General features: G+C 46.4%; 1 protein-coding gene across 1 annotated transcript; it reads left to right on the top strand.

Moving 5' to 3' along the window:
* Positions 1-234734: 234734 nt before the first annotated feature.
* Positions 234735-489995, top strand: LOC138580606 (somatomedin-B and thrombospondin type-1 domain-containing protein-like). The gene is made up of 5 exons (XM_069651274.1): positions 234735-235477; positions 441847-442038; positions 449509-449587; positions 484567-484743; positions 487593-489995. The coding sequence occupies exons 1-5, from the start codon at positions 235255-235257 to the stop codon at positions 487708-487710; spliced, it is 789 nt and encodes a 262-aa protein (XP_069507375.1). The 5' UTR covers positions 234735-235254; the 3' UTR covers positions 487711-489995.
* The last annotated feature ends 86721 nt before the right edge of the window (positions 489996-576716 follow it).

Genomic DNA, 576716 nt, shown 5'->3' with positions numbered 1-576716 from the left:
CAGTAACGTTACTCCTTCTTTCAGAACAATTTTCACTGGCTCTATCTTCAAACATCCCACATCATTGTCATTCACCGCCCATATACAAGTTGGCACTTCACTCAATTCTCCTGGTAAAGGTTTGGACAAAAATTCAGATACCGGTACATTTTGTGGTGAAATAGTCAAAAATACTCCATCTGGTGTACAGTGGATCACTGCACTCAGTTTATTCAATAAATTTAACCCCAAAAGATTTTCTCCACAATTTTCTGTTAAGAGAAATGGACAATATTCAGTGAATGGGCCTAATGTCACTGCTACTGGTTGGGACACTGGATTGATCACTGGTGTACCTGCAAACCCTACTGAAATATTTTGTTGCACTGACAGTGGTATCTCTGGAACCAAGTGATGATCTATTGAGCACTTTTGCGCCCCCGTATCTACGAGAAAGCTATGCTCTCTATTCCCGACTTTCATTTCTACGTAGGGTTCTTTTTGATTCACGGGAATAGGTACTGGTTCCGAACCCTGTCTTGGGCTGTCCTGTTGGGGAAACAACACATCATCCGATGTGTAATCGCTGCTGTTACTATAGTACGCATTCGCCTGCATGTCAAAAATGTTCCCGCCCCTCCCTCTATTCCCATTTTGTGTGTTTTGCTGGCCCTGATTCTGAGTGGAGGTTTGATTCTGAGATTGGTTCTGATTTTGGGCACCATTCCCTTGACTATTTTGGTGCTGCTGCATGTTATGTCTATTATGCCAATTTGCTCCTGGATGTCCCCTATGCTGTCTTCTCTGGCCATACCCATTTCTATTTTGCAAATGTGCACATTGCGCTCGCCAGTGACCTTCCTCTCTGCAATACGCACATTGAATCAATCCCAGGGGCCCTCCATGCATGTTCAAATTACCTTTGCCCTGTGCATTCCCTCTTCCTCTATTGTGTCCCTCCACTTGCTGGAGTAGCACCCTTGTCTTCAAATTCACCCTATCCTTCACCTCTTTCTCTTTCTCTGCGTTCACTCTGTTCTCGTAATATTGGGCCATATGTAGTACTTTGCGCAACATTTTTGCTTGCCATGCACTTTCTGATGTCATTATTAAGGTTTGAATTGGAAGTATTAACCCTCTCACATACTTATCAACAAATAATCTTTTACCTGCTTCTGTGCTTACATCCTGTCCACTAAAATCTGTGAATACGTCCTCAAATCTATTAAAATAATCGGTAGCTAACTCATCCTTGCCCTGAATGCACGCAGTCAATTTTTCCCATTGAATTCTTTTCTCTGGAACAATTTCTTTCAAATTTTGTATTATCCGTGCGGGTAACGCCACCATATTTGGCCCCGGTTTTCCTCCCACTTCTTTATTCCTATCCTCCAATATCAAATTCGCCCAAGTGGTGCCATAGGCCGTTTCATCATCCACTTTTTTTATTTGGTTCCATATGTCTGCTGGCAGGATCACTGGCAATATTAGATCTATGTCACCCATAGTAAGCACGAATGACTGCAGACAGGACTCTACTTCTTTATAGAATCCCGCAGGATTCTTTCTTATATCGGGAATCGTCTGTTTTATATTATTCACTTCCTGTCTGGAAAAGGGGACATGTACATATTGGGCTGTATAATGTGCTTCCGTTACCTGCGATGCTGTGGTGGCTGTTGCAGGAATCTCTACCTTCGGTACAAAAGTACGGGGCACTTCTCTTATGGGAAATACTGCACTCACTGTTCCTCCCCCTTCTCTCATATGCAATAATATTCCCAAATCAAGTGATAAAGCTGTCTCTCCTGTTCCGCGTTCAAATGCCCTTTTATATACTGCTATTATTTCAGGGGGGCTGGCTTTCTTCTCATTTATATCTTTGCCTATCAGATGTTCAGCCATTATCTTCAGTGCTTTTCTTTTCATGGGCAAGGGGCACTCATCAAATATCTCATGTATCTCCATTGTGGGAATACTAGAATCTGAAATCCATGTTAATGCCTCTCGTATACACACCTTCAGTCTGTCGCCTGTCTGTCTTGACGACGACAAATATTGCCGCTTTATATAGGGCTCCACCGCTTCAGTTCTATCTCTCCTAATATCTCTACTCCTATACCCTGGTGTGGCAAACATTTCCGCATATTCATCATCAAGTTCATTCTTAAATTCAAAAAGTCGGTCTACATGCTCCCTTATCTCTTCATCCCTCCCTCTACATCGTGCCAATGCATTGAAATCCAACAATCGTTGCGGTGGTAGCTTTCCAATTAACTGTTTCCATCTTGTCACTAAATATTCCCCCATGCATTCCAACACTACCTGTCTTTCATTGCTCCTCCTGAAGTCATACATCGAAGCTAGCGCTGACGTTTCATCATTCCCGTTTATATACATTTCGGCCTGTTCTTGCAACTCTCGCTTCCTCTCCTTGCTGATCGCACTACGGGTCACTCTCGTACATCCACTTTGTCCAGCCCCTTCTTCTGTTTCAACGATTTCAAGTTCAATTATGGGAGGGGCAGATGGGACAGAACCGATCTCTTGGGAGGGTTGTGCAGATGGGACAACGGGAACAGGAAATGACTGTTGCGGTGCTGACTGGCTAATGGGAGGCGCTATTTGTGCAGTGCGTGGCTGTGCTGGGATTTGGTCAGCTGGCAGGGGCTGAGCAACTGGAGGGGGCTGAGCAATAGCCACTGACGCTGTCTTTTTAGTTTCTTCCCTCGGACCTCGCTTTGTATCAGTCAATATTTTGTCTATTAATTTGTCTGATGAATGAAACTCCCATTGTGGGTATATCTTTTCTATACTCAATTGATCGCATCTATTTGACTTTCTCAAACTATCATTCCACTCCTCCTCCTCCTTTTCTTTCGCTCTCTCAGCTTTCGACGTATGCCTGCACGCATGTTTCTCTCTACTTTTCCAGCGAAGCATAGCTTCCCTCCTCCACTCCCTAAGGATATCAAATGCTGCAGGCCGTGTTTTCTTTTTCATCAACACCTTCTCCAACTGATCTATTCTCGTCATTTCAAAACTCTCATGATTCGGCCACTGAAGATCTTCCTGTTTTCTGGTTTGTCTATGCCAAGTCTCACAGAACATTATCGCTCCCACACCATATTTCACAAACATCTCATACGCCGGCGTTCCCACTGGTGGTTTGACCTGGCCACTTTCCAAAGATTGTCTACCGCAGTGGAAAAATCCTGCTAGGGTGGACAATACCCCAGGCATGTTTTAACCTGACCCTTGGCTAATCAACCTTACACTGGGTGTTTGATTTTGCAAAATCAACTCTCAACCAATATCAGGATTACTTTGAATCGGGGCACGACTCACCTGATCAGTCAAGTTGTCCTTTAAGACACAATTCATCCGTAAACAGACGCAACCAATGACGTCGTGTCTGCGTATCTTGGCTCACTCTGCCTCGTTTCGGGACCCTCGCCTCCTTGTTCTCTGGCCGGACACGTCGATCAGGGATCAGTTGTGTGCAGATCTTCAAAGGAGTCTCTCATCGCTTTCGCAGGGGCGCCCCAAACACCTCTTGATCCCGGCTCGATCGTCCCATCCTCGCCGTTCTCTCCACCTTCCTTATCTTACAACGTACACGATGGAACAAGTGGGGCAGGGTCCCTATTCGGGCACCATCTTGAAGGGGCCCCTGAGGGACCCTCGTGTATGGAAACAAGCCACAATCACCACACACGAACTGATACATCAGACACGAGATTGTATTCCCAAAATCTAGGGTTTATTGCAAAGTAAATAGTTTCAGTTGGCCAACTGGGTCCCACGCCCGCGACATGTGTTACCAGACCTCGGGGGACGCAAGAGAGAGAAAATCTTACAACAGTTACATATATACAAAATGAGCATCTTGTAATCAGTAGTGACACATTCAATACCGCCCCTAATACATTTCCTTTGAATTGGGCATGATGATTGACAATGGTGACGAGTATGACACCTTCAAACATTCATTTAGCGACAGTTTGCAATTTTGTGAGCCCACAGACATAAGTCTTTGTTTTAAAGAACACGATGCTTCTGTTCCTGCAAGCAAGCTGCGCGTAGGGGAGAGACACATTCCAGGCCTTGCTATCTCCTGGTTTCTATTTGTGTGCTGGGGGTCAACTTGCTCTCCAGGGCTCTCCAGCGTTCTGGAAAGGGGGGCCGCAAAGAAGAGCATAATTCAAGTAATTTAATGTTCGCTTCTAGCATTTCCACTGTGTTACCAAGACTCGCTGGCACCTGCTGTACTGATTAGAATGCCTTGCTACTCCCTTTCCAAGGATATGTGAGGGAGGAGACCGGGCATATTCTGTCTGGGTTTCTGCGTTATGTTTCAACATGCCTCTGGCGACCTTGCATTATGCACCAGTGAAGCAGAATAATATTTCAGCGAAGTGGTTTTGACATGAAGCAAAAGGCAAAAGTTAGAGAAAATAAAATGGCGATTTCAGTCACCTTAAAATGGCTGCACCTTAGTCAAGCTCATGGCTACATTTTTCTAATACTAAACACATAAGGCGGTTGGTCTTCGGCCAACAAAGTACATTGCCTTATGATCGAGGGGTGTCCACTTTTTCTGGACTGACACTTTCACAATAATTCTTGCAACCCTGCCCTTGATTTCTAGTGCTAGCGCCATCTCTTTAGTAATTTTGTCTTGTGAAACCCTAAGCTATTAATCCTATTTCGAGTGATTGGACTGGTTCCGCCAGGGCGGGCACTGGGGCGAGATGGTTGAACTCGCAAATCAACCCTAGAGCTTACGGTGTCCCTTTTTGGTGGCCTAGCCTGAGTACTCTAGTGTAGAGTAAAACTATTCTTGCCCCAACTGATTTTCTTTCCTTTTTCGCGCCTTCATTTACTCAAAGTACACCTTCTTAGATCTTGCATAACTCATTCAATTTACCAGCTAGAGACTTACTTTCACTTCCATAGTGTACATGTGATCTATAGCTACCCCAACACAAATATTTCACCCATTTTTCAAAGAAACCATTTTAGTAAATTTACACGGAAAACAGAAATATTTGCAGTTTCCAACGTGTCATTTTGATTGTAAACTGTTTGAAATCTTCGATTCATTTTTCGAACTGTATGCTCTTGCTAATCAATTGCTTGTGATTGTTTGTACCTTTACATTGTTCCTGTAGTGAAGAATTGTATCTGCTTTAAGGTTTTTACACACATTCATTATTTTAGTCATCCATTTCCGAGTGTCATTTTTCACATTGCAAGGGTTTCAAATCCGTTTTTCACTCTTATTTGAGGAGGGATTTGAATTCCGTTTTCAGCTTCTTATTCCTGATTAGCTGCTGTTTCTTCATATACATTCAGAATTGTGGGTTGAGGGAACATTGCAGGGGTAAATCCTAACTTGAGTGCTATCTTTCCCAAAATCAAAAAGTGCTTTTATTCCCTGGCGTTTTGTATATGTGTCAATAGAAGGTTGAACTAAGTGCATTGCTTACATTCCTATTGTTATTATCACCCCATTGGTGATTGCTGCCCCATATTAAAAATTGTATGGTTTCTTTTAAATTTTAAAATAAATAAATAAATATTGTATTTTACCAACCAACCTGGTTCATGGTCCATTGTGACCCAGGGCATTTGAAAAGGGGGTGTTATATGAATGGTGTACCATCTCAATATTGAATAAATATAAAAGATAAGCATTTCAGTTGTGCGCTGCAGACTAGGCCGAGACCAGGGTGTGTGTCGCCTGATTGAAATCCTTAACACACAGGAGGTTTGCGCTGAAAGCAGGAGGATGTCCAACAAGCAGTCAGTGTTCAAAAACGTGTTCGCAGCGTGTGGGCAGGGTAAGTACAGTTCATAAGGAAATATCAGTCCGCAGCAGGCGGGAAGTGAAGCACAAGGGGATAGGCTGGAAGAGTCCGGGTTCAACTGCAAGTGTTCAGCAATGGGACATCAACAAAGTCACAAAACGTTAGGCAGAGAGAGGTAGAGGAAAACAGTCTGGGTTATTATCGAGGAGGACTGTGCGAACAGGGAGTCCGAGGCAAGGAAACCGAGCAGGAAACAGAGCAAGGAATCAAGGGTCAGACCACTAGGATTCGTAGCTTCAATCAGAAGCACTGAAACTGGCGTTGAGCCGAATTTTACGGGACATGGAAGGGGCGGATTGCAACGTCAGGGCTGGTCGGGTGATCGACTGGTTACCCCGTGCCCATGGCAGCGGAACGCGCAGAAACAGAACGCAGTCTTTCACTGTTGTGTCCACAGCATTGCCAAGGCAACCTCCAGTGCTGCAGGAACGGGGAGATGAGAGGGCGGTATAAACAGGCCAATTTTTTCCCGACAAGATGAAACAGGAGGCATTGTATGGGAAGACGGTGAGGACGTGACAATATCCTCCCCCAAAGACTGTGACACCCCGTAGAGGCATGGACCAACAACAACAGGGCATGTATATTCGTCCTTGGTTCCCAAGTTCTATCCTCAGGGCCATAGCCTTTCCAATCAAGTAGATAATAATGGATACCTTTACACAGTTTCATGTCCAAAATAGCATTCACCTCATACTCCTCTGAACCGTGCACCATGAAGGGCGCCGGGTGAGCAGCCAAATGAGGCCCGGTAAGCAAGCCTTGATTAGAGAGACCTGAAGGACTGTATGCACCCGCCAATGAGAGGGTAAATCTAGGCGCACAGCGACTGGGTTGATGACACCAGTAACAACATAAGGACCCACATATCGCGCTGACAAGAATTACTTGCCCGGAATCTTAAGGTTCTTGGTGGGTAAGCACACTCGCATCCCAAACTGGTACAGCGGTGCAGGAGAGCGGCGAGCATCCGCAAACCGTTTTGCGTGAACACGAGCGATCTCAAGGTGCTGCTTAATGCCCTTGTGTAGCGAGATCAGATCACGAATGAAGGAGCTAGATGCCGGGTTGTCAATGGTCAAAGATGGATCCATAGGAATGGACTTAGGATGCTGAACATACAGGGCATAAAAGGCGGATGAGACGGTTGATGAATGCACTGAGTTGTTGTAGGCAAATTCTGCTGAACACAGGACAGACAACCATGTCTCCTGATGTTGGAGACACAAACAATGCAGGTATTGCTCAAGGGTCACATTCATCTTCTCGGCCTGTCCATCTGTCTGCGGATGGTACGCACTATAATATCGGTCATCAATGCTGAATGATGAGGTGAGGGCTTTGCAGAAGTGGGAGGTAAACTGTTAACCCCTTTCTGTAACAATGATAGACGGCAGACCAAGAAAATGAAACACATTCTTCAGGAAGCGATCAGCCAGGACAGGCGCACAAGGAAGCCCACGACAATGGATGAAGATGGAGGTCTTAGTGAATTAATCTATCACCACCAATATGGTGTCGTATTCTCGAACCAGTGGAAGTTCCACAATGATGTGTAATTTTCCAGCATAAGGGCAGTGTGAGTGACCACACTGGTAAGGAAACCAGTGAGCAAATGACGTTCAACCATTGGAACTCTTTTTGTTTAGAGTTTATGTTGTGGGTATAGTTCCCATGATTCTAAAAACTACCCCAACTCTCTTCTTTGTTTTGGGGATTCCGTGGTAGGCATGCAGATCTTTCCATGAATGTATGGCAAAGAATTGATGACATCCATGTTGAACTCCTTAATTCAGGTGGTTTATGGAAAACCCAATCCTGGACTGCTTTCCTGAGAGTGGGTTGTGGGGTACAGTCACACGCAACCTGATTGGGCAAAAGAAGCAGTTGTTTGGGATCAACCATGGGCAATTTCCCATCCAAGCGGGAAAGTGCATCAGCCTTAGAGTGCAAGTGCACCAATCTTTTACGATGCTCTTGATTGTTTGGACGTGTTGTAGACTTACAATAAATGTCTAACAACTGTTCAGATGAACTCACTTTATTTATTTATTTATTTTTATTTTGTTTTGTAAAGTGATAGCAATGACACTACAATTTATACTGCTGCTGTCGTGGTCCTGTCTGTTTAAATGCACGGTATTGTCCGTGGTCACTGGGGAATTCATCACAAATGACTCGTACCACACAGGCAGATATTACTTGTCAAACGCAAAATTCCAGTCTTCCATGAACTCACCATGTAAAGGCACAATATGCCACAAGTCTGTAACACCTGTGTAAGAGATACGGAAATAGTTTACTTGAATTAATCCAATAATTGCATTTTTTTGTTTGCACGACTGGCATTGTTATGCTTTAAAAAGTACCTTTTCGTGCAAAGTACTGACAGTACTTGTGATTTCAAGTAGGGATCAATTAGAAATGTGAACTCACATTCCAGCAAAAACAGTTTGGGAGATACTTCCAAGTGAAAGAAATCTAATTGTTCGGACAATACATCTAAAGATGAACACTTTGATTTCAGATTAGAATGAGTAATACATTTCATTTACAGAAAAATTATGTTGTCAGTGATCAATAAAAGTTATATTGATGTACTTGGATTATGAGGGTGAACCGTAGCTCAAAGTTCTTGCATAAGGACCATCATCATTCACAACACAGACCTTGTAAGACAGGCAGCCATGAAGTCATGCAGCTTGGTGACACATAGTGGTGGTGTGTCTTCTTCGGCAATGTAGGCCAAGCAGCCAGAGTTTTCTCTGCAACAGCAGTTCTCCACCCGACTAGGCATAAGCTCACAACAATGGCAGGTACACCAGGTGGAAAGGTGTTCCATGCGACTGTGTTCAGGCTCCGGTGATCGATCCTACTGACATTTTTCATCTGATTTCACATCGTCTTGTGTTCTTTCTCTTTCAAGGATTTCCTCTTCGGAATATTCTGGCTCGTACAGGTAGGGCTGAATTGTTGCCATAGTTCCTGAATAGTGAAGAAGAACAGAATCAACAGTGAGGTCAATAAAAACGTTTTTGTTTGTATACAGTAAAGAAAAGACGTTTCCCATTAACATTGAATGTTAAATAAAGACAAGCGAAGAAACACACATTTACAAAAACACATCTTGAAAAGACAAGATTAATAGGCTCAAAATTTAAAAGCTTGCAAGGACATTCGTCCATAATATAAGAAATGAAAAGCGACTACTGCGTTAATTCATTTTAGGCAGAATAAGAACCGGTTCTCAGTGTGTTGTACTTGGTAGATAGCTGAACAGAGCAGAAACAAGTCAGGGAAGCTCGAAATTAAATGCAGTGACACGAAGGACAAAGAAACTCCAATGTTGTGTGATCAGAAAGGGTTTGTTTACACTTGTCGAGGAACGAGGTGTCTTGCCATTTCTATGGAGACACATCAATAGATTGCACACAGAAGACGTTGACACAAGACATGCATTGGCGTTGTGAAAAGGGGCGTGATCTTATAGTGATGTCAGCTTGAAGGGCGGCTGATCTGAATTAGTGCCGCAAGGGCACTTGAACTTAGGGCGATGGATCAACGGATAAGATTAGCACAAGATGGCGGTACCCGACCCATCGTTTTCACATGTGTTAATGCGAGGAAATCTCAGGTAAATTGCATTGGACATTTTTTTTAAGCACCTTACTTTATTTTACTTTAATTCATTTATTCCTGCGCAACCAAAAAGGCCCAGAGGCATATGGGCACCTGGAACTCGAGTCCTGACAAGGATGGTAATAGACAAAAGATAATCTCTTCACCCTTCCACCAGAACCTGATGTCTGCTCCTGCAGCCCTTCAGCCTGCCGCCTCATCACCTTTGAATGCCTGCATCTCTTGGGTATGCCCATGTTTATTCGTGGTGCATAACGCGCATGCTGCGTGTTCTTTGCATTTGACCTCAGAAATTCAATGCTTGTTTGGGGCAGTTTAAGGAATGTAGGATTGCCATCCTGCTTCGCCACTACCCACTGCAGGGTCGCTTTTATGTTTTTTTTTCCAATTTCCTGGACTGGTGCCTCACTGCACCTCAGCCCGTCCAAGATGGCTGCACCGCTTGGCATTGTCTTTGGTGCTTGCCTGGCTCCCACCTCCCATTGGTTGGCCTGGCTGTTATTGGCCAATGAGAGCAACCGGAAGGCGGGAGCTGACACCGATCACACAAGGCCTACACTGAAGGCCCCTGTCAGCTCCCTGTCTGCTTCAGGTACACTTCCCAAACCCCTCCCCTGGTCACCTGTGATGCTGCGTTTGCCCCCTTTACATGCCCTTGAGGTCCCCCCTCATCCCATTCTTCCAAGCCAATTGTGCCCCCTTTTTAATTTGCACTGGCGTGCTGCTGCCACCCTGCAACATGGGGTAGGCACCATGTATTTGCCTATTGCTGGACTTTCGCATCTGTGTGCTGCTGCCGCCCTGCAACATGGGGTAGGCACCATGTATTTGCCTACTGATTTGACTCTCACATCTGTGTGCTGCTGCTGCCCTGCAACATGGGGTAGGCACCAAGTATTTGCCCACTGGTTTGACTTTTGCATCTGTGTGCGGCTGCGCCCTGCAACATGGGGTCAGGCTCAATGGATGTGATCACCATGTACTTATCTTTTGGACTTTGCGTATGATGTATTACCCTTGCACGTTCCACAGTATTGTAATGCATTTGTCTTACACTTCCTATTCTGTAACCTGGAGCACTGAAACCAATCTCTTAAGTTTAAGTGCCTAGATACCTCTGGGTTTTGCACGCTATATAAATAAACAAATACAAATACAAATCAGACCTACAAACAACTCTCTGGGCTAGATAGCGGCCTACCTGAATAAGTGAGTTTTTAGTTTTTTCTTAAAGCTTTCGAATGACTCACAACCTCTGAGGTCCCAGGTCAGAGCATTCCAGCTCTGAAGTGCAGCTACCCAGAATGCACTTCTTTGGACTAGGGTTACATTGGATCCAGGAACTTCTAATAGTTTGAGATCATTAGATCTCAGAGTCCGAGTTATTGTGTTTTTGTTCGGACTATTCACCACGTAGGCAGGGTATTGTCCTGCTAAGCACTGATAAGTAATGGTTAGAAGGCAAAACTCTATTCTTGCCTCTATCGGTAACCAATTAAGTTTCTCCTAGCATCAGAGACATGCTCACATTTTTTAAGTCCTACAGTTGCTCTTACTGTGATATTCTGGATGATTTGCTATCTGGCTAAATCTCCCCTCTCCATCCCCACCAATAGGCTGCGGTAGTAGCCGATCTTTGAGCATATAATAGCTCTTTCCACAGTCTCACAACTTTTTTGGCACAGATAGGGTTGAATGTGACGCAGTAGTCTGATGTAATAGGCAGAGGAGGATACAAGGCTGCTCCCCTGAGCCTTCATGTATAGTGATTGATGTACGCTCTAAAATACATGGCCGATCGAGTGGGCCAATAACATTTCTGACCGAACTACCATTTTAAGGCAGCCTCTCCTTCCCGATTTTGCATGGATATCACAAAATGAACCATCCCGAGGCATGGGCAGTCTGTGCCGTTGCCCTGGGCCCTGCGCTCTTGGTGCCCCCCGGCCACCAGTTGCAGCGAGTATATGAAGTTATACAAATAGCATTTTAAGGCAGCTGCGCTTCTTCCAGGAACAGGGCCTTTTGTGCCAATCTAAGTGAGACCATGATGTCAGCAGCTAAACCCATGTGACTCTTCTAGAGGAAAGTGTCTGCCTACCTCCCCAGCAGCCCATTAAACCCCATGGGGCCTCACAGTTAGTGCTTATCATGCTCTTAGTATGAGCAGAGAATTTAAAGTTGAAGCTCTTTATAAGTAATTTGTCCATTTCAGGACCATTGTTTTGGACAAGGCGTTCGTTCAAAAGGGGTATCTTAATCTGAAAACACATACAAAAAACTAGTTTTATTCTCAAATTGTCTTTTTTTAGGACAATTGGAACATGTTAACAAAAAGAGTTGCAAAGTAGCTGGCTAGTTTTCATGTGTTTGCTTTTTGGTGTCAAATACGTTTATTGATTTGTAGAATATCAAATTTCACTTGCATCATATGAAGTATGTCTTTGTCAAATGATGCAAAACACCCCACAAGTTACCTTTTTACACAAACTTTTGTTACGAAAGGGCCTCATTATAAGTTGGGCGGTGCAGTAAAAATGCAGCAGTAACACCGTTACCGCTGTATTACCACACCACCTTAGTACAAGTTTGGGGGTAAGGTGGAAGAAACATCTCCAGCAAGAAGCTGGAGGTAATTCTGCCTCCTTACCGCCCAAAATCGGCCAATTCAGCAGTATTACCACTAGCGTAATTACTGTCAACGGTAATACTGCTGAAATCCCCCATGGAGTCTTATAGACTCCCATTAATGGGGACTAACACTGCCTACTAACACTTGTAATCCTATGGTAATATCGCTGGACCAAGTGGCAGTAGCGATAATACAGTTTGGTGGTATCTCAGTGGATTTATCAGCAAGATACCACCAAACTTGTGATGAGGTCCATCTTAAAAGAAAGCCTACAAGCCATTTTTAAAAATCCTTTTATTGAATTGCATGCTGGTATTTGTCGACTTCAGGGTGGGGGAAAATAACACAACCGTTGTACTCTTTCTGTTTAGCATGTTTCTATAAGGATTCCTAAATTTCTGGAGTACTTTAGTGATGATCCGTGTGCTTTTCAAGTCCTTTTTTATAAAACAGAGTGTTTTTTAAAGCAAAACGTGGCGGTGATGGGGGGAAAGGAGAGGATATATTGGTTGCAATGATTTACCAGGCCCATGGATACGGGAAGAGCGGTTGCTGGACTGAAGGATTTGTTCTCCCTGATCCTTTGCTGATTTTCAGGGTACAGTGTGAGGGTATATGTGGATAGACAGCGTCCACCCACTTTTCACAGAGCAGGTGACATCCCCCTTAGGTATTTTTGAGGCCGGCTTGCAAAAAAAGCATATTTGGTCAAGTGTTCGGCCACTAAGATTTGAACGCAGAACCTCATGTTCTCAGGGTAGACACTTAACCACAAGACCACGTGGAAATGTCTTCAAAGCAGGGCTTAAGTCGAGGGTACACGCGGAGGGACGGAGTCCACCCACTTTATTCAGAGGGTGGACTCAGTCCCCCTGAGCTAAAATGAGTAACATTGAATATCCTCTTCGAATTTATGAATTAAAGCCGACCTCAGCGATTAAACTGCAGTCTGCAGGCCGGACATTTCACCACTGCACTATACAACCTGAGGAAAAATAGCAAACAACTAAAGGTGAAATGTCCGATTTCGGTGCTGTAAGTCCCAGGGAAAACATTTGAATTGGTTCTTGGAGTTTAACACATGCAAACCTTTCAAAGTTTTCAAAAACACTATTAGAAGAAAATATCCTTTCTTGGTTTTGTGTGTGCGTTGATTTTATGAAAGGCAATTGCCAATCGCCCTATTCAATTTGGGTGGTTATGCAAAGCCAATTTTATGAAATGTGCATATTTCGCCTTGATATGCTAATTTCTAGCGACGTCACATCCCATTGCGTTTCTTGATGAGTCCCCCCACTTTAATTTTTAGGACTTGACCCCTGCTTCAAAGCACATTGTATTGGTATTTTGCTTTCCATGGAATATTTCAATATAGATTTTTGCGTTTAAAAGATGCACACCATTTATACTTTGCAATCAGCATTATAGTATAATATCCTCTATCTGGTTCTTTTTCAGGTTCAATTTTTTGAAAGACAATGTTGGTTTGAATAGCGCAGTTTCTTCTATTAGGAAAGGCCACTTGAGCTAAATTTGCATATTTCACTTTAAGATACGTTCAGTCCCTGTGTGTATGTTAATGAGCCATCTCACACTTGTTTTCGGACTTGAACCCCATTGATAACATTAGCTTCCCGGTAAATGGGCTTTGCTTCAGTTGCACTATGAGGCAATCCTACAGCAAAGACACTTTGCCCTGTCTGGCCCAGAGCCAATCCTCACCCATACATCCTTGGAACCTGCAAGAAACAGTACGCCATAGCTAATGGGCATACCTTTTCGCTAATTCCGTTCATTTTTGGTGCGTGGGGCAGGAGGCAAATACTTTGACGAGAAAGAGCAGGACAAGGAGTATTGAAGATTACACTCAAATAATCTAAGAATTACTGCCATGTTCTTCTTCTTCATCCAAATACTTACCAATACGAAACTCTAATCAACATGGCAGGTCCCCCATGGCCCCGCCAAGAAGCTTAGGCCAGAGGATGCTTTCTTTCGGTTCCCCTGCAACCCTGGCAGGGAGAGGATAGTAGTTGCACGAGACAGCCCCAGCAGCCTTCCTGGGACACTGCCAAAGGCTGGAACAATTTGAACGACAGCATGCCCAGTCACTAGGGTGTTATACATCCAGTGGGAGGGGTCGAACATGAACAAACTAGAGAATGGAAATAAAAGAAGGGCTCCTGACAATTGAGCTGGGTGCCTCATAAGTAAGGACTGGGGAGAGGAAGAGGGAGGTGGGGTAATGTAGCTCACTGTGTGTTTTAAAAAATAATAAAAGCCTGGAGTCGCGAAAAGGGCGGAGGCAAAGTCTGTTGGGAGTCTGTGGAGCTGTGACCCCTGTGCTTTTCCTGTGCTTTTCCTGCGTGCACTCGTGGTTTCAGGAACTCGTACTGCAAGGTGAGGGATTGGAAGTGAGGCGAGCTGCATTTACGTTTTAAGGACTGGACTAGGGCTCTGTCCCTTTAAACCATCGTATCCTGAGCCTCTCAGCTGAGCTTTCGCAGCTGATCTTGTTTTGTTTTGGAAGACCAGTGGGACACGTGACTTATCACGTGATCTGATCAGCTGGATAAGAAGCTGGCCGCGGCACCCTTGCGGTGATAAGCCCGGAGTCGCGAAAAGGGCGGAGGCAAAGTCTCTTGGGAGTCTGTGGAGCTGTGACCCCTGTGCTTTTCTTGTGCTTTTCCTGCGTGCACTCATGGTTTCAGGAACTCGTACTGCAAGCTGAGGGATTGGAAGTGAGGTGAGCTGCATTTACGTTTTAAGGACTGGACTAGGGCTCTGTCCCTTTAAACCATCGTATCCTGAGCCTCTCAGCTGAGCTTTCGCAGCTGATCTTGTTTTGTTTTGGAAGACCAGCGGGACACGTGACTTATCACGTGATCTGATCAGCTGGATAAGAAGCTGGCCGCGGCACCCTTGCGGCGATAAGCCCGGAGTCGCGAAAAGGGCAGAGGCAAAGTCTGTTGGGAGTCTGTTTGGAGCTGTGGGGCCGCTTGTGGCTCGAGGCAGCCGGAGGTAAGGATGAGTCCCACTTCACCAAAGGAGATGGTGAATCTACTACATACGCCAAGATGCAAATCAGGAGCTGACCTAGAAGTGGGCGCGCACTCGGAAATGGACACGCTCAAACGTTTGGAAGGTAAGAAATTAAAGGAGAAGGAGGGTCCGGGAGGGGCCGGAGAAGGGGTCCCCGAAAAGGAAGAGGTAGGGATCCTGATTCCCTCTGAATCAATACCCTGCGAGAACATGGAGGAAGGTAGGGTCTCTTTGCTGCCTCTACACCCTCCATCCCCCATCCCCCATGATGCCGTTTCCACACATCTGCCAGCTGACATGTCTCTGCTACAGGCAACAGTACAATGTCCAAGTGGGAGGAGCAGAGACATGCTGGAGGGAAAATCGAAAAGGGTGATGAGACACTCGAAGGCCCTGACGAGGGACCCGATGCAGTCCAAAATAAAATGGACTACTGCGAAGCAAGGGGAGATCTCGTGGCCCCCGAGGAAAGTAGAATCCATACTGGGGCAGTTGGAAAAAGAAGGGGGGAGATTGGGAAATCAGGGGCCCTTACTCAGGAGCACCCTGAAGGGCAACTCTGGAATAGGACTAACGGAACTGAGCGATAAGGATGGGGCCAGCTACAGGGGAGTTGCTTCTTGTGATGCCCACATAGGGGTGAAACATGTGGAACACCTAGTCAATGAAGGGGTAAACCCATGCATGGCGAGAGATGCTGATAAGGCAAGAGCTAACCTAAATTCTGATTTAGCAACTGAGGCACAACCAATCATTTCATCAGAGGAAATAACAACGGAAGAAAGAGCAGAGATGATTGAGGAGCCTCATAAAGCACACAATGTGGAGACTCTTTACAAAGGCCTGAATGAAATAAGTCAAAAAACACAGCTTGAGGAGGAGGAGGGAGGGGGCACTGTGGCTGAAGCATACACAGAAGCCCCATTTAAATTGCAAATACCAGATGAGGAAGCATTGGAAAAATGTAACATATTGGTCTCGCCTGCAAAAGACGATAACCCTTTGGAGCAAACCCAGATAACAAATCAAAATGTGGAAATCATAGTGGAATTGCACTCAACTCCTAGGCAAACCCCAATCGGCAAGATACGAATCCCAAGTAAAACATCGGCAATCACGGATGAGTCATTAGAAGAAATAACATCGACATATGACGCTTTTAACATAGATGACATAGCTGCAACTCCAAACGCGGCCTTATATGATCGCCTGCATCAACTTCTGAACAGCAAGATGGATGAATCGATAGATACAAACTTAATAACTGACAAAATGCCTGGAGAGAAAAATTTAAGTGCGGGAGCCGAAATGATGTATGAAATACAGACAGGATCAGATAAAGAGGACAATTCCAAGAAATGTGAGTCGGCAGATCAAGTAAAAACGAAGTCCACATCAGTGGAAAGCGGAAAAGGTGGTAGATTGAAGCAGGGAAAGAAATCTCAAAAACAACAGCGTTGCAAAATCCCACTGATTCATCCACCTAAATTTAAAGGCCAAAAAAAAAAGTCTGTCTATAAAACGACTTTGTTAAATTTGACAAAGGCAGATTGTATAAAAAGCTACTTTGGCCTTAGAGAACTAAAGGAAAAGCACACAGAGGAAGAAATATCTGATGCAGATTTACTAAATAGTGTATTACAGACGGATGACTGTGATACCATGCTAGTTAAGGAGAGAGAGGATATCAGTGGGCAAGAAGCGAAGGAAGTCAATAACGCGCCGGTTAGATGGCATTTCAAGAAACCGGCCGTTATACACAGACTACCCAGTGGAAAATCGATCTTATCTACCACGCCTTTACTGTAAACGCAGGAGACCGAGACCCTTAGGCCCGAAACATCAGCCACTAGCACCCAGACCACCCTGCTTTTAACAGAACCAATGGCAACAAAAAAAGTGTCAGTTACAACGCAGACAACAGTTTTAATACGTGAAGCAAATCCTTTGAAAAAAGTGACAGCCGGGATACAAACTGACATAAACCTTAGTAAAAATGATGAAAAGGATGGACCGGCAAAAAAACTAAACAGAAACATAAGATCTCCACAAACAAAAACGCCTGCACAAAACAAAACAATAACTACAAGCAGAAGAGGTAGTGAAGAAACTCCAACTTCGATTATCGACTCAATACAAAAAATAGACTTAATGTCTATAATGTCGACTTTAACCATAGCTTTAGCACCCTTCACAAAGCTATATGAGGCTTTAAATGATACAGCAAGGAATCAGACTTCTTTGATTGCCATCTTGAACACGAAATTAACATATCTAGAAGGATATGTAGTAGCAAAAGACAGGTTATTGAAAATACAAGAAGACGGGCTGATAGAGAAAGAGAACGGAGGGATCTTACCCACAAACTCAGATCTGGAGAAGAAGATTGTGATAGAGGGTAGGAAAAGAGTGTCCTCAAAAAAAACAAATGGAAACATTAAAACTGTAGGAAAGGAGACCCAAGAGGGGTTGGAAATAAAGAACAAGCAGACAAAACAACAGAAAGAAAAAGTGGTTATTACCCAGAGGGGGAAAGAGAAAGAGACAGGAACCAAAACAAATTTCACATTTGGAATATTTACCAACCAAAAATCAATTGTGAGCAATCAACAGTCCTCAATAAGTACAGCGAACTCTAATGGACAGTCTAAACAAATAAGAATAAAAATGTGCACAGAAACAAATGTCAACAAGACAATAAATAAAATTATCACTAACTGTAGCCAACCAGCGGATGAGACAATAGACTCAGGAAGTGATATAAGTGAATGGAGTGTATATACAGTGGACGAATACGAAACAGAAAATAATGCATCTCCAAGATTTAAAAGAAAAGCAGTCATATTGGACCTCTCTAATATGGAAATGGAACCTAAGAAGAAGGTTCGTATCATAGGAGAGGAAAAAAAATCTGGAGAGGCAGAAAAGGTTGTAAGCAATCCAAAAGAAAATCAAGATGATAGGTTGTTTACAATAGGGAAAGGAAATTTAACCCTAGAGGAAGGTAAGCGGACACAGAAATGCACAGCAGGCCGGAAAGAAGTTCAAAGAAAGAAACACGAGCAGAAGAAGGAAATATGGGTTACTCCACCTACAAATAAATCCAGGAACATCATGGATAGAAATTCTTCTCCGTCAAGCCGGAAACGAAGGTTGAGTAACGAGCAAAGGCAAAATACACCAAAAAAAGAGCAAACTGAAAAATCATACCCGTCAAGAATACAAAGCTCCTGCATATTTCGTTTGGAACCGAAAAAAAGGTCTAAAGACAATTTGATTCTAAACAGAAATACAATCATTAATCTATTCAAGCAGATTCCAAGACTACGATACATCCAAAATCAAGATTTATGGATGGTAGAACCTTGTGAAACTGGGAGAAAAGACTGTTCATATTTACATATTAAGTCAGAAGTTATTAAAACGATGCTTCAGAATGAAACAGCAAACTTTGATATCCTGGGATATGATCTAAGAAAATCATAGACTAAGGCGTCAAGACAAGAGGACGAGATAAATCAAATTTCACATAAAAACTCAGGAAAAACCCAGTGTGGAAATCTAAAGGCAAGGGAAAGGATTGGTGGAGTCGACCAAAATCAAAAACACCCAGCAAATGAGGAAAAAGAAAAGGAAAACCAACATGGACCAAGGGGAAGTAAAGATTCGGCCCGTGAGAGTAACCATGGGTCGGAACAGCAAAGAATATACCAAGATCGTTCTAAGGACAAGACGGGTACAAGGTTAAAAGAAAAGCGAGGAGATGTATCTTCTTCTCCTGGGGACAACTACAGCAGGGATCTGGATGATAAACTATCACATAAAGAAAGAAAGGAGGCTAAATCAGAAAAGGGAAAAAACGGTGCTTGCAATCGCACAGCGGAAATTCTGAGGAGATCACCGCCAAACTGGTCATGGAAATCGTCAGACATACATATAAAGAAACACAACTAGCAACCAGAAAATTCGATCAGGATCCTCCAGGATGACCAACTGGTAAAAGCATGTTCCTTAGTGACACTGGGACATTTTTTTATAGATATGGCCTCTTGGAACACACGAGGGTTCAGTCACCTAACTGCAAAGAGTGACGTGAATCTGGGGCAATGGGATATACTATGTTTACAGGAGACATGGTTAACACAGAAACCAGAAATGGATGGATACTCAACATTTGCCATACCCGCGAAACAGGGCCCAAAGGGTCGTCCACAGCCGGTTTATTTACAGCAATAAGAACAGGTAGTGGTTTGGAGGTGACGGAACAAAAAGACTCTTGCGACCAATTTCAAGTCCTAATAATATCCTGGAAATATATAGACAGTAGTAGTAGAGAAAAGGAAGAGCGCATACTACTAATTAACACATACTGGAACCCAGAGACAAGTAGGGACGAGTTATATCTGGAAAACCTCATAAGCATTCTAGATGAAGATGCTGAAAACCAAGCGTGCAACCATACAATAATCACAGGGGATTTCAATGCTATATGCAAGAATATTGGAAACCAACGACCACACTTACCAAAATCTGCGCCAATCTTGAAAAGAGGTGAGCACCTCGAAAAAATCTTGAGATCAAGAGACCTGCATAACCTGCATTGGTTACGATCAGATAAAAATCTGGAGATCCCTTCTTGGCAAAGAGTGGAACAATTAGGGACATTAGACCATACATTTGTGTCCAAGGAGCTGCTGGGAATGACGGTCAGTTTTGCGATGGTAAGTACTTTAAACAGTGATCATAATTTACAGCATACAAGATGGGCGAACCTACAGAAACCCCAACAGTTCTTTAACCAAGATATAGATGTGAACATCAAGGGATCCAGGTTAAAACTGACGGAGAATGCAATTAAGCAGATTTCTGAAAAATACTCCATGATAATGGATGGGGAAGCTAATACAAAAAAAAAGTCAGAGAAGATAATGGACTATACACTCCTGTTAAAAAAATACATAAAGACGGCAAATAAAATCAAAGAGACCCCAATGAACTATCTTCATGCCTATAACCAGGAATTAGTAACAAGAAGAAGAATCCTACGAAAACTAAAACGGATGGCGATCAGATCCGGTACACAATTGGCGCATGAAATTTGGAAGAACGCCAATAGGAACTATAAATCCTGGATAATACAAAAAAGGCATTCCCTTTACCAGGCAGACTCGGAACTAATGTTAAAAACGTTATGTGGGAAAAAATCAAGAGACTTTTGGACCCTTATAAAGGGCACTATGATGTCCTGTACCACCGCATTACAAAATAGCGTGGGAGAAAGGAGGTGGATCTCCCACTTTTCCAACCTATATGCACCACTGCCCGTCATGGAGAGCGCCTGCTTGCGAAAAAGGAAAAAGGGGATTGAGTCCCCATGGGAGATCACAACAAAGGAAGAAGATATCCTAGCAAAAATCAAAAAACTTAACAACTCAAGGGCCCCGGGGCCTGATGGGATCACAAATAGTGACCTAAAACAACATCAAGAAATATGGGCCCCCTTGATTAGCAACATCTTTAAAACTTGCAACCAGGAGCAAAATATACCAGCTTCATGGAGAAAAGCTATAGTAGTCCCAATCTTTAAACGCGGAAATCGAGAAGATCCATGCCACTATCGCCCAATATCCTTGTTGGATGTTATTGGGAAAATATACGGCGGGCTCGCCTTGGAAGCATTTCAAGCCTGGCTCAAAGCTGAAAACAGGGGCGATCCATTCCAGACAGGATTTGTAAAAAACGCAGGAACATCGATCAATATTTTGATGCTAACAACAATCAAAGCCAAGGCTATGCAGACCGGTCAACCCGTATACATGGCATTTGTTGACCTGGTACAGGCGTTTGACCAGGTCAACAGGGACATAGTATGGGAAAAGCTGGACGCTATGAAGTGCCCTCCAGCTATTATGGGTCCGATTCAAACATTGTACCAGGATACATCTATTAAAGTAAGGCACGGGCAAGATGGACTACTGTCGAGGGAAATTCCAACCTTCAGAGGGGTGAAGCAAGGTTGCCCCCTGGCCCCTGCATTATATAACGCATATATCGCTGACTATGCTGAGTATGAGAAGGAAATAAGATGCTTCCCTCCAGCTATTGGTGGTGAAAAAATATCGCGCTTGTTATATGCAGACGATATTATCCTGTTGGATAACACGCCAATAGGTCTGCAAAGACAGTTGACGAACTTGATCACATATCTGAAGCAGAATAACCTAAAGCTGAATCCAGAAAAAACCAAAATAATGGCTTGGGAAGGCAAGAAAAAGAAGAACCAAAGCAATCAGAACTGGTTCGCGGAGGGGCTAAAATTGGAAAAAGTAAAAGACTTCAAGTATCTGGGAGTCACGATGTCAATCAATGAGTACGAAATAACAATGCAAAATCTGCTATGGACAAAGATAAAAACTTTAACAATACAAGCAAGGATGATTGACAAAAAATACGGGAAATTTTCACTACTGGCAGTAATCAACCTTTATAAAGCAAAGGTGGTCCCTGCAATCCTTTATGGAGCAGATGCAATGTTCCTAATACCTGAAGCAATGTGGATTAAATTAGAGAGCTATTTCTGGAAGAAAGTGCTTAATTTGGCACAATCAACACCGATGCCATTGTTAAGGGGAGAGCTATGTCTCGTGTCACTAAAAGCGATCCAGGAGAGAAACATGCTAATGTTATACCGAAAACTCCAATTGGAGAATAAACCAAAACCTTTGGAGCTGGTGAAGAACGAGATGACAATGGACAAGATCCATGCACTAAAAGACTGGAAGCTGAGAAATATGAGGTTATTGAAAGATCTAGATGTCTCGGAAGAGACACTTGAAATAAACCCAGTCAAAATATCAAAAAAACTCTTTGAAGCAGATTGGATCAGGACAGAGGACATAGCGCGATCATATAAGTTGATGAAAGACTTCCCAATGGTCCCGAAAAAACTATACGACACAAGAGGTTATCTGAAAAAGTTCCCGGATAAAAGGTTGGCCAGAACATATTTGAGATTTCGATTAAATCAACTACAAACTAACGAAATTCAATTCATAAGGAAATTGTCATCAGATAACAAATGTAGATACTGCAAATCAGAGGAGACAGTAGAAACTAGTCGACATCTTTTACTCGAATGTGAAGGTATCAGAACATCGAGAGCAGTCTATCTAGGGAAAATAATGCAATCGTTTACCACATTGACAGAGAATAACTGGTGGCAGGCCTTTAACGAAGGAGAAAATACTAAAAATGTGATTGCAGTGGCAGCCTTCTTTGAAAATATTAAGCTAACAACTAAGTAAAGGTAATAGGAGGAACTTCTTTGTGGCTTAATGTGTGAAAAAATCCCATCGAAGGAGAAGACTTCATATGTGAAAATGTCTGAGTACGTGTTATAAAAACCGTACTCAAAACAAAAAAAAGTGAACATTGTGAAGCGATCTAAGGGATTAAATAAATAAATAATGGAAGGAAGTCTGACAACATAAACTGGTTAAAGACCTTGAGAACAACTAGATTTACGTAAGGAACCCAATAGGTCAGGCAGTGGTATTAACAGAAAGGGTCAAAATGGAGGACCTGGAAGGGCCTTTCCTTTCGTGTTTTCTTTAGGAATACTTAATGTTGAAGGCGATCTTAATGGAACTTTATGGATACATTGGACATTTTTTTTATTTTACCTTTGAAAAAATTGTTTGTACAATTGAATCAAATAAAAAAAAATTAAAAAAAAAAAAAGCATTGCTTGGAGATTAATTTCTTTGACAGTAAAAGTAATCATCTAAATTAAAGGTACATTGCTAGTTTGGACAATATGGTCAAATTTATACACCATAAAAATAAAAGGAATTTTGAAACTGCTGCAAAAACCACAGTTAAAAGACCAGTCACAAACATTATTTCTACTATCTACAGCTGTGAAGATATGTGCTCAAGTGCCAGAGTTACAGATTGGTCTCAGATTCTGGTTTAGCCACTGGACAAAATGTGTGGTCCTGTTCAAATCAATTTATCTCACTCAGGCTTACCTGCCAAAATTAGATGTGTCTACAAATGATTCAGATCACTCTGTCAGCTACTCAAAAATAAGCCTCCTTCCTGATATTGCCAAATACATAATATTAACAGTTAAGATTCATATACTGAAACAGTTTATTTGATTCCACTGGATATTAAAGACTCATTTTGTGACATCATTTTCTGTGATGCAAATAAGGGGACTCCACACATCTTTTGCCACCCAGAGCCCTGCAAATCCTAGGGCCGGCCCTGATCACAAAAGTGCTGGTTGCTAGAATGCCCTTGCAGCGCAACCAGCACTTTCCCCCATTGTGAAAGGGACTCTGTTATAAGGAATGCGATTCATGCTGCAATTTTAAATAAGGTGCAGGGAATCTAGCATCTGTTGAATAAACTGTATTCCTGTTTCACTTGAATTTAGAGTCTGTTCTGCAATATTGTGCTGCCCAATACTGCCACCGTGCTCTAAATTGGAGAAATATAATGGAGGTGTGAAATGGCAAGACAAGAAGTAACCCCCCTCACCAAATATAGTTTAAAAACAAAAATAGTGTAGCTGCCTGACACAGATGCTAACTTTTTACATTGGGCTCGAGGGTCACTAGAGCATTCCAAAAATGTACATAATTTGCACAGCCCCATCCACTTCAATAAAAGGACAAACTTCTATGTGAATCCACTACATTGAGGATAATTGTATTAGAATTAGATGCAAGCACAGATCTCTTTTATTTACCTTTTTGAAAATGTGTTTAATAGTGTAGATGAGTGGGGGGCGTGGCCAGCAGCCGAGCGATGAGGACGTGAGCTCGCTTCGCTCCCGGGCCGCCAGCCAAATCCTGAAACAATCCTGTTTTCCTGCAAGACTACAAGTACCCAAAAGTGCCTACTCGATGTGGGAACTTCTACTGTACGTCCCTACCTGTTCCTGGTGAAAATCGGTGCTGGAGAACCCACTTGGCGAGACTTTCAAGAAAGCAAGCGTGCGCGCCACAGAGCACACAAAATGGCTGCTGCAGACCGCGGATGAACGGAGGCCACCGTGTGTCACCACCGAACCCTGCCCGAATACCGGCGGCTGGCGAGTGCGGTGCTGTGCTGGGCTACATGACGGGCAAAGGACCCTAAAATAGAACCAAGCGACCCCCGGTGCCTCTCCCGGACTGCGAGGAGCGGGACCCCGCTGGGTGCCTCCCCGCCTCCCGCCGGTGAAACCCGTGGAACTGTGAAAGTTTTTTTTTTTTAAATGTGTTTATTGATTTTGACACAGTTGACTCATTGATAGACAATGTGGTATGCATAACTCAAGAACAACATTGTGTAACTTCCCCAAACCTCCCTTCCCTCCCCCCTCCCCCTTCCAACCGAGACCACCGAAAAGTCCTCAGTCTTCTTTAGGATCTTGTGCCGGGCCGGGACTGTCCGTTTTATCCGAGGCACAGTCCTGCGCCTCTGGGTGGAGTAGTGGCACCGTAAGCGCCACCCAACTGAGCAAATCAGCGCTGGAGTCGAGGCGCTGCACGTGAATCGCCATTTCCCACGCTGCAGTCTCAGCAGCTATCCATCTCCTGAGGTCGCCCCACCAAACGGCCTCGGTCGGACCTCTGGTGCTCTTCCATTTCATAGCTATGCGCCTCTTCGCGGTGATGTAGATCAAGTCAGTGAGTCTATTCAGGGGCTTATTCCTGCTGCTTCGCTTGTATTGCCCCAATATGCAGGCTGCCGGCTCACGTATTTCTACCTCAATCCCCGCAGTCGCCACCCTCTCCTTCACCTGGGCCCAGAACCTCTGGATCGTCGGACAGCCCCAAAACATGTGGGTCATTCCTGCCCTTGGCTCGTGGCATTTTGGGCATGTCTGGGTTGTAGCGCCTTTGAACTTAGATATAGCTTCGGGCGTAAGGTAGGCCCTATTGGTGATGTACAGCTGGATGAGTTGAAGACGGGCATTCCTGGAAATCTTTCTATGGTAATGGGTTATTTTCTCCCATGCTTTGTCTTCAAATTCCAGGCCCATTTCTCTTTCCCACCTCCCTTTGCATTTTAGTTCATTCTTGGTCGAGCCCTGCAGAAGGGCCTCATATATTCTGGAGATTTCGTGGCCACCTTCAGCAGTGTCCAGTATTGACTCAACGATTTCATTTTCTATGATTTGGATGGTAGTCTCCGGCCATCTAATCTTCAGGGCCTGTTTCACTGCTCTGTGGAGCAAGAACTGGCCTGTGGGCAGGCCTGTGGATTCACTGAGGTCCGTGAATGTTATGAGTTCCTGGTCGTGAACAAGGTCCCCAAGTACTGCCACCCCATAGGGTTCCCACTGGGTGCGTGTTTCTGTGTGTCCCCATGAGGATTTAGCCATGACTGCCGCAATGGGGATCTGCGGGGAGTACGGGTCTGGCAGTCCCACTGTTCTGCAGGCTCTCTTCCAGAGCTGAGTTCCAAGCTTAATCAGGTAAGGATACTTTCTTAACGCCCCCTGTTCCACCCACAGCAGGTCTCGGAGTAGCAGTCGAGGCAGGGCGGGTTGAAGTAGTCGGGTGTCTGTAGTGGCTTAGTCTGCCATCCAATGCGTTACATGTCTCAGTTGGCTGGCCAGGTAGTACAGTTCGAAATTAGGGATTTTCAATCCTCCTTTTTCATAGGGCCTTTGGAGAGTGTCGAGCGTCACCCTGTGCCTGCCACCCTGCCACAGGAACCCACTACAGAGTTTGTTCAGCTCCCTGAAAAAGGCGGGGGGGGATGCTAAAGGGGATGTTGGTGAAGCAATGCAGTAGGCAGGGGAGTGCCACCATTTTGAGGAGACCTGCCCGCCCAGCGACAGAGAGAGGGAGCTTACCCCAAAAAACCATGGACTTAGCAAGTGCATCTTTTGCCCTGACTGTGTTGAGGATGTGTTCGGTACTTGGGTTACGGTGAATGGTAACGCCCAGGTATCTAAAGGATGTCACCTGCCACTGAAGGTCCAGGGGGGGGCGGAGATCTGTGCTCCTCACTATATAGCGCAGCGAGGGGGTAGAGACAAGACTTGTCTTTATTAATCTGAATGCCTGTGAGTTTGTGGAAACAATCTAAAGTCTCCAGAATGTGGGGCAGGAGGTGCTCAGGGTCATGTAGGTACAGCAGCATGTCATCTGCGTACATGGAGATAAGATGTGTCACTCCGTCCAACACAATGGCTCCGTCTCCGTATTCCTGGCGGAGATATGCAGCAATCGGTTCTGCAGCAATAATGTATAGCATGGGGGAGAGAGGGCATCCCTGCCGTGTGCCTCTGTAGAGGGGCCATTTGTCTGAGTAAGTCTTGTTAGTACGCACCCTGGCGGTGGGGTTAGTATAGATCAATTGGGTCCATCTAAGGAAGGCGGGTCCAATCCCCATCTTAGCCATAGTGGCGTATAACCATTCCCATCTCACCGAGTCGAAGGCCTTGGTGGCGTCCAGTGACGCTACAGGCGTATTTCTGGGGCCCTCGCTCGGTGCTGTATATAATGTGGTGTAATCTACGCAGGTTTTCGGTAATGGAGCGCCCTGGCACGTAACCAGTCTGGTCCTGGTGAATCAGCACAGGAATCACTCTGCGTAATCTGTTAGCGAGGAGTGCCGTCAGTATTTTACTATCTACATTTAACATAGAAAGTGGCCTATATGACCCACAGTCCATCCCATCCCTCCCGGGTTTCAGCAAGGGGATAATAACTGCCTCTCTCATGGAGTCTGGGAGCGTGCCTTGTTCATAGGCTTCGTTATATACCTGCGCTAGCAGTGGGGCAAGGGTCCCCTCGTACGTCTTATAGAATTCCCCGGGTAGGCCGTCCGTGCCCAGCGCCTTCCCAGAGGGTAGTGTTCTAATTATTGCCACAACTTCCTCAGGGGTGATCGGATCATCTAGGGCTTCGGCCATCTGTGTATCTAGTTTGGGTAGCCTTATGCAGTCCAGGGCATCCTCGATCCCGGAGTCGGGTGGAGGCAGGGTCGGAGAGTAAAGGTCACGATAGAACTCGGAAAAAACAGAGTTAATCTCTGCCTGGGTGTGCGCAGTAGTACCATCAGGTCCGCGTACGTGGCAAATGGGGGTCCTGGGGGTTTCTCGTCTGTACAGCCACGCTAAGAGTTTCCCAGGTTTATCTCCCAGGGCATGAGTCCTTTCCGTGTGCTTAGCATAACTTAATTTCCCAAGGGTCTCCCAGTGCGACAGACAGGCTTGTCGTAATTTGGTTATTTCCTGCAAATGTTCAGGAGTCGAGTCTGCCTCGCTCTCCAGTTCTCCCAGCTTCTTTTCCGCACCCGCCAGGGAATTTATGATGGATCTCTGGGCGCCCCCCACCGTGGCTATCATTTCCCCCCTCATAACCACCTTATATGCCTCCCATGCGGTGCTAATATGTTCTACACTATCTAAATTATTTTGCCAGTATTCCTCCGTACTGTCTTGTATGTGGTCGCGGAAGGCCGCATCGAGCAGGGCCTCGGCTCTAAGTCTCCATGTGGGAACCGGGGGTCTAGGCGGGTACACCTCCCAGGTGGCCAACATGGGGGAGTGGTCAGACAATACCCTTGGTAAATAATGTGCGTCATGGAACATGGCTTGCTGCCCATGACTGACTAGAATATAGTCTAGTCTAGTGTGGACATTGTGTGGAGGGGAGAAGAAGGAGTATTCTCGCCGCTCCGGGCCCAATTCCCTCCACAGGTCACAGAGTGAAAAGTGGCTTATCAATTTAGCTAATATTTTAGCTGGGGGGGACGGGCGTGAGTGTTTAGTGTCTGACCTATCTAAGAGGGGGTCTAGGGTGCAATTATGGTCTCCTCCCCAAATCATAATGCTGTTTGCGTGAGGGCCCAGTCTGGCATATAGGGAGTTGAAGAAAGCCGTGGCATCGTGATTGGGCGCATAAGTGCTAACCAGGCACAGGTCTCTACCCTCCACGGTGCCCTGTACAAGGGCCATCCTGCCCTCATCGTCCGTCTTGGAACCCATTACTCTGAAGGGGACGGACGGGTCGATCTATATCAGGACCCCTCTTGCAAATGAGGAATAGGAGGAGCCAATGAGGGTTCCTTGCCACTTTTTGGCTAGCGCCTTGAGTTTTTCCTTTGTTAGGTGTGTTTCTTGCAGCATGGCGATTCCGACCTTCTGGCGTCGCAAGTATGTGTGAATCCGGCGTTGCTTCACAAAGCTATTCATGCCTCTGACATTCCAAGTCATAACTTTAATTCCGTCAGCCATAGGTGGCATGGTGTCTGTTACTTCTCTCCAGCCCTGAGCAAGGTCCAATTAATGGTGGATCTGTTGTGAGGTTATCCAGTGATCTCGGTGTTTGTTGAACAAAATTCCCAACATGGGTGTAAACCCCCGTTGCTCCCTCCCATTTATTCCCTGTGTCCCACCCCACCCCCCATAACTGCAAACAAGTCAAACATAGAACCAGCCCAGCGAGGTCTCCCTCGTTATGACAAACCCGTTTCTGCTCCTCGGAACCGTACATTGGCTCCAGGTGCCCTACGGGAGGGTATATGTACCCAAAAAAAAAAAGAACTTTCAAGGGGTTGGAGTGAACCTTGACTCGTGCGTCTCCTAGCGAAGGATCCTTTCAGCTGTATGGAATTTCAGTGCACCCACCGGTTGTGGATGAAGAACGCGCAGTTCCCAGCAAGTTAATGGGGAGCAATCATCTAGGCTTCCGTTTCCTTTCTTCAATATCCGGTATTTGTAGACCGTCCATCCAGTCCCTGGCCTGTGCAGGGGTGTCGAACAAGTGTGCTTTGTTTTTGTGCAGTACTTTAAGTTTTGCCGGGTACAGGAGCATGTAGCGCAGCCCGGTGGCTTTCAATCTGGCCTTCGTGTGTATGAACTGGGCTCTGTCCATTTGAACCTGGAAGGTATAGTCGGGGTAAATAGCGATTTTGGCAGAGTCACGTATTATCTGGCCGCCTGTTCGGGAAAAAGCCATGATTACTTCACGGTCTCTGTAGTTGAGAACTTTAGCTATCACAGGTCTTGGTGGGGCCCCAGGTGGTGGTTTCCTAGCGAGGGAACGATGGGCCCGTTCGATCGTGAATCCCTGGGAGAGTTTCCCGGCGCCCACTTCCTGTAAGAGGAGGTTTTCTACATAGGTCGTGGGGTCTGAGCCTTTGGAGCCCTCAGGCAGCCCGAGGAGGCGAATGTTATTACGTCAGGCTCTCCCCTCTGCTTCCTCTGCTCTATTTTCCAAGTTTTTGACCCTTTGTTGGAGTTCATCTACGTCCCGGAGGAGGTGTGTTTTAGATTCAGTGTTTTCCCTGACCTGTGTCTCGAGCACCTCCGTCCTGCCAGCCAGGGTTCGGACGTCCTGTCTTAGGAGGCCCAGGTCTGTAGCAACAGCATCTATCTTATGCTCCATTGTCGCCTGAAGCAGCCTGATGGCTTCCAGGATCTGGGTGTTGCTGGGCTCGGTAGGTGTTGTAGTTGTGGGGTCCGAATGAGGGTCTGTGGTCCCCCCACTCAGGTCCGCGAGGCCTGTTGACTCGCTGGCTGTGTAAGTATCCATGGTTGTCTGCCGCTGTCGGGGCTTGCTGTTTTTACCAGCCATCTCGGGGATGCACAGAGGTCCAGCTCCGGAGGCGCCTAGGGCACAGGCGGCAGTCCGCAGATTCCCGCTGCAGTGGGGAACCTCTCACTGACACCGCAAGGCCCACCCGGCAGCGCCACCCGGGATCGAGGCGAAGATCTGTAGGTGTCTTTGTGTCCTGGGGGCACCCGGGGGTCGCCACAGAGGGGGCAGCGGCCCAGTGATATGGGAGGGAAGGCAATGTCCGTTCAAGAGGGCAGGTGGAGGCAGCTCGCAGTTCACTGATATGGGTTGCCCAGAGGTGGTGATGCTCCGAAGTTCCGCTGTGTTGTGGTGATTGGGCACCCCCTCCAGTGGTAGATGATCCAAGGGGGCCTTCCAGCGGAGTTATTGGGCAAAGGATGAGACTTCTGTGGCGGGGGTCAGGGAGGCGCGCAATGCAAGCCCTCAGATCAGTGGATGCAGGCCTATGTTATGGCAAAGCAGGTTGGCCAGTTTGTCGTGGGTGCCGCTGGGCATCCAGGTGTCTGTAGGGGCACCGCGCTCTAGGCGGGATCCCACCGGCCGCCGGGTGCAGGGTGCCAGGTAAATCTGGGCAGTGGAGGAGCGCTGATGCCTCTTGTTGAGGGGTTGTAGGGAGCGGGTGGGCAGTCCAGACTGCTAAATCATACAGTTGCGTAGGGTGGGGAGCTGCAGCTCCAGTGCCTCGAGGGAGGCCAGCCTTGCGTGGGTGCGGCGAATGGGTTCCCTTTATTTATGAAACTAGGGGGCTTTCCAGCAGGATTTCCTGGCGAAAGATGAGGCCCCACCCGAGCGCGGCGCACCAAGCAGCGGGGGCGACGCCCGCCTCCTGCCCCGCAGATGCCGGCTCGATTCTGCCAAGCTAGGCGGCCAGTTCACTGAGAGCGCCCCCGGGCGCCCGGACGCCTGCGGGGACACTGTGCACCAGGCGAGAACCCCCCGGCCGACGGGCGCAGGCAAACCCGGGCAGCGGGGGAGCTCTGAGGCCTCAGGAGCGCTGGGGCCTCTTATCGGAGGCGCTGCAGGGAACGGGCGGGTAGTCAATCCAGGGCGCAGGGTCGGGATCAAGGGCTCCGGTGGCTCTAGGGGGGCCAGCCCCGCGTTCCCACCACTCCCGGAATCCCAGTTCGGGCTGGGTCAGCCCCCTTCCGCCTACCTACGCCGCGCCGGCCGGCCACGGGTCTCGCTGGCGTTCCTCCGGCTCAGCTGGGCTCCGCTGCTCTCCCCAGGCTGGTCGCAGCGCAACGGTGGGCTCAGGGGCCCGATCGCACCTCCGCGCCGCTCCTCTCCCTCGATCCCAGCGTGGGCTGTCAGCTCCGGGTCCGCCGCTTGTCTCGGCGGGCTACGTCCTCTGCAGTGCAGGCGAGCTCCGGTCCTCCAGACGTCAGGACGCGGGAGCCGCCATCTTGGCTCACTCTGCTCGGCACAATTCGTCCGCCTAACAATGGCGTTCGTAGTCTTCGGTCGACTGGCAGATGGTTCGGATGTATGTAGATGGGGTTCCGTTACAGACGGTGCCGCTTGCCGGGTTCCAAAGTTAGTTAAAATTAAGTAGAAACAGCTTATAGTGGCACATCAACTCAGAGCTCACACGAGACACGTCCGCTCTACATGGCGGTTAGCCACACCCCCTGGAACTGTGAAAGTTACCCTCCAACGGCAAATCGTAAGGCGGAGAGGATACACCCTTGGAAGCAGCATCAACGGTTGTCGTTCACAGGCAGTCAAATCCGCACCAACGTAGCGATGTACGCACCCGTACACTGCTTCTGCCTACTGGCGCCATCGGAGCGTCTGGAGCCTTTGGGGCTCCTCGAGCGTTCCACTTAGCGCTGAGCGCCTACCAGACTCCTGAGGTGGCCCCCGCTCGCTGTCGGACAGCTGCTGCCTCTATCCTGCGGTAAGGAGAGGGGGGACAGGAAAGCAGGAACTTGCGTGCTTCCCCCTCGCCGCCGGTGGGCCCGCTACAAAGACTCTCCCAGCTGCCCCTCCATAACGAAACGGATTTGCCATATTGAGCCACACAGATACCCTTCATCCTCAACGAGAGAGAGCGACCTACATCTTCAACCCCCCCGCTGCCCGGGACAAATCCTCGCTGTGGCCCCGGCGGGAGCACACTTACTGGACCCGTCACCACCCTCCCGCCGAGCACAGCAGGACCGACCAAATTTCGACGAAATAAGCAACACTGGGCAGGGTGATCAGAACACAGTAGTACATGATGAAATTGTCTCACAACGCACCTGCCTATGTGGGAACACCGATACAGCTACGCCAAAGAGGTGCTGGAGGGTGCGGTGTTGAACGTTGTGTAATCCCAAAGCAAAAACTAGCTGCACATCAAACCCTAATACAGTATCCGGCAAATTGCACCCAGACCGGGAGGGGAAAGAAGTTCTACAACGGAACAATTGCCTCGGATAAACAGGCGAAATCTGCCCACCTATTAACGTTATAGACCATGCCAGCTGCTATGGGGAAAGAGAAAGCAAAAAAATTGACAAGTCAAAGCAAAAAGGACCAATTCACTACGGCCGCAGCGAGCGCACAATTGGACCATGAACAATCAGACACCACGTTAGAAACAGAACAAAACATATCCCTGAAGGCTGCGATAACAAACTCCAGAACCTCCATGGAACAAAAGATGGATAGCATCAGCACAGACGTTTCGCTCCTCCGCCATGATCTTCAGAAACTGTCCTCCCGCACTGGAGAAGCGGAACAGCGGATCTCTGGGACTGAAGATGGGCTACGCACTATGGAACAAAGGATGGCTGGGGTAGTGGCGCGTCTGAAAACACTGGAAGGGAAAGCAGAGGACAGTGAAGGCCGATCAAGACGAAATAACGTTTGCATCCTGGGCGTACCGGAAAAAACGGAAGGCCCTTCCATGGAACTGTTCCTTGAACAATGGATAACTGACATGTTTGAACCCCAGACATTCTCGAAGTTCTTTTCAATCGAGCGAGTGCACCGTGTGCCCACTGGAAGACCAATACTTGGCGCACCTCCACGCACCATAGTTGCAAAACTGTTGAACTATAGAGATAGAGATGCGCTACTCCAGACGGCACGAGCCAAAGGCACACTGACCTTTAACGGATCTAAGGTAACATTCTTCCCTGACTACACAAGGGAGGTCCAGAGAGCCAGGCAATCTTTTGATCAGCTCAAGAGACAACTCCAGACCCTACACGTAAAATACGGCTTGCTCTTTCCGGCCCAGCTCAAGATCTACCACGGCGGGACAACAGTGCACTTCACAGACCCAAAAGAAGCGTGGAACTGGGCAGAGAAACACATTGAAGGCGACTGGAGACTTGCAAGCAACAGAAGCAGAAACAGGAACCGACGTGAACCACTAGACAGAAGGCGCCCAGCTCCACAACCTCCGGTGCAGGAACTACCACAACAAGAGGAAATGGGCTGAAACAATAACACTAACAAGAAATACTACTCCATCGCGGCCCATTTAACGAACAATCCTGCCACACTGATGTAAATAAGGCACGCGGCCCGCGAGGCACGGGAGTACTCACCGCATCGGCCAAAGCCACGCCCTCAGCTCAAGACTTGAGACTCGGAACACCAGACTTGCCAAAGAACAGTAAGTTGAGAGAAAGGTGTAAACAGTTCACACTAAGTTAATCTGGCGGTATAGTTGTTTGACGCCAGTAGAGTTAGGGCGACAGTTACTTCAAGTTGGGGAGGAGTATAGGTAGGGGGGGCGGGAATTTGTTTTATGTTAGTTATGTTCCAAGACACCACACCATCTATAATGTCAAAATGCATACCATCCCTAGTACACCAATTGTCACTCCACTCTTGCCAGCAATCCACACAGCACAAATGGAAACGCATGACCTGACAGAAAACCAGCCTGCCCTTAGCCTTGGCAGATATTACTAAAGCATGAAACACCACAATGCCATCGAGGGCCCGACGCACACTGTTGTCATCCACACACGTGTCAAATGGCGGGAGTCACTAACATGAACAAAAACAGGACAATCCGAGTGATGACATGGAATGTAAATGGGCTCGGCAATTGTATCAAAAGACGACTAGTACTGCAAACACTGAATAGACACTCCCCGGATGTGGTATTCCTGACAGAGACACATCTAGCCGGTACCACTGCTCATTCTTTAGACGCACCAACTACAGACTAGCATTCGATGCCGGTTTTACCATGGGGTCACGAGGGGTACTGATCCTAGTGCACAAAAGACTCCCCTTTGAGCCCGCATCCATTACGCAAGACACGGGAGGGAGGTTTGTACTAACGACAGGTACAATTGGGGAACGCTCGGTGACCATGATGGCGGTGTATCCACCTCCTAACCTACTGACCCCCCTGACTAATGACATTACGCCTCTAATTATGAATAATCTTGCAGACCTTACATTGATTGGGGGAGACTTTAATGAGGTAATGGACGTGGACCTTGACAGAACACATAGAAGATCCAGATATCCGAACACACGTACAAAACTTGCCACATTCACTAGCGCATTGGGGCTGCAAGACGTATGGAGAACGCTGCACCCTGCCACAAGGGAATATTCATACCATTCTGGCGCACACGCCTCGCTGTCTAGGCTGGACTATCTCCTACTGCCACTAAATAACATGCACGAAGTACGTGAGGCACAATTTCTCCCCAGAGGTATATCAGATCATTCCCCACTTGTAATAACACTTAACACCAACAGGTCGATCCCCCCACCCAGCTGGTGTTTGAACAGCTACTACCTAGGCTTCTCAGAGCTAGTTGAACATGTCCAAAAGACCACTGAAGAATATTTTGAGAGGAACACTAACTCAGTGGATAACCCGGTAACACTATGGGAGGCATTCAAGACAGTACTCAGAGGGGAAATAATAGCCTGGACCACAGCCCATAAAAAAAAAACAAGCAGAAGCAATACGCCATGCCGAAGCGAAAGTGCAAAAAGCAGAGACCGATCACCTAACGCATGACAACTCGGAAACGCACAGCGCACTACTACTGGCACAGGCGCAACTCCAACACATAGCCTTAGACAATGCAAAACAGGCGCACACTACGATGCGCGCAAAGATATACGAAACAGGGGATAAAGCCGGGAAAATGCTAGCATGGCTGGAACGTAGAGACCTGGGCTTCAGCCAGGTCAGGCACTGACAACAGGAGAATCAGAACTATTAGTGACAGACGTAGACATAGCGGAGGGTTTTGCAAAATACTACACTGAGCTATACAAAGCACCAACCTCACCACCCGTAATGGACATCCTAGAGGAGATTACTCTCCCCACCCTAAACACAGAGCAGTCTACTCTAGTAGAACAGGTAATCACTGAGGAGGAACTAACCCAAGCCATGTCAGAACTCCAATCGGGCAAGACCCCGGGCCCGAACGGCTTCCCCATTGAAACATGGAAAAAAATAGGAGCAAATGTAATCTCCCCACACTTACTTCGTTCACTACAACACTCACACTCACAGGGCTGTCTCCCCCCTGACTTAAGGAAAGCCACAATTATAGTCCTGCCCATGGCAGATAAGCCACCCGACAAATGCAGCTCCTACAGGCCCATTTCTCTCATAAACTGCGAGGCCAAAATATTGGCAAAGGTACTAGCCAACCGCCTCCAACAAGTCATACACACACTAATACATCCCGACCAGTGTGGATTCATGCCACAGAGATCCAATAGACAAAACATATAGAGGCTACACACAGCACTGGAGAAGCTATCTGAGATACAGGACCCCCTGGCTTTACTCGCCATAGACTTCGAGAAGGCATTCGACTCAGTCTACTGGGAGGCAATATGGACTATTATGCAACGTATGGGCATAGGACCGCACTTCGTGAGTTGGGTCAAACTACTTTACAACCACCCCCAAGCAGCCACAAAGGTAAATGGACACGTCTCGAACCCCTTTCAACTAGGCAAGGGCACGAGACAGGGTTGCCCCCTGTCCTCCCTAATCTTTGCAATAGCAATTGAGCCACTAGCAATTCTAGTAAGATCTACACAAACATGGAGCGGCTTCAGATGGGCAGACGACTGGGAGGACAGGGTATCCTTATACGCAGACGACTCGTTAGTATATCTGAAAGACCCACGCAAATCCTGCCCCATAGTGATGCGATTATTGATAAAATACGGTGCGTTCAGCGGCCTTCGCGTCAACTGGACTAAATCCATACTATTCCCACTGAAACAAATAGACAACGCGGTGCCAGATGAGTGTCCATACTATGTGGAAAAGGAGAAATTCAGATACCTAGGCATCCAAATCACAAACAACCTAACAGACTATGTGCCCAATAACCTGTACCCAATAATGACGAGATTTAAAGAAGACGTCCGGCACTGGATGTCCCTACCACTAACACTACTAGGCAGAGCCGCACTCTTCAAGATGCTGGCGCTCCCCCGCTTCCTCTATATACTTCAAAACGTGCCACTATTTATAGCGCCCAACTAATTCCGTAAAATAGACCAGTCGCTCAGAAAACTGCTATGGAATGGAGGTCACCCTCGCTTAGCATTAACCACACTACAAAGATCTGTATGGGAAGGCGGAATCAGACTGCCCCGATTGCAAACCTATTACTGGGCTAGTCAGATGGCAATAGTGAACGACAGACTCCACGCGGACATGACATTAGCACACAACAGAGAACCGGATCCTAACCGAAATGAAAGATCCGTATTTAGATACCTCTACCGGAAAAAAGACCGATCTGCTACCCCATCCATGCTGTCACACATATCCCTAACATGGACAGACACCCACAAATACCTAGGCTGGGACAATGAACTGACCCCAGCTCAACCGTTGTGGGATAACAGACTACTCCCGGAAGTGAATAAACTTCCAAAATGGCACTCTTGGACCCAAGCGGGCATCACTAAAATTGGCGACGTAATAAAAGGGAACTAAATAATACCATTTGCGGACCTAATCACCACCTCCGATCTGACGATAAATGAGCAATATCGCTACACACAACTCAAACACGCACTACAGACCCATCTCCCTGAGATGATTGACATGCCTGATTACACCCCTTTAGAACGTAACCTATTCCCAGATATGATTAAAAACAAAGTCACATCCACCATGTATAGTGCCATAACATCCTTTGCCACCGGAGAACTAGCGAGCCTGAAAGCCAAATGGGAGGGGGACGTAGGTGACATACTCCCAGAGGAATGGGTAACTGCCCTGATGTTCCCCAGAGAAACAGCGATCTCCTCCAGGCTAAGATTGATCCAACTTAAAGTACTGCATAGAATATATTACCCGAGGGTGGCACTATTCAAATGGGGTAAGATCTCCTCTTCAACCTGTCTGAGATGCAAACGAGAAGAGGGCTCATACTATCACATACTATGGGACTGTACCATAATCCGACATTACTGGCAGCAGTGCTGCGATGATCTCTCAAGAGTATTGGGTAAAACGATCCATAGAAATGCAAAACTGTTACTACTGGGGATAGACAATGAGGTCGAACTGTCACGCTACGAAAAAGTGCTCTTATTCACAACCACTGCGTTAATCAAGAGAAACATAGCGCACCTCTGGGGCTCTGAAACGGCACTAAACTATGAACAATGGACCACGGACGTTAACATTTGTGTCGCAATGGAGAAGAGAGTCTACACGGCCAGGGGCTGTCCTGAGAAAGGCCAAAAATTTGGCATAAGTGGGAAGACCACACTGAGAGGTAGCCCCCGTCAGGAATTGGACTGACATCCAAGGACATGCACAGAAATTGTAAAATCACAGACTACTGGCATAACAAAGGCAATTGACAGTGCTAAGAAGCTCTATTGTAATGGGTACGTGGAATGCATTTGTTGGTGGGTGGGGTAGGGACATAACCTTTATCTCGCTGCGCGAGACGTATGTTTTCTTTATGTGTAAAAAACAATAAAAAATGTTGTATTAAAAAAAAAATAGTGTAGATGAGTGTATTTGCCCCACTAGAGGTGACATTTCCTTAGTTGACTGATTTGTGATTAGTTTGACAGACAATCACTTTGCCCTTAATTTTATCACTCAGCGTAAGTGTGTGCTGCGTTGTACTTTTGAGTTACCCTTTAATAGGCATTCAAAAGTAGCAGTAATGCACTGGAGTGCCTCTTGATCTTGAACAAAACTGTTCTGAAAGTGTTTTACTATCAGTGACCTTCTTGATAACTTGCAACATCAGTAATTAATATATGTAGATGGCACAAACACCCAGCCCACCAATAACCTTTGGGCATGAAATCGCTGGTTTCTTTTTTTTAGTTTGGGCGCATTATCGCCAACACCATTGCTACAGATAAGAAAGGGGTGCCAAGAAGCAGTCTTTGTGGTTGGCATGACAACTGGAAATGCTGTGGTATGCAATTGCCAATGCACTAAATGTTCATTCCTGTTGTACTGCGCGGATGTAATCCAATAGTGGCTTGTTTAACGTATTTTGCACAATCATGAGTACTGTCACATGCCACGTGTCTGTGTTACTTTCAACGCTGGAGCCGCAGAGTGATCTCTTTTCGAGACGTCTTCTGTGTCAAGAGTCCTGCATACCCGTTCTACACTTGGGAAAACATACTATGCACTCCCAGAGCCCTTTCGAGGGTAGGTTTGATTGTACATTGCCAGATGCTGTCCATTAGAGGGGTTTCAGAAGAAGGCTTTGATGGCATAGTATTGCTTCCATGGCTGACGTTTAATTTTATTCAGTGGTTGGAACAGAGTTCTAATAAAGAACTGTATTACATTTATAAAGTTCTTAATTAGAACTCTGTGGTGGTTGGTATATGTCTCTTTTGTGAACTGCAACTGTAGTGGCTACAGATCTGCAGTAACAACTAGTTTTGTTTTGAGATCGAGGCTTGGACCTCATCTCCAATCAAGTTTGCTGGAAGGGACTGCAAGTTACTGCTAAAGGTAAGAGATTGTGTCCCCTATAAATGATCGTTGAAGAGTCTTCTACAACCACACAGAGCATGGTAGTGTGTGAGGAGCTGCAAGGGGTGACAGTTCTCTCTGGGTGAATCGTCCCAGTCCTATTCTGTCAGTGCAGAGCAAACTATAATATATATAATCCAGAAATGGACGTAAATTATCCCCAGAGGTAATGGATAATTGGATCATCCCATTGGCTAACAAAGAAGCTAATATGGAATCTGCTGATGATATAGCTAATGCTTATCAAGAAGCTCTTACTAAAGCAGTAAATAATACAGACCAAATTACTGCCACACAGAAAAGCTAACACCGGGTACACATCTGAATTACAAAAGCATACAGGATGTCAAAATAAATCCTTTAAAATATGGAACCATACTGGACTAGAGGAAGACAAGACAGACTATAAAAGGGCTGCTTAGACATATTAATTAGCTATTCTCGATGCTAAAAAAAAGCCATGTATGATAATTGGATAATGAACGCAAAACATGACTCTCAGGAATTATTTAAGATTCTGAAAGAATTGTAGAAACCTTCTCCTAAAAATTTGAAGGGTCCCAACAAAGATGAAGCATGGTGTACAGCAATTCAGGAGGCAATGCTTAACAAATTGCAAAACAGAACATACATTCCAAGGCAAACATGCTGAATTTAGAGGAAGAAGTAGAAACCAGCACTAGTGCCTCTATGACGGAAGCACCTCACACTCCATTTAGCTTCAAAATGGTAACAGAGAGTGATGTATCTGACATTATCAAGAAACTTAAACCAATGAGCTGTAAGGGAGATACACGTCCAGCCATTACAGTTAAAGCTTGCTTACCCTCCTTGCTAGGTTCAATCAAACAATATTAACAAATGTATCTTTTAAAGAATGTCATGTGCCTGAGGTATTAAAGAATGCTTGGGTCACACCATTGTTAAATAAATCAGGCCTGGATTCATTCATTCCTCTGAACTATCTGCCAATCATTGACACACTGTTTCTCTTGAACTTTCTGGACAGAGTGGCTTATGAACAGATCTCAGAACATCTTGTTAATAGGAATATTTTGAATAAATGTCAATCAGGTTTTAGGCCGGGGTATGGAAGTGAGAGAGCTTTGCTGGATTTTAAATCCAGAATTTTACAATATGTGGACAAAGTTCAGATGGTACTTTTGATACTGCTGGATCTGTCAGCGGCTTTTAATTTGGTGGATCATTCAATATTGATCGAAATATTGCAGACTGTTGCCTCCTTTTCTAGGGAGGTAGCTGGATGGGTAAAGCCATTCCTGGAAAACCGACTCATCAGAATATGTACTAATAGTGCAGAGGCTGCCACAGTGCAAATGCATTATGGAGTCCTGCAGGGGCGTGTCTCTCCCCCTTCTTTTTTAACATCTTTACAGTATCACTGTTCCAGATGCTTGAGGAAAGGGGGGTGCACTTTACAAACTATGCTGATGACACACAATGCTTGATCCCGTTATCTGGAATCTACAAAAAAGATGTTGAGACCATTATTTCAGTATATGGACTGTTTCAGGTTTGGATGGTAAAAATGGTTTGGCCTTAAATGACGAAAAGACAGAGTTAATGATCTTTGGTACCGGCAAAAAAGTTCATAAATTGAGTGGAGATGACCAATATTTGCAGGTCGCAGATTGCCAGATTAAGGTACAACAGAAGGTTAAGACATTGGGTGTCTACAACAACCTGGTCTCGACATCAGCATATTATCTTAAGCTGTTATCTCAAATTCAACTGTTTCTCTCTAAAACGAGCTGTGAGACAATAGAGAGGGTGATTATCAACAGAAACATTGGTTATTGTAGCAGCCTCCTGGTTGGCATCAGCAAAGGGGGCTTTGCGAGACTCCAAGTAATTCAAAATAGTGCCTTAAGGACCAGCATCCTGACTAACAGTGGTTCAGGGTTACCATTCCCATGGAGTCCTGTGGGACCTCATGGGAATGGGAATTTACCGTACCAACACCACCTGTAATATGCCAGTAACATTGGGATGTCAGGCAGCGGTAACGGTAATACGAGGTTGCCGGCAACCCGCTGGTTGAACCAGCGGGTTACCAGCAACCTTGTAATAAGGGGTCTCAGAAGCCCGCAAAAACCTGCATTGGCTACAAATAGAAGCAAGAATTGAGTTTTGCTTGTTTATAACACATAAGTGTTTGGTAGGGATTAGCCAGGCATACCTGAGCGAAACTCTAGAAAGGCAACCGGTGCAGAGAATATTAAGGTCGAATTACCTCACTCTTTGAATGTCCCTAATTTCAAACTTACATTGGTCAGAAACAGCACCTTTTTTGCAGCCGCGCCAGGGCCTGGAACGCTATTCCACCAGATCTAGGTGAAATAGCTTCACATGAGCAAATTAGGAAAAATGGAAAACCCTTTTTTGTTTATATGAGCCTCTGGACCCCCTCGTCCCTAGTAGCTATGCAATATTTCTTCAATCACTGCAATCTACCTTGTACAGACTGTCTTCGTCCTTAGTATTTGACATGTTTTTTGTTTCCCCTCGCTTGTGTCTTTATACCTCTGGGCCATTCCTGTGCGCATTATACATTTATTAACATAACATAGCTTCATCCTAACGCATTATCTATCGTGCAAAGCTGGACCCTTGTCAAGTTGTTTAGTGTCATCTGACGAAAATTGCAGAATGCATTATCATATTTTACATGACATAGTGTGCGGTTTCACCATACAATATGCGAAACTGCCTGTTATATTGTATACTTCTCCTTTAGTTCATTTGTTAAACACAATCTAATTTCTTTGCTCTATGGTTTTACCCTTGCGATCTCAGCATTGCTTAATGTTGGAATCACGCACTCTATAACACGTCATGTATATGAAGATCGTACAGACTGTTTGTTGCAGGACTACAGGTGACAAAAAGCACGAAATAAAGCAAGGACTGTAGCACAGCGCATGCATGAAGCTATTATTAAATGAAGCACCACTATTTGGGATCATTCAGAATGCATTTCTGGTCTATATTCGTGGTTATATGTCCTTTCAGTCTGTGTGTCAGCCACCAATGATGAACTTTGTCCTTCAGCGCCCCTAATTTCCTTCTCACACCCGTGCTTCACGTACTCTCATCCGTCTCCCGAATAGTCCTGACCGAGACATTTAATTTTATTCTCTTTGATTAAGTCTCCCTCTCAGGGCATCTAACCCCGTGGTTCTTTTTGCTATATTTGCGAATTCTACCTGATTTTTGGGATCAGAGCCTCCCATTCATATGAGGCACGAGGCGAACAGTGAGCTACATGTTAAGCCTCCACCACCAGCCGTCATTAACCCCACCCAATGCAGAGCTCATTGTCATTGGCAGCTCTTCCAATTCGTGGTGCTCCCAATTCCGACCTTCTTCCTTTGGCACATGTCCTACATGTGTCCCCTTAAGGAAAAACCTTGGTTTCAAATTTGGATGCATCACTTACTTTTCTTTCCCTCAGCTAACTTATATCTCATCTTCCTGCTGGATTGAACCTTGCCTTTTATTACAGATGTGCACTTTAACACTATGCCCATATTTCAGCACTTCCACAATCACATCTAGGTTATTCCAATTCGCTCTATCTTGGCCTCAGTGCCAGCTGCAGTCATTTCAAATTCTCCACACACCCAGCTCTCTCTACAACCCACTCACCCACCTCACCCCCACTCTCTACCCGCTCTCGCACACTTGCTTTATTTCTTACCCTCTCACTCTCAACATTTCACTCATATTTCCTCTTGCTCATCATCAATGGCACCCTCTCTCAATCGTTTCCTCCCTTGCACTATTCTCCTTCCTTCTCATTTCCTTCCACACACGTGCCCCTTATCGCATCCTCCTTTGAAACTTTGCACTCTATGCCTTGCACCTTGGTACCTATAAATGCAAATAGCAGCAGTAAACGCCAAAACCATTGACATTGCCAATGCTTGTTTAAATGAGGCAGCACGGCTGTACACATCTGGCTTGTGAAATCTACACTCTTTAAGAGGTCAAAGCTCTGACTGTTTGGCAAAAGCAGAGCACTGTAAAGCCATTGTACCCAGATGAAAGGCACACTTTGCATCTAAAAGGGTCATCATTTTATTAAAGTGATGAGCCTGACCTGCTCACATGTTTCCTCAGAATGCATCATGTTCTTTGTCTTGCTGACAGTTTTGATCTGTCAGAGGGCTTGTTGAATACCGAGGCTGAGCCTCATTACCCCAGTTTCTCTGGTTGGAAGTGTAGTCAAGGTTTGGATTGCATCTTGGTCTGTTATCTTGCCACAGTAGAGATGGTTTCACTTGGCTGCACTTGGCTCATGAAGAAAAAAAAGCAATGGTGGTGGGGGCCATTCGTGGGACAGTGGGAGAGCCAGAAGGTGAAACCTGTGCTGTTGATGGGTGAAGGTTGAAATACCTGGTGTACGTGTGCCAATCTGCTTTCTTCAGGTTTGGCAGAGAAACCTGGGAGTATGTTATCATTAGGGAAGAGTCCACGATCTGATAGACTGCAGGGCTTTGGCTCTTGTTAGCTGCTGATGTGGGAGTGTGTGTAGGGCTAAAGTGGAGAGCTTAGTTGTGGTTCGGATTAGCGCTTATGTGTTCATTATTAGGTCTGTGGCTTCTGCCTGCGAGGGGGTTTCTGTTTGCAGTGTAAGGTGCTAGTAGAACTTCGCCATGCGTTGGTTAGTCTGAGGAAGGGGAAGTAAACCTTAAAAGGCAAAACAACATGCAACCATGCACTCCTCCCTCTGGCCATTTGCAGACCGGTCCCATTTCTTTAGCTCACAATGTCACTCTCAACTCCCTCTCGCTCTCTCTGTCTCTGTCTCAAATAGATACATTGGGCCTCATTACAAGGTTCGTGGTACAACCCAGTGGTAGCTGGCGGTTTGCCGGCAACCCTGTAACGCTGTTTCCATCGTCTGACATCCCGGGGCTACTGGGATATCATAGGCGGCGGGACGGTTATTTCCTATTCCCATGGGAAACCTGAAGCACAGGCACTGTTAGTAACAGTGCCTGTGCTTCAGTGAAAAGTATGCCGGTAGGGGCCCGAACTCTCGGCAGGTCAGGGCTGCCCGGAGTTCCGTGCCCCTACCGGCAGACTCATAGTTTGGCTGTCAGGAAAGGGTGCCGGTACGTTTACGTTGGTACCAGTCCTTTATTCCCAGACCGCCAAACCTATAATGAGGGCCAATTGTCTCCCATGAGGAAACAAAACAAGCATCTGCCACTTGGCATATGAGAGAAAGGGGCTGTTTGGAAATTCCAGTCATTACCATGAGCTACCTGCTAAGGGTCATGGGAAGCAAGTACTTTTGGTTTCAGGTGTATTGGCTGCTTCATTTCTAAATTGAGTACCAGTGGCTGGGCTTACTTAAAGGAACGTTGTGCAGGAACTGCTTTGCATATGATGGTAAACCAGGGGAAGAAGGAAGGGATTTTAAGTAGAGAGAAAAACGAACGTGGTAACATAAGAAGCTAATTTTGGGGCCACAAACAGCAATTACATATTTTGTGCACACTATTCCTGCATCCACTCTCCTTGAAATAGTTTTATTTAAAGTTAGAGCTTTTGTTACCTATTATTAAAAACTGCTTTCTTATTTATATTTTGTCATGGTGTTTATTGCTTACTTATTGGTGGGTCGCTATTTAAGAACAGCATCCTATTTAAAACTGCTTGTAAGTTATTACATATACTAATTACCACATCATGGGGGCATTATTTATATAAAAAGGTTCATCCTGACAGGGGTTTTAAATACACTTTCGTGGGCAACTGCTGTATCAGAGTCTCACTGACTGCCAACATGGTTTTCGGTATCCAGTCATTTTTTCGTATGCATTTTTTTCGAAATGCAATTATGTCAAAAAAATGTGGTCGAATTTTTTTTTCTTCTAATGTATTCTTTTTTATTTCATATTTTTTTTTGGGTTTGGTAAGTGAAAAAAGTGTTTAAAAACAAAACAGGAGTTTGGGGGGAACCCCCCCCATTTAAAAAAAAAAAAAGAAAAGACATTCACATTTTTTTTTTCCGGTGAAATGTTTTCGGCATAATGGCATTCGAAAAAATGCCATTCGAAAACATCACTATAAACCTTGGTTTTCATATGTACTTTGGTGTTTGGTCAATCTTTCTATTACAGCTGGGCAATCAGGGAGTGCGCCCACCATTCTCTCTCCCAGTGGAGGCAGGAAACATGAGCAGAAAGTACTATTTTCTCTAGGCCCAGAACCTGATCCAGGAACATAACTCATGTATACTTTCAGAGTGTTTAGCTCACCTCCTGCCTCCACATACACGTTGTTTCTCGCTATTGCATTCTAGGGAAGACCAAAGCGCTAGCTATATGCCAAGCATGTTTGTCAGAAGCGGCATTTCAGTACTGGACATATGCAAACAGTATATTGTCACATAAGGATCGCGATATTTAGAAAATTGTGTTCATTATATAGTATATCAGTTTCAACATAAACCATATTGATTTCATTAGTAAACATAAACCTCTCTGTATAGGAAATAGCATTGTCACTCACTAGCATTTTTCTTTGCGGTATGTAACATACAGGCATTTTTAGCTTATGATATCATGATTGCACCATGCATTTTTCACTGCTTACTTATGATAGATGCCTCAGCGGGTTAAACGCTTGTTGCTGTCATCTGTGTTGTTTGATCTGCAGGTTCATATCCCGGCAAGGCCAGCTCAGCTCAGCCTTTCATCCTTCTGAGGTCAATAAATGAGTACCAATTTCGATTGGGTAATAATAGTAATGTATGTAAATATGTCCCGTGTAAAGTGCTTTAGATTATAGCGCTATATAAAAAACAAATTATTATTTCATCCTATGATATATATGCAATTTACTATAAAATGTATGTGCCTCACATCATAAATACTTTTGAATATAACGTATATTGTTTTTGTAAAGTTAATATGTGTCAGAAATGCTGAATTGGGACCCTAGCCCCTCATATTTTTCAGCGTCTATCACTTGCAGTGGAACTTTCTATCACTTGCAGTGCAACTCTCGCTTGATATTAGTTAGATGTCCCACTAATCTTGCAATGTTCTGCAGGCCTTTGAAAACTAATCTTTTCTGTTTTTCTTTCCCTGCATATGGAGGCTGAGTTCCATGGTGTGCTCGTAGTGGGTTTGGCTTTTCCTATTTTTTAATAAACTTTATGCAAATGTTGTTTATTTCCGATTTTTCTCATCTCAGTGTTAGATTTTAATCCTTCCTTCTCTTTCATTCCTCTATAATTTGAATAGTGATTTTATTTTGGTTTAATTATTTACAGTGATCTGTTACCATTTCTCTGTTGAGATAAGTATGTACATTCTGAAATGGGTCCCCCATCGTGCAGCAGCTCTGAGGAGCATAGACGTATTTACGACAAGACCTACTAGACCCAGGCTTAGGGCAGCAGATAGCTAGAGGAGCATCAGCATTTTATTGCAGTTTATTTTCAGTTTAATGGTTGTCATTTAAAAAAATATATATAAAGCCAATTTTGTTTCTCCGAGTCTGGCTGATCCACAACACTTTCAGTAATTTTTAGCTGTTAGCAGTCATTCTACTCTGACAGCGAGTCTTTGATGGCCAAACGTGTATATATGCTTTATATTTGCAAAAGCTATATTGTTAGGGTGACTTTTTTTTCAAATTTAAAAAAGGATATGCGTACCATATAATTCATAGATTTCAGCGCAGAGGTAGCGTACGCGAGCAGCGCAGAGAGGGAGCGTGCGCCAGCCGTGTGCGCTAAACAGCATTCTGGCGCACCGCGTATTCATAGATTTCCCAAGCCATTTTGAGCCCTGGTGCAGCAAACATCCCGCAGCGCCAGTTACGCCCCCAAGAACGCACCTTGCGCAAGGAAAAGCCATCGAAATCCTCAAAAAGGCGCAAAGGGTCGCGCTAACCCTGGACCAGCTTACAGGGCCGCTACACTGTAATCGCGTGAAAATACTACCCGTACTGCAATCACTGCAGCCAAAACGCGTGAAAATGTACTCGCGCACCCCCTCGGAATATGGGTAGCCCGCTTGTGCAGCGTAATCGCATATAAAACTCCCCGCGCACCCTCGGAATACACGTAACCCGCTTGCGCCATGTAAATTGCGTGGAAAAAGTCCCCCCTGTGCCTGTGGGGCATGCTCAGGGTGGATGTGCTGCCTGCGTGTATTACGTGGGTACGCAGGGAGTTTCACACGTGATAAGCCTGGCGCGAGCGGGGTATGTGTATTTCTGGGGTGCGCGGGGAGTTTCACACACGATAGGCCTGGCGCGAGCGGGGTACGTGTATTTCGGGGGTACACGGGGATTTTTACACGCGATAGGCCTGGTGCAAGCGGTGTACATGTATTACGGGGGTGCACGGGGAGTATCAAATGCGATAGGCCTGGCACGAGCGGGGTACGTGTATTTCAGGGGTGCGCAGAGAGTTTCACACGCGATAGGCCTGGTGCGAGCGGGGTACGTGTATTTCGGTGGTGCGCGGGGAGTTACACACGTGATAGGCCTGGTGCGAGCGGGATATGTGTATTTCGGGGGTGCACGGGGAGTTTTACATGCAATAGGCCTGGGGCGAGCGGTGTACGTGTATTACGGGGGTGCGCGGGAGTTTCACATGCGTTGTCGCTAGCGCAAGAGGGGTACGTGTATTCTGAGGGGTGCGTGTGGAGTTTTACATGCGTTTTCGCTAGCGCGAACGGGGGACGTGTATTTTGGGGGGTGCACAGGGAGTTTTACACGCATTTTCGCTAGCGCGAACCGGGGACGTGTATTCAGGGGGGTGCGCAGGGAGTTTTACATGTGTTTTCGCTAGCGCAAGAGGGGTACGTGTATTCTGAGGGGTGCGCGTGGAGTTTTACATGCGTTTTCGCTTGCGCGAACGGGGGACGTGTATTTTGGGGGGTGCACGGGGAGTTTTACACGCATTTTCGCTAGCGCGAACCGGGGACGTGTATTCAGGGGGGTGCGCAGGGAGTTTTACATGTGTTTTCGCTAGCGCAAGAGGGGTACGTGTATTCTTATGAGTGTGCAGGGAGTTTTACACGCGATTTGGCAGTGTGGGCCCTCCCTGGTGTGTTCCTACCCCCCTCCTCATGTCCCGCAGGCAGGCCACACCACAGGGAAGCACCCTACACCCCTGGGCATGCCCTGCAGGCAGCCCATAACACCTGGGCATGCCCCGCAGGCTGCCCACATGGCCCTGGCACATGTCCCCCCACCCCACACCCAGTGACGGGCACCTGCCAGCAGGCCCCAACTCATGACCCCCACCCCACCCCCAGTGACGGGCACCTGCGAGCAAGCCTCGACTCATGTCCCTCACCCCACCCCGAGTGACGGGCATCTGCCAGCAGGCCCTGACTCATGTCCCCCCACCCCACCCCCAGTGACGGGCACCTGCCAGCAGGCCCCGACTCATGAAACATACACCGACAGAACTATTTACAAAGGTGGCGGGCAAGTCCAATGGCTCACTTGTTGATGTTCCGGGCCAGGGCATCATCGAACTCCTCTTCAACGTCTCAGAGGCCAGCCTCTTCCCTGGCCCTTAGGTCTCGCAGGGATGCAGCCATGGCCACTTCCAACTACCTGCGAGTTGCCTCGAGGCACTCAGCCCGCCTCAACGCCCTGCGCATGGAGTTCTCCACCCTGACCATAGTGAGCCGTGCCTCTTCTGCCCGCCGCAGCTCTGCATCTATTTGCCGGCCCAACCGCTGCCACATGGAAGACACTCCCAATCCAGGGTCCTCCTGCCCTCCGGCCAATGCCTGCCCCTCTGATGTTGATGGCCCGTCCATCGCGCCCACCTTGAACCTGCTGCTGCCGTGCATGTGCCCTGCCTGTTGATGCCTGCCTCCTCCTGGTGCGGTCCAGTTGTTGGGGTGCCCACCCCTGCTGGACCTCAGACTCCCAACTGTGGCTGGGATGTGTCCTCCACCAGCCTGGCCGCTGGGAGTAACGCTCACCTGATTCCCGCAGAGGCGCCGGTCTTGAATGGGTGAATGCCGTATCTTCAAAGGTGATGTGTAATACACGGTTGGCTCTTTGGGCTGGACCTCTGTGCACTGTATGTCTGACTCGAAGAGTAATATGTCTGCAGATAGAAAATATGGGATTAATGAACTGGGGTTATTGGGTGCCTCTCTCCTCTTCCCTTTCTCTTCTCCTGTAGAACCCCAAAGGTTAACACCCTCACCTTAGGTAAGTGAACGCCGAGCTCTCCACCTGCCTCGGGGCAGGGTGCCGTAACCAGTTTCTTCACTGGATAAGGGTGCAGGCCTCTTGACCTCAGAGGACTGCTGTCCGTCGTTAACTGCACGAACGGTAAGTTCTGGGCACTTCAAAAGTCTTAAAAGTCTTTTGTAATGATATCTCTTGTTTTGCAGGGTTCCGGCGATGGCGGATGGCGGGCTGATGAGAGTTGAGGATCGAACCCGCGTGAGGAATAGAAGCGCCTGGAAGCACGTAAGTAAGCGCTTGTAGCCTGCTTCACGATGCGCACTAACTGTCCCTTTTATCTTGCAGGTACAAGTTCGGAGCTTTAGAGAAGCTGAAGGGTGCTGGAATACCCACTGGATTCGGCATGGGAAGGAGTAATGGCACGTGAGTAATAAAGTTGCCCATGTCTTTAAACGCACCTTCTTTTGTCTTTCAGATGCGGGATGCAGCGCCGAAGGCCTCCGGAGCGTGCGAAGAGCTGGTAAGCTTTTGTCTTTCAGATGCCGGAATGCAGTGCGAAGACCTCCGGAGCATGCGAAGAGTAGGTAAGCCTTTGTCTTTCAGATGCCGGAATGCAGCGCGAGGCGTTGGTGACAGCCGATGGACCAGGTAAGAGATGCGCTGCCACTGAAGACCGTAGTGCTAACCTGTTCTTTCTTTGTCTTTACAGGTGCTGCTGAAGACTGGATTCCAGGATAGTAAGCCTTTGTTCCCTTAGGCCCAGGATCAGAAGCAGAAGACACGATGAGCGTTCTGCTGCAGAGAATGCAGAATAACGCAAAGCAAGATTCATCCATCGGGTGTGGTTTAAATATCCTCCTGTAGTGCTTAGGTGTCTCCTTCCACAGCCACGCCTAGGTAAGAAAAGAGTTCCTGCTTTCCAGAAGAGTTCCAGTGTTCTGAACCTAGGGAGTGGTTCCTGCCCCACCCAACAGGAAAAGAAGTCCCAAACAGAAGAGGATCAGGGGTTCAACTGGCAGGTAAGTAAGCAGCATGGTCTGCTGCAGGTAAGTCCACCCAAGCATTATGAGCCCGGCGCTTCCAGCGCTGGGACTGGGCATCTTTATGAGCCTGGTGCCACTGGCGCCAGGACAGGGTCCAAAAGGTCCCAATTGGGACTGGCTGGCACTCGGAACCGGGGTTATGGGTCTGCTTCCAAGGGAGTCAGGCAAGTCCTGATCTTTTGGAAGCAGAGATCATGACACTGGGTCTGGGGCAGCTACATAGGGTGCCCAGGTGATACTTGGGCAGGAAGATGACACGGAGGATGACTGGCGCATAGGGGGTTCAGTTGAGGAGGGGGTCGGTACAAGTCCCAGCACATGGAGGAACCCAGCACTGGTGACCTGTCCTAGTAGGTCGACGCAGTCAATGAGGCATTCGAAATGACATGCATTGTTCATACGAGAACCCTGCACGTCATCCCGAATGCCACGTTGACGCAACGCCATCCCAGCCAGGACAGGCTCAAGACAGTCCCGGATTGCCACGTCCGCAGGGAGAGGAAGGCCAGTTGTTGTGCACGCATCCCCTCCCTGAGAACGGGTCTGGACGAAGGCATCCCTGCTGGTGTGGGATGATGCAGTCACAGGATAGGGGACAGGATTACACACAGGCACCTCCGCAGCGGCCTGTGCTGCCTCCTGTCCCTGTCCCTGGACTGCACCACTAGCACCATTGGAATCCCCCCTCCAGGCTCCGTGCATGGGCCTTCCACAGCCTCCTCCTCAACTGAACCCCCCACCAACCTGGATGACTCCATGCCATCTTCCTCCATAGGCCCCTGTGGGGTCTCAGCTGCCCCTTCTGCTGCCGAGGAGTCCACCTCCGACCTCTGCCTCTTGGACCTACCCTCGGCTGCTGCGGCCACAGACACAGCAACAGACTCCTCACTCCCCGAAGTGATGACAACCTGGGAGGGGAGCTGGGCCTTGTGTCTCCGGCTGGTGCTGGGATCCCTGCCGTTGTGCTCCACAGCACCGTCTCTGCCCTCTTCATCAGTTGACGCTGCAGACAGGGAGAGACAGAACACAGGCCTCAGGGCACTGTACAATGGTCTGATACACACATGACAGATGCACATGAGTGGCAGTGTCAAACTTCACAGATGGCATCACACTCCCCAACACACATATTATTTCAACCCACACACGAATTAACAGGAATCGTGCAGCAAGCAGCAGCATCCATACACATACAACAGCATGAACATCTGAAGGTTAGCCTGACGTCACATGCAACACAGGGTGTGCTGAACACTGCACACGCGCCACCAGACATACATGCATCTGTACATCTCCACCACCTGTCACAGTGAAATCCTCTGCAACTATGAAACCTCTGCCAATCAGCCTCCTACATGTCGGTGTCACATGCATCCATGGTGTATCACAGTCGCACACATGTCAAGTACACACACAAGCACATGTACACCGTGCACCTACATGAAGGTGGAACCAGCATCCATGTGTCACACCCCAACCATGCCATAGTACATACACAGAAATGTAAACATGTGTGCATCCCCACATGCGATTGGGCATCATGCATTTGAACACATACACCATTGATGTGCCTCACACATGACTGGACTCACATGAGGCAGGCTCATGCCCCTGTACATACACATCCATACATGGGCCATTCAAGACATATGTCCAAGCTGCACACTCCTGGCGCACCTCAACATGCACTGCGTTCAATCAGTACGCATGGACACTAATGCTCGACTCCAGACGGGTCTGCCTCTCAAGGACCTGGAGGTGGAGCGCTGGGCATATACGTTCCAGGACCCTCATTTGGTTGTTGGTAAGGTGGACCTGGCACCCCTCTGCATGCGCTGCCTCCATGAGGCGCCGGGCCTTGCTGAGGGTACTGGACCTGAAGTGCTTCCAGTGTTTCTGGACGTGTGATATTTCGTGGCCTGCCACCCCCTCCACGTTGATGGCAGCCACGATGTCCTTCCAGATCCTGTTCCGTCCTTCATTGTCAGCGCGTGGTCTTCCGAAGAGGGCATCATAATGCACCAAGACTTGCTCCACCAGGATACCAACTTCTGTGGCACTGAAGCTGGTAGCCCTCTGCCTCTCTGGCTGGGGGTTGCCAGTGGTCTCTGATGGTGTTTCCCCCAACATGGCAACCCCCGAGGCAGGTGTGGGTGGGCAACTGGGTCCTGGTGCTGGGCTGTTGAGCGATGGAACTCCAGTCGGGAGTCTTCTGTTCCAGCAAGGGTGGTCACAGCAACTGGACCCCTGCAGATGGCTGACATGCAGGCACCAAATAGCAGGGCAGGTGGCCAGCAGGCAGGCAGGCAGCAGCAGATGGCAGGTGGGTGCGGGCTCAGGGCTCTGGGGGGCAGGAAAATGGCCTTCTGGGCAGGAGCGTGGTCTTCCGTGTGTTGCCGCGTGGCCAGCTTGACACAGAGTGATTTGGCAAGTGAAAAAACTGCACATCAGCGTGTAATTCGCGGAAAGGCCCTTAGCAAGTAAGCGCGTCTGTGACGTAACGCGCACGGGTGTTTCCCCCTACATGGGTGCATAGTGATTGTACACGTGCAAAAACTGCATGTCCGGGTGTCACTGCGTGTAATTGGAGGAAAGGCCCTTAGTGCGTATGCGCGTAAGTGACGTGGCACGTGTCGGCTGGGTTAAAAGGTACGCGTAGGACGCCATTTTTTTATACGTGCTTTTTGTGGAGAGCGAACAGGTGATTCTTGCATTTCTTGTCAGTTCACACGTGATTACTTCACAACGGTTCCAGTTCGTACTTCTTGTATACTCAGACATCCTTCAATTCTTCTTTTGGTGGGGGGTGTTGCCAACGCGCATACACGCGTCTTTTTCACATTCTTTTTCCAGGCAGACGGTGAGTCGCGCACGTATTTTTGAACTGTGGTTGCCCCCGTGTGTCACGTACCCATTCAGAGGTCATTGTAGCCTGCGTGTACCATACGTATGCTTATTTTTGTGTTTCTGGGTACCACAGCATAGTGCGGGTTCTTTATTCCACGCACGTGGGCTACCAGGGGTTAAATTTTGTTTTCGGGGTGCCTGAGCATTGCGTAACCCGTCATCTTCCCCCAGGGGTCACAGACAGCCTTGCTAGAGCACTAGGGTACGTATTCCATCTAGTACCCTGCCCCCTTCACCCCAATTGCCCAGGACAATTGTTTACTGCACCTCCCATTCGCACAAGAACATCAGTGCCATGGTTGGGAGGCGACCAAGTGGTAAGGGAGGCAAAGGTGGCCGACCTCTAAGAGGTGTCCGGAGTAGGGGATGTGGCCAGGATGTGCAGGGTGGCCCAAGAGGCCAGTGTGTGGAGGACCAATCAGGGACACCTATGCCCCCCCCCCAATGGGTCAGGGAGATGCAGCTGACACCATCCCAGCTCAGGCCTGGTTAAGCTGGCCCATATTGCTGACCGAAATGGCACAGGATGACTCACAGGCTGACTTCCGTGTCACCAAGTCAAAGCCACGTGTGGCGGTGAAAGTTGCTGTCACCAGGCCACGTGGATCTGGGCAGCAATGTCATCTGCTGCCCCAAGTAGCCAGGGTGAGGAGGCTGCAGGGGCAGCTGCAGCTCAATCCACCCCAGCTCTGAGTCACCCAGCCGGGACAGTGTTGGTCCAAGAACATCACACCAAGGTTGGTCCTGCCAACATCACCCAGCAGCTAATGCCTGCAGTGAGACCTTTGGTCATCGTGCCTTTGCCTACTTCCAGTGCCCAGTCCACCTGCGCTTCAGCCCCTACCGACCAGAGTGGCATCCGCACCACCTCTCAGGAGGAAGAAGGGTGCTCTGGCGGTAGAGGCTGGGACCCCAGACACGGCTCCCCCCTCCGGCACGTCAAGGAAGCAGAGTTTCAATGATGTGGAACTAGACGCACTTGTGGGCTATGTGTCGGCCCCTGGCCGCGAAATGCTGGTGACTGCAGGGTGCAAGACTACGACTGCTCAATGTAGGGCCCACTGGCAGTGCATCGCGGACCAGATTCGTTTTCTTGGATTCGTGAGGCGCACAGCTGATGATTGCTCAAAGCGGTGGAATGACCTCAAACACAGAGCAAAAAACAAGCTGGCTTCCAATCATGCCTCTACTCTGGTGACTGGCAGTGCGTCTCCACCAGAGGAGGAAATACTCACAGAACATCAGTCAATCCCTGGAGTTTTCACCACAGAGGATCAGATCCAAGGCGGGGGAGACCTACCAGATCTTGAGGCAATGTCAGGTGAGTAGGCATGCATGTGTGTGCAAACCATGTGTATGTTGCTTGGGTGATGTGTTCTGATTGAGTGTCAGGTGAGGCTGTGTAGTCATGACTGCTATGGGTCACCCATGTGGTGCCTCCAAAGCACCCCCCCGCCTTGGGTTTGGGTTCTACAGTATCCCTTCTGACCGCAGTTAACAATTTGCACCTGATTATTGCACTTGCCCTTCAACTGCCATCATGCCACAACATTGTTCATACTGTTTTCCTGTTCATTCTTCCTGATTGATGGAATCCTTTGCATGATTAACACATATTTTTGTGCCGTTCTGCCCCAATTTCAACCTACTTCAGACATAGATTTCACCCCACAATCTCCCACATTTCTTTACTTACTATGGGAATGATTTCATCAATCAGGCTGATTGACTTTTCTGCACCTACACATGCTCTACACACGATCACTTTGGGGCCCTGTTTGAATGTTCAACATGATAATTTACTTCTGTCATGTCCAAGTGACCAACCATTGATGTTGTATCCATGTGCCTGCCATCACTGCATTAGTAAACACTGGCTTTGTTGCAGCATGTGACACATGCGTGTTTTCTCTCACTCTTTTGCATGTTCTATTTCATGATGTCCATCTCACATGGATGGGGGACAGTACTCATTTGCTACCATCTGGGTGTCCTTGTCAAATCTGCCATGGCTATGCTACGTGCCATCTGTGTGCTGGCATGTGTCATGTATGTGGATTGTCCATGCCACTCACAGGCTAATGTGTGATGCAGGTGCTATGCAGCATGCAGCACATGTGTTGGTTTTCCATCTTGGACTCCTCAGTGTCTGCTTTTAGGTCCCCTTCCACTTCATTGCCAGTGCATGCATGCCAGAGTTAGTGTCATGTGTGACATGTGTCATTTATGTATTCAATGTGTAGATTGTGAGTACAAGGTCAGAACAGCAGCTGGAGCAGCTGACACGCACACTCTCAGCTGAGCTCCAGGCAACCTGTGAGGAGATCTGAGCATCATACGAGGCCTTGCAGGCAGAAGTGCTACCCGTGTGGTGCTGCATGGGGATCTCCGTACCATCATCCTGCAGAACCAAACCTTTCAGACCCGCATGCTTGCTGCCATGGAGGAGCATGCCAGGGCTTTGCGTGGTCTACCTCCCATACCACGCACACCTTCTAATGTACCACCAAAGGGCAATGACAGCGACGCCAGTTTTCCCACTATAGGGTAGCCGTGCAGTCCATGAGTCCATGGAGGATTTTTTTTCTTTTTTTTCTCAACATCCATGCATGTGGGTGTTGGGGTGCACCCTGTACCTCCTCCCTCTTGGGCACCCCCCCCCTTGTCGACACATGGCCATTTTTGATTTTTGTTTTTAATTTTTGTTTTTGACAACTTTTTATTTTTGATTTTGATTTTGATTTTTGGTTTTTCATATTTGATTCCGAATTGAAAATTAGTAATAGAATTTCATTTTTTGATTATCATTTTCTCTTTTTCTTTTTTCAGTTTATTATTTTCATTTTCATTTCATGTTTCAATTCACTTTTTAATTTTATTTTTATTTTTTATTTTTTTTATTTTAATTTGTATTTTGATTTTTTGTTTTATTTATTTCGTTTACTTTTCCTTTTCTTTTTTTTATTATTTTTCTTTTGATTTTTTTGATTTGCATTTTCTTTTTTGTTGATAACTATTTTCTTTCAGATTGTAAATCCATTTTACAGTGTGTTGCTTTGTGTGGCTCCCGTAGGCATCCACTGTGTATTCCAGCTGGGCACATGCAGGCTTGCCCTGTGTTTGTGTTAGATACTTGGGTTCCTGACACACACACCCCTCCTGCTTCCCCTTTCCATGGGCTCGCAAAGGGTGTGACAAAGTGACAGTAACTTACACTCGGGCATTGGGCTCCCATGAGTTGTGTGGGCAGTCTGTAGTCCAAACTGTTTATACATCCCTAGTGGGGATTGGTGTTCATTTCTCCACTGCATGGTTGATTTGTTTCTTGTATTACATAAAGGCCTTTTTGCATATATACATGTAGCTTCTTCATGTCTAAACGAGCATGTCTCCATTGCAGATGCAGTTCATGTTGTATGCAGTACACTGCCACATTTGCCTACTAGCAACACCCTGCAGTTGTTAGGGGTCGATGTGCTGCCTTTGTCAGGTTGTGACACTTGCAGTACTTTCATTTTTTACTGTTATACGTTGCCATTGTTGGATCCTGTACTAATGTTTTGTCTTGCTGGTAAGTATTTGTTAATGTGTGCTGTTTCTTTTTTCTTTTTTCTTTCAATTTCTTTCTTAGTGAGAGTGTTTCTTTCTTTCAATTTCTTTCTTAGTGAGAGTGTTTTCTTTTTTCTTTCAATTTCTTTCTTAGTGAGAGGAAATTGTCTCTGGCCTGTTTCCATTTGGTATAGTGCACTTTGTGTCACTTGTGTCATGTGTTGTGCGTTCATTTAGTTGTTTTCACATAGCATGCCATGCCATGGTGTGTTGGGTAGCTGAGATGGGGTTAGGGAGGAGTTGGGTGACATGCCACTATTTGGTTGTAGTATTTTGCAAGGGGGTAGTCCTTCATGCTGCATGAATGTGTGCCTTTTACTGACACAGCATTGGGTGTCTTTAAGTAGCTAGGGATGCACACAATGTAGCACTTCCAGGTAAACAATCGCAGGGTGGTATGGTTGTGACAGTTGACTGTCCCTTTTGTTATCATCATTAATCGTCAGCTGGTATGTGCCAAGCCTGTGTGCACTAATCTGCAGGTGTGGGATTTTAGGTGAAGAAATTTGCCACAAGCTGGGTACGGGCTTCCTCACCACGTGCCCTTTCACCTCCCATGCGCAGCGGGCGTGCATGTGGTTGGAGGTGTGGGGGCACCACCATGTCCACCGGCACGCCCCGCCGGGTTGCAACGTTGTGCAGGACACATGCTGCCACTATGATCCTGCATACTACGGGGGGCGCATATAGCAGCTGCCCACCAGAGCGGTCAAGGGAGTGAAAGCATGACTTGAGCACTCCGAATGTGCGCTCCACTATGCCCTGGGTTGCAATATGGGCTGTGTTGTATCTTACCTCGGGTGGTGTGGTGGGGTTCCGTATTGGCGTCATCATGTAGGTGCTCAGAGGGTAGGCACTGTCCCCTGGAGAGGTGATAATGGTTGTCATTAGTTGGGTTTTCCCATTTCTCAGTGTCTGATATGCATGCATGTGCAGAGGCATTTGTACTCACCAATTAGCCATGTGTCGCCATGCCTCCAGCTTTAAGGTCCCGGTTTAGGGGTGACATTCGGAATATGAAACTTTCATAGCTGGAACCCGTATAGTTGCCATATACTGAGGTGATGATTCCCTTGGCATCACATACAACCTGCACATCGATGGAATGGCAGTGCTTGCAGTTTCGATAGGTGTGCTCAGTGGCCCTGGGAGGACGTAGAGCCACATGGGTGCAATCAATGGCACCTAGCACTTTGGGGAAGTGTCCCACCCCGTAAAAGTCCTGGACGACAGCCTGCCTTTCTGCAGGTGTTCTGGGCATGTATATGTGCCTGCGGACTGAGGGGCGTGCAGTCATGATCCCCAACACCTGGTGTAGGCAGCGTGACTGCGTGGCCTGTGAGACACCCCCAACTATGGCACTTGTCTGCTGAAATGATCCAGTAGCCAAGAAATGCAGTACATTGAGCACCTTTTCCCAGGGGCTCAGTGCTTGGGAGCACAGGGTGGGTGATGTGAGGTCATCCTCCCACTCCCTGAGCAGTTCTAGGATTATTAGTGGTGGAAACCTGTACCTCCTGAAAAGGCTGTTCCTGGGTAAAAAAATGCAGGGCCTGGCTATCCTCCTCCTCCTGCGGTGTCCGACGACCACTGCTGCGAGGAACGGTATATTCATCGTAGCGTATGAGCTTGTTTGTTGTTTGCGTGCACTTTTATGCTGTGCGGGGCCGCTTACGCCTGCTTCCTGCTGGCGTACGTGTTTCTGGATTAGCGCGACTTTTTTGGCGCACGGGTTTCCCCTGTTCGATTCCATGAATATGTGTTGTTAGCGCGCGTGTGGGCGTTGCAACCATTTACCTGTGGTACTTCCCCCGTAACGCCCACATTTTCACGCGCTGTTCCCCATTCCGCGTGTACCGCCCCCTTTTCTTGTGTGCGCTACACGTTGTGTGGTTTTGCTGTGCACGTCACGCACAGCGTTTAGTGACGTGTGCGCCTGTGTGCGCCACCCATGGATTTGGCGCACATCCCAGGGTTTACACGCGCAGCGCATTCCATGAATCTACGAACGGCTGCGTGCGCGGCTTTAGCACGCGTGCGCTGCAATTTTCACACTTGCTCTCTACTTTTCGGCGCACATTTATTCCATGAATTACCCTGAAAGTCATTCAGTCATACAACTCTCACAGACATATGTGACAGATATAAAGCTCTTTGGGCATTCTTATCTTCCCAAAATACACTTTAATATGCCAAACAGCTAAAACCTCATTGGTTTTTTTGGTTCCAAATCACATTATCTTTGGAGTTCTTTCTAATCAATACACACATACACTGTGTTAAGCTATCACTTTTATATTCAAATACATGACATGCATTTTTTAAACCATTCCAAATATGAAGGTTTTCCCTTCAGTAAAGTAAAGGTTAAAAATGATGCATTATTTTACAATATTAAATGCATGCCTATGCTTAGGTCAAGCACAGAGTTCCCACAGGTGGCACTAAAATGATGTTCAGAAGCAAGCACTAATTTCCCTCCCTGGCCCCACATTTCAGAGGTCTGCGGCCACCATAAAAGGTGCAAGCATGAAATAGATCATAGAGAAGTTCAAATGGTGAAGAGTAAATCTGAATGTGCAAGTGGGGAGCAGGTACGAGTGGATCTAGGTCATCTGACCTAATCCCCGCCCTTTTCCCTACTTAAGAAGCCCTCCAGCCTCTTTTCCTTTGCAGATGGGGAGCAGGTGCGAGTGGACCTAGGTCACCTAGCCTAAGCCCCGCCTACCTGGTGCCTTCCAGGTTGTCGCTCTTTTTGCCCACTTAGCAAGCCCCGCCCACCTGGTGCCTTCCTGGTTGCTGCTCTTTTCCCTACTTAAGGAGCCCTCCAGCCTCTTTTCCTTTTCAGATGGGGAGCAGGTGCGAGTGTATCTAGGTCACCTGGCCTAAGCCCCACCCACCTTCTCAGCCCTGCCTCTTCCTTCCTGCTCTTAACTCTTAGATCAAGAGCGTCTCTCGCCCGGGCGTCGAAGCGAAGGGCAGACAAAGAAAAGGGCAATTCCTGTTTGGACGAGGATGACCCAGGGCCTGAACCCCTGCTCAGACAGCAGGTAAGCATGCACCAACATGTGTTTACACCTTCTTTTTCCCTGCTCCCCCCACCCCTCCAGCCTACTTCTGCAGGAGTCTGTCCTGATACATTCTGGTTTCACCATCACTAGCTTGTGGGCAATGCTGGATTTGACTTTTATGAACTTCATTGATTCACGGTGCGTCACCCTTTCTCAACTCTCATGCTGAACTTCCTTTGCATTTTGTACTCATGGTGGTCCTGAATCATGCTGTTCCCATCTTCATCCTGTATCCTGGCTTGCTACATTATGTGTTACTAAAGACTTCTGCAATTGTATTCACCCTCCCCTCTTGCTTCTCCACTCTTTTTGACTGCTTACTCTCTGTTCTCTGCTCCTCTCCCTTTCTCCCTTTTCCTATCTCCTCCTCTTACTCTTCTATGCACTTACTTTATCAGAATTGTCCCTGAACCTAGTATGATAGCAACCTTGTCTGTCTCCTCCCCACTCCTCTTACTTGTCCCCCCCCTGAAATGTCATCAGGCCTAGTACGATAGTTACTTATTTTGTTCCTCCCCTCCCTTTCTGCACCCCTCTCCCTCACCTTTTGTTTTTCTCCAGCTCTACCAGAAATGTCATCAGGCCTAGTACGGTAGTCGCCTGTCTGTTTCCATTTCCTACCCATTCTCCCCCTCCCTTCCTTATCTATGTCTTAGCTCTTGCAATATCTGAAATGTCGTCAGGCCAAGTACGATAGTTAATTTCACATCCTTGCTGTTCATGGCCTGTAAGAATGTCATTGTATTTTCCCTTGTTCCCTCCCTTGCCTTGAAGCGCTTTGAAAGACATTGGGGGTCATTACGAGGAAGGAGGTAACCATGCTGCTATTAGCGGCATGGCTACCCCCTTACCGGGTACCGAGTCCGGGTTCCATGAATGAGGAATTACCGGGCCATTCCGACCTTGGAGGGCCCGGTAATTCCTCATTCAAGGAACTCAGACCCAGTACATCCCCATTCCCATTCGAGCCCCCATAGGGCACAATGGGAATGGGGAGCATGCTAACAACGGGCCCGTTAATAACGGGCCCGTAGTTAGCATGCTGGTCTGCTCGCGGGACCCGCTAAGGCCGCCTGGTAAAACCAGGCGTCCTTAGCGGGTCCCGCGAGCAGAACTTGTAATGAGGCGGTAAGGGGTTGATGGCTCCGGCACCTTTACCGGCACCATTAACCCCTTAGTGCCTCACTCGTAATGACCCCCATTGTGTATAGGCGCTATATAAATAAACTATCATATCATCAAGAATCCTGTAAAAGGATACCCAGAGCCATACAAGGGTGAGAACAAAAAATGTGTGCCAAAGGTACAGACTGTTTCACAGCTGTAAAGGTGTCCCATAAAGATATCTGCTCAGCCATCTTTACAGAAACTGCTCAGTGCTAAGCAGGCAAATTCCCTCCCTATTGGATCTATCATGTGCCTTTGAAAACATTCTCCTGCATGCTCAGCACTACCAGGAGAACCAACTGCAAGGTATGTCACCCAATGCATAACTGTGATGCTCATAAATAATCTTTACATTAATTATATTTTAAATACAGGGTAAAAAAGTTCTTCAAATGACAGCAGGACATGTACATCTATTTCCACATATCTCAAAATGTTTCTATGTATTGTACAGTCCAACCAACTCTACGGAGTTAATACATATTTTAAATTACCTTAAACGCAAGCTGGCAAGACCCATAGTCTAAACCACACCACAAAGGTAATATTGTACTGGGGCGCTCATTCCATTGCTCATCTTTACTCTTGGAGTGTTAGGTATTTTGAACAATTGCACAAACAGCAATGATGTAAACAGAATGCACCACTTTGTTTGTTATAAAGTGTGCCTCCATTGTGCAGATATGAGGAATGCTGTTGCTTCACACACATGAATGTTCAGGTTCGCCCTTATCCATTACTCCACCGAGAGAATGCCCAGCCAAAGATTCCAAGAAACCTTCTCCAACTGTGTTTACTCTACTGAGGTGTTCATGCCCAGGCACAGATTACAAACTTCACTTGTGATTTTACCATATTTTAATGTCATTCCAGCCCAAGGGATTGGAGGTACATCGGCTGCAGCAGGTAACTTGCCTTATTTCCATTGTGCCACCTGCTAAAACCAGAGCTGTAACCATGAGAAGGGGGTAGAGTTACCACTTGCATATATATTTCATATGTAAACTTTACCATTTGAAAAGACCGGATATAGACATTTACGGGGTAATTCATAGAATTGAGCGCAGAGGCAGCGCGCGCGAGCAGCGCAGAGACGGAGCGTGCGCCAGCGTGCGCTAGCCGTGTGCGCTAAACAGCATGCTGGCGCACCGCGTATTCATGGAATTCACAAGCCATTATGAGCGCTGGCGCAGAGAACATCCCGCAGCGCCAGTTATGCCCCCAAGAACGCCCCTTGCGCAAGTAAAAGCCATTGAAATCCCCAATGTAGCGCAAAGGGCTGTGCTAACCCTGGACCAGTTTACAGGGCCACTATACTGCAATCGCACGAGCGGGGAATGTGTATCACTGGGGTGCGCGGGAAGTTTCACACTCGATAGGGCTTGTGTGAGCGGGGTATGTGTATTCCTGGGGTGCACGGTAAGTTTCACACGCGATAGGCCTTGGGCAAGCGGGGTACGTGTATTCCCGGGGTGCGCAGGAAGTTTCACACGCGACAGGCCTTGGGCGAGCGGGGTACGTGTATTCCTGGGGTGCACGGGATGTTTCACATGCGATAGGCCTTGGGCGAGCGGGGTACGTGTATTCCTGGGGTGCGCGGGAAGTATCAAACGTGATAGGGCTTGTGGGAGCGGGCTACGTGTATTCCCGGGGTGCGCAGGAAGTTTCACACGCGAAAGGCATTGGGCGAGCGGGGTACGTGTATTCCTGGGGTGCATGGGAAGTTTCACACGCGATAGGCCTTGGGCGAGTGGAGTATGTGTATTCCTGGGGTGCGCGGGAAATTTCACACGCGATAGGCCTTGGGCGAGCGGGCTACATGTATTCCTGGGGTGCGCGGGAAGATTCACATGGAATAGGGTTTGTGGGAGCGGGGTACATGTATTCCCGGGGTGCGCAGGAAGTTTCACACGCGATAGGTCTTGGGCGAGCGGGGTACGTGTATTCCTGGGGTGCGCGGGAAGTATCAAACGTGATAGGGCTTGTGGGAGCGGGCTATGTGTATTCCCGGGGTGCGCAGTAAGTTTCACACGCGATAGGCATTGGGCGAGCGGGGTACGTGTATTCCTGGGGTGCGTGGGAAGTTTCACACACGATAGGCCTTGGGCGAGTGGAGTATGTGTATTCCTGGGGTGCGCGGGAAATTTCACACGCGATAGGCCTTGGGCGAGCGGGCTACGTGTATTCCTGGGGTGCGAGGGAAGTTTCACATGGAATAGGGCTTGTGGGAGCGGGGTACATGTATTCCCGGGGTGCGCAGGAAGTATCACACGCGAAAGGCCTTGGGCGAGCGGGGTACGTGTATTCCTGGGGTGTGCGGGAAGTAGAAATCGCGATAGGGCTTGTGGGAGCGGGGTACGTGTATTTCCGGGGTGCGCGGGAAGTATCACACGCGATAGGTGTTGAGCGAGTGGGGTACGTGTATACCTGGGGTGCGCGGGAAGTTTCACATGCGATAGGCCTTGGGCGAGCGGGGTACGTGTATTATGGGGGTGTGCAGGGAGTACCACACACAAATTGGCAGTGCGGGTCCTCCCAGGTGTCCCCTCTCCCCCCTCCCCAGGCCCTGCAGGCAGCCCACACCACAGGGGACTACCCTGCACCCCCTAGCCATGCCCCGCAGGCAGCCCATCCTCCCTGGCCATGCCCTGCAGCCAGCCCACATGGCACCATGCACTAGTGAGCCCCAACACATGTCCCCCTGACCTCCCACCCACCCAGCACTGACGGGCACCTGCCAGCAGGCCCCGACTCATGTCCCTGCACTGCCACCCACCCACCATTGACAGGCACCTTCCAGCAGGCCCCGACTCATGTCCCCCCACCCACTCACCCACCCACCATTGCCGGGCACCTGCCAGCAGGCCCCGACTCATGTCCCTGCACATTGACAGGCACCTTCCAGCAGGCCCCGACTCATGTCCCCCCACCCACTCACCCACCCACCATTGATGGGCACCTGCCAGCAGGCCCCGACTCATGTCCCTGCACCCCCACCCACCCACCATTGACAGGCACCTTCCAGCAGGCCCCGACTCATGTCCCCCCACCCACTCACCCACCCACCATTGCCGGGCACCTGCCAGCAGGCCCCGACTCATGTCCCTGCACATTGACAGGCACCTTCCAGCAGGCCCCGACTCATGTCCCCCCACCCACTCAACCACCCAGCATTGACGGGCACCTGTCAGCAGGCCCCGACTCATGTCCCCCTGTCACCCCACCCACCCAGCATTGACGGGCACCTGCCAACAGGTCCTGACTCATGTCCCCTCACCCACTCACCCACCCAGCATTGACGGGCACCTGCCAGCAGGCCACGACTCATGTCCCCCAGAAGCACAGCAGGCCCCGGCTCATGTCCCCCTGAGCCCCCACCCACCCAGCATTGACGGGCACCTGCCAGCAGGCCCCGACTCATGTCCCCCCAGCACGTCATCATGATCCACAACCATGGTCCTGATGGCCACCAAAATCCCACTGCAGGCCACCCCAGTCCAAATACCCAATCAAGTATTCCATCCACCCCACATTGAAATTCCAAATACATGACACAACCCAAATGGCAAGTATGTACATCAACACATGTCCGTCACACACACACACAATGGGTGCCAGTGATTGTGAAACCAATGTGAGAATACCACACATCGAAGTAAGAAACCTAAATGTTTTGAACACAAAATGAAGGTAATCAAATGAAAACATACAAAAATGTAAATAAGAAATGAAATGCAGCATGTCCCAAACAGAAAAAAATATGTGACCTCTGAATCCAAAACAATCCAAATGAAAATGTGTCCAAATTCTCCGGCCACCAAAGCAAATCCAAAGGAAACGAAAGAAGTCAAATCCATTGCTCCATGGTGAAAAAAATAAAAATAAGAGAAATCCACCGTTCAACTATGTACAAAGAAGAAATCCTGGGTCCATGAGCCCAACTATCGAAATGAAACCTACCAAAAAACCTACCTAATAAAGAACTATATACAAAAAGGTGGGGCATAGTCTAAGCGCCCCAAATGAATGAAAAACAGAAATGAAACCTAAAACTACTAAATATATACAATGGCGGCGGGCAACTCCTACGGCTCACTTTCCGATGTCCCGGGCCAGGACATCATTGAAACTCCTGTTCTATGTCCTGGAGGCGGGCCTGTTCCATGGCCCCAAGGTTTAGCAGGGATGCTGCCATGTTCACCTGCAACTCCCTGCGAATTGCCTCGAGGCACTCGGCCCGCCTCAGCACCCTGCGCATGGAGTTCTCCGCCCTGACTATAGTGAGCCGTGCCTCTTGGGCCAGCTGCCGCTCCACATCTATGTGCTGGCCCAACCGCTGCCACACGGAAGACACTCCCAATCCAGGGTTCTCCTGCCCTCCGGCCGATGCCTGCCCCTCTGATGTTGTTGGCCCTGAGCCATCATCGCTCCCACCTTGAGCCTGCTGCTGCCGTGCATGTGCCCTGCCTGTTGTTGCCTGCACGTCCTCCTCCTGCTGGGGTCCAGCTGTTGGAGTGGCCACCCCTGCTGGACCTCTGACTCCCGACTGTGGCAGGGATGTGTCCTCCACCAGCCTGGCCGCCGGGTTAGGGGCAGCTCCACAGGGTGCCCAGGTGACACTTGCACAGGAAGATGGCACGGAGGATGACTGGCGTATAGGGGGTTCAGTTGAGGAGGGGGTCGGTAGAAGCTCCAGCACACGGAGGAACCTAGCACAGGTGACCCCTACCAGCTGGCTGACACGGTCTTCGAGGCATTCGAAATGACGTGCATTGTCCTCACGAGAACCCTGCACGTCATCACGAATGCCACGAACATGCAACGCCACCCCAGCCAGGACAGGCTCAACACGGTCCCAGATTGCCACGTCCGCAGGTAGAGGAAGGCCAGTTGTTGTGCGGCTATCCCCTCCCTGAAAACGGGTCTGGACGAAGGCATCCCTGCTGGCGTCGGATGATGCAGTCACAGGATCTGGGACAGGATTACACACAGGTGCCTCTGCGGTGGCCTGTGCGGCCTCCTGTCCCTGCCCCTGGACTGCACCACTGGCACCAGTGGAGTCCCCTGCTCCTGGCCCCGTGCGTGTGACTTCCATGGCCTCCTCCTCAACCAAACCCCCCACCAACCTGGATGACTCCATGCCATCTTCCTCCGTAGGCCCCTGTGGGGTCTCAGCTGCCCCTTCTGCTGCCGAGGAGTCCACCTCTGACCTCCGCCTATTGGACCTACCCCCGGCAGCTCACCTCTCATTCCCCGAAGAGATGTCAACCTGGGAGGGGAGCTGGGCCTTGCGTGTCCGGCTGGTGGTGGGATCCCTGCCGCTGTGCTGCACAGCACCGTCTCCGCCCTCTTTATCAGTTGACGCTGCAGACAGGGAGAGACAGAACACAGGCATCATGGCACTGTGCAATGGTCTGATACACACATGACAGTTGCAGATGAGTGGCAGTCTCAAACTTCACACATGGCATCACACTCCCCAACACACATATCATTTCAAGCCACACACGCAAATGAACAGGAATGTTGCAGCAGGCAGCACCATCCATACACATACAACACCATGACCATCCGAAGGGTAGCCTGATGTCACATGCAACACGGTGATTGCCAAACACATGCACACACGCCACCAGACATACATGCATCTGTATATCTACACCACCTGTTGCAGTCAAATCATCAGTATCCATGTCACATCTGCCAATCAGCCTCCTACATGTCAGTGTCACATGCATCCATGGTGTATCACAGTGGCACACATGTCAAATACCCTCACACGCACATGTACACCATGCACGTACATGAAGGTGGATCCTGCATCCATGTGTCACACCCCAACCATGCCATGGTACATACACATATATGTAAACATGTGTGCACCCCAACATGCATTTGGCCATCATGCTTTTGTACTCATACACCATTGATGTGCCTCACACATGACTGGACTCTCATCTGGCAGGCTCATGTCCCTGTGCATACACATCCATACATGGGCCTTCCAAGACATATCTGCAACCTGCACACTCCTGCCACACCTCAACATGCACAGCATCCAATCAGTACGCATGGACACTTACCGCTCGACTCCAGACGGGTCTGCCTCTGAAGGATCTGGAGGTGGAGCGCTGGGTGTATGCATTCCAGGACCCTCATCTGCATGTTGGTAAGGCAGACCCGGCGCCCCTTTGCATGCTTTGCCTTCAGGAGACGCCAGGCCTTGCTGAGGTTCCTGGACCTGAAGTCCTCCCAGCGTTTCCAGACGTGTTGCAAGTCGTGGGCTGCCACCCCCTCCACATTGATGGCAGCCACGATGTCCGTCCAGATCCCCTTCCATCCTTCATTGTCTCCGCATGAACTTCCAAAGAGGGCATCATAATGCCCCAGGACTTGCTCCACCAGGATACCAACTTCTGCAGCACTGAAGCTGGTAGCCCTCTGCCTCTGTGGCTGGCGGTTGCCAGTGGTGCCAGATGGTGTTGTGTCCGACATGGCAACCCCCGAGGCAGGTGTGGGTGGGCAACTGGGTCCTGGGGCTGGGATGTGGCATGAGATGGTACTCCAGTCGGGAGTTTTCTGTTCCTGCAAGGGTGGTCACAGCAACTGGACCCCTGCAGATGGCTGACGTGCAGGCACCAAATAGCAGGGCATGTGGCCAGCAGGCAGCAGCAGATGGCAGGTGGGAGCGTGCTCGGGGCTCTGGAGGGCAGGAAAATGGCCTTCTGGGCAGGAGCATGGTCTTCCGTGTGTTGTCGCATGGCCAGCTTGATACGGAGTGATTTGGCACATGCAAAAAACTAAACGTCAGCGTGTAATTTGTGGAAAGGCCCTTAGCGTGTAAGCGCGTCTGTGACGTTACGGGCATGCGTGTTTCCCACAACATGGGTGCAAAAACTGCATGTCCGGGTGTCACTGCGTGTAATTGGAGGAAAAGCCCTTAGCGCGTACATGCGTAAGTGACGTCGCACGTATGGGCTGGCTTAAAAGGTTCGCGTAGGACGCCATTTTCTTGTACGTGCTTTTTGTGGAGAGCAAGCAGGTGATTTTTGTACTTCTTGTCGGTTCACACACGATTACTTCACACCGGTTCCAGTTCGTACTCCCTGTTTACTCAGACAGCGTTCAATTTTTCTTTTGGCGGGGGTGTTGCCAACACGCACACGCATGTCTTTTTCACATTCTTTTTCCAGGCAGACGGTGAGTCGCGCACGTATTTTTCAACTGTGGTTGCCCCGTGTGTCGCATACCCATTCAGAGTTCATTGTAGGCTGCGTGTATCACGCGTACGCTTATTTTTGTGTTTCTGGGTGCCATAGCGTAATGCGGATTCATTTTTCCACGCACGTGGTCTTCCAGGGTTCGCGTGCACGTTAAATTTTGTTTTCGGGGTGCCTGAGGGTTGCGTGACCTGTCATCTTCTCCCAGGGGTCACAGCAGCCTTGCTAGAGCACTAGGGTATGTATTCCATCTAGTACCCTGCCCCTTTGACCCCAATTGCCCAGGAAAATTGTTTACTGCACCTCCCATTTGCACAACAACATCAGTGCCATGGTTGGGAGGCGACCAAGCAGTAAGGGAGGCAAAGGTGGCCGACCTTCAGGAGGTGGGCGCGGTAGGGGACGTGGCAAGGATGTGCAGGGTGGACCAGGAGGCCAGTGTGTGGAGGACCAATCAGGGACACCTATGCCCCCCTCAATGGGTCGGGGAGATGTAGCTGACACCATCCAAGCTCAGGCCTTGTTAACCCAGCCCATATTGTCAACCGAATCGGCACAGGATGACTCCGTGGCTGACTTTCGGTGTCACCAAGTCAAAGCCACGTGTGGCGGTGAAAGTTGCCATCACCAGGCAATGTCATCTGCTGCCCAAGTAGCCTGGGTGAGGAGGCTGCAGGGGCAGCTGCAGCTCAATCCACCCCAGCTCCGAGTCTCCCAGCCCAAAAAGTGGTAGTCCAAGTCCATCAGACAGAGGTTGGTCCTGACAACATCACCCAGCAGCCAATACCTTCAGTGAGACCTTTGGTCATCATGCCTTTGGCAACTTCCAGTGCCCAGTCCACCTGCGCTTCTGCCCCTACCAACCAGAGCGGTGTGAGCCACTCAGGGTCCTCACCACCTCCCAAGAGGAAGAAGGGTGCTCTTGCGGTACAGGCTGGGACCCCAGGCACGGCTACCCACTCCGGCACGTCAAGGAAGCCTCGTTTCAATGATGCAGAACTAGACTCACAGAGGAGCAGATCCAAGGCGTGGGAGACCTACCAGCTCTTGAGGCAATGTCCGGTGAGTGACCATGCATGTTTGTGCAATCCATGTGTATGTTGCTTGTGTGATGTGTCCTGATTGAGTGCCAGGTGAGGCTGTGGACTCATAACTGCTATGGGTCACCCATGTGGTAGCTCCAATCCATTCCCCGGCCTTGGGTTTGGGTTTCACGGTATCCCTTCTGACCGCAGTTGACAATTTGCACCTGATTACTGCACTTGCCCTTCAACTGCCATCTTGCCACAAATTTGTTCATACTGTTTTCCTGTTCATTCTGCCTGATTGATGAAATACTTTGCATGTTTGGCAGACATTTTTGTGCCGTTCTGCCCCAAATGTAACATACTTCAGACATGGATTACACCCCATAATGGACCACATTTGTAACCTTTTTATGGGAATCATTTGACCAATCAGGCTGATTGAGTAATGTGCACCTACACATGGCCTGCACACAATCACTTCAGGGCCCTGTTTGAATGTTGCACATGACTATTGTGTTCTGTCATGTCAAAGTGACCAACCATTGATGTATCCATGTGCCTGCCATCACTGCATCAGTAAACACTGCCATTGTTGCAGCGTGTGGCACATGGGTGTTTTGTCACGCTATTTTGCATGTTCAATCTCATGATGTCCATCTCACATGGATGGGTGACAGTACTGATTTTCTTCCATCTGGGTGTCCTTGTCAAATCTGCCATGGCTATGCTACGTGCCATCTGTGTGCTGGCAGGTGTCATGTATGTGGATTGTCCATGCCATTCACAGGCTAATGTGTGATGCCAGTGCTATCCAGCATGCAGCACGTGTTGCTTATCCATCTTGGAGTCCTCAGTGTCTGCTTTTTGCCTCTGCTTCCAATTCATTGCCACTGCATGCATGCCAGGGTTATTGTCATGTGTGACATGTTTCATTTATGTACTGGATGTATGCCTCATAATGCCTATGTGTGTGGCCTATGGTGCTCATGCCTGTTTCCATTACTTATCTTTCATGTTTTTGCAGGTGATGAGGCACTTGATGCTGTTGAGGTGGAGGAGATGGCGCAGAGCCAGGAGTACTCACTGCCACAACCGGGCACCAGTGGAGGACGTGGGATGGTGGTGGGTGAAAACCCATTACTCCTACAGGCCATACTGTCCACAGGTGTATCTAGGTACACCTCCGGAGACCTCTATGAATCAGGTGCTGAATCGGACATTGAGACATAAGTGCCGTTGCAGGTTAGTGTTCTGTCCAACCCACCTGCACCGGGGGACGACCCCGCCATGGGGATTTCAGTGTTGGAAAGTCTGCCTGTGGCGGTTACGGATGCAGGGTCACACTCCACAATATTTGCTCCTGTTCCTGGGCCAGCAGATCAAAGGAGGAATGCAGTCCTGCAGCCTCAGGCAGTGCCAGCACAGCAAGGTCCACATCACCTTGCTCCAAACAGGTGTGGTGCCCGGCAACGAGGTGGCCGTGCGCCACCAGGCAATACTGTGTGGGAGAATTCCATCTACACAATAGCAGCACAACAGGGGGCATCTTGTGAAATGATGGCTCAGGCAATGGATAGGGTGGCCACTTCCATTCTCCCCCCTGATAGGCAGGTCGAGCTCCAGCAGCAGGCAACAGAGTAGATTTGCCACTTACACAGGTAGGACATGTTGGTGTCCCACAGGGACCGACGGGCTGGACTGGAGACTCTGCGCACAGCCATATCTGCAGAGTCCCAGGCCCACAGGGAAGTCCTGAGGTTAGAACACAGGGCCCTCAGGGAAACTCTGGGTGAACTTGAGGTTTCCCGGAGTAGAAGGGCAGAACAGCAGCTGGAGCAGCTCACATGCACACTCTCAGCTGAGCTGCAGGCAACCCGTCAGGAGATCCGGGCATCACGCGAGGCCATGCATGCAGAAATGCATGCTACCCGTGAGGTGCTGAATGGGGATCTCCGTACCATCATCCTGCAGAACCAAACCTTCCAGACCCGCATGCCTCCTGATTTAGCAGAAGAGGGTGATGACAGCGATGGCAGTTCTCCCACTGTAGCGTAGCCGTGCAGGCCATGAGCACACGGAGGTATTTTTTTTTCTCAACATCTACTCATGTGGGTGTTGGGGTGCACCCTGTACCTCATCCCTCCTGGGTGGCCTCCCCCCGGTCCACACATGGCCATTTTTGATTTTTATTTATTTTTAATATTTTTTTTTACAGTGTGTTGCTTTGTGTGGCTCCCGTGGGCATCCACTGTGTATTCCAGCTGGGCACATGCAGGCTTGTCCTGTCTTTGGGTTAGATGCTTGGGTTCCTGACACACACACCCCTCCTGCTTCCTCTTCCCATGGGCTTGCAAAGGGTGTGACCAAGCGACAGTAACTTACACAGTGACATTGGGCTCCCATGAGTTGTGTGGGCAGTCTGTAGTCAACACTGTATGTATATCCCTATTGGGGATTGTTGTTGGATTCTCCACTGCATGGTGTATTGATATATGCTTGTGCATCATTGTCTTTCTCCTTATATACATGTAGCTTCTTCATGTCTTCACAAGCCCGTCTGCTTTGCAGATGCAGTTCATGTTGTATGCAGTACACTGACAAATTTGCCTGAGAGCAACACTATGAAGTTGGAAGGGGTCGATGTGCTGCCTTAGTCAGGTTGTGACACTTGCACTACTTTAATTTTATACTGTCATATATTGCTACTGTTTCATCCTGTGCTGCTGTTTTGTGTTGCTGGTAAGTATGTGTTCATGTGTGCTGTTTTTGATTGATTACTGGGAGCATATTGTCTGTGGCCTGTTTCCATTTGGGACAGTGCACTTTGTGACACTTGTGTCATGTGTTATGCATTAATTTGGTTGCTTTCACATTGCATTCCATGCCTTGGTGTGTTGGGTAGCTGAGATGGGGAGGGGTTGGGTGACATGCCACTATTTTGATGTGGTATTTTGCAAGGGGGTAGTCGTTCATGTTGCATGAATGTGTGGCATTTTGTGACACAGCATTGGGTGTCTTTAAGTAGCTAGGGATGCACACAATGTAACACTTCCAGGTGAACAATCTCAGGCTGGTATGGTTGTGACAGTTGACTGTCCCTTTTGTCATCATCACCTCCCGTGACTGCATCTCTTCCTCACTCTCTTACCTTGGCTGGCTACCTTTCTACTCACAGCTTATATTCCACTTTCTCTGGGTGTCTTCAAATCCCTCTATGGTCTTGCTCCTCCTTATCTCTCCTCCCTTCTCTCCTTCTACTCCCCATCCCGCCCCCTTCGCTCCGCTGACCATTTCCTCCTCACTGTTCCTCCTTCCCCCTGCGCTTCCACCCATTTCCGCTCATTCCAACTCCTTGCACCTCTGCACTGGAACTCACTCACTCTCACAGTCCGCTATTCTACAACCTTCGCCTCATTTCGCACTTCCCTTAACTCCCTCCTCCTCCATTCTCCCCCTTGAAAACTTCCCCTCTCACCTGATTCCTCTCTCCCCTCTCCTATTCCTCTCTCCTCCTCTTCCATTTTCCCTCGCCCTGTCCAACTCCTACTCCTCCCCCACCTCTTCCCTCTCCCCTTTCAACCCCCCCTCAGTTAATTGCTCTTTGCACTGTTTTGTTGAATGATTCAAGATGTAAATGTTGCTCCCATTGTTAAGTGTTGTTGGTTTTTTGTATTCTGTTGTTCCATTGTACAGTAGCTTGGTGTAAAGCGCTCTATAAATCAATCAATCAATCAATCAATCATTGATTGTCAGCTGGTATGTTCCAGGGCTGTGTGCACTCCGCAGGGGTGGGATTTTAGGTGAAGTAATTTGCCACTAGCTGGTTACGGGCTACCTCACCACGTGCCCTTTCACCTCCCATGCGCAGCGGCTGTGCATGTGGTTGGGTATGTGGGGGCACCACCATGTCCACCGGCACGCCCCGCCAGGTTGCAATGATGTGCAGGACACATGCTGCCACTATGATCCTGCACACTACCGGGGGCGCATATAGCAGCTGCCCACCAAAGCGGTCATGGGAGCGAAAGCGTGACTTGAGCACTCCGAATGTGCGCTCCACTATGTCCCGGGTTGCAATATGGGCTGTGTTGTATCTTACCTGGGGTGGTGTGGTGGGGTTCCGAATTGGCGTCATCATGTAGGTGCTCATAGGGTAGGCACTGTCCCCTGGGGAGGTGATAATGGTTAAATGGTTATCATTTGTGGGGTTTTCAGTCTCTGACATGCATGCATGTGCAAAGGCATTTATACTCACCAATTAGCCATGTGTCGCCATGCCGCTCACCTTCCAGGTCCCGGTTTAGGGGTGACATTCTGAATATGAAACTATCATGGCTTGACCCTGGATAGTTGGCATATATTGAGGTGATGATTCCCTTGGCATCACATATTACCTGCACGTTGATGGAATGCCAGTCCTTGCGGTTTCGATAGATGTGCTCAGTGGCCCTGGGAGGACGTAGAGCCACATGGGTGCAATCAATGGCACCTAGCACTTTGGGGAAGTGTGCCACCCCGTAAAAGTCCTGGAACATGGCCTGCCTTTCTGCAGGTGTTCTGGGCATGTATATGTGCCTGCGGACTGAGGGCCGTGCAGTCATGATGGCCAACACCTGGTGTAGGCAGCGTGACTGCATGGCATGTGAGACACCCCCAACTATGGCACTTGTCCGCTGAAATGACCCAGTAGCCAAGAAATGCAGTACATTGAGCACCTTTTCCAAGGGGCTAAGTGCTTGGGAGCACAGGGTGGGTGATGTGAGGTCATCCTCCCACTCCCTGACTAGTTCTAGGATTATTTGTGGTGGAAACCTGTACCTCCCATACACCTGGTCATCAGGCATTCCAAAAAGGCTGGTCCTGGGTAAATAAATGCAGGGCCTGGCTATCCTCCTCCTCCTCCTGCGGTGTCCCACGACCACTGCTGCGAGGAACTGTATATTCAGCATTGCGTATGTGCTTGTTTGTTGTCTGCACCACTTTTATGCTACGCAGGGCCGCTTACGGCTGCTTCCTGCTGGCGTACGTGTTTCCGGATTAGCGCATCTTTTTTGGCGCCCGGGTTTCCCCTGTTCGATTCCATGAATACGTGTTGTTAGTGCACGTGTGGGCATTGCAAGCATTTTCCTCCCGTACTTCCCCCGTAACGCCCACATTTTCACGCGTTGTTCCCCATTCCGCGTGTTACGCCCCATGTTCCACCCACTTTTCTTGTGTGCGCTACACAATGTGCGCTTTCCCTGTGCGCGTCACGCACGCCGTTTAGTGACGTGTGCACCGCCATGCGCCGGCCACGAATTTAGCGCACATCCCAGCTTTTACAAGCAAAGTGCATTCCATGAATCGAAGTGCGCGGCTTTTGCACGCGTGCGCTGCGATTTTCACGCTTGCGCTCCCCTTTCCGGCGCACATTGATTCTATGAATTACCCTGTAAGTTATGTTGCATTAATAGTACAGACCAGTCTACGTGCTTCTGATAGAGTGACAGCAGGCAATTTGAGAGATAAACCATATATTAGCACTGAAATCAAAATTCCTCATTCCAACCATCTCTCACTTGTGTCCGGTTGGAAGACAGTTTATGTTCTTATCACTTCCTCTAAAACTGAAAGTAGACAATTAGCCATAACAATTACCTCTAGTGCTCACAGCTGCAGAACACACTGCCTTCTCCAAATGTTCGGCAGCAGGGATCTGAAAATACTCTTTCAACTAACATAACATTGAAGATGGCAGCCTTGAATCACTAGAGAGAAAACAATGACTTTCTAATCCTTTCAACCTTAAAAACGTCGTTATAAAGTTGTGGAGCCAAAATGGGGGATAGAATGGAGGTGAAGGGGCATAGTTTGGACAACGTGGACAGAGTTTGTTGAAGGGGCAGAGGTGTAGCCAGGATTGTCTAACAAGTGGGGCCTGAAGCTAATGTAGTGGGGCCCACCACAGTGACATTAACATCTGTAAATGCCCCCACAGTGCTGCTAAGGTGACATTTACAGATTTTGGGAGGGCCTTTTCCGCTCAAGCCCTACCCTGTCTATGCCTCTGTGAAGGGGCGGAATCTGGTGAAAGTGCAGAGTCTGGCAGAAGTGGAGAAAAGTTGGGGTGGGGGCGCGCATGTATTTATTTGGCCTAGGGCAGCAGGAAACCTAAATACGCCACTGAGTTGAAGGTCTAAACCCCATAAACTAGGCTATTTAGCAAAACATGTTTCATGCAGGTGATGTGTTCACGTGCTTCCCTTTTACTTACGTGAAAATACATTTCGCTGACTTCACGCAGGGATTCTGAATGTATGCATCATGTATGCGCAGTCATATGCAATTTCCCACCATGCACAAGTGCACAAAGCAAACAGTAATAGGGGCATTTCTATGCATTTCAAAGTGCATACTACATGCACAAGCCGGATGCGGCCTGTCATTCTCAGACAACAAAAACATTCTACAGCACATCTGGAGCAAGTGCAGGGGAGTGTGGAATTCATGGGGGTATATTTTGGACAGAAGCACTAGAGTCATGAATGCATTTTTATTATGCAATGTTAGTAAGGGTCAGGAGGGCTCGCTCAAAACTAAAGTATTTTTTTTTTTTCATTTGAGCAGCGCACTGAACCCTCAGGTATCTAGGCACTAGTTACATTAGGGAAAGGGGGAATGGGTTGTACATGTAAAGGTACACAGGGAAGGCAGGAGGCGTTCATTCAAGAAGTTCAGCAGTGATAAAGTGTCTTGGCTCCAAGGAGCTTAGGAGAAAAGCCAAGTTTTCAAGTTTCTCCTAAAGGTCCAACAGGAGGGTTCCATTCTCAAGAACATGAGGAGATTGTTCCACGGCTTGGCAGCGACGACAGGGAAGCTTGAGCCGCCTGCAGTTTGGCGATTGAAACTGGGCACTTTTGAGCAGGTGGTCGTGTGAGGATCTTGGTGGGCGAGAGGGGTGTATTTTTCCACGCACTGAGAAAGGTAGGTCAGTGCAGTTTCGGAGAGGCACTTGTAAATTATGGAGAGGATCCTGAAGTTGATTTACTCTCAGATCGGTAGCCAATGGGTGTCTTTTCTGGCTTCTGAGACGTGGGCATGTTTGGTAAGGCGAGGGCAGCTCAGAGGGCATTGTGTTGGATGATTTGTAGCTTTTTCAGGTTGCGTTCCAAAGTGCCAGCAAAGAGGGCATTGCAGTAGTCCAATTTGGCCCCGGTGATGGCTCTGGCAATTGTGAGGCGATTGTGTATGGACAGGAAAGGCTTACTGCTGTTGATCAGTTTGGCTGTTTGGGCGGCAGCACAGGAGATGGCTTTAACTTGATGTGAGAGGTCGAGTCCAGATAGATACCCAGAGTTTTGGCGGCCGGTGAGATGGGGATTAGGTTGCAATTGATGTTGAATGTTTTGTAGGCCGGATCCAAGTCGCAGAGAGTGACGGGGGAGCCAACAATGAGAATCTTCGTTTTATCATCAGTTAAGCATAGTATGTGTGTTTCCATCCAGTTTTGGATGATGGTGTAGACTGAGTTGATGGTAGCAGTGTCTTGATGGTAAGAGCCTGAGAGGGGGAGGAGAATTTGGGTGTCATCGGCATAGTTCGTGTAGGAGATGGTGAGGACATCCAGGTGATCAAAAAGGGGTTTTGTATAAATGTTTTACAGAGTCTGGGAAAGGCAAGAACCTTGGGGGATGCCGCAGGTAACTGCTGTGGGTGAGGCAGCATGATTGTCTATGAAGACCCGAGGAATCTGTCTGTTAGGAAGGATCTGATCAAGTCAGTGGTTGCAGGAGAGAAGTTTGCTGTGATAGTGAGGTTATCGCAGAGAAACTGATGGTCGACGAGATCAAACGTGGCTGAAAGATCGAGCATGAGGAGCATGGAAGGTTTACCTGTGTCTTTGATGTCATCTAGTTGATTTTTCAGATCGAGCAGGGCAGATCCCATGCCATGCCTTGTGCGGAAGGCTGATTGACGGGTGCATAGGATGTGGTTGGCTTCAAGGTATTGTTGTACCTGGATGTAGGCTACACAGTCGAAGATCTTTAGGATGAAGGGCACTGTCGTGATGGAACGGTAGTTGGTCGGGATTTCGGGGGTCAAGGGACAGTTTTTTAGTAGCGGGAGGATCCATGATTCTTTCAGGGATGCTGGAACAGTTTTTGTGGTGAAGGAGGCATTGAATAAGGCTGTGATGAACGGTGTGAGTGACTCTGCGCAGTCTTTGGTGATGGGTATAGGGCAGGCGTTGCCTTTGCAGCGGGATGGCTTGAGGCTTTTGATTATGTTGGCAACTTCTTGTGCTGAGACAGGGTGAAAGACAAATGGCGTGGATGATGGGGAGTGTGATGTAGCAGGGTAGGTGGAGGGTGGTGGTTTGGCTTGGATGGCTTGTTGCTTGCAGCAGATTATTTTCGGGAGTGTGAGGATTTTTCCTGTAAGGGCTTCTTGTACCTTGGTGCACCAGTCGTCGCCTACTGTGAGGGCAGTGGGAGGGTTGACTGGAGACTCTAGTTCATGCAAGATTGTGAAGAGTTCCGAGAATTAGATTTGGCGCTTTCTATTCTCTTGTTATAGCTGTTGGCTTTGGCGGTGTGTATGAGTTTTGTTGTACTCTTTGGCGAGTGAAGTGAATTGGTCTTTGTTAGCTGAGGAAGGGTTTTTCGTCCAAGTCATTTCTGCAGCACGTTTCAGAGTGCGGAAGCAAGGAGCTCAGGGGTGAACCAGAAGTTTTTCTTTGGAGCAGGTTAAGCTTTGCTCTGTTTGAGCATGGCGAGTATGTCAACTGCTTGAGCAATCGTGGCGTTGTAGAGATCGCCAAGGGCCACAGGGTCGGATGGTTTTGTTGGTTGAATGGGAGTTGGCCAGCGCATCAGTTGTTCTAATGCACACACCCCCGGGAGTGCCCAAGTTCACATTTGTCAATAAGGGGAACTGCACAGCTTCCCTGTTATTTTTAAATCCTGGATTTTTGGAGAATCGGGCCCTGCCTATGCTTCACCCAGGTTGTGAAGTCTGGCCTTCATAAGCAATTGCATGTGCATGTTATTTGATAGTAATTGGCATTTGCAAAGCTTTCATCTGCGACTGACACTGCCTGGTAACGCTGTTAATCTACTTGGCGCACTGTAGGCCTAAACTTCCATCATTGGATGAAAAATGGCATTATTTGAATGTGCTCTATTAAGCTCCTGCTTTCTGTTGGCCAAAGGCGTGCTTCTGTCGCTACGTATGTCTGAGTAGTTGCAAATTATTTAGGCGCAACATAGAGATGTGCTATGCCAAACCAGCCAGATGGATCCTGTGGGGGCTGCCAAGGTGCAGGACAAGAGATAGATGTGTCCCCCATTTGACTTTAGTGGTTGTCATGTATGATGGTCAGAGATGTGCTTTGATCAAGGGTATCCGAGTATTTGGCTGCAGGCTATGCTTGCACACCCTCCAGGATGGAATGTGGCAGTGCCTCTTGGTCCGGTCTTGCTTAAATATTTAAATGGTTGTGCCAGGAGTAATTTATGTATGCAGTGTTTAATTGTTATTTCATTTGACGCTCTTGTTTTGAAAAAAATATATTTTCTATATTGCTGTGTCTATTGTGCAGACTGGATGAACGATTTCGCTTCAAATGCTGCCCTGGGGAGGTTTCTGTTTCAAATATTCCAATTATTATTTTTTTTTAAACTAGGCAGGGAAATGAGTAATGGAGAAACCTTGCAATTCTCACATGACTTTATCATTTCCTTTTCAATAGCATTGATTTAAACATTTAAATATGATTAGATCTAAGCAAAGAGAGAGTGAACATGTGAAATGAGTAGGCAGTAAAACAAGTCGAATAGACTGGTAAGGCTATGGAGCTCTGGGGACACAGCAGTTTGATAGTCTTACACATCAGACAATAATTCACAGTGAGTTGTTACTTCAACTCACGCACTATTTAATGAAATGATTTATGGGAATTCTGGATCATATCCCATCTAGATTTCTAACCTACACGACAGGTGGGAGGCAGGACAGAGGTGAAAAAGAACAGGCATGGCACCCATAACAAATCGGAAAATAGACAACTTGTATTAAATGGCAAACATGTTTGAAAAAAAGGTATTAGCATATTCCCCAAATGAAAGCTCATAAGGAGAGCCACAGGAGGAAAGGCTTAATGATAAAAAGAGGCACTCCCCATTGTCTGGTGATAGACCTGCCCACGACGTGGCATTTGTGACGGCTAATGATAAAAGGGCAATGGGGTCACCCAATCAGTGGGCAGTGGTTGGGTATGGCATTCCCTCAAAAAAGCGAATGACAAAATAAATAGGCCCAAAACGCAGAGTTTTTTAATCGAATTGTTCGACTTTTTTTGCACAGTTTTTTCCCAGAATAGATGGCGGGTTGGGTAAGGGAATAAATTAAGGTAGTGGGGGCTAGTGGGCAGCGGGGGGTCCCCCTGTGCACTTAAAATAAAAACAATTGCAAAAAAACGAAAAGGTATTTGGGAAATTCGTATTTTCAGCCTTTAACCATATTTGCCAGGTATACGCCATGGAAATACAGCACCACCCACTTACTCCACTGACTGCAAACACCTAACTGATGTTATAGAGCTGGCAGTGTAAACCAAATCATAATTCATATTGAGAATATGGATGTTTTTCCATGGGGACATCCGTGCCTCTCCCTGAGTGTGTTTCAGGACAGAAACAGTTCCTACACAAATGATTACTGAATCAAGGAATACAAAAATCCATGTGGCACTAAGAAGTAGTTGCCAAACACCTACAGGTGCAGAGTCCATTGGCTATCAACTCATCAACATGACCATGCCCACAGCACAAAACGATTACACCAATCAAGCAAAGGGAAACAGACCACGGAAACAGAACACACCGAACCAGACATGAACAGTACACATGCTTTGTCAGCAAAGAGATATATGTCTGCACCAGTGTAGCAGCAGTACAAGGTAATACATGGCAGATGCCACAGAAAAGCCTTTATCAAAACTGGAAACATCAAGGCCTGAAACAGGACCTTTGACACTGTTCAAAATATGCATAAATTGTACTTTAATTCGCTCACATCAGGAATCCCCTCACCTGACACATTTCACATGTCAACACTTCTATGATTGAGCAGTGCCACCTTTGGAGCAATCCACACCCACCCAGAAATGTTGAAATATGACCTGTATACGAACAGCCCCCAATGTCTACTACTACTAACACCACCATGTTACATCTAGGAACTCTCATATAACATCATTACCTGGAACAGATGCCCTGTTGCTGCAGCTTTTTGAAGCACTAACTAGGCACTAACTCCGGGTGCATTATTTGAACCCGGAGGAGGGTTCACGGGTGTAGCAAGTTCAGAATAGTGGCAAGCTACACTGACGGTGCATGCATACATAGATATCGGATCAATAAGGTTTGTGCACAAAGCTTTTTGCACATGGTGGAGACATAATTATCACACCCAAAAAGCAGAACCCAAATTTCACTATGCCATTAAATAACAGACTGTGATGAATTCCACTGGCTGACCTTACTGATGGATGGTGGAGTCACCAACGGACCAGTTGCCACCACAAATCAGCTGTTGCTAGACCCAAGGATGTCATGGGGAGGATCTCCTGTATACCCTCACTAGGCCATGAGCGGGGGTGGGGGATCGTCATATTGTCGCCTTAGAAATTCCTGTTCCTTTAAGGGAAATGATGAGGGGTGGTTCACTGGACCTGGTAGCACCTACATGCTCATCTGCCCTCGTGCCAGCCCAGAAATCATAACCAAAACCCCAGGGGAAAGAGCTAAGCCAAAGCTAAGACAGAAAACTCAAGCAGTGAGCCAGTCATCTCACAAGATCTTTGCACGCATACACATACGGCTTGCAAGTCTAATGTAGTCCCCCATGAGTAGGTAGTCAGCATGTAGCAAGCAGCAAGCAGAAAGTGGAGCACCTAGGGGGTTGGACTAATCAACCCCAAGTCCAACATAAAACCTGCAAGTCATTCCCAGGGGCAGGGCCCATCAGCAAATCTCTATGCCAATTGCATAGGGAAATATGCCAACATTCCCAAGGCCAGGGAGAGGCTTTGAGGTGGGCTTGAGGCCCTTTGAGTGGAAGGGACTGTAGAACAAGGCTGTGGGAGTCTGGAGAAGGAGCTCCTTTTGAGATAGCAGGTGAACAGTGCATAAACACAGCTGGAGAAGGAGAAATTAGACCTGAGGCAGGATCCAGGAGGCTAGAGACAGAAGGACACAGGGGGCTAGGGTAAGAAGGAGACCAAAGGCTGTGGGAGAAACCCATGGGTACTGTGGAAAGATCCAAGGGGATGGGGATAGTAGACCAAGGAGGCTGGTGAAAGAAGGAGCCAGGTGGCTGGGGAGAGAATCACCCAGGAGGATGGGGAGAGAGAGGCCCAGGAGACTAGACAGAGGAAATCCCAAGAGGCAGTGAGAGGAAAACCCATAAGGGTGTGGAGAGAGAGAGAGAGCAAGAGAGACAGAGAGAGAGAGAGAGAGAGAGAGAGAGAGAGAGAGAGAGAGAGAGAGCGACTTAAGAAACCTGGAGAGAGGGAATTGGGAAGGTTGGGAGCAAGACCACAGAGGTTGGGGAGGGAGAGCCCCAGGACACTGAGAAATAAAAAAAAATAGGGCCTGGGGAAAGAGAACCCAGGGAGATTGTGAGACCATATAAATACTGAAACTGAGAAACCGGGGAGCCTGGTGAGAGGAAGATCCAGGTCATTGAAGAGAGACCCAAGAGGTTGGGTAGAAAGAGTAAAGTAGGAGGTTGGTGAACAAGTTGTAAGAGAGAAATTGGGAAGCTAACACTGGTTAGAAAAACATCTAAGGAGGCGGTAGGGAGCTAAATTAAGAAGAATGTGGTGAGTAAAGTTAAGGAAGAGGTGGGAAGAGGAACCACAGAGGACGCTGTGGATAAGCCAGTTCATAGCAACGAGGTGCCTAAAAAGGAGCAGCTGCCAAATGAGAAGGTGGTTAACAGTCAGACGATGATTAAAAAGAAGGGTAATTTTGGTGGAGAGTTTAAGCAGAGAATCTCCAGAGAAATAGGAGGAAATTAATATCAGGGGGTGAACAGAAGAGCAGGAGGGGAGACTGAGAGAAGAGGCAACGGAATCCTGGGATAGGTAGAGGAACCAGCCAGGGGTGAAGCATCAAGGGGGTGAGCTTGTTGCAGGATATCAAGGAAGAGAAAGAGGCTGGGTTGGCAGGCCATATAACCACAAAAAACGTCTGGGAGTTCCTCAACCAAGAACAAACACAGACAAATATGTTGTTTTGTGGGAAGGTGCCCACTCGGGAGGGTCTACAACCAAGTTTTAGCTCACTGTACTATTCACAGAGGAGGAATATTCATTTGCATATCAGTCTGGTCCCACCCACTTAGGCAGTCCAGCACTGAAATGCTAGGCAATTCTCTTCTGCACAAGAGTACCAACAACAACCCCAGACATGTGTTTCAGCCTGTTGGGGCCTCACTAGTGAGGTGAAGCTCTGCTGCCTCTCTACTCATACAACCACAACCCCTGGAGAGGGAGGTAGTAAGAGGAGAGGCTTAGGGAGGACTGTGACAAAATGACTGCTGTTCTGCAGGACTATAGGGATGTGTAGTATATAAAACTCCTACTCAACTCCACACTACTACTGAATCAGCAGTGATCCCAATCATAAAGGTGAAACAGGCCCAGCCCGAACACTTAGACCTCCTTTGCCTCTTGTGGTAACGTGGGCCGAGGGCAGGTTATACCCTTTAGGAAGGGTGTGAGCTACCAAAGAAGCATATAAACAGCAATAGCACTGTGATACCAAAATAAAGAACATGTCCAATCAAGACTCAATAAAAACGTAGGAGACTTTAATTAAACTAAGTATACAAAAACACCAATAAAATGACTAATAATTCACCCCTGTAAAGGAAGACACAAGATATGGACCTTTGAATACAAATGGCACTATGGAGCTGAAGGCTGGGGTAGAAGGGCAATAGTCTTCGTAGCAATGTTCAAATCCAAAGTATAATTATTTTAGAAAGGTAAAGTGTGTCTGAAATATCAATGAGGCCCCATAGAACCATGCCTTGAGCACTGGACCACTTCAGATACCTTCAAGCCTTGTTATTTGGGTTCAACCGTGTTGTTCAGGAGTCTGGGAGCACTTTTAGAAAGCAATTCTGCATTGGGTTGGTGAGCGGTTCAACTGGGTCCAACAAGCGATGTGTTCATCAAGTGGCAATGACACATGGCAAGAAGAAGCGTGAGACAGGTAGACAATGTCCGGGTCAGTGTAGCTCACAAGTGGTTCAGGATGGTAACAAGAGCCCAGAGTCGAGAGCTCTTCCCATGTCCCTGAGTTCATGTGAGACCCAGTCCATGGTCTCAAGGGATAAGCTGAGTCCTTCTTCTGCGCATCCCTGCAGAAAGTTGGTCAAAGAGCATTTGCAGGGGCGGCTTCTTTGAGCAGGCCGAGTCCTGGCTACCAGTGTATCAGGGATGCAAACAGGTCTTGATCCAGCAGTGGGTCACCCAAAATGGTCCTCTGAGATAGGTGAGGGGAAGATCTTGCTCCTTACTTAGAAGTCTTCATCTTCATCTCTATGGCAGGGTGCTATGGCAGACTGTACCCTGATAAAGTTAAAGTGAAATCCTTCTTCTCTTCTGAAATCCAAAGACGACTCAATTAAAGATGTGGTCTCACCCTCTTACCTGGTCAATCTGTCACAGTGGAACAGTCTATTTCAAGCTTTCAGTAAGGGTCCAATCCTGGCTGCTGTGATCAGTGTCTTTGCCTGGTGATATCAGTCTCAGAGTGCTTAGTCGGCAGGTAGTTGGGAATGGGCACAGGAAATGTAAGTGGCCTAAGAAAAATCCAATATGGTTCTACCCTTCTATGGGCTGTTGCTACTCTCTTGGCTACTCTACTCATCTCTCTCCTTGGCTGTCCTAAATCAAAGAAGACTCCAATAATTATCCCCTGGTGTGGCTTTCCTCTTGCTGGCATCACTTGTCGTTTGAAGCCCTGGAGCCCTTCTCGCACCCTGGGGACATATCCTGTTCTCTGGAAAGGTGACAAGTCTCCCCAGGCATGAAGAAAAGAAGACTCTGGGTCTGCATTTGATATACTCTTGTGAGAGGACCACCAGGCAGACAGGCTGATACACAACCTCTGACAGGAGAATGCGTTACTAGAAACCAGGATGACAATAAAATGACATCAGTAGATTTAGGCTGGTATAAATGTAGCGTATGCTTAAATGGGGTATTGTTTTTGAGGACTAGGTGTTGAGTACACCTGTTGAGTACACCTGTATTTTGTTTGGAGGACCTTCAATGTCAGGACTAACATGGCCTTTGAGTAGTTAAACTGCTCCTAGAGAAACCCAATATTCTGTGGACCATTTTTTTAGTGTTCCTCAACTTCCTTTGAAAAAGCTGATGTAATAGGATATTCTCCCCTTCGATGTTCTCTAATGCATAGTGGGGGCCAGTCTTTGACTGCCAAAAGACCAAAATGTTTTAAGTGTAAATTTGGCCAAAACAGTACCTCAGTTTCTTTTAATTGCTCCCCTGTAGCTGAATAGTAACTACATTAATTTTAATGTGTTCTGCTTCTTTTCCTGTCATTGTAGTTATTTGTATTTGCTGTTGTGTAGTATCTTAATTGAAAGGTGTTTGTGTTTTTGTCTGAATATGGAAATGTCTAAACTAGAATCTATATGAACTTCTATTCAGTCACAAGCATCTTTGGTTACTGGAATTATCTTGTGGGGCTAGAGCTTTTACATTGTTTGTTTGCAGAGTTGCGGCATGACTTCTCTCTCCCTTCTTGTCTTGCTTTCACACAGGTTTCTGCTCTCCCTTGAATGCTGAGCCAGGATTCTTTTCTTTCTGTGGCTGAAAGTAAAATCTTCGTGGTTCTCTGTGTTGTGTTCTATCACTGAGATTGTATGGAAATGTTACTGGACCTTTAGTTTTACCCTCTGATCCGATTGCCCAAATTGCATCCTAGTTTAGGGTTAAAATAAATCTTTTAGAGGAAATTGCTCTGTCAGGATTGGTGCCATGAACCCTATACCCACACTGTTCTATAATGGATATGTTTGTTTTGTGCTGCTGTCCTTATTGCCCTTGATTTGAGAAGGTGGTTCTGGCTTTGTCAAATTCCCTAGGGATACCTTGCCTTTTTCCTCATTTCTGCCTTTGTTTCTTTTATGGATTCTTCTCCTGGGCATCTACCCAGGTGATCCCTACCTAGATACCTATATGTGGCTGACACTATGCCTACACATTGTAATTTCCTCTCTTGTTCATTAGGAAGTAAAGACAATCTCCTTGCAACATCTAATCTAGCAGGTTCACCTTTAAGGAATAGCATTACTGTCCCTACTGTCAAGGGGTATTTGCTCCCAACTATTGCTCAACCTAACTCATTGCTGCTGTTGCACCATGAGTGTTTATTGTTTTCCTCAAGATGGTTGTTAGTGCTATAATTGATGAAATGCCTATCTGCTCCAAATATAACCAACTAAAAACTGAAACTCAGTTATTAGAGTTTTCCAATGTTCGACTATATCCTGTTGGCTTGATCATGGCTAGTGATCTATATAATTGGGGGCGTGGCTTGGACGCCATGTGAAAGGACGTGCCTGAACGGGAGCTCCCGCTGATCCGAACATTATCCGGCTGAATCCGCGCAACGGCCGCTACGATGTGGCATAGACGGTGATGACTGTAAATGCGAAGCTCGGCTGCACATGTGGATGCATTCTCATACGGGATTGTGCAGCGCTTGTGTACTCAGGAGCCGCGTGAAGTGTTTGGGCCGGAGCTTCGCCGGCAGACAAAATGGCTGCCGTCGCTTGATGTTGGGACAAAGGATCGGGGACCGGATTCTGGAGGCGATTCCCTCAGTTCACGTTCAGCGCGATCCAGCGAGAGCAAGCTTGACCGGAGGTAGCCGAAACTGTGTGGCGACGGGGGGACATAGTGCCCCCAGGCCTGGGGCCTAAGCGAGATCGAAGGGACGCTCCTGATCGAAGATATGACGAGCAAGCTCCTGAGGGCGAAGAATAAACAGCCCACGCTCGACTAATTTGCTAAGACATCGCCTGGCACCGAGGGGACCAGGAGCAAAGAGAAGGCCCAGCCCAAGGAGATGGCCGCAGGAGGAACGAACCAGGAGGTCCTGGCAGCGATCGCAGATCTGAAGGCGACATGGGAGACCAAACTCCAACTTGCGGTGGCCGAACTGAAAACTGCGATGGAACTTCAGGTCGGGGCGGTACAGGAGGACGTGAACCTCCTGAGGCAAGATGTGCGAACCCTGGCCGAGCGCACAGAGACCCTGGAGAAGGAGATGGGCCCGACTGTGGCGGAATGCACCGCGCACAAACGAGAGATCCATGCCCTGGTGCAGAGGGTAGGCAACCTGGAAAGCAGGGCTGAAGAGGCAGAAGGTCGGGCCCGCAGAAACAACATCCGGATTGTGGGCCTACCGGAGGGAGCTGAGGGCCAGAATCCCACAGATTTTATTGAGACTTTGCTGCTGCAGGAGATCACCGGAGGTGCCCTAACGCAGGGATTTGCAGGGGAGAGGGCACATAGGGCCCTGATCAGAAGGCCACCGCCGGGTAATCCGCCCAGGCCCGTGATCGCCAAGATCCTCAACTACAAAGACCGGGAGAAGATTCTGGAACATTTTCGTAAAGGGGGCACCATACGGCGAGGGGAGGCAACCATCACTGCTTACCCCGACTACACTCTACAAGTGCAGCGCAGTCGGATGAACTTTGGGGCGGTCAAAAGGCGCCTGCGGACGGCCGGTTTCAAGTATATGTTACTCTACCCAGCCAAACTTAAGGTCTTCTTCAAGGCTAAGACGCTGTTTTTCGACACCCCCGAGGAGGCCATGGAATGGCTCGATGCGCAGAACTGCCCTCAGGAGCCTGATGAGCAGATGGCGGACGGAGCAGGGAGAGTTAAGTGAAACAGTGGGCCCGGCGGACTTTGAACATTTGGACTGGAATATAGTCTTTGCCACTTTGTGATGGGGATGCACTTTTTAACTGTTTCGAACATGGTCCGCGAGCGCGGATATAAATGTGTAGGGGGCATCCGAGGGCCGTTTTATTCGTACCCCAGTGTGTGGTTAGGTTAGTCACTGTGTGGGGTGTGACACCCTGTCGGGTTCTCTACGGGGGCTTCCGTAGAGAACCGAACACGGGGATGCCTGAGATCCAGGGATGGAGCTGGGCGGTTGGTTGGGTTAGGGGGGTGGGGGGTGTTAGTTGTTATGTGAGCCTGGGGAAGAAACTGAGAAGGGATGTAGTCGGGACTGGGGGGAGGCGATCAGACCAGAGGGGGAAGTGGGAGCTACGGATAAATCATGGGAGACCTTAAGGTATTGACATGGAATGTTAGAGGGTTGAATAGCTACCTGAAGCGTAATAAGGTCATGTTGTATTTGAAGAGGCAGAGGATAGACGTGGCCTTGTTACAGGAGACGCATTTGACACGGGATAAACTTGAAATGGTGCGGAGAAAATGGAGGGGGACAGTGGTTGGATCCACATTCTCTGCGTATGCCAGGGGTGTGCTGGTTTGGGTTGCACCACATGTCCCGTTCAAGCTCTTGGGGGAGGTTGTGGAGTCGGACGGGCGGCTGGCCATGGTTCGGGGGATTGTGGAAGGTAGAGTTGTCTGTATCATAAACACTTATGCGCCCAACCAGGACACAGCGACTTACTTCAAGACACTGTGCGCGAGACTCGGTGAAGGGATGGGGAGCACAGTAATCTGGGGTGGAGACTTTAATTGTGTGCTTAACCCCAGGGAGGACAGGTCGGATGACAAAATGGTTAGGCCCAGCCCAGCGGCCAAGGTGTTGCAGTCGCTGCTAGCGGATCTAGGCCTGGTAGACGTGTGGAGAGCGAGACACCCGGGTGGGAGGCAGTATTCGCACTATTCGGCTCCGCACCAACTGCATACGAGGCTCGACTACTTTTTTGCCACTCCAGACATTCTTACGGAGTGTGAACAGATTGACTACAGGGCGAGGGTCCTCTCGGACCACTCGCCCCTAATCATGCATTGGCGGCTGCGCCCCCCACGTGCACGGATTCCAACATGGCGCCTTCGGGCGGAAGCGCTACGGGATCCGGTATTCAAGGAGGACATGAGGGAGGAGATAGTCGCGTACTTTGAGTCGAACACAGGGAGTGTCAAATCGGCTGGTACTTTGTGGGAGGCTTTTAAGGTGGTGATGAGGGGAGTTGCTATCGCGAAGTCCAAGGGATTAATGGGCGGAATCCTGACCGACCTGCGAGAGGCCGAGATCGAGCTGGAAAAAGAATTGGAGAAGGGTGGGACCGATATGGAAGTAGTTACTGAGCTGCAGCAGCGGTGCTCTGGGCATTGGGACAGACTTTGTAACCTGAATTATACGAAGTACATTGAGAGGTTGCATGCGGGTGGGGACAAGACAGGCAGGCTCCTCGCTTGGCTATATAAGAGCGAAACCCCTAGGGCTCCGATCCGATCGGTCATTACCGAAGGGGGTGCGGAGATCGATACGCAAGAAGGGGTAAATGGGGCATTCGCAGAATACTACCAAACATTGTATGAAGATCGGGAAGGGGGGAGCCGAGAGGAGATAGATGAAGTACTCGGGGATATAGGCCTGCCCAGAATCAGCGATGAAGAGCGAGAGGAGATGGATGCTCCGATCACTCTGGAAGAGCTCAGAGAAATAGTGCGACAGCTGCCCACTTGCAAGGCCCCGGGGGCGGACGGGTTCCCCAGCGAGTTTTATAAGGCGTATGGGGAGGAGGTACTCCCACCCATGCTGGACATGTTTAATGAGGCGTTTGAGCTGGGACAGCTACCAGAATCACTCAGGGAAGCGGTCATAGTGCCACTCCCCAAGCACAATACACCGGGACACGGTTGCGGCTCCTATCGACCCTTGTCAATGCTGAACCAGGACAGCAAGATCCTAACAGCTGTCTTGGCGGCTAGAATGAGGAGAGTGATAGGCAAGCTGATCCACCCTGACCAGACGGGCTATGTCCCGGACAGGAACATTACCCACAACCATAGACGCCTACACAGAGTGGTCGAATGGGGATGTAGCAAAGACGGCGAAATGGCGATAGTGGCGCTGGATGCGGTCAAGGCGTTCGACTCTGTTCGTTGGCCGTGGCTGTTGGCGGCACTGGATCACTTCGGAATGGGGCCAGGGTACAGGAGGTGGGCCGAATTATTATATAGCGCGCCTCTAGCCAGAGTTCGTACGGGGGCAGTAGTGTCGGATAGGTGGCAGTTAGGTAGAGGCACCAGGCAGGGATGTCCTTGGTCCCCAATGTTGTACATCCTGGCCCTTGAGCCCTTGGCAATTTACCTCCGGCAACAGTATGACCCGGTGGGCATAGAGGTGGGGGGGGAGAGCCATCTGATATCCCTGTATGCCGACGATATGCTGTTGTACCTCCAATACCCTGAAGAGAACTTGCAATATGTCTTGGAGGTGATGGAGAGGTTTGCTTGGCTTTCTGGTATAGCGGTCAACCCTCGGAAATCCACCCTGTTCCCGCTGGGCGGCTATGTGGGGATACCGGCTGAGAGGTTGCCAGTATTGCGAATCCCATGGGCGACAAGCACCTTTCGGTACCTTGGCATAGACGTATATCACACGACCGGGGAGGAACACAGGCACAATACTGAATTGGCAGTGGGGAGGATCGAGAAGTGCATGAGGTTTTGGGAGAAACTACCCTTAGCGATGATGGGCCGGGGTGCTATGCTTAAGATGGTCGTGCTACCTAGGCTGCTGCATTATTTCAATAACATTCCATACATGATACCCAAGGGGTTTTTTGCTAGACTACATAGGGTATGTAGAGATTTCTTATGGCAGGGCACGCGTAACAGGGTCGCATTGTGGAAATTGCAGAAGGCTTATGAGAAAGGCGGCGTGAGGCTGCCGAACTTTGAGGCCTACTACGTGGCAGCGCAGCTGCAGTACGTGGCCAAGTGGCTTTCGGACGACGAAACCCCGGAACATAGACTGTTGGGGAAGGACTGCTCCCCCTTCTACCTGCGAGAGATTATTTGGGTATCCAGCACATGGATGAGGGGGCGTCCAAAGATGCTAGCGTTGGGCAGGAACATGTGGCGAAGAGCCTGCCGGATGATGGGGGATCCCCTGCCGTGCATGCCGCAGCTGCCGCTGGTGGCCTTGGCAGGGGAAGACGGACAGCTTAGGGCCATCCTGCGAACATACTGGGAGTCAGTGGGGCTGGTCACTTTGGGGGACATTTGGCAGGATGGGGCCTTGGCGGAGTTCGCAGATCTAGAGGCGGGGGCGGGGCTGCATGCGGGGCAATACATGACGTTCCACAGAGTGGTCAGGGAGGTCCGGAGCACTTGGCCCGAGACCGTATTGGCTGACGAGCCGGATGCGACGCTGGAGATTATGTATGACGCATCCGAGGGCGGGCATGAGGTCTCCAGGCTGTACGAGATGCTGATGGCAAAGGTTGGGAAGGATTTGGGGTACCTGAGGTTGGAATGGGAAACAGAGATGGGGGCCCCGATGGCGGATGGGCAGTGGGAGCGCGCCCTGGGGTACCACAAAAAAGTATCGAGGAATGCCAGGTTTAAACAGATACAACTATATATCACGCATAGGGCATACATGACCCCCCTGAGAATTTCCAGATTTCGAGACGCTGGGCGCCAGGCGTGTCCCAAGTGTAACACAGAGAACGCTGATATGATTCACATGTTCTGGGCCTGCCCTGTGATTGCAACCTACTGGAGTGAAGTGGCGCAGAAGCTGGCAGGGAGGGGCATTGTACTTAAGATAGATTCGGCCTGGGCCTGTTTGCTTGGAGGGTACCCCAGGGCGCGCAAGCTTCGGCACGTGGAGAAGCTTAAAGATTTGGCTTATACACTTGCCAAACGCAGAATAGCCATGGGATGGAAGAATTGTCAGAGGCCACGGGTGGAGGTATGGTGGCGTGACCTCCAGAAATGGGCTGCCGCCGAGACGGCAGCATGGTGGGAGGCCAGCAGGGCGGGAGGGGAGGAAGAGGTGAGCTCCCTCACGGCATGGAAGGTGCTATTGGCTGAACTGTTTAGTACGGGGTCGACCTCGGCTGGATCTGAAAGCGACGGAACCCCACCACACGGAACGGACAATGATGGTGGACACCCTACAGGCTCATAGGGGGGAGGGAAGGGGATTGTTAAGTTAATTCTGTTCTGTTTTTTCTTTCTTTTCTTTTTCATATCTGTTGTTTGGCCTTTGTTGTGGCTTGATGTGTTCTATTTATGTTCTGTTGCACTGTGTGGTCGTTATAAAATAAAATACATTTTAAAAAAAAATCTATATAATTGTTATGCTGTGACCTGAGAAAATGCTCCCTCAAGATGACTCTGTTTGGCGGAGTACCATCTGGGTATCACCTCATGTTTTGCTGGGCATGAACCTAGTGGTGTTTTGAGGGTATGGAATTAAAGTCCCTCTTCTTCACTAGCTGAAGCATGACATGCTTCTTGAGCAGCGCCTTGTACTGCTATCTCCATAGCATGTGCTCTGATTGTGTCAAAGTGTCTCATCAGGATTATGCACTGTTGTCTAATATAGGAATCATTATGCTTTCTGTTTGGGTAAAATATGACTAGGGGTTCTAGTGTTAGTCCCTCTGATGTTAAGGGCCTATGTGTAGCAGTATTTTCAGGATAACTCAAATTGCCCCCCAACCTATTTTGATGGTCTATGTTTTCTAAGGCTAATTCAGAATACCTGTATGGTCCATGTTCTGTTTGTCTATATCCTTCCTTAAGTGAAGGTTTGTAAATAAACACCCTACTTTTTCAGCAGGTGTTTTCATAAATTTGAGACATGTCTACCTAGGCAGACTTCCTGGTTCTGCCACTGCCACAGTAAAATTAGGCTTCGGATTTAGAACACATCCGTCCATCAGCCATTTATTTACTGCTTTATGGCATTTGACAGGTAATGGAATATCAATATGCTGTAGGTTAGCCATTCTAGTGTTTCTTTATACTACATTTTTTATCTTTTAATGCCAAGCTTGAAAACCCTAGTAGCCCTTCTTTAGTGACTAAATAGGGAAGGTTTACAAAACATTTATTCCCAAAGCTGTTTTTGTGGGAAGGAAAAAAAGAAAAACTAGCCTTTTATCAGAAAGATTTTAACTCCCAAGATATTTTTCTAGGTACTGGGATCCAGGTGTTATGTTTAACCAGATCCCATTGAATACATGTAGTGACCTAGATGCTGAACATAATGGGTGACAGGTGTCATGGCTACCAAGAGCTGCTATTAAAGGTAATGGAAGCCAACTGTTATGGATTTCTAAGACACAAATGGCTTTTAAACCGATGGGTGCCAATTGCAGGCTTCCCAAGACCAGGAATGCATTTTTCACTTTTCCAATATTGAAAGGTGTTGCCAAATCCTCTTATCTTTAGTGGCTACACCATTTACTAAAACAAACAACAAATCTGTAATGTCACGCTTCACTCTACAGTATTAACATTTTCTTCCAAATTCCGAGGTAAATACACAACTTTGCCTCCCACACCCTGCACTAATGGCTTTTTAGGCAGATTTGACATCTTTGTTTGCAATCTAACAATAACTTGGAAAGGATGAACAGTTTGCAATGCAATCACTTCAAACATGTTCAATGTATGAAGCACAACAGGGATATCAGACACTACCGTGTCGTGTAAGACACTGTTTGGAGGAATCTGTGTTCGATTATAAAATCCAACACAGTGTCTACAAACATAAAGTGCCTCACTTGCATCAAGTCGTTCTTCTGCAAACAAATACAGATAAAGTTATTTCCAAACATCTTCTACAGTATGTTTAATTGTATTCTCAACATACACTAGTTGCACTTGAGACTTATAAAAAGAGCATCGACAAGATACACAAACAATGTCAGGTCTTTCAGTAGAAGACAACTCAAACATTGCAATACTTCTTTTATAATGTTGAAAAATCAGATCCTTTGAAAGCATAGGATCATCATTTCCACTTCCTGTAAGTGTTTCATCTATGTACACATACTCTTTTAAATGCATCATATTTATCATTTGCATTGTAGAAACTAAACTTTACACAGTTCCAGTCAAAAGTATTTGATTTAAAACTGCAAGAGACATACTTGGTGTTTTGTACTCATACAATTTAACTAGAAGGTATCTCATTTTAGTATGATGTGCAGCCAGCATCCGCATATGATGCCACTGACTCTTACATCTAATTTTATCAAGACAAGCTAGAGAGTGATCCAAAAGTCCTATTTTTTCACAAACCTCACAATCATCTATTCTTTGTAGCATCTTCATCTGTCTTTGAACATTGTCGTTTTTGTGCAAAACTTTCAAAAATCTCTTTACAAACTTACAAGAAAACGTATTGATATTGCACAAAAAATTGCAAGTCCATCCCTCACAATCCTTCTTTCGTTTTATTTATGACTGACCTACACTTTCCATTTCTGTATTATTACACTGTATATTTTTTTTCTTTTTTTAGAAATCAGACCATTTCAGACTTCATAGCTACGCCCACTTTCATCAATAGCTAGTGGAACATTCTTTCCTTGAATGTAACTCTCCTCATCAGTATGAGGAGTGTTTCTCTACTCTCCACCAAAGTTTTAAGTCGTCACGTGTAAGCACATAAACTGTTTCTATATTTGTATAGAATGGTGTAGTCACCTTAAGTAATTTCTTAAGTTTATTCAATACAAAAATGAACAATTTTCTTTTCATATCAAAACCTTTCTTAATTAATACTTTTCCTTTTTTTTGCAAAAAGTGTTTTACCACAAATCTAGATTTTGATTTCACACTTCTCCAAAGATTTTTTAAAACCCGGGAGTGATACATTTTCCTATATATATATATATCTTTATTCCTCTGTTTCAAATTGATAAAATAATCGCTACCCTTTTTTCTAAAAAGCTTTCTTTTTTTAATAACTAGTACCACATTTGATACATTTCTTCATTTTTTACTTTCAAGAAAAACATTCTCGGTTCCAGCAATACTTTGTGTTGGCATACCTCTTATTTGAAGTTGTACATTTTTAAAACTATTATCAACACCAGGTACTATTGTATTATCTACATGATTTGAATCTACAGATTTAAAAACACTACTTTTTGAAATATGACAATGTAGAACTCTACTTCCCTGCAGAGGACCCTTTTTTATGGTTTGTTGTTGTTACATTCTTTATAGCATCTTATAAAAAAAAGCTGTATAAAAGAATTGGAATGATTACGTTCACACATTGTGTTTCTTTATATTTTCAATATATAATATAACTTTCAAGCCCAGGCTGATAGGTGGAGATGGAATTTAACGGCCCACCAACCCAGGATTTGTACGGCCAAGCGAAACAAGAGACTCAGTCAAAGCTGCGGGACGTAAAGGCCTGTGTCCATCATCCCAGGTGTAATAGTTATTCGCACCCTGGTATTTGGCTGGGGTGCATATAATTTTCATTTTTTAAATTCCTGACAAGAGATATGCTCAAATGGAGTACACCTCCCATCCAAAAAAACAGACTTGGTCCCTTTCAGGATGAGAGCAAACATAAAAAAAACTGTTCCACATTGGCCACCATGATTAAAAAAGGAACCTTTAAGCTAATATTTCTACTACTACTCAACAACACATATCAGCATGTATATCCTGCCTCCATTACCCCTCTCCACTATCACTACAATTTGAATGGGTAAGTCCCCTGGCAGCGTCATAAAGCTACCCTACCAGACCTAATCAATAATACCGTAATCACCTTACCACTACACATCTCTTAAATAATACCTCACATACTCTACATATAACTTCAGAGTACAATTACCAAACAACTTCTAAAAAGAAGAAATGTTGACTAGAAACATGACATTTCTTTATTCACATTCATAAAGATGTTCCCAAATAATATGTAACACAACTTTGCTTTCATATACCAACCAACTATTCATTCATCTAGGTTATGTTCTCAATTCAGAAGTAATGTGATAAGAGAACATAGCGCCAAGATAATGCACTGCCACTTAGTTGGTTTCGCACCTCACAAGCCTCTGCTTAACAGCTGAACACCAACTCCAGGCACACACCATTGAGTATACTAGTGGTCACATAACTAGGCCCTACCATGCCCTTCCTTTTCCCAGCACCCGTTTAATTACTCCTCCTTTGCCATCCTCAATAAAAAACATGCACAAATAACTACCTCACTGGTTTCCACCTATGTCAGCATGATAAGACAATAGCCTGATCCACTATCCTGCCTTTCACCTACAAACAAATAACTACTAGTGCTACTCAACAAAGGATATCAGCTTGTATAACCTCTCTTCACTATCCATCCCCACTCAACTAAAGTTTCAATGGCCATGTGCCCTAAGCAGACCCAGAAAACTTTCTTAGCAAACCTCATCAATAATACTGTTTCCCCAACCCACTATGCACCCCCATTCATTTTTCATCTCCCTATGTCAGTGCATTGCATAACAACATAACAACATATTGCATTACATAGAATGGAACCCAAATAGATTCTTGCCCTTCCAGAGCACACCATTTGCAAGCAAATTGGAAAAATTCCAAATATGATTGTTCATTATTATTTCTAAATTACTACCAAAAATTATATGACAGTGGGAATCCTGTAATATAAAACAAATGTCTCATATACTATAAACCCTACCCACTTAGCCACTATAAATTCAACTTCTTCACTTCATAATTTCACACTTCCACAATTGTAACACATTAGAAAATCACCAATATAGGGTCACAAAAAACAGCTTAATATCCAACTACAAAGCACACACACAGCCACAATATTTGTCAAGCGTAGAAATATACTTCTTCGTTCACACTATGGTTTCTTATGCTCCCTCATTCATATCACGTCTTCCAACGTCACTGATAAACAACATTTACTTGGAAATATATTTTCTGTCAAACATAAGCATAGCATAACATGTCATACTGCTTCATCATTATCTTAAAACACTGAAGTAAAATATGGAAAACCCTACTTTGCAAACAATACTTATAAACTTGATCAAATAAGACTCCTAAAACATACTTCATTTATCTCACAAAATGTCCATAAAATATATAAAAACACATTATCACTCACCTTCAGCTGCTCCAAATAATGAATCGATCTTCACCATAGCCAAACACAGAACATGTGCGCACTCTCAGTTTTGGGATCAGACTGTCAAAAGTTCACAAAAAGGTTACTTTCATAGCTTTCACAAATCAATTGCATAAAAAGTGGACTGTAGAAAGCAAACAAATAAAATGCTGATTACATTTTTATTACAACATATATCAATCAATAAACCAAACACAATCCCTCAAAGAATGCTTTACCCAATATTTACACACTATATTACATTTTTATTTTAATTTTTTCCAAATACCATAACCATGGCTATAACCCCGGTTGCACGATGAAATCCCGCTTATCGACACGGTTACACGTATATTTTTCAAATGCACTTAAAAACACATATTTCAAAGATTTCAAAATCAATTCACATTAGCCTTCAGTTGAGAGCATCCAAACAGAAACACATGAAAAAATCTGAGCTGAAATATTCATAATATAATATCATCACTGCATCAAAATACAATCAGCTATAACCGCGGATACAGCAAACAGATTCATACCCGCAACTATCAAAGACCGCCAAAAAGTACGATGTGCGATTGGAGCATTCATACCCGCGGATCGAGTCAACCACCAGTAGTCGCGGCTACCCATAACATTTTCACAGATTCAAAAAGACATTTTGACAAGCTGTAACAATTCAAACAACATAAAGGTACATATGATGGCATGGAATCAGAAACGCATGTGAAATTATGTGGTGTAAAATCAATGGAGCAACATGACCAATGCATAGAAATTGGAATAATTCTACCCGCGGCTAAGGCGATAGTTATAGCCGTGGCTACACCTGCCAAAAACACACAACGTGCCATTTGCCTGCTCGTACCTGCGGCTATGACCCATCTTGCGGTTGGTACCCGTGGCTATCAAAGACCACCAAAAGCATGATGTTCAATTGGTGCGTTCATAACCGCGGCTAAGGCAATAGTCATAGATGTGGCTACACCCGCCAAAACACACGGCATGCCATTTGCCTGCTCGTCCCCGCAGCTATCAACGACAGCCAAAAAGCACGACTTGCGATTGGAGCGTTCATACCTGTGGATAAGGCGTACCATTTGCCTGCTCGTATCCGCGGCTATCAAAGACCACAAAAAAAAGGACGTTGGTTGCTCATACACACAGCTATTGCCCATCTTGTGATTGATACCCACGGCTATAATACATCTGAAAGGACACAATGTTTCATTGGCTGCTATTGTAACCATGGCTATTTAAAAAAAAGGCATCAAAGGTATTTTCCTTTTAATATATACTTTAAAAGTTCTCTGGGTGGCTCTGAAAAGAGCCTTTGGGTTCTTTTATCAACATATCACTCAAAAATATATTTTCAATCTGGGAAATACTCTTCACCTCTATGATGATTCAAAAAATGTTGAATAACTTGTCCGTGTTCTTTCTTTAGATGATTAAATAATTTTCTTTTCCCAAAGAGAAAAAAACCTGTGCTCCCTGTCTAAAATATTTCACCACAATCGCAGTATATACCTCTCATTTCAAACACTCCATCTAAAATAATATTATAAAACAATAAAATGCCTTGTACGCCAAATCTTTGAGAACTCATCACCTATGTCCTCAACATCGCTCTTGACCCCATTCTCAAAAGCTGCAAATTTTCCACAGTCTTCTGGAAAAAGAGATCCCTCTCCTTCTGAAATTGGCTCCATGTTTCAAATATCCAATGAAACAATAAATATACCCCAAAACATCACTATCTCCTAAAAGTAAACCTCACCCTCAAACAATAAAAATGTACTATATAGAAAAACTCTTAATATAATAATAAAATTTAATCTACAGTTTTATTGGTATATATAAACATCACTCAAAAAATACATACTCTGATAGGTTCAGCTTTCAACAGCATCTGAGTTACTTGACATTCTATTGGCTGCCACCCAACATACAGACAATAAACAACCAATCAGAAAGTAAATACAAGAAATGCCCCCTTCTCTACTCATGTAATCTTCCTCCACTGATAATTCTAATATCTAAGCTGACAAGCAGTATTTGTGTCTATCACTGTACAATGGAAAATTACATAGAATGGCTGGAGGAAAATTATCCTACAGAGGAAGCAATTAAAAAAGAAGATACTCAAGAAAAGGAACAACATTCAGGATTTTGTGAGTACATTCGTTATATTTATGTAAAATTAGACTAGCAATAATATGTTATTGAACAAACATCAGTCACCACACAGATATAGTGTATCTAACTACTTTTGAATGTATATGCAGCCAACACAGATATGTTTAAAGTGTATTATATAATCAATTGTTTAAAACTATTTAAAATATTTTCAAACAGATGAAGAAGTAATTCAAGTCTCAAGCAGATTCAAGCAGGAAGCACCGCAACAAGTACCCACATATATAATTATGGATTCCTTAACAGAACTAAAATAGCTATTACTTAATGTTCAACAAGAAATACAATCAATGAAAAAGGACATTCAAAATTTAAGACAAATCATGGACAGTAAAAATCCAGATAATTGGGCTAAAGAAGAAGATGTATCGTGTTCCAACTAAAAGAAAAAGAAAACCCACAACCACATCCCCCCAAATAAACCTGTTTTCAACAAAATGTTTGAATATTTATTTACCTGTCTCAAGTATGTACCCTTATATGCATTATTGATGAATAAAAAGTATTTCAAATGTTACAAACACTGCACTCAATACATCTTAAAAAAATGTTCCACATTACATTTTTTTCTCAAAAATTATGTATAGACGCGGTTACCAAAAATCCAATGACGCCCCAAATCCTATAATCGCGGCTATGCTATTGTGTGTGTTTCTTTTCATAAACTTAGTGGAAAATATTGATAACAGAAGACACACTAAAAAAAGAGTATGTAAATAATGCACTTTTTACACATTAAACCTATATATAGCCTTGACTACAGTCATCAAAACCGTGGCTGGGACCCCTCCCAGTCCTTGCTGCAGCTTACTGTGCCTCCAACATCCAATTGGACTCAAACGTAGCCGCCGTTATACAGCTATATTTAAATAAATAATATCCTTCTATCTGAAAAAAAGAAAATATAATCCGTTCAATAACACACACACTTCAATAAACACAATTTAATACACACGTTTTGATGACCCTCATATTTTCTATGCAGTGCGTCACATGCACTATATAATTGATACAATATTAGTGCATAGTACACTGTTGTTCTCTTTGCATACAGTAATCACTGGGTCATTGGGAAAAAAACTCCAACTTGGATTAAAAAACCCATACAACAATATAACAAACTATAATAAAATACCATTACAATAAACAAACCAGTATATATAAACTGGGTAAAAATAAACAAAGGTCATTATACTAGTTGCATGCAGGACAAAGGATGGCAAGGTTAAGTAAACTTGGAGAACAAGGATATATAAACTGGATGAAAATAAAAAAAGAACATTATACTGGGTGGTTGCAGGACAAAGGAAGGGGAAGGCTAAGTAAACTTGGATAACAAGACAGAATAGGGTAGGATAAGTAAACTTGGAGAACAAGGGATAGAAAACACACTTTTATTTAAAAGAAATTAACACCACAAATATACTTGGCAATATTGAGCCATTCTCTTTTTGGAGTTGTCATTTTCATATTCTTCCCCAGTTGGACATTCCAACATATCCAACCACAAGAGTAGCAGTAGTGACAATGTCATCATTTGGGTTCCGAATCCATTGACATCCAGAATAAAACCCAATGCTCACAGTTGGCGCTTCTTTAAAGTCAAAGAACACTGTTCCAAAAAAGATGCAGAGGACATACTTTGCACATTCTGTAACAAATCTCTACGTCATGCTCCTTCTGATGTTCCATCTCAAAGCCTAGGAACATCAATAATGATAAACCATCCAATGGGAGTCCACTGAAATGAAGTGGATGATAACTATCGAAAAGCACACAAACATTATAATAGAAAAATGCATGGGGCCCATTCCTTGCACAGACAGAGATCAGCGCCACCTGCACACCCTCTATCCACCAGTGCAACAACATCATCAAATGCAAATGAAGCCTCAACTTCAACAATAATGTCAACTACACACACTCCTCTTTTACAGACTCCTGATCTTTCCATGATCCAAGTCATGTGTAGACGATGCCACGAATGGGTCGTCAAGAGAGTAGCCACATATGAGAAATGTCAAACCATCTGCTAAAAATCCACTACAAAGATGTAAAAGTCAGCACACCTGCCACACGCCTGCCATCTCCACAGCGAGAATTCTTGAATCAAACCAGAGACTTGAAAGACCTGCAGCACTCCATTTCAACAATCATCAGAAAAACTTGACAGGTTAAAAAAAGGCTTTTCAAAAACTGTCTACAAATGTGCTTCTCCTATCTCTGCAGTACCACTATATTTTGAATATAGGTTGACCTTTCAAAGAAGTTAACTGCCCAAAATCTGGTGCAAATCCACTGGGATGATGAGAACAATACAGCTTAAACAAAATAAAAAAATAAGAAACTACAAAAATGAATTTTCATAACACCATCAATTGTACTACCTCACAGAAAACTAAAAACAGCCAAAAGTACTGCATAGCTGTAACTGCATTACAATTACAACAAATACAATCAAATAAACCTTCCATCTCACTAACATTAATAAAGAAACGAAATGCCTACATATAAATGCAACTGATTGACAAATCTAATTGTGTAGGTCCATGTTGCTGAAAGTAAAAAATTACATTACAAAATACTTGCCAATCAGAGCCGATGAAACAAATGATAATAAACACCATCTACTAACAGTAACTATTATAACTAACACACACAAAATTGCAAATAAACCTAAAAACATATAAACATTTAATAACAGTTACTTTCACATCACCAACACTCCTGCCATGCACACAGGTAGAGTTCTGCAATAAAAAGGATAAAACTGCAGAAAACTATGACTTTTATACTTTCTAAAATGAATACAAAAAAAGTTCAATATACCAATAAAACTACTAAAATGGATGACATATTCTCCCCACAACCTATCACAGTCAGCTACACAAAAGGAAAAGTAACAACAACCAATAACAAACAATTAAAATGACAGAAATCTATTTTTTCCCCACCTAGCATCATTCATAGCCGCGGCTATTCGACGCAGCTACTGATCTTGGTTTGTATCCGCAGCTACACTCACATTTCTCTCCAAGCTCCAAATCAAACTGAAGTGGCCTTCAAACCTTCAAATCAAATAAGTGAACAACTAAGTACATAAAATATCACTCACAAATACAATTCTGTACTGTATCATCCACATTCAAATATGATTATTGCACTGAAAATGTGTATTTATAGACACAACTTTAAATATACCCACAGGTCCAGCCACAACAAATAAAATTCAGAATGATATTGATGCGCCTATGCACGTGCGTTTCATAGCCGTGGTTATAAAAAAAAAAAACTCCTGGGCGTTTGCTGATAACCGCGGCTAATCGCAAAAACGATGGATTCAAAATTGCATTTTCACTCCACCATACTCCAAAAACTGTCTCTAACATGCCTACCAGCCCCCTCCACTCCTCATAGTCCTCCTCCACTCCCCTAGTCTCTTACAATCCCCCACTCAATTCATGTAAGATGCCATCCCACTCAAAATTTTGGATAGCCGCGGCTACCACATGTCCACAAACACACGTGTCATTTGCCCAGATATAGCTGCAGCTGCAGGGAGGGGTGGGGGCGTGGGTATGTACCCACAAATAGCAATGCCACGCATGGTAGATGCTGTATAGCCGCAAACAATATCAACAGCACCATCAACCAATTAGAAACTACAACACACACACACATCATACATACCCTGCTCATACACACTACTAGAAATGCAAACTAGGAATCATTTTCATGGAAACAGAGAAATACTACAGATATCATGGCTGGTTTGAAAACTGTGTCGCTGATTGGAGACCGTTGGCTGTTTTTATTACTGGCTTTTTGTGAGAAACTAAATATAAACTTGGACCTTGGCCTGAGAGACTTTACAATTACATGGTTTGGATTGCGGGGAATACGTTGCTTCCAAGTCTTTCCAAAATTGTTAAGTCTGAGAAGTAGAGGGCACACAGACGTCATACTAATTCATTGTGGAGGCAATGATTTGGGGAATGTACGAGGGGTGTCCCTTACTTTAATTATAAAAAATACATGGGAAAACTAATGGAACTATTTCCTCACACCATCTTTATCTTTTCCAATCTCACTGAAAGGCAAAAATAGAGACGGACCACCATATTAAATGGTAAAATTGAGAAATACCGGAGAAATGTTAATAAAGCAGTTTCAGCATTCATGATAGACCACAACCAATTATGGATTTAAACAACAACATGCAGTTCAACATGGCTAATTTCTATAGGCATGATGGAGTACACCTAACCGATGAAGGAAAATGCAATGTTCCTTTATAACATCAAAACAGCACTCCTGATGTGCTAAAGTTCTACACCCAGTGTACCCCAAATCAGTACTTTTAAGGACTACTCATCATACATAAATACACAAATACAATAAATGATAACAAAACAGTTTTTTTTTAAATAGCCGCGGCTACAGTTCATTGGCTTTTACCATTACCGCGGCTACCAAAAGTCAGTTAAAAGGGGGACTGACTTCAAGTTTTATACTACAATCCAACTTAAATGATCAATACAGTACAACACTACTGATGTACTTTTGTATAGTAACTGAAAAATAAGAAAGCATCAAAAAATACATAACAATAAACTAGATAGGCAAATATTTCACATGCACACAATATAATACCATAAGTGAGAATACACAACCTAAAATACATTGTATGGCGCATCTAAAACTAGTGGTTGTAGGATGACACAATTCACTAATTCTGTTCTTATTTTTACATATGATTTTATTTCATCAATACAAAAATATATATATGCTCTATGCTGTTATTCTGCAATACATATCAATACCATTAAAACAAATTTTAAACAATTTGGACTCACTGTTAATTCTCCCGTCATTCATTGACACACACAGGGCCTCACTACGACCTTGGAGGTAGCCATGCCCTTAACAAGGGCATGGCTGCCTCCGAAATCGTGTCTGGGTCCGGGTTCCCTGAAGGGGGAAATACCGGGCCATTCCCAGTTTGGAGGGCCCAGTATTTCCTTCTTCAGGGAACCTGGGCCCGGTCCTTCCCCATTCCCATTCAAGCCCCCATAGGGCTCAATGGGAATGGGGAGGGAGCTAACAAAAGGCCAGTTAATAACGGGCCCGTTGTTAGTTCCCTGGTCCCTTCGCGGGACCCGCTATGGACATCTGGAAAAACCAGACGTCCAGAGCGGGTCCCGCGATGGAACCTCGTCATTGGGAGGAATGGGTTTACCGGCTCCAACCTCGTAATGAGGCCCACACTCTCATATACACATCAGTTCTAGACTTTCTTGTACAGGTGAGACCTCATATATCACCATCTTTAGAACACACGTTATTTAACATAGGGCCTCATCACGAGTCTGGCGGTAACACTTAAATGCGGCAGTAGTGCTATTACCGCCGCATTTAAGGGTCCGCCAGATCATGGCCATGGCGGATTTCCCCCCAGTACTGAGCTGGGGGGAAATCCGCTGCAAATTTGCCGATTTTTGGCACTATTGCCGCTGGTGGGAAATCTGCCGGCGGTAATAGCGTGAATTTTCCCCATTGGGCCCAATGGGGAATGAGGAATTCCCGAATGGGCCCAATGGGGAATGGGCACTAACAATTCCGCCAAACCCATGATCCGGTGCTAATAGCGCCGGGGGGTTGGCGGTAGGGCTAATAGCGCCGGCGGTAATAGCGCCAGCGTTACCGCCCAACTCGTGATGAGGCCCATAGTCTTGAAGCCATTTCTTTAATACAGGTGTCAATGTCTGTCCATTTCTATTATGAACAGTATTCTGGGTCAACAAGTGTTTCGGTCATAAATGCTGGGCACTAACAATCACACCCATCAGTTGCTTCGACCTTCATTAGGATGAGAAGCGAAGATCTAATTGTCTCTTGCTTCTGTATTGAGCCACACCATCTCCATATGTAATTGCCGGAGGTCATGCAGATGCTAATGGAATCAATCCCTCATAGGTTCTTACAATGCAAACAATTTTATCTTGTTTCCCAGGTATGGAGAAAAGCCAAATCCTATTGTATTTCTTCAGTCAGCTACTGGTCACACAACAAGTGGATTCCTCCGATTAATATCTCTCCATTCGGGATAGACATGTACAGATAAATCTTGATATTCTGGTTTGGATTCACCCTAATATCTTCGTTCCGCTACTTCCTCTATTTTTCTTGTTTTCTTTTGGTTCCGTTAATGTGAGCACACACAGTGCATTTGAACTTCATACATTTTTAATGTTCACAATTCACAATTTTGTGTACCTGCTCCTGACTCTTTCCGTGCTCGCCTAATGATTAGCGGAAGGATGACCACTGTTCAGGGGTCGTTCTGGTGAGACCTATGGTGGTGTCCCACTCGTACACTCAGGTCGTTGGCACCTCTTAGGCAAAGTGTTTATTGTGTGTGGGTCAAGCCCAGACCTTGTTTCGCAAGGCAATTTTTCGTGTGCTCTAGTGTTGTGGGCTTCCTCCGCCTGCTTCCTGCTTGCTGGTGCCGTGCTGTAGGTGGGAGTGAGTGGACGCTCACCTGGCGGGTTTGTCGTTGTATGCCAGCATATGCCTGAGGCGTGCAGCCATCCTTTGCGCAGGTTTCGCCCAGATCGCCCCTCTGTTGCACTTTCTACACCTGCCACAGTGATTTGTGTGTAGATGGGTCTATTTTCTCCCCCTCAGTTCCTGTCCGGTGATCAGTCTATATGCGGCGTGGCACCTGGCGGGCCCGTGATCAGTCTATATGCGGCGTGGCACCTGGGGGGCCCATTAAACTTTGGAATTAATATTAATTGCCTGTGTCGCAGCCCCTGTTGCTGTCGTGGGGCCACGTTCGCCTCTTGTAATGTGCCTAGGCGCAGCAGTGTGCCACATTTCGGTGGGTTGTGTCATCCATTTTTTCGTGCCGTGTAGAGTTCACTGGTCAGCTGTGCAGCCTTTCTGGAGTGGTGCTTGTTTCAAAAGTGTTATGGGGATCCCCTTTGCCACTGACTTTTGTCTACTGCCATCCAGGCAGTGTGTGGCAGGCAGCGTAACATGTTAGGTTGTCAGTGCATCTAACGCGAGAGCTACCGCAGGCAGCTGCTACACTTGGTATTACCTGCTCTGTGGTAGGGTGCTTTCTGGCTGTATCCTCAAGCTCTCCATCTCCACTTTTTGGCCCTTGTGCCCACACCATGCACTTGTTGCACTGCGCCCCAGTAGTAGCAGTGCAGTGGTTTGCAGTCAGCCCATTGAGTGGCCCTCGGGTGGCTACTGTTACTTTGGCCTACCTCTGTCTTCTCATTATTCTCACCATCTCTTCAGGCATCCTCCGTGTTGCGTGCCCTTCACTCAATAGGTGCCGCTCTGCTCTGCACCCACCAGGCTCACTGTGCCTCCCTGTATGGGTCTGGGGTGTTGGAGTGCCGTAGGAAGGATTCCCTTTGATGCGCTGCACTCTGACAAGCTGCGCATTCAGTCCGGATGCCCAGCGCCCGATGGTGACCTCAGTTGAGAGAGGCGTAGGTGCCGACGCCCAGACTCATCTCTTCGTGCTCCGTTGCACGGCTCCCCTCGTCTTCTAGGGTGCAGCCGCACCCAGACCGCCCTCCACAACAGCTCTCCAGTAGCTGCGCTGTTCTTTCCCTGCGCAGCCACACTTGTCGTATTCTGTCTGCCAGGAGAATTCACACCTACCCAGCGTGGTTTCTGTTCAGTGCAGCAGTAGGCAGCGCATCTGCCGTCCGCTCCTGAGACTCACCTTGGGCCTGCTCACGCTTGGGAGTCCCTGCCAGTACAACCCTCCTGTCTGGGTCCTCCTTTGCACCAGGTCACCATTGTGCCTGGTCATACACCTCCTCGCTCCTCGCTCCTCAAGGACCTCTCCAGGCCTCGAAGTCCTCTCTGCAGGGTCCGCTTCTCCCAGGCTATCCCGGTGTGGGATCTAGTGTGCTGAGCTTCTTCCGCCTCTGTTGTTGGGCACTAGATGGACCATGCAAACGAATCATGGACAATGTGTCTCGGCTCGCCAGCAGGCCTCCTCGCTCCCCAGCAATGCAGTCTTGGTGCACCCTCTCGCCAGCCTCGTCCCCTCCTCCGCCTCACAGCCGAGTCGCGGGAACGCCCACCATCTTGCCCGCAGGGGGCACCCTGTTCACAGGCACTTAACTCTATGAAAGCTTCTCCGGTTTATGCCATTTCTGCACGCCTGAGCAGGGGAATCGATTTGCACACACTCAGCTGTGTTCAGTATTGTTCAAATCGTTATGCACTGCAGTATATCAGGATCTGTTGAAGGATCACGACGGGAGCTGTAACTGAGAGCAACCTCACTCCATGGGCTCAGGCCACGCCCCAACATAGATAAGCTAAATAATCCAACTACACAATGCATCACACATAAGGGGAAGAACATAGCGATCATTTTGAGAAGGTTGAGAGCGCTCATCAGGCGCATCTGTAGATATCTGTATGTTTATCATGATAGAGGAGGGGAGGGGAAGATAGAAGTGCAAATTGTGTATAGTAGAGCTGAAACTATCAAGGTATATACAACTATCCTAAACACAGTAAGAGTAATGCAGAATAAATGTGTTGTCATAACCAGTACCGCACCACTCTTTTCTTACCACTGGGTATATACATGTGCACACCTAATACTGTTCATTCGACATTTTATTTCTTATCACAGCACTTACTCCTGTGTTTCTTGTGCAGTGGTGCAGCATTGGGTGCTTTATGGACATCCAAAAGGTATATCCAATACCACAGTTCCTTAACCTTTACTGCAAAAGGAGTGGCATAGACAATGGTGAAAAGACCATTGTATCTAGCCTCACTCCATCTGTGGACAAAGTTCTTGACGAACATGCAGTCTCCTGGAAACAGTTGTAGTGGTGGTGACGTCACTGAGGTAGATGCAGTGCTGGTTGTGTATTCAGACTGCGTTGGCGCTATCTGTTGAGAGATATATTTTATGGCTTTTTTTAAGTCAGAAAGATAATCACTGAACTCATCCCCTAGAACGGATGCAGCCCTGTGAGCATCTGACATTTTTCTGATGGGAGAAAGGAGCGTGTGCATTCGCTGTCCTGTTACCACCTCATGAGGCGATAAATTGTGATCCTTGCAGGGCTGCGTGCACATACTGAGCAATGCCACGGGCAAACAGTGCACCCAATTCTTTTTTAGCATTGTGTATAACTTCAAAGGTTTGCTCTTTAGCAGTCAATTTATCCATTCTATAACCCCATTGGCTTGGGGTGGTAAATTGTGCACATTAATGCTTTATGCCCAGTAACACGGTTATCTCCTTGAAAAGCTCATTAAAGAAATGGTTGACATTTTTAGTTTGCAAGACATCGCAAACACCCCACTGAGGAAACACCTCCCTCACTACACATTTTGTGGCCGATTTAGCACTGGCATGTGCACAAGGACCAGCCCCGACCCATCGTGAGAAAGGACACACCAGAACTATCAAATATTTTGAGCCATTACACCACTCACCAATATCCCTGTAGTTGATATGGAGCTCTTTGAATGATGGCCCAGTAGGGCGGGGCAAAGGTCCCCATATGGTTCTTAAGGTGTGACCCATGCTGTATGTCTGGCAGTTTATCACCATAGGAGAAAGAGCCTCCTGGAGATTGGGAACAAACCATGCCTCCTCTATGTCTGCAGCAATATGTTGTTTGGACAAGTAGTCTGTGCGGCATAACAACTATTTCTCTGCTGTCTTGCCTCCAAAACAAGTCTGTTGGGTCTTCAACAAATCTTTCTGTGGGGCCTGTGTTTGTAGTTCAATTATCTGAGCAATCGTGAGGAATGTGTACGGTGCTGTCAGCTCCTCCTGTTGCAGCATGACTGGAAACTCTGAGATGACAGGCACGGGAAGATACACATCTAGTTGGCCTGCCACATCCATGCCGGCACTACCGAGAGAAGCTGCGTCTGTGTCATTGGTATGGGCGGTGCATTTATCCACTGCTGTCATTGAGGGTTGGTAGAGTGCATCGATCAATATCCATAATGCAGTGTGCTGCACTGGGCACCCGTCAGCTCTTCTGAAACCTCTCCTTTTCCACCATGCTAATCCTGAATGTACCATTGTGGCAACATAGGCGGAATCAGACTAGATAGTTACTCAGCACCCGTGGGACACGAGAAGTGCATCAATGAGCGCTATACGCTCTGCTGCTTGGTCAGAATAATGCATAGGTAACCTTTTTTGCACCATCACCTCATACTATCCATCCACTAGGCAAACCACTGCCCCACTAGTATGTCTCAGGCCTTTCCCTTGATCAATAGTTGCTTACCCATCAACGAAAAGGACCCCCCCTTCGAGTGGGCTGTCTTTTGCTTTTGGTATGTCCTCCTCCTCTCCCTCAAATGTTACTCAGTCATGCTCTGCAAGGTCCTCTTCAGTACATAATTCTGTCAAAAAGGTTACAGGGTTTACTGTCTTACACCTTACAATATGGATGTTTGGGATGGACAAAATGACCTCATACGTGGATACCCGCTGAGTGGTCAGTGTTGATTTAGACTGCTTCAAGATGGCGAACACTGCATGCTCCACATACAGTGTCACATAGCACCTCATTGTCATAGTGGAGCTTTTTTCAATTGTGAATGCAGCCGCAGCAAGTGCCTACTCACAAGGGAACTGCCCCTGCATCACTGAATCCAACACACCGATATAATAGGCCAGTGGCTTGTGGCCCATTATGCTTTTCTGGTTGAGTACTGCTGTCATTATCTGGCCATTGGAATGGGAGAATGAGTATAACTCTAGTGTGTAGTTAGGGGTTGCTAGCACAAGGGCAGTAGAGATGACCTCCTTAATTCATTAAAACTAGCAGCCATGTCCTCTTTCCAAATTATCTTGTTGGAAGTTTCCTGTGCCTCTTTAAGGGCATGGTTTATGCTGCATAGTCTAAACTCCATGCCCTACAGTAATTGCACAACCCGCTGAACTTCTGCTTTTTATTGACAGACTTGGGCTGGGGAGTGCTGCACACAGATGCAGCACATTCTGGGATGATTTTCTTTCCATGGACTGAAATCAATTGACCCAAGTAAAGCACTTCCTGGAGACAATATTGTAACTTTGCTTTGTCTACCTTGTACCATTTGTATGCCAAAAGCTGCAGGAGGGCGACAGAGTCGCTTCAGCATTGCTGTTCACTGTCATAGTGCACTAATAAGTCGTCCACATATTGGATGATAGTACTGGGCACTTGGATGTTCCCTAAGTCAGCATGTTGTATCCTTTTAAAAACTAGGGGATTCGCAAAAAACCCTTGTGGTAATCTTGTGTGCTTGAACTGCATTCCAGCAGCATGTGTAAACGCAGTGAGGTCCTTAGTCTGGATGCAGGGGTATGGAAAAAAAACATTCTTCAAATCCACCACAGTGAAATGTGTTGCCTGTTTTGGGATGCTGCACAGAATGGTTGTGGGGTTGGGAACTACAGGAATGTACAATGTCATTCAGATGGCAGAGATCCTGAATCATCCTCCAACTTCCCCATCACCTTTTTTATCAGGTATATAGCCATATTGCATGGGGAATTGGAGGGCATAATAATCCCCTGATTTAGAAGTGCGGTAATGGTGTTTTGTATTCCCTCCTCTGCCTCTTTGGATAGTGGGAAGTGCTTCACTCGAGGTAACACTACACCCGGTCGAGTGTGATTTTTACAGGTGTCACTCCCTGCAGGAGACCAACATTGTGGGCGCTGGTCGTCCTTAACTTCTCAGGTACCTGCTCTGAGTCTTTGTCAGTGAATGAGGGCGGAGTTACCAGGGTCATCAAACAACATTGCATCTTGCGATATTGCACCATAACCTCACATGGGATGCAGATAGCCAACACTATTTACCCATCATTAGCTCGGTCCTCAAACAGTTCTGCATCTGTCAATTCCTTTAGGGGTACCGTCGGCTTCATGCACAATACAGTGCGCCACTCACAGCCATCTGAATCAGTTCCAACTCAAACAACTTGTTTCGCAGATATTACCAACCCCTGCAGATCCAATGAGAGTTTTTTCCCTTCCACAATCTCTGGGGTCACGATGGGCCTAAAGATGACATCGGATGGCACTCACCAACATGCTTTATCAATTTGGGGCACGACATCAAGTAAAACTGTAATCCCATACACAAATATATCAGGATCAACAGGAATGACGTGCACCACCACCTCCCCTCCTCTGGCCTGTATTATCACCATTGCCCTCATGGAACACACCCCTGGGGTGGCACATATTATTCCTCGGTCTGTAAAGGAGATGGTCATGTTCAGCTTGCTCAGGAGGTCGAGCCCTAACAAGTTTCCTGGCGAGATCTCTGAACACAAGGGTGTGCGTGCCACCTTTCCTCCTATTTTTATAGCTACCTCTTTTGTGTACAGAACCATGGTGACAGCTCCAGAGAAGCCTTGCGTGTTGAGAGTTTCACCTGATAGTGGGAAGTCTCCCTGCTTGATGCATGATTTAGTGGCACCTGTGTCAACAATAAAGATGAATTGCTTGTTTTCTATCCCAGCGCCCACCAAGAGTTCATCGTCAGGGTGGGTAGTCACAAACAGGACTAGGCACCCATGAGCTTTCTGTGTGCTGTACTAATCAGGGTATGTGTAGGTACCTAGAAATGGGAAAGGGTTACTGCCAAGAACACTCACCCCCCTACAAGGTGCTATTGTCCCATTTGGGATGGTATTACTTCCAGGCATTGGGCCACCATATGATTGGTTCTGCTTTGCTGCTTGTACTGGGGCGCTGGGCAGGGCTGGCAGTTGCGCCTGTGGAGGCCGTTGTGGTAGTTGTGTGTATGCTGGATGTATTTCGTATGGGATGGATGTGGGCATTGGGGGAGTGGGGAAGTGCTGTTGCTGTTGTATTAGGCCTGCAGGGATGAATGGATTGTTTACCACGTTCCCGTTCTCCTTCTACATTCCTGTGCAAAATAACCCCAGTTCCTGCATCCCCAACACTGAACTGGCCCTGCATCCCCTCTTGGACCCATTGCTCCAATTCCACCCTTGCCCCCTCTATCTCCTTGGAATCCCCCTCTTTTCCATGTTGCAGACCTCCTTGATATCAGTCTGGATACTGTGGTTGAGGTCCACTGCCTCACTGCCCTTGTCCTCCACCTGGCCAGAATTCTGCTATCCTTGTGCCTTTCTGGGCTGAATCCTGCTCTGTGAAATCTGTCTGTGTCACTGCTGCTACCGCACCTTCAACTGTTATTTTTGCTAGCTTTTTCTGTACCAGTTTTGCTTCCTTAGCCTGCAGACATTGTGCTGCTCCCTTTTCTCTTTCCTTTATTCTTGTCCAATGGTGTATTAAAGATTGTATCTTAGCCCACCCTTTCGCTTCCACACCTACAATTTTATCAAGAGCCTTCTGCACTTCCTTTGGTAATCCCCTTGTAATAAGTAGAAAAGCAGAACTGATCAGTCCCACTGATCTCCAGTCTCTGTCCTCTACATCTCCTCTGTCCTTAAAATGTACTGAGCAGGGTCTTCATCATCCCCCATTCTGTATTGCATTATGGACTGCATGTCCGGTGTATCAGGATATGCTTGCCACAGTGCATCCAATGGCTGTGCTCTGATATTATTGAAAGGTGCCCCATCATGCATATCATCTATTTTTACACCCGGATATCCCGCCTTGACCCAAACATCTCCTGCCTGGTCCCATACAATTGCTACAAGGAAACTTTTTATGTCCCCTACCGCTAATGGTATTCCTGCCATGTGTTTTTCAAAAGCGTATATCCACTTCCCAGCCCCCACAGTGAGGGGAGGAAGCGCCTTAATAAGGTTGTTCTTATCCATCTGTGCCCAGGGCACATATTGCACCCTCCCGGGACTTTGTGCAGCAATGGCAACAGTTTGCCTGCTCCCCTTTTTCCTCTTTTGCTGTCACTCCCTCTTTTTCTAGCCACTGCTGCTTGCCCAAAAAACCTGTGCCTCAGCTCTGGCTCCCACAAGCTCTCTACTTGCGGGCTAACCAATGGTGCCTCCTCCTCCTCTAATTCATCCATTGTGTCCCACTCCTCCTCCCACAACTCTCTATTTGCGTCTCCGTCCGACCTCACTGTCCCATAACCTTCGCTCCCCGTCTCCCGCCCGCCACTCTTCTCCTTCTCAATATATACATCCTTGATTGCCATGCTATCTAGTCGAAACAATATATCTCCAGCCCGCCACTCATCCAGCCCACACCCCGGTTTACTCCCTTCTTCCCGGAGGGCCCTCAATCACAGCAATTCTGCTTGCACGTCCTGCAAAGCTTCTTCTAAATCCTTGTGGGGTTTTCCACCTGGCGGTACTGTAGTATTGGTGTTCGGTTAATATGGGGGTCGCAGTAGTGATGGGGGCGGGCCCATGGTGGCAAGGGCACATATGTTGGGTTTGTGTATCCTGTGGCAGGAAGGGTTGGGTAGAGCCCTGCTCAGGGCGGGCGTGAATGTGGTTCCTCAAGTGCTGCTGATTTGGCTATGCTGGGTGCTGTGTCATTCTCACACTGGGACTTGCACTCATTACTATCCTCTATATCCTCCTCCATCTTCCACAGTTCTAAAATCTCCTTTCTTCTTTGCAAATTCGTACCCTTGTATTTGAGAGCCCAAAACCTATACATGTGTTCTAATATCCCCCTATTATTCGTACCCTGTTCTGGCCATGGGCAAAACATCTCCCCTTGTGTCCCTGCCACCCACTGTTTGTCATACTTCTCAATCTTATCCTATACAAAAATGCAATTTGTCATCAATGATCCTACTGGTCCTCTACTTCCTGTTCCCCTGTCCTCCCCTACCAGCACTCCCAACGTACACGCATGCATGCTTCCACTCCTCACATCCACTGTACACCCCACTTCTTCCACCAGCCCTCCCTTGGCCCACCGTTTGCTATACAATAAACATCTTAAAACACTAAAACAATAGACTAAAATAACAAACCAAAACAACAATCACTACTTCTTTTTATTCCCCCACCCCGGGATATATTGGGCACAGGAATTCGAGCTCACTAATTATATGGAGCCTCTACTTCTTTATTCTCTTATCACAATTCAATATACGGCGTCATCTTCTTCCCTCATTCAGAAAGGTTGTGACTTTTCTGTTTCTCTTCTCATATACTTACAACAATAACAATAATAACAAACGCCACACTATCCTGACTCGAATATACACCAATCTATCGCTCACTCCCTCTTCTTCACACCCAAACCCACACACTGTCGTCGCTGTTACCCCTCAGCTCACTTTGCGCCAACCCCTGTTGTTGTTGCTCGCAAGAGGAGTATCCAAAGGGCAGAGAGGAATTCTGTGAAAAGGGCTCCTGTACACCACTACGAGTAGCGAGCTTGGGACTGGTCACTGCAGGTGGGTGCGGCACCTCCAGATGTGCGGCCTGGTATCCTCCATCTTTGCAGAAAATATGGCATCACGTCTGGGTCACCAAAAGTGTAGAGAAGCCCCCCAACGCTCACACCAGGAAAAATACAACCCACTAGGGAAAAAGGCCAAGCACACCAATTGCAAGGAGAACAAGTTTTATTCTCATAAAAACATGTACGCAATAGCAAAGAACTCTGCTGCCACGCAGCGCTCTGGCGAAATCAGCACAAACATTAGGTTTTCAATGTAAAAAGCGTCATAGCTGATGTACATCACATAAATAACAAATCCACATAGCTGGTTAGTGCGACCCTATACATTGGCGGTCTGTTCTGTAGGGGATGCCAGGCCATTGGTCCGAAGTTCGCCTGTCCTTCTTCTTCCATGTGGGATCCTTCTTCGCAGGTCAGGGAGTGCAGGGCTCCTAATTGCCAATTATGAAACAATTCAGCGCGTCTTCTATCTCTGGCCTAATGTGCACCTGGCATTGTAAACATGGGCACAGGGGCAACTTTTGAGGTGACGCTATCTCTAAATCCTTGCTCGATCCCAGGCACATCAGCGCTGTTCCAGTTCTTCCCATCCCCTGCTTAAATGTGTTACTCCCTGGAACCTCACAGCACAAATCACAGGGACCCCAGGTCAGGTGAACGGTTACTGATGTGATCTTTCTGATAGAGTATCACACTAACAGTGTTATGGTCAGTGGTCTGGGATTCCCGGGTACACTGGAATGCTGGGGCCTTGGGCCGTGGCATCTAGGCACTAAAACCTAAGGCTCCTCTGAGATACAAATGCTAACAATATGAGACAATGAGAGGTTTATGGGTCTCTGCAGATTTGATATTTCTCACTGCTGCCCAAGCTGCAACCTGACCCTGCATTTACACACGCATATTTTTGTTCTGTGCCTAGTCCTATTGTCCAGGCTGCAGCACAGTGCCAGGCCTCGATTTCAAGATGGCTGCTATATGCTAAAATGACGGTTGCCTTGTGCAATCTACACCCACTTACATTCTAACATACCCATAATTCAGCTTCTAACAACACCCCCCCCCCTATAATCTTCCCATGCATCTATAACACCCCCTTAGGCCTCTGCCGCATTCAAAAGCTCTTGGGGCCTGGGATGATCGTACCCACTTCCAAACCTTAGCCACAGCAGAGTTGCCAGCAGCGACTGGCGTCAGCATAATAAAGAAATCTTTCACAAATGCTTATCAATCACAGAATTTTTACACCCTGTTTGGGGCTTATCAGTGTGATACAATTGAAATGTATGAGGATAAGGACGATTAAGATGTGTCTAATGGTGTCCAGTCAAAACTTTCGAATACAAAAGGATCGAATGCCAAAGGATCGACTCAATTTGACCTAAAACCAAAGGGTTGAATTTTTTTTTTTATATATATTTTTTTGGGTTTCTGTTTTGAAAAAAAAAGTGGTTTTTACCACAAAAACAGGGGATTGGGGGGGGATTCCACTCCAAAAAAACTAAAAAAAATAAAAATTTGACCCTTTGGTTTTAGGTCCTTTTGATTCGACCCTTTTGGCATTCGATCCTATCTATTCGAAACTTTGACCTATAACCGTGTCTAATACTGAAGTCGGAAACAACATTTGAAAAAGCATCAATTGAATGCTGCAAGGACCTAGGATCAGCCAGCATGAAAGCAGGCACCCACCCAGACTAGGTCCATCCCGCTCTATTAAAGAAAATATTAAGGAAATTGTTAAGTGGTATGTGGCTAGTATTGCTATTTCTTAAAACATTTTTTGTCTAAAAAATCTAGGAAATCCCTATTGAATTGATACAACCCAACATCTTCCTTGACAAATTAAAGCCAGCCCCCCCCCCGTTTGCATGGTGCCAGCATTTTATGCATAAGCCACTTTATGTATCATTGTACTGTAGCACATAGCACTTTTGCAATAAGTACATGATTTCAAGATTTTCCAATAAGTAGATGAATTCAAGATTTCCTTCATTAATTTTAAGTGTTACCCCATCCTGCCACCCCTTTGTGTAGTACCTGCACATTATGTACTACATACTTTATGAATCATTGTACTTGCAGCACTCAGCACTTTTCTAATAATTGAAGTTGACTCATTCCATCAGTTTTCCATTTATTTGACAGGGTTGTACAAATTCATTGTTATTTTAGAAAAAAGCCACTTTTAACAATGAATGTTGTTATTCTGAATTTGATGATTGGGACTGAATTATATTTGTATGTTGTTATAAAATTTGAAAGGTTGAAATAACACAAAACTTATTATCACAATCATCAAATTTTGGGAAGCAATTACCAACGAAATTCCCGGGTCCGAGCAGTAAAAAATGGTCCTCGTACTAAAGAAAAAGGAAGACGAATAGTACTATCAAGGGAAAAAGAAAGACAATGGAGCAATGTGTAATGTACTTTGTGTGTGTTTTTTTTCTCTACCTTTTTTGTATTTTGTTTTTTTGCCCTGTTGTTCTCGCCTTTTTAAAGTTATATATATAAGTTTAACTACATGATATGAAATGAAATGAGAGAATGAAAAGGTTTACTTGTAAACTAAAACATTTGAAATAAAAAATAAAGAATAAAAGAAAGGTTGAAATTTTCAAACCATAACGCAAATAAGACATATACTAGCACTCCAGTAGCTGCTTTTCCGCTATCCATCAAAATGTCCTCCTTTGAATCCAGGAGCCGTTGGGATGAATGCAAAATCTCTTGCCTAGAGACACTCTAGAAGAAACTCTCTGTGGACCCATAAGATCTCTATAGCTATTTTGACCGCCCCAGAGGAATCCTCACTTGCCAGTTTCCTGGAATGTGGAGTCACCATTCAACTCCTATATTTCTATCAATCAAACAATCTATACAAACAGGTTTATGTTGGCTTCTGGAAATGTAGATGCGCTGAATCAGCTTTTCTCTAATCTGGCATGACCAGAAACTACAGGTTGACTGATGAAGGGGCTGCCGCCGCCCTTGATGCCATGGACCACAACATCATATCTCACTGACAATTTCAGATGGGAGTCCAAGGCCAAGCCCTGCATTGCTACACTCGACAACACCCAAATCAAGGCTAAACTGGCCTGGAACCAGGTTTGGTGCAAGCACTAGGTAAACTATGCTGCTGTCTACAGCACCAGCCAGCAGGGGGCACCACAAAGCAGGTTTTCCGTCTGCTGACATTAAAATATTTAATCTGACCAGACCTAAAGTGTCTGCGCAATGCCCTCCCCAGCATGGGGCACACAAGAGTGCTCACATGTGCAAGGAGTCACTCTTTTCCATTCCAGAGCAGTGGAAGTGGGGTTATTTCGTATTGACAGCTGGTTTTAGAACGCAGCACAACAGGATCGGGCTGGAAAAGGGAAAACACACAGCCATGGCATGACGAAATCTTGATAAAACAAGGAAGGATCAGGTTACTCACCTCAGAACCAGCAACATCCTGAAACTAGAACTTCTGAAGTCAGAAGATGGGGCAGCCGAAGCAGTCCCCTCATGAATAGGAGCAAGGGAGAAAGAGGGGGCAGAGGAGGTCAGTGGTCACATGTATGAACAGCAGTAGGGATCCAAATGTGTTTGTACACAAACTTTTGGAATGGGATGGGAACAGCTGGACTTGCACTACAATTGTTCATATGTTTTGCATTATCATGTAAAAGCAAATTGTGATTTACCATAGCTTTTCAAGTACTGCTGGACAGGGCTACTTCTAAAGTACTGACTCCACAGTTGCTTTGTTGAAGTGGTTGCTGTCAAATTGAAGTATATATATTTGTAGAATTCTGGCACACTTGGAACTTACATGTTGCAATACTTTAAAATAAATATCGGGGTGACTTCACATGGGTAAACATTGTCCAGCATTTCTGTGACAACTGTCCAAACAATGGACTGCCCTGGCATACCTAAACAGTGTAGGTTACACAATCATGATAACCGTAGTAGGTGGGGATATGTGCATGTTGCAGGTAAATGCACAACGCTCAACCTTTCCAAGTTTTAAAGTTGGTCATCTGACATTAAAATACTTGATCAAATTAAACTTCAATTGAAATGTATCTGTCTAAATGAACAGTTGGAATGTGTTCAGAGGTATTGGTAACGTGATGATTAAAAAGTAATGGCACTTTAAAGCAAGGGCAAAACAACCAATTGGACGGTGTGGTAACATGAAATAATGAGGGCACCGATGGCGCCTTGCCTGCATTGCTCTCATGCTATAAAGGAGCATTTGTGTTCCAGCTGAGCTGCTCTGCCCTGCAGTCTGTGGGCCGACCCATAACCTAACCTCTCATTCAGAAGTGTCTGCAATTGGCTAGCAGGCATGTAGGGAAAGAGTGGGGGGGACTTTCTGCACTGGCCAAAGGCTACCACCTCACAGCGCTTTTTATCAAGTGAGCAGTCCTGGACATTGAAGTCTGTGTTAACTTCCCCATCCCAGCCTGCCTTCCTCTTCCCTCGCCAGCTCCACATAAGGAGGACGCCTGGCAAAGAGGGATTGCTGGCACCAAGCACAGGAACAATTCTGCCTGAGCTGCACAACCCTAGTACTCACACCTAATTCCAGAGGATGCAAGGTCAGGTGTAACAGCTGCTAGAGGATGGAGCAGAGCATGTGAAAGCAGGGTGCTTGGCAAGTGTGGAAACTTGCAAGCTGCATGGGAGCCAGCACCATTTCTCTTCTCTGCAAGGTGTACCTAAACTGGGCCTGTCCATGCTCTGCCTGTTGTGTCTATGAGAGAAGCTGCTATGGGTCTTGCTCATGCTGTGCATATACCCATCTGTGAGGAAACCTTGCAAGGGCCCTACCCTGGTGTAGGGGTAAATGCTTGTTTGTAAAACCCTACGTCACGCTCAGCTTCAGAGATGCAGTTCATCGTTGTGCTATGGGAAGCTTGCACTGGCCCAGCCTGTACCAGCTTGTGAAGGAAACTTGCACTTGCCCTTTTTCCTGCTGTACCAGTATCCATGTGGGATGGAAGCTTGCACCATTCTTGTCCATGCTGTACCTGTTTGTGCAGGAATCCTGCTCTGGCCCTGCACATGCTGTACCTTTGGTGGGGGAAGCTTCCACTTGCCGGCTTCACGCGGTATTGTTTCTGAAGAATTGCTTCACTCATGTGTTACACCCTCTGTCCCCACAGGCCGTCCCCACCCTCTCTGGTCCCCCCGTGTTGTTCACTTGTGCCCCCCCCCCTTCCCGCACAAAGGAGCCTGTGCTGATACATTCTGGTTTCACCATCACTGTCTTGTGGCCAATGCTGGATTGGATTTTTATGGACTTCATTGATTCACGGTGCGTCACCCTTTCTCAACTCTCATGCTAGACTTCCTTTGAATCTTGTACTCATGGTGGCCTTGAATCATGTTGTTCCCATCTTCCTCTTGTATCCTGTCTTGCAACATTATGTGTTACTACTGACTTGCTGCAATTGTATTTGCTCTCCCCTCTTGCTTCTCCACTCTTTTTCACTGCTCACTCTCTGTTCTCTCCTCCTCTCCCTTTCTCCCTTTTCCTATCTCCTCCCCTCCTCCCCTTACTTTCTTCTATGCATTTACTCTATCAGAATTGTCCCTGGACCTAGCATGATAGCAACCTCGTCTGTCGCTCCCCCATCCCCTTACTGCCCCCCCCTCCCTCCAGCACTATCTGAAACGTTTTCAGGCCTAGTACGATAGTTGCTTGTTTTGTTCCTCCCCTCCCTTTCTGCACCCCTCTCCCTCACCTTTTTTTTCCCGGCTCTACCAGAAATGTCGTCAGGCGTAGTACGGTAGTTGCCCGTCTGTTTCCATTTCCTTCCCAATCTCCCGCTCCCTTCCTTATCTACGTCTTAGCTCGTGCACTGTCGTGAAATGTCGTCAGGCTGAGTACCATAGTTAATTTCACATCCTTACTGTTCATGGCCTGTAAGAATGTCGTCGTATTTTCCCTTGTTCCGTCCCTTGCCTTGAAGCGCTTTGAAACACATTGTGTATAGGCGCGATATAAATAAACTATCTTGTCATATCATACTCACACTGATGTACATGTTTGTGATAGAAGATTGCTTTAACCCTATCTATGCTGAACCTGTGCTTACTTCGTGCTGTGTTCACTGTTTGTGAACGAAGCTTGTGTGTATGTTTTAATGTGGGGAGATTGTGGGCGTTGCAGGCAAGGCATGTATGTGAGAGCACTGGGACACACTTGGAGCTAGGGCTTGAATTTGAAGCATGTACGGTTGTTGGTGGGATGGAAAAATTAGATTCCGCTTAGGGAGGCAAAAATGCTTGTACCGACCGGCCCTACCTTGGACCAGCCTTTGCTCAACAGCCATACGCTACAAATGGTCCTTTGCTTCCTGAGTATGCCGTTTAGGAGGGTGGGCGGTGGGAGGGGGCAGACTGGCAGCTTGAAGTAGCCCCAGACAGATTTAAAGTAATTCTTGTTTATGAGTCTAAGGGCCTGATTCATGGAATTGTATTTTAGCACAGAGCAATTTCACTTTGTACTGCCAACTAAGTGTTTCCATGGAATTTTTAGCACTGGTGCAAAGTGACTTTGCACTGCCAACAAACACCCTAATTTACAGAGCGGTGCAAAGTGTATTTATGAAGTGAAAAGTGACTTTGCACCAGTGCAAAATCAGTACAAAGCGACTTTGCACTGCAAAAATACACGTTGCACCGCTTTCTGAATCAGGATGTTTGTTGGCAGCGCAGAGTCACTTTGCAGCAGTGCTAAAAATTCCATGAATCGGGTATTACCTATCAGCTGATGCACAGAACACGACATGTTATGAGCTACGACAAACATTTGCTTCAATTACATGCATACACGTAAGTACCGTGACCCAGTATTTAGCAACACAGACAATGGCACGTAGCGGTCCGCCATGCATGGCAACCCAACATGCTCCATCACAGGAAACCCTCCAGCAGACCCCTTGCAATCACTCATCGAGAACACTCTGGCTTGCATGACCTCAACTGCCCAAACAACCACATGAACGCATTAGTTGCAGTGAGTAAATACAACGTCACTCAGAGTCGCAGGGTGTAGCAAATTCAGGGCCATCGTGCACAATGCCACACCGCCCTTCAGAATACTTAACTCAGGCCTTCTTACGCTGCGCGTCTACACTAAGATCGACGGAAACTGACAACAAGGGCAGACTGATGCACACAATGCCAAGTGATGTGAATAGCCCCATCCCACCCGAGTTCTTTATCGACCAAACTCATCCCTTATCGGCACACTTTAAAAAGCACACACCTTATTTGAGATGATGCAATCCTCGTCCTTGCTCATTCAGGCTCAGCCAGCCTGCTTCCATTCCTTTTATGTTCAGGGAGATGGAGATGCGATTCACTGTTCGCTTTTGGCGGGAGGAATCAGAAGTCCCACTGTCCTCTTATAAATGTTTTCCTCATCACTTTGCAGGCCCATTCTTCACATGCGAGTGCAAGGTGGGGTCACCTCATCGCGCGCCGGCATCTGGAGACTGAAGATCAACTCAATTACAGAGCTTGGATTTCAAATGTTAACTTTAGGAAATTGCCTTTGTAATGAGATCAACATTTAGACGGAGATGGACGAAAGGTCTCCCCAGAGGAGGAATCAAAACAGCCGGTGGTTAGAGGCACAAAGAGGAGTGATTTAATCAAAAGAGGCTAATAATAAACTTGAGCAGATAAATGCTGTTATCATGTACATTGCCATAAAAGATATTTCTGAAACATAATTGTTTTTATAGGTAGAGCATTTTTGTATTCCTTCCTTGGAACATGGCTATCTGCAATACCCAGCCTGTTGCATGAGATAAATACATGAATGGGAGGTGATAATGGTGGACAACATTAATTGTATACAATACAGATAAAATGATCAGTGACACACAATATTACTTCATATCTGGTCAATATGTGGAGGGCATCAGATAGCTTGAGGCAATATCATCTAAGTATCAACTAAGATAGGACCAGCTGCCCTTAGATTGAGATCCAGACTTGCAAAGTTCAAGATAAGTTTCTGCTCGTGACAAGATGTGAGATCTCACAGTCATTCCATCACCAACAAGGCGGGGCCCTTTAGCTAGGACTTTGCTATGAGCTGTCTTGGCTATCAGAAAGGCCATTGCCCTTCATCTGCAGTTTGGCTCCTCAGCAAGACAATGAATACATCTCAGTTAGTATGACTGTAGTGGAACTGATTTTTTCTTAAGACCTTGAACCAGTAAATCTGAATGTGCAGGTCCAACTCTAGGACATGTGTCTTAAAGTGCCTCGAAACGAGCGGCACCTGGGGCACTCACTTGAAGCTTTGGTGTCAAATTCAGGCATTTTCAATTCAAAAATAGGAAAATCCATCATCCCTCGTCTCTTATATGCGGATGATGTAATCCTGATCGACCAAACCAAAGTGGGGCTTCAGCGTAAGTTAACAAATCTGGCAAAATACATCAAAGAAAATCACCTGGAGATAAACAAAAAAAACCGAAAAATTATGACATCTGAAAAAAAAACGAAAAAATCTGCAAACATGGAGTCGTGGCACTTAGACGACATCAAAATTGAAAAAGTCAAAAACATCAGATACTTGGGGTTTGAATTAGACAACTCATCAACAGACCAAGCAGTACTCTGGGAAAAAGCGAAAAGATTGACAGCGCAAATGAGAACCCTGGATAGGAAGTTCGGCAAACTTTTGCTAAACCCAGCTATTAACTTCTACAAAATTAAACTTGTGCCGACGCTGGCTTTTGGAATGGAGGCCTCACTCTGTATTCCCCAGACGATATGGGTCAAAATAGAAGGTTTGGTCTGGAAAGCCGTCCTGGGGCTCCCAAAATCGACCTCAATGGCGGCTATCCGAAGGGAACTAGGACTCGTCTCGCTAGCCTCGATTATTGACTTCAGCGCAATGAGACTATTCAGAAAAATTATTCTGGCTGATTCCCTTCCCATCTATTCATTAATCAAAGAAGAATTGGAAAACGGTAACTGCATTGCATTTAAAAAGTGGGCCAAAATCAGAAAAGAAAGGTTGTCAGATATATTGTGCACAGAAACAGATTTAAAAGAAAGCCCTGATAAAATCAAACGTAAACTCGAAGAAGTGGACTGCATTAAAACAATACAGCCAGCAGCAGATAACAAACTTTTACCCCACCTTCCTCCCACGTTTAAGAAACCAAAAGTCCCAATGAATTATGTCAGCAAATTTCCAGAGAAAAAAAAAAAGATTCTTGTTTAAGAAAGCGAGATTAAATATACTTCTGACTAAAGAAATCCTTGCAATTCGTGGTGTGGTGGAAAATCAGACCTGTCCATTATGCAAAAATACGGAGAGGGTGGAAACCCTCAGACATTTGGTTCTCAATTGTCCCATCACTGAAAAAAACAGAACTATTTACCTTTTGCCGCTGATCACGAACCCATGGATGATCCATGAAGAAGACTGGTGGAATAGACTGATTTCTGGAGAAACCACAAGGTGGATGGTGACTATGGCTAACCTAATCGAATTGGCTTTCAAACAGATCAACGAGGCCTCACGCACAGATGCCACTTCAACGCAGTGAGTTATGTAGCCCAAACAGACAGGTGTCTTCTGGGCCTCTCTGTTACACTGTGGACAACCAGTTTGATCTGTGGGAAGCCTTTTTCCGGAGAAACCTGAGATGAAACTCTTGAATTTTCTGAACAGAGAACTGAATGCACCTTTTGATAAAATTACAGGTTTTACCTGAATACAAGTCAAAAAAAAAAATAGTGACATTGATTAAGGTTTTTTCATTACCGAAACTTGAGGGATACTCTAATTACATAACCAGCTGTCACACCTGTTGGTGATCAGTTAGTTATGTTATGTTACTTGGCATTTATATAGCGCCTTATGTATCATTGGTATGATCTCATAGCCTAATCGATTTTCCAGTGACACTTCGACGCTAGACAAGTAATCATTAAGAAAAGTGCCAATAAAGGAAGCATGAAATCAGTAGACCTAGGGTCGGATTAAGCCTTTGGTGGTAGTCTACAAACGCGTTATAAATGCCATATCATATCATATCAGTGGTAAACCGTTCAGTATTATTGAATACTGGATCTTTTACTACTTTGCCAAATTACGAGTATCAAAAATAAAACCAATCTTTTACTCCTGCTTTTGTGTGGCGGTTATTACCTACAGAAAAACATTACTGCATGCAGTAATCACAGATGTGGTCAATACCACATGCGGTAATATAAATCCCCATGATAGGCCTATGCAATGAACTCTAAAATGGGGAATACATTTCGGGACTGCTTGACTTTGAATCATGCAGACCCGAAAAGTTACTGTATGCTTACTGAATGGGGTAACAGCATCACCTTTTAACGGTATTTCCAGCGGAAATACTTTGACTATGGGGAGAGACATTGTAGGATTGGGGAGAATGGTGACCGGAGGAAAGAAAGACAAGTAGGAGAAGAGGTGCACGGGGTCTCTCCTGTTAAGACAGAAAATGGGGGCGAAGGGACAGAATATAAGTGTTGTCACGTGCAAAGTGTGATATACACAGGCAGGGATGAAATAACAGTGAATAAGGCAAAGTCAATTAAGGCAATGGAGAAGCGATGCTTTACATGAAGGTGAGAAACCTATTGAAAGGTATTTCACAAGAAATGTTTTCACACAGACCCGCTGAAACGGGCTGTGATCAATCAGCTTCAATCCTTTGTTGCATCTTCAGTCCAAAAATTGTGAAATATGAGCATGGAAATTAGTGACGACTAATGAAATGCTAACCAAATTTGCTACTAACACACAATAACCTTTGATTTATAACAGGACAATTTGTTGTAACTGATGGAAGTTTATTAACACGCCTTAATAAAGCCCAGCAGCAGGGGAAACATTAGCACGTGCCACCATTCAGATAATGTTGGTTTAGGAAAACTATTTAAAGCCTAGGATTACTTAGGTTTGTACCCAAGGACACATATGTGGCCAATAAAACCAACCATCGATTTATATACTCTTGAATTGACTCTAACGTATACTGGCGCAGAACTGTTCTTAACCAATATATACTTTATCCTAATTTTCTGACTGGCCAGGTGAATATCGGTCATAGTTAGGTTTCCACAGCTAGTAAACGCTTGCATAGGAGATATTTACCTACCATACCTAACTACCTAGAGTGGAGCACAGACAGATTATTCACGCCACATTTGTAGTATCTTCAGTCCATCTCAACCTTGGGTTTTATACCGGTCCTCAGCGCTGAACTGATCACCACAAAAATGTTAAGTGAGTCCAGAGATGAGGAGGACAACAGTGATGTGGAAGACTTTTTTTATTGGAAAAAATGTGGTTTCTGCACTCCTCTATTTACTGCGCCACAGGGAGTTCAGTATCAACCAACACCAATTTCTCTTAGTTCATCATGTATTTATTTATTGATAGCCCATAAGGATGACACGTGTTTCGGCACCCTACGTGTGCCTTTTTCAAATCTGAGCATAGATTGTTTAATATACTATCGTCGGAGTACAAATAGCTCACTGATGTCGTGTTGTCAGAAAGAGTCGCATCAGACTCACAAGCGCTGCAAGCACTCAAAAATCTGGTCTATGCTTCAAGCGTCGGGTTATGCTACCTCTATTGGACCTCTTTGCTTTATTTCACACTATTGACCACCCGCCCTTATTGCCAATTCATCATCAATGGGCAATAGAGTTTATGTGCTGATTGGATTGGGGCCTTCCTTACCGATTGCACACACGATCTGGAGGCTGGCTTCTTCACATGCACACCTATCATTCCTGTGTGGTTTAGCTATAGTCTCTGCATTATCCCCATTTATATTGTACAAGACATGTATTCATCCTTCAGCAGACATCTTATGCTAGAGTGGTGAACTCTTCCTCAATTATGCTGTCGATACACAAATAATATAATGCTAACGGGGGACAGAGACCGGGCATTTTCCAAGGTGTGAAACAGTCAATCCTCAAATGAAAACAGGATGGACAATACTTTTCTTAAGATTGATCTAAACAAAATAGAGGTGCTGGCATTGAACACCAATCCAGACCCCTTGGACCCGTTGTTATGGCCATACGAGTTCAGCCCTTGTTGGTTTCATTCACTTGTGGTCAGAAACCTGTTGATTGGGATGGAAGCAGACCTTTATTTATGTCAACCGGTCTCAAAGGTGACTCAAACCTGCTTCCTTAGCTTGACAAGACTGAAACACATGTCCCCATCATATACTTCTCCTACACTCCATTGCTAGTGAGTACTTTTACATCCTCTAATTCTGTTAGTATCTATGTGAGGCTTACAGCTGTACTGATGTCTACGTTTGACCACATCTTGCCCAGTCTGAAGTCCCTGCACTAGCTTCCGGTCAGTTATAGAGTGATCATTGTGCCTGACCCATAAACCTTTTTATGGTCCTAGTCATATGGTGCTCCCACATAGTTTCCAGTGTTGTCTTCCATTATGACAGCTTTGTTTGCTGAAGAGCTGTACATTAATTGTTCAGGGATTTAGGAGATCTAAATTTGGGGTTATATCCTTTTCTGTCATGTCTGCTATGACCTGAAACACCTTCTCTGTTTATTCACATGATGAGACCAATCATTTGGCCTTCAGCGAAAACGTAGGGCCTGGCTTTCTAAAATGTAGCCTTATCTACTAATATGCCAATAATTATCGTAATATCAGGCTAAACTCAATAGTGCTAACATGCTTATTTGGTGCATGTGAAATTGCTTAAGAATCATTAAGTGTATTGAATTGAGCAACATCTTCTGCAAGCACAGTGCATCATACTAACTTCAGAAGCACATCAGACCATGGGTCCTATTCAGGGACCCATAGGCACATCCACAGGTTAGTATCATTGGGAAGTTGGCTCAAAGGGATCTCTGCAGGATCTCATATCGCAGCCCCACTTGGGAACACCGAGAACGGCAAACCAACAATCATTTCTAATGGCAGTGTCATGTGCAGTCTATTAATAGGTGGAACTCTTCACATTTCTATGTGTGATATGTCAGACAGCTCTCAGGGTGCAGAACTTGGCTAACAGAAGAATGGTTCTGCGTTTTTAGTTATTGCCCATGTTAAGTTATGGTTAAAAGTCACTGATGATGTGCATTTCAAAGTCTAGAAACTCCTGACATCTGCCAAACACATTTTACGAAAGTCAGGTGCATCATAGCAATAACCATATAAACTGAGAGAGGGACATTATTACAAAGTAATGACCAGCCCCCAACATATTACCTTAGGCTGAGCTATGGACTGTAAATTGATGAAGTGACTTTATTCCAAGCAATCATGAAGTATTCTGAGGTCTATCAAGCGATTAGCATATGGAGGTGTACAACTAATAAGAACAAATAATTCTTTTAGGCTGTTGCTCAAGATAAAATATTTGGAATGAGGTCTATACCAGAGATTATTGACTTAATTCTGCTATTTCTTTTTATCAGTTGCGAGGAGGGGGTCTATAACAAAACCCATGTGCTAATGGGGTATATTGCAATGTGTATCAGAAGGCCTGTATTATTACAACTGTCCAATCTGGACAAGCCACAGACCTGAGAAGTTGAAAGTGAATCAATTTGGGAGTTAAAAACATCCACCTACCCTCCCCCCCCTGACTGGAAAGGAGAATACCAGCAATTGTTGCCCGAATCCTTTGATATCATACTGTGGTGTCTAAGAAGTAAGATGTGTTCTACACTCTTATGAGAGATGACGGAACTTCTTAGTTTTTATGTAATTAATAAATCCTCTGACATTTAATGTGAAATATATATTAGAGTCCATCATCATTATTATTGGCAGGTGCTGCTCACTGTTCTCGTTATATTTTAATTAGTTAGCGCTATACACCACATTAATACACCACATTCCAGTCAGCTCATGCCTTTAACGAATTGAGCATGCACATTATAGATGTTCCTCTGTACCTCAACCGCCCACAATGAGCTCCCACAAATGTCAGTGACATAAACCATCCCTTGTTTCTGCACTGAGAAGAGCCCAACTTCTACCCGTCACTCCAGGTGTTAAATGGGACTGGAGGTAGGTCCTCCACAATCGTTCTCTTTGGAGTGTGAAAAGCACCTCTGTGGTGTGCTTAGGTCTTCCCAATGGTTTGCCTGTCCTTGAATTGGCAATTGTGTCACCCTGCTCCTCTCCAGGTTTGTTTGCCGTGATGGAAGAGAATTGAGGGAGATACAATCACTCTGAAATTGGCTTGAATGTAGGGTTCAGACAAGCTAGCCCTGGGAAATGTTTTCCAGCATCCCCCCTGACCTAGCTGACCTGACTGGGGCTTCTGCATACAGTACCTGCCATTGTTATAGTACTGGCCGACACAATGCACCCTGTGCCCGATATGGGACCCATTGTCTCATTGAGTGACCTTTCCTTGATTTATTTTTTGCTCCACATCGCTGGCATTTCTAAAGAAAATGTAACTGCACCTCTCTACTCTCCATGACGCAGTGCTATATGGAGCCAGCTGCCCATGTACAGGTATTTGTCCAAGTCAAGTGCATGGTGACATATGTAAATGTATTATCACTCATCTGTTCTGGAGATGCAAAATGCACTTCTGATGTGGTAGGACCAAGACTGATGTCACCTGTGTATCAATGGTGGAGATTCATAGGTTTGAAGTACAATGATATACAATGCAGCTTTTTAGTTCCCAGTTTTGTCTACCTCACCCACTATACCTCACTCCACTCACCCACTCTACTCCCACTCTACCACACCCCTCTGACCCAGTCTACCCTACTTTACCACCACACCTCCCTGCCCACCCATGTTACCTCAACCCACTCCCACATGCTACCTCATCAAACCCACAAACTCTACCTCACCACACCTCATCCACTATACCTCATCACACTCATTACTCTACAACCTCCCTCTCACCTTCTCTAACTCGGTCTACACCCCCACTGTACCTCACCCTGCTTACCCACTCTACCTTACTCTATTAATCCAATACAACTCAACCTCACCCCTTTCACCCACTGCTCCAAAACCCACTCATCCACTCTACTTCACCTAGTCACACTTTATACCTCAACACTCTAACCCACTCTACTTCACCCCACTTACCAACTATACCTCACCACACTCACACAATCTACCTCACACCACTCAATCAACCTGCTCACCCAACTTACCCACTCTGCCTCATCCCACTCATCCACTATACTTCACCCCATCATACTTCCCCCTACTCTATTTCGTCCTATTAGCGTTCAGTCCACTCCTTCAGAAGCACTTTTATATAACCTGTTCTGATGACTTGTGCTATACAATTGCCATATATGTCTCAATATCGGGATCAGTCTTTTTATGCAGAGGCAGATGCAGGAGTTTGTCAGAGCAGTTCAGCTAAAAAATATGGCTCCTGCCAACAATTCCATATCGGAATGCTGGGAGATGCGAGGCTCACGTGATCCCTGAGGGCCAGCACAGAACTGAAAAGCGATTAACTAATGCACTTAAGCTCTTTTGTTTGATATATTCCGGACCCAGGAAAAGGTTTCTTTGCCCAATTTTTAGGAAACATGACATCAGACGTTGTAGAGTTGTGACACATTTTATATTGCTGTTACAGGAGCCTTTAATTTACTATGTTGTTGAATTATTTGTATCTACTGTAATGACCACCAGGAAGGGGCTTTTTTTATAACTCCAGAGAAACCGCTATTTATCAAAAAATCGATAGACGAGTCCGATCTTAATCTGAACCAAAAATGAAAATTGTCTCGCTAAAATGCCAGTTGCTAATTAGGCGAGGCTTGCTACATTTGAAAATCCACTGTAACCCGAAATGTAAGTTGCTGGCCTTATTAGGTAACAGTAGTAATTTGGGTGGCAGCATTAGTGAGGACGGGTTTGAGATCTTAGTAGCCAAATTATACAGGAATATTGGATGGAGCCCCGACTATACAAGGGGTACAAAATACCAGACCCTAAAACGTATTTTTAAAGCTAAAGCTGAGGAGTGCGATTAGGTCAATAACTATAATCACCTGGAGACGCTAGGTAGTTACGTTTACGTCTCAGGAGTGACGCATAGTTATTTCCAACCCCAGAGATATGTTAGGCACTGCCGGAACCCTGCAGTGCGGTATTTTCGACTAAGGCTGCGCATTAATCAATTGCCGGTATTGGCAAATATCGAAGCCCAATTAAGGATTCCTTTGAAGGTAAGATGCTGTCACGTCTGTAACAATCCGGGTACATTGGAGACTACCAAACATCCAATGACGGGATGCGCAGCCTTGGGAGCAGAATACATGAAAATCCTAGGTGGACTGGTCCATTCTCATGAGTCATCAATGGACGATGGCTTTTGGGCTTGAACACAGACAATCAAAGTGCACACATTGCCCTGTATTATTTATGGGGTGCTGTTAAGATGCATTTGCCTGAAATAAGGCGGGGGCGAGTGACCCAGTTGAGTGCAGAAAAGGTCATGGTAGATACTTACAGGGTTTTTTTAGTATATTTATGTGCAATAGGTTTTAACATATGTATTTGAAATGTGCACCTATTAACTGGGAAGCAGTGGTGTCCCCAGGTGTATGGTGATTCAAGCATAGATAAGCATAATCCTACATGGCCAGGTAATGGCTTAAGGACCATTGGTATTGGACCAGCATTTGAGACCGTGGGTTTCAGTAGAGTTAAGTAGTATGTGAAAGGATATTGTGGCCTTTTTAATCTGGTAAATATACACTGTAGAGGCTGTCTATTGGTATTGGAAAACATGTAGGAACACGTATGTTGTCGACTGAAATGGAGTATCTAGACCTGGATTCTTTTATAGTGTGCTTACAATGTAGTAATTATATGTTGTGTTTTATAATATGTTCTTAAAGTATGTTTTTACTGGTGTTTTATAATGTTTTTATTTGCATTGTGCATTTTGTAAAGTTATTTTAGAACTAAACAAATAAATACAAATGAAAAGAATGAATTTCCTACAGTTTTTGTGCCAAACTGTATTTTTAATGAGATTTCTACAATTTTTATACAAGAATTGTGATGGAAATTGTATTATTTTCTTGTATAAATAAAACATAATTGATTGCAATAGGAATGAGCTGAGGGAAAGGTAGAACACTAAAATGGGCATTAGTTGAAGGACAGCTAGAAAATAAAAATAGGATTTAGCGGAGGAACAAGTAGGAATCTAAAATAGGATATGCCATTTTGTTGACATTGCTACTGACTGTACTACGCCACAGTGAGCAACTTGCAAGGCATAAATGCATGTGACATTTTCTGTCAGTGCGAGGGGAAGAGCGCAACCGATTGCATGGAAGCAGGCAGGAAACTATATCTCATTCCATGGTTGTAAGCAGCTGGGCCATCTTTCAGTGGCCAGACCAAATACTAATTGCAGAGAAACCATTTTATATTTCTTGGGAGGTAGGAAAAGAATATGTTCAGTGCTGTAATACCGTAATAATGATACTTTGCAGAGATGGGACAAAGCATTAGCGTTGAAATCCCCATGGACTTCTTCACGAGTTGGTGCTGAGTGAAATGATTAGTAAAGAGTAAGGGAATTGCTGTCTTATCTAAAAGACCATACAAACTCCTGCAGGACGGGATCACATAATGATTTGGATACAGTATGCATTTCTAGCTGAGAATTTCAATTAAAAATACTTTTCATATGTAACTGTTAAGTTAGTCATAGGCAGTGTTAAAGCAGGCCGCTGTAGTTTCCTAAAGTTAATGGTGTTATTTTAAAAGGTTTATTGAAATGAAGATTTTAAAGGCACATTATTGGAAAACAGGGTCAGTGTTGCATTGTCCTCACACAGAGTCTAAAATTGTATGTTGCAGCCTCTGTTGTGTCAGGACCTTATAGTGATTTCAATGCAGCCGCTAGGATTTCATTGCTCTACAAGTTTAAGGCTGATAATTGCATTTCAAATAAATCAATAACATGTATTTGTTTCACCGACCACTGTTAAATTAAGCACAGGCAGTCTTGAAATGTGCCCTTGTAATTTCCTAAAACGACTGATGCCATCAAATGTGTGTTTAGAAATTAAAGGTTTAAAAACATAATTGCAAAAGAAGGTCAGTGTTTCATTTTCCTCAACGAGTCTAAAAATGTGCATTGCAGATTCTACGTAATGTCAGGACAGTATGGTGATCTCTAAGCTGCTGCTTCGTTAAACTGGCTGTCCAAGGTAGCACTGAAAAATATACTTTCTAAGGTTTAACTGGTGCAGAGGCCAAGGTTGCCGCAGTATGCCTCAAGCCTTACAATGTTTCACTGACTTACATACATACCGTAAGGCAAATGCAAAATACATTACCCATTTCTGAATAGTGTGGTGTCTGCTTTATCTCAACATGTCTAAATCCAACTGGGTGGCACCCATTTAATTTTAAATGCCCGAAATGTTCATTGTTGGTGTCCTGTGCCCTTCATGCAGTAGTGGTCCTGAACAGTAGTGTTGAACAACTGTTGCTGAGTGATGCTATTGGAGGGTTTTCGTGTGATTTTGTTGGTCCGATTTCATTGCTGGACACTGGGATCAAAGTTGGCCACAGTGTGACATAAAATCATGTCTATGTTCATCCCACTGTCTTCTAGGTTAGACATCTTCAGGTACTTGAGCTTCCATCTTTACTAATCATTTCACTCTGCACCTTCTTCAGAAGGTGCAGAGGATGACTTCAAAAGCTAATTCTTTATTCCATCTCTGCATAGAATCTTCAGTTACTCCAATCAAAGGTATAACCTGTATCTTATGTGTCTTTTATATACGCATTTCAATGCATTTCAACCAGTGATCAGATCACTTCTACATGAAAATGTGCTGAAATTATTCCCATCTATGAAATGGGGATCAAAATGATATTTCAAATTATTGGCCCAATATTTTAATTGATGCTAGCATTAAGCATACAGAAAATAGCAATTTTCTAAATTAAAGGTGTACTAAATCGTACTTTTAATAAAGACAACGGAGACGTAGATTTTGCATTAAACTCTTTTACTGTACTGCCAGCACCAAAGAAATGAACAGGTCAATTGTACAGAAAAAACAAGTAAAGCACTTTGAACGTAACCAATGTGGTCCCAGGTGCATCAGAACACAACCAGCAGCTTATAAATAGTCTGTGCTGCTATAACGCCTCCTCTTCTTTGTCGTTGAGGTGTAATGTTATCCTTGAGGTGTCGGTCTGCAGCTGTCACAACCAACCATAGAACATCTAGATTCAAAAGATATTGGGCCTCATTACACGGTAGGCGGTAGGGACATACCGTTACCGGTAAGGGATTACCGGTATCGGTAAATCCCCTCCCCAATCACGACCCGGACATACCGCTATTAGCGGCACCGCAAAGTACGGTGGCACTATTAGCGGCAAGTCCGTGAGCGCGCGGCCCCTCAGACCGGAAATAGCGGCATAGCGCTAATATCACGGCATCACGAGCCATGCGTACATGGCAATACCGGCATGTAGTAGACCCAAAGAACCCTTACCGGCAAGGCGCTAATACCGGCATCGCGAACCACACGTTAAAAGAGCACAGCAGAGTTCCCACCTGCCACAGGTGGACAAAATCAGCACAGGTGGAGGCAATGGAGACTGGCAGCACATAAGAGCACACCACACCCCTCCCCACACCCATTCCCACACCAAGATGGATGCAATACTAGCAGCATTACATGGGCTAGAGGACATGATTGCTGTGCAGCAGCTACAACAACAGGCAGCACAGAGGAGACGCAGGAGGAGGAGGAGGAGGGCAAGACAGGCGCAGCAAGCACCACCAGTGCACCTAGTGATACCACAGAGGCAGCCACCAATTCCCAGGATCAGAGCCAGTCCAGTCAACCTAACCCCTGAGCAGATACACACCCTGTACCGTCTGGACTGGGATACCATCACCACCATAGTAGACATGATATACAACGACATTGTGAGTCTCATTGACATCCGTACTGCCATCCCCCCTCTACTGAAGGTAGTAACAGTGCTCCACTTCTTGGCCACAGGCACCTACCAGCATACGGTAGGTCAGATGCATGGCATATCACAACCAGTATTCTCACGCACACTGAACCAGGTGCTCGATGCCCTCCTGCAGCACACAAGTCAACACATATACATGCCACGGACTGCCCAGGAGATCTCCAACACCAAAGTTGGCTTCCATTCACTGGCAGGCATCCCAAGTTGCATCGGGGCCATCGACTGTACCCATGTAGAACTGCTGGTCCCACATGCCAATGAGGTAGTGTACCGTAACAGAAAGCAATACCACTCCATCAACGTCCAAATGGTATGTGACTCCAATAAGATCATCACACATTGCTGTGCCCGATATCCCGGTTCAACCCATGATGCAATGGTCCTGCGGAACTCGACAATACCACGATACATGGAGCGACATGCTGGACAACGTTCGTGGCTACTTGGTGAGTAGCAGGCCGACCACATGTCAGTGTGATGTGGATTGTGAGTGGGGGGGGAGATGCATACTCCAACTGGGCGTGAATGGGGGGGGAGATGCATACTCCAACTGGCCGTGAATGGGGGGGGGAGATGCATACTCCAACTGGCCGTGAATGGGGGGGGGGGAGATGCATACTCCAACTGGCCGTGAATGGGTGGGGGGGAGATGCATACTCCAACTGGGCGTGAACTTGTGTCATGAGAAGAATGGACATACATATTTGCATCACTGTACAGTGAGGCAGCCCACAATGGACCAGAGACAAAACCACATGCCGGAAGTGAGTGCCACGGCAAACATATCAATCCATTACGCCAAACAGGCCATTCCAAACAACATGCACACCGCACAACACACCATTCCCCCATTACACAAATCAGCAACATGCATATCAAAATCACAACTGAAATGTACGCTGAACAACATCAGAAATGGTCCGCGCACATGAGTGCATACAAATGGATCCCCTGTAGCCATTGTGGTGAGGCACACCCGTACCCCACCACAGAATTGCCATCAAACAGCATGGGGACATCAACTAAGGAATGGCAGTGTACTAGCAGTGTGGCACTAACGTTGCCAGGGCCAGGAAACACAAATCACTTAAACTCTGGCGGGACATGGCAATCCCTGCTGTATGCATGCATGGTGCATGTCCACTTGCAAGGACCACCTCACCTTCCCACATTGCAGTTACCCTGATTGCCATGCGTGCTTGGATCAGTGGATGTCGTTGAATATGCAATGTTTGTTTGTGTGATATGTGCACGCTCCACATTATGTAGACACTTACACATACCCATTGTTGCACCCATGCAGGTGATGCAGGTTATCCCCTGAAGAGGTGGCTCCTTACCCCTGTGCGGAACCCACAGAACAGGCACGAAGAGGACTACAATCATGCACACACCCGTACCTGCGTGGTGATCGAGCAGACATTCGGCCTATTGAAGGAACGCTTCCGGTGCCTCAGCAGGTCGGGCGGGGCACTCCTGTACGGGCATGAGAAGGTGGCCAAGATCACCATGGCATGTGTCATGCTTCACAATATGTGTATCAGACGGAATGTGCCAATGCCCCCTGACATAGAACTGCGACCACCGTCTGAGGATGATGACGGGGATGAGGATGGAGGAGAGGGGGCTGCAGGTCATGCAGGTGGCGATGCCCATGAGGGACGTGCTGTGCGGCAGCACCTGATAGACCATTGTTTCTGATGCACATGGATTAGGAGGGTGCAATTGGTGTTCAGCTCAGGGCACGGGGTGTATGGAGGACATAATCACAGTGCACCCTTCAACAATAAAGCACACATACACAATTATCAATGTCCAGTCATGTGATTATCCATGCCATTACGTGTGTATTGAGCATTATGACATTCAAACGTGCATGTACCCTCCACCCCAACAACCCTCACCCCCTTCCCCCCACAACTCCCCCAAACACCCTCACCCCCCTCCCCCCACAACTCCGCCGAACACCCTCACCCCCCTCCCCCCACAACTCCACCGAACACCCTCACCCCCCTCCCCCCACAACTCCACCGAACACCCTCACCCCCCTCCCCCCACAACTCCACCGAACATGGTGTGCACATCAGTGCTGCATTAGTTCCCAAGTGTCAACAGGGACAGGCTGGCCCTACTTCCCTCCTCCACTACCACCATTGGGGGGTTGTGAGTCTGACCGCCGCAAGGACCGGCTGGACCTGCGCAGGATGGTTGTCTGGTCGGAGCTAGTAGACGAGGGCGTGGCTGGTTGATCTGCTCCCTGTGAGTGACGCATGCTCTCCATCGCCTCAGCAATGCGCGTTAGGACCTGCCTCACAGCGGCCATCTCGTCACATAGGCGCGTCGTGTTGCTGTCCATGGCAGCTTTCATGTCCCTTGACAACACCCGGATCTCCTCCCTGGTCGAGGCAGCCTCGCTCACTTGCCGGGCAACCAGGGCATTGAGCTCCTCCTGGCGCTGGCGTATCAGGCTCATGGTGTCGTCTGCGGCCCTGCCCCTGTTACTCCTCGGCGCAGCTTGCTGCATGTGGCCGACATCAGGTGAGCTCGCCACGGGACTGAATGACCCATCCATTGCATCTCCGGCATGCACCTCATGGATGCTGCCATTGGATGTGTTGCATGGGCTGTGGAGTGGGGACAGCTGGGGGCTGGGTGTACGCTGCCCTTCCGGTGTCGGACATGGGTCGTCCACATCACTCATAGGTGCCGTGGCTGCTGCTTCCCCAACGGAGCTATTGGCTGCGGACGGCGTGCCTTCTGGCACTGGCTCCTGAGTGGTGGGGGTGGGTGGTGGGGGTGCTGCCACAGTGTCGGATGGCATTTCGACCCTTGGTGTGGTCGTTGCGTGGGTGGCTTTTGAACGCTGGGCCACTCCAGATATCCCAGTGCCCCCCGATGTACTGGGCCTGGTGCCTGCATCCTTTCCCTTGGCCTGCTTTTTGGGTGGTGGGGCCTGCGTTGCAGAGTCCAGCTCCTCACTGTCAGATTGTGACCCTGTGGGGGAGCAAGACAGGGATAACATCAGTGATGGGTCAACGTGCATCATGCATATGTTGTTGTGCTGCAGTTCTTTGGATTTGGACATCTACTTTGGGCCTGCAGGTTGTTGGCCAGATGGGTGGGTCATCCGGACATGTGTCAGGGTGACACGTGTGTGAGGTGCTGCATGCATGTGGTTGTGTGGGGATGTGCAGGGCATATATGCAGGGTTGTGTACATGTGTGTGTGATGACCCCATCCATTAGCTGATTCCCAATTCACATTTGGGGGAGGGACTCATGCTTGGCATTGCTGTGTCTTGCGTGGTCACTCACCTCCGTCTGACATTGTTGCCACACCACACTCCATTCGGCCCACTCCCTCGATGGATTCTATGCCAATGGTGCTGGCACATGTCTCCTCCCACTCCTGCATCTTCATCGGGGATCCACCTCCGCCTCCTGTGCCCATGGCCAGATTCCTGTTGGCCGATAAAATGCTGCGTACACGGAGGCGCAGATCATCCCACCGCTTGCGCACGTCCTTTACGGTGCGGGGGGTGGAGCCCACCGCACTGACTTTCTGCGCCACCTCAGCCCAGATTTCCTTTTTTCTCAGGAGTGCCGGGCGCCGCATGTCGCTAGCGAACACTACGTCTGCATTTGCAGCCAGGGTGTCTGCCAGCATTTTCAATTCCTCGTTTGAGAAGCGTTCTTTGCGCTGGCGCGCATCGGCTTTCTTTAGGGCCTTGGGCATTGTTTGTTCTTCTGGGATGTGGTTTTGCCAGTCGTGGTGTTGCTGCAGGTCCTGAGTGCAGGGGATGGCAATGGATTGTGTTTTTAAAGATGGCCGCCGGGCTCTTTCCCGTTCCGGTGCGATGACGCTATTTCCGGTTCCGGTGTTTTACGGTGACCGCTAATAGCAGTGACCGCTAATAGCAGTGACCGCTAACAGCGGTGACCGCTAATAGCGTGCAGCATGAGGGCGGAGGTGCTATCAGCACTTTGGTCGGAGCCGGTAAGGTGCTTTTCCGCCATGGCGGTGGGGTCATTTACCGTCATGGCCCTATGCGCGTGTCCGCTAACTCGTAATGGAACGCTATTAGCGGTCTCCTACGATGGCGGACACGCTAATAGCGCCATGACGGTAAATCACATTTTTTAGCGCCTACCGTGTAATGAGGCCCATTGCCTAGGAATAATGAAAAACAGGTTCAGAAGGGAGGATAATGGGCGGGAAAAGCTACGTATGAAGCATGCAAGACCGGTTTTAAATAGAATGATTTCAAGGTGGAATCGCTAGACCAGTCAGCAGATGTCAAAATATCTTGAGGAGAACCAGCTGCCAAAAAGATCTTTTTAAGCCATCGCACCTTGGGAAGAATGAGTCCCAAATATGGAGTTATCAATTCCAACTAGGGACATGACGAGAAACAGGATTTGAAAGGTATTTTGAAAGAAGTAGCTGTGATAGATTATTGGACCCTAGATTGGCTGTGGCTGTTTCATAATGATTTAAATATTCAACAACACATAATTTCTCCTGTTCTGGAAATGAAGGGTAATTAATGATCATAGAAGCACATTTTGCACGTCTGGAAATTGTAAAACACACACCAAATGGAGAAAAAGATTTGTTAGTAATGTCTAAGGCTTTAGCATCCGAAACTCTTCTGAACGATATAAGGCAAAAGAGCATGGTAAGTTTGGCAGATAACTGTTTTAAAGATAACGGTTTGTTAGAAGGCTTGCATTGAAAAGATTGAATGCTAGATTAACATCCCACAAAACAGTGTATTTAGGACCTGGGGATTTCAAAACGTTCACTCCTTTTAGAGAAATGGCATATCAAAGGTTGGTTAGCTATGGATTATCTATTAAAACATGTCCATCTGAAATGGCTGATCTGTATAGATTAATGTTGTGAAAAGCTTTGTTTTTGTCAAAAAGAGAAGCTGGACAATGTAACACCTCTATTGGAGTAGCCGTAATGGGATCCAGGTCTCGTCCCACACACCAGCGAACCCAAGCTTCCCAGGCTTTTTGATAGCCTTTTGAAACTTTCAGCAGCCCAAGATTCCTTCACGACAGAAGAAGCTGACACCCAATGTCCTTGGAGATTTCAAGAATCCCTGAAGTCTTCCATACTACTAGGTGAAGCAATCGTTGCACTACTAGTTTGTAAATATTTGCATCCGAATCCACCAGGACCCTGCAAAACATGGTAATCAGCCTAGGAAAGTCCACTGACAGTTCCAGAAGTGCTGGCTATCAAGCTAGAGATGGCCATAGAGGGGATACTTGAACTAGCACATTTTCCGGCATTCTCACTTGTCGAATTAGTCTGGGAATCATCATGAAAGGTGGAAAGGCATAACCTTGAACCCCGGACCTTGAGTCCTGTTGGAATGCACCTAGAGCCATTGCTTCCAGGTCCAGCCTCCAGCTGAAGAACTGCGATAGTTGAGTATTGAGATAGGATGCAAAAAGGTCTCCCACTCGAGGTTTCCAAAGTCGAAGAACCTTCTGAAAAACAGATTGATTTAGTTTCCAATAGCTGGAGTCCTTCAGGTGTCTTGAGTTCCAGTCTGCAACTGTGTTGTGCAACCCTAGTAGGTATTCTGTTAGGATCGTCATTTCTCTGTACAGGCAAAAGTGCCAAAAATCTTTCACTATCTCTGCTTACATCTGTGACTGGGGACCCCCCATCGCGCTGACATATTGTACTGCAGAAATGTGGTCAAATTATATGAAGTGTCCTCTCCTGAGGACTCCATCTGCCCCCCTTGGACAGAGGGCCACAACAAGCACCCCAACCGAGAAGCCTGGCATCTGAGTCTATGACGAGATCTAGGGTCATCATGAAGATCGCCTTGCCAGTCCACCTTTGCATGTCCTGCAACCACCAATGTAATAATGTCCTGGTCTCCATTGGGAGGTGGATTCCGTCTGTGTAACTGAGGCCCCTCCTCATGTGTAAGGTCTTCAGCCTCTGTAAGGTTCGATAAAGGAAGCAACACAGAGAAATTCCCTGGATCGATCAGACAGCAGACCCACAAATCGAGCTAATGTCCTTAAGGAGATTATCTGAGCTTTCAGAATTGTTTTGATCTCCTTCTTGATAGATTTGATCTTGGAAAGGGCAAGCTGAAGTCAGCTTTGAATTGTGTCTATCTGACAACCTACAAATTCTATTATCTGACAGGGCTTGACCTGAGATTTTTTCCAACTGATGATAAATCCTGATTCCTTAATGGTATTTGGGGTGATTCTCAGATGCTGAATTGCATCTGTCTTGGATTGTGGCATTAGAAGGGTGATGTCTAGGTGAATGATAAGACAAATTCCCCTCTCAAAGCTGTAATCACTGATGAAACACCACAGAGCTGAGAACAGGCCGAAGAGGAGAGCAACAAATCTCAATTTTTTGTTGTCCCAAAGAAACCCTAGGTGATTTTGCTGGGGGCGTGAATAGGTATGGTCAGAGAAGCATCTTTGAGATTCAACCAGGACATCAAGTCTCCTGGAAGTAGAGTATCTCTTAAAAGGTGAATCCTGCAATTTTAAATTGTTGTATTGCAGAATACAGTTGACATCTTTTAGGGTGATAACTGGGCAAAAACCTTCCAGCTCTTCTTCACCAAGAAAATGTTGCTGAGAAAACCTGGTGTAATCAGTTCAATGGCAGTTCAATGGCACTTTCAGTAAGAGGTTTTGAATCTCCTCAACCAGGAGATACATACTTTCTTGGAAAAAGAACAATTGGATTAGGACAATAAATCTGAGATGGCTTTTTGCAAAACAGAATGTGAAAACCTGGGATACACTGCAGAATACATGGGTCTGAGTAATATTGAGCGAAAAATTGGAAAACTGTGCCAGTCTGTCCCATAATTTCCCCGAAAAGATGGTTGTAGGAGACAAAGAGGACTTACCTCTGTTAAAATGTTGTGCTGGAAACCCCTGTTGTTTCTGACTCTGGCAAGCCACCCTCTTCCACATTGCGGGTAAAATGTGGCTGGCTGAATGTCATCTTGGAGATGTTGGGGAGCACGTAATTGCCTCTGAGGTCCTTGAAATGGATGGCCAGGCAAGCAAAACCTAACCTTTTCTGGCCTGTCCAAAAACACAACCTCCAAATACTCTTTTCAAGGAAGCTTGTGCCTTTTCTAATGAGGTATATAGACCAACATATTTGGAGCTATGTTTGATAAAACCATCTCCAAACAGCAAAGAGCCTGCCTTGACTCCTAGTTCTCTAGAGGTGAGGTCTGCTAATTTGGGAGCCAGCACTAGCGGGACTCCTTTCCTGAGCTCTGTTGCAATGGCAGAATTAGCATTGCCTAGGAAACATATAGTTCTCTAAGACCATACCTGGAGCGGTGTAGGGTCTACTGAACCTTCATTACCCATGGCTTCTTAAGCTAGGTCAAAAACGTTTGTTAATGGGCCTGAAATGTCCAACAGCTTCTCTTGGCATAACTTTAGGGCTCTATCTAGGCCTTTTTTGGGGTCATTGCCTGATTTTGCTAGGAATGTGAACAATTGTGGGTCTAGCTCAAGAGTGACAGCGACTTTTTTAGAAGTGGATGACATGGGTCTCCGACCTGAGTTTATTTGTTTCCTCTCTTTCTAGAGGTTTCATCAAATGGACATCTAAATACTTTGCCACATGGGCTATAGAAGTCCACTCTCTGGACCTGGGATGACTTGCGTTGTGAAACAGCCTCCAGTGATTGTATAGAAAGTGCCTCATCCAGGAATTCCTCAGGTCTAAAAACGTCAGCCAGCCAGAATTGCTCCTCACACTCAGCAGATGTAATTACCTTTTTATTATCATATTTGTTAGAAGTCTTTACATTAAACCCAGAGTTTTTTGTCAAGGTGGTAGTCATTGTGTTAGACAAGGATTGGACACCCCCTAACAGAGAGGAATGACCTTGGGCTAAATTATTAAATTGCTCCCTGCTCATACTAGAGGATGACACTTGAGTGTCTGAGTCGATAACCACTTCCTTAGGGAAAACGAATATGTATAAATAAATTATATAACACCCTCAACAACTACCTTGAATGGTTGATTTAATGAAATCTCTAAATTATAACCAGCAGGGATCGGAATACCCTAGAAACAAAGTATCTGTTGTGTGCTCTTAGAAGAGAAAAACAGACGGTGGCATAGAAAGGGGAATAGGAACAACACGACATATCTAACGCACCATAACCAAACCAACATCACTGGTGTCATTGTTATGCAAGTCGAGCGTTCTCTATAATGTTGAGCTACAGAAGCACTGCAGTGACACCAAGCAATGCGCAGTGAATACGTAATCACCAAGCAAAATGCTCAAAGCTCGAGTGCATGGAGAAACTCACAGAGTAGAGCCGCTGCGCATTATAATGTGAGCGCTCTGTCCTTAAAGAGTGTTCCGCTTTGCATACGAAGGGCAACTTCTGTATTTAAGAAAACATGTCGACAGCACGCGTGCTGAACCGACCAAATTACAACAACATTGAAAACTGTGTAACAACACGGCCAGGCATTTAACTCAGGCTGGCAGCAGTGAAGAGGGGTAAGCGGTATAGCAGCAGCACAGACTTTGTGTTCTGATTGTGGGGCTTCGCTCGGCCGTTAACTCAGGCTGCTGGGCCGTTATTGCCCGTTGCACCCCTTGGAAAGGGGTTCTAACACTGCAGTAAAGCAGGTTCTGTTCCTTTGCTTTCAATCGCAATCTGAGTCATCCCTGTGGGGAATCTCACAATGTTTGACGGGAGCATGGAGAGCATGGGGAGTGAGACGAAGAGTTGGACAGAGCTATGTGCCTTTTAATGTATGGTATAGGATGAAATAGCCCTGAGATTATATTCTAAGTAGGAACGGTATTCATTTTTCAAATTGTTTAGCTAATAATTGCTAATTACTTATGTACTTTCAATTGAATGTGAATGTATGTATTTATAATCCTATATGTTATGGTATATTTTTACCCCCAAAAAATCTATTTGTCTGATTGACGCCACCCAACTTCATTTGGAGTTTGCAAAATCCATTGCAATTTTTGGCAACACATTAAGTTGGGTAATCCTATTTTTCCATTATAAGCTGGTTTGGTCTAATGCATCCACTACAGAGATGCCCGGCTCAGAGGAGCCCTGCACATTACAAGTTCAAGTTCCCATTCAGGAAGAACCAATTGAATGCGTCTACTTTTTACTTAGATAACAAGCCATAGGATTTCTCTTCCTATGTCCCACTATCGCTGCTTCCTCTGCTCTAAATAAAGTAGTATTAAAGTTCTCTGAGATCATGATAGTTTTCAGACCTTTCATTTAACAAGATCAACACTTGAGTTGGGATAACTCTATTCTTCATCCATGTATTTTTTTTTAAAACTTTTATTTTTGGTGGCAGAGGTTTGCAGTAAACACATACATCATGGCAACAGTAGTATGTAGCAAACATAAAAATGAAAAGGGAAAGGCAATTACTGGAGCAGTACAATAATCATAGTACATTAAGCACAACAATGTCCATACATCCTTACAGAGGTGAAGAAGATACAAAGGATCATGGAGTGGGGGTAGGTCCTGGGGGGGCAGGGGACAAATCGGATCCGGGTGTACCCGCACTTAGGTTGTTGAGATATGTGTTGAACGCAGTCCATATATTTTGTGGACGGGACCGGGTCGGGAGCATGGTTAGGTATTCCTCCTCACAATTTCGCGACCAGGCAAGCAATCGTAGCCATTTCTGATAGGCTGGCGGAGAGGAGCTCCTCCAATTCTGGAGTATGCATTTTTTGGCTACCATGCAGCTTATGTTCAGGAATTTAGCCGAACGTCTAGTGTCCATTGTTCTCCAGATCCCAAACAGGACTGCTAAAGGATCAGGGTCAACCACAGCTTCAGTGATCGTGGTGAGCGTTTCTAAAACACTTTCCCAGAATTCAGACAATTTGTTGCAGGACCAGAACATGTGTAAGTGATCAGCTACTTCCTCCCCACATCGGGGACAGGGGTGTTGTGAGTTGTGGTTAAACCTCGAGGTTCTATACGGAGTATAGTATAGTCTATTTAGAAGCTTATATTGCATTGCGCGGTAGCGGAAATTGAGGGAAACCTTTTTAGTGTGTTGGCACATCTTCCCCCACAACTCGTCGGGTATTTCTAGGCCCAATTCAGCAACCCACCCATCTCTTGCCCCCAGGGCTCGCACCGGGGTGGAGTCCTGCGTAATCTTGTACAATGAGGAGATGACTCCCCGGGCACCGCCCGAGTTAGCAATGTATGCAATAGCAGGGTTATCAGGGGGTTCATCCGGGAAGGATGGCCATCTGGTGCGAAATGCGGCCCGGAGACAGTAAAATTGAAGGGTCTCTAGTGCGGATCTGGTATGCCCTTGTTTCCATGTTTGGGGGTCAATAAACCTGCCCTCGGGGTAGAAGTCTGAGAGCGCCCGGTATCCCAACGCCCCCCAATGTCGGGCCAGAGCAGCGTCGTGCGTGGGCTCCAGACCAGGGAAAGACCACACTGGGAGCCACTTATAGTATGGGGAGGATTCTGGCGCTGGGTACAGTAGGCGCGCCCAGGCTTGAAGAGTTGTGGCAACAGGATCAATAGGAGAGTCGGGTGTATAATGTTGATGCAGTATAAGGGACATTATATTAGTGCCATTGGTTGCCATCCTTTCCAATTTAACATGCGGATGCGCCGGGGAGCCCGGGTACCAGTGAGTGGCGTGTTGGGCTTGGGCCGCAGTCCAATAATGTGAGAAGTCCGGAGCCGTGAATCCCCCTTGTTCGTATGGTAACACCATGTCAGACCACTTCTTGCGGACCGCGCCAGAGTGCCATAGGAACTGTGCACATAGTGTATGTAGTTTGACGAAGTATTCCCTCCCAGGCCATACAGGTATGTTGTTGAAGGTATAGAGTAATTTGGGAAGTAGTATCATTTTAATGAGGGACAGTCGCCCGGCCAGGGACAATGGGAGAGTGCGCCACCGCGAGAGTTTAGTATCAACTATTTGTGCCACCGCAAGGTAGTTATCCGCAAGCAAGGCGGATTTAGTAAGGGATATCCTAACGCCTAAATATCTGACACCGTGCGGGGACCATCGAAGAGGGAATTCGGTGGCAGGTTGTTGGGTAGACTTAGTGAGAGGGAAGATCTCGGATTTTGAATAGTTGATTGTGAACCCGGAGTGAGTGCCGATGCGCGTGATGTCACGAAGTATGGGGTCAAGGTGATTCGCGGGATCCCTGATGTATAATAGTACATCGTCCGCATACAGAGATATGATCTCGGGGTCGTCCTTCAGTCTAATTCCCTTGCGGGCGTGGTGTGCGCGAACATAGTCCGCCATTGGTTCTATTGCTAAGGCAAACAGGATCGGGGAGAAGGGGCAACCTTGACGAGTGCCCCTGCAAAGTGTAAAGAGGTCAGATGTCAGTGAATTGGCTCTTACGCGCGCCACTGGTGAGGTATACAGAAGTTTAATGTAGCTAATCATTTTTGGCCCAACACCCATTGTCTCCAATACCAACCAGATGTACTTCCAAGAGACCATATCAAAGGCCTTCTGAGCGTCAAGTGTGACCGCCACAGCCTGCGCCCCCTGATCAATCCGGGACATGACATTGAGTAACCTTCTAATGTTGTGGGAGGTGGATCTTCCAGGGACAAAGCCTGCCTGGTCCTCATGAACTAAATATGTCATGATTGGCAGGAACCGATTCGCTATGATTTTAGCAAAGATTTTTGTGTCTAGATTCATGAGGGAGAGAGGTCTATAGGATCCGCACTCATCGTCAGGTTTACCAGGCTTAAGTAGGATCGTGATGAGAGCCTCGCGCATGGAGGGCGGGAGGATGGAGTCTCGGAGTGCTTCGTTCCATACCTCAAGCAATTTAGGGGCTAAAATGGCAATGTGCTCCTGGTAAAATTCAGTGGTAAGCCCATCAGGGCCCGGCGCCTTCCCCTTGGGCAGCTCCGAGATGGCCGTGACAATTTCGTCTAACGTTATTGGGGAATCTAGCTGGTCCCTCGTAGAGGGGGCAATTTCTGTGGTGGGGATCTGGTCGAGGAGATTGCGCATATGTTGTTCCGTGTGCTCAGCAGGCTGGGTGTAGAGGGATTTATAGAACTCAGTGAATGTATTTAGGATTTGTTGGTCCGACCATTGTGTGTCGCCATGTTCGTTTTTTATAGAGGCAATCTGGGTCCGGCCAGACTCTCCTCTCACTAGTGCTGCCAGTGTTTTCCCAGGTCTGTCTCCCTCACCGTATTTCCTGGCAGCCTGTGGGCGGCTAAAGTACTGGACCTCGTTGGTGGCGAGTGCATTGTACGATTTGAGTTCTTCACTGATTTGGGCGAGTATGGCGGGTTCCGCATCAGTGGAGCTCTGAAGCTCCAGTTGCTTTAGTTTGGATTCAGAGCGACCGAGGGCGGCCCTGATTGCCTTCAACACCCCAGCCTCCCGGGAGATAGACATTCCCCTGATAAACACCTTGAAGGCGTCCCATCTGACCGCAGCGGAAGTGTCCTGAAGGGAATTGTGTTCAAAGAAGGAGTCGACGTCAGCTAATATTTCAGCCTTAAACACAATATCCCTGAGGGCCTCCGATTTAAAGCGCCAGGTGCTAAATGTCGGAGTGGGTATTCCCAACCCTATAGTTAGTGTGATTGGGGAGTGGTCTGAGAGCGTGCGGGGTAGGATCCGAGAGTCCTCAACCCTGCCCACGATCTCGGCTGACACTAAAAACAAGTCTATCCTGGATGAGCTGTCATGGACAGATGAATAGAAAGTATACTCTCGCAGCTGGGGATGTAGTACTCTCCAAACATCGCAAATATTAAGTGCCTTGATGTGGCCAAGCAGTCTACGTGCAGCGCTGGACTGGGCACGGACGGCAGTGCCAGTTCGGTCAAGGGCAGTGTCGAGGATAAGATTTAGGTCCCCCCCCCATATAACCTGAACTCCAACATAGCCCAGCAGTATGGTAGCTACATTGTCAAAAAACTCGGGGGAGTCGACATTGGGGCAGTAGGTGTTAACCAGTAAGTAATCCCTATTCACCAACATACAGTGCAATATGACATATCGTCCCGCGGGGTCTACGTAGCTTTTGTGAAGGACAAACTTGATTGTTTTATGTACCATCGTGAGGACACCCCTGGATTGGGTAGAGAAAGAAGTGTAGTATCTCGCGGGGCCCCAGGATGGGGCCATCAGTTTTGACAAATAGCCTTGAGAGTGTGTTTCTTGTAGGAACAGTATCTTACAGCCATGCCTATTAGCATAGGCCATCACCTTGCGGGACTTAGTGTGGTTGCTTAATCCCCGGACGTTCCAGGACATTATGCTAGTAGACATTTCAGCAGCATATAGCTAAACCCATAGTGTATGTTTAATGAACGTCCCAGATCCAGCAGTAGTACAAGCTCCAATCAATACCATTAAGAGTGAGGACGTGGACATTCAGTACGTGTGACGTGCAACCTCGTGTGCCAATTTCCAATAACACCCCATACCCTCCCACCTCCCTCACTACTAGACCAACAGTAGCAGTGTACCCATCAACCACCCTTAACTGTACCCGGCTAAGCCGACCCCAACATGGCTCAGCCTGTAAAACAGCCCAACTGGGGCTAACCCACAACAGAGGTGTGTTGAAGAACAGTGCAATCGCAATGGGGTGCGCCATTGCCGTGCGCCAGCACGCATAGAACCAGTAGTTACGTTACAGAGCGAGCAGTGTCTGCGACAATTTAGTGCGTTTCCCCGCATTTCTAGGCGGAGATCAGGGACCAAAGTATAAGGTTAGAATATGGTAGTATGGTCACGAATAAACGAAGATATGAGCAAAGTGATCAGTCCAACTTTGTGCCAGCAAGAAAACAGTGTGTGTACCAGGTAAAGAAATCAGCATTTGCATAGGTAAAGCCATAAGGCAGGCAGTCAGGGGTGACGTAAGACAGGTGGGAGTTGGGCCCGAGCCCGGGCAGACCCCAACTGCGCACAGAGCCGGGGCACATAGAGGACATGGACCACGGAGTAGTAAAGCCCGGCCATTACCGAGCAGTAGGGATACTTAGAGGTGTGGGACAGGCCAGCGTAAGCCCAGCAGACAAGGGCACCGTAGTTTTATACGGTATGAGCAGCGGGATCAATGAGGCAAGGCGCCTGGTGCAACCTAGCCGGTCGTCGAATAATTGACAGTGCAGGGTAAACTGGCGTCATGTCATCATGCAAGCAGGAGCTTCACGATAGGATGGGAGCGGGGTGCTCACTCGGTGACCATGTGGTCCTCGGCCGGGGCGTGCAGAGGGATATGCGCCTCTATAAACTTCACAGCCTCTGCGGGTACCGTGAAAAAATAAAGTTTATTGTTGAATGTGAACTTCAACCGTGCCGGAAACAATATGGCGTAAGGAATGTTCCTTTCCCTGAGCAATTGTTTGACCCCCAGAAACTGGCGGCGCTCCTGTTGCACACCAGTGGAGAAGTCCGGGAATATCCTGATTATCTGTGAATCCAGCCTGAGTTCACCCTTCTCTCGCGCCAGCCGGAGGATCAGGTCACGGTCTCTGAAGCTCAGAATTTTCGCGATGATAGGCCGCGGGAAGTCCCCGGGTTTGGGGCGTGGAGCGAGTGCTCTATGCGCTCTCTCGATGGTGAAGAAGGGTGATAGGACGGGATTGCCCAGTAGTTCCTTCAGGAGGTCCTCGGTTGCCAGTTCGAGTCGGCCCTTGAGTGCATTCTGGGGGACGCCAATAATGCGTATATTGTTTCTGCGGGACCTAGATTCGAGATCATCGCACTTAGCTTTGACAGACTTCATGTCCCGGGCCAGTGTAGCCACTGTATCTTGCAATGCGGTAATGCTGTCTTCGGAAGCGCCTATTCTGGTCTCAGCTTCGGTGATTCTCGAGCCATGGTGGTCCAGTTTGGCTTTGAGAGATGCAACATTTGCGTTAATGTCGTCCAATTTCTCATGGAACGAGGCAAAATTTCTGGCCATGGACTCCATCATTACAGTTAGCTCCGAGGTTGATGCCTCAGCAGGGACAGCCTTGTCCGTCTGACCATCGGGTGACTGGGCTACCTCAAGACTCGGAGTCGGCTTGGCGAATTTATCCATTGCGCCGGACTTATTTACATTTCTGGATCTATTAGACATCTTGCAAAAGCAAAGAGAGTGTGCGGCGCAGGGAGGCGATGTCAGGAATGGAGCACGGATCCTTCAGGTGTGCGGGAGCCACCCACCGGTGCCACGGGTAAGTTGCAGATGGTGATGTAGGCAATCGATGCACGGAGAGTTGTTGCGGGGTCAAGCAGAACGCCACCAGCGCAGCTCCACTAGTTAGTAGTGATGACGGACAGTGGGCAGACAGTGCAATCAGGCCAGGGAGGACAGAAGTGCAGCCAGCGCCAGCCCACTGCTTCAGCCGGCTCGGCGCAGCATGAGTGGGAGCGCGCTGGACTTAATTGGTGTCAGAGGCTGTATGGGAGCAGGTATGTATTGCAGGGGGGGCGTCGAGGTCCCTCCGTGTAGTTGCCCCCTCGCCGACTCCTCACCTGATATGCACCGCACAGGAAATCGCACCAGCGCGGACAGCCCCCAGGTAACGCGGCGCCCCTCCAGGGGCGCGGCACCACTGGATCTCAAAGGGTGCCCGCCGGGGGGGCAAGGAGCGGTCCGGTGCCGAGAAGCAGGAGGACGGGCCCCGGGGAATCAGAGCGGGCGCCGCCGCAGTAGAGGTCCGGAAGCCTCCGGGAGCGCGAGTTCGGGCGGCCCCCAGCCTCCGACGTGGGCCACAGAGAGGCAGGAGAGCAGTACCGCGGATCGGCCGCAGTAAGATGTGAGCGGCCCGGGATGTGAGTCTCTGCCCAGAAAAGGAGCGGCTCCCGTCAGGCCACTGCGCGACCTCCCGGAAGCAGTCGGCCTCGGCAGAGCCGGCCGGGTTCAGGCCCAGAGCGAGTGAGATGGCCCGAGGCTCGGCTCCAGGGCGCGGATTCCAGCCGAAGTTACGGCCGCAGATAGCCCAGAGCAGCAGGTATGCAGGGAGACAGGTTTCTTCGCTGAATGTATCGAATTGCCGCAGATGCGAGTGGATGAAGTGCGGTGGCGCACGGAGCTGTTAGACTAGGCAGCCATTTTGCCGGCTGCTCAACAGCGCCCCCCCTTCATCCATGTATTTAAATTCCAAAGCCTTTGAGTCCCAAAAGCTATGTTGTCTTGCAGCAGCAGGTATTGCTGGGCTCCTTGCTAATGATTCTATACTATACTATACTATACTGGTCACTGCCGATTGATCACTATTGCTCTGCTGGGCTTGCTAAGAATACTGTTGTTGTTCCACGAAGAAACTTCCAGTCAGGCCATTCACCCTGAGCAAGTATGAACATTCACCTCCTTTCAATGGCAGGGGACACTGTCCTGCTGTAGTAACAGCATGGAGTCCTATACACTTCCTTCCTCCAGGCATTAGCTCAATTAAAACTGGGGGTGAAACACAAGCCAATGGGAAGCTCTAGCGGTGTAAACCGAGCTTGGCTCCAGGGCAGGAGTAGCTTGTCTGAGCCCGGATTGACGTGCATGCTCTGCACATGGGCATTTTCTGTGCACTTTTTAGGGACTTCTATGCCAGATAGATTCACTTCAACGGATGCAGAGGTATATGTTTTAAATGCAGCCATTTGGGGCAGAGAAATCACTTTTGTTGGCTAAGTACGCTGAGCATCTGTTCCTGTTCCATAGGCATATATGCCTGATTCGAGAGTTGACTTGCAACCCATTGGTATAGGAACTGAAATGTCCCTTTTCAGTTTCTAGTTGGGCAGTAGACACCAGTTTCCAGGGAAAGCTGCAGAGTAATTTCAGTTTGCCACTCAGGGATTGCTAAAAGGATCACCTCGTAGGGTTTGGTTCATCCTGCCCTGCAAGGCAGACTGATGCTCGTCATATGACAGGGCATTCAGAGACTACTGCTGGGATTGCCTAGGTAGGCCCATCTGTGCAGCTATCAAGTTCCTGCAACAGCTTTGATGCAGGTCTGATTTATTTATTTATTTTTAATGACATTTTAGGCAACATACAATAACTTGAACAACACCAGAGTGCCCAGAAGAACAATGACAAAAGATACATTGCACAGTTAACATTGTTAGCAAACCCCTATAGCCATATAGGCCTTATCAATGGTCAACAGCCGATACCGTACTAGGTTTAGATCGTTTTCCATATATTGGCCACATACATCTGGAGGACGAGCATGTAATGTATACGAACGAACGAGCATAGTGTGAATAAACGCGACATCTAAATCATATCAGTATGCAATATCTTCCAGCCATGCAGCTATCTTCAGCACTGCTCCATTCCCCCAGGCAAATGTCACCCTCCTACGGGCTAGTACTAAGAGGAGCCCCGCCAGCCTCCGTATGTGTCTCAGAAGAGATCCAGTCAATCCCAGCAACGCCAACATTGGGTCCGGTTCAACCTGTTCTTTAAAGATGAAGGATAATGTCTCAAAATATGCCCCCCAAAACATGGCTTTTTGGGGACAGGTCCATCCCAGGTGGACAACATCTGCAGAGTCAGCCGTACGTCTCATAGATTCTTGTGAGGTTGCCAGGTAATATCTATGTAACTTGGCCAGAGTGTGATACGTCTGATGCATAACGTTAAAATGAATAATTCTCTATCTGGCATTCAAGGAGACCCCCTTGGTCTGACCCATTATGTGATCCTAATCCTTCTCCTGAATCTCTGTTCCCCAAATTGTTCTCCTACCTTTGTCTGGAAGTATCTCCCTCCTTTGGAATCTCAGACATTAGTGTGAGACAAATCGACCCTCTCCCTGAGCTTTAATGACATCATGTAAATGGGAAAAGGTGGGCCATTGACAAGGAAAGGAGGGAAAACGTGCCCTGAACTAATTTCTAATCTGAAAATACATAAATACATCTAATGGGGTATTCCCACCTTTTCTTTAAATGCCTTTAGTGATAGAAATGTTTCATCCACATAGCAGTCCCCAAACGTATCAATGCAAAGCTTAGTTATTAGATGGATGCAAGCATTTTCATGTGTAATCACTACCCCACGAACGTGTCTTGCTGGAATTAATGGAATAGTGCAAGAGACAACGCTCGTTACCGCTGGTTTGCATTTTTTATGCTCAATTATCAGCGTCCGAAGTAAGGCAGGAGCGTCCACTGCTCTTTCAATCTGAACATGTGGTCGAGAGGGCCACGTTGCATACCAGAAGGATAATGAATGGGCCTGGATCGCCCAATAATACCTCTCCTCTCCGGAAGTGCCAGACAGCTCTACGTTTGTGACAGAATATTCCAATTTACCCTAAGTTGTGTCCCCATCCAGAGAAAGTCTAATAGGATTCCATGAAGCTGTATGAATAAAATTGCTGGGAGACATATGGAAATGTTCAGAAATAAATATAGGAATATTGGTCATATAATAATTTTAATAACTGCAACATGGCCCATTAATGACACTGGGAAAACATGCCATCTCTGCACTCTATCTTTGAGGGCCATCCACCTCTCTACCGCAATTTTCCATCAAAAGTATATACAGATCACAATTTCAATTCCCATATATCTGGTGTTATCCCACTCCCACTTAAACCCAAAGTCATTAGCAGAGGTCTTGGTGACCCCAGTTAGGGGAAAGATTATCGATTTACTGTGATTAATTTTTAAACCGGAAAATTCCCCACATTTAGTCACCTGTCTCATTACCAGGCGTATGCTCTCAAGTAGCTCTTTTAAAAACAGTGCTATATCTTCTGCATATAACAAAATAATCAATTTGTGTGAATACAATTGAATCCCTCTCTGGAAGTATTCATTTCCTAACAAAGCTACTAAAGGCTCCATATTCATAGCAAACAGTAGCAGGTAGAGAGGGCACCCCTGTGTGATCCCCTTTCGCCATCATCAATGAATCTGACCACCGTCCATTCGTAACCGTTCTTGCTGAAGACGAATTGTATAAGAGAGCCACCAGGGCAATACATTTTGAACCCAACCTCAGTTTTTGTATGTGTCAAGAACAAATATGGCCATTCGACCGAGTCGAATGCCTTCTCGGCATCCAGAGGCACTGACACTGAAAGAAACCACCTGATTGAGAACATCAAGCAGCCCAAAGAATCTACGTAAACTATATGCAGTGTTCCTCCCGGGAACAAATCCCGACTGGTCAGCAAGAACCAGGCCCTGCATAAGGGGAGGAAGTCCATTAGCCAGTAGTTTAGTATAGATTTGGTTGTCAACATTAATAAGTGATATTGGTCGGTAATATGAACAATCGACTGGTGCTCCACCCTATGCAGTAAGGTTATAGTCATCTTTCTGAGAGTTGAAGGAAGAATTCCCTGCTCAATAGATTCCATATACATCTGCAATAAGTGAGGCCTAGAATATTTGCATCGGTATGAAACTTTGTCAAGATACCATCTGTCCTGGGAACTTTTTACCCTGGAAGATTCTTAATAATCTTCTATATCTCTTCCGGATTTAAGTCCTGATTAATGGCTTCCCGCTGTCCTTGGGTCAACCAGAATAGCTCAATCTTTTCTAAATATTGTTGTATAAGTATCACAGAATGATTCTCTCTTGTGGCATATAGGGTGCTGTAAAATACACGGAACCCTTTCCGTAATATCTGAGGTATCATATTTATACTCCCCATATTGTTCTTTAATCAGGTCTATTTGTTTGGGCTTTTTCTCTGAAACAGGCATTCATGCAAGCAACGCCTTCCCCATATTGCTGTATAAAATGATCCTGATTCAAATATTTGACTTCCCTCAATGCATTAATGTGAAAACTGTCTTGTTCTCGGCGAATGACTGCCAGTATTCACTCATCCCTCATTAATTGGAAGACATACTTCAGTTCTTTAAGCCTGGATTCATTAGATTCCAGTTCTCTCCAGATTCATTTAAAAATCCTGGCCTGTTTGAGGATGCTCACCCCACGCATATAACATTTGAAGGTTTCCCACAACACCCCATGCAAGTCCACCAATCCTTCATTAACAGTACAAAAGGAGATTAGCTCATCATGAAGGTTCTGTTGGAAAACTGTGGCTTCAAGGGTTTCAGCTTTGAAGGACCAATAGGCCCGTCCATGGAAATCCCTGTGGAATAGAACACTCCAGGGAGACTAGAGAGTGATCGCGCAGGGTCCTCTGTAGAATCTCCCAATCTTCAAATTGGGGAGCTGCTGCTCTTCAGACTAGTATTACATCTATTTGCAAGGCCGTGTTTTGAACCCATGAATGAAAGGTGTAATCTCTCTGCCCAATATGTTTCAGTCTCCAAGTATCGACCAGGCCATATATATATATAGAGAGCATATCACCTCTATTTTCTGGCTAGCCTTAGACCGCTGCATCAGGCCAGTGTTGGACCTATCTGTTACAATATTGTAATTACTACTACAATTGTTTATTTGTAATGCGCTTATACACAAGGGAAGTGCTTCAAATGGTTGTATACGAATTGATCGTTTTACAACTGCTCGAATGACAATTGACCTTTTCACAATTGACTGAATTGTGAAGGTCAATTGTACCATAAATGTGGGGGGAAACCCCCCATAACCCCCCACCCAAACCCAAAACCCTCAAAACCCATATATATATATATATATATATATATATATATATATATATATATATATATATATATATATATATATATATATATATATATTCGGTCAATTGTGAAAAGGTTAATTGTGACCCTTTAAATTCGGTCAATTTTTCATTTGAACAATTGTAAACGACCAATTTGGGTGATACCCTTTAAATCACTTCAAGGGGGGAAGGGAGCAAAGGGATATCATCGTCATTCTTAGGCCTTGAAGATTCAGAATGTTCTAACAGTAATAAATAGCATACTAGGCTGCAGCATTTATACTTGTATAAGTGCATGACAAAGAGTGAGGGAAAAAAGGGGGCTGGAGAGGAACATACAAGACAAAAAAGGTTGGTCAACAGTGCGCCTATGAATGCAGGCATAACCAGCTATGGAGGGGGGATAGAGGAGGACAGGATAAGACAAACATGTTAAGCATAGTACATTGAAGGTCATGCAAGTGCACAGACAGAAGCGCAAGGAAGCGGGAGGAGACAAGTGCGCCCAGTCCAGCAGGGGCCAGGGTTAAGAGCATAGTGGGTGCCACTGTCATGGAACGTTTTCCCAGTGCAGTAATGCAAGGCAGAGTGCGGAGTCCCAGAGACAAGTGCAGGACTGGTGGGGAGCCTGGGACCTGTGAGGCTCTGGAGGAGGTGCACCAGGCAACCAGTCAGCTGACTGAGAGAATGAGGGAGGGAAGCAGGAGAGAGGAGAAAGAGGTTAGCAAGAGAGAGGGAGAGAGAATGAGGAAGAGAAGAGGAACATCTTGAGTAACTTCTGAATCTTAAGGAGGTCCAGCTAAAGACAGAGTGAGGCAGGTAGGCTCTTCCAGAGGGAGACACCTGCAGAGGATAAGGCTCTACCCCCAAATCTCTGTTTGGAAAAACAGCTCATCCGCAGAGAGTTGGAGAAGGCCGAGCCAAGGGCTGTGGAGCGAGTATTTAGGAAGAGAGTGTTGTAGGTAGCAGGGGGCCAGCCCCAGAAAGCCTTGTGAACTATGCAGAGGGACTTGAACTTGATCTTTGCAGCCACAGGGAGCCAGTGGAAGGTTTTCAGTGCCAGAGAGATGCAGTCCCTGGGTTTGAGGCAAAGGATAAGTCTTGCAGTTCTGTTCTGGATAAATTGAAGAGGTCGGAGAGTAGAGGTAGGAAGATTCAGAAAGAGACTGTTAAAGTAGTCAGCCTGGAGAGAACCAGGGCTCTGGAGACAGTGAGCCTCTGGGGGAAGGTGAGAAAAGGTAGAATACCTCTGAGGAGGTGCAGCTGGTAGTGGGACTTTCTGGACATGTCTGAGATGTGAGAAGAGAAGGAGAGAGTAGAGTCGAAGATGACCTCCAGATTTTTTGCCTCACTAGTTGGTGAGGGTGCAGGACCAAGAGAGGTTGGCCAGAGTGAAAGTGGGAAAACGGGAGCAGGGGTCCCACAGAGGATGATCTCTGTTTTACTGGAATTAAGGCAGAGATCATTAGCTGCACACCAGGAATGAATTATGGACAGACAGTCCGGAATGAGCGAGGAGGAGGAAGAGGCCGAGGGTAACCTGAGGGAAAGCTGACTTTCACCGCATAACAATGAAAATTGGAGGTGGAGGCAGAGATCATGTGGGCCAAAGGGGCCATGTAGACATTGAAATACCAGGGGGATAGAGTAGATCCCTGCGGGGCACCACAAGTAGAGAGAGTGATAGCAGAGAGAGAGGAACAGAGTTCTACTCTATCTACAACGAGATCTATGAGTATCAAAAACAGTTTTAAAATCTCTGCCCCACAGAGGCTGGGTTCAAGAGCACCCAGTCATAAAAACACAGATCATCCATGTGTGGGGCATATGTGCTAATCCATGTGACCAAGATACCCTCCAGATACCCAGATACCTAGTAACTATCAACGTCCTGCCCTCCTGATCCTTCAGAACCTCCTGTAAATGAAAACTAAGGGAATTGTGAATGAGTATTGTAACTCCCCTGGAGTATGAAGAGTAAAATTTGTGACATCCCCATTGCAAAGCCCATCTGTTTTCTGTGGACAGCATAAGGTGCATGAATGAAGTCGATGTTTATGCTGTGGCGTTTTCTATACAGCTTGATTTTCCCAGATTAACCAAGTGGTACCCCCACGTATGTTCCAGGTGGCCATTTTAATTTTCATCCTGTAAGAATTAGGGTCTCACCCACCACAGGGGCCATAATTTTGAGGAACACTACTTGCATGACAATATATGATGCAATAGCAGAAACTCTACATACAGTGATATAGTAATTCTGGCAAATTTTATTGGTGTAAAAATTCTAACTGGGGCACTCAAAACAACAACAATAACAAAGTAACATTATATTACAGCCCCCTCGCCTACCAACTGACCCGGACGACCCCAACTGGCCTTAATCATCTACATTGTCTACATTGTTGGGATGGGAATTGACCTATCCCACCTCCTTAGGCGCTTTAGGGTGAGGCGAATCCCATGAAGAAACCTGTGATGTGCCGGGGGCAGGGGGACATGCTGAGAGACCCTGCAAGGACATAATATTATGCAAATTGTAGATGTTTACACGTAGTGTGTTTATATGAACAGGTCCCATTTTGTAGCTATGGCAGAAACATAGGGCCTGCATGGCAGTACGGTAGACACAGGTCGTAAACCGGATGAAGAAACCTGAGTATGCTCAAGTGTTTATGAGAGAAAGGCTTGCACTGTTAAGTTCCACAGAAACCCTCCTTTGTTCTAAAACTATTGCCAATACGCTTATCTCGAGAAGGAATATATCCTCCAAGGCCATGAGATGGTGCGAGGCGACTCGCTGCATGTGTTATCATAACCAGGACAGAGCAAACCTCTGACTCCCACCCAACCAACTACAAGTTATAGCTCCTACAACTGTCCGAATCCCAAGACCCCTGAATTCCGGATTCGAGCTGCCCCATGCCACCTACCATAAACCAGATAACCATAAAAGATCTAAAAGAATGGTCCCTCTATCTGTACTTTACAATGTCATGATTCGTAATGAGTGGTGCAGCAAGGGATACATTATACTTCAAAGGCGGGGGTGGAAGCCTTGAATACCAGACGACGCGTGGGATGAGTGAATTGTGTGTGGGTCACAGTGACCTCAAGCCTCTCCCTGTACCAGCCAATGATCATGCCAGGTAACCTGTGTAGTAATAGAGTAGCATTGTTAGAATAACACCTTTAATTGTATTTTTGACCTTTGGGCCCTTGAGATGATGAGCTCAGCTGACCCCACGTGAAGGAAGACGGACAGATGGGGCTGGGGCCAATGGCCTGGCATCCCCTTTGGAGTAAGCTGACCATGCATAGGGTTGCACCAACCAGCCGCGCAGGTTTTCACTGTATACTGATGACAGTGTGTCCTTTTTTAAGCTCTTGCATGCACCTTTTTTGCTCCGAACATTCCTGACCAGCAGAGTTCTTTGCTGGCACACCTATTTTTTGTATCATTTAAACTTGTTATCTTTGTAAGAACCTCTTGGCCTTTTTTCCCTAGTGGGTTGTATTTGTTCTGGTGTGAGCGTTTAGGGGCATGCTTTCAATTGGTGACTGCAACGTGATCCCAGTGGCCCCACACATGCAGAGGTATAGAGGCAGCTTCTGTGAAGGGGCCGTGTCAACCTACAGCAACCAATCCAGAACAAACGTGTATTCCACAGTGGCCGTGCAGGAGCCGTATTTGCAGAATTCCAGCCTGCTCTTTGGAGCAGGGCGCGGCTCCGAGGAGTGTGCAGGCCAGTATTGTTGGAACTCTGTGATGGAGGAGTTTGGGTGAACATGCACACGTGAGTATGGTCTTGCATTTGATAACAAGTAGGGGACAGATGTATGGGAGAGTGTGAAGAGCGTGAATGCACGGAGAGTGAAATTGTTGGTGTGTTGTGGGTGTGTTTTTTTTTTATTTTTTGGTATTATTAATTGTTTTAAGAAAATACAAAGGGATGGTATAGAGCCTCCCCGAGAGAGAGCAGAAGGTGGGACCACAAGCATTGTATAACAGAGAAAAAAAGGAAATAGATAGGTGCAAAACATAATTAGTGGGCTCAGGAATAGTAGTAGTTGTCATTTTAGCTTGTTATTTTAGCTTATTTTGTTTGTGTTTTACCATGTAGGAAGGAGGTAAGCGGAGGGGCAGTTCTTGTGATTATTGGTGTCAGGAGAGTGTGTGGAGTGTGAGAGAAGGAGGTGGTGGGAGAAATTGTTTTTTGATTTTTTGTGGGGAGGGGGAGATTACAGACTGACTTCTTTGAAGAATATCAGCAGCGTGCGTGACACATTAACAGAGGTGTAGAGACAGTGAGGCGCACGGTATATTAAAATGGGTGGAGAGGCACAAACCTTTGGGCAGCTTATCTGTATGTCCTTTTTTGCGAAATTGTTAAGACAAAACTTTTGCCTCCATCCTAGAAAAAAGCTAATATTCTGGTAATAAACAAAAAGGGAGATGCATCCAACTATCACCCTATCTCCCTTCTTGATGCATCTAATAAGATTTTTGGGACAATCATCTTGGATGATTAACAAAGGTCGGCACATGAGAAAAAGGCAATTGACAAATTTCAATCTGGATTTCGACAAGGACTGAGTACTGCACATAATTATTTTGTGATCAATCTTTTGCAAGTTCAGGCCGAACAAGAAAAAAGGCTGCTCTATTGTGCCTTTCTGGATCTCACAGGCATTTAACCAATCCACTAACAATTTCCCCCTCTGCATACACCTCTTAAACTCCAAACCAAACACAACCACAAACATACAGCACAACAAACTGCACAAACTTCACTACATTGCAACAACAAAACAAAAAGACACATAGACTCACACAACAGTGCATGACGACTACCTGCCGCAAATACCCCAGGCCCAGCCAACGGACCCACCGGGCTAAGGCTGCCAATAGCACATCACTTCTTTCTTGCACTTTTCCAGCTTCTTCCAACTAACTCACCCTCCCTTTCACCTTGTTCAGAGCTGCCAGAGTGCCAGGGGACCACTCCGGTGGTGATAGTGCGCAGTACAAATGTCCTTTAACATTAACATTAACATTAACATTAACATTTGATAGAGTAAATAGGAAATGCATGTGGCCAAATCTTAGGAAGATGGAATGCCCGATAGCCCTGGTGGATATATTTATTGCGCTACATACTGACACTAGGGTGAGGGTGCTCCTAGACCAAGATGGAAATTATACTGGGTTGGTAAGCAGCCATTGCAGGCTGCACCACGGCTGTGTGTTAGCCCCCTTCCTGTATAGTCTATATACCACCGATCTAGGAAATTTGTTAAAAAACCACCAGAAATGTTCCCCAAGGTTAGGAAACATGCAAATAAATGATTTGGCATATGCCAACAACATTGTTCTGTTTGATTTGACACCCATAGGCCTCCAAAGGGCATTGACATCTATTAATGCATACTTTGTAGTACTGGATCTGCTATTAAATGTACAAAAATCTAAAATTCCAGTGTTAAACTATGGCAAGAAAAATGAGCCCAAATTTAAGTGGTCGAAATCTAAAGAACAACTGGAAGTTGTCCATACATTTAAATATTTGGGCGTAGATATCGACTCAAGGAGATCGAAACAGAATGATTGTGATCGGCTAACCGAGAAATCTAGGTTTAACACTGCTGAAACATTAGTATTTGCTAGGAAGTTTGGGAGATATTCAGCTATTTCCATGATCAAATACTATAACCAAAAGGTGGTCCCATGACTTTTGTATTTTGTGGAGTCAGGATTGTTAGCATATACCTGGGAAATAGTAGAGTCATCGGTATGGAAAGGGTTACTTTCACTTCCTAAGGGATGCCTATGTCAGTCATTAGAAATTAGGTCGGCCTTATATCTCTATAAGCACGGGCAGATTGGAAACAGTTACAACTATTGAGGTCTTTCTTGTTTCCACCCGTGAATTGTATATTAGCAGAGCTTCAGATTGAATTATACAGTGGTGCCTCGAGAGTTTTACTAGAATGGTTTCAAACTTGTATAAAACTACTAAAATATTATGATCTGAACCTTGATATTTTGGCAATGGTGTATGTAAATGACAAGAAAATCATCCTTGAATTTGACTGGAATAGAAATAGAGAGTTATCTCTGAGCTACCATTCATTTAATAACTTAAAATATGAAATAAGAGGATACAACGATATTCCTTTCTATCTAAAAATTACCCTTCAAGAAAGCACCACTGTGAAATGTGAAGTTTTAAATTGAATGTATTTTCCACTGGGGAAGTTAGAGGAGCAGGACAAGCCATTGAGAGATCCATGAGAGTATGTAGACATTGGGGCTCATTCCAATCATGCCGGTCCAGAAACAACGGTGCCGGTAAGCTTTTCGGCACCATTGTTTCAGGACCAGCATACTACGAGTCTTCCTGCCGGAGCCGATGTGTCTGACAGGTCGGACCCTGCTGGACACAGCAGCCACGGTAAGCAGACCGCCACAGAAGCACCAGCACCATTATTAACAGTGCTGGTGCTTCCGTGTTCCCCATTCCCAGTTCTATGCAACTCTATGGGAATGAGGAGTTACAATTCACCGGTGCCTGACTTTCCGGAACGCCGGGGTGGTAATCCCCCAGTATTTCTGGCAAGTCAGGCACCAGTAAATCATTATGGGTCCGGTGGCAACCTGCCGGTAGTACCGGCGCGGTTACCGCTGGACTCGCATCGAGCCCGATTGTTCCCAACATATCAAAACGAGCCGCTACCTCGTGTTGGAATGTTCTGTCTTGGTTGAATCTCGTTTTGACCAGTTTCAGCGTTTTGTGCAAGATGCAGATTTAAATGATACAGCGTATTAAATAGTTGCAAACCGTCATTGATGTGTCCATTTTAAGACTCTTGGAGATTGCATTTTGTGAAAGAAAATTAAAAGACTTTTTACTCTTTTTTAACTCTTTTTGTTTTGTGTCTTTCTATTATGAGTTGAAACAAAATGGAAAGAATTGTTTTGATGAATTATATGTTTTAAGTGTTTTAAATGTTTTTAAAGTCTACACACAATTAGGACTACAAGTGGCAGCACAAATTCACCTTTGGTACAAGCCCTGTTCTACACAGTGAAGTGGTTTGCAAGTAAAATAATATGCATTTATTTACTTTTCAGTTGTATTACATTTCACTGAGGTAAAGCAGTTAAAAAAGCACACTCTTAATACACCACACCACTCCCAATAGTTTCCAGACAAGTTAAGCTCACAAAATGAAGTGGGAGCAAAATGGCACTCTGTTAATTAAAAAGGGAGGTAAAGACAAAGTTAGCCAGAAATTGAGCAGCACCAACAGGTAAGTAAGCAGGGCAATCTAGAAAGAGGAACTCCAATGATAGGATCAAATGAAATAGGCTTAGGGCCAAAGTCAATAGGACAAAAGTCTTTTGCTCAAGATCACACGGTTCAGGGGAGTTTGCGGTTAAGTCTTTGCCAAGAGTTCCGGATGAAGTTGGTCGGCAGAAAAGTTAGTTCAAAGAGTACAGAAGGACAAGACCTCGGATTGGAGAAAGATTTACACCCTTTCACCACAGCTGAACGAAACGAACAACCGGATGTTGAACAGTACCTTAAATGGAGAAGAAGCTGTAGCTGAGGCAGACGTTCATGTTAGTTCCTGCAGGCTCACGGTTCCTGAAGCGACTGTCAGACTGACACAAAGTAGGAAGACTGGAGGGTCCTGCACTACCCAGGGAAGAAACCAGCAGCAGAGCAAAGCAACAAATAAAAGGTGCGCTCCTTAAAACCCAAGCAGAGTCCGACCTTCCAGGCTATCCGGCCCACTGTAGCTCTGTACAGAGATTTCGACCAAAGGTGGGAGTCCTGGCTTGCAGTTTGGGTGAACTGGTTGGTTCCACCAGTTCAGGGGAAGAAGATTCCTGGAGGATCTTCTCTGTCGATGGATTCTGAAGATTTGGACCTTCAGCAGGGCTTCATCGGGCAGTTCAGTCGTTGTAGGGGTCCTCTTCTGTCAGCTCCTCATCGGTTCTTTCGTTCCAGTGTCGACTCTGTCCTTCCAGACCCAGAGACCTGCTTTTTACGCAGTTTACCCCATTCACACAACCTGGCTGTCAATCACACAGCAGGGTGGCTGTAAAGATGCCGTAACGCAAGTAGACTAAGTAATCATAAAGGCTTGCTATACATAGTGAATAGACTGCAGGCAGTGCTGCCAATATATATACTATGGGAGCATCGTATTTTGATGATTTTTAACCCCCCTTTCTTTTTGCTATTGCCATGATTCTTGAACCAACGTCAAATAAAGGAAGAATGTTCATAAATGAAGGTGGATCCTGATGATTATTTATAACCACAGGGAGTGCTGCTCATCAGACTGATAAGTGATCAGTGTTTAGAAGATATATATATATATATATATATATATATATATATATATATATATATATATATATATATATATATATATTACACAGCCACACTAGTGGCTGTGTAGTTATGGTTAAGTTGTTGTTTCCATAGGAAGAGCACTTTTTGGGCGGCTTATAACTTTGCTCCCCCTGGACGAATCCTCACCAAACTTTGCAAAAACAGTATATGGGCCACAGTGAACTTTGGTCTAGTGGGGGAAAGGTTATAGGGGGGGGTCCCAAAATGTCATTTTTTCCCATAGACTGATTGGGGGAAAAACAGCCCAAACTGCTGGACGAAATGTTCACCATATTTGCCGTAGGAGCAGCGGCTTGGTACCAAAAGTGTGCTTTTGTAAATTTGGTGAAAATCCGTCCAGTAGTTTTCTTTAAAATGGTCAAAAAGTAGGTCTAAAAAAATTAGTGATATCTATGTCCGCTCCGTGGTCACACTTCCCTGTTTGCTCCGCGGACAAGAAATCGATTGGCTAATCCATAGCGTCATGTCTGCGGACATGTGACGCTTTCACTGATTGGTTGTGGAACAGCATGAAGTGCGTCAGATTTCTTCGCTGCCTCTGCCATCTTTTGTTCATGTTTTGGTGTACACGGACATCGCCGGTAACGCATACAAAACAAGACACCAATGTAATTGTTATACTTATGAAATACTGTTTCCGAAGGTGAACTTTAATTAGGTTGGGATGGAATGTGGCAGCGCAAACTCAAAAAGTGGAGTTTTCTTGCCACCAAATTCATACGGTAAAGTGGAAGTTGGTGCTCAATGTATGGCAACCAATGCCTGTGTCTGTGTTACAATGTTTTCAGATTAATATTGAAGTCGGACTGGCATCCTATGTTTTGACATCTGAGGCCGCCACCTGGAGTGTTTGATGGAAACAGTGGTTCTGGAGGCATATGGGAGTAGCGGTTCTCATGATTGGATTGTCATATGTTGTTGCAAAGTGAGAATGTATTTGCCTACTGAGTGAAGGCCAGTTGATTTGCTTTTTTGGTTGCGAGCTCAGTAGGCCCACGCATCCATGTCAATCCATAAGGGGCTATTGTTTTTTGACATTGAGTGAAAGGGAAACTTCAAAAGCTATGCCAGGAATGAAAGCTTGGAAAAAAAAACATTTGATAAGGTTATGTTTTAAAAATGTTTGTAAGGAACATGAAATATTAGTTCAAGAAGATTCTTTGATGCAAACACTTTGCTGTCTGACTTTGCCAAGGCTGTCAAGATCATGTAAGTTTAATTTGGACGACTTGCGTTTTAATTTTATATTACCAAACACTAATCGTGACAATGTAACTGAAGTATTATCTTTTTGCGCAGTTGTAATTTTCCCCCAATAACAGAGAGTGCACATTGTTCGCGTTTGCAGGCTATGACTAGAGTCACCCTTGTTGACCGCTACTTCTTTTTCTTTCAAATGTTATGTTTGGCCACATAGCTTTGTGTATCAGTTTGCACGTTCTTTTGGTCTTGTGTAACATCAAGACATGTAATTATTTCTTGCTTGTCCATTCATGCTGCCTTCATAACTGAATTACCATCCCACTGTGTGGTTGCCCTTTTTTTTAAACCTTACGGCGACTGCTGTTTCTCAGCGTTTGTAGGCTGTCACTATATGTACCCATGGTCAACGCTAATATTTCTTTAAAATGTCATGTTTGTCCACTTCCATTTGTGTACTACTTTTCACAATCTTTGTGTCTGTTTTGGAATTTTTTCCTAAAGGTTGGGTATTGGCACAGATTTTCTCTTACCTTTTCCACCTAGCTACATCTTGCCATACTGTGCGTGCCATGGTTTCCGGATGCTGAGTTACGGCTTCTTTCAACGACAGCTGCACCAGCTTGTGACCGGGTGCCTGTCCATTATAATGTTATGGGATGACCAGCCAGGTCACCTCTGTCCCTACGCTGAACTATCTATTAGGAGTGACATAACATCATTTATGTTGGTGTAAGGCAACGGTCATGGCGCCATCTTGGAAATACCTGTGCAAACAAAGCGGGTGATTTAACAGAAATGCATACTTTTTGTATGCAAAAATAACTGCGTGTGTCTCACCATGAACATTTTCAATGTGGCCCTTAGAACCATTGCTACCATTTAATTGGAAATGAGATTAGTCCGTTGGTCTCTGACAGTTGTTTGTTAATTAAAAGTACTTTACAAATTCTAAAATGCTAACGTTTTCTTTTAAAATCCCATGTATCATTTCGAAATGTAAGGTACCACGTTATACGTCGCTGTATGTTTATTTACAGGTTCTGCGTCACAGCACGAACTGTTGCTTTTTGGAGGCTGTCATGGAAAGCGAAGAGGGGCAATGAATGTAACAACCGCTTTCCCTTTCTATGGTGGCCATCTTGAAATAGATTTTGTTTTGTAATCGCTGTATGTTTATGTACAGGTTCTGTGTTTCGGCACATACTTTTGCTTTTTGCTTGCTGCCATGGAAAGCGAAGAGGGGCCATGTATGGAACAACCGCCTTTCCTTTTGATGGTGGCCATCGTGTAAAAGGATTTTGTTTTGTAGGCGGGCCGGATTATAACAATAAATCCTATTTTTCCATAGCACACGTTAATGCTTTGCACATCTATACTATTACTGACAATTCTTACTGTGTCTATGTCCTTTACTGAGAAATATAAAGTACATGGAGTGTATGCAATTTTTAAAAAATATATATTTACACTGTAAAAGGTGATTATTAATGCAACATTTACTTTGTTAACGGATGGCTTTCTTTTTTGGTAGGACAGCTAAGAAGGCCATTTGCGAACAGAAATGAGGAAAGACGCATCAAACAGTGATATGGGGGGTGGGTGGCCGATGCAAACATATTCTGCGTTTGTTATTTCAAAGGATGGTCTTAGCTGATGTCATTTTCAGATAACCAAAACTTTTGCTAAAAGTTTGTAATGTGTACTACATTGTTAATGGCTGACTACCAATACGCATTGGCGCTGTGCAAGGCAAATGTTGCAGGTGGACGTTCCTACATCAATATAAAATCTGTTTCCACATTGTCCACGAGGCAAACATCTTACTGTTAAGTGTTTACGGATTCTAGGGCACGTTACCGTGCTGTACACCAGCATATTGTCAAGTGGTATTCTCTGTAAGGTGTTTAAATAAATCAGAAGTTGCTTTACATTATGGTTACATGGCCTACTATAAACCGATCATCTTTAGCACAAAAACTTTGCAAAAGGGACGGTACGGTTAAGTTGCTCTACTGAAAACCTGTGAAATTGAGTAAAAAAAACGTTGTTATAGGGACGTTATGGTTAAGTTGGCCTACTAAAAACCCGTAAAATTCACTTAATAAAACTTTGTTAGAGGGACATTATGGTTAAGTTGCACTGCTAAAAACCTGTGAAATTTACTAAAAAAACTTTATAAACGTGACATTATGGTTCAAAGTAAAACCAAAAAACCCCTGAAATTCGCCAGTTATGGTAGGCTAAGCAACCATAACTGCCCGCACCACTGTCCACTGCTAACACTAACACCCAGAACATCAAAGATGACATCACAAATGTCATTGATGACATCACTGAATATGGCTCACCCGAGATGTCTCGGCCCAACGAAAACAAATCCCTGTGTCAGAGAATTTTTGTAGATTCTGCAATGATTTAGCATGAAAAGAAACCTAAGAACATTTGATTGTGGGAATGTACAGCGCTGATTTCTCTGAGAAACAAATTGTTCGTGAAACATATGGTCTCAATTGCAAATGTGCAGCCTGAATTTAGATGGGCTTTTCTTCTTAACTCTGCCAACATGAGTTTGAACATAGCCTTGGTAAATTTTTATAGTACGCTTCTTCATGATGATGAAATTGGTTGATATGCGAATGTCAAGATCCTTTATTAGATTTTATGTCATTCATCTTCTGTTCTCTATATAATAGTTATGAAAATAGCCAAGGCTTATCATTACAATTGTAAATAAAATAATGTAGCATGTTTTTTTTGTAACATAGCATGAATGTAAACAGCTAAGGTTATGACATGTATGTAATCTGTCACTTTTATGAATATATGAAAACTTGTTTTTTATAAATTGAAAAAAGTAGATTACTTTCTGCTAAATTTCAATTAAAAAAAAGATTAATTTTTCCATTAAATTGGTCATTCGGTTCTGTTGTTTCTGTTTCTTCGTTGAGTAGGCCATAAAGGTTGCATCTTGGGTTGATGTTTTCTTCCTGGTCATCTGTCTGCTCACATTGATCGTTCTTTGTGTAGTACCAATTTCATCTGACGAATGGGGTGTTGAGGTTGTTTCTTTTAGATGTGATTCTGTGGGTGTCACGTCTGCCTGCTGGTTTTGCAGCTATCCTCCATATGTGCTTATGGTTCTTAAGGTTGGCTCGTTGTCCGCGTGGGTGGTAAGTTTATTGTAGCGTGATAAGTAGAGTGATTTTGGTCTTGTTCTGGCAAAGGGGCTCTTTTGCAGTTGACAGGTAGGTGTGTTATTTCTTGGTGTAGGTTGGTTCGCTGGGGTGGCATTTTGAGATGGTTACGATTGTTCCTATTGGTTTATTCTGTTTCAGCTATTTCTTGTGGGTCAGTCTTTTCTCATACAGTGCATTTCGTGGTGTGGGCTTGTTGCTTCAGGTTTGTTTTCTTGTTTGTTTTTGTGTTTTCCTGGTGGGTTGTTTGTTTGTACTCTCGATTTTTCTCTTTGCTTGATGTGCTTGTGCTATTCCAGCATGGGCTGGGGTGTTGCGGGGTGTGGTTAGTATTGGGTTAACAGTGACAAAAGCCTCTCTGTTGTGGTTGTATTTCAATCTCATAGTCTCATGGTGCTTGGGAAGCCCACTTTGAATTTGTGCAAATATATTACCCATTTTCACTAGAACATTATTTTGTTTTAATTCACGTTTTTGCACACAGTTTAAAGGCTGCTAAATCAAAATATTTGACTGAGTTGCAGGATTTTACAATGGAATCAATTGTTCTAAACATGCAAAGAAATCTGGGGTAGAGGTGTCCATTTTGTAATAGGTTGTAGGTTGCCCTCTCATTCAAGCCATGCTAGCGCAAAGTAATCGTCTTTTACCCAAACTTTCTTTTTTTTCTTATGGACCTGTCTGTGTCCTTGTGTGATGTATTGTCTCAGGCTAGTGTACTGCTTAGCACATAGGGACTTTGGCTGTGGAACTCCTCTTGGCCCCAATGGCAACCTTACCTAACTTCTGCTGCCCAGTGACATTTATAGTGTAATGAGTAGAAGATGTTAGGGGGCAGATGAAATGTGTGATCGGATATATGCATGCTAATACTCTTATGGTAGAGACTGCACAATTAATCAACCTTTAACTGTGCTATCCTGGAATGTGCAAATGGAAATATCCCTCAGAAGCGATGACAGGTCTAACCCATATATCAAAGAAGGAAGCTAAAGCTATGTTCATGTAGGAGACTCACCTGCTAGATGGAAGGAAGAGCTGTATACTAAGGAATTACATTTTGCACGACTAGCAGCAATTTCTGCAAGAAAAAGGGAGTGATGATCATATTTCATAAGGACAGAGGTAATCAGTGGGTAGAGTGTTTACAAATGATGGCCATTGGGTGCTATTAGAGGTGATCATAGATGGTATACTATGAACACTATGGGGTATCTATGCCTAGAATATAGGTACAGACATTTTTGATAGGGTGGTACTCAGAAATATGTTATTAGTTAGGAAAAGGATCTTTGGTGGGGAATTGACTGTGATGAGGATTGATGACATTGATTGATCTGTAAACCCAAACCATGTTGGGGAGACTTTTGGCAAAGGGAGGAAAGCCCTACATGCTGATTTAAATTTGGTAGATGTTTGGAGGGAGTGTCTCCCTGAAATGTGTGGTTACACCTTCTACTTTTTGGTTCACCAGAATCCCTATAGGATAGATTTCGACCTTCTTTGAGCAACACCCTTAACAAAGTGCTTGATATGGAAATTGGGCAAATTACTGTTTCAGGCAATAGTGAGATCTGCGTGATACTCAATCAGGGTGATCATGGTGGGAGAGAAGGAGGCTGGAAATTAAATATGTCCATGATGAGGGATGATAGGTTTGTGGTCTGGCTTGGAAGAGAGAAAACTTGTTTCTAGGCAAGAACAGGGGCACTGTCTTAGACCCATTTCTTCTATTGTTACACACTAGAGGCTACTTTGTGGATGAAAGTTATAAGCTATGCCATACATAGAAAGAGGGAACAAGAAAGGAAAAGCAATGAATTGGAGGGAACCCTTAAATGAGATGAAGTTACATTTGGGAGTGCTCGTTCAGATTTCAGGACATTAAGGATGGTGAGGTTTGAGCTTGCTCAGGAGCTTGACATGCAAGCTTCAAGGGAAATCTACTACAACATGCAAAGGCTATGTGAGAAGTGTAAAATAGGACTATTTCTTCAATAAAATCCATTGGGGTATTTTGATTAGTGATAACATTAAACGGGTGTTTCTTAAATTCTATAGTGATCACGATAGAGCTGATCCTGCCCCACATATGACAGACCTCGATTCCTTCTTTTCCATGATTAACTCACAGCGGGTCGTGTCAGGCTTACAGAGAGAGATCAACGGCAGAGGTACTTGAGGTGGAAATAGGTGAACCTGTTAAGAAAATGAAGATTTCTAAAGGACTTGGAATGAACATCTTCCCAATCAAGTTGTATAAATGTTTTCATAGCGTGCAGTGTCCCCTACCGTGGATTGCTGAATTGATCTATCCTTAGGAACAGATTCCTGGACGTGATGTATATAATCCCCAAGCTAGACAAAGATGATACTGAGCATACTACTAAAGTATGCCTAGTGTCTTTTCTACCACATTTGTATGTTGTGATAGCCTGATACACCAGTCAAAATGTGGTTATTTCAAAGGCAGGAATGGGGGCAATAATAACAGTAACTAAGAAAGTGATGGGTGGCAGGTTTTGAATAAATCTGAACCACTGGCACGGCTCTGGGCAGCCTTCCACTCCACCGTTCATTAGCCCGTCTGGGACATTGCAAAAGGGGTCCATCCATATGCAAATCAGTCAGATACTGCCACCAATAGGAGCAGCCCAGCCCAAACTGCTAAGCCAGGTCCCCTCTGCATGGAAACACAAGCATCCCTAGACATGTTTTGGCCTTGTTGGATCGCATCTGTGAGGTGCAGTTTGGTTCCCTATGTCACAGCGAGCAAGGGACCCATGCCTCAAACCCTCTCTCACATAGGGAGACAAACTATAACAAAAAAAGTTATGGGTGGAAGATTTTGAATACATCTGAACCACTGGTACTGCTCTGGGCAACCTTCCACATCACCATTCTTTAGCCCGTCTGTGCCATTTCAAAAGGGGGTCCAGCGACATGCAAATCAGTTAGTTACTGCCACCAATAGGAAAAGCCCAGCCCAAACTGCTAGGCCAGGTCCCCTCTGCATGGAAACACAAGCAACCCCTGACACGTGTCAGCCTTGTTGGGCCTCATCAGTGAGGTGCAGTGAGCAAGGGATCCACACCTGGGCATACCCAGATCACATAGGGAGACAAACTATAACCAAAAAAATGATGGGTGGAAGGTTTTGAATAAATCTGAACTACTGGCACTGCTCCGGGCAATCGTCCACACCACCATTCTTTAGGCCGTCTGCGCCATTGCAAAAGGGGTCGAGCCATATGCAAATCAGTCAGGAACTTCCACCAATAGGAGCAGCCCAGCCCGGACTGCTAGGCCAGGTCCCCTCTGCAAGCAAACATAAACAATCCCAGACATGTTTTGGCCTTGTTGGACTTCATCAGTGAGGTGCAGTGAGCAAGGGACCCACACCTGGGCACACCCCAGTTCGCATAGGGAGACAAATTATAACCAAAAAAGTGATGGGTGGAAGATTTTGAATACATCTGAACCACTGGCACTGCTCTGGGAAAACTTCAACATCACCATTCTTTAGCCCGTCTATGCCATTTTAAAAGGGGGTCCAGTCATATGCGAATCAGTTATTTACTGCCACCAATAGGAGCAGCCTAGCCCAAACTGCTAGGCCAGGTCCCCTCTGCACGGAAACACAAGCAACCCCAGACATGTGCCAGCCTTGTTGGGCCTCATCAGTGAGGTGCAATGAGCAAGGGACCCACGCCTGGGCATACCCTCTCTCACATAGGGAGACAAACTATAACCAAAAAAGTGATGGGTGGAAGGTTTTGAATGAATCTGAACCACTGGCACTGCTCTGGGCAACCGTCCACACCACCATTCTTTTGACCATCTGCGCCATTGCAAAAGGGGTCCAGCCATATCCAAATCGGTCAGCAACTTCCTCCAATAGGAGCAGCCCAGCCCAGACTGCTCGGCCAGGTCCACTCTGCAAGGAAACGTAAGCAACCCCTGACATGTTTTGGCCTTGTTGAACTTCATCAGTGAGGTGCAGTGAGCAAGAGACCCATGCCTGGGCATACCCTCTCTCACATAGGGAGAAAAACGATAATCAAAAAGAAATGGGTGGAAGGTTTCGAATAAATCTGAACCACTGGCACTGCTCCAGCCAACCATCCACACCATCATTCTTTAGGATGCCTGTGCCAATGCAAAAGGGGTCCATCTATATGCAAATCCGTCAGGAACTTCCACCAATAGGCACAGCCCAGCTCAGACTGCCAGGCCAGGTCCACACTGCAAAGAAACATAAGCAACCCCAGACATGATTCGGCCTTGTTGGGCTTCATCAGTGAGGTGCAGCTTGGTTTCCTGTGGTGCAGGAAGCAAGGGACCGATGTCTGGGCATACCCTCTGGCCTTATCAGTGAGGTGTAGCTTAGTTCCCTATGGCGCAGTGAGCAAGAACCCTCCTCTGGGCAATAATATCAGAACATTGCTGGGTGTCATGTATATGTACATAAACAAGGACATGGCTGTCATTGCATAGTTTATCGAAGTTGAGAAGGTACAGGGTTATCAGAGCTGGTCCTTCCTTGAATACTCTTTCAATACACTTAGCGCTTGCCATTGTTTCCTCTCCCACTTCAGAGCCTTTTACTTGGGAGCTGGCGAGTATATTCTCACTAATGGGTTTCAGTCTCAAAGTTCTGACTTGGGAGCACTGGCCAGGGTTGGTTAGTGTCCCCATTGCTGTGTTATCTATCTCTCGAACTGCTGCTGACATCTACTCGCCTGACACCAGAGATCAGGTTCATGTTCAGTAGAATGATAGAGACCCAGATGTTAGTCTATGTGATTGATATGGTGTCTTCTTGGAGGAGAGCAAAGGTCATTTGAAATATTTTCTGGATCTGTTCAGCAGCTTTGAAGGGGGACATAAGATGAAATGGTGCAACAGTGAAGTTCTCCACCTTTTCAGAGACTTTCCTGCTTGACCTGAAAATAGGATAAAATACCTGGGTGTGAAGACTGGGAGAGGTTTAACTTGCTTTATATTGGGGAATGTGTCTATGGTGCTGGAAAGCGTAATAAGGGACATTATTAGATTAACCCACCTAAGTCTGAGTAAAGCTGGCATAATAATCCTTTTACCCAATATGTGCTACATTTTCAGTGCCCAGCTACTTCCGCTGAACAAGGGGCTGAAATGGATCCATATACATCGTTGGATTCCTGCTTGTTGGGGGTGGTGGAAGAGCAACATTTTGGCTGGCAAATCCTGCAGCGAAGGTCTGTTAAGGGGGCGATGCCCCGCTGGTTTTAACTAATTATCATAAGATGTATTTGTTCCATGCAACAATATATTGCATCGAGCTCGCAGAACAGGGCAATTTGAATTGGATTGCAAAGGAGACGGGGTGCACATGTGGTGTCAATGGCTTGTCATATGTGTTGAGGCAGTGTCTGACTGACAGTGCACTCCACAATTGAGAACTGGAGAAACTGCACATGGATGATGAGTTGTCATACCCTGTTGGGAGCACTGAAGGATAACCCAACGACAAGGCTTTAGAACAGAAAGCCATATTGGAAGCCATGGGTTTAGGCAGTTATTCTGAAAGGTGCTTCCATTCACACTTTTGAGTATTTGAACTTTAAGTAAAAGCTCCCAGATTGGGTGAAACACATCTATTTGGGGTTTAAAGTCTTCCTTTGCCATGTGCTTGTTAGGCAAATCGGAGGTTCCCCAATCATATATGCTGCTTTCGTCACGTGAGTCTTAGGCTGAGTATCTCCAGTCCATGTTTACTGCGCGAGAAACCAGCGATTGGGTGTGTAAGCTTAAGAGAATTGGAGGGTGGATCTGCATGTAGATATCACAGATAACATGTGGCAGAGTGTCTGTGGTGCCTTCACACAGAGTAAATACAACCTATATTTCCAGTATACAATTCAGTGAGTACTCTTGCGCCATTATTGGTTGACAGTGAAGTTGCATAAACTCTCCCTCAGTCACTGTCTGTTGCTGAACATACTCAATGGGTGATGCAATGCTGGGGCATATGATTGTGGGTTGCCGAATGTCACATAAAGTTGGGAAGATATCTTCAGTCGAATCTTGTTGGATACATGTACCTCTTTCCCTTGTACGTCAGTGGTGGCCATCTTCACCTATCAACCACACTTTCTGCAGTTGCTTTTTCTTTACAAATGGGGACATTCTATCTAGTGTCTAGACATGTGATAATGAGGACATTTTAAAGACATGCAAAACAACCCCTAGACCGGGCAATGAAGAATGGGTTTTGGGCATGCCTCCACTAGCAACATATGAAAAGACCATGCATGGTGATCAGGGCACAGTCTTTATCTATGAGGAGATCACGGGGCAGTTTCTGGAGTTATAGGCTTAATTCCTCATTGGTCCTCTTTTAGTGTGGGGTTTCTATCCACCTACTCTCTGTGTGGGTGTTTGAAGGTCCTCCTTCGTGTCTGCTCTCTTGTGCTGTCACATATTTGGTGTGAGCCTGTGTGAAATGTAATACTGATCTTATGGGTTGCCGTGACTGGATATGGCCTTCTTGCTAATTGAAAGGTGAATTTGTTGTCATTATCTAATTGTGCTTCATTAAAAGAGCAACATGCTTATTGGAGACTTCTAATAAAGAGGACATATAGAGAAAATGTCAGCACTTCAAAGCAGTTCCAAGGCAGTACCAGTTTGATGCTTTGTAAAACAGCCAGTGAGGGAAAGAGAGGTGGCGGGGTTGGAAGGGGGAGGACAAGTCTAGATATCACAGATGTTAACTGTCTGCAGATGTATGGACAGGAAGACAGATGGTGGTGCATTGAACAATGAGGGATGAAAGGCACGACTAAAATGTTCTAAGTCGTTGTTCAGAAAATGTACAAAATAGTATGTGAGCAATTGGATCCAGTACAAATCATTTCAAAATACTCAAAGGAAACTTGTACACAAGCAACCAAAAACACGAGGCAGCAGAGGATAGTAACCACAAGGGTGGGTGAGATATATGAAGTCGCTCCATGCCAACTTCTACTACATACAATTAGAGCCCTTGGAGTTTGAGATATTGGACCATATGTATATACACACCTTATAACCTATGAAAAATCAGCTCGAAGAATAAAACTCCACTGGTACTTTCTTCTAAAGCAATTAATGAGACGCTCTTAAACGCATATGTCATCAACTGGATCCAGTATTATTCCGTCACATGCCCTGCATGTTAGCCCTATTAAATGAAGACACTATTTAAATGGGTTTTGGATTGAGATCCTTTCTTCAGTGAGTCAGTTTGACTACATTACTTCTATCCTGATATCTAGATGAAGATGCTTTAAAATGAGCATAGCACTTGACATCATTTAAACAAACACCATTGTCAAATAAACCAATCACAATTATTTATAAATATAATTCCCCTTTGTGCATTAGTTAGTCCATCAAAAACTTTCTGAACTAAATATGATGTTCGCAATGACTTACCCAACATAATTCACATTGATTAGTGACAGAGCTCAAATGTCAATGTCTCCATGTTTCACTACCCTGTATCTGATCCAAACCCAGTAGTAATATTTTGAAAGCAAGAGATCAGCCATTTCAAAGTCACTAATATGATGTCTCCCTATGTTTAATTAGCACCCGGGGTGGGGCAGCCAACCAATCGGGTTGCTCAGAGTACAAGCTGAATCCCACGGTCTCAGCCTGTGTTCTGAGCTTCCAATCAGCCTAATGGCTGCTTCCCCCATGCCGCTATTTTCCTGCCACCCTCTCCTCTTCTCCCCCCGCTGCCCAGCTCCACTTACCGCTGCTGCCGCTTTGAATGCCTTTTTTTGTGGGATTTTTGCTTGTATATGTTTTGTAGTTTAGATAATTTTCTTGATGGGACCATCTTGGTAGCCCACCACCACACCTCTATATGCTTGTAGTTGGGTGGTAGAACTATATCATACTTTCTGCAGGGGCTGCATTGGCCACCACGCATGTTTTTAAAGCATAGCACCAGTTTGGAGATATTCCCCAACATCCCCTCCACACAAAATTAACAGATACACATAAATATAGGTAACTCCAACTCTCACAACTGCCCACAGGCTGGACTCTGCTAAAGCCGCTATCACCCACTCGACAAAGGGGGACGCGAGGAAATCAATACCAGAGTCCTGGCGCACAAAGTATCATTCACCACATGTGCAACTCTTTTCGCATCCACACTCAGTGAAATCTAGCTGTAGCAAAAAGCTTGCAGCACCTGTCCACAGCACCATGTCAAATTCACTTTATTTATTTATTTATCTATCTATTCGTATTTGTTGAGCACACAGCAGCCCTTAGCTTACATCTGCTATGGAATATGTATAGCCACTGCACATAGGAGGCACCATTCATCCAGGCACCAGTCTTGGTGCGTCATGCACCTGAGCCGTGCAGCCAATGCAATTTCAGACAAGGAAACAGTGCAGCAACGTCATACCAAAGACAGCTGTGCGATATACAAAATACCCTTCACATTGACATAAAATGAATCAATCAATATGTAAAGCTATCGGCTCCATTGAAACCATAAACAGAAAGACATTGATTTACAATGTAGGTAGGGTAAGACCCCCAGCAAAAATCGGATGCATAAAATACTACTCTGACATCCCAATGTTGATTTGAGAGTGCAAGCTTACCTTCAATGCCGTGGTGCACCAGTTAATCTGTGCTGGGGTGGGCCGTACCAGCTGGTAGCTGCCCTGTAGCTGATGCTAGCAGAACCAAGCTTAACAGGGTCTCAGGGTCATTAAGACCAGGTATGCCAGTGCCAGTCCCAGCATAGATTCTGTCCATTTGTACCGATGCATAATGTCTGCGGTACCAAGGGCATTTTCTAGAAAAAGAAACTGCTCACATAGAGAATGCAAGGTTTTTCTTCAGTCATAAAAAGTCCTTAAAGTCAACATGGCCACCATGCAAATTGTAATGGATGCTCTGGGTCTAGTCCCTTTTCCACTTCCATGGTGGGCCATAAGGGTATGTGTCGAGGAGCAAGGAAAGTGTGGTCTTATTGCAGAGGTCTTTTGAGAGGTGGTGAGAGGGAGTGTGATGTAAGTACTGAGGACAGGGCGAGTGGGTAGGAAGAGGAATGCCGGATCAGGCAACAGCTTGCTCAGAATGTGTGCCGTTACCAGAAATGTAAACCTGCATTCTGAACAACCTGTTTGGCTGCTCGGACAATCCCAGAGTTCTTTTGACATCTATGAACAATCTCTGCAGTGCCTATTGTCAGGCTTCTGGTGAAACGTGGTCTTGCGATGCTGTATGTGTCACGTGATGCAGATGCGAGTACACAGAGGAATTCTTTCAGAAAATTATTTGATCTTGAGATAAAATAATTGAATTAATTTCTTCTTTGATGCAATTTGTAAGCATGATCATACTAATGGAGTGACAAAGGAAAATTCTTAACATTCCTCTTACTTGGCTTTCCACTTCAGGAATCCATCAATTTTCGAATAATTATAATGCAGCACTATTTAATTGAAGCCTAAATATGGTTATTAACAAGAAAGACGGAGAATAGCACCTACCTCAGTTCTACGTAATTAGAAAGTAAGTTGGGGTAAGCGAAGAGCGATACAGAACATTCAATCAATCCTTAACGTATCCAACTGTATCAATCAAATGATCTTCCCCTGATTACAAGCGTGTCTAAGAGTTCAGTGACAGGTGAGCATTACAAACGGCATACGATAGAGTATGATCAATGAAATAATGGCCGTAGAACCAGCACATGAAGTTTGTCAGTAAATGAATGGACTTTTTGTGTCCAGAATTGTACGCAATGAATGTGACTTTTTTTGATGATCATATAGCATTCTGTATCCCTCTATTTTCTTCTCCTTTTTTCCCTAGTTTTCGCTGAAATAATATAATGGGCCTGATTGACAGAATTTTTTTGCATGCTGAAAAGTGACTGTGCACACTTTTCAATGGGCAAAACTCCATTCACTGATTCATGGATCGGACTATGCGTGACTTTTTGTGACTTTGTGCAGGTCCGTCATGACTCTGCGTGCAGTAGAGCGCTTTGTGCGACACAAAACGCAAAGTGGAGAACGGGCCTGTGCATAGAAACAAATAGGGGGCAGAACATGCATATTCTCCATTCTCTCCACAAAATGAGGAAGAACAAGGAATAACATGGGCATGTTGAGGGACGTGCCATGCAAAGAAATCGCATGTTCAATCAAGTACAAAGCCAACCGAGTTCATGGATTTCAATGCGCAACTTCACGTTGGGAAAGGTCACAGGCAAACCTTGTGATGTTACCACCACAGGATAGTAGACACAAAGTACAACGGGCAAAGGAACCAACGTGTATAAAGCATGCAATGCACACCATTCAAACATCGCTCTTCCAGGATGAATGCAGGTATACTCGGAGCCATCGTACATGGGATGATGACCTTTCATCACCCACCATCTTCTCCCATGCCCTGACCCCCCCTGGAGAAGGTGCTGACAACACTACATTTCATAGCCACAGGCTCCTTTTGGCGCATCACTGCCATTGTTGGGGCCATATCGCAGGCCACTCAAAACCAGGTTTTGGCCTGCATCACATCACGTGCATGTGTGCATAGGCAATAATACGTGCCACACACACTGCAGGCAAGGCAGAGAGTATTTACCTTTTTGGATCTTAACATAGAAATAATTGTCGATTCAATATGTAGAAGAACTTATAGGAAAACAACTGAGGTCAATGCAACATTGGCATCAATACAAGGACACAGGCACACTATGTTTTAGGAAAAGTGAATACACATTCACAGATTTAACAAACAATCGAAATACAATAATTATCTTTGATGTGCCCACTGATGAATTACATTGAACTGAGCGCACTGTATTGTGGGGGAGGAGTGCTTCTTTTGTTGTTTCCTCAGGGCTGGTTTAGGTGTTACAGCCTTTTCCTTCCCATGAGTTACTGACAGTTCGTCACCATTTACATTAAGTTTGAAGAAACAGAGTATCTACATACTAATCATCAACACTTAAGTTGCTAGGGTGGTGCTATTGCTTAGCTCTTCGCTTGTATTTTTGGGATGGCATAGAAGCCTACTACTAATCAGAAAACATGACAACATATTTACAGAACTGGGATGAGGACACAAGATCATTATTCACACTGAGCTGCAACACGAGTAACCCATTTACCACAAGGACAACTCAGGAGGAAACAATTAGAGACAAATGTGTCAAAGTAGAACATCCCTCAATCAAAGAGGTCACAAATACTATGAGAAAGCTACCATGTTGAACTATCTCGTAAAAGAACACATCCTCAGAGGATTGAGAATACTTACCTTTCCCAACTTCAGATCTTGCTGAGCAATGGGAATTCAATCTAAACTCTAGTTCTAAAAAAAAAAGGTTGCACTTTTAATCGAACATGCAGAAAGAGAGCATAAACGAGTGGAAAAAGAAATTGAAACAGTAGATAAGGACATACAGGAAATGGAAACTCCCAAAACAACTAAACAAAATAGTGTGAAAACCCTAGACAAAATAGTTAAAAGTCCTCAGGATGAGGTGAAACCGAGGAAAGCGAGAAAGCTATAAAGAGTATAAACCTTTGAACCTAAGTATGAAGAAAAGAGTGGTAGCACATCTAGGGACAGTACACCAGGTACTTCACCATCAATCTCAGATGCGGATAGAGATACAGAAAGACCTAGCAATACTGTGACTATGAGTGGGACCACAACGTAACCCTTCAAAGGGAGTTTTTTACAGCAGATAAAGTGATATTGCAAAGTCATTCGCCCAACACCAAAACAAGTAATGTTCCAGGAACCACAACAAACAGGTATGGAAACTCAAAGAAGCACTATGAAGGAAAGAGAGGAAAGGGAAGACCACACTGGAGCAGATGATGCAAGAATAGGGATGAGAATGAGATGAGAATCAAGGAGAGAGAGGCAATTCACCAGGCAAGACAGGAGGTGAATTTAGTCATGAATCTGTATACACGTGATTTAGATGAACATGAGTTACAAGTCCTCAACAAAAGTCTTTCCTTTGCGCCGACTACTGAGCGTGACAAGACCAACATTCAAGTTGACACTCATAAATTCATTAGAAAATTCAATTAAAAACATTCTTCCATAATGCTAATTGGAGGCAAACCAATGCTAGATTCCATCCTGAAATCAGCACACTCACAATAAAAGACATTAATAATACATTTTGCTAATATCCTTGAAAGGGAATACACATGTAATAATTGAGCAAGTGGTACAAGAAATGGGTATTGAAAGTGCTATCAGAACCGATACAAAACTCAAACCAGCATCTCATTTCGTTCTGCCAACCCAAAAACAGTCTGATAGATACGTTCCACACTGCAGTAAATAAGGGCGTACACAAATGATAGTACAACAAACACATTAAGACAACCAGATCACCATACAACTTAAACTATGATGAATACAAGGCACATTTAAGACTTCACACATATGATGACATTATCATTAAGGAAGCGGACAAGGGGGGTAATATCATAATTCTTGAGAAAGTGTATTACATTATGAAGGGAGAAAGACATCTTTCCCTTCCCAATTTCTATAAAAATTACAACAACCATGAGTTTGTGAAAGGTTCAATCACAGAATATAATGATTTCATAATAAAATGGCACCAGATACAACTCCTAAATGATGAAGAAAGAGCTTTCCTCATCTTGGAACATTCCAAAATTCCAACAATATATTTTCTTCCCGAGATATATGCGATTTTTGAAACCCTACTGGAGGTCCACCCAATTGCCATTGGGAAGAGATGGCTCATGGGGAGTATGTTGATCTTCATAGACGTATTCCTGAGATCTGAGGTTTACAAACTACCATCATATGTGGGGGTACTTTGCAGGTCCTAGATATTTTGAATCAAGTCAAATGGAACACAGGCTTTATCCTAGAAACCATGGATGTTAAGGCATTATATACTTCAATAACTTGTTAGATAGCCTTGAGCACTATTAATCACTTCTTCAACGACATATCTGCCTCCTTTCTGCTTCAAATACAAATGATCAAAGAATTCCTTGCATTCACCTTGGAACACAACAGCTTCCTTTTCAATGAACATCTATACAAACAGACACAGAGAGTCACCTTGGGGGCTAGCTATGAACCCTTCCTGGCTAACCTTTTCATGGCGGTTTATGAACAAATAAATGTTTTCACCTTCCTAGATGCCGCCTGTAAATGCCACATTTGGCTAAAATTTATAGACAACATTTTACTCATATGGAATGGCGGTGAGGGAGAATTGATCACATTTATCTTAACAACAATAACTCTGGGATCGAATTAACCTTAGAGATGAGTAGAAATCATATTACCTTTCTGGATCTTAACATAGATATAAATGACAATTCAATATGTACAAGAACTTATAGGAAACCAACTGAGGTCAATGCAACATTGGCTGCAATTTAAGGGCACAGGCACACTACTTTTTATGAAAAGTGAATACACATTCACAGATGTAATAAACAGTCTAAACATAATACTTATGTTTGAAGTGTCCAGCGATGAATTACATTGAACTGAGCGTGTTATATTGGGGGAAGTGCTTTTTTCTAAGGCAGATAGTGTGCCAGGAGTCTTATGCTGTAGCACACTTTTACACTTTATAGAGGGGCATGCATGTTGTGCTATGCCCCTCTCCCCTGATTGACAGAGCACATTTACCACAATTGGAAGCATTGGCATTCCATTAATGTGCAGGTCATCTGTGATTCAAATGGAGTCATCATGCATATCAATGCCAATTTCCCTGGAAGCACACAAGACAGCTTAATTTACCGCCAGTCGCCACTCTACCAGGCCCTAGTATCGGGAACCTTCGGCAACAACAGGCTCCTTGGTGAGTATCAACTGTCACGCACATACATGCAGTCATGTGACAACTGAACAACTGACCATGACAATCAATGTCAATAACAACCATTCACACATTTCAAGGGGACAGTGCCTAGCAGCTCTCAACATTCCTGCTCACGGCATTCAGGAATCCCACCACACCAGCTAAGGTAAGGTTAAACGCAGCACATATAGCCACTAGTGGAGCACACATTTGGGGTGCTCAAGTCATGCTTCCGTTACCTTGACCACTCCGGCAGGGTATTGCTATATGCCCCACCAGTAGTATGCAAAATCATTGTGGCGGCTTGTGTCCTGCACAATGTTGCCACAAGGCGTGGCATACCAGTAGAGATGCAGGAAGGACATCACCCTCAGCCACAGGTACCACCCATGCCCTTGGTCAGCCAAAGGGCACCGGGAGAGACTGCACACAATCAGCACATGCAAGCATACTTCACATGAATACCAGCCCTTGTGGAGCACACACAGTGCAGCCACATACCTGGTGCCATTCATTGATGAATTTTGGCCAATCCTCCATGACCATAACAACACCCTGAGAATGTGTGTCTGGGAGAGGCAAACTGTGTGTGTCCATAACCATAACACCAACTGCAACAACCACTGACACAGTCATATCAAGTGTAAACTACGGTGTCCATGTTGCCCACACCAAAGCACACAACACAATAAATGAAATTCACTAACACTGTCATATGCCCCCCACCAGCTATTGTGCATGCAGAGCCCCCACAAAACATAGGAGAACACAAGTAGGAAGGCACAGAACAAACTTAAAGCAGCAACTAACACTTGTTGAAGGGGCCCCTGAGGGACCCTCGAATGTGGGAACAAGGCACAATCACCACACAAGAAACTGATACGCCAGACACGAGGTTGTATTCCCAAAATCTAGGGTTTATTGCAAAACAAATAGTCTCAGTCGGCCAAATGGTCCCATGCCCCGCGACGTGTGTCTAAAGGCCTCGGGGGACACAAGAGAGCGAAAATCGTACATCAGTTACATATATACAAAATGAGCGTCTTACAATCAGCAATGACACATTTGATGCCGCCCCTAACTTCATTCTCTTTGAATTAGAAACGATGATTGACCACAGTGACAAATTTGACATCTCAGGCCGCTACATTTAGCAACAGTTTGCAATCTCAAATTTACAGACACCATTCTTTATTTAATAGAACACCGCGCTTCTGTTTTCATGGACAAGCTACGCGTAGGGGAATGGCACATTCAAGGTTTTGCTATCTCCTGGTTTCTATTCACGCTTCGGAGGTCAACTTGCTCTCCGGGCCTCACAGTGCCCAAGAAGGGGGGCCGTAAAGAAGAACATAATCCAAACCTTTTACTAATAGTTTCATACATTGCTATTCTTTCAGGGAGACTCGTTGGCATCCACGTTCTGTTTAGAATGCCTTGCTCCCTGCTTCCAAGGATATGTGAAGGAGGGAACCGGGCATTTCTGTCTGGCTTTTCGCGCAATGTTTCAACATGTCTTTAATAACCTTGGACCATTGAAGCAGAATAATATCTACAGCAAAGCAGTTTTACATGCGGCAAAGTGGCAACATTAAAGAGGACAGAGAGGGAACAAAATGGCGATTCGGGTCATTTTAAAATGGCTGCACTCTAGTTGTGCTAATGACTATATAATGTTAATAGATATATATATTTCTAACACTGAGAATGAGGCGGTTGGTCTTCGGCCAATCATTTGTCTTATACTGCCGTCGCTCGAGGGGTGTCAGATTTTTCTAGACTGACAAACCCTCCTCTTGGCTGTATGCCAAACGCCTCATCCATACATTGCATCCTCCCCCGACCCAGTGTTTTGATCGGATTCAGAATCCGATTCAAACTCTGACTCATATACACTCTCAGTCTCCTCCTTTTTGTCATTGATATCGATTGCCATGAATTCCTTTATCGTTTTGAATTCATTATAATTATGAGTGGTTGGTCTTGTAGTGGTTTTCTGTTCCATCATTTGGACACATTCCTTACTAATTTCTGTGCATACTATGGGGAGACACTGTATGCAACAACAACATGTCACGAATATTCCCAGGATTGCAACTAAGATTGCAAATAGTTTTTATCCCCAGGACCGCAACACTTTGCAGAAGCAGGAGCTTATGTTCAATTCCCAACCTCCTTCAGGAGACTGAAGGTCAGAGCTTAATAGATGCAATTTTCTTATTGCTTCAAAAATCGTTGGGGAGGAGTCACTTACAAATACGCAACACGCTGATCCCACGATTTTGCAAACACTGCCGCGATCAACTAAGATTATATCAAGAGCCATTCTATTTTGCAGTGACATCAATCTAATTCCTTTTTCCTCAAGAGTCACATTATATAATATGTCGGTGGTTCCATTTATTGTTTCTTCCAATATTCTAGACAGTCGTCTTATGTTATAAGAGTTTATCGCCTGGCCCCAAAATGGTATGAATGATTTCGCCATGTATTCTGCAGTCAACCCTCCTTCAACATTTCGGCGAGGTGTGACCTTGTTAATTTGGCTATATCTGCTGTTTCTGAAAGAAATACCCCAGGAAATAGAAACCCTAAATAACAAGTACCGCCCCAGTTTCTGGGTAACCAAGGATATGCTTTTTCCCCACATATAAAATACGCAGGATCTCCCAAGTATATTGGTTCCACTTCTTTATTAAGGACTGCTATGTTCCTGCATCTAGTAAAGATTCCTACCTGGAAAGAACCCTTTTTCTTTAAACAAAATGGAACAGAATGTGGGTTATAATTCACTGTATATGAAGGGGGCTCCGCATCCTTATTCCCCTCTGGGCTCATATGGAACATGATCACAGATGATTTATAAGGCACAGACAATCTACTTGTGACATTATTGCTGGTGTAATCAACCGTGCTTTGTGGAATATGGAACAACCCACCGGTTTCATAATCACTTCCTCAAATTCATTCATGTTTGTTTTGTCTAATTGACCGGCTTCACTTTCGTTCCATTTCCCATAATATAGGGCACTCAGAGAAGCATAGCATGCAGAAGTCAATGGCAGCGGCTGTTCATCATTACAACCAGCATTGGTGCAGGAGGAGATGTTAGCTGGCTCCGGTATCTTCCCTCGTCGTTCTGCTCTTGCCGTGTTCGTCGTGAATATCTCCTGTCGACGCGCTTGTTGGAATGTCAGAGAGTTCGATAAATGTCTACAGTTCTTCCATGACAGTTCTCGTTCAGCCTGGATTGCTTATTTGTTTGGTAAGATCTCCGTGCATTTGCACATTGCTCTAGAGTTTCAGAGCAGCTGCCTTTGTACCATGTGTGTCCCGCTTTTCCACTCAGGTTCCGGACACATGGATTTAACACTTTTAACACCAAGGAGATGCGTTTGTTGGGCTGTCTGGCTTGCACAACCCTCACGCCATCCTCCTCTAGGCCTCCGGTTCCTACTTCATCAGAGAATAGGAAACAGAGGCAATGGAATCATAAGGAAAATGCAGATGCGATCACTCCTTTTTTCTGCTCCGCAGGTTACACCGATTTGCCCCTGGTATCGTGTGATCAGTAAATAGTGCGGGTGCACTCCCGGTTTCGTGCTTGTACTCAGCCTGGGGCACGATGGCAGATGATGATGGGTGCCCAGGCAATAATGCACGTTGTGGCATAACAGAAGGTGGCGGGCACCACAGAGGTATACGCTCAGTGTTAGCCAGCAGTGATACAGAATCTGCTGAACAACGTTGGGGCACTCTTCGCCCTTCCTTTTTTATGGCAACCTCGTCAGACTTTGTCTCAGGATCGGACGGTTTCTCTGTCAATGAACTGGCAGTTGTTTCTTTCGTTTCTGGAACCGCTGCTGTCTCTTTCTGGTCTTTGTCCCGATCAGTCAAAGTGTCACATAGCGGTGGGACTTTCTTGGCATGCGTGGCATGTATCCACACCTTTCTTCCATCCACACGTATCGCGGTCTGCATGGTCAAGAGGATCTGATAGGGCCCACGCCACCTGGGTGCCAGCGATGTTTTTCGTTCATAATTCCTAATCAGCACCCAGGTACCTGGCTCCAATGCATGTCCTGGGCCAGTGTACCTCACCGGTAATGTCTCCTGCACCTGCTGATGAATCAAATGCAGTTTTTCTACTAACAGGTTACAATAAATGCTGAGTACAGGATATTCTACCTCTCTCATTCTCTTTGGCTGAGGTGCACACCACACATTGGTCGGTCTCCCCATTATGATTTCGCATGGGGGGAGCCCAGTTCTCGCTTGCACTGATGTTCGCATACACAGTAACGCTATTGGCAATGCATCCTCCCAACTTAGCTTGCTGCCTGCACAGATCTTACTTATTTTGGATTTTAGGATGCCGTTGTGATGTTCAATAAGTCTGGCACTCATGGGATGTCTGGAACAATGGAATCGCTTGTCAATCTGTAACCCTGCACAAATCTGTAGTATCACTGCACCTAAAAAATGCAAACCATTGTCCGACCATATGACACGGGGCAGACCAAAGCGAGAGAAATACTCTTTCAGCATTACCTTCTCCGTGCTCATGGCTGTGCAGTCTTTCAATGGATATGCTTCCACCCATTTGCTGAATGCACATATGATCACCAGAACATACTTCAGGTTTTGGCATCTCTCCATTTCTATGAAGTCAAAGTGGATCACTTCAAATGGCATAAAGGGAGTTCCGAAACCTCCTGTTGGAGTCACCGTTTCCTTCCCCACATTGTGCTGTAGGCACGTAATGCAGTTCTGTACCAGCCTTTCGGCATTCTTTTTTATGAGTGGATTTTCCCAGACTGTGGCTAAATGTTGGACTATTTCAGTGGCAGTTTGTTTTGCAATTCTGTCTGCAAATGCGTTTCCTTCTCCCACTTTGCATGTCACCTTTTTATGTGCTTCACATTTCATTATCGCTAAATGCGACACATAAGTGCAGGAAGTAATCGTACAATCAAAGGCCCATGTTGGATTCTAGCCCCATGTGATGTTAGAAAACCTCTCTCAGCCCACAGTCGGCCAAAGTTATGAACCACGCCAAAGGCGTACTGACTGTCAGTGTAAATGTTAACGCTCAAGTACTCCGAAATTTCACAAGCTCTTATTAAAGCAATTATCTCTGCTGCCTGGGCAGAGTTGTAAGGAATTCTTTTACTCTCTACAACACTCTTTAGCGTAGTGATTGCGTATGGGGCAGTTGATGTCCCATCAGGTAATTTAAAGCAGGAGCCGTCACAAAACAGTTCTCCATCTGGTTCTTTTAGTGGCGTATCTCTTAGATCAATTTTCCCTTTGGTTTCTTCCTCAGTAACCATTAAGCAATCATGGGGAGGTGATTCAGTCCCATCAATGTTTTCCCTGGGCATTGGCATTAATTCTGCTGGATTCAAAGCACTACACCTCACAATTTGGCTGTGGGGCGCGAACAATACAATTTCATATCTAGTCAATCTAGCAGAGGTGAGGTGCTGCGTCTGTGTTCTATTGAGTAGAACATCTATGGCATGTGGCACCATTAAAATTAAAGTGTGCCCCAATACCATCCCTTCTGTTGTTTCTCTGACGCAGCTGCCGCTGCAACAGCTCGCAAACATTGTGGTAGTGCGCGTGCTACAGGGTCCAGCGCGGAAGAAAAATAACCGCACGGCCTATTTCTTCCACCTTGTTCCTGTGTTACAACAGACAACGCGCATCCTTCGTTCTCATGCACAAACAGCCTAAAAACCTGTTCATAATTCAGCATGCCCAAAACTGGAGCAGAACTCAAAATGTTTTTTAGCGAGTCAAATGCTTTCTGACATTCTTCACTCCACTGTAAAGGCATCACAACATCCTTTTTTGTCAATTCCACCATTGGATTTACAATTAAGGCAAAGTTCACAATCCATTGACGGCAATATGAAGCCATGCCGATTATAGCTCTGACTTCCTTCTGCGTCTTTAGAATAGGCATACCAGAAATGCTTTCTATTCTCTCTGGCGTTAATCTTCTCCCTTCCTTTGAATGTAGGTAACCCAAATAAGCCACTTCCTTCTGACAGTACTGGAATTTCTTCAAGCTTTCCTTATGGCCATGCGCAGCTAGATGTGTCAATAACAAGACAGTACTTTTTTTTTACAAATCTCTTCCGTGTCAGCAGCAATTAATAAATCGTCAATATATTGTAGCAACACACAGTCTGCCGGTAGTTCTAACATGTCTAGCTGTTCTTTCAATGCCCTGCTGTATATGCTCGGACTTTCAGTATAGCCTTGTGGAATGCATGTGAATGTGAATGATCGTCCTCCTAAAGTGAAAGCGAATAAATACCTGCTTTCTTTGTGTACTGGAATGCTGAAGAAAGCATTCTTCAGATCGATAAAACTAAAGTATTCTGCCGAAGCAGGGATCATTGTCAAAATCGCAGTGATATCTGGCACTAACGGGAATTGGGGATCTACTACTTTGTTTAGTGCACGGAGATCAATTATGAAACGATACGGTACCTCATTACCCCCTTTCTTATATGCTGGAAGAATGGGGCTGTTGCATGTGCTGCCTGTAATTTCTTCAATCACTCCTAATATCACCAAATCAGAAACAATACTTTTCAATCCTTTCTCTCCTTCTGCTGAAATTTTATACTGTGGAATATGCAGTAGCGTTACTCCTTCTTTCAAAACAATTTTCACTGGCTCTATTTTCAAGCATCCCACATCATTGTCATCCACGGCCCAAATACAAGTTGGCACCTCACTCAATTCCCCTGTTAAAGATTTAGTCACAAATTCAGAAGTCGGCCCACTCTGAGGAGAAAGCTTAGCTTTTTCAATAGATTCAAACCTAGGAGATTTTCCCCACAAGTCTCTGTCAAAAGGAATGGACAATGTTCAGTAAAAGGCCCTATTGTCACTGCTACTGATTTGGACTCGGGATTTATTACTGGGGCGCCTGCGAACCCTACAGAGATATTTTGTTGCCCTGAAAGAGGTATATCTGGAACCAGATGATGGTCTATCGAGCACTTCTGTGCCCCCGTATCTACGAGGTATCTATGCTCTTCATTCCCAACTTTCATTTCTATGTAGGGTCCTTTCTGATTCACGGGAATAGATACTGGTTCCGACCCCTGTCCTGGGCTGTCCTATTGGGGTAACAACACACCATCCGAGGTGTAATCACTACTATTACTATAGTATGCACCTGTCTGAGTATCACAAATATTCCCGCCTCTTCCTCTGTTTCCACTTTGTATGGCCTGATGATTTTGACTCTGAGTAAAGGCATTCTGAATCGGCACCTGACCCTGATTCTGTGCACCACTCCCTTGACTACTCTGGTGCTGCTGCATATGGTTTCTATTATGGCCATTTGTTCCTGGATGCACTCTATGCTGTCTTCTCTGACCATACCCGCCTCTATTTTGCAAGTGCGGACATTGTGCCCGCCAGCGTCCTTCCTCTCTGCAATATGCACATTGGTTTAATCCCAGAGGCCCTCCATGCATATTCAAGTTACCCCTGCCCTGCACGCTTCCCCTTCCCATGTTATGTCCTGCTACCTGCTGGAGTAACACCCCTGCTATTGTTTGCATGGCTTCTATTCTTATTTGCAAAGGGTACTCATTACATATCTCATTTATTTCACCCACAGAAATCTTGGGCTTGACATCCATCTCATTGTTTCCAGCATACACCCTCGCAGTCTTTGCCTATCACCTATCTGTCCCGGTGGCGGCAAGGATTTCTGCATATAAAGCCCCGCCGCTTTCTTCCTACCTCTCTCAATATCTTTTCTCCTATACCCCGGTGTGGCAAGTATTTCAGAATATTCTTCATCAAGTTCATTCTTTAATTCAAACAGTCACTTCACATGCTCTTCTATTTCCTCATCTCTCCCTCTACAATGGGCCAATGCATTCAAATTCAACAATCGCTGAGGTGGTAACTTTCCAACTAACTTTTTCCATTGTGTCGACAAATATTCTCCATGCATTCCAACAATACCTGTTTTTCGTTGCTCTTCCTGAAGTCATACATTGACGCTAACTTGGCCTTCCCATCGTTCTCTTCTATATACATTTCCGCCTGCTCTTGCAGCTCACGCCTTCTCTCCTTGTTGATCGCGCTGCGAGTCACTCTCACACACTCGCTTTGTTCTAATTCGCTTATGGGGGGCAGTCGGAACAGAAACACCCCCTTGAGCGGAAGGTGTGGAGGGGGCAGTGGGCGCGGGAGAGATCTGCTGGGGCTTTGATGGTTGCGAAACACTCGGGGCTGGCTGACTAGAGGGCGGTGCAATTACTAACGCTGCCTGTGGCTGTATTGGAGATTGGAGAGGCTGAGCAATAGGAGGGGGTTGGGTGGCAGCTACTGACGTAATCTTCTTAGTCTCATTCCTCAGGCCTTGTTTTGTCTCGGTTAGTATTTTGTTTATTAATTCATCTGATGAATGTAACTCTCTTTGTGGATATATTTTTTCAATATTCAACTGGTCGCGTCTATTTGCCTTTCTCAAACTATTGCTCCACTCCTCCTCCTCCTTTTCCTCCGCTTTCTCTGCTTTTGACTTATGCCTGCGCAAATGTTTCTCTCTACTTCTAAATCAGAGCATAGCTTCCCTCCTCCAGTCCCTAAGGATATCAAGTGCCGCAGGGCGTGCCTTTCTGTTTATCAGAACCTTTTCCAGGTTATCTATCCGGTCCATCTCAAAACTCCCATTTCTCGGCCACTGTAGATCTTCCTGCTTTCTGGTTTGCTTATGCCAAATTTCGCAAAACATTATCGCTCCCACACCATACTTCACATACATATCATAAGCCGGCGTTCCCCGGGAGGTGCGACCTGGCCAGTTTCCAAAGATTGTTCACCGCAGCAGAAAACCCCCCGCTAAGGTGGACAATACCCCAGGCATGTTTTAACCTTACCCTCGGCTAATCAAACTTACTCTGGGCGTTTGATTTTGCAAAATCAACTCTCAACCAATATCAGGATTACTTACGAATCGGAGCAAGACTCACCTGATTAGTCAATTTGTCTTTTCAAGACACAATTCGTCCGTATACTGATGCAACCAATGATCTTTTGTCTGCGTGTCTCAGCTCTGCCTCGTTTCGGGACCCTCGCCCCCTTGTTCGCTGGCCAGGCACGTCGATCAGGGATCAGCTGTGTGCAGATCTGCAAAGGAGTCTCATCACTTTCGCAGGGCACCCCGGACACCTCTGGATCCCGGCTCGATCATTCCCGTCCTCGCCGTTCTTGCCGCCTTCATCAATTTGCAACGTACACGATGGAACAAGTGGGGGAGGGTCCCTATTTTGGCGCCATCTTGAAGGGGCCCCTGAGGAACCCTCGAATGTGGAAACAAGGCACAATCACCACACACAAACTGATACGCCAGACACGAGGTTGTATTTCCAAAATCTATGGTTTATTGCAAAACAAATAGTCGCAGTTGGCCAAATGGTACCATGCCCCGCGACGTGTGTCTAACAGACCTCGGGGACGCAAGAGAGCGACAATCGTACATCAATTACATATATACAAAATGAGCGTCTTACCATCAGCAATGACACATTTGATGCCGCCCCTAACTTCATTCTCTTTGAATTAGAGACGATGATTGACCATAGTGATGAATTTGACAACTCTGGCCGCTACATTTAGCAACAGTTTGCAATCTCAAATTTACAGACACCATTCTTTATTTAATAGAACACAGAGCTTCTGTTTTCATGGACAAGCTACGCGTAGTGGAATGGCACATTCCAGGTTTTGCTATCTCCTGGTTTCTATTCACGCTCCGGAGGTCAACTTGCTCTCACAGTGCCCAAGAAGGGGGGCCGTAAAGAAGAACATAATTCAAACCTTTTACTAATAGTTTCATAAATTGCTATTCTTTCAGGGAGACTCGCTGGCATCCACGTTCTGATCCCTGCTTCCAAGGATATGTGAAGGAGGGAACCGGGCATTTCTGTCTGGCTTTTTGCACAATGTTTCAATATGTCTTTAATAACCTTGGACCATTGAAGCGGAATAATATCTACAGCAAAGCAGTTTTACATGAGGCAAAGTGGCAACTTTAAAAAGAACAGAGAGGAAACAAAATGGCGATCGGGTCATTTTAAAATGGCCTCACTCTAGTTGTGCTAATGACTATATAATGTTTAATAGATATATATATTTCTAACACTGAGAATGAGGCAGTTGGTCTTCGGACAATCATTTGTCTTATACTGCTGTCTGCTCGAGGGGTGTCAGATTTTTCGAGACTGGCATTGTGAGCACTGCCCTAGCCACCCCACCCTTGTCTCACAACAATGTACAGGTGGAGTGGCTATCATCCCATTCCCTGACAACAATTATGCTCACAATACACAACTACTTCTAAATAGTCCAACAGACTAAAAAGCATTGTAAGCTCACTTCAATACAGATGCACATCCCACCTCACATCTTTCCCCTTGTGAGCCTGCTCCCAATGGCCCAGGAATTCATCCATGCTCCCCTCGCTAGGTGTACAAACCAGTCTACACCGCTGAGGTGTTGGGTGCAGGTCTCCACAACACTGTTCTCTTGAATAGCAGAAACCATCTTCCCTTGCAGAATGCCTCAGGAGAGAAAAATAACAACAGGTCACAGCAGGCAACACATCCATGCACCCAAAGACACTGCTGCCTGCACCCCCCTGAGTGCCAATGAAAAGCTGCAAGCAATGACTTGCCAACACTCAGGTCTGAACTTAATCCTCTGTGGTAGCTGCTGAACCCCACTGTTCCCCCCGTCGTCTTCATCCCTTATACTGTAAAAGTAACTTATGTGGACTGATCACCCAGAAGGGAAAGGGAAAGTGGATAAAATAAAAAAGACAAGGGATTGAGTTTGTCAAACTTGCTGCTCTCCTGCTGGGGAAAAATATAACATGAATTGGTCTACTGTACTTGAATTTCCTATTTTCTTGTGATCATCTTTTTCCCCACCCAGTTCCTCTAAATAACTGTACTTCCTCGGCAAAAACTTTGAGGAAAAATGTTCTTGACAAAAGAGGTTAAATTGATACTACTTCAGTTGCCAGCTCCTGCGCCCAATTTGAAAACATCCTTGTCCATGTTCTTTGGAGGAGAATAACTTCAAATGTACATAACACCTTAGTAAATTCCCCAATGCACCAATTCCATATGTTGCTGTTTAAAGGGTTTTTTCTTGATATGATAGCTCTACAAACCTTTTAAGTTCTTCAATGCAGCTTGTCTTTTGTTGCTGCTTTAATGTTTACTTGAATAGGACTGCTCAAAACTAAAACTACTTAGCCACTATTAATTGTACATGCTTGCGCTAGTTGACTGCCTTTTTCTAACTTTGTGTTTAAAACTTTTTGAATGAATAAGAAACCTTTTCATACTATCGAGGCACTGGCCAGGTTTCGTATTAATCATTGCTCGCAAGTTGCTCACTTTGCTTTCCTGTATCGCGCACACCGCCAAGCTACTCTGCCTCTTTCTTCTCTCATGGAATAACTGAACTGCGCATTTCTCCCTCAGCCGAGGAACACACCGCAGCCCTGTCACTGCTTGATATGGTAGTCATTCAGCTGGAACCTTATGTGCTTCTGCTAAGGGGAACGTGCGCATCGATCGCGTCCCTCAACTGATGTTGCGTGCACCGCCTAATGTGTCGCACCAGCTCCACCGCAAAGTCAGGCAAAATTTGTTCTTTCCGAAATGCGCCCAATTCAATTTACTGTTTTACTGCTTCAGTCTTTACTCGCTGGGAAACCCTGCGCACATTTCATAAATTAAACTATTTACAATACATTAGTTTTTTAATTAGTTTTCTTGCAGAACTGAGTACTATTTAGGCTTTACCTGAACTAAGTTTATTTACTAGAGCAAATTACTAATACTGCGGTCCTCTTCTACTAATCCTTATTTACATTAAACTGCAAAATTTACATTGTCTTTTGAAACACTGAAAAAATGACTGATCTCTCATAAGACAGGCACAAGCTCATAAACTGAAATAATAACCAAACTGCTGCGCTCCCACCAGTTTTATCTCATGCCTTGAAACACTTGTGTATAGGCGCGTTATAAATGCCATATCAAATCATATCATATCAGATCACGGCTTCTTCTCCTGCTCTGCTACTGCTTCCTGTTACTCCTGGTTTTCTGAAATACATCTTCCAATTATGTTTTCTTCAGAGCTGATTCAAACAGATGTGACTGCTTCAGCTTCAGTGATGAAAGGCTATTTAGAGTTCCCTGAACACTGAATCATCTCCCCCAGGTTCCAGTTCTTCCATCTTGGCTTGGGCTGGTTTCAAATGTGTGCATTGAAGCTTAAGGGTCTTAAAATTACCAAACCAACCTGAAATCCTACCACGTTTTCCTTATTAATATTCTAGGTGTGCAAAATATTTCAGGATTGTGTCACTAAACAAAGCGTCTGTGCATAATGTGTCCCAGGACCTTGACACCAGCCTCCCATCACCATGTGTACCCGCACCCATGCTGCAGGACCTGCTCACCTTACTCCACACTGTGGGATGTTTTAACCCACTAGGCAATGCCCCGCAACATCACTGTGCGCTGCTTACATCAGAAACAACAGGATGGCCGCCAAAAGATATATGCGCTAAAAATTGCTGAGAATGGCGCAGGGAAACCTGGAAAATAGGCCGGGCGGAGAAAGACAGTTTTGTTTATTCAGAGAGCACAGAAAATATCTTTTTAAAAAAGACTCATAGAAAACTGAACAAAATTGGTAAAAATCTGTAAATATAGTGTTGTTAAAATTAAAATTCTGGTCACGTTTTAAAACCACTCTGGAATGTATGCGATATTCAGAGACAGAACCATGAAAATGTTGACTTTGTAGCAGTTGTGATAATGCTAAAAATATTAAACTTCACAGGAGTATTGTCATGATCTCTGCTTCCAAAAGGTCAGGGTTTTCCCAACTCCCTTGGAAGCAGATCCATAACCCAGGTTCCGAGTGCCAACCAGTCCCAATTGGGACCTTTTGGACCCAGTCCTGGCGCCAGTGGCACCAGGCTCATAAATATGCCCAGTCCCAGCGCTGGAAGCGCCGGGCTCATAATGCTTGGGTGGACTTACCTTCAGCAGACCATGCTGCTTACTTGCCTGCCAGTTGAGCCTCTGATCCTCTTCTGTTTGGAACTACTTTTCCTGTTGGGTGGGGCTGGAGCCACTCCCTAGATTCAGAACACTGGAACTCTTCTGGAAGGCAGGAACTCTTTTCTTACCAGGAACTCTTTTCTTACTTAGGCGTGGCTGTGGAAGGAGACACCTAAGCACTACAGGAGGCTATTTAAACCACACCCGGTGGATGAATCTTGCTTTGCGTTATTCTGCAACCTCTGCAGCAGAACGCTCATCGTGTCTTCTGCATCCGGTCCTGGGCCTAAGGAAAAAGGCTTACCATCCTGAATCCAGTCTTCAGCAACACCTATAAAGACAAGAAAGAACAGGTTAGCATTCCGGCATCTGAAAGGCAAAGGCTTACCATCCTGAATCCAGTCTTCAGCAACACCTATAAAGACAAGAAAGAACAGGTTAGCATTCCGGCATCTGAAAGGCAAAGGCTTACCTACTCTTCGTGCGCTCCGGAGGTCTTCACACTGCATTCCGGCATCTGAAAGACAAAACAAGGTGCGTTTAAAGACATTGGGGAACTTTAATACTCACGTGCCATTACTCCTTTCCACATCTAATCCAGTGGGTATTCCGGCACCCTGCAGCCGCTCCGAACTCGTACCTGCAAAATAAAAAGACAGTTAGAGCGCATAGTGAAGCAGGCAACAAGCGCTTACTTACGTGCTTCCATGCGCTTCTATTCATCACACGGGCTCCATCTTCAACTCACTTCAGCCCGTCATCCGCCATCGCCGGAACCCTGCAAAACAAGAGACATCATTACTAAAGACTTTAAAGACATTTGAATGACTCGAAACTTACCGTTCGTGCAGTAAACGATGGACAGCAGTCCTCTGAAGTCAAGAGGCCTGCGCTACCTATCCAGTGAAGAAACTGGTTACAGCACCCTGCCCCGAGGCAGATGGAGAGCTCGGCATTCACTTACCTAAGGTGAGAGCGTTAACCTTTGGGGGTCTACAGGAGAGGAGAAGAGGAAAGAGATAGGGACACCCCAATAACCCCAGTTCATTAACCCCATATTTTCTATCTGCAGACATCTTACTCTACACGTCAGGCATACAGTGCACAGAGGTCCAGCCCAAAGAGCCAACCGGGTGCTACACATCACCTTTGAAGATACGGTAGTCGCCCAGTCAAGACCGGCGCCTCTGCGAGAATCAGGTGAGCGTTACAGAACGCAAAGCCTACCGCAAAACTCTCGCCCAGGCGCTATGGAAACCTCGGATACTGACCCCCTAGCCCGGTTACTTGGGGAACTAAGGGCAGAAGTGCATGCAGCTCGTCAGGAAACAAATGCTCTAAGAGGGGAACTAATTATTTCCAAGGAGAGAACAGACAATCTTGCTAGACAAGTGCTACAGTCACAAGCCGGACAGACCCCGTTACCCGCATCAGGGGCAAATCTTCCTTCAACATCCTCTATGAATCCAGTGCAGATCAACCTACCTGGGAATGTACCTCTGGCTCCGCCCGAACGATTTTCTGGTGACCCAAAGAGGTTTGCAGTATTTATCAATCAGTGCCGGTTGCACTTCTTATGCCGGCCAGCAGCCTTTCCAACTGATCAAGCAAAAGTAGCTTTTGTACTTTCGTACCTTAGTGGCAATGCGGCAGACTGGTCGATCCCTCTAGTTAATCAAGATGATCCGGTTCTCCATGATTTTCAAGCCTTTCAGCTTAGTATGGAAAAACTGTTCGCAAGACATTCACAGGGACAGGCCTTGGACAATGAGCTTCTTTCGTTGCGACAGGGTAATCAAGACCTTTTGGCTTATATTGCATCTTTCAATAGACTAATAGTGGAAACTCAATGGCCTGAGGACAAAAGGATTACGCTGTTTTATAGAGGTCTACGTGGAGAGCTCAAAGACGTTTTAGCCCAAGTAGTGAATCCCCCACAAGACTGTTCGGATTATATAGACTTGGTCGTTCAAATAGATCACAGGCTGCAGAACAGGAAGGCCGATCGTTCCAAGTTTGATGCTCGAGTATTTTTCCAAACCGCCAACTCCTTCCAAAGGAGTAGACTCCGGGGAACCCATGCAAATAGGGGGTCTGAAAGGTCCTCTAACACAAAGGGAGCGGGAAAGGAGGAAACAGTTGCAATTATGCCTATATTGCGGAAACTCAGGGCACTTTCTTCGAGACTGTCCGGTGAAACCTGCCAAGAAGGCAGTAGGAGCTGCAGTTACCAAAGTTACAAACTCTGAGCAGAGAAACGACCTCGCCCGACAAGAATAGAGGTCCTCTTGCCGAGCGTGAAAACCAGTTCCGTGACCTCGCATTTCGTGATACCTATGGTCCTCATTAGCCCTGATAATCCGGATCGATTACATGCAATTGAAGCTTACGTCGACAGCGGTGCCATCGGCAATTATGTGGATCATGAAATGGTTTTGAGGATGAATCTAACTCTTTGTCCCAAGGCTGTAAAGGACGTCATTACTACGGTGGATGGTACGGAGATAGCCTCCGGGCCAGTAACGCATACCACTCAAGAGGTGACGCTAGTAAGTCAAGATGGACACCATGAGAAGATCGTGTTCGATGTGATCAAGGCCCCTCAGTTTCAGATTATTCTAGGAATACCTTGGTTAGAGAAACACAATCCTCTGATCGATTGGCAAGCAAGAACGGTCCAGTTTCCAGAATGTGTCTCTACTTGTCACCCTCCACCTGGTGTTGCACTGGCCGCAATTTCTTCAGAGACTCCCCAGTTACCTCCCGAATACCTAGAATACCAAGATGTTTTCCGGAAGGATCAGGCTAACTCTCTACCTCCTCATAGGTCTTATGACTGCCAGATAGACCTGATACCTGGATCTACTCCTCCTTGTAGTAGAATTTATGCCCTCACCGAGCCTGAGAACCTTCACCTTCGACAATACCTGGATCAATACCTGGCAAATGGGTTTATTCTTCCTTCCAAGTCCCCTGCTTCTTCAGCTTTGTTCTTCGTTCCAAAAAAGGAAGGAGACCTTAGAACTTGTATCGATTATCGCTCCCTGAACCAGATCACCGTTAAGAATAGATATCCGTTACCTTTGATCCCTGAACTCCTGGACCAAGTCAGAAAAGCATGCATATATACAAAGCTGGATCTTAGAGGAGCTTACCACTTGGTACGAGTAAAAGAGGGCGATGAATGGAAGACGGCCTTCCGCACCAAGTATGGGCTATTTGAATATCAGGTCATGCCCTTCGGACTTTGCAATGCCCCGGCCGCCTTTCAATATTTTATGAACGATGTCCTCAGAGAGCTCATAGATGTATGTGTTGTTGTTTACATTGACGACATCCTCGTTTATTCTTCATCGGAATCTGAACATCGGAAACACGTGAAAATGGTCCTCGAAAAATTGCGTCAACACAAACTTTTCGCTAAGTTGGAAAAATGTGTTTTCAACGTGACTGAAGTTGAATTCTTGGGATTTATATTATCACCTGGCGGAGTGCGTATGGATTCAAAGAAGGTCGATGCAGTTCTCAAATGGCCATCACCATCCTCCGTAAAAGGTGTGCAAAGCATGTTAGGCTTCGCTAACTTTTACCGCAGGTTTATCCCCGAATTCTCTCGAATAGTCCAGCCCATCACTGCCTTGTTAAAGAAAAACAAACGTTTTGAATGGTCTACCGAGGCGGAACAAGCTTTCCAGGATTTGAAGACTAAATTTATCTCTGCACCAATCTTAAAACACCCTCGCCCCGAACTCCCCTACATCGTGGAAACTGATGCTTCAAGCCTTGCCATGGGGGCAGTTCTATCACAAAAGGACCCGGTAACCAATCAGTTGCATCCCGTGGCATTTTGGTCCCGCAAATTCTCGCCTCCTGAAATCAATTACACGATTACTGACAAGGAACTTCTGGCTATCAAGTCTGCCTTTAAGGCTTGGCGGCATTATCTGCTGGGGGCCCGACACACCGTTACTGTGATTACGGATCACCGAAACCTGCAATATTTGAAGACCGCAAAAGCCCAATCCTCTAGACAACTCCGTTGGGCATTATTCTTTCAGATGCCGGAATGCTAACCTGTTCTTTCTTGTCTTTATAGGTGTTGCTGAAGACTGGATTCAGGATGGTAAGCCTTTGCCTTTCAGATGCCGGAATGCTAACCTGTTCTTTCTTGTCTTTATAGGTGTTGCTGAAGACTGGATTCAGGATGGTAAGCCTTTTTCCTTAGGCCCAGGACCGGATGCAGAAGACACGATGAGCGTTCTGCTGCAGAGGTTGCAGAATAACGCAAAGCAAGATTCATCCACCGGGTGTGGTTTAAATAGCCTCCTGTAGTGCTTAGGTGTCTCCTTCCACAGCCACGCCTAAGTAAGAAAAGAGTTCCTGGTAAGAAAAGAGTTCCTGCCTTCCAGAAGAGTTCCAGTGTTCTGAATCTAGGGAGTGGCTCCAGCCCCACCCAACAGGAAAAGTAGTTCCAAACAGAAGAGGATCAGAGGCTCAACTGGCAGGCAAGTAAGCAGCATGGTCTCCTGAAGGTAAGTCCACCCAAGCATTATGAGCCCGGCGCTTCCAGCGCTGGGACTGGGCATATTTATGAGCCTGGTGCCACTGGCGCCAGGACTGGGTCCAAAAGGTCCCAATTGGGACTGGTTGGCACTCGGAACCTGGGTTATGGATCTGCTTCCAAGGGAGTTGGGAAAACCCTCACCTTTTGGAAGCAGAGATCATGACAGTACCCCCCCTCAAGGCCCCTCCCAAACCGGGCTTCTCCGGGGGTTTTGGCTTGTCAGGAAATGTTCGGTGAAATCTTTTGATTAGGCGAGGAGCGTGGACATATTCAGCAGGTTCCCAGGATCTCTCTTGGGGGCCGTAGCCTTTCCAGTCAATTAGGTGCCATTACTCCTTTCCACATCTAATCCAGTGGGTATTCAGGCACCCTGCAGCCGCTCCGAACTCGTAACTGCAAAATAAAAAGACAGTTAGAGCGCATAGTGAAGCAGGCAACAAGCGCTTACTTACGTGCTTCCATGCGCTTCTATTCATCACACGGGCTCCATCTTCAACTCACTTCAGCCCGTCATCCGCCATCGCCGGAACCCTGCAAAACAAGAGACATCATTACTAAAGACTTTAAAGACATTTGAATGACTCGAAACTTACCGTTCGTGCAGTAAACGATGGACAGCAGTCCTCTGAAGTCAAGAGGCCTGCGCTACCTATCCAGTGAAGAAACTGGTTACAGCACCCTGCCCCGAGGCAGATGGAGAGCTCGGCATTCACTTACCTAAGGTGAGAGCGTTAACCTTTGGGGGTCTACAGGAGAGGAGAAGAGGAAAGAGATAGGGACACCCCAATAACCCCAGTTCATTAACCCCATATTTTCTATCTGCAGACATCTTACTCTACACGTCAGGCATACAGTGCACAGAGGTCCAGCCCAAAGAGCCAACCGGGTGCTACACATCACCTTTGAAGATACGGTAGTCGCCCAGTCAAGACCGGCGCCTCTGCGAGAATCAGGTGAGCGTTACAAGTATGCCCAGATGTTATGTGCATGTAGGTGGAAAAATGTGTACAGATCTGACACGGAGTTACCAACCAAAAGTGCAAAAAACTGTAATTTATTTAATCTGTAATGTAAATATGTACTACTAGCAGGTTGGTGATATTGGAAATATGTTTTATATGAAAAATAGATTTTCTGTGTAGGAACAAAGGGGAGGTTTTTCCCTGGATTGTAATTGCAGCATCACTATGACACATCATGACATACTGGTTGCTTCTCAAATCAGGAGAGAGGGAAGACTTTAACCAATAGGCTTCTTAGAGGGTTGGGCTTAGTATAATCAGCCTACCCACCCCCTTGAGAAATACATAAATAGGGACTGTTGAGGACCTAGAGACAGACACACACATTCACCCATCAACAGATTTACTGGCGAAGCGCTCTGCAGGAAGAACCCAGATCCAGAATCCAGAACTCTGAAAGCAGAAGTCCCAGAATCCAAAGCTGAACTCTTCTCAGCTGGCCTTTAAAATCTTGCAACCTGATTTTAACCCCAAACTTCCAAGGGGCACAACCAATTCAACAGCCGGGCTGTGCTGTTTTTCTGCTTCTTGCCAAGAACCTTGCTAGAACCCAGAGATCCAAACCAGTAGAGCAGAGCTGTAACCCAGAACCAACACGTCAGATCCATTCCAAGAGGCCGTGCAGAGGCCAGAGTGCCTTGCTGAGTGCAGAACCAAGCGCCTGAATCCTGTCCGGTGGCTAGCAGAATTCCAGTCCAAACCTTTGACCAGATCCTGACGGGCCTATTCCAAAACCATAGTTGTGAGTATTTAGCATAGAACTGTCCATAGCAATCTCTTATCATTAAGTAATCCTATCCAACCCATTCATAGAGATGGAAGGAGAGAAAACCTGTTTTCTCTCCTTCCATCTCTATATTGCAGACTGCATTTTAGAATCTCTTTTGTCTGTCCTGAATCCTTCTCTCATCCATATAATCCTGTGATGATTGTAGTGATTATCATCTTCGTGCTAATATATTTGCTGAAGAAAGGCAAGTGTCGCAGCGGGCAAAGATCAGACAGAGGCACCTCTGGACTGGTGGCTGTACCGTTGGTATCTCGCATCTTCATAGCCTCTTAGTGTAAAGCCAATCACTGTTTGTAATTTTCAAAAGCGCATCTTTCATTTGAAATCTTGACTCTTTTTGAGAAAAATCGACCTTTGCTAAAACCTCTGTAACTTTTGAACCGTATATGCTAGAAACGAAATTTAAGTGTCAGATTGAAGCTAACATCCTCAGCTTCCAAACAAAACCAGAATCTCCTTACAGTTATTTCCCTTGCGCTGAAAAGTTTGCTGCGATTCTGCATTTGCCTCAATTTCACCACATGTAAAATAGTTATTTCTTGCCTTTAACCTCTGAATTCAGTTTCCTATCTACCAGTTATCTACCAGTTATCCCACCATCATTGCTAGTGTTTACCTGAAGCTATCCAAAGTGGTTCCCACTAGTTCTGAATCCAATTAATTAAATTCATTTTTAGCATTTTTCCCATTCATTCAAAATCACATTCAAAAGCATTTGACCTGTTTTGAAATCATTCCTGTTTCTCTCTGCTTGCTGGGGGGAATTTGGGATTGAAACTGCATTTGTAGAGTGTTTATTCCTGAACCTGTTTTCTCTCCTTCCATCTCTATATTGCATATTGGGGGGGATTGAGTAGTATCAGGGGGAAAGAGTGTTTACATTGCATTTGATTGAATTCATATCAAGTTTTATTTCTGTGCTGCATTAATTTCCTCTCATTGCAATTCATTGAACCCACACAAAGTTTTATTCTAAGCTACATTATTCTTCTCATACAGACTCCTTTTGATTAAAGAGATTGTTGATTATTGTGATATGTGATATTGTCTAAATATTAATAGTGTGATATCTAGATATTGTTCAAATTCATAAAAGTGTGATATATATATTGTTCAATCCATCAAATAAATCTTTTAACTTTGCAAAACAAATGACTTCTTGGTTCAGTGAGGGGGATTCAAAGAGAGGGGCGTGATAAAAGGGTACATCGTTCAGAAATAAAAGAACTTTAGACATAAAAATATATAATTAAGGATTCTAGCTGGGCATCTCACTCTAGGCATTGACTTAGGTGGAGTGCTGGTTTGAAACCCCTTAAAACACAGTGACACACAGTGACACCTTCCCCACCCACAACACCCCCATTGCCTGCCCCCTTTAGTGACATGCCCTGAAGTACCAGGTTCCACTTACCCCTTGTTTTGGTGATGGGCCATTGTGAATCTTTATATCTAGCTGTAGTTCTGAATAGATATCACTGAGAGGTTGGAAACCCAGTATCTCCTTGAGAGCCTTCTCAATGCCAAGATTTGGCTTCCCTTGATTAACATGGCATCAGGTTAGTGTAGGAAACACTGGCAGGGGAGCCGATGATGGAATGTCCAAGATGATGGAAGACGAAGTTCTCAGCAATTGCAGTGAAGACAGGATCTGGCAGAAGGCAGCTGGGCAATTAGGCAGCGGTCATAGAGGAAGGCAGGGCACAGAGGCAACAGGCAGAAAAGAGGCAAACAGACAAGAGCAAGGAATGAGAAACGGAGGACAAGGAGACTGACATACAAAAGGGAACAGGCAAGAGAAAGTGAACAGGGACCAATGAGCTGGGAACTAAAGGGAGCATTGAGATGCCCTGAGCAACTGCCAACAGGCGCCTAAATAGCTACCGGTGTACCATGAATGGTATGCGTCACCATGGCAAACAACACTAGGCCTATGGCATGTGCCTGGTGTCCGGGGTGTTTGACCTCCACCCTATTGCGGGTCGACTAACATGGCAGCCCCTTATGTTTTGCAATGCTGTGCTGGGTGTGGAGTTGTCTTTGGAGTGCACCCCCAGAAATAGCAGATGCCCCATGAAGCGGACTGCAAGCGTGGGTAGTCGTGGGTAGCTGTGTGTTTTTCGCACTCCCTCCATGACCTTGTGATGAACTTGGGCAATACTAGTGACTCCGGTGGGAGTGTGCGAGATCAGCGATTGTTTCCAAATAACATCAAGTTGGATATTTACACTCCCCCTCTAATTTATAACAGGCGTTGGACTTTAAAGTACCAAGGTGTTGTTGTTGGTTCCAGAGTTTTGTGCCAAGCAAGTATGCTTTTTTATGGTACAAAGCTGGAAATATACTCCTCAGTGTTTAAACATATAATAGTAGATGTTGTGCTGTGTTTTTTTCAGATTGTGTGTCTGGGAGTTTGAAAGAATGTTTTTTGATTTCCTTGTTGTAGGATATGGAGCAACGAGCTTTGATGTATCAAAATAAGCAGTCACAAAAACAAAGGGTGATGAATAAATTGTTGTGCTGGCTGTGTTACATATTCTGAATGGTACCTTTAATTTGAGATATGTAATGGAGCCGGTGTGTGTAGTCTGATTGGATGTTAGACTTGCATTTTGTTTGTGAGTGTGTTTGGTGATATGGCACACCTGTGTGGGTTTCTGTTTTGTGGAGTACCATTCTCTGACCCATTATAAGGGTGGTGGAAGAAAGAACAAGTCCTACTGAAGAGGATGTTTGGAATATCTGCTCTCCATTAGATGGAATTCTGTGATGCTCCAAGAGCAGGTACATTTCAGCAAAAATGTATGCTGATGTGCTTATCTGTGCATAACAAAATGCTTTATTAATGAATGTCATCCTGATAATTGACACATGGATTAATTCCTTTGGGTAAAGTGGTGTGATGACTTTGTGTGTTTTTATGTTTTTTTATTATTAGCTTTTTTAAGTGACCTTCCTCCCAGGACATAAGCGGTCAGACATCGAATAAAAGCTAGAATAGGATACCCCCTGATGAAGGTCTGACCAAATATTGTTGTGTTGATAGAAACATGTTGGGTTCTTTGTAAACACAACACATAGATTAATGTGGTATTAAGTGTTGTACCGTGTTTGTTTTTAGGTAAATAGGTTAATGGTGTTTATAAATGTGCATTTTTAGGATGTGATGTGTTCTGATATCTACCTGGGTATCGGGTATTTACAAGGTGTTTTAGAATTGTATTAAATTGTCTATGATACTGAATGAAATAAAAATAAGAGTATATATTTTTTACTACTACATATTTTTTTCTACACTTAATATTAGTGTTTTGAAAAAACAAGCAGGTCACCTTTGGGAAGAAAAAGGTAATGTTGTTCTACCTCCTTTTTGTAACTATTGGATGTTTAAGGGGACATACACACATAAACATGTGGACTAACTCAGTTCTGCACTGACAGTCACCATCCCAAAATTATATGACACGTTGAAACCCTACATTTCCCAAAACAAATTTCCCATTGTGTACCAACTCTCTGCCACTGACCTCCAATTCAGAGGGGTCAAGTCTAATTGATGTTTGGAGGGTGGGGGGGTGCTGGGAGAAAAATAGTATAACCAAATCAGCAATCACTGTGTGTTTTGAATTCTTCTTTTCCTGTATTTGTGGGTGATTTGAAAAGAAAGCTGCAGGAAATTGTGACTGCATATTTCAGTATTATCTCTGTATTAGTGCCATTACAGAATTCAGTTTTGTTCTTGTGTTGCCACGGCATTGGTGGCTGATGTTAGTCTGTTTGGCAAATGTGGTTTAAATAAATTAATAAATCTCTATTTGTACTACACACAGGCCTAGTCCATTGTGGCACCAGGTATTTGTTGGGGTTGGGTGCTAGATGGGTTGGAGGCCTTACCAAAGTGAGCCTTAACAAACTAATAGTGCTTTATTGTGCGCCACATTCATTGGGGGGAAAGGAGTTCCCTGAGTGTGACCGTGTAATAAACCGTGACACTACTCACACAGTCTCCGGAGGATGGCTCACTGGCAATGCGCTCGCCTTGGAAGCAAGACGATGCAGTGCAATAGAGGTTCGACCCCCGAGTCTGTGCTTAGAAACCTCTGGGTATTAAACGCCTTATAACGTACTCTGTACATTACTCTTGCTTTCTAGAAGCACTAATACATACAAAGATAGTAAAGTATTCCTATTGCACAGATCAGGCACTATGCAGACATGGCTTTGTTTCAACTTGTGCCCTTCTGGACATTGGTGCAATGACAACTGCACTCCTGGTACTCCTGCCAGCGCGCCACTAAGCAGATGAATAACTGGTTGTTAGGCAGACCGATCCCTTTGTAGCAACTTTTTTATTTTCGGAATGTTGTGTCCTCCTGCTATGACATCGTGCCAGGGGATTATGGAATTTGTAATCAACTGTTATGCCATCACAGCTGGGGAATGGGTCAGTTTCTCTATGAAGTTGATATATCGTTTTTTCATGTTTGGGTTTATGTGGTTGATGTGAGAGGGAACCTCGTATATTGTTATGTTTTAAATAGTTCCCTCATGCCTCCCCTCGACATTCCCTGCAATGCAGGTCCAAATGGACAGCGCGTGTGTGAAAAGGTGAACTGGGGGTGGGGGTTGGGGGGTCATATAGAGCATACAATGATAGATGGGTAGCTTTCAACTACTGTGTGTATTTCACCCGGTAGCTCCATAGACCACTCTTGTTGTCTATCTGGTAGAATATATTCCTGTGGTTCATAGCTGCCCATCTATAATTCTATATCGAGTTAATAAAAGCAGCTGGAAAGGAACTGGGAGCTGATGTAAGCAGTGCAATGTGGGAGGTGCATTCGCATGCTCCTTGGATCCCACCATGAGGCATGCAGCCGCTTCTCAACAAGCTTCAGCAGGTAAAAGAGTCAGAAGGGAGTCGCATACGGAGAGCTTGACTTGTGCCAAGAGGGGCTGCTCCGAAGAGCTTGCCTAAGGAAACATGCAAGTACATACAATGACATACAGTATTACGACAATGTCAAGGCTAAATCAAAGGTTTATTTTATTTGCTGAGTTCTTGTCTCATCCAGAGGGTGGAATGAACCATGTGGAGATTTTCGAACAAGCCCGTGGGTCTGAAATGTTTCTAAGGCTGGGAAAGTGCAATCCCTAGATATGGGTGTTCTGAGACTAGTCTCAGCACATGTCTGTCAGAAAAACACCTTTTTCTCCCCTCAAGGGTCTTCAACTCGCCTCTCTCAAGACGTCTTGGACTAGCACTCACCATTGACCCTGCTGGCTAGGTCTGATGGGAGTTGTAGTCAAAAAACATCTGGAGAGCCAAAGTTTCCAGACAGTAAAAGCCTATGTGGCCTAATCTGATCACGTGCACGGGGATACAAATAGATGTTTCTTTTCGATTCCCTCTCACTGCCACTCGCCTAGTCTTCCTCTGTCCGTATTATTCATTCACTCATCATTCACTCACTAGATTTCTCCTTTTCCCCCTCCTTCTACCCTTCTCCTTCACTTTCTCCTTCATCCGGCCAACCCTCACTGGCCAGCCTCCTTCCTTCCTAATGTCTGTCCCTCCCTCTCACTGCTTTGCTTGTTTTATTTTCCTCCGTCGTTTCCTTGTCTCTCTCCATCCATACCTTTCGCTAGCCTTTCCTCAATCCAGCTCCCTGCTTTCCTTTTCGGACTCCATCCTTGGCTCCCTGTTTTCACTGTATTCCTTCCTCCCATTACACTCGTTCTGCCTCCATCATGACTCCCTCCTTGCCTCCCCACCTCCCTCTTTTTCTCCTTGACTCAATCCATTCTCCCTTGCTTTCTTCTCTCCATGAATGCCTCTTCCTGTATTGACTCCTTGCTCCTTCTTCCTAGCTTCTTCTCTCTCACTCCCACTCCCTAGCTACCGCTCTCTTGCGCCCTCTGTGGTTCTTCGAAGTGAGCAAACCAGAGAAAATAAAATCGTAGCCTGGAGCAACCCAAAAAACATTTGTTTTGGATGGTGGCAGTAGAGAACAGGATGCCAGGTATGTTTCTTTGGGGGTGGAGATGAGTTGGCGGGGAGGCAGGGAGCCTTTCATGAAACTTATGCTGTAGAGGTGGGAAGGCAGATCCTCAGGGTTCTGCCTTCCCAACTCAGGGTGTGGGTTCTGCACTTCGGAGGGTGGCGATGCAAGATGTTAAGTATGCGTTTGTGTTGTGGGGGAGGTTGGTGGCAGGACGCCAGGTATGGGTGTCACATGACCATTCCATTGACAGATTGGCTCATGTTCGGCTCGTGGAGCCTTGTCAGATCCTCTGGCTTGGCTTGGCCTCTGCAATAACCACCATTTCTCTGGTAGTTTGGCCGCTCCTTCGCTTCTCTCTCCCTCGTTCACTTCCCCGCTATGCTATAGAGGTGGGAAGGCAGAACCCCAGGTGTGGGTTCTGCACTGCGGAGAGTGGCGATGCAAGATGTTAAGTATGCCTTTGTGTTGTGGGGGAGGATGGTGTTAGGACGCCAGGTATGGGTGTCAAATGACCATTCCATTGACAGATTGGCTCATGTTCGGCTCGTGGAGCCTTGTCAGATCCTTTGGCTTGGCCTCTGCAATACCCACCATTTCTCTGGTAGTTTGGCCGCTCCTTCGCTTCTCTCTCCCTTGTTCGCTTCCCCGCTATGCTCCGCCCTCCATTTTTGTAATATCATGAAAACGTTATAAAGCAATTTTCTTAGTGACCATCTAAAGTCAACCATGGACTACAATCACTGTTGCACTCGTCCAAAGCTGCCATCTACAATATGTGTAATTCTTGACTGTCTTTCCCAAAGTTATGGGAACTGAGAATTTTGAAAAGTAATGGAACCTTTTCAAACTGGAAAATAACTTCTGGTTTCATGTATGTATGTATGTGTAGTGATGTATGTAGTGCAAACATAGCTAGCAACCCCCGGAGCGCAGACCTCGCTGGAGAGCAGCGGAGCGTTGCACAGAGTGTGGGTAGCCAGCATATGGGCTGGCGTCTTTTAACAGTAGCGCAGAGCTGTGAGGTCTGTGCATATGTATGGTCCTGGGTCATGAGAGAGTTAGAAGAGGATTCGGCGGCTGATAAGCGATCAGACACAGGGATGGGGGTAAGGAGGAGGGTAGGTGGTCGCTATTCAGTGTGGTGTTTAAAGAGTATAGTTTTCAACTCCTTCCTGAAGTGGAGGAGGTAGGGCTGCCTTTCTGACATGCACAGGAAGGTTAGTCCATATGCCAAATAGCAGGTGCCTAGCAGCAGGAGGACTATTTTCTGTTTGTATCTTCGAACAGTTCTCTGTTTGGAGCCTACCTTCTCTTCACAATGCGACTCATGCGTGCCAACTCAATTTGCGCTGGCATCACTTACAAGTGTTAACATACATTAGAGGCCCGGCATAATCTCCCGTATCAAATGGGCGTTCAGGTTTCACAGATCTGTGTTCACCTTACCGCGGGGAACAACATCTGTTCTAATCAATATTTAAAAGTGACTCCCTTTGATGACACCAGCTACAAGAAGTCCCGTAACCCGCCACAGCAGACTGAATAATTCACGGAGGTTGGACTAGTCGGGTTTCACCCTCCCTTACATTTATAGAAGAGTAATGGCAACCTGGAAACGGCGTCTTGTGGTGGATGGCAACCTCTAAGGCAGCACAGGCCGTTTGGCTTTGCCTAGCCTTGCGGAAGGCAGCAGGGAAGAGGGCACGCACAGTGCCTGCCTCCAGGAACTTTTATCGTGTACCTAGTTGCCAACTTAGTGTAATGTCCATCTCTGCAGTTATTAAGGTGGAGAGGAATTTCAGTTTTCAGTTTAAGCGTAGACTGGGTTGGCGCTCCTTCAACGGATTCCATCTCTCTGCTTATTGTGCCTGGAAAGGTCTTCAGCAGCAGCACTGGGGTAAAACACGGGCAGATAGAAATCCACAGTTTGCATAGATACATCCCCCAGTCAAAAAGCTGAGGCAGGGGTTAATCAAGGAAACCCAGCTAGGCAATATATCACTTTCCTCCTTGTCAGCCAGTTCATGCATGCCTTCCATCAGGGAGTATAGGAATAAACCAATCCTCAGGCAGTATACGAACGATTCCAAGAAGCATTATATGAATGAACCAATCATCAGGCAGTATAGGAATGATTCCAAGACGCAGTATAGCAATGAACCAATCATCAGGCAGTATAGGAATGATTCCAAGACGCAGAATAGGAATGAACCAATCATCAGGTAGTATAGGAACGATTCCAAGAAACAGCATAGCAATGAACCAATCCTCAGGCATTAAAGGAACGATTACAAGGAGCAGTATCAGTATAGGAACAATTCCAAGGAGCAGTATAAGAATGAACCAACCCTCAGGCATTAAAGGAACGATTTCAAGATCATCAGGCAGTATAGAAATGATTCCAAGAAGCAGTATAGGAATGAACCAATCATCAGGCAGTATAGGAACGATTCCAAGAAGCAGTATAGGGATGAACCAATCATAAGGCAGTATAGGAATAATTCCAAGGAGCAGTATAGGAATGAAACAATCCTCAGGCTGTATAGGAACGATTCCAAGAAACAGTGAAGGGATTGGCCAATCATCAGGCAGTTTAGTTTGTATGTCCATCTGACAGTATGAGGATATAAAACCTCCACTCCTGGGGCAGTATATGTATGACAAATCCACCCCTGCTAGGCAGTCATGGTGGGTGCAACACCCCCATACCTCACGAGGTATAGGAATGACCCCAGAAGATAGTGGTGGGATAGTGTCAGCGGGCAGTTTAGTTCTGGTCTTCATCACAGTGTGACAGAGCCCCCATTACACAGCATATATGTGATGCCTCCCCTTTTGTATTCGCATCAATATGACCCCTCACCTTTCTCGAGGCAGAACAGGCATTAGACCTTCCCCCGCCAGGCAGTCATGGCATGAAACCTCCGTGCATTGGGCAGTTTAGATATGGTCACTATCAGGCTATATAGCTATGATACTCCCCCACCCCGGCATAAGACTGCATGGGTATGAGACCCCCCCACATCCGGCAGTGACGGTAAAACCTCTTTTCCTATGTCACCATCTAGGAACCGCAAAATGAAGTTTAGGAATGCCGCCCCTTCACATAGTACGTCCCACATCAGGCAAGCATGTACATGTCCACAGCAGGAAGGGTCGGAAACAACCCAGACCACACCATCAGTCATTGCTGCTAATGAAGGGTGCAGTGAGCTAAACAGTGGCTTTTAGTAGACCCCCCTGAGTGGGAGAAATTCCACAGAACAGGGTATTTGAACCATGTTCGTCCTCAGTGGAGGGGCTCCCACCCTTTTGTTTAAATCATTGCTAATGATGCCTCCCACCAGGAAGTAAAGTATGGCCACATCAGGCAATATAGGTCTTAATATGTTCTAGTAGGAAGTTTAGCGATGGCCTCATTAGACAGCAAAGACAGTAATCACCCACATTAGGTAGTACATCTATATCCCCCCTTAGGCAGTATAGCTTTGACTATATTACTTAGTACGGGCTATAATGACTTCAATAGGCAATATGGCCGGCAATAACTCCTATTATGCAGTGGGACCATATGGCCCTGTTAGGCCATATAGGTCTAAAGGGCTTTTGTTGTGAAGTATAGCTATGGCTACCTTAGGCCCTTAATTCAATACATTCTCCAAATAGGCCACACCGGCAATGCACCTTCAGCAAGGACAGGGAACGAGGCCTTCCATTGGGCGGCCATAGGCAGTCCTACAAAGAATGGCTCTAATCAGGCAGTAAGGTTATGGCGCCTGTAGGGAGTATTAGCACCTATCAAGCTTTATCAGTACTGGCACATTACGCAGAACAGGCCGTAATGAGCCCCATTGGGCATTATTAATAATGACGTAATTTGGGAAATACACAGACTAATGACTCATAGTGGGCATTAGCCTGTGAGGTAATAGTGTCTTTTATCAGCTGGGATAGTAGCGTCCAAATTAAGCAATATAAGCTATAACCAACCTACATCTGGCAGTATAGAACTGAGTCACTAGGCTGTATGCAAAGGCGACTCCCATTCGACAACGGCAGTGTAGGCATGACTCCAATGCATAGTGTAGACAGTAATGGAATAAGGCAGGGGTGGCAGTGGATGGTGGCTTAACTTCTGTGCTACCCCTGCCTACTGCTACAGAGCAGGACCTGAGGGCTTAAGGAAACAGTGAGGATATGATTCACTGTCTGCTCCTCCTACTGTACCTCGGGGTGCCTGTTCAGTGGAACTGCAGGATAGTATGTCAGTGCAGCTTACACAAGGGAAGAAGCTGGAATCACCTATAGCTTCCTGAAATCGGTGCCCACCGTGTCATATTTGGAGGCAGTGGCATTGGTTCACCACTGCTAACTCCTGATCGCTTCCCACTGCCTGCAGCAGTACAGTTGTATAGAACAGCACAGGCAGTGGAGGGAGCGGAAGCCATTCCTATCTACCTGTTTTACAAACCTAATACTCCATCTACAGAGCTACATGTGGGGTGAGAAAGAAGTCCCGAAGCTGTTCCCAAATCTTCCCCAACAATGAAATCACTGATCAGGTGCTGGAGGGGAGGCGGAAGAGAAGCAAAATATGCGGCATGTGGAGGATGGTCTGAACAGTGGTTCTATGTTGGGGAATCCAACACTTACTGTATGTTGAGTAGTTGCTGGGTGCTGAGGTTCAACCCCATGTCTGCAGCAGGGAGCAGGGAGTGTGGGAAGGTGAGAAGAAGAATGTGGCTCTCAGATAAACATTGGCATGTGTGCAATGGTGACGTGTGTTCCACTCAACGCTGTTAGGGAGAATTCTCTTATAAGGCTAATTTCCCAAACCTAGTGAGTCCCCCAGCAGCAGCTTTGCTGGATTTCTGTTTTTTTTTTTCTCCTGCTAAGTGTGAGACTCTTTTACTCCCACTCTTGGGCATGATTTGAGGAATGTCTTTGACTTGTTATGTGCTTATGGGCCATGGGGTTTCTTTTTACTCCATAGGGTATCATCTGTTTTTCTGTATGTGTGGTACACAGCACCCTCAGTGCAGTACCACAGGGGTGTCACAGTGACCCCCAAACATAGACTCCATACCATGGGACTGACTACTGTCTTCCAGGGCATGTAAAGTCACCATTGGGTTTACTAGTCCAAAATTGTGAACAGAACCAGTACAAACCATCATATTGTGGAAGTAATGGTAAGGGGTAATTCGATTGCCCCTGGGTCTGTTTCCGAGGGGGCACTGTCCCGTCCCCCCTTGTCGAGTTTCTGGCTGGTGGCAGTGGTTACCACGCAGAATATTCCACCGGAATATTCTCTATGTGATTTTCCCATTGATTTTAAACGCACCACGTTGTCCGGTCATTTGGTCGAAAATAAATGGTCGAATGACCATTTGATCGAATCAAAATGGTCGAAAAAAAGGTCGAATTTATTTATTTATATATTTTTTTTAGTTTTGGTTGCTTAAAACATATTTTTTAATAAAGAAAAACGGGGGGTTGGGGGAGAACCCCACCATAAAATAAAATTAAAAATAAAGAAAAACGGGGGGTTGGGGGAGAACCCCACCATAAAATAAAATTAAAAAAAATAAAAATTGGACCTTTTTTTTTCGAATATTTTCCTTCGATCAAATGGTCATTCGACCATTTGGTTTTCGACCAAATGACTGGTAACCACGCACCATGTTTTGGTGCAATGTTAAAGATACCGCTGGTTTATTTATTTAATATTAAATCCCCGGTGGGGTCTTTTTGCCAGAACTCAAACCTAAAATGGCGTTTGTGTTTGTCTCTGTAACTCTGACCAAGGTCGAGCCCTTTGTTCCACTTTTTGGCGGGCTTCTCCACAGAAGCCCTCCAAATGGTGCCACTCTGTCTGGGTTCCACAGGAGGGATCGAGGGGGAAATAGGCACCCTGGACTGCGTTGCCTTGGCAACCCAAGTCGCACTCTACTCTGATTGGCCCAGTGGTGAGCCACCCGGCTCACCACTTAGCATGTGTGATTGACAGCTAGGCTGATGAATGGGGGGTTTTCTACATAAAAGCAGGGCCTTTGGGACTGGAACTTCAGAAGTCGCCACAGGACCTAAGAATCCGAAGAGGGAAGAAGCTGAGCCACCTGCAACCCGACGACACCACCGGTGAAGCCCTGCTGCAACAAACTCACCGCTTTTCCAACGACAGAGGAGATCTGGAGAGTCTGCTGGAGAGTCTTCTCCCTTTGAGCTGGTAGGATCAACCAGTTCGCCTTTTTTCGCTTCCAAAGATGTTACTTGGTTGAATCGCCCGTTCCAAGCACCCTGGTGGCCGGATAGCCAAGCTCACCACTTTTGACCGTGAATAAAAGGACCACACCTTTTAATCGGGAACTCCGCGGCTGGTTTCATCCCTGTGCAGTGGAACGACTCCAAGTTTCCTCCTCGACGAGATCTTCTCTTCCCCTGGTCGGAAACCCGAACTTCAACCACTGTCAGGAACAACTGCCCCCGCTGGAGCTTCCTTTCTCTACAAGGTACTGTGTCCTGCCTGTCCTCCCTTTCTACAGATTGCTCAAGGTGACCCTTAAATCCTTGGCTTCTAAACTGGGTTGGCTCCAGGCTTTCTAACTATATCTTTTGACTCACCCCAACCTCTTTTGAACACTCTGCAAAGACTTTCAGTGCACTTTAAACTGTGTGATCCTGGGCACATTTCGCTTTGCCCCATTTAAAGTGGGCCTGGCCTATGAACTTTGGCTCTACAGTATAACCTGCCTTTCTCCCCTTGCTCTGAACTCTTAAAAGTGTTGGGAACTGTTGTATTCTATGCCTTGCCTTTTCTCTCCCTTTGTGACCTAAACTATTGGAGTGCCATCTAGGTTAAGCGCTTACTTCTGTCTTAACAAATGTGCTTTAACCCTGACATGTCTGATAGTTATCAAGGGAGGTGTGTATATTTCCTATGACTGTGTTTTGACTTGCTTTTGATTAAGAGTGCTAGTATATGCCTTAAAGTGTGTTTTAAATAAATAATTATATACTTTTTATACAAAGCTCTGGTCAGTGTGTGTTTGCTCTACTGTGTTTTGACCCTATTTTGCATACTCTGCATACTGCCCTACTCTTCTTGAGAGAAGTCTGACTGCTCAGCCACAGCTACCAGGTAAATCTGGGTGGTGCAGACTGCTACCAATTGGGTTTACTGCTTACTCCTGTAGTCTTAATATGTTTGCAGTGTTCCCCAAGGGAACTGCACAGGATTCTGCCTAACACTGGTGTACAGCGGTGGGATTTGTATTGAGTATACATTTTAGAGTGTCTAAATACCTTAGTGCAACTAACCACAAAACTTAGCACTGTAAAAGCTATTTTTTAACAAGTCAAACTATGGAAAGTTACAGCCAGGAATCCTTGTCTGCCAAAACTGCTGATTGTTTAAGAGTTCTTTGTAGACATAAGGATCTTCCTGTAAAAGGCAAGAAAATGGAACTAATAGAACGATTGTTAGAAAACCAAAGTCTGGGTAGTGGTTCAGAGGAGCCTACCTCCCCAGCAAATGTAGACAACAGTAATGATGGTAATATGGATCAAAGTATTGATAATGTTGTTGTAGATTCAGAAGAGGAATGTGAGACTAATGTAACTGTCCCCACTGCCACTCTGCCTGCTCTAGCACCTCAAGCTATGTCTACTGGACCTTTGTCAGGTCCCACATTAAGTCCTGAATTCATTGAACTAGAAAAAATGAGACTTGAATTAGAGTTCAAAAGAATTAGTGCCCAATCTGAACAAAAACACCAAGAATTAAGGCTCAGAGAAATGGAGCTCAAGCATGAGCTAGAGATGAAGAAATTGTCTGTTGAAAATACTTCTCTCCCCGGATCCTCTAGGAGTTCCAGTCCCAAAAGACCCTGGATGCCTAAAGAGATTGTGGGTATGTATGAACCTAAGTTGGATGTGTTAGATTGGCTTGCTATGTTTGAGTATAATCATGGGCTCCAGGACATCACAAGGAATTAGTTGCTTCCTTGGTTGTTCTCTAGGCTCCCCCCTGTTGCATCTGATATGGTAATGGAGTTGGGGGCGGTGGAAAGGATGGACTATGAATGTGTGAAGCTAGTTTTAATAGCTATATTTGGGAAGACCCCTTCCCAGTACCTTAAGAGATTTAGGACCCTCAACCAGCATGATGGTACCCCTTGGGCTCCCTGGGTGAGTGAAAGTTTGAAAAACTTAGAGGGATGGATTAAGGGTTACAGAGTGAACACTTATGAGGGAATGAGAAATCTTGTTATGTTGGAGTCAATTTATGATGCCTGCTCTCCTGAGCTCAGACAGCACTTGGCTGATTCAAGGGAATTAGATTCTAAGAAGCTAGCTAAGGCTGCTGACTTGTGGATTGCCAACAGGGCTACTCACAAGGATTCTGGGGCTACTCAGATAAAGGATGAGGGGAAACAGCCTAAAAGAAACTCCAAAGAGAATTCAAATAATTCCAATTCCAAAGAGGGCCCCAAACAAAACTCTAAGGGTAAGCCACAAGGGACACCAAATCAGACTAGTGTACCTCCTGGTCCCAGACCAGAAGGAGGTTAGAGCAAGCCTCCATTCCAAAAAGCATTTGGAAAATGCTATGTTTGTGGCTCTACTGACCATGTGAAAGGAGATCCCAGATGTAAGGGTAAACCTTCAGGGGTCCAGCTTGTCTCCCTAGCCTTCGCTCCAGAGGAGGAAGTACCAATGACAAGTGGAAACCTTCTACTACTAGCTGATGATCCCATTGGAGTCTCAGCCAGTGTTTCTTTAGTGTCCCTGGGGTTGTGGGAACAACAGAATTTAGATGTCTATAATTCTATCCCAGATAATACTAAAGAGTATTATAAGGACAGTGTCCAGGTGAATGGTCAGGAGACCCCTGCCATTAGGGACACTGGGGCCAGCATAACTGTGGTGGATAAATCTTTTTTCAAGGCAGAGGATGTTGCTAGGGCACCCAAATGCCTCACCAAGTTAGCTGGAGGGCCTGTGCAGATGTGTCCCCAGTTACCAGCTCTCATCCAGTGCAATGATATGATACCTGTCAGTGTACAATGTGAGGTACCAGGAAAAGTTCTGTTGGGAAATGACCTGAAAGCTCTTGGAGTTGTGTCACATACCCCCAGACCACCTAGTAAAAGGTTACAGGAACTAACCAGACCTGTAAGGGAGAAAACCTTGAGAGGTTCTCCCAAGGAGATGATGGAAAAAGAAATCACTCCTACTCCACTGGAGCTACTTACTCCAATCTCTAAGAAATCCGAAGCAAAGGGGCAACCCAAGACTTCTAAGAAGAAACCAGCAGCAAGCACTCCAGTGCTTCCAACAAGGACTTCCCCTAGGTTGTCGAAAGTTACACCTGTAACTCCACCTCCAGCTGAGGCTGAGAGGGAGGTACAACCCTGTGTGGTTGAACTAGACTCTGAAGAAGAGCTAGTTGGAGGCCAAGAACCTATTGGAGATCTGGACCCTGCTGACCATCCTGAGCTGCAGTCCTTACTGGCAGAAGGTGGACCCAGCAGGTCAGCTTTCTGTAAGGCCCAAAGAGAATGTCCAACTCTGGAAGGTCTCTGCCACCAGGCAGCTTCTCAGGCTGATGGGCAAGAGCCTGGGAAGTATAGGTTGCACTGGGAATATGGCCTCTTCTACAGTGAACCGCCTGGGTCTGCACCTGGAGAATACAGACAACTTGTAGTCCCTCAAGAAAACAGACTCCAGTTCTTGCAACTAGCCCATGAGATTCCTTTGGCTGGTCACTTGAGTTTCAAGAAGACCAAGGAAAGGCTCTCACTCTACTTTTATTGGCCAAAAATGGGGGCTGAGGTAGATAAGTTCTGCAAGAGCTGTCACACCTGCCAAACTTCTGGCAAGAGTGGTTCCAAGAATGTGGCATCTTTAGTGCCTCTCCCAGTGGTGGGAGTCCCATTTGAGAGGGTATGGATTGACATTGTTGGTCCCCTTGATCCTCCAACCTCCTCAGGCAACAGGTTTATCCTTGTTGTAGTAGACCATGCTACTAGGTACCCTGAGGCAATTCCCATGAGGACTGTTACAGCTCAGGCTGTGGCTAAGGCCCTCCTTGGTATTTTTACCAGGGTTGGGTTTCCTAAGGAGGTAATCTCTGATAGGGGATCACATTTTATGTCCCACTACATGAAAGCCATGTGGAAAAACTGTGGAGTTACCTACAAGTTCTCTACCGCCGAACACCCACAGACAAATGGGTTGGTTGAAAGGTTTAATAGGACAATGAAGAGCATGATAGGTGCTTTAGAAGAACCCCTTAGAAAAAAGTGGGACCTTCTACTGCCATGCTTTCTCTTTGCTTATAGAAAAATACCTCAGGAGGGAGTAGGCTATAGTCCCTTTGAACTTCTCTATGCCCATCCAGTCAGAGGTCCATTGGCCCTGATTAAAGAGGGGTTGGAGAGTGCTCCTTCCCCCAAGCCAGTCAGAGTGACTGACTACGTGATAGGACTCCAGAGGAGAATGTCACAGATGATGGCTCAGGCTAGTGATAACTTGAAGGCTGGTCAAGGGTTGGACAAGCACTGGCATGATCAAAAGGCTAACATGGTTGAGTTCACTCAAGAACAGCTAGTTCTTGTTATGATCCCAACAAGGCAGAGGGCCTTGCAAGACAAATGGATGGGACCCTTCAAGATTGTGGGTAAACTTGGAGAGGTCAACTATCTGGTGGACTTGGGCAATCCCAAGGAGGCTCCCAGAGTCTTCCACACCAACAGACTAAAGGCTTATGTCTCTAGGCCTGAGGTAGGGGCCTTGCTTCTAGCTTCAGCAGCAGAGGAAGAAGAGAGTGAACCTCTCCTTGATCTCCTCAAAGGCTTACCTTTGGATGAAAAGATTGAAGGAGTTAATCTCTCTTCAAATCTGACACCTGAGCAACAAGAGGAGTGCAAGTCTATGTTAAATCAGTTTGCCTCCCTGTTCTCACTTTCACGAGGCTTGTCCCCTTGGGGACAGCATGATATACTCACTGGTGACTGTCTGCCAGTCAAAAGCAGAGGGTACAGATTGTCAGAGAATGTAAGAGACCACATCAAAGGAGAGGTCAGCAAGATGCTTGACATCGGGGTAATAGAGCCCTCTACTAGTTCATGGTCTAGCCCAGTTGTGTTAGTACCAAAGGCATGATCCAAAGAACTGAGATTCTGTGTGGATTATAGAGCTCTTAATGCAGTCACCAAGACTGATGCTCATCCTTTACCAAGGACAGTTGAGTTGGTGGACAAACTTGGTGCAGCCAAGTTCCTCAGCACATTTGATCTGACGTCAGGATATTGCCAAATAGCCCTGACAGACCATGCCAAGGAGAAAACTGCATTTTCTACCCCAGTTGGCTTATACCAATTTAAGGTTATGCCTTTTGGACTGAAGAATGCACCTGCTACCTTCCAAAGGATGGTAAATCAGGTTCTGACTGGGATGGAGGACTTTTGCATGGCATACTTGGATGACATTGCAGTGTTCAGCCACTCCTGGGAAGAGCATGTTGACCACCTAGAACAGGTTTTGCAGGCTCTTGAGAAGGCCAATCTGACCATAAAGGCAAGTAAATGCCAGATTGGACAGAGTAAGCTGGTCTACCTTGGACATGAGGTAGGAGGTGGTGAAATAAGGCCTGTGCCAGTAAAACTGAAGCTGTGCAAAATTGGACAACACCTACTACTCAGACCCAGGTGAGAGCCTTCCAGACCTCACTGGGTACTACAGGAATTTCATAGAGAACTATTGGACCATAGCTTCTCCACTGAATGTGATCTCCTCTCCTAAATTCCCTAAAAAGGTCAAATGGAATGAGAAGTGCAATCAGGCCTTTCAAAACCTGAAGAAAGCCCTTTGTCAAACTCCAGTACTCAGAGCTCCTGACTATCACCAAACTTTCATTGTACAGACTGATGTATCTAATGCAGGTATAGGTGCAGTCCTTAGCCAACTGGATGAGAAAGGTAGGGAACACCCCATTTGCTTCATCAGTAGAAAACTGAAGGATCCTGAAACAAGGTGGGCAATCATTGAAAGAGAGTGTTTTGCTATTGTGTGGGCTCTGAAGAAGTTTAGGCCATACTTGTATGGTTCTACTTTTGTTGTTCAGACTGACCACCAACCCTTGAGATGGTTAATGCAAACGAAAGGGGAAAACCCAAAACTAGTGAGATGGTCAATCTGCCTTCAAGGGTTTGATTTCACCATTGAGCACAGATCAGGGTGTCACCACCAAAATGCTGATGGTCTCTCTAGGATGTTTATCACCGACTAGAGGTATGAGATTCATCCAGGAGTGGATTCAATCCTCCTGTCCCTTAGTCTGGGAGTTGAGGCGAGTGTTAGGGAGAATTCTCTTATAAGGCTAATTTCCCAAACCTAGTGAGTCCCCCAGCAGCTTTGCTGGATTTTTGGGGTTTGTTTTTTTCTCCTGCTAAGAGTGAGACTCTTTTACTCCCACTCTTAGGCATGATTTGAGGAATGTCTTTGACTTGTTATGTGCTTACGGACTATAGGGTTTCCTTTTACTCCATAGGCTATCATCTATTGTTCTGTATGTGTGGTACACAGCACCCTCAGTGCAGTACCACAGGGGTGTCAAAGTGACCCACAAACATAGACTCCATACCCTGGGACTGACTACTGTCTCCTAGGGCATGTAAAGTCACCATTGGGTTTACTAGTCCAAAATTGTGAACAGAACCAGTACAAACCATCATATTGTGGAAGTACTGGTAAGGGGTAATTCGATTGCCCCTGGGTCTGTTTCCGAGGGGGCACTGTCCCGTCCCCCCTTGTCGAGTTTCTGGCTGGTGGCAGTGATTACCACGCGGAATATTCCACCGGAATATTCTCTATGGGATTTTCCCATTGATTTTAAACGCACCACTTTTTGGTGCAATGTTAACGATACCTTCGGTTTATTTATTTAATATTAAATCCCCGGTTGGGTCTTTTTGCCAGAACTCAAACCTAAAATGGTGTTTGTGTTCGTCTCTGTAACTCTGACCAAGGTCGAGCCCTTTGTTCCACTTTTTGGCGGGCTTCTCCACAGAAGCCCTCCAAATGGTGCCACTCTGTCTGGGTTCCACAGGAGGGGTGGAGGGGGGAATAGGCACCCTGGACTGCGTTGCCTCGGCAACCCAAGTCACACTCTACTCTGACTGGCCCAGTGGTGAGCCGCCCGGCTCACCACTTAGCATGTGTGATTGACAGCTAGGCTGATGAATGGGGCTTTTTCTGCATAAAAGCAGGACCTTTGGGACTGGAACTTCAGATGTCACCACAGGACCTAAGAATCCGAAGAGGGAAGAAGCTGAGCCACCTGCAACCCGACGACACCACCGGTGAAGCCCTGCTGCAACGAACTCACCACTTTTCCAACAACAGAGGAGATCTTCTGCTGGAGAGTCTTCTCCCTTTGGGCTGGTAGGACCAACCAGTTTGCCCTTTTTCGCTTCCAAAGACGTTACTTGGTCGAAGCGCCCGTGCCAAGCACCCCGGTGGCCGGATAGCCAAGCTCACCACTTTTGACCGCGAATAAAAGGACCGCACCTTTTATTCGGCAACTCCGCGGCTGGTTTCATCCCTGTGCAGTGCAACGACTCCAAGTTTCCTCCTCGACGAGATCTTCTCTTCCCCTGGTCGGAAACCCGAACTTCAACCACTGCCAGGAACAACTGCCCCCGCTGGAGCTTCCTTTCTCTACAAGGTACTGTGTCCTGCCTGTCCTCCCTTTCTTCAGATTGCTCAAGGTGACCCTTAAATCCTTGGCTTCTAAACTGGGTTGGCTCCAGGCCTTCTAACTATATCTTTTGGTTCACCCCAACCTCTTTTGAACACTCTGCAAAGACTTTCAGTGCACTTTAAACCGTGTGATCCTGGGCACATTTCGCTTTGCTCCATTTAAAGTGAGCCTGGCCTATGAACTTTGGCTCTACAGTATAACCTGCCTTTCTCCCCTTGCTCTGAACTCTTAAAAGTGTTGGGAACTGTTTTATTCTATGCTTTGCCTTTTCTCTCCCTTCTTAACCTAAACTATTGGAGTGCCATCTAGGTTAAGCGCTCACATCTGTCTTAACCAATAGTGTGCTTTAACTCTGACTTGTCTGATAGTTATCAAGGGAGGTGTGTATATTTCCTATGACTGTGTTTTAACTTGCTTTTGATTCAGAGGGCTAGTATATGCTTTAAAGTGTGTTTTAAATAAATAATTATATACTTTTTATACAAAGGTATGGTCAGTGTTTGTGTGCTCTACTGTGTTTTGACCCTATTGTGTATACTCTGCATACTGCCCTACTCTTCTTGAGAGAAGCCTGACTGCTCAGCCACAGCTACCAGGTAAATCTGGGTGGTGCAGACTGCTACCAATTGGGTTTACTGCTTGCTCCTGTAGTCTTAATCTTTTTGCAGTGTTCCCCAAGGGAACTGCACAGGATTCTGCCTAACAAACGGAATGCTGTTTTTGGTGAGACATGCAATAGTGCACAGACTCCTGTGCATGTTGGCGCACATTGTACTGCTTATCTTTGTGCATGACTCCACAGAGTGCAAGTGGTGCCCGCTGAACCCCTGCACCAGTGCTTGACAAGCAATCAAAGTATCTAAAGTGCATCTGGTACGCATCGGATAGACAAACACCTTCTTTTCCACAAAGGACCTTCAGTTTGAGTGCGCGGTGGCTTGTGTGACTTACGTCCAGTGGTTAATATTTCAGGAGCCAAATACAACAGTTAGAAAAAACTTTCATTTCTAGCGCAGTGATAGGCCATCTCTAGCATAAACGGCTGGCCATAAATGCAATCCATTGCACTGAGAGATAGTTGCATATACACACACTGCTTGCTTCATCTTTGAGTGTCACATTCCTATTAATTTGGATACACCCCACACCAAATGTAGTCCTCCTGCCAGCGAGCACATATTCACTGACATACCAAATCACATACCACACCCAGCACATATGACTGCTACATATAAAATTACAGTATTAGTCATCTCTGCCAAAAATGGTCATGTACCTGCAATCATAAATGTATAATATCATGTAATGCACTTCCCTTGAAATGTGCTGTTTCTCTTGTACGTTCAGTTTACTGTTTGCAAAAATCACAGAAAGCCTGAAGCACTTTGAGGCAATCACAATGTTGGTTAGGCACTTTACAGTTATCTCATAAGATAGCATATGTGGGGTTTAGTCACAGCCCAAACAAATATAACTGAAAGGCCCACTGGACAAATTACCTGTCAGCTTTCACTTCACAAGAAAAACTTCCACACTAAAAATAGGCCTAGTAAGGCAGACTGTGTGTATTTCTTCAAGTAACCCAAGGAAGAGTTGTGATGAAATGGAAATGCTATGTGAATGGCCAAGGACTGGAAATCAAAAGGCCTATCTTTCATAACAAAGGGAAAAGTCGAACTGAAAAAGCAACCTTTAAATCGCACTTGCAAGAGAAAATCAAAGGTCCCTTTATTCCATTGGTCACATCTAGATCTCATTTAGGCCTGAGACAGACTATGTTTCTTGTTGATGGTCAGATTTTCAAGGCCTGCCTTGCTCCTTAACTGGAAGGGGAATCTCTGTGGAGCTGATGTACACCAACGCATTTACGATAGGGCCAGATCCACACAGACCCAGCCCTGGATGGGGAAAATGCTTAGAAATATAAAGTTTGAGATCAAAAGTATGGTAAACTTCAGATTACTGGACAAAAAGCTAGATGTCAGCATGTCCTCATTGCATCACAGGGCAGAGGTGAACGTCTGCTGCTTGATAAGGATCTCCCCAGCTCATCAACCTTCAAAGAAAAAAAGGCTAATGGCTCTTACTCCAGCCTTAAACTAACATTCAGCCCAAGAGGCTGCAGCAGTTCAAGAGAAATGAAACCTATATGGGGAAATTAGAGTTAGGATTTGCATACATGCTGAAGATTTTCCATTAGTTTAAATGGGCTATCAAAACTAGTGACTTTCTCAGCAACAATAAATCACACTGCACCCATTTATATGCCATTTTAAAGATAATTTCAAGGCGATTTTGTTGAAATAAAATGTATGCAAATGCAACCTATGGAATTGCAGTAGCAAGCTAAAATGTTTTTCTGGCTGCCCCAAAAATGTACTGAATTTAGGAATTGGTGAGCTGATGGGTTATAAAATTAGATATCTGGAGATTAAATGTCATGTTCATAAATATTATTCTTTTTGTCAAAAGGGCAAATAATGATATCATGCCTGTGCAATGAGGTGCTGAAATGAAAGTAAGCTTCACCGATACGCCATGAAGAGAGGAATATTAATATCTATATATCATGGCATTTGTTGGTAAATTACAAAATGTTGCCATGTCGGGACTTTTGGGTGAAATTGGAAATGGGAAAAAAATGTGAATCTCAAAAAGGAGTTGCAATATTTCTGTTCTGGGCTCCTGAACCAGTCAACTGACACAAGAGGAGGTAGGAGGGTATTTATACTGCTACACCAAACACCCCTCCAAACTAGGGAAACAACCCTTTACAAAGATACAGAAGGTTCGGTGAACAGTGTTTTATTCATGTGATGCATCTGTCTAAGGCCAGATCAGGTCTCCTACACTACACATCAAGAGCATAATATTCTCCACAGTGGAGTATAGGAACACATGAGCTGGTTAGTGCTACTCATTGAGCTTTCAAAAAGGAAATCTTATCACAGTATAAAAATGTTTTATTCAATAAATTATCAATAATTAAAAGCAGAGAATTCTTCAGAGAAGCAATTCGTATTTCATAAACACAATACGATGAAAAGATGTAAACAGTGCACCAGACAACCTCAAACAAGTACTATATGAATTGCAGTGGCATAAAAGGGAACCGACAGTAATCGGGTTCCACCCTACAACATACAGAAAGGAATCTATAGTCACAGAGAAATATTTGGTTGTATAAAACGGAGCAACCTAGGGTCAACTGATTCGCCCACACTGTGCTCCACACTAAATTGCACCAAAGTACTCACACTGCATCATACCCAAACAACCCAACATGTTTCATTCCTCATACACATTCATCAACCAGAGTCAAGGGAAATTCATCAGGGGCTCATATTCAAGGACAGACACCATTCACAAGAAAACAGTAATTTGTATAACTTTAGAAGCTAAAGCGAGACGGCTCAATGGCCATTATGTTTATGAAAATAGGCTAAGCAGAACCTCCTGGCATCGTCCAGGGCTAGCCGCCGATATGCACTGTTGTTGTGCTGCCACGGTTCAGGGGCGAACTGGGATAGTAGATGCAGTTTAATTGCTCTTATCACCAACTCCTCGATTAATGAACCGGCCAAAGGAAGATGCTTGCCACCTGTAAACAATCAAATATTTGGGTGTGGGTAAGTAAGGGTCTCAACAAATGGACTCTAGTCCCACCAGAATGTTTAACAACTACAATTCTGTGGAGTAACCTTAACGTCAATAAAAGAGCTCCAATCCCTATAACACATCGTGAATCTGATGCCATTATCATAGCTGAATTTAAAATTTAAAGGTCTTCTACCCATAGTCGTGAAAAAGCACAACAAGACAGAAAGAACCCACCGTGGAGACAAATGGGGAGGGGAGAAGAAAAGAAAAAGACACTATTCCACATCGTTGGAGTTAGGTTGGTCATTTATAAAAACATCATCACTCTCTCAATCTAACTCACCCCCCACATACACATCTACCCTCTAGCTCAGGGCAGAGTAACGAAACTAAACGTCCCACATAGGAGCGGTGCTGTATCTAGGGTTCCCACAGCATCGTGCTTGTGGGGTATTGGAAAACATCATAATATTATAGGTTTGTGCACCAACCCCTATAATCAGGAGAGAATAATATAATCTCCGGGTGTCAACAGGTCCCCCTCGAACCAAAAACAAAACAGACGTCTGTACGGGTTCATACCTCCTTAGGTTGGTTTAGCTCTCAGTTGGACTTATCCCAACATATGTCTCATTGTTAAATCCAGACAGGCCAGCAACAACCGCTCCCCTCCAAATAGGAAGAACTGTTAATAAAATCAAGAGAGGAGGAAATGCATAAACATCATAGACGTCAGTGTCGTGCCCATATTAGTACAGTGTACGAAAAATAATTTTAAAATCGTACTTGTACAATATTTAGTCGGTCAGTTGAAAAAAGATGCACCCAGAATTTAACTGGGTTAGGTCAAAACACTTAAACATCCAACCGTCGTTCAATGGTGGTAAACAGCACCGAGAGCAAATCTAGGTAATGTTAGAACAGCAAAACCTGTATAGAATAGAAAGGCAAAAGGTCTAAACAGGTGTCTCATACTCAATCAACCCAGCAAGACGCTGGATGAAATAAAGTGTTAGTAAATAAATTACAATACTGCTTTAAGAAAAAGGTGAAAACTAACAACTATCCTCAAGCAACAACTCCGTCCAACAATTACCTATTGTTAGGAGTTGAAAAAGTCCTCAGGGCGAAGTAGCTGCGCTCTCCTCGTTGTATTAAGGCTCTCAGTTCATGTCGGCACTCAAGTCCTGAGAAAAGCAGGATGTCCTCAAGAATGCTTTCCGGGAAAGGTGTTTTTAAATGGGTACTAGCCAATCGTCAGCACGGCTATGTCCATGCTCGCCTGTCAAAATCAGGGGCAAGTTGATACTTTGCAGGTGTGTGGTTTGCCGCTGGTCCTGCTGGTAGATGGAGTCCCTGGCTCACCAGCTCTACTAGCGAGCTGGTGGCCGTAGACTAACACGGGAAAAAAAGAGCCGCATCAGTAAACAATTCCATAAGGTCTCAAAACCCCATTGGGTAAAGACCCATAAAAAGATGCGCAACAACGCACATCGCGTATGTTTTCAAAAAAAGAAAACAAGCGTTTTCTTTCCTCCCTTGAAAAACACGCTAATCAACCCGGCTATCAGCTCGAGGAAACACCCACCTCCCAAACGCCAAGCGGCACAAACACCATCTCGACGTGGGGGAGGGGGACAGGGGGGGGGGGTTAAAGAAAAAGGGAAAAAGAGACACAGGCAACACGAGGGAAAAACGAGGGAAAAAACAGAACCAGTCCAGAGAAAACAAGTCACAGGGTATGTAACTGTCCTCTTACACTAAAGTGTTATGAACACAAATCGAAGGGTGCCTGGGGGCACAACCATCTCGACATTTGTGGACTGTAATGAATGGAAAATTGCCTCACTCGACTAATCGAAGAGATAACCAAATACACAACTAGGATGGCAACACATGTTCACACACCCCACTCGATTTTTTCTTTAAGCCCGATCTCAGCACTGCGGGTCAGGAATATCAAATGTTGTTCTTTCTGGAGTAGCTTGATTTTATCTCGATTGCTATCACCAGTGGAGTTAATTCTCAGAATCACGTTCCATTGCAGGTCTTCCACTTTGTGAATGTATTCAATCCAATGCTCAAGTAGGGGGGCATTAAGAGTCCTATTACGAATACAACTCTTATGTTCCCCAATCCTTATCTTGATCTTACGTTCGGTTTTACCAACATACATGCGATTGCACGGGCACCAAATCGCGTAGATAAGCATGTTAGAATTACAATTACTAAACTGATGTTGGCGCCATGTTGTCGGGAGGCCCAAGTCCAATTCAGTACTCCTAAAAGTGGAGTTACAGCAAGAACAATGTCCACACGCAGAATGACCAGTCAGTTTAGGGATACCCCATTTTTCGGGCAACGTGGTCTGTCTGCTGGGTCTTAGACTCACGTCATTTCGTGAGATCAGTTCTTTCAAATTGTGGCTCCTTTTGAAGGCAACAATCGGTTTGGTAAGTGGTTTGGGGCCTTGTTGTAGGATGTTCCAATTTTTGAGCATCATGGTTTTGATTTTTTTAGACAAATGACTAAAGGTGTTGACGAATACAAGGTTGTCATCTTTTTCCTTCTTAGAGTCAGTTGAGTATTCTAGGAGAGCCTGTCTATTGTTATTCTGGGCGCGTTTCTTCGCGGAGAGAATTAATTTTTTAGGATACCCCCTTTCGAGCAGTCTGGTGCTCAGGGTCTCGGCTTCCTTCTTAAAGTCCTGTGTTGTTGTACTATTGCGTTTCAGGCGTAAAAACTGTCCCAGAGGTAGATTGTCCCGAACGTGACGAGGATGAAAACTCTCGTAATGTAATAGGGAATTCCTATCTGTGTTTTTATGAAATGGCCTCACGCTAAGCTTATTGTCAGTGGGATTAGACATGATCGTAATATCTAGAAAATTCAGTTCACGGTTACTCTGGGTAAGGGTGAATTTCAGGAACCGATCTTGTAAATTCAACCAGTCAAAAAATTGGTTTAGTTCCTGTAAGTGGCCTGACCATATAACCAATATATCATCAATATACCGTTTCCATGTACGGATGTTTGACTTAAATGGATTATTTACTGATAAGATCTTGTTAACTTCAAAATACTCCATATATAGGTTAGCTACGCTGGGTGCTAAAGTAGCACCCATTGCGGTACCCTGTATTTGTCTATAATACTCACCATTAAAATGGAAGTAACTCTCTGTGAGTGCCATTTCGGCACACCAGAGTACAAAAGACATGGGGGTCGAAGAGTTTGGATGTTCAGAAAGAAGACGCTCTTCAAGCATTTCAAGGGAGGCTCTTTGAGGTATACTAGTATATAGGGCAACAACATCTAATCCCACCAGCAGTTCGGTATTGGGATCAAAAATCAAACCTTCAACTTGATTAATCATCTGGATGGTATCTTTTACATATGATTCCATTTTATCCACCAGAGGTTGAAGAAAAAAATCTGTAAATCGAGACAGTGGTTCCAGCACCGAATTTACACCAGACACAATGGGTCTGCCTGGTGGATGTGCCATATCCTTGTGGATTTTAGGTAGAGTATAGAACTGGGGAATCTGAGGGTTTGGGGCACACAGAAAATCGGCTTCTTTAGCAGAAATCCAGCCGCGTTCTTTCGCTTTGGTTACTTTGGTAGTAATCCGTTGTTGTAAAGATAAAGTGGGATCTGCCAGAAAGGGTATATAGCAACTAAGATCTAAAAGTTGTCTATTGCATTCGAGAACGTAGGCCTCACGATCTTGAATTACAATCGCGCCACCCTTATCGGCTTTGCGAATAACAATAGACTTGTTATCAAGGAGGCCCTTAATTGCTGACTTTTCACACTTGCTTTCACACCAATCCTCAGAGAGGGGTTGGACATGGGGGTGAAGAGAACTGTAAATGGCCAGTCCTACTTTGCAGATCATAAGTTAGCACCACCTAATGTTCACTTTCTGTGGGAGGGGCTTAGAGAGTAAAACTGTCTTGTACTATGGAAGAAGGGACAGCTGCCAAAAATCACCAAATAAGATCTGCTGAAACCTTATCTGGGTGGAAATATTGGAAGAGGTCCGGAGAGTTCCATTGCTGGGGAGACTAGAAAACAGATACTTACCTGGAACCATAAAGGGAGGATTGCTGTGGGATCCCAATGACTGAAGTGCTCGCCAAAACCCTGTTTTTTACCCAAAGTGAAGTACTGCTCAGTCTTCATGAGTGCCAATCCCAGAGATTTCCAAAAGTAAGTAGATTGTTCAACAAAATGTCCGTGTTGGGATCTATTTAATTTTCATTAGTGGGTTCTGTTCCATTAGTGGGTGGGGGTAAAAGTGGGTAGAACCTAGCATATTTGACTGTTTATTAATTTAATGAACTCCCAAATAGATTGATGCAGGGGAGGAGTTTGGATGAATTCAAAGCGTTCACCCTCTCTCCTAACGAGAAGATACAAGATAGCCTTTTAAATTAACTGGGGTGCCTTGATTTTTCTCTAATGAAAAGTGGTGACCTTCCCTAAAATGAAATGCCCAACTGATACCCCTTACCATAACATGTTTTTTAACAAAAGATATACTTGCCACCAAGACAAAATTGATAATTGTCACCATCTGCAAATCTTGTCTTTAAAACAAAAAGGTGTTTGTTCCATTCCCAAACACTGCCTTTAAATTCAAAAGAAACATGTCCCTAAAACAAAACTCACCACTGAAACCCATTCCCAAAAACTTGTTTTTAAACAAAAGGTAGACTTATCCTTTCCACAAAAATTGAAATTAATAACCATCCCCATTTTACTGTCCAGCTTCCCCAACACAGGACTTTAAGTGAGGGGAAGTCTGAAAAATTACCTTTGCACAGGTTTCTGCATGTAATTAATGCTTTGGGTTTTGGGGCTGGGGTAGAAGTGTTTTGCAAAGTGAAACTAGTGTAATTTCCAGTTAACTATATACACACTCTCCTGTGAGTGAGTAAGTAACTCTGATGGCAGAAAGTTTGTGCACTGCTTTTAGGTGAAAAGGAAACAAGGTACTATTTGCCACTTGCATTCAGATCTATGTTTCCAAAAAATGTAAGTCATTTCGAGGTATTTTCAAATTTTACTGACAAATATTGCTTTGAATATTGATTTGTGATTTAAGAGTATACCCTTATCGAGAAATGTTGATGTTTTAGCCATTTTAATCATTATTCTTTAACGTTACTAAAGGAGTTTGTGGGACAAGAGGGTTGAACTGATTATTTAGCCTGTTTTACACGTTTGTGAGACAAAAGTAAATGCAGACGTGCAGATGTGCATTTAAAAGTAACATCCTAAAAACTGTGTTTTGTAATTGAAGCTTTGTTTTGTGCCACAGTGAATGTGGCCTGTGTAATTAAACAAAGGTATTATTCATTGAGCCCATAATTTAAATAAATATATGTTCTTTCTATAGCCCAACCTGGTTTTTGGCTCACTGTTGGCGTGAGGGTGGGAGGTAATGTACGTGGCTCTATATGAGTCGTCAGTAGGGCCAATGCTGAAAAAAGTTAACGGTGGTCTCTCTATATAACGCTACACATTCCATAACCCCATATTTACCTACCCAGCACAAAACAGATGGTACAAATTATGGCAGCTCGTGGCAGGCTTAACCATTTTTAAAATGGCTTTCCATCTAGAAGAACGCCGTCCAGTGCGTGAAATGAACAAAGCCAATCGATCATTCAAATTGGAAAAAATATTTGATAAAAATGAAAAAATAATCATGAACAGGAAAGCAATCCTAGCGTTGTTTCAATCTGTACCAAACTTTACACAACTACGTACAGAAGACTTGAAGATCATTGAGTTTGGCGAAGAGGGGCGACTCAAGCAAGTCTTCCTCCACATTCCATTTCCGGTAGTGAGAAAAATGTTGGTTGACTCTACAGAAAGCTTATTGTCGTTGGATATGACCTTATGGAAATGAACAATGGTTCGGAGCGAAAAAGCAGACAACTCGATTCCGACTTGGCTAGCCATTAGAAAGTAAAACATCATACAGGACACATGCTCGACACTATAGCGAAGAAAAATCCAAAGAATCCTTAGTAAAGCATGGTGAGGAACCAAATCTTAAAAGAGAAACTTATTACCCCAAAGAGATTCCTAAAGAATCAGTAGGGAGGAAAAATGACCCGGCAGTCCCTATGCAAGTAACAACGACAAGAGAAGCTCAATACAAAGAGCCTATGAGGCTGGGCAGGAAGCCAAATGGCCCGCCAACAACATTTAAAATCACTTTTGAACAGAACGGCCCTGGGGGAACAACATTAACTGACCAGAAGGTCAACAAAACCAACTTTTCAAGAACCCAGGACCATGACAACTGGACTTGGCTCTCAGAGGCTTTGGTATTGGACCAAAACAGATAGCAACTCAAAACAAAAAACCAAAAACAAATCTGGTCAAAAGAACAATTTCCATTTAACACACTATCATTTGGCTCATGGAATACTAGAGGATTCTCTCATCTGACAAAGCCTAGCGATATAAACCAGGGCAATTTTGATATCTTGTGTTTGCAGGAATCATGGCTAATGAACAAGCCGTATTTGGATAGCTACGAGATTTCAATATCCCTAGCTGCCAAAGGTGAGAAAGGAAGGCCCACTTCGGGACTAATTACAGCCGTCAAAACTGGAGTCGGCTTAGTAATTAAAAAAGGTTCTAGTGTGCTATCCCTTTATTTTGGTGACTTTAATAACTTGGCAACAACAAGCTAACACTCCAATGAAAAACCAAAAATTGACAGAAAGGGTGGTGTCTGGAAAAAAACACTATCATAGTAGTAAATATATATTGGAATTTGAAAGCACCAAATAACGAAGGTTTTCTGAAGATCGTAGAACAGACCATTGACGAAGCCCAGATAACATATCAGGCAACTCATACATTTGTGTGTGGAGACTTGAACATGGTCTGCTGAGCCACACCTCAGGATAAAATTGATATAGAAACAACATCAAAAGATAGAGGAGGGCCTTGGTCAAAATTAATGGCCTCGAGGGACCAAAACAACCTTCATTTACTAGATTCAAATCAATTGCAAATACCAACCTGGGAACGGGAAGGTCAAAGTGCAGTTCTTGACTATATTTTTACATCAAGAGAATTCCTTCCCTAGATCGTATCCTTTCAAGTCATAAGAACATTGAAGAGCGGCCACAATCTTCTAAAAGCAACCTTGAAGTCAATGATGAAGCAAAAGGAAAGAATGACAACAGACATTGACAAAAGATCAAGTGGAACACGCCTACAAATAACGAATTCCATCATAAACTCTTTGACCAAGCACTACAAAGAGCTAACAAATTCGGACCCATTTATTAATGAGAGAATGGTGGTGGATTATCAACCACTACTTACGTGTTATCAATACAAATGCAATCCTTCAAAAAAGAATTTCTCCCAACATCTTCATGCTTTTGATGTACTCGTTATGGAAAAGAGGAAAACAATGAGGCGCGAGAGACGACAAGCATTGAAGACTGGCTTGACGGATTCCTTAGAAAGAGCAATTAAAATTGCAAATACTTATAAGAACTGGCTACTGTTCCATAGGAGAAAACTTTACCAGGCTGACTCAGAAGAGATGTTACGAACAATATGTGGACACAAAACAAGGGAGTTCAGGTCCCTGATTAGGCAAACAACATCAGTAAAGACAGACGCCTTACAAAATAATGTAAGTGAAGAAACTTGGATTTCCCACTTTTCGGCCTCTTCTCCAACTTGAATAAAAATGCCCTAAAGGATGCACTGATTTCAGAAGGACCATGGAAAGTTCCCCACAACGAAGACTTGATAATAAAAAAAATATCAGCATTAAATAGATCTAGAGCTCCAGGCCCAGATGGGATTCAAAATATCAACCTGAAAGACTATCCAAAAGAGTGGGCTCCTCTCATTTCGCAGATCTTTAAAAGATGTATACAGTCAAAATCAGTACCTAAATCATGGAAAAGCGCAACGGTTGTTCCGATATTTAAAAAAGGTTCCAGAGACTGTCCAAAGAATTACTGTTCAATAGCACTTTTGGACGTAATAGGGAAGCTATTCGGATCATTTTGTTTAGACGATTTGCAGGCTTGGGCGAAAACAGCAGCCTGCTCAGATCCATTTCAAACGGGGTTTGTAAAAGACACAGGAACAACGGCAAACATATTATTACTCAGCTCCCTCAAGGGAAAGATCGAAGATGGGAGCCCAAGAATTTGTATTGCTTTCATAATGTCCAGGCAATTGACCAGGTTGATCGTGAAACACTTTGGCAAACACTCAAAGGTTGGAATTGCCCAGAAACTATTTTGGAACCAATCCAAGCACTCTATAGTGATACGAGTATGAGGATAAGACTAAATGGCGAAGGCCTACTCTCCGAGAACATCATGACGATGAGGGGAGTACAACAAGGGTGTCCTTTAGCCCCTGACCTATTTAATCCGTATTTGGGTGACTACCAATATTCAGATACAACTACTTGTTCCTTCCCACCTTCACTAGGAGGCGTTAAGATAACGCGTCTACTATATGCCAACGATATGATACTTATCGGTCAAACTCTGATTGGCCTCCAAAGGCAGCTAAATATTCTATCTGAATAAATAAGTGACAACAACCTGGAGATCTATAAGGACAAGGCCAAAGTGATGATACTCGAAAAGTCAGCAAAAAGATCTGAAAAGCTCCAATGGCACCTCGAAGGAGTAAAAATTGAGAGTGTGAAGGAATTTAAATATATGGGCATTATCTTGAATAACAGCACAGTGGAGCAACAGATGCAGAATTTCCTCTTTGAAAAAATAAGACATATGACGGCGCAAGCCAAAATGGTTGATAAGAAATATGGACGTTTTTCTATCATCCCTACCATTAAATTTACAAGACTAAAATTGTTCCTGCTCTGATCCATGGGGTCGAAGCTTTGCCATAAATACCATTTAAAATTTGGCAAAGATTGTAAGGCTACTTTTGGCGGTGCCTGTTGAATCTCCCAACATCGATTTCTATGCCAACCATTTGGCGTGAACTGGGTTTGATGTCCCTCCTAGGCACAGTGGAACGTAACAAGCTGATGCTATACAGAAAGGTCATAGCTCCTTCTCATGTAGCAGTCTTCGATATCATGCACACAGAGCTTGTGGAAGGCAAAAACAGCACATTGACAAAATGGGGAGTGAAAAACAAATCTATCCTCGAAAAGGTTAACAGCACAGAAGAAGATCTGTGGAGCAATCCAATAGAACTAAACTTTTGGGAATAGATTGGCCAGAAACGCTGGACCCAGCTCACAAATATAAACTGACTGCAGACCTTCCATTAATTCCAGAGAGTGTGAACCCACTTACTTGGGTATATGGAAAAATTCCCTGACAACATTTTTAGAAACACATTCCTAAGAATTTGATTAAATGTGCTGCCAACAAATGACATTTTGGAAAAAAGAAGCTTATCAGCTACGAAAACTTGTAGCCACTGTAAAATCCCTGAGCAGATTGAATCGATCCGACATTTACTACTGACGTGTGGAGAATTGACCAACCAAAGAGAGTTATTCCTAGGCCATCAACTCTCTAAATACCAGTCATATAGTGAGGAAGACTGGTGGATCAGATTGCTGAGCGGGATAAAATCCCAGTGGGTAGCAGCAGTGGTGGCCTTTTTCCGAAATTTGCACTTCGGAAATTCCGAAATAAGAAATTGAATGACTAAAGGACATGGTTTTTCATTTCTTTCTTTTTTCTCATTCTTTTCTTTTTTTCCTACCCTTGTGGTCTTAAAATAGAAAAATGAAAAGACGAAATGATGACAATGATGAGGATTATTGTAAAAACTGTAAACCAATTGAACACGTAAATAAAAAAAAAATGAGCTCAGAGATGTTCTCATTTTGGGAAGTAATGTCCAACATTTACAGTATTTGACTATGCATAATAAATTATTGGTGACACTGCATTTAACGTCACTCTTAACCCCAGAGAGTACAATGTACAGCCATTCTGTACTTTTCCCTTCTCTAATAACCCATTGCTGTCAGTGGCATTAATACTGTTCAAGCTTTGTGTATCCGCCACTTTATTTATTGCAACGATCCATTAACTGGCACATTAGCCGAATAATGCCAGATAACAACGTTTCGGAGCTGGTTAAGATGGCAAATAGGCCAGGGAGGTTGGGTATTCAGCCTCCTTGCTTTGTTATCCGGGTCTGACAACTGACATATGGCGTAATGTACAGTTGCAGTGTTTACCTACTGTAATGCGGCAATACATTGTGCATAGCATGCTATCTTTTAAATGCATCCCACGCGCGTTTGTATACAAAATAATCATTTGTAATAGCAGCAGTGTCCCTGCAAGAAATGGGTGTGCTGAAAGCAGCCTTGACATTTTTATCTTTTAAATGTTCGCAACCGTTCATTGATAGTGCCTTTTAACACAGAGCCCTGTTCTGTTAATAGCTGAGTAGTTAAACGAGGCGCCACACTTCCTTGGAAAGGGGCCCGTTTGTTTGCGTTGTTGCACCCTTCCCGTGTGAGCTACAGCGTGTTCCTTTAAGATGAACGCACTGTGGCAATCTCCGGGCGTGTAAAGGTCGCTTCTGGAGGGTGAGGCCAAGTTCCGAGGGCTGTTTGCACACTAGCACAACAATAGCACCACATTCCACCGGTGACGGACTGTGTGGGACCGGGTCCTGCCTCGGGTTGGAGAGTTCTTCAGTCCTGAACCCTTAGTAACCCGGTCACCTTCAGGAAGTACTTTATTTTTTTCACCTCTAAAAGGACTGTACAATTATTGAGATTTGATCGGAGCGCAGCTCGTTGAAACGCGAGGGCGGAAGCCTTTCCGCCGGCCCTGAACTTCCGCAGATGAATGGCTGCAGAGAGGACCCTGAGAGCCTGGAGGTTGACTAGGCCGGCGAGGGGCTTTGCTTGACTCTTGGCCTGCGTCTCTGCGGCAGGCATGGTTTGGTCCCAGTTGGTGCTATTTGTTTGACTCTTGGCCTGCGTCTCTGCGGCAGGCATGGTTTGGTCCCAATTGGTGCTATTTGTTAGTTCTGTGTAAGCTCATTGTCCTGTCATTGTAAGGCTAACTGCGGAAGCAGCATCAAACTGCGTGTGCCCAGGATCAAACGAGACGGAAAATGAACCCACCCGTGGCCCTGGTGATGGTTTTCTTTGGTGTTGCCCTTTTCTTCCCTGAATCGGAAGCAGGGTGTCTGGAGTTGGGGGTTTGCTGCACAGGACGAAATATGTCCTGCACCACGGCGGGCTGGAGACCAGATAGGTCATTCGGGACCTGTTACTGTGACCAAGCGTGCTGCCGGACACTGGACTGCTGCCACGACTACGCTGAGGCCTGCACGGGTGAGTGGTATTTGCATAGCTCTCAGCGCATCTACCTTTCATGCGTGGCCTTGCCTTTTTGGGTTCACGCACACGCTTACGCCAGCCTCTACTCAGGTGATGGGGTGGGTTCCGGGGTTGTGGACACTTGCTGAGATGGGGAGGTTTTCGGTCCAGTAGGATGGAACTTTGTCACCCATAATGTTGTATAACATGCAGGAAAATAAAGAGGCAGAGTGGTGGCATGTGAAGATGAGCTCTGTGGTGCACTGTTTTCTAGCCCACCTCTAGGGACATTACTACCCCTACCCCCTCTTCATCACCCATCCTTTCCACCCTCTGGTCCTCTCCTCCTCCTCCCTCTACTCTCTCCTCTACCTCCAGTCCCTCTGTGGCCACCTCTCCTCCCTCTTTCTCTTCCTGGTCCCTCTGTGGCCACCTCTCCTCCCTCTTTCTCTTCCTTTCCTCTGTTCTCCCCTGACAAGGTTTCTAGACAAGTCTGATCTATGAAAGTCTAGACAAAACAGGTTCTTCCATGGTCTTCCAAAACCATCAAAGACCACACGTCTCGGGAGGATAGCTCAGCGGCAACGTGCTGAACTTGGAAGCAAGACGACACGGAGCAACACAGGTTCGATCCCCGGGTCCACGCTTAGAACCTCTGGGTATTAAGCGCGTTATAAATAACCTATCATATCATATCATATCATTGACAACCTTGCTCCTGCCCTGGCTGACATCTGCAACCACTCCTTCTCCGCTGGAGCCTTCACTTCTGCCACTCTCTTGTGCACCCTCTTCTCAAGAAACCCGCAGCCGACCCCTCCTGCCCGCTAACTATTGCCCTATCTCCATCCCACCTTTCCTGGGCAAACTCCTGGAAAAGCTGCCCATCTCCCAGCTTAATCTTCACATTGAATCTGTTGGTTGCCTCATGACCATCAGTCTGGCTTCAGAGCAGCCAGCTGCACGGAAACTGCTCTCCTGAACATCCGTGAAGACATGCTCTCTAACCTTGATTCTAATCTCTCCGCTGTCCTCGCTCTCTAACCTTGATTCTACTCTCTCTGCTGTCCTCATCATACTTGATCTCTCTTCTGCCTTTGACTCAGTCAGCCATGCCATCCTGCTCAATCGTCTCTGTGATGACCTAGGTATCTCCGATCAGGCCCTGGCCTGGCTGACCTCATTCCTCTCTTATCGAACCTCTGATGTCCAACTTGGGTCCTTCCTTTCCTCTATCTCACTCTCTACGTGTGGTGTTCCCCAGGGGTCTAACCTCTCTCCCTGGCTGGTGAACCAATACCTGGCTCCTCGGCCACCGCATTGATGCTCTCTGCTCCAAATTTCAGTGCTATGCGGATGACACTCAGCTCGTTTTCAGGCTCCCCTCTGCCACCTCTTCTCCTTCTCTCATCTCTGACTGTCCAGGAGTGGTGTGCTGCCAATGATCTCTGCCTTAATGCCAGTAAAATGGAGATTCTCATCATTGGCACACTTGCACCCTCCTTTCCTGTCACTCTGTGGCCGGCCTTCTTTGGCCTTCTTCCTGCTCCCACCTGTGAGGCTAAGAACCTCGGGGTAATTTTCGACTCCACACTCTGCTTTTCTCCTCACATCTCAGAAGTCTCCAAGAAGTCAAACTACCAACTGCACCTCCTCAGAGGTATTCTTCCTTTCCTCTCCTTCCCCCAGATGCTGACTGTTGCTAGAGCTCTGGTGTTCCCTAGGCTGGACGACTGCAACAGCCTCTTTCTAAATCTGCCTGCTTCTACTCTCTGCCCTCTGTAACTCATCCAGAACAGGACTGCAGGACTTTTCCTTAGCCTCAAGCCCAGGGATCGTATCTCTCCAGCAATGAAACCTCTGCATTGGCTCCCAGTGGCGCAAGGATTAAGTTCAAGACCCACTGCACTCCCTGCCACTCTGAAACCTGTGGAGTACCCTCTCTGGTTCTGGAAGCACTTCAAGACCTTCCTCTTTGCTTCTGCCTTCTCTCTTCCTCTTCCCTGCCGATTTCCTGTCTGATACTGCACTGCTCACCTGGCTACTCTCTGATTTCAGGCCCAGGTCCTTACCCGCCCAGTTACACACCCGCACTGCCTCCCGGCAACCCTTGCGCTTGGGTCTGTACCTGTAACCCTACACTCCCCCTACATTCACTTTTGGACACCTGCTGTCTGCACTTACCTTTGCACCTGCCACCTGCTAGCTGCACTTCTTGTTATTGTTTTGATCCCATGTACAGCACCGCCCCCTCTCCTTTCCTCTGGCACGTTTCCCCTCTCCCCTCCCCTGCACTTGCACAAAAACATTGTCACTTGGCCTAGTAAGTTCGTTGGCTCTGTCCTCCCTCTGTTTCCCCTTCCTTGCCTCGTCGCGCCTGAAAGACTTGTGTATAGGCGCGTTAAAAATGCCATATCATATCATATCACTCTCAGGGGAGATTGGTGAGAAAAAAAAGATTCAAATTACATGCAAACCTCTAGGGCCTATTTTAAGGAAACATTGTCACTGTACATTTATGCCACATGTTGTGATGCTGAAAAGTCTAAAGCAGGATCTGAGAACAACATCCTTGCTGTGACAGAAAATCCCATTGCACAATCCTCTCTGTGGACACCTTAAGTAGGCCCTGCACACAGGTGGTGTACAGACTAAAAAGGGACACAGGCATGCAAGCATTTGAATAACCAAAAGGGAGGAGAGAGAGAGAGAGAGAGAAAGAGAGAGAGAGAGAGAGAGAGAGAGAGAGAGAGAGAACATATTCAGAATTATGGTGAAAAAGAAGGCCACAGATTGAAAGAGATAGCTTGAAATAAGAATGTAAGAGTGAGTGTATGAACACTAGAATCTATTGGGAGAGAGAGAGAGAGAGAGAGAGAGAGAGAGAGAGAGAGAGAGAGAGAGAGAGAGAGAGAGAGAGAGAGAGAGAGAGAGAGAGAGAGAGAGAGAGAGAGAGAGAGAGAGAGAGAGAGAGAGCTCACAGGAGGTAGGGTGCAGGTAGGGGAAGTAGAAGGGTCTAGATTGAAAAAGAAATATTGAATAAAAAAAAACTCAAGAGAGAGTGAGAACACCAGAATACACTGGAATAGAGATAGAAAGAGAACACAAGAAGAAGGTAGAATGTGAGAGACAGAATGCAAAAGTGTCAGCAAAGTCTTACAGAATTAAAGACACAGTCAAGAGGCATTCTGAATGACCGACAAAAGACACATTCAAAATCAGAGAAGGGGGCATTAAGATCAAACTCAGAGAGAAATTAGAACGAAAGAGACATCTGACAGGTGGTGAGAGATAGAGTAAGACAGTTCATGATCAAAAGGAGGGAGATCCCCGAGTGAGAGAGATGGGTAGAGCCATCTGGCAAACATAGGGGCAGATTCTCAAAACTTCTTGGGAGCAAATGTCGAGAGGTTCTACTGCATTTAATTATTTGCGCCAACAAAAATGTGCCATATGTAGAAAGGAATTTTGATTGTGCGCATTGTGGATGCACATAGTCAAGTGCCCTCTTTCACGACTTTGTCAGAGGATGTTTCTGTGCATTTTAAAGTGCCCCTGGAATTCACAAAGAAGATGCGCTTTAAAATGCGCCGAAAGGAAAGGCATCTCTCTGCACCTGTTTAGAATAGGCGAAGGGGGGTGCGTATTGCATGACAGGGTCAATCCTTAATCTGTGAAGCAGTATTTTGAAGTGGAATAGAACAGAAGCGCTATAGACGTGTCCAACTTGCATTTCTATCTCTCAAAAAGTAATAGAAACCCTTTTGTTTATTTGTTGCTTTTCACAGGGTCTGTCCCTGTGAATTGGACTCCCAGCACCCACATGGGTGCTGGGAGCCTTTACTATAGACTAATGTATGAAAGGGGGATGCCCAGCACATCGTTGACACTGCTGCCCAGCACCCCTAAACATTCACAGGTTGCCTTTGAGAATAAGATGACTGCACATTCTGCAATGAACATAAATGGCAAGGAGCACATTCTTTGCACTTTTTCCATTTGCGTTGCCTTTTGAGAAACTGGCCCATAGTCTTTAAAACCAAGGATGGAATTGTGGTACATTTGGAATTGCGCGCATGTGCAGTCCGATTAGGGACAGTGTAAATAGATTTAGATCATACTTGAACTTCAGTTCACATTATTACTCATGTGCAAACATTTACACACGCATAATTCTACTCCTAGTGCAGATCCAAGAGACAGCCAAATAACACCATTTTGCTCCATTTATGCAAACATCTTTTGGGGGTAAATCCCCCAACGTGCAGGATTTTGACGAGCCTGTGAATCTAGTTTCTACAATTTTTGTACGGGGGTGTTCTGCATAGGTGGTTATGTTTGTAGTCTCACTTTCTATTATGTCTAAAACACCTGTGCAATGAAAACATTAATACATACCACAATTAATATTCAGTCACTGCTGGCGCTGCACATAAAAGCTGTTAGCTGCCAGCCCATGATCAAAAGGGCTTTTAACAGTTGTTAATGTATGCATCGAAGGAGCTGTATGGCTATTAGAACAGTGCGCCCCACACGATGAAATGTTCTGTAAGGAACCCCCTTTAATCGCGGGAGGCTCAAGGGGTGTAAGCCACACAGGGGTCAAGTCCTAAACAAAAAAAGTGGGCGGACTCGTTAACATTCCAATTGGATGTTGTGCCACTAGAATTTAGCATATCAAGGTGCCTCTGCCCAACCACGTGCACCCTCGACCAGAGCCCTGAATCCTCCCAGGTGACTGCCCACTTCTCCCACTGTCTTTTAAATGACTGAGAGTAGAGATTTAATTTGCAGCCTCAGTCATTCCATTGAACACTCTAGCAGCGGGAGCTGCTGGCGCCCAGAGGGGGGCGCCACCCTGTCCCTGGCCATGTGCCCTGTCACACCAGCACTTGAGGCGTAGGACCAAGGCCTGGAGAGTTTGGCTGAGAGAATAGAGAGCCAGAGCAGGGGCGGAGGTGGTACCAAAGGAGGAATCTTGATTTTCATGTCACGTGTCTCGTGAAAGCAGAGAGCTCTACAGCACAGATTCATGACTGACGCCACCATATTTCACGCAACTGAAACCATGCACTCCACTGGCCTAATCTACATTATTTGGCGCGTTTCATCGAATGTGGCACTTGTGCACACAAGTGATAAGGTGTGAACTGAGATGCATTTGACAGGTATTCCATGGCGTCCCTTATCTCACAGACAACACCATGCCTACAATTATGTTTGTGATGTGTGCCTATTGTAACCTATTGTACACCAAGTAAAAGCGCCCAGATACCTTCGGGTTCAGTGCGCTATGCAAGCAAATAAAACAAACAAATAAACAATGTGGCTGCAGGGGGCCATGGCCAACCAGAAGTGGATAACATCCCAGTCGTCATTGGCAACCTGGACTCATCAGAAGTGAAGTCCGCCCTGTGCCGGAATCGTGCAGGCTTTGCCTTCTTTCTTACCCATGACCGGATGCACCTGTGTTTCGACGTTTATTGTCACATATTTGCTGTAGATAAGAGCCATCCTCGGCACGCCTTTTTAACAATGACTGAGTGCACGCATTATCACTGCGATCGATTGCAAAACACAGACCCGAAGATTGGCAAACACCCTGGCGAAGCGGCTCCTTTGTAAGGTGGTCCTAGTCTCTGCCCAGGACAGAGCTGTTGCCACTCCTTTCCGTGCTGTCGATCAGTGCGCAGAAGTTAAGCTGGCCGCACAAGCCAACCTGTTTCAGTCCCCTGTACAGCCCCAGAGAGATCACATATGTAGCCCGTCCATGTCCATTTAGGATGCCTAGTTGGCAATATAAAGCAAGAGACACGAGTCAGCAGCTACCCCTGTTTAAAGACAAAGGTCAGGGTTGCAGCAGAGAACTAGGTTTAGCAAATACTAGTCATCAGCCATGGTCAGAAAGCAATATATAGAATATTTATTATTTGAACACACATTTGTAAGAGGATTCAATTCAGCACTACAGCTAAGTTAACGCCTAGTCTAGAATACTGAATGAAAACCCTTATTGATATATCTTTAGGTCCAGTTCATGCGTTCTGGATGACTACCCCTATATAACACCCCTCTCTTGGAATCCCCCTGACCCCACTGAGCCAAGAAGTAGTTCTGTTTTGCAAGTTTAAAAGGTTTATTTGATAATTTAAACAGATATATATATATCACGCTTTATAATAAATTAATAATTGAATAGCACACTTAATCTGATATGATAAAGATCAACAACGGAGAATCTGGCACTAGCACACTTCTTATAATCACTAATGAGTTGACATGAAATGGATAAGATAGCACACTGGTAAATAGGAACAAAAGTATAATGTGGTAGAGGATGCTTTATGTAAGCTCAGGTGGATGCAATATTCAATGAATGCAGTACAGAAAATACTCAATATGATTTCAACCAAACAATGTAATCACTTTTCTCTGGCAATCCACTCCCCCCCTCTTTATGCAATGCAAGGAAATGGGAGGAAAGCACACAGTTCTCAGAAATGCAATCAATGTAATCAGTTCAATCCAGCAAGCTTAGACAACAGAAAACAGATAGGAGTTTTGAAATCACAGGCCCAAATTGCTTTGATATGTGCTGGCAATGAATGAGAAATATGCTGGAAACGCTTTTAATTCCCTTTCAGAGGTTCAGGGTGAGTGGTATCTAGTTAATATTAGTCCAGGCTCACACTAGCAATGATGCAGGGATAGTTAGCAGGTTAAAACGAATTTCTGGCAAATGGAAGGCAAGCAGCAGCAGTTTTTACATGTGAAGAAATTGCAAATCGCGGTAAAATTCGCAGATGCGTGTTCCGCGATTGCGGTAAAACTATAAGGGGTAGGAATGCGGTTCTTGGTGCGATTCAAAGCTACGATTCTAAGCTATCAGAGGAAAGTTACTGCAAGTCTCTAGCCCAAACGGTCGCGGAGATATGAGCGATTTAATAAAGGTCGTTTTTGGGTTTGCAAATTTCAAAAGCTCAAAATGACAAGTGCAGCTTGCGACTAGAAAATGACAAGTGACAGTTAGGAGGCAGTTCTACTTAGGTTAAATAGATTGAATTATATTATTTTAACTAAGAGATTGGTTCTGCACAGTTTTCTAGGTACTCACACTATATTCTTGAGTGAAATGGGCCTCGCCATGGATCTGGTCAGGGTTTTAAACTGGGCTCGGGTCTCTCTCTGGGCACAGCACTGCTTTCTCTCTGGGTACAGCACTGCTTTCTCCCTCTGGTCTGGTCTCTAGTTCTGGATAGATTGAAGTCTTTGAAGTCTGGATCTCTGGATGTTGTATGGAGGTAAGTATGGATTTTTCCGGCAGAGCGTCCCGCTGCAGATGGATTTGGAAGGTCCCTATCTGTCCTGACTGTCTGCTTTTATGTGTTTAGAATGTGGGTGTGTTCTAGCATCACTGACCCTACCTCTCTCTCAGCTTCTAATTGGTCAAACTTCCATTTATCATTTGATTGGGGAATGAACTGTGAGTCAGAGTGATGTCATTTTACAGCCTGCAGAAAGTCCACTCCTCCTGTCAACTTACACACAAATCTAGATTTGAAACAAATACATATTTGCAGAGGTACATATTGTTTTAAAATCATATGCACCCATCATGCATTACAGGAGGTATCCCCTGTTCAAACTCTGCTCTTCCGGGGAGCTTGCATTCAGAACTGGCACATATTTCACTTTTTAACTGATTTTGCAATTTCTGACATGGACCCAACTTTACATACATGTGTGCAGGGAGTAGGGACATTAACTGATGAAGTTTCAGATTTTTAACATGCATACATTTAGAGTAATATCCACTTTTCCGCTAAAACCCCCCTGAACATGCCACCGGGTCGAAAAACCTCTTAAAATGTGTGCAGAAAAATCACAAGAATTATGGTATCATTTATAAAATTTTCACATGTCCGCTCTATGAGTTATTCATCTTTTTAAAGTTATGTTCTGGCTCCAAAGGGGTGTGGTTTCCCAGGTCACATGGTATAGAAACCAGTCTTTCCAGTTTCTGCCAAGCCAGCTTGCTCTCACAGGCAGTGCTCCTCCCAGCTCCTGCCAAGAGGAAGCTACAATTTACGACTGCGGTAATAAAAACCTTTGCCTGAGTGAAGAGGGCTTTGTTCACTCTCTTGCAGAGCACAGATAATTCAATTATCAGATAGATGGCATATCCTTAGTGTGGGCAGCAAAAGGAAGGTTGGCCTGGGAACACAGTGGTGACTCAAGTTTCCCTTCTGATGGGGGTAGTTGCCAGGCAGAATTCAGTTCCTTAAGCCAGGTTTCAGATAAAATGTCACTTTTTGTTCCCCAGTCTAAGTCAAGACATTTTTTTACATATGCAGCTATGATGCTGATTCTAAGTTTAAACTATGACATTTAAACAATTGCAACCTATGTGACACTCAAAAGTAGGTCACTCTGTCAATTTAAACATTTTCGATTTTAGTGTCTTTAAATCCAGTGCAACTTAAACTGCTGACTCCATAGCTCAGCTAGTTTTGTTATAAGCATTGTTCTGGGCTCTTCATTTCCCAGATTTTGTAGGCACACAAAACTCCATTCTACCAAATGTCTGCTGGTGTTCAGTGAATATTTTGCACATATTGCAATGTTTGAAAATAGGCATTTTGACTTGCCTTCAGGGAAACAGAGTGGTTTTAAAACGCCGGCTTTTGGATAGTGGTGAGTACTGGTACTGCACCCATTTTTGGGATTTAAGAAAATGAATTCCCAACAGTTCTAGGTTGCATTTGGCAATCAGCATTGCCATTCCCAATGGTTTCAGACTACTGTGTGGGTAGTCCAATGGTGGTTTTAGGCAGTTTCTTTCTGTGCCCATAACATCGGCAAAAATGAATGGCAGCCTATTCTTCATGCATTTCCCTGTGCATTTTCTGGGAAGCTCTGGCCATCATGATGTTTTCATGTCAGTACTGCACAGTTTTGAGGTAGGGCTCGGATGCATGGGTAAATACATCCCACACATTTAAAAGTTAGTAGGCCACTAAATTACACTGGGCCTTAAAAAAGACATACATTAGCCCATTAGGGCAAAGGTATACAATAATATGCAAGACTCTGCATTGTAGTGAGGGTTAGTAGTAATACATTTTGTGCAAAAAATTCTGTACTATTTACAGATAATAGTACACCAGTATTGTTGACACATTATATAGTAAGTGTTTCTGGTTCCGTGAACATTGAACCTCAGCAAGTGTTGTCTTGTCAGTTTCTCTTGAGGGACCAAACTGTCATCAGGACGAGGGTGTTTACGAACCGGGTACTGAACAGTACCTACAGAAAGGATGCCATAATGCGTGTTATTGGTGAAAGGACCATGGGTAGAGTGATTAAAAAAAGGGGGGTGCTGCGAACCAAGGACCTACCTTAAATTCGTCTTGTAAACTCAAATAAATGGACGACTGCTGTGCTTGATACTGGCCACAATTTGTTCTTTGTTGTCTAAAAGAAAGGGCGGGTAGTAAGTTACCTGTGGTGTCCGCATCTATAACTCATTAGAACGAATCAGTAACAGGTGAAAAGGTTAAAGTACCTGGCAGGATGGATGGTACCAGGTAGCAAAGAAAGGGGGGGAATTTGGCCATGCCACAATGCATGCTGTACAGGTGGGCTGAATCTCCTAGGAAGTCAAATAAAAGCCTGGTCAATAATGGTGACTGTTAATTATGCAAAAAAGGCTATTATGTTGGTGCTATTTAGGAGACATAACCTGATGTGACCCCAGTGACTGGACTGCATGCCCCCAGAAGGGGTGACATGCAACACTCCTCCTTTTTCATAACAACAAACTAAAACCCTGCCCACAACCACAGCACAACTACACACTAATACTAATACCACCACTCTACTAATTTTGACACCCTTTATTAACCTGGGTGAGTGGTTCCACTGTCACAAAGGGCACCAATGAGAGTTACTGGCACCACATGAAGCATTCCATATGTACGGATTTGCACCACATTACATTGCCCACCGACAGGGCCATTTTAAGCAAGTCCGTGTCTGCAGGCTCCGAGTCTTCATGGGGATGTCGATGATGATGTCCATCTTCCGCCCTCGTGGGGTTGCAGGAAGCCAGTTTGTGTCCTCACCAATGTTCAATTTGGACAGCCACACCAGAGTCAAAAAGCTGGCAAAGCCGCACCTGGGGGCCTAGGGGCCACATGGGCTAGGTCCACTTACACTGGGGAGGGCCACCCGTGGCAGGGTGCTGAACAACAGGTCACACTTCCCCTGCCACATGGGGCAGCTGGCAGGGAGACCCCGAGGGCAGAGTGTCTAGGCAGCAGGCCCAGGAGGGCGCACAAGCACTCGTGAGAGCTGCAACCCTCCCTCCCCCTGGGGAAACAACAAACTCGCCACCACTGGGCCCGAATTGTGCCTGGGGCCACTTGCTGTTGCCTGGCCCTTCGCTTCCTGCCCAGGCCTCCACACTCTTTACTGTGTATTAATGGTAGGAGCAGCAGACACAGCACCATGCGTGGCGCAGTACCAGCCTGCCCAAACACATTCCTTCTTTACTCTTACCAAGAGCAGCGCCTCACTTTTCCTTTAGCTCCCCTCCATTTTCATTTCTATTGCTATCCTGCTCCGGGATGGAGCACAACAGCAATCACAGCCGCAGGGCCCAGGTCTTGCAGGGGCCACGGGGCAACGCAGTTCTTCTCCTTGCGGCAGGGCCGCCGCACTATATTACTTTCCTGCTCCGGGATGGAGCACAACAGCAATCACCGCCGGAGGGCCTGGGTCTTGCGAGGGCCAGGGGGGGCAGCGCAGTTCTTCTCCTTGCGGCGGGGCTGCCGCACTATGTTTAGGGGGGTCTGCCTCCCCACATGTGCGGCCAACGCCGCCTGGCAGTCCTCCTCTCAGGGGCGGGGGGGCGGGCAGCTCATCTCCTCGTGGCAGATGCCACGTGCATAGCCGCTCCGGTGGGGGAGGGGTAGCTCAACTTCTTTGCAGCTGGGGGCCGTCGGGCATCTTGTTTCGGCTTAGGCCGCCAGCACGCTCCCCTTTGTTGCAGCAATGCTGCCTCTTCATTCTCGTGCGGCCAAGGCCATGGGGCAGTCCTCCTCCTCAGGTGGGGGACAACAGCAGCGCACGGGCCCGCAGACCCACCCTCCTTTCCACGCGGCGGATGCCGCTCCATTTCTTCTCGGGGGGGGGGCGCACCTCTTCCTCATCGCAGGCAATGACCCGTATCCTCCCCGTTGCAGCGGGGGCCGCATCTTCCTCCCCTCAGTGGGGGAGGGGCAGCAGCTCTTCATTGCGGCACAGGCCATCAGCATTTCTTCCTGGGGGGGCCTCTTCCCCATCGCGGGCGACGACCTGCATTCTCTCGGTGGGGGAGGCGCAGCAGCCCACGCGGCTGACACTGCAGGCGAGCAGCTCACCTCGTCTTCAATGGGGGGGCAGGCAGCTCTCCTCTTGCCATCGGGGAAGGGTGGGGGGGCGCACACACGCCGCTCCATTTCTGGCAGCCAGCGCCGCTGACACCGCAGTGCAGTCCCCCGCCACACGGGGGAAGGGGCAGACAGCTCCTCTCAACCATGCTGCGGGTGGCAGATTCCCCTGTCATGCGGCGAATGCCACATCCATCAACATGTGGCAGGGTAAGGGGCAGCTTCACTGAGTTTAGCCCTCCACCTTCCCTCGACGGCAGATGCCGCGTCCATTTTCGTGCGGCCGACACCGCACACCTTCTCACAACGGGCAGTGGGGCCCATTGTCCTCGTTGCCATTGTTGGGGGCCCACCCCCGGGTCACCGGAGTGGGCCTCCCTGATGTCAGGATCACCCAACGTGCTCATCAGGGCTGCGTTCATGTGGCCAACCATTGGCAGGGATCACCCTGCCTTCTCCAGATCACCAGAGTTACCCAGGGGTTCTGGGGGCATCCAGCATAACGCAACCCCGGCTCTGGGAGCACCCAGGCCAGGGTTGCCCATTCGACCATGGTCATATGGTCCAGGCATCCACAGGGGGATGGTGTTGCCCAGCAGGGTCGCCGTCCCAGATAAGGGCCATGTGGCTAGGCCCCATGCATACTGTGCTGCACCAGCATGGTGCACGAACAAAGACACAGGAGTCAGTGTTGGAATCGAGAGGGAGGACCATACATGACACAATGAGAATTTCAGAAAGGAGATTAACAATTATATGGACGCACATGTGGATGGAAGAAAGAAATTCACATGGGAAGAACAAGCATTGGCAATACCAACAGTTTGGGCTTTTGTGTGGGCATGGCAAGCGCACTTGCCAGGCACAGCATAATAGTATTAACTGGCTATTGATGGTAGCAGGTGCGTAATGGTTTGAGTACCTGGGCATCAAATAGCAGTGACTAGCAAATGTCTGATACTTGAACACAAGCCCAAACTGTTGGTTTTGCCAATACTTGTTTTGAACAGGACTTCAGTGAAGGACACGCTCAGTGCTTACTAATCAAGTGGCTGAAGGCAGACCTTGTTAAGACATTTTTATTACACCAGTAGTCGTTTTACAACTCTAATTAATGGCCCAATTAATGGAATATTTGCCTGGTTCAGAGTGAATTTGCACTGCTGAAAGTGGCCTTGTACTGCTGGCACAAACCCTGATTCATGGAACTGTGTAAAGTGTATTTTTGGTGTACAAAGTATGGGCAAAGTCATTTGGAACTGCAAAAATGACTATGAGCTGACTTTGTGAGGGCAATGTCGCCGTCCTTTCATGGCTCCACCCCCCCCTCGCCTGCCAGCCCTTCATCCCAGTGTGGAATGCAAGGCAGGCACCAGCGGGGAACACAAGTGTGATGAGATGGTATAGCCAGGAAAGTGGCACAAACGCGAGACAGAGGTGGGATGAAAGTGGGCAGAGAAACGTTAGAAAGGGGACCAAGGAGCGAACGGAGCAAGGGTGTGGAGTGCAGCCACATAGGAGAATGGGAATTAGGAAAGCAAAGTCATAAGCAAGATAGATGCGACGTGGTATAGAGATGACAGAGGGAGATCAGGCAGTGCTGGAAATGGAAAACATGTATTGGGGGAACCCTCTCATCCTTGAAGGGGCGGTGGCAGTGGGGAGGAGAGGCAGGGTAAAAGGGTGTGGCCCCAGGCCAGGTCACACAATACAGTATCTCTTCTTAGAACCCAATCTTGGTGATGTGCATAAAAGCAAAGAGCATTATGGAACATACGAATGTCCACAGTTTCAGTAAGAACCTCTTTTGAGAAAATAATGGAAGTTGTGCTCTGCAGTCTTGATTGGTCACAGTAGTTGCCCTATTAAAAAAAGAATCCAGAACACAATAACGCCACTTTTGACAGCTCTGAACGCAGGGTTTACAGATTCAAAGCTGTTGCATAACAGGTGCGAGTCCTGTTTTCGTCTTTTGTCGTTTTTTCCTTTGTAAATGCAGGCCTGTGCACTTTGCGCCTGAGATGCATAGCAGAGGTCTTTAGAAAGATGTTGCACCACATGGTGCCAATTCGATAAATTACCAGGGTCGGATTGGCCCCTCTGCCTTTCGGCCCGTGGCCGGGCCGAAATCTTTCCTGGGCAGTGAGGGCCGGTTTCTGCCCATGCCTGGGCCGGTTTTGAAAAAAAATAAAAATACTTTTTTAATTTTATTTTGCAAAACCATATTTTTCTTTTTTTTTCGTAGTGTACTTAGGAACAATGCTATTTGATGCCACTTCCTGTTATGTCAAGGGGTGAAAGGTCGTGTTTCATCGCTTCCCGAGATGCACTTCCGTTGATGTCATCAGAGGTCATGGGTCGTGAGGCAAGGGGTGGGCCACTTTTTTTGAGTGTCCGGGCCTATTTCTTGCCCCAGTCCCACCCTGAGCATGACTACAAGTACCAGAATGCAGTGAGTAGGCCAAGAGAAATGGAGTTAGTAGAACGGCAATGATATCTATCGTTTGCACTCCTCACCACACTTCCTGAGTTTCAGAAAGTCGTAAATGCTTCCTTCGCCGTCTTTCACCACCTGCCAGTGACATCAGGGAGCCAGGGCAGTGCTGCACGCATCGTGAACCAGCGCGAGAGAACGAAGCTACAAAATATCAAGGCATTTGCCACGCCTAACTTGCACAATTATATTTTTGTTCTGCATTTTAAATGACCCTTCTTGCCAGCTGCACCACCAGCCTCCTTGCCAGAGGCATTACACAACGCAAACAGGTGCTTCAAGCAGGTTACATGGGCTGCAGGGGTCTTGTGGGGGTGATTCTGGGCTGAAAGGTGGCATAAACCATAGCTCTCAACCATTTATGTCACAAAGGCGGGTGAAAACATGATTTCATTTTTATTGGGTGAGGGGCCCATTGATACAAATGGGCGTGCAGGAGGCTTAGTGGGTGAGTCAGTTGTTTGGAAGGCGTGTGACACCCGCCAAAAGCGTGTGCGTTCAGAGCTATGCATAAACAGAAGCACAAGAATATTATTTATCAATTAAAGTAGCAGGAACTCGAACCTCGATGGAAGATGAGGCATGCGCAGGGCTCAGTTCTCCAAGATGGCAAGGTAGAAGAGGAAAGTCTGAAGCAAGGTAAGTATGACACACCTTTCGCAAACACAATGATTGGCTGCTTGTTTCTCCTTGTGATTAGAAGCCGAAGTTGCTATTCAGCTTCTGGCCAATCATAAGGATTAGGAGCTAACAGCCAATCATTGTTTGCAATTGGACCAGCCAGGGGGTGCCTAGTTCCAACACAGTGGGCCTCATTAATAATGTGGCAGTAAGGCAACAATGGCGCCAGTAGTGCTACCGCCGTCGTTGTTACCATACCGCCACATTACGAGTTCTGCTTGCAGGTGGTGCTCTGCAAGCCTGGTCAGACCAGGCGTGCAGAGCGGCACCCGCGAGCATAACCTGTGATTGCACTGGCACCGTTGCAAACATCCTCCCCAGCCCCATTCTGCCCTATGGGGCAGAATGCGGATCGGGAGCCCGGTCATACCGGCACTGACGAATTGGCAATTACCAGCCAATTCAACTCGTAATGGGCCGGTAATGGCCCATTTGCGGGTGCAGGTGCTGGTAGGGAGTTTGGCGGTAGCCGTGCCCTTATTAAGGGAACGGCTACCGCCAAACTCGTAATGAGGCCCAGTGTCTCCCACGCTCAGATTCCCCTCTGCCATCGGGCTCCTTTGCAGAGACTCCCAAGCATTTTTTTGCACAAAGCAAACAACCCAGTGGCGCAGGGGCAGTTTGGGCCACGGGCCTACATGGAGCGCTGCTCCGGCAAGACATTTTTTTGATTGAGCAGAGCAGGGCCGGTCTTAGACCACATTGCACCCCAGGCGGGACGCATCGTTGGTGCCCCCCCCAAAATAAAATGACAACAACAAAAATTGTATGTTACAAATGTTTTAATGGGGCACTCAATAAAGAACTAGATGTAAATCTAATACAAAATGCATACATTCGATCCTAGGTGACAGTCTTAGAATGTCACCTGTATTATGTGTCCAAAAAATAACTTTTCTTGACTTTGACATTGCAAATTCTAAGCATAAGCACACATTTCTAACAATTAGATATGAGAACATGTACTTAAGTGCCTAGGTTACAGACTGGTCACAAAGGCCAGCTTCACTGCAAAGTGTGAGATCCTGGACACGTGATTATAATCACTGTGGTTTATCTGTCAAACTTTGAAGAGCCTAGAAATTATTCACTTCATATTGTACCATACATGCCAGCAATTATCCATTAGCCCAATCCTTGATTTAACTTTACATTCTGGGGCAAGTAATCCTGTATTTATAATGGGGAATCCAGGACTACAAGTCCCAGAATGCAAAGTCAAAAGCAGGACTGGCCTATCATCCCTTGACTGGAATCGATATGTTGGCCTGTATGGTGTACACTATTTTAAAAAAAGGCTCCTTCATGGTATTTTGTTTCATGTATATGTCAGCTTTTTAGAGTACCAACTTTGGTTGGGTGATACTGTATATGTTCTATGTAAAGTGTTTTGGTGAAAGCTCTATATAAACAACATATCAGTACTGTATTTGTGAAACTTCCCTACAGAACACCCTGCTCTCGTACAAGGTCTAGTCAACCCACCATGAAATAGGGGCACCCATACTGTAGATTGGTGACCGCTCTACTCAAGCAGGCCTGGCTGAAGATTTGGGGGGGCCCATTTCAACATGAGGGGTGTGGGCTCCCTGCTTTGAGTGAAAACAGTCTGCAGCACCTGTGGGGTGCATACATTACAATGGTGACAAAGATAAGGTTAGTAGCCGCCGATTATCATAAAATGGTCAGCCGCCAGGGAGTTAAACACGAAATGCCCACTGAAGAGCTCTAAATCCTTCTTTGTCAGCAAATGGCTGATGTGGAGAAACCAGTGTTAAAAGGCACTGAGGTGATAACACGTCTGCATATCTTGTGGAAAGAGAAAACACAGCTTTAGAAATGAATATATTGCAAAACTGCTGACCGCCAACCTGGGGGCAGTTGCTGGGGGCCCCTGAGGCTCAAGACCCCCTTCATTTGAAAATGTTAAAAGGCCCCAACACCTTTGCTGTACTCGAGTACAGTGTTCTTCGCCAGGTACGAAGTCTTTCAGCCTTCATTCACCACCCATGTAAACTAGAGGGGCCTTGGAAACCACAGTTGACCACCCTCTTCCGCAGTGATCTTAAAAGCTTCATATCTGGAGGAGTGACATGACCCAGAGGCCAGTCTCCTGTCCTGAGAGTTCAGATCTGGCCTGTCTGAAATAAATCTTGGTGCAGAACTAGGTCCTTTCACTTTGGGTTGGGGGTTGGCTCACTCACCTGCGTGATGCCGCAGGGGGCCCATTTACCTGCTGTACTAGTGAAAATCTACACCAGGCATTTATATCACGCCACTGGAATATGATTATAAAATTACCATTTACATAAATTACATGCATAGGATATAGGATATATCTGAGGAAGACATTACGAGTGCCTCTATTCTGTTCCACGTCCTTGTCCAGCTGTGGGGGATACCATTAAAGCACCTACATAATATGACACTGCTGGTAGAGTGCTAGCGGAATCTATGATGTACTCACTGCAGAAAACAAATGTTAGACTATCGTCTCGCTTGCTGGTAAAACTGTCTGTTACTGAAACAAGAGGGCCAGGCTGGGAAGGGTGAGGCTGAGTTTAGTTCAGTAGAATATTGCATACCTCAAAGGACAATAATGAATGTAGGTTGTTTGTCGACACTTGTGGTACTTCCCAATGTATGCATAGCTGTGTCTGCCTGTGCTAAAGGAATCAAGCAAAACCCTGCTTTAGGGTACTAACTTAGTGCTTTTAATCCTGTGAGTTAATTTTGACATTCCAAACATTGTACTGTCACAATAACCCCCAGGACATAAACATACCCAATGGCTACTGCTACAGTAAATACTCAGCTCAGTTGGGTTGACTACAGGGGCACAGGAAAAATTTGTCGGGCGAGTGGGTTGAAGTAGGACGGGAGGGAGAGTGGGGGGCAGCCTGGCAGGACAGCAGAACCAATGTCCCACAATACACAAGGTTAGAGATGTGCACACGCAACTTCAGCCCTTCCTGATGCTTAATTTGCTGTGTGATTACGAAACCAATGCACCGTTTTGAATGGAAGCTCAGTGCTAGTGGCACTTGCAGTACGGAAAATACTGTCATATTTTATGCTCTTATGGAGGGGAGGGATCGTGGGGTACAACCTAAATCTTACCCAATCAAACACTGGATTTTGTATTTCCTGAGCACAATCCTGACTAAAGGGATGGCCTTATTTTCAGTGATATCACACACTTACATTACCGAAGCATGAATGGCTTTGCATACACCACTTTGTCTTTATTTCATGCCAGACAGACAGGATCGGAAAACCAACATCTGACACAACAGAAGGTGAGAGATCTGCAGACCACAGGCTTAATTTTCTGTCTGATTATGATACCAATGCACTTACAGTCTGCAACGTTTGGAATGCAAGTCCAGTGCCATTATGGATTATACATTGGGCCTCAATACGACCCAGGCAGTAGGGGTTAACAGCGCTGGTAGAGCTGCCTCATTACGAGGTCTGCTCGCGGGTCCCGCTAAGGACGTCTAGCAGACCAGAATGATAACAACGGTCCCGTCATTAAAAGGCCCGTTGTTAGCATCCTCCCAATTCCCATTGAGCCCTATGGAGGCTCAAATGGGAATGGGGATGTACCGGGTCCAGGTTCCAGGAAAGGGAATTACCGGGCCCTCCAAGGTAAGAATGGCCTGGTACTTCCCTATTGCTGGAACCCGGACCCGGTACCCGGAATGGGGGTAGCCATGCTGCTAATAGCGGCATGGCTACCTCCACACTCATAATGAGGCCTATTGTGTTATATTTTATGTTTGTATGGACGAGAGGGCTCATGGGGTGCAACCAAAATCTTACCCAATCAATAAACATTGTTTGGGCAGTATCCCGGCAGTGATACCGCCGGGATACCGCCAGGGCTATTAGTGTTACCGCCAACCCCCCCCACACTATTTGCGCTGGATCACGGGTTTGGCAGAACGGTAATTTTCCATTCCCCATTCGGCCCAATAGGGAATTTTCGGCGTTACTACCATCGGCGGTATTAGCACGCGGTAATAGCACCAAAAAACCCCCAGCTCAGAGCTGGGGGTAAATCCTGCCAAACCAGTGATTTGGCGGACCCTTAAATGCGGCGGTAATAGCGTTACCACCGCATTTAAGGGTTACCGCCAAACTCGTGATGAGGCAAAGTATGGTTTATTTCCAATCCCATCAGCTCCGGCTAGTGTCACTCTTGGAAGACAGCTTCACTGGGACTTGGCCGCCGAGCCTAATGGCAGCCAAAGTATGAGCTGACTGAAAAGCCCAACCAGCTAAACAATCAACCCCTGACTGCAGCACATGCCCTGAGCAGGAGGCACGTGCAGTCATGCATGGCGGAAAAACTGATAAGCAACAAATGTTGCTTTTCAGTAGGATCATAAAAATGTCATGGAGACCCCAGGTACACTGCTAGCCTGGCTTTTACCACGGCTCTGCTTTCGAGAAGCACATTGTTTTTGTTGCACATAGGTAGTAACATAGTGTACTTAACTTTAGCACAATAAAATTACATGATGCAGCATTGCAGCATCAAGTATCATGCATGGTGGTGGTGTTGGAGCCCTTTTGGAGGAGTTGTACAGGCGCCCCCTAGAGCCTGGTACGTCAGGCAGCCGCCTGCACAGCCTGATGCAAAGACCGGCCAAGCAGAGCTCCGTTTTGTTCCGGCATAAAAACTCCCCTGAGATCGGGGAAGTAAACAAGTAGAGGACTGCGTCTAGCGGAAGCAAGAGAATACACGAAGGAGGAAAAATACAATCTAGTTAATTATAATAGTTTTTGAAGATGGTCACAATGCTTAGGTATAAATGGGCTAGAAAGAAAGATGTGGAGGTAGAGGGAGACTAAAGGATAGAGGGTGTGAGATAGGGAGCAGAGCAAGTGGTAATGGCAGGAGATAGGGCAGTTTGTGACAGAATAGTGTGATAGGAGAGAGAGAGGGGAAAAGACGTGCAAAATCAGACAGAGACTCAACAAACGGGTTAAAAGAAACACGAGGCGGAAATACACTTATCAACTGTGCCTCCACAGAACTGCTTGATGACCACTGAGTACCGCTTCATAATATATTCTGGAGTGCCAATGATAGCCTGGCAGAACCCACCCCCCCCCCCCATGCTTCCACAAGGCACAGATCAAAGGAGGAATGGAACAAAGGCTGCTGAGACGTCCGCTCCCCAACCTTCTGCCTGCGCCTCAATGGGTGGCAAATGCGAATGCCAACAGAAGGGACTCCCACCCACACAGTAGCTTTTTTCTAAGACACAATCCACTTAAAATTTGGAAGGAGGAATAAGGCTCCCTGACATCATCACACACTTTCATCGTGTCACACGGAAAAGACCAGAAAATATGAACACAGCATTTCACTGGCCACATTGTGCGTGTCACCCATTCAATGAACGATTAATGAAAAGAAGTGTCTCCTGTCCCCAACCATAAGTATGCTTCACGGAAAAAGGAGTGCTGTGAACGAGAATGCCATTGTCTGCCTCACATAAACTGTGACAGTCTGGAGAAGAACACCAGCCATCTACCAGGGCATGTACATCTTCCTGAAAAATGGGAGGGAACCCACATATGAACCTGGGGGAAGGAGACAAAGGTTTGGGCTCCTCCCATGGACAGCGAGCACCACTCAAAGCCTCCCATGCTGTGCCAGTGGAAAACATTTGCAGTTTTGAATCAAGATATCTGCAGGTAAAAAGTAAAGAAACCTAAGAAATATTTTTATAAGTTAAAAAAGAGGGTTACACCTTTTTTTTTAACATTGATTAGTGTTCTTGTGAAATTGTATCTTACATATATTTGAAATTTGCTCTACATATAAATGGAAAATATAATGAAATAAATGCTTTTACCGCCTGAAAATGTATCATTTTATTTGGAAGATTCATGGTATATTTCCCATTCAAAGATGGCCGATAGTTTCGGCTTCTTTCCAGAGAGCTTCCTTAGAGACAGTCATCCAAGATCACCACGACCATGGAAGAGCTCAGAGCTAAAAGAGTTCCAGAGATGGGGAGGAATGCGTTTGATTAGCCATAGGGATTAGCATTGCTAGGGGCAAGTAATGGGAGGGATCAATAACCAAACACCACCAAAATACACAGTGTCCCGCCTCAATTGTAATTTGTGCATGCCCCTTGTCAAAAGCCCTTCTCCCTATGTACACATGAATCAGTATTTGAATGCAATAGTTTGGGCTATTGTAAGTGTTGCAAGCAACGCTCAATAGTCCAAACTAATGAAGGGGTGCAACATCCTAGGAGAAGACTGAACCCTGAGTGGGAGGTCTGCTAGTAATATGATATGATATGGCATTTATAACGTGCCTATACACAAGTGTTTCAAGGCACGAGTGGTGGCAGAGAGCAGGTCACAAATGCCCCTCTGCGGCCAAAACAAATGTCTTGAGGGAGATGAAGAAACCATTCCCACAGGGAGTCAGGGAAGGGGACATAAACTTGAAAGACCCATAGGTGGTGGGGCAAATCCCAGGAACAGGACACCGGGAGGGCAGCTGCGGAGAAACAGATATATGAAAGAATTTAATCGGCAGTCACGGAGTCTTTAAAAACGAGCTGACAGTATCGGAGATGGATGGAGATGCAGATCTTACTCATACATCAATATTCAGACCGACTCAGGAAGTTGGCAAAAACACAAATGTTTTATTTGCAATTGTCTAAAACAGGGAGTACAACGGGCATCAATGGACGCTGAACAATCATAAGTCTCTCTATGATTTTTATGAAAGAACAACCAGTTATAGTAAAAACTCATCATGAGTGATGTCATACTAAGTGAAAACCTACTAGGGGATGTGATAGGCTTAAGGGGAACATCTAAGTATACTTTCTATGGGGGACTGGACTGTGATCGGATCTCTGCGATAAGGAGGACAGCTAAACACACCCCTAGTGCAAGTTATCCGTGTCATACTAATATACAACGTTTTATTGGCTTCTCAAACTATACGGCTCTTTGTTACGTGGCCCTCTACAATTGGTTGGCACACTTGTACCCTTCAGGAATATTCCACTCGCTACCAGCACGCAAGCTGGTACCCCAGGTGCTGGAGGGTTGGCTTGGTCATGCCTCCCCACCCAATTAGCCCAACATCTATCATCACTCTTGCGGTCTGCCATTCAATTAGCTTCTTTGAACTCAGCCTTGCAAAGGATCACTATGCCTGAGAATAAAAGGGAGTGTGAGCATGGCCTTATCTTCTGGTCTCGGCGTAGCTTGCCCAACGTCTGTTTTCATCTGATCATGTGACAGGAGACCACGTTTTGAGCTCCTTCGTTGTATTTAATACTATTAAATGAATAAAACCTGGCACTTCTAACGTTTTTCCATTACACCTCAAACAGGAGCTTGTCTCACTTCTCACTGTCATTGCATCTTCTCAAGTAGATAACAAGTTTCTTGGCTGCTTCAACCCTTGACACTGGGCCAGGCAAGCCTTCTCGAATCTTCCTTTGCCGCTAGCTGTTTTATTCTACTGCACCACACTTTCAGCCCTTCTATTCACAGAGTCCAAGTTTTGCAAAAATGCATTGTGGAACATCCAGATTCTATACACACACATATATATATATATATATTGGGGCACCGTCTGCAGTCTATTCACTACATATAGCCAGCCTTATGATTACTTAATCTGCTTGCGTTACTGTATCTGTACAATAATAAAAACAACTTTGCATTTTCTTCAGTGCCCTTCTGCACGTGCAATCTTCATTTTGCTCATGAAATGTTACTCAATTCTTTACTTCGCCATCAGATTCTATAAGGTCTATTCACCTTCTTCATTGGCATCTCTTCTGGGTGCGTCATTTCTGCTTCTTGTGACGTCACCAGTCTTCTCTTTCACTCATCTTCACACTTTTTCCCGAATTTCCTTCAGAAGACTATAATTTCTTCGCGGATACATCATGTAGGGTGTTCTCAATGGATACCTTGTTTCAAGGACTTTTCTTGGTATAGCTATCATGATTGGCTTTGCGCATGTCGCAATTTCTGGTTGCCAATATATAGGTGAAATGGGGGCTGGACTTCTGGTAGAGGCACTTGGCTCCTCCTCTACAACGGGGTGGGGGAGAAATGTCAGGGTCACTGGAGGGAAAGGAGAGGCGCAGACTTGTGGGGGTTAAAAGGGTGGAAAGAGGTGAGGAATGGAATCTAAGAGCAGGAGTGGAGGATGCAAGTAAGTGAACTGTGCCTCAGTGGAGCAGAACTATAAAGGAAGAGTGTGCCAAAACTACAAGGGAAGGTGGCAGGATGGGACCTAAACATGTGGGAGGTGATAGAGGAGAATGATGGAAGTGAAAAGCCTTTTGGAAGAGGTGGATAGGGTGCGAGGAATTCATACCTGGAGTGTAGTGGTAGGAGCAGGATCAGAAGCAGAGACTCTTTGATGAACTGCAGGACTAGCATTAAAAGGAGGACCACTTGTGGGGGAGGAGGGAAGGTCAGTGGGTAATCACAGGGACATCAGTAATGACAGTGGCAATATTCCACTGTGGTGCCATTGATCCAACAACCAATATCCTTCTCTGGTAACATGAATGCCGGTGGTACCCTCATAAATGCCAACAACAATATTCAACTATGGCACCATTAATATCAGGGGAATGAGGTGCCATTAATGTCAATGGTCACATTCTGCAGTAGTACCATAATGGGCACAGTGATATTCTACTGTAGGGGAAATGCTGTCAGTAACAATAGTCCACTCTGATGCCGTTAATGTCAGAGACACTATTTTATGGTGGTATCATTTTTGTCAGTGATAATATTTTACTTTGGTGCCATTAAAAATGAGAAAAAAAAACCTGTTACGGTACCTTGATGTCTACCATGGCACTGTTAATGTTGCTTGTTTTATAATACCAGCAAAATATTGTACTGTGGTATTCTTAAGGGCCTCATTAAGACTTTCCCAGTATCCTGCCGGTGATTCGGGCAGGATACTGGGGAACTGCCTTTACCGTCTCCACCGCCCGATATCCCGGTATTACTGGGATATTACGGACGGCGGAGACGCCGGTAAGCTCCTTTTTCATGGAGTCCCTTAGGACTCCATGAGATGAGATTGCCTGAATCACCGGCACTGGTATTATTGATGCCAGTGATTCAGGTATTCCTTTGCAGGTAGGGGCCTGATCTATGGGCAGGTCAGGCCTGCTGGGAGATCCATGGCCCCCACGGCAAGCCTGTGTTTTGCCTGTCAGCAAAAAAAGCTGGTGCCGGAATTTTTTCTGGCATTTTTTCCGAACTGGCAAAGTCATGATGAGGGCCTAATGTCTAATTGGAATTCTTCTGTGTTAACTTTAACAGAGCAGTAATATTGTATTGCGATACAATTAACGTCAGAGCACAATTCTACTGCATACCATGAACGTGAATGCTAATACTCTACTGTGGCATCATTGATACCAGAAACAATATCCTGCTGTGGTACCATTAATGTCAGCGGAGACATTCTATTGTGGTACCATTGATGTCAGTGGAAATAATCTACTATGGTATCAATAATGCTAGAGGAAATATTCTACTGCGATTCCCTTAATGTGAGTGGTGAAATTCTACAGCGGATATTATTGGCAGCAGAAATAGCCTGTTGGAATACAGCTAAATATTCTAATCTCGCATCAGTGATATCAGTGACTATATTCTACAGTAGTACTAATAAAATCTCCATCCCTATTGTACTTTGGTTCTATTCCTGTCAGCGGTGACGCTCTAGTGTGGTTCTATTTAGGGTACCAGTAATATTCTGCTGTGGTATCAATAATCTCAGTGGCAATATTCTAAAGTGGTACCATTAATAACAGAGACAATATCCCACAGTGGTACCATTGATGTAAGTGGTAATAATCTGTGGTACCAGTAATGTCAGTGGAAATATTCTACTATGGTACGATTCATGTCCATTGTAACCTTCTACTGTGGGAGAAGTAATATCAATGGTAATATTCTACCGTGGTATCAATAACGCACTGGACATTTTCTATTGTGCTACCATTAACGTTAGCAGTAGTACTGTACTGTGTTAGCATTAAGGTCATTAACTGTGTTCTACTGTGATGCCATAAACGTCAGGGACAATATCCTAGTGTGGTGCCCTAATAACATTGACAAGATCCTACTTAATACAATTACTGTCAGCTACAATTTCCTAGAATAACACATTTAATATCAGCAGCAATATTTTACTTTGTTAACATTGATGCTAGTGGCATTATCCGAGCCTTGTGGCAGTAGTACTACCGGAATTATCCCAGTGTTTCTGCAGCAGTGCTACTGGTATTATCCCAGTGTTGCTGCAGTAGTCCTAGGGAAATTAGCCCAGTGTTGCGGTAGTAGTGGTACTGGCATTATCTCAGTGTTGCAGCAGTCATGATAGTGGACTTATCCCAGTGTTGCTGCACTAGTGGTAGTGGCATTACCCCAGTGTTGTTGCAGTGGTACTAGTGGAATTATCCCAGGATTGCCAAAATAGTGGTACTGGCATTATCCTGTGTTACTGCAGTAGTGTTAGTGGAATTATCCCAGTGTTGCTGCACCTGTGGCAGTGGAATTATCCCAGTATTACTGTAGACGTGGTAGTGGAATTATCCCAGTGTTGCTGCAGTAGTGCTACTGGAATTACCCGAGTGTTGCTGCAGTAGTGCCAGTGTAATTATCCCAGTGTTGCTTCAGTTGTGCTACTGGTATTAAACCAGTGTTGTCGTAGTAGTGTTAGGGACATTATCCCAGTGTTGCTGCAGTAGTTGTAGTGGTATTATCCCAGTGTTGCTGCACTAGTGCGAGTGGAATTATTCCAGTCAGTGCTGCTGCAGAATTGGTAGTGGCATTATCCCAGTGTTGCTGCAGTAGTGCTACTGGAATTAGCCCAGTGTTGTTAAAGTAGTGCTAGTGAAATTATCCCAGTGTTGCTGCAGTAGTACTACTGGTATTATCCCAGTGTTGCTGTAGTAGTGCTACTGGAATTAGCCCAGTGTTGTTAAAGTAGTGCTAGTGAAATTATCCCAGTGTTGCTGCAGTAGTACTACTGGTATTATCCCAGTGTTGCTGCAGTAGTGCTTGGGAAATTATCCCAGGGTTGCTGCAGTAGTGCTAGTGGAATTATCCCAGTGTTGCTCCAATGGTGCTATTGGAATTATCCCAGTGGTGCCACAGAAGTGGTATTGGCATTATCCCAGTGTTGCTGAGTAGTGCTAGTGGAATTATCCCAGTGTTGCTGCAGCAGTGGCAGTGGCATTATTCCAGTGCTGCAGTAGTGCTGGTGGCATTATCCCAGTGTTGCTGGGTTAGCGCAGATCACTAGGCCTGACCGCACACCTACATTTATTCCAGTATCAGTAACCCCTCATGCAGCAATCATTTCAGTGATGATTGTAAATGCAGGCAAATGCCCCATAGCATGCCCACTAGCAGCTGCAGACAAGTCCTCTCTATGAAAGCCTTCTCGAAACAGGTGCTCCCCAACTCCTCCAGAACTATCAAGGACAACATTGCATCTCTTGCTCCAGCCTTGGCTGATTTCTGCAATCACTCTTTTGCCACTGTTCCCTTCCCACTACCCCTCAAGCACTCCCTTGTGAACCCTCTCCTCAAAAAGCCTTCTTCTGACCCCTTCTGCCTGGCTAACTATCACCCTATCTCCATAACCCCCTCCCTGCCTGGGCAAACCCATGGAGAAGCTGGTCATCTTCCAGCTGATCCACCACAATGAATCTGTTGGTTGTCTCCACAACCACCAGATCGGCTTCAGAGCAGCTAGAGGCACGGAAACTGCATTTCTGATCACTGTGGAGACTTGGTCCCAAATCTCGGTTCCAACTCTCCTTACATTCTCGTCCCTCTTGAGCTTTCCTCTGCTTTTGATACGGTCAATCATCCCACCCTTATAAATCAGCTCTGGGATACCTTTGGCATCACTGACCTGACACTGGACTGGTTGACATCCAACCTTCCCAGGTTCAACTGTGCACTTTTCCCCATTACACTCTCAACCTGTGGCATCCCTCAGGGCTCTATCCTCTAGCCATGGATCTTCAACATCTCCCTCACCCCCTCTAGCCCATTTGATTTCCACTTTCTCTCCTCAATTCCAGTATTATGCAGATGACACACAGCTCTCCTTCAAGCTTCCCTCCACTTTCTCCTTGTCTCCCTCTCCCATTCCTGACTGTCTGACTGCTTTTCATGCATGGTTTGCTGCTAACGATCTCTGCCTTAATGCCAATAAGACTGAGATCCTTTTCATTGGGACCCCTGTTCCCTCCTTCCGTACTACCCTCTGGCCGCCCTCCGTGGGCACCCTCCCTTCACCCTCTTGTGAGGCAAAAAACCTTGATGTCATCTTCAACTCCTCTCTCTCCTTCTCGCCTCACATCGCAGACCTTGCGAAGATGGCCCGCTTTCAGCTGCACCTGATCAGAGGCATTCTCCCTTTGCTCACCATCCCCAGAAACTCAATGTCTATAGAGTTCTGGTCCTCTCTAGGCTGGACTATTTCAACAGCCACTTCCTCGATCTGCCTAATTCCTCCCCTTTCACCCGTTCAACTAATCCAGAATAGGACTGCAAGACTTATCCTTGGCCTCAAGCCCAAGGACCGCATGTCTCCAGCCTAAAATCTCTCCACTGGCTTCCGGTTGTTGCAAGGATCAAGTTGAAGACCCTCTGCATTATCCACAAGGCTTTCTGTGGTCTGGGACCTAGCTACCTCCAACTCCTAAATACCTCCCTCTAAGAGCCCTTCGGTCTTTTAGCTCCAACTCTCTTCAGATCAGATGCTTTTCCAAGCAGAGAGTGGGGGAGCGGAGGGTAGACCGCTCTGTTCTGCAGGAGCCTACCTCTGGAATGACCTCCCTGCCCCTCTCAGGCTTGATCCATATTTCCTTAAGTTCCAGTAGCTTCTCAAGACTCTCCTTTTCTCTTCTGCCTCCTCCTTCCTGCTAAAGTCCCCCTCAGATGCATTTTGACTGGCTGCCTCGTTTCTTCTGAGTCATAGAGGGCACCAGGTCCTCCTCGCCCAGTCTACCCCAGCACTTCGTTCTCCCCGGACCCTCCCCCCAAATCTGCACTTGCCATACCGGGCTCCCTCCCCCTGTACTAGCCTGGCAGGGCCTCCACCCTTACTGGGGCTGATCCAGCCCTGTCCTTCCACTTAGCATGTGGGCCCTCATTCCCTGCACTCCCCGTGTTCCCCTGGCACGTGTCCACCTGGCCTCCACTTAGCACTTACTTGCCCCTCTTGCCCTCCTAATTCTCCCCCCCCAGCATTTGCATGCTCTCCACTCTTTCCGTCCCATTTTAGCATAAACGCATTCCGCTCTGACCGGCACTCCCCGCTCCCCTGCACTTCTTGTTACTGCACTTGCATGATCCCAATGGCAAAAGATCTAGTACGACCTTTTTTTGTTATTCTTCATCCCTGTCTCCCCAAACCCCTTTTTTTGTCTTGTGGCACCTTGACACCCCATTTGCCGTATAGGCGCATTATAAATACCCAATAAATAAATAAGCATTAAATAAAAGCAAAGATAGTGGTGAGCCTTGTGTTGTCCACAGCTAAGGACAGTTGGATAAAAAAGGGCTTTAGTTAGTTATCTTCTTTAGTCTTCTGTCCATGTTTCACATTTTGACATTTTTAATTCTTTAAAGGAAATTGACATAAAACGAATGCTTAGGCTTCTGTTACAGGGAAATTGCAACTTGCTGTATCCAGTTCCATCTTTTGCAACAGCAATCAGAGCCGTCAAACCCTATATACTAGCCCTTTCCACTAAAGGACCCAGTCAAATATTTTGGAAATGTTGGTGCAATACAAAACGAATTAATGAATACATTTTTTTCCTAAAGGCTGTCTCTGACCGTTTTGCAGAGGTGTTTCTCCTGCTGACTGAGGCCTCCAGAGCACTCCAAGTCTTTGTTGGAAGAGGTCCTCAACAATCCCAATTGCTTTCCTGATCCGGTCTTTTGAGATGGGAGGCCCAATAGTAGTGGACCTGTGGCCATTAGGTAGGCCCCAATTCATGATAATGATAATTGAGAGTACCACTGTCCTAGGGCTGCAGCTAACCCTGACCCGGCATAACACTCACTTGCTCCAGAATGGATCCATTTGGCATTGTGACTGCTTAGAAAGGGTTTGCAATCTTGCCCTGAGTGGTGCCATGCTTTATAACTTGAGACACAGACATGGTAGCCACAGAACTGATAAGTGCAGCACAGCAACATCTCACCTTTTGCGATGGAGATTTGGAAGATTACATCCAACCCTTTTCGATGGAGAAGGATTGGAGACTTTTCCTGGTACGAGCACTCAGGATGATATCACTCCAAAGCTGCAAAACTCGGGTTCTTTGGAAAGAAATCACACAAAATCCACTAAGCCGAGTAAACATTAACTTTGCCTGACACTTGGGATCCCCCATTCACAGTGACTAGTGAATTGATCAAATAGTCAAATGACATTTAAAAAATAGCAGATTGTGCATTTATCCAGATGCCACATAAAACTATTCTAGAATCTAAACTGTTCATTTTCTCATTCTGAACTTCCACTTGAACTATTGTGCACATTCATTATTTTTTAACTTGCGCCATCTCTCATGCTCTTTTCAGATGCTTGAGTCTTGTTGTTGCCCCGACCAACTAAAAAACAGAGGCTGCTTACTTTCTTTGCTTTCCATAATTCTCTTCGAAATCAATTTCCATGACTTAGATATAGACGCTAAGCCTGCAATCCTCATGCAGATGCAGGAATGCACACAGAGGGTTCTTTCCCTGAGGAGTATCACTCAGCCTAATTAAACTCCTCTTCCCATTGCGAAATAAATAGATCTTTTAATTGGGATCGGCACCTTGACGAGCGGGAACCACGCTGCATTTCTGAGCATGATGTACCACCCTTAAAGGAGAGCCAAAGATTATTAATCGTAAATAGAACTCTCTATACATCCATCGTCAGTATGATATCCAACTTTATTGATCTTAACGCAATCCCTTTTAGATCAAGCATGGATTATGCTGCTGCTTTGAAACAGGGATTCACACGACCGTCACCGGTAAAGATGGCTACGCTTAGAACTTTACACCAATAGCCGCCACCAGCAACTATTTTTTCACTCAACCAGTCTTTATTTTACAATGCTTAATCTATTCCATGCATTCTCTTTACTTTTGGCATATTGTACCTTTCCGTTTCTTTTCAAAATATGAAGTTTACTTTTAATATTGAAAATCTTTACACTTCCAGAACACAGAGATTCTCCAGGGGTCTTTGAAATAGGTTCCAGTTTCTTGGACTAGTTTCTTTGACTTGGAGGTGGGGGGTGGGGGTTGCAACACATGCCCCTTAAGCCTCTGAACCTCAGAAGGAGAGCAAATCCACTTTTTTCATTCGTGTACAACTCAGGGGTCTTTGTGGTAGGTCCTAGTTTCACGGTTTTTGACAGCAGCAACACGCCCTCCCTAAACCTCTAATCTGTACTGAAACATCTCAAAAGGGGAGCACCTTCACCATTTTCACCCATGTCTGTTTCCATCATGGTTGGGAAAGATTTTTCTTTTTGCAACTTTCCTTCCATTGACACCAATGGAAACCCCACCTTATTTTCTTGCCCTTGTACCCTGAGCTGACTTTTGAAGTAAATAAAGCCTTTTCCCTTTACTTCCATTAATAAACTCATTTATTTTTAGGGGCACTGGTCGGCCCTTGTGGGTACCAGTGTAGAAGGACGCTGCCCCCTTTCATGATTGTGTTATTTTAAATGTAGCACATACTAATTTACAGTGAAGTGGTGCAGAGGTACTTTATATTACCTTTATTTAGTTTCTAGTACACTTTTTGTCACCTTTTTGAATTGCGTAGAACAGACTGGTGGCAGTGGACCATGTTTTGTAAATTTTTCTGGTGCACTGGTTTGCGTCATTCTTTTACCACATACTGCTATTCTGAGTACCATATGCTCAAAATGGCCAAGCCATGTGGGTTAAAATCTGTTCTCTGGCCATCATCCCACCCTCACTGGTCTGGAAGCTCACCTGCCTGCAAGGTAAATGCCCCAAATGTTGATGCTGCCTGCAAGGTAAATGCCCTAAATGTTGATCCTGCCTGCAAGGTAAATGCCCCAAATGTTGATGCTGCCTGCAAGGTAAATGCCCCAAATGTTGATGATGCCCGCAATGTAAACGCCCCCATTGTGCCTAATGTTGATGCTGCCTGCAAGGCAAATGCCCCCATTGTGCCCAATATGGTTAATGGCTGCAACACATTTGCGCCTCTCCATACAACCCCTTCTGTCAGGTGTCATAGATATACCCACCGCCCCTGACCATCAATGCTCACCAACCATCACAAGTATGCCCCATCCCATCCCTAATCTCAAAGTTGACCTACCTATAGATGCAACCACCACATCTATCCCCAAGAAAAATTGTGGTAGTCCACACCTCAGATGTGCCTCGGTAAATGCTTGCTCCATCAATACCCATGACCTCGACGTCCTATTCATTACTGAATCATGGTTACATGAAGCCTCGGGTCCGACGCTATCACTAGCGCTACCACCCGGATACTCCATTATCAGAAAAGACCGACTGACAAAGGGTGGAGGAATAGCCTTGATAGCTAAAGAGTCACTATCTATCAGAAAGACCAATAAGGTCATAGACAATAGCAGTGACTACCTCCACGCTAAAATCAACATCTCTCACAACTGCACTGTCTCAGTGCACCTGGTCTACTGACCACCTGGACCAGTAGGTGACTTCCAAGCAGCCCTTACTCACCTATTATCTGACAACCTAAAGAAATCTTCAAAGGCCATACTACTAGGAGACCTCAACCTAGGCCTTAACGATAATAATGACCCGGCAGCCATAGCACTCAATATCACACTTGATACCTTAGGATTCAGCAACACCGTTACCAGTCCCACTCGCAAGCAGGGTCGGTCCCTTGACTGGATGGCCCAACACTACTGCCCTCTCATAATCACTGCCAACGCAACAACCCCCTGGTCTGACCACCACATTATCCACTTTGGCATCCCTACTGCCAGGAACAAACTTATCTCAGCACCAACCATGCCACATACCCTCACCAGAAGCTCCAGGCAACTCACCAAAGAAAGTCTCTTACCTTATCTATCCGGACCCGCCTTCAGACTCCCGTTCTCAACAGATCCAGAAATCCTGGCACTCACCTACAACAAAGCCATCATGGCAGCAGATGAAGACATTGCACCACTAAAAATGTAAAAGGCCAAACCTACAAGACACACCAATGCTTGGTTCACCAGCGACCTCTTGGCACTGCGAACCAAGAAACGTGCAGCCCTAACACTCTGGCAAACCACCCAAACCGATAAAGCAAAACTTGACTTAAAAAATATTGCCAAAGAATACAAACAAGCCATCATTAGAGCAAAAGCACCTCCGTTGAAACCAGAATCCAAGAAACGCAATCCCATTCCCAATAGTTATTCTCCATCTCTAGGGACCTAGAAAGCCCCCCACCCGCACCACAGAGCTTTAACAAAGACAAAACTTGGTGCGACGAAATCCAAGCAGCCATGATGAACAAAATAAACACACTCCAAACCAAAATTGAAACATCCAGACAAACATTGAAGACCACACCCCCCTAACCTCTGCACCACCACCCAGCAACCCCTGTACTCCCTTCTCCTTCAACAAAATTGAAGAAAAGGACATGATTAACATCATGAAATCCATTAAGCCATCCAAGTGCAAAAGTGACACATGCCCAGATAATCATCAAAGAATGCACCAGTCCACTCGCACCATTCCTCACAGCCTTTGTGAACACTTCATTTGCCCCCTCTTGCCTCAAAGAGGTTTGGGTATGCCCACTTATAAAAAAACCTACTCTGGACCCATCATCTCCCAATAACTACAGGCCCATCACCAGGGTGCCCCGTTTTGCTCAAAATACTAGACAAAGTAGCCTACCTCCAGGTGCAAAAATTAATTGAAGACTACAAACTCCTTGGGATTAGCCAATCAGGCTTTCGCCCAGGACATGGGATGGAAACCTCACTACTGGACCTAAAAAACCAGATGGATGAGGCTAGAGACGCCGGTAAACCGGCTCTCCTCCTCCTAGATCTCTCAGCAGCATTTGACCTTTTTGATCACAAGGTCTTATGCCACCACCTAACCACCACAGACAAATTCTCACCAGATGCCACCACATGGATATCTTCCTTCCTGCAAGGTAGAACCATGCAAGTCTTTTCTGACTCTGCATCGGCCTCACCTACCATCATTCTGTGTGGTGTACCACAAGGGGCCTGCATCTCACCCACCCTCTACAATATTTTTACTCGCACGCTCTTCCTCATTCCAGACGCACTGGGTATTTCGTATACTAATTACGCTGACAATACCCAGATCTTCCTTACCCTAACAGGAGATTATGACACTGACTCCAGGACCCTAAATGACATTTACAACACAGTCCAAGCTTGGATGGAAGTAAATGGTCTATGCCTGAACTCTGACAAAACAGAGCTACTCCTTGTCGGTATCAATGAGACACTCAAGAACCTCGACCCCAAGTTCAGCCATTTCAGCATTGACAATATCAGAATCCCACTTGCCAGCGCAGTAGAAACTCTGGGAGTCTACCTTGACTCTAAACTATCGATGACCAGACATGTCAATGTTATTGCTTCCGCAGCAGCCTAACCCGCTAAACTTATGAAAGCTGCCAGACCATTCCTATCTAAAGAAAACTCCATTACCATTGCACAAGCCATCACAGGTTCAAGATTGGACCATTGCAATGTCCTCTTCTTAGGAACCTCCACAAAAAACATGGCTAAATTACAGGTCATTCAAAATAATGCTCTATGCGCAGCCCTAAGCATCCATAAAAGACAGCACATCACAGCTGCAAGGAAAGAAGCCCACTGGCTTCCTATCAAAGAGAGGGTCACCTTTAAAGCCCTTGCTTTGACACACAAATGTATTCACCAAACCGCTCCCACCTACCTCTCTGAAAGAGTCCACCCCATCTCCACAACCAGGCCTACTAGAACGCCCTATGCGAACATGCTCTTAGTGCCCAAATTTAAGAGAGGTCTAGCTGGTGGTACCAGCTTCCCATACCTAGCAGCCATGCAAATGAACAACCTGCCACCTACACTTTGAGGTGAAAGCTCACACCTAGCCTTCAGAAAAGCTGCCAAAACTCTACTTTTTACCTAACCACGCCACATACCAGCTACCCTAATACACACCTGCCTAAATGCATAATGTAATGTACTGCTTCACCTACATGCATACATGTAATATACTGCTCCTGTAACTAAGTGTAACTTCAAGTAACAGCGCCACGATGCCTAGGCGCTGCCCTGTGCGCTATACAAATATAAAAAATAAATAAAATGAATAAATATCTCAGGGATCGAAGTTGAGGGGAGCTGCGAGCTATTTGGCTTCTGCTTGCAGCCTAGAAGTGCCTGGTTAGAGTGACACCAACAGCAACCAGGAAGTACTTTTGCCTCCCCAGGCCAACTGATGCCGAACAAACACACCTATGCAAAATTTACTCTGTGCTTTTGGGACAATCTATAAATACACATTAGGTCACATCTATAAAACGTTTAAAGGAAAAGGGTCATAAATAATGGACACAATTCAAAGTTTCCATCTTATGTTCTAGTTAGCTTTGCTATGTACAAGCTCCTTGTTCTCCAGTTGTAGCCCCTGCTCACAGGCTAATGCTAGATTACCCGGGAGTTGCTTATAGCTCCAGTTTATCCAATCTGATATCTGTTATGCACTAATGCAGGACCCAAGTTATATTCCTAGGCACAGAGTGATTTGCCTGAGTGACCTGTTGGAGAAAAGGGACTGGAAATGTCTGATCTCAAACTACATCCATGACAGAATATGTCTGTATACTGGGCAAATGTGGGGTTGGGACAGCCTTCACATGTTTGAATGCCATTGCAGCCCCAGCCCGAATTTGGAATAAGAAGAGGAGCCCTGCAGCCATTTCTCAGATCATCCATTGGAGCCAATACCTCGAAGAAGGGTAACCCAAGCTGAAGGTCTGGAAGACTGCTGCTTTTAAAGAAATCCTAAAAGACCCACAATGGTGCTTCAACCCTTGGACTTGTGGGAGCAAACGATCCTGACCTCTGCCCTTGAAGCCCACCACCAGAAGCCATCGGAAGTGTCTTGGGTGTCTTGGGACCATCCTTTGGGCTGGCTAGGCTTTGCAAGGGCATCTCCACGGCAATGGTTGTCATCTCTGCATTTCATAGACTTTTGGCCTAAGACCATCTTTCCTGCTGTTGCCACTCTCCTGCATGAAGAGGGGCTCTCCCTGGAGCCATGTATTCCTCATCTTCACAAACCCTGCCTCTTACCGCCAGAAAGAGGGGCTCTTCACTGATACCCTATTCTCCATGTCCTGGACGTCTCCTGATGTCATGGCAGTGGTGATGGCTGCTGTCTTGAAGTACCTGTTCCATCCTGCTTGAAGTCTGTCAGTCAATTCCTACCAGAGTTTGGAATTGCCCTCTAGCTAGACCCAATCCTGACACCAGCTTCAGCCACTACACTTGCAACTCCTGGAACTCTGTCGATGGGAACAATAGCAGAAATAGGGGACCCCAGCAATTCTCAGTGCCCAAGGGGTGGCCACTCAGAAAATCAGAGTAAGGGGTCCGAGAGTGCTTACCTGTTTTTGTGTCCCACCTCCATCATTTTATTTATTGGGTATTTATAATGCATCCATCCACAACCATTGGGATTGAATGGGCGCAAGGTCCACTCTCTAACTCTCTCTTGCTTGGCTGTGATTGGTGGAGTTATAGCCAAGGATATACTCCATGGTAACTCTTAGCATGGTGGGATTGAAAAAGTCTAACCAAAATCATTTAATTAGCTGTTATCTTTAAAGGCGCTTTAGATCTGCAACTTCTATCAACCTATTGGCTTTGCCAAAGCTTGTTCTTTGAGGACTTTTATGACTTCCTTCTCCACTATCAGGTTCTTACCCGGGACATTGACTCTGTTAAGACACCAGGCCTACTTACCTGACAGGGAAGGACTGCTGAAGCTCTAGGGGGCTTATATTTACGAGGCAGAGTACATGGTTATTGATTTATGTGCATGATCTTTCGCTTTACCATTTACAGTTTATGTTATATTGATTTGAACTGCTTTGCTTTTTTTGAGTGTAAGCTGTAGGTAAACTCACTTTGCGACTTCCAGCTTTGTACGTATGTCAGGCAGTCAGTAAGCCTTATTTCGGAAAGAGACCAGAAAAGCCACACCATGTAATAAAACATTTAAAATAAAAAAACATGGTCACAAAAACATCAAGGTAACATTGACAAACTGCTTAAAATCATCATAGCAATTAGTGTACTAAAAGTTTACATTACACAAAATTCAGTGCATAACTGACATTCGTGGTGGCGATAGTACAAAAAATATCAGTAATAATGTGGGCCAAAAGGGACCCTCTTTTTTGTTAGGGGGGCCTGACTCTAGAGGGTTGATAGACTAGCAGAAACAGGAAGGAGAGTCAGAGGCTACCCCTATTCATAGACGCACTGTAGGTGCGTTGAAACTGTAGCAGAGACTAGGTTTAACAAATACAAATACATGTACTACTCAAAAGGTAGTCGGACGCAATTATTGTCATACGACTACCTTTTGAGTAGTACATGAACATGCACAAAAAAATGTCTACTAACCCACACAATGTGTAGTTACTTATGTTACTTATTAATTGTTTCACATAGGCCCTCTTGCTCTTGGCCTTTTCAGATGTTTGTCTAGTAATTCAACTTTTGCTTTTACGACACCTCTCTTTCTGTGATCTTTGAGCTAGTATTTGTTAAACCTAGTCTCCGCTGCAGTTTCAACGCACCTACAGTGTGTCTATGAGTAGGGGTAGCCTCTGACTCTCCTTCCTATTAGTACAAAAAATATCTACAATTTCATTGTTAGTTGGACCTCTTTTCAACTTCTTTTAGCTCTTAATTGCTGGGCCTGGTAACTCCAGTCTCTCTCTATGCATGATGAGATACCATGCAAGATTACAATATCTTTACTATTATAACAGAATTGTAGTGCGTCACATGTCCCAAGCTCCAGAATAAAGAGGAATGGCCATGTCTTTCTTAAATGACTGTACTCAGCACAAAACAAAGTTTCGAACACCTTCTACTTGACCATTACAATGTCAACATGAGGTGCTTCCCTGATTAATCCATTTGACAGTAGATTTAGCTAACGGTAAGATTCCTCAATGAAATTTTATGAACAAAATGTTATGCGAAAAGTAGCCAATTATATTACGATTCGGTTTGGAACCTACGATAAATGTCCTTTCTAGATTATGAGGGAACATGCTCTTTGGACTGTAATTTGACACATTTAATCCAGCCCATTTGTTAAAACTAGTAACAAGAGTACCCTGTTGGGGCAACGTTGATAAATCACTGGAGGAGGACCCCACATTTGCCAGATTCCAAATCTTAGCCATCTGCAGAATGGATTCAGATCCAGGTAGGTTTCTAGCTCCCAACACCGATGCAATGTCTTCAGTTCAATTGCTATAGAATTATTACACTGGACAAGTCAAAAAACGCAATCAATAAAGTAGTGGATTAAGTTTGGAATCATACATGAGGTCACGATAACCCAATTCAAGTTTCTGAGGATCACTAGGGGTGCACAAGACGGAGGAGAAATAATGGGTTTAAAGAATAATTCTCTATAACCCCCAGAGCTATGCCCCATACACATCTTATGCAACTGTCTGGGCCCAGTCAACCTCAAATCTCGGCGTGGTGGCCCTGCCCCCAAACCTCCCGAGGGGTTTGTCATTACAGCCCTCTTCCTAGATTATGTTAAGGCACCTTTTGATACTTGTGCTCCCCATGAGCTTTTGAGTGTCAACAGACAACAAGACAATCCATAAGCATCAACATCAAACATTTGACTACAGCGCCCTGGTGCTTGATATTAGGTTTGCCACAAGAGTTGTTATCTGGCCGCCATATCAATCATGCTTTTAGTGCTTGGTAGTGTTCAAATCTAAATCACTGTTGCGACATTTGTTGTCAAATACTTATAACCCTTTTTGAAAAGATATAAGGAACGGTAGTCGTTTACTATTTAGTAGAGGTAGCCTGAAGATGTGAGGATATTTGAAGAGGTAAAATGATGGACCTGACTTATAAAACTTTTCACTGGAGCAAATCTGGAGATGTCTGGAGAATTTATGAGAGGCTCACATCCAAACCCGATTCACAAATATTTGGCAAGGGCATCTCAGAGTTGCAACAGGCATCTCTATAGTTGTGCCAGTTTTAGGCTTTAGGAACCTGGTATACATGAACACAGGTGAAAATCTGAGATACTCAAGGGCACCTCCTTATTTGCTCTTGTGCACACATACTGTGAATCAGGCACTGTTTATAAACGCAAAGACCACACAAATTATTAAAAAGGAACCTACGCAGCCAAACTGTATTAAGTCATACACAGACAAGATACAAAAAACCTACAACTGCCCTTTTTAACACCTGTCTATTTTCATAATTGAACTAGCGTCCCTTCTGCGGTTGTGGTTTCTTGGTGCCAGAACTCAGGGACGCTTAATATAACTCATTTAATACATTTTATATGTATAGTAAACAGAAACAAGCTGCCGCCCAATAACTGTTTCCATTCATTTGTATGGATGCCTAAGGACACATGGGGCCTCATTCCGAGATTGGAGGTAGTCGTGGCGCTATTTGCGCCATGACTGCCTCCAATAACGGTACCGGCACCGGTCTCGTTCAATGGGGACTTACCGGTGTAGTCCGACCTTTGCGGGACCGGTAAATCCCCATTGAAAAGACCATTCCCCATTGGCATTTCAGCCCCCATAGGGCTCAATGGGAATGGGGAAGTAGCTAATACCGGTACCACAATTTGTGGTACCGTTATTAGCTCTGAAGTCCCTTAACGGGTCCCGTCCATAACGCATGGTCAGACCAGGCGTTAAAGGAGGGACCCGCTAAGGGAACTCGTAATAGAGCGGTAAGGGATTACCGGCACCGGTCTCCTTACCGGTGCCCGGTATCCCTTACCGCCCTACTCGTAATGAGGCCCATGGACATGGTGGCAGAACCAAGCATATACAGAGCACTGCTGTCCCCAGGCTCCCCCCCCCCCGCAGTCACAATGGATATTGGTACTGAGCTGCAGCTAGATGGGTGACATTTAGCCAAGACTATCTATTCCTTGCACGTCTTTTGTGCAACTTCACACATGGAAAATGTATCCAGGAAAATATGTATATATATATATATATAATTCTTTGAATGTGCCAACCAGATTGGCCTCCCCCTTTCCACAGGTCTGCTAGGATCATTTCTGGGTTATAGACATTTATATGGCCTGTATTAAAAAAATATCTCAGACAGATGCATTAGTCTAAGATTGAAATGAAAGCATCTTTGGACATACATATTTCTCAAAATTAGACATTAGGCATAACTGTTTAAACATGCATTCCCACACCATATACATTCAAACACGCTTAATACCAAATGTTAGTTCAAGACATGTTTTCATGAGGCTCAAGCGGTTCAATAAACAATGGCAGATCAAGCTCTTCTTTTCCATTGGCTCAATGTTTTATAATAGTGAAGCTTCAGCGAAGGCGCGATGTTCTAGGCTAACTCGGTTTGATTTACCTCTGCGTCATTTTCGGTCTACCACTGGCGGCAGTAGAGACAGACTTCACTGCAGGAAACCGAGCGCGGAAGCAATTGGTAGCAATGTCGCATGAAGGTTATTAGACTGTTTTTTTTACCATAGGAATGACAATTTGTTTTTTCATATTAGCATATATAAGGAATACCACTATATAAATTGACTATTTTAGTGCTATTAACAATGCGTTTCTATAAAGTGCCTCAACTTGCTTTGGTTTGGTTCAGCAGGCACACAAACCCACCAAGTTACCTTATCGACTAACTAGCCACAGTGCTTGTGACCACAGTCCTGCAATGGGCGAGTTTACAGTCACGTGTCAGGATTCTAAACGGTAGTGTGCGGGTTGCAAACAGATGGAGCCAACAGGGGCGGATATAAACTCCACATTTTGGGGGGCAGAGGGGCATGAGAGGAGAACTCAGAAGTGGGTCATGAGTGATCATCCAATGTCACATGGGATCAGCACAAACATCCTTTTGATATTTCCATGAAGTACTCTCATTTAGTAATGCCACATAGGGGGTCATTCCGACCCTGGCGGTAAGGGGTTAACCCACCGGTAAAGGTGCCGGAGCCGTCAAACCCTTACTGCCTCATTACGAGTTCTGCTTGCGGGAACCCGCTAAAGATGCCTGGTAAAACCAGGCGTCCTTAGCGGGTCCTGTGAGCATACCAGGGTGCTAACAACGGGCCCATCATTAACAGGCCCGTTGTTAGCACCCTCCCCATTCCCATTGAGCCCTATGGGGGCTCGAATGGGAATGGGGATGTACCGGGTCCGGGTTCCTTGAATGAGGAATTACCGGGCCCTCCAAGGTCGGAATGGCCCGGTAATTCCTCATTCAAGGAATCCGGACCCGGTACACGGTATGGGGGTAGCCATGCCGCTAATAGCGGCATGGTTACCTCCATACTGGGAATGACCTCCATAGTCTCATGTCAAGAACGCCTTCATATTCATAGGTTAAGTATTACCTGTCCAGTCAATATATGCCAGGAAAACCATTATATGCCCAGCTCAGTTTTATATTCCAATATCGAGATATTCCAATATCGAGGCATCATATGATAGGAAAAACTGGATATGCTCAGGAGGGGCCTTGCTTCCAATGCACCTCTAGTGTGTGCAAGGGGCCACTCAGAGGCCGATGTTGAGCCCCACACGCTCAAGCTCAGTACCACAATCCCGTTCTAACCATCATATGCCGGTGTATTTACTCATATGCCCTTATACAACTACCATATGCCAGTGAAGCTGGGCATGCTCGGGCTCAACCTCACAGGTGCAGCATTACTTGCATGCATATTTCATGTGCACAGCTGTAACTCCCCATTCTTGAGTGCTCCCTCACATGCCCACCCACAGACTCATGCGCTGGAAATGGCTGCAATGGCCCACGTTCACCGTCACATGATGTCACACATTCAACTGGTCGCTTTTACACTACCCACAGAAATGTGTCATGCCCGTTTCTGCATTCCCATGCTTGACACAGCAAAGACAGATGAAGGGCACGCTTTCCTCATACTCACTAAAGAGGGACAGCGGAGGCAGCAGCACTAAACGCTTATCTCAGAATAGCAGACGTGCCAGCAGTGGTAGGGCCCGCGCCATAGATGAGGAATAGCGCAGTCAGTGGCAGTGCAAGCGTCACTAATACAGATCAGGTATGTCGCAGGTAGCGGAAGCCTCCTCCCCACAGACATGTGCATCGCATACAGCTGCAGTGTATGCTTCCCTGGCAGTCTCGCACGGGCGGCCCAGGACCAGAAACCACAGTGAAAGCTTTCCTCCCGCCGAGCAAGAGCAGCCACCGCCCAGCATACAGTAGCACAGCTGCACCTCTACTGGAGCCTGGAGGAAGCGTTCTTCCCACATCACCAGTTTAAGGTTCTCTCTCACAATATGTTTACATAACAGGCAGTAGCAGGGCAAGTTTAACTCTCACAAAAGCAGATTCATCGCAGTCAGTAGAACAAGCTTCCCACTCACATTACCAACAGAACAGGTACAGCACAGGCTTCACTGTAAGTAGCTCTACCACGCAGGTGCTTTAAAGTTAGCAGCAGCTTAATTTTCCCCACCAAAACTGGTTCAGCCAAGGCAACAGAACTCAAAGCTTCCCTCCCAACATATATAGGACAATATGGGCAGCCGCACTGCAGGCTTTCCACACACATGTAGGTTAAGGTAAGCAGCAGTACAGGCTTTCCTTCCACAGAGCAGGCACACTGTACAGCACAGGCAGTAGCGCAGTGCTTAATTTGTAAAAAAAATAATTGCCAGGGCTCAAAAAATATTGGCCCCATAATCCTGGGTGCGGCGCTGCCCGCAGTGCAGGTGCGCGGCCCAGGCCAGTTCAGTGCTAGACCTAGATTGGCCCACTACCAGCCCATCACACTGCTGCTGCTCCATGTCACATGTTTGGCGCTGCCGCAACTGCTGGCACCGGCTAGTAGTGGGATGTATGGGGAAGAGCACACATGGATTGAGGAAGTATAATGCTTTAAAGTTGGAAAACACTTGTTATGGTAGGTGTAGTGGTTCCAGCATTCCGGCAACCCCAGAGGCAAAGAGTGCATTTGACCACACTTGTTAGACGTCTGGACCATACTTGCTGTCCTCGAAGTGATAATGCATTTGATAAAATTGTTGCAAACCTATGGATGTTATCTTATTTGTCAATTTTGTAAAATGACCCCCGACTCCCTCCCACCGCCTTGTTTTCCAAATGGCTCTGAGTGAAGGTGGGGTCTCTTGTGAGAGTATCTTTCTGTTTTAACGTACACTAGAAAAAATAATAGACTATGTCGGTGTGCGAAGCAGTGTGTCTGGTGTGAGTCATGAGGACAGACCGCTGCTGAAAACACGCTTCACTCTGCATTTTGGACTGTACTTCCTGCAGTCCTCTTTCAATTTCTACTGATTTCTACTGAACCAGAAAGGACTTCCTACTTAAACACTGCGCAGGCGCAGAGCGCTGCGCGGTGTGCAAAGCAGTTTGTCTGGTGTGAGTCGTGAGGACAGACTGCTGCGGAAAACACGCTTCACTCTGCATTTTGGACTGTACTTCCTGCAGTCCTCTTTCGATTTCTACTGATTTCTACTGAACCAGAAAGGACTTCCTACTTAAACACCGCGCAGGCGCGGAGCGCGGCGCGGTGTGCGAAGCAGTGTGTATGGTGTCCGGCGTCAGGTGACGAGGTAAGCTTCCTCTCGCGGCAAGGACCGTTCACCCACCCTCAAGCAATCACTCTGACTCACACTGCAATTCCACTTACAGTCAAGCTACAGTCAAGCCTTTCTTCATGGCGCCTCTTTCACCAACTGGAGACGACATAAGCCATCGTCTGCGGAGCAGCAAATCATCCCAGGAACAGTTAGAACCACAAGACATCCAGGATCCTAGTGAACCGAGGGAGGGAAAAAGTCGCAAAACAGGAAAATGTTCCTTCGTGCCATCGGCGCTGACCCCCACTGAAAACATCAAAATCCCCATCCCCTCCACTCTCAAAAAGCTACTGCAACTTCTGAAAGAGTCCTCCCAGCCCTTAAACCCACGTCCGAAAGCGGCCGTTGAGACCATTGTGGTCCCTGAGGGGGAGAACTTGACTGCCAACAAGCCCCCTCCAGCGTTGTCTGTGGCTGAGGCGGCGGGGGGCGGAAAACTCGCAAGAGGCCATTACAAAGAAGCTTACCCCAGCGGCCGCATCTCTGAGCCCATCAGGATCACTGTTGCGCAAAGCACCCGGCAGTTTCACCGTCCTGACGAGTGAGTCCTCGCCGGAGTCAGTCAGAGGACGGTCGCGCAGGGCTCTGAACGGCTGGGTGCGGCGCGCACGATACAATCCACCCCTGATGCCTCGCCTCTCAGGCCTTCCTTAGCAGTACTGCGCTTCCACGCAGTAACTCGGGAGACCATTTCAAGTAACGTGAGCATAGCGCTCAGCCGTCGGCCCCGCCAGCCGAAGGGAAAGTGACTACAGCTCAAATCCCCCTAAGTAAATTCACACCAGCCAAGCCGAAAACGCGGCCAAAGCAAGGCAAGCAGTCAAATCCAAAAGCGACCCCTACGAGAAATATTTCCAACGACTCATGGGATACAGAAAACGAGGAGCAAATCCATTCGCCAAACGATTAAGTGTTCGAAGTATCTTACGGGTCATCCTCCTCCCATCAGATGGCGATCGCAGAATCAAATGAGCCGACAGACCAAAATCCGACTGTGGAAGTGCCAAAGTCTGGTGTGTGCCCACTGCAAGCCACCTCTACTCAAAGTCCAAATTCCGCCTTGGTTGTGGATTTCTCCTCAGCCACAGGTGAGACTCAGCCGATGATTCAGGGCTCTCAAACTAGAGCTTCAGGATACCCAAATCAGGCCTCAAAGACCCTGTTCACAAAAGTGACCACAAAAACAAGCTCTATGTCCGAAAAAACATTTACCAAGAAACATCGGAAACTAGCCCCAAAAACTCAGGGGGGCTCAAAATGTCTACCAGCTCCCCTGATATCTGCATCTCTAAAAGAATACTTCATAACACAACACAAAAGAAAACTAGACCAGGACCCTGAGTTGTCCGATGCAGAAATCCTGGAGGCCATTCAAGACCTGCCTCAAAGGTCCAAAGCACGAAAAACGGACTTGATCCTGCAGGGCACGCGGTTGAGCCCAAAATCTCAATCACAACGAGGCCCAACCACGGATCGGAGCGTGGTGACTGATAGCTCAGCGCCACAAACAAAAAGCAAGCTTAAAGAAATGGAGAGTGGCCAAAACAGAACAGATACTGGATCTCAAAACACCGAACCATCACAAGATAATTCTGATACTGTACCTGCGCCGGAGGTTGCGAAGATCCAAACTACAGACACCCTGGCAAGGGACAAACGTATTCCAGACCCCAGGAATCGCTAAGCCGTGGACCAACACGCAGGCACTCGGCCACACATTCAGGGAATCTCTAGTAGACTCTCGGGAGAATTCCCTCACATCACCCAAGAAGAACCGTCATCAGCAGAAAGATGATCCTTGGAAAGATTACCCCAGCCTCCTATGGACAGAGGCTTAAAAACTCCAACAAAACCACATCGCTTAAGTGAAATTCCACTTATGGCAGAAAAGGAGACACCATCAAAAACAAAAAAATAGATCTTCTTTCTATTATGTCGGCACTTACGATAGCCCTAAATCCATTTGGCAAGCTCTACGAATCAATCCACGAGGCCCTCACAGACAACACCGCAATGACAAGCACCATGAAAGACAAACTGTCCTTCATTGAAAGCTACCTAACTGCAGTTGAGCGAAATTATAACAGTTTGGAAAACATCTTGGGCAAAAAAATCAACAAACTGAGCGACGAATTGTGTAAGATCAGAACCTTGGGGCAAACCCCCAAATCATGCCAATCAAAATCTACACAGACTTTAGACAGCGAGAAGTTCAAGGAGCTGGCCCCTATTTTTACAAAAATTTCGACAAAGCCCTCTTTACTAACATCATCAGCGGACCCCGCAGTCCAGTCGGCAAGAAGCGCAAATCAAATAAAGGAGAGGAACCTTTCAAACACTCTTATATGCACACAAGTAAAGTCGACAGAAGAAAAGCTGCCGCTGGGCCCCAAACTTAAAGGCTACACGTCTCAAAATCAAAGGGAGAATAACAGTCCCAAAACAAAAAAAAAACAAATCAAGGTAGGCCCTGCGGTCGTCCTGATAACAAACGATGACCATGACATTTCCCTGGACCTGTCGGAAACATCCCAGCACCCAGACGCCAAAGAACCTACTCCTGCTCCATCGACAAATTCAGTGACCGTAATTAAGACAGTCCCTGATCTTGGTAAGGAACAAGTGGCACCTACCCCTCGGGACGAAGAAAAACGAACGGTGGAAAAGCCTGTGGCTCGCACTCAAAGGCCGCGCTCAAACTCTCCAAGTGCTGCCTTAGAAGCTCTTAAAAACTTAAAGAAAACCGAAAATCACAGACCTGATCGGAAACTCGAACTCAGATTAGGACAAAACCACCGACACAACAGTCACCGAGTCCATTCTTTCAAGAAGTCCATGAGAACAAGTGAGGCGGAAGCAATAAAAAACTCCAAACTGGCTGAATCGTCGCTTTTCAAATTGGAACAAACCTCAGCTAAAGACAGCTACCTGGTACTAAATCGAAGAACAGTATTGAGAATCCTGGGAAAAATCGACAAGCTCAAACACATAACTTCTGATGACTTCACACTCATTGAGCCTTATCATCGGGAGCACAAAGCAAAAGCATATCTCCACATAAGAAACAAGGCGTTAAGTGAAATCACCCCCGAAGTAACGAAAGATCTCCACCGCATAGGTCTAAAAATACAACAACTGCAGAAGCCCAAAGCAGTCCAGGTGGGCAAGGAGAGGGTCCTCGAGCTATCACAGTGACAAGCATTTCCCATCAAGAGACTACAGACGGACTGATGCCAGAAAGAGACGGGAAGAGGAGGGGGTTAAACTCCATGACGATCGCTCAAAAAAAGTGGAATCATAAAAATTACGCATCGTCCCACACCTCTCACAGACTCGCTGAGAGCACCCAGGAGAGGCATTGTACAAAAGCAAAGATGACCCCGCCGAAGAGGGAGTCGACAGAAACACCTGCCTCAAATCCATGGAAGTGGATTGCTGACACTTTCTCACGAAACCAAAGGAAATAGCAGCAACCGTTGTGTTCCACTGATACCAAGAGGCTGACCGAGAATTCATCGATCCAGCTCATAGAAAGTGCCCTCAAAATGGCATCAGGGAACACCAGGGGATACGCCATCTAACCAGACCAAGCGACATAAATATGGGCGTATTCGACTTGATCTGTCTGCAGGAAACCTGGCTCCTGGACAAACCGGCCTTGGACGGGTTTGAAATTGAAGTCTCACCAGCTACAAGTTCCACGGTGGGCCGACCATCAGTGGGCCTACTGACTGCCATCCGTGTGGGTTCAGGGATCGTCCCAAAGGGAAAAATCGCAGAAGCCTACGGCATGCTTGCTTCACTAACTACATGGCTTCACCACGACCACGGCTGGGTAAATACTGATTTAGCCATAATCAACTTATACTGGAACCTGGCGAGAACAACCACGAAAGATTTCTGCAACTCAACAGCAAATATTATCGACAAAATTACAATCGACCGAGACGTTCCAAACATCATAATATGCAGAGATCTGAATGCCAATTGTGAGGCCGATACTAGGGAAGACAAAGCACACAAGCCACAATCGCTGGCCGATGAAAGAGGCCGCGCATGGTCAAATTTAATGAATTCAAGAAAATTCCATAACGCGGCAGCTCTACGAGACCGCGGTACCCAAATAGCAACTTGGGAAAGGTCCGGATCCGTTGCCAATTTAGATTACATCTTTATCACGGAAGGCCTGATCCCATACTTCGTGGACTGTGCAGTCATAAAAATGATCGAAAGTGACCACAATTTCCTCAGACGTTTTGGGATGGTGCGTTACTGAAAAGATCTCAGTACTTACCTGATATAGAATCAAACAAGCACCAAAATCGACTCCGACTAACATCGGAAAATATAAGATCCTTCCAGGTCAACCTAAGCAAGAAACATGGTGAAAACAGCTCGGAAGAAGTGAGACCCGAGTACATGTCTCTATTAGCCTCCCACAAAGTGAGTTTTACTGGCAAAACACGAAACCATCCTACCCACATCCACACGTTCAACAACGCGGTTGGTGAGAAAGCTAAAAAAACTGGCAGTGAAAACGAAAACCACAGTTGCTTGGACTACATACTACACGTCTGTCAGGTCATACAAAACCTGGCTAAAACAAAAACGGCAGACCATGTACCAGAATGACGCGGAAGCCATGCTACGTACCTGGGCATCAAGAAACATCAGAGACTTCTGGACGCTCCTTAAGAGCGTAAACGGCCAGACCGCGCCACTGATCTCAAATTCCGTATCTGAACAAAACTGGATCTCACACTTCATAGATCTTTACCATTTTCCTCAAACCTCAGCTAAAACAATCCTTCCCACAGCCTCGGGACCATGAACAAATTGGATATCGTGAAAGACATCTCTAGAATAATTGCCGTCTTAAAATCGTCCAGGGCTCCCGGACCTGACGGGCTAACTAACTAACTAACTTAGAACTCAAGGAGCACCCCAACGACTGGGCACACGCGATTGGCGAGCTATTCAAATATTGCCAACAACAGAAGCAAATTCCGAAAACCTGGACAGAAGCAGTCTTAGTCCTGATTTTCAAGAAAGGGGACAGGGGTTCCCCGGTGAACTACAGACCAATTGTCCTACTAGACATCATCGGCAAGATTTTTGCGTCCCTTTTGTTGTTTCACTTCAAAAAATGGGCCAGTAACTCGCCCTCAGCTGACATTTTTCAAACTGGCTTCGAAAAGGGCGCAGGCACGACAATAAATCTGCTAATTCTTAACATCATCAAAGCGAAAGTAAAGAGTGGGGCGCCCAAGGTCTACATGGCGATGGTGGATCTATCTCAAGCCTTCGATATGGTGGATCGAAACAAACTATGGGCAAAGTTAACAGCTTGGAATTGCCCGGGTCCTGTGCTTGAGCCAAAAATGACCCTACACACATCAACATCTCTACCGGTGCGCCTCAGTCGTCAAGGTACCCTCTCAGACCAGATTAACACAGAACTAGGGGTCAAACAGGGCTGTGCATTGGCCCCTGCGCTGTTCATAGCTTTCATCTGTGATTTCCAAGAATCAGAAAAAAAAGTGCGATCTTTCCCGCCCAAAGTTGGCACCTACACGATGTCAAGACTGTGGTATGCCGACGACCTGATTCTCATGGATCAGACTGCCATAGGCCTACAAAGGCAACTTACAAACCTAGCGGCATACATGGAAAGCAACAATCTAAAGATCAACAAATCCAAGACCAAAATTCTGATATTCTCAAAAACATCAAAGAAACAACAGGCAAACAGTTCCTGGCTTCTCGAAAAGACGAAAATCGAACAGGTCAGCGAATAATAATATTTGGGAATATAGATTGACAACACTCTTAAAGAAAACGCTCTTCAAAACTCTCTCGGGAAAAATGAGAAATCTAACTGCACAAACACGTGCAGCGGACAAACAGTTCGGGAAATTCTCGTGGATTCCCGCCCTCCAGTTCTCCAAATCAAAAGTAGTCCCGGCCATAACCTACGGAATGGGGGCCAACCTAACCCTCCCAGCGGAGTATTGGACCCAGTTGGAGGGATTCCTTTGGAAATCAGTGCTGGGCTTGCCCAAGTCAGCTCCAATGCCAGCGATCCGCCGAGATCTGGGCTTGCCATCTCTAGCCGTGATGGTGTTGCAAAGCGCCACACAGCTCTACAGAAAAACATTGATGACCAGCTCACTCCCAATTTTCCAGGTGGTAGCCTCTGAAATCAACAAGGGATCTTGCAAACCTTTAACTAATTGGGCTACTAAAATCCAAGCCAAACTAGAAGAAGTAGCGTGCAATGTAGAAATCTTGATCTCAAACCCAGGACGAGTAAAGATCAAACTCGAGCAACAAGATTAGATCAACGCAAATGAAAAAATCCAGCTTTACAGATCCTTAAAGCACCTTCCACCATCATATAACCAGCTGAAGGTCCCTCTCAAATATTGTGAGAAATTTCCTGCAAAAGAACTAAGGAAAACATTTATGCGTGTTCGAGTAAATCTCCTTCCAACCAGGGAAATTCTGAATACCAGAGCTCTTTCTCCGGTTCCAAATAAATAATATATTAAATAATTACAAGTGCAATAGTGTTCGCTCAAAAGCCCATAAAATGTCCAAATCTGACCTGGCCATGTCCTCTTTTTGTTCCTTAGTCATAGGGTCATCAGCAGCTCTTCGTCCTTTTACAATCCTTAAATTGACATAGGGGATGGGGGTGAACTTCTTCAATGGTGTGCCAACGAGATTAATAAATAATAAGAATGAAATGGTGTCAGAATGCAGGGATGCTCTTGTTGATGTGCAGACAAGATTCATTTGTGAAAACCCTCGTTCACACTCAGCAGTAGAGATAGCAATAGTGTTCTCAACTGTCAAAAGTTCCTTGTAGTGTTTATTAGCTTCTTTTTCACCTGTCTCCCTATGTTCCCTGTAAGCCCGAATGGTTTGACGAGTGTCGCCAATGTCAAATCTTTCACACAGAGACTCTATCTCACTTTCTCCATACGTAGGTGGTAACTCATCTGCCCAGTACTGCTTGTATAAAACTTTGAGATGGCTTATTAGTTTCATGTATGCAACTTTGTTGTCAGCAGCAGCAGAACCTCCTGTAGACAACAAACGACTCAGTACATTTTCTGCAAGACTGCGAAAAAACTGTCCTTGTTCAATTCTTTTGTTGCATGCCTTTCCTTCACGCAGGGTCACTCGTTGGAAACTATTTTCTTCTATGGCCTTCTTGCACTGGGAAGAATGTTTTCCTTGCCTTTCTACCATTGCCTCAAACACTGATATTTGTCGGCAAATAGCACGATATGCATCAATGATCGTGTAATCACACTTTTGTAGATCAAGAGACAATTCTGATAACTCTTGAAGTGCATCAAACATAATGCCAAGATTAGCAACAAACTGCACAGACGAAAGGTGCCTACATAGTCCAGTGTACATGTTTCGTGTTGTGCCATCACGAGAGCCATCACTAGATGCCAATGTAAAGTGTTTGTAAAGAGCAGGATAAGCATTCCAGTCAGCCTCTACAGTTCTGTTGCTTGAGGCAACCCAGTGAGTATCTAACACTCTTCTTATTTTACAAAGCTGAATGTCAAGAGCATCTGCACATTCTTTTAGATGCAAACAATTTTTCACAGATGTGCTAAAAGGAGAATACAGTTTGTCTATCAATGCTTTGAAATGATTTGTAGCTCCAATGTCTTTCATGACATCATTGATTGCAAGTTATAAGCGGTGTGCTGAGCACTGCCAGGCTACAATATTGGGAGAAATTCTTTATTGTAACCTTTTCACAACCCCGCTATTGCGGCCAAACATCACTGATGCGCCATCACAAGTGACTGACACCAGACATTTGGTGAGAAAGTCCTCACTAATGTTAATTGGGTCCTTTTGGAGCGAAAACAGCAAACTGTTCACTATACCTTCAGCAGACACATCACTGAGCTCGATAAGGTCAACAAAAATATGAGCTGGAGACTCCACATCCTGTAGCTGAGTACCTAGGTACACAATTAAAGCACTTTTTTTTATTTAAGGCAGTTGCCTCATCCAGCAAAAGTCTCACCTTAGGAGAAGAGGCAACTATTTGGGCAAATGTCTTTCGTTTCATTTCCGATGAAATGTGTTGCTGTATACTTGAGCAAGCCACATTGGAATGTAAAATACATCCCATATCTAGCCCATTCAAGTGCTGGCAGTCTATCTCAGATTTAAAACCATAGGCTGGCCTGTTCCGCTTTGCTTCTTTATAAGCCGTTCAGAATATTCTGGCAGTTGTTGCTATTTTCCCTGCCTGGGCTGTTGAAGTTACTTGAAGCAATGTATCTTTTTTTGCCTGCTCTAATATTTTTGATGCTGTGATGTGTCCCTTTGTTAGTCCATGTTTGGTAATCTTTTTTCGTAAGGATCTTTGTTGCTTGTCTTTGTTGGTACCATATGAGCTAACAGTACACTCAGTCCATTCTTTAGACAATTTCATTCCATGAGTTTTCTCTGCCCCAAAGCTATTGACTTGACGGCAAATGGTGCACCCAAGAGTGTGTCCTCTAACAATCAACCATCGGAACTTGGTTTGAAAATATTGTTTTTGGTCCAGCTTCCAGCCTTTAGGGGGGAGCGGGCCTTTCGTTAAGGGAGCTGAACGTTGCAGAAGTGATAATTGACCAGATTCTGGCGTGCTAGTATTTGGAATTTCTCTGTCACTGTCATTCGGTAGTTCACGATCTTCATCAGTGGTATCACTACCACCCAGTCCTTCTCCGAGTGGAATGCTTGCGGTCTGGATTTCTGTATTGATATTGACAGTAGTAGTGCCACACTATCTGCCTTAGAACCAGATTCCTGTTTACTTTGCTTGCTTGTAGGCTCATCTGTGCTGCATTTTTTGCCAGGTTTTGAAAAGTATGAAGACATTTTCTTCTGGGCTCAGACATTCTAGGGAAGGAAATGAGAAGTAGGGATAATCGATATCATGGGATTCCTTCCAAGTTTCAATACACACAATGATCAGGCCAGGGGTCAGGACAGGACAACAGACCTCTTAAGTGCTTCAGACGGAATCAAGGACTGGTGAACAGCAAATGTATAAGAACAAACACATGTATGGTGCACAATTGGAATGCGCTTTCCATTAGAGCCGGGCTAATAAATACAAATGTGTGCATGTTTGACTTGTCCCGGCTGAAGAGAACATTGCAAAAATAAATCTAACAACAAATACCATGTGGGTGGTTTGTAAATGGCTGCAAAGTGCCAGTTGCCTCCTTTTATCGCCCAACACACCACACTGAACCATACAATTTTGCGACTTTTGAAATGTCGCTCTGTAGTGTAGTACCCATGCCCGTCTCCATTTTTAAAAAAACACCCACTTTCCTTGAGCCAGTAAAACAATTACACCCCACTTATGCTTGGTAACGTACGTCTTTCTTACCTTGTTTTCAGGGACGAGGATGCAGCGTACCACACAGCAGCCTGCGACTCTCAGACTCTGACTGCCACCATGATGAACAAACCTCTGATGAAGTCGCTCACTGTAAACGTAAAGAGGAGGCAAAGGCATTACGTCAATTAAATTGCAAACCGCTGGCGTGATACCTCGTATGCTCAATAGGAAATTCACCTGCTGGAGGCAGAATTGGGATATTTGGGTTCACACAAAAGGCACGACCATTGCCCCCTGAACTGTATGCACCAAAATGAGGGTAGGAAAAAGAAAGCTGAGACATTTTACTAACAGGGCAAACTTTCTATGGCACTACTGCACAATATTTTACTGACCTCTTTCACAGCACCCGCAGACATATGTTTGACTTGCCTTCAACAATGCAGAGGGGAAGAAGGGGTTAGAGTGACCCTTTGCAGTTGAAGTCAGGTGAGATTACATGATTTGCCCAGGATCACACACTTATGCTGAACAGCAGGCACCTCCAAGGGTGCTGCTAATGCTTCATAAATATACCTAAAAGCTTTACACATAATAATGCAGTCAATTGAGAAAACTAGAGCAAGTTAGGGAATTACCCTAAACAAATTATTTCTGTTTGTTTCATACTTTGTATTATAACACGCACAGGGGCAAAGCGCTGGTCTTGGAAGCAAACCCACGCAGAAGAACAGAGGTTTGAATCCCAGATCCACGCTTAGAAACCAAACTCTAGTGGTATTAGGTGCGTTATAAAAAAAAAACAATGAAATAAAATAAAAACACAATAGACGTTTTCCTATGGAAAGTGAAAGGGGAATGCAGTGCTTGATTAGCCTTGTAATTGCATTTGGTCGGGAGCATCCATTCACAAGTACTAGGCCCTTAGTAGGGAAAAAAGAGACCCCCCAACTGACAATCGATGCCCACCCCCCCACCATGCTGTGGCCAATGAGGCGCTGGGTGCCCATATTTAGGCCAAAGGTTGGGTGTCGGCCACACTTTACCCACTTTTTTCTCCTCCAATTGGAGCAGTGAAGACCTGGGACAAACTGGTTTATATAGCCTGCAGATTGCTATGATACCTCCAGATATGCCCCACTCCAGGGTGTGCCAGCTTGCAGGGAACTGAATCCTGGACTGTTCCTGGTAGCAGAGATGAGCACCTGTAGGTCTTTATTCATTGCACTCTATGAAGGCAGCACCTGAGCAGTTTTGCTTTTTAACAGAGCGCTTGTCCTTGAGTTTACTCTGGATCCCAAGCAACAAAAGCCCAACCCCCAACGTTTTTTTAAAATAATAGGGACACCCCAAAATGAAAATATAAACAGGCGTACGTGTCCTCTGCAGGTCCAGGAGTGCTAGAGGCCTCCTGGATGCTCCTGCAGGCTGGTGAGTCGCTGCATCGTCTTTCTTGGAGTTCACTGCAGGCTCGGGTAGCTGCAGGAGGTTTCAGTGCTGAATGTGCTTGGGCCACTCTGTTTTCTGCCATCACGAGAGGGACTCACTTTCACATGCTGGAGGGCCTGGGGCGGCTTCTTTCATGCTCTCTGAGAAGCAGATGCTGTGTTTCTTTTGATTACTTTTATATGGTACCTGTCCCACTGAAACGTGACTGCATTGCAGCAGCATGAGAGGGGACCCTGATCTCCTAGCATGGAAATGCTGCCGTCACTCTTTAGTTTGGGCTATTCGGTGTCTCTTGCGACACCTAGGAACTATTGCATTTGAGTATAGAAAGGGAGGAATGACATATGAGATGGTAAACACAGTTTCGAGGTGTTGTTTGGTTATGTGCCTACAGCCTTTTGCCTGGCCGTGGCCATGCTAATCCCTATGGCCATTCCCACCATTCCTGTCTCTACCCGCCCAATACACCTCCTCATGGGAACTCTTTGAGCTACCATTAAACTTTGCGCTCGAATTGCCTGCAAGTGTTTGTTTAAAGCAGTCTTCTGAGAGTTAATGACTTAGAAATTGAGTTGTAAACACGTTACTGGTATAGTAAAAATGTCTTACCATGCGGTTCCTTCAGCCATTCGATTTATAAACATTCTGCATGTCTTTCACTGAAGTCCTGTTTAAAACAAACATTGGCAAAGCCAAAATTTCTGGCTTGTGCATAGATGTTAAGCTTTTGCCAGTCAGTGCTATTAGATACCAAGGTACCATTTTGCACCTGGCTGCTACCAACAAACGCCTGTGCCTGGCAAGTGCCTTTCCCATGCCTACACAAAAGCCCAAACGGTTGGCATTGCCAATGCTTGTTTTTGTAAGGTGCATGAACGCCGTGCTCCCTTCTTTGTGTCAGCGGCATTTGTGTACTCTTGTACCCCTAGCACCTCGCAAACACCCCTTATGGGCTTTTCTCTCATCACTTACAGGCCGATTCATGCAATGAATGTGCGCCGAAAAAACGGCGCACGCATGCGAAAACGTGCGATTCGCAGTGAAATAGCGAAAATCGCAGTGCAAGTGCGATTATCGCACAGAAAACATTGCACATCAATTCATGGAAGTCCGTGCACGCGCAAAATGTGGGATGTGCGCTGAATAAGTGCGCGGCGCACACTGGCGCACGTTGGCGCACGCTGGCGCACAGGTCATCGAACGCCGTGCGATAAGGCCACAGCGAATTCGCACATAGCGCGGCGCACATAACAAAAGTAGGAGTAACACGGGGCGTCACACGCAGAATGGGGAACAACTCGTGAAAATGTGGGCGTCACGGGGGAAGTGCGCAGAACGCCCACACGCTCGCCTACAACACGTATTCATGGAATCGAAGAGGGAAAAACAGCGCACGGGCAAAGACGCGCACAGGCCCATACATGTCCGCCACACGAAAGCAGGCGGTAGCGTCCCTGCGCAGGAAAAAAATGTGCGCCAAAGTTCTACACGCGCGAGAAGGCCCACACGCGATCGGGCCTGGGGGAGTGTGTGCGTGTATCTCAGAGGTGCGCGAGAAGTTTCACACGCGATCGGGCCTGGGGGAGCGTGTGCGTGTATTTCAGATGTGCGCGAGAAGTTCCACATGCGATCGGGCCTGGGGGAGCGTGTGCGTGTATTCCAGAGGTGCGCGAGAAGTTTCACACGCGATCGAGCCTGGGGGAGCATGTGCATGTATTTCAGAGGTGCGCGAGAAGTTTCACACGCGATCGGGCCTGGGGGAGCGTGTGCGTGTATTTCAGAGGTGCGCGAGAACTTCCACACGCGATTGGCCTGGGCGCGTGTATTTCAGGGGCTCGCGGGTGGTTTTACAAGCAATCAGGCCTGGGGGAGCGGGGTACGTGTATTTCTGTGGCTTGCGGGTGGTTTCACACGCGATCGTGCCTGGGGGAGCAGGGTACCACTCACCGTCTGCCTTGCGTGTAGAAGAACGCGTAGCCAACACCCACCCGCTGTGAAGTGATAGCGTGTGAACCCCAATGCCTGCAAAATACACGCACCGCACCCCACGAAAAGCAACACCCGTGCGCGATACGTCACAGACGCGCATACGCGCTAAGGGCCTTTGGTCCAATGGAATCGCGCATGCGTGCTTATGCGCTAAGGGCCTTTCCTCGAATTACACGCTGACGTGCAGAATTTTCACGTGCCAAATCACTCCGTATCAAGCTGGCCACGCGTAAGCACACGGAAGACCACGCTCCTGCCCAGAAGGCCGAACTACTGCCCCCCAGAGCCCTGAGCACGCTCCCACCTGCCATCTGCTGCTACCTGACTCCCGACTGGGATTCCATCACTCCACAGCCCAGCCCCAGGACCCAGTTGCCCACCCACTCCTACCTCTGGGGTTGTCATGTCAGGCACTGCAACATCTGGCACCACTGACAACCCCCTGCCAGAGAGGCAGAGGGGCACCAGCTTCAGTGCCACCGAAGTTGGTGTCCTGGTGGAGCAAGTCCTTGGGCAGTATGATGCCCTCTTCGGAAGTTCCCGCGCCGACAAGGAAGGACGGACTCGGATCTGGACTGACATTGTGACTGCCATCAACGCGGAGGGGGTGGCAGTCCGCGACTTCCAACATGTCAAGAAGCGCTGGGAGGACTTCAGGTCCAGGACCCTGAACAAGGCCCGGCGCCTCTTGAAGGCAGCGGATGCCAAGGGGCGCTGGGCCACTTGTCAGAAGATCAGATGAGGGTCCTGGAACGCATATCCCCAGCGCTCCACGTCCAGGTCCTTGAGAGGCAGACCCGTCTGGAGTCAAGCGGTAAGTGTACATCCATCCTGATTGTGAGCTGTGCGTGTGGTGATGTTTCAGTAGTGTGCAGGTTGCACATCTGTTTGTATGGGGTCGAGTATGGGTGGGGGTGTACAGGGCCGTGGGGCTAACACATGCGAGGGCTGTAATGTGTGAGACATGGATGGTGCTTGTGTGTGTAGGCTTGCATGCCAGATGCAGTTGTGTGGGCACACATGTTTGGATGAATGTGTATGTAAGTAGACATGTCCGTGATGTCACACGTGTATGTTGTTTTCAGCTGCATGTATCAGCACTGTGTACATGTGCATTTGTGTGTATTTGACAAGGGTGCAACAGTGATGCAACATGGATGTATGTGACAGCGGGATGTGGAAGCCTGATTGGCAGATGTGACATGGATGCCCATCTGTACACTGCGACACTTGGCAGAGGTGTACACATGCATGCAAGTGTGGTGGTGTGTGTACATGTGTGGTGCACTTCCTGTGTTGCATGTGATGTCTGGCTCAGCTTTGCCTGCTCATGCTGTTGTATGGGTATGGATGGGGCTGGCAGTTGCGATATGGCTGTGGTATGGCTCATGTGTGCGAGTTGAAATGACATGTGTGTTGGGGATTGTGATGGCATGTCTGAGGTTTGCCAATGCCACTCATGTACAACTGTCATGTGTGTATCTGTCCGTTGTATTTCTCCCTGACTGCAGCGTCAACTGATGAAGAGGGCGGAGAAGGTGCTGTGGAGCACAGCGGCGGGGATCCCACCGCCAGCCAGAGACGCAAGGCCCGGCTCCCCTCCCATGTTGCCATCTCGTCGGGGAGTGAGGAGTGAGGAGTCAGGTGCCGTGTCCCAGGCCGCAGCTGCCGGGGGGAGGTCCAAGAGGCAGAGGTTGGAGTTGGATTCCTCGGCAGCAGAAGTGGCAGCTGGGACCCCACAGGGCCCAACGGGGGAAGATGGCACGGAGTCATACAGGTTGGTGGGGGGTTTGGTGGAGGAGGAGGCCGTGCAAGCAACAGAGACGAGGTCTGGAGGTGGGGATCCCACTGGTGCTAGTGGTGCAGTGCAGGACCAGGGACAGGAGGCAGCACAGGCCGCCGCGGAGGTTACTGTGTACAATCCTGTCCCTGATCCTATCCCTGCATCATCTTGCACCAGCAGGGATGCCTACGTGCAGACCCGTTTTCAGGCAGGGGATGAGCAAACGACAACTGGCCTTCCTCTGCCTGCGGACGTGGCTATCCAGGTCTGGGTTGAGCCTGTCCTGACTGGTGTGGCGTTGCGTCAACAGGCCATGCGAGGTGACCTGCAGTCTTTTCATGAGGAGACTGCACGTCATCTCGAATGGCTCGTTGACCACGTCAGCCTGCTGGGACAGGTCACCCAGGCCGGATTCCTCCGTTTGATGGGGCTTGCTACGACCCCCTCCTCAACTGAACCCCCTACGCGCCAGTCGTCCTCCGTGCCATCTTCCCACCCATCAGTCACCTAGGTGCCCTGTGGAGCTGCCTCTGACGGTGCGGCCAGGCTGGTGGAGGAGGCATCCCTGCCACAGTCGGGAGTCGGACGTCCAGCAGGGGTGGCCACATCAACGACTGCACCCCAGCCGGCGGAGGATGTGCAGGCAGCAGGAGGCAGTGCACGGGCAGAGGCACAGCATCAGCAGCAACGTGGTGGGAGCCATGAAGGCTCTGGGCCTTCAACATCGGAGGGGCAGGCATCGGCCGGAGGGCAGGAGGACCCAGGACAGAGAGTGTCTTCTGTGTGGCAGCGGTTGGGCCACGCCATAGATTCGGAGCGGCAGCGGGCGGAAGAGGCACGGCTCACAATGGTCAGGGCGGAGAACTCCATGCGGAGGGCCCTGAGGCGGGCCGAGTGCCTCGGGGCAATCCGCAGGGGGTTGGAGGTGGACACATCGACAGCCCTGCGGACCCTCAGGGTCATGGAGGAGGACCGCCTCCGGGGCATTGAGCAGGAGTTCGATGATGCCCTGGCCCGGGACATCCAAAAGTGAGCCGTCAGACTAGCCCGCTGCCCTTGTACATAGTTATGTAGGTAGTGTTAGGTTTCCTTTGTTTTTTGATTTATTTTGGACCTTTTGGACATTGGCCACATTTTTGTATATAGTTTATTTTATTAGTTAGTGTTGTTAGATAGGTTTCATTTCTTTTGTTGGGATAATGGACCCTGGCCTGTTCGTCTGTACATAGTTCACTGTTGGATTTTATTTTTCTTTCACAATTTACCCATGGAGCAATGGCTTTCAATTATTATTTCCCATTGGATTTGCTTTTGTGGACAGTGACTTTGGATTAAGATTTTTGCTTTTGCTTTTTTTCACGGACATGCTTCTTTTCATTTTTGTACATTTCCATTTCTGTTTCTTTATTTTTGATTCTATTCATGTTTCCTTTAATGCATATTTTTTTATCGAACTTCAATGTGTAGTATCATCTCATTGGTTTCATGCATATCATGATATGGGTTTTGAGATTCACTGACACCCATTGGGTGTATGTGAGGGACATGTGTTTGTTTCGAAACTTGCAATTGGTGTTCTGTCATGTAATGGCCATTTCTGAGTGGGTGGATGCAATACTCGGGTGGGTGTTTTGCATTTGGAGGCTGGCCATAGGGACCAGGGATCTAGATTGTGATGACATGTTGGCTGGGGAACATGAGTTGGGGCCTGCTGGCAGGTGCCCCACAGTGCTGGGGGTTGGGGGTGGTGGGAGACATGGGTGGGGGCCTGGTGGAGGGTGCCCCTGCACTGCTGGGGGGTGGGGGTGGTGGGAGACATGGGTGGGGGCCTGGTGGAGGGTGCCCCTGCACTGCTGGGGGGTGGGGGTGGTGGGAGACATGGGTGGGGGCCTGGTGGAGGGTGCCCCTGCACTGCTGGGGGGTGGGGGTGGTGGGGACATAAGTTGGACATGGGCGGGGGCCTGCTGGCAGGTGCCCCACAGTGCTGGGGGGTGGGGGTTGTGGGGACATGAGTGGGACATGAGTGGGGGCCTGCTGGCAGGTGCCCCGCAATGCTGGGGGTGGGGGTGCAAGGGGACATGAGTTGGTGATCATTAGTGCAAGGAGACATGTGCCTTTGCTGGGGGGCATGCCCATGTTGGGTGGGCTGCCTGCGGGACATGACCAGGGATGCAGGGTAGTCCCCTGTGGTGTGGGCTGCCTGCAGGGGCCGTGGAGGGTGTACAGGGAACACCTGGGAGGACCCACACTGCCAAATCACATGTAGGACTCCCCGGCACCCCTGAAAAACATGTACCCTTCTGAAATCGCGTGTAAAACTTTCTGCGCACCCCTGGAATACACGCACACGCTCCCCCAGGCCAGATTGCGTGTGGAACTTCACGCGCACCCCTGAAATACACGCACACGCTCCCCTAGGCCAGATCGCGTGTAAAACTTTGCGCGCACCCCTGAAATACCCGCACGCAGCCCAATCGCGTGTGAAACTTCCCGCGCACCCCTGAAATACCCGCACGCAGCCCAATCGCGTGTGGAACTTCTCGCGCACCTCTGAAATACACGCGCCCAGGCCAATTGCGTGTGGAACTTCTCGCGCACCCCTGAAATACACGCGCCCAGGCCAATCGCACGTGGAACTTCTCGCGCACCTCTGGAATACACGCGCCCAGGCCAATCGCGTGTGGAACTTCTCGCGCACCCCTGAAATACACGCGCCCAGGCCAATCGCGTGTGGAACTTCTCGCGCACCCCTGAAATACACGCGCCCAGGCCAATCGCGTGTGAAACTTCTCGCGCACCTCTGAAATACACGCACACACTCCCCCAGGCCAGATCGCGTGTAAAACTTCACGCGCACCCCTGAAATACCCGCACGCAGCCCAATCGCGTGTGAAACTTCCCGCGCACCCCTGAAATACACGCGCCCAGGGCAATCACGTGTGAAACTTCCCGCGCACCCCTGAAATACCCGCACGCAGCCCAATCGCGTGTGGAACTTCTCACGCACCTCTGAAATACACGCGCCCAGGCCAATCGCGTGTGGAACTTCTCGCGCACCCCTGAAATACACGCGCCCAGGCCAATCGCATGTGGAACTTCTCGCGCACCTCTGGAATAGACGCGCCCAGGCCAATCGCGTGTGGAACTTCTCGCGCACCCCTGAAATACACGCGCCCAGGCCAATCGCGTGTGAAACTTCTCGCGCACCTCTGAAATACACGCACACACTCCCCCAGGCCAGATCGCGTGTAAAACTTTGCGCGCACCCCTGAAATACCCGCACGCAGCCCAATCGCGTGTGAAACTTCCCGCGCACCCCTGAAATACACGCGCCCAGGGCATTCGCGTGTGGAACTTCTCGCGCACCTCTGAAATACACGCGCCCAGGCCAATCGCGTGTGGAACTTCTCGCGCACCCCTGAAATACACGCGCCCAGGCCAATCGCGTGTGGAACTTCTCGCGCACCCCTGAAATACACACACCCAGGCCAATCGCGTGTGGAACTTCTTGCGCACCCCTGAAATACAGGCGCCCAGGCCAATCGCGTGTGAAACTTCTCGCGCACCTCTGAAATACACGCACATGCTCCCCCAGGCCAGATCGCGTGTAAAACTTTGCGCGCACCCCTGAAATACCCGCACGCAGCCCAATCGCGTGTGAAACTTCCCGCGCACCCCTGAAATACCCGCACGCAGCCCAATCGCGTGTGGAACTTCCCGCGCACCTCTGAAATACACGCGCCCAGGCCAATCGCGTGTGGAACTTCTCGCGCACCCCTGAAATACACGCACACGCTCCCCGAGGCCAGATCGCGTGTGAAACTTCTCGCGCACGCATGTTCCCGACACCCGTAATACGCGTTCCCCGCTTTGCGTTTGCTGGTCCGGTAAACTGGTACAGGGTTGGCGCAGCCCTTTGCGATCTTGATGGCTTTTCCTTTCCTTGCGCGAGGGCGTAACAGGCGCTGCTGCAGGGTCGCTGCGCCACGTCTGCTTTTGGAGGCGAGAATCCAAGAATATGCTGTGCGCGGAAATTGATTTTATCGCGCGCGGCTGGTGCAGACATTCGCACGGGCACGCTGTGCGCCAGCACTTTTGGGAGGAATTACATGAATCGGCCTGTTAGTGTTTGCAGGCAAGCAACATGGAGTTCTTTTTATTGTTGATGGTTGGTGTGCTAATGCTGCACAAAGTGCTGAGTGTGTGCGAGAGCTTGTTGGCCTGAGCAGAGGATTCATACTTTAGTCTCCCTGCTTACACTGAGGATGTCTCAGGACATGGGACATGTGTTTCTTTATTTCATACAGGATTTATTTAGCGCTACGAACCCGCTGATTATTATTACCCACGGTGGTGTGGTGCTGATTTATCGACCTCGGAAAGATGAAAGGCTGAGTTTGGCCCCGCCGGGATTCGAACCACCGTTAGCAGATTCTGCACCGATGACAAAGCCAGCGCTCTACTCACTGTGCCACTTGACCGGCTTGACAAAAATAAGGAAGAGCTGCAGACAGTGTGAGTTTGGGAAAGGAACACCTGCTTTCACTCCCAAGTAGGCAACGAAAGCCAAAACAATTGAGATGGGGGGGGGGGGGTGGTCGTCCCAAACTCCACTCTGGTATCTCTACGCATGCGCAGTGCCCCGCTTCAACGCTGTAATAAATTACAAGTTGACTTTCGTCTTGGTTCATTAGCTCTTTTTTATTTTTTTTCACCATTAGCGCAAACTCGTCCCATACAGCCTTTGGGTACCTTTACAAAGACTGTAAGTTGCCTTACATGATTATTGCATCCCCCGCGGCCGCAATAATAATGTAAGGCAAAAGTGGGCAGTGGGACCGTTCACAAGCAGTGGACAATTGGGACACTTATGCTTAGACCGTAGCAATGCTGACCGAAATTAAAACTGTTAGTTAGTGGGATGGCCTGAAGCCTACTTTAGATGCTAACATTCCCTCGGCCCACATTCTGCTAGGCAGCTGCAGCTTTCCACTGTCAGCAACGCCTCCCACATCTAAAGACTAAACAAAGCAATCCTGGGCAACACAGCACTGCTAACTAAGGACATTTCTTATCAAGACAGCAGCCACCTGGTCCCCACTTCAGTGTATGACTTACATACTGCATACGTTCTGTCCCATGTAGGGGTGCCATAGGCCAATAATGCTTGCATGAACAGGCTCATTATGGGACTCCCCCGTAAGAGTAAACAGAGATTAGCACCAGAAGTCTCTCTAACCTTGTTCCCGTGGGCTTCACGCCATGCAGTAGCTTCAATTACCCAAGGGCTCGAGGCTGCATGGCGCCACCAACACCCACACGCTACCTTCAAACCTTTGTAGTGATCATTATGTAAGGTGATCGAAAAAAAGCCTTGAACTTCAGGCAAAATCTTGCCTTCAAGGGAATGTTTCATAATGGTAGGGTCATGGGTAGAAAGGTGATAGATTTGCGAGTGGTTATCTACTGCCAGCACGCGCAAGTACTGCGGATCACGGACGCAATAGCGCTGCCAGCTAAAGGAAGGTCCATAGTGGGAGCCGGCCTTGCTAGACCCTGGGATTCCACTGCCCAGGCGAAGGCAGGGAAACAATACAAGGGGAGCTGAGGAACTGGCTATTCAGGGGACTTTCTAGGGGGAGTAAACAGAAACAGACATTAACATCAGCGCCCGGTGCTACCTTGATTCTGTGTGTTTACCGCCGTGCAGTAGCTTCACTTACCCAGGCAGGGGCTAGAGACCACGCTGCCCTGCTGCCACCCACCAGCTCCCTCCAAACCCTCCCAATTATTAGTATTTGAGGTGACAGGAAAAGAACTGGCACCTCCAGGGAAAATCCGGCCCTTCAAGCGACGCCTTATTAATGATAAAGTCAAGGATAGGAAAGGGCAAGAATTATGAGTGGGCATCAGCCACCAGGATGTGCAAGGACTGCAGGGTTCAGAAGCAAGAAAACAGGAAGTGCGTAGCGGGAGCTGCGCCGACAGAGGCTTGGATTGGACTCTGGAGCAGCAGAAAAAGTGTGAGTCAAGAAGGAGCGTGGATAGAGCATGATGGGGATGCATAGCGAAATGGGATTTGGGTAAGCAGAGGAGTCAAAATCCCCATACAGTATGCCCACATATTAATCCTTAATGCATCCACAGCCACACTTATACTGTGCACTGTGACTGACCGTCCACACCCATGGCGTTGCGTCATCCGGCGACCTTACATTATTATTGCGGGAATTTGTGGGCGCCGCGGCAGCCGCTATAATAATATAAAGCAATTTAGCCTTAGGCTGCAAGGGCCTTACCTTAGGCTGCCTAAGGCTAAATTGCCTTACATTATTATTGCGCCCACCGCGGTGCCGCCGGCTGTGGCCGCAATAATAATGTAAGGTAAGCGGCTGCGGCAGCCTTGGTCGCTTACCGTTATTGCGGGCGGCCGCACTGGCTATGGGATCATCATCATTCACATAGCCACTCGCATTGACTCGCGGGCCTGCGGCCTGCCAGCTCGGGCCAAATCCTGCCCTGTGGTGGGCTGTGGCCGCGGACACACGAGAAGCAGCACGTACGCCACACCAGCCGCATTCAAAGTTGGGGGGGAGGAGGGGAGCTTGAGTACGGTGGTACTACCTTACATTATTATGGCGCCGCCCGCCGCCGTGGATGTCACAACTCACATATTCATTTCACGGTGGCAGGCAGACGCAATAATAATGTAAGCCTAGGCCCTAGCTGAATCCGGACAGAAAGAGTACTTACCGCGTTGTTGAACAAGTAGCCTGCCCCTGAGGAACTTAAGCTGCCTGCAACTAGACAGCACATGGATGTTGGAACCACACGAGCAGGGCAGGCTTTCACGAGTCACTCTCGCCATGCCTCAACAAGTCAAGTGTGCTTGTGAAGTGAAGGTGGCCTGCCTCTGCAACGACACGTGACTCACCCACCCTCCCCACACATATCATCATGTCATTTCACTGGCTGGAGTCGAACAACCAATGAAAACTGTACATTCTGTGTTATTATACAGAATGTATCAAATACTGCATAGTAACAACAGAATGTTGGTTTTCATTGGCTGTTGTTGTTGTGTTGTAGGCCCAGCCAGCCAGCCATGGCCTGCAACTGCAAGGAGAGTAGCAGAGCAGACTCAGAATGATTTATGATCAAGGAAACTAATCAAAGTTGGAACAAACAAAGGAATTACTCGTGCGTCTGATGTTCAGGTCCCCAAAAAAGAGTGCCGGTGTTGCCCACCGTCAAACTCTGGCACAAATTAAGCACTACAAGTATCCATCACAAAACTGGTCCAACACAGGTTCAAATAGGTTGAGAAACAAAGTTTGCGTGTGTCTCTCTACACATGAAATGCTTAAAAGAGTTTTAAAGAAAACTGGAGTACTGGACCAAGATAGATCAAGAAACACTCCTATTCCTTGAGGTTCGGAGATCTATATCTTGTTTTTGCTCCATTCCTCAGAGTTAGTACATGGTCCCTCCTTGTGGTTTTTAGGAAAAATTGGCCAAAGAGTAAATTGTTCTTCAGACTCGCTGGATGGAAGCTCGAGAAGGTTAACAAAGAGTTCCTATCTGTTGGTTTATTGAATACAAGTGTTGTTATCGTATTATTTCGTACTTCAAGTTGGAGATCTAGCAAGTGTATCTGTGATGTACTATGAGTTTCGGTGAAGGTCAGGTGACTATTCTGTTCATTCAACCAGACCATGAAATCTGTCAATTCTAGTTCTGTTCCCTTGAAGATCACAAGTACATTGTTGATGTATTGTGTCCAGAGTTCTATTTGGAGTTTCCAGGGATTTGTGTCAGAATAGATGGTTTCTTCTTCGAAAGCAGCTACATATAAATTAGTCAAACTGGACGCAAAAGTCGCGCCCATGGCGGTACCTGATGTTTGCTCAAAATACGTTTGCTCATACAAAAAAGAATTGTTGGTCAAGGCTATCTCCGCCAGCTGCATGATTAGATTAACTGGGGTTTCTAATGGTGGATCCAAATTTCTATAGGTCTTTTCTACTACTTGAAGGGTGGCCATCTGAGGAATTAGTCTGTACAGCGATTCAATGTCCAAGGTTAGTAGTAGATGGATTTCTGGGTTGAAGACCCGGTCTTTCAAAAGTAGGAGTGCCACAGTCGTGTCTTTTAGATCAGATTTTACATACTCTTGGTTTTAAAAAGTAGTCTATGAATTCCGAAAGGGGTTCCAAGATGGATCCTATACCTGATACGATTGGTCTTCCCGGGATTGGTGTTCTCCCTTTATGAACTTTGGGCAATGCATAAATAGCCTATTGGTCTAGCATTTTCTAACATAGATTCTCTCTGTCTTCCCCTCCTTTACCCCATTTCCCGCTCTCTTCTCTGTACAGGGTGGGCCTCCTATTGACAACCCAGGTTAAGCTCAATCTAAAAGGAATTAGATCACACACCAACAAGTGTTGATCTACATTAGCCATGATTAAAGTGGTACAAATATTTCTTTTCCATTGAAACCGGTAGGCTTTTTCTTGTGCCCTGACATTTGAGAACGGACTAGTGATGTCCACAAGCCAGGTCACAAATTGATCCCTGTCCTAAAATCCACAAGGAGGGACCATGTACTAACTATGAGGAACGGAGCAAAAACAAGATATAGATCTCCGAACTGTCACAACCCTCGCCCAATACCCCCTCTGGCAAACCCATTGGACAGGTGGAGTCAGGACTCGGGCCTCTGGAGCCTGGCATCCTCTTCAAAAGCCCTCATGGCGCCAGTCCTGGCGCCTATGGCGCCAGGCTCATACACCATGAAAAACAATGTGCTTGGGAACTACTTTATTGTATTGTCAGCCAACATGGAGGCATCCACATAACTTGGTTCCTAAGAACCAAGCTATGCGGTCTAGTGTTTTGGGTGTGGTAGCCTAGGGACTACATTACCTGGACTATTTTGTTGGGGCTATTTAAACCACACCCGAGCAAGACAACACGCTTTGCGTTACTTTGCAGCTTGCAACGTGACGCTCACCGTGTCCAGCTATTCCCTCGAACCTCAGAGAAGCAGAACCTGCAAGGAGACAAAAGGAACATCATTAGCAGCAGCATCTTACCTGCAGTCTTCATCTTTAAACACTTGCAGCTACTGAGAACAGCTTCCTCGAATCTGCACGCCTCCCGGACAGAACGACCTGAAAGAGGAAGATAGAGGCAACATTAAAGAAAGCAGTAGAGACATTTACAAATTAGGAACTGCTCAAAAGGCTTACCTGGCTGGTGGCCTCTTGGCTGGCACCACTCCGGACATTCCACTCGCGCTGAAGAACACCGCAACCTACAAGGAAGGAAAACACAGGTTAGCAAAGGCAAGACTTCGCAGCGCTGCGCATACCGCTTACTTACTGCATCATAGCGCTCTTAATGCGCCATCATTTACCAGCAGGGCTCAACCAAGCCAGTTCGCCGCACTGAAGCTCCGCATACCTAAGGGAGAAAAAAGAGACATTTTAAACAAAGAAAGGCATGCAGGATAGCAACAAAACTAAAGAACAGCAATAAGACCTACCTGAACAATATCAAACGGGCCAGCATCAGTGAAGTAACTGGAACACACTCGCCCATGAAAGACAACTCGCCCCTGCAAAGAAGGCAGGACGGAGAGCACGCCTAATTCTACCACAAGGTGGGGAGAGGGCGCCAGAGGGACTGCAATCATATGGGGGTGGAGGGAGGATACTTACCCCAGTGGGTCAGTCTTGAACACAGTCCTCCTGTATTTTCAGGCAGAACGTTCCCCGCAGACCACATCAGGGCAAAGCTGAGAAGCATACCAGCGAGTAACCCGACTGGGTGGCGTCCCTGTGGATACCAGGTGAGCGTAACACGAACCTCAAGGAATAGGAGTGTTTCTTGATCTATCTTGGTCCAGTACTCCAGTTTTCTTTAAAACTCGTTTAAGTATTTCGTGTGTAGAGAGACACACGCAAACTTTGTTCCTCGACCTATTTGTTCAAGCCGAGAAACATTCCTTTTAAATTAGTTGCATTCCACGAAAACCGAATAAAGCTGATGTTTACTTGGAAAACAACACATAAAAACCTTTGTGTAAAGAATATTTGTGGAAAAGGACAACAGGAATACTTTAATAAGAATTGATTTCTGAAGAAAAGCAATATTCTAATAGAAGTTACTTGAATTAAGTTGTGGTATAATGATTATTAAGGGACAATTCCAGTATTAGATCCCTTAACTTGGTTCTTTTTTGTGGATACCAACACAGGTTCAACCAGTGCAGCCTTCTCTCATACAAACAAGCCAGCAGGCAGCAGATGCACACGCTTGCAATCAGCGTGCCTCAACAGCACAGGCATAACACAGTCAACTCGAGTAAAAGCTTAATTGCAACAGAATAGAGACATCGAAGGCAGCAGGCAGCAGAAGTGAAAGCTTCAATTCAACATTATAGGACAGTACAGGCAGCGGGAGGGCAGGCTTTTCAAGTGCAACATGTCCATTAGGATAAACATTAGTACAAGCTTCCCCTTCCACAGAGCATGCCTACTGTGCTGCACAGGAAGCAGCAGTACAAGCTTTCCTCTGATGTAACCGGTACAGCATAGAAGTATTAATCCCACAACAGGTCCAACACAAGTTCCAACAGTGCAAACCTCTCTCTCTCTGTACGCGTCTCCCCGCAGAACAGGTGCATCAACTGCAACATGAAGACCCCCACCCACTACCACAGAAAACCTGGAAGGGAGCGGAGGAGTGGAAGCGGATAAAAAACAAGGCAGGTGTGAATGACATCATTCATAAGCACCCATTCCTATGATTGTGGTGACTATTAATGGCTTTTCACAAGAAAGGTCAGCAGCCATGTTTGTTCCTTGATATAATATGTGGCAGAGCCACACAGTGCTGTGATTGGTTGGTACAGCGCAGCGGCAATGGCCATAAATCTGTGCAATCAGGAACGTTGCAAGACCTCAGAAGGGGATTTTCCGTTAGAGTGTGGGAAAGGCATAAGCATGTGATAAGGAGCCATATGAGAACGTAGATGTGAGGTCTAATCATGTGTTCCACCAAGGGCGGGTTTGCTGGTTGTTGAGGAAATGGAGGGATGGACATGTGACAAACATCAACCGAGCAGTGTGAGCTTGAGATTGGTTGCTGGTCGCATATCAACATTTTCAAGGAAAAGAATGTCAGAAGTGTATTACCTAATATGAAACACCCTATATGGTGCCATTTTGTGGAAACCTCTAAAAGGTGTGCGCTAGAATGAGTGCAGGATTCACCTTTTTTCCTTGCACTCAAATAAAGCAGACTCTATACCTAGTGCATCCTGCTTTTGAATCTGGAGTAATTGTGCCTCCACACAGGGCTATCACAGGTTAATCTAGGGCCTGTATCATGTTGATGTATCCACTACCCCTCATCTGTTTTGATACCAGGTATCTGTCGCCCTCTCCCATCGTTTCTCCGACACTTATTCTCCACGAAATATGGCCCACCGCCTCTACGTTCTTCTGCCAAAACTTCCACCCCTTCCTCAGTTTTCTTCAAACACAATAAGAACCCATTTTTTGTGTACCTCTGTGCTCTTTCAGAAGAATGAAAATCTGGGACAGTTCTGGAAAAATTCAAGCACATGCATGCAGGCTGTTCACAGAGCCCCATAGACCTCTGTACATGTATGTTCCTAGTCCTTTAAGATGTACTTTATTGGCAGTAGTAATTACTCAACGTTAACATGTAACAGAAGTTGCAACTTGCCAGAGAATATGATCGCTCCCACACTTGCTTCATCACTGATTTAGATGTCTGCTGCAACAGGTGACTGGTCTGTCAGATCTATTAGCAACCTGGAAAGGGTGCGCTGGCCAATCAGGATTCTCGGAACATAGGCAGATTCTTCAGTGTTTAGTAAAAAATTAAAAAATATACATACATAATGGTTTGGCGCAGTGCCGTAGTCTGCCACCTCCATTTTCTTTGTTGATGACGTGAAGGTCATCAACATAGAAAACGGACTTGGAAACTATAATGCTGCACAGCACCACAAGGTAAATTCCTTCTTTAAAAAAAAAATTAAATACCATTAGCACCCACGCAGGAAACTACACGGTTGCCAATAGCCAAAATGACGATGAACCCGGGCCGTAATGGGTGGTAAGGTCCCAGGGCCCTTGTGCCGTTACCACCTGGTACAGCCTGGGTTCCTAGCCACTATGGCCATATTCATGGGCTCATACCACTGTCTGGAGGGCGGTCCTTGGTTGCCTTTGATGTGAAAGTTAAACATTTCTTTCACTAATTATTGTTATATATTGGCAGGATGAACAAATAACATTTTAGTAATAAATGAACTGTGTGAAAAAAACTCAGTAATTACTTCCAGAATGAGGGATGCTGAGGAAACGGGCTAAGACCTTATTGTGACAACTCAACCCAGTAGTAGTTTATCATACATTTTTGTCATCATTTTGGGGATGGGTTCAGGCCAACACCCCCCGCCCCCCAAGTCCACGGTAAGAGCCACCATTGAGAGCCATAGCAAAATAAGGTGTTTATCCATCTTTTTGCTTCATGCCTTTAAACATGGTTACACATCATTTTTGTAGAAGATAGGTCAACATCTTCTTTGCGATTTAATTTAAGTACATACTTGGGCTGTGCTTGAAGCAGTGTCATGGTGGAACTTTGGTGGATTCACTGTGCAATTGTGCTTGCAGTCTTTCCACACTGTTGACTTTTCATATCCTGAGCCCGCCTTCAGAATAACATTCCGGCATAGAATGTGCGGTGTGCGCTGTGTGTTGCAGCGTTGCCGTGGTGTAACTTTGGTGGATTCACTGTGCAATTGTGCCTGCAGTCTTTCTACACTGTTGACTTTTCATCTCCTGAGCCCGCCTTCAAAATACCATTCCGCAGCAGAGCGCGCTGTGTGCTCTGTGTGTTGCAGCGGTGTTGTGGTGGAACTTTGGTGGATTCACTGTGCAATTGTGTCTGCAGTCTTTCTACACTGTTAGCTTTTCATCTCCTGAGCCCGCCTTCAAAATACTATTCTGGCGCAGAGCGCAAAGTGTGCGCTGTATGTTGCAGCGGTGTTGCGGTGGAACTATGGTGGATCCACAGTGCAGTTGTGCCTGCAGACTTTCTACACTGTTGACTTTTCATCTCCTGAGCACACCTCCAAAAAACCATCTCAGCGCGGAGCTTGTGGTGTGCTCTGTGTGTTGCATTGTTACAGGGGGACAGTGGGACAGCAGTAAGCCGACTATGTGGAGCGAAACATGAGGCTAACTAACTAACTATTTCCTGCAACTGGAATTAAGCTTGTAACATGAGCTCTGATTTGAGTCTCAGGCTGGAGGGAGAAACACAGGTAGGTAACTGTGGGTGTAGCCTTTTGAAAATCACTGTGAAAAGTGGAACATCTCTCTACCGTTGTGTGTGTAGAGCTGCTCATAAAACTTTGCTCTTCCTTCATCATAGCCTCAAAATGGACTTGAGAAGTGGGGCTAAACTTACGCTAGTGCATCATCCATTTGAAATAGATGCCTCTGCCGCGTTGTCACTTGCAATAAACCTACCTCTCCCAGAATCTCCTAAGGACATCATATCGGATCATCCGACTGTTCAACCCCAACCAGAGAGAAGGTTGCAAGTGGCTGGGGGGCAGTTGGAGCCCAGTCTCTAATCAAGATGAAGGTGTCCAATACAATAAAATCCTATTTGCAGCATTGGAAAAAAACAATATACCTTCCCCCGAATATCCGTCGATATCTGGGGTAACGAGGGAATCCCTGAATGTTGCCATTGTTGGGTCAACAGAAAGAACCCATTAAAATAATACATCCCTCAGAGATAGAAGAGAGGGAAGTAGAAGAGCAGGAAACGGATAAAAAAATATTTCTAAACACCCCCCCCCCCATCTTTTCAGAAGCTCCTGAGATGGATACGGATTTTGACTCTTCCATAACTTCATACAAGTCTACCCCTGCGCCGACTCAACAAAGACAGCTTTCTATGGCAATTAACACCATAGAACATCTGATAATAGAGACCGTGGATACTACCTTACTAGAACTAAACCAGGTTCTGAGTTCACTGCTGACACTATTTGAAAACCTACAGTGGGACTCTCAATCACACTCAGTTTCCCTGGACCAAATTTGGGCAAAACTACAACTTATGTCAAATTCAAAGGTTGCCGAAAGGGCTTCCAGTGGAGACCCTAAGTCAGCAGATGATAAGTCACAAGTGGTGAGAGATGACAGAGTGGTTGGTATCGACCACCAATCGATATCTCCCCAGTATGTATATGTGGACCATCTGGTAACAGCCCTACAGAGTGAACATCATCCATCTAAATGTCGAGCCAAAACAAAGGGTAACCACCAGAAGAAATCAAAAAATCTTGAACTTCCAAAAATTACTAACTTGACTAAAAAATCTTTTTTCAAGTCTGTGATGATCCCTATGGGGAAATCACAAAGAAACATTCTAGCAGAAAAACAAGATACTACTTTAACTGAAAGGGGGCAGGGAGGGATCTGACTAAAAACCCCAATAAAACAACACAGAAAAGAACACAGACAGAGCTTGATGCAGCAAATAAAGAAAGAACAAGACACCTTGACTCTGCAGTCCAAACACCCTTTCCTCTTGAAATGCAAACACAGTGTGACAATAAGGGAGACCACATGAGAGAAATCGTTAAAGTTGTTCATGGCTCAGCGGGAACCGTGTCTGGTCCTCAACGGTCTGAAAACCCAAATAACATCTTCCTATATGAAGGTTTGCAGGGTGTGGGTAGTGGTAAAATAAGGCAATACACTGTAGACGAGTTGGCGGAGCAGGCAGACACTTTCCATCTACCTCTTTTGCTCCAAGAGTCAGTCAATTGGGGCAATTTGTGCATTCTCCACAGGCCCTGAGACCACAACAGTGGAGAAAGTAGGCTGCAATCAAGTATCAGCTTCTGCTCCATCCGGGACATTCAGGGAAGGTATTTGAAGAAAGAAATAGGGAGAAGGGGGTCGACTCTGGTTATAGTTTCAGCCAACAGCAGGAAGAAAATCGAAGTTTGAATATTGAAGGGTACTTAAATCACACAAACACAAAGTTTAGAATGGCCTGTACCTCTTTTGATAAAATATGGAATGTATTGAATTCTACAAGTATTTTGAGTCTGTTTTCACATATCCCTAGTCTTTGGGCCATTTCCTTAAAAGACATTGAGGGAGTTGAATTTTCCTCAAGCGGGAGAACCAATGTAGCAATGATCACAATAGCATCAAAGGTGGTTTTTAATCTTATAAACAATGAACTCGGTTCTCTGTATAACTTGAGTTTGGCTTTTTCCCAAGTGGTTCCTCAGAGAGGCTATAAAATTAGTGATACCATGAATGAATACTGTGAGCCTCATGGAAGGAACTCAAGCTCATTCAGTTGGGGTGTGAACACAGACCACTCTGCCTCACGGATTCACAAAAGAGGACCATCCGCAAAACAGATTGAAAGAACTGTCTGTATTTGGACCCCAGAATTGGGTCATGAACTATAATATTTGAGGTATTGTCTCATAAATTAATTATCTTGTCTTGGAATAGCTGCGGTCATAGACAACTTTTTACTGACCCAAACCTGGGGAAACATTTAAGTGAATATGTGATTGTGATTATTCAGGAAATATGGTTGACAGAGGCTCCTGTTGTGGATGGGTTTGTAAACATTTTTTCAACTGCAGTCAAAGGCCAAAGGGGGAGACCATTGGGCCGTCTGGTAACCCTGATAAAGGAGAGCTTTGAGGTAGCAGTTGATTATCAAGTCATCGTAAATAGGAGCTTGCTAGAAATCCAGCTAACAATTGAGATCGAAGGTAGAAAACGGAAGCTGTTGCTACTGAACACATAGTGGCACAGTGCCCTCTCACATATAGAGATGGCTCTTGAAGAGATTTTGGTGCTCATCTCCAATTGGGTGGCTAGGTGGACTGAGGTGGACTGAGGGCCTAGTTATCCTTGGTGGAGAGCTAAATTCCTTCTGCTGCCAAGACTCTAGCTTTCCCACTGGATCAAAAGGTAGGAAATGAAAAGCGATGGTTGGAAACTTTGGACCCTTTGGGTCTTTCAATGTTGAATGGATCTGTTAGTGGGGACATACCAAGTCAAACCACTTGGTCTAGAGGCTCCAGCAAGTCTATTTTGGACTATATCTTTGTGGGTCAGGGTTTGTGTAACGTCTGATCTTGTTTAAAAGTGCTCCCTTCTGAATGGAGTGACCACAATATGATTACCGCAGAGTTTAATCTTCCCCTTAGAAAGAGGTGGAGGCCCTCACATCCCTGCAATACTTGTAAACCAAGGGTTAAATAGACTATCATGGAACCATCATAATGCCTCCTTGGTTGATAACAGGGCAGGGGGACATTTTGGCTTCCACCTCTCTAGATTGGAAAATGGAAACATTTAATACCAGGGGCTTTGATTCCTTCCTGGGAGCTATTCTTGATGGGGCTGAAAGTAAATCGAGACTTCCCATGATGAAACATCTCCATCAGTTTGACCATATTCTTTGGGGTAAAAAGAGGGAGCTGAGAGAGAAAATAAAAGGAATAAAGAGTAATGATGAATACGATTTACCATCTCAGGTGATGGAGATTGAAAGGGCAAAGCAGTCCTATCGTACCTGGTGTAGATGGTACAAGGGACAACTTCTTCAAAATGATGCAGAATGTATGATGGCTTCCTTCTGTAGAACTACCACCACTACATTCTGGTGTCTTATAAATCCTCTGGGAAGAAGTGAGGCCGATGTCGAGTTAAATCCCATAGGTGAACACCAGTGGGTCACCTATTAGGAGGCCAAATTTAGGCAGAGCTCAGTGTTTGCTGTCCCCCTACACTTCCGGAAATTAATCTAGATGAGAGGACCTTGACAATAGAGTTTGAAGAAGTGTTGAGTATCATAAAAGCTATAAGCACCTCTAGTGCACCAGGGCCGAATAGTCTGTCCAACTTGTTATTTAAGGATGATCTGTTCTCTTGGTCAACGATACTGACCCTTTATATTCGTCAGATTTAAAAAAACAAATCTTTCCTGTGAGTTGGCAAACAGCTTTTTTGATTCCGATTTTCAGGCGAGGGGATCAAAATAACCATTGTAACTTCAGACCAGTATTTGTCCTTTACGCAGATAGTAAAGTCTTAACGTCCCTTCTATTGAAACATCTGGAGGCCTGGTCCTAGAAACAGGGCATATTAAAAATGGCAAACCGGTCTGATGTGGATTTCATATGCAGACAACCTTTTGTTGTTCAATTTAACTACACACGGTTTACAGAAGTTGATAGACGCTTTTAATATCTATGGGAAGTGCAATGATCTGGTTATCAATAGCTCCAAATCAAAGATTATTGTATCATCAAGGATAAGAAAGAAGGTGACAGGTTCCTGGTGGGTAGATGGCCACAAGTTAGAGATGGTGGATTCACTGGTTTACCTGGGATTTTACGTAATGCCCAAACCTACCAAGGTAAAACGGAGAGAAAATCTCGTCCAGAGAACTGCAGACCTGTTGAATCAATTAAAAAAGGTTGACGGGAAATTCAGGAAATTCTCAATCTTTCCAGCATTACAATTCTACAAAGGGTAAATAATACCAAAAATACTTTATGGTATCAAAATCCAGGAATTTTCCATCCTGAATTTTCTCTCCAAGATATAAGTATTACTGTGGAGGAAGTTACTCAGGGTATCTGACTCCCTGCCCAGAGTATTGCTGAGGTATGAACTGGGTATCCAATCTCTTCGATCAATGGGAATGTGGGACCTATATCAAAACATTTTAAAAGCCAAAGTGGGAACACTCTATGATGATGTGAGGTTGTCTCTGGTAACTATATCACTTGGTGAGCACTTGAAATATCCCTTTATATACGTAAAAGAATGTGAGGATCTTTTATTGGAAATTGGATCCAGTGAAGAGGAGCTAACATTTTACCCCAATATACCATAAATCACCTGAGGATAAGAGATTGGAATGAACAACTGAATTATCACACAACTATCCATCCCTGCTACACCTAAGCCATGAGCATAAGAAGCAAGGGGTGGTAGGTCCGTTTCTTTACCATATACCCCAGAATAGAGGCCAGAACAGATTTCCTTAGGTTTTGGTGGAATCTGTTTGCGAATAAAGAGATTCTCTTTACGTATAACATGATTGAGCAATCAGATTTGAAATACAGATTTTGTGGTGATGAAAACACTGAAACCATTAGACATATTGGAGTGTTCTTCTTTGCAATAATTGCGTAAAAGATATTTAAGCAAGTGCTTGGGTTCAGTTGACATGGTACATGGGGAAGCCCTCTGGAAGAGATATTTGGGCGGTTTGATCACTTCTGACTTGACAGCCGTAGTAGGTTTTCTAAGGTCGACAGGGATGAGTTAAATTTGTGATTCATTTACACATGTGTTTTTAGAACCTTTTCAAACAATTGTATGTAGATTTTGTATTTTAAGTTATGTGAGATATTGATGATGGATGTTTTGTATGGTTAAAGACTGCTTGTCAGCTGTACAACTAATACAAAAAAGAAAAAAAATAATCCTTAGTTTGTTCCAGGATCTAACAGTTGGAAGTTGACACTGCTTCATGTGCTCTGATTCTCTGGTGATGATCAGTGGGGTGGCTCGCAGTCAGCTGCTGCATGCTTTGTTTGTGTTTTGGGCTACCTTTGAGTGCCACAGGATCTCATGGGACCACCGAATCGTGTAGAGGTTCTACCAGTTTTAATGTTCAGAGTGACAAGAAGTGAAGGAGAAATGTGGCATCGGAATGATTACCCACATTGAAAGGTTGTTGGACATTGTCTCTTAGAAATATAATTGAAATCATGTGCGGGCACCAAGAAGAGATTTTCATCATTTTGTGGTTATGTGTTATATTTTTAGGTAATTATCATTCAAAATGTTCGATTTAAATCAAGAGCCATATTTTCTATGTCCATTACCTTCAGACTTCCTTTTTTACAAGAGAGATGCTTTGAAAAGTAATGAAAGGAAACATGACACGGTGCAGCTAAATCTGCAGAATATCTGATGATAAAAAAAGGCAGTGGCAGGGCGGCGTAGCCCATCACTCACGTCAAGTGCCCGAGCAAAGCCAAGCTCCCTTTATATGCAGGCCAGGGTCCGCCGCCCCCTGCGGGTTATTATCGTGATTAGCAGTCGCAATGTATTTACCGGCGGAATGCTGAAAGGAGTTTTCTGTGTTGGTGTCATCAAAGAGGGACTTTAGGAGACTGGTGCAGCTTCCTCAGAAGCTTGGATAAGTGATCATTTTCATTTTTAAAATTCCAAAAAAGCCTCTCGCACTCACTGGTGTAGATTGCAGGAGCTAGAGGCAGTCGTAGTGAGAAAGGGCCAAAGTTGGTGAGGTGCGGATGACATGCAGAGAGTGGTAGAGCCAGGGTTGGATGGCAAGGGGGCGAAGTGCTTCTCAGGGGGCCCCGCACCCGTCGGGTCAGCGGGGTCGGGTCACTACCCTTTCCTTACTTTTTTCGGGTTAACTATTAACTTTTGATATGGACGCTCATGCCTGCCCTGTTAAATAATATATGGAAAAGTCTCGTGGAGCTGGGGCAGAGCCATGTGCATTGCAATGGCGTTTAGTTAAACAGGAGGCTGACGCTTCTGCATAATGCATTTTACAGCACATTTTGTAGCAGGAATAGAACAAAGCCATATCATTTACAGGAATGTCTTAACATTAGACATCTCAGCAACAGTCACCTAATCTGCTGAGTTGTCTTTTCAGCATTCTGGTATAGGATCCCCTGCTACTCATGCACCTGCAATGCAGATTTGGTCTGCCCACACCCGCTACAAACAAAGGTCAGGTGGTCCATTGATGAGGCTCCTTTCCAATTTTGAATTGAGCAACAGTTGCTAATTTTGCAAGATGCATGTTAGCACGTCTGCAAACCTGAACCCAACAGGAGAGGAGAAAGAAACCCTGTCACAACCAGTGATTTAGATGAGCATGGCAAGGAGAACAGGTGCACTGACCTATTCCCTCTGCTGCAGGCAGGGCAAAAGTAGTCATTTTGTCACAAAGCATGCTGGATGTATTTTACCATACTCACCCTTGAAAATAATTGAGTTCATAAATCAGATAGCCTCTCATTGTTAACCCTGCTGGGATTAAAATCTTCCCAGAGCAACATGAGCCGGGCCCTACTATCGGCGATTAATTTACTGAGTCTATCCATCAAGAATGCAAAGAGGGAAACACATCTGATATGTTTGAAAGTTGCACCCGCCTTCTCCAAGTGCCTGCAAACCAGAACAGCTCACAGAAACAGGTTTATTTAGACATGTTAATAGAATGACATTTGATACTAATAAATACAAAGTCAAATTAAATGCATTCCTTGCGGGCAAACAAAGACAGATGCATGGGCAATTTGCAAATGTTTAGCTAGAAATGTTGAGCAAATGTAAGGGACATTTGCTTAGGTACATTTTTACTTTTTCTTGGCATTTTGACACTAAGCGGCGGTTCTCAACTCTTCCACAACGTCTTAAAGTGGCTGTAATTTCGGTGAATGGGGGTGCTCTATCAATTTGGCTATGGAACTCACTCCCTACACCATTGCAGCACCAGTGAACAGTGCATATTTTGTGCCGTGTTGTTGAAAAATCAAATGTTGCTAGCGAACAGCACCACTCTGATGCAGATGGGTAAACTGAATGAAAAACATGTATACCAACCTTATATAAAGTACTATGCAAATCGGTTGGGGTCGGTCCAGGAGGCGGGTTTGTTACTCAGCATCTGTAGGGATCGGTGAATGGATGTTTGTGTTTAAATCCAGGCCAATGTGAGCGTATGTTAGCTGGGGTGGGTGGGAAGGCCTGCACAGTCACTTTCAGGAAAGGACACTAACTCTTGCATCCCGAAGCAGACCGTGTCTGAAAGTAGGCACACACATACTTAGAAGTGATCTACTGCAGCTGAGATTGGATGTTTGCTGCCTGAGTGGGCACCCCCGCTCTTGCTTAAGCAGTTAGCCCCAATGTTCTTCACTCCTGAGCTGAGGCACCTAGGCCGGGGGTTTACTACAAGCATAAACTGGGGGGCAAGATGGCAACCATTTGTACTTCCCCTGCAACCCAAAACCCCTCCCCTTTGGGTTCGCCCTACAGATGACTGAGACCTTGGATTTAGTGTTGGCCATAAAAAGGAAGTGGATTTTATTGCATCTACATAAATCATAAAACATATTTGTAATTTATTAATAAATTACACTCACAATAAAAAGTCTCATCTCTCGTTGTACTTTTGGGCACTTGGGCCAGAGGGTGTCCCCCGGTGGCCCGTGCCGCCACATCTGGATGGGATGGGTTACCGGCCATCCAGCTTCACCCCAAAATCCTGCTTATTTATATTTTTATCAGCTCATGATTTTATAGCTACGTTACCACCTTGATCAGATTAACCTGTGTGGTGCGTGTTGCCCCGAAATAGCTGCTACTTACCCCGGCAGCTGGGCTGTACCTTCAAAAGCTTGATCAGTGACCCCTTTGTACCCTGTACCTCCACCTTGTTTGGCTGGCATCTTGTTCCTGCAAAGCCAAAAAACCCTTGAACTCTGATGGTGGTGACTGTTAACTAAATAAATAATTGATTACTCAAGAAACCTTGAGGATAAGTGTTATTTGGATACTTGTCACTGTTAAAGTTTATGTTAGAACCCTACAGCTCACATTGAACCCTCTTTAGATAATCCTGGCTGCTCAGTCACTCTACCAAATTGTATAGTACATGCGTCTACCAAATTATTGGTTAACTGTTGCCACGAGGACAAGGGTGTTGTCGTCTACCACAGGGAACTGCATACCATCTTGTCTAACACTGCCGTTTTGAGTAACTAGCTGTTTTTATTTGAGCCCCCTCCTCGCCGTTCGGCATCGAGGTACTTGCTCTTTTTATTTTACCCCTGGCCGTTCGGCATTGAGTAACTAACTGTTTTTCTTTTAGCCTCTTCCCCGCCGTTCTGTGTTGAGGTACTTGCTCCTTTTTCTTTTTACCCCAGGCTGTTTGGCGTTTGGTAACTGTTGATATTAAGTTTCTTGCCAATTGAGGCCCTTATCAGAGCCCTTTCTTTACACCCCTCGGTTCGGTGTCTAAATGGCTAAACTTTCTGGTTTTATGGGATGTCGTCCCACAACCTGTTGTTACCAATCAACTGCCCTTCTTTCACTGACTGCTACCCACTCCTGCTCCTGGTGACCCACCAGGCTGCCATAGTGGTTTTTGCCTGGTCCTTGCTAACTTTCCTGACCTGCTTGGGTTTTCCTAGGCTATGCTGCCATCTTTTTGCTTGTATTAAGTCATACCTTCTGTTTTTTGCTAGCAGATTATCCTAACACCCGTTCCGTTTGGCCTTCTGGGTTCCTATGCTCATTTTCCCGAGCTGCTGTTGCAGCTCCTTCCCTGTACCTGTGCTGCGTGTTGGGTTTACTTTCCTCTGTGAATTCTCCCAGGAAGCTGCCACTGCTCCTGCTAGCCTGGACTTGCCCCTACCTCCTAACCTCTGTGTACCGCTCTACTCAGCCATGCCTTAGGCTTGTACTTTGGGGCCTACTCGCTCTTATGGCAGGTTTCTGGGGGAGATTTCCCGCAGCCTGCTGTTTCTGATCTATCTGTAAGAACGTGATTCCTTTGGCCACCGGCCACCGCTGTAACCTTCCCAAGTGTTTGGCCCATATTTTTAAGGCATCCTTGCAGTCCCTCTTCCTCATATGTGAGGATCTTCTTTCGATTTTGGTTTAATGTTCTCAACTAAGTTTCCCTAAGTCGGGACGGGCTTGTCCTTGTGATCTTAATCATCTTCCTGCTTTTTTGGAGGCTGTATCTTCTTGGCCAACATAACTATCATGCCTTAATGCCCCGTCATGCTGTGGCTTCATTGTACTCACTAAATTTACCACATGCAGCCATGCCGTGTGTTCCCTTTTACTTAAACTGGTGTACTCCGAGACCCCCGACTGGCCCATAGAGTCAGAATTTACTCAGAAGCACTTTAAGACAAGATAGCAGCACCTGTGAGATGGATGGGGGTGCAGATTTAATACTTCAACACCAATCAATAAGGACAACTCAAACAGTTTGGCAAAGGGAGCCTGTTTAATGACAAGTACAGAAAATGGGAACAGGGAGTTATGGATATCAGCAATAATGCAATATTCCTTCTCACTTCAACTCCAATGAACTTCATACAAGTTGTAACATTTATACTCAAAACTCGTCATCATTGACGTGTAACACTCAAAAGTTAACATGCAATTCTATTGGTTAGGAAAAGGTAACTTTACTATAGGTACTATATCTGTATATGGTAACGGAGTGAGGGGATTGGGTAAACACTGTCAGGTGGGCATCCAAGCCCTTCCTTCAAAAATGACTACTGCAGACGTCACTAAAAGTATGACATCCCATTGGTTCTTCTAACTATAGGACCCTAGATTATTTGGTCCATTGTGATTGGGTTGGCACCAACCCCATGCATACTTTTCCTCTTTGCTTAGCAGCACACAGAATGGTCGGCCAGGTGCGAGGTGCCCCTTAGTTATCCGGCCGTCCTCCAGTCCTTGCTACAATCAATCATAACTTTAGTAGCCATATGTCAATTATTTCACTGCGGTTGGCCTTGAGACTGCATCTTCACTCTGGAAAAGGTTCTCATATCTTCATCTGGCCTGGTGCCCTGCATAGGTGTGAACTATTGTCTCTCCTCTCTCGGCTGGTCACATGATTCAGACACTGTGAATTTGCCTCTTTTCCATCAATTTGTGTATTTGATTTTCGTTTCACCCGTCACCTGCCTTCGCTTTCTTATCTCAACCTTTCAGATGCAGGATATTCTGTTCTTAGTTTCAATTAGATGTAGCTACTGTTCGTCTCTTCTATTGTTATGACCTTGGCTCTTCTGGCATAAGTTGCCTCTGCTGAGTTTCGTTTTAGCCGTCTTTTCTCATTTTTGCTAAATGTGAAGCTTTTCTCGTATGGCCTTTAGTAACCTGGGTTGATTCTGCTTCTTGTGCAAAATGGAAATATACTTATAATAAGGTACTTCGTTTGAGGTAGATAATGTATAATGGTGCTTGCCGCACTATTCTTCTACTAAGCATAGCAAGCCGCACTTTTTTCTTAACTTTCTTGTGGTTCCAAGCATATTTACAGGTGTAAACTGGTCGAGTATCCTCATCTTGCTTGCAGCTTAAACTTCTTACATTTTGACATTGTTCTTTTACTTTAAGTTCACAATATCCTTATTCATGGTGTTTCGTCTCTCTTTGCATCATTCTCTGGTTGTCATTTCTTCTATCGGTGAGTCAGTCCGGGACCTTGTGACATCACCATTCATCTTCTATTAAGGCCTTCTTGGTTTCTTCGGGGACTGTACACAGACGATCTTCATTTCGTTTCATTTGTTAATATGGTTTTTTCAATGGGTACCTTACTGTCCATGGTTTCCTTGGTATTGGTACGTCAATAGGTGCTGTTCTTCTAATAGGTACTGGGCAGAGCCCTACTGTGGCTCTCTGTTGGTTTATTTGCTCATCATACGTCACATATCTTGGTGGGAATGTTCCTGGTACTTCAAAATGGGCGACTGGAGTGCAGGCTTTATTTGGGACCTCCTCTACACTCCCCCTCTGAGTGATTCATCGACCACTTTCCCTTCCGTCTTTGAATCCATTTTACTCGGTTCTTCTATATTCACCTTCACTTCATCGCCTGGGTTCATTCCTTCTTCATCTTCTGCATCTATACATGATGGTCTGAAAAAGTGTCTCTTTGGAGTCCATAACTTTATGACTCCTTTCATACTTCCTGTTGTCCTTACATGTTCGTCTTTATTCCATGTCATCAGTTGACATTGTCCATTTGGGCTGCAGTAAACCCATCTTCCCACATAGTTTCTATGTTTCCTGGGATAGAGAAATTCTGTTCCCTCAGGTGCAAGAATGCTAGATTTCACAATGTCTCTTATTTCTTCATCAGTCAGGTCTTTTGGCTTCCATCCTGGCTTGACGTTGATTCTGATCTTCATCCCTATTGCTTTCTTCGTAGTTTTCTGGCACTGAGAGATTATTATTTTGATAACACAAAATCCTAGCAATATCATCACTAGCAGGGCTCCCAGGAACTCGAATGCATCTGCCATCCATTGTGGAACCCATGAGAATAGTGATCCAAACCAACTGTCATCATCAACTTCGTCTGTCTCGTCAATCATCTGTTTGTGCAGTTTTGTCAGCATACCTATGGTTTCTGTTACTGTTCCATTTTCCTCATCGTGAGACGGTATATATGTGCAACATGACTCTCCGATTTTTGTACAAACACCTCCATCCGTAGCTGTGATCATGTCAAGTACATATCTGTTCTGGAGAGTCATCAGTCGGTTGGCTCTTAACTCTTCTTTGATTGCATTGAATCCCTTTATGGTGGTGTTGATGGTCTGCAGTAACTCCCATCTGGTTATCTGTAACCATTTAGTATTTGCTCCAACTTGGAATCTTGGCAGGAGAATTGTTGCGAACAATGATGAGGTGAGGCTAAACAGTCTGTGTTCATATGGGATTGCATGAAAGGCTTCTTCAGATTTGGCAGAGAAGTAATTTTCCCTCTTCAGTCGAGTCATCAGTTCCACAGATCTTTTTTTCCTCAGGTGAGCATCTGCTTTCGGGAAACTGTCAATATTCAAGTCGCCTTTTGGGATCACCAAAGCTGGAACATGGACATTCACTATTGTGCATATGCCTCCCCAGTTTCTCGGTAGTCTGATGTATGCTTTGGATCCACATGCCCAATAATGATCCAAAATCCCTGCAGTTCCATGCATCATTCCTGGAGCATCAAGGATTCATCCACAGTTCTGATTCTCTCCCATGTTCCTTGTGCCATTATTCCTGAAGCACAATTTTGAGCTTTCCAGTGGTACTATCTGCAAGGGTCCTCCTCTGTCTTCGACCCATGTCATTAGTTTTGCAAGTTTTGGCCACATTGGTTGTCATAACCTTTGTGAGTTTTCAATTGCTTCTTTGCAGGCTCCGAGGACCATCCATGCTTTGCAAATTACTACTCCTTTCTCCCATCCGTCGGGTGAAAGCACTGTTCCCCAAATCTGCATTTGGCCTCTGTTCTTCTAACTTCGAGCCTCTTCTGGAGTTTTTCCTTGGACATTTAGCTTCTGATTTACTTCTCAGCTAATTTCAGCTCCTTTTACTCCAGGTTTCTCGTACCTGATCACGTGTTCTAGTTTGAGCTCTATTTCTTGTCTTCATGTCTTGAACATAATCATCTTCATCGGGATAAGCTGTTTCGGTTGCCCATTTTAGTGAGGCATCACTACTCATGAACTGGCCTCTAATTTTGCACATGGCTACGTGTGAAAGACAGTGTGCTGTCTGGACATCAATTTCTACAGCTACGAAGATCTTGGACTTCCCCATGCTGTAAGGTAGGAGTACACAAACAAAGCATTCTCCCTCTGAACTTTGTCTTCCAACTTCTTTCATGTGTTGGTACCAAATGTTGTTTCCCAAATGTGCTGTGCTGTCCAAGTAATCGTTTAGTTCACTGTCATCTCCATGCATGCGTATCTTGATTCTTAATGTTTTCATGTATTTTGCTATAACTACATCCCTGAATGCATTTATATGGCTCTTTCTTACTGGAGGATCCGCAGGTATCCTGGTCCACGGTGCAGGCCTTCTCATCTGCACCATTTGTGTAGAAAAAGGTCTGGTAGCTTTTTCCTTGTCCCCGTATATCTTTTTATTTCTGGTTAGGAGTGCCCATATCCATGCTGGCATTGGTCCTGTATATGGTTGTATTGTGGAGCTTGTACTTGTCCCTTTCACTGGAACATGTATGCTCAGCAATGTTGTCTTTGTGGGTTCATTCCTCAGCTCCTCTAGTCTCTTTCTTTCTTTGACTATGAATGGTCATACTATGTCTGTTATCCATTGTGCTCGTGCAGAGATTTCTCCGGGTTTGCTCTTGCCTTTCCTGGTGTTGGCTCAAGAGTTTCTGACACAGCTGTTTCTGTTGGCTTCCTTTCCAACTATTCTTGTCTTTCCACAACGTCTGCTTCCTTCATTTGGCTCTTTGCTTTACTTGTAGTAGGATTTCCCATAGTAGGCAGTCTCTTCTTCTATACTGCTTGGGATTGTGGTTCTGCAGTCATTGACATGAGGCCTGGTGTATGTGCATTCAATGTTTGCATGTGTGTGTTTGTCAGTGACCTTTTCACATTCATACTTTGCTGACCCTGTCTCTGGCTTTTCGATTTGTCTGTTACCACAAGTGTGTCTGTGTCATCACATCCATCTCAAGTTCATTCATTCCACCATCAGATCTTCTAGGGACTGGAATGACTATGTAAGGTCTGGGTACTTTCGCAGGTTTCATGCGCACATCATTAGGTGGGTGCACTGTAATAGGAACGCTCTCTGCCCCAATAAAAAATGCAGTTCTAATCATTAATGATAGTAAGACAATGATAAATATAATACATACGTACAGTAGGCCTCTATGAATCAGGTGGCAGCATTTACTTCCAGAAAAATATGGACGTCTTTCCTCCTGCGGGAGGACGAGGTTGCTGCTCCGTTTCCCCATCTCGCTCATTCGCCAAAATGTTAACTTCTACTATACTCCTTTAAACAATGTTGTCTTTCGTATTCTGTGTTAAAAGTTGCAGGTGTTCCACAATTGTCCCCCCTCTTGTGAGTAATGAATTGTCTATTATCTCGGGATACATTCTTTTACTAGGCTATGGGAAGTGTCAAAATCAAGTAATAATTCAGCAAGTCTCTTTACTGTGCATGTTCAAAGTATGTCAGCTCCCAGTCTATGCCTCTTATCTGCTTCATTCCTGAAGACCTATTATGTCTTTGTCAATAGAAATAAGAAAGGACATCTATGGCAATGTTCTCTCGATCTGTCACTTGGAAGAAAGTCTAAAATCTTCTCAAATAGTTCTGCTGATGGTTGGAGAGTTCCACTTGCATTACTATTCCATGCAAGAGCATGCCCATCTGTGTAGCATTAGCTGAGTCTCTGATGACGGTGAGGACTTCAACATCTACAGGTCTCCCCACTAGCTCTGGAAAATAAGTGATTAATGGAAAGAAAATGTTGCTGGCCAACCTGCTGTCTTCTGGTGACAGGGACATTTGTCCTGTCTTGCTGAGGTTCAGATTGGTATGTTTTCACTTCACTATGAACAATGTCTGCACATTCCGCTTGCATGTAGTGCAACTAAGATTGCAATGTTATTTAGGAGTATGCTCAGACGTTCTGTATTTGCTGCATCTTGAAGAACCGTGAGTACGTCTGTTGTTCTCCCGACAAGATTTGGACAGTCTTCGATTAGGCGAAAGAACAATGTATTGACAAGCTCACTTACTTCCTTCTTTGCTCGGGACATTTGGCTTTCTCTTGCTGTATTCAGGAAGTAGGAGGAATTGCTCGGTGATCACAGTAAGCAGTCTCTTTATGGTCTTTTCGTTTTCAGGATCTTGAAGAAAGTCAGTGACACTTGTGTGCCTCCCCACCAGTGACAGGTACAATCTTAGCAGTAGATCGAAGTATGCCACCACATCTTTGGTGATGCTGCTACTATGGGACACCATAGGTAATTCCGAACAAAGTCTCTGTGTGGAAGGAATCGGGGTACTGTACTTTCTTCCAACTAAGAGGGTAATTCATAAAATTTCGCAGAAAAGTGTCGCAAGCGGCTGGCGCAGAGTGGCCGCGTGTGATTGTCTGCGCCAGGCACGTGCGCTAAAACCGATTTCCGCGCACAGCGTATTCATGGATTTTAGGCTCCCAAACCAGCCGTGGCGCAGAGTATCGCAGCGACCCTGCAGCAGCGCCAGTAACGCCCCCAAGAACGCCCTCGCGCAAGGAAAAGCCATCAAAATCGCTAAATCATCGCAAAGGGCTGCGCTAACCCTGGACCAGTTTACAGGGCTGCCAAACAAGGAACGCAAAGCGGGTAACGTGCATATCAGGGGTACGCGTGAAGTTATACACGCGATTAGCCAGGGTACGTGTATTACAGGGGTACGCGGGAAGTTCTACACGCGATTGGCCAGGGTACGTGTATTACAGGGGTACGCGTGAAGTTTCACACGCGATTAACCAGGGCACGTGTATCACAGGGGTACGCGGGAATTATCACACGCGATTTGGCTGGGTGCGTGTATTACAGGGCTACACGGGAAGTTTTACACGCGATTCGGCTGGGTACGTGTATTACAGGGGTGCGCGGGAATTCTCACATGCGATTTGGCCAGGTACGTGTATTACAGGGGTGCGCAGGAATTATCACACGCGATTTGGCTTGGTACGTGTATTACAGGGGTGCGTGGGAAGTTACACACGCGATTAGGCTGGGTGGGTCCTCACAGGTGTACCCTGTACACCCTCCACGGACCCTGCAGGCAGCCCACAAAACAGGGGACTACCCTGCACACCTGCTCATGTCCCCTGCACCCCCACCCCCCAGCAGTGCAGGGGCAGCCTCCACCAGGCCCCCACCCATGTCTCCCACCACCCCCACCCCCCAGCAGTGCAGGGGCACCCTCCACCAGGCCCCCACCCATGTCTCCCACCACCCCCACCCCCCCGCCACCAGGGGCACCCTCCACCAGGCCCCCACTCATGTCTCCCACCACCCCCACCCCCCAGCAGTGCATGGGCAGCCTCCACCAGGCCCCCACTCATGTCTACCACCACCCCCACCCCCCAGCCACCAGGGGCACCCTCCACCAGGCCCCCACTCATGTCTCCCACCACCCCCACCCCCCAGCCACCAGGGGCACCCTCCACCAGGCCCCCACCCATGTCTCCCACCACCCCCACCCCCCAGCAGTGCAGGGGCACCCTCCACCAGGCCCCCACCCATGTCTCCCACCACCCCCACCCCCCACCCACCAGGGGCACCCTCCACCAGGCCCCCACCCATGTCTCCCACCACCCCCACCCCCCAGCCACCAGGGGCACCCTCCACCAGGCCCCCACTCATGTCTCCCATCACCCCCACCCCCCAGCAGTGCAGGGGCACCCTCCACCAGGCCCCCACTCATGTCTCCCACCACCCCCACCCCCCAGCAGTGCAGGGGCAGCCTCCACCAGGCCCCCACTCATGTCTACCACCACCCCCACCCCCCAGCAGTGCAGGGGCACCCTCCACCAGACCCCCACTCATGTCACCCACCACCCCCACCCCCCAGCAGTGCAGGGGCAGCCTCCACCAGGCCCCCACTCATGTCCCCTATCACCCCCAACCCCCCGCCACCAGGGGCACCCTCCACCAGGCCCCCATCCATGTCTCCCACCACCCCCACCCCCCAGCAGTGCAGGGGCAGCCTCTCCCAGGCCCCCACCCATGTCTCCCACCACCCCCACCCCCCAGCCACCAGGGGCACCCTCCACCAGGCCCCCACTCATGACCCCTATCACCCCCACCCCCCAGCCACCAGGGGCAGCCTCCACCAGGCCCCCATCCATGTCTCCCACCACCCCCACCCCCCAGCAGTGCAGGGGCACCCTCCACCAGGCCCCCACTCATGTCTCCCACCACCCCCACCCCCCAGCAGTGCAGGGGCAGCCTCCACCAGGCCCCCACTCATGTCCCCTATCACCCCCACCCCCCGCCACCAGTGGCACCCTCCACCAGGCCCCCACCCATGTCTCCCACCACCCCCACCCCCCAGCCACCAGGGGCACCCTCCACCAGGCCCCCACTCATGTCTCCCACCACCCCCACCCCCCAGCAGTGCAGGGGCACCCTCCACCAGGCCCCCACTCATGTCTCCCACCACCCCCACCCCCCAGCAGTGCAGGGGCACCCTCCACCAGGCCCCCATCCATGTCTCCCACCACCCCCACCCCCCAGCAGTGCAGGGGCAGCCTCCACCAGACCCCACCCATGTCTCCCACCACCCCCACCCCCCAGCCACCAGGGGCACCCTCCACCAGGCCCCCACTCATGTCCCCTATCACCCCCACCCCCCAGCCACCAGGGGCAGCCTCCACCAGGCCCCCATCCATGTCTCCGACCACCCCCACCCCCCAGCAGTGCATGGGCAGCCTCCACCAGGCCCCCACTCATGTCTACCACCACCCCCCAGCCACCAGGGGCACCCTCCACCAGGCCCCCACTCATGTCTCCCACCACCCCCACCCCCCAGCAGTGCAGGGGCAGCCTCCACCAGGCCCCCACTCATGTCCCCTATCACCCCCACCCCCCAGCCACCAGGGGCACCCTCCACCAGGCCCCCACTCATGTCTCCCACCACCCCCACCCCCCAGCAGTGCAGGGGCACCCTCCACCAGGCCCCCACTCATGTCTCCCACCACCCCCACCCCCCAGCAGTGCAGGGGCAGCCTCCACCAGGCCCCCACTCATGTCTACCACCACCCCCACCCCCAGCCACCAGGGGCACCCTCCACCAGGCCCCCACTCATGTCTCCCACCACCCCCACCCCCCAGCAGTGCAGGGGCACCCTCCACCAGGCCCCCACTCATGTCTCCCACCACCCCCACCCCCCAGCAGTGCAGGGGCAGCCTCCACCAGGCCCCCACTCATGTCTACCACCACCCCCACCCCCCAGCAGTGCAGGGGCACCCTCCACCAGGCCCCCACTCATGTCTCCCACCACCCCCACCCCCCAGCAGTGCAGGGGCAGCCTCCACCAGGCCCCCACTCATGTCTACCACCACCCCCACCCCCCAGCAGTGCAGGGGCACCCTCCACCAGGCCCCCTGTCATGTCTCCCACCACCCCCACCCCCCAGCAGTGCAAGGGCAGCCTCCACCAGGCCCCCACTCATGTCCCCTATCACCCCCACCCCCCCACCACCAGGGGCACCCTCCACCAGGCCCCCATCCATGTCTCCCACCACCCCAACCCCCCAGCAGTGCAGGGGCAGCCTCCACCAGGCCCCCACCCATGTCTCCCACCACCCCCACCCCCCAGCCACCAGGGGCACCCTCCACCAGGCCCCCACTCATGTCCCCTATCACCCCCACCCCCCAGCCACCAGGGGCACCCTCCACCAGGCCCCCATCCATGTCTCCCACCACCCCCACCCCCCAGCAGTGCAGGGGCACCCTCCACCAGGCCCCCACCCATGTCTCCCACCACCCCCACCCCCCTGCCACCAGGGGCACCCTCCACCAGGCCCCCACTCATGTCTCCCACCACCCCACCCCCCAGCAGTGCAGGGGCAGCCTCCACCAGGCCCCCACCCATGTCTCCCACCACCCCCACCCCCCAGCCACCAGGGGCACCCTCCACCAGGCCCCCACTCATGTCTCCCACCACCCCCACCCCCCAGCAGTGCAGGGGCACCCTCCACCAGGCCCCCACTCATGTCTCACACCACCCTCACCCCCCAGCAGTGCAGGGGCACCCTCCACCAGGCCCCCATCCATGTCTCCCACCACCCCCACCCCCCAGCAGTGCAGGGGCAGCCTCCACCAGGCCCCCACCCATGTCTCCCACCACCCCCACCCCCCAGCCACCAGGGGCACCCTCCACAGGCCCCCACTCATGTCCCCTATCACCCCCACCCCCCAGCCACCAGGGGCACCCTCCACCAGGCCCCCATCCATGTCTCCCACCACCCCCACCCCCCAGCAGTGCAGGGGCACCCTCCACCAGGTCCCCACCCATGTCTCCCACCACCCCCACCCCCCTGCCACCAGGGGCACCCTCCACAAGGCCCCCATCCATGTCTCCCACCACCCCCACCCCCCAGCAGTGCAGGGGCAGCCTCCACCAGGCCCCCACTCATGTCTCCCACCACCCCCACCCCCCAGCCACCAGGGGCACCCTCCACCAGGCCCCCACTCATGTCTCCTACCACCCCCACCCCCCAGCAGTGCAGGGGCACCCTCCACCAGGCCCCCACTCATGTCTCCCACCACCCCCACCCCCCAGCAGTGCAGGGGCACCCTCCACCAGGCCCCCATCCATGTCTCCCACCACCCCCACCCCCCAGCAGTGCAGGGGCAGCCTCCACCAGGCCCCCGCTCATGTCTACCACCACCCCCACCCCCCAGCCACCAGGGGCACCCTCCACCAGGCCCCCACTCATGTCTCCCACCACCCCCACCCCCCAGCAGTGCAGTGGCAGCCTCCACCAGGCCCCCACTCATGTCCCCTATCACCCCCACCCCCCAGCCACCAGGGGCACCCTCCACCAGGCCCCCACTCATGACTCCCACCACCCCCACCCCCCAGCAGTGCAGGGGCAGCCTCCACCAGGCCCCCACTCATGTCTACCACCACCCCCACCCCCCAGCCACCAGGGGCACCCTCCACCAGGCCCCCACTCATGTCTCCCACCACCCCCACCCCCCAGCAGTGCAGGGGCAGCCTCCACCAGGCCCCCACTCATGTCCCCTATCACCCCCACCCCCCAGCCACCAGGGGCACCCTCCACCAGGCCCCCACTCATGTCTCCCACCACCCCCACCCCCCAGCAGTGCAGGGGCACCCTCCACCAGGCCCCCACTCATGTCTCCCACCACCCCCACCCCCCAGCAGTGCAGGGGCAGCCTCCACCAGGCCCCCACTCATGTCTACCACCACCCCACCCCCCAGCAGTGCAGGGGCACCCTCCACCAGGCCCCCACTCATGTCTCCCACCACCCCCACCCCCCAGCAGTGCAGGGGCAGCCTCCACCAGGCCCCCACTCATGTCTACCACCACCCCCACCCCCCAGCAGTGCAGGGGCACCCTCCACCAGGCCCCCACTCATGTCTCCCACCACCCCCACCCCCCAGCAGTGCAGGGGTAGCCGCCACCAGGCCCCCACTCATGTCCCCTATCACCCCCACCCCCCCGCCACCAGGGGCACCCTCCACCAGGCCCCCATCCATGTCTCCCACCACCCCCACCCCCCAGCAGTGCAGGGGCAGCCTCCACCAGGCCCCCACCCATGTCTCCCACCACCCCCACCCCCCAGCCACCAGGGGCACCCTCCACCAGGCCCCCACTCATGTCCCCTATCACCCCCACCCCCCAGCCACCAGGGGCACCCTCCACCAGGCCCCCATCCATGTCTCCCACCACCCCCACCCCCCAGCAGTGCAGGGGCACCCTCCACCAGGCCCCCACCCATGTCTCCCACCACCCCCACCCCCCTGCCACCAGGGGCACCCTCCACCAGGCCCCCACCCATGTCTCCCACCACCCCCACCCCCCAGCCACCAGGGGCACCCTCCACCAGGCCCCCACTCATGTCTCCCACCACCCCCACCCCCCAGCAGTGCAGGGGCACCCTCCACCAGGCCCCCACTCATGTCTCCCACCACCCCCACCCCCCAGCAGTGCAGGGGCAGCCTCCACCAGGCCCCCACTCATGTCTACCACCACCCCCACCCCCCAGCAGTGCAGGGGCACCCTCCACCAGGCCCCCACTCATGTCTCCCACCACCCCCACCCCCCAGCAGTGCAGGGGCAGCCTCCACCAGGCCCCCACTCATGTCTACCACCACCCCCACCCCCCAGCCACCAGGGGCAGCCTCCACCAGGCCCCCACTCATGTCTCCCACCACCCCCACCCCCCAGCCACCAGGGGCACCCTCCACTAGGCCCCCATCCATGTCTCCCACCACCCCCACCCCCCAGCAGTGCAGGGGCACCCTCCACCAGGCCCCCACTCATGGCTACCACCCCCCCACCCCCCAGCCACCAGGGGCACCCTCCACCAGGCCCCCACTCATGTCCCCTATCACCCCCACCCCCCAGCCACCAGGGGCACCCTCCACCAGGCCCCCACTCATGTCTCCCACCACCCCCACCCCCCAGCAGTGCAGGGGCACCCTCCACCAGGCCCCCACTCATGTCTCCCACCACCCCCACCCCCCAGCAGTGCAGGGGCAGCCTCCACCAGGCCCCCACTAATGTCTACCACCACCCCACCCCCCAGCAGTGCAGGGGCACCCTCCACCAGGCCCCCACTCATGTCTCCCACCACCCCCACCCCCCAGCAGTGCAGGGGCAGCCTCCACCAGGCCCCCACTCATGTCTACCACCACCCCCACCCCCCAGCAGTGCAGGGGCACCCTCCACCAGGCCCCCACTCATGTCTCCCACCACCCCCACCCCCCAGCAGTGCAGGGGCAGCCTCCACCAGGCCCCCACTCATGTCCCCTATCACCCCCACCCCCCCGCCACCAGGGGCACCCTCCACCAGGCCCCCTTCCATGTCTCCCACCACCCCCACCCCCCAGCAGTGCAGGGGCAGCCTCCACCAGGCCCCCACCCATGTCTCCCACCACCCCCACCCCCAGCCACCAGGGGCACCCTCCACCAGGCCCCCACTCATGTCCCCTATCACCCCCACCCCCCAGCCACCAGGGGCACCCTCCACCAGGCCCCCATCCATGTCTCCCACCACCCCCACCCCCCAGCAGTGCAGGGTTACCCTCCACCAGGCCCCCACCCATGTCTCCCACCACCCCCACCCCCCTGCCACCAGGGGCACCCTCCACCAGGCCCCCACCCATGTCTCCCACCACCCCCACCCCCCAGCCACCAGGGGCACCCTCCACCAGGCCCCCACTCATGTCTCCCACCACCCCCACCCCCCAGCAGTGCAGGGGCACCCTCCACCAGGCCCCCACTCATGTCTCCCACCACCCCCACCCCCCAGCAGTGCAGGGGCAGCCTCCACCAGGCCCCCACTCATGTCTACCACCACCCCCACCCCCCAGCAGTGCAGGGGCACCCTCCACCAGGCCCCCACTCATGTCTCCCACCACCCCCACCCCCCAGCAGTGCAGGGGCAGCCTCCACCAGGCCCCCACTCATGTCTACCACCACCCCCACCCCCCAGCCACCAGGGGCAGCCTCCACCAGGCCCCCACTCATGTCTCCCACCACCCCCACCCCCCAGCCACCAGGGGCACCCTCCACTAGGCCCCCATCCATGTCTCCCACCACCCCCACCCCCAGCAGTACAGGGGCACCCTCCACTAGGCACCCACTCATGGCTACCACCCCCCCACCCCCCAGCCACCAGGGGCACCCTCCACCAGGCCCCCACTCATGTCTCCCACCACCCCTACCCCCCGGCAGTGCAGGGGCACCCTCCACCAGGCCCCCACTCATGTCTCCCACCACCCCCACCCCCCAGCAGTGCAGGGGCACCCTCCACCAGGCCCCCACTCATGTCTCCCACCACCCCCACCCCCCAGCCACCAGGGGCACCCTCCACCAGGCCCCCACTCATGTCTCCCACCACCCCCACCCCCCAGCAGTGCAGGGGCACCCTCCACCAGGCCCCCACTCATGTCCCCCTGCCCACAGGCCCTGACAATCCTCAAGCATGTGCCTCATGGCCAGCCACCACAGCCCAAAGACACAACCAAGTATTACATGTGCCCATGATACTACTCCAATGGAAACTATGTAAATCAACACATGTGTCTCACACACACACAATGGTTGCAAGGGAACCTGAAAACCCATATCATGACATGCATGAAAACAATGAGATGAAACCACACATGGAAGAATGAAAAAATAAAAATAATGTATTAAAAACAACAGCAATGGCTATCAAAATCAACCAAAATACACAAGTAAAATAAATTAAAAATCAAGCAGGCTGTCTCTTTTCAAAATGAAATCAATAAATGACAATACGAAAAAATATCTTCCAAAGTTCAAGTCCATGAAAAGTAAATGAAGGTAAAAAAGAAATAGAAATAGAAAACCATTGCTCCATGGCAAAAAATATTAATAGTCCAAAAAATATCCAAATCCAAAGTCCAACTATGTACAAAGTATTCAGGGTCCATCATCCCAAGAGAAGAAATGAAACCTACCAAATGGAAACTAAAATGGAACTATATACAAAAGGTGGAGCAGTGTCCGTCGACTCCAAAGAAAAATAAACTGCAAAGGAAACCTATCACTAAATAACTATATACAATGGCGGCGGGCCAGTCCAGCGGCTCACTTAGTGGTGTTCGGGGCCAGGGCATCATCGAACTCCTCGTCTATGTCCCAGAGGCGGTCCTGTTCCATGGCCCCGAGGGTCCGCAGGGACGCCGACATGTTCACCTCCAACTCCCTGCGGATTGCCTCGAGGCACTCGGCCCGCCTCAGGGCCCTCCGCATGGAGTTCTCCGCCCTGACCATCGTGAGCCGCGCCTCTTCTGCCTGCCGCCGCTCCGCATCTATGGCGTGGCCCAACCGCTGCCACACGGAAGACACTTCCCGTCCAGGGTCCTCCTGCCCTCCGGCCGATGCCTGCCCCTCCGATGTTGAAGGCCCCGAGCTATCGTGGCTCCCACCTACAGCCTCCTGCTGCTGCAGCTGCTGCTGTCCATGTGCCCTGTCCGATAGTGCCTGCACATCCTCCTCCAGCTGGGGTGCAGTCGTTGACGTGGCCACCCCTGCTGGACGTCCGACTCCCGACTGTGGCAGGGATCTGTTGTCCACCAGCCTGGCCGCACGGTCGGAGGCAGCTCCACAGGGCACCCAGGTGACACATGGGTGGGAAGATGGCATGGAGGACGACTGGGGCATAGGGGGTTCTGTAGAGAAGGGGGTCGGAACAAGGTCCAGGAAACGGAGGAATCCAGCCCTGGTGAGCTGTCCCAGTGGGTCAACGCGGTCAACGAGCCATGCGAGAAGACGTGCAGACTCATCATGAAAAGACTGCAGGTCAGCTCGCATGGCCGTTGACGCAACGCCACCCCACCCTGGACAGGCACAACCTGGTGCAGGATAGCCACATCCGCAGGGAGTGGAAGGCCAGGTGTCGTAAGCCAATCCTCTCCCTGAGAACGGGTCTGGAGGTAGGCATCCCCGCTGGTGCAAGATGATGCAGTGACAGGAGCAGGGACAGGATTGCACACAGGCACCTCCGCGGCGGCCTGTGCTGCCTCCTGTCCCTGATCCTGCACTGCACCACTAGCACCAGTGGAATCCCCACCTCCAGACCCCGCCACTGTCGCTTGCACGGCCTCCTCCTCCACCAAACCCCCCACCAACCTGGATGACTCCGTGCCATCTTCCCCCGTTGGGCCCTGTGGGGTCCCAGCTGCCCCTTCTGCTGCCGAGGAGTCCAACTCCAACCTCCGCCTCTTGGACCTCCCCTCGGCAGCTGCGGCCTGGGACGCGGCACCGGACTCCTCACTCCCCGACGAGATCACAACCTGGGAGTGGATCCGGGCCTTGCGTCTCCGGCTGGTGGTGCGACCCCTGCCGCTGTGCTCCACAGCACCTTCTCCGCCCTCTTCATCAGTTGACACTGCAGACAGGGAGAAAGAAAACACAGGCATCTGGGCACTGTAAAATGGACTCATACACACATGACAGTTATACATGAGTGGCATTGGTAAACCTCAGACATGGCATCACAATCCCCAACACACATGTCATTTCAACTTGCACACATGAGCCATACCACAGCCATAATGCAACAGCCAGCACCATCCATTCACATACAACAGCATGAGCAGCCAAAGGTCATCCACAGATCACATGCAACATAGGGAGTACACTACACATGCACACACAACACCAAACTTGCATGCATGTGTACACCTCCGCCAACTGTTGCAGTGTTTTGATCGACATCCATGTCACACCTGACAATCATTCCTCCACATCCTGTGCCATGCAAGGCCACACACACACGCACCATCCATGTGTCACACATGAGACCCCTCGCATGTGTCACCCTCACGGCCCTGTACACCCCCCCTACTTGGCCACATAAAAATACATGTTCAACCTGCACACTCCTGGCACACCACCACACGCACAGCTTACAATCAGTATGCATGTACACTTACCGCTTGACTCCAGACGGGTCTGCTTCTCAAGGACCTGGATGTGGAGCGCTGGGGATATGCGTTCCAGGACCCTCATCTGATCTTCCGACAAATGGCCCCGGCGCCCCTTAGCATCCGCTGCCTTCAGGAGGCGCCGGGCCTTGTTGAGGGTCCTGGACCTGAAGTCCTCCCAGTGCTTCCTGACACGTTCGTAGTCGCGGACTGCCACCTCCTCCGCGTTGATGGCAGTCACAATGTCCATCCAGATCCGAGTCCGTCCTTCCTTGTCGGCGCGCAACCTTCCGAAGAGGGCATCATACTGCCTCAGGACATGCTCCACCAGGACACCAACTTCGGTGGCAGTGAAGCTGGTGCCCCTCTGCCTCCTTGGCCGGGGGTTGCCACTGGTGCCAGATGTTGCAGTGCCCGACATGGCAAGCCCAGAGGCAGGAGTGGGTGGGCAACTGGGTCCTGGGGCTGGGCTGTGGGGCGATGGAAAATCAGTCGGGAGTCTTCGGTTCCAGCAGGGGTGGTCACAGCAACAGCACCCCTGGCTGATGTGCAGGCAGCAAATGGCAGGGCACGTGGACAGCAGGCAGTCAGGCAGCAGCAGATGGCAGGTGGGAGCGTGCTCAGGGCTCTGGGGGGCAGTAATTTGGCCTTCTGGGCAGGAGCCTGGTCTTCCGTGTGTGAACGCGTGGCCAGCTTGATACGGAGTGATTTGGCACGTGAAAATCCAACACGTCTGCGTGTAATTCGAGGAAAAGCCCTTAGCGCGCAAACGCGTCGCCAGCGTATGCGCGTCTATGAAGTCACGTGCACGTTGAATTGGGCACACGTTTGAAAATGTTGCGTGTGAAAAAAATGAAAGACACGTCCGAGTGTCAAAGCGTGTAATTGGTGGGAATGGGCCTAGCGCGTACACGCGGCAGTGACAAAGCGTGTAATTGGTGAAAATGGACCTACACGCAGAAGTGACAAAGCGTGTAATTGGTGGAAATGGCCCTACACGCAGAAGTGACAAAGCGTGTAATTGGTGGAAATGGCCCTAGCGCGTACACGCCGCGTAAGTGACGCTGGACGTGTGGGCCTGCATAAAAGGTACGTGTAGAACACCATTTCCTTGTACGTGCTTTTCGTGGAGAGCGAGTGGGTGAATTCTGTACTTCTTGTCGTTTCACACGCGATTTACTTCACGGCGTTTCAAGTTCGTATTCCCTGTTACCTCTGACAGCTTTTTCTCTTTTTTCTCTTTTACTGGTTTACCTGGGCCTGTTCCCTCAAACAGTGTTCCCTTCTACTGTTGTCCTGTCTCCTCAGACAGCGTACAAATCTTCTTTTGGCGGGGGTGTTGCCAACCAAACGCGCTCCTTTTTCACGCTCTTTTACCTGGCAGACGGTGAGTCACGCACGTATCTAACATCTGTGCTTGCCCCGTGTGTAGCCTACCCCTTCAGAGGTCATACTAGGCTGCGTGTGACACGCATACGTTCATTCTTGTGTTACTGGGTGCCACAGCGTAGTGCAGGTTTTTCTTTCTGCACACGTGGTCTAGGAGGGGTTGCGTGCACGTCATCTCCCTTTTTTGGGGCTCCTGTGCGTAGCGTGACCCGTCATCTTTCCCCAGGGGTTACATTCAGCCTTGCTAGAGCACTAGGGTACAATTACCATCTGGTACCCATGGCTGACTTCCAGGTCAGCAGGCCTATGACACGTGCGCTGGTGCACGTTGATGTCCTCATGCCACGTGCATCTGGGGCAGCAAGGTCATCTGCTGCCCCAAGTAGGCAGGGCAGAGAGGCTGCAGGGGCAGCTGCGGCTCCATCCACCCCAGCTCTCACACACCCACCCAGGACAGTGTCGGTCCTAGACCATCCTGCTGACATTCCCCCTGACACCATTACACTTGAGCCAATGCCTGCACCAACTCCCATGCTGAGTGTGCAATCCCACACTCCTGATACAGAGTCCACCAGGGCTCCTGCCCCTAGTGTCCAGAGCGGCGCAGGACACTCAGGATCACCACCACCTTCCAAGCGGAAGAGGAAGAGTGCTCGTCCGGCACAGGCTGATGCCCCAGACACGGCTACACAGTCCGGCCCGTCGAGGAAGCCCAGCTTCATGGATGACGAACTGAATGCACTTGTCGAGTATGTGTCCGCACATGATAACGAGATGGTCATTGTTGCAGGATGCAAGACCACACCTGCACAACGCCAGGCACACTGGCAGACCGTTGCGGACATCGTAAGTGCCCTTGGAATCGTGAGGCGCACAGCCAATGATTGCTATAAGCGCTGGAATGACCTAAAGCGCAGGGCAAAGAGTAAGCTGGCCTCAAGTCATGCCGCAACTCTAGTGACTGGAGGTGGGTCTCCAGTAGTAGACATGGAACTCACTCCACATGAGTCAGTCGCTGGGACCTACGTCAAGGAGGAACAGATCCAAGGCGTGGGAGATCTGCCTGATTACGAGGCATTGTCCGGTGAGTGCACATGCATGTGTGTGTCATCCATGTGCATGGTGTGTGTGTGAGGGCTTCTGTTTGTGTGCCAGGTGAGAGTGTGTGCGCCTGAGTCGTATGGGTCAGCCATGTGCGTCATGCAATACATCCTGCGCAGCTGCATTTGGCCATAGCAGTATCCCTTCTGCCAACAGCAGACATCTAGCCCAACTGCACGCCAGTTGCCCTTGAAGTGTCACCTTGCCACAACATTGTTGCTTATTTTTCTCTGTTCATTCAGGCAGATTGTTTGCATTCCACCACTTTTACTAGGCATTTCGCAGTCCTCTAGTCACATGTCTGACATGGCTATGGTAAAGTGGAGTGACTTTGTTACCTGGATATCATTTGTTGACACATGTCCCTGTGCAATTGGACCATTTTGGACTGGCAGCTCCAGGTGAAAAATCTGACCTGTTTGAATTAGAAAAGCTATTACATGCGGGAACTGGACTGAATGAATAGGTGCTGCCCTCCTCTCCATCTTCACTCAATAGCAATGGTACATGCCATCTGTGTGATGGCATGTGTGTTTCACCTGGCAATCACAGGCCAATGTGTGATGCCACTGCCAGGCAGCATGCAGAAAATGTGTTCATCTTCCATCTTGGTGTCATCAGTGTGTGCCATTTGCCTGCCCTTCATATGCAGTGAGGGTGCATGCATGGGAGGGTTTTATTCCTGTGGGACATGTGTCAATCAAGTACTGGTTCTCTTGCTTCTCAGCCCTCATTGTGTGCCATGGTGCTAATGCCTGTTTCCATTTCTTTGTTTTTATGTCTTTGCAGGGGAAGACGCACCTGATACTGCTGGGGTTGTGGAGATGGTGCAGACCCAGGAGGGGTCCGAGGGCCGACCAACCACCAGTGAGGGACGTGGTGTGGTGGTGGGTGAGAACCCACAAGTGCTGCAGGTCGTGCTCTCAAGGGGTGTCTCTGGCTGCACCTCCCCCGAGCTGTACTCAGGTGTTGATTCGGATGATGAGACCTACGTGCCGTCGCAGGTGAGTGTTCCAGGGAGGGATTCTGTTCTGTCCCACCCACCTGCACCAGGGTCAGAACCCTCAATGGGGATGTCAGTGTTGGCAGCTACGCCTTTGGTGGTTACGGATGCAGGGTCACACTCCGCGACATCTGATCCTGTTCCTGGGCCAGCAGATCAGAGGGGGAATGCAGTCCTGCAGCCTCAGGCAGCGCCGGCACAGCAAGGCGCAGTTCGCCTTGCCCCAGACAGGTGTGGTGCCCGCCGACGTGGTGGCCGTACGCCACCTGGCAATACCGCATGGGAGCAATCCATTTACGGTATGGCAACCCAACAGGCAGCATCATCCGAGATGATGGCTCAGGCCATGGATAGGGTGGCCACTTCCATTGTCCCCCCTGAAAGGCTGATGGAGCGACTACAGCAGGCAACCGACTCCATCTGCCAGTCACACAGGGAGGACATGTTGGCGTCCAACAGGGACAGGCGGGCGGCACTGGCGACTCTGCAGGAGGCCATCTCCATAGAGTCCCAGGGCCACAGGGAAGCCCTGAAGCAGGAGCACCTTCACCTCAGGACGACTCTTGTTGAGCTTGAGGCTTCAACACACCAAAGGACAGAACAGCAGCTGGAGCATCTCACCCGTACGCTCTCAGCTGAGATGCAGGCAACGAGGGCGGAGGTCCGGGCATCCCGTGAGTTGTTGCATGGGGACCTCCGCACACTCATCCTCCAGAACGAGACCTACCACACCCGCATGCTTGCAGCCATGGAGGAGCAGACTAGGGCCTTGCGTGGGCTGCCTCCCATAGTGCAACCACCTCCGGATGCAGCTGCACAGGGTGATAATAGCGACAGCAGTGATACTCCCACAATAGGGTAGCCGTGTGGGCCATGAGCCCATGGAGGTGTTTTTTTTTCCCAGGATCCACACAGGTGGGTTTTGGTGTGCACCCTGTCCTCGGACCTCCTGGGTGGCCTCCCCAACCCCCCCGGGCCCATCAATGGCCATTTCTGATTTTTTTTATTTTTATTTTTATTTTTATTTTTCCCAATTTTATTGGGACAATTTGTTGCCTTCCGTGGTTCCTGTGGGCATACGCTGCATTGTGGCTGGGCACATGCAGGCTTGTCATGTATTTGGTTCAGATGCTTGGGTTTGAGTCACACACACCCCTCCTGCTTCCCGTTTCCATGGGCTTGCAAAGGGTGTGCCCAAGTGACATTGACGTACATGGTGACATTGGACTCCCACTACATGTGTGGGTAGTCTAGTCAATACTGTGTATACATTCCTAGTGCATATTGCTGTTGTGTTGTACACTGCATGTTGCATTGATGTGTAACTCATCATCTGTGTCTACCTCCCATTTTGCAGGTCCCTTCCTCATGTCTACACAAGGCCCTCTAGTTTGGAGATGGGGTCCATGTTGGCAGCAGTGCACCTACAACTCTACATGGCGCCAACACTGCACAGTTGGTAGTGGTGGGAGTGCAGGCATTTCCAGGTGGTGAGACTACTAATTTATTAGATTTGTGATGTCATGTTAATGGTAGTACCTGCTCAAGTTTGTTGTTGGTCCTGCATTACTGTGAGCATTTCAGGTGTTACAAGTTTCAATTAGGGACACTGTACATTGTGACACTAGTGTCATGTTGTGGGGATTACTTTGTTTACCTGCAAATAGCATGACATGGCACGGTGTGTCGTGTGGCGGTGCTGGGGATGGGTTGGCTGACATGGCACTGTCCTCTTGTTGCATTTTGCAAGTGGGTATTCATTTTAGCTGCTTGAATGTGTTTCTTCACAAAACTGCATTGGTGGTGTCTGTGTGGGTAGGGATGCACACATTGTAACACTTCCAGGTGAACAATCTCAAGCTGATATGGTTTTCACGGTTGATTCTCCAGACATTCAGGATCAGTGTCAGGTTGAGTCATCATTGATTGTCAGATGGAATGTGCCAGGGCAGTGTGCACTCCACAGGGGTGGGATTTGTATGTGAAGTAATTAGCCACTAGCTGTGTACGGGCTGCCTCCCCCCGTGCCCTTTCCCCTCCCATGCGCAGCGGCTGTGCATGTGGTTGGGGATGTGGGGCCACCACCATGTCCACGGCCAGGCCCCGGCGTGTTGCAACGTTGTGCAGGACACATGCTGCCACTATGATCCTGCACACTACTGGGGGAGCGTACAACAGCTGCCCGCCAGAACGGTCAAGGGAGCGAAAGTGTGACTTTAGCACTCCGAATGTGCGCTCCACTATGCCCCGGGTTGTAATGTGGGCTGTGTTATATCTTACCTGGGGTGGCGTGGTGGGGTTCCGAATTGGCGTCATCATGTGGGGGCTGAGAGGGTAGGCACTGTCCCCTGTGGAGATGGTGATTGGTATCATTGGTGGGGTTGTGACTTTGCTCAGTATCTGACATGCATGCATGTGCAGTGGCATTCATACTCACCAAGCAGCCATGTATCGCCATGCCGCCCAGCTTCTAGGTCCCGGCTTAGGGTGGATATTCGTTAAATGAAGCTGTCGTGGGTGGACCCGGGATAGTTGGCATATACTGAGGTGATGATTCCCTTGGCATTACATACTACCTGCACGTTGATGGAATGCCAGTGCTTGCGGTTCCTATAGATGTGCTCTGATGCCCTGGGGGGACGTAGAGCCACATGGGTGCAGTCGATGGCACCTAGCACTTTGGGGAATCGTGCCACACCGTAAAAATCCAGGGCGGCAGCATGCCTTTCTGCAGGTGTTCTGGGCAGGTATATGTGCCTGCGGACTGATGGGCGTGCAGTGATGATGTTCAAGACCTGGTGTAGGCAGCGTGACTGGGTGGCCTGTGATACCCCACCCACTATGGCACTTGTCCGCTGAAATGATCCAGTGGCTAAGAAGTGCAGTACATTGAGGACCTTCTCCAGGGGGCTGAGTGCTTGGGAGCACAGGGTGGGTGATGTGAGGTCATCCTCCCACTCACTCACCAGGTCCAGTATTATGTGTGGTGGAAACCTGTACCTCCCATACACCTGGTCATCAGGCATCCCGAAAAGGCTGGTTCTTGGTGTGAATATTCTGGCCCTGACTATCCTCCTCCTCCTCCTTTGGTAGCCCACGCCCACTGCTGCTAGGAACGGTATGTTCATCCTGGGTCTGAGCTTGTTATTTTGTTAGCGCGCAGATTTATGCGTTGCGCGTGTTGTAGGCGAGCGTGTGAACCGCGCACCCCTGAAATCCAGTACCCAGTCCAATAGCGTGTGGAAATTCCCGCGCACCCTGGGATACAGGTGCGCTGACGTACTTGCGTGTGTAAGTGCCCGCGCACCCCTGAAATACACGTACATAGGCCAATCGCGTGTACGCGCACTTTGTCCAATTACACGCGATGACACTCTGACATGCCGTCCAATTACACGCGATGACACTCTGACGTGCAGTCTTTCCACGTGTGCTCTGTCATCACGTGCTGTGTGGGAAACACCCGTGCGGGTCACGTCACAGACGCGCTTACGTGCTGAGGGCCTTTGGTCCAATAGAATCGCGTATGCGTGCTGACGCGCTTACGCGCTAAGGGCCTTTCCTCGAATTTCACGCTGACGTGCAGGATTTTCACGTGCCAAATCACTCCGTATCAAGCTGGCCACGCGAAAACACACGGAAGACCACGCTCCTGCCCAGAAGGCCGAATTACTGCCCCCAGTGCCCCGAGCAGCCTCCCACGTGCCATCTGCTGCTGCCTGCCTGCCTGCTGCCACCGTGCCCTGCCATTTGGTGCCTGCACATCAGCCATCTGCAGGGGTCCAGTTGCTGTGTCCACCCCTGCTGGAACTGAAGACTCCCGACTGGGATTACATCGCTCCACAGCCCAGCCCCAGGACCCAGTTGCCCACCCACACCTGCCTCTGGGATTGCCATGTCGGGCACTTCCACATCTGGCACCAGTGGTAACCCCAGGCCAGAGGGGCAGAGGGGCACCAGCTTCACTGCCACCGAAGTTGGTGTCCTGGTGGAGCATGTCCTGGGGCAGTATGATGCCCTCTTTGGATCGTCCCGCGCCAGCAAGGAAGGACGGGAGAGGATCTGGGCCGACTGTGTGGTTGCCATCAACGCGGAGGGGGTGGCAACCCGCGACGTCCAGAAGATCAAGAAGCGCTGGGAGGACTTGAGGTCCAGGACCCTCGTGAAGGCCCGGCGCCTCATGGAGGGGGGCCGGGGCCGCATGAGTTCCATCCAGATGAGGGTCCTGGAACGCGTACGCCCAGCGCTCCACGCCCAGATCCTTGAGAAGGAGACCCGTCTGGAGTTGAGCGGTAAGTGTCCAAGCATTGCTGTGTGAGACAGGGCATGTTGCGGTGTGCTGGTTCTCTGATACTTGCCTGTATGTGTGACATAGGCCATGTATGCATGTATGTGTGCAGGGACATCATGGTAATGCATGTGCGACCAGTGATGTGTGAACCACATGGTTGTTGCATGTGTTTAAATGCCACATGGGGAGCCCTATGCAGAATTTAAACATGAGAGCATGCCAGTCTCTGTTCCTGGACATGGGTGGAGGTGAGGGATGGGTGCTGATGCCAGGTACATATATGGTAGCCATGTCTGTGTGCCTGACCTGCGTGTCTGTGACTTGTGCATGCCATGGATGCATGACACATGTGTGTGACAATGCACAGATTCACTGATGCAGCCTAGTTACCCTTGTATCCGCTGTGTTTGGGGTGTATGGGTCCAGATGGATGTGACTGAGGTGAAGTGTGTGCATGTGATAGGCATGACCCATGATGCATGTGAGTTCCATATCATTGTATGTTTCAAGAGTCCATTGGACATGTATGGAAATGTCCAAGGCATGCACCATGCCTGTTACTGTGTGTGTTTTGCCTGGACTGACCCATGTGTTGTGGAGGGACATGATGGAAGTGTACTTTGACAGTGGTACTCATCTGCTATTGCTTCCTGTCTAGGGGACCATTGTACAGTACCCTGATGCTTGTGTTCTTTGTCTCCCTCTACGCAGCGGCTAGTGAAGAAGAGGGCGGAGACGGCGCTGTGGAGCAAGGCGGCGGGGATGCCCCCACGGCTGCAGCGGAAGGGGTGGGTGAGCCCCCACAGGGGCCTGCTACGGTGGAAGACAGTGAGGAGCCATCCAGGTTGGTGGTTTCCACAGAGGAGGAGGAGGCCGCCACAGGGGCACACATGGGGCCTGGTGGGGGCATCCCTGCTGGTGCAAGTGGTGCAGTCCAGGGGCAGAAGGCAGCACAGGTCCTGTGGAGGGGCCTGTGCATGTCGCTGTCCCTGACCCTATGAGTGCACCACCATGCACCAGCAGGGTTGCCCCGTCCCAGGCCCGTCCGCAGGTAGAGGGGATGTCCATGTCACCTGACTCCCCTCCACCTGCGGACGAGGGGACCCGTGTCCGTATGGAGAAGGTCCTGATTGGGGTTGCGATGCGCACGGGTGCAATTCGTGATGACGTGCGTGCTTCCCGGGAGGAGCACGCACATCATCACGAAGAGCACCGCGCCGACGTGGCCCAATTGGGATCTTCCATGTTCGGGGGTTTCCTGCATGTGTCGGCCAATCTGGCGGCCCTCTCCTCCTCTGTGGAGGCTATACGCCGGTCGTTCTCCTTGCCGTCTTCCGGCCCAGATGCCACCAGGGCCCCCTATGGACCTGCCCTGACCTATGCAGCCAGCTCGGTGGGGATCCCATCCCTGCCACAGTCGGGAGTCGGAGGTCAAGCAGGGGTGGACACCACAGCAACTGTACCCCAGCAGATGGAGGATGTGCCGGCATCATCAGGCAGGGCACGTGCACGACGGCGTCGGTGGATTCCATCAGCCTGGATGCCGTCGTGCTGGCAGAGGCAGTTGCGTCGGAGGCAGCAGCAGAGTCAACGTGGAAGGCATCATGGCTCGGGGCCATCAACATCGGAAGGGCAGGCATCGGCCGGAGGGCAGGAGGACCCAGGACAGGAAGTGTCTTCCGTGTGGCTGCGGTTGGACCAGCAGATCGGTGCGGAGCGGCGGCGGGCGGAAGAGGAGCGGCTCACGATGGTCAGGGCGGAGAACTCCATGCGGAGGGCCCTGAGGCGGGCCGAGTGCCTCGAGGCAATCCGCAGGGGGTTGGAGGAGCAAATGGCGTCGTCCTTGTGGACCCTCGGGGCCATGGAACAGGACCGCCTCCGGGACATAGACGAGGAGTTTGATGATGCCCTGGCCCGGAACACTACGGAGTGAGCCGCTGGACTTGCCCGCCGCCTTTGTATATAGTTCTTTAGTTTTAGGTTTCATTTGTTTATTCTTATGATTTTGAGTCGACGGACACAGCTCCACTTTTTGTATATAGTTGCATTTTTGTTAGGGTTTTTTGTAGGTTTCCTTTGTTCAGTTGGGCTCATGGACCCTTGGATATTTTGTACATAGTTCTTCATTGGACTGTTTTATTTTTTAATTTTTTATTTCTTCTCCATGGAGCAATGGTGTTTGGTTTTTTTTTATTTTCTGTCGGATTGATTTCATTTTTAATGTGACTTTGAAGTACATTTTTTTTGGATTTGGTGTTTTTCATTTTTTGGGACGGACATGCACCTTTTCTTTTTTTCATTGGCATTGTAGTTTGTTTCATTTCATTTGCATTCATATTTTTTTAATACAATTTTGTTTTCATACTTCACTGTGTGGTATCATCTCATTGGTTTCATGCATGTCATGTTGGGTGTTTTCCAATTCAGTTGCAACCATTGTGTGTGACAGACATGGGTTCATTTGCTTTATGTACGTTGGGGGTGTAACATGTAATTTCCATTTCCATGTGGGTGAATGGGTTACTTGGTAGGGCCTTTTGGCTGTGGAGGCTGACCATTACGCACATGGTTGGTGATTGTGAGGACCTGGGTGCAGGGGGACATGGGTGGGGGCCTGGTGGAGGCTGCCCCTGCACTGCTGGGAGGTGGGGGTGGTGGGAGACATGAGTGGGGGCCTGGTGGAGGGTGCCCCTGCACTGCTGGGGGGTGGGGGTAGTGGGAGACATGAGTGGGGGCCTGGTGGAGGCTGCCCCTGGTGGCTGGGGGGTGGGGGTGGTGGGAGACATGAGTGGGGGCCTGGTGGAGGCTGCCCCTGGTGGCTGGGGGGTGCGGGTGGTGGGAGACATGAGTGGGGGCCTGGTGGAGGCTGCCCCTGCACTGCTGGGGGGTGGGGGTGGTGGGAGACATGAGTGGGGGCCTGGTGGAGGCTGCCCCTGGTGGCTGGGGGGTGGGGGTGGTGGGAGACATGAGTGGGGGCCTGGTGGAGGCTGCCCCTGCACTGCTGGGGGGTGGGGGTGGTGGGAGACATGGGTGGGGGCCTGGTGGAGGCTGCCCCTAGTGGCTGGGGGGTGGGGGTGGTGGGAGACATGAGTGGGGGCCTGGTGGAGGCTGCCCCTGGTGGCTGGGGGGTGGGGGTGGTGGGAGACATGAGTGGGGGCCTGGTGGAGGCTGCCCCTGGTGGCTGGGGGGTGGGGGTGGTGGGAGACATGAGTGGGGGCCTGGTGGAGGCTGCCCCTGCACTGCTGGGGGGTGGGGGTGGTGGGAGACATGAGTGGGGGCCTGGTGGAGGCTGCCCCTGGTGGCTGGGGGGTGGGGGTGGTGGGAGACATGGGTGGGGGCCTGGTGGAGGCTGCCCCTGCACTGCTGGGGGGTGGGGGTGGTGGGAGACATGAGTGGGGGCCTGGTGGAGGCTGCCCCTGGTGGCTGGGGGGTGGGGGTGGTGGGAGACATGAGTGGGGGCCTGGTGGAGGCTGCCCCTGCACTGCTGGGGGGTGGGGGTGGTGGGAGACATGGGTGGGGGCCTGGTAGAGGCTGCCTCTGGTGGCTGGGGGGTGGGGGTGGTGGTAGACATGAGTGGGGGCCTGGTGGAGGCTGCCCCTGGTGGCTGGGGGTGGGGGTGGTGGGAGACATGAGTGGGGGCCTGGTGGAGGCTGCCCCTGGTGGCTGGGGGGTGGGGGTGGTGGGAGACATGAGTGGGGGCCTGGTGGAGGCTGCCCCTGGTGGCTGGGGGGTGGGGGTGGTGGGAGACATGAGTGGGGGCCTGGTGGAGGGTGCCCCTGGATGCTGGGGGGTGGGGGTGGTGGGAGACATGAGTGGGGGCCTGGTGGAGGCTGCCCCTGGTGGCTGGGGGGTGGGGGTGGTGGGAGACATGGGTGGGGGCCTGGTGGAGGGTGCCCCTGCACTGCTGGGGAGTGGGGGTGGTGGGAGACATGAGTGGGGGCCTGGTGGTGGCTGCCCCTGGTGGCTGGGGGGTGGGGGTGGTGGGAGACATGGGTGGGGGCCTGGTGGAGGGTGCCCCTGCACTGCTGGGGGGTGGGGGTGGTGGGAGACATGAGTGGGGGCCTGGTGGAGGCTGCCCCTGCACTGCTGGGGGGTGGGGGTGGTGGGAGACATGAGTGGGGGCCTGGTGGAGGCTGCCCCTGGTGGCTGGGGGGCGGGGGTGGTGGGAGACATGAGTGGGGGCCTAGTGGAGGCTGCCCCTGGTGGCTGGGGGTGGGGGTGGTGGGACACATGAGTGGGGGCCTGGTGGAGGCTGCCCCTGCACTGCTGGGGGGTGGGGGTGGTGGGAGACATGAGTGGGGGCCTGGTGGAGGCTGCCCCTGGTGGCTGGGGGGTGGGGGTGGTGGGAGACATGGGTGGGGGCCTGGTGGACGGTGCCCCTGCACTTCTGGGGGGTGGGGGTGGTGGGAGAGATGAGTGGGGGCCTGGTGGTGGCTGCCCCTGGTGGCTGGGGGGTGGGGGTGGTGGGAGACATGGGTGGGGGCCTGGTGGAGGGTGCCCCTGCACTGCTGGGGGGTGGGGGTGGTGGGAGACATGAGTGGGGGCCTGGTGGAGGCTGCCCCTGCACTGCTGGGGAGTGGGGGTGGTGGGAGACATGGGTGGGGGCCTGGTGGAGGCTGCCCCTGGTGGCTGGGGGGTGGGGGTGGTGGGAGACATGGGTGGGGGCCTGGTGGAGGCTGCCCCTGCACTGCTGGGGGGTGGGGGTGGTGGGAGACATGAGTGGGGGCCTGGTGGAGGCTGCCCCTGCACTGCTGGAGGGTGGGGGTGGTGGGAGACATGGGTGGGGGCCTGGTGGAGGCTGCCCCTGGTGGCTGGGGGTGGTGGGAGACATGAGTGGGGGCCTGGTGGAGGGTGCCCCTGGTGGCTGGGGGGTGGGGGTGGTGGGAGACATGAGTGGGGGCCTGGTGGTGGCTGCCCCTGGTGGCTGGGGGGTGGGGGTGGTGGGAGACATGGGTGGGGGCCTGGTGGAGGGTGCCCCTGCACTGCTGGGGGGTGGGGGTGGTGGGAGACATGAGTGGGGGCCTGGTGGTGGCTGCCCCTGGTGGCTGGGGGGTGGGGGTGGTGGGAGACATGGGTGGGGGCCTGGTGGAGGGTGCCCCTGGTGGCTGGGGGGTGGGGGTGGTGGGAGACATGGGTGAGGGCCTGGTGGAGGGTGCCCCTGGTGGCTGGGGGGTGGGGGTGCTGGGTGACATGAGCAGGTGTGCAGGGTAGTCCCCTGTGGTGTGTGCTGCCTGCAGGGGCCGTGGAGGGTGTACAGGGAATACCTGGGAGCACACAGCCAAATCGCGTGTAGAATTTCCCGTGTACCCCTGTCATACACGTGCCCAGCCAAATCGCGTGTGGAACTTCCTGCGCACACCTGGAATTCACGTACCCTGACAAATCGCGTGTGGAACTTCCCGCGCACCCCTGAAATCCACGTACCCGGCCAAATCACGTGTGGAACTTCCCGCGCACCCCTGAAATCCACGTACATGGCCAAATCGTGTGTGGAACTTCCCGCGCACCCCTGCAATCCACGTACCCTGACAAATCATGTGTGGAACTTCCCGCGCACCCCTGCAATCCACGTACCCTGACAAATCGCGTGTGGAACTTCCCGCAAACCCCAGAATTCACATGCCCTGCCAATTCGCGTGTGAGACTTCCCGCGCACCCCTGAAATCCACGTACCCTGACAAATCGCGTGTGGAACTTCCCGCGCATCCCTGCAATCCACGTACCCTGACAAATCACGTGTGGAACTTCCCACGCACCCCTGCAATCCACGTACCCTGACAAATCGCGTGTGGAACTTCCCGCAAACCCCTGGAATTCACATGCCCTGCCAATTCGCGTGTGAGACTTCCCGCGCACCCCTGAAATCCACGTACACGGCCAAATCGCGTGTGGAACTTCCCGCGCACCCCTGAAATCCACGTACCCTGACAAATCGTGTGTGGAACTTCCCGCGCACCCCTGAAATCCACGTACCCGGCCAAATCGCGTGCGGAACTTCCCGCGCACCCCTGAAATCCACGTACACGGCCAATTCGCGTGTGGAACTTCCCGCGCACCCCTGAAATCCACGTACCCTGACAAATTGCGTGTGGAACTTCCCGCACACCCCTGCAATCCACGTACCCTGACAAATCGCGTGTGGAACTTCCCGCGCACCCCTGCAATCCACGTGCCCTGACAAATCGCGTGTGGAACTTCCCGCGCACCCCTGCAATCCACGTACCCTGACAAATCGCGTGTGGAACTTCCCGCGCACCCCTGCAATCCACGTACCCTGACAAATTGCGTGTGGAACTTCCCGCAAACCCCTGGAATTCACATGCCCTGCCAATTCGCGTGTGAGACTTCCCGCGCACCCCGGTATACACGCACACGTATATTTTTGTCAGCGGGTGTCCGTGTTTGTGGGTACCCCTTTGCACGTCATTTGTCATGGAGGGCCACAGTATAGGACATTCATCATGGCTGTATATAGGTGCTATTTGTTGGCGCACCTTTTGGCGCACATTTCTTACAGGCGCAGAGACGCTACCGCCTGCTTTCTTGTGGCGGTCGTGTTTGTGCCTGTGCGCTGGTTTGAGCGTGCGCTTTTTTGCCCTATTCTATTCCATGAATACGTGTTGTAGGCGAGCGTGTGGGCGTTACGCGCACTTGTACCCTGTACTTCCCCCATGACGCCCACATTTTGGCAAGTTGTTCCCCATACCGAGTGTTACGCCCCGTGTTCCGCCTAGTTTTGTTGCGTGCGCCGCGCTATGTGCGATTTTCGCTGTGGCCTGTGCGATTTTCGCTGTGACCTGGCGCACGCAGTTAGATGGCCTGTGCGCCAACGTGCGCCGCGCACTTTTTTATCGCACATCCGATGGTTTTCTCGCGCACGCCCTTCCATGAATCGATGTGCGCTGCTTTTCGTGCGATTTTCGCACTTGCACTGCGATTTTCGCTATTCCACTGCGATTCGCACGTTTTGGGCCACTTGCGCCGCGCTAATTATTCCATGAATCGGCCTGTAAATGTGTCCTCGATCAAAATTTGGCATGTTATTTTCTCGTCATGGTTTTAGTGTGCCTCAGTCCAAGTTTAAAATCAACAGACTATGTTGTGGTTTATAAATGCACATGTTTTCTTCACCCTGCAACTAGTATGCACAGAGTTCCGTTTTATATGTCCATATCCTCTTTTTTGCTCAGAGGAATGTCCAAAGGGAAACCACAACTATCTCACAAAAGTTCCTTTGTCTTTACTTTGCGGTTGCTCATGCATTCTTTTTCCTCGTCATGGATCTCGTCTGCACGTGCTGTGGTTCTTCCCCATCGCTCGTAGTCTCCTTGCGCTGGGGTGCAGTCAGGGGGCCTTCTCCGATGCAGGGTTTGATATCTCCCAGAAAAATCCAAGCTCTTCTGCCTTGTAATTTCACGGTGGAAGGAGTGCAGTCTTCCCCTGGAAAGGGACCGTTAAACCTTGGCTCGTCCCACCTTTTCCTCATATGGTTCTTTACAAGGATGGTATCTCCAGGGAAAATGGATCCTTGAGCTTTGCCTGTAGTAGCATCTCCTTGTGTGCTCTTTGCTGTCCTGCACCCTTTTCGTCGTCTCTGCAGCTTGTCTGAAATTACAGTAAGGCAAGATGTCATGCAATTCAGGTAATTTTGCATTTCAGACCCTAAGATTTCTCCTGTTGACTGGGCATCACATCTAGCTCTGTCTCGGGGTGTCAGGGGAGTGCGCATTCTTCTTTCTGTGGCTATTTTGTGCGGCGTGAGATGATGGTCAGAAGCAGGTGTTGGTTTCTGAGTGCATACAGTGCCAAAGGAAGGCAGTGCAACCATCCCTTCCTTAGTGTAAGATTCAACTTTGCTATCCTTTCCTTTAATAAGCCATTGAGCTTCTCACAGAACCCATTACCTTGTGGATGATACGCCGACGAAAACTTGTGCTTTATACCAAGCAGCAAGCTACAAAGTGAGCCCCATTATCTGATCTCATGACTTCACATTCCCCCCACCTGGGGAATACCTCTCTCACTACGAATTTGGCCGCACAGGTAGAGTCTGGGTGTGTACATGGACCTGCTTCTATCCATCTAGAGAATGGACACACCACAACAATTAGGTATCTGTACCTGTTACATACTTGAATCATGTTGACGTAATCGACATGTAAGTGCTGAAAAGGCCCATTTGGCCTTGGGATGACTCCTCTCATTATTTTTAATGTGTGCCCAGCTGTGAATTATTGGCAGATTATACAGTTCACTATGAAAAATGCAATGTGCTCGGTTAAGTTTGGTATGAACCAGTCTTCTGCAAGCGTTGCAGCTAGATTCTCTTTTGTCATGTGTGCCGGATAATGTAGCTGCTCCAGCGCTAATTTTAACAGGGCTATAGGCATTACTGGTTTACCAGTGCTGTCTTGTCGCCACAAACTGTCATAAAGAACACCCTTGCCGTTTCCAAAGATTTTTCTCTTCCTGTGGTGCTTTCCCTTGGATTTCCACCAACTGTGTTTGCCCCAAATTACTATAACCTTCAGGTGTAATCCGTGCAACCATCATTCTCTCATTTGTGTGGGTGACTGCTACTTCCATGATCATCTCACTCTTGGATGCCATAAGTTTGGTTTCTGTGTCTGCTGCTTGATTTCTGCGTGAGATAAAATCTGTCCCTTTCGTGTGGGCAGCGCATTTCACGACCACCATGCCCACTGGGAGCTGTAGTGCCTTGATCAGTCTGTCCGATAAGGCTGTGTGCTGCACTGGCGTGCCATCTGCTCAGAGGTAGCTCCTCCTTTTCCAGCGCGCTAGGACTGTGTGCACTGTTGATGTCACATAGGCAGAGTCACTGTACACAGTTACTTCCTGGACTGCGTGATTCTCAATGGCGAGTATCAATGCCAATAATTCTGCAGCCTGTGCTGAAAAATGAGATGGCATTCGTGCACTAAGGAGTACTCAAAATTCTTCATTTGCGGTGTGTTTCATTACAGCGATGCCTGTATATCTTTGCCCATCGTTTTGATCGAAAAACCATCAATAAAGACACTTTCTCCTTCTGCCAAATCATTTTCTTTTACTCTGGGGATTTCATCATAGAATTCTTCATAATTTGCACAGTCATGTATTGGCTCTCCTTCAGTGACTAGCTCAGCTATAAACATAGCTGGGTTCACTATCTTGCATCGGACTATTTTAATCGATGGATTAGATATGATCACTTCATAAGCAGAAGATCTCTGAGATGTTAGCATGCCCTTTGTGTTTTTTAGGATAGCAAATAGTGAGTGCTCGACTTACAACGTCATGGAGCATTCCATTACAATGGTAGTAGCCTTCTCGATGGCGAACGCTGCAGCAGCCAAACTTTGTTCACACGGGAAATGGCCCCTCATTACAGGGTCCAAATTTCCACTATAGTATGCCAGGGGCTTGTACCCCAATGTGGTTCTCTGTGTGAGCACTGCCGTCATAACGCTGCCATTTGTGTGTGAAAACAGGTAAAATTCCTCTGCATAATAGGGAATCCCTAAAACTGGTGCCTTGCAAATGGCTTTTTGAGTTCAGCAAATCCTTCCTCCATGGTCTCAGACCATTCAATTTTTTCTTTCGTCACTTGGGCCTTCTTTAAGGCCTAAGCAAAGGCTTGGTGTAAGAACTGTAGTCGAAGATCCATGCCCTGACATAATTGCATAGGCCTAAGAAGCTCTGCATCTGTTTTATCGTGTGTGGCTTAGCTGTGTTCAGTATGGCTTCAGCCCTTTCTGGGGTCACTCTTTTCCACTCATGCGAGATCAGCTGGCCTATGTACAGCACTTCTTGTTGACAATATTGTAGCTTTTCTTTGTCAACCCTATATCCTTTCTCAGCCAGTATAGTCAATAGCTGAATAGAATCATGTCTACATTGCTCTTCTGCCGTGCTGCAAATTAAGATGTCATCCACATATTGCAGGACAACGCTTTCTAATGCAATATTGCTTAGGTCCATCATCAGGATTCTGTTAAAGATAGAAGGAGACTCACAGTGCCCCTGGGGTAGCCTCGTGCTTTTCAGACGCATCTGTCTGAATGTGAATGACGTCAGATCTTGTGAGTCACGGTGCAACATTACATAAAATTGTAGCCGGGTTCGGGACTAAAGGTAACTCGGCCTTAACAATATCATTTATTAAGCGTAATTCCTGAATTAGCCTCCAAGACCCTCCCTTTGATTTCTTGATGGGATAAACCGCAGTATTGCATGACGATTCTGACGTAACTAAGATGCACTGTTTCATCATAGCTGAAATTGTCTTAAAAATTCCTTCATCTGCCTCCCTGGACATGGGGTATTGTCGTGCTTTTGGAAGAATTGCTCCTGGCTTCAGTTTGATTCTCACCTCTCCAACTCCTTTCAGTAAGCCGACATCATAGGGGCCTGTAGTCCATACTGAGAAAGGCTCTGGCCCATGTCGTCATCAAAATATTCAGGACGGTTCTGTACCAACATCATTCTTTGAGGCACTTTTCTTTTGATCATTCTCACCCAAAAAAAAGGGAGAGCCAGCCATGTGATGTCATCAGTGATGTCATCAATGACATTTGTGATGTCATCTTTGATGTCCTGGGTGTTAGTGTTAGCAGTGCATGGTGGCGCGAGTTTTGGTTGCTTATTTTACCATAACTGCCGAATTTCAGGGGTTTTTCGGTTTTACTTTGAACCATAACGTCCCTTTAACAAAGTTTTTTACTGAATTTGATAGGTTTTAGTAGCGCAACTTAACCATAATGTCCCTTTTAACAAAGTTCTTTCATTGAATTTTATAGGCTTTTATTAGCGCAACTTAACCATAACGTCCCTGTAACAAAGTTTTTTTAATGAATTTCATAGGTTTTTATTAGCGCAATTTAACCAAAACGTCCCGTTAACAAAGTTTTTTTACTGAATTTTATAGGTTTTTAGTAGCGCAAGTTAACCATAAACTCCCTTTAACAAACTTTTTTCATTAGCACGCAGACAATATACAAAGATGGAGTATAAAAAGCAATTTCTCAGGGATGGCTTTACACAGAATGTTGCAAAGTAAGAATTTATGCTCGTTCACAGTGAAGGTCAGCTGCTTCCATTTTTTGCTCGCGGGCCGGAGTGGCCCACGACTCGCACTATAAGGTTCTATTGTTTTTTGACCTTGACAGACAGGGATCGTGCCAAAAGATTTCTTTTGAAGGAGGGGTGCAAAACCGTAAGAGACGATAAGGAAGACATTTCTGAAACGAAACCGCTTTTATATATTACAAAAAGGTTGTGGGAGTAGGGCCCTAATCAGGAGAGCGCACACCTTGAAGTCTTTATATGTGATGAAATCAAGTATTGGTTAAGCTGCTGTCGTGTGGATGGTAGGGTGATCTGCCACTATCACCTAGACTGAAACAAATTGTGAGGGGTAACCATCTGCACAGGCTGCGCCTGTGCAGATGGTTACCCCTCACAATTCGCTTTTATATATTATATCACTATGAGAAAGATCGTTGGCACAGACGGAGTTGTATTTAGGGACTGCATTACGCCTAGACAATGGAAAATGCCAATATAATGTAAGTAACCCTTTAAATTATTTTATACCGGAATCTAATAACAATGGCGTGGCGTTAAAGCCCGGTTAAATTGTACTTGTTCGTTCAATGTGGCATATTGTTTTGTACCGCGCACTATCACCGCCGAAGTGATCCGCTGGCGCTCAGACGGCTCTGAAAAAGGCAGAGGAGAGAGGGTGGGTTAGTGGGAATAAGTTAACATACTCCGTTGCACTATCCTCGCTAGCAAATAGTTTCACGCCCTAATAAATAAAATGAATATTTTTAATGAAGATCGGCTTGTGAGACTAATGTATGTTTTTAAAACAGATACATCCTTCCCCACTGTCAATGTCACGATTTTCAGACCCCGGCCAGCGCATTTTTCAACTGCCAGGTGCAGCTCTGAGTAAGCAACTTCATGACCCTCACCATTTTATGGGACAATCGCCAAGGACCAATATGCCCTTACGCGGTACTAGCGGCTAGAAGCAACATACCAAACGTTATGGTGGTCTAATGCCTCGTTGTTGGAACAGCCTTCCGATTATCAGTGCGACCACAGTACTTCTTTTATCATAAACCAACACTCTGTGTAACGCAAAGGAACAGCGCGTGACTCAAAATGAACTTTTGCAGATCGACAGCAAAGACAAATGCAAATTGCTGAATATTCTCTAAACATTTGATGTCAAATAAATGTACTTTACGAAATGTACAATCTTGCTGTTTGCTTTTAAATCACAGTTTCATATTCCGAATTGTGGCGGGCTGTGTTGTGAGATGATCTGTGTTGTTTTCCGGATTCTGTATGAAGTTGCGTAGGAGCAGTGTTGGCAACTCCTTAGTAAGAAAAATAGCTATTGACCGTCATAAAAGTAGCTAGAAGTAGCTAAATGATGTCATAATCTAATTTGCATAATTCACCAGGTGCATGATGGATGATTGCCGAGGGCATGGTTGTTATAGCCTCTCATTGAGCTCACCCCTTTTTTGTAATGAAAGTTCGAATGCACAGATGCAAACTCATTACATCCATATGCATACATTCACGTGCAAATGCACTAGTATTTAAATAAACCCCACAATGATTAGGTTGTTCTGTTGTCGCTTCTTAAACGTGCACTGCCATTTTTAATATGCTATTATTTTATAATCCATAATGCCTCGTTGTTGGAACAGCCTTCCGATTATCAGTGCGACCATAGTGCTTCTTTTATCATAAACCAACACCCTGTGTAGCGCAAAGGAACACCGCGTGAGTCAAGATGAACTTTTGCGGATCGACAGCAAAGACAAATGCAAATCGCTGAATATTCTCTAAACATTTGATGTCAAATAAAAGTACTTTACGAAATGTACAATCTTGCTGTTTGCTTTTAAATCACAGTTTCATATTCCGAATTGTGGCGCGCTGTGTTGTGAGATGATGTGTGTTGTTTTCCGGGTTCTGTGTAAAGTCACGTAGGACTGGAGAATGGGCGCTTTTGGCTACGTACCCTGTAACATCACAGAGAGAGACGGGGAATACGAATGCTTTGATAATGTCAGGCTTAGGGGCGGGAGATATGATTTAGTGTCGCAAAAACAGGTCAGCCAGGTCGATGGGGCAAGTGATAGGATTATCACATAATGTCAGCGCACAGCAGCCTGATTTATCGTTTGTTTAATGGACAAAAAGTCGAGGAAGGCCCATAGGAAATTGTAATGTCAGCGGACATAAGGAGGGTTCTTAGAACACTTTCAACCTGACAACGAACAATACGAACAGCGTTCTCAGAACACCCCCATTTTGTTTAATTGCAAACATTTCAGCACTGCGAGTGTTCTTAGAACACATTCAACTTGCCAGAGTACAATACGGACAGCGTCCCCAGGACACCCCCATTTTGTTTATGTACCAACATTTAAGGACACCGCGAGTGTTCTTAGCTCAATTTTAGCTTGCTTACGAACAAAACAGACACATACTCCGTCCTCGGAACACCCCACCATTTAGTTTATATAAAAAATTTCAGAACAGCCGTGTTGTCCGCAGACAAATCGAACACAACAAAAGCGTCTAGCACATAAAAAAACCAGAACATTGAACCTATCTCATACTCCCCCACCGTCCCCAAACACTCTTACACACCAACACACTCCACTAAATACAATTTTTAATCCAAGTTTCACCGCGCTGTCCGCGGTCGTCAGCGAATGCAAGATGGCGGGCGCCACAGAAAATCTGACGCGCTTCACGCACCACGCTGTCCAATCAGCAAAGACGTTGCATGTCCGCGGACATCACGCAAGCCGCTCGGCCAATCAGGGCACTGTCCGCAGAGCGAACCGGGAAGTCCGTCCGCGAAGCAAACGGAGATATCACAAATTTTTTTGCCTTTCATTTTGGTCATTTAAAAAAAAAACTACTGGACGGATTTACACCAAATTTGCAAAAGCACGCTTTCGGGACCAGGCCACCGCTCCTGCCGCAAATTTGGTGTAAATCCTTCCAGCGGTTTGGGCTGTAGTCATGCGCAAAGTTTTTCCCCATTATGTCTATTGGAAAAAACAAAAGTTTTGCGACCCCCCCTATAAGTTTGCCCCCCCTGGACCAAACTTCTCCAAACTTTGCAAGAACATTCAGAGTGGGCCATATTTTTTTGCAAAGTTTGGTGAGGATTCGTCCAGAGGGAGCGAAGTTATAAGCCACCCAAAAAATGCTCTTCCTATGGAAACACCAACTTAACCATAACTACATGGATGCTACTGCGTCCATGTAATATATATATATATATATATATATATATATATATATATATATATATATATATATGTATATATATATATATATATACATATATATATATATATATATATAAATATTCTTCTCTACTTCTAACTATATTTTGTTTTCTGCCGCCTCCCTCCATTACCTTTTCACCTCACTTATCCTAAGGCATGCACTTTTGCCAAAGCATTCGTTTTTTTCACTCACCGTTCACATGTTTCCTCTCTGGACCTTCGGGATCACCACCTTCGTCACTGCCTTCTTCGGCTTTTCTCCCGCTCAGCTGCCCGCAGGAGTGGGAAGGGGTTACGTGGGGAAGCATAGGTCCCTTCAGACCTTGTTCTGCAGATTTAATTTTTTACACTACCACTGTCTACGGGGAGCTTCACAGTTTTACTCAGCCGAATGGCAAAGGACTCGTGATATTGCCGAGGACCTAGAGTTAATTTATGTCGAAGGCCAATGGGTGTCTTATTCTAATCGCTAATCAATAACCATCCTCAGCTACCAAGTGTACTCCGAGAACCCCGACCGGCCCATAGAGTCGGAGTTTGCTCAGAAGCACTTTAAGACAAGATAGCAGCACCCGTGAGATGGATGGGGGTGCAGATTTAGTCTGTTTTATGACAAGTAGAGAAAATGGGGAGTTATGGATATCATCAATGAGGCGATCTTCCTTCTCGCTTCATCTCCAATGAACTTCATACAAGTTGCAACATTTATACTCAAAACTCGTCATCATTGACGTGTAACACTCAAAAGTTAACATGCAATTCTATTGGGTAGGAAAAGGTAACTTTACTATAGGTACTATATCTGTATATGGTAACGGAGTAAGGGGATTGGGTAAACACTGTCAGGTGGGCATCTAAGCCCTTCCTTCAAAAATGACTACTGCAGATGTCACTAAAAGTACGACATCCCATTGGTTCTACTAACTATAGGACCCTAGATTATTTGGTTCATTGTGCAACAAACACATATGTTGGCACCAACCCCATGCATACTTTTCCTCTTTGCTTAGCAGCACGCAGAATGGTCAGCCAGGTGCGAGGTGCCCCTTAGTTACCTGGCCGTCCTCCAATCCTTGCTACACTCAATCATAACTTTAGTAGCCATGTGTCAATTATTTCACTGCGGTTGGCCTCGAGACTGCATCTTTTGTCTGGAATAGGGTTCTGATATCTTCATCTGGCCTGGTGCCATCCGTAGGTGTGAACTCTCATCTCTCCTCTCTCAGCTGGTCACGTGATTCAGAAACCGTGAATTTGCCTCGTTTCCATCAATTTGTGTATTTGATTTTCATTTCATCTGCCACCTGACTTCGCTTTCTTATCTCGACCTTTCAGAGGCAGGATATTCTGTTCTTAGTTTCAAGTAGATGTAGCTACTGTTCGTCTCTTCAATTGGTATGACCTTGGCTCTTCTGGCACGAGTTGCTTCTGCTGAGTTTCGTGTCAGCCGTCTTTTCTCGTTTTTGCTAAATGTGAAGCGTTTCCCGTATGGCCTTTAGTAACCTGGGTTGATTCTGCTTCTTGTGCAAAGTGGAAATATACTTATAATATGGGACTTCGTTTGAGGTAGATTATGTAGGTTACGGGTCAAAGGATCGACAGTAAAAGGATCGAATGGTCAAAGGGTCGACACCAAAGGACCGAAAACCAAAGGATCAAAAAGAATTGTAATTTTATTTTAAACTTTTTTTTTTTTTGGTGGGTCCCCCAACCCCTGTATTTTTGCTAAAAACCATTTTTTTACCTATACGAAAACCAAAAAAAACCAAATAATTTTAAAAAAAATTCAATCCTCTGGTTTTCGGTCCTTTGGAGTCGATCCTTTGACCATTAGACCCTTTTTTTTCGATCCTTTGACCAGACACCGATTATGTATAATGGCGCTTGCTGCACTATTCTTCTACTATGCATAGCAAGTTGCACTGTTTTCTTAGCTTTCTTGCGGTTCCAAGCATATTTACAGGTGTAAACTGGTCGAGTATCCTCATCTTGCGTACATCTTAAACTTCTTACATTTTGACATTGTTCTTTTACTTTAAGTTCACGATATCCTTATTCATGGCGTTTCGTCTCTTTGCATCATTCTCTGGTTGTCATTTCTTCTATCTGTGAGTCAGTCCGGGCCCTCATGATGTCACCATTCGTCTTCTATTAAGGCCTTCTTGGGATTTTTTCGGGGACTGTACACAGACGATCTTCATTTCGTTTCATTTGTTGCTATGGTTTTCTCAATGGGTACCTTACTGTCCATGGTTTCCTTGGTATTGGTACGTCAATAGGTGCTGTTATTCTAATAGGTACTGGGCTGAGCTCTACTGCGGCTCTCTGTTGGTTTATTTGCTCATCATATGTCACATATCTCGGTGTGAATGTTCCTGGTACTTCAAAAAGGGCGACTGGAGTGCAGGCTCTATTTGGGACCTCCTGTACACTGGCGTATGTTGCCCACCATGTCTTCTGCTTTGAGTGGTGATGTTCTGTTGCCTATGGTGATTACCTAGTGTGCCATCTGCATCTCAAAAACTTTTGGCCCTACCTTCTACTGGCCCCTTTTGCTGTGTTTTAAGTTTCACTTACCTCCTGTGACTATCTGAGTCCCAGTGCTTTATCAAACTACCGTACTGCTATTTAAGTACCTGCCTGTTAGCACTGTATAATCTGTATACTAGTTACCACTATTTTTTGTCACCCCTTTTCAGCTCACTTGTTCCTGATGATGAAACCTTTGATATGATATGATATGATATATGATATGATATGATAGTTTATTTATATAGCGCCTATACACAATGTGTTTTAAAGCGCTTCAAGGCAAGGAAGGGAACAAGGGAAAATACAACAACATTCTTACAGGCCATGAACAGTAAGGATGTGAAATTAACTATCGTTCTCGGCCTGACGACATTTCAGATAGCGCAAGTGCTAAGACATCGATAAGGAAGGGAGGCGGAGAGTGGGAAGGAAATGGAAACAGACAGGTGACTACTGTACTAGGCCTGATGACATTTCTGGTAGAGCCGGAGGAAAACAAAAGGTGAGGGAGAGGGGTGCAGAAAGGAAGGGGAGGAACAAAACAAGTGACTATCGTACTAGGCCCGACAACGTTTCAGATAGTGCTGGAGGGAGGGGGGGCAACAGTTAGGGGATAGGGGAGCGACAGACGAGGTTGCTATCATAGTAGGTCCAGGGACAATTCTGATAGAGTAAGTGCATAGAAGAAAGTAAGGGGAGGAGGGGAGGAGATGGGAAAAGGGAGAGGGGAGGGGAGGAGAGAACAGGGAGTAAGCAGTCAAAAAGAGTGGAGAGGCAAGAGAGGAGAGCGAATACAATTGCAGAAGTCAGTAGTAACACATAATGTTGCAAGCCAGGATACAAGATGAAGATAGAACAGCATGATTCAGGGCCATCATGAGTACAAGATGCAAAGGAAGTCCAGCATGAGAGTTGAGAAAGTGTGACGCACTGTGAATCAATGAAGTCCATAAAAGTAAGATCCAGCATTGGCCACAAGACGTTGATGGTGAAACCAGAATGTATCATGACAGACTCCTGTGTGCAGGAAGGGTGGGGGTGCACAGGGAACAACACGGGGGGACCAGAGAGGGCGGGTATGGCCTGCTGGGACAGAGGGTGTAAACACATGTTGGTGCAAGCTTACCTGCTGTTTTAGCAGGGGGTTGGACCCTGGATCCTCCTGGTCCGAACAGGTCCAAACAGCAATAGCCCTTTTCTTTGACTGCCCTTCACTTTGGACGCCCGGGCGAGAGACACCCTTCATCTAAGAGTTAAGAGCAGGAAGGAAGAGGCAGGGCTAAGAAGGTGGGCGGGGCTTAGGCCAGGTGACCTAGATCCACTTACTGCTGCTCCCCAGCTGGAAAGGAAAAGAGGCTGGAGGGCTCCTTAAGTAGTGAAAAGAGCAGCAAGCAGGAAGATACCAGGTGGGCGGGGCTTATTAAGTGGTGAAAAGAAGCGGCAAGCACGAAGGCACCAGGTGGGCGGGGCTTGGTAAGTGTTGAAAAGGAGCGGCAACCAGGAAGGCACCAGGTGGGCGGGGCGTGCTAAGTGGTGAAAAGGAGCGGCAAGCAGGAAGGCAATAGGTGGGCGGGGCTTAGGCCAGGTGACCTAGATCCACTTACAGCTGTTCCCCAGCTGCAAAGGAAAAGAGGCTTTTAGTGCTCCTTAAGTAGGGAAAAGAGCAGCAAGCAGGAAGGCACCAGGTGGGCGGGACTTGCTAAGTGGTGAAAAGGAGCAGCAAGCAGGAAGGCACCAGGTGGGCGGGGCTTGCTAAGTGGTGAAAAGGAGTGGCAAGCAGGAAGGTGCCAGGTGGGCGGGGCTTGCTAAGTGGTGAAAAGGAGCGGCAACCAGGAAGGCACCAGGTGGGCGGGTCTTAGGCCAGGTGACCTAGATCCACTTACACCTGCTCCCCAGCTGCAAAGCAAAAGAGGCTGGAGGGCTCCTTAAGTAGGGAAAAGCGCGGCAAGCAGGAAGGCACCAGGTGGGCGGGGCTTGCTAAGTGGTGAAAAGGAGCGGCAAGCAGGAAGGCACCAGGTGGGCGAGGCTTGCTAAGTGGTGAAAAGGAGTGGCAAGCAGATTGTAGGGTTAGGGTCACTTATTGACGACATTGGCTGCAATCATATATGTCTTGCGTTTTTTGAGGCCTTTGCGCAGCTCTCCTTCACTTATCTTTGTTATACTGTGCATATAGCACCTCAGGCCACCCTTGATACGCTTTGCCTCCTTCAATCTACTGAGCGCTGGTCCCCACTCTCTCCTCTTCCTGCTGGGGACCCAAGCCTGCGTTTAGCAATTTACGCTGACCTCCTTGTTACTGTCTGTTTCATTAAGTGGCCGGATATAAGCCAATTTATTTTTTGCCCCTGCCATGCAAACTAACCTTTTCTTTGTTTTTGTCATCTGGGATATAGATTGTCCCCCAATATTTCATTACTATCCCCTGTAATCGCTGCCTGCATCCCTTTGCTTGGAAAACGGATCTCGGCCGGATGTTTACAACAAGCATAACACGGGAAAGGCGCTGGAATTACATTATCAATAAACGTCTCTTTATATGGCTGTGCCCCTACAGTGCACACTCACATCAGCCATTCTGGGGGGTCCATGAGATGGACTACAGAGAAACGTGGAACGTGTACCTCAAAAGGATCAACAGCCTCATCTTTCCACATGGTGAAATGTGAACCTGTGAACTGCAATGTCTCTGTCTCTGCAGCAGGTACACTAACTCATTGAGCTATCCTGCTGACTTCACCTGATGGCATCCATTCAAAGAACGTATTATCGATGGACCACTGGTACATTTGGGGTAATGGGCAAGGGCGAGAAAAGTCACTTTATCAGAAGAAACTTAGGAACTCTCCAGATACTGTGCTCACCACGTGCTCGCTAGTATCAACGCACAAATTACTCCCACCTTAACTTTCCTATGGGGGTTTTGCTAGAAAATGACAATGGACAGAGCTTGCCAGCGCACGGTGCCCCTCTATTCATATTTTCTCAGCCTTGCAGACAGTTTAAGCATAACCTAATTGCGAGCACGATCTTTCACAGCCCGAATAGCTCGCAGGCTAGGGCGAGTGGTGCAGCGACCTTCATATCATCAACAAGGTTCAAGCATATCTTGACATCCCATTCTGAGCTACACGGATCGAACATGTTGTGAAGATCACATATGCAGGGATTGAAAGACAGTTGTAAAGCAGTAACTGATCTCAGTCCCACATCAATGTTACTCCTTTTCCATTGGATGCAGGAACCCTGTTTAGCACAGCGCAGGATAAGGAAAGTAGTTGAGCATGGTATCCAAGAGGTTATACCAACTAAGATGTTCCAGAAGCGTATCTGACTGCCTCCCTTAAATAATGTGCTGCCACGCACACCACACAACGCCACCGCCTCAGTAAAGGAAGTATTCAATTTAACTGCAAAGCATGTGAACCAACAGAGACCTGGCCTGGGCCAGATGCTATAAGTTCCGTTTCGGGTTCATCATGAAGATGGTGCTGCTTTGTGGGTTGCGGCATGTGCTATGCGACTTTATACAACATCGCGGTCAACACCACCATGGTCAACTCGGATTCATGGTCACACACTAGTTACTCTCACGGCTCGGCTCACCTCAGTCACCTGCTCAGTGCTCGTCTTCACTCAAACGGTCAGACAAGTTCTCTCAGCAGTGTCCACTCACATCACGGTCCATCGTCATTAATGACTCATGCTCGGCTGGCCTGGCTCACCTGCTCAGTGTGCCCAGTTCTCTCTGCCCTGACATGCAGGAGGGCACTAGGCACTGGCAGGTCCAGGACAAGTCAGGGAGGGTCAGACAGCAGCCAGGGCATGCTGGGTACGCTGCAGGCAGGCAGCAGGAGAATAAACCGCAGGTTTTTCTGTAGGTGGCTCTGCCTCTGCCACTCTGACTGGTCTGGCTGAATAGTGTGTGGACTGCGTCTGCACGCACCGCCAGTAACCAGATGGCTGTGTTTCTGGGCAGAAAATGGTTTTCTACATAATAGCAAATGGGCCTGGCCTGCCCTGTCCGTGTTGTTGTCAGAATCACTGAGGGGGCAGGCAGGCTCCAAATAGTCTGGGTCCAGGCACGCCTGGGCGAGGAAATCGAAACTGACTTAATAGTGCAGTTGGATTTTCAGCACCAAACCATCATCCCCAGCCCATGGGGCCCTGTGAGCAAAGGTCGCAGCAGGGTCATGGCAGAGCACACATCAGTGGGTGGTAGGCCCAGCGTTTTTGTTTATTTTGACATGCATTGGAAAATTCATTTCAGTAAATGCACCAAACAAAACTATGCCTGCTCGGCTCAGGCAAGGGCCACAGCAGGGTCCTAGCGCACTGTGCACAGCTGAGCACACACCGCACGTCAGTGTAATAATACATGTCGGATGGGGCGGATGCTCCGAGTCAATGGAGGGCTTTCAGCTGCCAGCCCTGCAGGATCCAACGGCGGGACGCACCGGGCACCAGGGTGGAGCCAAAGGGGGAAAATGCCCCCCCCCTGCATCTCCTCCCTGGCTCTGCCACTGGCTGCACAGAACAAGGGCTTGGATTAGTATGCCTCACATACGGATAGATAACAAGTCCTGCAATAACGCTGTGACATAAAACAAGCTTAGGGGTCTGTTGGGGGTTGCTTGCCTACCGTAAGCCCCAGATCCCAAAGGACTCACACTCACACGTCCCCTCAGTCCGGGCTTCCCGGTCGCTCTGACGCGGCCGGGAAACACCCCATTTATTTATGTTGCACGCGGCGGCGCCCTGTCATCGGGCAGCGCCACACTCCTCCTTTTTCCGGGAGAACAATAAACATACTAACACTAGACACTGCAAACCAAACCAAAATATATGCATAGCATTTCACAAGGTCCCATGTTCAAAACACCCCTTTATTAACATCCACCCGGGTCCCCTTACTTAACAGTTCTCATCATTAGGATGATCAGCCAGATGACCCAACACGTAGTCGCTGAGGTGAGCAGGTTTCCCTCGCCCAGCCCTCTGGGGTACCTCCTGCTCACCTCCGGCACGGGTGAACTGTCCATAGGCATGCCCCGGGCCGGGGACTCAGGCAGACAAGGTGTTTCCCCTTCGTCCTCAGGTACCTCTCCTGGGTCTGGATCAGGAGGTGGATCAGTTCTTGGATCCCGCAGCTTCTTGAAGAAGCTCACGTTGCGAGTTACTGCAGACCGGCCGTCCGGTGCAGTCACCTTGGATCCCCGGACTGCGACAACGTCCAGCGGTTCCGGCTCATATGGTAGGGAGAGCTTTCCATGGGGATGTCTATTTCGAATAAGGACCTCATCACCTGGCTCCAGCCGCTGCGGGCGAAGCCCTCTCCGAAAGTTCTCTTGCTCGATTCTTGTTCGCCGGTCCATTCCGACTTGTTGGTCTTTCATCACACCAGGTTCTTTCTCTCCTACCTCCGGCAGCAACCCTCGAGGGCACCACTTAAAAAATGCCTCTGCCAGGGCCACTCCAGTGGATGCATGTGGCGTGGTGCGGTACACCCTCAGAAAGTGGGATAGGGCTCTCTGGAGGGACTGCCCCTGCTCCTGAGCAATTCTAAAGGTCTTGTTTAGAGTCCTCATCAGCCGTTCTGCTTCACCATTGGCCCGGGGCCAGAGAGGCATGATCTTCCTGTGCACCACCCCATAGCTCTCCATCAGCTCCGAGAAGCGTTCGCTCTGGAATGGCGCCCCGTTGTCCGAGCACAGCGTGTGTGGGAACCCATGGGCCGCAAACACCTTCTCCGCGGCCACAACGACGTGCTCAAATGCCACAGACTCCACGAACTCCACCTCGGGATACCTTGAGTATTCGTCGACCAGAACCAGGAAGTGGGTGCCCATCGTGGTGGACCCAAAGTCCGCATGAACAACTTCTCAAGGGCGCGTCCTCCTAGGCATCGCCTCTATGGCCGAGTCACGCTGCAGGGGAGATGCCGCCTGGCACCAAACACAGGCCGCCACAAAGTCATCCATGTTGTGCTCCAGCTCGGGGAACCACACCTTAAGCCGTAGGCGGGCCTTGGTCTTTGCGGCGCCCTGGTGACCACGGTGTGCTAGGGCAATCACCTCGTCCACCTTTGATTGGGGCACCACAATCCGATCTCCGCGGAGTAGAAGGCCGGATGCCGAAAACAATAACTCCTCCCGGACCTTCCATAGCTGCTCAATTCTGGTCCTGGCCTCCTGAGTGCGCCCCACCAGAGCCTCCAGCACCGACTTCCAGGAGCCCTGATGCATAGAGTGCCTCAGGATTTTGAAGCACTCATCATCCGCTGCAGCTGCCTCCAGCTCCTGATGAGGCATGGCATTCGGCGTGGCCGCCTCCACCACCACCCGGACGTGCTCCTCGGCCTCCTCTGCACAGATGTCATGGTCTTCCCCTCCGGACCCCCCTGGGAGTCTGGAGAGATAGTCTGCCGCTTTGTTCGCCCCCGGCTGGTACACCAAGGTGACTCCATATTCCAAAAGAGCGAGCATCCACCTCTCAATGCATACCGGTGGCTTGGATGATGACCCCGCTAAGATGGGAAGCAGTGGCTTGTGGTCTGTCACCACCGTCATCAGGCGTCCAAGGACATAGAGCCGGAAGTGCCGGCATCCCCAAAATACTGCCAGCACCTTGCGTTCGATCTGCGAGTACCGTTGCTCCGCCTCAGACAGGGCTTTGCTGGCATACGCCACCGGGCGGACACCCCCATCACAGTCAATCTGCGTTAGCACGGCGCCCAGGCCGAATGGTCTGGCTTCGACGATGATCTCTGATGGTAGCGCAGGATCGAAAAATGACATGGTATCCTCAGCTGCCAAGGCACCCTTGATGTCATCAAAAGCCGCCTGTTCAAGCGGGCCCCAGTTCCAGATGGCATCCTTCCTTGTCAGTGCCCTGAGCGGTTCCTACCTGGAGGCAACATTTTTTATGAATCATCCACAGTATGTAACCATGCCCAGGAAACCTTGCACATCAGACACAGACTACGGAGGCTGCGCCTTCTTTATGTCCTGCACCTTCCTGGGATCAGGAGACACCCCCCCTCCTTGAATACAAAGCCAAAGAATTCTATCGATGGTCGCAGAAATTCACACTTCTCTTTGTGGAGGGTGAGGCCCAAGGATTGCAGTCTTCCTAACGTCTTTGGCAACCACCTCAGATGGTCTACCTCCGTTCTTGCAAACACCAGGATGTCATCGCTTATATTTAAAACACCCTCTAGATCAGCCAAGGTGCCCCGAATAATGTTCTGAAACACCTCCGCCGCCGAGGACACACCAAAACTCAGTCTCTTATAGCGGTATAGCCCTCGGTGTGTAGTAAAGGTGGTAATGTACCTCAACTCGGGGTGGACGACAACCTGGTGATAGCCCGCCCAGAGGTCCAGTTTGGAAAAGAAGCGAGGACCCTGTACCTCCGCAATGATGTCATCAATCATTGGGGTGAGGTGTCTCTCTCTCTTAATGCCTTTGTTCGGGAGCCTCATGTCGACGCAGATCCTAACAGCATCAGGTTGTTTAGGCTTCCGTGGCACCACTATGGGGGACACCCAGGGAGTCGGGCCCTCAACCTTTTCTATTATGTCAAGATTGACCAAGTTGTCCAGCTCCTTGTCAACATGTTCACGGAGGTGAAACGGTACCCTTCGATGTTTCAGGGCAATGGGCTGCACCGATTCATCAATGTGCAGCCTCACTGGGTCACCGGCCATCTGCCTAATCCCCTTGAACAGTGGGGCATACTTCTCGAGCAAGTCATTATTGTCCTCTAAATAGATGTAGTATGCAAAGCTGACAATGCTGAGGGCCTCTGCTGCAGCACAACTTAATAAAGTATTGGTGCTCACCGGTGTCACATAGAATCGTGCTGTGATTTGGGAGCCATCATGTTCTACCTTTGCCACGAACACACCGTCCAGAGAGATAGGGTCCACACCACCAAAGGCAAAGATGCGGGCCTTTGGCGCAGCCAGCTTGGGGGGCTGGTCCACAGCATCATAGTGTCCACGGGCCATTACATTCACCGACGCCCCCGTGTCCATGAGGACTGGGACTGGAGATCGATTCACCTCGACCACGCACGTTGGCTGTCTCCTGTTCTTACTTTTCAGGATCCCCACACCCGAGACAAAGAAAATGTTCTCTTCCTCCGCTTCTTCCGCAGCCTCCACCTGGGCATCCTCCTCACTCTGGTCCACCTGAGCGACGTTGGATGGTCGACCCAGGCGAGTGAAACTGGACCGTCCCGGGCCCCTCTGCACCAACTCCGGCATTTCCGCCTTGCATACCCTCGAGAAATGATCCGGTAACCCACACCGTCCACAGGTCTTTCCAGCCGCAGGGCATTCTGCTGGGTGGGGCAGGTCATACCCACATTTTTGGCAGATTTCTCCTACCCTCCCGGCTCTATCCCGGGGACCACCGCCAGGTCTTCTGGTGCCCCTGCCACCTCGCCACATCACACATACCTCTTTGGTCTTGCTGGGGCGCGACCCAGCCTCCATTCTAGCTGCTCTCGCCTCCGACACCTCATGTCACCTCCCCAGTTCAAGGATGCGCTGAAGCGTGATTCCGGGCTCCCTTAATACCTGGCGCCTGAGCTTGCCTGATGAACATGCCTGGATAAGCATAGTCCTGATCATGTCCTCTGCATCACCCCAAGCACAGGCCAGCGAGAGACGCTCCGGCGCCCATAGAAAATGTCCAGAGTCTCATTGTCTTTCTGTTTGGCAGAGAGCATCACAAAACGCTCATAATCCACGTTGGCAAGAGGCAGAAAGTAAGCCTGCAGAGCGGCCTTCGCCTGATCATAGGATCCATCCCCCGGCGGAAGCGATTCAAAAGTCTCTTGGACAGAGGGACCTGCCGAGTATAGCATGGTTGCCAGCCTGGTGTCGTCATCAATCACCTGGGCAGCCCGAAAGTACATGTCCAGGCGGTCCACCCACCTCCTCCATCTGGGCCCCAAACTGGAAGGCGGGCCCGATACATCAAACTCCGGGATGGGCTGCAGAGCCGCTTGTGTACGTACCTGAGCCATAGCGGGGGGGATTTGCTGAACAACAGGTACTGCCGCCGGCTGTGCTGGAGGTAGAGGACCCGGAAGACCTGCCTGACCAACTGGAGGCTGCTGTGACGGCTGCACTGGAGGCAGCAAACCTTGAAGTGGTACTGGTGCACGTGGAGGCTGCTGCACCGCCGCTCCGTCCTGGTCCTCAGTATCACTCATCAGTTCGAGCGCACAGGCCCCCCCAGCGTGGAAGACAGGGGCCGCAACTCAAACACCAAGTCCAAATGACTCCAGCATGCACCATTGAAGAGACAGCTACTGCAACACACCTCTGTGATGATGAAGAGGATGAAGATTAGTGGGGCCACCAGTCTTCCAACTGCTCCAAAAATTAGGACAAGAAAGAAATGTGGGCTATGCAGGCCCAGCCATTGTAGCCCTCCTCCTTGCTTGCACTCGACGTAGGAGACCCAAGAAAATGAAAAATCACAAACTGAGCATATTCACATGCAGGTATGACTGCCTGCTGACAGGATTCCCAAAAATTAGGCCTGGATTCACCTCCCTGCTCAAACTGGAGCTCAGAGAAGTTTCACGGCCTGATCTGCAAAATTGCCGCCAGCCACGTGGGTAACGCACGGCCTGCGGGCCGGAGCGAAGTCTCAGGACAGCCTTGTTGCATTAAAAAAATTGCCGGATAATTCACCGCCGGGCCCAGGCATCGTTTCCCCCACTCGTCACCACTGTTGGGGGTTGCTTGCGACCCCCGGCGCCTCCCGTAAGCCCCAGACCCCGAGGACTCACACTCACACGTCCTCTCTGTTCGGGCTTCCCGGTCGCTCTGACGCGGCCGGGAAAAGCCCTGTTTATTTATGTTGCACGTGGCGGCATGCAACGTCACGCCGGCGCGTGCGCGCCCTGTCATCGGGCAGCGCCACAGTGTCTATCACTAAACTTTTTTCTCCGGTGTAACTTTGACTTACCCTCAAAAAAGCTATAACTCAAGCATGCACGTTTCGGCATGCATTAGTAATAGTTACCTGTGAATACCTGGTCCATTCGCATTTTACGACCACGCAGCTGTAAGCCCCCCATGTAACTGCCCGCCTTTGTCCCTCCACCCTTAATCGTGCAGGTGTGCATCGACACATTCTAACTGCTGCTCCTGACTACATTCAGACATCCTAGAGTAAAATGTGAATTACAAGACTGTCGTTTGGTTTACGCTTAAATGCGTTCTTGGCTGTGCTTAGAGTTTAGCAGGTTTGAGAGAATGGCGCTTGCCAGCCAGCAAACCTTGCGTGCCCATATGTTGACACATGCGTCTCACACCCATAGATTCTTGCTGAAGCAATTTCGTGTTGAACCTTGACCCAGCTCATTATCTACCATGGTTACCTGCTGATTGTCTGCACTTAGCGCGAGCAGTGTTTGAATTATGCCTCAGAGTTTGTGACAGGCGGGCATTACATCTACTGCTAATATTGTGCGTGCCTTTCCTAAGCATTTTAATGTATAGGGCCAATATTGACTTATCACAGAAACAGGGAGGAGAAGATTGATGAAAAATGAAAAGCCCACTACTTTATTTAATATCTGCGAAGCTCAACCTTTTAGAAATAATCCACTTTCTTGTGAAAGAGGAGAAGTGGTAAACTGAGAGGGCAACAATAAACGCATGCGCATATGTGATAACAGAGACACGCAGCACGTTCCAAATGAAGTGGTAATGCAGATTGTTGTGTTATGCTATGTGGTATTCATCAGCAACAGCTGAGAGGAGATTTTTGGCTAATTTAAATAAATAAGTGCATGCTAAAATGAATATAGTGCACTAACCCACATCACATAAAGAAACACATTGCTGCACTGCACAACTATTCTTTAAAGGGTAAGGAGAATCCCGCTTAAAATCATACTCATGTTCTGGGGATATCAGAAACATAAATGTATTGGCTACAACCGCCCAGCACAAATCACGACCGCTGCCATCATGGCTAATTTGTAGTATTTCTGCAATGGGAACTAAACACACCACTACCATTAAACTTTAACAATATCCGATAGAAACACAAATGTTGTACATCAGCACAAAGCGACACCCAGGCGATTCCCCAATGTTGCTTCACCCGCACAGGCACCCACTGCATGCAGGGCATCACAAGGTGAAAGCCTGCATGGAAGACCATTACCAGACTCACTCCACCTCTAGTACCAATGTCCCACACACCAAGACCCCCACCACCATAGACACCCACCGCCACAGGCAGCCAAGGTGCCAGAAGGCAGAAGCTGGAAGGGAGGACTACTAGTACAGGGCTCACTTCTCTGACACCAAAGGCCCACACACCAATACCTCCACCACCATAGACACCCACCGCCACAGGCAGCCAAGGCGCCAGAAGGCAGAAGCTGGAAGGGAGGACTACTAGTACAGGGCTCACTTCTCTGACACCAAAGGCCCACACACCAAGACACCCACCACCATAGACACCCACGGCCACAGGCACCCAGGGCGCCAGAAGGCAGAAGCTGACAGGGAGGACTACTAGTACAGGGCTCACTTCTCTGACACCAAAGGACCGCACACCGAGACACACACCACCATAGACACCCACCGCCACAGGCACCCAGGGCGCCAGAAGGCAGAAGCTGACAGGGAGGACTGCTAGTACAGGGCTCACTTCTCTGACACCAAAGGCCCACACACCAAGACCCCCACCACCATAGGCACCCACCACCACAGGCTCCCACCACCAAAGTCACCCAGGGCGCCAGAAGGCAGAAGCTGACAGGGAGGACCAATACAGGGCTCACTTCTCTGACACCAAAGGACCACACACCAAGACACCCACCACCATAGACACCCACCGCCACAGGCACCCAGGGCACCAGACGGCAGAAGCTGACAGGGAGGACCAATACAGGGCTCACTTCACTGACACCAAAGGACCACACACCAAGACCCCCACCATCACAGGCACCCACTGCCACAGGCACCCAGGGCGCCAGAAGGCAGAAGCTGAAAGGGAGGACCAATACAGGCCTCACTTATCTGACACCAAAGGCCCACACACCAAGACCCCCACCACCATAGGCACCCACCACCAAAGGCACCCAGGGTGCCAGAAGGCAGAAGCTGACAGGGAGGACCAATACAGGCTCACTTCTCTGACACCAAAGGACCACACACCAAGACACCCACCACCATAGACACCCACCGCCAAAGGCACCCAGGGCACCAGAAGGCAGAAGCTGACAGGGAGGACTAGTACAGGGCTCACTTCTCTGACACCAAAGGCCCACACACCAAGACCCCCACCATCCTAGACTTGCACCCCACAGATACCCAATGCATGCAGGGTGCCACAAGGCAAAAACCGACAGAGAGAACTACAACCGGGCTTCCTCCATCTCTGGCAGCAAAGACCCTCATAGGAAGAACCCCCACCACCCTAGACTTCCACCCCCCACACAGACACCGAAAGCATGCAAAGCGCCACAAGGCAACGACCGACAGGGAGGACTATAACCGGGCTTCCTCCATCTCTGGCAGCAAAGACCCTCATAGCAAGACCCCTCACCACCTTTGACACCCACCCCAAGACAGCCAATGCATGCAGGGCGCCACAAGGCAAAAACTGACAGGAAGGACTACAACCGGGCTCCGTCCATCTCTGGCAGCAAAGGCCTACACAGCAAGACGCCCACCGCCATAGACACCCACCCCCACCGGCACCCAATACACGCAGGGAAGGTCAGAGCTGAAACATACAGGGAGGACGGATTCCGGGCTCCACATTACCACCATGCCACATAGTGCCCCCCCTGGGGAAGTGCCTGGTCCTAGACTGAGGAATAGGCATTAACATATTTGAACACCAACTCCCAGGTGGAAAAAAGAACTACTTTCCTGCTAAAACCGTCAGCTATCTTAAAAACCACTAACATTATAAGATTAATAAAACCCTTTAATACCATCTATTCCCATTTCCTGCACAATAATGCAATACTGCAAAATGATGTTAATTACATCAAATGCCATTCTGCAGGTGCCTCCATGGGCGTAATTTTCGGGGGGTACAGGGGTGTTTGTCCACCCCAACTTTCATGGCACATCATTTTGTCCCCATTCATTTGGCTGGGGCACCTTTTCTTCAGATGTCATGTCCCCCCATACCCCACCAGCCCCCACATTTTCAGCAACGTTACTCCACTGGCTGCCTCTAATTCTTATACAAAAATGTAGTGCCTCATTACGGGCTCGATGGTGCAGGAACAAATGGTGGTAAAATGGCACAGGCGAAGGAGAGCGTTTACCTCCAGCGCACAGCTGAATATCAATTATTTGCAATTTGATTGATTTCAGAATACCCTACAATGCCAATCAGTACTAATATGTTAACTATCACACTCATATAAAACTCAACAGTATGAGCTGTATACTTGTAAAACATTCGCAAAGGATGGCGATGTCTATGAGCATAGGCATAAAAGAGTGGTCACAGGACAAAGGATAGGTGATTAGGAGTGTGAAGAGACTGGCGAGATAGAGGGAACTATGCCTGAAAAGAAAGGAGAGGAAAGAAACTGGGAAGCCATTAGATTGGGAGGAGTAATCAGGGTTGTGTAAAGGCTCAGGGGAGGGAAGTTGATTCAGGACGGAGAAGAGGGTTTGAAAAAAAGGATGAACACAGGAGCATAATTGAGCTGGGAAGAACACACATAATTGGGAGTGTGAAGTGGACAGGGGACAGATGTGGGGGATCATGATTTTGAGGCTATGGAGGAGAAAGGAGTGAATTTGGAGTGTTAAGGGATTGGGGGATAGGAGAAGAACATGATGTGTTAGGGGTCATCACAGTGGAGCAGAAGAATCATTAGTGTAAGGATGCTGAACATAAAGTATGGGAATCCGGAGATTGAATTGGATGGGGAAAGAGAAGGGCAAATAAACAGGCGAATGGTCATTAGGGAAGAGGGCAATCAGTACTTTGATGAGCTTGAAGAGAAGTGGAATCAAGAAGGACGAGCTGTGGGGTGAGATAGTTTGCTTATATGGCCTCTTTGCAAACATGAATCACACCTAGTTGCCTGCTATGCCCTTATCTAACCACTAGTGCACACAATAATGGTTGCTTCCTTGATGGAGGGAGTTTAGTGGGTCCATACTCTTGGTACAGTCATGAAGAGCATTTTGTTTTAATCCTGACATCAGGCAGGAAAAGGATCAAAAAAGTTCTGACTGTGACCGTAGTGCAGGTTTTGGAGTTTTCTGGTGAATTGTTTAACCATGATAACCTCCAATTCACCATGTGGGGGATTTAAATTTGAGGCACAAGATTTAAAAGTAACACAGTCATGTACAGGAACTCAGGGATTCTTGACCCCTTTTTGGTTGTTTTGCAACAGGGAGCTATGCATCTTCACTCTAGTTCTTTAGTTTAAGGACTTTAAGCAGAGGCTAGACCGAGTGCTCGTAGATGGACAGTTCCTGAGTGGTTATTGTGGTGAAAACCTCAACAATAATGTAAATAAGTCTGGTTTAACTTTCACCAGCATGTTGTGCCCACGCTCATTATAATTTCCACACTTTTACGTAGCTTCACAGGTAGGCAACATTCATAGTCTCTTTTGTGTTATGATTTATTCCCCCTTCGTTTATATACAATAGAATGTCAGTAGCATTATTATTTTGAGCTTCAGATAAAAGACTCATCCTTAGAATGTGTTTATCTGAAAATAAACATTAACACTTAATTCTAAATAGCATGTTTGTTCTTACTGCTGGTAATGATTCAATAAACAAAAAATGATAGCAATAGATCTTTTACCTGCCTTCTGTTTTGTGAGCTAGATGCAGCGAGGAGCCTGCTTTGTGGCTCTGATTACATTGGTCTTTGTCTGTCGTTCTTAATTATACTTCAAAGTGCATGCGGGTATCCATATACTCTACAGTATTTTGTAAATATCCAATTTAATAATGCGTTCTCATTGTAAACTAATCCACTACTTGATGATTGGGTTTAACAGTCTCTTCTTGACAAGATTAATCCTACAAGAAACAGAAGTTCTTTTTACATAACCAAATCTATCAAAGGTTTCATTGCACTCATATTAGTCTAGCTTTGATATTCTGTATCTCAAGTGTCATTAAGATTACAGGAAAGCCCCCCAGGGCAATTCACAAGATTTATTTTATTTGTCAAACGTTTAGTTCATATGTAGTCCATCTTTATTGTTGATTTTTATGCTACTCTATGATATAGATATCTGGATTATTCATGGCATACTCTATAAGTCTCTTTTAAAAAAGAAAGAGTCTTTCCTCCAAACTTTAAATTCAACTGATTGACCAAAAAAACATTTTGATTACGTTCTGAGTTTTTCAAATAAAGTAAATTAATAATTGAATTTCAATGTAGTTGTAGAGCAATACAACATGCAATAAAATGTATCCCCTATTATTGAGGAGATATTGCCACTCAATCAAGTACTCACTAGACTTTCTTTGCTTTCTGTCATTGAGAATTGTAAACATAATGTTATTGTTTTAAAGATATAAAGACTTGAATCACATTCGTTTGACATCATACATTCACAGGAAAGCAATTCTATTAATTGGAATAAATAAAACAATACAACTAGAGCTAGTGGTATTTTCATCAGAAAAATAGATGCATAAAAACGTTGTAGAGGAGGTGCCAAGCTCGATTCACACTCCAACTGCCCATTTTGAAGTACCAGGAACGTTCACACCAAAATATATGTCATATAATTAGCAAATAAACCAGCAGAGAGCCGCAGTTGGGCTCTGTCCAGTACCTATCAGAAGGACAACACCTATTGAAATACCGACACCTAAGAAAACCTGGACAGTGAGGTACCCATTGAGAAAACCATATTGACAAATGAGACAGAATGACAATTGTCAAAATGCAATACTTGAAGAAGCCAAGAAGATACTAAAAGAAGACGAATGGTGACGTCACAAGAACCCGGACTGACTCACATATAGAAGATATGACGACCTGAGAATAATGAAAAGAGACAAAACACCAGGGATAAGTGACATCCTGAGTCTAAAGTGAAGTGATTGATGTCAAAATGTCAGAAACTTATGCCATAAGCGTGATGAAGATATTCATCCAGTTTAAACATGTACATATGCACAGAAACCGCAATAAGCACAGAAAACCATGAGGCTTGCTTATGCTTATTAGTAAGATAGATTGAGACAAGCGCCACCTATACAGATCTACCTCAAAAGGAGCTCTTTTTATAAGTATACCTCCACTATGCACAAGAGCATAATTGACCAAAGGTTACAAAAGGTCTCAAGAGGAGAGCCTTGCAGCGAAAAAATCAAGAATTAAAGACGGAAAGAAACTCAGACGAAGACAACCATGCCAAGAAGCCAAGGTCGTATGGGCTGAAATAGACCCACAGTGGATACAATTAATGAAAAGAAGAACAGAGTATCCTGTGCAGAAAGGTCAAGATAATACAAAACTGCAATTATCTGTGGATAAGTGCATACCCTCCATTCATTCATGATATAATTCATGCGTAAAGACGCTGACAAACATCCCTTCCAAAAGGATAGCCCTACTCAAAGGACATGTATTGTAGACAAATAACGGTGTGTATGTTTGAAGTTCATTTATTACATTAATCAAATTTCATAGTAAAACAATCATTTGTAAGAGAAACCACATGTAACACATTGACATTTCATATATTAAAAGCCAAATTTGAAGAGACACACAGCACATCTAGAAAAACACATATCATGTCAAAGCCAGTGATCACAACTCACAGATCCTTACTCACATCCACTTTCATCCCCATTCATACCATCAACCATTCTTACTGTGCAACAACCGCAATTCTAATGATTCTGTTCTAAAAGCAGAACACCCATCTATTAGGGCTAGAATCCTGTTGTATACTTACAAAAGCATAGTTAACACTGATTTTTTTCCTCTCAAAGTTAAACAAGGCAATTGTTCAAAAGAACTTACTTATGAACATATATCAATTACCGTATTTTTTGAAAAAGTGTTGAACTCAAGATAGCCCAACTAGCAAAAGTGGTCTATATAGTGTTGTCTACTCGAGTTTCGGGCATCACGATAGACATATTCCATTTCTATCTGGTGCGCCTCATCAGGACATATACATTTCTAGGTACAAAAAACCAATTCATGTTAGCATAATTCAGCTTGATATGAAATGAGTGTCGTCGAGGTTTTCAAATACAACTTCTTCCCATTTACAAAGTTTTCATGATTCTATAGGTCAAACTGTGTTGCTGTGGAAGCCACTTCAGTCACAAAGGAGGACAGGCAGGGAAGCAAAGGAAAAAAGCAAAAAACATTTATTTTATTAAAATCCCTCTCTACCATATCCCCCATATTTTCAACATCTTATCATGGCTTGTTGAATACTTTCTGTCTCAAAACATCACACCACAATTTGTCCTGTCCACACCCCCCATGTAGGCATGGCTGAGTCTTTGTAATTGTACCCTTATTTGAACAAGGAAGACTTGTGTCCTCTCCTTAGATTTGTGGAAAGGTGCTGTCTCTAACTAATGCTGAACAACATCCTCCCCACCCCATGTGGGCAATACACATAAAATGTGGGAGCATAAAGTCTCCTGAATGGACAAGGTACCCCTCTTAGCTCAAATCTCACCAATGAAGAATTCAATGAATGCCCCAAAGTGGGTCTTATCCGAGAACAAAGGGTGCGGAAAACCTGTACACACTTCAATCCAAAAGTTTGTGGTGCTGCCTTCAATTGGATGTACTCCATATGGTAGCTCTATCCTCGCTGCGAGCACGGAGCGGGACTGCTTTATTGGACAGTACTCTCTCTATCTTTTGGTATAAATACATGTACACCATGTTATACTTCCTCTGTATATGTCCCTCACATTGACGTCCTGTCCTATAGACCTTCCCATTTGTTTCTAATGCCAAGATTGCATCCCTATACAATAATCTGTCCCAATGTGCACGTCTAAGTGCACATCTAGGTGCATTTGCCATCATCATTTACCTTGTAAATGTGGCCCATAAATTCTGTGCGAATGTCGCTTCGCCACGGTCCTTTGTTGGGCACAAAAACAGCTCAAAGGGATGCTGATACCGTTCCCCATATTTCTCCAATAGATCTTCCTCTCCGATTTGCTAATCCTTGCTGTATGTGTCCACAGACACTAAAAATAGAAAGGAAAGGGTGGGGGGGGGAATCATTACCAGGTCAAGATAAGCCACAGATGGCAGATGGCTGACAGAATTAAATCAAATACACAAAATTGAATGGAGAATAAGACAATTTCACGGTGTTGAAATCACGTGACCGAGCAAGTAGAAGGGATGAAACTTTCACACCTACGCATGGACTCTTGCCCAGACGCCTTAACTTTCCCAGACCAAGAAGCAGACTTGAAGCCAAAATACAAAAAAATAATTGACACATGACAACTGAAGTGATGATTGATTGTTGCAATAATTGGAGCGAGGCTTGGGGTGCAGACAAACTCCCTGCACCTGGCCGGCTATTCTGCACACTGCTAAGCAAGTGGAAAAGTATGAGTGGGGTTGATGCCAACCCAATCATAGTGGACCAAGTAATCTAGGGTCCTATAGTTAGTAGAACCAATGGGACGTCGTACTTTTAGTGACATCTATGGTAGCCATTTTGAAGGAAGGGCTTAGATGCCCCACCTGAAATTGTTTATCCAATCTCCTCACTTTGTTATCATATACAGATATAGTACCTATATTAAAGTTACCTTCCTAGAACCAATCAAGTTGTATGCTAAATTTTGAGATATTACACATCAGTGATGACGAGTTTTTGGTATACATGATGTGTTTTTTCTGAAATTAATTGGATTTGAAGCGAGAAGGAAGATCGAGCGATTACTGATATTCATAAACTCCCTGTTTTTTGTACATATTAAACAGACTACCTTTGCCAAACTATCGAGTTGTCATTATTGATTTGATGCGAGAGCATTAATCTGCATCCCCATCCATCTCGAGGGTGCTGCTACTCATCTTAAAGTGCTGTTTGGGAAACCCCCAGTCCTATGGGCCGGCTGGGGTCCCTACTGCACAACGTGTATTTTCCATTGATTATATTTGAAATTATTATTATTCACATTGATAATCTAATGTATTTTATAGCATAAAGTGTTGTTCTTCAAAAGAGAGGTGGATTAAGCTCCCAAACTCACAGTAACTTCCATAGTTGCAGTAGATCACCCTTCTGAACCATAATAAGGTCATGCTCTTCTTTACTTCATGAACTGCAGTACAGATTGTCCTCTTCATTCCTTCCCCTATGGATGACCACATCCAATTTAACAATGCAAATGTCTTTGTAACAACGGGTTGACATTTCCCACTGCCCACTTTTTCGGTTTCACAAGCTCGAGGATCTGAAATAGCATTTCATTAATTTGATGCTATTTTTATTGAAAGTATCTTGCCACTGGTAAATGTACAGTCACAGGATGGGTATTAGATCATGTTAATTCTAACCAGTTTAAGCCTTTTGTGTGAAGACTGACCAACATACTGACCACAACAGCAAACCTCAAGAATGCCATGAAAGGACAAAAAATCAATGCTGTAAATAGGTCCCTATTATCGCGTGTGTTATCAAAATTATCCTGCCCTCTATAGACAGTTCAGCGGGCCTTCTCTTTAAAAACAGCAATTGCTCCCAACACTGTTCCTACATGTCACTTTAATTTGTTGATGGCACCAAGGATAATCTTCTGGAGCCAAACACTTGGTTACACATGCAAACCACTGTGCCCATTTAAAGCTCTCAACATCTTGTGTCACCTGGGTGGGTGAAAACAGAGAATTTAGCTTTTGGCAGGTAAGAACCCATTGACGTGTATGGGCGTGTAGGGTGCTTGGTGGGTTAGTGAGCTGATTACATACCGGGTGACACCCGATAAAAGCATGTGAGTTGTGTTGTATAACCTGTGCCCACAGTTTAATGTTCTGCCTACCTTGAACACCACAGCTTGACAGCAATGCATGCCCTCCTTTTTGCACAGTAGCCTCTCCTTCTTTCTGTGGCCATCATCACTGTGCCATCGACTTTTATCACCCTTTTTTACGGTCATTCTTAGCATCTTTAGGCCTCACAATCTATACATCCATTGTCTGCCACTGTGAAGGGCATGGCTGCATGTTTGTCTTTGAAATGCCTCTTGTAATGCTGGCCACTTCTGGCTCTTGTCTGTTCCTGTGGATTATGTTTTCCATTATTCATCTCATGCCGTTACCAGCATTTCTTACGTCTTTCTTTTAAATCATGCCATGCCCTATTCCCATGCTCCATTGGTCTTCCTTACTTCCTTCTCAATCCCTCGGTTTGAGGAATCCTTATACACTTGTCTGTACTTCTATATGTATCTCTCTTCCTTCCACATTTAAGAAGCCCTGTCCCCCTGGTCCAGCTTTTGGAACCCTAGTGAATTTTAAGCCTCACTTCTCTACCTTGTTCTAGAAGGCATATCCTTTGAAGAATGATATTGTGCCAATCTTGTGCGTGAACACCCAAGCTCATCTACCAGAGTACCCTTTTTACAAAAGCCTGCCTTCTGTGTGTTCATTTACGGTTTCTGATTAGTCCGTTTGTGTTTTATTTTGTGATTAAAAGTCTACTTTTTTAAATTACCATGATTGCACATTCTTTTATTTTGGACTAGTGTACCATAGTTGTTTGGGTTGCTACTGCTATCAGCTCACACTGCTTCTGAAGAGTAGAGTCTGCTCTTAGCCCATGCTGCCAAAAGAGGGGAATGAAGTATAGTAGTAGTGTGAGCCTAAGTAGGTGGTTTAGCCACTATTCATTCCTGTACTCCGGCAGAACAGTAGTCATTTAATGACAGTGGCGGCAGCAGTGCGATTTGATACATACTGTACCTACAGCTCAGCCATCCAAAATAAGAACTGTGCAGATAACGTTAGAAACACTGTCAGGCTTTCTTTGATTGCTGTGCAATGGAGCTAGACATGAGCTCAGTGGGTACTGAAGACCAGAATCCTTCTTGAGCTATGTCAATCAAGCAGAGGGACTCTCCCATAGCAGTAAGGTTAGAAAGCCTGAAATGCTTAAGAGCCTCCACGCTTTTGAGGCAGCTAGAGTAGAGGAGGAAGAACAGGTGGCCAGAAGTGATCTGGAGCTCCCATCTCATGTACTGATTCCACTGAGGAGCATGGGAGTGGTTGTTGACAGTGAAAGCAACAGTTGTTCCCATCATTCCTCTCAAAGGGCAGATAGTGTGTTTCCCACATGTCAAGGGGTTCAGCTGGATCCCATATTTCTTTTAAGTCGCAAGTGTCAGCCAGGTCCCAGGGTGGTCTCTCTGCAGCGGAACTAACTGAAAGGATACTCCTTTTAGAGGAAAGGAAGAACGGAAATAGGAGTGGGTAATACTGAAGCTGCCTAAGCTACAGCTCTGGAAGAAGAGGGAGAAATGCAAACAATCTTCTGGTGGGGAGGGTTGTGTTACCATTGGTGTCAACGAAGGAAGGCCTAGGAGCCACTCATCCCCAAGGACTTAGTCCCCCCACACGTGGTGGGGAAGGATATCTTTGAGTGGTTGAAAGCACTGGAGTTAGCCTTCCACCTCTAGCCGGTGGAGGAGGAATTGTGTGGAGCAGCTCTTAGGCACTGTCTACCAATGGCTGGAATTGATGTTATTATTCAGTTGGTTCCAATGGGAAGGGCAATTAATACAAAAATGAACACTGCTACTCTCAGGACGTTCTGTAACTCCCCAGAAGAATACCCAGGTGCTTTTGAGAGCTCCCCAAAAGGGGGAATTCAGACCGTTGAGGAGATTAGGCTTTAGCCCCTGAACTATCTGAATGCATGTTGTACTGGTAAAAAAGTTGACACATTTGAAGGAATGTTTAATGTGGTTGCATGCAAGCATGTCCTGGAAAATTGAGACTAAATTCGATGTAGGGCACCTGGCAGAGCCCTGAAAAACCCAGGAGGGAAATATTAGATAAACTAGACCAAAATTTCAGGGTGAGAGTTCAGACACAATTCCAAACTAATGCAGGAAAAAAAAGTTAGTCATACTGCAATCCTTTTTTACAAAATGCATTTTAATAGCATCTGGATAGTGTTATTGGGGATAGAGCACCCAGGAGGTATTATGACACAACAATACAAATGAGTATGGTCCAGTGAAAACAACTGGATCTCAATGTGATACAACAAAGGATGTACTGCTATTTTTGTTAAATCATAACAGTCATGCAGTTACAGTAATAAAACATAAACCCATATTCATGGACATATATACAAAAGACACATAAACAATGCTTCCAATGTGCACTGTTGACTGGTAATATCGTCGACATAACAGTGTTTCGGCCTAAAGAAGCTGTGCAATGCAGCTATGTGAGCAGGCCTTCATCAGGACTCCTTGGTATAGGAGTCTGAAATCTGACCTCATATGGGCAGAATGGAAAACATGCGAGAGTCTTACCTCAAAGGGTAAGACGGAAATTCTCTGTGAATGTAGATGGATAAACACTCTGAATAGTGGTTCCTCAGCCCAGAATGTCCGGAAGTGGCAAAACTGGGCAAAACTGTGTGAGAGAGCACATGAAGGTAAAGGTAAGGACGCGTGTGCTATCGTAAAAGGTAGGCTCAAATATTGAGGTGCACTGAAGTGTGCTTAAAGGTTTCAGTGCCAGCTGTAAGTAATTCACTATGCGCTCGCGCTTTTGCGGTGACATACAGCTCTGCCTCTACAGGCTGGCACTGAAACCTTTAAGCACACTTCAGTGCACCTCAATATTTGAGCCTACATTTACGATAGCACACGACTCTCGCATGTTTTCCATTCTGCCCATATGAGGCTACACAAATGTGAGAGAGCACATGAAGGTAAAGGTAAGGACGCGTGTGGTATCGTAAAAGGTAGGCTCAAATATTGAGGTGCACTGAAGTGTGCTTAAAGGTTTCAGTGCCAGCTGTAAGCAATTCACTATGCGCTCGCGCTTTTGCGGTGACATACAGCTCTGCCTCTACAGGCTGGCACTGAAACCTTTAAGCACACTTCAGTGCACCTCAATATTTGAGCCTACATTTACGATAGCACACGACTCTCGCATGTTTTCCATTCTGCCCATATGAGGCTACACGAACTGTATAATAGTCTTACAGATTCCTGAATATGTTGTTACAGGTACAAGCTCTGTCCCTCCACGACGCACTCAGTGCCCTACAGATATCTATATTTATGATGGACTATCTCGCGTACCCCAGCACTGGATAAATCTTTGGTAAGATTTCAGACTCCTATACCAAGGAGTCTCCTCCACCCAGTTCTACTTTAGCATCCCCTTGGGAGCTTTTTTGAATTTTCATTTTAACATGAGGTCACTGTTCCATTGACAATTCCCTATTTGTTTGTCCATAGATAGAGACTCCAGGACTCCCTCTAAGGTTACCACACGTCCTGATGAAGGCCTGCTCACATAGCTGCATTTCACAGCTTCTTTAGGCCGAAACACTGTTGTGTCGACGATGTTACCAGTCAACAGTGCACATTGGAAGCATTGTTTATGTGTCTTTTGTATACATGTCCATGAATATGGGTTTGTGTTTTATTACTGTAACTGCATGACTGTTATGATTTAACAAAAATAGCAGTACACCCTTTGTTGTATCACATTGAGATCCAGTTGTTTTCACTGGACCATACTCATTTGTATTGTTGTGTCATAATACCTCCTGGGTGCTCTATCCCCAATAACACTATCCAGATGCTATTAAAATGCATTTTGTAAAAAAGGATTGCAGTATGACTAACTGTTTTTTCCTGCATTAGTTTGGAATTGTGTTTGACCTCTCACCCTGAAATTTTGGTCTAGTTTATCTAATATTTCCCTCCTGGGTTTTTCAGGGCTCTGCCAGGTGCCCTACATCGAATTTAGTCTGAGTACAGCTCTTGGCTGTTGGGCTTTTCTTAAAATACACAATTGTGTGATCAAGATTAACCATGGACAAAGTGAACGTCGTATCATACACCGACGAATACTTTCAAAAATTACTAGGCGTTACACCAGCCCTTGGATCACAAGAAGGAGTGCTAGCACTAGGATCCAATAAAGATGAATATGATTGCATTAACCAACGTAAGAAGAAGATAATACGGACAGAAATGCATGGTACTTTCATGTTAGAGTACCTGAGAGCAGGGATCATCCCTGATGGATTACAAGTAAAAAATATACCTCGAGTATTCATTGATAACCCCAAGTTCAAGAAGAACTTCAGTGGTGTGGGAAACAAGTGTAGTAGGGACTGGATTATCTTAATTATAGACACCGCCCAAGAGGAATGTAAAAAGCAAGGTGAGGAGTTACTCGAATTAGAGAAGAAATTCACGGAAAACGCAGCAATACAAGACGCCAAGCTCAAACTAGAAAAACTGGAAGAGGAAATTGCGAAATTTAAACAGATCACCATCGACCAAAAAATTCAGAAATTTAGAAAGGATCTAAGTGGCTACGCCGAAGAAAAGACTTATCCTTATTTACGTGAAACCTACTATACAGATTTACAACAACAACAACAGAGCAACTTCCACCGACGCAACAAATTTGTTAATTTCTCGGGCAGCTCCGCCTCGTCCAGTGGTAGTGACCCTAGCCAGTCTGGCGGAAACCCATCGGGCCCACCACCTCAACATCCTTTTTTTCCCCGATGGGGACAACGGGGGCGCCCCAAGAGACGGCCCCAACAACAAGGACAATATATGAGAACTCGACAGTGGTATTCGAATCAACCATGAGACAACAGATTCCTATTTTTAACTTGTCCTCACGAACACTTACCCCATCGGAAAGAACCCTTTTAGAGAAAGGCCTATCTTTCGTCCCTTCTGCACGTGCTAACCCTTTTCAAGCCGAGATGGAGATGAAGAGATTTTTCCGCAATATTCGACTCAAATACTTTTTCGAAATATATCTACCAGACCACCAAGAGACTACACCAAGCAGCGAGGCCACACCGGACAACACTACCGGGTTCAAACCCAAATCAGTGTTCATGCCTCCACCACATAGCATACCGGCTGAATTTGAAACTTTTGAAAATTTGGTTTTCAAAAGCCTAAAAGAAGGTCTAACAAAGAAAAACTACTACCAGGACAATCTCACTCGAGATGAAAGGCAATCCCTAGCAGACCTCAAAAAAGATCCGTCCATTACTCTAAAGCCAGCTGACAAAGGAGGAGGGATTGTCATCATGGAAACATCAGATTACAACACCGAATGTTGGCGCCTCCTTGCCGACGCTACGTCGTACAAACTCTTGAGAAGGGACCCTACCACTAGACTCCAGGAAGAGATCACGAGTCTCACCAAACATGCGGAACAGGAAGGATGGATCTACGAGGGAGAACGCTATTTTCTCAACAAAACACAACCAAGGATTCCAGCATTCTATATTCTACCTAAGATTCATAAGAACCCGAGACAACCACCAGGAAGACCGATTGTCTCCGCCTGTGACTATCTATTGGAACCTCTATCTTTATATACAGACTTCTTCCTCAAACCATTTGTAGGCAGGATGCCATCCTACATCAAGGACTCCACAAACGTCATATTGATATTACAAGACCTTGAATTACCACAGCATTGTATACTGGCAACTATGGATGTCGAAGCGCTCTACACTTCAATACCACAAGCAGAGGGCTTAGAAGCACTCAAGATCTGTCTTAACAAAAGGAATGATATTACCTCCACACCCACAGACTTAATTCTCGAATGCGTACGATTAGCCATGTCAGAAAATGTTTTCCTCTTCAAGGAACAACTATACCAACAAATTAAAGGCGTCAGCATGGGGGCCACCTTTGCCCCAGACGTCGCCAATCTGTACATGGCACAATATGAAGCTGATCATATACATCATGACAGTAATCCTTTCAAGTCACAAATACTCCTATGGCGTAGGTACATTGATGATGTCCTACTTATTTGGACAGGTACAGAAATTGAGTTGGGCATGTTCCATCAATGGGAAAATCAATGCAATGATCATATCCGGTTCACCATTGATTGGAGCTACCAGTCGGTAGATTTCCTGGATTTGCATATTTACAGATCAGGGAATAATCTTCAAACTGAGCTCTACAGAAAACCCACCGACCGCAACACCCTGTTGCATTTTTCGAGTTATCACCCTCAGGGCCTGAGATATAATCTGCCCTACGGCCAGTTTTTAAGATTCAGACGTAACTGTTCCAGCAAAGAAAAATATGAACAACATGCCGATGGCCTACAACTACGACTGAAGGAGAGAGGATACCCGAACAAATCTGTCAAACAGGCGAGAAAAAGGGCATTAAACACCGACAGAACCATATGCCTCACCCCAAAAGACAAAACGGAAATGAAGAGACTTGTCTGTGTCACCACATACAGCCCCTTAAGCAATCTTACTAAACAAACTATCAACAAACACTGGCATCTGATCAAAAATAATGGCACCCTCGAGAAGAAGCCTATTTTTGCATTTAAGAAAAACAGGAATCTAAGGGATTCCCTAGTTCATACCTACATCGAAGAAACCAAGACATCCAATACACTGTGGGACCTCCCCAGTGTTGTGGGACATTACCGGTGTGGTACCTGTATAGCATGCCGCTACACTAGCCCTACAAAAACTTTTGAATACAAGGGTTACAACCGGACTCTACGAACTCATACCAACTGCAATAGCAAGTTCGTAATTTACGGGATACTATGCCCATGTGATTTGCTGTATATAGGCAAAACCATAAGACCAGTTAAACAGCGGATCTTGGAACACAGGTCTTGCATCAAGAACAAGATTCTAGACAAACCCTTGGTCGACCACTGCAGCCGACTAGGACATACCAGCGATGACATATCCTGGACCATTATCCAGCAACTTACTCCACAAAAAAGAGGTGGGGATAGAGACAAGGCTTTGACAAGGCTAGAACAACAACTAGTCCATCAACTTGACACAGTTAAATCAGGGTTGAACATTTCTGTGAAGTGGAAACATTTCTACAACCAGTAAATCCATGGCCAATATGTTAGTTCTAATTAGATAATCCATGCATATGTTTTGTCTGGCCGGTAAGAATGACTCATTTGATTGGTGCTCTTTGAACATACCTATTCAACACGATGACTGCACCATAAAATCAATATTAACCCCCTTTTGGTTGTTGTATGTTTAACACCATAGAATAATGTTTCTCTGCTCCAACATTTGTGTGCATATATATCATTCATCTTCGATCAGAATAATGTCTGCTTTACGAGTACACCCATCTAATGCAATGACAACAACACCTAATAACTTCATTGGCTGCATGTCTAATATCTATGTACAATGTCTTCTGCTCTAGCACTGAATTCAACTTGTTGTGTCATGGACCCGTTGGGTTAAGCATTTATTCTACATAACTTGTGCTTGTGTATGTTGAACTTCGTACAACACTGTTCTGGGTCCAGCCTCCACACAATTGGTGCGGCTTCAATTACCCAGGTGTCATCACCACTGGAGCCACTCATCACAGAGCTTTCGTTTTTCGTTGGCACGCCCCTAATACTTCTAGCATCGGACACGGTCTACGCACACGTTCGCCAGAGCCTCCGTGTCACAATTTGATTGGTCCATTTGGGGATCACGTGTCCACTAGGGAGCGCCACCTTTAACCAATACGAAACGCACATGGGTTTTTATTACTCACTGTTTCCTTGGAGACGTTTTCATTCCACAGCGCTCGCGTCCTGCGACGCCTCGCTACTCTGCTCGTCCCAGACCCGTATATACAACTGTAAGTAATTCACTATGCGCTCGCGCTTTTGCGGTGACATACAGCTCTGCCTCTACAGGCTGGCACTGAAACCTTTAAGCACACTTCAGTGCACCTCAATATTTGAGCCTACCTTTTACGATAGCACACGCGTCCTTACCTTTACCTTCATGTGCTCTCTCACACAGTTTTGCCACTTCCGGACATTCTGTGCTGAGAAACCACTATTCAGAGTGTTTTTCCACCTACATTCGCAGAGAATTTCCGTCTTACCCTTTGAGGTAAGACTCTCGCATGTTTTCCATTCTGCCCATATGAGGCTACACGAACTGTATAATAGTCTTACAGATTCCTGAATATGTCGTTACAGGTACAAGCTCTGTTCCTCCACGACGCACTCAGTGCCCTACAGATATCTATATTTATGACGGATTATCTCGCGTACCCCAGCACTGGATAAATCTTTGGTAAGATTTCAGACTTCTATACCAAGGAGTCTCCTCCACCCAGTTCTACTTTAGCATCCCCTTGGGAGCTTTTTTGAATTTTCATTTTAACATGAGGTCACTGTTCCATTGACAATTCCCTATTTGTTTGTCCATAGATAGAGACTCCAGGACTCCCTCTAAGGTTACCACACGTCCTGATGAAGGCCTGCTCACATAGCTGCATTGCACAGCTTCTTTAGGCTGAAACACCGTTGTGTCGACGATATTACCAATCAACAGTGCACATTGGAAGTATTGTTTATGTGTCTTTTGTATACATGTCCATGAATATGGGTTTATGTTTTATTACTGTAACTGCATGACTGTTATGATTTAACAAAAATAGCAGTACACCCTTTGTTGTATCACATTGAGATCCAGTTGTTTTCACTGGACCATACTCATTTGTATTGTTGTGTCATAATACCTCCTGGGTGCTCTATCCCCAATAACACTATCCAGATGCGATTAAAATGCATTTTGTAAAAAAGGATTGCAGTATGACTAACTGTTTTTTCCTGCATTAGTTTGGAATTGTGTCTGACCTCTCACCCTGAAATTTTGGTCTAGTTTATCTGAAAAATTGAGAGGTAAGCTTACACCGGAATCTAGTGGACAAGGCTATCACAGTCTTCAGGGAGGTTGGAAGAGCTACTGATAGGTATGTGAGTACTCGAATACAGCAAAGGCTCTGGTGAGCACACCAGAAGCAGACGCAAAAACATCTGAGAAAAGTAAACCTAAGAAGGTGAAAGACAGAGATTTGGATTCCTTCTTGCAAAGATGCCACCCAAAACCATGAAGGGAAATCATGCACACAAGGCTTGGTAGTTTCTAAATAAAAAAGAGTGAGAGCAGCTTTAGCACCGAGGCACCTGCACCCTCAGCACCCAAAGGTTGTTTTCTGTGTGGGGCGTGAAACATAGGAGAGGAGATCCTGCTTGTAATGTTAGTCCCAAACAGGCTATACGGGCTGCTGGTTTCATAGAGGAGACTATAGTCGGTGTGGCATTGGCCACTGAGGTGTCTACAAATGTAAGAAAGGATTCAGTGATATCTGAGTTGTCCACTGGTGTAGAAGAAGACCCTGGGCTGGCAGAGTGAGAAGTTTCAGACCTGGAGAACCTGCCATGTCTGAGTGAATTGTCCTTAGCTGGAGGCCCGGGTCAGATTGAGATTTGCCAGGTATAGAGGGACTACCCCATTCCGAGGGTCTGCAGAAATGGACAGGGGAGCAGATGCAGAGCGAGAGCCCTGATCTGTTCCAAACAGAGGAGAAGGCGCAGGATGAGAGTCGTGCTATATCCCAAATCAGCGAATTGACATGAGGCAAGAGTCTTGGCCTGTTCAAATACAGTGAGCCCAATAATTCTGAGGCAGGGTGTAGCAGAAGTTGGTTGTTCCCCCATGCCCCAGGAGTTTTCTACGAGATGTAACTCCTGAAAATCTGGCTAGTCACTTAGAGGTAACTGGGACATCTGACAACTTGTCAAATCGTTTTACAGACCCCAGGTGGGTGTAACATGGAGAAATCAGAGTGCTCCTTCCAATCTTGCCAAGGTTCTGATAAGTTAGAAGGAGTGACTGAGACCCCTTTAATCCATTACCTTTGAGTGGGTGGTCCTGTGAGAATAAAGGGAAATTCTCCCTGTTGGGATCCACCAGAAAGTCCTGTATGGCATGGTATGCAACATTTTGTCTGTGGCTATTTAGATACCATAGAAAGGTCAGTGGACCTATGCCTGCCAAGCAGCTTTTCAGCACTGGAAAGAAAAGATGGTTTGTGTTGGTCCAACGTCTATAGTCCCCACACTATTGGCAGAGAATCATATGCCAGACAGGCACCTGTAAATCTGGAATTGGAGCAGACTCAGTGCAGCTGAGCTGAGAAGCCCATGGCCTACCCTAACAGCCAGCTGATGGGAAGAGAAAGAAACTGGACCACAGTTGAGAAGAATCCAGAGCTTTGCCATTTGGCCATAGATAATACTCTTGTTTTGAGGGTGCAGGGGGTGTGTGATGGATTGTCATCTGTGAGGGTGTAAAAGTCAAAGCTTTTTTTATTTTCATTAAATAGAATGATGCAGCTAGTTCTATTCCTGAAAGGGTGGTCTTTTAATCAGACACTCCATTCATAAAAGCTCAATGACAAAATTATACTGAACATATGTACCTGTCCTGAGACAGCCTCCTGGAGCCCTCAGCACTCCTGCAGAGAAGTAGTAATTTCATCACATGCCCCCATAGCTTCGAAGTTATGGTACCACCATACGTTGCTTTAAGAGTTGAAAATGATATTGTCATCTGCTTGTCAGTCACTTTCATTGTTGATATCTCGCACGTTGTCACAAGGATATCATCTGACTACACTTCACGCAAGATCCAATCAAATGGTGATTCCCTGTAGAAAGTCTTCCCAATGCATTCCATAGATTTGGTCCAGGGTGGTGCTAGCCTCACACACAACGAAATGCCACAGTTGATTGAAAAACACACAGCATGTGCAACAGCAACAACATCATGGGCCAAACCAAGACCAAGTGCTTGCATTGATGTGCATTCAAATGTCATCACATGCAACTGTTCAAAACCTGGAGTCAACATATTCCAGCAAGACCGCCTATGCGATAATCTAACCGTGGTGTGGGAAGAACACGACCCTCTCTTTCACCATCCTTATGCCATCAAAACCCTCACATATTAGAATTCTCTGTGACCAAAGCACTGAACAAGGAGGTCCAAGCAACAGAACTATAAAGATCAAAAGAGGTAGCCTGCGCTCCCTAATTTCTGGGAGTGCTTTTAGTGAAACTCTCATGCTGTAATGAATATAAACCCAATTTGTTGTCCATCCAACTCCTGGGCTCTTTACTTTAAAAGAAGGAGAGATGACAACCAAGCTAGGTACTGCCATACTACCGCATGCTAAAGATTAATGCTTTGTGAAGACCGAAGGTTCCAAATGTCAAGATATGACTTTAAAAAGATACGCTTGCCACATGGTGCTTATTTTCTTTTAAACTCATGCTGTATACAACATAGCGACACCTGAACCTCGCAAGACAACATTTTCAAACTCAGCAACTGAAAGGCCACTTCATGGTTCTAAGAACTACATACCCAACATTGTATCAACAAAGATCTGGTCTTGCCCCAGGAAGATAATAAAACACAAGACCTGTTAGCCTTTTGGTCTGATCAAATCTGGATTTGCCACAAAAATACTCAAAAGACCTGCAATACTATTGAAGATCCTCACCTACAGCTTTTGGGTATCCCGGAAAGGTGCTTTGAAGTCCCTTTCCCAGCTTTTGTGGACATGATGCGCCATCGAGGCTACAGCATTCTATTCAGAACCAGGTGCATTAAAGCAGAAGGGTTTGCTGGTCTTGTTTTCCACGAAAATACTAGCTGTGAAGCACGCACCCGAAACTCCTGAAATACTGATCAATATCCAGCAGGAAAATTCTAGGAATAATTGATATCTTATTTCTTTAGGTTCTCAGTGCACCCAAATGAGGCATAAAAGGAGCTTACTAAGGGCCTGACGGAATGAGTAGCTGACAGAATTAAAACGAAGGGCCATGAAGCTTGAAAGTCTATCCAAAGAAAATACACTTGATGGGCATGGTGGCCTGTTCAGTCCCCTGACTGCCGCTTACATTTCCCCACAGATTGGTATTCAGTTTGTGTTAAATGCATTGACAACATGTATTTCACATTCTTGGCACTGGGAAGGTAGTGCCATAAAAGTGGTGTAAGTATTCTCAGCAGTAGAGAGGTGTACCCACACGAGAGCCTATCAAAATATGCTACAGGAAAGACTACTGCCAATGTTTAATCAGAGGTAAACAAAGACACCAGGGATAATTTGAAAATCTAGTATGAAATCACAAAACCTGAGCAGGTGAAATCCAACTAAATATTTTCCCAAAAACTGGTGTCAACATCCCTAACTTTTTCATGATAAATTGCAAATCTTTGCTGATGGTGAGATCAGTGCCAAGCAACCTGAAAATCAGTCATAACATCACTCCTGAAAAACATAAAAACATGAGCACCAGCAACCTATTCAATTCCCCGACCCCACGGGATGTATTTAAATTACAAAGGATAGTTTAACTTTTCACTATAATTTGCATTTGCTGAATGTGTTTTAAAATTATTTTTGTAAACACTTCCTTTTCCCCTTTCTGCATGAAATTGCGGATTGTCCGTTGGCTTTAATACTAACACAAGTATATTGTGATCATATCTTGAGCCTGGTTGTGTGAAGACATGGGGCCTCATTACGAGTCCGGCGGTAACCGAGGCGGTAAAACCGCCTGGTTACCGCCGGACACGTATTACCATTCCGCCTCCGTGATTCCCGGAATTACCGGGGCATTACAACCCCTGTTTTCAGGGAATCACAGAGGCGGAATAGTGTTAATCCCCATTCCCATTGAGTCCTGTTGGACTCAATGGGAATGGGGATCATGGAAACACCGGCAGCATCTCGTAATGCTGCCGGTGTTTCCTCGTCCGCCTGCAGGCGGGCGGTGTTAAACCCGCCAGGTCAGACATCACCTCCCGCCTGCCGGAGTCGGGATCAGGCGGTCCGGAAACAACAGTGGCGGCGGGTTTACCGCCACAGTTATTTCCGGACCGCCTGATTTGTAATGAGGCCCATTTGTTTCTATGTGTGTCTTAGCCTTGAGCACAAGACCTCCATTTATGTTGCTCTTCTCCTGTGATTGCGCTCCTCGCTCTTGTATGACAATGGCCATGATTATTTGCCCCAGACAAAAACTCCAGACAACGCTGCGCACATTTAATTCATTGGCACTTTATTGTGTGTTTCGGCAACTGGGATTCACATTTTGGTTTTGCTGTGAAAGAAGGCTATTCTCTTTTCCTTTCCTCTCGGCGTGTTCCCCCACAATACCAAACATTAATAAATAAAATAGCATAATAAATCCAGTGCTTGTTTGCAAGCAAGGGGAATGAACTACTGCGACTGACCAACGTCTGGGCAACAGTTCTTTCTCTGTGGCCTTCCACTGCTAAGCTGATGCGCCAGCAGCTTCCTGTTACTGTTCCCTTTGGGGACTGTACTCTCTGTGATGTACGTGTGCACCAAAGCAAATGTATTGGGGGAACACATGCTGACTCATTTAATGAGATCCAGTGGGGGTTTAGCCTTATGATGTTGTCTTCATAGTAACACATACGTACACTGGTAGGCAACGGGCAATACATACACGTATGACAGGATTAGCATTGACTTTAGTAGATTTTCAGATGCAAACAACAGTAAAGGGAGACTCATTGAACCGATTTTAAACTGTGTCAGAGACAGAGGAAGTCACGGAAAGCATTTACAGCCATTGCTGGAAAGAGATTGTGGTACTTCTGTGCAGAATCTGGCAGAGAGGGTCCGCATGCTTCAGTATCTGCGGTTCGAGCACTCGCCATCATATTCCCATGATTCAGTGCATGAAGCTGTACCAGGCCACATAAAAGTGGTTGGTCCCTCAGTTCCCATGCCAGTCACCGGTTCATGTGGTGACTCCATATTGCTCTCCGCTAATGTGCACATGCACACATGTGCACATACATGGCGGATATAAGCAATGGTGATCAGCCACCGTGGGAATCATAGAGCGCTTCATTGCAATGAATCTGTACAGATTGTCACTGCTTTATAGTGGTTGCGAAAAATGCCAGAATAGTCTGTAGAGAGAAAGCTTGTCCACAGGCATCATAATGATCCTGTGGATTTCCTGCACAATCTTGTAAAATCCATGGGGAAACTATGGCAACCCAGCAACCAAACCAATAAAGGCAGTGGCGGGTGGTGAATTTTTGAACTGGAGGGGCGTAAATATATGTCCCGGATATGCCAGAGTGACCGAGCATAGCCAGAGTGACTGAGCATAGCCAGAGGGTCCGCACCAATAAAGAAGAGTCCCGGGGGGCTCTCCCCCAAAGGTTTTTTTTAATACTGGTTTAAATAGGTGCATTTTAGAGTACACTTTGCAGAAAAATTGCATAAAAAGCCAAACATTTTGTAATTGGTTTTGTAGGGTAACTTATGAAAAAATCCAATAGATGCAAGTTACCAACAGAGCATAGGAGGATTTCTCCAACACATTTTCATGATGCCTTTTCCCACAATATGTGCCAATATAAAACGTTTTCATGTTGGCTGTGCCTATACATTTCCATGCTTACTGCACCTTATACCCTAGTATTCACATATAAGAACATACTCATGTCTGCTTTGCACATAATGCCAGTAATCACCTATCATGCTTGCTTTACCAAAGATGCCCAATACAAAATGTCATGCCTCAGTAAGAAATAGCTAGACTGGTTGCATACAAAATGGCAGTCTTGCTTCGTAATATCAACTATCATGCTTGCTTTATCAAAGATGTCCTAAACAAATTTCATGCCACAGAATGAATAATACCACTGATAATGCTTGATTTATCAAAGCTGCAAATATAACATGTCATACCACAATAAGAAATGGCTAGACTGGCTGCATTAAAATATCAGTCTAGCTACATAATAACACTTATCATTCTTGCGTTATCAACCATGCCCAGTAAAAAATGCTAGGCCTGCTCCATGGTGCGCCAGCGTCTTGCATTCAGACATAATCACATTAATGATGAATGTGATTATGTGTGATTGCGAGGCACTGGGGGGCACAGAGGGTCAGATGCATGTCAGGAGCTGGGGTCCTGGGTACAGCCATGGATTTTTTTAGTGGGCATAGGTGCCCAGTAAAAACTGCCATGTCTACCCCCCTAAGGCACGAGCGCCTCATAGGCACACATTAATTGTGTGCGTGCGAGGTGCTGGAGGGCCGAGTCATGGTATTTTTTACTGGGCTCCTATCAAATGGCCATTAATAAATGGCTACTCCACGAGAACCTGGGCATCATGGATCAGCCCTTGAAGTGGTTGACCTCCTTCCTCCTGGACCCTTCCAGGACCAGCTTGGGTCTTTTATCTCCACCACCTCTCTCTCCACATGTGGTGTTCCCCAGGGCTCTAACCTCTCATCCTGGCTCTTCAATATCCACTTAGCCCCTTTGGCCCCTTTGGCCCACCTCATCTCTACCTTCTCCCCTAACTTTCAGTGTTATAGGGATGGCACTCAGCTCTCTTTCAAGCTCCCCTCAGCCTCCTCACCTCTCTCGTTCATTCCTGATTGTCTATCCACGATTCAGGATTGGTGCACCTCCAACAATCTCTGCGTTTCTGCCACTAAGACTGAGATCCTTCTCATTGGGATCCCTTCTCCCACTTTCAATCTCTCACTCTTGCCACCCTCCTTGGGCCCCCTTCCTTTGCCTTCCTGTGAGGCAAAAAACCTGGGTGTCATCTTCGTCTCCACTCTCTCCTTCTCTTCTCACATCGCAGACCTGTCTATGAAGGCTCACTACCAGCTGCACCTCCTCAGAGGTATTCTTCCTTTTCACACTTTCCCCCAGATGCTCACTGTCCCCAGAACCCTGGTTCTGTCTAGGCTGGACTACTGCAACAGCCTCTTTCTCAATCCGCCTTCTTCTACTCCCTGCCCTCTTTAACTAATCCAGAACAGTTCTGTGAGATTTGTCCTTGACCTTAAGCCCAGGGACCATTACTCTCCAGCCGTGAAATCTCTCCATTGGCTCCGGTTGGCTGCAAGGATCAAGTTCAAGACCCTCTGCATTATCCACAAGGCTTTCTGGGGCTGGGGCCCGCACTACATCCAACTCTCTCTTACAAAACACCTTACTTCTCAAGCCCTTCACTCAGCCACCTCAAAATCTCTGAGGGTCAGATGCTTCTCCAGGTAGAGATTCGGGGTTAGATTTCTCTTCTCTGCATGTGCCTCCCACTGGAATGGCCTTCCGGCCCTTCTCAAACTTGAGCCGAGCCACCTGAAATTCTGGAAGCAGCGCAAGACCTTGCTTTTTGCCTCTGCTTTCTTTCTTGCTCTCTTGCTGACATACCTGTCTGCTGCGCTGACTGGTTGCCTGGCTACCCTCAGAATCTCACTGGGTACCAGGCTCCAAAATGACCAGTTGCCCCTGGACTGGCTCCGGGCCTACCGTGCACTTAGACTCTGTAACTGTAACCCTACAGTCCCCAATCTCCTTGCACTTACCCAGAGCCGCGCTGCCCTGGCTGCACATACTCACAGCAATGCCACCCTAATTGCACTACGCCCGTCCCTATCCCTGGCACTTCCCCCTTCTCCCTCCCCCTTCACTTTGCATTATCACACTTGCATGATCTGATTGCCACAAGGCTTAGAAAGATAGTTTGTTTTGTCCTCCCTCTATTCTCTTGTCCCACCTAGAAACATTTGTGTACAGGCACGTTATAAATGACTCATAATATCAAATCATTCCTTCCCTCATTGCCCTCCAGTGCCTCACATGCCCAGATAATCAATTCTGTGTTCATGCAGGCCACAGGGGGCCTAAGGGTCAGGCTTGACATTGCATGTGAGGCGCTAGGAATACCAGTGGGCTGGGCTGGCATTCTTTACTGGGTGTACCCAGTAAAAAATTCCATGCCTGCTCCCTGAGCCCTAGTGCCTCACACGCACACAATGAATGTGATTGTGTGTATGCGAGGTGCTGGCGGGCCCAGGGGTTGGGCATGCTATTTTTAACTGGACAACTATCATAGATGGCTGGTAAGAAAGAAGGGCACACCTGTCCCCTGGGTCCCGAGCGCCTCACACAAGCACACAATCAATGTGAGTATGTGTGTATGCCAGGCACTGGTGGTCCAGGGGGTTGGCGTTGTATTTTTTACTGGACATCTATCATGGATGTCCAGTAAAGAAATACCATGCTTTCCCATTTCCCTCTCCCTGGCACTTCCCCCTTCTTCGTCCCTCCCTGCACTTTGCGTTATCATTCTTGCAAGATCTGAATGACACAAGGCCTAGTAAGATACTTTGGTTTGTCCTCCGTCTATTGTCTTGTCATTCCTAAAAACACTTGTGTACAGGCGCGTTATAAATGACTCATCATATCATATCATTCCTTCCCTCATTGGCCTCCAGCCTCACATGCTGAGATAATCAATTATGTGTACATACGAGGCGCTGAGGAGACTGGGGGTACCCAGTAAAAAATACCATGCCTGTCCCAAGGGCCCCACAGCGCCAAACACACTCACACAATCCAAGTGATTATTATTATTATCATTTATTTCTTCTTATGCGCCACATGCCCCTAGGCCTCAGGACCTTATCTATGTGTATGCAAGGCGCTGGCAGGCCCAGAGGGTCGGGGTATGGTATTTTTCATCATCTTGTCCAGTAAAATAATACCATGCCTGTCCCCTGGGCTCTACAGCGCCTAACACACAAACACACAGTCAACATGATTAAGAGTGTATGCGAGGTGCTGGGGTCCCCAGGGGACAGGCATGGTATTCTTGACTAGACATCTATGATATATTCCCAGTAAAAGAATATCATTCCTGTCCCCTGGGCCCCATAGCGCCAAACACACACACACACACACAATCACAGGGCCTCATTACGAGGTTGGAGGCAGCCATGGTGCTATTAGCACCATGGCTGCCTCCAAACCCGTGTCCGGGTAGTCGGAATGGGGACTTACCGGGTCATTCCAACCTTGGAGGACCCGGTCAGTCCCCATTCTGAAAACCATTCCCCATTCCCATTCGAGCCCCCATAGGGCTCAATGGGAATGGGGAAGGAGCTAATAACGGGGCAGCAAATAGCGGGCCCGTTATTAGCTCCCTGGTCCCTTAGCGGCTCCTCGGAATGCGGCGGTAGGGGGTTAACGGCACCGGCATCCTTACCGGTGCCGTTAACCCCTTACCGCCGGCCTCATAATGAGGCCCACAGTGATTATGTGTGTATGCAAGGCATTGGGGGACTGGGGGACCAGGGGAGCTGGTATAGTATTTTGTACTAGACATCTATCATAGAAGCCCAGTAAAAAATGCCATCCCTGTCCCCTGAGCCACACACACACACACACACACACTCTCTCTCTCTCTCTCTCTCTCTCTCAAAGTGATTATGTGTATGCAAGGCGATGGGAGTTACAGGGAGGTATGTATCGTATTTTTTACTAGACATCTATCATAGCTGTCCAGTAAAAAATGCCATCCCTTTCCCCTGTGCTCCACAGCACCTCAGATGAAGAGCTTATTTTTGCCGGTGGGGAGGGGTATTGTGCATTTAAAAAAGCAAAAGGCATTTTCAAAATGCCTTTGTTGTACAATACTCCTTCCCCACTCGCCAAAATCAGCTCACCAAAAACACACACACACACACTTACACAACATACACAGATCAAGCACACTCTGGGCCTCATTACGGTCTGTGCAGAATGGGTTAACGGGTCCCGCCAATGGGTGCGGACCCGTTAACACCATTCCGCACGATTACAAGCTCCCCTCGCGAGACCCGGTAAAGAACGCCTGGTCAAATCGTAATCGGCCCGTTGTTTGCTCCCTCTCCCATTCCCATTGAGCCCTATGAGCCGTACTTGGAATGGCCCGGTAATTCCTCATTCTGGGAACCTGGTAAAGGAGCCCGGTTTGGCGGCAGCCATGGAGCTAAGAGCTCCATGGCTACCACCAAACTCGTAATGAGGCCCTCTGCCTCATTCACACGAACACCAACCATACACTTACTCATAACACAAGCTTACACACATCCATACACATATTGAAATAATACATACATTAACATACAAATACACACCCTTACACAACATGCACACAGCAAGCACACTCTCATTCACACCAGCATCCATAATCACATCATTATACATTCACCTAACAACACAAGCCGGCATGCATCCATAAAAATATTTTAAATCAAACAATGCATGAACATTGTGGGTCTTTCCTCTCCAGCGTTCCATCCCCTGCTAGCATGAACAGAAATCAGGAAGCTTTCTGGTTTCTGCACATGCGTGCAGGGACCTGAGCGTGGGTGACGAGACTCCCCACTCCAGCCTGCTCTGTCTGTATGTGAAAAGAGGCAAAGGAGCACCCCCTTGCACATACAGATATGCGGTTCACCAGCCAGCATTTCCGATGAGCCATGCATGGCTGGGGAACTGTAACTGTTGAAGGGAAACAGTGTTTCACTTTGACAGTGCAGGGCGCTCCATCAGTTGAAAAAAACAGCTGAGGGAGCACTCATTATTTGACTGGGCTGGATTCTACATAATGGGCGACCCACCCCTGAATAACGGAAGACCTCCACTGCTTACTCGACACACTGAAACTCACAAAACACACAAAATACCCAAATAACAGGAAAGGTAATATCCTCAACTGCATTATCACTTCCCCGTCCACTCTGCATCACAGCTCTTCTATTCCACTCGACTGGTTGGACCATCTGACAAACCTCTTTGAGATTAGACACACCTCTCAAACAAACCCATTGGAAACCAAGCAAACAAGCCTTCATGTACTTCAAGAATATTCCAGTGGAGGCTTTCACGGAAGACATCACCAAACTCCACCTCACATGGGCCGATCTATCGCTGACGAATCGGGACTGTAACTTGCTTTTCCAAGAACTCAACACCACTCTCCCAAATAGCATCAACTGCCATGCCCCAGTGTAACGGCACACCCTCAAGTCTAAACCTTCTGCACCCTGGTACACTCAAGAACTCAGCCTCAACAAACAAACCATTAGAAAGCAACAAAGGAATTGGTTAAAATCCTGTAGAGCATCCAAACTCGGCCTGCTGAAGCAACTCGTGCTACATGCAGACAATGGATCAACACTACCAAGGCTGACTACCACCAAGACACAATAGCCAAGGACAACAATGAAAGCAGAGCCCTCTTAAAAGCCATCAAGCACTGCAGCAACCCTCTGCCTGACCCACCTGTCGCACACTCCATCATCAAAAAGATCCACATGATAGACCAACACAGAGACATCAACTCCATAACTGACAGCACACTACACATCCCATCTTGCAAAACCACAACTGCCTGGACAACTCTCAAGACACTAACAATGGAAGACCTCACTGACACGTTAGCATGCCTCAAGGCCACATTATATGCAGATGACATACTCCTTGCCTCAATGACTCCACACTCAATACCCTTCCGACTGAAGCACTCCTCCCTTACCTGACAATCACCAACAGCTCCCTAACTCAAGGCACCCTCCCTTTGACCCTCAAGACTGGACAAATCCTCCTGCTCCTTAAGACACCGATGTTGGACCCTGACAATCTCAGCAACTACTGCCCCATCACCCATCTTCCCTTCCTAGGTAAGACCCTTGAGAAAGCAGTAGCCACGCAACTCCTCCAACACATCGAAGCCAATAACCTCCTTTCTTCATACCAATCTGGCTTCAGACAACGATGCAGCATAGAAAGGGCTACCTCTGAGCAACATTTGACACATTAGACCACCACGCACTCACTGACAATCTACATCGCCACATGGGGATCAGCAAGATTGTCCTCAGCTGGTTCAAATCCTACTTTGCTAATCTAGAACAGTTTGTACAAATGAATTCTTCCAGATCAGCAAATCTCCCCATCACCTTTGGAGTCCCGTAAGGATCCATCCTGTCTCCTGTGATCTTCAGTATTTTCATGGAACCACCCAGAACCCTCCTCGCTCCACCCAAAATCCACATCCACCAATAAGCAGATGGTACACAGATCTACCTCAAGATATCCTCCATTGAAGACAACCACAGACTCAAAGCCTGTTTCTCAGTGATCCAGTCATGGATGCACAGTGCTTCCCTGAAGCTCAATACCTCCAAGATTGATTCCTACTGCTGATCAACAACACCAATCACCTTGTTATCCAGACCTGGCTCTCTGCTACAAACCTCAAGGACTTCACACCCCAGCTGACCATTTGTGCAAGGTCCCTTGGGTACAACATCAACAGACACCTCACCTTCAAATAGCACATAGCAAGGATGACACAAACGTTGTGGTACCAACTTTCTCTTCTGCCAAAAATCGAGCCCTTTATCCCAGAAACCAACTTCAGATCTGCTGTCCAAGCCTTAGTCTTTACCACCTGGATGGTGGCAATGTCCTTTGGAAGGCCTTCTGGCAATTACCCTGACACCCCTAAAATGTGTCCGGCATGCTGTACGAAGACTCATTAACAGAATCTGCAAATTCAACCCCCTGACCCTCATCAAATTGCTCTGGCTCCCACTGCAAGCCTGTATCATCTTCAAATCCTGTTGCATCCTCTTCAAGGATATCACCTTGAAGTCCCCAAGCTACCTCATTAAGAAACTCAGTATCTCTGGAGGCCTGTGATCCACCAGAAGTAAGGAAATGTGCAGACTTGAACTCTTACAGTGCAGAAAGGAATGAACCAGAAGCCAGGCCTTCTCTGTCTATGCTCCAAGACTCTGGAACCTCCTCCTGTCAACACCAGATTTGCCCCATTGCTTCTACAATTCAGGAAAGAGTGAAAGACTTTCCTCTTCGTGGAATGGCTCCTCGCTAACACTTAGGACAAGACCCTGCACTCCCCAACCTACCTGAGACTCTGTGATCTGCTCTCCACTGTCTCCTCACCTGCTTGCTTGTAGTTCCCTTGCTGCCAACTGCCCACCCTCATTCTCTCCTGGTTGCTCCCTGCTCACTTTATCTCTGCTTCCCTCACTGTGTTCTTGCTCCTATGATTGTAAAGTGCTCAATTGCCTCACCAAAGCTAGATCCACAGTCAAACAATATAATAATAATAATAATAATAACAATAATAATAATAATAATGATAATAATAATAATAATAATAATAATAATAATAATATGATTCTGAGTTTCCTCATAGGTTTTCTGCATCATTGTTATTGTTATTTTGCATTTATATAGCGCCTTATATACCATTGGTATGGTCTGAAGGCGCTGGTAGGTTGAACGCCCTTGGGAACCGAAGTTCAGATCAGTAGAGAGGGTAGAGAGAGTCAAAAGGTGCGTGTGAGCACCGGGTATGTGTGCAGCTCGTTCGGGATCCGTGTAATAGCTGCTTCTTAGTGGTAGGTGTGGTGGTCGAGAGATCAGGAGTATGTGTTTGTTCTGGCAAGATTTATCCAGACCGGATGTGGCTGCGTTAGGCCTGAGGAGAACGCCTGGCTGGGGGGTGCGTAACCAGCAGTGTTTACTTAGAATGATGTGGAGTGAGCGGCAGATGTTGATATGGGAACAGTTATACCGAATGGTGTCATAGTATCTCTGTGTTCTAGTTGAGTGGTGATGTAAAGGAGAGAGTAAGCATCGTGGTGAGATATGATGGGTTATATGCTCTTTCAAATGTCTACGCACTCACTCTCTCTATGCACTCACCTCCTCTATGCACTCATTCTCTCTACGCACACACCCCCTCTACGCACACACCCCCTCTACGGACTCATCCCCTCTACGCACTCATCCCCTCTACGCACTCATCCCCTCTATCCATTCATCCACTCAACCGCTCTATCCATTCATCCACTCATCCACTCATTCATTCTATCCACACATCCATTCTATCCACGCATCCACTCATCCGCTCACCCGCTCACCCACTCATCCACTCATCCGTTCTATCCTTTCATCCACTCACCCACTCATCCACTCATCCGTTCTATCTGCTCTATCTACTCATCCACTCATCCACTCTATCCATTCATCCACTCATCCATTCTATCCTCTCATCCACTCATCCGCTCTCCACTCACCCACTCATCCGCTCATCTGTTCTATCCTTTCATTCACTCACCCACTCATCCGTTCTATCCGCTCTATCTACTCATCCACTCTATCCATTCATCCACTCAACCTCTCTATCCATTCATCCACTCATCCACTCATTCGCTCTATCCACACATTCGTTCTATCCACTCATCCACTCATCTGCTCATCCACTCACCCACTCCCCTACTCATCCACTCATCCGTTCTATCCGCTCTATCTACTCATCCACTCAACCGCTCTATCCATTCATCCACTCATCCGCTCTATCCATTCATCCACTCATACACTCATCCACTCATTCGATCTATCCACTCATCCGTTCTATCCACTCATCCGTTCTATCCAATTATCCACTCTATACATTCATCCATTCTATCCACTCATCCGCTCTATGCACTCATCCGCTCTATCCACTCATCCGTTCTATCCACTCATCCGTTCTATCCACTCATCCGTTCTATCGACTCATCCGTTCTATCTGCTCTATACACTCATGCGCTCTATCCACTCATGCGCTCTATCCACTCGTCTGCTTTATCCACTCGTCCGCTCTATCCACTCGTCCGCTCTATCCACTCGTGCACTCTATCCACTCGTCCGCTCTATCCACTCATTCGCTCTATCCACTCATCCACTCTATACATTCATCCATTCTATCCACTCATCCGCTCTATCCACTCATCCGCTCTATCCACACATCCGTTCTATCCACTCATCCGTTCTATCCACTCATCCGTTCTATCCGCTCTATACACTCATGCGCTCTACCCACTCATGCGCTCTATCCACTCGTCCGCTTTATCCACTCGTCCGCTCTATCCACTCGTCCGCTCTATCCACTCATCCGCTTTATCTACTCATCCGTTCTATACAATTATCCGCTCTGTACATTCGACCGGTCTCTACATTCATCTGTTCCAGTGATCTACACACTCTCTGCACTTCCATATTCACCCGATATCCACATTCATGTGCTCTACATACTCATCCGCTCCACATACTCATCTGTTCAGCACATTTATCCGGTTTATGCTCATCTGTTCTGGACATTCCTCTGTTTTACGTACTCTTGCGTTCTACACGCTTCTCTGTATTTGCACACTCATCCGCGCTACACGCTCGTCTGTTCTACACATCCAGCCGCTCTACATACTCATCCACTCAACATGTTCATCCATTCCATACATTTATCCAATCTACATATTCACTCGATTTCCATACTCATTCGAACTATATAGGTATTTGTTCTTCCACTCATGCATTCTTCAACTCGCCGCATTCATTTGTTCCACCTGTTTTATCCATTCTAAATAATTCATTCACGCCATTCACTTCATTCACTCAGCATGCATTCTGCCCATTTCTGGAGTTTAAATCTCTTTACTGTTTCCGAATGATTTACTCTTATTAGCCATTTCACTGCTTGATCTACTTTAGTTTTTTAATTCTGTTTGTCCTTCAAGTTTATATTAGAGGTTATTAGCTGTCAGTTTCTCGCATCAGGTGATTTGATGGATTGGAGTTATTGAGTTGCCGTTGGTCTGTTTTGGTTAGTTTGGTACGGGTTGGTTTTACGGGAAGAGCCAGGTTTTCAGCAGTTTGCGGAAAGACGTTAAATCCTCAGTTAGGCGGATGTGGGGTGGGAGTGAGTTCCATAGTGTGGGGGCCATGTGGGAAATCCAGAGAGAATGGGGTGTCTGAGGTGCTATTTCCTATGCATTTTTCCCATGTTTGTCCTGATTCGAATAAGCTTATGTGTTTTGAAAATATACACAAGATTCAGTTCGTATACCGTCCTTTTGGCGACTGTCTTTCTTTCTATTGTTTTTTTGCCCCAAAAACATCTATCAAAAAAAGAAATTGAAATGTTTATGAGGGGTTGGTTAGGGTATAAAAGGGGTGGAGAGGGGGTGGGATAACAACATAGTGAAATGGAGGGTTGGGGGGACGCACAAATAAAAAAAAACATTTTGTTGAGTTTTTTTGATGGATTTTTGTCAGCAAATAATCCATCAAAAAAAAAAAACTTTGGTAAAATGACATAGAACCACCCAGTTTAGATCTGAAAACTCAGCCTCAGGCACTGACACCATGGCCCTCATTACAACACCGGCGGTAACCGATGGCGCTATTAGCACCATGGTTGCTGCCGGCATTGAACGAGTCCGCCAATGGTAAATGGGGAAATACCGCCCCATTCCAAGGTTGACGGGGCGGTAATTCCCCATTTACCATTGGCTCTCCCCCATTCCCATTTTTGCCCCAAAGGGCTCAATGGGACTGGGGAAGGTGATAATTACGGTACCGCAAATTGCGGTACCGTAATTACCTCGAAAGTCTCTTTGCGGGTCCCTACTTTAACGGCTGGTCCAGACCAGCCGTTATGGTCGGGAGCCGCAAAGGGACCTCGTAATCAGGCATTAAGGCGTTAAGGGTTTAACGGCGCCAACACCTTTTATGGCGCTGTTAGACCCTTAACGACAGGGTCGTAATGACACCCCATGTTTGGTCACTGTACAATGCGCAAATTGTATTAAAATAGCTATAGATCGCAGGCAGGTTAGGAATCTGTCTATATTTAATTAACAAAAATACCAATACGGGCACATACAGATGTTAAACTGCTGGGAAAGGTTAAACAGTAGCGAGTGGTAAGAACGTTACATGGGGCACCATCTATTCAGATGAAAAGATTATGCTTTTTGAGGCTATGCAAGGGAGTAGGCCCCTCATCGAGGAGGATAAGCATCACTGCATGGTGTTGATGATTTCTTAAGCTCATGCTCACAGTGTGGAAACGGTGGCACCTATACCTCTTTGCAATTGCATTGGTTTGCTTAATATAAACAATAAAAAAAGAAGGATGGATATGCAGACAGACACATTGGTTTGGACACAAAATGGTTCTATGACACAAGGACATAGCTGGGTATACACTTGGTCGGTGCAGTAAAAAACATCTTTTCGTTTGGAAAACAGTGTGCAAACATAGAAAATGATTTGGAAACATTGCTTGGAATTTATGGTACCTGATCATTGTGAGGGACATTGAATACATGGGGTCCAGTGATAAAGTCGCCTGGGAAATCGCCACCAAGGAGCGACATTTCCCAATAAATGCACCCTCATTAAAATCAAACACTTTCCCCAATTATTCTACGAGGGGAGTTTAGAATATACAATTAGACCCCTCCTAAAAAAATTGGGGAAAGTATTTTAGGGTTCAGGAGGCGACGTTTCCTAGGCGATATTATGACATGGAACCAAATATATTACATTTCCTTCAGTCTTTTTAACCCATCCTCCTAAATCTCTGACAGGGTTCTGAGGATTAGAGGAAGGCTCTAGTGATCAACATAAGAATCGTATGTCTTACACTGCTACATTTGGTGTTGCATAATATAATCCTACTAGAAGATTATTCTGCTATTTTAGCTGTATTAATACATTTAAAAAAAATAGATTGTACAAGACAATGAAGGCAGGAATTACCTTTATTTGTTCCATTTGACATGATATGAATATTCTGAATGAGGAAATATATATTAATATCCGGCTAAATTCCATGCTTTTTTAAACATTGTTGTTGTGAATTATCAAAGAGCTGGAGTTTGACATGTTTGGTGTACAGACGAGCGAAGCAGATGAGTGATCAGGACCTTTGATGCTACAAGCTACTTGAAGTATCTTTTGATATTTGGACATCATGCATAATCTCTGCACACGCATTTTTTTGATCTGAGAAAGAGGCGGGAGAGTGACATCTTATTTAGAGAAGTGTAACTTACAAATCTGAATGTGTGTTCATATTCTAGGCCACATGCTTGGCTCCTCCAAAGGAAACGGGTTAAGAGTTTGTTTTGGAAGCAAGACAACGCAGCGCAACACAGGTTCTAATCCTGATCCCACGCATAGAAGCCACCCATTGGTATTAAGCGTGTTATAATAGAACAATTATAATAATATTAAAAGAGATGTTCTGCTAGTGTAGGAACACTCAAGTAGTGTGGACCTCTATTGGGCAAGGGGCAGAGATTGCTCCTCTTGTCTTTTTCCGTAAAACAGTCTGCCTGCTGGGGCATGGGGCTGCTGCGACAGGCTGGTCTGAGACCCGGCCGGGCACATCTTCCAAGGTACACAGAGTCATCACAGAAGCATCAGCACCATTAGCAATGGTGCTGGTGCGTCGTCTCCCCACTCCCATGGAGTCCTGTTGGACTCCATGGGATTGGGGGATTTACAAAATCCGGCGCCTGAATTCTGCGCTGCCGGGACTTGTAATGTCCCAGTGGGAAGTCAGGTGCCAGATTCAGTGTTACAGGGTTGTTGACAACCCGCTGGTGGCACCGGCGGGTTACTGCCAACCTCGCAATGAGGTCCAATGTGATTCTTTACTACTCCCAACTGTCACTGCAACTTTCTTAACTAGTGCTTACTACTGAGGCGGTCTAAAGTAGAACCTTTGGATTCTAATGAAATTATTAACAGCTTGGTAGCACACATGTAAATGGCATACATTATGATGACCTATTTACATAAATATATTATATGTTGCACAGCAGAATAGTTTTCACATATATGGGAAAATGGATCCCCACATATGGGAAAATGGATCCCCACCTGCACGTTATTAGGACATTTAAATTCACCAAAGAGTTCTGTGAACTTATCAGTGCAAAATACCATACTTTTTCCTGCCTTCATAATGTCACATAACTCCTTCCCTCCCTTTTACATGTGGTAGAGGGTATTGTATTACTTAAAACGAACGTGCCCGAACCCGATCTATAATAACTTATTGTCAATTTCGTTTAACTTTTCTTCCTTTTGTGAGGTTCTTGTTTTCGTTTGATTCTTTTTTCTCTCCTTTAATTTCTTCCCTTTTTGGTACTTTAAGTGTTCTCTAATTTGTTGTTTTCTTTTGTGTAATTCCACTATTCATTTCATTCATCTCTATCTCATTGCTGAGGCTGTCTGTTGCCCTCAAATCTTTCTTTTTCTCTCTCATTTTGTGTTCATGCTTTCATGTTCATCTGTTTTTTCTGCATGTTACTGTATGTCTCTTGTCAACTCATTTTGGTACTCTCTTGATGACGCAATGGCTAAACCACCTACTCAGCCCCACACTACTACTAAACCACCAGTGATCCCAAAAGGTGATGGCTTGCAGGTCAAAAACGCTGGGGCAGCAGGCGACAATGTGTCAGTGGTGCTGGAAGACTCAGCGACCTCGGGTGTGCAGACACATAAACTTGCCCTCAACAGCGAGCATCTTGGCTAGCTCAACAAGTATCGGGGTCCTGCAGCAGCAATCAGCTGATGGTCAAAGAAGCAGTGTCGTGATGGGTAAACTAGAAGACTCAGCAGGTCTCAGATGCAGAGACAACAGAAAATCGGCATAAAATAAACGTGCAGATGCAAAGGTGTTCGAGTATCGAGAACAAAGATGACTATGGTAGTTCCTTCACAGAATCCTGGATGATATCGAAGTTGCCCAAACCAAAGTCAAGACAGTTCAGAGATGGAAGGGTACCCAGGGGTAACGTCCATGCCTTGATTTTGTTTCTGTGAGTCCCAATCCAGGGGATCCAAGACAAGGTATGTTTTTCTGTTGCAGTCCCACCCCAGGGAGCTTGGTTGGCACCTACAGGCCTTAGTCCACAGCAGTTCACCCCCACTGGTACCAATAGAGGTAAAGTGAATTCTTTGTGCCCTATTTATTATTTTTTTAATACTTTTTTATTTGTATATAGTTTATTACACACTTAAAAAAAGAAGAGAGAACAGGTAATCAACGTAGAGTAATTTGAAATATAAAAACAGAATATAAATTTCATAATGGCATAGAGGAAAAAAAGAAGGCCTTAAGCAATCTCAGAGAAAGATAGGCATTAATTTTTCATTTTTCAGGCCACCATTCTATCATCTAAGCATCGCAGAGATCCTAGGTCTCTTAAGTGTCTTGAGATTCAATGCCAGTAATTGCTAATCTTTCCTCCAGTTTGTTAGGCTATTAATGCGAAGATCAGCTTTTTATCGTTACCATCAGACATCAGGCTCCACCAATCATATCCACTTAAGTGTGGTCTTTTTGCTATCTCATTTCCTAAATATGTCGTTCTCAAGACTCTTAGATTGCTACACTATAACACAAGATGTTTCAATGATTCATCTTTCTTGTGACAAAACCTGCAGCAGTTGTTCCTTTTCCTTCCTTTGCAGGTTTACTATCGCCTTATTTTTATTTCTTTATTTCTTTATTTTTACATTTGTAGAGCACACAAAACCCACAGTCACCAAGGCGCTGGTTGCATGGAAGGGTAGGTGGGAGAGGGTGAGGGGAGGGGGCAGACGGTAGACATCCGTAGAATGGAGCAGATTTTAAATCGTTTCTTTATCAGTCCACTATCAATTAAACATACTGGTTTTAAGTTGTTTCCTGCACGGCAAGTAAGCAGGTTCAGTGCGCAGGTGTAGAGGCATAGCATTCCACAGATGGGTGGCATTGGCTGGAAAGCTAAATCCCCCAGCTCTAGTTTGCTTGAAACATGGAGTGGTCAGTCTGTGGCTGTAAATTGGTCTTGCGGGTCTGTGAGGAAGTGTTTTTGGTAATTCTCTGCGAAAGGGAGGGCAGAGACAATGGTGAGTAATGGAAAGGATTTTAAAGTCGATTCGTTCTCTAACTGGTAACCAGTGTGCAGCTTTTCTGTGGGCTGATACATGGTCCTACTTGTTTGAATTCATGGCGGCCTGGATGGCATTGCTTTGGATGGTCTGTAGTTTGTTGAGGTTGAGCTCCAATATGCTGTCGGGGTGGGTGCCCGGGGTCGGAAGAGTCGTCCGCGGCCCTCCAGGCTGGGAGGCCCCAACTCCTCCCGTCTTCCTAAAAAGGAGTATGAGGCACACACAAAAAGCAAGGGTGAGTCTGCAGTTTATTGCAACAGCAGGGGAAGTTTCCCATAAGCATATGAGAAAGTTCGCAAGGTGTCAAAAATGACCAAAAGAACGGGTGCTCTGAGAGGGCTCGCAGGCCTTTTTTATTACAGTATGACACGCTACCTGCGTCATGTGAGAACGTTAGCGCAAAAACCTATCGCCACTCCGGATTGGCCCTCCGAGTGGTAGGGTTAGTAAAGCTATAGGATAGAGAAGATTGTCATTGGATGGAACAAAATCAGGTGGTACACTTGGGCTGTCCCTAACACTTGCTACGTCGAAATTGCAACACGGAGACCCCTGGTGATTGGTTATGAATAATGGCGTCAGTAGCGAATCCCCCTGTGTTCTGATTGGCTCTCCCATGAGCCCCCAAGCTTGGGACCATCGTCGTTCCCAGCTCACGGTGTACCTGTCATTAGCAACAATGTGTAACTATGTGTTATGTGCAAACAACGGCAGGTCTGCTACCGGGCTCCTAAGCGAGTCGTTCCCATCATTGCAGGTGTCCATCTTGTCGCTTCGTTGTTGCAACTTATGAGACCCGGGCTGTTTCTCTGTCTCGTAGACTTGGCACTCTGTCAGTTCGGCTTGCTCACGTGTAGAGAGGCCGTGGCTGGAGCAGAATTATGAGCATTTGATTTCAGTATTCTGTGTCTGGAAGCTTAGCATCTGCAGGTGTAACCTTGGCGCCAGGACTTCGGTATGCAAGTTGCAACATCATGGCCTTGGCTGTGGGCCCTCGCTGTGGGATTTGTTCTGCTTGATCAGCACTTGCATTTTGTGCGGGAAGGGTTTTCATCTGTGAGGCTCCGACCTGGGGACTCTTGCTTGCGGCCTACTCGGGCCTAGTTCATGGGTGGCAGAACATAATCCATGATAGGGTGGTCGTGAAGTGGCAACTTATCACATGCAGCATTAAGTTTATGTAAAACATCTTATAGGGATAGGTGGCAAGGAAGCATCAGCAAGCATATACACAATCTCTTCAGGCGTCTTGTGTTTCTGCGGTGTCGTAGAAAGCCTATGTGAAAAATAAAAACGATGCACATCCGTGAGTGTGATAGTCCGCTACGTCATAGCACTGAATATGCTCTTCGTGTAGAGTGGTGTGTGAGTGACCAGTGTGCTCTTGTCCGTTGGCTCAGTCGTCGTGGCATCTCTACCAATGTGGATATTCGTATTGTTTGCTCTTAGTCGAGTTCACCCATGCCGCAGGTATCATCTCGGGCCATGGGGGCTGGCGTTGATCGTACCGGTGGGCATACTCCTCTTAGGTGTATGTTCTTGAACCAGGGTATTCTGCAATCAGGTAAGTAGGCGAATTCATCTCGTGGAGGGTGTCTGGGTCGTGATCCCCTAGGCCATGGTCTGGATGAGATTGGGGGGAGGGTATCTTCCAGCTCTCCCTCTTCAGTCCCCCCTCTGGTCGACTTGTCGATCACAAACTCATCTTTATCCTTATCTCCTCTCACTCTCCATACTTTGGTTATTCCAGCCAAGTGACCGTAATGGTAAACATGATCTTCGAAGGACCAGCACATGTATACACATGCCCCGCTAGGTTTGCAGAATACCCATCTCCCTATATAGCTCCTCGGGTTCCTTGGATTCTCCACTTTAATTGATGGCGGATCCTTGTGGTTGTCAAGAATCTGTCTGCGCAGTCTCTCTCTTTCCTTTATTATTATGTGTGTGTGCAGTGCATCGTCAGCTGGTAGTAATGCGTGTATGCCGGCCATCTCTATTATGTCATCCACTGAGTGCGCTTTCCTTGCTTTCCAAAACTTTATTATTAGTAACAAAGCTGTTCCAAATATTATTACTCCTACCAGTAATTTTAGTCCTTCTGACAACCCTGAGGGCATCCGTGACCAGAGGAAGGAAAACCAGCTGTCGTCCTTCTTTACACCTTTAGTTTCATCTTCCATTCTGGAGTGCATCAGGGCTATTTGAGATACTGCTTCAGTGAGTGTTCCATTGTCTGTAGCTGGAATGAATGTGCAGCATGATTGTCCAAACCCTCCTTCCATCGCTGTGAGGAGGTCCAGGACATATCTATTCTGCAGCGCCACCATTCTCACTACTCGTAGTTCTTCCCTTATTGCATTGAATCCGTTGACAGTCGAATTTATCGTCATCATCAGCTCCCACCTAGTTATCTGGAGCCACTTCGCATTTGCGTATGCTTGCAATCCAGGATGTATTATTGATGAGAAGAACATTGCCGCTCTGCTAAATAATCTGTGCTCCGGTGGAATGGAAGAGAGTGCTGTTTCTGAGCATCCCCACAGATAATTCCCTGTAAGCGCTTCCCCATGTCTTTTTGCTCTCGACAAGACATTGTTATTGTTGTTCTCGCCACCTTCTGCAGTTGTCAACGCTCTCTTCCTCCTCTTGTTTCCTTCGTCCTTCTTAGGGAAGTTGGCTAGGTTAACGTGTTTCTGAGGCACAACTAGTGATGGTACGTTTATGTGTACCATGGTGTATATTCCATTCCAAGATGAAGGTAGTGTGTGGTATGCTTTGTCACCGCAGGCCCAATAGTGGTCCATTATTACCGCTGTTCCAGCACCCCCTTCAGGCAACTCCACTACGTCTTTACAGTTGGTGTTGTATCCTACATCCACATCTCCACTGTATTGGTAGCATAATCTGGGCGCTGATAGTGGTATTATTCTTACTGGGTCATCATCCTTCTCCATCCATGTTAACATTGGTAAATACATACCCCATGTTGTCCAACATCTATCATTGTGTTCCTTAATGGTGGTGGTATTTTCTCTCGTTACCATATTGCTCCCAACAACTCCTATCTGCCAATTATCGTTCATATATACATTCCCAGTTATCACTATGAGGGGCCTCTCCCAGCACCCTTGCTCTCCGGGTATTTCAGTTGCATACCAATCGCATGGCAGGTAGTCCAACGTGACCTTCTTAGTTTCTCCTTTGTCAGGGCCATCGGTGATATATCGAAAAGCTTCAGCGTGTAAGCTTCTCTTGTGGTAGGGCAAGTATGTTTTAAGGAAATTATTTTCGTACGGATATGTATCTCTTGTTTTCCATTCAATTCTCACCACAGTACCTTGGAATCGTCCTCTAGTCTGGAACAGTGCCAAATATATCAAGCATGACATCGTGTTAGCTGGAACCTCTGTAGCAACGAATGTTCCTGATGCACTCATGGCATAAGGTATCAATGAGCAAACGTAGCAGTTGCCCTCCGTTGCCTGCTTACCAATTTTGGTCATGTGTTGGTACCACATGTTGTTTGTGACGTGTGCTGAATCTGTAAGGTATGTGTTAATTTCCCTTTCCTCTGCATATGTGTTGCGTTTAACTCTACTACCCTTACCTCTATTATTACTTATACCACCTGAAGTTGTACTTGTTGCAGCCGTGGGGGGGATAAGTTCGTTTTAGGTGCAGCCACAACACTCGAAGCATAGATGTTCTGCCAGACAAAGGCAGCCAATAGACCAGTGACTATCAACACTCCTAACAACCTTATTACAATTACTAATGTCACCGGCATTTCTACTCTTACCTTTGCTGCGGTCCTGCAGCCTATTCTTGCGAAGCTAAAGTTGCCCGTCTGAAAATTCTGAAGGTATGCGTTATTGTAGTTAGTAGTGTTATTTAAGCACTCCCTATCAGGTGGTCGTTCATAGCCCAGGCGAAAAGCTGTTCCCACAGTAATTTTAGGGATCTGTCTCTCAGTGCTGGTAGATGTTCATGAAGGTGGGGAAATAATCGTTCTATGGCCAAAATAAAGGCAGTGTAGTACACACGTACTCTCCTTCTTTTCAGATATTTTGGTCTCCGTATGTAATATACAAATTGATGTGACAGGGCTTCAGGGTTGTTATCATCTGCGGTCAGCATTTACTCCTAGGCAGAACACCACACTAGTTATTCCACTTTCTAAACAATAACAATACGCGGTGCCTGCGTGTACAAGAGAAAAGAGAGAGACAATACACAAGTCTTTACAGTGGTGTGTGTTGAACATTTGGGTATACTGAAAAATTTGTCCAGAGTTTTTTTTTATTTTATAAAGGTATCAAATTTTATTTACTAAGATACATTATTTTTTCAATGAATTAATCATCTATTAATATACACATTAAATTACATAAATGTTGCAGGAGAGCATGGTACACCAGATTCTAAAACAACCTAACGCAACCAACATTCTTCAACAATCAAACCATCATTTGTACCTCAAATCAATCAACCTCATTCATTCACAATAAAAATTTGGACCAAACAATTGGCGCAATATATATGTGTAGTAGCACTTCATTGATTAGCCCCACATAATCTTTGACATTTCATTTCATCCACATTCAGTATGTATTAGCACAATGATTGTCCAAAATGTGCTCTATTCCGCGGAGTGGGTGCATTCAACAAAAAATGACAGATCCCATCCCCGGATGTTCTTCTACCGGTTTCGACGTTTGAGGATAATTAAACCAACGTCTTCATCAGGAAAACCAATTATTGCAATATAACAACTGATTTCCAGTGTCAAATGCTCTCAATGGTTGGAGCCCCAAATATGACTCAAAACGAGTTCAGAAGGATTCCAGATCCCGGGCCAGATGTCAGAGATATTCCAGTACTGAGCCTACAAGTGCCACGTGTGCCATCGAAGTAGATAAAAATTCAACTTGCACGGATCAAAATTTCATTGTTATCACTACCGAACGCTGGACAAAGCCTCGCATACTACAGAAGAATACTTCCAATTTGGACTTGTTTCCGATGCTGTGTGTTGAACATTTAACATCATCAATTTAGTGTCTATTACTTAGTTCTTAGTGGGCAGGGTGGGATTATCTTAAGAATGTTTCCCTTTCGTTTGGGACCTTGTGACCATGTGATAGGGTGGGGGTGACTTTTCGGATTGCGTTAATACGTCCGTTGCTGGGGATAGATCAGGGGCAAAATCACTATTGTCCTCGGTAGTTTCTGCTGTGTATTGGTTCGGTGATGGTGCTGTTGAAGATGTCGTCTCTATGGTGGCCCTATTATCAACGCGAGGGCGGGTCTTGTAGATATAGGGCTTAACGTCATGAAGATGAGTCCAGGTGCTTTTATTTGCCAGCTTGACTACTTGAAGAGCTACTTTCTCTACGAAGTGTGGCCCCGTGAAACGGGGTTCGTTCCACTTTCTATTAAAGTTCTGGAGGAGGACGCTATCGCCCTCTGCAATTTTACATAATCCTTGCTGTTCCTTGGAGTAGACAAATCTGGTGATGACTGGTATAAGAGCTTCTGCACAGTCCCTAATGAGTCGGGTGGGACAGATGTCTTCTTGGCAGCGCAATGGTTTGAGGCTAGAAATGAGATATGAGATTTGAGATTCTTTGACAAGGAGGAATCTGAAGGTGATGGCAGTGAAGGGGGTGGCAAGGGTGTGGGGTGAGTGTGGGTTTGGACATTGGAGACTTCCCCACAGATGGCTGCTTGCTTCCAGCTGATTTATTTCTGGAGTATGGTAATTTTGCTGGTGAGGGCATCTTGGATGTTTTGGTACAAGACGTCATCTTTGTTGAAATTGCTTGTGAGTGTGGCAGGGTTTTCCAGTTCTTGCAAGATGGTGAATAGTTCACGTGACTCGGATTGGGCATTGGAGATTCTATTGGAGAGGGCAGTGGCTTTAGCTTTGAGGATGGCCTGCTTGTATTCTTTAGAATATTAGAGGAAACTGGTTTTGTCATCTGCTTTGGGGGATTTGTGCCAGCTGGCTTCGAGGGTTCGTTTCTTGGCCCGCATAGATTGGATACTAGGCGTGAACGAGGAATTTATGTGAGTGGTTGTTTTGGCCTTGTGAAATTTGAGCGGGCCGATGGAGTCAATTGCTGCCAGGATGGCGGTATTGTAGGTGTCAAGCAGGTTGCAGGGATTGGAAGGTAGATTTGCACATGCAAGGGTCTAATCCGCTGTAAGAACAGGGAGGAGGCACTCTTTCGTGAGGTTGCATGAGTATCATGTAGTTTCGGGTGCTTGTAGGGAGTGGATGGTGGTTTGCTGGGTCTTGGTTAAGGAGACATTGAAGGTGATGGCGTAGTGGTTAGACTAGAGATTGGGGGTGATGGCGGTGTTGGTTGCATTGCAGTATAGGTCGGCAAGCCAGTCTAATGAACTTCCTAGTCATTGTTGGGCTGGAAACTTGTTGTGTGAATCTTAGAGAGGCCAAGGAATTGGCAAGTAAGAGGGCATCTTTGCAAGAGGAGTCACTAAGTCCCAGGTTTAGATCCCCCATTATGAGGACTTTGGAGGATGCCTGATGCTGGAGCTAAGGAGGTGTGACAGGTCATCATCAAATGATTTGGCAGGATTATAGTGGAGGTAGATGAGAGTGATAGCTTGCCATTGAGTAGATCACAAAAGGAAGGCACAATAGTCGAGAGGGTTTTGATAATCAGTGTTTCTCTGTGGATGAGGGCTACTCTGCCACCTTTGTGTGAGGGGTGCTCACAACCGTGGATGGTGTGGCCAGCAGGGATGGCGTTAGAGAGTGCTGGTCCTGCAGTGGAGTGTAGCCATGTTTCTGTTACTGTCAGGATATCCATGTTGTGGTTGGTGATCAGGCCTCTGATATCCGTTGCGTGGGCGATGATAGAACGTGCATTGATGAGTGTACCTAATAGTTGTTGGGGGATGGAAATGGGTGGGCAGGATGCTTTGGTGTTGAGTATGGGTGCCACCGATGCAGGGTGGGTGGGGGCAGTGCGTGTGTGGAGGTGTGCATAGTGGTAGCCAAAGGGTGGTGGGCTAGAGCATGGAGTAGCCAGTATCATGGTATGGGAGGAGAGTCTGAGGACTCTATAGAAGCCTGTGCAAGGGCAGGAGGGGACATGTGCAGACGGTGAGGGAGTTTGTGTGCCATCATAGATGGGAGTGGTGCGAGAGGCCCTAGGGATGATAGATGTGGTAGCGTGCGGTATGATAGATTGTAAGGGGAAAATGGGCTGTGTGCGTGTTGTTGGGTGCTGACTGTATCTATGACTGGCTGCTTTGACTGGTGATGCTGGGAGGAATGGCATGGGTTGTATGCATTTCATAGCATGTGGACAGTTAGAGGAGGTGGAAGATGTCACCTAAGGTGATGTGTTAACAAATACTTTCTTGCCTTCTTGAAACTGCACAGATGAATCAAGGAAGGAGTCGGTCACCTCTTGCCTATGAAGGCAAAATGCCACAGGGGATTGAAAACAGCAAGTCTGCTGTAAGGGGACCAATCCTTGTTGCTGCAATAATCAACCCTTCCCTTCTTGCATTATGCACAGAGGGCCAATAGGAAAAAGAGGGGACATGAAGCAAAGAGAACCCACAGGAAGATGGTGGAACCCTTTCTCATGTCCATCTTTCCCTCTTTGGCTTCTCTAACTCTGCTCCCTTCCCAGGCCTGCAGACTTCAAAGACCCTTTTATGTGAAACACCCTGGTGCTAGGCTGGCATTTGTTTTGCGAGTGCTCCTTTGAAACAGGGTTCCCAGAAGATTGCTTGGTGAGAGCCCTCGTGTCTGAGAAGAGGCAATATCCTTCCTTCGAGGGAATCAACGGAAGACAGAATCCTGCCTATTGCCTCACTCTCTGAAGTGGGGGCAGTCAGGCTGCCATGAACAGGCATTGCCCTCACTTAGCTGGCCTGAGCTCACAGGGTTGACTCTTGTATGATATCAAATTGTTATGGCATTAATAATTCTGTGCTCTTGTCAGTCACTATACTATAATATGGTATATTTTAATCTTAGAGTGCACCCTGCCACTACCCTGATAATGTGCTAATTTTGAGGTTTTATTACATAGATGCAGGAGTTAAAGTGCAGACTCATTGTCCAGTAACATTGGGTCACACCAACAGTGAGGAATACATTAGTGACCTTTGAGCCTTCCCTGTGCTACTGAAGAGCAGGTTCTGCAGTTGTCAGGAGACTGTAGCAGCTAAGGTACATGTATGCACTATATGTTTAGCATGGAGCTTTATGCAAGGGGGGCCTGATTGGCAGACTCTCCTTTCTGAAACAGAATGGCCCATATTTTATTATTGATTACAAATCACACCCAGGTGGCAATCCTTCACAGTCACCCACCAAAGTGTGATTTTTGACCTCCAGCCCCTTGTGGGAGTCCAAGGAACAGTTTTAAACTGGGCTCCTCCCTTTCTCTTTTTTAGCCAATTTACTGAAGAAAGGCGAAATACAACAAAAAGGCATGGCCCATACGAATATTATGTATACATTGTATAAGTAAGGCATCTAAATAAAAACAAATCACTTTTCAGTTTTTTTCAGAATCTAAGGGAATGCACAACTAGGACGCTGGTAGAATGAAGGGATGAAGGGGACCTAGTAATTGACACTTGACATGGACAAGGTGCAGCCAAGCCAATCAATCTGACGCATTGCAACCCCAGCCATTGAAAGTGTTACACTACCAGTTCCAATGTATAGCTCATTGAATTTCCCTCAGACATTTTTAAAAATCTCCACGCCATCCTTCTGTTTGACATGGATCTTCTCCAACTGAGACTGAAGGAGCATGGCCCCAATACACCCACACCCCACCCCTCGCAAGCTTTGCTGCAGCTTTCCAAAAATGCAGGACCTTTAATTGAACTACACACATCATCAACAGACCTATTCCCTGCTCCTTAGGTGAGCTGGAGACAAACACCAGTTTTACTCTGTCCTTCATGTCGGCTCAGAAATGGGAATCCCACTGACAGCCCCCACTGACAACCCAGAACATAGGTACAAGAGAGCCAGGCAATCTCTTACAGTGTCAGCACAGGTCCCTCTCCCACAGGCAAGCCAAAGCATTCGAGACAGCATCCAGTAACCTATGAGGCACTGGCATGTGTATCTCAGTCGTAGATCTTGTTTTGAGCTCTTGACAGAGTTACAATGCCTTTTCCACTGTTAGACACATGGTCTTACATCAAGAACCTCACAACATCTTTCCATTATTTTCTGCTCCCTATCTGAGGCGAGCTTGCAATGAAGTCCAGGAGGAATGACACAGATGCAGGGGAGGATCAGAGATGCATGTAAATGATCAGTGGAATAGTTAGTCTGTAAGACACCTACATTAAGACTCTCAATATTCCATACTTGGTCCAGTTTCTGGCTTGTCTTTTTCACACATCACAGAGATTGAGGAACCCTGTCCTAATTGAGGCCCACTTTGCATTCACAAGTGTTACAGATGGGTAATCCCAAATGGATGCCACCTAATGCAGATAGACAATCTCTTTCCTGGATTTGAGACAATTGCACCATTTACGGGCTGAGCAAGACACCACTGGAAAAGAGTTTATCTGCCTGTAATATCTCTCCATTGAGAACAGCAAGACATGGGAGTGCAGGACACACTTTTCTCTCCCCACAACCTTCAATTTGAGAGATGTAGGTTTTCCTGCAGCAACCAAGGCATCATGTTCCATAAAACAAATGCCTTGTGGTATACTACACATTCCGGAGATTGAAAGCCACCATCCATGAACATCTTGAGCAGCACCCACTTCAGCAGCCTGAGTCTCTTCCCCCATTGAGAGTCGAATACACATTATACTCTCACCACATCTCTCTTCAACAATTACTGTACTCTCTCTCCATACTGTGCTATGTGGGATGTTTTTACCCATGCATCCAAGCCCTAGCATAAAACTGTGCAGTACTGGCATGGAAAACATCATGATGGTCAGAACTTCCCAGAGAGTGCACAGGGAAAACACCTATTTTTGCCTATGTTGTGAGCACAGGAGGGCATTGCCTAAAACCACCATTGTGCTACACACACAGTAGCCTGAAACCATTGGGAATGGCAATGCTGATTGCCAAAAAGCAACTCAGAACTGTGGGGAATTCATTTTCTTAATCCCAAAAATGGATGCAATACCGGTACTCACCACTATCGGAAAGCCGGCGTTTTAAAACCACCAGACTTTTGTGTAAAACTGAACAGAGGAACCCAAACCAGGCCAAGGAAAGACTTGCTAAGAGGTGGATACAATGTAAAACTATATTCTGAACTGACTTGAAGGAAGTTATTATTTAATGTATATGTAAAAATTGTAAGTTTGATTTAAACTGGGAACTAAAGTGACATTTAGCTGAATTCTGCCTGACAACTACCCCCGACAGGAGAAACCTGATCAGCCACTCTTCCCAGGCCTAGCTGCATCCTGCTTCCCCACCAAAAGGAGTTGACACCTCTCTGATTAGATCATGGGAGGGGCACCGGCAGGAGGTTGCACAAAGCCTTGTCCTGGACTCAGGCAAATGTTATATTCGGGGGGCCGTAAAGTGGCTTCCTCTTGGGAGAAGTGGGAGGAGAAGTGCCTCTGGGAGCCACCCGAGCTGGAGGCGGGGGCAGACAGAAGCTTCCCCCATGTGCTTTGGAACCTAAACCACACCCATCTGGGCCAGAGCATAATTTTTAAAAAAGATGGATAATTCATAGTACGGACTTGTCAGAATTATATACGTAATATCATTATTCTTGTGATTTTTCTGTGCACGTTTTAAGAGGTGTTAGGACCCTGCGGTGTATGCTGGGGGGTTGCTAGCGGAAAATAGGGTCTTACTCCAAATGTCTGCATGTTAAAAATCTGACACTTCATCAATTAATGTCCATACTCCTTGCGCACATGTGGTAATTTTTGGTAATTGTCCGATATTGGTAAACCAGTCAAAAAGCGCAAAATGTTGTCATTTTTTAATGCAAACCCCCAGGAAGATCAGTGGTGGACAAGCATGGACCATAAGGAATATATAATGTGTACATGTAATTTCAACAAATTGTGTATCTGGGAAATATGTATTTGAATCAAATATAGATTTGTGGGCAAATTGACCAGGGGAGGATCTTCTTACCCATAAACAGACCTCATCATGATGACAATCCATTTCCTTCCCCCAATCATGGGAGAGGGGAGAATCGGGCCAATGAAAAGTAGAGAGGGGCAGGTTTAGCTAGGCCCAGGCACACACCCATTTTCAAAACACATAAAAAGAGACTGCTGGGACAGGTAGAGACATTCAATTCCATTTTCTGCGGGACGCTCTGCCGGGAGACTCCAGACTTCACATCCATTAATCTTCAGAGACCAGAAATTTACTTCAGAACTTAAAGCAATGGCCTAAACCCACAAACTGAGAACTCTTCTCAGCAGGCCTCAGCATCCTTAAAATCATTTGCAAACTTTTCCACAGCCGGGCGAGCTGTCTGAATTCTTTTGCCAAGAACTTTTGCCAGTACCCAGAAAGCAGTGTTACATCCAGAATCCACTTGATCCGGACCGGAAAGCAGAGCAGTATCCAGAACCAGAGGCCGCTGTATCCAGAGAGGCTAGACCAGCAGAGCAGAGCTGACCCAGACGCTGTGAGCAGAACCGCCCGAAGTCCAGTTCAGTTGACCAGATCCGTGACGAGGCCCATTCATTTCAAAATTAGGAGTGAGTATCCGCCAGAACTGTGCAGCACCCAATCTCTTAGTTAAAATAATCTAATCCAAACTATTTTAACCTAATTAGAACAGCCTCCTAGAAATCATGTCATCTGTCATTCTTAAAGCTACACAACTGTCACCTGTCAATTCTGCAGCTGCAAACTGTCACCTGTCATTTTGAGTTTTACTTTAAATCAGAAAATCTACCTTTATTAAATCGTCCCTATCTCTTGAACCGTTTAGGAACGTGGTTTAACTTTCATTTTAAAGCTGTGATTCTAGGCTTTCCAACGAACCTAGAACCGACTTCCTACTCCCTAGACTTTTTCCGCAATCGCGATTCACGCACTCGCGAAATTTACCGCAATTTGCGATTTTGGCTCAATTTCTCCACTTGTCAAAATAGCAGCTCCATTCCTTCCTTTGTTAAAATCCGTTTGCAACCTGGTAATAACTCATAGAGCATTGCTAAACTGAGCCTGAACTAATACCAACAAGCATCTCTCACTCACCCTGAGTATCTAGAGGGAATTAAAATCAGTTAGCACATTTTCCCATCCGTTGCCATCACATTTAAAAGCATTTTGGGCCTGTGCTTCAAACTTCTACCTGTTTCCTCTAAGCTTGCTGGGGAGGAACTGAATTCCGTATTGTATTTGATTGCATTCCTGAGAACTGTGTGCTCCTCTTTCCATCTCCTTCCATTTCTTACATTGCATGGGGGGGGGTGAATTGCCAGAGAAAAAATGATTACATTGTTGTTGGTTGAAATCATATCAAGTTTATTTGCTGTACGGCATTTTATTCCACCTTGCATTTCCTTGAAACCATAAAGCATTTTCAGCTACCTCATCCTCTATACTACTCCTAAGTAATCAAGTGTACCACTGTAACATTACCCATTGTGGATCCACATCATATGTCTCAGTGTACTATCAGTTATAAAAGTGTGATATATATATATTGTTTAATTTTTCAAATAAACCTTTTAATTTGCAAAACAAACCTACTTGTTGGCTCAGTGGGGTCAGGGGGATTCTAAGAGAGGGGTGTTATATAAGGGTTGTCATCCAGAGTACATGAACTGGACCTAAAAATATATCAATAAGGGTTTCCCTCAGCATCCCAGACTAGGCATTGACTTAGCTGTAGTGTTGAAGTGAAGCCGCTTAACAGCTACTCACCTATAATGCATTCACTCCTGCTGCTGCTCCTACTCACCCCTCCCTGCGCTTTCTCCAATCATGCTACAACTTCCTCCTTTCCTATCCGTATTATAATACTCACAACTTGAAACTTCCACTACTCCATCTCTCTTCCACCTGCTTCCAACAAACAAAGCCGATGAGCTAGTCATACCTCCTCTAACGCTTATTCACCTCGCCTCTCTTGCTCTGCCTCTCAACTCATCTACTCCTCCTTACCTTATCATCTGTAAATTGCACTCGGGAATGCTCCAGCCTGGATGCAACAAAACTTCGTTTATCATGGACTACTTTCACTATAGAGTTTCAGAGTGTTGAGGATTATTGGTGTCAGGACCGCTGGTCCTCTGCGCACCTCCTGTTGGTGTTAGTAATTATTTCGCCTGCCGCCTGGTACTTGGTTTGTCTTGGGAGCCACTCCCAGGTTCCCGGTTGGTTTGGTAATTGGTGGGATGACAAACCTTAGGTAGTAGTTGGCGCTGGCTGGATTTGCTAGTCCAATTATTAAAAGATCTAATAGTAATAGTCCAGTCCTTGATTCATGTGAGTTGTGGTTTTATTATTGTTAAAACAACATAGATATTATCTTTTTCAGGGTCAGGCGGCCCAGCCTCAACGTACCGCCGATCCTGGCCTCAGACCAGGCTAACCAACCTCCATTGGTACCCCTACCTGGGCTACCAGCCATCAGATCTACCACGAGACTGCTGCCACCTGTTTTTGCCTTGATAAAGACTTCGGTTGAAATGCGCGTCAGCTGTTTTTAGTTTCACCAACTTGGCACGGAAAAAGATAATATCTATGTTGTTTTAACAATAATAAAACCACAACTCACATGACTCAAGGACTGGACTATTACTATTGCATCTTTTAACAATTGGACTACCAAATCCAGCCAGCGCCAACTACTAACAAAGGTTTGTCACCCCACCAATTACTTTCACTATAGCTCTCCTCCCTTAGAACTTCTTGCTATGACTGAAATCTGGATTTCTCCACCTGACATTGGCACCCTGGCTTCCCTACTCGACTCCAAACTATCCTTCATTCACTCTCCTCGACTGACTGGAAGAGGTGGATGCCTCAGACATCTACTCCCACAAATCTACAATGCCACGTCCTCTCCTATCTCTTTTGCATTCACCATCTTGACTATTGCTCTGCCTCACTCGGTACACATCATCTCCATCTATCAAACTCCTGATGATCTTGGGCAACTCCTTGACTCTCTTTCCACTGAACATCACCTAATTCTCTTGACTTTAACCTTCCCTCTCCAACCTCTTCTCAGAAATCTGAACTTCTGTCTTTTCTTAGTGACCACGGTCTCCACTCTATCCATAACCTACCTACCCACAAAGGGGATCATTCTTTGGATCTCTTATTCATCTCCACCTTCTCTCTCAGCCACTAATACTACTGTCACACCATCCATATCTTATCACTCAATTGTTTTCACCCCATCTCCTTTCCACGCTCTGACCTTTCCTCATCACTTGCTTCACCTATTACTAAAATGAAAGTGAAACCTTCTGCCAGTCCCCATTTCCCTCCAACCTACAGTTCTCACTCTCCACCTTCACACACAATGCCTCTTCCAACAACGCTACCTTCTCCAGCTTCCAATCCCTATTATATGACTCATTCTCCTCTCACTTCCCACTGCTTACTTTCACCCCTAAGTCTTAGCATCCTCAACCATGGGTCACCCCATTCATATGCTCTCTCTGCACAGACATGCGTCGGCTGCTGCGCAAATGCCCACTTGCATGAGGACCTGCAACTCTACCTCTCTGCCCTGAACTCTCTCAAGTCCACTCTTGATAGAACAAAAAGAGAATTCTACCTAACCCTCACTGACTCTCACTCCAAACATTCTCACCGTCTAAAGGGCTCCCTAACTCACTCTTCACTCCTCCTAAGTCTATGACTGTCAACTCCACTCTCACAGCTAATGACCTAGCAGAATACTTCACTGCAAACATTCCCAAAATTAGAGACTCTTTCCTGATCTTCCTCACATTCCCTTCTCTTACATTGTACAATCTCCTACTTTAGTCACACTAATACTGACAAAGTGCTATCTCTAATGATGAAGGCTTACCCCTCTTGTCCCCATCAGACTCTCATGCTCCTCAGCTAGCCAAGCCTATTGCCCCTTTAATGGCCTCTCACCTTGCAGAGCTCTTCAGCCTGCCCTTCGACTCTGCTTGCTTTGCCTCTGTTTGCAAAACAGCCACGGTCATCCTTCTCCTAAAAAAGCAAGGGGCGGACCCGAACCTACCGGATAACATCCGCCCTTGGTCTCTCCTTCTGCACTACTCTAAAGTGCTCAAAAGTGTTGGGATCAGCCATTTTACCAATTACTTAGACATCCACAAACTTAAAGACCCACCACAAGCTGGTTTCCGCTGCTGTCATTTCACGGATTCTGCTCTCATGATTGTGTTCAACTTCATTGCCACTACTAAGCACTACAGCCGATCCTCTATCCCAATTCGCCTTGACCTGTCCAGTGCCTTTGACACTGTCGATAACTCTGATCTCCTTAACACGCTCTTTCTTCTTGGGATTCCCAATCGAGCCCTTGCCTGGATTAAATCCTACCTTGCACCTCGCCAATGTTCTGTCTCCTGGATCAACAACACCTCTCAACTTACTCCTCAAACTTGTGGTGTTCCAGAAGGCTGTGTCTTGGGCCCGCTCCTCTTCACACTCTACACCTCTACTCTTGGGGCAATAATCTCCTCCTTTGAGTTCTCGTACCAACTCTTCGTGGATGACACCCAAATCTTCTTCTCTGTTCATGAACTCTACACTGATCTCTCCATCAAAATTTCCAACTGGTTCTCTGCCATTACATATTGCATGGCTTTGCACTCTTTCATGTTAATCTCTACAAAAACAGAGGTGCTCTTCTTCTCTGCCAAAGCTCTCTCTCTCTCATCTCTTCCTCTCCCTATCCAATTCCCAACTGACACTCTCCCCTACTCTTCTTCAGCTAGATACCTCTGTGTGATCTATGACCCCTCTCAAACCTTCTCTACTTTAATCTCCAAAACTGGAATAATAGCTTGCCTCAACCTCCTAAATATTACGAGAATCAGGCACCTCCTTCCTTTCAACAGTGTTAAGCATCTCTTAACCACACTTGTCCTCTCTACATTGGACTACTGTGCCAGCCTCTTCTTTGGTCTCCCTAACTATGCTTTCTTGCCTCTCAACAAGAATATTAACTTCGATACAAGGACTCTCTTTGAACTCCCTCACTTCACACCTACCTCCACATACTGTTAACTGACTGGATGGCTGACAATGCAAAACAGGGCCAGATTTAAATGTCTTCTCCTGCTACACAATCTATCCATGGTAAGGCACCACTGTATCTATCCTCCTGTAGTCAACCACTCCAAGACTTCCCGTAATCTTCACTCTACCTCTTTGACTACCCTTGTGGATTCTTGCCCTTGCTATGCTTTCTCTCACTTCTGCTCTTTCTCTGTTTTTGCTCCACTTGCATGGAATTCTCTTCCCCGGACATTCGAGAAACACCCCACACAGATTTGTACAAAACCAAAATAAAAGCCTACCTCCTCGTATCTGAGTTACCCTCTTAAACGACCTCTCATCTGCCTGCTAGCTAATATCTTTCCCTCGCCTCTGTCCCTCACTTCCTCTGCCTCCACTCTAGCACTTCACCCATCATGGTCACAGCGTGAGCCCAGCTGCCGGTACCACCTTCTTGCACTTAGAAAATGTCCAATGTTTGTTGTCCTTAATCTATGTATGTCCACTTATCTATTGTCCCAGGTGACTGTTGCATTTACTCCCCTCCACAACCCGGTCTGAATGTCCCTCAAAGTCACCCCATTGTAAGTAGCTCACTGCTTCCCGTCAAATCTGATTTACTTTCTATTGCGTGCTCTTTTGTTATCAAAAGACCATTGTTCTTCTTGTTTATAAATAAATAAACATTAAACATTAAACAAGGGCAATGGCAGATTTTCAGGACATAAAGGATCTTCATCCATAGAGAGCTTTTCAGGTTATCAATATGTGTCCACAATTTCAAATTTAGCCTTTCTTTTTTTTTGTTTTATTTTTTAAATTTTATTGACATCATTTAGTTTTAATTAAACCTTTGATGCAACCATGTATAAAAGACTTTGATAACAATCAAAAACATTCAAATAAAAACAGAAAAAAAATAACCCATCACAAAACGTAAAGTAACGTAATCACGGGAGGTCAAACAACAAGAAAGAGAAAAAAAAACAAAAAAAACCAACAAAAACAACAAGGAAAAATTGAAGTTTTTGTAATGGAGCTTTTTCAACCTGTCGAAGCAGTTTCTTTGGCCTCCAAATTAGAGAAGATTATCCTAGTTAGTTGGAGAACAGCTAGTGATAGGGAGAGGCGACCACCCCATCTAATGCAAGCCCACCAGTCCTCCTGCGATTTTAATGGTGATTCCTCGAGGAATCTCCCCAGGAGTCGATTTCTTATGGAACTTATGGGCTCGCACACTAGTACTAAATGCTGTAAGGTCTCCATATTTTTGTTGCACAATCGACAAGTCGAATTTCGCTCTTCCTGGGCCTTTGTTCTCCTTGCTATGACCTCCCGTGATGGATGTAAATTCAGACGAAGTCTTAAAAAACTTTGTCGCTCCGTTTGTGATGGAAATTTAGCCAAGTAAGGCATCACAAAGCCTCTTCTGTAGAACTCCTCAGGTTCATCAGCAAACAGTTTATATGATTTCACTGTCCACTCGGTCCGGATCCAATCCAAGTCAAGTAGTTTACACTTGACCCTCATTGGATTTTCGATGAGTGACTTTCCCGAAAGAGCGACATTGGACAGAATTGGAGAACATGACTCATACCAGGTCTTTAGAATTTCAACCTGCTTCCCTTCTATGCCTCCTAAATAATGGAAAACCCACTCACTCCTGGTGGTTCAAGACATTTCCTCATGAGTGATAGGGACTTCCATTCCATCGTGGAGTATAAGGATGTCAGGCCCATTTCTCTCCGTACCCGTTCAATGGGTATTGAATTCGGTAGGGCCAGAACCCTTTTCCAAAATAGGCTTTCCAAGCGATTCCAATTCTTGGGTTCAATGAAGAGGTTAGCCTCTGCCACATAGGTGAGTATTGGCACCACTTTTAGTTTATAAAAGTCCAAAACTGGTAACAGCAAGAACTTACAATAACGCCCTTTATTGAGAAGTGCTTGAGATGCCACATTTTTGGCTTTGCTTCTGAGATGTTGAATTCCTGGAGCGTTGATCGAGCTGTTATTCAAGGTGGTCCCCAAATATACCATTGAACTAACCACTGGTATTTGTTAACCATTCAGTAGCCATGACCATTCCTTCCGCTTCCTGGCCCTCCCGTTGTCTCCCAAGATCAGTGTCTTGGATTTTTTAGCATTTATCTTTAATGCGTTGTCATGAATGTAGTGTGACACATCCGTCAATTGTCTCTGCAGCCCGATTTCCGTTTGATCCAGCAGTAACAGATAGTCTGCAAAGAGTAGACGACCCACAGGGTGGCCGGCAATTTTAGGTGGAAAGGATCTAGTTTTTTCAAAAGCTTCGGCCATGTCAGATATAAAAAGGCAGAACACTGCTGGCGCCAAACGACAACCCTGCTTTAACCCATTGTCTGAACGAATTTCATCTGATGGTGAACCCTTTCTATCCAGCCTGATTTTAAGACTTGTATTCGTATGCAGTTCTTCCATGGATTCTGTTAATGCTTAAGGGCAGCCCCATTTCTTTAATTTGTGCCACAGGATTCTGCGATCGACTGAGTCAAACGCCTGTTCCAGGTCGATCGATGCGATGTAAACTGCACGGATCTTTTTCTGGTGGACCAGGCACTTAAGTATGTTTATAATGAAGATGTTTAGGTTCGTGCCAATACCTTTTCGGAAACCCGACTGCCACTGGTCCTGATGGTTTGTCTTCGAACTCCATTCATTAAGGTGCCGCAGGATAATTGCTGCGAAAATCTTGCCTATCACATCAAGAAGGGTGATAGGCCTGTAATTGCATGGATTGGCCCTATCACCCCTCTTGAAGATAGGAACAACAATGGAGTGGGTCAAGGATGCTGGAATTTTCTTTTCCTTTGTCACCGTTGTGAACAGTTTTAGCATAAAAGATTCCCAACCTGAGGGATCTTTCTTCAGAATCTCATTGGTCAACCCATCCGGGCCTGCTGCACTCGACACGTTTGAGTTGTGGATTAGGTCGAGTATTTCTTCATAATCAAATTCAAAGTCCCATGGGGCATCTGAGCGAAATAATGGCTCAATTTGTTCCCCCCCTTTTGATGTGTACAGATGTTTAAAGTGCTCCTCCCACACTTTTGCTGAGACTGAATTTCTAATTTTCGCACCCTCCGGAGTGTTCAATTCATTAATTAGCTTCCAGACTCCTGCTATATTTTTCTGAGTGGCTAGCGTCAGCATTCTTTCACCTTCTCGCTGAAAGGTTAACTGTTTGTATTGGTGTAACCAGTTCTTAAAGGTATTTTCTAGCTTTTTTAAGTTTTGCTAGGTTAAGAGAGGTTTTATTTTTTTTCACCAGTCTCCCCAGTTTGTTTACCTCTCGCTTTCTCACAGCAATCTGGTGATTATAGGCGTACTTGGGTGTAAAATCAGGCCTTTTAGACGCTCCCTGTTTTTCATAGAAAGCTAGTAGAAAGTCAGGATATTGTACCTCCTCCAGTACAATGCGGGTCGTGATTCAAGGCCAACAGAGTTGATGTTACAAGGGCAGATTTCTTTTGTTTATTCAGAGTCGATTTCCTCCTGATGCAACCTCAAGAGTCTGATTTTCATGATAATTGCCCTTTAATGTATAGCTGGTTGCCCAGTCAATACATTCAAGCTCGAGAAGATTATGGTCACTTGAATCTGTTGTTTGGACTTGCAGAGAAACCAATTTAGCCAAAGAATCTTCTGTGGCAAAAAAGTAGTCAATGGTACTTATTTGTGACCCCCGTTTCCATGTTCCAGCCGCTGGTATGTCTCCCTTAAGGTTGCCATTTACCATGTGAATGTTTCTCTCCAATAATTCCTCTATCATGGCCAGACCCCTGCTGACGTCCCCTGTAGGAGCAGTTGGTAACACCTCTATTTTGGCACCTAACTTATCGAAGCACTCCATGTTGAAGTCTCCACACAGGAGTATGGCCGAGTTAGGCGAGGTAAACCTCGTCGATAACTCTTAGCATGGTGTTTTTAGTATTTTGCTTCAATCCTGGACGGTTTCTCCAGCATATGTTAATAATTAGGAGCATCTGGTTCTTAGGTTGCCAATTCGAAGAAGTAATTTGAACTGCAGTAAATTGGATTTCCGTACTTATATTTGTAGAGCTGGGGACCTTAGTGCTGCTTGATTTTTTTATGGCAGTTATGAGTCCTGCCCTCGGGCGACCTTTATCCCCCTTTATCCCTGGATTTATGTATACTTCAAATCCTTCCAGGGCAGGAGACTCCCTCAACCAGGTTTCCTGGAGACAGATGATGTCATATGTTGTTAGAATAGTTTCACTTCAACCAAACAGGTGCATAAAACCCCTAGTGTTCCAACTGATTATTTTCTTAGTCGCAACAGGGCTGGTAAGGCTCCTATTTTGGCGTTATAGAGGACGTGCCAGGGCTCCAGCTAGCCAACTCCAGTCTTCAACGCACTCCACCTTTTGTGCCTCCGGTTTCTTCAAGATGACCCTCCTACTACCCCTGTGGAAGCCGATTTTAAGGTCATCCGTTCCTTCCCTAAGGCCGGTTCCCGAGGGATTTGGATCCCCAGATTTTGCTTGATAAACAGCCTTTTCACTTTCGTCCACGAACTCGTAAGGAATTGTACTTGACTTTGCAATCTGATTGTCCAGTTCCTTCAGTGTGAATCCATGGGAGTTCAATTTTGCACCTTCCTTGACAAGTACATTTCTGATGTTTTGTGATGTTATATGCAAAATTACTTTGTCAAGTATTGATTCACTCGGAAATTCAATTAAATCAATATCATTTGATTTTACTTGATCCAAAGCATGTATGCTTCGCAGAAGCCTCATTACGTTGTTTCTGTTCATAATCAAATTATCTGAGAAGCCTAAGGTTCTTGCCAGCGATAATTTAAATACCCTAAGTTGCAAAGGGCTGCTCGGAGCTTTCATTGTAGCATGGATTGACTTTGTGACACCACCCGCAGTCTTTCTGTCTTCGGCCCAAGACACGGATCGTCTTTTGTCAATATGATTGTTACCTTCAATATTGCTCGAGCATTTGTTCCCCACCTCCAACTGCGTCCTCTGAGCTACAATAGTTCTCTTTTGCTCCATTGTCCGGAAGGTTATCTCACGTTTGATATGAGAGTTATCTTCTCCTGAATCCGACAAATAGTCAGAGATTTCCACATTGTTCTTTAATTGAGAACTCCATTTGGGATTTGACGGGGTCCTTTCCCCAGTCACTGGCCGGGGTTCTGGTCCCCCCTGCCTTTTGGAGTCCCCACCCGCATTTTCCTTTGGCACACCAACGGAGGCCTTGAGTGTGGAATTCGGAGTTAACAAAACCCTTGGGGGTGGAACACTTGTGTCCTTCTGAAGACATGTCTTGGGCTCGTCAGCCCCTGGGCCTGTGCTTTCTGAATAAGTAGACATATTCAGCAGCTCATCGTCTATGTCACTAGTAGATGAAGCGAATTCGTAGTCCTCTTCACTGGCCGTGTCCGAACCCGTTCCAATTTGAAGTTGGGGTCTTTTTGTATTTGGCATAAACCTTAAAACGTTTACCCCTCTTCCTTGGATTTGTATATTTTTTGGGAGGTTACATTTGTTTTACCTAACCTTCCTACAAACACTCATTTGTGTCTGATCCGTGGCTACAATTTTTTCTGAAGACTTTGGTTCTCAAGGTTGGAGTTTCTTCGGGTAGGTGTTGGTTCCCTTTTTGTTGAGGACCATAACCAGACTGTGCACCATCCTTGGAACTTTGTTGGGGGCTTTAAACATATTTTAAGTTTTGGTTGGACCCTTGTGACTACCCATCGCATTATTAACCGGCGGAGGCTGAAGGCCTGCTGTTGTCTTATTAGGAACAGGGTCTATGGTCTCCATGGTGGATCTAGTCATCAGAACATTGGGCCTCATTACACGGTAGGCGCTATTAGCGCTATGGTTGCCGCCGGTACCGTACCGAGTCCCCCTTGGTGGATGGCGGAATTACCGCCCTACTCCAAGGTGAGCGGGGGCGGTAATTCCCCATTCACCAAGGCCCTTCCCCATTCCCATTTTTGCCCCATAGGGCATAATGGGAATGGGGAAGGTGCTAATTACGCTACCGCAAATTGCGGTACCGTAATTAGCTCCGAGGTCCCTTTGCGTGTCCCGTCCTTAACGCCTGGAAAAACCAGGCGTTAAGGGAGGACCCGCAAAGGGGCCTCGTAGTAAGGCGGTAAGTGTTTACTGGTACCGGTGCCCTTAGTGGTACCAGTAAACCCTTACCGCCTACCATGTAATGAGGCCCATTGTCTGTTTCCGTAGAAGCATCTCTTGTAGCCACTAGTCGTATTGTGTCCTCCCTTTCGGACGTGGTTCCGGTTGGAGGATCTTGAACAATAGAAGAAGCCCAATCTTCGCTACACAGGGAGTCTATTTGTCCATTTTTTGACAAGGAATTGCAACTTAGTCTGTCCGCTCGCCGCTTTTCTTTTTGAAGGATAATAGGTTCCAATATGTTCTTAAGAATTTGAGTAATTTGGTCTGTGTTTTTGTCCGAATTGGACTGCAAAGCTGTTATGAAACCTTCAACGAAGATTAACTTTGAATGCAGCATGGCGAGGACTGTAGTGTTATCTCGTAGTTGTTCGTTCTGAGTCTCAATTAATTTCATAAAGGGAGACATACTGATGGCAAATGCTGAAATCATTTTTGTGTCAATCTGTTCCACTCCTTGCATCTGTTCTTCGACCTGGGCGGCGGCTAGGTCCAACAAGAGATCCTCGTCCGAGTTATACAGCGTTGTCTTTTGCTAGGAAATGGAGCCTGCTGTCTGGATTCCACTTGTGAAAATGTATTGAAATTTCTCGCAGGTGTTTGTGACACATAGCTTTGGTGGACGGAATTGTCACTAGAATGCGCCTTTAGACGCTTGGCCCGATCCACCTGTGATAGGTCGCTTTTTAGCGGAGTAGTAATTGCATTCGAGGCCCTATTGGGTTGAGCTCCTGTGTTTACATTTGTAGGACTACGACTTGAAGCATATATATCTGGATAGGCACCTAAGTGTGATGATAGTCCCATGGGGTTCCAGCTTTTAACAGAACGATTGTGACAGGAAAGTTTCTGACTAAGCGGAGGTTCAGTTCCGATGGTAAACAAGTTCCTTGGAGTTGGAACAAAAGACACTTTTCCACCGTCTCCAGCTTCTAAGCTCATTGGAACTTGAGGTATTTCTGCTCCATTGCACGTAGCCTGAGTATCTTTGGGAGAAGTGAGCAGAGAAGAAGAGGCTAGCTGAGAGCTGACTAGAAGTGGCAAAGGCGCCCCGTCCTTACTCTATGGCGAGCAAGCAACCTCCGTCACCTCGTCCTCCCCAGATGTAAGGTCAGAGATCAATTGTTTGCGTACAAGGGGTATTTGAGTGCCATTGTTGTTACTAGAATTAGGTGGCGGGGGTGGTAATGTTGGTAAACCTTCCCCCTGGATTTGAAGAAGGTTCTCATGGGACAACGTTTCTTTACATATTTCAATTGCAGGAGATAGTACCATTCTAGACATGCTGTTCAAACTGGCCAAAATGAACTAAAGTATTTGTTTTTTTATGTTCAATAAGGCAGATAGCGAAGATTCACTTTACCTTCTCTTGAATGACACTGACTTGGCTCCTGTGTACAGTAAATGCCTTTTTTTGAAACTGCTCCTGCTATTGTCCTTCCGCCCCTTGTAACTCCAGTCTCAGGTAAGACGGCCGATCCCGGCTCACAGCGAAGCAGCATACAGTGAAACAGTGGGTAGAAAGAAAATCGCCCTTAACTTCACTCGGGCTTTATGCCACAAGGGTGCAGGTCTTTGTTATTTATGCAGGGCTTCCAGTGGGCGGAACAAACAGTCTGTGCTTTCTTAAGGTGAAAGCTCCGTATTCACAGCAGTGCTGGTGACTGATGGATGCTGGGACTTTGAGTCCGTTGGTCCACAGCACTTCAGGACACACGATGGCTTGCTGGATAGTGCTGGCTAATGCTGGCTTGTGATGCAGCTGAGGCTGAAGCTCCTCGACCTCCACGTCCTCGTGCCCCGTAAGTGGAGGGGATGAAAAATGTTGCTTGAGCCTTTCCCATCTAGCATTCTAGATTCAGAGCCTATCCGGAACCGCTAACAGGTTGATTGACATTAGATTTTTAACATTGTGCACATGCTTTATCTGCAGCTATGAAAGTTCATTTCCAGATCATTTCATGACCCAATCCTCAAAATGGCCCCTAACCCACATTTTTAAATCAGGAAACATTTGATTTACTCCAGTGATTGGTGTAACTGTGGAGCCTTAGTGTCTAAAACATTTTCCAACAATACTAGCATTTTATCCACATAAAGCATGATTTCATCCATTCCCTCTGCCTCACAAAGCCACTGAATGTCAGGCCGTTGCCTAAAAGCCACTGCTGGGAGTTGCATTGCAAGATTAACAAAAGGGGTGGTACCCGTCTTCAACAAGAAACTTCGAGACAGGAGGCCATTTATCAGAATTCTTGCTGTTGCATGCCAGTAAAGGGTTTCAAAGCATGCTGATGTACCAGTCACCAAGACCAAACTTCCTCAAGTCATATCTTAGGAATGTCCATCCCACCTAATCAAATGCCTTTTGCGCATCTAGACTCACCACTGCCGCAGGGCGTGGGAGGTCGATATAGAGACTCAGGAGGTTTATAAGGGCAAAAAATGTCTCATTGCCACTTTTGTCCTGCATAAAACCCATTTGTGAACCGTCTCCTAACTTGCCAAAGAGACACCATCTGCCAGTACCTTGACTACGATCTTTACATCAGCATTTGAGAGGGAAAGCTGTCTCTAGTTATCATATCTCTTCACATTCTTCCAGAGTTTAAAAAATGAGTGTAAAGGAATCTGCCAATTAACCATCCCGTTATACATGAGTTAAAAAGCGAAGCTAAGAAAGGTGCCAGGTGTACTTTATCATGCTTTTAAAATTCTACTGTATAACTGTTGTGGCTTTCCCCAATCCCATGCCATATATTGCTACATAGGACACATCCATGGCGATTGGGTCATTCAGACAACTGCTGCCTGCGCAATCCAAGTCAGGAGATGCATCTTGTCAAAGAAGTGGTTAAGGGCAGATGGATCAGCTGACAGAGATCTCCCAGTTGGCGTCTTCCTAGAACCATCTAAACTTTGTGTTAAAGGACTGGTTGCAAGGAAACAAGGGTTCATTTCCTGCAGTGATTGCTTTTATAGTCCCATCCACACCCAACCGTAACAGGCATTTAGCCAGTGATTTCCCAGACTTACCCCCATGTTCCAAGTACTGCTGGTGAGTGTAGACAACTACTTTCTCTGCCTAGGAAGTGTACAGATAGGCCAGACCACCTCAGTCTGGCCAGCTTTCCTTTATCATTACCATCTCAGGAAGTATTGCGGCTGTGCTCTGTGTCTCTAAACCTCTTTTTTTTTAAATCAATTTTATTGAGTTTTCATGTAAATAAATGACACATCGAAAATAAACAACTGTAGGCGCGAGCCTCAAACAACACATAGTCATAGATCTCTGCCGTTTTATCCCCTCCCAGCCCCCCCCCTCTTATCACAGTATGTGGATTCAGCCGGTCCGCCCAAGAGCGTCTCCGGGCAGCTCCCACCGAGGTCATGTAAGTCGGTGGTAGGCCGACTATCTGGGGTTAGTCATCAGATGTTCTGGGCTCGGATGGGTTTTGTGGGGCCGAGTTGTCCCTCTATGGGGGCATCAGGTTTCGTCCCCTTTGTTGCCAAACGCCTCCATAAACTGTAACCACTCAGATTATGTGCGTGAGCTCGAGCCCTGGATTGCTTCCGTTATCTTTTCCATGTAGTAAATGTCCTTGGCCACTGCCACCCATTCTCTCTTACTGGGGAGGGCAGCTCTTTTTCAGGTTCTGGCTCGCGCGGCTCTGGCCGCCAATAACAGGGAGTGTGTCAGGTCTGGAAGCTTTTCCCAATGTTCATCTTTTTGTTGTAATCCAAATATTAGTAACATGGGATCTAGTGGGTAGGGCCCCTCTCCTGCCTCCCTCAGCCAGCTGAGGACCTCCGTCCAGAATGCTTGGACTCTATCGCATGACCACCACATGTGCCAGTAGTTGGCTTTTTCTCCACAACCGTGCCAACACTTGGGGACCACATCGGGGAACATCTTGGAGAGTTTAACTAGATCATACTGCCACCTATGAAGAAGTTTGACGGCATGTGTCTTATACTGGCAGGAGATTGAGGTCTTGTATGCCCTATTACAGAGGCGTCCCCAGAGTTTGTCTCCAAGTCTAATATTTAGATCCCCCTCCCATCTCCTCCTGAGGCCCCTGGTCGATCCTTCTCTGGTAGACAATAAAGCTCCGTAAAGGAGAGATATGAGTCCCTTCATTTCTTCGTGGGTGTCCAAGATTCTTTCAACTGGCGTGAGCTTTCGTTGCACACATGGTTTTAGTTTGGGTTTCATTAGGATGCCTTTAAGTCGTAGATATAGGAGAGGGGAGAGAGTACCAATCCCCAGAGCCTCTTCCAGTTCTTGGATACCTATGAATGTCTCCTCCTTTACAAGATGGCCGACCCTGCTTAGTCCGGCATCGAACCAGGGTTGATAGTGTTCGTGTCCCGGTATCATCTCCAGTACTGGTGTGGACCAAATGTGGCTCAAGGGGGAGGGCCATGTCGTTATTTTGTCGCTGTTGCCCTTACCTGCCAATGCCTTCCACATAGTGCCTAGAATTGGATGGGCCTTAATTCTGTGAGGGAGCTTTTCCAGAGGGACCCATAGCCATTCTCCCACCATGACCGGACTCAGAAGGGAGTTCTCTAGATATATCCATTGTTTATCGGGGTCTTCCCTGAGATGGGGGGCCAAAGCTCTAAGCTGGGCTGCTCTATGGTAGGCTTGAAGGTCTGGGAGGGCAAGTCCTCCTCTGTCTTAAGGGAGCGTGAGGGTTTTGTATCCCACTCTGGGTTTCTGGCCTTGCCATATGAATTTCAGCATACATCGTTTAGCTTCTATGAGGTAACCATCAGGGGCTTCGAGCGGGAGCATTTGAAAGACGTAATAAGGTTCATTTTTATAGCGTTTATTCATCCCATCCAGGATATTTGACCTTTTCCCCATCTCTCCATGTCTTTGAATATTTTATCAAACAGGGGAGGGTAATTGGCTTGATTCAAGTCTTCGTCGGGTCTGACAATGTTAATTCCCAGGTATGTTATCCCCTCGGTGCAAATTTGTAGTCCCAGAGGGTCCAGTTCCTCCAGGTCCCTGTCCGAGTCCGAGGCAAACGGGAAGATCATTGATTTAGCTATATTGATCATGAACCCTGAGAAATCACCAAACCGTTCAATCACATATATGGCGGCGGGGACTGACCTAGCGGGGTCTCTCAAGTGTAGCAAGATATCATCGGCGTAAAGACCCAGCTTGAAGATGCGGTCGCCTACATCAATGCCTCGTATACTAGCCGATCCTCTAATATATTCTGCTAGTACTTCCATAGTCATAATGAACAGAAGCGGGGAAAGGGGGCAGCCCTGCCTGGTCACCCGCTGGAGGTTGAAGATGCGAGATATGCGCCAATTTACTGTAACTCTGGCTGATGGGGTCACATACAGGGCCTCAATTGCCCGGCAGATTCCCTCTCCCAGTCCCAGTTTTTGGAGCATGCTATGTAGGAAACCCCAATCAACCCGGTCAAATGCCTTTTCGGCATCAATGGACACCAGGACCGGGTTACTCCCCCTTGGCGCTGCCTCCCTCATGAGATGTAAGGTCTTCCTAAGGGTGTCCGCCCCCTGTCTTCATTTTATGAAACCCACTTGATCCGAGAGGATAAGCCCGGGCATATGATCCTCGAGCCGGGTAGCAAGGATTCTAGTGAACAATTTGGCATCCACATTCAAAAGAGAGATCGGTCTATAAAAGCGTCAGTCCGCCGGGTCCTTCCCCTCCTTTGGAATCACTGTAATGAGGGCTTTACCAAAAGACGGGGGGGCTTTCCCAGTTGTCATTATGTTGGAAAAGTGGCCTGCCAGGAAGCCCGCCAGGTGGCCCGCGAAGGCCTTGTAGAAGCCTGCGGTGAACCCGTCCTCCCCCGGGGCTCTACCCAGCTTCAGTCTCGCAATTGCCCTGAGTACCTCTTCCTCTGTTGTCGGGGGGTCTAAAGTGGTCACCACCGTGGGGCTAAGGGCGGGGAGAGTGACTTCGCCGAGGTATGTACCCAACTCCTCCTGATCCATGTTCCCTTCCCTTGTGTACAGGGTCTCATAGAAACCTGCAAAATTTTCAGCTATGCCTTCCGGGTCCGATCTCTCTCTTCCCACACTACTTGTTATCTTGGTCACCCATCTATCCGCTCTCTGGCCCCGGAGTTTGGCTGCCAGCATGGCATCAGCCATGTCACCTTTCTTGTAATATCTTTGGCGGAGGTGTTGTAGGCCAGCCACCACTTTGCCCATTTCCAGTTCTGTCAGTTCCTGTCTCTTCCCTCTTGCATTATCCAGGTCTCTTTCCTTCTTCTCCTCCCCCCTTCCCTCCAACTGCTCTAGTTGGAGTATTTCCGACCTCAGTTTATGTGGGAGGAGGGTCCTGAGTCTTTTCTTGGAAGCCCCCTCTCTAATCAGTCTCCCCCTCCAAGTGGCCTTCGCTGCTTCCCAAACCATCTCACAGCTAACTTCGCCCGTATCATTAAATTCAAAGAATTCACTGATTGCTGTTATCATTTCCTCCTTAAAAACTACATATCTGAGGAGGAAGTCATTGCATTTCCATAAGGAGTCTCTGGGTTTCATGCTGATGTCCGACCAGACCATGTCATGGTCCGACCAGCTGGACGGCCTTATCTCACAGGCCTCTATTCTACTCAAATGCTGAAGCCCCGCAAATAGTTAGTCAATTCTGGTTCTCGTACCATGGGCCGCGGAGAAGAAAGTGTATCCCCTCCTAGTAGGATGTAATTCCCTCCAAATATCTACCAGCCTATAACTCCACATCAGGTCTCTGAAGCCACCCTGGGGTCCTCTTCCATGACTGTCTCGGGGGGCGTTTTCACCGCTATGGTCTCGTTCCCAATCCGCCCACATAATGAAGTCTCCCCCATGAGTAGGAGTCCCTCTGCCTTTGCCATCACTTCTCCCAGCGCTTCTCTGAGGAATTCACTCTGGCCTACATTGGGGCAGTATATTGCTACCAGGGAAATCCTTGAATCACCTAGGTTACCCGACACCACCATGGCTCTCCCATCTTCTCTTTCCCACCGTGACACTTCCGTGAGCTTTTGGTCTCTATGCAGAATGATACCCGTATGCCCTTTTTTAGAGTGGCCAGATGCCCAAAAGGTCTGACCCACGTGTGCTCCCGGAATGACCCTCTCCTGCCCTTTTAACGTTCTAGTTTCTTGCACCATGAGGACATCTAATCTTGCGTTTTTCATTTCCATCCCCAGCAGGGAGCGCTTTGCTGGCGAATTTAGCCCCTTAACATTGAGTGAACCCAGCCTAAGGGTCTCGACCCGGCCCCTCATCTCACTGTCTAACATCAGGACTTTTCCTCATTGTCTCCTCCCATCCGGCGTTGTGGGAGCTGTACTTATTCCATTTGTGACAAGAACAAAGCTGAATCCGTAAGTGTGAGAAGCGAGTGTTCCTGTCTCCCCCCTCCCCAGCAAACTTAGGACGCCTGTCAACGGGCAAGCCATCAGGGTGAAAGTGTGTCCATCCACCACACTTCTCCTGCTTAACTCTGTGTCCCCGGCCGGGGGTGTAGAACTGTTACCTTAACCACTTTTGTTGGGGCGCGATCATGTTCTTAATCTTCTGCATCGTTCCTCGTTGGGGTATTCGGTTTCCTGAATTTTCTTCTACCTTTCGCTTTCTTCTTCGTGGACCAGGGCCCTCCGGTTCTCTACTGTTCTCTGCTGATGCTTGTATTACCTCTTCATTGTTTTCTGTCTGAGTGTCCCCTTTAACACTTGCAACATTTGTGAGGCCTCCTTACCGTTAATTACTCTGTAGTCCACTCCGGCCCTCTCAAAGGAAAGAGCGAAGGGGAACATCTATGCCTTATGACCTGACTTGTCAGCCATTGTGTGAGCGGGCGACAGTCTCGTCTACAGGTGAGCGTGAGTGCGGACAAGTCTTGGAAGATTTTAATAGTGTCCCCTTGGAAGAGGAAGTTGGCCAGCTTCTTAGCTTTTTCCAAGACCTCCATCTTTTCTCTGTAGCGGAGAAAGCGCACCACAATCGATCTAGGGCCTCCGCCTCTGGCACCACCGCCTCGATGCGCTCTTTCTAGCTGGACTTCCTTTCCCCCTTCCAATGCAAAGAGTTGATTTATTAGACCCTGGACCTTCCGCCCGACCTCCGCTGCTGTCTCTCCTTTTTGCTGGGTCACTCCTATGATGCGTAGGTTGTTACGGCGTTCCCTGTTTTCGAGATCATCCATCTTCAGGACCATGTCCTCTCACTTCCAGGTCCGTCAGCCTCACCTCATATTTCATGTCCAGTAGATCCATTTGGAGATGATTGTTTTCCATGCCCTCCATTTTATCTTCAAGGGTTTCAACTCTCCCCCTTAGGTCTACCACAGCGGCCTGGATGTCTGTACGGATAGCCTTGATCTCGTGGAGGATGTCTTTGAGGTCTTCTCTGGTAAGTGCCACGGTGGGGGGGCGTCCTCTGCCGACATGGTAGATCTGGGGTTGCCGCTCTGGGTTGAGAGTGTCCAACGGAAACGTTGAAGCGAGCGGATTGAATTATAGGGTGAGGTTTGCTCCAGGGTGGCTCCCTCTATGTGTCCCTCAGGACGGTGTCTCTGGTGAGGCTCCTCTTGTGGGATTCTGTGGGTCCCCTTAATGTTGGGGCTTCCTCTTCGCCCTGGGGGCGCCCCTCTCCGGTGTGGTGCTTTCTGGCGGCCCCGCAATGTTTTGCCGGTGGTGGTGTCATGGGCCGGGGGTTATATCCCCTGTCCTTTTTAACACTGGTGAATTTGCTCCTGCTCCCACACAGGACTGGAGCGGGTCTGCGTTGTGTCACCAGGCGGCTGGGGCCAGGGGGGCTCCAGTACGGTGCTTTCCCGTTTCACCGCGGCGTTATGCAAGCAGTGATTTCATGGGTAGGGGGTATCCCCTGCCCCTTTCACTGCCGGGCGTGTGGGCGATGCCTCTCATCCGGGACAGGTCCGCGTTATGGCGCTAGATGGATGCGGCCGGCGCGGGGGTGTTTCTTCTCCGCGCCCCCGTCAGCCCGGTTCCCTCCTCGCCTCTCGCCGTTTCTGGCGCATGTCTCTGGGCCCAGGCTCGACCCGTGTAGGATCCCGACGGAGGGGGGGCGCGCTGGTCCTGCCCGGGAGACGATGGACGTCTGGTGTGCCCTCCTCACCTCAGTTGGCCCAATGTTCCTCTCTTTGCTGCCTCCTCCCGGACAGTCTCCGTCTCCTCCTCTGTACCGTATTGCTGCAGTATTGTGCTCCGGGGCTTTCCCCAACACAGGATCCCTTCACGAGGGGTTGCGTCCTTCGGGGGAGCTTTTCTGGGCATCTGGCCTCCGCGTTCACCTCCGTGTGTGCAGCCGGGGGTCCCGCAACTTCCTGTCTTCTCCGGCCTCTCCTCCGGGGCCCGCGACCCTAGGGTGCGAGTCGCCGCCCGGGTCCGGAACGCATGGTGCTCTGGGGGGGGGGGGGTGCACGCCCCGCGCCGCTCTCTCAGGCGTTCAGGTGATTTCGGGTGATTTTGCGGGATGGGGTCTTCGCACCGGTGTGGCACCTCGGGTGGGCCGCTCAGGGGCCGACCTCTCTCAGCTCCAAATCCTGGCCGGGGATTCTCTCAGCCTGCTAGGCCCTGTGGTGGTGGTGGAGCTCGAGCCTCAGAGGTCCGTCATGCTCTGCGCCCCCTGGTGGTCTCTCCTTTAAACCTTTTATGAAGCAGTTCCAATTTCTTGCATTTCGCCATGCTCAAGTTGGAGGCACAACAGATAAGCTCACTCCTTAAGTTTGCCTTCAATGCATCCCATACCCGTTGTATTGTGGCTGAGCCATCACTCTCTTGAATGAACAGTCTTTAAATCTCTAAAACCCACGCCATCCTAAAGGGGTCATCAGTTAGGAAAGGGGCAAAAGTCCAGCTGGGTTTCCCCTTTGTCATATCTTCAACCTTAATCACCAAGCCTAAATCATCCTGGTCAGAGTTTGCAGTTGTTTAAATCTCTATATTGTTCATAGCCATTTGGACTTACTGTCCATGTGGCATTTTTGGGGGACCTGGCCTGTCCACATTTTGCTGAGGGGAGGACCAATCCTAAAAAGCTTGAGGACCCTGGTGTACACTAACAAGGAGACACACAGACACAGGGCATAACACACATAGGAAAGACCGAATGCATGGCATGCAAAACCAACCAGAATTTTGAAGCCCCTGGCAGGCTTCCAACAGTGATATATGCAACTTAAATACTAGCACGTGGAACAGCATAAATTCCAAGGAGGGACCCCCCCTCTTCACCTTTGCCCAAAGAGCTTTTCCAGAACCCTCCAAACACCCCACTGAGTAGCTTTGGCACCAATCTTACAAAACAGTAAAGACAAGTAGTTAGGCCAGTATCTCCAGCAAGAAGTTGAGTGAGGACACACAAGGACGGAAACACCCTCCACCAGAACAAATACCCAACCTGCATCTGGTGTGCAATCCCGAACAAGCACAGACAGGTTCATCTCCAATCCCGCCCCTCCTTCCCATTCCCTCAGTGTTTATTTGCCCTGGACAAGGGGTTATATTGATTATGGGCATTCAACAAGACATACATTCCTCACCCCTATTTGTTAAGTAGATATGCGCACAACAGCACTTTCATAGCCTCACGCCAGGGCCATAGTCACCTTGAGAGCCACTGAGGTGCACAATACAGTGCTCCTCTCAATTCTATGAAACCTTCAAGGCTAGTGAGGCTGGAGAAGGAGGTAAGCCTGTCAAGAGATACATAAGTAAACAGTTTTCCTAAGCTGGCCTAATCAATAACACTCATACGTGAGCCATGAACATTGTAACATTTGTAGACAAATTCATATGTTGGCTTCTTACAGGGGGCGGGGGGGTGCTGAATCACCTGAGTGATGGTTTAGTAGCGTGCAAGCACACTGTGCCACTCTCCCCTCCCTAATTAACAGCATTCATTTCAATCTAGCATGTTCTGTGTACCAGAATATGCAACCCACTGCATTGCAGGTGCCTTTCCCTGGCTAAATGTGGGTGCAGGGTTCAGGTCAGCTTTGTGGTACCCCCTGCACCTCACGGCCACACTTACCTGCATTGGTTAGGTGCCAGTGGGACATCTTCGGGGCAGGTAACTGATCAAGAGTGCTGCTAAGTTTTGTGAAGTGGCAATAGTGTCCATTGTACATTTGCCAATTACATGGGGTCCACTGCAAGGCCCATGGAGGGCAGTGTCCAAGCCATGCCTGAATGCTCTTCCTCCCACAATCATCTGGGGCAGCATCTGGTGAGGCTCGCGTGAGTCCAAGGCATATCCTGCCATAAACGGTTTTAAGGGCAGCCAAGAGTGGGGCCCTTTTTGGAGGGAAAGCAATTTCTTGGGCCACCATTCCAACCCCTTAAAGTCACCAATAAGCAATCAAGAAAAGAAGTCAGAATGAAGAACTAGAACGAGGAAAGGGTAGGATAGCACCAACAAGTGAGGACTTTAGAGGTGACGGTGGTGAGAGAAAAACACACAGACGTACAGACAAGAAGTTAAGGGGGCAACAAGGATAATAAGGAAGGGGCAACTAAATGAAATAAAGATAAACAAATTAGATTCCTAAATCTTAAATGCTCTCTCTGGGCCTTTTTTCCATGTTCCAGAGCTAGGATCCTTGTTCATATCCATCTTGAAGGTGCCAAGATGGTTCTCCATTGGTTATGCACTCAGTCCAAATAGGAATCCTCTCCCTCTTTTCCTTCAAAGAATGAGCGGGTCACACCTTGGGAGACTATCTTAAAGTTGGGCAAGCGAGAGACATATAATAAATTAGGTGTTCTGTCTAGCTAGTTCCTTAGATCTGTTTGATTTCTTCCATAATATCCTTGCTATAGTCTGCAAAAAACCTAATTTCATGGTTGTCTGGCCCCCCAGACTATATGTTGTAGTTCTATGGTGCTCCTAAGTAGCATCACGTTGACTGAAAAAAAAAGTAATTAGACAATGATCTGCCAATACCTGGCTTAGGGCCAAGTGAGGGTCATTCCTGCTGCTAACTTCAAAGGTTTTGGAAGTGTCTTCTGGAGAAAGTCAGTTGGATAACATTGCTCATCTGCCACTGGGAACTCAGAAATACACTGATTTTTTTCCTAAAGAAATGTTCCAACTCAGAGAGCTTGCTATTAGCATTTTCATATTAAATGCCAGTGCCTGGACAGAGTTTTCGACTTCTCTAGAGCCAAATTGTGATGTTCTCCCTTACCAACATTCTCCCCCGGCTCATCAATTTCTCATTTATTGGGCATTTTCTCTCCTATGCTGATGATACTCAGATCTTGTTTCGCCTCAATATGCCCTCCTCCGACCCCCCAAACAAACTGAAAAACTGCCTTGTTGCAGTTGGAGACTGGATGGCTAATAATTGGTTGTGGCTTAATAGTGACAAAACTGAGGTTCTCCTGGTTTGCTCGAATGTGGAGAGTCAGTCACGGACTTGTGATTACTGGCCTTCTTCTCTTGGCCTTTGTCCCGGCACTTAAGAGTCTTGGGATCAAACCTATGACCACTGGCTCGCGGGAAGACCAGGTTTTTGCAGTTTGTCAGATGGATTTTTATAAAACTTGAGGTCCTTTGAAAAGTTTAACCTTTGCTCCCAGCTGTCCTTAGGTCAAAAACGGTTACAGCTTCAATTATGAGCTCTCTTGATAACTGTAATGCAATTTATCTTGGGAAACCTGATAGGTTATTACAGCGCCTCCAAACCTTCCAGAATGCTGCCGCGTGCTTTGCCTTTGGAGCCTCTAGTCTCGCTCACTCCCAAGAACCTTTACTCAAACTACATTGGCTTCCCATCAGAAGTTGAATCAAGTTTAAGGCTCTCTGTATGGTTCACTGGGCTGTTCCCAATTTAGGGGCTGAATTGTAGCATTCTTGGATTCTGCCCTACATTCCTAATTGACCGCTGCGCTCTTAAATAAACTTCTGTTACGCGTTCCCAGATTTTCTCATGCCAGAGCTGGAAGGAGATCTTTCTCAGTGCTTGCCCCTACACTCTGGAATGCTTTGCCTCCAGACCTCTGCAAACTTCACGAGTTCCTTCCAATCCGCAAGGCCCTAAAACTCACCTATTCTAGTTCCACTTACCAGTCGCCCTCTCACCCCTAGCGCCTTGATACCTCACGGTCTTTGTGCGCTGACTAAATAATATATATATATATATATATATATATATATATATATATATATATATATATATATACATGCATGCCATTTTCTTATTACAGGTTGATAGTGATGTCACACAAGACAACTACAGCGTATTAAAAATGTTTAAGATTGTTGTATTCCGTACCTATTGCTGACTTCTATTTAGAATATGATGGGACGATTACACGTTTTGAAAGCCTTGCATGTGTCCTATTTCCAGGGCTTCCCTGCAGTGTTTCTGAGTGGAGTAGCTGGAGTGGATGCTCCAAGCCATGCAAATCAACATACCGTATTCGGACACGACAGATAATTCAGGAGCCGACCAGCGGTGAACACTGCCCACCTGTATTGGAGAAAGCTGGCTGCCTGGAATACTGGAATGAACAAGGCCTTGAGTGCAGGCAAGACATTGGTAAATGCTCTCTCTCATCTACTGTACTGATATATTTGTTCCAGTTTATTTTTTGAGCGGGCTGACTAAAATGCTGCTATTTGTTTCAGAAAACAATCCAACATTCGTTCAGATAATTTGTTTCATAGACACACGTGGATATCTGTGTGCCTCTTTTGCTAGACATTTTCCATCAGAATTCTCCACTATTTTTCCTAATGGGAACAAGCAATCTGAAATTCTCAAGGGAACGTGGAAAATTGACAATAATTAAATAAACGAGACAGCTGAATATCTAGTAAAATTTCCATCTCACTCATATCGTCGAAAACTATTAAAATTCAGACTGAATCAGGATGAAACGAAAGACAGCTTGTGCAGAAGGTGACTAATACCAAGAGAGCAAAATTATTGTTGATTCTGCTTGATTAGGGAACAGAGGGAAACTCTACAGCATCTTATAATCGAGTGCACTGCATTAGAGGATATAAGGGCTAATTGTTTTGGAAAGAAACTCACTGTACAGAATCATGTAGATTATGATCAAATATGGAATGTGCTGTTTTCTAATCCGAGATCAACTGTTCAGATTGCTATTGTGCAATTTTTAGATATAGTATTGCCTGGAACTTGAAATTGTAAAGTGGGAGTAATGTTTTCCTATTTTGTATGAACAATGGTATTTTATTAGTTTATTATGAATGTTTTGAGTATTGTGATTTATATTATTTTTGCAGTTTGTTGATGCACTGTATTAGTTTTGCAGTTTGTTGATGCACTGTGTTTTTTGAAGATCTAATATTTGAAAAAGTTGGTTTACCAACTGTAACAAATAATAATAATTTAAAAAAAATAAAAAAAATAAACGAGTTCCTCATTTCAGGGTATTCCAGTCGCTTGGCAAGGACAGATACAGTCAGTGTGCTATTACGCTTGAAAGAAGAGAGAGAAGTCTAGTGACTGAAAACTTGACTAGGGAACCATCAGCCCAGATCTATTATTCTAGTTCCTGATGATGTACCAAACTAGTGTTTACAGACACACTGACCCCCCAGCACTACGGTTTACAGGATTCTTACATTTCCAATGTGCCTATTCTTGGATATTTCAGTATTGCATCAATGTCATGTATTAAAAGGACACACATCACTCAGCAACCACAGGTGAAAATAAACAAAAGGGAGGAAAGGGTATAGGGGATTAAAGTTCTCTACCTGACCTCCTGCTAAACCTGGTCCCAAAAATGTCCAGAGGAAAATCAAATTGCCCTGTGGTAGGCGTGGCTCTCAATTTGATAGCTTGGCAGTACCAAAGGCTGAAACTCACCATGGGTGCTGATTTATGCTGACCAACAAGCAAACAAAATGCAAAACAACGAAACATTGAAGGGCGCCGTGATGAAATCTGATTCTAACCTGAAGCATACCAAGGGAGCACAAATACCTCTATGTGCTAAACCCAAAATTGTACCACAGCTCGGCTTAGTGGTGTTTCAGTTATAAAGGTAAAACAGAAAATTAATATGTGTTCCGATTAGTACCATGGGAGGAGGGGCAGGCCATCATTCTCTAAAGACGTGTGGCTGATAATGTGACCTTTTTGCACTGCAATAATATGAACGTGGAATGCCAACGCAAGGCTTTTTAAAAGTAATAGTGTTTACTATGTCCTGGGAGGATAGCTCAGTGGCAACGTGCTCGCCTTGGAAGCAAGACGACATGTAGCACCACAGGTTCGATCCCCGTGTCTGCGCTTAGAAACCTCTGGGTATTAAGCGTGTTATAAATACTCAACTAAGAGATATTCCGGTAACAGCACCTCGATGCCCCCGGCTGTGTGAGTGCTTTAAAAATAGAAAAAAATGAAATTAAAATAATATCAAAGAAGGTATATAGATGAGTTTAAAAGGGACGCTCAAAATGAAAAATGGTTGTCTTGCAATGTCCAAGGCAGGAAAGTTGCCAAATTCATAAATTGGTCCCACTGAGGGTAAGATGGGGTGCCTGGGGATCAGTTCTCTAAGTGCAGTCAGGCTTCTTGACCTTCCAGCAGTATATCCTCAGTCCTTCAGAGACTGTCGCAGTAAGGGTCTCAAACCTCTGCATGAATCTGTGTCTTTACTCATATGGAAGGGGACTTTGAACTGTCAACAACTCCAACATGTATCAATGGAATGATATTCTACCACTCCACATTTAGTGAAATCCTAGCAGAAAATTGGTTGATTTTCAAGCCCTCTGCTAGGATCCAATCAAAAACACTTTAAAAAGAAGCATTGCACTTTTTTCACAGACGTACCCAGAAATGCATGCAGGGATTGAGAAAGGGATGCAAGAAATTTAACCCAAAATGGCAGCATGCTTCCCTCCTGTGCTGCTTGTTCTCTGGCTTCCTGAGCTCCCCATCTCCTGCAGATCAAGGACTCTCTGCTAAACAACACCTTCATTTTACAAGCACTCACCTTTAAGTAGGCACCTATTGAGATGTACATAGCTCAACCTTGCCCTTAGAAACCAGCTCCTCCATATGTGGGTCAGGTGTTACTTTCTCAGCTGGAGCTATAAAAAAAACATGCTTATTAGCCTGATTGGAGGGGATTGCTTTTGGCACGTCTCTCTTATCTGATCCACCAAGGAGTGGTAGGCAAAATGTTCTGATCACGTTTAAAAGAGCAACATTCGAATTGGCAACAACTTTCATTCTCTCCACACCACAATACTCACATTTGGTACAGCGTTTTAATGTCTTATATGTAATCCTCTCTCATACATTTTAGTGGCTATTGTTTTACTTAATTCTGAAGACACTTTGCACATAGCACTTAAGGAGCTGTCGAGACAGTTGTTCTGCTCGAGGCAAAGATACTGCGATTACTTACATAAAGCAACCATTTATTTGATGGGAATGGCATTCAAACCACCGTGAAGATACTGATGCATGGTTGAGAGATGCTCACGCCTCAAACAGGTATACGATAGCTTATTAGCTGACTGATTTTTAAGGTCTCGCTGTAGACAATCCTCTATTGTAAAATTTGGGGCTGTTGTTTTACTTAATTCCAGAGAAGCATTGCACATTGCACTTTACAGTAGGAGATTTTATTGATTTAATTATTTTTTTATAACACGCCCAATGCTGTACCTGAGTTTGGTTTCTAAGTCCAGATCCGGGATTCAAACCTCTGTTGCTCTGCATGGTCTTGCTTCCAAGACCAGCGTGTTGCCCCTGTGCTATCCTCTGTGAGGCAGATTTTCTGCCAAAAGAGCTGCAGTCTGGTTACTTAAATTAAGGAGTAAAAAAAAAAGTACTCGGACTGGAGACAGCGCCAAATCCATTGGTGAAAGAAAAGGTTTTTATTACATTATGCCCTCTGTATGACACGTGTTTCGGCTAAAACCATTAGCCTTTTTCAAATACGGGCTTTAGTATTGAAGTAAGCAACAGAATTAAAAAATGTAGGATATAAAACAGAACATTTTGAATAGTATAATTATTTTATTTCACAAAAAACACAAAATTGTTGAGTCAAAATCATAGAAAAAATGGTCACAGAGAGTAAAGGGTTGGTGAAGGGGAGGATTCATAGGGTAAACAGGAAAGAAAGAAAATAAATTTCCAATCATTAAATTGTCCCGAAAGAGAAAGAGATAAAGAAAAAGAAAAAGTGATTCATTAGTCCCGATACTTTGATGAAATATAATTTCATAATTTATGGTTATGACATCATTCAGTTGTTGTTACCTGTATAACTGTGTATTCTCAGGCTTATAATATACGGTTGGTGTTCATGAATTAATGGGTTCAATCCCTGATGAAAACAAAAAGATATAAAAGTGCAATGTTCAGTAATTGCTTTCTATTAAGAAAGACCGCACGTTATGTCCTGACTCATTTAACTCATTAGTAAGAGTAGCGGTGGTTTAGTCTTGTACATTATATTACCGGGTCAAAGTATTTAAGATGCACTCGAGGTCTTCGAGCCCATTATTGTGCAACAGAATCACTGCCTAGTGCTTTTCAATAAATTCCTAAATGCAAGTGGCCGCATGTATCAGTAGTTAACGCCACTTTAAAATTCCTATTTCATACTTTCTCATGCTCGTGTTCGTCGAATCTAAATTTTAGACTTTTCATTGTAATAAGCGTCCCATCAATCACATAAAATGCGTGAGCTACGCAATGTGTTAGGAGGCTTGTGCAGAATCCTGTGAGTAGTACTTTACAGACAGTCTCTTACCTGTACACTTATCTCGAGGTGCTCTCGCGTTTAGTTCCATTCTACAAAGGCGCCATGCGGCGTCTGAGTTAAAACATTGTTTGTTGCCAACATCGTCATGGCGACAATGAGTGGATAGTCCTCTCACTCTTTCAACTATGAGCGTCGCGATGGGCGCCATCTTATAAGAGCTATTCTACCATGTTATCTATACCTGGTGACGGCTGAATGCCCTATTTACTGTTGTTTATATGCGAGTGATAATGCCAAATTTATAATTCACATGTTTGATTAGTTTTACCAAAAATTGTTCAATGCACTTGATGCGTGTCTTTAGTTTATTAGTATTTTGTATCGCTTGCCTACAATAATAAGGTATTGTCGCGGTAGTATTATTGATAGCGATATGCTATTAAATAAGTCCCTTGTTATTATTGTTTAATAGTGTTTCCTATGGAATGGAGCTGCTTGGGTTGAATTATAACGAAAGCGCTCCTGTAAGGATATTAAATTGTGTTATTTATTCTCTCGAATATTAATGCACTATTATAATTACCCTCTGAATTTGTATATGTGGGCCTATTTATTGATGTAAATGGTTGCAATAAGGTTGATATGCCATGGTGGTTCCACAAATAAAAGGATTCTATAGAGATGACACCATTTCATTGTCCTTATTAAGACCTAGGACTGTCGAATTAAATTTGCATATGATCTTGGCTTCCGTTTGTCGTAACTTTTTCTCCTTATTGCCTCCTCTTTTGCCCATTGTGATTTTCTGGAGGCCTATAAATCTAATGTCCGCTTTATTCACCATTTGATGTTTCTCTTGCCAATGGCTGGCTAGAGGTAGTCTCTGGTCTTGGCTGCCGATTTTTGCTAAGTGTTCACGAATACGTACTCTGAGTTCTCTGATAGTGCTTCCGATGTAGATCAAATCGCACACACAGATAATACCATAAACAACATATTTGCTTCTGCAGTTAATTGTTTGTAGAATGTTGTGCTCTTTGTTAAATGAATCTTTGAACACATTCGTTTTGTCACAAGCATATTTGCACATAGTGCAATTGCCACATTTTCTGAAGCCACCGATGGGTGTTTGTAGCCAATTCTCCTTCATCTTATTGTTAGAGTCCGGTAAAAGTGAGGGACTCAGCTTGTTCCTTGGAGTCTCTGCTTTCCTGAAAATCTTATCTTGGTTCAGCATCAATATACTTCTTTATGTTTTCGTCTAATTTATGAAGGTGCCAATGTTTATGAAGGGTTCTCCTCAAAACTTTGTGATTACTGCTAAAGTTAGTAATGAGTCCCCGGGAAAAAAACAACCTTGGCGGCAGCTGTGCCGTTTTTACCAGCATGGATACCACCAGGGTCGTAATGAGGCCCAATGTCATTTCTAATTTGTATGAACGCATCTTCACAGTGTTGTGACCATTGGAATGGTCTCCCTTGCTTGGTGAGCTCTCTGAGGGATTCATTGGTAGTCGCAAAATCTTGGATGTATTGGTCACAGTAGCTGGCCATTGCAAGGAATGACCTGACCTCGCTGACATCTTTGGTGGCGAGATCTCTGAGATGGCAGCAACCTTGCTCGAGTCAGAGCTCATGCCCTCCTGTGAAAAGATGTGTCCCTAGAACTTGAGATGCGACTTGTGAAAGACACATTTTTCTCTGTTGAGTGCCAGCCCAGCGTCCACCAGCGCTGTGCACACTTGTTGTAGAGCATGATCATGCTGGGCCTGCGTGGTCTCAAATATTAAGATGTCATTGCTATAATTGAAGCAATTGTTCACATGGCAAATTACTCCCCTCACATTCTCATGAAATATCTCAGCAGGCGAGCAAATGACGAAGCTAAGTCTCTTATATTTGTAGAGTCCAATGGGCATGGCAAACAAGGTGATGTACCGGGATTGTTCATCGATCACAATCTGACAATATCCTTTGTTGAGGTCAAGTTTTGACCGCCCCAACTTGTAATGAGCAACTAAAGACAGTTTCCTGGAGAAAAAGTAGTCATTAAAACATGTTAAGCTAAAAAACGGAGCTACATAAATAACAGTATGAGGAGATGAATTAGCTTTTCACACCCGTGGATTCCGTGTTTTAAGTGCAAACATCAGAGATGTGTTACAACCTACAGGCAAATGATGGACCCTAACCCTTCCCCCTTTCATGGTTGATCAACTTAATATCCTTATATCGGTTAATAATGATACATATTATTAAAGCGCTTAGAAGGGGTAGTACTCCGCCATGCAGTGCTAAACAAAATGTGACCTTATGTTAAGACAGAAGGCACGTGACCTCTGTGAACTTTGTTGCACATCCTCTTAAGGTGAAAGGTTCTGAAGCTGAATGTGCGATTGTAGTTTTTCGCAGGCAATGCACCTGGCACCTTAGAGCTATATTTAGCATGGGTGTCATTACTTCACATATGATGACTATATATATAACTGGCATGTAAGCCTGTAGGTGGCATACTGTGGTTGTACATGTACATATTTGGCTGTACTAGAACGTGTATGCTGTACCACTTAACTATGATGGTTCCGATGGGTATACGCCTGGTATATGATGACTGCAGACCTGCTTTACAATAAATGCTGGAGTGGGCGGAGCCTACAAGGATTCCTTAGGGGAATTCAAGACGCACATAGACGCCCTGAACACTTAAGTGGTGGCAGTACCCTAATTTATGAATCAATTGTAATCTCGTCAAGGTCACAAGTTATTTAACCACAATTCCTGTGAATTGGTCCATGTGTACATGTGGCCAAAGGACATGTGACATCACCTCCTGGGATATCATTGGTTGAGGGATCCCACTTTCATTACCTTGGCATTTTGGTCAAATGAATGCCCTTGTACCATTATGGAAATTCTGTTTGAAGATTCCCAATGCTTTGTGCCTTATCACTGAATCACAGTGTCAAAGGATTTTCTGCAAACACATTTGACATTTTTGGTAAATAGCCCCCTTAACACATGATTGTACCTGAAGCCCAAAGAGACATCTATTGCTTTTATTCAATTAATATTTTTAGCCACACAAAAATACCATGCTCACAGCAGTATGAAAAGGCCCCATGAACAAAGATTCTGGGCTCTTTTTCCTATATTGCCTTGGATGCATTTCAAACCGCCATGTCAGGGATTCTGGGTAAACTTTGTTCTCAGTAGAAAATAAACAGTGTTTGATGTGTAAATGCAACTTGCTGCTCTGATGCAACGGTATCATCACCTTTCCCATTTCTTGTTGGCTTTCACAGTCCCTGCTTTAATAACCACAGAAAGCTTTGGGAAAGCAAGAAGGAAGAGATATGTGTCCAACGAGGATGAAAGAGCGGGGTAAGTAGGTCATGGCTGCTAAGGTGCTGTCACTGAGTTCAGGTCTTAATTGGCATCTCTCTAGTCCTTTTGACGTGGGAGATTGCAGTCACCTATTAAAACGATGGAGCTCGGGGTTATCTGTAATGACTCTGTAATGAGAACTCTGATCTTCACACCATCTATAACAACATTCTTAATAATGTCTAGTGATGCCTTGCAGCTCATATATTATTTAGCAGGCGTGTTCTCCAACCTGTTGCTGACAACATCCTGAACATGTATCTTCTGCTTGTTCTGAGCGCATGTAGCTATGTTTTTCCTGGCCTACATTTGCCTCCACTGCACATTGCTGAGTGTGTAACTTCTTTATTTTGAGCACATTTTTTCAAATTGCACACGTTTTAATTTCTTTACCTTGGTAAAATGGAAGTGGACAAGACCAGTGTTTAGTTCATTTTCACGGGGTTTGTCAATTGATGGCTTATGGAATAGTGAGCATACATGGAGAGTGGTGAAAACCATTGTCAGGGGTAACATTTCAAGTTGCAAGCTACTATTAGCCTGTCAAAAAAGTCACTCCCCACCTCAATTCTACACTTACACAGAGCACACAATGTCTCATTCACTAAGAGACAATTCTCATTAGGCAGCGGCTGGTGGCGAGTGTACGTTTTGCGCTCTGGTGCCAGATTACAGAAACTTTGTGCCAGTGCAAAGTTTGCATGGTATTGCACTACGGGAAAGTTTGCCCTATTTTTAAAAACAATGGGACACATTAGAAAACTATTGTACCATGACAAGTGCAGTTTGGCAGGGTATAGGAACCGGGGAAAAAATTGCCCTCTGGCAAAAAGATACATTTTCACTACCTTATTGCAACAGGGCAAAGTTTTCCCCGGTGCTAATATGCAATGGTATTAGCACTAGGGCAAACTTTGCTTTGTTAAAAAAACAAACACACTGAAATTGTATCTTTTTTGCACTGGGGCAATTTTTGCACGAGTGCTTATACCCTGCCAAACTGCACTTGTCATGGTGCAAAGGTTTTGTCCCAGTGCTTTTCTAAATAGGGCAAACATGGTGCTAGTACTAATACTGTGCAAACTTTGCACTTGCACTGGTGCAAAGTTTCTGTAATCTGGCCCCAGGTTGTTATTAATTTCTAAAACTCTAAACTTTTTCTCTCATACATACACACACACACACTCTCTCTCTCTCTTTCTCTCTGAAATGTTTATGCAGCCTCAAGGCACCACAGACCCTCATTTACTGGTGAAGACCTTCCTCTCTCCGTCAGTAAATTACTATCTGTGCTTCTGCCTGCCCCAGCTTGCCACAAACCACACCTGCATGCATCTCCGCCTGCATTACAGTTCCAAGTGGGTGGAGTGAGATGCAGAAATTCCAATGGATTCTGTAAAAGCGCTGTCCATCGTGCACAGACATGGTGGGCGGCATGTGCAATTATCTTTGGTGAATGGGTGTAAAAATACCCCAGAAACCCAAGACCACCTGGATTTCTTTGCAAGAACTACACCCATTCACAAAAACAATCACATTAGGATGGAGATGACTGCTTACATGCAAATGTGAAACGAAGGGGTCCACTCAGTGCTACCTGCACAGTTTCTTAAAGGACCCCTTGTGCATTTGCACAAGTATTTGCCGTACTACTCAGAAAATGTTAAACCTCATCAGTGAGATGAAGCTTTTTTGGGAACTCCCTGCAGGATTATAATTGGTGCTGCCAGACAGAAAAATTGTAATGATTAATGAATATGTACTCATGCTCGGCTCTCTTATATTTCAATAGTTAAGTTTTATATTGTTACTTCTTCAACCTTAAATCTGTGGCCCATCCCTTTGTGGTAATCTGCAACAGTATCAGGAAATTAAAAAATAGATACCGTTCTTGGCTAAAAATATACAACAAACATAGGAAACTGGAACGATGGCAGCATACTGTTAAAACATTATGCAGTAGAAATACACGTAATATCTGGTCACTCCTGGGGGAAGCAAAGGGGAGTAAAATCTCCCATATGATCAATCCTATAGGTATTGAGGAATGGACTACTTTTCTGGAAAACCGGGATTGGCATGGAGCGTAGTAAAATTACTGTGCAAAATAGCGTTAAACTTATTACCCCTACCTTCGCTGTGTCTACGGAGAAGCTCCTCCACAGAATTGGAGAGTTGAACTCTGCCCGTGCACTGGGTCCTAATGGCCTAGCCAATGTGGTTATGAGGAATAACCCCCAATTCTGGGCAGGTTGGTTGAAAATTCTGTTTGAGAAAATTCTGGTGGAGGGTCATACCCCTGCCTCCTGGCAAGCTGCCATTCTCATTCCAGTATTTCAAAAATGGAACAAACGGAGCCTGGAAACTATCGGTTATGGTCCATGTTGGACTGTATGGGCAAAATGTTTGCTCCCCTCCTCCTGAAGGAATTACAGAAGTGGGCTGATGGAGTGGAAATCTTAGACCGCTTCCAGAGCGGTTTTAGAGCTAGCTACTCCACATCCCATAATCTCTTTATTATGGATTTTCTTAGGAGTAAGGCTCTCTTCCATTCTAGCCCTCCGTTGTATGCCCTGTATGTAGATTTCAGGGCGGCTTTTGACTCTGTGAATAGAGCCTTACTGTGGAGAAAATTCAGAAGCTTGGCCTGCCTGGAGTCTCTTTTATACTTTCTTGAGCTCCTACATACCAACACAACGGTGCAACTTAGGTTAGATAATCGTGGGTCTACTACCAATTTTATTCTACAGCGTAGAGGTGTAAAGCAGGGATGTGTAACTGCCCCAACATTGTACAATGTATTTGTATCTGACGCCCCTGAGTATCTCTGGGGGATCAACAACTGCTGCCAAAAATTGGTTCCAGACACTGGGCCTCGTCACGAGTTGGGCGGTAACGCCAGCGGTATTAGCCCTACCGCCAAACCCCCCGGTGCTATTTTCGCTGGATCACGGGTTTGGCGGTAAGGGAATTCCCCATTCCCCACTGATCCCTTTTGGGAATGCCCCATTCCCCATTGGGCTCAATGGGGAATTTTCGTGCTCTTACCGCTGGCGGATTTCCCGTCGGCAGTAATAGTGCGAATTTTCATCAGATTTCCCCCCAGGGGGGTAATCTGCCGAAGCCCTGATTTGGCGGACCCTTAAATCCGGTGGTAATAGCGCGACCGCTGGATTTAAGGGTTACCGCCAAACTCGTGATGAGGCCCACTGTCTGATATTGGAGCATGCAGATGATCTCGTGATTTTAGATCACACATTTAGTGGGATTCTCAGATCAGCAGAGCAACTTTGGCGCTATGCTGAGGCCAATGAATTAGTCATTAATTGCAGCAAAACCTAGGCGTGGACTTTGACAGCAAGGGAAACTATATCACCTGTATTCAGGTCCGTAAAACAAAGGCGGCACAACTCACTGCATTAATCTATAAATTCACATGAGATCAGAGTGGTTTCTCTATCTGGGCTGCACATCAGTTGTATATATGATGTCTAGTACCAATGGTAACGTACGGCCTCGACCCACTGATCAACATGAATTAGAACTGGTTGCAGTTAGTTGAAGGCAAGTTTTGGAGTAGAATTCTTGGTCTCCCTCAGTGCATTCCTATGGCTGTAATTAGGCTGGAGCTAGGAATAATCTCCCTTAAAGTTATTGTGCTACTGAAGAGAGCTGAATTCTATATTAGAATCAGAAACAATCCTACTAACCCGCTCCAAATGGCTATGGAAGAAGATGTGCGTGCCGGCAGACAACATGGCCTAGAAATACAAATGAATACCTTGTTTGAGGAAATAAGCTGGACCCCGCAGTGGAGACAGGATAATGAATACCTGTTTCACCTTCTGTATAAACGCTCAAATCTTTGGGATTGGCAGAACAATTCTGTGCATTTAGAAAACCTGAAAAGTTATAAATGTATCTCTCATGTTCTGTTTACCTATAAAAAGGCCCATCCATACTTAAATCTCTGCCCCTCTGAATCTCTAAGGTGTGTTGTCCTGTTATTACGCATCAACCATTTGCCAACTTTGGACTCCAGAGGCCCAGAAATGGGCCTATTGAAAGCAGAAAGGTTTTGTATAACATGTGAATCACGTACAGAGGTAGAAACTGCCCGACATGTCCTCACCCGATGTCGATCGATGAGTAGAAGTCTTGCAAAAAACCTTGGGAAGTTTGTGAATAGACTTGAATATATAGGGCAGGTGGAATTTTGGTATCAACGTATAAATACACTGAATCCTAAATTGCATTTAGCCTTATTCCAGGTCTGGCGTGAAGCATTAATAAGCATGAACCGTTGCATCAGGGTGGGCCCTGTGACCATGTAGTCTTTTTGGAATGTAATTAGGAAGTCAGGTTTGAATGTTTAAACTAAAGCAGGTGATTTATTTGTATATATATTTATTTAGTAATTTGCCTGTTTGGTTCGCACTTTCTACATTATTCTTATCTATTTTTATCTTTTATTCTATATGCTTTTACGGACCTTTACTTGTTTTCCTATATACTCCTTCTCTCTGTGAAAATCACTCAGTAAACTGCAGAGCTGAAAAGAAATGTTAGGCCATTGTAATATCCATCTATGTGTATTAGGGAATTCCTGTCTATTTTGCTTTCTTTCAGGTCTTTATAGTGATTTGTTTGATTGTTTTATGTGTAATGTTTTTACTTATGTACAAACTGTATCACATTAATAAAAAATAAAAATGTTACTTCTTTATGTTCAAAACTGATACAAGATGTAACATGATTCCTTTTATGCCTTGTATGACTTGATTTCAATAAAAACCTGTAAACACAAAAAGAAATGACAGCGTGAAGAACCAGCTGTGTACGGTGAATGTGGCTAAACCAAGTGAGAGCGAGGGAGTAAATGTGCGCAAGTGAGCATAGGCCTGCAAGAGCTGCACAAAAATGGCCTGTCCATCAGGGCGGATTCACAAACACAAGGTGTGTGTGATGTGGGAAATGCTGCCTGTGTGAATTGCAGATATTTTGGATGTTGTAGTAATGCAGGGCCATTTTAACCACTCTCCCTGAGGTGTGCAGCGCAATTCACTGGGTGTGAGATTAATGTAGAGGTAAGGTTGTACAAATAATGCATGGCAGTGGAAAACCATTTAACATCCCAGTCTTTTCTGAGCTCCTCTTTTTCTGTAGGCCGCTTACACTTATCCATTTACACCCTAAACTAAATTGCCTTTCGGCATAATTGTACCCATCATATTGGACTTAAAAGAATAAATGGCTAAATTGCCACTGCCAGGATTTGATCCTGTTGGCTGCACACATGCATATGCTGCTCAAGCCTCTGTGCTACTTTAACAGCTTCATAAAAAGTTAGTTGTATGCAGGTGCACCCGTGCCATTCTTCCTTGCCAGGTGCCAGTTGTACCTATGGTCTCCACCAGGACTCTGCCCTCTCTGGTTCACATACAGTGGAATGCAAGGCAGCCTTTGGCAATGCCGCTGGTTATGAGCTATTCAAAGCTATTCATTCATCCATCCCTTTTTCGTTTCATGTCCTCCCTCCAAGTCAGAGAGCGTATGCTCAGGTGTGGGCGCATCACCTGCTATCCCTAGGATACTTGTGCTACCGCATTCCCTTTACCACAACCCCTTTGTATATTCTCCCTAACCTCACTATTGCCTTATGTTCTTACTTCTTCTTGCAAAGACTATGGTTTGGTTACCCCAGACAGGGGCACAATACCCCAGCTTCTCAGACAAGGTACCAGTGCCTTAAAGCAAAATCGGATTTTTGGAAAATATAACATTTGGGTATCATTGCATAACACAAATGCAGCACTCAATCAGGAGTCTGTGACATCGGAGAAGTTGACTAAGCACTGACCTGACAAAAACCAATCCACTGGGATACACCAAAACCGAGCACATATCCCATGCACACATATGATGAAGCAACATGATTCATTCAGGCATCACAGAATCACATTTACTGCCATAGGAAACATGACCAAGGCCTCTATTTTTTTTTTATTATTGTTTATGGTTTAGGAATAAACCTTTACAACATTTTAGAAAATTAAATATATACATTCATGCAGTTATAAAACAAGAAAAATAAAAAGCATCAAGGGAATATAAACAGAGAATTTAAATCAGTAGTAATCAATCCAGTTGATTATATAGAAGATAAGTAATCGATTTAGAAAAACATGCAACCCCTAACGCATCAGACACATTTGGGGAGTTTAAACACCTTTTCCACATGGACTCGTCATTGGTCCAATTTGCTAAAAGAAATAACTTTCCTAGATAGCTCATGCGCAAGTTGTTCAGGATTGGGCACTCTATAATTAGATGTTTGGCCGTTTCTATACTCTCATGTATTTTACAAAATATACACACTTGTTTGTCCATTTCAGTCATCCCTCTGCTATGTAAAAGCTCACCAGTAGGGAGCAGATTCCACCAAAAATGTAGGAACCCTGCTCTGCGGACATTGAAAGGAAACAGAATCAAGTATGAAGGAACTGTTCCTCTTTTTTTGCATTCGTGTATCAGATGATTCATAGGCGGGTAACTATGGAATGTATCTACTGTCTCAACCCAATCTTGATCGCACAAGCGATGTTTAACCTTATTAGGGTTGCCCATAAAATACTCTGAGTTGACACTCAGGTCTCCCAAAATTGAGTTGCTGTATATTCACAATTCTAACAAAAAATGTATTCTCTTCCCTCTCAGGATCAATGTCATAGCCTTACTCAATGACCCGCATAGCGATTTTTCCATGGCGGAATGAAGTTTCAAATATAATTGCAAACAATTTCACTGTACTTGAGATCTTATGGATTTTAAACCCAGCTCAAATCTAATAGATGCGATAGGAACACAGTTTGGAACTCCCAAAATTCTCCTCCAGAGTCTAGCCTCTATCTGATCCAACCATTTCGGAACCACCCTGAAATACAATTCAAGGCTTTTGAGGATTTTAAGGATAAATCTCCCCTCAAAAAATTGTAAAGCTGGTTTAATTGAATAACGTCCACATTTTTGGTTTACAATCACCAATTGGTTAGAGAGCAAAGAGGCCTTTTGAGCCTGGGTTTGTTGTAGATCAAGTTTAGAGGGCCCTGCAGATATAAAAACAAAAACAGATATATCATATTTGGGGAGGGCGGAAGAACAACCCCCTCCGCAGGCTAAACAAGCGTGGACATTTTCTTCCCTCTGCTGAAGCAGAGGATTTTGGTCTTTGTGGGGTAAATTATTAGACCATTCTCAGCTGCAAATTTGGAGAAAGCTGAGAGCAGCCTCCTTGTGCCTACACATGTATGGTCAAACAATAAGAAGTCATCCGCATATGCTAGCCATGACATTTTCTGCTTACCCAACTTGGGAGAAACCAAAGAAGCCATCCTTAAGTACGTCGGGGCATCAGATACGTACAAATGAAAAAGAAATGGCGTGAGTTTACAACCCTGCCTTAAGCCTGACAGAGTGGAGATAAAGTCTGACAAAAGGCCATCTCTGTTCAAGCGAACCCTCACCTCCGAGTTCTCATGAAGGCCCATAATAAGCTTTAACATCCCATTAGGCATGCCCCATGATTCCAATTTCCACCACAGGCACCTAGAGTCTACTAGGTCGAAGGCTGAATGGTCCTTACTACCAACCCATTAAGGTTTGCAGAGAGACCTTTACAGAAGCCTGTTTGGAAAACTGAAAACCTATTAGCCTCGTTTCCCAAGTCTCTAGATGGGGCCTCAAGAGGGATGCATAGATTATACTGTCTGAATCCAAAAGGAATATTGGTCTATAATTCCCTGAATCTGATCTTGAACCCCTCTTAAATATAGGGCCCTCTATGACAGTATGTCAGGACGGTGGAAGTGTATTTAGCTCAATTATGCATTTAAAAAGAATGACCAGAACATTTGTCCATTTAAAGGGATCATCCCTTAAAGTACTATTAGTCAGACCATTAGGACCAGCCACCCTATAGGGCTTACAATACGTAATTAAGTCACCTACCCTCAATATAAACCCTTAACTCAAATTCCACTGGAACTTCACTAAGTGATTTTAAGACTGGGGATTCCTGTTTCACTTTCCACAGAGAATAAAGTTCAGAGAAGTCAGTTACTCAGTCTTTCTCCAGGACTGTATTGGATTGAGACAATAATAATGGAACATTCAGACCATTAATCAATCACCAAAATGCACCCACATCCTTACTAATAAGAACCTGAAGCATATTTTCTGCATCCCTTTTCATAAATTCAGCTTTCTTATGCTCACAGAAGTTCTTAAACCGTTTGTTTTACGAATATGATTTTTTCAACTTGCAAGGTGAAAGTCTTTCCCGCCCTTAAACGCTTTAATTTCGTGCCTGATAACTGATTTCCTAATGGCAAGCATTTCATCATATACATGGAGGTGTTGCATAGGGTAGTGCCTTGTCTCCTTAATTCCCCCTCTAACTAGATTAATCATAAGTTTCTCTATGGTCGAATCAAAGTGCGAAACATTAAACACACTCATCTTCCACTCAAGTGTTGAGGCCAACATTACCCGCTTTAATGAATCGTTTAGAGAGTTTAGATTGCAAGGAGACCACCTAATCCCATTACGGACTGCTAGAACAGTGAGATCTGTAGGACACCCTCCCAAGTATTGTGCAGGTTTGTAATTGAAGTTGACTTTGAATATTGCACTAAGAATACAATGATCGCTCCATGTGTTTTTTTTCTATGTGAAACTATGAGCATTTCTCAAAAAGCAATTGGCCCACAAAAATGTAGTCCAGGGTGGACTCATTAGATCCCCTAAACCATGTGGATTCCCCTCGATTACCAATCTGATCATTTAAGAGTTTCAACCCTCAAGATGCAACCGCACAGAAACATTTCTGCCCTGCCTGTGCTTTCCACGCCATTCTTGCCCCAGTCAATAGCCCATCCAATGGATTAACTTTAGTGGCAGGAAGACAATGGGCATTTAAATCACCACCCAAGACAACCTGTCGAAGACCACTCTTCAACTGCCACGAGGAGACATGCTCATTTAGGACACAGTTAAATTCCTCCAGAGAATCCATACCCCTGTTCCAATAGATATCAACCAAAAAAGGGCTGAATTACCCTCTCAGGCGTACAACTTCCACTGCTAGTAGCCCATAGATAGAATTCAAAACTTCACGGGCTGTTAGGCCCATACCAATGCGAATGGCAATAGCCAGGCCCTCTGCAGGGCAGCCCCCTGAGCTAGGTTTAGCTGCCTGTGAAAAAATACAAAACCCATCTAGCATTGGTAGAGTGGTAAGCCAGGTTTTCTGGAGAAAATAACAGAACCCCTTTTCAAGGAATCAATAGTTTCCCCATTAGTTAGAAGATGGGTATTACTCTGTGAGTTCCATGGCAATAATTTTAGATCTGTTACACCCAGTATGAGGGACAATGCCCTCCAATCATCATCGTCCCCTCTGACGGGCCCAAGTAGGAGCCACAGCAAGCGTTTCTAGCCCACCCATCCCCTCATATTTCTTCGCTTGCCCCAACCGGTCATTACCACAATTAGAATTACCCTGACCTACCGGAGCTTTCAACCAAGGAGGAAGGGATTTCAAACCAGATTCACTTCCCTGAACCACATCAACGCCCAACCTATGTAAATTTCCCTTTTGGGAGAGTATCAAATCCATCACCACTCTGGAACCAAAATGTAGTCGAACATGCTTTGTGTCCCTTCTATCTGAAAAGAACACTATCAACGTCTGCTGAAGACAAGCAGCATAGTTGACCAAGTTCTGCAAAAATCCAGAGGACATTTGAGCAATTTAAACAAACAGGGAATGATTCCCCTAAAATACTGGTTAGTTCAAGAACATTATGACCTAGGTAGGCCACCCTCGTTAATCCAGGGCCAAAGATAGATCAGGAATTTGCCTCATTCTTAGGTTGGGGAATCTTCCATGGTCCAGAGTGGTGTGCCAAGGGTTCATAAATCCTTACAGATGACTGAACATTATAAGTTTTCTCATAACCCAATTCCTGTATTTTAGATCTGATTTATATGGGTTTCCCTTACACCCAGGGAGCTGTAAATCAACACCCTGGGAAGGGAAGTTACTGATCTGATTTCCTCCCCTTCCATCCGGAGGGATATAACATTCTCCAAGAAGCTTCCCCAGGTTAGAATTAGCCCCCACTAATCCAAGTTCTAATGGAGGGACCATAGAGGGCCAGGGCACTGGGTTAAACTGATCAACCATCGTCTTGAAGTTTGTGGATGACTTATTGTAGATCCCCAGAGGGGCTTCTCCAACTGTCAGGTCTCGAGCCACACAAGACCCCAATTGTTGCCCCATCTTCAATATCCCCATTGTATTATTTTTTCCCTGCAGCAATGGGGGTGTTACAGTGTCAATAAATGGAGTGATATTACTCTTTGGAAATCCACTCCCTCCTCTCTGCACACCCACTGCCATCACACCTTGAGTAGAATGGACAGGAGTATTTGCCAGTGACAAGGATTGAGAAGGTGGAGGGCAGGTCCTAAGAGAGTCATCCTCTATATGGGGTGACCCTTACAGCTGGTCATTCATTATTAGAGGCCAGGCATAAAGTTCAGTCTGCAGGCCTATTTCCATTTGACCCTGAGAGCTAATTGCTGGACCTGTTCCTACCACCTTCCCCATGGTAGAGCACTCTATAGGACCTTTCAGAGGGCTAAAATATGGGTGGACCCCCATAGCATTTATATCCACACTAGTAGGAAGAATGACATCTCCTTCAATTACAGATTGTGGCGTACAGGAAGCTGGGTGCTTAGCCACCTTCTTTGCCGAATGAATCAGTGCAGATGAGCCATCCTCTGACAGGGGCGTCAGCACCTGCAGTAAGTTCATTCCGGATACTCCTCATTTTTTTACAGACTTTGGGCCAGAAAGGTTTCGAATACATTTCCTTGAGGAGACATTTTTCCTATAGTGGATTTCTTCTTTTTAGATTTCTTCGATCTTCTATTCTCGACCAGGGCTAAATCCACACATGGTTTCTGTTCTGCGACTCTTGCGCTCCCCAACTTTCCAGCATCACCACTCTTACTGAGTTCATTGTTGTTAGACTTGGAGGCCAGTGTGGGAACTTCCAGAGTTACAATCACTTCATTTTTATTGTCTCCAGATACAGTAACATTCAGCGGTTTCTCCAAAATCGAGACTGGGCCAAAGGACCCAATGTGCCCCAGGCAGGCTTCGAGATCTTCAACCTTTACTCCAATGGAGTTCAACATTGTGGTATGAAATTTCACTTTCTCACAGATGTTATCTTAGGGACGCACAAAAGAACTCAGCACCCTATTGAGAGCAGACAGACTGGGCGAGGTTAACTTAACGATATCGTCTGACTCCTTCAATGTATGGTGGATACGAACAACATCTGCGTACTCTGTAAATTTCGAAGGGATGGGGGATGCTATAGCCCCAATCTCCTGAGACATAAAATCAGCCAATTCTGTAGGAGAACCTGGACACGAAGCATCAAAGGTCTGTTGTATCTCACTTCTCTGATCTTCCGTAGTGTTCACTCCAATAAGCGCATAAGCGTGTTCAATGATACTCATATCAGTTAGCCCGTTCATCCGAGTACATTCTAAAATAGCCATACATCTAGTAGGATTCATAGTCCCTATTTCAGTACTGGAACCCATTGATTGAGGGAAGAAGTCAGTGATTTTCTGCCTTGCTGTTGGTGACATTAGAGGGCACAATATACTGCTTAATTTGCTTTTGGAGATGTTGTTTCCCTGCTTCCCCATATTAGTAGTCGATGTTCATGAGCCATACAGTGTTGTTTCCCATAAGTTCATCTAGTAAGGGGTCTTTCATAGGAGTAGCCTGAGTCCCCTGTGCAGATAAGAGATTGAGGTTGACCTGGAGATCACTCAATATAACCACAGACTGAGATAACCTGCAGGACACAGGAGAGATCATCAAAGAAGGACCCGTTTTTTGAGAGGTAGGTTGAGGCATGTTCTTAGTATTGGACTGGCTCCTCAGGCCAGTCCGAAAAGCCTTTATCTTTGATGCAATGTTTGTTTTTCGTACCATCACTGGCTCAAAGGGCCAGCTAAACGACCCCGCAGTCACAAGAGAGGGTATTTAAAAGGGACAGGCGTGAAGAGAAGGTTACATTGCTTTGAACACCGCCTTCACCCACAATAAAGCGGTCTTGCATAAAGTTAAATGGGCTCGAGGCCATTTGTTTGTACAGAATTGTCTGAAGATTGTCTAAGCACAGCTGGCTCACTCAGGATGGATGAAATAAGGTACCTGACCGCATGTAGTCCTGAGCTTCTTCGCCCTCTATCCGGTCCTGGTCCTGCTCCACAATCAGCTGTATAAATCGCTACCTGGCGAGCATTCAAACTGGCTCAGATGGCATCGGCAGCCACTCCCTGGGTAACGCGGTGTGTTTACCGAGGCAGAAGCAGGTTTCAAGAGCAGGTTGTTTTCGCCTGCTTTCACTTTTTGCAGTAACTTTTCGTATCGGGCTGAGAAGCTCCGATACCTGCAAATAACTGCTGACAACTGCCAGCTACGCCTGACACTGTGCCTGACGCTTTAGGGAGACGTCCCTTTAGCTTCTCCTCACGGAACAACAATGGCTCCGTCTTTCACCTGGTTTCCAGCACCAGCACAGAAAGGACAATCGCTGCTGACAACTGCCAGCTATGCCGGCCGCTACCTCTTTGGCCTCTATTTTGGAATGAATACTTTGGGGGCGTTCAAAAGGATTGTTTTTAAAGGTGTAGTAACGACTCCCATTGACACCAGCCCCTCTGTAATGCACCCTTTTGTCTGCGTACAGGTCTTTCTCATAGACTGCATCTTGTATCTGAAGTGTATCATGATGAATTGTGTTATTTTAGCTTTGATGCTAACCCCATGCGCTTCAGTAGTAGGCTGATATTTTTAAATTTTGGAATGTATTTCTTATGATTTTCATTGTGATTAAAGCAGTGAAAAGTATATGGCACTAATCACTTGCAGTTGATGGCTATTTAACAGGGTGTGCCTTTGTAACCTGAGAACTCCCGTAAACACAGTGGGTTAGGTGGGTGTCCCTACTTTTCTCTTCAGATTTTGGCTAATGACTGCAAGTGGGACCCAGAGTGAGAGGGGGGAGGACGACCCACAGTAGAGAATCTGCCTGTGTTTAATAAACAATATCTCTGTATACACTATGCACACAATATTGAACTGAAAAAGCAAAGCAAGCTGTGTGATAAAAGCTGTGCCTTTAATGATGCCATCCCTGACCACTTATCAGGTGGAAAGGAAGGGGCAGCCATGCACAAAGAAGCAAGCTTAATTGGAGTGACACCTTACAGTCATTGATACCCATCCTTCCATTTATATCTTAGTAGTGGTTTCTCACTTTCCATGCCAATAATCTCATGGCCTCCAACTCACAATGTGCTTAGTGATGAAGGAGCTATTTTCTTTTCTTTGCTCAGCAGGTGAATATGCAGTAGGATGCATGGATAAGAACACCTGCTGCTGACTCTTGAAGTCCCTTGTCTCCCACATAATGTACTCAAGAAGTTCCACCTCAGCCTTTTGATGTTGCCTACCCCTGACAATGCCCCCCTCTAATGCCATCACCATTATATCCTCCAATTACTATATCTATGACGTCTAAATCTGTGGTTCCGGGCCGCCTTGGTCCACAGTGCTGTCAGTCTATTTTCGGGCTGGGCCAGCAACGTTTGTACCATTACCATGACAAATCGTGTGTCTGTTTCCACCTGGAGAGCAAACACTCTGGAAAACCACTCTGACGGCCCTTAAAGCCCAAGTCCCTTTTGGAGTTTAGAGACCTTTGTCCTGGTTCAACTTGCCCTGGTATCATGGACAACTGTTCAGGATGCTTCAGTACATGTCGACTGCCCCTTATTGTCAACACACTTCAGAATGATCTACAGATGATGGCAACAATTTCACTGGCAAAATTTAGTTTCTCCGGGTAGGGACTGGCAAACCAGCTGTAATCAGATTCGAACCTATCTAAACTATAGTGACTCACCATAGCACGAAGAATTCAAACCATTTGGATCTGAATCACAAAATGGCTTCAGACCTTCAAGTTGGAATTCAAGCTACTTGTACAGATATGTTTCTTCGATGGCTCAACTCAGCTCGAATATAATACTATACGGTAGGTAATTCTGAATTCTGGGAAACTTCTACTTTGGGTAATGGTGCAATAGGGCTTTCATTTCCTGCCTGGAGCCATTCTGTTGCAGGGACACCAAAGAGACAGACCTATAGAACATGGGTGATTGACCCAAAGCCGTCCATACTTCAAATCTCAAACTTTTTCTTCTTCTGTTGACAGGCTTTTTTGTAGGTTTCTTTACAAATATTCAAATTTTTTCAGTCAAAATTGTAATTATTTCTTAAGCAGGCAGCTGATTTCCTTATCCCAATTCATCAGGAAGCAGCTGTTCTGTGAGGGAGAGACAGAACACATTGTATGTGAGAGAGAGACAGAGAACGGCTTTTCCCTGAGTCTGCAGGGAGAGCCAAGCCTAAACCAATATTCTTTCAGGAGGACACTTTTCTGCAAGGATTCCTGGACAGAGAAAATCATAATTTCTTGGCAAACGGAAGGGCACACATTTGCAGATGATAGAACAGGTGTCTATGGAAGTTGGGCTCGACAGTTTTGAATCAATCATAACAGCTCTGGGCAACTGTCCAGACCATCATCTTTCAACCTTCCAAGCCATTGCAGAAGGTTAAAAATCATATGCAAATCAGGTCTGGTCCCACCCTAAAAGGGGCAGTCCAGCCCAAACTGATAAGTCATTTCCCTTCTGCATGAGATCACAAGCAACCCCAGATATGTTTCGGCCTTGTTGGGTGAATTGAGCATAAAATTGTTTCAATACCATGTTGAGCGATGTCCTCCAGTGGCTATTAACTATCAAGCAGACAGCACACATTGTTCTGGCCAGGAGACAATTGTGTTTGAAAATGAGAAGAGCGATGACAGTACATCTGAAAGCACGCTAATATCTTCAAAATGTAGTAGAACATGACTTCAGCAGCAAACTACAAGCAGCATGTTAGAAAAGATAAACCTATGCAAAAAAAACACTAACTGTGCCGTAATTGTGCAAAAACCTGTGGAAAATGTCCATTGTTTCTTGAGGCTCAGTGTAAGCTGTACTGTTCATTTAACAACCAATTTGTGGATCAGCTCCCACACAGTACATTACACGTGCATCACTGCACATTGGGTGTTATTCCAACCTACAGACTAATAAATTGCCCCTCCACCAGTAACATAGATAGTGGTATGCAGAAAATGCACAGGTGTGGCTGGTGGGGACTTCTGAACTTTGGCCACTTGAGACAGTGGGCCTCATTCCGAGTTTGGAGGTAACCATGGTGCTATTTGCGCCATGGCTGCCTCCAAAACCGGTTCCAACTCCGACCTTGTTCAATGGGGACTTACCGGTCTAGTACGTCCTTTGTGGGACCGGTAAAGCCCATTGAAAAAGGCAATCCCCATTCCCATTTGGGCCCCCATAGGGCTCAATGGGGATGGGGAGGGAGCTAGTAACGGTACCGCAATTTGCGGTACCGTTATTAGCTCTGAAGTCACTTAACGGGTACAGTCCATAATGCCTGGTAAAACCAGGCGTTAAGGAAGGGACCCGCAAAGGGACCCCGGAATAGGGCGCAAAGCGAATAGCGGTAACACTGTCCTTAACGGTGCCCGGTATCCCTTTGTGCCCCCCTCGTAATGAGGCCCAGTGACTTCTGCTTATCCTGACCAAGGGTCTGATGGCTTAGTTTAGTGGAGGGAAGTCATACCCACCTCTGAATTTTAAACGTCCTCTTCCCCCTTCGACTTCTGCGCTGCCAGCCTCTTCCCCTTTTTCCAATTTGCATGTAATGTGAAAGTACAATAATCATTTGAGCCCAGGCACACATTTATTTATTTTATTTATTTACAGGAAGGAAGGAACAATGCTCTTTTGATCACAAAAGAACATACTCTAGATAAGAAATCATATTTGACAGAAAGCAGTGAGCTTCTTAGAATGGGGTGCATTTGAGGAACATTATGATCAGGTTGTCGAGGGGACAATACATAAGTGGACATACATAGATTAAGGACAACCAACATTGCACTTTTTAAGCGCAAGAAGGAAGTACGGCCAGTTGTGCTTGGGATCTGACCATGATGGATGAAGTGTTTGAACAGAGGAGGAGAAAGTGAGGCACACTGGCAGGTTAGAGGCACGGGAACAATGTTAGCTAGAAGGCAAATGAGAAGTAGTTTAATAGAGAAATTCGGGGGTGAGGAGGTAGGCTTCTAGTTTAATTTTGAACAAATTCATGTGGACTGTTTCTCAGATGACTGCGGGAAGAGAATCCCATGCAAATGGAGCAAGAAGAGAGAAAGAGTGGAAGCGAGAGTAAGCACAGGGAGGGCGAGGAGCCACAAGGGTAGTTGAGGATGTAGACTGGAGATTACGCAAAGGTTGTAGAGTTGGATAAACAAGGACAGATAAAGTAGTGCCTTACAGTGGATACATTTGTGAACCAGGAGAAGACATTTAAATCTGGCCCTGATTTGCATCATCAGCCATCCAGCCTCGTGACAGTACGAGGAAGTAGGTGTGAAGTGAGGGAATTCAAGGAGAGTCCTGGTAGCGAAGTTAATGATCTTGTCCAGAGGACAACAATCATATTTGGTAGGCCAAAGAGAATGTGGACAAATTATTCCACCTTAGAGAAGACAAGAGTGGATAAGAGATGCTTGGCAGTGTTGAAAGGAACTAGGTGCCTGATATTCCTAATATTTAGGAGGTTAAGGTGAGCTGCTGTTTTGGAGATAAAAGTAGAGAAGGTGTGAGGAGGGTCATAGATGACGCCGATATTTATAGCTGAAGAAGAGAAGGGTAGAATGTAGATGGGAACTGGATAGACAGAGTAAGAGAGGATGGAGAGTATTTGGCAGAGAAGAAGATCATCTTTGTTTTGGTACAGTTTAACATCAGAGAGTGCAAAGCCATCGAATATCTAATGGCAGAGCGACAGTTGGAAATTTTGACAGAGAGATCAGAGGAGAGTTCATGAAAAGAGAAGATGTGGGTGTCGTTTGGGAAGAGTTGGTGCTATTTATTTATTTTTACATTTGTAAAGTGCTCTAATACCGTGGATGTACAGGCGCTGGTTGCAGGATCAGTTACAATGCAAATATTCATACAATTGAATCAGTGGCAGGCCGCACAGTCTTTCAATGGGGAGTCCCCTGGATAGAGAGCCACATTTCAAGGTGTTTGCAGAAAGTCCAGTACATCTCAAATCCAGTAGTAGGGAGTTCCGAAGTTTTGCTGCAATAACTGGGAAGCTGTTTCTGCCCACTCTAGCTAGTCTCAATCTAGGAGAGATGAGACAGTGAGCGTAGGCATAGTGAGTAGGTCTCGTCAACTGGGATTTTTTGAATGTTTGTGAAAGGTATGGGGGCAGAGTTGGCCAGACATCTGTGGGTGATTGAGAGGTCTTTAAAAGGGATGTATTGGGAGCCAGTGAGCATTTCTTCTGGCAGCTGAGATGTGCTCACGCCTGGGAATGTTTAAGGTGGCTCGAAGTACATTATTTTGGATGACTTGAAGTTTGTTTATTTTTCACATTGAGGTGCCCACAAATAATGCATTACAGTAATCTAATCTGCATCTTGTCATAGCTCCGGTGATGGTGTGGCATCTGTTGGTTGATTGGAACAGTCTGCAAACGTTGTTAGGTATAGTGATGTGGGCAGCCGAGGAAACAATCACATTGACCTGACAAGTAAGGGTAAGGGTGGCATCAAGGTAACCCCAAGCGTCTTCACTACTGGCGAGACAGAGTTGCCGTCAATGGTGAAGGATTGGTACAGTTGGTTTAAGTGTTTGAGCAAATGTTGGGATGGCCAAGCAGGCTCCCCATCACTACAAGGGATTCATGTTGCCCACACCGTATTGATGATGGGGTATGGCAAACTGGCAGCAATGTTGCAAATCCATATGTATCCAGTGCAGTTAATTATGGATGGGATATGTTACTTTTAACATTACAGTTGTTTAGAATGTATTCATATTAGATCTTCACACACGTACAAAGATACAATATTAAAACTGCAAATGCAACATAAACACACTCTACACCATGGGGTGCTTTGTAGAAAACATGACAGTTACGACTCTATTGCAAAATGCATGTTGACTTTTAAAATGACTTTTTCAGGTTTTCAGACGACAGAAAATTAGTCAATCAGTAATTAATTTTAATCTCAGTGGTTAGCTGCTGCACGTGAATTTTAAGTAGCAGGAACCTTCATTGATGGAAAGAAGAATAAGTCATCTACTAAGATGGTCAGTTTACAAACAGGACAAGGTCAATGATTTAACAGTCCTGCAAGGGAATAGATGTTATCTAGCTCATCGTATGGAAGTCACATAGAGCTGGTTGGTCATTTGTTTGGGATGGTAATAAAAATGAGGCCTGATGCCAGGGTATCAGGCAATTAATAGTTTTTACAGCTCATCAGAGGCTGTATGTTATGGAGTTGTGGTCGCTTAAATTAATAGGTCTTCAGACACGCCAAGAGTCTGGGGTATTTGATATCGCAATCAGTAGTTCAAAGAAGAGCCTGTTTGTATTTGTTTATTATTATCATTTATCTCGCGCACCAAACCCTGAGGTAACTGGACGCTTGAAAAACTTAGAGGTTATATACGTGGTGAAGAGAAGTACATTACAGTCAAGTGTGAACACATCGAGTGGGACCTTGGTTACAGGGGGGTCAGATAGCTGTAGATAATGTACAATAGCATGAATAACCAGGAGGCAATGCGCAATCGCATAATAAGCAGTGGTCAGATAAACATAATGGTAAAATCGGTTATTCAGGCCTTCCTTTATTTGCTCAAATATGTAAGCGGACCATGTGCAATCACACTTAAAGTTATTGCTAGAATTGAATTAAGTTTTCAATACCAATGTTTAACCATGTACTGACATCATGGCCCACTACCGACGAATCCGAAGAAGAGGTGTCTTCTAAATATGATCTGAAGATGACTATCAGGATAAGACTGGCCAATCTTATGTGTGGGTGGATTGTAATAGAGTATCTGGGAGTGTTTATATTGTTTCAACAATACAACTGATGTTGTATTGTTGAGACTTGGGTTAGTTGGTTTATTCTTGAGACTTGGGTTAGTTTGGTCCTGCAACACCATCTAACCGCTCCCCGGAGATTTGTACAATAAAATTGCTTTATGTACAACCATGTACTCACTTCTTAAGTGATGGGCCTGTTTTGGTTCAGGTGATTAAAGGCCCATCCCTACACAGGGCTGGTGTTCCTACAAGGATAATTTCAGTCTTTTCATCATAGAGGCAGAGCAGATGCGAGGCCATCTGGGACTGGATAGTCAGGTACACTGCATTTAGTGTGGCAGTCGGCTGGGTAGTCACCTGAGAGGGGCAGGAGGATTTGTGTGTCATCCGCATAGTTTGTTAAGGAGAGATGGGCCTCATTAGGGGTCTGGTGGTAACCCTGCCGGTGCTATCAGCGGGTTACTGATGGACCCATAGAACTCTATGGGAGTGAGGACACAGAAGCACTGGCGCCAGTGCTTGTGGGGAGGGTATGCCTACCATGGCTGCTTCGCCTGGCATGGTCAGACCTGTCGGGCACAGCGGCTCTGGCAGGCAAACTTAGAGTTTGCCAATACGGAAACAAGGGTGCCGGTGAGCGTACCGTCACCATTGTTTCTGGATAGGCAAACTCATAATGAGGCCCACTCTGTGTGTCAAGGTGGTTGACTGGAGGTTTAGTACAAATGTTGTAAAGAATGGGGGAGACAAAGGAGCCTTAGGGTAGGCCACCTGTTACAGGCGTGGGGTGGGGGCAGGGGCGTTTTCTGCAAAAACCCTCATGGTTCTGCCAGACAGGAGGAGGTGAGCCAACTAGTGGCTTCCGGTGAGAAGTTCCCACAGATGTGAAGAGCTTGCAAAGTATTTTGTGGTCTACCAGATCAAATGCTGTGGAGAGGTCTAAGAGTAGTAGGAGTGCAGGCTTTCCTGGGTCTTTTAGCTCATCCAACTGGTTTTTCAGATCAAGAAGGCCGGATTCCAAGCCATGACCGGGGCAGAATCCTGATTGCTGGATTCCAAGAATACAGTTGGACTCCAGGTAGTGCTGGATCTGGAGGCAAGCTGCTCTATCCAGGATCTTTAAGAGGACCGGCACTGTGGTGATGTGGTTGGTGGGAATGAAGGGGTCCAGAGTGGGTTTCTTAAGAAGCAGAATGATCCAGGATTCCTTGAGACTTGTAGTAACTGATCCAGTGGTGAAGAAGGCCCCAAAGGAGAAGATTAGTGGTCAAGAACAGAGGTGTAGATTGGAAAGCAGAGTAGACCCAAGACAGAGCCTTGTGGAGAACCAACAGGTAGAGGAGTGAGTTGAGAGGTGTTGTTGCACTAGGAGACAGAGATTTGGCAAGGTGCCAGGTAGAACTCATTCCAGGCAAGGACTCGATCACAAATCCCAAGATGAAAGAGAGTATTAAGGAGATCAAAGTGATCAACAGTGTGAAAGGAAGCAGACAGATCAAGGAAAATTAGAATTGAGGATAGTCAAAATAACAGTTTAAGGGCCTATCATCTGTGCAGTAGTACTTGGAGCATTCCAAGTGCCAGATGAAATTACCAATAAACAATCTCAGGCCCATATTAACCGGACAAACTGAAAGGATATGGCAAAATAATACTTTATTATCAGCTCAAATAAAGTAGGGAAACCTGGTGAACAAAGAAATTGCTACTCACTTGCATCTATATTTCAATAACACAAAGGCTTTATACCTCGATGTACGCCTGTTATTACGTCATCCTACTTGGCAAACAGTAAACACCTATCATGAGGAGGGATTTGTTAAGGGAACATATATACCTATACTTTGTTTGGATGTTAGTAATATCTGGCAGGCTTGCCTTGAACAACCTCTAACTATGTATAGTATAGATTAATAGCAGAATAACAGCAGTGGATTGGCTTCTGCAACAATGTTCATCGCTACATAGGCCCTCATTATTGGTAGGCATTCTCTCCCAACCTTGGACATTCGACCCGTTAGCAGCACATAAACAAAACAAAACCCAGGTATGGGGAATAACGTCAGACCACTGCCCACTTGGCCAATTGCCCTAACATCTTTCATCAGTTAGTCCCTAAGCCAAGGCTTCTTCTCTGAAGTTGACCTTGCTGACTGTTCTCTTCATTGAGACTTTTAAGGGAGTGTAGGTACATCTATATCTTCAGTTGGAGATTAACTAATAGACCTTGTTGTCCTGTCCTGAATCACATGTGAGGAGACCATGATTTTGTCCAGTTTGACCTTTTATTTAGTGCTATTTAATTCAATTATACTGGGTGCTTTTACTCCTCTTGGCCTCTGGAGACTTGGTTGTTCAATACTTGGCATCTGCAAATGTTCTCTCATTTCCTTAAACTAAGAGAAATATGTTGTTGCCAACCATGTGGTTGCTGGGAGTGCCTTGCACAGAGACGGGCCGCAAAGGTCCTTCTCTGTGAAATACTCAAAAAAGCATTTCGTCCCTCTTTGGGGGATGAAAATGCAAGTGTGACAGCTGTTGTTTAAACAGCATTTAAAAGCACATCTCTTTTGTGAATTTGGGATGCTCTTTTAAATGGCCTCTGATATGCCCAAATGCATAAAGGAGTGAAAAAGGGCATCCGAATGAGGGCCTCTATGATGCCCTCATTTAGATGCCCTTCGACATTCGACCTGCTCCATTTTTTGACACAAGTGATGAGATGTGCTAGACAGTTTTGAGAATCAGGTCCTAAGTGTTTTCGGAAACTGAGGCCCAATAATACATTTGAAAGTCTGATAAAGAACCTTTGCCTTGTAGTTTTGGGTGCACTTGTATTTCTTGGGATTTTATAATTCCACATAATGGAGTTGATGTCAAATTATGGGCATGCTTTAATATGTAATGGTAGCACCATTAGAAATCCTGTTTAATGACTGCCTAAAGACAGGAGTGGCGCCAAACACCTGTAGTCTCAATCTACAAAAGTAAAGGCAACTGTCCAGTAAACTCAATCTAACACAAGGCAATGACATATAAAAGTGAGATTGGAGGAAACTCCTGAAGCTTTGAAAAGCAGTGGGAGGGCATGCCAAAATTACAGATGTTTAGCCTATGCAAATCGGTAATTCGAGCAAATAAGTTACATTGAAATCATCTTCAATTCCAGCACAGGCTTAGATACATTTCCATTCCACATGGTACATGTCCAGGCAGGTTTACGCAGTATGTGCCCCGGGGAGCAGACTGTGCCATAAACTGGCTACATTGCAGTCAACAAAGAGTACTGATGAAGGAAGTTCACTTTTTGAAGCAGGGATATGTATGCAGTGTGGTGCTGCAATTATGATAAATAGGAACTATCTGTTCCAGAGATTATATCAGAACATGGCAGAAGTTCTGCAATTGAGTATATATCCAGCTGTAGATGCAGCGTTTGGTTTCATGGGGTTCTGAGCCTCCTGAGGTGTCACCAGGATTCCAAATGATTGACTGTTAGTCAAGGCTGGTGAATATTTTCAGTGGAGGGGACTAAATAGTTTCCCAAATTAGCCTATGTTATTGATTGTGGTGAGGGATCCCAAAATAATATAAGGGCATCATGGCAGCGCTCGCTCCCATAAAACAATTTTAAACAATTAAAACACTTTTAAACAATTAAAATGCAATTAATATGGTGCATTTTACATCAGGAATATGGAGTAAACTGGATATACAGTGTACAATTTACAGTTAGTTCTCTAATGTAACAACAATTCAAGTGAATGCCATGACACCAACAGTATACAGGAGCATTTTAGATTGTTTTCTTGAGGCTGCGACCACAATCTAGCTTTGCCAGTGATGATGACTGTATATCACTTGCATGAGGCTGTGGTCACAACATAATTATGCCAATGAAGGTCACTGTAAATTACTCGCATAAAGCTGTGGACACAATCTATATATGGCAGTAATGGTCACTGTAAATAACGTGAATGAAGCTGAGGCCACAAACTAGCAATGAGAGAAATGGTCACCATAAATAATGTGCCTGTTGATGGCATCTAAAACTATCTATGTCAGTAATGGTCACTGAAAAACACTTGCATGAGGCTGCAGCCACAATCTATCTTTGCCAGTAATGGTCACTGCAAATCACTTCCATGAAGCTACGGCCACCATGGTATATGGGCCATTTAATGTGATGGTTGTGGTTTGGTGTCATGCAGTTGGACTTGGCTCCATGTAGTGTGTGGTGTATTTCCCTATCCACTCTGTTTTATTGTTTTCATGTGGAACGTTGTACTCACCGCCCTCTGCATGCATCCCTATTACAGCCTCCACTGCTCCAACTCCCTTGATGCCTTTGAGATGCAGCATTGTGCTTCATGCTTCTTCCCAGGGCATTAACTTCATTGGGGAGGATGTCCCGCCAACAGTTGCCAGGCATTCCCTTCTGTAGGCCGAGAGCATGTTACAGACTCACTGCACGTGGCAATCTTTTGGGTGTGGGGAATAGGGCCCACAGCAGACACCTTCTGTGCTACATCCTCCCAAATTGCTGATTTTTGCCATTTTGCTTTTCCGCCTGTAGTCTGTTGCAACGAGTTTGTCAACACTTGCTACAATTGTGTCAGTTAGCACTGTCAATTCTGGCTCTGTAAAGCGTGGTTTCCTCTGGCAGACATCTGGGACATGTGACTTTGATGCTGCAGACATGATGCTGGTGTTACAGTGACTGGATGGCAACCGGAAGTGGGTGATTGTATATGGATTGTGTTTTCAAAATGGTCACCGGCGAGCTTCCAGTTCCTGCGATGATGTTGTTTCTGGTTCCAGTGTTTCAGTTGCCCGTGTTTCCTTTGGATGCATGCCGGAAATGGTGTCACTGGCATTTTTATTGACGGAAACACTGGCAGAAGTGAGAAATTACAATGTTTCCGTCATGCCGGTCGCACCTTTTCCAGCATGGCGGTTTGCATGCTCCTGCAGTGTTGTAATGTGCCTTGTTACACCAAATGAGGGCCAATGTTTATTTTTACTTACTGGCCACTGATTGGTTGGTAGTGCTTCTGAATCCCAAAATGTCTCTTAGTGTGCACACATTTATAACTATGGTTTGGGAAATTATGAAAACCGTCCGGGGGGATTGGTTTTGTCTTCCACAGGGGACTTCGAAAAACACTGATTATTTCACATATGGAGATGCTGGGGTTTGAACCCGGGACTTCATTGCAAAGCAGGCGCTCTACCACTGAACTACAGCCCTCTGTGTCAAGCTGATCTCTCTGTAGGAGATGACTTCCTGGGGAAGATTTCTGCCAGAGGATTACTGTGCTTAAAGGCATGGCCTAGTAAAAAAATGTATTTAAAAAATAGATAGGCAACATTAAAAAATAAATACTAGCATTCTCTTTTTTAAAACTTCCTATGTAAAATTTTGAGCTATTCAAGCTCAAAATTCGCAAAAGCAAGCACATGGGCGCATCCATTTTGTGAAATGGAGGCCCTCCTGTGCTGGCTTTTGCTTTTGCGGCATTAATGAAGGAAAAGCCAGCCAGCTGTAGTAAACAAAAGCTACCGCTGGGTGGCTTTCCCTTCATTAGTGCTGTACGCGGAGGACGGGGACCGGAGACCAGAGCAGGAAAGCTGCAGCTGAATCTCGGTAAGTGCTATTTATTTATCTTGTGAAAATAAGCACTAGCTGTGTTTTTTTTTGTAAGTTTTCCGGGCTGGAGGAGCCCGGAAAACTTAGAAATAAAACTGCAGCTTTAAAATTGCTGAATTTATGTTTGCGGTTGCTTTTGAAGCGACCGCAAACATAAATACAACGTTATTGTGTTGGAAAACGCTGCAGTTTTTCTTTCCAAGTTTCTCAGGCTCCTCCGGCTTGGAGGAGCTTGGGAAACTCGGAAAGAAAAACCGCAGCGTTTTCCAACACAACCGCGTTGTGTTTCTGCCTGCTGTGGCTATCACTTTGGGTCTCCGGTGCTCCCCTGGGAAAGCCACAGCAGGCAGAAACACAACGCGGTTAGGTTTACATGCCGCGTAGTGTTTCTACCTACAGCTGATTTCCCATTTGGGGCTCTCGGGCTCCCCCTGGGGAGCCCGAGAGACCCAAATGGGAAATGCTAACTGCTGCGTTGTTTCTGCCTAAATCTGCTTTCCCATTTGGGGCTCTCGGGCTCCCCGTGGGGAGCCCGAGAGCCCCAAATGGGAAAGCAGATTCAGGCAGAAACAACGCGGTTGTTTTCCGCAATGCCATGTTGTTTCTGCCTGAATCTGCTTTCCCATTTGGGGCTCTCGGGCTCCCCATGGGGAAAGCCACAGCAGGCAGAAACACAACGCGGTTATGTTTACATGCCGCATAGTGTTTCTACCTACAGCTGATTTCCCATTTGGGGCTCTCGGGCTCCCCCTGTGCAGCCCGAGAGACCCAAATGGGAAATGCTAACTGCTGCGTTGTTTCTGCCTAAATCTGCTTTCCCATTTGGGGCTCTCGGGCTCCCCGTGGGGAGCCCGAGAGCCCCAAATGGGAAAGCAGATTCAGGCAGAAACAACGCGGTTGTGTTGGAAAACGCTGCAGTTTTTCTTTCCGAGTTTCTCAGGCTCCTCCGAGCAAACATAAATACAACGTTTATAAAGCTGCGGTTTTATTTCTAAGTTTTCCGGGCTCCTGCAGCCCGGAAAACTTAGAAAAAAAACCGCAGCTAGTGCTTATTTTAAAAAAATTAATAAATAGCACTTACCGAGATTCAGCTACAGCTTTCCTGCTCTGGTCTCCGGTCCCCGTCCTCCGCGTACAGCACTAATGAAGGGAAAGCCACCCAGCCGTAGCTTTTGTTTACTACAGCTGGCTGGCTTTTCCTTCATTAGTGCTGCAAAAGCCAGCACAGGAGGGCCTCCATTTCACAAAATGGATGCGCCCATGTGCTTGCTTTTGCGAATTTTGAGCTTGAGTAGCTCAAAATTTTACATAGGAAGTTTTAAAAAAGAGAATGCTAGTATTTTTTTTTATGTTGCCTATCTATTTTTTAAATACATTTTTTTACTAGACCATTCCTTTAAAGAGCCATCTAGTGGAAAGATATTATATATGACATTCAAAAAGGGAAACAGATGGAGATGCCGAGATCATGTGACAGTCAAAAAGGGAAACAAGTGGCTATGCCAGGGATTAATCTCGGGGGCCTCAAACATGAAAAGCATGCAAGCTACATCCCCGCTGAGGGTGTGTTCCCTCGTCACACCTAAAAGTTGCATGAGGGAGTGGGCTAAGCAGGGAAGAGGGTTTGCATTAGAGTGGATGAATCACCATGACAGCTTCCATATTTCATCTTTCTACATCGATATCGCCATATTGACCCCCGAGACATCACATAATATGACACAGCCGTCTCAGGTAGACGCCCCAGATTTGGGCAGTATAGTTATGGAGAAAAAAAATAAAATGTCTGCAAACACCGAAAATGAGATGGCACGATTTCAGTGACATCTCGCGCAGGAATTCTTCCAGGGAAAAGTTCACAAATGTTGTGGGATAGACTAACACCCCTTCCCGGGTGTCCTACTGGCCATGCTGGCCAGTGCAAACCAGCATGAGCCCACCCCTCTATACCTCTCGGTGATCTGCTGCAGCCCAAGAATGAGGCATAGTTCACTCAATGCATTCAGGGTGTTCTGAGGTGGTTAAGGTCAGATTCGGAGCTAGTTGGCGACTTTGCACAGCGCCTCAGAATGACACCACTGCCTAGCAGGGCAACATCAGACTGGAATCTGAATTTGAAACATCATGCAGCAATATACTGTTACTTATATTCATTATTTAGCACGAGAACAGCTCCAAAATAACGTTATTGTCTGGTGACTTTTAAAGTGCACTATGCCACTGCATTTATCCCTTTTGAGTAATTGATCAGCCAACTGTGGCTTTATGTAACCAGCTATGCACTAGGAAGCACATTTGTTTTTACATGTCTGCCTCTTTAATTGCTGTCTTTTTCAGCCAACTGAAGGACATTTGTAGGTTCAATGGAATTGTTCAATCACCCACATTCATTTTTGTGAGAACATCTGTATGTTGTTCATTGAATTGCAGCCTTAAATCGCAATAATGTTTTGGGAGGACATCTATATGTTGCCAGTAGAATTTCAACCTTAAATGACCATAGTTACTTGTGGGGACATCGGTATATTGTCAGTGAAATTCCAACAGCTTTATCTCTCGTGGTTAAGTAGAATTAGTTGCCAGTGAATTCTGCAGCCAAATCTCGGCAAACGCATGTGAAGAAATCTGCCTTTTATTATTGTAAGCACAGGTTATATCGCTGTGTTGTTATATAATTATTGTGAGGGCATCTGCATATTTTAAGTGGAAATGCAGGTTTATGCATTAATTGTTATCAGTGTTTACTTTCCATTAATCCTTACTATGCTTTGTCCTATTGTTCCTTGTCACAGTATTTACTTCTCCAAGACTTCTGCCTCTGTCACTAGGACCCTTCTTCTCTTCTTGATTTGTAGATGGCTTTTCTTCTGGCTCCTGGCAACACCACTTTCCCCTATCAGAGGCGTACGTGTTTCGGGTACACACACCAAACCCTGAATTACAAGCTGACCTCCTCCTGTGTTATTCCTATTTAGTTATGAAATGTGTCAACCTGCGCAGGCCATGCACAGGATCATGCGGGACTCGGCTTACCACGGGCAATACTCTCACAAAGGATATGCGTATTCGGTGGTACAATTCGGAAACGTCTTTATTCCCCCCTCAACAATGTACTAACTGGAAACCCTGGGCCCTCCCTCATCCTGCCCCATCCCTAGACCAACGTCACTTCCCCCAGTAACTTGGCCCGAAGTGGGAACCACCCACATAAGGATGTGGGAGGGGCGAGGTTGGCCACGTCAAGACGTGACAAAATGTGTGAATTTCCTGCAAAGTCTCATGAATGTACTGTACAGGTTTTACTGTGCAGGCAGGCAGTGGTGGACATGGAAAAAATGAAAAGGAGGATCCCACAAGGGCTGGGGTGGGTGCAAAGTTTGGAGGAGGGGGCATGGTGGTAACAGAGCACTTTAGGTATATGTTGCTATTTTCATTCCTTATCTTCTACCCAAGGGTGCCAGCTTTTGATTTTCACTATGGGAGAAAAAGTATGTAGACCATGATGGTTGCAATTGGGTAGATTTCAAAGTTATCCTCTCAAACCTGGGCATAAGCTATTCTTGCAGCCGGTCATTAGAGCTATTACCCTACTTATGCATGCAATGAAACAATGAAAGAATATGTGTGCTTACACTGGAAAAAACAGTTATCCACCATTTTTTTAAAGGGGCACACAGGAAAACACTGATAAACACAGATTCTGAAATGTTTTGAAAACACTGGAAAAACACCTCCGAAGTAAAAATCAATAAACCTCTAAAACAGGAAACCCTACTTATAACCAACAAAAATATAAATAACAGGTGCAGCTGTAGATCCTGGTCCTATTGTGACTTACAAGGACTATCAGAACCCAAGCACCCTCTGCAAGGTCTATATACACCCCTCTAACCTCCCAAATTTGGACAATGCACCCTCAGGGTACACAGAGTGACAGTGATGGAATCCAGGCCCAGTCCTCACCTCAGGGATTCCTATGTCACTTCTACTCACATTCTACTTTTAACTATAGAAGAATCAAACCTTTTATCACTGCTTCAAGATATCTGTATTTTTGCTCTGCTCCTGCTGCTATCAGCGATGTATGGCGGTTCTAACAAACACATACCGGATAGAGAGCAAATTAGGTGCTATATCAGCGTATGATACACCTGGAGCAGATACTCAGATACAATTGCATGTCAGTACCTGTTACTGTTTCCAGACATATTTTATTGCAAAATTGCACACATGATATTGGTGCATTCAATGAGCAATTTAACAAACTCCACTGAAACATCAAAGTCCTCAAATTTTAAATGGAGGCATTTTTATAGTAAGGTTGAGGGCCAGCAGAACTTATTCGTACTGACAAAATGGTGAGCCACATGAATGATTGGCTGCGTGTTTAGTGGTCAGTGTGTGCATCTGACACACAAACACACACACACACAAGCACATACCCACACATACACACACAGCAATACCCCTAGGTCACTTATCTAGACATATGTGACTTGATACTGTATCTCCGCCACAAAATCAAGATGTAACTAGGTGAATGTAAAGTATAGAAATTAACCTGGTGAACACTAATTATATACACTGTTCAACGTATTGTCTAAAGTAGCTTTATGGTGGGAGGACATATTTATTGATACAAGTTTGGTCACATAGGGACAAATACAAACCCGCAAAAAGCCAATAGTGCTTTACCTGCTTTACCCACTGTTTCATACACTTATCTAGAGTGCTCTACAACTTCTCTTTCCTCCTTTCTTTTGCTGTCTCTCACACACTCTCCTTATCTCTTCCTCTTCCTCTCTCTATGCTTCATGTGAGATCTTCGCTGAGATTCCAGGCCTGCAAGAAGGCATTCTAGAATGTGAAGGAAGGAGAGGCTGTTCGGGGGAGCAGACTCATACCTGTGTGGAGAGAAATGCTGTGTTTTAGTAATCATTTGTGATGAAGAATTGGGATGCGAAGGAAGGAGCTTTGATGCCTCTTGAAATAGAGAGGCTGAGAGTGGAATCTAGGGCTGTATAATAAGCAGGGTGTCCAGATTTGAATTGGTTCAAACACTGTTTGTCCCTCATGCAGGCTTGGATGTGAAACACCTATCCGAAGCTGGACCCGACAATGACCGAAGTCATTCTCCCAGGAAACTCCACCAAGCATGCCCAAGTCTTCAGAATTTGCTGACTGACATCAGGCTTGACAAATCCGTGACCCAGCTCTCACCCAGTGCTAAATCACTTGGTTTTTCAATTGACTGCCATCTCCCGTTCAAAGCACACATCAGCAGGAAGACCCAAGCAGCATGCTACTAGCTTGCACTCCTCCCCAAAGTCAAGCCTTCCATCTCCCTGTCCCAAGTTTTAGAACAACTGTCCAATCTCTGATCACATCCCACCTGTACAGCGGCAACACCCTACACGCAGGAGTCACAGATGTCACATTGGCCCTTTGGCCTTGCAACATCCATCCAGCATGTTGCATTATGCCTCATGACAGGACCAAGAACATTTCACCAAATTACCCCCATTCTCATAATGACACACTGGCTTCCCCTTCAAGCATTTATCATGAGAATGTGTATCAACTAGGGTTCTATGTTCAATTATCATCATTTAAATTTGTTTATGTTTCTGCCATTTCTTTTTCTTCAGAAAAACCCATCGGAAATGTTTTTTTTCTTGGGGGGGCAGTTCTTCCAACCCCCATTCCCTTATTAATCTAACACTATTCCTGCCCCTTATATACCCTTTCCCACACACCCCTATTTTTTTCGATGGGTTTTTTCAGAAAAGAAAATCAGCAAAAAAGCCATCAAAGAAATTACTGATGATAAATGAACATCGTACCGTCAACTAGAAAGCAGTCACAGCCAAAACACCACTCTAGCTGGCTGAGAAATTCAACATCGCTGGAGGCCAGTGAGCCATCAGAGGCAATGACATCACCAGACTGCAAACACAGATCTGCAAGAGGGAAAGAAAGCAGGAAATAGTCCCTGTTTTGCAGCCAGGATCTGCATCGCGGATCACTTGGGCCATAATACAGACTGAGCCTAGAGCTAAATCAATGTTTCACACCACTTACCCTAACAATGAAGGATTTTTAACTTCATGAAACAAATATACTCATTCGGACAGCTTTAGGATTTGGATATGAGTATATAATGGCGATAGCATCTGTCACTCCATTGCGAGCCTCGCTCACTTTTAGAAGAAGATGGGATGGGTGGGGAAGACGGGCTCTGGGAAATATTTGTCTATGTACATGTCTAGTCCCCAATGAACAACCATCCTCAGAGAATTGTATAAATAGATAGATGGTACCTTGCAATTTAAGACATACAAGACAACTATGGACTGTAAGCAGCATTAAGGTTGGGAAGATAATTATTTGATATGTTCAGGATGGTAGATTCACCTTAACAGTGTAAGAATGAATAGAGGAAATTCTGAGTTCAACTGCATTACAAAGAGTCAATGCCAAAGAAATTCAGGCACAATTAATTCTAAAAAGGCTTTCTGGAGTGTTGAATTGTTAAAGCTTAAAAGTGGGTTACACAGTCTAACATTGTAATACTCTGATACTCTAAGTAAGAAACATGTGAAATTCTTAAAATTCATACTTTGATGATTACGCACCTCTTCAATCTACGCATGCTCACTTTCCCCTCATTCCTTACCTTCCTTTCTACATATTTGTATTGTTTCTTTCTGATATAAACACAGAATCTAAAGTAATTTGTCTGTTATATTCACATTATAGATGCTTATTGTTGTTCATTTATATCAAAATGGTTGTGGTAATGATGATAAAAATGAATGAAGATTTATAAAAGGTTATCTTATTCATCTTAATGTAAAGCTTGTACCTTCAAAGTTACTAGCCTGGTGAATGAGAATGTGATGTTTGCGGCTCCTTCCATCAATACATATTTCACGGCTTTTTTTCGAATGCATCCAGAATTCCCACTCCTGTGCTTTTGTCTCTTACATCATGTGACAAAGTTTCCTGCCTAACTTGGGGGACCAACACTATCATTGGCCGGGCCGGGAGGATAGCTCATGGGCAATGCGTTTGTCTTGGAAGCAAGATGACGCAGAGCAACACAGGCTTGATTCCTGGGTCTGCGCTTAGAAACCTCTTCTGCATTAAGGACGTTATAAATACCCAATTATAATAATTATAATCGTTGGTGATCAACGGGTGTGGAGATAGTGGTTGCTGGCCCAAGAGGATGTAGATGGGAGAGCCACAGACCATCCGAACCTGGCCCCTACACTAAGCAAGGGACACTCACTGGAGCACTCACATCCCCTTCACCCCTGCAGACACGTGACCATCAGGGGAAAATGGCGGTGACACAAACCGTTAACGATACACCTTCTCATAGGTTTGACCCACTTAGAGAACAAACTGTGCTATAAACTGGCTATATTACAGCCATTAAAGTGGACTGATGGAGGAAGTTCACTTTCTGAAGAGGGCAGATGTATGCAGTGGGGTGATGCAAGTATTATAACTAGGAACTATCTGTTCCAAATATTATATACGAACATGGCAGGAGTTCTGTAATGAATTATATATCCAGTTGTGAAGGAAGCGTTTGGTTTCCGGGGGCTGTGACGCTCCTGAGGTGTCACCACAACTCTAAATTATCATTATTATTTATTATTATTTTTACATTTGTACAGCGCACAAGGCGGCCCCTAGGCATCGTGGTGTTGTTACTTGTAGTTACACTTAGTTACAGGAACAGTACATTACATTATGCATTTAGGTGGAACAGTACATTACATTATGCATTTAGGCAGGTGTAGGTTATGGTAGCTGAGGTGTGGCGTGGTTAGGTAAAAAGTAGTGTTTTCATGATTCACGGTTCGTCAAGCCTGGTGATTATTTTCCCTATAAACATTCCTTCTTAGCCACACCCAAGCACGTGGTGGAGAAAATAAAACCCTCCCCATTCAGGAAGCTAAGTTGCTACATTTCAATGTCACTCACAGACAAATACATTTCTTCCTTATGCACCAATACTGAGGGAAATATTTTCTATTGTCAGTCCTACTCAAGCACTCCAGAAAAGTCCCACAGATGCTAGGTTGTGACAAAGTGAATCTAGTTTGCCTTGTATGCGGGAGAATGACATTAAACATAGACCATTCTTTGGCTTTGGTAGGGGTGGCATGCTTACACAATTGCAACTTCTCTAAAGAAGTTCCAAATATACCACAAAGCTTCACAGGCTTACCAGAGGGGTTTCTGACTTCTAATTCACACACTAAGAAGGCAGAGGTACACAGGCTAAAACAGGCAATGGGAGCAGTTCCAATGGTGAGTTAAGGAGACAGCGCACATTTCCAGGACAATTTTATAATGCAAGTTAGAGGAGGGGCTCAGTGTAAGCATAGGCCAATCACATCACCATGAAGCCCACCTGGCTGTTTGAACATTACCCAATTACAGAAGAGCTTAGTTTATGCAGCCCAGGTGCCATAAATGGCACTAGGCACCATCCAGAGGGAGGGTAGACCACTTTAGAAAAATCAACCAGTTCACTCTTGCAGTGTGGTGGATATGAAAAGTAGCCAGTGGAAGGTATTCAAAGGAGGTTGGCCAGTGAGTTGCCTTTTGAGATGAGAGGTGGAGGAGAGAGCTGGAGGTGTGAGGGAGTGAGTACTAAGAAAAGTAGAGGAGATTGAAGGAGGAGGCCACACTATCTGAGAGAAAGTAAGAGATTGGAGGGAGAGTATGCAGAAGGTTGTAGGAGGAGTTAATAACATCAAAAAAGAGAGACCCTGAGAGGGTTGCAGGAGACAAATCATCTGGTGAGAAAGAGGAGTGAAGGTGGGAGGAATAGAAACGCATTGTACTCTGAGGAGGCGGTTTGGAGAAGCCAAAGGTGGAGTTAGGCACACTCAACCTGAGGTGGGATGAGCAGAAAGTCTATGAGCAGGAAGGCACCAGAGGAGCAGGGTGGAGGTCTGGGGTGTGATGAGTTACGAGATGGTGAACATTCACTGAGGGTCAGAAAGCTTATGACAGGGACCATAGGAAGACGAGTCTCCTGGGTACCAGGACCTACCTAGGAAAAGGGAGTTGGGCAGCTGAAAGCTGAGCCCCTGTTGCTATTCCTGAGACTTTTGGAGAGCCACGGTATCCAGAGGAAGATCTGACATACCTCTGACTGCCTCAGGAGACATTCACATTTCTAACAGGCCAGGACGGTTGGGCATTCAATGGCCTACCCCCATGGTCCAGGAACCACCAAAAAACTGCATTCCAAAGGCAAAGTCTAAGGCAATCTATTGTACATAGGCGCTAAGGCGGACCATCTTTGAGAAAGTCAGCCCTTTCTATTGATACATTTTTGGAGCATAATCCGGACGTTTGTTTGTTTTGGGAATACTCCCTTATCGTTTTGACAAACTATATCCTTATGTGAATCTTTTTCTCACAAAAAGGCATTAGAGGGGCAAAGCCATAAAAAGAATAATAATAAGAACTTAATGAAAAAGCAACTCAAAATGAGTGAGGCAATCCTTATGCAACCTAGGCACAAAGCTCTACACTGAAAACCCATGTTTACCTTCAAACCATGAAAAAAGCTGAAGCTAAGTGTGAGGTGCTTTTTCAGAAAAGATGTTGGGTGGTGAAATATAGATCGCCCTTATTGCTCCTATAAACTGAAACATTTATTGACTTCTCTGATCAGCATTAGTGCTCTTACTTGGAATTGTTGGATGCCAACACAATGGGCTTCATTATTACTTTGCTGGTACAGAATTAACGTGCTGGTTATTCCTGTTACCGGCGCGTTTCTGGTTTGCTGGTGGGGAGGCCTGATTCACCTCCAGCGAAGAGTTGGAGGTAAGTCAGGCACCCCACAGTTGGTATTACTGGTGCCGGTAATACTGGCAATCCCCCCATGGAGTCCTATATACTCCGTGGAATGGGGATTAACATATTGTTGCCAGCAGCTGTAGTCTGCCGGTAATTCTGTCAGATCAGGCACTGGTAACGATATCAACATTTGCCGGTATTGCGCCAGACTTACTGGCAAACTCCTAATGAGCCCAATGTGTCATGGGGATAAAACACTTTTTGAAGGGATGGATTGTTCAAACTTGTCTAGATAATAAGCAGGACATGTTATATGTGTTACTCTAGGTATTGTGTAGAGTTCCAGCTCATCTCCGTGACCAAAGCCTGCCTAATTGCAAACAATGCCCACAGTCAGTGGATGCAGGACCTGAGGGAGGGGTACACGGTCTGTGTAGAATGCCAGCCGCCTGCTATGAATCAAGGAAGTCACAGATGTTATGGAGATGGAAGAGGGGCTAAACGGTGAGAATGTAATTTTAAAGATAAAGTCCTAAACGGTAGAAGGAATTAAATTAATGTCATTAATGTAATGAAAGAGAGAATAGTTTGTTTAGCTATTGCAATGTTATCAATGTAAACTCTTTAATGACAAGATACATCCGTATTAGACATTCCTTTTTAAAGGTTTGACCTTCTTGAAAATGATAATTTTCATGACAATTTAAAATTTGGCTCCAATTTGTAATCTTTTAATGTGCTTATAGTTTTCATGTTTTTGCTAGCTTAAAAATGACAAAGCAGAAACAAAATAATGTTAAAGCAAATCGGTTTATTACGCAGGAATGTTCCAATATATTGACTTTGTAACAGTGTTGTAGTTATAGTTCATGGGTTGTTTTCATTCTTTAATACTAGGTGTTCAACCCTCTGGTGCCACACTTACTGCCACTTTGGTGCTGGGGTTGTGTTGCTTAGGTGACCGGCTGTCTGCCTTCTCTTTGCAAGGCCAGGTTGCATACATTTCCGACAGCCCCACCTGCGCGGCAGTCTTTGACACAGTGATTTTGCGCCATGCATCAGTACAGTTTTGGGGATGGATTTTCCTGTCATAGTGGGCGAGTGGTGAGCAGGGACTGGCGCAACCTTATCTCCTTCCGCTTTCTCTGAAGAGAGAAGCGGCAGGTCCCTTAGATTGCCCTGACCACTCTGCTGTCACCAGTGTCATTTCATTAAAAGCATGGTGGTATAGAGAGTGATATCACAAGTCCTTCCATCTCCCTAAGATGATGGGGGTATAGAGAGTGATATCAGAAGTCCTTCCATCTCCCTAAAATGGTGGGGGTATAGAGAGTGATATCACAAGTCCTTCCATATCCCTAAAATGATGGGGGTATAGAGAATGATATCACAAGTCCTTCCATCTCCCTAAAATGGTGGGGGTATAGAGAGTGATATCACAAGTCCTTCCATATCCCTAAAATGATGGGGGTATAGAGAATGATATCACAAGTCCTTCCATCTCCCTAAAATGGTGGGGTTATAGAGAGTGATATCACAAGTCCTTCCATCTCCCTAAGATGTCATTGCATGCTTTGATATCCTGTGACGTTTGACCATGAGTTGACTCTGCAGATGTCCCGATACAATCAAGAGAAGCAGATATAAACTTCCCACAAAACATGCACATCCGCAGCCTAACTTCATGATCTTACAGAAGCCAAAAAAGGCAGACAGGGGAGTCACGCGTGTATGCATAGTGGCCCCAGTTTTCCCCATAAATGGCTTCTTACTGGTTTCAGCCAGAGTGGTGGTGCTCAAAGGTGCATGCATCACTGCTCCCTTTGGCGGTAGAGGCTTCAGATAAGGCATACTTGTAAGCTTTATTTATTTATTTATTGTTTATTTTATTTATTTCTTGCTTGTATGGCGCTTATACAATAAGAAAATACTGGGCAAGGTAGGGAAAGGACTGGGAAATACATTAAAATACATTAAAAACACACTATATAAGAGCAGTGGGGGAAGAGGAGAACAGGACGAACCTACTATGCCTTGTGAGTACTCAGAACGTGCAAGTGCAGCAAGGAAGAAGGCAGGGGGTCAGTGCTGTGGAGTCTGACTTCATGGGTGAGCCACAGGTGATGTTCTAGGAATGTTGGGTGCAACGCAGCCTGGAGCCGTGAGGGGTGTAAGTGCGAGCTACCAGTGCGCAGGGAGTAAATCCAAGTGCAGATAGACAGGAGCTGGGCCGATTGGGTACGGGAGGTCCGGGCCCCGAGGATGCTTAAGGGCTCAGGACACCAATCACACCAACTGTGGGATTAGCAGAGGAGGGATGAAGGGAAGGAGGAGGTAAAGAGGAGAGTTTTAAGGAGCTTCCGGAATTTAAGAAGATCCTGCTCAAGGCACAGAGGGAGAGGGAGCTGTTCCATAGGAGGGAGCCAGTTGAGGAAAATGAACAACCACCTGCCCTCTGTTTAGCAAAACGCTTTACACACAGAGAGTTAGAGCCAGAGGAGCGTAGTGGTCTAGAGGGCGAGTATTTAATAAAATAAAGTTGAAGATAGTGTGGTCCCCGGACCCAGACCGCTTTGCGGATAATGCAGAGGGACATTGACATCCATGCAGTGCATTCATTAAATATAGCCAAAGCTGGCATTGCTTCCCAGTGTCTCTTCTAAACATGTGCATCCAGGAACAGGTGGACATGCACTTGGTGGGTTCAGAGTCAGAAACTGAGGGAAGTAAGCAGCAATTCTACACTGCATATGCCCACTACTTTCACTACCTTCTCTTCAGGGTGCCCAGGAAGTGTAAGCATTATCCTGGATACAAAGGTCTAGAAGATAAGGTTGGCAGCAGGTACTAGCCTTAAGCTGGCTACTCTACCTCAATGTGCCATCCTGCCAATGAGTGTAATCAATGTACTAACTATAGGTATTAATATTGCATTGCCCTGCCCTGATGTTTTCTGATCCACTTGATGATAGGCCATAGTGGTAGCTGGCATCAGCCATCTTTGTTTACAGTGCTATTGTTCTGACCATACCCAGGCTTCCTCATTCACGCTGAGGTGGTCACTCATTTTTTGTTCTTGCGCCTACTTTATGCAACTCACTTGCAGCAAATCCCTGTATGGACTCCATTCATCTGTCCTTCTGCTGTCAGCTCAAGACTCACCTTTTCCTTCGGTAATTCCCTTTTCACTGTTAATTCCCATTTAGTGCCACAATGCCAAGGGTGATGGATAGAGCACTGTAGAAGACATGAACCCAATCCAATCCATTCCACCACCCCTGTGATTTTGGTGTAATATTGCTGGTAATTATTTCTCCTTCTGGTTGGCTTTGATATGTGTGTTTTTGTTTTAGGAATCAGCTGCTTCACTGGAAAGCAGTGGGGAACCCTCAGTGCAAAGGAGGATGGAAGCGCGTGCGCCAGCGAGACAACTGCTCATGCGCAACGGGTGACAGCCTCCTTTTCATTTAGTTTGTCTGACCTGCAAAGGCATCGTCTGTATGCACCTGGCCAGAGATGGACATTCTTTCTGTATCACAGATGTGTGCAGCATGTCCCATTTGTCAGTTGTGTTATTTAAATGAAATGTGATTCTTAATCGACTTTTTCCTGAGATAATTCAAGTTTGTATGTGTGTAGTTGAACGTGTCCATGCACCATGGCCGTTGCCATATTTAATATGGTTCCACTAGCAATGCCGGAAATTAATTCATTTTTACAATTCAGTCTTGCACGGTTTTTGATTTAATCTAGAAGTCTCGCTTACACGTCCTTTCATCAAATTCTGTACATGTGCCGTCCTAACGCGACTTCCGGAGTGTATTAAATATCACAGCTATGCAGATGATTTCATAAATTGTACACAAACAATCGGAAGATGTGAGCATGTGTGTAAACAAGTTTTTAAACAAATATGCATAGCCATTTACAATGGACCTTTTTATTTAATTGGTGCCTAATGCCTTTGTGATATCATGGTGTTGGTGGCACAAATGGGCTCTTTCCCCAAGGTGTACCTTGCATTAAAAGAAAGTAAAGGCTGGCGAATGGCTCAATAGGAAGGTCCCACTCTTCACCTTGAATTCGATTTTTCATCTAGCCACTGGGGTGCGACTCGTGGCACTACGCATGTTTTGGACCATGACTCCCATGATCCCTCACCATTGACTATGCAGCTAAGGCTGATGGTAGTTGTAGTCCAACACATCTGTTTAGCCATAATTTGCTTGATTTTCAATAGCCAGGACTATTTCCTTCTTTTAAGACTTACCTCCCACAGTCATTGCCTCACCTGCATTTTTCACCCCAGTCTTTTTCAACCACTCTAACCCTCACACATTTCTGTCTCTTTCTTGCTCTCTTTCTCTTCAGTATTATTAATATTATTATTAATATTATAGTATTTAATAACCTAGCTTCAAGAAGCAATGGAGCGCTTTGCAGAGGTATGCACAGTACAGATGCATAATGGAACACTTTTCAGAGGTAACAAAAGATATACAGCGGGGGTAGGATAGAGAGGGGCGCAGAGGAGGGGTACAGCTGTACAGGGTGGTGGGTACGAGAGGGGTGGACAGCATTTTGTGAGTCAGGCAGCGCATGGGCCGCGTGATGGTCTAGGTGTTGAGGAGGAGAGACTCCTTCAGAGGTGGGTCTTGAGTTTTTTTTCTGAATTGTAGGAGCGTTCAGGGAAGTCTGATGCTACTGGGTGGATGTTCTATAGTCTTGGGCCGTAGGCGGAGAAGGCTTGTTTTCTGTTCCTTTCCTTTTTGCAGCAGCAGATTTTACATTTGCCTGTGTCCTGGCTTCTTTTGGTGTGCTGTCCACCGGAGCTGCTGAGTTTCTCAGCGAGGTAGCTGGGTGACTTGAGGGCAACTGACTTATAGTTCATGCAGCAAGACTTGAAGGTGATTTGTGCGTGCAGTGGGAGCCAGTGAAGGTCAATGAGGGCTGGGGTGATGTGGTTGTATCTGCGGAGACCCTTGATGAGGCTTGCAGCCTCATGGATCATACTTCTCAGCTGCACAAGGAGCACGCCGGGAGGCCTTCGTGGAGGGTATTGCCCCCATCCAGGTGGGCGAGAACCAGTGCTTGAACAGTGGATCTAAAGCTGTTTGGAGGGAGGAAGGGCTTGACTTTCTGAAGGAGGTAATACTGATACCAAGTTGTCTGAGTTTTCTTAGCTGTGGGTGTCTTGAAGGAGAGGTGTTTGTCGATGTAGAATCCGAGGGACTTGGTGCAGGAAGTGAGCTTGGGTGTGAAGCCCTCAGGGTTCATGGTTGATAGCCAGTTGTGTATGTCTGGGTGTTCGGTCTTGTTGGTGAGGAGTAATAATTCGGTCTTGGAGGGGTTGAGCTTCAAGTATGCACTGGACATCCAAGACTGGATCAGCGAGAGGCAGGTTTTGAGATTGTGGATTTCCTTGATGGAGTTGATCTTGAGGTATAGCTGTGCGTTGTCGGTGTATTGGTGCATGTGGATGTTGTGTGTGACTAGGAGGGCTCCCAGCGGCTCCATGCATAGATTGATGATCACAGGGGAGAGGATGAGACCCTGCGGGACTCCCCAGGTGACGGGTAGCATTGGTGATCTAGAGGAGTCTATCTGATCAAACTGCTGGCGGTTGATCAGGTAGGACTTTAACCAGCATAGGACAAGGTCACCGATCTCTCTCTCTCTCTCTCTCTCTCTCTCTCTTCTCTCTCTCTCTCTCTCTCTCTCTCTCTCTCTCTCTCTCTCTCTCTCTCTCTCTCACAGTTACCCTGAAACAGTCTTACATATACCTGACTTACTCGCTTCCTATTTCAGGTGTACGTTTCATATCCTCTTTGTGAAGTGGGCCATTGGTCTTCCTTCCAAGCCTGATGCTACTATGAGACAATTCTAGGGAGTTGCCTAAAGAACCACCAACAGAAGGCCACTAGGTGACTCCATTGTGGCCTTAAGAAGTTCTACCCGTGTCAGGTAGGGACTGTGCCCAAGGAGCATTTCCTCTGGGGCAGCATACTTCTTGCCCCGGTGGTGCTCTCTCCTATTGCAAATTCACCTTATTTCCACCCCACGTTCTTGCCTTCATAGCTGCAGCACATCCTCTTGCTTGGCACATGCATTGTGTAGCTTCATCTCCTCTTGATTTCAAAGTTGTACTGACATTCACAATTCTAAGCTTGTGCACGAACAAAGCAAGCAATGTTGCAGTAAGTGATTGTTAGTGCCGGATGAAATGGAAGCATGGATCAATGGATCATTCCGGTACGTTTGGACACACAAGACCGAAGTAATGAACAACCAATCAAATCACCCTCAAAGCTTCTTCAGAGCTGACATCAATAAACCCAAGGCAAGCACAAGTGAATCAGTGCTCCTAGTCTTCTGTAAAAAACAACGAATATTGAAGAGGCTGAAAACAATACATATGTTTTTGCATGTTTTCTTTAGGATTTATTTTTTATTAGAAATAGATGCATTTTAACGATTGTTTAGTCATTCTTCTCGAAGCACTTTTGTGTAATAATTTAATAATGAACCCACACACACCTAATGTCTACACTTTTGGGATCCTGCTGCTTTTCAGAATATGTTTTAATTAAAGTATATTTATATTTTCCTTTGTTTTAAAATGTTGTTTCAATTTTCAAGATTGGTAGCTTTTGTGGGGCTGCAATTTTGCAGGGGAGTTTGCTTTTCTTTCTTTTTTTTTTATAAGGTCCAACGTCAGGCATTAATTATGCAAGACTAAAATGAAAATGAATAAATGAGGTGGGAATTAGATATCTTGGCCTGGTATTCTGAAATGCGTAAACATAATTTAATTGAAAATAATTGGTTGAAAATGAAGTCATTGGGTTATTTTTAAACTTGGTTGCTGAACTAAGCTTACCTAAATTCATTTTTGTTTCATGCATATATGTTTTTTTAAAATGTACTTTTACATTTGTTTAGCACACACACTTCACCTCGAAGTTCTGAACGCTGCTTTGCAAAAAGTACTTTAAATGCAGAGAATGCTCACAAATCATAAAAGACAATTGTAAAATACAATATCACACTGAAGGCCTGGAGCTGGCATTGCCATTTTGTTTTGTCATCTGAATTATTTCTCAAACATTGTTTTGTCTCAACAAGAATCTCTAGTTATGTATTTATTTCAACCTAAGTATACTACAAGATCACTGACACCCTTAACGCACATTGCTCTGGCTCTTTAGCTAGACTAAGAGTGTGCAACCCACACTGCTGGCTTTCACTAGCCAAGGTAAACTGTTCTTCCATAGTTCGAACTACTGACTGCATCAATCACAGGCAAACATTTCTGATCATGGGAGGGCTTTGCATTGGCTCCTGGTGAAGGCAAGAGCTGAATTCAAAGTGCTTCCTATGGTTCACATATGTTTGAATGGTCAGGCTCCTAGTTACTAGGCTGAATCCATTTAACCCTACAAACTGACTCATCTTCTCCGGTTTAATTCTCAAGCATTGATTTTTTTGTCCCTGAGTTCGCCGAGTGGGAGCTAATAGAAAACATTCTATTCCATTGATCCTAATCTTTGGAATGATCTGCGACTGGATATTCAGAGAACACAGAGAAGCGAGTGCGTAAAACAGATGAATGTGCAGAACGGATGAGCGTAAACCTGATGAGTGTGTAGAACAGATGAGTATGTGGAGCGGATGAGTATGTCAAGCATGTGACAGCTCCAGGTCGTATCTGCAGGTATCCGCAGGAGAAGCAAGTAGAGCGCATGAGTATGGATAGCGGATGAATACGGAAGTGCAGAGTGTGTGTAGATCGCTGGAGCAGATGAATGTACAGACCGAGCGAATGTACAGACCAGGCGAATGTATAGGGCGGATGAGTGTATAGGGCGAATGAGTGGGTAGGGCGGATGAGTGGGTAGGGCGGACTAGTGTGTAGAGGGGGTGAGTGCCTGGAGCGAACAAGTGAACGGACGTGTTGCGTAGAGCGGACGAGTACGTAGAGCAAATGAGCACAGATTACATCCAGTACTGATGAGTGCGTAGAATAGATGAGTACGTAGAACTGCTGAATGCGTAGAGCATGGGGCAGACAGGAGTCCATGCGCGGGGCAGACAGGAGTCCATGCGTGGGGCAGACAGGAGTCCATGCGTGGGGCGGACAGAAGTCCGTGCGCGGGGCGGACAGGAGTCCATGCGTGGGGCGGACAGGAGCGTGCCGGATGGACTGGAGCATGTGGGGCGGGCTGGTATGCATGAGTGCGTGGACCGGACCGGAGTTTATGGAGCAGACTGGGGTGCATGGAGTGGATAGGAGTGCATGGAACAGACTGGAGCGCATAGAATTGCGTGACGTATATAGTATGGTTTGGAATGCAGAGAACGTTTGAAAGAGCATATAACCCATCATATCACACCACCACGCTTACTCTCTCCTTTACATCACCACTCAACTAGAACAAAGAGATACTATGACACCATTCGGTATAACTGTTCTCATACCAACATCCGCCGCTCACTCCACATCATTCTAAGTAAACACTGCTGGTTACACACCCCCCAGCCAGGCGTTCTCCTCAGGCCTAACGCAGCCACATCCGGTCTGGATAAATCCTGCCAGAACGAACACATACTCCTGATCTCTCAACCACCACACCTACCGCTAAAAAGCAGCTATTACACGAATACCGCACAAGCTGCACTCATACCCGGTGCTCACACGCACCTTTTGACTCCCTCTACTCTCTCTACTGATCTGAACATCGGTTCCCAAGGGCATTCAACCTACCAGCGCCTTCAGACCATACCAATGGTATATAAGGCACTATATAAATGCAAAATAACATAACATAACATAACATTCGGTTAAGATCTAGCTTTTTATTATGTAGGAAGTGACTTAAAATTCTGCTGTTTGAAAAATATTACTAATACTTGTATCGGAATCCATTTTTTATTTGGCCTTCCATGTTCCTTCCTCTGAGCCATTTGATATGTTTTTTTTGTTTTTTTTGTTGTCTTGTTTTATGTGTGGCGCCCTGACGCCTATGGTCTTTGGTGCTTGTTAAGTAAATAATTAAAATAAATAAAATAAATACATGTGTGTTTACAAAATCAATTCTCGATAAAAGCAGAGATTACACGAAAATGCAGAGAAACATAGGACTATGTGTCTCTCAATAAAATTAAACGAAAGTTAGCAGATTTGACCAGCGCATTAATGTGAGGTATAAAATGCAATCTAGGTAAAACCCAATGATTTTGCTGTAGAAGAAAAATATGAGGGGGACCCCAGAATTTTAGCATTTAATAACTGTTGGGTGTCTTGACCCACGTTCAAGTTATTAGGCTACAACATTTGTGCTGTGGGCTTAGGAAATCCAAGAGGGCGGAAAAGCCCACATTTGCGCCAGAATCCAGGAGAACCGTGCAGTTTGTGCGCACACCAAAACGGTCGCCTGACCTGCCACCCATCAGTGTGAGCGTGAGGGGCCAGAAGCACCATGAGCGAAATCAGTGCTAAGGAATATGGTGCTGTTCAAAATCTGCTGTTATTAATGTCAAAAATAGGTGCAATACTGGTGCTCACCACTACCAGAAAGTCGGCGTTTTGAAACCACCAGACACTTGTGTAAAACTGAACAAATGAACCAAACCAGGCCAAAGAAAGACTTACTAAGAGGTGGATACAATGTAAAACTATATTCTGAAATGACTTGAAGGAAGTAATTGTATAATGTATGTATTGAAAATAGCTGGGGATGTCAGCAGCTTAAGTGAATTTGGGTTTAAAGCCACTAAAATCGAAATGTTTAGAATAAATGAGTGACCTACTTTTGAGTGTCGCATAGGTTGCAATTGTTTAAATGTCATAGTTTTGAACTTAGAATCAGTGTTCTAGCTGCATGTGTAAAAATTGCAAGTTTGGTTTGAATGTAGAAAACTGGGAACCAAAGTGACATTTAGCTGAAGCCTGGCTTAAAGAGATTGAATTCTGCCTGACAACTACCCCCAACAGGAGTTGAAACTTGATCAGCAGCTGTGTTCCCAGGCCTGGCTGCATTCTGCTGCCCCTGCCAAAAGGATATGACACCTCTCTGATTGAATTAGGGGAGTGGCACCTGGGGACTGCAAGAAACTAAACAATGAGCCTTCCTTGGCCCAGGCAAATGTTAAATTAGGGGGGTCGTAAATGGCTTCCTCTTGGAAGGAAACGGGGAGGGGCACTGCATCTGTGAGCAAGCTGAGCTTGGGGGAAGTGGACAAACCAGAAATTCCACCATATGCTTTGGAAAACCACACTCCTTTGGGGCCAGAGCATAATTGTAAAAAGATGGATAATTCATAGTGCGGACTTGTAAAAATTATATAAATAATATCATCATTCTTGTGATTTTTCTGTGCACATTTTAAGAGGTGTTAGGATTCTGTGGTATGTTCTGGGGAGTAGTAGCGGAAAATAAGGTTGTTACTCCAAATGTATGCATGTTAAAAATCTGACACTTTATCATCTGAAACCCATATCCCTTGTGCACATTTGTGTAAAATCTGGAAAAGTTTAGAGGTCGTTATCTGGATGAAAAGGGCAGAATTCTGTCAAAGGTTGACACGACATCTTACAAAGACAGGGATCGGATGGTTTGGTGCTACAGAAAATATGTTAACTGGACAGATAATATTAGAAAAATGGTACATAGATAAATGGGTATTTGGATCAGAAATAGATTTGTGTGCAATTTGACAAGGGGAGGACCCTCTGACCCATAAACCTACCTCATCACTCTGACTCACTGTTCCCTTCTCAAATCAGGTCAAAGGGAAATCCTTGACCTATCAAATCGTGAGTGGGTTGGGCAAAGAAAGTTAGCATCCACACCCATTTTCAAAAGACATAAAAAGAGCCACTGAAACCCAGGCAGGGACATTCACTTTCCACTTTCTTGTGGGACGCTTTGCCGGGAGACTCCAGACTTCAAATCCATCAATCTCCAGAGACCAGAGATCCAGAGAGACCAGAGATCCAGAGAGACCAGATCGCTGTGCAGTGCTGAGAGCTGACCCAGATCGCTGTGCACAGAACCAGTACCCAGTGGTGAGAGAACCGCAGCCAATCCTGACCCGATCCGTGACGAAGTCGCATTCCTGTCCAAAATATAGTGTGAGTACTCAGCCAGAACGGTGCAAAACCAATCTCTTCGTTTAAAATAATCTAATTCAAACTATTTTAACCTATTGAGACCTGCATCATAGACATGGTGTCCCTGCTTTTGATTCAAAGCTGCAAAACTGTCATCTGTCATTCTGAGCTTTACTTTCATTTTGAGAATCTACCTTCACAAAATTGTCCGTATCTCTTGAACCGTTTGTGATAGAAGCGTGATTTAACTTTTATTTTAAAGCTGAGATTCTAAGCTTTCCGACAAGCTCCTTATACTTCCTCCTTAATTGCGCTTGGCGCACGCGACTAAATTGCAGCGATTTGACATTTTACTTCATTCCAGCCACGTGTAAAAAGATTTGAGATTTGTCTTTTGCTTCTATTACGGAATTCCGTTTTCAACCTGGTAACCATCCCTGAATCATTGATAGGGCTGGCCTGAACTGATTTAAAGTAGCTATCACCCACCATGAATCTCTTATAGGGAATTAAAATCATTTTTAGCATATTTTTCCCTTCTTTGCATACCACCTTTCAAGTACTTTGCCTGTGTTTAAAATCATCCCAGTTTCTCTAAGCTTGCTAGGAGGGAACTGAATTTGTATTGTACTGTGATTGTATTCCTGAAGACTGTGTGTGTTACTTCCACTTCCTTACATTGTATAGAGGGGGGGGTGAATTGCCAAAAGGGGAAAAGTGATTATATTATGTTTTGCTGAAATCATATCAAGTTTATTCCTGTGTTGCTTCTTTTCCACCTTGCATTTCCTTCTACCATATAAAGCATTCTCAGCTACCTTATCCTCTATACTACTCCTAAGTAATTAAACCAGTGTGCCAGTATAACATCATCCATTGTTGATCACTGTCATATGCCTAAGTGTGATATCAAATATTAATTTATTATAAAAGTGTGATATATATCTATTGTTTAATTTTTCAAATAAACCTTTTCAATTTGCAAAACAAACCTACTTCTTGGCTCAGTGGGGTCAGGGGATTCTCAGAGAGGGGCGTGATACAAGGGTTCATCATACAGATTATAACTTGTCATAAAAATATATAAATAAGGGCTTCCCTTGAGCAATCCCAGACAAGGCACTGACTTAGTGGGACTGATTGATTGGAGTCTTTAACAGAGTGGGGGCTCGTAGCCGGGGATTCTGGATTAGATCTATCACTTTTGCAGATTAATAGAGTGTGCTAACTGACAGAATATATAAATTCTGTTGGACCACCACGCCGTGTTACACTGTAAAGACACCCCTCAAAGGAACGCTCTAAGGAAACGGTTTGTTTTGCAAAATAAAATACAAACTTCTGTAAGTCAGGAAGGAAATCAAGTTCCAGAATGACGACCTTAGTAGATATCAAAATAGCCAGAGAACACCTCTTACATAAGCTATTTGTGAGAGGTGAGTGGGCTCATGAGGACCAGGCGGTTTGGTTGCAGGCAATCGCACCACAGATCACTGAAACAGGGTCAGATATGTGGAGAGATCAGGTCCCTTACATGTGGCCCTGAGTGAACTATACATGGCCCCTAAGGCCAAGGATGAGCACAACAAGATTGCCAGGGTAGCGGCATATTTATATTTACATATGGGAGCCATACAGGACAAATGTGCTGAAGGCCAAGATCTGGCAACTAGGCAACTGATGGCATTAGAGAAGGCCCCATCTGACCTGGTCTCTTCTGAGCAGAGGCTGCAGAGGAGCCAGGAGTCAGAAAATGTTAGTAGGCAGTATATTAGTAAAATAAAGGAGGATATGGATATCCTGCAACAGGAAAAGGCTGACCAGGATACCAGATTTCTAGCCTTGCAGAAGGAGTACCAAGAAGGTTTGGACTCCCTACTGCAGAGCCAGAAAAAGCTAGAGCAACAACTGGACTTCAAAAGGGCATTCACAGAGCAGGTAGTCACCCTGCAAAGCCACCTAGATAGAGAGAAAGAGGAAAGCAATACATTGATTTTGAAAGACCTGGATACCCAGGCAGAGTTTGATCAAGAACGCCAGAAAGCTGGTGCCTTTAAAAGGCAGAGGGACGACCTGGCGGCACAGATGCAGGCTCTTAGTCAGGAAAGGGACACTTTATGCCAGGAAGTCTGCCAATTAAAAGAAACAATTGAAGTAAATCACCTGGCCCTCCAGGGGCTGGGTGACCTCCAAAAAGAGCATCAGAACTTGTTAGTGCACACCAGGAGGGTGGAAGGTGCTCTGGCAAGAAAGGAGCAGGCCAGTAGGGATGGGACTCAGGAGGTAACCCTCCTGCAGCAAAGACTGGCCCAGTATTCCAGGACCAATCAAGAGGGACAGAGAGAGAATGAGGCTCTCTGTCAGCACAATGATAGGCTCCAGCAACAGGTACCCATGCAGGAGAGACTGATAGCGTCTAGTAAGGCCTTGGTTGAGGAACTGAAAGCCCAAGCTCTTGCATTGCAACAGGGAGCAGAGGCTGATAGAGATGAAGTTCGCTGGGAAAGGGAAACACCTGAGCATAACCTCAGGAGCCCTAGTACCAGAGGCCTTCATCTCTCCCAGTCCTTGGACTCTGCCACCCCCATGTCCCCTGGCGCACATGAGCACAGGGCTACAGGGAGGGCAGATTACTATCTGGCCAAAAGTATGGGGTTCATAGGCCAGTACCTCCCAGGAATGGATGGGCGGGCATCCGGGTATGGGCACCTAAGCACAGTGCAATTTAGTGGGGAACCCCCGGAGAGTAGGCCCACTAAGGGCATCCTAAAAACCTCTGCCCAGTTAGGTCAGTGGGGGGGTACCTATCAAATCCTGGCAGCAAGGAGGGATCTGAAGACTCCTCTGAGCAGCCCGGGACACAGGAGACCAGGTCCCCACATTCTGCCAGCCATTCCCAGGCTCGCAGAATCCGGGAGAGCCTGGAAGATCAGACGGGCACCTCTGGGAGCAGTGCTTCTGAGTCAGAGGAGGAATGGACCAGGGTTACCCGAACCAAAAGGGCCAATAAGGCAAAAAAGGCCTTGCTTAAGGACCCCTTAAAGCAGATCAAGGCAATAAGGATTGTCATCACCCCTTATCACAAGAACTCCAAGTATTCTGTTTGGGAACACTTGGAGCTCTTCGAGCAAATGACGGAGACTTTCCATTTGAAGGACAGCAGTAGCTGCATTCAGTATGTCAAATGGACATTCTCCCCAGAATAGTCCAGTTTCTTTGCGGGGCTGGAGGACCAAAACCATTCAAGATGGTCGACATATAGGGCGGCCATCTTGAAACATATTTCTGTTCACCGGAATCCCCAAGAGGCTCGCAAGGCAGCCTACAATTTGCAATGTGGGGAGGATCAGGCCCCACAAGAATTCATGCAAGAATTGAAGCGTGCCTTTGCGCAGACCACCAGAAGGGTGCGCACGGACAGCAGAGAATTCATCAACACATTTTTCCATGCACTCCCCAAATACATAATGACCCAGATCGTGAGAGATTTTCACGAGAAAAGATCTTTAGACTGGGTCATTGAGCAAGCCACCCGCATCTACGAGGTGCAGAAACCGGTGGAAAATAAGAATCAGCCCAAAAACCCCAAAACCAAGAGCACCCCTGCTGCTGCCAAGGTGGCAGAGGTAAAGGTTGCCCCCGTTTTAGATTTGGAGATGGGGGGACCTAAAAACCTGCCTGCACCGAACAATTCACAGCCCAGAAGGCCCTCGGGCCAGTCACAGACAGGGAGTCAAAGAGGTAATCCCAATAATGGGGTCCCTCGCTCCCCTGACTATGTAAGTCCCCGCTACAAGGGAAACAGACTAATCCTGGGTTATGTGTGGACTCCTCCAGCCCAAGGGCGGGGATCCAGGCAAGCACCTGACCCAGGGAACTTCCCTCCTAACTTCCCACAGGAGGGCAGAAATTCCCCAAACACTGGGCAGAACATTTTTCCCAGGTATCCACCCAATTTCCAGCCCCAAAATCATCCATCCTTCTTTCCCCACTTCCCTAAGCCCAGACAACCTAATCCGGGAGAGGGGAGGCCAAGGGTGGAGGGGTACCCAAATCTTCCCAGCCCAGGGTATTACCAGAGAAGGGATAGCTACCCTTCCCGGGATCAGCCCAGGGGAGAAGACAGAACCCAGTATCAGCCTGAGTGGGTTTCCCAACTTGAGCGCCATGTCCAAAATATGGCACGGGATCTGGGTCACATACTGAGGGCTCAACAGAACCCTCAGATGAGCATGCCACCGCAGAATGCCCCAAACTCTGGGCCTGGTGCTCCAGAACAATGACGGGGGCAGCACCCCAATAACCCACCGGTTCCCAGGGAGGAGGCACAAGGGGAAGGGGGGTGTAAAGTGTTGGAGGAAGCTTCCTTCCTAACTTGTAAACAGCCCCTGGAAAACCAGGAACCGGAAACAAAATCTCCTACCCCTGAAAGTCTGCCTCCCAAGGAGCAGAGGGGGGGTAGGAGAAACAAAGGACCCAAACAGACCTATTTTGTGGAGAAGGTACAGGTCTTCCAATTTGAGGGAGAGGGATCCTCAGAGGATCCTGGGAAAAGGATCTTCTCCTTCAGAGATGGGGGAACTCCTCCCATGGAAAAATGGGTCCCAAGGGATTCCAACCCAGACTGGGTAGATGTGGGGATTGAGCTGTCGCCGCCCATCATTCTATCCCAGAACCAACAAGACCGAAAACCCCTGGTTCAAACCCATCCAGGTGACTGCCTCCAAAAGGGGGCGGGGGCGGCCCAGAACCGGAACCAGGGGAACCAAAAACTGCATCAATATCCAGTTTCAAACTTTTTCTTTCAGATTCCCAAGGCTCTCCACAGAATTCTTCCCAAATCTCTTCTCTCCCAATGTCCAAAACCAGAAAATTAGCCCACCAGTTGTCCAAAAATGTGCATTATCTGTGCCCCCTTGAGGAGAAGGAGGGAAGATACTATGCCCCGATACAAGTACAGGGGCAGGGTACAATTTTGGCACTGATGGACACTGGATCCCAAGCTACCCTTCTGTCCAAAAGGGCCTTTGATGAACTAAATGCAGGAAGGGGGGAGAATTACCGTATTCCTCTCATCTCTCTTCCTGGACAACTCCAGAACTTTGACGGGAAGGAAATTCCCGTCGAGGGGACTGCGGATTTGGACATCAAAATTGGGCAACACAAGGTGAAACACGCAGTCATAGTAGTGACTCCAGAGGGCATCCCCTTGTTTACTAGGGAATGACCTCCTGAGAAGGTTGTCACCCCTAATAGATTGCGTAAACAAGGTCCTCTGGACCCAGACTAGCCGACCAATAAAATTAAAGCAGAGTGTCAACTATGTTAGCTTAAACGGCACCTGCCACATGGTTGAACAATTTCACTTCCAGAACAACCAAATTCCAGACGTGACAGTAATAGCAGTAGGACAACATACTGGTTATGGGAGGTCCTCTCTATTTCTGAAAATCAACCTTCCTTCCAGTTTAAGGTGGTATTCCACACTGGAAGGAAACACTCTGAAATTCTTTACCAATCCACAATCAGACACTCCCACTCCTATAGTCCAGAAAGATGTGAAATCAGCTCAGAGCCTGGCTGATATTCAGCAAATTGGAGAACAGTTGTTCATCCCGGTTCAGTTAAATGATGTGAAGGACTCTGTTCTCGCTCGAGTGTGTGTGAACAACGGTAAGAGCTTCATCAGCGAAGCCATGTTCTGCCAACTCCCAAAAGATCCAGCCATTCCCACATTCAAACTGATAGACAAATGGGAAATGGATCTGGAAACACCCAATTCGAAACATCTCCTGCCAAGCAGGTGTATGCTCAAAATCTCCATTGGCAACAAGAGCATAGTCCATAATTGTTGGGTCGTGCGAGACGTCAATGCCGCCTTTTACTTAGGCAGTGACATTCTCAATCGCTTTGCCATTAGTTTGGACCTAATAAACTTCAAAGCTTGGTGCCGATTAGCGGATAATCCCATGGGCTTTGATGATCCAGAAAAAGCATTTAGGTCAGCTAAATTCCTACCTTATGCAGTTGAAACTCAGGTTAAAGAGGAAGTCACCATCCCAGAAAGGATCCCACAATTCTTCCTGGAAGTGAAAGTTAAAAGGGGACAAAAATTGAAAAACCCTGATGCTTATATTCATCTAAATGCTTCTCTCCAACCGCAAGGGTTGGGGGTAAACCCAACACGATTAGTCAACATAGAACATGACACCATTCCAATAGAGGTGGATAACAGCGACTTACAGAGTATTACTCTAACAGCAGGCACCATTATTGGAATGGCGGTTGATGACCGACATTTCTCCATTGATTTAGGAAATGAACTATTAGGACCAATCCCCAAGGACTGTTTTGATAGTGACAGTGATGACAATACAACACCAGACAGGATCTTTACCCGGCATGGGGGGAACTTCCAGGTGTACACTTCCTGCCCTTATGGCAAGGTAGACGTGACTTGTGACTTCAGAAGGAATGAGGTGATTTTCCAGGTCCATGAGGGCTGCCTTTCCCAACTGAAGCCTCCAGTCCAAATCAGCACTCTGACCAGGGACTTCTCCACCCAGCTGGAGGAGGCTGCTGAGATAGCAAAACCAGAAGTCTTTCCAGGCTTCAGGCAGATGGTGGAAGAGAGAGTCAACCTAGCTGATGCCTGTGTGACTCTGGAACAGAAGCAAAAGTTGAAACAAGTTTTCTTGGATTTCCAAGATCTCTTTGCGGTAGACTCATATGACTGTGGTCGCACCGACATCCACACAACAACAATTCCCACGGACCCTGGCATGACTCCAGTGTTTGTGAAGCAATATCGCTTGCCTCTCGCATCAATGGAGTCCCTTACTGAAATAATTAAGAACCTTGAGTCCCAGGGAATAATGCGTCTAGTACACAGCACCTTCAATAATCCGGTGCTGGGAATATTGAAGCCAAACGGCCAGTGGAGCCTCTGCGCCGACCTTAGGGAGCTCAACAAACGGGTCCATACTTTCCGATGGCCTCTGCCCTACATTGACCAAGGACTGGCCCAGATTCAGGGGTCACAGGTATTCACTGCAATAGACCTGACCAATGGATACTGGACCGTGCCTGTCAGTAGGGAGGACCAATACAAACTGGCTTTTACCTTTGGGGGCCAGCAGTACACATGGACCCGAACTCCCTTCGGATACCTCAACTCTGGCAATGAGTTCAACATTTTCCTGCATAAGGCCATGCCCGACCTGGGCGCGAGGGGTAACCTGGCTTATGTAGATGATGTCCTCATCAAAAGTTCATCTGTGGAAGAACACATAGCGGAGATCCGTTATGTTCTGACACAGTTGAGGGCCGCCGGAGCAAAACTTTCCTTTCAGAAAGCACAGTGGTGTAGAACACGTGTTAATTTCCTGGCGCATGCGATTACTCCTCAGGGTCTCTGTCCCCAGGAAAAGAAGGTGGAAGCACTCCAGAAACTAAAGGATCCCACAACTCTGCGGGAACTAAGGAGCCTCCTTGGACTGACTAATTACAGCAGAAAGTTCATTGAGGGCTACGCAGAGATCACCAGACCCCTGATTCATCTCTTGAAGGGGGGGTCAAGTGGGAATGGGGTCCAGAACAATCCGAGGCAGTAAGACAACTCAAAAGCCTCTCACAAGCGCCTTGCCTAGCTTACCCTGTCAAAAACAAGGTGTTCTTCCTGGAGACAGGGTTCTCTAATACGTGCTTGACAGCAGTATTATACCAAAAGCATGGCAAGGTCAATAAAGTAATCTCCTATGCAAGCAAAACTTTATCCTCTGTGGAGGAAAAATTCAATGATTGTGAGAAGGCCCTCCTGACAACGGGGTGGGCATTGAAGAATTACCGCCCGTTCATCCGGGGGAACACATCATAGTGGAGACTCCACACCAGCCTCTGCAATATCTCCAAAGTGACAGAATCCGGGTCGGAAATGTGAGTAATTCCCGAATTACTTCCTGGATTCTGTCAATGCAAGGCTTTCCTGTGGAGGTCAGATATGGCCAAAACAAGAAGAGTCCCCTTGCGCAAGGTCTGGCTGACTTGCACGATTGTGCCAGAGAAAACTGTCTCGAGGACAAAAGTCTGAAAATCAAGGACAACATGGAGGCATACCTTAATTCCCCACACAAAGTATTTGAAGAAGACAAATGTGAGGGAATGCCCACTGTCTATGTGGATGGATGCTCTTACCATGTGGACAACAACGGGGAAAAAGAACTGGTGGCCGGCGTAGGGAATGCATGGGTGAAGGAGTCCCCAGAACCCTCCGCTGGGTACAAAATCGGTCCCCGAAGTAGTCAGGTAGCAGAGTTGATGGCTGTGCATCAAGCCATCCTCAATGCTGTCCAACATCAACTCCACAAACTGGTCATAATCACGGTTCGGAATATGTACGGAACAGGTTCGTGGAGCACCTGGTTAATTGGAAAACCAGAGGCATGCTATGTGCTAATAACAACCCCTTGAAACATGGGAAGTTAATCCATAATATTGATGATCTGGTCACCTCGAATGGGATGACCATCTACTGGAAAAAGATCAAGGGTCATTCCAAAGTAGAGGGACCAGACAAAACTGGAAATGACTTAGCTGATCAGCTGGCCAAAACCGGGACCATCCAAGGGGATCTGATAGAAATAGAGACCCTTTTGGGGGAAATCCAGGTCACTGCTATCACTAGGTCCCAGACAAATGCTCACAATGATCTTTCAACTGCACAATGGAGTAAGGAGACCCCTGATGCTGATTTAATTACGGCTCAGAAGGGGGATCCAATAATTGGTAAGTTTTACCAACACATTGAGGACCCTGAGAACTTTCCCCTGACGGATAACGACTACATTGGGAAAGAGGACCTAAGAGTGTTGATGAAATGTCCAAAAATGTTCCGAATCCAAGACGGTTTGTTGGTAAGGACATCCCAAGCTGGCCATGATCAGTGGGTGGTTCCTACCTCATTCCGAAGCCTGATGTTAAGTCACGCCCATGATGCGGCCACCGCCGGTCATAGGGGGTTTCATACAACACTGGAAATCTTAAGAGAGGTTGCATACTGGCCACACATGGGGCAGGACCTCGACCAATACTTGAAGGGGTGTCTTGTGTGTGCACGATTTCAGCCAACATCCTTCACACACTGGGCACCTCTCCAAAAGAGGGGGATGACACTGCCATGGTCAGATTTGTAAATCGACTTTGTAGGCCTTGTGATTCGCTCGTCTAGGGGAAACAAGTACATGTTGACGGTCACATGCCTGTTTGCCAAGTGGGTGGAATGTCTCCCGGCCCCAAACTGCAAGTCAGAAACAGCAGCTGCCCTGATGATTAACCACATCTTTTCCCGTTTTGGTCTACCTCAAAGGATTGAGTCAGACAGAGGTAGCCATTTCACCAGCGAGGTAATGACAAAGATGTGGGAGATACTGGGGGTCAAAAGGAACCTACATATTGCTTACCGGCCAGCCTCTTCTGGTGCAGTGAAGAGATACAACAGAACCATTGTGAGCATATTAAAAAAGTTTGTGGCAGATTCTGGGCCAAGTTGGGATATCCGATTACCTCTGGTCCTAATGCCATCAGATCTACCCCTTCATCTGCAACCAAAATGTCACCATTTGAGTTGATGACTGGCCGCATGATGGTGCTTCCCCAGCATTTGCTATACAGGACCCAAGAGCAGACGTTGATCAATGCCTCCGCAACTCATGAGTATGTGGAGAATTTGAGGAAACACCTCCAACATGCTTTTGCCTATGCACAGCGAAATCTAGAAAGATCAGCTGATAGCATGAAGACCCATTATGATTTGAAAACCACCAGGAAGAAATATAAGGTGGGAGACCAGGTCTATCTATACAATTTCCAAAGAAACCAGGCCAAACAGCAAAAACATTTGCCTACATGGAAGGGACCGTTTGAAATTATAGACAAGATCTCCCCAGTAGCTTATAAGATCCGCATCCCCAAAGGTAGTCTGGCGGAAGGGGAAGACAAGTGGGTACATATAAATCAGCTAAAGTGTTGCCAACCCAGGTACACTCTGCAGCAACTGGAGGAATCCTCTGGAATCCCAGAGGGGGCCGCTCCAGAGTAATTCAGTTCCAACCCTAAAATATCCCACAATAGTCTCTAAAATATCATGATTCTGGTATGAAAATGTTTCCGGTTATATCTTGTTTTTTAAAAATATCACTGCAAAATGTATCCGGATGTATAAAATGTATATGTTCGCTACACCATTAATAGTGGTGGACAAATGTCTAGGAATGTGTATTGCCGCTTTGCTTTATCATCCTAGGAGAGATGAAACCCGGAGACTGACCACGGAAGACGACCTGGAGACCGGGAGCAAATATCCGAGGGGCCCGGGGTACCGCCCACTATTCCCATCAGGACAGGCGAGGAGAACCGATCGATCCAAATGGATGGAGGAAAAGATGCTGAACTGTGCCATCTGTGGAATTGGAAGAAGATGATGCGGACATCCCAGCGCGTGGATCAAAACATCCTTTGCACCCGACTCCCCCTCGACTCGAAATCAAAGTGCAGTCGGGCGGGGGGGCTTGTGGCTGTCTTGACCCCCGTTCAAGTTATTAGGCTACAACATTTGTGCTGTGGGTTTAGGAAATCGAAGAGGGCGGAAAAGCCCACATTTGCGCCAGAATCCAGGAGAACCGTGCAGTTTGTGCGCACACCAAAATGGTCGCCTGACCTGCCACCCACCAGTGTGAGCGTGAGGGGCCAGAAGCGCCATGAGCGAAATCAGTGCTAAGGAATATGGTGCTGTTCAAAATCTGTTGTTATTAATGTCAAAAATAGGTGCAATACTGGTGCTCACCACTACCAGAAAGCAGGCGTTTTAAAACCACCAGACACTTGTGTAAAACTGAACAAATGAACCAAACCAGGCCAAAGAAAGACTTACTAAGAGGTGGATACAATGTAAAACTATATTCTGAAATGACTTGAAGGAAGTAATTGTCTAATGTATGTATTGAAAATAGCTGGGGATGTCAGCAGTTTAAGTGAATTTGGGTTTAAAGCCACTAAAATCGAAATGTTTAGAATAAATGAGTGACCTACTTTTGAGTGTCGCATAGGTTGCAATTGTTTAAATGTCATAGTTTTGAACTTAGAATCAGTGTTCTAGCTGCATGTGTAAAAATTGCAAGTTTGGTTTGAATGTAGAAAACTGGGAACCAAAGTGACATTTAGCTGAAGCCTGGCTTAAAGAGATTGAATTCTGCCTGACAACTACCCCCGACAGGAGTTCAAACTTGATCAGCAGCTGTGTTCCCAGGCCTGGCTGCATTCTGCTGCCCCTGCCAAAAGGAGATGACACCTCTCTGATTGAATTAGGGTGGTGGCACCTGGGGACTGCAGGAAACTAAACAATGAGCCTTCCTTGGTCCAGGCAAATGTTAAATTAGGGGGGTCGTAAATGGCTTCCTCTTGGAAGGAAACGGGGAGGGGCACTGCATCTGTGAGCAAGCTGAGCTTGGGGGAAGTGGACAAACCAGAAATTCCACCATGTGCTTTGGAAAACCACACCCCTTTGGGGCCAGAGCATAATTGTAAAAAGATGGATAATTCATAGTGCGGACTTGTAAAAATTATATAAATAATATCATCATTCTTGTGATTTTTCTGTGCACATTTTAAGAGGTGTCAGGACTCTGTGGTATGTTCTGGGGAGTAGTAGCGGAAAATAAGGTTGTTACTCCAAATGTATGCATGTTAAAAATCTGACACTTTATCATCTGAAACCCATATCCCTTGTGCACATTTGTGTAAAATCTGGAAAAGTTTAGAGGTCGTTATCTGGATGAAAAGGGCAGAATTCTGTCAAAAGTTGACACAACATCTTACAAAGACAGGGATCGGATGGTTTGGTGCTACAGAAAATATGTTAACTGTACAGATAATATTAGAAAAATGGTACATAGATAAATGGGTATTTGGATCAGAAATAGAGTTGTGTGCAATTTGACAAGGGGAGGACCCTCTGACCCATAAACCTACCTCATCACTCTGACTCACTGTTCCCTTCTCAAATCAGGTCAAAGAGAAATCCTTGACCTATCAAATCATGAGTGGGTTGGGCAAAGAAAGTTAGCATCCACACCCATTTTCAAAAGACATAAAAAGAGCCACTGGAACCCAGGCAGGGACATTCACTTTCCACTTTCTTGCGGGACGCTTTGCCGGGAGACTCCAGACTTCAAATCCATCAATCTCCAGAGACCAGAGATCCAGAGAGACCAGAGATCCAGAGAGACCAGATCGCTGTGCAGTGCTGAGAGCTGACCCAGATCGGTGTGCGCAGAACCAGTACCCATTGGCGAGAGAACCGCAGCCAATCCTGACCCGATCCGTGACAAAGTCGCATTCCTATCCAAAATATAGTGTGAGTACTCAGCCAGAATGGTGCAAAACCAATCTCTTAGTTTAAAATAATCTAATTCAAACTATTTTAACCTATTGAGAACTGCATCATAGAAATTGTGTCCCTCCTTTTGATTCAAAGCTGCAAAACTGTCATCTGTCATTCTGAGCTTTATTTTCATTTTGAGAATCTACCTTCACAAAATCGTCCGTATCTCTTGAACCGTTTGTGATAGAAGCGCGATTTAACTTTTATCTTAAAGCTGAGATTCTGAGCTTTCCAACAAGCTCTAAACTGACGCATGCAACTAAATTGCCGCAATTTGACATTTTGCTTCATTCCAGCCATGTGTAAAAAGATTTGTCTTTTGCTTCCATTACGGAATTCCGTTTTGAACCTGGTAACCATCCCTGAATCATTGATAGGGCTGGCCTGAACTGATTTAAAGTAGCTATCGTCCACCCTGAATCTCTTATAGGGAATTAAAATCATTTTTAGCATATTTTTCCCTTCTTTGCATACCACCTTTAAAGTACTTTGCCTGTGTTTAAAATCATCCCGGTTTCTCTAAGCTTGCTAGGGGGGAACTGAATTCGTATTGTACTGTGATTGTATTCCTGAAGACTGTGTGTGTTACTTTCACCTCCTTACATTGCATAGAGGGGGGGTAAATTGCTAAAAGGGGAAAAGTGATTATATTATGTTTTGCTGAAATCATATCAAGTTTATTCCTGTGTTGCTCGTTTCCACCTTGCATTTCCTTGTACCATATAAAGCATTCTCAGCTACCTTATCCTCTATACTACTCCTAAGTAATTAAACCAGTGTGCCAGTACAACATCATCCATTGTTGATCACTGTCATATGTCTAAGTGTGATATCAAATATTAATTTATTACAAAAGTGTGATATATATCTATTGTTTAATTTTTCAAATAAACCTTTTCAATTTGCAAAACAAACCTACTTCTTGGCTCAGTGGGGTCAGGGGGATTCTCAGAGAGGGGCGTGATACAAGAGTTCATCATCCAGATTATAATTTGTCATAAAAATATATAAATAAGGGCTTCCCTTGAGCAATCCCAGACAAGGCACTGACTTAGTGGGACTGCTTGATTGGAGTCTTTAACATAACCAATTAGACCTTCAAACTTGGTTAGAAGAGTTTGAAAATAGAAGAAACACTGTTTTATATTGGTTTAGTTTCAAAAAGTGCAAAGACTCCCAGGACTCAATATGAAGGAGACAGTCACAAAGCTGTCACATGTCCTTTGCAGAGGAGAGTCTAAGATATACGGATTCAATCAATGCATGGTAATAAGACTATTTCCTTAGAAATCATAAATTCTCTGAGTTGCCTTCTGAAATGAAGAATGCTAAATGTGCTGGGAGGACTTCAGGTCCAGGACCCTGAACAAGGCCTGGCTCCTCTTGAAGGCAGCGGATGCCAAGGGGCGCCGGGGCCACTTGTCAGAAGATCAGATGAGGGTCCTGGAACGCATATCCCCAGCGCTCCACGTCCAGGTCCTTGAGAGGCAGACCCGTCTGGAGTCGAGCGGTAAGTGTACATGCATCCTGATTGTGAGCTGTGCGTGTGGTGATGTTTCAGTAGTGTGCAGGTTGCACATCTGTTTGTATGGGATCGAGTATGGGTGGGGGTGTACAGGGCTGTGGGGCTAACACATGCGAGGGATGTAATGTGTGAGACATGGATGGTGCTTGTGTGTGTAGGCTTGCATGCCAAATGCAGTTGTGTGGGCACACATGTTTGGATGAATGTGTATGTAAGTAGACATGTCCGTGATGTCACGCATGTATGTTGTTTTCAGCTGCATGTATCAGCACTGTGTACATGTGCATCTGTGTGTATTTGACAAGGGTGCAACAGTGATGCAACATGGATGCATGTGACAGTGGTATGTGGAAGCCTGATTGGCAGATGTGACATGGATGCCCATCTGAACACTGCGACACTTGGCAGAGATGTACACATGCATGCAAGTGTGGTGGTGTGTGTACATGTGTGGTGCACTTCCTGTGTTGCATGTGATGTCTGGCTCACCTTTGCTTGCTCATGCTGTTGTATGTGTATGGATGGTGCTGGCAGTTGCGATATGGCTGTGGTATGGCTCATGTGTGCGAGTTGAAATGCCATGTGTGTTGGGGATTGTGATGGCATGTCTGAGGTTTGCCAATGCCACTCATGTACAACTGTCATGTGTGTATGTGTCCATTGTACAGTGCCCTGATGCCTGTGTTTTATTTCTTCCTGTCTGCAGCGTCAACTGATGAAGAAGGTGGAGAAGGTGCTGTGGAGCACAGCGGCGGGGATCCAACCGCCAGCCAGAGACGCAAGGCCCGGCTCCCCTCCCATGTTGTCATCTCGTCGGGGAGTGAGGAGTCCGGTGCCGCGTCCCAGGCCGCAGCTGCCGGGGGGAGGTCCAAGAGGCGGAGGTTGGAGTTGGACTCCTCGGCAGCAGAAGGGGCAGCTGGGACCCCACAGGGCCCAACGGGGGAAGATGGCACGGAGTCATCCAGGTTGGTGGGGGGTTTGGTGGAGGAGGAGGACGTGCAAGCAACAGAGACGGGGTCTGGAGGTGGGGATCCCACTGGTGCTAGTGGTGCAGTGCAGGACCGGGGACAGGAGGCAGCACAGGCCGCCGCGGAGGTGTCTGTGTGCAATCCTGTCCCTGATCCTGTCCCTGCATCATCTTGCACCAGCAGGGATGCCTACGTCCAGACCCATTTTCAGGCAGGGGATGAGCAAACGACAACTGGCCTTCCTCTGCCTGCGGACGTGGCTATCCGGGTCCGGGTTGAGCCTGTTCTGACTGGTGTGGCGTTGCGTCAACGGGCCATGCAAGGTGACCTGCAGTCTTTTCATGAGGAGACTGCACGTCATCTCGAATGGCTCGTTGACCACGTCAGCCTGCTGGGACAGGTCACCCAGGCTGGATTCCTCCGTATGATGGGGCTTGCTACGACCCCCTCCTCAACTGAACCCCCTACGCGCCAGTCATCCTCCGTGCCATCTTCCCACCCATCAGTCACCTGGGTGCCCTGTGGAGCTGCCTCTGACGGTGCGGCCAGGCTGGACGTCCAGCAGGGGTGGCCACATCAACGACTGCACCCCAGCCGGCGGAGGATGTGCAGGCAGCAGGAGGCAGTGCACGGGCAGAGGCACAGCAGCAGCAGCAACGTGGTGGGAGCCATGAAGGCTCGGGGCCTTCAACATCGGAGGGGCAGGCATCGGCCGGTGGGCAGGAGGACCCAGGACAGAGAGTGTCTTCCGTGTGGCAGCGGTTGGGCCACGCCATAGATGCAGAGCGGCAGCGGGCGGAAGAGGCACGGCACACAATGGTCAGGGTGGAGAACTTCATGCGGAGGGCCCTGAGGCGGGCCGAGTGCCTCAAGGCAATCCGCAGGGGTTTGGAGGTGGACACGTCGACGGCCCTGCGGACCCTCGGGGCCATGGAGGAGGACCGCCTCCGGGACATTGAGCAGGAGTTCGATGATGCTCTGGCCCGGGACATCCAAAAGTGAGCCGTCAAACTAGCCCGCTGCCCTTGTACATAGTTATGTAGGTAATGTTAGGTTTTCTTTTTTTTTGGATTTATTTTGGACCTTTTGGACATTGGCCACATTTTTGTATATAGTTTATTTTATTAGTTAGTGTAGTTAGATAGGTTTCATTTCTTTTGTTGGGATAATGGACCCTGGCTTGTTCGTATGTACATAGTTCACTGTTGGATTGTATTTTTCTTTCACATTTTAACCATGGAGCAATGGCTTTCAATTTTATTTCCCATTGGATTTTGTTTTGTGGACAGTAACTTTGGACACCATTACTTTGGATTATGATTTTTGGTTTTGCTTTTTATCACGGACATGCTTCTTTTAATTTTTGTACATTCCCATTTCTGTTTCTTTATTTTTGATTCTATTTATGTTTCCTTTAATACATATTTTTTTTATCGAACTTCAATGTGTAGTATCTCATTGGTTTCATGCATATCATGATATGGGTTTTGAGATTCACTGACACCCATTGGGTGTATGTGAGGGAAATGTGTTTGTTTCGGAACTTGCAATTGGTGTTCTGTCATGTAATTGCCAATTATGAGTGAGTGGATGCAATGCTCGGGTGGGTGTTTTGCATTTGGAGGCTGACCATAGGGACCAGGGATCTAGATTGTGATGACATGTTGGCTGGGGAACATGAGTTGGACATGGGTGGGGGCCTGCTGGCAGGTGCCCCACAGTGCTGGGGGGTGGGGGTGGTGGGGAACATGAGTTGGACATGGGTGGGGGCCTGCTGGCAGGTGCCCCACAGTGCTGGGGGGTGGGGGTGGTGGGAGACATGGGTGGGGGCCTGCTGGCAGGTGCCCCACAGTGCTGGGGGGTGGGGGTGGTGGGAGACATGGGTGGGGGCCTGCTGGCAGGTGCCCCACAGTGCTGGGGGGTGGGGGTGGTGGGGAACATGAATTGGACATGGGTAGGGGCTTGGTGGAGGGTGACCATGCACTGCTGGGGGGTGGGGGTGGTGGGAGACATGGGTGGGGGCCTGGTGGAGGGTGACCCTGCACTGCTGGGGGGTGGGGGTGGTGGGGAACATGAGTTGGACATGGGTGGGGGCCTGCTGGCAGGTGCCCCACAGTGCTGAGGGGTGGGGGTGGTGGGGAACATGAGTTGGACATGGGTGGGGGCCTGCTGGCAGGTGCCCCACAGTTCTGGGGGGTGGGGGTGGTGGGGAACATGAGTTGGACATGGGTGGGGGCCTGCTGGCAGGTGCCTCACAGTGCTGGGGGGTGGGGGTGGTGGGAGACATGAGTGGGGGCCTGGTGGAGGGTGCCCCTGCACTGCTGGGGCGTGGGGGTGGTGGGAGACATGGGTGGGAGCCTGGTGGAGGGTTCCCCTGCACTGCTGGGGGATGGGGGTGGTGGGAGACATGGGTGGGGGCCTGGTGAAGGGTGCCCCTGCACTGCTGGGGGTGGGGGTGGTGAGAGACATGGGTGGGGGCCTGGTGGAGGGTGCCCCTGCACTGCTGGGGGGTGGGGGTGGTGGGAGACATGGGTGGGGGCCTGCTGGCAGGTGCCCCACAGTGCTGGGGGGTGGGGGTGGTGGGGAACATGAGTTGGACCTGGGTGGGGGCCTGCTGGCAGGTGCCCCACAGTGCTGGGGGGTGGGGGTGGTGGGGAAAATGAGTTGGACATGGGTGGGGGCCTGCTGGCAGGTGCCCCACAGTGCTGGGGGTGGGGGTGGTGGGAGACATGGGTGGGGGCCTGGTGGAGGGTGCCCCTGGTGGCTGGGGGTGCAGGGGGACATGCGTTGGTGGGCAGTAGTGCAAGTTGACATGTGGGTTGGCTGGGGGGCATGGCCATGGTGGATGGGGTGCCTGCAGTACATGTGCAGGGTAGGCCCCTGTGGTGTGAGCCACCTGCAGGGGCCGTGGAGGGTGTAGAGGGAACACCTGGGAGGACCCACACGTGCAATTCACGTGTGGTGCTCCCCGCGCACCCCTGTAATACACGTACCCTGATGGAATCGCGTGTGAAACTTCCCGCGCACCCCGAAATACACGTAGCCTGGACATTCGCGTGTGGAACTTCCCGCGCACCCTTGTAATACACGTACCCTGATGGAATCACATGTGATACTTTCCGTGCACTCCTGATATGCACGTACCCCGCTCAATCGCGTGTGTAACTTCCCGCGCAACCCCGAAATACACGTAACCCGCTCAATCGCGTGTGCAACTTCCCGCGCAACCCGGAAATACACGTACCCTGCACAATCAGGTGTGTAACTTCCTGCGCAACCCCGAAATACACGTACCCTGCTCAATCGCATGTGTAACTTCCCGCGCAGCCCCGAAATACACGTGCCCCGCTCGCACAGACCCAATTGCTGTATGTTGCTACTTTTGTAATGCGCAGGGACGCTACCGCCTGCCTTCGTGTGGCGGACGTGTTTCGGCTTGTGCGTGTCTTTGGCTGTGCGTGGCTTTGCCCTATTCGATTCCATGAATACGTGTGGTTCGAGTGCGTGTGGGCGTTCCGTCTGCTTCCCTGCAGTACATCCCCAGTTACGCCCTTATTTTCGCACGTTGTTCCCCATTCCGCGCGTTACGCCCCGTGTTCCGCCCACTTTCTGGTGTATGCGCAGAGGTTGTGCGCTTTATCATTGCGCGTCGCGCACGCCTTTCGGGATGTTGCAGTGACGTGTGCGCCATGCACGGGTTTGGCGCACATCCCGAGGAAAACACGCGCAGGGACTTCCATGAATTGCACGCGTGCGCGTGTTTTTTTGCGCTTGCGCCTGCTTGAGCCTGCTTGCGCCTGCTTGCGCAAAGATTTTCGGCACACGTTTGTTCCATGAGTCGGCCCCTAAAAGTCCTCACAACTGCAGGCAATCAATCTAAAAGTCAAAGTATGAAAACATTGAGATGACCAAAGTAAAATAATCAAAGAAAACAACTTCCAAGGCTTGCCAAACCAGGTTTGGGCATGCAAACACTTTCGGGAGAACGGCTTTGCTCATCCTCCCCATGAGTGACACTATGTTACTGTGCAGTTTGAACATTATTCAGTATTTAATCCCTAAGTAGCAATATTTTAGTAAAACTTGCACATTTTTAACTTTGATTTAATACTATTTTCAAGTTATTTTGGTGATCATTAAAAACAGTGAGGGTAAAAATGCGTTATTTTCAAAATACTGCCTTTATTTATTGACCAACCGATTCTGAGTTGTGATGGGAAAATACCCCTGGTAATGTTCCTATAGAATATTGCTGGAGGTATTTCTAGCTTGAATTCTAAACTTAAATCTGCCAATGTTTACCTCCATCCTAAAGGTGGGGCTAATGGGTAAATTGGCCCAGAACGTACCTTTATGCTTTTTATCGTACAGAAGGGAAGCTAACACATTTCATTTCAATATAGGGAACACACTTTTCATATAGGGCCACTGTGTGGGAGTGGTATGTGAATATTCAGTAACATGTGATTTCATCGAATCCCAAAATAACAAATGCAATTACAATGAATTCAAAACGACGAATTCCAAAATAACGAATGTTAGGGAAAATTCTCTTATAAGGCTAATTTCCCAAACCTAGTGAGTCCCCCAGCAGCTTTGCTGGATTTTTGGGGTTTGTTTTTTTCTCCTGCTAAGAGTGAGACTCTTTTACTCCCACTCTTAGGCATGACTTGAGGTATGTCTTTGACTTGTTATGTCAAAGCTGGTCAAGTGGCACAGTGAGTAGAGCGCTCGCTTTGACATCCGTGCAGAGCCTGCTAACCCAGGTTCAAAACCCGGCAGGGCCAAACTCAGCCTTTCATCCTTCCGAGGTCGATAAATGAGCACCACACACCGTGGGTAATAATGTAGCGCTATATAAATGCCAAATTATTATTTGGGTTATGGGGTTTCTTTTTACTCCATAGGATATCATCTGTTTTTTGTATGTGTGTTACACAGCACCCTCAGTGCAGTAACATAGGGGTGTCTCAGTGACCCCCAAACATAGACTCCATACCCTGGGACTGGCTACTGTCTCCCAGGGCATGTAAAGTCACCATTGGCTTTACTAGTCTAAAATTGTGAACAGAACCAGTACAAACCATCATATTGTGGAAGTACTGGTAAGGGGTAATTGGACTGCCCCTGGGTCTGTTTCCGAGGGGGCACTGTCCCGTCCCCCCTCATCGAGTTTCTGGCTGGTGGCAGTGGTTACCAAGTGAAATATTCCACCGGAATATTCTCTATGGGATTTTCCCATTGATTTTAAACGCACCACTTTTTGGTGCAATGTTAAAGATACCGCCGGTTTGTTTATTTAATATTAAATCCCCGGTTGGTTTTTTTTGCCAGAATTCGATTCAAAAATGGCGTTTGTGTCCGTCTCTGTAACTCTGACCAAGGTCGAGCCCTTTGTTCCACTTTTTGGCGGGCTTCTCCACAGAAACTTCTAAATACTTTAGTGCAACTAACCACAAAGTTTAGCACTGTAAAGCTATTTTTTAACAAGTCAACTATGGAAAGTTACAGCCAGGAGTCCCTTTCTGCAAAAACTGCTGATTGCTTAAGAGTTCTTTGTAGACACAAGGATCTCCCTGTAAAAGGCAAGAAAATGGAACTAATAGAAAAATTGTTAGAAAACCAAAGTCTGGGTAGTGGTTCAGAGGAGCCTACCTCCCCAGCAAATGTAGACAACGGTGATGAAGGTGATATGAATCAAAGTAAGGATAGTGTTGTAGTAGAGTTAGAAGAGGAAGGTGAAACTAATGTAACTGTTCCCCCTGGGCCTCTGCCTGCTCTACCACCTTAGCCTGTGTCTACAGGACCTGTGTCAGGTCCCACATTAAGTCCTGCATTCATTGAACTAGAAAAAATGAGGCTTGAATTAGAGTTCAAAAGAATTTGTGCCCAATCTGAACAAAAGCACCAAGAACTAAGGCTCAGAGAAATGGAGCTCAAGCGTGAGCTAGAGATGAAGAAATTGTCTGTTGAAAATGCTTCTCTCTCCGGATCCTCTAGGAGGTCCAGTCCCAAAAGGCCCCGGATGCCTAAAGAGATTGTGGGTATGTATGAGCCTAAGTTGGATGTGTTGGATTGGTTGGCTATGTTTGAGTATAATCATGGGCTCCAGGACATCACAGGGAATCAGTTGCTTCCTTGGTTGTTCTCTAGGCTCCCCCTGTTGCCTCTGATGTGGTAATGGAGTTGGGGGAGGTGGATAGGATGGACTATGAATGTGTGAAGCTAGCTTTAATAGCTAGATTTGGGAAGACCCCTTCCCAGTACCTTAAGAGGTTTAGGATCCTCAAAAAGCATGATGGTACCCCTTGGGATGCCCAAGGTGAGTGAAAGTTTGAAACACTTAGAGGGATGGATTAAGGGTTACAGAGTGAACACTTATGAGGGAATGAGAAATCTTGTTATGTTGGAGTCAATTTATGATGCCTGCTCTCCTGAGCTCAGACAGCACTTGGCTGATTCAAAGGAATTAGATTCCAAGAAGCTAACTAAGGCTGCTGACTTGTGGGTTGCCAACCGGGCTACTCACAAGGATTCTGGGGCTACTCAGAAAAAGGATGAGGGAAAGCAGCCACCCAAAGTGAATCCAGAGAATTCCAATGCCTCCCATACCAAAGAGGGCCACAAACAACAAAATAACCAGGTAAGCCACCAGGGAAACCCCATCAGGCTAGTGTACCTTCTGGGCCCAAACCAGAAGGAGGCCAGAACAAGCCACCATTCCAGAGAGCATTTGGAACATGCTATCTCTGTGGGGCAACTGACCACATCAAAGGAGATCCAAGATGTAAGGGTAAACCTGCAGGGATCAGCACAGTCTCGTTAGCCTTCACTCCTGAGGAGGAAGTACAAGTGGCTAGTGCTCACTTTGAATTCTTCACTGAAGACCCCTTGAGTCTTCAAGCAAGTGTATCTTTAGAGCCTATGGGTCTGGTTAGCAGCCAGAATAGGGAAATCTATTACTCCCTACCAGCAAACTCTAAAATTTACTATATGGACAGTGTTTTTGTCAATGGCCAGGATACTCCTGCCAGGAGAGACACTGGGGCTAGCAGAACAGTAGTGGATGAAAGCTTTTTCAAACCTGAGGATGTGGCTAAAGCACCCAAAGATCCCACTAGAAATTCTGGAGGCCCTGTCCAGATGGTTCCTATTCTACCAGCCCTCATTCAGTGTAATAACATGACAGCGAGGATCCCTGTCAGTGTTAAGACTGAGGTGCCTGGGAGAGTCCTATTGGGGAATGATCTAAAAACTCTAGGAGTAGTATCCAGTACCCCCAGGCATCCCAGAATGGAGACACAGAACCTAACTAAATTGGCTAGAGAGGCCACCTTAAGGGACCACTCTAAGCCTGTGGGAACCTGTACAGATAACCCCACTACAAGCCCTGTTGTTAGTAAGTTGACTTCTAACCCAGGCACATTTCAGGCTAAAATGTTAGCGAAATGGGAGCCCGAACCAAGCTCCATCATTGTTCCCCCAGTTTTAGAGTCTTTGACTCCCCCTGCTTCTGAGGAAGAGGTGGATAGACCAACTGGACCCTTCCCTAGGCCTAAGAGAACTGGTAATTCTCAGTGCTGGTGGAAAACCAGAAAAGAAAAGTCTAAGGCCAAAAACCTTCAGACTGTTGGACCTTCTACTGAAGACTCCAACTCAAATCCTAGTATTAGGAGTGAAACTCCTAAAATAGGTGCGGTAAGATCTAAGAGGAATGGGAAGCAGGTACATTGCCTAACCCCAACCCCTCCAACCAAGAGGCCTGAGATCCAACCTGCTCCCAACAGAGAGGTGGTGAGGAACCTTGGAGGCCCCTCTAGATCTAAGGGAATCGTTGATAAGGACCCCTTGAAAAAGCCTAACACAGGTTCAGAAGTTGTACCAACTTCTGAGGGACTGGTCAACCAGATCCCCTATAGATTTAACAAGGAAGACGTCCCTCAAAGGGTTTGTAGGTCATATAGCTTACAAAGGAAAACCTTTGATTTATCCATTAAACACAGGTCAAGGTGTCACCACCAAAATGATGATGGTCTCTCTAGGATGTTTGTAACCGGCTGGAGGTATGGGATTCATCCAGGAGTGGATTCAATCCTCCTGTTTCTTTGTCTGGGGGGTGGGGGGGCGAGTGTTAGGGAGAATTCTCTTATAAGGCTAATTTCCCAAACTTAGTGAGTCCCCCAGCAGCTTTGCTGGATTTTTGGGGTTTGTTTTTTTTCTCCTGCTAAGAGTGAGACTCTTTTACTCCCACTCTTAGGCATGATTTGAGGTTTGTCTTTGACTTGTTATGTGCTTATGGGCTATGGGGTTTCTTTTTACTCCATAGGGTATCATCTGTTTTTCGTATGTGTGTTACACGGCACCCTCAGTGCAGTAACACAGGGGTGTCACAGTGACCCCCAAACATAGACTCCATACCCTGGGACTTACTATTTTCTCCCAGGGCATGTAAAGTCACCATTGGCTTTACTAGTCCAAAATTGTGAACAGAACCAGTACAAACCATCATATTGTGGAAGTACTGGTAAGGGGTAATTCGATTGCCCCTGGGTCTGTTTCCGAGGGGGCACTGTCCCGTCCCCATCATCGAGTTTCTGGCTGGAGGCAGTGGTTATCATGCAAAATATTCCACCAGAATATTCTCTATGGGATTTTCCCATTGATTTTAAATGCACCACATTTTGGTGCAATGTTAAAGATACCGCTGGTTTGTTTATTTGACATTGTATCCCCAGTTGGGTCTTTTTGCCAGAACCCGATTCAAAAATGGCGTTTGTGTCTGTCTATGTAACTCTGACCAAGGTCGAGCCCTTTGTTCCACTTTTTGGCGGGCTTCTCCACAGAAGCCCTCCAAATGGTGCCACTCTGTCTGGGTTCCACAGGAGCAGTGGAGGGGGGAATTGGCACCCTGGACTGCGTTGCCTTTGCAACCTAAATCACACTCTACTCTGATTGGCCCAGTGGTGAGCCGCCGGCTCACCACTTAGCATGTGTGATTGACAGCTAGGCTGATGAATGGGGTTTTTTCTGCATAAAAGCAGGGCCTTTGGGACTGGAACTTCAGAAGTTGCCACAGGACCTAAGAATCTGAAGAGGGAAGAAGCTGAGCCATGACAACACCACCGGTGGAGCCCTGCTGCAACAAACTCACCACTTTCCCAACGACAAGAGAAGATCTTCTGCTGGACGAGTCTTCTTCCTCTGAGCTGGTGGGATCAACCAGTTCACCCTTTTCACCTTCCAAAGATGTCTCTTGGTCGAATCGCCCCCGGCGGCCGGATAGTCAAGCTCACCACTTTTGACCGCGAATAAAAGGACCGCACCTTTTAATCGGGAACTCTGCGGCTGGTTTCATCCCTGTGCAGTGCAACGACTCCATGTTCCCTCCTCGACAAGATCTTCTCTTCCCCTGGTCGGAACCATGAACTTCAACCACTGCCAGGAAGAACTGCCCCTGCTGGAGCTTCCTTTCTCTTTAAGATACTGTGTCCTGCCTGGCCTCCCTTTCTACAGATTGCTAAAGGTGACCCTTAAATCCTTGGCTTCTAAACTGTGTTGGCTCAAGGCCTTCTAACTATATCTTTTGAATCACCCCAACCTCTTTTGAACACTCTGCAAAGACTTTCAGTGCACTTTAAACCGTGTGATCCTCGGCACATTTCGCTTTGCTCCATTTAAAGTGGGCCCTGCCTATGAAATTTGGCTCTACAGTATAACCTGCCCTTCTCCCCTTGCTCTGAAATCTTAAAAGGGTTGGGAACTGTTTTATTTCTATCCTCTGCTTTTTTCTCTCCCTTTAACTACATTATCAGAGTGCCATCTTGGTTAAGCGCTCGCATCTGTTCTAACAAATAGTAGTGTTTTAACCCTGACTTGTCTGATAGTTATTAAGGGAGGTGTGTATACTTTACCTGACTGTGTTTTAACTTGCTTTTGATTGAGAGCGCTAGTATATGCCTTAACGTGTGTTTTAAATAAATAATTATATACTTTTTATACAAAGCTCTGGTCAGTGTTTGTTTGCTCTTTTGTGTTTTTGGCCCTATTGTGAATACTTTACATACTGGCCTACTCTTCTTGAGAGAGGTCTGACTGTTCAGCCACAGCTACCAGGTAAATCTGGGGGGTGCGGACTGCTACCAATTGGGTTTACTGCTTACTCCTGTAGTCTTAATCTTTTTGCAGTGTTCCCCAAGGGAACTGCACAGGATTCTGACTAACAACAAATTCCTTTTTTGTTATTTTTGTAGGGTTTCCCCAAAGCCACCCTTTTTACCCTAATACTTTTCACCCACCCCAGAACCACTATTCCTACTCGTACCCCATTTTTTGTTTTTCCCCAAATGTAATATTTTTGTTTTTGTTGTTTTGTATACGTTGTAATTGCAGTAGTTATTTTGGGATTTCATATAATCACTGCATACCGGATATTCTGATGCCAACTCAGTACCACCATACCCATTTAGTACATAAAAGGGTCAGTATGTACCCTTTTAAATATTTTAAAATATTGTACAGTAGTGCTATCAACCAAAACGGTACATTACCCATTTCCACCATCAATGTGATGGAGGAAATGGATTCAAGAAGTTTAAAAAACAGGAATTGGTATTGACGGAATTATGCTGCCAGTATTTTAGCAATACCACTGATGCTACTTTTGTGCCACTGTAGTTAATGGCCAATAGGTGGGAGCTACGGTCGTGGTCATGTCCATGGGTATGAGAATGTGTACCAAGACTGTTTTGGGCGGTTTATTTGCTAACTTTCTATAAAAAAGGAATAGCACATGCATTTAGCATGATATTAATAACTCCAAAACATCTTTATTTCCTTATTTAAAAATTGTCAAGAATATTAGAATGTAGGAAACCAATTGGGTCATTCATTGTGAAGGCTGACACGGGGTGCTATCCACCAGTGACCAGTTATCTGTTAAGACGGCCTGTGAAACCCCAATATTATGCAGAGGATGAGGAGCCAGAAAGAAAACCCGGACTCAGTAATGGAAATTGACAAAATGCAAGGCAAAACCCAGCTTTATTAACATCCAAAAATAAAGCAGGGACAGCATAAAAGCATAAGATCTTGTGGCTCTGATCAAGCCCATCAGAAAGAGCACGTTTTGAAGTGAACCTTCGTCATAAGTGACATCAAGCTATCTCAAAACCTTTGTGGTGAGGGGAATGGTTAATAGGGATATCTATATACACATTCTATAGGGGTTACATTTCTGATTGGTTAATTCTTATCTACTGGCTCCTCCGGGGGCCACCTCAAAATTGATAACATAAAAAAATACATTATCTCTACAATAAATCCTTCGTTGGCATACTACATACTGGGCAGCCTAGCATTACCTATTTGCATTGGCTGGCACTTTACTGACCAACCTTGAGCAACTGACAGGTGGTCAGGGCATGAGCCGGACAGTAACAGGGGGAAAGGGGTCCACGGGCTGTCTTCTTTCAATTAAAGAAACTACCACCCCTCATTTGTAGGCCATGAGCAAAGGTGATCATCTTTGTAGTTGGTCTTGTGTGGCGTCTCATGTCTGGCAATATGCGTAAGGAGTGAGGCAGGTGTTCTACCTGTATTGGTTTGATTTTGATTTGATTTATTGATTTATAGAGCGCTTCACACCAAGGCGCTGTACAGTGAAACAACATAATACATAACAACATCAACAATGTAACAGATGAAGCAAAATTACATCATGAATCATTCGATAAAACAGTGAAAAGAGCAATTAACTGAAGGGGAGGGTGAACAGGGAGTGGGATTAGGTGGGTGGGGGAGGGGTGGTGGAGAGTTGGAAGAGGGAATTGAAGGGAGAGAGAGGAGGGTAGGAGAGGGGAGAGAGAAAATCAAGGGGAAGAAAGAGGGAGGAGGGGAAGCAGAGAGGGTAGAGGGGGAGGTTTCAAGGAGGAGAATGGAGAAGGAGGGATTTAAGGGAAGTATGGAAAGAGGGGAAGGTCGTGGAGGAGCGGATTGTGAGAGGGAGTGAGTTCCAGTGTAGGGGTGCGAGGAGTTGGAAGGAGCGGAAATGGGAGGAAGCACAGGGGGATGGAGGTACAGTGAGAAGGAAGTGGTCAGCAGAGCGAAGGGAAAGGGAGGGGGAGTAGAAGGAGAGAAGGGAAGAGAGATAAGGAGGAGCAAGACCATGGAGGGATTTAAAGGCAAGGCAGAGAAAGTAAAATTTTAGCTGTGAGTGAAATGGTAGCCAGCCAAGGTAAGAGAGCGAAGTAGAGATGGAGTCACGGGAGGTGAGGAGACAAAGGGTGCGAATAGCAGAGTGGTAGATAGATTTAAGGGGGGCAAGATTAGATGCTGGTAGTCCAAAGAGTAGAGAGGAGCAAAAGAAGAGGCGAAAAAAGATGAGAGAGGAGATTAGGAGTTTCGTAGTGTGGAAAGTGAGAGAGGGACGGATTTTGCGAATATTGTAGAGGTGGTATCGGCAAGTGCGAGAGGTGAGCGAAATGTGCTGGGAGAAGGAGAGAGAGGGGTCAAAGAGAACGCCTAAGTTACGAGATTGGGGAGATATGGGGAGATTGGAGGGAGGAAAATGAATGAAAGGGGGAGGAGAGGAAGGGGGAAGAGGGTTGGAGGGGAAGAAAAGGACTTTGGTTTTATCGGTGTTAAGAGATAGAAAGCGGGAGGACATCCAGTTCTTAATGTCAGTAAGGCAGGATGAGAGTTTTAGGTGAAGGTCAGTTGAGAAGGAGGAGAAAGAGAGAAAGAGTTGGGTGTCGTCGGCATAGAAATGGTGGGAGATGCCAAATGATGAGATAACAGGGGCAATGAGGGAGGTGTAAAGAGAGAATAGGAAAGGACCAAGTACAGACCCTTGGGGAACACCTTATTCAAGAGGAAAGGAAGGAGAGGTCCGGCCACCCCATGATACAGCAAAGGAACGGGAAGAGAGATAAGAGGATAGCCATTTGAGAACAGGGCCTTGAAACCCAAAGGAGGAAAGAGTGTGGAGAAGGAGAGGATGATCAACAGTGTCAAAGGTTGCCGAGAGATCAAGGAGAATAAGAATAGAGGATTGCTTGGCATGGCAAGCAGATAGGAGGGAATTAAGGATAGAAGTGAGTGCTGTTCCTGTGGAATGTTTGGGACGGAAGCCAGATTGGAAGGGAGGAAGGAGAGAGGAAGTATTGATAAAGGATGAGATCTGAGAGTAGGCAAGGCACTCAAGAAGCTTGGAGAGGAATGGTAGAAGAGAGATAGGTCGAAAGTTAGCAGTGAGAAGTGGATCAGCCGAGGGTTTCTTCAGAATAGGAATAATCGTGGCATGCTTGAACGCAGAGGGAAATGTTGATGAGGAGAGACAGATGTTGAAGAAAGAGGTAAGGTAGGGGATAAGAAGAGGGTAGATCTTAGGGATAAGAAGGGAAGGGAGAGGGTCAGATGGGGCAGATGTGGGGTGAGCTTTGGATAGAAAGGAGGAAACTTCGAAGGGGAAACGGGTGAGAAGATGGATATGAAGGATGAGGAAGGAGAGTGGGGAGGAAGAGAAGGGGAATCAGAGAGGGAGTTGATTTTTTGCCAAAGGGTGAGGATTTTGGAGGAGAAGTAGTTAGCAAAGTCAGAAGGAGAAAGTGTGGAATTGGATGAGGGATCAGGAGTGGGAGGAGAGAGAAGATGAGAGAGGGTTTGGAAGATACGACGAGGGTGGGAGGCTTGAGAATGGAGAAGATTAGAGTAGTAGGAAGATTTTGCTGAGGCAAGGCAGAAGTTAGATAGTGTGTGGTAAGAGAAGTAGGAGGTTTGATTAGAAAGTGAGGGAGTTTTGAACCAGAGTCTCTCCAGGCATCAGAGAAGGATTCGCATAGAGCAGAGATGAGGAGTAAGCCAAGGTTGAGAGGGCTTCCGGGTTGGTCGGAAAAGAGAGGGGGGTAAAGTTGATCAAGGGCAGAGGAGATAGAGGAAGAAAGGGAGGAGAGAGCATCATTCGTAGAGAGTAAGGTGAAGTCTTGGAGAGATGGAAGAGAAGAAGAGCAAGTATCAAAAAAGAGGGTAGCGTCGAAGTTACGAAAGTCACGTTGATAGTACATTGGAGGGGAGAGATTAGCAGTAGAGGAGTGGGAGAGAGGGGGAAAGGGAGAATGAGAGTAAGGCATGATCAGAGAGATAAATGGGGAGAGAGGAGACAGGGGAAGAGGGATAGGAAGACTTGAAGATGAGGTCAAGGGTGGAGCCAGAGGAGTGAGTGGTGGAGGAGGGAAGGGGGGAGAGGAGGTAGGAGTCAAGGATGGAGAAGAGGGGAGAAGATTGTGGAGGAGAAGGAAGATGAATGTTAAAGTCACCTAGTACTGATAGAGGAGAGGGGGAGGGAGAGATGAGTGAGAGGAGGTGATCAAGGTCTTCATAGACGGAAGAGAGAGGGCCAAGGGGACGATAGATGATCAGGAAGGAAATAGGGTGGGTAGAGGAGAAAGACTTGTAAAGGAATTCAAAGGAAGGGAAAAGGGAGAGTTGGAGAGAGAATGAGGAGATGTATTTGGGATGGTAGAGGAGTCCAAAGCCTCCACTGTGGCCAGAGGGGTGGGGGTGTGAAAGAAGGAGGAAGAGGAGGTTGTTAAAGAAGCAGAGAAAGAGGTGTTATGAGGGGGAATCCAGGTTTCAGTTAGGCAGAGGAAGTGAAGGTTAAGGCGAAAGAATAAGTCAAGAACAGCTGTGGTTTTATTACAGATGGATCTGGCGTTCCAGAGAGCCATGTTCATGAGAGTGGAGTGGCTGGCGGTAGCGGGGTACAGAAGATTAGGGTGGTGAGAGAAGGTAGGAGTGTGACTGGAGGAGTGGGGGTGAGGATAGTGGAGAGGAGTGGGCATTAATAGGAAAAAGGAGAGTAGGAGGGAAAGGAAAGGTGGAAGGGTGGAGAGAGGGGGAGAGGGTGGTGGAAAGGAGTTTTGGAAGATTGCATAACAGAGGGAGAGGGTCAGCGTGGGTGGGATTATTACAACAAAAATAAGGAGGCTCAAGAGAACCGGGTACTTAAGGAGGGAGGGGAGAAATAGCAAGCAGGAGCTGTTGTATCAGATCCTGGGAGGGAAGGGTCACGGGCAGTGGTTTCGGGACGGACTGGAGGCACCAGGAAGAAGAGGTGAGGGTGTAGGCAGCAGCAATAGGTGCAGTATGGAGGTGTCAGGGGATGGGATCAAGCAGGCAGGTGAATGGTGAAAAGTAGGGAACATAGGCAGCTGCAACCACAATTGAACAGTGAGGGCAGTAGCACAAGGCACAATGTGGAGGCACCAGGGAGGAAAACACACAGCCAGGATATCAGTGGATGTCAGCGGATGGTATCAAGCAGGCAGGTGAATGGTGAAAAGTAGGGAACATAGGCAGCTGCAACCAGAATTGAACAGTGAGGGCAGTGGCACAAGGCACAATATGGAGGCGCCAGGGGAGGAAAACACGCAGCCAGGGCATGAGGAAGAGTAGAGGGATCCTAGAAAGCTGCAGTCATGTTTGAACAATGGGGGCGGCAGAAAATGGTTACGGGAAGAGTAGTGGTGTCAGGAAAAATAAGATAGTCAAGTTGGAGGGCCAATGCTGTGAAGTTCTGTGACTTCGCTCACCCCTGGGTGGGGAGGATAGCCGGCCCCCGGAGAAGGTAGTTTGGAGGTACCGGCAGGAGGACACAAAGCAGCAGAGGCAGAAGGCTGTAGTGGGGTTCCTGGCCTGCCAGGTTGGTCAAAGACAGGGAGGCCGCGAGCAATGCGCCAGGTGGCAAGAGGAGACAAAATGCTGCTGTCACGGCCAATATGGATTTCAGGCAGGACACCTTGCAGCAAGAACAGTTAGGTAGAGGTGAGGTTCACGAGCAGACACACAGACAAAGGCAAGGAGTGTTGCAGGAAGTGTGCCAGGAAGATAGGCAAGAAGAGTACACCGCTGCCTCGGCGGCTGTCAAGGAGTGTTACAAGGAGTGTGCCAGGAAGAAAGGCGGAAGGAATGCAGGAGGAGCCAGATTGGAGAAGGCGTTCTTGTCAGTTCTTGTTCGCTGGTGGGCAGGATTGCTGTAGGGACTGTAAGTGCAGCGAGGGGACGGCGCAGCCCGGAGAGCGCGCAGAGTCACCCCGCAGAGCAACAATCCACCGGGACCACAACCAGCCACGTCCGACCTCAGAAGAATGCAGCGAGAGGGCAAAGCCATGTCCGATGCCAAGAGGATGAAGAGTGGGGTCGGAGCACCCGGACCAGCACCCAGCGCCGAGCGATCCACGGGGACAGGAAGAGCAGTCCGCTGCCTCAATTGGTTCCAAACCGTAGGAGCAACTCAGGAGCAGGGCTGGAGCCGGTGGGCGTGTGAGGCTGGACCCACCGCTGAGCAGGCTAAAGACAAGATGGGGGCTCCCAGGACTGCCGCAATCCCGCCAGGGCACCAAGAGCCGATGTGGAATCTTAGATTCATGGTGTGTTCGTACCTGGCTCACACTGGTCGGTTGCCCTCTTCCAAGTTTTATTTAGACAGGGATAATTCTTCTGAAGTCTTGGGAATCACTATCTCATGCCTTTTCTGTGGCGCTTGGACCCTCCCTAATTCCTTAGCAACCTTGTCTTAAACTACAAGCTATTGTCTGAGCTCTGCAAGGAGCTGCATTTTGCTGTTTCAGCATTTTTTATTCTCTTGAAGCCTTGAGGCCTTTCATTTACTTAGCAGCATGATGCTGCTTCCATTTTACTGCTGCATTTCCATGTTAGTAAGCTACATCCACATGCTGTTTGTGTTGTGTTTGGCATACATATTGCTTATGTTAGTTTAGTATTCTTCATGTCTTTATAGTTGCAATGTTAATATTCTTCATGTATGGATGCACATTTGACCTAATGTGTTTTCTTCATGTTGAATGTATATGTGCTTGATGTCTAGTGGATGCATATGTGTTGTTTCACTGTCAATTTGTTTATTCTTGCCATCTTTAGCCTCGATTGTGTTCATGTCTTGTTGTACCAACCTGGGAAATGAGTGGTATGGCTTCCTTAGTGAGTAGAGCTTCTTATCTGTGTGATATTGGGCTAGGGAGGGGAAGATACTATGGATGACATATTCATTTGTCACTCAACAAATCTGGGGTGTAATTTGAAACAGCAACAAAAATCACATGCTGTCAGGCGGGATCGATGTTTTGATTTCAGGAAGTTCATGTCTGAAAAAGGTAGATTTGCAGAGATAGGCAATCTCTGAAGATATTCTCCTGGCCATAGAGTTTACATATAACTGCACATCTGACAAGGCAAACATACATTTAAGCCAGTTTTTTAAAGCTTTTTCAACAGACTCAGCCACGGCAGTCACTGTGCCCATCACAATTGTACCATCTGTAAAAGTACATTTGTTTTTCATCAAATAATTATCAACTTCAAAGGATGCGTCTCTAATAGCATTTGCTTTGCAATGTTTAGTTTACCTCGTTTTTAGGATCGTGACAGTTTCCTCTGGGAAAGTTATTTTCAGAATATGTGTGTATCATTGCAAAATACCTCGCTATGTTACTCTTTTTCCCCACTGTAACCTGGGCACCTAGATTAAAATGCACATTTCTTTTTACGCTGGTAGAAAATTAATTGGTTTTCCACTCTAGGTAGAAATGGTGAATTTTTTGCTTTTTGTTGGATGGTGCATCTGCATCTGCATCCAGGATTTTAGCATGGGTAGTTTGTTTGTCTTGGTGCTGAATGTGAAAAAACATTAGAAGGAGTATTTCAATCAATGTGGCTCATTATGAGTTTGCTGGTATCCCGTCAGTAATTCCGGCGGATAACGGCAAACTGTTACATCTTCCACGTCGCCTACCTTACGAACTACTATGATTCCCACAAGCGCACGTTTCCGCACGCCCACAACTCCCACATTACGTAGCTCCCGATGCTTACCTCCGGGCGTGCAGACGAGGCAGCACCATTGCGCCCGTCATGGCAGAGGGCGCCATGGCAGGCTTGGTGTCTATCGCCCTTCTCTCCGTTGGCAATGTAATTGGAGGTTCCCGTTTGGCCGGAGTCACCGTTGCTCGTGTGGACCTGATCGTCACGTAAGGAGACCAAACGCAATCGGTATCACGTGACGACCCCACGCCTCAACGTTTCCCTGTTGAACATCACGTGACTTTTCCATTGGTTCAAATGCATTCGGAAACACAGAAACGTTGCTTCACAGCTGTTTTTTCCTCTCGGATATTGTGACGCTTTGTACTTACCAGGATTTGGTCACTCGACAACGGTCTACCTAACGGATTGCTCTCTCTACGCCCTGAACTTGCTTGAATATCACCGGAACTCTTGGTCACTCAACAACGGTCTGCCTAATGGATTGCTCTCTCTACGCCCTGAACTTGCCTTGAATATCACCAGAACTCTTGGTCACTCGACAACGGTCTGCCTAACGGATTGCTCTCTCTAAACCCTGAACTTGCCTTGATTAGCTCTGGAACTCATGGTTACTCGACCAAGGCCTGACTAACGGATTGCTCCACGGACCACGATTTTTCCTTGTCACCTGGGCCTACGGACTCTCACTAGGCGTTCGCCTGGTCAAGCACTCTAAACACCAGTGCTTACCATCACCATATCAGAGTTTGTGGGAAGCCCATCTGAACCCAGGCTCAGGTCCAGTCACTATCCTTCCTTTCTGGGTGGGCCTACAGTAGACATAGGTAAGAACGTTTAGTTACTATTCCTAGTATACCCTGTAATATTGCATTCCGCCCTGTACTTAATCCCTCCTTGCCTTACAGCGCTCAAAGGGTCCTTCCGGCAGTTCCTGACTCCAGACTCGACGAACTACCACACCTGTGGCCTCAAGGACTGCACAGGCAGTGTTCTTAAATTGCCTGTGTGGTACTTGGGGACGGAGGTATTCATATCTGCACGACCGGCAACTTTGTAACACAAACTTCCCTACCGTTTCCGTTGCCTGATATGATATTCCAGTTGGGGGAAAGGGCCATAAATTCCCATTCCATGTAGTAGGACTCTATGGAGGCGATTGCTGGTATTACCGGCTGCTTTTTTTCTGGTAGGGGCCTGATTTACCACCAGCTCCTGGCTTGAGGTAAACCAGGCAACCCCCACTGTCAAACCTGTAGTTTTGTGGTCCAGTGAAAATGCTGGTGGCAGAATTACTGCCACTTTTGCTGCACTGCCAAACTTGTAATTGACTCCAATGTTTTATATGGGGCCTCATTACGACTTTGGCGGAGGACCATGGCGCTATTAGCACCATGGTCCATGCCGCTAAGGTCCCAACTCCGCCATGGGGGATGGCGGAATTACCGCCCCATTCCAAGGTGAGTGGGGCGGTAATTCCCCATTCACCAATGGCCCCTTCCCCATTCCCATTTTTGCCCCATAGGGCATAATGGCAATGGGGAAGGCGCTAAGTACGGTGCCGCAAATTGCGGCACCGTCCTTAGCACCAAGGTCCCTTTGCGGCCTGGTTTTTAACGCCTGCAAAAAGCAGGCGTTAAAATCACCATCCCACAAAGGGACCTTGTAATCAGGCGTTAAGGGTCGGCGCCGTTTACGGCGCAGTAAAACCCTTAACACCTGACTTGTAATGAGGCCCATGGTCTTTAAAAGAATCACAACTAGGTTTAAGCTATTTTAATCCTATACATATCAAAATATACATATACACACTATTGCTCACTTTTGCCACCTAATTACTTAATTCGTACTCTTGTTTTGTAAAAACATAGGTTGAAACAGAACTCTTGGATCGTATTTTATAAGTCCTAGTATTGATAACACATGCTATTTTACATTCCTGTTTAGTTTAATAAATGTGAGTGGACACGAAACAGAATGCAGTGCAGCTACTAGATTTCCACATTTAGTTAAAATGTTAGCGCTTGAGTTCCTGTATTGGGACATGCACAGAGGTGGGCTCCTCCATATCATGGCAAATTCCAAATTAACCTTTAATACAAATGAGGTACTACTGCCTTAAAACAGAGAACTCTGTAGCTTCAAATAAAAACTAAAATCACAATTTTACAATAAACAGCACACACACGCCCTCATCGTGCGGTTGGCGGTAACCCACCAGTTTTACCAGCCTGTTGCCACCAACCCAGTAACGCCCTGCCCGTACCTGATATCCTTGTGCCACCTTTCTATGTATTGATCCACCGGGATAGCACAAGCGGCGGTGGTAAGGGTTAATCCCCATTTTCATGGAGTCCATTCCATGGAAATGGCAACATGGAAACACCAGCACTGTTGCTATCAGTGCTGGTGCTCCAGTGACATCCATGCCGGTAGGTGCCAGAAAACCCAGCAGGTCAGGCCTGCCGGGGGATCTGTGGCCCCTACCAGCATCGTTGTAGTATGCCGGTCTGGAAAGAGTGCTGGTACTTTGCTACTGGCACCCTTATTTCCCGACCGCCATACTCGAAATGAGGCCCATACACTGAGCAAAAAATTATTACAGCTGTAGCTTCATTTTTGCCATTCTGATTGACAGCCTACAATTACCAACATGCAAAGAATCCAAACTGAAATAGATCTAAAGAAACACAGTGAGACTGAAACGATCACAGCCCTAGCTTTGTTTCACATGGCATGCAGATTTATGAACCCCTCCCCTTTCTAATCAGCCATCATTGCCACAACTCACATTTCCCATTTACTTTTGTTATTGATAGTAAACCCCTTATTGGGACACTGTCCAAAGCCCTTCAAACCCAGAGGCAGCCCTTCCTCTCACCGTGCACACAGCTTTTGACTGTTTGCTTTGCAAGGAGAGGAGATTGAGGCGGCAGGGGAAGAGGCCCAGGGATTTCAGACACTAAAATAAACCTGCAGTGCTCATTTTGGTGTCTGATGGAAAGAGCTACTGGAATCCACAGGCGTGCTACCCGTGGCTCACAATCTACTGGTTGGAGACCCTGCCATAGAGACTCCCATGGACACCACTGACCACCCAGTCACAGTCAAAACTCCTCTTGCCACCTCAGTGCCAAATTCTGCATTTGCCGGATTTCTAGAAACACCTAGGTGAACAGCTCCAGCTCCAGCAATATTTTTCCCAAAACGCGGACACATTTTACAGAGGCCCTCAATGAAAAATGGAACATGTATTTACTTGTTTTGCACAGCACTCCATGGCCTGGTAGTAGTGTATAATTAGTGGATGGATTATTAATTAGTGTAAGGTCAGTTCATCTATTCTTCCTTTTCGATTAGATTTGAGTACTTTAAATTTGAATTAAAATTAATTGCAATTTTTGCATTATGTGAAAATTACCTATCCCATGGAAATAAAGGCTTATTTATTTCCCGAAGAAGAGTCACGTCTAGGGCCTTGACATGTGTTAAGACAATACATATCTTCTGATAAACATACAACAATTGCATCTTTGTACAAGAACATGATATCTTTTGAAATCATATTCCATGTCTTCAATAGTTGTTTTGAAATTAATTAAGCCACGTATTAACCATCGAATGTCTGAATTTTACACACAAATAGTTTTGGTTATTTTTGCTTGTCATTTTCAAAAATGTAAATGTCTATTGTGCCTGATAATGTTGATTGTTTTATTACATGAACATGAAGAATTTCATTAGATGGTTTAAGCATTACAGTGAAGTGCTACTTACGCCATTTCTGTGCGCATGTGAAGTGTGCGGTAGTGTCCAACCACATTTTGTGAGGTTTTTTTCCTCGTACTTTTGACTATTGAGCTTCAGTTTGGTGTCCGGCCGGACCTCATTACAGGATGGGCTATATGAAGCACAACCAGCGGTATAAGCCACTTACTGCAAGCACCAGGTGAAAACATGTTTTGCCAATAAAACCAACTACTTCAGGTTGCTGTCGTTGTAAATACCACTGGCTGCAATTACAGTTGGTGGTTGACATACAGCTAGCAACATTCTATGACCTCTGGTGATCCCCATTAAGAAAGAGAAAATAGCCAGACATTTATATTTAACTGCCAAAATAAGACCAGCTTTTAACTGGTCTCAAAAAAGGCAGTCTCTATAAATAGTTGGTGTCGCATGATGAGTATATCTTGTGTGAGCAATACACTTGCGATGATGTAGTATTTTGTGATTTAGGGTGCATCTGCCAGACCCAGATATTGAAATAGATGGCTGACTGTATTTTTACCACCAGTAGTAATTATGACTGGCGTTATCTACCCTTGGCAGTATTTGTGTACCTGCTGTCAGAGAGTATCCTACAGATCGTTTTTGTACCGCTGGTGATACCTCCCCCTGGCAGTATGTAACCCTGGCAGTGATGTCATACTGCTGGTGGTAAGGTGTCAATTCTATATTGGCAGCATTTTTTATTTATTGGTACCCGGCCGGGGGAGGAGGTGTGGCAACCTCCCAGCCAGTGAGGGGGCTTGCAACGGGGGAATTACCACATGGTAATCCTTCCACTCTGAGCCTCATCACGACTGGAGGCTGCCATCTTCCACTGCTGGGGAAGGAGGAAAGTGCTCACCTCTTCCTCCCCTACTTACCCCTTTTAATGGCTTCCATGGAAAGGGAGAAGGGACTACGTGTAGTCCCTTCTGATGTTTCCATGGCAGCCATTTTTTTAAATACTTATTTTACGATTTACAATGGCTGCCATGGAAAGGGTGAATAGACTACGTTTGCCCTTCCTTGGTGGGCATTCTTTTATCTTTTTGTTTTCCTGCGAAATGCCAGCGCGTTTTTGCAACAGAAAAGATATGCTTTTAGTACCCAGGCTTTATTGGCTAAGGTACTCATAGCAATAAACCCCTGGCGTGGGGGAATTACCACTTCAGGTGGCTGCTCAGGACCTATTGCTTAAATAAGGTCCACCATTTAAGTATATTACATATACATATTTCCAAAAATAATTTTTACACATTTTTCTTAAAGTTGTTATCATGTGACTGTAAAATTGCACTAACAATCAGGCATAGGGATGCATAGGCAGGTTGTGTTCTTTGCCTTTATACTGTTTGTTCATTGCACCATGGTGGGGATGCTTTTAGCCAAGACAAAAAGTAGCCCTTGTATGCAGTAATCAAAGGTACCTCATACGTGAGGCAGACTAAGCTACTGAGTTCTATGCTGGCAGGTATCCATGTTGGACCATTATTTTCAACTAAATGAGGTAGGTCTAAAGTTCCTTAATACCTGAATAATAGCATACAATTCTTTTGTACAGCAGGCTTTTCTTCTCTCTAAGTTACAAATCATTTTTAAGGAATCTTACCAGATGCTCTCTTCTCTTCTCGTTAACTTATGCCAGGAAAGCAACCACGCTTAGGCTTACGTCTTATGCCTGAAAATCTGAAACTTCTCAAAAGGCATTTTTCTGCACTGGGTGCTAATGACACTCTGATGGCCATACATCACATTAAGGTTGCATACAGAATGCCTAGGCTGACAAGATCGTCATCATTATCTCCAAAAATATATACCTAACAATGCTCAAGATAGTTCTCACTAGAATCTGTATGATGGAAAGCTCCCTAAGGATGATCGGCTGGATTTTGCCTTGGAGGGGCTTGCCCATGCCACTTACAACTTTGTGTCTTGTGTAGCCAACTGAGCCCTGACAAAACAGGTATTTAGGGACATTGAGGATCATTTTGGCTCATTGGAGTTTCGCAAAACCTTTCTGAGACTGGTAAAATGTTCCTCCAAGCTGACACTAAGCAGGGTTATTTATCTAAGCAATACAAAAACACTTTGAACATTTTGTACGAGTTTCTGGAGTCCTGAGTCTAAGGAGTCGGGCCTTGCACTGGGTCAGATCGAATGAGGTGGAAAATGGTGATTCCTCCTTGGTGTGGGTGGGCAGAGTAATCTACAGTGAAAGACTAAATTAAGGCCTGTAGTGCTGTGTGCAAACTCATTTAGGTCTTAGACACTTCTTTTTTTTTGGTTAAAGATTTTTATTGGATGCGATTAGGTATGCAAGGCAGATAATACAAACATTATATGTCAAAAATAACATCAGATATAAAGCCAGGTAAGCATGATATATTGAGGATTAATACAAAGTAAGACAAGTATCCTTATATCATATAGTATCAAACTGTGCTAGAGATTTTAGAATATTGGGGGGAACATACAATGACAGACATTACGACAAAACACCAACTGAACAGAACACACACAAGAGGAGGAAGAAGGGAAGGGGCTGAAGGGTTGGGTACAAATATATCATGCATTCTTACAGGATATTGATCCACAGGTTACTGATACAATCTTACACAGATAACAAGTCATTAAATGATTGCCATTTCAACTGAAACATATCTTGTAAATCAGGGGTACAAGCATTAAATCCTTACAATCTGTGAATATTGCATGTAGAATTCCACCAAAATGTATAATGAATTCTACTTAGGTTTTTCCAATTGGTCATGATATTTTGGATTGCCACCATTAAGCATAAATCGAACAGATAGCTAGCATGACTGAATTGTTCTGTAGCATGGAGCTACCTAAGATAAGAATATCAAAACAGAAATCCATAGTAAGGTTAAAAATACATGTGATGGGATTCCACACAGAGTTCCAGAATGACTTAGCATATTGGCAGTCTATAAACATATGTTTAAAAGAACAATGAACTTGTAAACAGCTCCAGCAATTATCATTAGGTGATAAACCACATTTGAAAAGGGATACAGGGGTGATAAAGGCACTATGATGAAAATAAAAATAGAGGAGGTGGTCATTTTAGAAATATTCTGCCCTTGGGGGGGCAGAAAAACTGATCCAACAGTACGCAGTCTCTTCTCCAGTCATTGTGAAGACATTCAATCCTCGGAGTAGGGGAAGAACTTAATAAGATATTAGAGTAGATAGAGGCTGTTGTATTAGGTTTGAGCATATAAAGCAGTCTTAGCGCATCAGGATCATTAGAACTATACATCAGGGTTTCTAAATGTTCTACTATTACAGAAATAATTACAAGAATTTGATCAGGGAAGAGCCAGGAATATGAAATTTGACTATAAATTCATCAAATGTAATGGGAACACCACACCTAAATAGCTGGTTACAGAATCTGATGATTTTAGAGATCCACGGTCTCCAGGAAATGGAATTACCTTTGATTTTAATCAAGGGGTTGTGCCAAATGAAGGGGGATATGAATGAGGATTGCTTAGTTATAGATGGGAACATAAACATCTTGAGGGAAAGGAGGAATTGGCGAAGACAGGAATATTTAGTAAATTTATTTTTCCCTTTAATTAGGTAGAGGTCTGCAAGGGACTTTGGGAAAGGTATAGCTCTCTCCAGGCGGACCCACTTAGGCACCTGAAATGATAAATCCTGAACAAACCACCACTGTGTTTGCTTAAAAGTAAAGGCTAGATGATATTTTTTGAAATTAGGGAAACCTAACCCCTCCTTGGGAACGGGATCTTTTGAGCTTACTCAGCAAGATTTTATTTTTCGTTTTCCCCCATAAGGATGTCATGAGACATGAATCTATAGATTTAAAGAAGGAGGGAGAAAGAAGAATTGACAACATATAGAGATGATAGAGTAATATTGGGGAGATAATCATCTTGATCGATTCCAGTCTGCCCCACCAGGAGAGATATAGGGGGTACCAAGAGGATACTAACTCTTTGACTCTGGCTAATGTGCTATCTGAATTATGTTTACAAATACCATTGATGGAAGCAGAAATGCGGACACCTAAATATTTGAATCCTAGGGGACACCATTTCATGCCTAGAGTGCTGGTGTGAGACGGGGTGCAATGTAAATTAAGTGGAAGAATCTCAGATTTATCAGTATTAAGTTTGTATCCTGACAAATCTGAAAATCTGGATATAATATTGAGTAAATGTTGAGCGCCCAGCTGAGGGTTTTTTAAGAATACAATTACATCATCGGCATAGGCCGCTGTTTTAATGTTTAATTTGTCAAATGGAATTCCCAAAATAAGATCATTTTGTCTTATGGCTTCAAGAAAGTGTTCTAATGCTAGAATAAACAGGATAGGCGCTAGTGGGCAGCCCTGCCGTGTTCCTCTACATAAGGGAAAGAAGGAGGATAATTGTCCATTTAAAAAGATTCCAGTTTTGGGGTTGGAGTATAGGTCTTTAATCATAGATAGGAAAGGGGGACCAAACCATGCTACTTGAGCGCTTGGAACATAAAGTCCCATTCAACTCTGTCGAAAGCTTTTTCAGCATCAAGAGCTATCGAGGCAAAGGGGTCATTTGATTTGTTTAGAATGTCAATGATGTCCAAAAAGAGTCTAATATGGGATGAGGACACTGTACCTTTTACATAACCTGCTTGATCTTGCTTAAGAAGATTGGGTAGGAAAGGGAGGATTCTATTGGCGAGAATTTTAGCATAAATCTTACAGTCAGTATTAATAAGGGGAATAGGATGTTAGTTTGGGGGGTTTCGGGGTCTGTATGAGGTTTAGGGAATACTATTAGCATAGATTCTGAAAAAGAACCTTGGGCCATGTTATTTTAAATAAAATGAGAGAAAAGTTTGCTAATCTTAGTGACTAAAAGATTAGAGAAATGGGCAGAGAAATCAATACAGAAGCCATCCATCCAATCCAGGGGCTTTACCTTTTTTAAGGTTTTTAATAGCTGAATGTATTTCAGGGTCAGTAATTGGAGCATTAAGTGAAGAGAGGTCAATTTGAGTGTAGGACTCACGAGGTGTGCTATATAGGAAATCATTAATAGAGCGAATATTAGGAGAGGCTTTAGAAGTTTATAAGTTGGAATAAAATTCCTTAAAGACATGCACAATTTCTCTATCAGACATTTTTCTTTTTCTCAAATGATCTTTAATTACAACAATTTTGGATTTCTCCTTCTTGTGGATTTCTACAAAACTTGTGTATAGGAGCGTTATAAATGCCATATCATATCATATCATATCATATCATATCATATCAAGGTATGAAGCAAATGCTTTACTTGTTTTATTGGAAAATTGTTATATTTTGGATTTATATTTAAGCAGATTGGAACAAGAGTATTGTGTGATAAGTTTATTGTATTGTATTGAAATCCTAGTTTCAAAATGTCCCTAAGGACTGTGGAAGAGTTAGTGTGGGCAAATTGAATTTCTAAAGGTTTAAACCGTTTGAGAATGGATTCAGATTCAGCTTTAAGGTTGTTCTTCTTATTCGCTCCGTAAGAGATAGTATGACCTCTAAGGACCGCTTTATTGCAGTCCCAATTAGTGGGGATGGAAGTGTCCTGATCTTTATTTTCAAGGAAAGCGTTATTATGTTGTTCTGTGATAAATTGTATAAAAGATGCATCATTTAATAGGCTAGTGTTAAATTTCCATCTGCAAGAGTTCTGAGAGGTTACTGGGGTAACACTTTTAATGTGCACTGGAGCATGATCAAAGATTGTGATGGATTCTATCTGGGCATCAAGTAGAAGATTAACCATAGAATTAGGGATACAAATATAATCAAACTGTGAAAAGGAGTTATGGAGTGTACAATAGAAGGTAAAATCCGAGTCAGTGGGATGTAGGCTACACCAAGCATCACTAAGGCCAGTTTCAGATATAGAGTTAATAAATTGTGTATGGGATGAAGTATTAGTATACCGCACATTGGATGTTCTGTCCATAAAGGGGTCTATGACTTGAGTACAATCTCCACATACAATCGAATTGAGGGGGTGCCTAAGTAGTACATGATTTCTGAGTAGTTTCCAAAAGGAAGGATCTGCAAAGGTAGGTCCATAAACATTAAGAATTGTATAGCTTGTGGAATCTAGTGATATATTAAGAATAACCCATCTTCCCAACTGGTCAGACTCTGTAGATATAACTTTACACTTGAGGGTTTTGTTAATAAGTGTGATTACACCATTTATTTCCCCATTGGCTCTGTTTGAAAAGACCTGGCCCACCCAATGTCATTTGAGTTTTGCGGCTACGTCAACTGAAAGATGTGATTCTTGTATACAAGCTATAGAGATCCTTAAAGTGAAAGTGCTTTTTGTCTCTTAATCAGATTATGAAATCCTTTGACATTCCAAGATACAATATCGAGAGGCATCATTCAAGAAAAAGGATAAATATGTAATAAAATAAACCATAATTTAAATAAAACAGTAACTTTAAAGCATAAAAACCTGTTAGCATGTAAAAATAAACAAGAAGCCAACAGGGTAAGGGATAACATGAAATGAGTGAGACACAAGGGACGAGATAAGACAAACAAAAAAGACATGAAAATTGGTAAAAAATAGTTGTAATCAAAAAAAGATCAAGAGAACGGTGGCTAACAGGAACCAGCCACACCAATACATGTCCAAAAATGAAGAGATTGGGGAAGGAGAGCCAAGAAAGAAAAAGGATGGCCCGCCATTCTCCGCTCTGATGAAGGATGTTAAATTTCAAAATGAAGAACGTGCGTAATTGTAGAATTTGTTCATGTGATGGGGTTAGAAGTATCCATATCAAACCTTTTGTGAGATTAGATATAGTGTCTTAGATCTGTTGTGTTTTGAAAGGTTGAGGTGTACCCATTTAAAGTAACTTTCAGGATAGCAGGGTGGATAATGCCATACCTGGCATTTAGTTGCCTCAGAGCAGGTCGGAAAGTTAAAAGGTCTCTTCTTCTTGCAGCCGTTATCTTGGAAACACCTTGTGTGATAAAAACTTTATTGCCTTCCCATTTTAGCTGTTTAAGTTGCCTGACTTTTTGCATGATGAGGGTGATGTGCGTGAAGTCAAGAAGGGCTAAAGTCACGGTTCTGGAAGGACTGCAAGAATTGGAGGCTGAGTTACTGGGGCCAATTCGATGAGCTCTGTGGATGTTGAGTTGCACAGAGGGTGGTAGGCTAAGAATTTGAGGAAGAAATATATATAAAAAGACAATAGGATCATCCCTTTCAATTCCTTCCGGAAGGCCTACAATGCGCAACTTGTTTCTTCTGTTTCTGTTTTCAAGGTTCTGAACTTGTTGCTGTAGGGAGGCAACCTGCGTTTCTAAGTTAGTGACTTTATTAGAAATATCTTCTGCATTACCAACTCGCTTTTCGACTTCATTCATACGAGATTCAAAAACAGACCATTTACTATCAAGAAGTTGCAGTTTAGCATTTGTATCCTCCCTGAAGGTCTTTAAAGCTCTAATTTCTGCTAAAATGGTCTGCATGACTAGGTCTGCTATATCTTCTTTTGGTGTCAGAGACTCACTCTTCTGTCTCTTTAGGGTAGTGGGAGACAACACACAAGCCTCTTTAGTTTGTCCCTTTTTAGCAGCCATATTATATATGTATATGGGGATTTAGGAACAAAATGGTTCGACACAATCAGATTTCTCTTTTACAATATCTTAATTCTCTTATTTTCTCCTTTCTCTGCTTCAGGATTATTAAAAGAAAAGTGTGGTGCTCAGAATACCACAAAATGATAGTGATAGATAGCCTCAACAAATTAGAGTACTATAGTTAATGGTAGAATCCCAGCAAGTAGGAGCGAACGCAGTATGAGATGAAATGTGAGGCCAAAAAGATTAATATAAATTATATGATGTTACTCACAGAATCAGGTAGAAGCAGAAAAAGTCGTCCATGTGAGGTATTTGTGACAGACCTCACTTAAAGAATATTGTATTGTATTTGTATAAAAGGTAAATTATCACAGTATTTGCTTTCAAAATGAGATGAATATAACAAAAGGAAACAGTCCAAATTGCTTGATAAATGTTCAGATATGCCCAAAAAATTGTTCCTCATAGCTAAACTGGGTTGGAAATATTAGTAGCAAAGTATGTTTTTTTGTCAAGTAAGCCCAAAAATGGTTTACTTTTTCCATATACAGATGTTCAGCATTAACGTTAGGGCAAAAACGTAGGGATACTGCAAAAAGGATAACAAAAAGAAAGAAAAAAACCCTTGTTTTGGGAAAAACTGCTCTCCCGACATGTAGCGTGTTCCCTGCGTTTCAGCAACCAACCTGCTGACAGGAGACGTCGGCTGTGAAGACCACGGGATACGCGGCTTCAGGCCTGGCACTCCGGATGTTCCACACACGAAGTGCAGACTGGGCATTCCTCACAGAAGAGATTTGGATAACAACAGCAGGACGGGGCACCAGGAAAACATATTTAAGGAGTGCTGATATTAGGCGTCCGCTTTCATCAGCGCCAAGCCATGCCCCCCAGGTCTTAGACACTTCTAAATCTTAAAAAAAGCTCCAATCGTTAAAGTAAAGCCATTTTTCATCCAGATGTGTTTCAGCATTTAATATTCACAGGCAATGTGACACAGAGGCAAACATGCAAACTCTGGCAGATACATTTTGCAACTACATCCTTTGTCAAGGCCTGCTTGAAATACATAAAGGGAAATAAAAACAGAAAACAGATGAGAAATGCCAGCATTTCTATGTGATCCCTCTGTCAGTAGAATATGGTTTGGTAAAGGTTTGGACCAAAAGAAAATAAGTCATACCTGTCAATTTGGAATAAAAATGCTCTGCATCTACTAAATAAATGATATCCAAAAATCAATGAGTATCAAATGCAAAGTGCACTAGATAAGACAGAGATAATAACCTACCAAGGACAAAAAAATAAGAAAGCAAAAAGGTAACTGTGTCTTCATGCTAACTAAAAACCAGGTAAACTGAAAAAAATGGAAATTACATGGTATCAACATGGCCTCCAAAGGTACTGCAATGAGGCACAATAAGACTTTCCAGAATGTAAGTTCCATACAGCACCAACGCTGCAGTGCAAGAAATCAGAATTGCAGATCCAAGGGTCACTTAAATATTTAAAAGAACCGCCAAGCACAAGGTCTACAGGAGCGTATGCACCTCCTCATGCCCAACGTGATGACATGACCACGTGAATGCATTGATGTCATCCATGAAACATGTGCTGATGTCAAAGGTAAGTAAGCAAAGCAAAAAAATTAAACAAAAAGGCAACCACTATAGGCGGTAAATGTAAATAAGACTTCTAAAAACTCCCAAAATGCATAAACGTACTAAAAGATCTAAATAATTAAAAAAAGTTATTGGACATGCAAAACATTGTGGAAACACGGATTGCGTCAACATGAACATGGTAGCTTAGTGAGCTCTAAAGAACTACAACAAACTATTGAAGATATAAATAGGAAATTAGATTCAATTAGAAGCAAACTCGAACAGATGAAGATTTTTCTGGATCAAGATCTGCTTTACTTTAATGATTGGAGCTTTTTCAAGATTCACAAAGGTCTAAGACCTAAATGAGTGAGCGCACAGCACTAAACGCCTTCCTTTAGTCTTTTGCAGTATGTTTTCATACCCAACGTTTCCACGTTGGGGGATCTTCAGTGCTCCTTTGGAATTTACATCCCTGGCTTAAATCTCAGCATAATTTGTCTACTGCTGCACACTCACCTCTCTCACATTATGCCCACACAAATCTGCCAGTAGCCCAATGTCCAAGGTATTCAGTCCAAACAAAACCTTATTCTAGAGGTCCCTGAATTAGAGGCCTATGCACCAGGCATGGCCAATACACTCTATAAGCGTTCAAAAATGCAGAGATTAAGGATTAAACACTTTGGCAACCTAGACCTTGACAAAATATTTTCCCTTACGCTCCATGTGTCCAAGACAATGGGCCTCATTACAAATCAGGCGGTCCGGAAATAACGGTGGCGGTAAACCCGCCGCCACCGTTGTTTCCGGAATGCCTGATCCCGACTCCTGCAGGCGGGAGGTGATGTTCCCGCCAGGTTTGACTGGTGGGTTTAACACCGCCCGCCTGCAGGCGGACGAGGAAACACCGGCAGCATCACAAGATGCTGCCGGTGTTTCCATGATCCCCATTCCCATTGAGTCCCATAGGAATTAATGGGAATGGGGATTAACACCATTCCGCCTCCGTGATTCCCGGGAAACCGTGGTTGTAATGCCCGGTAATTCCGTGAATCACGGTGGCGGAATGGTAATACGAGTCCGGCGGTAACCAGGTGGTTTTACCGCCTCGGTTACCGCCGGACTCGTAATGAGGCCCAATATGTCTTGAGGTGAGATTGTTTTGTGACTCTATGCCATGCATTCACTGTGACATTAGCACTGTAGTCAATAGAAATATATGGATGAATTGTTTAAGTAAAGCTGGGCAGTCCTAATTCACCGGAATGTCAGGGTGAAAGTGAGTTTCCGCCCTTCCATTGGACCACTTTCTTAACTTGTAGCAAGTCACAGAATACGGACAATTCCTCAAAGTTGAAGAAAGGCTTTAGACAATAATCTTGCATACCCTTTGAGGTTTTTTGAGAGGAAACTGTCAAACAAGCTGTTCGCTTGCCTTATCTTTCAAATGAACTTGTGGTGTGCAGTCCATTTGTTCTCCAAATTTCTAGATGTGATACGCTCTTTGATCTGGTTCTTCATGCCCTTTAGTCAACTGCTCAGCGTTGACTTCTTATCAAGCAAGTCTTTTATCAATTCCCCAACTTAGGCTAAAGATATGAGCTGCACCTTCTTTTGCCTAAGGCCTCACACTTAATCCACTATATCATTTATGGGTCTCCTGGGCTTTCCTTTGCAATGCCCCTTGAATAAAGACAGAGGACCATGGACATGGTGGACCCAACTTTTTTTGTGGCGCACCTTGTAAACAAAGATCAACAATGGAAAGAGGGGACATACTTTCTCCTTAGGGGTTATTCTAAAGGATCCATCATGCCTCTGCAACATCTTTGTGTAAGCCCAAACAATCTATTAGTTTAGAAGAGGTATGCTCTCGAGAACCATATAAGACACCCCCACACTCTGGGATCAAATCCTCTTAAACTACAACAGGGCAGATATGCTTCTCAACGGATTCAACTCAGGGTATCTTGGCATGTGGTTCATAGTCACTAAAATGGGCCTGTTCCCTGGAGGTACTATGGGAATCGAGGGAACAATGTTCATCCAGGCCTCTCAAGTGGTACTTCCACCACAGTTAATGGTAATAGGTGCCCTTTATCTCTACGTCTTCCTTAAGAAATAAAGGACAGTTTGAGGATATCTAGCCGATACAACATGCATTTACACCCATTCTTGCCCAGTCAATGTGGGAAGACAACCTCTCTACTGTCATTTTCACAATGAGGTTTCTATTCTAGAAGACATTATAGGTTAACTGTATCAGGAAGGTCTATTACAATAGTGCACAACCAACCTCCAGTTGGCACTATAACTGCTGAACCCATATGCATGTATTAGTATTGGCAGAACCCCAAACCCTCTCCCTTAATGATAGGCTCACAACTTGTGTCACGTGTTGGCAATAAAAGGCCGTAGGATTGTATTGTACAGATATGAGTTATGGCAGATACACAATATCACATATCATGATGGTATCATACTTTTGGGCACCGGGTCCTGAGGTTACCCCCTCTGACCCGTGCCGCCTTCTTGTGTCCCACGACTTGTTGTAGGCACCGTACAGTGCCTTGTACTTCTTTTTGTTCTTCTCCCCTTTTTGTAGTGTGGGCGGGTTCTGTGGTAAAGAAGCAAGAAGATTTGGAAGACAAAGAGTAAACAGTGAACCTCCTGTTTGCTTGGGTCTCCGTTCAGGGTCCACAAACAGATTGTGTTTACTCTGAGCATGCTGCTCTCATTTATAGGACCCAGGGAGGCCCTGGGTCTTTTTTGTGTATGTGGTGGGGGCTGCTGTTGTCGCAACCCCCGGCCGGATAGCCGACTGTCTGGCCCCCTGGTGGGGGCAGATCTTTTGAACCTGGGCCCTGCCTGATGGTTGTTTTCCTTATGGTGCTTAGCACCTTTCTGCTTGGAGGAAGGGTGAGATGACTGTTCGCACCTTACCCTTCCGTGGCTTTGTGCTGCCGAGACTGCGTGTCTCCGTAGCTGGGGGGAGGAGAGGAGCAGGCACAAAGAAAGTTGGGGCTGCCCCTCTCTCAGCTGCCGATGGTAACAGCAGTTACCCTGCCTCGCTTGTGGGATGCCCATGCAGCATTGCCCAGACTTTGAGGCCACTGACTCACTGTACAGGAGTCTTCTTCACAGTAAACTTTGAAGTCCACAGCTTAAGCATTAAACTGGGCAAGGGCTTGATTTTGCAGCCCCAGGAGAATGGAACACTCTTTAAGCTGGACAGAGATTTTCTTCATCTGGATCTTCCTCTGATAGCAACTCTTGCAGCTTGTGTAGGTCCCTTGGGTTAGATACTGCAGTCCCCTCAGCCAACGCAGACTCTTCTCAGAAGAGTATAACTGTTTGTAGTCCCTGCGGATAACGAGTCCGGTTGGAGTGCACACTGCAACAAGACAAAATATAATGTCATCCTCTGCTGGCTCTGCTGGAGTAGCACACTCCTAAACAAACTTTTTGAGTCAGGACTGTGAACATGTCATGAGGATGCTATCCTTAGCTTGATAAATCATTGCCTAGAAGACATCCTACAGAGACTTTTCTGGGTGCCTACATTCTACAACTTTATCTGGTGATCCACCTTCAGGTTCAGTACATTCATAAACCCCTATATGTTTCTCTATTCATTGAGCTGAATAGTTCTGGCCAATAGGGTGATCCGTTTTGTCTAAAGCAGTACTGTGAACATTGGTGATACAGGCTCCTTGGAAAGCAGCAATTCCCTGTGCACTTTTTATGAAACTAGTGTGTGTCTGGGGGCTCACTTTTTAAACTGACTGGCTCATTCTCCCACCAGTTTAGAGTGGAAATCAGTACACCCTCCTGCCACAGTAAAGTCCATGCTGGTTTTCTGTAGTCTTTGCCCAACCACATGCAGTCCTTCCTTCAGTGAATAAGACCTAGACACTTGATTCATTCTTCTGTACTGTGGATGCTGATGTTCTTGCTACCCTTTAGAATGTTGTGTTTTTGCTAAATACATAATTACATTCATTTCAAACTATATACATTGAAAAAAGGCACATTGATTGCTAGGGTGAGATTGCTTCAGTCAGCCACACCCTTGGCATTACGTTTGCTGTGTCCTCCTTGGTAGAATAGATGAAACCTGTCTCCTTACCTCTTCCCAGAGGGCCCTGTCCATCACATGGAGCACTGCTTCACTGCAGCATTGCGCCGTGCCTCTTGACAGTCCTATGGCAGCCTCATGCCCTTGGGCGCCTGAGTCAGTGCCGCCACCCAGCCTGTTTAGTTTGACTGTTCCAAGCAGCACCCTTTGTCACTGTGGGGTGCTGTGCTAACCACCACTGTTGTCTTCAGACGGACCTATCCACCACATGGGGCTGCTAGCTTCACTGCAGCACCCTGTAGTCTTCATTTACTCTGGTGGCGTCCCAGTTGCTATGGGGACTCTGCCGGCAGTTTTACCGGCTGTCTAGTGCGCATTACATGACACAGGGCCTGCCTCTATCTCTTCCCCACCTGTGTGGCACAAAAGGGCAGGCTTGCACAGATTCCCCAGATCTACAGCCGGTTGCTGGAGCTCTTCACCCAGGTGCAGAGACAGGTAGCCCAGGGCTTCATTAGTTCACTATCTCACCTGTCTGTCCCTGGGCAGGGTAGGCTTTGGGCTCCACCACTCCTCCTCACTTGTTTCTGGCTGCTTCTGGCGTATGTGGCCTGGGACAGGTTCTCTTCTGGGCCCATCCGATCTAGCCCCTGGGCAGTCCAAATGTATATATTTAAACATAAAATTAGCACAATCGTTTCTAGGACGTGACTACTGCTGTCAACAACACCCTTCCTATTGCCTTTGCTTTGTCCTTCTTGGTAGAGTTAACACCCATTTGTTGGTTCACAGGGGCTGGCTCGCATCAGGCACTGTTCCTTATCTTAGTGTGGGCCCTGTCTCTTCATGCAGGACACTAACAATACTTGACAGTCCTACTGTGGCCACTTGCCCTGGGGGGCTGCCATCATCGCTGCTATGAAGCCCACACCCTTTCACTACTCCGAGCAGCACCCCTTGTCCCCACAGGGCGCTGAGTTCACATTAGCCATGGGGGCTTTCAATCCTCCACTGTAGGCTGCCCCTTCCACCACATGGGGCTGGGGACTTCATTTCCTCTGGCAGCATCCCAGGTTGCCATAAGGATGTCGCTTCCAGTTTCACGGCTGTGCCCCAGTGTGCATCACATGATGCAGGGCCCACCCCTTTCTCTTTCTTGCCTTTGCAGTGCAAAGGGGGGGAGGGGGAGCGCTCACAGATTCCCCAGTGCTGTGGTGTTCACCAGAGCTCTTCACCCAGGAATTCCCTTCTTCTGGCTTTTGACATCCCTGCACACGCAGGCCACGGTCTTTACGATTGGGATCAGACCGGGTGGGCATTCTGCTCCCGAAGGCCCAGTGTGTGGCTGGGCTGCCCCAGGCCTGTAGCCTGGGCCCATGGTTAATGTCCGGTCCCGCCTGGCATACTGGCTCAGTGGACAACATTAATTTAGCCTGGGGTATGGGGTGGGTTTGATCAAGGCCACAACCTCTCAAGAAACCGGCTCTTGTTTCCTCTTCTCTCCCCAAACGTTTATTTATTTATTTGATTTATGTTTAATTTTTATAGCAGCGCACAAAGCCTTGCAGCATCTAGGCGCTAGTTACAGAAGTGCATAGTCCAGTACATAAGTGCACAAACATGCAAAGACGATTGCAGCACAACGGAAGATAAAGTAAGCACAAACTTCAGAGGCCTCATTTCATGATGCGGGGGCTACTTCATGTATGCAGACAAGCAAGATAGACAAACTAAGGGAGAATACACAATCTGGCAAAGCCACGCCTCGTGATGCGGGGGGCTACTTCAGGTGTGCAGAAAAGCATAACGGGGAGCTTCAGTGTAGGTGTGCAATTTGATCAAAATATTCTAGTGAAGGAAGCTCAGTGATCTCTATGCAGTTACAGATTTTGCAAGTTACAATGTTCAGAGACCGTGACAAAGGCAGGTGATTCCCAAAATAGTGTGAGAATGGAAGGCTAGTATAAAGTCAGCAAACATGTGAACAAGTTTATTGTCATGCCCCACTTGAGAGGCCAGAAAGCTAATTTTGCATTGGGGTATGGTACCGGAGGTGGTTAGCCCTGTGCAACTGGCAAAGCCTCCCCCTGTGATGTAGGGGGCTAAATCAGTTGCACCAGACTATGGCCGTAGGATTCAAAGAAGTATAGTATGGTGTTACGGTAGTGAAGGCAGTGTCACGCTAGCTGTCACATACCGTTAAATGTGAGAAGAACATTGAGGCAGCTCCTTGCAGTGTAATGTATGGTGCGAATGAACGGAAGCGACAAAGTAGAGTAGTGTTGAAATAGGTAAAGTCGTGAGAAGTAGATATTGGCAAAGGCGGGTAGAGCTCAGTGGTCCCGAACGCGCCCGGACAGGCCCAGATCGGGCTTGAGTAGGACCCTTAATTGGGGTCCTTTGAGGGAGCCGACTTTGTACATATCGAAGGCCTCGGCAATCTGCCTTCTGCAGAGGCGGAATCTCAAAGGTGCATGAATCGCAAATCTTGTGGACGCCACGGCAGCCATGATGGTGCAATCAAAGTGATATGGTAATGCAACGGATGGCCCAGCAAAGGCTCACTTGTTTCAATGCATCGCGGGCCCAATGGTCTTCGGTGTGCAAGGATGGCAAATGCAATGAATGGGCCTAGACAGGGGTTGAGAATGACCCTTAAAAGGCGCCCTTTGAGGGGGCCAGATTTTCTTGCCAGCTCCCTGTGCAGGAAGTACAAATAAAAGGCCTCGGCCAATCTGCCTTCTGCCGAGGCAGGCACTTGGAGGTTGCAGGAATCTCAAATCTTTTGGATGCCATGACGGTCATGATGGTGCAATCAAAGTGATATGGTAATACAAGGGATAGCCCAGCATAGGCTCATCTGTATCAATACATCGTGGGCCCTATGGTCTTCGCTGTGCAAGGATAGCAATGCAATGAATGGGCCCATACATGTGTTGAGTATGACCCTTAAAGGGGGTCCTTTGAGGGGGCCAGCTTCACCTGCTGGGTCTCTGTGCAGGAAGTACACATCGAAAGCCTCGGCCAATCCACCTTCTGCACAGAAGAGCTCTCAGATGATGCAGGAATCTGAAATCTTGTGGACACCACGCCAGCCATGATAGTGCAATCCAAGTGCAGACCAGCACCAAAATGCATAGGTATTGCTTTCTGAACAATAGTACCTACCAGCAACCACAGAGACATATGTTGCCATGTTGGGCATCCGCAGTGAGTTTCAGCTGCTGTGATATGTCACTCTAGTCATAAAGAGCAAGAGGTTCACATCTGAATAACCATTACAGACTTAGGGGGAAACAACAAGCTTTTCAAACATTTGCAAAAATGTGGAATTGGCATTGAGGATGAATACAACAAATAACCTGTTCTTATACACTTTTCCCATTAAAGAGGTGCTTCAACCACATTTCAGCTTAGTGTACTTTACCAGAGGAGAAATATCGATGTTATATTACTCTGGTCCCAACCACAAGGGTAGTCCGGCACCAAATTCACAGTCAATTCTCCTGTCAACAAGAATTCCACCTTCAACTCCAGACACATGTTTCTTGCTTTGTTAGGCATTATCAGTGAGGTGTGGCTGTGATTCTGTGTCTCCCGAGGCACTAAGACAAAATTGTCTATGTCTCTATTACTCTTAATTTCTTTGGGCGTAGCATTTGGGAATTCTCAACATCACTGCAAGCACTACTGGGATATCAAGATCTGAAAGCAGTTGCTCCCTGGTAATGAAGATCGCACAAGGTCTTCAATACCAGCAGTTGAATTTTTCTCATTGCAAAATTGCCAGAAGTTAACATAGGCTTATGTAAACATTGTGGCAACAGCAGTATCATGGCATTATCCTGAACAACCAAAGAGCTGTACAGTGTACAGTGTATTCCCTAGTCGGGAATAACAGTTGCAGCTGAGGGAAGACAGGTTCTGAGACATGCTAAAATCCAACCCATTAAAGCTTTGGTCTTACCTCGGTTGGGCTAAATGTCTAGGGACTATTGACCCTGTGAATACCAGAGAGTGTTCTATGCCTCCACCACAGACTTGTACATGTTATACATGCCTTTTAAGTAGGTATAACAATCTACTTACCTGCAACAGTACATACATCAAATAAAACTTGTAACCTTGCATGGACTGTCCTTTATTTGAACCACTGTCTTTTTGTCACTCCACATAGTGAAGTATGCATAGGCAGGTTGCCCAGCTTAACCCTATGTGGATTAAAGACACTTGGACCCTAGAGTAGTGTGATTAGATGAGGGTGGTGAATGTGGGACTTGTACATCAGCGTCCTAGGATTACACCAGACACTTTCACAATCCCATATTCGAATAAAATACACGGTCGGAGCACACACAACAAAAAGATATAAGGGAACAGGAAATAATGAAATAGATGTGTGTTTTTTTCTTTTGCATTTTAAGTGCGAAAGCTATATAATCAACGTTGGCACTGTTCATCCAGAAGAAAAGCCTGGCCGGTGGCAAGTAACACTCAATGCAGCCTAGTTCGAAGTAATCTGCTCAGGGCATTGAGACACTTGGCTTCATTACAAGTATGGCGATGCAGTAAAAAAGAGAATAAGCGTAATCCCTTAACTCCACTTTACAGCTGCATTTTTGAAAACCCAGTACTATGGTGTTCAGATAAAGTGCATGTTTACCACCAAAACCTGGCAGACGTTCTGTCCGGAAGGACCACTAGGGTTAGTTCCTATAAAAATCCCCATTGAGTCCTAAGGTCTCCAAAATAGGGATTTACGCTGCCATACGGCCAGTCGCGATCCTATAGTAATCCCACAGAAAAAAAATGGCTGTAATGGTAAAGGAATTTGGCAGTCATTCTGTGTATTTACCACCAGGTCACCACCAACTCCTACCGAGTCCCACTGACTCGTAGTATGCCACCATACCAGATAAGATTTGGTGGTATAAAGGCGATGCACAGAAGAGACTGTTGATGACCGTGGCAAGAGCTTGCCAGGTCTATAGTAGACAGTTGCTTAAGGTGTCATCAAGAGGGAGCCTCAGATTCACCCACCAAGTTCCCTAACTACGAACACAACATGTGTCCCATTTGATGGTAAACAGGGCAGTGAAATTTCAATTTGTCTGAAGCAGAAAATATCCTAAACACGGACCTGCCCATGAGTGGCCACAGCAATGGGCAAAGGACGGGTTGGGTGGTCCTCATTTTCTACCGTATCATTTCCATATTAAAATGACGCGCACGTCATATAGATTAATCATTGGCACACACAACTATGCGGCGTTGTCATAAGCAAACCAATTTCACTTGGACAAGCTGTAAAACCGGGCACTTGGAAAGGCGGTGACGTTCTGACGCTATTTTTACGCTGAAGATTCTGAACGCCAAGCATCTCTCCACTGCTGAGTCATCTCCAGGAAAGTAAAACATGCCAGTAAAATGTATCAGGGATCATAGCCAGTGCCTTAAATCAAAGCAGATAATAATTAGGAAAGGTTCACAAAAATCAATGGGTCCATTAGAAGCGGCTGGATGTTATTTTAGTTCTAAACGAGTACCTTGTCAGCATTTTCCTGTTGCCTAATTATGACCATCCACACGTGGTTATTTCAGCTTTCTTCTGTCAACTACTGCGATAAATTGAACTATTGCACAATTGCTCACCGTGGATCTCTTAAAGGGTCCAGCTATGCAGACAGTGTCCCAGAAGAGGAATGTCGCTCTCATCGTTTTTAGCTTGTAATCAAATATAGCATTTGGCAAAGTAAGAATTTAATTAACTACATTTTCCCTGTCATTTTAAGGGTCTATGTGATTTTTCTGCATTTTATAGGGTGAACACAAAAAAGACTGCTTTCTTAAGGGCCGATTTTGTGTGCCCTTCAAAATGCAGAAAACAACATTCGGAATCCCCCTCCACCCCCACACTCTTTGGAAGGCGACGACCCCCCCAACCTCTCCCACGCTGGCGGTACTGATAGAAAATCGGGGGATTCTCCCTCCAAAACCCCCCTTCCCAGGCCAACACATTCCCCCTTCCCTGCCACACAGATAGTCACACAAACACACATTTACCCGCTCACCTCCCCCCCCCCCACACACACATACCCACACACATACACACAGATTACAACCCAAACCGCGCTCTCTCGAATTCCCTCACTGGCCGCGCCTGTCAGTCCGTGCGCACGCTGATGTGCGGCGGGGACATGACAGTTTGATTTCGAAAGACTGCTCGGATTGGTCTCCGAGCAGTGTTTCTAACTCAGTCTTTTTTAATTTCGAGAAATAAACAAATATCTTTTCACTTAATACCCAAAGCCCACATCCCTTTGAAGAGCAGAATTTGATCTAAAGCTTCCAGTAAGTTATTCCTCGCACTTAACAAATATCTGATGTCGGTTTTATTGTCAGGTTTTACTGCTTTTTAATCATTATAAAGGGACAACATTTCTGTATTTGGGCCCATTTTCCCAAGTGTTCTGTGGCGGGGAACTCCCAAACCCTGCTCAGGGTTTCGGCTTGATCACTACATTTGTATATATACTGCAATAAGGGGTTACTTTGAAAAACATTTCCAGGGCTACTTTTGGTTTCCATTCCAACCCTGAGCACCAGACCAGGCACTTTGATCCTTTGATGGGGGAATGCCATGCTTTCAGTCTACTGCTCTACGGAATAGGTGCACTCACCCCTCGGCTGTGGGTAGAACAGTGCATATTCTGCAGTGCTAAGAGGAAAATATATCTTAGTTAGGCACTATACATCTCTACTCATTTCCACCAATCAATGCCATCGTTGTAGCGAGTGGGAGTGGTTTATATTGGGAGGTGATGTGAAACAATATCTATGTCTTAGATCCTGCAGGCATGAACATCTTAATGGTTACTTGAAATTCTAACAGAACTTCCTTGCTAGCTGGGGCAGAAAGCAAACAGGGTTATTGGAAAAAATAAAGGGCTTCATGATGAGTATGGCAGAGCTGTAAAAAAATGTCGGTAACAGAATTGCTGCCACTTTTACTGATCCGCCATATTTCGAGTTTGGCCTTGCAGTGGAGGATTTACCTCCAGCATCATACCAGAGGTAAATCCCCCAACTTTTCACTGAAAAATCAAAAAAAAGCGGCAGAAATACCACCACCAGTAATTCTGCCAAAATCCCCCTGGAGTTCTATGGACTCCCAAATATGGGGACTGAATCTGCCTGCCATCACTTGTAATTCAACTGTAAATCTGCTGGACCAAGTGGCGGTAACAGTAATTCCATTTGGTGGTATTCTAGTGGATTTAAAGTTATTTTCAGGGGACCACCGAGACGAGCACTTACGTGTCCTGGTGTCCCCTGCATGCAGTGTTAAATGTCTATGAGGTGGAGTGGAAAAGAAAAGAGTAAAAGAGAGGCAATCCGCTTTTACTCTTTCATTTTCCACCCGTTTTGTGGAAATGTAAACGCTGCATGCAAAAACGATTTGCAGGCATAGTTTACTAATAGGCCACCTATTATAAGAAAACAGCCTAATTATCCTGGACAAGACGCCTATTGGTCTGCAAAGAAAGCTGGAGGCTCTAGCTACATATGTCGAAGAAAACAAACAAAAAATCAACCCAGAAAAATGATGATTATTAGAATGAGATATTAGTAATCAAACAACCAAGAACAACAATGCAAAGATCATTTATGTGGCGCATAGACAACGAGGCCATACCGATAATGAAGCGTACAAAACACCTGGGAGCGATCATAAGTGCCGATTGGAGCGACCGGCCATGGACTGTGCACCTCTATCGTAAGATGGATCAACAGCACAAGCCCTGATGCTATAAAGAAGATTCTGCAAATTCTCGATTCACCCGATGGTGGACTTAAATAATGCAAAAGCTATTCCAACAATAACATATGCAGGTGACACAGCGCTGAGAATCCCGTGGGAAACCTGGGATAAGCTTGAAGGCAGGTTCTGGAAAAAGGTACTGAGAATCCCGACCTGTGTACCGATGAGCATAATACGACACAAACTGGTACTCCATTCTATGCAGGTCCAATTCGTATGGAAATCGTTAGCCACTTATAGAAACATAGTTTCCACCTCAATGTACAATCTTGAATCTTGAAAAGTGAAAATGAAAGAATGCCATTCTGGCCTCTGATTGGATGGAAAAGAAAATGCAAAGAGATTTTGCAAAATCTGAATGTATCAATAGACATCTTATGTAAGCAGCCAAAGAGGGCCACAATCTTGCCGCTGTCAGTTGACTGGCCGCAAACAGAAAGTGCTCGAGTAGCCTCGAAATTTCACACTCTGTCAACAAAAATAACCATATGTTCAAAATATCTGCCAGGGTACCTACAAAAGAGTGCAAACCATAATCATCGAGACCTAATCCTACGTTTTAGACTTAACATTCTTAGAACAAAACCAAATCTGATGAAATATGGTCTCGTAAGTGAGAAAAAATGGCTTTGCCAACAGGACGAAGAATCTTTACAGCATTTGATGTTGTTTTGCCCGGAGTTGAGATCAGAAAGGGGAAAACTATTACAGCCAACATTAATGCCATCTTATGATCTGGACCCCGAATTGTGATGGTGAGCTTTGTATGATGATCAAAATAAAAAAACAATAAGAGCCCTTGGCATGTTTCTAGAAATCATGCTAAAGAGACTGACATAGAATAGGAAACAGCGAGTCCTGACTGAGGAACTATCCCGATCATGTGAGTGATTGTAAGAAAGGGAACACACTGCCAAACCATGATACAAAGGACATAAAGGATGGACAACTTATAAGGAGTGAAAAAAAGAAAAAAGTTGACACCATTGGTTTGGCTGTGTAATGATTTTGCAACATTTTCTTTTAGAAGCAAAAGCTTGTATTTATTTAAACTGAATGCTTTGAATAATAAAAAAATAAAAAAATAGTTTACTAAAGGATGCCCATGGAATCTACATGGTCTAAAAAGGTGTAAAATTCAGGTAGATGCCATCGAAATCCATTTCTTTTACACCTGCATAAAAATCTCATGCAGGCGTACAATGAAACACACTTAAATGGAGAAGGAATTCATGGTGGAGTTATTATCTCTGATCCATGCTCCTTCTCTGTCTCATCACTGCTTGGAAAATTAGGTGGGGTGTTACATGAAGTCATTGACGCAAAATGAGGTTGAATGCCTTCCTGTTGAATGCTTGTGCATTAAAAGGTGCCGGATAAGGAGGACAACCCTGCTCTATCTTCGGGATAGTTCAATACATGACCAAGGAGAGAATCTAAATTACAAATAACTATCAAAATGCAACCTGCATTGAGAAGTCTTCAAGATTCACGAAATTGGGAGCGTAAATGGAGATGAATGAGCATTGCATAGTGATATAGTTACATATTTTAGATGTTCATGCTACGGCTGAAACTTGCACCGACTACATTAATGGCAGTATTACAAACAATCTTCCCCATGCATTATTTTGTCCTCCCTTTATTTCCCCCTCCTGGTCTTGTCGCGCCTAGAAACACTTGTGTACAGGCGCGTTATAAATGCCACATCACATCATATCATATTGTCTCCCTTCTATCGTGTCTGGGTCACGCCTTTTTATATTATTTTCACTTGTTCTAACAATGCTGTGATCTCAGATAACACAAAAAAGCAACAGAACAGCTACAGTCTCTATTGAGTTAAAAATATAGATTTGCGTATCTAAAGCACACCAATCACTGCTGCCAGTGCATGACAAGCAAACTAAATAATAATATTGAAAGAATAACACTCTGTGGCACTTGAAAGGTGTTTGCCAGTGGTCAGCAACCTGAAGCCCACCTGATGTTTTGGACAACCGCTCCCATAATCCGTCACTATTGACTAGTATAGCTCTGACTGTGCTCTCGGATCCCAGAGAGCACTAAGGGGCTTCATTTCTCCTATTGCCGATCCTCATTGCATTCTCCCTAATGTGGGGAGCTATGCAGTCCTCCATTGTTCTGTTGTACTTGATGGTCGTGCAGATTATTAGGACCTCCGTCCCCAAGTACCACACTGACAGATTTAGGTATACTGTCAGTGTAATCTTTGAGGCCACAGGTGAGAGTGTTGAAGGCCGGAAACGGGAACGCCGGAAGGACCCCCTGACCGCTGTAAGGCAATAATGGTTAGGTCAGTTAAGAAAAAACAAATGGCAATGCAGTAAGGCGAATCAACGTGTGTAAGCTTACCCCAGTCTGATGGGCCGGACACTTTGAAGGGATAGGGGAGGAAGGATAACTGGGACCGGCAGGAGTATCACAAGCAAGTGTCAGGGCAAAGCAGTTCAATCCGTGAGAGTTCCGTGGTCGAGTAAGCCAGAGTTCCAAGCAAGTGTCAGGGCAAAGCAGTTCAATCCGTGAGAGTTCCGTGGTCGAGTAAGCCAGAGTTCCAAGCAAGTGTCAGGGCAAAGCAGTTCAATCCGTGAGAGTTCCGTGGTCGAGTAAGCCAGAGTTCCAAGCAAGTGTCAGGGCAAAGCAGTTCAATCCGTGAGAGTTCCGTGGTCGAGTGAGCCAGAGTTCCAAACGTGATAACTAAACGCTATGCAGCACTCCAAGAATGAGGCAGCTGTGAAGCGTTTGTTGATTGTTTCCTTCGTTCTTTTAACGGCATACAGGGATCACGTGATTCTGCTCCGGGAGCGTGGCGTCGGATCAGGTGACCCTCGTAGTGAAAGGAGCAGCCGTCAATGTAGAAGCACGTGACTTGAGGCGCTTTGTTTTTCTCTTTATGGTAACACAACGCGGAGAGCGCCCTGCGTTGTTTCGTGATCCTGTATACCAACGTTGTTTGGGATAGCAACGCCAAGGTAGGTGCCAGTAAAAGAATGGACGCAGTCTGAACGAGGACTGGCGTGGGTTGCGGGATGTCCGAGTGTTACCCTGCGCTTGTGGTGTAGAAGCGGGAGGCTGGGAGTAAGACGTGGACCTGGGAGGGGAAACGGAGGATATGACAGAATCCCCCCCCAAAGGCCCACGACCTCGTGGGCTTGACGGATGTTCACGATGGAATCGGGCAAGCAACCTCGGGGCATGGACGTCGCAAGACGGAACCCATGAGCGGTCTTCAGGGCCGTAACCCAGCCAGTCCACCAAATACTGGAGACGACCCCTACAGAGACGAGAACCCAGAATAGCATTGACCTCATATATATCGGGCGTAGAAACCGAAACAGGAGCAGGAGGGGCACAGATACGGGTAGTATCAGGGCAGGGCTTGAGCAGAGAGGCATGGAACACCGGATGGACCCGCCAAGCATTTGGAACCGCAAGGCGCAAGGCGACAGGGTTGATGACTTTGATGATCTTATAGGGCCCCACAAAACGAGGAAGCAGCTTGCGGCAACCAGGGATATGGAGGTGACGTGTAGACAACCAAACACGATCCCCGATCTTGTATTCGGGTGCTGGCAATCTCTTCCTATCAGCCACTGCCTTCATGGAGGCCTGGGATTTCCGCAGATGGACGAGGGTCTGGGCGTGGACCGTGACGAGGTCGCGGGCACACGCATCAGCAGCAGGGGTGTTTGTAGGTGGGAAATCAGGAAGTGGCAGGGTGCGGGGGTGTTGGCCGTATAGTGAATAGAACGGGGAGAAACCAGTGGAGGAGTGAAGAGCGTTATTATATGCGAATTCCGCAAGATGCAAAAGGTTAAGCCATGTGTCCTGATGTTGGAGGGTAAGGCAACGTAGATACTGCTCCAACGACTGATTTACCCTCTCCATCTGTCCGTCACTCTCTGGATGATAGGCAGAGGAAAACCGCACATCGATGCCCAGTAGCTTGGCCAACGCCTGCCAAAAACGAGAGGTGAATTGAGTACCTCGATCGGATACTATTACTTGAGGTAACCCAAAGAGGCAAAAGACTGATCTGAAAAACAGGCGCGCTAACGTGGGGGCCGAAGGTATTCCCGTACAGGGTATGAATCGTGCCATTTTGGTGTATGAATCCACGATTACCCACACAGTGTCATGGCGTTGTACACATGGTAGATCGGTGATTAGATCCATAGAGATCGTGTGCCACGGTTTAGGGGGTATCGGTAGAGGTCGGAGCAAGCCTAAGGGGCGACCCCTGCGGGATTTACTTTGTGCACAGACGGAGCAGGAATTTACATATACCTTGAGGTCATGTCTCATAGAAGGCCACCAACACCAACGCCTCAATAGGTCTAATGTACGGGTTTGTCCAGGATGACCATTGATAGCTGTATCATGTGACCAGTCTAGGGCCTGGTTGCGTGTGTCGGTAGTGGGCAGGAATAATTTCCCGTGTATGTAAGGCAGCCCATCCTGGAGGAGCAGGTCCCACTCTGTTAACCTATGTTGGTTCTGTAATACCCATTTGCGTATGGTGGCTATCATTGGCAGGGTAGGCGTGCAAACGCAAATGACGTGGTTCTTGTCTAACAACGTTTCAGGAAATACAGGAAGAGGGTCCACCCAGGTGAACGAGACAGGGCATCGGCCTTCGCATGACCAATACCTGGTCGGTGTTTGATCATAAAATCGTAAGCGGCGAAAAACAAATGCCATCGCACCTGACGGCTGTTCAGGCATTTGAGTGTAGCCAGGTCTTGGAGATTCTTATGATCTGAATAGACTATCGTCTGGTGCTTGGCCCCCAGGAGATGGTGTCTCCAAGTCTGCATGGCATCCTTGATGGCCAAGAGCTCTTTTTCTGTAACGGTATAATGCACCTCAGACGAGTTGAATTTCCGAGAGTGGTATGCCACCGGGTGTAACCGACCTGTGGTTGAGCAGGGCTGGGAAAGTACTGCACCTAATGCAAACGAAGAGGCGTCTGCTTCTAAGACAAACGGGAGTTCTGGGTCCGGGTGTTGGAGTACTGGGGCTGTGGTAAATCTAGCTTTGAGAGCATCAAATGCCTCTTGGTGTTCCGGAGTCCAAAGGTAAGGGACCAGGGGACTGGTAAGAGCGGTTAACGGGGCAGTGATGGAGGAAAACCCAGTGATGAAACGCCGATAAAAATTCGCGAAACCAAGGAAGGACTGCAGTTGTTTGAGATTAACCGGGACAGGCCACTCCGTGACTGCGCGTACCTTGGACTGATTCATAGCTAGACCCCCGGGTGTTATGTGGAAACCAAGGAAATCCACCTCATGGGTATGGAACAAACATTTTTCGGGTTTTGCGAACAGAGCATTCGCCTGCAGACGGGACAGAACCTCCTTGACGTGCATGACGTGCTCCTCCAATGAAGGGGAAAAGATCAAAATGTCATCCAGATAGATCACGACGTACACGTCCAGGATGTCACTGAACACGTCGTTCATAAAATGCTGAAACGTAGCAGGGGCGTTACAAAGCCCAAAAGGCATCACCAGATATTCAAAAAGACCCTGTTTAGTGCAAAAGGCCGTCTTCCACTCATCCCCCTTGCGTATGCGGATCAGGTTATAAGCCCCACGTAAGTCTAACTTGGTGTAAATGGTAGCGTGTGTTAGTTTGTCCAACAGCGTGGAGATAAGGGGTATCGGGTACCGGTTCTTTATGGTGATCGTGTTCAACCGACAGTAATCAACACAGGGACGTAGGTCCCCCTCCTTCTTTGGAACGAAGAATATGGGACTCGCAGCTGGGGAAGAGGAAGGGCGGATGTGACCCAGTCGCAGGGCCTGTTGGACGTATTCTTTCAGTGCTCGTTCTTCAGACTGAGACAAAGAATAGATACGGCCTCTTGGTACTGGAGCGTTTGGTAACAGATCAATGGGGCAGTCATACGACCTGTGGGGTGGCAGGCCTTCTGCTGAAACTTTATCGAATACCACGTGGTAATCCTGATACACCGTGGGTATACCGGCTGACACCACCCCGACCGTATGTGTTAGGGAAGAGTTATCTTCCATGGTAAGAGAAGCCACGACTCCCAGGATACTGGCAGGAGTGGACGGGACGGCGGACTCAACTAAGCAGTAGTGTTGGCAGATTTCTGACTCGAAGGATACTTGTCCGGTACCCCAATTGATGAAGGGGTTGTGTTGTTTTAGCCATGGTATGCCCAGAATGACCCCAAACTGCGGGGTTGTGATTAGATCGAAGGATATGGTTTCTCTGTGATTACCCTGAATTATTACTTCCAGAGGGGCGGTCTGTTGCTTAATAGGGCCGGAAGCGAGAGAGGTACCGTCCATGGCCTGGACTTGTTCCGGGCGGTCTTTCTCTATGAGTGGTAGGTTGAGTCGATGGGCTAACGCTATATCAATAAAGCAACCAGTTGCTCCGGAATCTATGACGATCTGGACTGAGTGCCCCTGATCTCTGCTAGGAATCAACACAGCTTGGACCACTATGGGTTGGATGGGACCAAAAGCAAGGTCGGAGGTGATCGTTGGAGTGCTCGCCCTTACCCCCGATCTCAGGGGCGAGCCTTCCGAAAACCCGGGTTCTTATTCTTTGGGCGACGGGGACACTCCTTTACGTAGTGACCATTCGTGCCACAATAGAAACAGGCATTGCCAGAACGTCTACGTTCCCGTTCAGCTTGGGTTATGGGGCTGCGAATCCCTCCTACTTGCATGGGCTCTGGAGTTGGGTCTATCGAGGAAGAGGTCCGGTGACCAGAAAACCCCCCCTCTGCCCTACGCTCGGTTCTCCGGGCATCCACTTGTAACGTTAGGTCTACCAAGTCTGAGTAGACGGAGGGAAGCGATGGTACGACTGCTAGGGCGTCCTTCATGCCCCCACACAAACCCCGATAAAATACAACCGCCTTCTTGTCTTCTGGCCATGAGGTTTCTGCGGATAGCTGATTAAAGCGGGTTATGTACTCTATGAGTGTCTGTTTTCCTTGGGCTAGGTCTAGCAGTTCTAGATCCCGAGACTGCGCTTTGTGTCGAGTGTCAAAGACTTTCGCCATCTCATTGACCAAAAGATCGAAGTCGTATAGAGCAGGATGGTTGTTTTCTAACAAGGGGTTTGCCCAAGTCGCAGCCACACCTGAAAGATGGGAAAGGAGAAAAGCGGCCTTTGATATAGAGTCAGGGAAGGCATGTGGTCGGCATAGGAAATGAAGCTTACACTGATTTAGGAATGTTCGATACCTACTAGGGTCTCCCTGATACCTTTCCGGGGCTGCTAAGGGAAAAGGACTTGGGAGTAACACAGGAGTTGGCACTGGAAGGGCAGCAGGGGTAGTCGGAACCTGAGGCGTGGAATCCCCGAATTCAGCGTTATCAGGTAAGGGGTGTCGGGTGCTCTGTAGGGTGTCTAGGCGGTGGTGGATCGCTGTAGTGGCCGCGGCCATGTCGGATCTAAGGGTAGTGACTTCTTGCAATAGAGCGGTCACAGGGTCCCCGGCGGAGGTGTCCATAATCTGAACGACCAAATAGGCTTCACAGTCTGTTCTGTTGTACTTGATGGTCGTGCAGATTATTAGGACCTCCGTCCCCAAGTACCACACTGACAGATTTAGGTATACTGTCAGTGTAATCTTTGAGGCCACAGGTGAGAGTGTTGAAGGCCGGAAACGGGAACGCCGGAAGGACCCCCTGACCGCTGTAAGGCAATAATGGTTAGGTCAGTTAAGAAAAAACAAATGGCAATGCAGTAAGGCGAATCAACGTGTGTAAGCTTACCCCAGTCTGATGGGCCGGACACTTTGAAGGGATAGGGGAGGAAGGATAACTGGGACCGGCAGGAGTATCACAAGCAAGTGTCAGGGCAAAGCAGTTCAATCCGTGAGAGTTCCGTGGTCGAGTAAGCCAGAGTTCCAAGCAAGTGTCAGGGCAAAGCAGTTCAATCCGTGAGAGTTCCGTGGTCGAGTAAGCCAGAGTTCCAAGCAAGTGTCAGGGCAAAGCAGTTCAATCCGTGAGAGTTCCGTGGTCGAGTGAGCCAGAGTTCCAAACGTGATAACTAAACGCTATGCAGCACTCCAGGAATGAGGCAGCTGTGAAGCGTTTGTTGATTGTTTCCTTCGTTCTTTTAACGGCATACAGGGATCACGTGATTCTGCTCCGGGAGCGTGGCGTCGGATCAGGTGACCCTCGTAGTGAAAGGAGCAGCCGTCGATGTAGAAGCACGTGACTTGAGGCGCTTTGTTTTTCTCTTTATGGTAACACAACGCGGCGAGCGCCCTGCATTGTTTCGTGATCCTGTATACCAACGTTGTTTGGGATAGCAACGCCAAGGTAGGTGCCAGTAAAAGAATGGACGCAGTCTGAACGAGGACTGGCGTGGGTTGCGGGATGTCCGAGTGTTACCCTGCGCTTGTGGTGCAGAAGCGGGAGGCTGGGAGTAAGACGTGGACCTGGGAGGGGAAACGGAGGATATGACAGAACCCCCCCCCAAAGGCCCACGACCTCGTGGGCTTGACGGATGTTCACGATGGAATCGGGCAAGCAACCTCGGGGCATGGACGTCGCAAGACGGAACCCATGAGCGGTCTTCAGGGCCGTAACCCAGCCAGTCCACCAAATACTGGAGACGACCCCTACAGAGACGAGAACCCAGAATAGCATTGACCTCATATATATCGGGCGTAGAAACCGAAACAGGAGCAGGAGGCGCACAGATACGGGTAGTATCAGGGCAGGGCTTGAGCAGAGAGGCATGGAACACCGGATGGACCCGCCAAGCATTTGGAACCGCAAGGCGCAAGGCGACAGGGTTGATGACTTTGATGATCTTATAGGGCCCCACAAAACGAGGAAGCAGCTTGCGGCAACCAGGGATATGGAGGTGACGTGTAGACAACCAAACACGATCCCCGATCTTGTATTCGGGTGCTGGCAATCTCTTCCTATCAGCCACTGCCTTCATGGAGGCCTGGGATTTCCGCAGATGGACGAGGGTCTGGGCGTGGACCGTGACGAGGTCGCGGGCACACGCATCAGCAGCAGGGGTGTTTGTAGGTGGGAAATCAGGAAGTGGCAGGGTGCGGGGGTGTTGGCCGTATAGTGAATAGAACGGGGAGAAACCAGTGGAGGAGTGAAGAGCGTTATTATATGCGAATTCCGCAAGATGCAAAAGGTTAAGCCATGTGTCCTGATGTTGGAGGGTAAGGCAACGTAGATACTGCTCCAACGACTGGTTTACCCTCTCCGTCTGTCCGTCACTCTCTGGATGATAGGCAGAGGAAAACCGCACATCGATGCCCAGTAGCTTGGCCAACGCCTGCCAAAAACGAGAGGTGAATTGAGTACCTCGATCGGATACTATTACTTGAGGTAACCCAAAGAGGCAAAAGACTGATCTGAAAAACAGGCGCGCTAACGTGGGGGCCGAAGGTATTCCCGTACAGGGTATGAATCGTGCCATTTTGGTGTATGAATCCACGATTATCCACACAGTGTCATGGCGTTGTACACATGGTAGATCGGTGATTAGATCCATAGAGATCGTGTGCCACGGTTTAGGGGGTATCGGTAGAGGTCGGAGCAAGCCTAAGGGGCGACCCCTGGGGGATTTACTTTGTGCACAGACGGAGCAGGAATTTACATTTACCTTGACGTCATGTCTCATAGAAGGCCACCAACACCAACGCCTCAATAGGTCTAATGTACGGGTTTGTCCAGGATGACCATTGATAGCTGTATCATGTGACCAGTCTAGGGCCTGGTTGCGTGTGTCGGTAGTGGGCAGGAATAATTTCCCGTGTATGTAAGGCAGCCCATCCTGGAGGAGCAGGTCCCACTCTGTTAACCTATGTTGGTTCTGTAATACCCATTTGCGTATGGTGGCTATCATTGGCAGGGTAGGCGTGCAAACGCAAATGACGTGGTTCTTGTCTAACAACGTTTCAGGAAATACAGGAAGAGGGTCCACCCAGGTGAACGAGACAGGGCATCGGCCTTCCCGTGACCAATACCTGGTCGGTGTTTGATCATAAAATCGTAAGCGGCGAAAAACAAATGCCATCGCACCTGACGGCTGTTCAGGCATTTGAGTGTAGCCAGGTCTTGGAGATTCTTATGATCTGAATAGACTATCGTCTGGTGCTTGGCCCCCAGGAGATGGTGTCTCCAAGTCTGCATGGCATCCTTGATGGCCAAGAGCTCTTTTTCTGTAACGGTATAATGCACCTCAGACGAGTTGAATTTCCGAGAGTGGTATGCCACCGGGTGTAACCGACCTGTGGTTGAGCAGGGCTGGGAAAGTACTGCACCTAATGCAAACGAAGAGGCGTCTGCTTCTAAGACAAACGGGAGTTCTGGGTCCGGGTGTTGGAGTACTGGGGCTGTGGTAAATCTAGCTTTGAGAGCATCAAATGCCTCTTGGTGTTCCGGAGTCCAAAGGTAAGGGACCAGGGGACTGGTAAGAGCGGTTAACGGGGCAGTGATGGAGGAAAACCCAGTGATGAAACGCCGATAAAAATTCGCGAAACCAAGGAAGGACTGCAGTTGTTTGAGATTAACCGGGACAGGCCACTCCGTGACTGCGGGTACCATGGACTGATTCATAGCTAGACCCGCGGGTGTTATGTGGAAACCAAGGAAATCCACCTCATGGGTATGGAACAAACATTTTTCGGGTTTTGCGAACAGAGCATTCGCCTGCAGACGGGACAGAACCTCCTTGACGTGCATGACGTGCTCCTCCAATGAAGGGGAAAAGATCAAAATGTCATCCAGATAGATCACGACGTACACGTCCAGGATGTCACTGAACACGTCGTTCATAAAATGCTGAAACGTAGCAGGGGCGTTACAAAGCCCAAAAGGCATCACCAGATATTCAAAAAGACCCTGTTTAGTGCAAAAGGCCGTCTTCCACTCATCCCCCTTGCGTATGCGGATCAGGTTATAAGCCCCACGTAAGTCTAACTTGGTGTAAATGGTAGCGTGTGTTAGTTTGTCCAACAGCGTGGAGATAAGGGGTATCGGGTACCGGTTCTTTATGGTGATCGTGTTCAACCGACAGTAATCAACACAGGGACGTAGGTCCCCCTCCTTCTTTGGAACGAAGAATATGGGACTCGCAGCTGGGGAAGAGGAAGGGCGGATGTGACCCAGTCGCAGGGCCTGTTGGACGTATTCTTTCAGTGCTCGTTCTTCAGACTGAGACAAAGAATAGATACGGCCTCTTGGTACTGGAGCGTTTGGTAACAGATCAATGGGGCAGTCATACGACCTGTGGGGTGGCAGGCCTTCTGCTGAAACTTTATCGAATACCACGTGGTAATCCTGATACACCGTGGGTATACCGGCTGACACCACCCCGACCGTATGTGTTAGGGAAGAGTTATCTTCCATGGTAAGAGAAGCCACGACTCCCAGGATACTGGCAGGAGTGGACGGGACGGCGGACTCAACTAAGCAGTAGTGTTGGCAGATTTCTGACTCGAAGGATACTTGTCCGGTACCCCAATTGATGAAGGGGTTGTGTTGTTTTAGCCATGGTATGCCCAGAATGACCCCAAACTGCGGGGTTGTGATTAGATCGAAGGATATGGTTTCTCTGTGATTACCCTGAATTATTACTTCCAGAGGGGCGGTCTGTTGCTTAATAGGGCCGGAAGCGAGAGAGGTACCGTCCACGGCCTAGACTTGTTCCGGGCGGTCTTTCTCTATGAGTGGTAGGTTGAGTCGATGGGCTAACGCTATATCAATAAAGCAACCAGTTGCTCCGGAATCTATGACGATCTGGACTGAGTGCCCCTGATCTCTGCTAGGAATCAACACAGCTTGGACCACTATGGGTTGGATGGGACCAAAAGCAAGGTCGGAGGTGATCGTTGGAGTGCTCGCCCTTACCCCCGATCTCAGGGGCGAGCCTTCCGAAAACCCGGGTTCTTATTCTTTGGGCGACGGGGACACTCCTTTACGTAGTGACCATTCGTGCCACAATAGAAACAGGCATTGCCAGAACGTCTACGTTCCCGTTCAGCTTGGGTTATGGGGCTGCGAATCCCTCCTACTTGCATGGGCTCTGGAGTTGGGTCTATCGAGGAAGAGGTCCGGTGACCAGAAAACCCCCCCTCTGCCCTACGCTCGGTTCTCCGGGCATCCACTTGTAACGTTAGGTCTACCAAGTCTGAGTAGACGGAGGGAAGCGATGGTACGACTGCTAGGGCGTCCTTCATGCCCCCACACAAACCCCGATAAAATACAACCGCCTTCTTGTCTTCTGGCCATGAGGTTTCTGCGGATAGCTGATTAAAGCGGGTTATGTACTCTATGAGTGTCTGTTTTCCTTGGGCTAGGTCTAGCAGTTCTAGATCCCGAGACTGCGCTTTGTGTCGAGTGTCAAAGACTTTCGCCATCTCATTGACCAAAAGATCGAAGTCGTATAGAGCAGGATGGTTGTTTTCTAACAAGGGGTTTGCCCAAGTCGCAGCCACACCTGAAAGATGGGAAAGGAGAAAAGCGGCCTTTGATATAGAGTCAGGGAAGGCATGTGGTCGGCATAGGAAATGAAGCTTACACTGATTTAGGAATGTTCGATACCTACTAGGGTCTCCCTGATACCTTTCCGGGGCTGCTAAGGGAAAAGGACTTGGGAGTAACACAGGAGTTGGCACTGGAAGGGCAGCAGGGGTAGTCGGAACCTGAGGCGTGGAATCCCCGAATTCAGCGTTATCAGGTAAGGGGTGTCGGGTGCTCTGTAGGGTGTCTAGGCGGTGGTGGATCGCTGTAGTGGCCGCGGCCATGTCGGATCTAAGGGTAGCGACTGCTTGCAATAGAGCGGTCACAGGGTCCCCGGCGGAGGTGTCCATAATCTGAACGACCAAATAGGCTTCACAGTCTGTTCTGTTGTACTTGATGGTCGTGCAGATTATTAGGACCTCCGTCCCCAAGTACCACACTGACAGATTTAGGTATACTGTCAGTGTAATCTTTGAGGCCACAGGTGAGAGTGTTGAAGGCCGGAAACGGGAACGCCGGAAGGACCCCCTGACCGCTGTAAGGCAATAATGGTTAGGTCAGTTAAGAAAAAACAAATGGCAATGCAGTAAGGCGAATCAACGTGTGTAAGCTTACCCCAGTCTGATGGGCCGGACACTTTGAAGGGATAGGGGAGGAAGGATAACTGGGACCGGCAGGAGTATCACAAGCAAGTGTCAGGGCAAAGCAGTTCAATCCGTGAGAGTTCCGTGGTCGAGTAAGCCAGAGTTCCAAGCAAGTGTCAGGGCAAAGCAGTTCAATCCGTGAGAGTTCCGTGGTCGAGTAAGCCAGAGTTCCAAGCAAGTGTCAGGGCAAAGCAGTTCAATCCGTGAGAGTTCCATGGTCGAGTAAGCCAGAGTTCCAAGCAAGTGTCAGGGCAAAGCAGTTCAATCCGTGAGAGTTCCATGGTCGAGTGAGCCAGAGTTCCAAACGTGATAACTAAACGCTATGCAGCACTCCAGGAATGAGGCAGCTGTGAAGCGTTTGTTGATTGTTTCCTTCGTTCTTTTAACGGCATACAGGGATCACGTGATTCTGCTCCGGGAGCGTGGCGTCGGATCAGGTGACCCTCGTAGTGAAAGGAGCAGCCGTCGATGTAGAAGCACGTGACTTGAGGCGCTTTGTTTTTCTCCTTATGGTAACACAACGCGGCGAGCGCCCTGCGTTGTTTCGTGATCCTGTATACCAACGTTGTTTGGGATAGCAACGCCAAGGTAGGTGCCAGTAAAAGAATGGACGCAGTCTGAACGAGGACTGGCGTGGGTTGCGGGATGTCCGAGTGTTACCCTGCGCTTGTGGTGTAGAAGCGGGAGGCTGGGAGTAAGACGTGGACCTGGGAGGGGAAACGGAGGATATGACATCCATGCAGAAGCACAGCAGCTTAAATGCCTGCATTATCTCCCTTATCTTGTCATGGAGTCTCAGATCTATAATGTGGGATTGACGGTCCCGCATGTGCAGTCATTGTCATGGTTGAGATCTGGGCATCAGATAAAGAGTGATATCCCTGTTTCATGTCAGACAGGGCCAGGCTTGTGACATCCGATATGGCTCTGTAACACTCTCTTTGACTAATAATTGCATGAAGGTGCAAGGCACTGGCAGGAAAGCAGTGGCCCTGCTGCTACAACTCCACACATTTCCCACTGAGACTGCATGCTCTAGTTGCATGTGCTACTGAGCAGCTGCATTGCTCTTCTCTTGGGTCTAAGTAGTTCTACCAGGCAACCTGTGCCCCACTACCTTCGATCATCTCTTGCGGTGCACCATCTTTAGCTTTTTGACTTTGTCACATGGACTCTTTGACAAATCCACAACCCTGGGAAATCAAATAGTTTACATTTCAGAAACCGGTCTTGTTGGGTGTGGTGACATTAAGAAAAACAATAGTGGTGATGGCTGGAAGGTTTCAAATTAATATTAACCTTCGGCATTGCTCTGGGCAACCCTCCAGACCATCGTTCTCTACCTCCCAAGCCATTACAAAAGGGGAAACACCATGTGCAAATCAGGCTAGGTCCCACCCCAAAAGAGGCAGTCCAGCCCAAACTGCTTGGCCACATCCCTTCTGCATGATGAGACCACAAACATCCCCAGACATTTTTCGGCCTCAACAATGAGGAGTAGCTTGGATGTCTAGACCCAGCAGGCACAGCACCCATGTCTGGGCATACCTGCAGCACTCGGCGTGACTATAGTAAAACAACAGAGCTGATGGCTGGAAGGTTAAGAATTAATCTTAACCTCTGGCGTTTGCTCTGGGCAACCCTCCAGACCATAGTTGTTCGCCTACCAAGCCATGACAAACGGGGAAAGACCATATGCAAATCCATGTTTGGTCCCACTCCAAAAGGGGCAGTCTAGACCAAACTGCTTGGTCATATCCCTTCTGCATGAGACCACAAGCATCCACAGACATGTTTTGGCCTCATTGGCCCTCATCAGTGAGGAGTAGACGGGGTCTCTAGGCTCAGCAGGCACAGGGCCCATGTCTGGGCATATCTGTCCCACTTGGGGTGACAAAGTAAAAACAAAGAGGTGATGGCTGGAAGGTTTAGAATGAATCTTAACCTCTGGTATTGCTCTGGGAAACCCTCCAGACCATCGTGCTTCGCCTACCAAGCCATGACAAACGGGGAAAGACCATATGCAAATCAGGCTTGGTCCCAACCCAAAAGGGGCAGTCCAGCCCAAACTGCTAGGTCACATCCCTTCTGCACGAGACCACAAGCATCCCCAATGTTTCGACCTTGTTGGGCCTCATCAGTGAGGAGTAGCTTTGGTCTCTAGGCCCAGCAGGCACGGGACCCATGTCTGGGCATACCCATCCCACTCGGGGTGACAAAGCAAAAATTAAGAGGTGATGGCTGGAAGGTTTAGAATTAATTTACTACTGGCATTGCTCTGGGCAACCCTCCAGACCATTGTTCTTCGCCTGCCAAGCCATTACAGAAGGGGAAGACCATATGCAAATCAGGCTGGGTCCCACCCCAAAAGGGGCAGTCCAGGCCAAACTGCTAGGTCACATCCCTTCTGCACGGGACCACAAGCATCCCCAAATTTGTTTTGGCTTTGTTGGGCCTCATCAGTGAGGAGCAGCTTGGGTCTCTAGGCCCAGCAGGCACGGGACCCACGTCTGGGCATACCCACCCTACTCAGGTTGACAAAGCAAAAACAAAGAGGTGATGGCTGGAAGGTTTAGAATGAATCTTAACCACTGGCATTGCTCTGGGCAACCCTCCAGACCATCGTTCTTCGCTTGCCAAGCCATTACCGAAGCGGAAAGACCACATGCAAATCAGACTTGGTCCCACCCCAAAAGGGGTAGTCCAGCACAAACTGCTAGGTCACATCCCTTCTGCACGAGAACACAAGCATCCCCAAACATGTTTCTGCCTTTTTGGGCCTCATCAGTGAGGAGTGGCTTGGGTCTCTAGGCCCAGCAGGCACGGGACCCACGTCTGGGCATACCCGTCCCACTCGGGGTGACAAAGCAAAAACAAAGAGGTTATGGCTGAAAGGTTTAGAATGAATCCTAACCACTGGCATTGCTCTGGGCAACCCCCCAGACCATAATTCTTCGCCTGCCAAGCCATTACAGAAGGGGAAAGACCATATGCTAATCAGGCCTGGTCCCACCCCAAAAGGGGCAGTTCAGCCCGAACTGCTAGGTCACCCCTTCTGCACGAGACGACAAGCATCCCCAAACATGTTTCGGCCTTGTTCGGCCTCATAAGTGAGGAGTAGCTTGGATCTCTAGGCCCAGCAGGCACGGGACCCACCTCTCGATATACCTGTCCCACTCTGTGGGAACAGAAAAATAATATGAGGCCGGGAAGCCCAGAAAGAAACACACCAACACAGGTTACAAAGAACATACAAATGCTTTATTTAAAAGCTACAACAGTTACCAAGTCAATTGACAAACGGATAGCTATTCGGCTCTCAGAGTAACATAAAGAACTTCAACGAGGGTTCGATGTGTTAGTGAGAGAGACCGCACATTGAAATACCTGGGTCTTTTATACAGTTTGTCCTGCCCTTGGCCAACCCTCTCGCGGGTTAACCATTCTATGAGCCGGGCCTATGGGTTCCTTGCCAGGTCAATCCTGTAATATATACATTTCGATTAGTTTCACTGATATAGTTGTTCATTTACATATAGGTCAACGGTAGGACAAGGTCTCAGTTCGCGACCCCGACAAGTGGCCTGCAGGCATATTAATTATTCATGTGTACGGAGGTCACAACGGCCAGAATCTTACTCAGAATGTCATTCGGCTTCCATTTTGATGTTCAGGGTGACTTCCATATAACGAGAACCTAAAATGGCGGCTTAGTCCAAGATGGCGACTTACATTACTTTCTCTAAGGTCAAGACCTTGCCGTGGAGTTTGTTCGCATATGATGTTTAGACAACTTGGCGTAGGCCAATACACATACAATTGTTACGATAGGAGGCATAATATCGTTTCAATTCCGACAACTCGGGGTGCAAAGATAGATCTTAGTCATGGTATGGTGACTTATTAAAAACTCAAATACCGATTTGCTTTCAAGGCTTGCTGCACAGAGTGCAATTTCGGTGTGCAAGATGCATTGATAGACTAGGAGATACGTTTTCTACATGTGTTAATTTTAAATACTTTTTTGATGTTTGAATCTAATTTAGGCAGTCCAATGTGATCAGTTTAGTTGACTCACGTCACAGTTTATTCTCTAACTTTCTAAATATTGAAAAATGTGTTTTGAAATGTTAGATGCTTGGTCAATTGACATAATGTCAGAACTTTTTCTGCATACAATATAGCCAGTTTATATTACTTTCTAACATTGTATAAGAGAATTTAACTGTCCCATTTACTAGATGGATGGAATTGTTTTACTTCCCATAACCTGATTGGTCGATATGAGTTATTTTTGTATTATTTATTCAACAATACTTAAGCAATAGAACCCGAGGAGGGGGGCATTACCGTGTCACTGTGAGGGCCTTAACGATAGCTCAGGGTATTACCAGACCGGTAATGCCCCCCTGAGGGTTCTATTGCTATTAGTTCCCTTGCACGTGGTAAATACAAAAAAAGATGGACAGCATGGATTGGGGATAAAGGAACTAAAGGTAGTCCCTTCTCCCTGTCCAGGGAGGGCATTTGCACGCCAGGGACACGCTGAGAACACTAGTGTTCCCGACCCCAAAGAGAGACAGGGAAGGTAAAGGCAATTGGGTCAGGGGTGGGAGGGTTGAAGATTCAGAAAACGGGGTGGGGGTTAAGGGTCAGGGTATGCAGAAGGAGCACATTTACCTACTACCCAGCGAGGGAAGATGGCAGCCTCCCACTCTGAGGAGGCTCGTAGCGGGGTCTTTCCTGGTATGGTAAAAACCCTGTTCTGAGGCTCTTCATTGGTTGGGAGGCCGCCACCCCCTCCCTCACCGGCTACTAATTCAACATAACCATCGACGTTTCAGCATGCAACCATAAATATGTGTTAGTTGCTACTACATCCCACTATATGTAACAATACTGATTACTAATCTGTGCTACCATTGTAGTCCTTCTCAGTGATACATTCAGATAATGCAATTCCAATGTGCATCCTTCTGGAGGTGCTCGTTGTCCTCCTCATACTTATTTACCAACATTTATGTGTCATATTTCATCAAACCCGATTATGGGTTACATTCTATCACTCTTATTCAGGGGGCATCAAATCGGGACAAGCTAATATTGCATCGAGAAAGTCGTCCCATTAGGGAATAGACATCGACACCCTCCCACACTTTGGCTTTAAGTAACCTTATAGCCCTTATCACTGTTGCCCATTTCACCATGTCACTGGTCCACCTTTCTACTGATGGTGGGGATGACTGCTTCCACAACATCACAATCTGGTGTTTCGAAACAGTTATATCTAAAAGCATGAATTTAGTGTTGAGTTTCCTTTGTTTCTTAATAGGCATCAGGCCCAGTAGACACATTTTTTTAATGGACCTGTTGAGTGTCTAACCTGTGAAATTCTCCAACATCCCTAACACTGTGTTCCATAACTAGTACACCTGAGGGCATTCCCACCACATGCATATAAAAGTAGAGTAGTCTCATGTACACTTGGGGCATCCCGCATCCGTGTGTGCATGCATTTTCTTCACCAGAACCAGCATTATGGATGCATGCCGCAGGCCTTTGTAGTGTATCAATTTAAATTTCATGTTTCTAGACACATTCTTGGTGTTCATGCACGCTCCAATTCTTTCAGTTTCTTCTAGTGGTGTGCCAATATCCACCTCCCATTTCCTACAGACCTCTTTGGTGCATTTAGCTTCCTTGTTTACTCCTGCTTTCTAGAGTGAGGAGATGCATTTGATCAATCAAAGTATGTTCATTTTCGGAAATTGATATTCCAATAGAAAACTATAATATTTAATAAACACATACAATACATAAAAGTAAACTATAGTCTAAACTACAATTAGATGTTTCTTCTACAAACAAACTTTCCATAATTGTGTAATAAGCCGTCCACTCCATTGCCAAACCAATCGTTCCATTGGCTATTCACAATAAAACGATAAGTAGCATTTCTTAAAGTTGTTTCCTTCTGTACAAGGCTTGTCTGAGATACAACAGTAGACACCAGCCAATCATCTCAGTGTCTGCCCATAATTAAATCCAGTAAAGCTGGGTGGCATTCAGCAAAACCTGCCTCCCTTAATATGGGATTCAAGGCTTTTGCTCTAATAGTGAATATGCCCGACAAAAAAATATAAAATGCATGAAGTCTTCTTCTAAGGCTTGACATAGCAAGGGTTGTTCAGAGGTCTTACTTGATTATAGTTGATGTCAGTGCTCTAAGGGGAAGGCAATTTAATTTAGATCTTTTAATGAGATTTTATTCATTTGGGTTGTTTGCCCATACCAGAAATGTTTGTATTAAATATGTCTTATAATTACATGTTTTCTGATTAAACGTTTCTGTTAATTCCAGTAATTCCCTCCATTCTTGTATGTAAACAATCATCTCCTTTTTTAATTGCATTGCCATGGTTAGGTTCAAAATAGCGCGGGCAAGAAAGTGGCTCTATGGATTTAGTTACTCACTGTGTGATTTTACTTACTGGAGCAACAGAATACAAAGTACTCTTCTTTTAGCTCGCAATTCCTCTATAATGAGTTGTGTGAGCCCAGCCTTCTGGTTGCTCCAAATGTGGAGCCAGTTTAGAATTGGTGGAACAGAGAACAGATATATAATCTTCGAAAAAAGTAAAGCCTAACTCCATATGCACACCATCATTTGGAGCAGACCATGGCAAGACAAGCAGTTTTTAAAGAAAATCATACTCTACAACTTGGAGATCTGCTACATTCGAATACCCCAACAGCAAGGCCCCATATTTAGAAACTGCCCCAGTTTTACTGTGGTACACTTTTCTAATCAAATCTAAAGGTTGGGACTTGAACATATTCATAAATCGAAAATACCCCCCCACCCCAATGCTTGCTTACATCTATTGATTAGTTTACAAAGAAGTTTACAAAGAAGTGATTCCCTTAATAATTTTGAAGCAAAGCCATGCCCAGATAGTCAAACTCTTTAACTAATGGAATTATGCAATTATTGCTACATATCACTGTAATCCTAGCATGGCCTTTACCAACGTGACAGACCATGACTGCTGATTTACTTGACTTGGAGGGCAAGATTATTCATTAAAGCGGTATACACTCTGATAGGTTTTGAAGAGCATGAGCCATACAAGCTATTAAGACTGTGTTATCGGAGTGGGCCAATTTGGGTAATGTGGGTAATACAGTAATACAGTGTTCCCCAATTTGACTGCGTCGGCACCGGTCTGAACTAATCATAAAGTCCATTAATATTTGAAGAAAACAGAAAAGGGGCCAGACACATCCCTGGCGAACCCTTGCGTTAACATCTAAGTACTGTGTTCAATTTCCTTTTGCCATACTGCTCACACAAGCTTTGGTATCTTGATGGAGGATGATTTATACGTTTAATATTTTGGATGTAGAGTTTAAGGACCTGTGCATGAGTCACAGTTTTGCGGATTAACCTCATCAAAGGCTGTGCTCAAGTCAATAAAGGCCAAATAGATTGATTCTTCTGTCAAATACAATGAGTTAGCCACTATCAAATACAGGTTCAATGCTTATTCTCATGTTCCCACGCCAGGGCGAAACCCCAGTTGAACAACACATAAAATATGATTAGCTGGTACCCAATTCTCTACTTTAGTCAAAAGGGCTCAGCCAAATATTTTAAAGAAGGAGTCCAACAAAGAAATTGGTCTGTATGATGCCATACAACCCTGCCCCTCTTTTTATATATTGGCTTGATTATAGCCAGCTTCCAACACTGGAGAACACCTTCAGGCTTGATTATCGCCTTAATGCTAATGGTCAATAAAGGGATCCACAAATCAATGCCAACCTGAAACTGTTCCACTCGGATGTCATCTGACCCAGGGAAACAATTGAGCTTTTGATTAATGATGGCATCAATTATTTCCTTATTACAAAATTCGAGAACGTGTGATTCTGGCTGGTTAAAATGTGTGTTATTAAAAATCTCCTGATCCTTAAAGGTAGGTTCTGTACTGTAAAATAAGTGCTTAATCCGTGAGTGGTCCGGGACAGTTTCTCTCAAAGTTAGAATCACAGCATTCAGACTCTGTGTAGGAGGCTCCTCTGAGAACCTCTCAAAGATCCTTCTGCCACCTGCTGCCTGTCGCCACCCATGCATATGTCAAGAAATCCCTCTGCTTAAACCAGATTTTGCAAAGATTCGCTGAAATCCTATAAATCTACTCTCCTTGTACATTTGTGTTTTTAAAGGAGCATAGTATTGGTTATTTGGAGGAGGGTTGAAATATATGTTTCTAGTAATAAATTGGGATCGTTAGGCAGTGCTTGGTTTTAAACTGTGAGTTGCATACAAGGCTTAAAGTACTGTCTTTTCAGCCATCTAGTAGATCTGCCCTTTCTAGGTGAATGCCTGCAGTAATAGAGCAACAGTGTCCTTAGGTGTAGATAGGATAAGACACATTTTAGAATGATTTGGCTGAAGTATTAACTTTGGTTACCATAGTATGTCTGCTCAAAATTTAAGTTAAGGCCTTAAGTAATTGTGCTTTTGAGCAGATAGGAAAAGTCTAGTTCAGTTCTGTGATGCAAACGATCTTGAATCTGTGGGTTGCCTTTTGCCTTGGCACAAAGAATAAAGTCACCTATCACAAGATCATTTTTGATGGATGAGGTTAAGAGCCCGATTCATGGAATAATCTGTGCGGTAAATAGGGACTTTGTGCGCCAAACCGTGCGCGAATCCCGCTCCGTCGATTCATGGAATTGACTGCGCAGGACTTTTTTGTACTTTGCAGGGACTATATGGGCTTCGCGCAGGCTCGGCGCTCCTCTGCGAGTGGCTGAGTGCCTTGCGTGAGACACCATGCTGAGCGTTGGTGCGACCTGGCAGGGACCAGAGTAGGGGGCGGAACACTCAAAATGAGGAAGAACAAGGGAAAGTGCAGTGTCGCCGGGGTCCTGGCTTGGTTACGGAGGACCCATGCTGTGTTACAAGGGTGTGTTTGTTTGCAGCCAAGGAGCCTGCAAATGTAGCCTAATGTGGCTGATTTTGCTCTGCGTGGGGTAGTGTCGGGTCGTTCTGGCCGCGACTTGCGTTTAGGGTTACTTTGTGGTATCGAGTCTGTGAATACATGGAGCACGAAGGAAAACCTATGCACGCAAGATCGTTCTCGGCATGCAGGCTTTGCGAGTTCTATACATGCTTTGTCATGAATCGGACACAAAGTCTAAGATTAATTCTATGAACTTGAAAAAATCAGTTTTGTTGAAATTTGTAGGTCTAAATAGAAGGGAAAAAATATAGCACTAGGTGTGAGCTAACCTGCAAACCCTTAAAAGTATTGGCTTGAATGGTGTTATTTCAATGAATCTCTAAAAATGTGTAAATATACAATGACTAAGCCGTCATTTATTTTTGAGGCACAAACAAGGTTAATCAAAATACCTCATTGAACCATCCCTCAGAAATAAATAGAGTGTCCAGCCAATTTTCAGTCAATGTTAAACGTAATGGTGTGGTATGAGCTACTGCCACTATTACATAATCAAAGCATGTATTAGGGGGTTGTGCTGTTTGCTATTCTCTTTGGCTATGCTGAGGCTATGGGCCTCATTACGACCCAGGCGGTAAGGGTTTTACGGCGGCGTAAACAGCGCCGACCCTTACCGCCTGATTACGAGGTCCCTTAGCGCCATGGCGGACTTAACACCTGCTTTTAGCAGGTGTTAAAATCCATGGCGCTAAGGGACCATGGAGTTAATTACGCCACCGTAATTTACGGTGGCGTAATTAACGCCTTCCCCACTCCCATTATGCCCTATGGGGCAAAAATGGGAATGGGGAAGGGTAAATGGGGATTGGGGACTTACCGCCCCGCCAAGGTCGGAATGGGGCGGTAAGTCCGCCAACCACCATGGCGTAAACGTAGTTTACGCCATGGTGGTAAAGTCACGGCCCAGGCGGTAACTTACCGCCTGGGTCGTAATGAGGCCCTATGTCTGAGGCTATGTCTAATTCCATAATGGTTGGGATCAGACACAATTTTAACAAATTACTAGGCTGTGATATTTTAGTTGTATCTTGGATTTTCTTTGTGTAGTATTTGTATTGGCTATATTTAAGCAATATGCCCTGAGTGGCAGGGGCATTACCGACTCGGGTAATGCCCCGGCGCGCATAGTTATATGTATAATAGTTGTATGCCCCTGCCGTGAGGGGCATATTGCTATTAGTACCCAGGCCCGCAATATCTGTGTGACAGGGGCACTAAAACCATTTTTTTCTGTCCCGAAATGCTGCAGCGTTTCGTGACAGAAAAAAAAGAAACAATCAAGAAAATAAAAAAATGGAGTCCGTTTTCCCTTTCCATGGCGGCCATCGGGAGAGGACGCGCTGGGAACAGAAGTGTTCCCAGTGTGTCTGCTTCCGAAAAAAAGAAAGGAGCAGAAGGTAAGTGGGGTTGGGATGGAGGGAGGGAGGAAGGGAGGGAAGGAGGGAAAGAGAAAAATACATACCTGCGTCCCGGCGGGGTACGATGGAAGCCG

The sequence above is a fragment of the Ambystoma mexicanum genome, chromosome 3p (genome assembly GCF_040938575.1).
Source record: "Ambystoma mexicanum isolate Mex_15411 chromosome 3p, UKY_AmexF1_1, whole genome shotgun sequence".
Classification (NCBI taxonomy): Eukaryota; Metazoa; Chordata; class Amphibia; order Caudata; family Ambystomatidae; genus Ambystoma; species Ambystoma mexicanum.
This window is presented reverse-complemented; position numbering and strand designations above follow the sequence as displayed.

What these genes read in the sequence shown, in the direction of transcription:
- LOC138580606 (XM_069651274.1), top strand. Translation starts at nt 235,255, where the DNA reads ATGAACCCACCCGTGGCCCTGGTGATGGTTTTCTTTGGTGTTGCCCTT. An exon ending in TGAGTGCAGGCAAGACATTG is followed by an intron (nt 442,039 to 449,508) that starts GTAAATGCTCTC and finishes TGGCTTTCACAG; the next exon opens with TCCCTGCTTTAATAACCACA. An exon ending in AACGAGGATGAAAGAGCGGG is followed by an intron (nt 449,588 to 484,566) that starts GTAAGTAGGTCA and finishes GTGTTACTCTAG; the next exon opens with GTATTGTGTAGAGTTCCAGC.